The sequence below is a fragment of the Myxocyprinus asiaticus genome, chromosome 2 (genome assembly GCF_019703515.2).
Source record: "Myxocyprinus asiaticus isolate MX2 ecotype Aquarium Trade chromosome 2, UBuf_Myxa_2, whole genome shotgun sequence".
NCBI lineage: Eukaryota > Metazoa > Chordata > Actinopteri > Cypriniformes > Catostomidae > Myxocyprinus > Myxocyprinus asiaticus.
In genome coordinates, this window is record NC_059345.1 from 12,394,978 (window position 1) to 12,971,693 (window position 576,716).

The 576,716-nt window shown below is 37.6% G+C and overlaps 6 protein-coding genes across 18 annotated transcripts; 2 read left to right on the forward strand and 4 right to left on the reverse strand.

The window, feature by feature from the left end:
- Positions 1-18,693: 18,693 nt before the first annotated feature.
- On the reverse strand, positions 18,694-31,127 carry LOC127456549 (myozenin-2-like). The gene is made up of 6 exons (XM_051725077.1): positions 30,971-31,127; positions 29,746-29,832; positions 26,877-27,043; positions 26,619-26,727; positions 21,185-21,368; positions 18,694-19,792 (listed from the first exon to the last, which is right to left on the reverse strand). Exons 2-6 carry the CDS (start codon positions 29,825-29,827, stop codon positions 19,537-19,539), a joined length of 798 nt encoding a protein of 265 aa, XP_051581037.1. The 5' UTR covers positions 29,828-29,832; positions 30,971-31,127; the 3' UTR covers positions 18,694-19,536.
- Positions 31,128-33,984: 2,857 nt separating this feature from the next.
- LOC127409768 (synaptopodin-2-like) lies at positions 33,985-59,791 on the reverse strand. 2 transcript variants are annotated; one of them, XM_051644586.1, is made up of 5 exons: positions 59,655-59,791; positions 47,865-48,016; positions 45,722-46,443; positions 40,140-43,048; positions 33,985-36,397 (listed from the first exon to the last, which is right to left on the reverse strand). In XM_051644586.1, exons 1-5 carry the CDS (start codon positions 59,760-59,762, stop codon positions 35,822-35,824), a joined length of 4,467 nt encoding a protein of 1,488 aa, XP_051500546.1. In that variant the 5' UTR covers positions 59,763-59,791; the 3' UTR covers positions 33,985-35,821. The 2 variants fall into 2 exon arrangements, with proteins under 2 accessions (XP_051500546.1, XP_051500535.1); XM_051644575.1 differs by lacking the exon at positions 33,985-36,397 and having other exon boundaries at positions 37,989-43,048.
- A 4,275-nt stretch (positions 59,792-64,066) lies between these two features.
- LOC127455882 (protein transport protein Sec24D-like) lies at positions 64,067-97,674 on the forward strand. Of its 2 annotated transcripts, none has more exons than XM_051724049.1 (23): positions 64,067-64,185; positions 66,374-66,571; positions 66,846-66,948; positions 67,363-67,508; positions 67,635-67,901; positions 68,461-68,615; positions 68,744-68,855; positions 69,592-69,719; positions 70,811-70,949; positions 71,117-71,232; positions 77,023-77,147; positions 81,433-81,624; positions 84,875-84,968; positions 87,585-87,701; positions 87,839-88,009; positions 88,174-88,270; positions 88,411-88,556; positions 89,129-89,267; positions 91,025-91,143; positions 91,321-91,500; positions 91,632-91,823; positions 93,688-93,780; positions 95,314-97,674. In XM_051724049.1, the coding sequence occupies exons 2-23, from the start codon at positions 66,421-66,423 to the stop codon at positions 95,452-95,454; spliced, it is 3,123 nt and encodes a 1,040-aa protein (XP_051580009.1). In that variant the 5' UTR covers positions 64,067-64,185; positions 66,374-66,420; the 3' UTR covers positions 95,455-97,674. The 2 variants fall into 2 exon arrangements, with proteins under 2 accessions (XP_051580009.1, XP_051580015.1); XM_051724055.1 differs by having other exon boundaries at positions 93,691-93,780.
- Positions 97,675-99,664: 1,990 nt separating this feature from the next.
- Positions 99,665-399,608, reverse strand: kcnip4a (potassium voltage-gated channel interacting protein 4a). 9 transcript variants are annotated; one of them, XM_051715581.1, is made up of 9 exons: positions 399,481-399,601; positions 137,479-137,580; positions 128,002-128,126; positions 109,058-109,127; positions 106,233-106,303; positions 104,021-104,128; positions 103,383-103,487; positions 102,266-102,328; positions 99,665-101,088 (listed from the first exon to the last, which is right to left on the reverse strand). In XM_051715581.1, exons 1-9 carry the CDS (start codon positions 399,536-399,538, stop codon positions 101,041-101,043), a joined length of 750 nt encoding a protein of 249 aa, XP_051571541.1. In that variant the 5' UTR covers positions 399,539-399,601; the 3' UTR covers positions 99,665-101,040. The 9 variants fall into 9 exon arrangements, with proteins under 9 accessions (XP_051571541.1, XP_051571533.1, XP_051571605.1 ...); XM_051715573.1 differs by having other exon boundaries at positions 399,469-399,553; XM_051715645.1 differs by lacking the exon at positions 137,479-137,580 and having other exon boundaries at positions 399,481-399,608.
- A 14,872-nt stretch (positions 399,609-414,480) lies between these two features.
- LOC127450738 (adhesion G protein-coupled receptor A3-like) lies at positions 414,481-473,161 on the reverse strand. The gene is made up of 19 exons (XM_051715066.1): positions 471,968-473,161; positions 457,839-457,910; positions 446,427-446,498; positions 444,213-444,284; positions 438,673-438,744; positions 438,135-438,295; positions 437,038-437,251; positions 435,359-435,523; positions 434,516-434,717; positions 433,916-434,065; positions 430,830-430,991; positions 430,439-430,639; positions 428,954-429,161; positions 427,004-427,212; positions 425,559-425,683; positions 425,214-425,337; positions 421,536-421,681; positions 420,748-420,843; positions 414,481-416,981 (listed from the first exon to the last, which is right to left on the reverse strand). The coding sequence occupies exons 1-19, from the start codon at positions 472,186-472,188 to the stop codon at positions 415,481-415,483; spliced, it is 4,173 nt and encodes a 1,390-aa protein (XP_051571026.1). The 5' UTR covers positions 472,189-473,161; the 3' UTR covers positions 414,481-415,480.
- Positions 473,162-475,572: 2,411 nt separating this feature from the next.
- Positions 475,573-482,183, forward strand: LOC127450916 (cytosolic beta-glucosidase-like). 3 transcript variants are annotated; one of them, XM_051715412.1, is made up of 5 exons: positions 475,573-475,777; positions 476,667-476,891; positions 478,931-479,739; positions 479,879-480,002; positions 481,912-482,183. In XM_051715412.1, exons 1-5 carry the CDS (start codon positions 475,702-475,704, stop codon positions 481,920-481,922), a joined length of 1,245 nt encoding a protein of 414 aa, XP_051571372.1. In that variant the 5' UTR covers positions 475,573-475,701; the 3' UTR covers positions 481,923-482,183. The 3 variants fall into 3 exon arrangements, with proteins under 3 accessions (XP_051571372.1, XP_051571355.1, XP_051571362.1); XM_051715395.1 differs by lacking the exon at positions 481,912-482,183 and adding an exon at positions 480,247-480,549 and having other exon boundaries at positions 479,879-480,032; XM_051715402.1 differs by lacking the exon at positions 481,912-482,183 and adding an exon at positions 480,247-480,549.
- The last annotated feature ends 94,533 nt before the right edge of the window (positions 482,184-576,716 follow it).

Consider the following 576,716-nt stretch of genomic DNA (forward strand, 5'->3'; position numbering starts at 1 on the left):
CAGAGCATACTGCAAAGAATACTGTATCCTAAACATGCAATGACCATCATTTTACCATCAATTTCCAGTGTGATAAATGAACCAAAAGCAAAATCCCTGCCGAAAATAAAACACATATTAAAAGATAGTGTGAACCTGTGTTTTTATAACCCTATATGACTGTCTTTATCTTTCTTAACACGAAGGGATAAATTGTGGAAAACATTTTTGCTCAGTGATGTCATACAATGGCCGTTTATGATGACTACCTCTTCATGCTTCCAAAGAATGCAAAAGATTTATTCAGAAGTCTAATAAATTATTCCATGAGACTCATGATTTTTATGAAAGCATACGATAAGGTTTGGTGAGAAACAAACTGTAATCTAATGTATTATTTAGTGAAAATGTTTACTGACCGTTGACCCTTGAATCATCGTTCATGATAGGGCATGAGAGCAACAGTTCACGCAGCTCCCTCGCAAGATTGGGGCGTTCAAGCGAAAACTCTTTTTTTAATCTAAAAACAGGTCCTCCACAGTGATAGCGACAACAGAACACAACACAGCTGCACATAAAACAGAGAACAGAACTTACTAAACATGTCTGAAGAGTTTGTAGTCGAAGAATTGATGCATTTCTATGCCCAGCCATATTTTTTTGAGTACTCGGAAATCAAACAGAAACATAGACAAGGCTACAGGCATCCTAAACTGTTGGCAAACGACATGCGATAAAAGGTATATTTTCTGTATTAATCAGAGTTTTTGTCGTAACCAGCCGTGACGAGCGACGGTACATTCTATCGATCGCTTCTTTTCTATTTTCGGCATCGTGCGAGTAACTCCGTCCGCTGTGAACTAGCACCGGTCCAAAAACTTTCAAAAAATAAGGCTGGGCATAGAAATGCATCAATTCTTCGACTACAAATTCTTAAGACATGTTTAGTAAGTCCTGTTCTCTGTTTTATGTGCAGCTGTGTTGTGTTCTGTTGTCCCTATCGCTGTGGAGGACCTGTTTTTAGATAAACAAAACAAGTTTTCACTTGAATGACCCAATGTTGCGAAGGGGCTGCATGAACTGTGGCTCTTGTGCCCTATCATGAACACGCACAGGAGATCAACGGGTCATTGAACAATTTCACTAAATAACACATTAGATTTCAATTTGTTTCTCACCAAATCTTATCGTATGCTTTCATAACAATCATGAGTCTCATGGAATAATTTATTCAACTTCTGAATTATACTTTTGTGTTCTTTTGAAGCTTGGAGGTCACCATTAACTGCAATTGTATGACATCACTGAGCATATTTTTTTTTTCACAATTTCTCCCTTTGTGTTAAGAAAAAGAAAGAAAGTTATATAAGGTCATAACAACACAAAGGTGAGTAAACAATGGCTGAAATGTCATTTTTGGAGAAGTAATCCTTTAAACCAGCCAAAGACGGTTTGCTGATATTTGCTGGTCTCTCAGCCTGGTTAAGCATGGTCTAGTTTGCTGGTTTTTCTTTCTTTTTTTTTTTTTTTTTTTTTTTTTTTGGCACTGGTAATCCTGGTAATTCAAGACCAGCAGACCATCTTAGGCTTATCTAAGCAGTTTATTTTTTGTTTTTTTATTTTTTTCCAGCAAGGAAATGCAGTCTTATTTGATGCAGCTGCCAAACAAATGACTTTTTTATTGTTATTTTTATTTTTATTATTTTACAAAAAAATGCAGAATAACCATATTTATTTCCAAGTTAATTGGTCTACACTTTCTGAATTAAACATGCAATTTGGTGAGGTGACATACCAACAATTTAGCATGGTACTGTTTAAAATCTTTTTGTTGTAGATTGCATACTGCTTTTTAAAAATAAAATAATTCAGTATACGATATATACTGGGCAGTTTGCAGTAAGCAGTACACTAGTATTCCATTGCGACAATGTTTCCCCCTAGTTTGATCAATGCTCAAGTATTGTCAGCTTTGGACATGTAATGGACTTGCATTATTTATACTGTTCTATTTGGTGATGAAAGCAGTAGTCTGGTGCGATGTGATGTAAGACCACTGTTATCTGGACACCATCTGTCTAATCCTGTTATATAAAAAGATGGAGAAAAAAAAAATCATTTAACTCTATTTCAGCCATTTAGTTTAATGTGCAATGCTGTTTCTCATTTGAGCCATATCAAAATATCAAAAAATCTTTACATGTACTCTGATTTGACAAGGAGAAGTATATTCAGTGGTTGACCATTGTACTGTATTTGAAAATGCAAAAGGAAATCAGGCACATCACTTGAGTGTGCTAAGAGGGGTCACAGTGTATCGGAATGGGACACTCCTTTCCCTAGGAAGTACTTGGAAAAACCCATTTAAAAGACAATGCATTTTCCTTCTGCAAATTTCTTCCCTGAGGAACATATAATGCTTCCTCCACTGATATTCAAGGTCTTGAAATGACTTCATAAATCAAAGTGGTTCATTGTAAGGTAGCTGAGTATTTTATATAATGTTCATGTGGGGGTGAATGTGTGTCTATTACTCAGACTGATAGCACGCTAGTTGAATGTTTTTACACCACATATGGATCTTTAGTTGTTATAGAGTTTTTTTTTTTAATAAAATAAAAGTAGGTGCCTTAGGGCCTTTTCTTTTTTTGTTTTTTTTTTTTTTTTTTGGGAGTACCACAGTACACAATGTCAGGGAACCCTCACCTTGAAATAATTTCCATTATAGCAGTGTACCATATAATCCCTCATGAGCAAGCACACTGTATACTTTCATATTTATATACCCCCCTTTGAATAATGATATTAAGGACCTGGAAAGAATTGTAGAATATCATTAGTTGCTAAATGAAGCTGACGTTTTCAATTTTACTGGTTGATTAAAGCCATGGCTTATGATCATTAATTGTGCTAGTACTCATTACCAAGTTCCTTAAATTTTAAATTAACATGTCTCAAGTTAGAATTATGGCTTAATGACATTTCAGGTTTGCATTAACTGTGTAGTCCATTTAGCCCTTTGCATTAACTAGTCCATTTGGCCTTTTCATTAAAAGTATTTCAACAGGGTGAGATTGTAAAGGCAGCAGGTCACTAAATAATTGGGCTGATGGATATGTGGCCTCACTCACCCTACTGGTATTGATGTGGTGTGAGGCAAAATCAGATCATACTAGTTTAAACTTGATTTGATTTGTTTATGACCTTGGTTTGGTAGTGAGTACAGTTGTCATACGCTTCATTAATGCTTGTATGGTTTTTATCAATCTATACATTCTCCTGTGGTCTGATACTATTGTCCAACCACTGATATAGAGTCAAACAGACTAGTTTTTAATTACTCATGATGAGATTTAAAGTCAACATGAAATGATGTTTGCAACCCATTTTACTTCCATTATTTGATGTATTTCTGTGTGAAACAGGATGTTCGATGTGAAGAAAATGTGGGGCACAATCCAATCCACTCGTTATGGATAAAATGGATTAAAAAAAAAAAAATGTAAAAAGAAAAAAAATGGACATCCATTTATGCATTTGATAAATGTTTATCGATTTATTAACCATTTTATCCATCAGGAGTTAACTGGATTGTGCCCCACATTTTCTTCACATCGAATATGTTTTATATATAGGATTTATATATTTAATACAATTTTAAAACGATTTTCTATCCATTTTATCCTCTAGGAATAGACTGGACTAAATGGATAGAAAATAGATATTTTTAATTTTTTTATTTTATTTTAACAAAAGTCTTATCCATTTGTTTGTTATCCAATGTATCCCATTTTATACATTTTTATCAATTTTATCCAATTTATCTTTTTCACTAATGGATAAAATGAATAAAAATGTATAAAAAAAAAATACAAAAATTGATAAAATGCATTAAATGGATATAAAATGGATAGAAGTCTTTTTATCAATTTTTTATCAATTTTATCAATTAAAAAAAATCACCCATTTTATTTGTCAGGAATTGTGAATTGTAAAAACTGGTGTTTAAATGACAGGTAGATAAAGGGGAGGGGTTCAAAAAAATAAGAGGGCTGACTTCAGCTAGTGACATCAGCTGAAAAGGAAGTGCTTTCAGAGGTGGAATAATAAAGCATTTTTTAATATGATTAAAGTTTATGAAGACAATATATATATATATATATATATATATATATATATATATATATATATATATATATATATATATATATATATATATTTACTTTGAATTAACATGTACTGATGATTTATTCACAATAAGAACAGGAATGTGTATCAAGAAAGTAAGTAGAGTACATTTTGATTTCACATTGCAATGAAAACTTTTGGATAAACGTTACTTACTTTTGTTCTTTTCACACAAAAATTTAACAAAGTCATAAAAATTTTGTCGATTAAAAAAGTCTTACATTTAGATTTTTGTTTTTGAAAGCATCACTGTTTAAATCAAGCACACAATGAAATATCCTTTGCAGAGTCTTGCATATTATCCCACCGACCTTGTCCAGATTTGGGGTGATGCTATCAAGAACAACATAAGCAAACATAATTTCTAGGATTTGCTTAACAAACTCTGCCTGTATACCAGGAGATGGCTGTGATGTATTTTGCTTCTATTGTATGTTTACTGTAGCCATGGTTGCACTAAAACTTGCTGTAGATATCACAGGGCTGTTTTAGTATTGGCAGTTAGAGCAGACAAACTGGCTCTCACAATTAGGATAAGAGACCATTTTTTCCATTGACACATCACTGAGAAAAACTGGGGCACATGTTGCTTGGTGGAGAAACTTCCTTTTGTGCACCAGTACAACCTGTGTAGGTTTATTGTGATGCTTCTCCACTGAGATTTCTTATAGCGACTACATCAACCCCTAGTGTATAGATTACACTCCATTTACTTATGGTAACACGTGATTTAATTGAACTCCTGAGGATGCCAGTTTCTCCGTAAACAAAGAACAAGAACCTCTTTATAGTTCTTCCTTTACATCTGTACCCTGTATATTCACTGTGTAAGCCAAAATGTTTACATATTTGTCAGTGTAACTTTGGATGCTAGGATGTTCTGGGTGGTTGCTAGGGTATTTTGGGTAGTTGCCAGTTCATTTCTTACTGGCCCAAGTCAAAATAGCACACCCCCAACTTTCTATGATATTCTGGTTCTTCTGTCCGTAAACTTCAATGTGATTGTTTTCACTCATCATCTGTCAGGTGAAAATTGCAAGTCAGATCACGGGATGAGTTACACATCAAAATGTAATACTTATAGGTTTGTTCCAATCCCGAACCCTAAATATGAGCAATAGTAATAGTGATGCTTGCCTTAGCAAACACCACTAAATCCATTAAACATTGAATGGCTGCTACCTGTCAGTCATAATCAGATTCTGCAGGTTTATGTAATGGCAGCATGCCAGAGATCAATGCTGACTCTGATGGCTTGAACACAGGAGTCGCAGGTGCTCCTATATGTGTATTCTCTTTTCAGGGACCTTTACACCATGTTTTCAGTGACCTGCTCTTGACCTTTAGGTATTTTTTGTTACAACCCAATCCAATTTTGTTCCCACAATGCCCCAGAACTGTGTCTGTAGATTCTGCCAGCTTCTTATGTTATTTGACCGCATGCTGTGAGCATTCAAAGTCCAAACCGCAGGCCAGCTATCATCAGCCATTAGTTCATAAGGTTAATAGTCTGTTAATTGCCAAAAACTGTAACAGAACTGGCAGCATGTGATGTTAGTTTGTTAATGTGAATTATTTATCAACCTTTGAACAGGATGTTAATTCCTCCGTGCAAAGTGGCACGGAGCAGTTTCCTTGTCTATAACATAAAAACAAGCAATTTTTGAATAATAAAAAGAGCTGCAATATAGTTTTGTTGGATATATAAAATTCAGGAATTGTTTATTGCTGATCTTCATTAATGGTGACTAGGGCTATATGTTCACAATAGCATTCTACCATACTACTCTTATTTCTGTAGTATACTGTATATGTATGTACACTGAAAAAAAATGTTTTGTCAGTTCAACTTAGAAAATGTAATTCATGTGGTAACTTCTAAATTAACTGGGTTTGTTGAAATGAATGAAAGTGTTTAAGATACTGAATATAACTGAATTTAACCAACCTGAAATACCAAGGTTTTACTGAGGCATAACTTTCAATAGATACAACTGGATTTGCCCTGTAAGGTCAAATCACATTTTAAATTTGATGTATAACCTGATATGTCTTTTAAGTTCGAATCACATTTTCACTTTAATTTAAGTTAATTGCTTTATTCAGGTCAAATCACATTTTCACTTTAATGTAAGTTCATGCGCCCATTGAAGACTTTTCTTCTGTAGGCCTCAACAGGAAGGTTGAAAACAAGCTCTCCCCATTCATTTGAATGGCATCTGTAAATGGGAATAGATCATTTTTATTTTTTATTTTAATAAAAGTCTTATCCATTTTTTTGTTATCCAATTTATCCCATTTTATCAATTTTTATTAATTTTTTCAAATGTATCCTTTTTTCTCTGATGGATAAAATGAATAAAAATGGATAAAAAATATATATAAAATTGATAAAATGCATTAAATTGATATAAAATGGATAGAAGACTTTTTATCTATTTTTAATCAATTTTATAATTTTTTTTTATTTTTTTATTTGTTATTTTTTAAATATCCATTTTATTTGTCAGGAATTATGAATTGTGAAAACTGGTCTTTATATGACAGGTAGATAAAAAAATGTATCTACATTTATTTAAAAATGTAAAAATTTAAGAGGGGTTAAAAAATAAGAGGGCTGAATTCAGGTAGTGACATCAACTGAAAAGGAAGGGCTTTCAGAGGTGGAACAATAAGGCATTTATATTATGATTAAAGTTTATGAAGACAATATATATACATATATATATATTTACTTTGAATTAACATGCACTGATGATTTATTCACAATAAGAACAGGAATGTGTATCAAGAAAGTAAGTAGAGTACATTTTGATTTCACGTTGCAATGTTATTTACTTTTGTTCTTTTCACACAAAAATGTACCAAATTCATAAAATCTTTGTTGATCAAAAAAGTCTTACATTTAGATTTTTGTTTTTGAAAGCATCACAGTTTAAATCAAGCACACAATGAAATATCCTTTGCAGAGTCTTGCATATTATCCCACCGACCTTGTCCAGATTTGGGGTGATGCTATCAAGAACAACATAAGCAAACATCTTTTCTAGGATTTGCTTAATAAACTCTGCCTGTATACCAGGAGATGGCTGTGATGTATTTTGCTTCTATTGTATGTTTACTGTAGCCATGGTTGCACTAAAACTTGCTGTAGATATCACAGGGCTGTTTTAGTATTGGCAGTTAGAGCAGACAAACTGGCTCTCACAATTAGGATAAGAGACCATTTTTTCCATTGACACATCACTGAGAAAAACTGGGGCACATGTTGCTTGGTGGAGAAACTTCCTTTTGTGCACCAGTACAACCTGTGTAGGTTTATTGTGATGCTTCTCCACTGACATTTCTTATATCGACTACATCAACCCCTAGTGTATAGATTACACTCCATTTACTTATGGTAACACGTGATTTAATTAAAGGAATAGTTCACCCAAAAATAAAAATTTGCTGATAATTTACTCACCCTCAGGCCATCCAAGATGTATCTGAGTTTCTTTCTTCATCAAAACAGAATTTAAGATTTTTAGGATTTCATTTCAGGCCTCCTCCTTTAAACAATGCAAGTGAATGTACTCCATTTTTTGATGGTCCAAAATGCATATTTAGGGTGCATCAAAATAATCCACACGACTCCTGTCGACAAATAAAGTTCTTCTGAACCCAAACGATTGATTATTTAAAACAAACAAAAAAAAAAAAAAAAAACAATACTTATATACTTTTTAACTACAAATGTTCGCTTCCGTACATCTCTGTGACGTGCGCTCATGAGAGGGATGACGTAAGCTCATTGTTAAGGTCACGCATCACGTGGAGGAGTCAGGAAGCACGTCATTGTTTACAAGAGAAACTTGCACAGACCACAGACCAAGCACCGTTCACAAACCAAAAGTCCAAAACAATTTCAAAACAATATAAAATAATAATAATAATAAAAAAATCATTTCCAAATAATAATAATAAAAAAAACATTACTGCAGTAAAAAACCATCCTTTATTTCGGAGCAATGCGTTACCTACTTGTGCTTTTTATTTAGCAGAAATATATAGGCTATATGACTGTCAGGAATTCAAGCCACACAAGTTGTAGTTAGAAAAACCAAGTATGAAAGCATTTACTGAGATTCACAGGATTTACAGGGTTTACACAGTGAGATCAATGGTACAGGTGATATCACACAGAAGAGAAGCTTCACAAACTTATTTATGCAGGCAGTGATGAGCGAGTGAATTGAGTGCAGGTGTGGTGAATTAGAAATCGAGTGATGAGGAACGGAGTGCTGAGGGAGGTGCAGAGCCCGAGGGAGGTTTCACACATACCTGAGTTTGCTGGAAAAACAGCACGGGCACAGCCGATGAATTCAGATATCGACCTTTTGTTTCTTTTGATGGTCTGAAATCCTCAGGGGTAAAATGTTCACTGCACACCCTCCAATATTTGAGAGAATGTAGGGGTGTACTGATATCCAGGTTCAGCACGATAAGCCAGAGCTTCAATCGCTCACGATCATGTATAAGATGAAAAGTTAACATTTTTACCACCGTGCATTTTCTTTGGGGTTTCTGAAGGTTTAAGCATCCAGGATACACATGCCAAATGGCCATTTTGAACAATACACTTATACAAATACAAATCTACAGCAAAGACAATTAAACTTTTGTACAACTCTCCTTCTCTTGTAAACAATGACGTGCTTCATGTGACGCGTGACCTTACCAACGAGCTTACATCATCCCTCTCATGAGCGCGTGTCACAGAGATGTACGGAAGCGAACATTTGTAGTTAAAAAGTATATAAGTATTGTATTGTTTCCAAAAATAATCAATCATTTGGGTTCAGAAGAACTTTATTTGTCGACTGGAGTCGTGTGGATTATTTTGAAGCACCCTAAATATGCATTTTGGACTGTCAAAAAATGGAGTACATTCACTTGCATTGTTTAAGGATGAGGCCTGACATGAAATCCTAAAAATCTAAAATTCTGTTTTGATGAAGAAAGAAACTCAGATACATCTTGGATGGCCTGAGGGTGAGTAAATTATCAGCAAATTTTTATTTTTGGGTGAACTATTCCTTTAACAATGAGCAATAGTAAATGTATAAATTAAAATGAACTAAGATTAATAAATGTTATAAAAATTGTTTATTGTTACTTCCTGATACCTAATGCACTACCTAATGTTGATGTACAGTAAACAGCTTTACTGTAAAGTGCTACTTACTATTTTTAACTTTCATATAGTATTCATCATGTAACAAAATTCTGTGATGTAATAAAAATGGTTTCCTTTATCTAAGCAGTACAAGACTTGGTGACTTTTCCTCCACTAGTCATCTAAACACACAATTTATTTTATTTTTTTTACTTGATTTGATAAGTCTAAGTAGTTGTAAAAAAAGCAATAACACTACTGTTCGTGGTCAAAATTGACCGACCATAGGAGATGAATGGAAAGACTAAAAAACAGAGCATTTTTTTTTTGTCAAATACAATATATAAATCAGCCACAATGCAGACCAAACACACAGTGAAATGAAGGGGTGAGACTTTAAAACATACATAGTGCAAAACACAGAGAGCAAAGAACAAAGTCTGAGTCTACTCTGAGTTGTTAAATTTTGATGTTTGAAATAAATGACTGGCAACAAAATGATTACTTTATGTCTTCTCTTTGTAACACCAGGTCAGGTTTGACTGTAAGCATAATGTCACATTATTGCAAAAACTGACACTTCAAGACAGTTTAAAAAAAAAATAAAAAAAAAAATAAAAAAGCTAAACTTTGACAAACAATGGTTTGATAATGTCTTATATATATCCAAATGCATAACTTGTGATAAAATCTAGAATTACTTCACAGTAGGTGGCTGCACAGTATGCAGTAAGCAGTATGCTAGTATTCCATTGTAATATTTGCCACGATTACTGGCTGTAGTTCTTTCCTTAGGTGTTAATATGTGTCCTAGAAACTCCCAGTAGATACCTCATTTCACACTCCCAAACCTGGGCAGACTATTGTAAACACCATTGCTTTAAAATCTGCTGCGATACCTGCAGCAGATTCAAAGAACAGAATTGCAGTGGAAGCATGATTTACATTGCGAACATGAATACCTCTCTTTCTTGGTTATAGCTTAAACTGTGGTTGCTGTGCCAAAAGTACAGAAGTTACTTAGTTTAGAGCAAGTAGCTGATTTTTGTTTTGGTCACACTTTATATTAGGTGTCTTTAACTACTATGGACTAACATTAAAATACGTGCAATATGATGCACTTATTGTGTAACTACATGTTGTTCTGCAAAATTCTCACAAGATTCAAATTTGCTGCTATTGAGGCTGAGGTACAAGTAGGTTTATGGGCAGGGTTAGGGTTAAGATTAGGGTTAGGGTTTAGGGTAAGGGTTGGGGTAGGCTTAGGTTTAGGATTAGATGTAAGGTTAACAGTGTAACTACAAATGTAATTAAATGCAGGTCCTTTAAATCTACGTACAATCCAACAGCACGTATTTACATAATAATAACATTGTATTAGATGCTTAAGTACATAGTAGTTAAAGACACCTAATATAAAGTGGGTCTTTTATTTATTTATTTATTTTGCAGTTTTAGATCTGACATTAGGGAGGTGGCAAAGAACTTCTGAAACAGTGTTAAACTGGTAAAGCCCAACTGCCCAACTGTGAGTCCAGTACGTATTATTGCTTGTTTTATAGCCCAAAACACACCCATGGGGAAAACAGGTGCGCTCAAAATGTTTTTCACATTCTGATATGTTGTGCTACAAAAGTTAAAAGTGAATTCGGTCCAACCCTTGATAAACAGTTTCAAAAGGAACTTTGGGTCAGAGCAAGGTTCCTAGGGAGTCAGTGTTTTCAAGAAGCTTGTTATAGAGCTTAAGGCAGTCCAACAGCAATCAAACAGTGTTTAAGAATGCAGCCGTGTCTGCTGTGAAGAGGATAGTCTTGGGGCAATCAGCAGCATTGGGAATTTCCTGTTTTAGTGTTTATTTTGGCAAGAGTGCACATCATGGCATAATACTATTTATTTATTTCTTTCTGAAAACTGTGCCTACTCTATAAAAAAAACAAATGATAAAAATAAAATTCCAATTAAAGAACAGTATTAGGGTGAATCTTAGGAAATCTTTGTCAAAAACATGTCATATTCTACCCCAAAATCAAAATAATAATAATAATACATTTTTGTATTTCATAATAAATATTTTTATTATAAAATGTATTATATTTTACAAAAACAAGCCATTAAAAGCTTTTGCATTTTTTGGACAAAAAGCCCTTCCAACACACATTCTCATTAACTGTGATGTGAAATAAATCCTCATTCTTATTACTGTAATGCGTCCAACTCACCATTCTCAAAGCTGATTCTCGTGAGATTCTCTTCATTAAAGGCAGTACAGCAAATACTATCATTATGTATACACATTTTAAAATGTATATAATATATCAATATTTTCTCTGCATTACACTAATGAGAATTATATTTTTCCTTATCATGGTAATGGGATTTTGGTGGAAAATGTGCTTAATTGTTATGCACAATGCAAAACAAATCTTAAAGGGATAGTTAACCCAAAAATGAAAATTCAGTCATTCTTTACTCAACCCTGTGTTGTTATAACCCACATGACTTTCTTTCTTTTTCTTAACACAAAGGGAGAAATTGTTAAAAAATTTTGTGCTCAGTGATGTCATACAATGGTAGTTTATGATGACCACATCTTCATGCTTCAAAAGAATGCAAAAGTATTATTCAGAAGTCTAATAAATTATTCCATGAGACTCATGATTGTTATGAAATCGTACGATAAGGTTTGGTGAGAAACAAACTGTAATCTAACGTATTATTTAGTGAAAATGTTCACTGACTGTTGCTCTCCTGTGCGTGTTCATGATAGGGCATAAGAGCAACAGTTCACGCAGCCCCCGTGCGGCATAAGGCGTTCAAGTAAAACTTGTTTTGTTAATCTAAAAACAGGTCCTCCACAGTGATAGCGACAACAGAACAGAACACAGCTGCACACAAAACAGAGAACAGAACTTACTAAACATGTCTGAAGAGTTTGTAGTCGAAGAATTGATGCAAACTTTCAAAAAATAAGGCTGGGCATAGAAATGCACCAATTCTTCGACTACAAACTCTTAAGACATGTTTTTGGGTGAACGGATCCTTTAATGCTCCTTATAGGTTTTCTTTTCTTTAAGCAAAGTAAATTATAACCACTGCAACTAAATATTCAGGATTAGGGAGACTAAATGTAATAATTTCAGAATCAACCTCTGAAACCCATACTGGTAGGCAAATTGTCTGAATATTTGGGGTGCGTGTCCCTGTCAGTGTGTATCGTGGTTAAGCCCCTGGCTCATTGACTCAATTACTTTTATTTATCATGTTTTTTTTTTGTTTTTTTTACAAATACATGATCTTCTGCAATAGTAAAAAGCAACATCTGGCACAGTGGTAGCACATTTTCAACCCACAATGGCTTAGCATTTATGTACAATGTGTAGAGGTGAGCACATGTGTCAACTATACAGCAGTCCCACAGTGCATGATTTGTTATCCAGTTGGAATAACTGAATCTGCACTCTACACAACACACATAGGCTTGCGACCGAAGATCAGCAACTTTTTTTCTGACTTAGCAGGCTGAGGCTAATTGGTTGGCTTTTCTCCAGATGCTGCTGTTTTCCTACAGAATGAGTAAGCTATAAGGACTATACTGAATGTTATGCTGTGCTCAAGGATTTCAACTGCTCAGATTTATAATTTCAAAATTAAAGGAAGTTTCAGAAATTCTGCCACTTACGCAGCCCCATTAAATTTAGTATGCGTCAGTCTCTGGTTATATGCCAAGACTTAATTGCATAATATAAATATAAATAGTAGTCTTTTAATTAAGCAAATATGATAAGCCATGGTTCAGTGCGTAACATTATCATGGCTTTAAAAGTAAGAGGAAGATGAGAATTTCATGGTATTATTATAATATTATATCATAATATTGGGCACCAATTGCACACTGGCATTACATATTCTTAGCGAATGCTTTTTTCTGCAATGTTTTCTCACATCCCAGCTTAACTCTGTCTCTGCACAACATCTCTCTGTTTCATCAACCAGTGGTGGACAGGAGTAGAGAAACAGTCATTATTTTTGCAGTTATGGCTAGTGATGCTAATAGGACAGAAATTTTACACTTTACCTTTAACAATGTGACTTCTAATAAAAAAAGGTTCAAAAAGATTTTAAAAATCATCAAGCATATTACGTGCTGAAAAATGGCAAAGCCACCTCTTGTTCAACTAATTCCCCTTTTTTGCCATTGCACCTATTTTATTCTGGGTGAATGGCTGGACTGACTGAAGCACTGGGTACAGTGAGCTGTGACGGACATGTGCTCTGTCTATCAATGAATTTCTGATAGAATGCAAGAGACAGTGTTACCAAAAGGCAAGGCACTCATCACTCATCTGAGCTGCGTCAGGGAAACAGATTTAATTTGTTAGGCCTGGAGACTCTAACCTTGGCAGAGAACAAATACAGTTGCACTAACATACATTGCATACAGCCATGCACTGTTTGATTTAAATTACTAGTGCATACTGAAAATATTAATGGAAAAAAGCAATTACACTGCTAAATATCACTTTCTTACTTAATAACCTATTTGTGTCTTGTTTTGCAGTAAAAAAATAAATACATCTAAACATCCTTAAAACCAGAATCATTTTACTTGAGATGCAAAATGACAGATTACTCTGAAAACAAAACTTAATATCTTCTAACAACATTTTAAAAGGTTTATGCCCAAAGCAAGACTTAATAACTTATGCAATTTTTCTTCTCAAGTAATCCAACTAGAAACAAAGACTAAAGACTCCAGCATTCTCACTCCAAAAAGAAGTTCGAAACAGGACAGCAATGGCATATGGTTTGTGAACATTCAGACACCGGTCACACCGCTGTCAGAGGCGTTTAGAGGAACATTTACTGTAAATATGAAGATTTACAAGACTACATAAACATCAACTAATATGACGTGTTAATGACTTAATGCCTCATTCTATTAGTAGAATTAAGCGGCCATAAAATACACCAGTTACACTTATTGCTTATGATGATAGATACTACTGCAAAAATGGGTGTATAAAAGAGTGTTAATGGGCAGAATACAGATAAAAGAATCATATGATGACATTATGGGCAGGCTTTCACTGCAGACAGCACATGACTGAAGTAGCTTATCAAACAACAGAGTGAATGGGCACTTAAGAGTATTTGAGTAGATTTGATTACTTTGTAGACCAATTAAACAAATAATAAAGCAAAGAGAATGACATGTTCTTGGAAAATGTCTCTACGTGAACGATCATACAGATGTACAGTAGGTACGTTTGCACCAGTTCGCTAATAATTTTTGCAGGCCACTGTGTTCATGTTAACTAATCTTTAAACTGAAGCATGTAAATTTTCATTGTTAAAATACTTTCCCCTGTACATTCTTAATATGCAGAGACAACTATAAGGAAGCCATTCATAGGGTGATTTTCTCGAAAATTGTAAGCACTGTATCTCTGTAGCGCTATAAAAATTCCTCTGATATGAACGAACTGTCTAAACAAACACAATTACATTGGCTCAACCAATGGTGTGAGTTGGGAGAGGGACTATCTTTTTGTTTGACCAACGACAGATGGGGGGTGTATGCAGAAATCTGTTTTGAAAACAAAGTTTATTTTTGCTATTCCGTTCGGTGGCTCTAGTGTCACAGATTTTACATACTTTAGCTTTAACTGACTGAACAATGTAACTGAAAAAGGTGTTTAGCAGCCAGAATGAAATTTTCCTAAAGTTAGCCCTGATGAGCTGTTACGAACCACCAAAATGAACTAAAACACATCTTTGTTTTGACCAGATTTTGTCCTATAGTCGTCACACCCGTTTGTTCTTCGTTTTTCTATGAAGTGTGCCTGGGCCTTTACAGGAAAACCACAAAACGGACACGCTCACAGGAAAAACATCCACAACGAACTGACACAAGACAGAGCAGACAGGGAGATTAAATAGAGGTAGAAATGAGGAGGGGAATGAGGGGAACAGGTGAGACAAACTAATAATTAGGCAAAAAAGCTGATGGGGTTAGCACTGAAGACAGAAATGTCAGGACAGCACATGACACCTCAAACAGAAACCATGTGCTCACAAACAACAAAGGAACTGAAAACAAGACAAATAAAATTACATAAGAGATCAGTCCCATTGTTTACAAACATTGCATCACATGAGCAGTAAGTGGTGGCAGAAACCTGCCAGACTTTTGTGTAAGATTTGACAGATTAGACAACTAGCCCTAGCTAGCTCCTCTAAATATTGCTAAAAGATAATTTAGAATAAAATTAGCTTTCAGGTTCAAAGCTAGATAGGTTTGGGTACGCTATTGATAGTAACACAGCTAGTTATAATCATCAATTAAACAAAAGTACGACACAAAGCCATCATAAATACAGAAACAGTCTTAGCCATACTATTATTATTATGATATGAGCTGATAACATATCTGTAATAAAATGTTCGCTGAAAAGTCACGAGTTGGAAATTATCTCCTCAGTCCTGTCGGCTCTGTTGATGGAATATAATAAAAGTGAAGCCTTCGGTTTTTGCCATAGCGAATTTGACAGCCAACAGCGCAGCATGACATTTCATTTAGCTTAACCAGACAATTTATAGGTAATAGCTAACTTTTTGAGGACTGCTGAGTCAGCTAACTACAGGTTTGGTGACGTAGGCGGTGACATTGCCAAAGTTGGTCTAGAGCACATGGCAAAAGAACACAAACAGGAACCATGTGCTCACACACACAACAAGCAAGACAACATGGGGGTGTCAGGATCCTGAAACAAAGAACTACCAGGAATGCCAACTCCCATGCATTTGAAGTGAGCCACATGCATGGCTAAGGCTCTGACAAGTGACAAGTCAACGTAAAGTAAAAAACGTAGCTACAAATCTGCTCATGATTTTTCCGTCAGCAAGGTTTGGAATCTCAGCCTGCCAAAGCAAATGTAGTTACATTCATGTCACGTTCTGCCCTTTATAAGCACTGAATGCATCCCAACTGATCGCATCTCATTATTATCAGTAGGCTTAGTGATGAGGAAAAGAATGTGCCATGCAACAACATTACAAGGCTTTTCAAACTACACATCACAATGACTAAAATGTATCACATTTCACTGTAGATACTGTAGCTAGTATTATAACAGCTTTTTATAGTTTCATATGAAATCTATTAAGGGTAAACTATTAGGCTTTATTTTTATCACAACTGTGAAATTGTAGTTTAATGTGTTTTAACTACAACTTTTGTTTAACTCTATAGACTATTAGTTTTCTCATAACAAATACTAGTTTATTTTTTAGAATGACTAGCTGACTAGCTGACCTAGCCATGAGGATGGCCTTATTGAATGCTGTTAAACCAAGAACTATGTTAAACTTTGACCAGGGCAAGTAGAGTGAAAGAAGAGCTTTAAAATCTGGACCTCCATGAGCAAAGTTTTCCTTCTGTTCTAATGATGTCTGATATAATTCAAACTGTTTGTCTTCAGAGATTTCAAGATATGACTTAAAATCATTAAGCCTGATCAAAGGAATACAAACTATTCACTAGAAGCACAGTCCCAACTCAGTAAAGTGGTTTACTCGGTGTACAGTCAGAACATTTTAACTGGGCTTATAGAAATAATGTGCTAATTAAATTCAGTAGTTTGATTAGTACAGAATACAATAGTTTGATTTCTCATAGCACCTTGAAATAAAATCCTTGTTATAGGTGTACCCAGTAATTGTTTCCTCAGATTTGCATAAGTTTAAATCATGACCACTCACATTAAAATGAAGATTCCAGTCATATCAGTAACCTTATAAAACTGTTTTATTCTACATGGAGAGGGTCAGCACATGGGGGCTGCCATGTTAGAATCACATGACCAGCTGAATACTACTAGCTTAATCTCAGTAACCTTCCTGTTATTTGACACGTTCACTCATGGATTAAATTAATCATGGCTGACTGTGAATACTAAATTTCTACAATGGCATCTGGAACTGAAAACTATTGATTTTAAATGATGCTTCATCTAAGCAGCTAGGTGTCAGCGTAAGTCCAAGATGACACAAAGACAAACATTACTGAGTGCGCCTTTAAATAAAAAATATAAAAGTAAAATAAAAAGTGTCATGGAAATTTTCAGTACTGACCCAAAATAGTAAATTCCCTAAACTACCTAACTAAAGCTGGTCTCCTAGTTTCTCAGTACTCAATCCGAGAATCTTGTATTCTGACACTACACTCTAGCAATTTATCATAATACTTAACTCACATATCTAGACTTATGCTGCAGAATAATAACTCAACCCTGACTCCAGTTTCTCCTTTATCTCGTTTATTAGAATACGGCCTGAGATATCTCTTTTCAGCAGGGACTCTACTGAACAAAATAATACAGAAGATTTTATACATTATTGCATATGTAACTCCCATAATACTTGTTTACTTCATTTTGATTGTACATAGTTAAGATTAGCTAAACTTCTTGGCAAAAGATCAATGTTATGAAATATAGTTTTTATTTATTTTATTATTTTTTTTATTTAATTTTGATCCCCTTTTCTCCTAATTTGGAATGCCCAATTCCCACAACTTATTAGGTCCTCGTGGTGGCGCGGTTACTCACCTCAATCCGGGTGGCGGAGGACAAGCCTCAGTCGCCTCCACTTCTGAGACCGTCAATCTGCACATCTTACTACGTGGCTCGTTATGCATGACACTGCGGAGACTCCGCATGTGGAGGCTCATACTACTCTCCGCGATCCACGCACAACTTACCACGCGCCCCATTGAGATCGAGAACCACTAATCGCGACCACAAGGAGGTTACCCCATGTGACTCTACCCTCCCTAGCAAACAGGCCAATTTGTTTGCTTAGGAGACCTGGCTGGAGTCACTCAGCACACCCTGGATTCGAACTCACGACTCCAGCGGTGGTAGTAAGCATCAGTACTTGCTGAGCTACCCAGGCCCCATAACGTTATGAAATATAGTTATAAATAAAGAGTATGATGAAAATTTCTGTCATCGTTAGTTGCATGTTCCAATACATAGGGTTCAACAATGTCAGGTTCCCATTTTCTAGTTCCCTTTATAAAAGATTCCACTTGCACTGGCCCTTCTTTGCACCCTTCTTAGCTATCTTAAATACTTAACTCAACATTTTCCACCACAAAAGGTTATCAAAATAACTTCAATATATCCATTTAAATATATATGTAAACATACAATTAAGTTATTTTGTTAGTTATTAAATAATTGCAATTATGTAACCAATCAACTTTGAACATGTGGATGACCAAATGTAGGTAAACTACAACTGTAGACCATTTTTGACCCAGGAAAAACCTTGGTTGTGTCATAGTGTATGTGTGTCTTTTGAAATTTTCAATGGCAATTTAATTAGTGTAAGCATGCAGAAAAACAGATCATTTTTTTCATTGTGGGGTTTAAATCAAATGGTTGATAGGGTTTGGTGTTGCACATTTAAGATGTTAAGGCTACTAATACAAATAATGCATGCGTGATTGATTCAGCCTATGTCATCAAAATCTCAGTCCAACCAGGTAACCAGAGTTTGCAACCCTGGAACTATAAACAAAGCAGACGGTTGTGACGGGATCCTGACAGTAGCACAAAACCATAAAGCTGTTGTGACTGTCATTTGAATGATTTGAAAATACATGAAAATGAACATAAGTTCATTAAACTATTTTATTCATTAATTAAAATATATATGTTGATGTCACCAGACATTTATACATGTATATTTACAGGTTTATACAGGTATATATCAGCAAGCCCATATTTGGGTTGCATAAGATTTGTGAAGTTGGCATCTTATAGATCTATTTGACTTTTTATGTGGAACTTAAACTTTAGGAGACAATTCCAGTCATCCACAGAAAATAGTTCCGTTGCTGCATAAACAATTGTTTGGTAGAAAATATGCCTTACTTTAGAATGAATACAAATTTTTCAGTATGCCAAAGTTACCAAGTTTCACCTTTGGGATCAATTATGTATTGACCTGTAAATTTACTGTCAGTTGTTTGTACCGAGGGCCATTTTTGTTCTTCAAAGAGAATAAAAAGAAATATCAGTAATATACTGTAATTCCTGGCCTAGCCTGATTCAACCATGTAACAATATTAGTTATAATAAAAATTCTTTGAGAGTGCCTCTTGTATTACAGTGGCAATGAAGTGCACAAGACTGGGATAATGCTCAGAGCTCATCTGACTCAGGGATAAATGTGGAAGACATGGATGATATGGGCTCAAGTGGGACAGTAGGAAGTATAAGAGGGGCACTGTCAGCAATCCAGCCCGAGGCTGTTCTGTTGAATGTGGGCCGCTTGATCACGGGGTCAGCTAGAGGTGCTTTTGGTAAGGGACTGGGAATGCCATGGCCAAGATCCACATCAAGAGGTTTAACAGGGGCTCTGGGTGCCTTGCCAAAGCCACCAAATGGAATCGCCACCCTTGAATTAAAGGAATGAGAGTTTACAGGGAATCAACACTAAGATGAGGAAGAGTTTTTACTGTAGGTCAACCTGGTCTCATAGAATCATGTTAATATACAGTACCTACATTTTTGCAAAATGCAACAATGACTTTTATTAACTTTCACACAAATCAAGAGTAAAACGACAGATTATCAGTTATCATAAACACTTTCTTTTCACTCTGTTCCTCCCACAATGCTCAAAAACACATTTACTATAGTGCATGACTTGTAAGGCGATACATTTTAACATTTGCAGAACATAAACTACACGTACAAGCTTTTTCAAGCACGAGCAAGGTGCACAGAAGCTCAACTAATAGAGCGCCGTGAGCCAAAAGTGTCACTGAAGCGCCACAAAATGAAATGGTTGCTTTAGAAATCTCACATTTGCTCACTTTGTTTTTCTCACATTATCATCTCACATTTTATGACACTATCGGTTAGGTTTAGGTTTAAGGTTCAGGGTAGGGGGGTCAGTTTTGTTGATTTAAAACTCAATAGAGCATTACCCTTAAAAACCTCATCTGTTTAGGAGAAAATTTAACTCTCTTTTAGTGGACATTTAACTCCGGAACTGCTGCGATATTTGTAATGAACCATGTAATGTCATTTTTTATGATATCAGGCTGTTTGGTTTAGTCAGACCAAAAAAATCAACAGAAACTGTCCAACAGCTAAAATTATGTGGTATGGGATCATTTTTGGTAACTGATTTTTGATTGATTTTACCCACTTCAACAGATTCCAAATTATCTGGCTATCTAAAGTTTCTAATTCAAATATTCAAAAATGTTGCATGTATACATAAAACTGCATTTAGAACATTTTACTTCCGTAATATGACGAGATTGAAACAGGATATTCTGAGGCCTGCCAAAGAGGAAAGTCGTTTCAGAGGTGGAGCAAGCTGATACATTTTGATGAAAGATTACAAAGACAAACATTCTTTCTTAGGAGTAACGTACCGATGAATATTGCACAAAAAGACCGTAAATTTAATTTAGAAAGTAATAACATTTTTCGGTAAAACTTTACATTAAGGTTCCATTCATTAACATTAGTTAATGCAGTAGGTATCATGAACTAACAACAGCATTTATTAATCTTTGTTAATGTTAGTTAATAAAAATGCAATTGTTCATTGTTAGTTTGTGTTAGTTCATAATACTATGTTGAAATGAACATTAACCAAGATTAATAAATGCTGTAAAAGTATTGTTCATTGTTAGTTTATGTAAACTGATGTTGTTAACTAAACTTATTTTAAAGTGTTACCAAATTTTCTTTAAAGACCACTGATTAAATGTTTTTAATAAAACAATGCATATATGGTTATTTCATAGACATTTACAGTAATTGTACAAACCTGTTGAAGCTCTTGTATTTTGGTATCTCATGCCTGGGCTCAGGTTCAGGCATACGGGTGACCAGCGTATCAACCAGAGAAGGGTCATTAATGATGGCCTGTCCCCAGGGGGACTGATAGGATCTGGGCATTGCTGTACTGTTGAACTTCTCTGATGGAACATCCTTTAAAGGACCACCATAACCTATTGGAAGAATTTAAAAACAGAATTTAATTTGACCATGAATTGGTCCATGAACTAGAAGCAATATGGGTTGTATACTGAAAACAACTTAGTCACTGGCTAAAAATTGCAGATAAACTGTAATAAATTTAATGTAGTGATAAAGAGCATACAATCCAGCTCAAGAGGAAGAAACAGCACACACATACCATGACAAAGCAAGTGTTAGGACATGAAATATGAGCCTTATCAGTGGGAATAGAGTGAGACACCCACAGGTCAAGGAGACACATGGCCTGCTTTGTCCTCATGGGAAAAAAGGATGTAGTCTGGTCTATAAACATATAATATCACAATCCATGCAGACATACTAGCTATTTTTTAGCAAATTAATAACTTTGTCAGTAGTTTAGCACCTTCTGAATTTACACAGAATCATTGACTGTTCTTTTAAATAATGGTGACTTTTATGCTTTTATAACTTAAAGCAGAAGTGTGTAATTTCTTCGCCACTAACGTCACCAAACGGTACTCCAAAAGTATCGACTGTGTTGTTATGTCAGGCTGGTCAGGCTGCCTTACTTGCAGTTGTCTCTGCTTTTTAAGCTGGGATAGAAGGAAGTATTTTAACATTAAAAAAATGACACACTTCAGCTTTAAAACCCCTTAAACTTAAACAGATCAAAGGGGCGCTATATTGCAAAAAAAAAAAAAAAAAAAGTTTATTCTTAAACCGTTAAAGTCCCAGTATACATAAGTCAGGCATATGAGGTATCATTCGAAAGCTTAGAATCTGAACTTTTCAGAGAAAACCATCACTTCTGCATTTATGTTGCATAAAAAAAAGAGGCCTGAAAACATTCACGACGCAAATTAGTGCCCCCCAGAGGTAATGGGGTAGAAATGTTAATATGAATATAAAAGTCCGTGACTATAACCTTTTGTCCCCCTAATACCACAGTTCAAAATTTTTTCAAAAGAATCACAAAGTGCAATATGATTTCTGTAAGTCAAGTACAAATGTCTCTTTGACACGCCAGTCATTGCTGCTGTAAGTCCCAAGTAGCCAGTGTCTGTGTCAGTGTCTGGGAGCTTGCTTGGCTGAATAATCAAATGCTATATCTTTGATGTCCAGAACAAAATATGCCATCCAGTAGGAAAAGCATACTAAACAAATCATCAGTAAAATATGATCTCAGCTTTCTAATGACACCTAGATTGAGATTCTAGTCCACTCAGAGGCCGAGAGATTAATTGGGGGTGGTGCGTGAACTGAAAATTACACTGAATGTCTATGGAAGAGCACATCTATGATTAGAGCACCACCTACATTTCAGATCTGCATATTGTGCTGGAATGTGATAGATAAAAAGATATTTTTTCTAGTACTTGCTGACATCTAGTGGCATGATAGTCTGTTCAATGAGTTGTTATAACCAAATGTTCTTGAAAATATCTAATTATTACAATCCATGTTTTCTGGAGTTTTTTGTCAGATGGATTTCTTTGGAATTCATGAAATCCATGACATATTTTACGGATGAAGGAATGACATGAAACTAGAAGCAATAGTTCAGTCTGTTCAAACTGTTCAGTCCCACCCACTGAACAGACTTTATGCCTAAAAAAAAAAAAATTGGTTCTACCATGAGGTCCTAAGGTCCATATCATTAAAAGAACACTGTGCTGTACAGTTCTTGGCATGTTGTTGATCCCTTTTGTTTGCATTGCTACTGAAATTAAGTTAAATATTGTAACTCCATTCCTCATATAACCCCTTACAATAAGCTTCTCTCATTAATGCTCTCCATAATGTCAAACAGAATGTTTTATTCCCTGAGTATTGAGCTTTTTAGCTTATTGTTATGCTCTGCCTTTAGGTTATTTTTATACTCTGTAGAATGCTCTCACACTCTGTTAACTACTGCTACTGTATTGTAAGCTACTACAGTAATGTAGTACTATTTTAAGCACTGGTCTGTCTTCACAAGGTGCTAAAACATGCTGTAGAAGGAGTCAGAGGGACCCTTCAAAATGAGTATCCCTCAAATTGCTGTTCACTGGCAGGGCCAGCAAGCCCAAAACAACAGTTATGTAATGTGGGTGTTCTCTCATGTATCACCCTTGTGCTGTGGATAATCTTCTTCTTGAGTTTTTCTGCCTCAAGGAAGCAGTACAAAATGTATGTGCTTTACCCTGAGGGACTGGCCAGCCCAACAGGCCTGGGAGAATAGTTACCAGCAGGGGAAATTTCAATGGCACTGTTTTCAAAGGCCAGCACACTGAGGCAGCTTATGTTTGCAATATAAAAATGTGCCATGGTTGCTGGTTTTAAGGAGGACTCAGAGGCAGATGAACTCTGATTTCTCATTAGGTGGCAATGTAAGCCATTTACCAAGGTTTTTCAGGTTAGTGGCATCATATTTTTGAAAGATATTCAGATTTTTGTTTAAAGCACTTAGTAGCACAGCGCTATGCTTTAAGTCATAAGCACAAAGTCAGTGGGCATGGCCATCAAGTTTTGGTATTTTCGTGCAAGCAGTCGCAAGTGCAGTGCGATCCTCCCTATAGCCAAACTAAGCAAGTTGCTTAGGGCCTCCGATCCGCCAGGGGGCCCCCACACTGTCAAATACATTATAAGTAGTGTTACGAACATACTGATAGGGGCCCCCACATACATTTTTGCTTAGGGCCCCCAAAAGACTAGGACATGCACTGTGCAAGTGGGTTTGGGGAAATTATGCACGCAAAGTGATAAGGCGTGTTTGAAACATCTTAGTGCAATGATCTATTTTTTAGGAAAATAGCTAATTGTGCTTTGGGGCACTTCATTAACATACAATACACTCACAGTTTGCATGCATACACTCACAGATACCGCAAAAACTCCCACCCAAGCCCACTTGTGCTTTGTGCTGACACGAATATTCCACTAGGGTTTAGTGCACTTATGAAAATTGGATAAGACATTGTGCCCGGTCGTACCGCGTAGCGCTGTGCTTTGCGCACTCACAAAAATAGAGCCCTAAGTATGTGCAAGCTGAATTGTACACTCACTGAGGACTTTATTAGGTACACCTGTACACCTACATGTTCATGCGATTATCTAATCAGCCAATCGTATGGCAGCAGTGCAATGCATAAAATCATGCAGGTACGGGTCAGGAGCTTCAGTTAATGTGCACATCAACCATCAGAATGGGGAAAAATTGTGATTTCAGTGATTTCGACCGTGGCATGATTGTTGGTGCCAGACGGGCTGGTTTGAGTATTTCTGTAACTGCTGATCTCCTGGGATTTTCACACACGACAGTCTCTAGACTTTACTCAGAATGGTGCCGAAAACAAAAAAAACATCCAGTGAGCGGCAGTTCTGCGGACAGAAATGCCTTGTTGTTGAGAGCGGTCAATGGACAATGGCCAGACTGGTGCAAGCAGACAGAAAGGCTACAGTAACTCAGATAACCCCTCTGTACAATTGTAGTGACCAGAATAGCATCTCAGAATGCACAAAATGTCAAACCTTGAGGCGGATGGGCTACAAAAGCAGAAGACCAAGTCAAGAACTTTATTAAGACCATAATGTTCCCAATAAAGTGCTCAGTGAGTGTATATTTCACAAAGTACTGTATATCAGTATTTCTGCATATATTTTGTGTGTGTGTGTGTGTTTTCTGTACAACTGGTAGTGGGCCAACCAAGTTTTATCCACACTAGTCTTTTATTGTGACCTACCCCTTAATAACATGTAAAAAATAAAACAAACTTTGATTGGTCACTTTACATGTCAGTCCGATAGTCTCTCGTCTTAGGCCATGTCCACAATAATACATTTTTGTTTGAAAATGCATCCATGTTTACGCCACTCATCCACACTTGAATGCCGTTTTCCTCCACCAAAAAACGCAGCGTTACACTCTATTACTGCAAGGGAACCGATGATGTTAGGAAACTGAAAACAGAGTTTTCAAATGAGAACAGATTAGTGTGGACGTGGCCTAAGTGGGTGGTTCAAGGCCAGAATAAGCTGGTCAAAACAGAAAAACTTTATTATATATAAAGTTTTCTTTCAAAAAGTCAATAAATGTTGTTTCAGGAAAGTAGTTACACAAAGGCTTGTTTTGTTATGCATTTTTACCCTGCCCAAAACTGCTCCATCAATTTGCCATGTCAATATGTACAGTCAAATGGGCTACCTGAAAACGAAAGTATATTTGAAAAGCTGCAATAAGTAATTAGACAGAAGTGTTGAAAATTTTGTTTTGGCAATACATTAAACTATTACTAATAAATTAAGCTCCATAGTCACCGTGATATCAATGCAACATTCATTCTCACACTTTGGGATTGCATTTCCTTTGAATCTCTTTTATCATCAAACATTCAAATCATTGTGTATACACTGGTTGCATACCATATCTGGCCACACCCCCTCCAAATAAAGCCTCCCTCAAAGCAACAAAACAAACAAGCATGACACACTGTATATGTATGCTCATCCTCAAATCTCGAAAGGGTGACTAAGGCCAAAGGCTAGATCAGGCCATGGGAGTTTAAAGGATAGGATCTGTTTAAGATGCTATCATAGACAGCTGCTGCACTGTGCCACTACTAAAATGACAGGAAATACTTAAAAAGCTTCCTGTGGGGGCACTACAGTCACTGTTCACACAGATGTAAAAGGTGTAGTGTGTAGCCTTTGCTACAATCTCTAAAAAAAACTGTAAATACTGCTAAACTTTTCGTTTGAATTGGGTTTAACGTTTGTATGCCATTTCTGTATCTAAACTTCAGCTAAATGTATTTTTTCTTTTTTTTTTCTTTTCTTTTTTTTTTTTTTTGCAATAAAGCAGAAATGCAAGCTCCTACCAATAAGTTTCATGTTTTGATGCATATCAAAGTTCAGGTTTGGTGAATTCTGGCCTGTAAATGTGAGTAGCCATGATCACAACTTCCTTCATTGACCTTTTGGCTCAATAAAAATAATACAAACGTCAAAGCCACATAGTTTGCAGTGTGGAGCAAAAGTGGAGTAAATGGTATTATTTTAGCATTTTTTATTTATTATTTATTATGCGTTATTTGCAACTTCTTATTTATTAAAAACAATGGTCCTAGAACATGGCATCATATCCTGTTGACAATATTTATTGCATGAGAAGTCCGAAGTAATTTTGCATGCTTAAAGTTGAGTGTGATCACACCTCAGTTGTGATGAAGTCTATCTGTTGCGTCTGTCAACACATTCTTAAAAAATTGCTGTGCACTAACCTGGGGCAATACTTTCATGGTTGGATGTTTTTGAGGCCTGGTCAACTCCAAGACCATTTGCCAAAATGTCTGTCATTTCTGGATTTTGACCTGGAGTAATGGCATCACTCTGTGAAGCATGTGAGGAACATTTTTGGAAATGGATGGATCATATAACAACACAGAACGGTGCTTTTTGTAAATTGTAAAGTAAATATTCATGATAGCAGACTCTTTGTAGCCTTCTGTGTTCTGTTATATAACATTACATTCACTTACACTGTGTTGTATGTTGACTTCATTCTGAATACTTTCAAAGGTATATTTCTCTGAGCGTTTCTGACGCATCTTGAAGAGACGAGAGCCCCTGTTTGAGGCTAAGGAAAGTTCTTCCAACATTATTTCCTTTGGTGCACTAACCTTCCTTCCCAGATCCATCTCTGGTTCTGTGGAAGAGAGCAAAAACTGAGAGATGCATTAGTGTACATTAGGGTGCATGCAGGTCAGTTAGTCTAGAACATTTCTCTACACATCCCCAGTCCCACCCCACTAGACACTTTAACCTCTTGCTGCTATCTAGGTTTACCTGGGACACATATATTTGCAAGGACTGAAAATCTATTGCCCTGTTATATACTTTGTGTATTTATGTCCTTTGCACTGTTTGCCCTTTTTGCGCTGCCTGTATTGTTGTACTTACAGTTACATGTAAGTAAAATTGAAAGTATATGTTTGGTCAGATTACTCTTTTATATAGGCTAGATATGGCTTTATATAGCCTTTGAATGTCTCTACATATAACTTGAACTTAAACTTGAACTTGAACTTTTTGATCGTAATGTCAAAAAGTGGCCCAATTTACAGGAATACACCATGGAAAGCAAGGATTAAATGTAACAGCTATACTTTCTAAACTGTAGTAGCTCAGTGTGTTTTGCTAATATAGCATTTGAGTTGCATGGCCTGTCCCTATGGAACAATAGTTAGGATATATGATTAGGGCATTCTTAACTCTATACCCATATCTATATATGATTACTTTCACTTTTTTAAAGATTTTTTAAATTAGATTTTTATTTTTTTTGTCTTATGCTTTATTCTTGATTTTAGCAACAGCAAGTACGTTTATTTGTCAGCTGTCTTTAGCAGCTCAAACCAAGTTACCATTGAAGGCTCTAATGCAGGTCACTCAGGGAGATCTTACAGGCATATCAAAGGATGAAAGCATATCCTGCTGGTATGTTCTTACAGCTGTCAAGAACGGACTTGCACTCAACCACTAGCCGATCAGTTGTCCGCACCTCTAAAAAGAATTTCAAACAGGCAACTACAAAAGCATTATCTCTATGGATTTGTATATTTAGCTCTGGAGGGTATGGTAGTATAATTTATTATAAATCAAAACACTACAGATTGGAAGGCACACATGTAAACAGTATTTAAACGTGTTAATGGCTTAATGTACAAATGCTTGTTGCGTTTACAGTATGTAGCTGTTTAACCCTCCTATTCTGATCAAGTAGGGCTGCTTCTGTTGCTGTTTGCGGTCATTTTTGACCGGACACTTTACAGGTGTAATTTTTTTTTTTTTTTTTTTAGAGAAATTATAACATTTCTAATTCCCTGAAATAAAAAAAAAAAAAATACAATTATGCACTTATTTGGGGAATTTATGTTTTTTACTTATGTTTGTTACTTATTTACATATATTTTTCTCAATTTCACCATTCATAACTTCAAAACAGTAAAAACCTTCACTTCTATGAATTTAAAAATGAAGAAAATACAGTGTGATGTACTGGGGGCAGATTGCTGCCACCTGATGAAAAAAAATAATAATAACATGACTTGAAAATCATTTTATGACATTAATAGCCAGTAGATGGCTGCAGTGTTCTTTGCAGCCACCTACTCTGTAGTAATTCTACATTTGACAAAGTTATGCATTACTGTAAGATATACAGTATATTTAAACGTTATCAAACTATTATTTGTCAAAGTTTAGCATTTGTTTTTATGTTTTTTTTTTTAGTGTTTTGAAGTGTCCGTTTTTGCAGTAATTTCACATTATGCTTACAGTCAAACCTGACCTGGTGTTACAAAAAGAATACATAAAATATTAATTTTGTTACCAATCATTTATTTCAAACATCAACATTTCATAACTTCAAGTAAATTAATAATAATGTAAAGAAAATGAAGAGTAATAAACAGAAATTAAATTAAATTAACTGTGAAAATTACATTAGTGCATAAAACAGACAACTCAGACTTTGTTCTTTGTTCTCTGTGTGCATACGTGCTTGAGTGTGTGTGTGCTCTTCAATGCTCAAGCCACTGGGGGGCAGTGCTTCGAATTCCAGTAAGCTCAACCCAATTTCAGCAGCAAAACTTTCTAATTACTGTTAAGAAGTTAACTTTCCATGTGATTACTGGATAAGTATTTTTTTAAGTGGACACAAACAGATTAAAAAACGAATCATTTAGATCATTTTGTGAACAAGTGTGACCGATTCATTGAAAAGAACAAACTCACAAGAATATTTCAAACATCACTATGGCTTATGAGCAAGTTTTTACTCTATACAAGCTTCAATAGCTAGCCGAGATCAATAGCTAGCCGAGAAAGTATTGTAGAGCTTAATGCATATTCGCTATGAAATTTCCATAAAATGTATTCAGTTCTATGACTTTATGAGGCCTTGAAAACAAAATCTTAAGATTTCCTGATATTTACAGGTTTTTCATGACTGTGGAAATCCTGATTGAAGAGAACCACCTGAAGGTAAATAGCTGGGCAGGGTTTCCCCAAAGCATCGTAAACCTAAGTAGATCGTAGAAACCATTGGCGCCAATGGTCTCTACGATCAACTTAAGCTTGCATTGTTTTGAGAAATGCTGCCCTGTTTAGTTGTAATGTAAAAAGCGAACTGTATGTATACTGATTATTTACTCTTGTTTATATATATATATATATATATATATATATATATATATATATATATATATATATATATATATATATAGACACACACATATATACAGTTTATATATACAGTACATTTATACATACAGTTTATATATATATATATATATATATATACACACACACACACACAAGAGGGTGGTAATGAATCATTGCTCTTACCATTAGTGGCATGGATCTCTCTACAAATGGCAGCCGCCTGCATTTTCCTCTCCTGTGTTGACATCAGAGAATGCTGAGACATGTTGTCTGTGGAAAACATAAAATTAGAGAATGTACGTGTATGGCCCACACATTTTGTTCCTTACATTCTCACACCTGTTAACATATAAAAGAAAACACAGTTCCAACAAGACTCTTACACAAACATATACAGTTATCACATTCATAGTCCAGTGGGTGACATTTATTACACCTGCTGGAAGGCTGACACTAGCACATCCCTTTAAATAACCTCTAGCAATTAAACATGACGTCCGGGCAAAGGCAGCACACCCTATACTGTTCTGCAGGGGACTGTGAATCAATATGCCTGAAATAGACCTAACTGGACAGGATGTTGCCGCCAAAGGCTGTGATGTCACCATGCAAGTCTACCAGTTGGACAGGGAAAGGTGGCAGTTTGTCCACATGTATTACTGTCCTGATACATACGTGAATACTTGCTACACATGTTAAAGTCCAACTATTGTTGGGCTCCATATTAACCACTATTGCAGGAAGAAATGCAGAAAAAAGGCAATAATGAACCTAAGTTATTACATAAAAGTACTGTGGCAGTACCAAGGTACTTTGATGCACACCATAGTCATGAATGGGTACCATATACTTAAAAAAACAAAACATACATGGTACTTCCATGGAATGGAATTGTCACAGTACATGTACAAAACATGATATTACCATAATAAATGTAAACAAACAAAAAAACAAAAACATACTATTTCTATGTCCAAAACCCATTTTAGTACCATGGTACATTTTTTGTGTTAGTAAGGATACATAAACTTTTGTTATTTCCCCAATTTTGATAATTTTGAATTACTTTTGTTCCAAACACAAAACCAATTATTTAGTCTAGTTTAGTATGCATTTATTTATTTACATTTTTTATTTATTTTTTTATATATATTTCAGGTGTTAAATACACAAATTAAACACACATGCAAAACTACAGTAACACCTTGCAATCAGTGATTGCTATCACAATTTAGCCACAGAATCATTGGTCTAATTCACTTTATTGCTATTGAAACCTTACACTCCTGGTATGAAGCATTACTGTATATCATTATATGTCATTAAGATTGATAGAACAATGACAGGACCATTTACACACAACCCACACATTCCTGCTGCATAAACACTTGAAGCAGGATGTCCATACCTGCAATATGTCAGCTTGTGTCAGTATCCTTTAAGAGAGGAAAGTAGGGTCTTGAAAGTGCAACCTGTGTTGGATCTCTCTCTGACCGGGACTGAGGGGCTCTGGCCAAGCAGGACAGGGGGGTAAGGTGAGTGAAGGGTGGTGGAAGGAGAGTCAGCTGTTGGTTTGTCCATTTTCACTGCCATGCTGTTATAAATAGCGCTGAACTCACACAAACAGACATACGTTAACATTTTGAGAGTAACAGAGACAACGGGTGTTGCTCTGGATATGACTTCACTGTGTTTGTACAGATCATACATTAAAGTTTAATATTCGGGTTTCAATTTGGTGAGGATTTTGGCCTAGTGTCTAATGTGAATCCTATGCTGTGGAGGTGAAGGTGATGGTGCTACCTTGACTATGTTCTCTCATGTGCAGAGGCCTCAAAAAGTATTTGGACACTTAAAATGTATGAATGTTATTGCATAAATAACAAAATATCAAACCAGGTGGCATTTATTTAAAATAATGGTACACAAGCACTTTTAAAAACATAACAAAATAAGTTTGTTAGGTATTAAACAACTGATATATGTCTGGTTGTCAAAGCATATTTAATGTCTATCACACCTGTGTGAACTTGAGGTGTATGAACTTCCTACATCTAAAATCACCTTGCGACCAGTAGATTAAAAGTTGCAAAAATGGCTAGAAAATGTGAAGTTAGTTCTGAAAAAAAGGGTCTTGCGTCATTTGTTTGCCGATACCACCAATTAAATGTAATACATGCATTTTAAGTGTGACTTGCAGCTGAAGTATGTAATTTCTGCAAAACTAGAAACACCGTACGGAATTGCAAAAATAAACAATGTTTTCAAAGCAGCTTTCTGAATACGCCCTCGCCTCGCCGCCCCTGCCAGACAAACATAGGAATTTTTAAAATGCCACAGAGACACAGTGTTTCCAGTTTTCGAGAAAAGTAACCTATGCATGGCTTACTTACAGTTGTCTCTGCATATTAAGCTGGGATATAAGAAAGTATTTTAACACTGAAAAAGTTACAAACGTCAGCTTTAAGTGTCCAAATACTTTTGGGAGCACCAGTGTTAATATCTCAATATCAATTAACTCAGCAAAGTGTTCAGATGTTAACTACTCAAAGGACTCACAATAGCTATGGCTAGAGCCATGATCACTCATTTACAGTTTGTTTTCTTAGCAAAGCAAAACTGAGCCTATATATGCAGGGAGTTGTCAGGTGACAAATTTTATTGTGTGAGAAGCTGGATCAGGCCGGTTACATTAGTAGTTTTTGTCTAGCATTCTGTCACCTTTTTCCTCCACCCTCAACCTCATGCAGAGGCAAAAATGTCACTCCCAGAGATCTCTCATATGACATAATCAATGACATTATACAGCAAATGTGAGCAATGAACTGCTTGTTTTAAATTATTTAAATTATTTTACAGGGTGATCACTGGTTTCCTTGCACTTTTGCAAGTACGATGCTATAGTACCACTATTTTCGGATCAATCTATGTACATTTACACATTTAAATTATACTGTTCATTAATAATTATTTATTGTGATGATTCTAATGCAAAATACACTGCCTGGCCAATTGCATACTCTAATCGTTGGACCACCTTTAGCTTTGATTACGGCGCGTATTCGTTGTGGCATTGTTTTGACAAACTTATGCAATGTCACAACATTTATTTCCATCCAGAGTTGCATTAAGTTTTGGCCGAGATCTTGTATTGACGACGGGAGTCGAACCACTCTGTAAAGTCTTCTTCAGCACATCCCAAAGACTTTCAATGGGGTTAAGTTCAGGACTCTGTGGTGGCCAATTCATGTGTGAAAATGATTCCTTTTGCTCCCTGAACCACTCTTTCACACTTTGAGCCCGATGAATCTTGGCATTGTCATCCTGGAATATGCCCGTGCCATCAGGGAAGAAAAATCCATTGATGGGATAACCTGGTCATTCAGTACATTCAAGTACGTTGCCGAGCCTAGACCTGACCAACTGAAGCAACCCCAGATCATAACACTGCCTCCAGAGGCTTGTACAGTGGGCATTATGCATGACAGGTGCATCGCTTCATGCGTCTTACCCTGTCGTGTCCATCGCTTTGTAATAGGGTAATTCTGGACTCATTAGACCACATGACCTTTTTTCATTGCTCCACAGTCCAATCTTTATGCTCCCTAGCAAATTGAAGTTGTTTTTTTCTGATTTACCTCACTAACAAGTGGCATTCTTGTGGCCACACAGCTGTTTAGTCCCAATCCTGTAAGTTCTTGTTGCATTGTGCATGTGGAAATGCTCTTACTTTCACTATTAAACATCGCTGTGAGTTCTCCTGTCGATTTTTTACGATGTGACTTCACGCGTTTTAGTAATCTCTGACCACATTTCTTCTGTGAAGCTGACAGTTCATCACTATCCTTCCAGGTTTTAATAATGTGTTGGACAGTTCTTAACCCAATTCCAGTGATTTCAGCAACCTCCTGTTTTCTTCGCTTGATGCAGGCCAATAGTTTGCCCCTTCTGAAACACAGTAACATCTTTTCCATGACCATGGGAAACGTCTTCCGACAAGGTTGTATAAGAAATGAGAAGCTACACACTGCATCAGTTAGGGTTAAAAGAATTGTTGCCAGCTGAAACATATTAATCACTGCAATAATGATCCAATCATAGGCTCTTAAGTGTCTGCTTATTTAAATCCAAACAGTGACTTTATTTTGGCCAGGCAGTGTAACTGGAATTGCAGCCTGCAATTTACATGTTTGCATTTGTTTATATCCCAAATGGCAGCTTAATTGCAGAACTCTATTTTGAACATGGTTCAGTCTTTAAAGTCAGCTGCCAGATAGGTCAGTTGTATGACAAATATAAGATCTAGAGTCGAGCCAAGCCTCACAACCATTATATATATATATATATATATATATATATATATATATATATATATATATATATATATATATATATATAAACTAAAAACAATTAATTCATAAAGAGTTTTAAACATGTTACTTTAATAGAAGTGAAAAGCATGGTCTTGTGTCAGACATACACAGAGAGTGGAGCTGTAGAATGAAAAAAAAAAATTACATATGCATTTATAATGCTTACATTAATTACTGTAATACTGAACTATTTGATCAAAATCAGTTTAAAGCAAAAAACAATTGCTTCCCATTGTCTCAGACCATACACTTTGCAAATCAAGTCAACAAATATCCTTTAGTATCCAGATCAACATTTTACAAAATACTTGACAAAGATGCGAACTGCAGAAATAGTCTGTCATTGAAGAACGAAATATAAGTAAATTCCTACTCAGATTTCACATATTAGCTACTGATGAGCAAACTGTGCATTTAGAGCATGCATCTTTGTGTTACACAATCACATACGTGAACCCTATAGCAATAGCTTATGTGTACAAAATTACTCACAGACTAAATTCATTTTGTAGCAATAATAGGAAATTTAAGAATGTTTGGTACATGACAGTTTCTTGCATTTATTAGCAAATAGTACATCTTATTTTAAGTGAATCCAAGTGAATTTAATTGAATCTGAGTCTGGGGCAACAGGGAATGGCATAAATAAAGCTAATTAAATGCAGACCTAGTTGAAATGTCTGAAATTGTAATTCAAAAAGATAATAATTTGTTTTTACATGTGTTTACTGTCATCCATCATTTTGCCATATTCATTAGTACAACACTGAAAACTGAAAGTGTGATGCATATATTTATCAATCGAATGAGCGATTGTTGTTAAGTTCCATAAACAAGCACTAACCCTCTGATTTAATCTTGAAATTCTTTTTTCTAACTTTTCACTGATCCTTGTTTTGCAACATAACTGTTCAAATCTTTATGTTTAACAGTAGCTGACTTCATCAAAAGAATTTTAGCTTAAATGGATATTTCACCTAAAAATAAAAAAATATGTTATCATTTACTCCTATTTATGGAAGCACATTTCTGCCTCATAAAAAAAGCTCTATGGGAAATCAAAATTATGATATACAAAGTCATAATTTTGAGAGAAAAATTCATAATTATGAAATACTAAGTAATAATTTTGAGATATGAATTCATAGTTTGGATATGCTAAATCATAATAATGAGATGCTAAACCATAATTTTGAAATACTAAATCATAATTATGAGATAATAAATCATTATTATGAGAAATTTTTGTCTCATAATTTTGACTTTTTATCTCATAATTATTACTTTTTATCTCATAATCATGACTCATAATTTTGACTTAGCATCATAAACATGACTTTCATCTCATAATTTTCATTTAGTATCACATAATTATGACATTTTATCTCAAAACGATGACTTTGTATCTCAAAATTTTGACTTTTTATTTCAACATTGACTTTTTTATCTCATAATTATACTTTGTAATCTCATAGTTGTGACTTTTTATCATAAAATTATGACTTTGTATTGCATAATTTATATTTACCAAAGCACAATTTTTTAATTTATTTTTTTATGTGATGGAAATGGGCTTCCATACATCCTCATGTTGTTGGAAACCTGTATGACTTTCTTTCCTCCGTGGAAAAGGAGAGGTTAGGCAGAATGTTAGCCTCAGTCACCATTTACTTTCATTGTATGGAAAAAAGAATGTGAATGGTGACTGAGGCTGTCAGTCCCTAACATACAGTCATACAGTATGGGTTTGGAATAACATGAGGGTGAGTAAATGACAGAATTTTCATTTTTGCAGTGAACTATGCCTATCCCTTTAAGAAACCCTTTGCAATTACTTATACTTTCAAAAACAAACCCATTCTCATTTCATTTCACTTTCACTGCCTTCAAAATCCGATTCTCCATGTGCTGCTATCTTTGGCTTTACAGAGTCCCAATCTGTGAGGCCCCATGTCCTTCTGATCACCCTGTGAGGACCCCAGATTAGTCTCTGTTAGGGACCTCTGGGGTTGGCCCTGTCTGAATGTTGACCCATATGGGATGGGACCAGGTGGTGCAGATACTGTGCTCTTGGTTGGCGACAGAAAAGACAAGGGTGACTGACTCAAACTCTCTTTAAGGTTCTTTGGCGGAGGTTGATATGCAACCTTTGCCTTCCACTCTGCGGGGGGTTCAGGTAAAAGTTTACTCTGTGCAGCATAATGCAGGTTGGAAGCAATAGACTGCGGCAGGTCCAGGAATGCAAAGGCTGCATCCACCAGGCCAAATGGGTGGCGTGAGGCAGCTTCCCAGGGGGTGAGGGGCTTGTGACCCCTGTCCAGCCGGCCAGTCTGCCCAACTGGTGGCCGAAAGGAAACAGCATGTGGTGCAGGTCTGGGTGATGGAGAAGATGACACAGACCTGGGGGTGAAGCCCACTGATGAAAGTCTAACAGGTGGTGACAAGGATGAGCTCCTAAGCACCTGAAATGACCAAACAAATGTGTTTAATTTCAGACATAGTTTTCATAGCAATTAACAATAGTTGTTGCTACTCCCGAAACAGCCTCATATCTGTTCGAAAGGCTCTACATGACTGTTGATTAGATGCATACCTTGCACGGCAGGTATTATTGACTTCAAGCCAGAACATCTAAATAACTCTGCTGAGGCTTAACTTTATATTTATATCCAAGAATTCTCAGGAAGAATTTTCCTTGCAGTTTTAACCTCAACTAGGTTTCCACATGGAGTAATCAGAATGGCACGAAACAGATAGTTATCAAGAAGGGCTGTGCTGCCACCATCTGGTTATGATGTGAACTTGCAGGGCTCTTTAATTACTGCAACAATTAACTTGATAGCCTTAATCAGTCTCTGCAATGTATGTTGAGCAAAGTTAGCACTTTCAAATGTTATCTAGTCTTTTTTGCCTTTAGAAAAACAAAGGACAAGACATTTACTCTGCCAGTCAATTAGGTACGGGCTCCCAACCGTAATGTGTGCAATTTGTCATTTTAAAATAGAATTTGAGAAAAAATAAATATATTCACAAAAATGTAAAAATATAAAATCATGTATTATTTATAAAATAATTAATGTATTTATTTTGTACACTAAATTTAGTGTTTCTAAAATAAGCTATAGTATTGGAATTTGCTGTTGATTTTAAAAGCCAATACTGCTGAAGAGTTAAAACAAAAAAAACAAACAAATAAATAAACAAATAAATAAATACATTCTTTAATGGCAGGGATGACTGTCTTAATAATGAAGTAAATGTTATGTAGGTGTTTCAACTTTTCATAAAAACATGATCGATTAAGGCTAAACTAAAAATAACTGACAGGTGCCACAAACCGGAGTGCTCTCCTCTCGCCGTTTTCAGATCATGGGACCAGATATCACATTTCTCCAAATATAGCCCTTGGAGCAAGCCTTGCAGGACATTCATTCATATCATTTCCACTTTTTCCCAATTATAAAAGTTGTATGTCTTAGCCATTCAAAAGTATGATGCAACCCAGGCCTAAAAGAACAATACTCATACTGCAAACATGTATTTAGGCTTACTTATTTCAGGTTTACTGGTGATCGATGATTTTTTTCCATGCAGAAACTAATCGGTTTTCTGCATGTAAGACTTTTAGAAGAGTGAATATTATGTTTATAATATAATGGATAATTTCATATAGACTTATAATACTATATATATTCATACAATTGTGTGTTATATGTAAAAGGAGTTTGTGAATTAAATATATATATATATATAATATCAGTAATGTATTTAGTATCTTAACATTAATACCCTATCCTCTGCTATTAAAGAGCTAAAATGGCTGAACTGCTAAAAGTTACTCTGAAAAGAAATTCTCAGTAATGTATTTTGTATCTTACCTTTAATACCCTATCCTCTGCTGTAAAAGGGCAAAAATTGCTAAACTGCTAAAAGTTACTCTGAAAAGGAGTGTGAAAGAATAGCAAGAATGATGACAAGACAAGGTGTACAAACAATGCAAGGAAAGATGAAAGTGACTGAGGTACATGCAAAAGCAAAGCAAACAAACAAAACTGAAGGACAGTCATTTTAATGGCACTGGTACATATTACAAATAGTGCACTATGAAGAAAATATCACACAAAGAAATGAAAAAGAAAAGGACAGAAGAAGACAGCAAACTCAAAATTAACATTTTTAAAATTTGTGTTTTTACTGTTTTCCACTTCCTATACCTGTTGTGTTGATGTTCTTAATATTAATATTCTGATAAAACTGCTGAAGAAAAAAAGAAAAGAAAAACTGTCAAGCAAACTGAAAAAAAGATGGACAAAAAAAAAATCATCCTTCAAAAAATAAATATGAAAGGATCTACCCAAAATCTATTAATCTCCATAAAAAGTAAAAATTAAGAGCTCTTAAATTATACCCCAGCTGTTTAACGTTGAAATAGTGGCACCATTTAACCTAGTTTTTATTTTATTTTTTAAACCCACATACTGAGTACATTAATCCTTTAGTAAGAAAGTCTGAAACATTACTTACATTTTAAAAATATAACATTGTTTTTCCTCATATAGTGAGAGATGATTGAACTTCACCATAATACATTCTGTCTCTGTGTTTTATATCCACTTGCACTACTTGGCTCAGTCAGAAGTTGTTATTCATTGGTTATTTGCATATCCAACTATCCTTGGACTGTTCATATTTTCATTTCTGTCTGTCCACTGAGGTATTATAAAATATTATCATATAGGTCTACATATCCTGGTGGGACAATTGATGGTAATAAATATTTAAAAAGTCCAAACCCCTCAGGAAGTCATGTGGAGGTTTTTGTATTGCATTCAGTAGCCCTCATAGCAGACCATTAGGTCTATCTCTCTCTTTTTAACCTGTCAAATTATTTCCCTCGCTGTTTAAGCCTTCATGTTTCTCTTCTTCATCAACTCGATCAACACTGATTCCTTTTGACCAAGAGTCTTACATTCATATTACTAGTTATTTTTGAACAGTATATGCACAAGAACTTCCTACCTGTAATAGTACAGGTAAAATTTGTCAGAGCATTCATCTATAAACACCATATGATGTCCTTTTTTTTGTTTTTTTTTAGATGTCTATGCCTTATAAATAAACAATAATATGCCATTTTTTTTCAGTCTATTGCAACAAACTGTATTTCTGGTAGTGTTTTGGAGTTTTACAGTATGTATCTGCTCTACATTCAGTATTTGCATCCAAGCTTTCTTGTCTTACGGTAACAAAACTTGGCAAATAATTACTGTAACTTGACTATTTTTCAGCACTTCCAGGCTTCCACACCTGGGCAGCACTCTTTTTCGCTGAAAATTTGGGCTTTGGGGCAGCAGTAATACTGCCCCCTGAGGCAGAGTCAGCCCTGGCTGCTACTGGGAAAGTTGGAACAATATAAGAACTAGTGGCTTGTTGGTAAGACATTGCCAGTCCAGCTTGATATATTGGATTGGAGCCTGCCTGATAGGAAGTTGGAGAGGGCTGTTGGTAGGGAGGGCTTGGTGCTTGTTGGTAGGGAGGGCTTTGTGCTTGCTGGAAAGGAGGGCTTTGTGCTTGTTGGTAAGGATTTAAAGAAGGTTTTTGGTAAGCTTGTTGTGGGTTGTATTCTTGTTGATATGGGATTTGATGAGGGTGTTGCTGATAAGCATTAAGGTCAAGCTGATATGTACTTGGAGGGGCTTGGGGGTAAGGGTCATCATGCATAGATGGTAACTGACCAGCCATCCCGTAGGGTTGCTGGGCATGTTGTGGCATAAAACCATAAGGGGGAGGGCTTTGGTTATATGTCATTTTCTGGTTTTGATTTGGAGGACCAATAGCTTGAGTCTGAAATTGGGCCTGGGCTTGAGCTTCAGCTGCTTTTTGAGCAGCAAGCTTTTCAGCTGCCTCCTTTTCTGCAGCAAGTTTCTCTGCTGCTGGACCATAGGTGAAAAGGGAGGAATTCAGCTGATAGGGCTGATGCTTCATGACATCAAGAACATGAAGAGGTTTTGGGGCAGGTTTTTCTTTCGCTTTGCTTTTGTTCCGGTTGGCTATTGAAGGGCTAGATGGAGGAGGCTGCTTGATAGCACCCGGTGGATATGATGGTGAATGAATTGGATTATATGCCAAAGGAGGGGGTGCCCGGCAATTGGGTGAATATTTCCATGAGTGTGGCAAAGAAGGAGAAGGTGAAGATGGTCTTGCCTTATTTGCCTGTACTGTGGTTGAATCCACAATGTACTTCTCCATCCTAGATTGCCTCTTGGCAAACAGTTCAGCTCCTTTTCCCCTCAAGGCAGGCATCTCGAAAGCCGAACCAAAACCAGACATAGTACTGCTAGGTGGAGTAGGGGATGGTGCCTTTGTCCCAGATGTATATGAGTTCATTCGTCTTGGAGGAGTGGGCTGAGCAGACTGAGGTGGGCTCAATGGCTTGATTGGTTGGGGAGAGAACTTCTGGGTCTCAGCTTTGGGTACCCATGCATTTACACCTGGCTGAGACTGAGATTGCAGTGATGCCCACTGGCTCACAGGTGGCTGTGATGTCTGCTGCTGAGTTTGCTGTGCCCAGGGAGGTTGCACCTGAGCCTGAGTTGGTTGCTGTTCCCGGGATGCCTGAATATGATTTTGCTCAGGTGTCCAAGAGTTCATTTGTTGAGGATGCTGTGGAGAAACAGGCTGTTGTGCCCATGGTGGCTGTGGTTGGGACTGGGCAGACATTGGTGCCCAAGTATTCATGGGATGCTCCATTTGTGCTGAGGGCTGAAGTGGTATTTGAGTCTGTTGAGCCCAAGGAGGCTGCACTTGAACTAAACTCTGTGGTTGGGTCCATGCATTTGCAGGTGGCTGTGTTGGTTCTTGCTGTTTAGGCTGAGAAATCCAAGGTGGCTGGGGCTGTGGCTGGCTCTGAGGCTGGCTCTGAGGATGGGCCCAGGGAGGTTGTGGTTGTTGTTGAGGGGTTGATGCCCAAGGTTGCATTACCTGAGATTCTTGGAACTGTTGTTGTTGGACCCAGGTTGGCTGTCCCTGAGTTTGATTGTGATCTTTATGCCAGACACTGATAGGTGGTTGTGCTGGCTCATGTGGCAGAGACCATGGGGGTTGTGGTGTTGACTGATTTGGAACTGGTGTCCAAGAACTCATATGAGATTGGGGCTGGGTTTGAGGCTGTGGTTGATTTTTAGGTGGGAGGGAAGTTTGTGTTACCCAAGTGGGTTGGGGTTGTGTTTTAGTAGGTGTTTGCAAATGTACTTCTGAAATACTTTGAGCATGTGACATCCATGATGGTTGTACTTCAGATTGGTTTTGAGATGGGACTTGAGTTTGCATTTCAGTTGGATCCCAGGCACTTACTGGTGGCTGCTGATAACATTTACTTGGAGCTGGTTCCCATGTTCTGGTAGATTGATCTAACTGGGCATTTGCAGGAGGAAGAGCAGCAGGATGAGCTGAATTCATATGCAGCTGGGGTTGTTTCTCGTTCCAGATCACTGGTTGCTGGTTTGGTTCCACTGGAGATACTGGTTGTTTCCATGCATTATCTGGAGCAGGTTGTTCCGGACAGAGCGGAACATCCTGGGATTCAGGTGCAATTGAAGGTGAAGGTTCTTGCTCTGACATGGTTGGGGCAACCATTTCAGGGACAGGGGCAATAGTGGCATCAGCCTCAGTGGCTGGAGCTTCAGCGGATGCTGGTCCATTGTTTTCAGTTTGCTGTGGAATCAGATGACCAGTAGTTTCTGGTTGAACAGACCAGGGGGGAGAGGCTGAATTTATATGAGGTTTAGGAGCAACCGGTGGTGGAATTTTGTGCTTTATCTTTGGAGACTGAAGGAAGTTGCATGCTTCAGCTCCTAAGCTTAGATAATCTTCATCAGGGCCAGACTCAAAACCTGCCTTTTTGTCATTCTTGTTAAGGAGATTTAACAGCACAGGATTGGGGGAGACCTTGGGAGACTGTTTGAAAGTAAACATAGGTTTATTGGCATTCCTCCTCCTTGTATCTTGCAAAATTCCGGTCTTAATAGCAGGCACAGAAATACGCTCATCACGGGACGCAATCTGTTCACCTTGTCCAAATGAATACCCAGTTTGTTCTTGACTCTCTGAAATCGATGAGGAGGAAAATGGAGTAGCTGCTTTATTTTGAACTGAGAATGGTTTGGCACTCCTATTTGTGACTGATGGCTGCATTTCGTTGATTTGCTGATCGAAAATGCCATTCATATGTTGTGAATACTGCTGCACTTGATGTTGTTGGAAGTGTTGTTGCTGATTTAATGATTGCACATTTTGATACATTTTTTGTTGCTGATAATCTGGCTGTTGATGATACTGTTGTTGTTGATGTTGCTGATATTGTAGTTGCTGCTGGTAGTCTTGATACTGCTGCTGGTGCTGCTGCTGCTGCTGCTGCTGTTGATAGTACTGTTCTTGGTACTGATGGTACTGCTGCTGCTGCTGCTGCTGCTGCTGCTGCTGCTGCTTTTGTGCTGATGTACTGTGGTGCACATTTACATCCATGTAATTCTGGGTCTCTTGTGCATGCATATAACCGCGATCCTCTGTGTTTTGGTATGTCTGATGTGTCTCAGTCTCCTTTAATCCTTCAACAGGTATCCCCTTTCGTCTCAACTCCTCATGTTCAGCTACTATCTCGTCCATGCGCTGTCGGCGCTGAGCAAACATGAGGGCTCCTTTGCCCTTGGTATCAGGTAGTTCTTCCATATCTTGCTGGTTGTCAAGATTGCGTTCTATCTCAAGTAATCCAGTGTCCCAGTCAAAAGTCACAATGCTTTTCTGGCCAGAGGCATTGGTGAAGAAGTCCTCATCAATTTCTGTTTCGCTGGTGGCTAGAACAGTGAACTCAACAGCGTGCTTCTCCTTGTTGTCCTTTTCGTCGTCGTCTTCGTCCTTGTAATCTGGCTCGTCCTCACCAGTACCGTAGCTTACAAGTGTATACTTCTTGGCTCTCTGTCTATGCTTCTTGAACATCAACACCCCCTTGTTATTGGGATTGGGGGCAGGTGCAGAGAGCAGGAGAGCAATTCGCTTGCACTTAGATTTGGCCTCCTTCACCTGCTTCTCTGAAAGGCTCTCACTCCGCCGGAGCCCTAAGAATGACAGAAAAAGGAGGGGTTTAGGGTGCGGGGATAGAGGAAGTAGGGTGAGGTCATAAAGGAGGAATATTGCACTTGACTGCTCCTGGTGGCCTAGTTCCCTAAAGTGTATATGAAGCATATATGTTAGCAGCTAACAAATCAATTCGCTTGCACTTAGATTTGGCCTCCTTCACCTGCTTCTCCGAAAGGCTCTCACTCCGCCGGAGCCCTAAGAATGACAGAAAAAGGAGGAGTTTAGGGTGCGGGGATAGAGGAAGTAGGGTGAGGTCATAAAGGAGGAATATTGCACTTGACTGCTTCTGGTGGCCTAGTTCCCTAAAGTGTATATGAAGCATATATGTTAGCAGCTAACAAATCATTTGATTTAAGAAGACATGCACTGGGAAAATGAAAGCATTAAAATACATCCTGTAGTTAATTCCGCTAACTTATGTGATATGGGATACATAATTTTTTATATATGCATAACATTTTTATAATATATGCATAAAATATTCTGAATATAGAATGAGTTGGTAAAATTACATTTTAATACAATTACTTAACTTATGCAAAGTAATCTAATAATCAATTACTAATGACTACTCATATGATACAATTTATATTTTGTAATTAATAAAAAAATTAAACAACAGATGAATTTACTGGCCTACAAAGGCAAAACACAGTAACTTTGCCAAATGTGAGTAAAAAAGCTTCATATATATATATATATATATATATATATATATATATATATATATATATATATATATATATAAAATGTGGATTTTCTTTTTTCATTTTCACACTCCATTTTCTCTTTTTGACAATTCTTACAAAATGTGCATTTTGGCTTTTGCACGGCAGAATATTTCTCATCATATCAACAAAATATGTATGTTAAGAGATTCATGTGTCTCCTTCCCTTATCAAATGATGAATGTCTTAAAGGAATAGTTAATCTAAAAATGAAAATTCTATCATCCTTTACTCACCTTCATGTCGTTCCACATCCATATGATGTTCTTTGTTCCGTACCACAGAATTTCTTTTAAAATGCTTGAATTGAATATGACGATTATGTCGATAATGTCAAAACTCATTAGTTATGATTGTGTCTCATAACCAAAGCGCAACATGATGTCATGACGTTTGTTCACGAGAGACGATGAGAACCAAAGAGGTTTCATGTGATCAAGCTGCCATATTTGATTTAAGCGCTTTATTTTATTAATATGATTTGATTTGAGAGTGAACTTAATGATTTAAATTTCATACTGTACGTCACACAAAGCAATCACATATACAGTACATATATAGTGCATCAGTTCATTTATTATGGTTGTATGGTGTTTTTTGTCCATTTTTGAGCTTGACAGACTGTCACTATTCACTTACATTAAGCAAAAAAAAAAAAAAAATTTAAATAATTAAAAACACTTTAAAAACTTTAAAAATTCACCTTTTGTGCTCTAAGAAAGAAAGAAAATTATACAGATTTGGAACGACATAGTAAACTATGACCAAATGTTCATGTTCGGGTGAACTTTTCCTTTAAGGAGTAAGCATATGGATCCACTGGCTTACATTACTGTCTCACAATGACCCAATAAGTCAATTCTCCATGCAGAGAGTTAACAACACCATCACCAATGAGCTAAATCTCTGATCCATGTATAATATCCTGACATTAACATAAGTCACTTACTGCTGTGAATGCATGTCTACAGCTTGCTACTGAAGTTGAGCCAATAGCAGACTTGGTGAAAGAAAGAAGAAAAAGAAAAAAAAAGAGTAAAAATAGCCATGGGGGCACTGTGTGGGTGTGACAGTGCCTGAAAAAGTATAAACATTCTGAATTCAATTTAGACGTTAAGCCAAATATTTCCACTAAGATGACTGTATCGATTCTTTCAAAATAGTTTTGGCTCAAACTGTTTTTGGAAAAGAGAGAGAGAGAGAGAGAGAGAGAGAGAGAGAGAGAGAGAATAAAGGAGAAACCTGATAGCTAACTGTCTTACATTTCTGATTCTATTCTTTCCAACCTTAAGATGGAGATAGCCATAGATGCCTGCTCCTCCCTTTTCACTGCTGCTAAGATAGCCCTTTTTAAAGGATCGGATAACGGGCCAGAGTCCCATATGCTGGTGTCTGTCAAACGACACTTCTGCAAGCATCATTAGCATGCCCATGTTTTATTCTTAACTTCACCGGTCATGACACCCTGCAAGCCCCCACCCCATCACTGCTACACAGTAAATCATTTATTTCATTTTAGCTCATTATAATATGAGCCCATATAAAGAAAAATCTGATATTAGAAGTACTAAACCAAACTGTAGTGATCATATGTATGCATACATCTATGCTCACTAATCACTGAAAGAATGCATTACATTTTCTTCATAGTTGTTACAATAGAATGGCAAAAAAATAAATAAAATAAAATAGGGGTTTAAAAGAAACTTAAAGCCTGAACATACATTGTGTCAATTTATACAGTATGTAGAATAGTTAATTGAGAGCTGACAAAAACATCCACAAGCAACTCAGAGCTGACACCAGGAGTTCGCTGATGCTAAATCTATAACCTAAGCATTTAATATAATAAATCATACTCTTGCAAATAGACATCGTAAGACACTATAAGAAGCAACATTCTAAGAATTAGATGTTACTTACTGGCGTGCCTTGCCCGGTGCTTGTTGGGCTTGTTGACTTCCCTCTCCGATTCGGAGTCCCACTCCTCTGAGGGAAGTCCAAAAGACACAGAAGAGGAGGTGGGAGCTTCTTCAAAGTGCCCTCCTTCTTCTCCAGCAGAATCTAACCGGTCACTGGCCTGCACCCCCTCCTTTCCTGAACTACTTCCAGATAATTGCAGAACGGTCACCTCCACCTGTCTCTGCAAAGCAGAGGGTTTGCTAACCAAAACACCCCGTTGACCAAGAGGTTTCCGGTCTTGTCTGGGAATGTAGACAGGGCAACCTGGAGAAAATGCAGTAGTGGTAAAGTTGAATTCCTTACTCGTCTTTCTTTGATGGGCTTCTCCGACAACTCCACAAGCACTGCCTAATAAAGTGCACTCTGGTTCTTCCAGGGTGGTTTTGGAAAGCGATAGCTGTAATTCCACCACAGATCCTGGGGTTACCTCTAACCTGGTGTCTCCATCTCCCTGGGAAGAGGTGTTTTGTCTGCTTTTATTCCTAGAAGCTGGTACCTGAATTTGCATCCGGACCAATTGAGACCTCCCAGGACATTCGGCATCACTGTCTGTTTCCCCAAAATATGCTTCATCCTGGGATTCAGAAATGTCAATTTCCTGTGGGTTACGGAGGCTGGATGGAGTTGGGATCTTTAGAGTGGTACTAACTAATTCAAGGCTCTTTTGAGGCTGGCTACAGCATCTACAAGGAGGAGATCATGATTATTTATCTATTTGAAGCTATTTGTAGTTAATATGTTCATTCAAACTCATCAACTCAAATTCATTCAAAATGTATTAGATCAATAATTTGGGGAAACTTATAAATTTACCCCCAAAATTTTTATTTTCAGTTATCATTAGAAGAACTAGATTATCAAAATGTGGATAGAATTTATTCATCTGAGAACTATGTATTAGTATTAAAAGAATCTAAATCTAGATCACTTCCATGCGTTTGTGTGTGTGTCTGGTATTTCAAAAGCCACAACAGCCATAAACAAGCTACTTCATCAACAATGCTATAAAATGCAAATAACTATCCAACTCAATGTATTGGATATCCATCTTATTAGCATCAGATCTAGTGTAAGTGACAGAAGATGTGAGGCTTAAATATTGTGTTATGCAGCTAGAATTAAATGCAAAAAAGCAATATCCTTTATAAAAGTGCTAGTTAAAAAAATCCTGTAAATCAAAGATTGAAATCCACTGTCAGTTTTAAAGGTGATGTTTTATAAGTTATAAAATATTTGCTCATATCCCAGCTTGAATAAAATATTAAATACAAGTTAAGTTCAATCAACAGCATTTTTGGCATGATGCTGATTAATTTGTCCCTCCTTTTCTATAAGAAAACCAAATATCTGGGTTCCAGTGAGGCACCTACAGTGGAAATTAATGAGGCCAATCTGTAAATGTTAAAATACTCACTGTTTCAATAGTATAGCCACAAGACGTAAACGATATACGTGTTAACATGATTTTAGTGCGATAAAATTGCTAACTAAGCTTTTCTGTTTAAAGTTATATCCAATTTTACACCTCTGTTGCCATGATGATGTCACGCCATGAACCCTAAAATCCTAAAATGACTGTAATAACAATGATTTAAACAACTTTACAGCTCAAATAATACATTTGTTTTAACAGAAGAATTAATGTAAGTGATTTTATAAAATTTTGAGCTTCATATTTCTGCCTTTAAGCCCCATCAAAAAAAAAAAAAAAAAAAAAAATCATCAAAAAGTGGCCCCATTCGCTTTCACTGTAAGTGCCTCACTGTAACCTTGATTTTTTTTTATTTTTTTTTTACAGGAACAGGAGGGACGAGTCGAAAATATATATATATATATATATATATATATATATATATATATATATATATATATATATATATATATGTATTATTTTTTAGATGTAATCAACATTATGCCACAAATGCTGTCAATTGAGCTAAACTTGTATTGAACCCAGAATATGCCTTTAATGTTCAAATACAACTGCAAGTAAGCCAGTCGTAGGTTAAATTCTCAGTATAAATACTGTGGTTCAGTGGCGCTATCAAAACATTCCTCTGCCTAACACAGCATCACTGGCACATTTGTCCAAGCAATAAAGTACCTTTTGACAAGCAGCAGTAGACAGTCAGTGGAGGCCTCAATGAGATCAATAACCTCTGAGAGACTGAAGTTTGAGCACGGCTTCCCATTCACTGACACCAACTCATCATTCTCACACAAACCAGCCTGGGCAGCAGGACTACCATCCTCTATCTATAAGAAAGAGAACAATCGCAGATTGTTTTTTTTTTTAATACAACAGACACCAATACAGAATTTAAGATTGCACTTGATGAATGTAAATGTTTGCTGTCATTATGATTTAAGTATAATGTGTTTTTACAGTTAGGAAATTTTGATTTTTAATCCACCCAAAAATGAAAATTCTGTATGAGCCTAAATGACTTTCTTTCTTAGAACACAAAAGGAGATCTTTGGCTGAATATTAGTCTGAGAAAAAGATGCAATGAATGTTAATGATGACTGAGGCTAACATTAGGCCTAGCTTTCTATCTTGTTTTGTATTCCATGAAAGAAGGAAAGTTATATTTGGTTGGAACAATGTTAGGGTGAGTAATGTCCTTTTTGGGTGAACGATCCCTTTTGGAGGAACATGTTATTTGAGTTAAAAAGTAGTTACTTGATTAATATCTAAAATTACAGATTTTAAGAGGAGAAAATTTGCCTTAAATCTTTCAATAAAAAAGGAAAAGTTTGGACCAAAGTCTGTAATACAAATGTAGAAAGACCAGCTAAGCAAAGAAGCACCAAACTATTTACATAAAAAAATGGATATTTCTGTAAACTGGTCTGAATGTGCATTATACAACCCCATCCTTGGTTAAGAGACAGTGCATCTTTATTTAGACCAAGTGCCTCTAATTTACACATCACAACAGCTGCATGTCAAATGACTAAACAGTGCAACTGGCCAAAGCAGGTCAATGACCCTTACATAGAGAAGCAGAGATACTTCAACATAAGATTTAATATCAGCCCTTTGTAACTTTGAGAGTGTCACAAATCAACCCAGCTATAAGGTCAAGTCATAAAGCAGAGCAGCCGTTCCTCTAAAATTGCCTTTACTATTAACGATAGGGTGTAACTGCTTGATTTATCATAAGTATAATTAAAATGTTTAAGCTAGATAGTAAGCATAGTGAAACCCTATATTGATCCACAAGGAGACTATCTGTAACACAGAATATACTGTGTATTTACTGTATGAGTGAGAATGAAATATTTAGAGCGAATACATTTTTACTGCTGATCTATCTCTGAATACATCTGTGTCTCAATTGGATCTTAATGTAAAAAATAAATAAATACATAAATGAATGAATGAATAAATAAAATGGTATAATGAATGAATTAATCAAGAACGAGTCCTAAGATGACCTTCTTTAAGCTGCCAATTGCAGTACAAGCCATTGCAATGTCAGAGTACAATGACAGCATTACGAAAATACATGTAAATCTATTTATGACCTTATACAAGTGATAAATACCTTCACTATAAATAAACTTCTTAGATAAATCACCAAACTAGATCTTCAAACTACAGGTGTCACATCATATCTTCTGAGGGCAGCATTTATGCTACAGCAATTTCAATCAGGAACAATGAGATTAGTTACATTTACATTTAGTCATTTAGCAGAAGCTTTTATTCAAAGCGACTTACAAATGAGGAACATAGCAAGCAATATGTCATAAAAAGTTCAACAACACCTACAGTGTTGTACTGCCAAGCTCTCAAGGTGGCTGGGGTAGTATAGGTGCTAGCTCAGAAGAAAGAGACATATATATATATATATATATATATATATATATATGTATATATATATATAGTTTGTTTTGTGTAAAGTAAGTGCAAGTTAAGTTCAATAGTAAGTGCAATTAGTGTGGATTGGTGCTTGCGGAACAGATGCGTTTTCAGCTGGTTCTTGAATGTTGAGATGGTATCAGCAGATCGTGTGAAGGTTGGAAGTTCATTCCACCACAGTGGAACAGAGAAAGGGAACGATCGTGAAATAGACTTTGAGCCTCTTTGTGATGGGACCACCAGGCAGAGAGCGAGTTGGAGCATAGACCTGTAGAAGTGAATTGAAGTAAGAGGGTGCGGTTCCATTGGTTGTCCTGAAGGCCAGAGTCAAAGCCTTGAATTTGATGCGGGCAGCTACAGGTAGCCAGCGAAGTGAAATCAAGTTTGGGGTGACATGAGCTCTTTTTGGCTGATTGAAGACCAGACGCTCTGCTGCATTCTGGACCATCTGCAGTGGCTTAACTGTGTTAGCTGGGAGGCCAGCCAACAAAGCATTACAGTAGTCCAGTCTTGAAATGACCAGAGCTTGGACCAGAAGCTGTGCAGCATATTCAGACAGAAAAAGTCTGATTTTCCTGATGTTGTAGAGTGCTAATCTGCAAGACCGGGTGGTTGATGAGATGTGGGTGGTAAAATTAAGCTGGTCATCTACCACCACTCCCAGGTTCTGTGCTGTTCTGGTTCTTGTTAGTGTAGTTATACCAAGATGAATAGTGAGGTTGTGGTCAACAGATCGGTTGGCTGGGATCACGAGGAGTTCTGTCTTGGCAAGGTTGAGCTGAAGGTGGCATTTCTTCATCCAGATCAAAATGTCTGAGAGGCAGGCAGAGATACAAGCTGAGACAGTAGATTCATCAGGCTGGAATGAGCTGCATGTCATCTGCGTAGCAGTGGTAAGAAAAGCCATGTGCCTCAATGATCGGTCCAAGTGATGTGTATATCGAGAAGAGGAGAGGTCCAATCACTGATCCTTGAGGAACACCAATGGTCAGCTGGTGTGACTTGGACACCTCTCCTCTCCAGGAGACCTTGAAAGATCTGCCAATGAGGTATGACTCAACCCATCCATGTGCAGTTCCTGTGATGCCCAGGTCAAAAAAATAGTTTATTTTGACTTTTTTTTTAAAACCTCTGTATCACAGCTCACCGTGCATGCACACACATCTGCTCAAGCCAAAATGTAAATAAGAAATGTTTGCATATTTTATTTCAGGTCTGGGCACCATTTCAAATTGAGTGAATCAGTGTAATAGACTATTGCATGAACAGCATGCTTGAGTTATCTATATTTAAGGGATAGTTCACAGAAAAATTACAATTCTCTCATCATTTACTTATTTTCATGCCATCCCAGAAGTGTACGACTTTATATCTTCTGCTGAACACAAATGAAGATTTTTAGAAGAACATCTCAGCTCTCAATGCAAGTGAATGATTACCAGATCTTTGAAGCTCCAAAAATCACATAAAGGCAACATAAAAGTAATCCATACAACTCCAGTGGTTTAATGTATGTCTTCTGAAGCATTACAATCACTTTGGGTGAGAAACAGATCAATATGTATGTCCTTTTTTACTAAAAATCTCCACTTTCACTTTCAGAATGTGAAAGTGGAGATTTATAATAAAAAGGACATAAATATTGATCTGTTTCTCAGCTATCATATCGCTTCTGAAGTTACAGATTAAACCACTGGAATCATACAGATTATTTTTATTATGCCTTTATGTGGAGCTTCAAAATTTTGTTCACCATTCACTTGCATTGTATGGAACCACAGAGCTGAAATATTCTTCTAAAAATCTTCATTTGTGTTCTGCAGAAGTAAGTCCTACACATCTGGGATGGCATAAGGTTGAGTAAATGATGAAAGAATTTGTAATTTTGGGTGAACTTTTCCTTTAAGAGAAGTGAGTGCTGATTTGTTTAAAAGAATCATCAATCTTACTCACTGTCCCCTAATCAGGGGCGGATTTATGAAATTTGGTGGGTTTATTTAAATTCATCCTATCAACCACTGTAGCCAAGTACATTCAAAATGTTTAATGAAATAAAAATCTAGTTAAAGATAATTAATGCATGTTTTCCAGTTTTTCCACAATACAGTAATAAAAAAAGCAATAGTTATCTACATGTCACCCAGTAACATTTTGGAATTCAGTTGTTATTTATTAATTTTATAACCCAACAATTATTTATTGTTGTCCAGATTGCCATTATAATATGATACAGTATTTTTTATAAATTTGAGGATTTGTTGTATACAATAGTAATACAGTATATTCCTGTCTTATGTACTTTACTTTCACCTGGAGCTTATATTCTGACGCTGAGGCTGTATTTTATGTAAGCATTACAGGCAACATTCGTAACTAACAATAAACATACAAGGTATGGCGGCCCCTCAGCACACTAGAGCAGAAGGGGAAAAAAAACATTGCCGTTCATCAAGCGCTGAAATTTGCTTGTTGCAGAACAATCTGGAATAATTGTAACAGTCCCCTCTTGGCAACCTGAACTTGTTCAGAACGTTAAATCTTTGTGACACCTGCGCTAAGAAAACAATCTAGACACAGTTCAAAGACTGATACAAAATGCAGGTGTCTCGACATGCATTTTTGAAGCCTGAAGCTCTTATTAACTTGACACAGTGTCTAAAATTGTTCCAGTCCTCCGTGAGACACTGAAGAAACAGCGAGACGCGGTGCAGCAGGAATGGACGTTCGTCCAGCACGTGTTTAAACAGAAAAACAATGTCAAAACAGAGCAGACGCAGGCCATAACACGTTCGGTGTGAACAGCCCCTAACTCATCCGTTTGCTCGTATCTGTGAGTGAGAGCGCGTGCGCGAAACAAGTTCAGACGGCCGATATATTTTTTCATAAATTACAAACCCGAACCCTACTTAAAAAAAAAAACTCAGCGGCTTCTAACGTGAACCGCTCCAAGAGCGCTGACAACAGCGTGTTCGCGCGTGTACCCAGAACAACATGTCACCCCTCAAGCATATTTTGTGGAGCTTTCCCAACCCCCCGACGCCCGGGGCTCCACGCAATTGCGTGGTTTGCGTGGTGGTTAAAACCGCTACTGACCCTAATGGCTTATTGTTTTAGGAAATATCTGGGAGAAGAAGTGGGAATGGGTTTAGCATGTGATGTGAGCCAGACTCGAATTTGCGTCGCCTGCATAAGCACCAGAGCTGACCTTTAGGAGCACGTTTTGGACAGTTCATCATGACTTTTTAATAAAAATAAATAAATAAATAAAAAAAAAAAGGGAAATTATATTGCATTTTGAGAATTGCTATGCATAAAGACTTTTTAATTACAACAAGCTTGCCATAAATCCAACTGTTTACTATGAAAATATTTTTGCAGTTTTTTTCCAATTTTTTTTAATATAAGCTTTGACATTTTAATCTAATATCCACAGTTTGGTAACACATTCCAACATGCTCAACAGTGCTTATTTGTGAAGTAGCATTACTGCCTACTGAGAGACACCTATGTACATCATTTGTTTTGAGATGGCAAAAAAAAAAAAAAAAAAAAAAAAAAAAAAGGAATCTGAGGACAATATAGTTTCTTTTAACCGCCATTAGAGGGCAGTGTGCAGTCAATAAAGGAAATACCATCCAAAAATTAACTAGTGACATTGTCTGTGGGACTTCTAATAATTAGTATAATAAAGTATAAGTGATCTGCTGAAAGGTTCTGTCATTGGCTGTTTCACTTTTGAACAAAATTCTAAGCCTACAAATACATTATTAAACAAGCAATACGACCACAGAGTAGATTTTTTTTATTAAGACACAGTTGGCCAACTGAATTACGACCCATTATGGGAAAAAAATAGTGTAAATAGTGTATAGTGTAAATATTGCAAACATCACCACACAGTATTTTCCTGTTAAAAGTTGTTAACAACGTGGCCCAAAAAACAGCTACTGCTATAACAATCTAGCAAAGCTGTTTTAAAGCCATTGTTACGGTAAAGGTTCTTTTAATTGAATAAAACCATGAAGTTGCGGCACTGTTTAGTAACTGAAGCTGTATTCACTGCTCAAATGGAAAAGAGGGAAGGATCCAACTGATTTGAACCCAACAGTTCTCATCCAAAAAAGGAACAGAAAAAACCTTTGGCATCCAGCAAGTGTCCTTATGACAAGGGAAGTTAGAGGGGACGACACCTTACACAGTAGGTGCAAACGGCATACCAAGAGAGTAAAATATTAAGTGAGAGCCAAAGGCAGTGCTATTTAGTAGGATAAGAATGTTAGTTCAAGTGGAAAGTGTAACAGATGGAGGTGAGGTTTTAAGCTCCATAAATGATAAAAAGTAATGTTCTTAAGTCTGCGTTGAAATCCAACTGCTTCTTAAGACATTTGTTACATGGGAAGAATAACTAAACATCATCTGGCACACAAAAGTTAATTTTTAAATGTACAATTTTGGAAGAGAAACCACAATTTGTGTTGGTCCTATACCCACACTAAAACATGCTGGAAAGCCCACTGTGGGAGAGTTCTCACGTGCGGCTCGGCTAGTTCTTTCTCCCACAGATTAGAACAATTATCCGTTTCAATTTCCAACAGACATTTCAGGTAAAATAAACCATGGTGGTCCACAGATTGTCAGGTTCCCATTGTTAAATCCACATTAGCTGTTAATAGTGCACTTTCATGTACTTGTTTTGTAAGTTTATAGTGTGTGTGGTAGCAGTGTACTGCAGCACTCATAAGTAAATCCAGCAGTAATTTAGGTGGCTAAATGGCTTAAGGTTAAACATAGCTCTTCAATACAGATTTATGGAAGCGTTCCAATGATCTAATGGTTTATTTTGAAAATATTTTTTAGGTGCATGTTCCAAAGAGTCAGTTATGAATCTAATACTTAAAATGAACTCACCATCTAGCCCCCTTGTCTACGCAAGAAAAGAACCATGATTTTCTTTAAGTGCATGACCTATACAGAACAAAGGAGCGGACTAATAGCAAACGTAATTTTTTTAGCATGATCAGACAATGCTCATACTTATATTTTGTACTATAATGTATTTACTGCACTCTGACCCCAGCTTAGCTGGGAAATGTGAAAAAAAAGAATTTCACTGTATATGTGCAAAATGTATAATGTGTGATAAATAAATATAATTATAAATTATAATTATTATTAATTATTTAGACAAATGACTGAATTACTATATATACCCATACCAACATAAAGGGGAGACTCTGACTAGTTCTCACACTTTATACTCTAAACAATAATAATATACAATAACAATAATACTGAATAATTTTACTCAACACTAGTGGGACATTTTGTCACACTATATGGGGCAAGTTGTCACAATAGAATGTGCCATTAAACTGCCTATTATAAACTTTTAGCAAATTTTAAAGAGTAAAAAAAATAATTAAACACAAACAAAATCATCAAACAGCAAAAATATAAAAGGTAACATACAAAAATATCAAAGCATTGTTTTGGCCAACAAATATTGTAATTATTCAAATGTATAAATTTAACACACATTTAAACCCTTGTGATAACTTGTTAGTTTGGAGAATAGAGTTTACAAAAAGTATTTTAATTTAAAGGTGCACTCAGTCATTTGAATCAGATACACTTTTTGTCAAATTCTGCAAATATCTCGTCACAGTCTGCTAGCTCTCCATTCTGTGGGTGAGCTGAAAAAAAAAATCAAGTATTTGTACACAGCCCTGGCCCTGTAAATGAGATAAAAACAAAGTGGATTGGACTGATCCACACAACACTACTCCAGCCAATCAGCAAAAGGGGGTGGTTCTTGCACGTGCACAGGATGGGGGGTGGGGGCAGAGCAAGAGGGAAATTCATTAGAAGAGCGATGGCAAATCTGGCTGATGCGAACATTCTAAACTCCAAGGAGGACAAATAGCTGAGAAACAGACCAAGAGAAAAAGGTCAGATGAATATACACTAAAAAAGAAGAAATATGATAAGTCGAGGATGGAGCTTCCAAAGAAGCACTGAAGGGAGGGGTGTGTTTGTTTTGGCAGTTGAGTTTGAATATCAACAGTGTTTCTCAGGAATCACTGAGTGAACCTTTAAAAGGGTTTTAATCCCAACATAAAACACATGGCTAGAGAAAACACATTTGTGTAATTGGTCTTTTGACTGAAAAATTTAGTTATTGAGACATAGCCCTGGTCTCCACTAAACATTATATGAGATATAAATAAATGCATGAATAGTGAACAAAATGATCACTTACAGTAAAATCAGAACATGCACTCATAAAACTATATGTCATCTCTTCCAAACAGTTTCCTGCTAACAACAAAAACCATGTAATTCACGTATGTCTCACCTTTGGTATCACTTTGACCAACTGTCCATCATGATATTTCTCAGCTTCTTGTTATATACGTTTTATAGACATGTTGTTCTAGCAAAGTTGTCATTCAGCTCTTTTAAAGATCTTGAGTCAGGCAAAAGTTATATCTTCCAGATGACACAGGGGGTCACTCCACAAAGATGTTCTGAGGAAGCAAGTATCTGTGAGAATGACCATACCATCAGCTCAAGCTTTCTCATGGCAGGCAAATATTTGAGCGTTTAGCAAAATGTGGTATCTCACATGTCTCATAAGTATGGAGTCAGTTACAGATCTAACATAGTTCCAGATTAACAAAAGTCTGGAATAAATGTTTTTTTTTTTTTTATACAAAATTATTGTTATTCGGCTTATTAAAAGAAAAGTTGTCTCATTTTCTTCTGTATAGTATGGCATCTGCCTTTCCCTTTCTAGAAGAGCATGGACTCATTCACACATGGCTGGGCCAATAGCTGGTGAACTGTTACAATTTGATTTCAGCTAAATTACCCAAGTCACATTCAAGTCATTTTTATTTGTATAGTGCTTTCCACAACACACATCGTTTCAAAGCAGCTTTACAGGATATCATGCATTAACAAAAAAAATAAAAAAAATAATGAACTTTAATATCTTTAATGTCTTACAGTGATCATTGTGTAGTTTGATTAAATATGATTATAAAATGTGTATAGAAATCAAATAATTCAATAATAATTGTATTTAGAACCCCAGTAAGCAAGCCGAAGGCAACTGTGGCAAGGAACACACAACTCAATAAATAACCTTGGAGAAACCAGGCTCGCTGTGGGGGCCAGATTTCCTCTGTCTAAACAGCATGAATATAATGCCACAGCTCAGTGTTAATAATATACCTAGTTTTCTGGATGTACTTACTTTCAAAACTTAACTAATAACACGTGTGTACCGGTATGTATGGAATTGCACAGTATGTACATATACAATATGTGTGTATGGAGTTCTTTTTTAAAGATCAGTTCTTGAAATTCTGCTCGGTAATTACAGGTCTCTCTCATTTTGGCATATTTTGTGATTTGTTAAAAGTTTGTAACAAACAAAACCAGTTACAAAACTATATGCCATTTATTTATTTATTATTCTGGAACACATGCATATGGATCAGATGTATACAATGAATGCGCTGTTAGTCACTTTGGATAAAAGCACCTGCCAAATGCATAAATGTAATATAAATGTAACAATTTCAATCACAAAGTAATTAGCTATTGAACTTTGTGTATTGGTCAAAGGCTTTTTTTTTTTTTTTAAACCAATTTAAGAGATAATGCAGGACAATCAAACTTGATTACCATGAATATGGATATTTTTGTAACATAACTGTAAGTAACTTGGTTACCTAGAGCAATGAGCAAAAGTTTTTGATTACATAAAATATACTGTATATAGTGATACAGAAATCTGATATATGGCCATATATGAACATATTACAGTATATACTGTTTTTACATATTATACATACATAATGTAGCCTATATATATATATATATATATATATATATATATATATATATATATATATATATATATATATATATTACACACTCACTGGGCACTTTATGAAGAACACAATCGTCCTTAGAAAGTGCTGGATGTGGTCTTCTGCTGTTGTAGCCCATCTGCCTCAAGGTTCGATGTGTTGTGCATTATGAGATGCTATTCTGTTCACTACAATTGTACAGAGGGGTTATCTGAGTTACTGTAGCCTTTCTAACAGCTCGAACCAGTCTGGCCATTCTCCGTTGACCTCTCTAATCAACAAGGCATTTCCGTCTGCAGAACTGCCGCTCACTGGATGTTTTTTGTTTTTGGCACCATTCTGAGTAAACTCTAGAGACTGTTGTGGGTGAAAATCCCAGGAGATCAGCATTTACAGAAATACTCAAACCAGCCCGCCTGGCACCAACAATCACCCCACGGTCGAAATCACTGAGATCACATTTTTTCCCCATTCTGATGGTTGATGTGAACATTAACTGAAGCTCCTGACCCATATCTGCATGATTTTATGCATAACACTGTTGCCACATGATTGGCTGATTAGCTAATAGCATGAATAAATAGGTGTTCATGTGTTCCTTATAAAGTGCTCATTGAGTGTATATTCCATATATGTGTTTTGCATATATTGCCATATATCAGGTGTCTGTATATTTCTGTTACAAACAAGCACAAGCACAATCATTCATAGTCACATGTACATATCCTTATCCATGCCAAGCAAATGTATAATGCATTTGTTCAAAGGTTGTTATATTTATAGCAAAGTTATGTATAGATGTTGAATGTTGCTGTTGAAAATATCAGTCAAGGCAATCTTAAACTTCAATGACCACTAGGTGACTCCTTTTGTTAGTTAGTTCTAGTGACCAGTATTTGACCCTATTTTTGTGCTCAGAAATCAGAACTATTGCTCTTAGTTCAGGCTCACAGTTTTTCATCAAGCACAGACAAAAGGAGCTTTATTCACAGTACACATGGTTTGTCAAGGTGTACTCCTGGAAAGCAGGTGTAAATGTATTCAATGTACCTTAATTGTCCCATATGAGCTTTGTATATAGGACTTAAAGGCAACGTGTGTGTTAGATTTTTTTAAAGAGAAAATGTCTAAACCATTGTAGATATGACATTATGTTTCAATATACTGTATTTCATGTATATGAAGATCTCATTTAAACTTGTTAAGCTGTTAAGTAAGCAAAGCATCAAAGTATAAACAGAAGTCTGTATAAACCAGAGGTCTGGAGGTTGGGGGTGGTGCTGAGCATGAGGGCTCCTTCCATCAAAATACTACAAAATTCAGCAGACACAAGAAAGAAACTGTATGTTTGCACTCACAAATCTTAAATGTGAAAAACTGAAACCAATCAATTTACACGGTATGCATTCTGTGACACCTCTATAGTACAAAGGTCCACTAACATTTTCAGACCCTCCAGTACAAACAGTTTAGTTTCTTGATATCTTTGGGAGTGATTGCAGACAGCTTGTACTTGGCCAACAAACTATGTTAGCTTTGCTGTGACCATATAAGGGCCCTTGCTCAAGTCTTGAGGGACAAGCAAAGCCTGCGCAGCCCATTTCTCCCTAGAAAACTCACCTAAAGAAAAAACAGCTTTGCCAATAAACATTTATCAAACTAAGCTTAAACCACGCTGGTGGCCAAGCAATTTCGTCATTATACAAATATTCAACTTAAGAGCCGCTCACAACATTGCCCATATATACAACAAAGATGGTTAACAGTCATTGTTTTGTGGTGTTAAAACGGCATCATTAACTGGAGACTGATTACAGTAGGTGCATTGCAACTCTCAAAAGCAGCTCAGATGGTTATTACAGATGTTGACATAAATGTATTAAACCAACCCAACCTCATCCAGGAGGGAAGCTTTGAAGGTCAAGAACAATACAATTATTGTTTGTTAAACTTGTTACACTGACAATGTATTCATAAAAAAAAAAAACAACAACAACAACAACAACAACAACAACATTGAAGTATAGGAGAAATGGCCATAATGAAAGAAAACCATGGATGTCAACACCTCCGGGTCATCTATAGCTAATGTTGTATAGACAGTGATTGTTATCATCATAATATTGATTATGGTATATAGTCTTACCTCAAACACCTGAAGAAGATGTAGAGGCTCCTGAGCGCTCTGGCGGAGTCTGAAGCCCCATGGCGCGCCACCGCGCAGCGTTACGCACACATAATCCCCAGTGCCCATCCTCCTGCAGCAATCCTCCAGTCTGCGAAAAAATTAAGTTTGTTCAGTGCGATATCTAAAAGACTGCCTTTGGTGGGTGTACAGCCACAACATCTGGAGTCCGGCCCTCTTTCTGGCGTCATTGTTTAGAAATCTTCCAGAGGAGCATTAATCGCTGCGGTGCGCAAGCTACGGTGTTCAGAAAATAATCACCTCCCCCAAAGTGTGAGATTTGTTGTTTAGACTTGATTATTAAAAAGTTTAAGGTGCTCATCACATTTTATTGAAGTACTAGGGAACTAAATCTGAACTGAGAGCTAACAATGACACAACAGCAAGGTTATGCAAAAATTTGGGTATGGTTGATATTAGGCTTGTTTTGGGCAAAACCAATGCTTGATAATTTTATATTTTATCCGTTTTTGCTGTTTCAAGTATTGTTTTGAGTTTCATACTTGTTTTACTATTATAATTAGTGCTATTCAATAGCTACGATAACATTTTAATTTAAAATTCAGATATGCTGTAGACTTAAAGGGATAGTTCACCCAAAAATGAAAATTCAAACATTTACTCACCCTCATGGCATCCCCGATGTGTTTCTTGTGCAGAACACAAACGAAAATTTTAGAAGAATATCTCAGCTCTGTAGGTCCATATAATGCAAGTGAATGGTGATCAGAACTTTGAAGGTCCAAAAAGCATATAAAGGCAGCATAAAAGTAATTCATATGACTCCAGTGGTTTAATTTGTGACTTCAGAAGCGATATGATAGGTGTGGGTGAGAAACAGATCAATATTTAAGCCATTTTTACTATGAATACTACAAAGAATGTGAATCACAAAAAACAAAAGAAGAATGTTTAAGTGGAGTTGATCTGTTTCTCACCCACACCTATCATATCGCTTCTGAAGATACAGTATGGATTTAAACGAGTCTTATGCTGCCTTTTTGTGCTTTCTGCACCTTCAAAGTTGGCCACCATTCACTTGCATTGTATGGACCTACAGAGCTGAATATTTTTCAAAAAATCTTTGTTTGTTTTCAGTAGAATAGAGAAAGTTTTACACATCTGGGATGGCATGAGGTTGAGTAAATAATGAGAGAATTTTCATTTTTGTCTGAACTATCCCTTTAAATGCCTCGTAGCCAATTAATCGTTTTGAATCTGTTCATTTACATGAACCATTCGAACAAACCAATTCACTAGAATTAATCTGGCATTCCAACATTACATTAAAGGGATAGTTCATCCAAAAATGATAATTTTGTCATCGTTTAATCACCCTCAATCCATCCCAGATGTGTATGACTTTCTTTCTTCTGCAGAACACAAACAAAGATTTTTAAAAGAACATCTCAGCTCTGTTGGTCCATACATTGCAAGTGAATGGTGGACAGAAATTTGAAGGTCCAAAAAGCATATAAAGGCAGCATAAAAGTAATCCATATGACTCTAGTGGTTAAATCAATGTCTTCTAAAGCAATCCAATCAGATTTGGGTGAGAACACCCAGTATTTACTGTAAATCGTGACATCTGCATTCTCCTTTGCGATCCTGATTTTAAGCTCGTTTACACTGTAATTGAACTTGAAACCATGATCATGCCTAGAAACTGCTGTGGCAAGATGAACGATAAAAAATTAGTTACATTTTGGTCTGTTCTCACCCAAAACTGATTGGATTGCTTCAGAAGACATTGATTAAACCATTGATTTTTGTTTTCTTCATTACTTGCTAAACATTTTGGAAATCTCCTACTATGAGCATTTTTCAATGCCACTGTTTGTTCATCTGTTTCAAGTAATAATGCTGAGCATGTATAGGATACACAGCAGCAGTACACTTGCAAATCAAGAAGAAATACTAAAGTGAATGAAGAAGGCTTTCAGGCATCTCACTAGTTATATGGGTCAGAAAAAATTTCCTGGATTTAATCAAAGATTTATTGATCAAGACCACCAGGAAAAGAGAGAGAGAGAGAGAGAGAGAGAGAGAGAGAGAGAGAGAGAGAGAGTGAGAGAGAGAACTACAGAACAACTTCAGAAGATTTTTTACAACCATGATTTATGAACCCAGAAGAGGAACAGACTTTATAAAGTCCACATTAATTCTAGAGAAAACTCTTAAAGAAGTACAAAATGAGATAACCAGGGAGACACAAAACAGAAAGTATGGATATGAAAGCCAAGATGGGTATGGATCCAAGACAGACCTCAATCTCACTATTAAAGGGATAGTTCACCCAAAAATTCTCTCATCATTTACTCATCCTACAAAAAGTAATCCATAAGACTCCAGTGGTTTAATCCATGTCTTCTTAAGTGATCAAATCAGTTTTGGGTGAGAGCAGACCAAAATGTAACTTTTTTTTACTGTACATTTTGCCATTGTAGTCTCTAGGCACGATCATGATTTCAAGCTCGATTACACTTCCCAGCGCTTGATGCATGCGCAAAGCCAGAGATTTTTTAATTTAATTTAAATAAAACCTGTCTTGGATCCATACCCAATAACCAACTAGCCTGTTCCAACAGTAAGTCAGTGTTTCCGGGTACCATACAAATGAATGGGGAGAGCCGTAAACTGACACCTACCTACTGTTGTAAAATCTCATAAAACAAAAATTGTATTATAGTAAACTCCACACATAGTTCATTCCAAAAGGATTGTTTAGTGAAAAACATGTTGAAGATTAGCAGACAGGCAGTCAGTTCATTAAGTGATGAGCTGTTTCCTCACAAAAGCATTTTATTCATCACACTGAAGGATTTCCTCCATAGACATCGATAAAAAAAAAAAAAAAAAATGGCCTCTTGTCTCATCGTCAGTGTACCGCCCACAGAATGTCTATTGGAGCACCGCATAATGCATTGCAATGCTAGCCTTGTAGGTTCCATTGATAGAAGGGCTCTGGCAGAGCATTAGATGGCGCTAGGAAGCGTAAGCAAAGACTTTCTAGCAAGTCAGTCCACTGTTGGCCACCCTTGGAATGCTCTCGGGAGGCTATTTCCAGTCATGACAGTGCAGCTCCTATCTACTTGAATGGGGAAGACATAAATCTCCAAAATGGTTGGTCAAGATTACGATCAAAGAACATATTTCAGATCAGCAGTAAAATCTGCCAATACTGGTCTCATAAATTTTGCTTTTTTTTTTTTATCTCAGATGAAGCTAAAAACACAAAATGTTCCCAGCTTGTACAGCTGATGTGCATGTGCATTCTCGAGTTGATTGACAGGTGATGTCTGTATCTTAAAGGTGATTAGCTCTTTTACCTGTAAGGCCAGACTTCCTTTCTACATCTGTTGACGGTTGGGCGCTAGCTCCATGGTTGGATGTTCCAATTCCTCCCATTCATTTTAATAGAAGTAGCCCGTCTCTGCTAAATAGTCTCTGGTGTAATTGAGCTTGAAATCATGATCGCCAAGGAGACTGCTAATGTAAAGATTTATTGTGAAAAGGGAGTTTTTTTGGCTTGTCCTCATGCAAATCCGATTGGATCGGTTTAAAACACTTATGGATTATTTTACGCTGCCTTTATGTGTTTTTTGGAGCTTCAAAGCGTTGGTCACCATTCACTTGCATTGAATGGACCTACAGAGCTGAGATATTCTTCTAAAAATCTTCGTTTGTGTTCAGCAGAAGAAAGAAAGTCATACACATCTGGGATAGCATTAGGGTGAGTAAATGATGTGAGAATTTTCATTTTTGGGTGAACTATCCCTTTAAAACTTTGGCTTCATATATATATATATATATATATATATATATATATATATATATATATATATATATATATATATATATATATATATAAAAGCTTTGTTATCTAAAGTTTAATAACAAAAACTACTTGGTCTTTACAATGTCTTAAGACATACCTTAAAATATTGAGAATACAAAAACAGAAGATTATGCAACATCTATTATTTTTTTCCCCCTGCAATGTGACTCATATTTACCTTTCAAAAGCCTAAATAACAGAAAAATATATGACACGTATTTATCAATCAATCCATTTAATCTTCTTTATCTCTTAGTGTTGTCACATGTTGCCACCACCTATTTCCAGACTTGTTTTTTACTCTTAAGATTTAGAGCAATCTTGAATGATGCCATGCCATTTTGTTAGGCATTTTAAGCTCTTTTTATAAGCAGTAGCTAACACATTTATCTCAGATAATGATGTGGTTCTTTCATGTGTAAAGGGCAAATGATAAACAGAATTGGGTTTGCAACGCAGCGCAGTGCGCACTACGCACATCAGAATCCTTGCTGACGTGTAGAGAGCCCCAGCACTGCACGCATGCGCAGAGGCAGTTGCTGTATGACGCTGTGCACGCAACAAGATCGGGTGCTGGAGTTTGACGTGGCACTTTCGGCACGCAATTCAACATCAGCAGTGGAAAGGAGGCTCCAGATCATCATTGTCTTTGAGGTAAACACATATTATTTTGTTATGTTTTGAAGGACAGCCGCATTTCCACTATTGTCTGAAAGCGCTGTTTGTTTTCATTCGATGAGAAATGTAAAGCTTGATTGATCTGTCAGTTTCCGTCTCCAGCAGAAATTCTTTGGTAACTTTGTATCAATAGAGCGACAGCTGGTGGACGCGGTTCCTTATCAATGTATCGACCTAGTCCATTGCAAGTGCTGGACTGTATTCTGATGGACTTTATTCAGTGAAGTCAGCTGTATAGTGCATTGAAACATTATGAGCTCCGTCATAACGGTCTTTGACGTGGCAGTTCAGGGCAGTGTGAAGACTGACTGCTACTGTACATTTACACTTACAATATGCCTATAGTGTTGGCCCATCTCTGTCATTATCACTATTCTGAATAGTGTGCATCGTGATAAACACGAGACATATTGCACGATCTTAACTTGAGCGTTTATCTTGCAAAGGCCTTCCCAGGAGAAGTGATGACATGATGTATCAGACATCTTTACAGGCCACTCTTGATAAACATGATATGGAGTCACTGATATTAAAATATTTTTACATTTCAATTGGAAAACAGCTTAAAAACATTTCTCAAAAATTTAATAAAACATGTGGGGACATGTGTCATTTATTTATTTTTGCTGGAGTTGACTTAGAGCTCTAATGTGTTACATATGTTAATAGGCATTTCTTTAAGTTTGACCTATGCTTTAAGCACTTAAAGGAAGGATAATTAGTTTATGAGTCAGTTAGAATTTAAAAAAAAAAATTAAATTAAATTAAATTATTATTATTACCAAAAACACTCGACTACCAACTAACAAGCTATAAATATTTTACATGAAGTAAAGTCCTCAACTTGTTTCAAGGTTTAATACAACAGTAAAACAAGGATTTACATTTTTGGATGCAGCTTGACTCAGGGAAATACATTCAGATTGCGTTATCATAATTACCTCTTATCTCAAAGCAGTTTAGTGTCAAAGGTCCTGATCACACGTGTTTAAGATTGAGGTAATCGTATCCTGTAATTCTGTAAAAACATTCAATTTTACATCGGATCGTTTCTGTCTTAGTTTCATTCACTTTGCAAGAGTAAATTCAGTATTATGTTGAATGCAAATGCTAGGTTTGAAATAACAATGTTAAAGTTTCATGGTTTTAAAGCTAAAAGTAAAAGGGATAGTTCACCCAAAAATAAAAAAATTCTCTCATCATTTACTCACCCTCATGCCATCCTAGATGTGTCTGACTTTCTTTCTTCTGCTGAACACAAATGAATATTTTTCGTAGAATATTTCAGCTCTGTAGGTCATCACAATGCAAGTGCATGGTGGTCAGAACTTTGAAGCTCCAAGAATCACATACAGGCAGCATCAAAGTAATCCATACGACTCCAGTGGTTAATATTCAATATTTAAGTCCTTTTTTTTACTATAAACCTACTCTTTCAAACAGCCCTCCAAAGCACTCTTCTCTCCTAAGAGTTCTTCTTTTGGTTTTGGGAATTCAGGTTCTTTGTGCATATCGCCATCTGCTGGGCAGGAAAGAGAATTTATAGTAAAAAAGGACTTGAATATTGATCTGTTTCTCATCCACACCTATGATATCGCTTCTGAAGATATGGATTTAACCACTGGATTACTTTTATGCTGCCTTTATGTGCCTTTTTGAGCTTCACAGTTTTAGATCCTGTTGACTTGCATTGTATGGACCTATAGAGCTGAGATATACTTCTAAAAATCTTTGTTCGTGTTCAGCAGAAGTAAGAAAGTCGTACACATCTGGGATAGCATGAGGGTGAGTAAATAATGAGAGAATTTTAATTTTTGGGTGAACTATTCCTTTAATATCTCTCTGTATCTTCTGTTTTAAAACCTGTAAAAATTAGTTACATTTGATGCTAAAATCATGCAAAGTATGTTCTAATTCAGCTAATTATGTGGTTACACTTTATTTTAATGTGTCCTTGTTACAGTGTAATTACACAAGTACTTACTGATTATTACTAATTAACAACATGTAGTTACTGTAGGTTTAGGGTTAGGGTAAGGGTTTGGTTTAGGGTTAGTTGCTTGTAATTATGCATAACTGACTGTTATTACTGTAGTAAATACATGTAATATGTGTAACAAGGACACAATAAAATAATAAATGTTTCCATTTTTGTTAATTCCAGGTCTCTGATTTTTCACTGGACTGGAATGAAAGAATTATAACAGTAGAATGAGTCAGCAGGGTTATGTTGCTACCCCTCCATACTCCCAGGCCCAGGCTGGAATGGGGGGATATTCTACTGGTTTTGGGAACCCCCCACCTCAGTCCCATTATGGGGTCTATGGATCTCCGCCACAGGCTTATTCTGCCCCTCCAACAGGTAAAATGAAGAAGTGTTTTTTTTAGTGTTCAGTTCTTTTATACTACCGACGAGTTCATCTTGTCCTTATGATATAGGAGTACCTTTGAGAAGAAAAGATTGTATAAACACAACCCCAGCTTGGATGAATAGACTCAAATAGACAGAGACAACCAACTAGGAAAACCGCTACTCATGACTCTACTTATAACATACCTCATGATCTCATAGTTGCAGAAACAATAGTTTATTTGCAAATCACATGATACATCTAAAATCATTGCTGTCTTTTCAGGTATGCTCAAGCCACCTGCCTTCTCTCCTTCTGGGATGCCCCCACCACCAGTATCCAGCCAGTATGGAGCTAACATTCAGCAGAATGGGGCCCATGCCCATGGGTAAATTCTAGTTCTATATGATGCACTATTATTTAAAGGTGAAGTGAGTAATTTCTGCACTGCTAGTGTAACCAAACGGAATTGCAAAAATAATCACTGTTTTCAAACAGGTTTTCCAAACGTTCCATTCGTCAGTTAAACAGATTGTCCCGCACAAAACTCACGTCATTGGTTGAGCCAGTGTTGCTGTGTCAGGCTGGTCAAGATGCTCAAACAAACAGGGCAATGATTTGAAAGCACCACAGTGTTTGCACTTTTTGAAAACACTTATTAATAGTTGTCTCTGCATTTTAAGCTGGGATAGGTGAAAGCACATGGAAAAAAATTCACATTTCACTTTTAAATTATATATTATTACATAATACTTACTTGATAATATCTTCGGAAGCTTATTTACTCTTTTACTCTCATTAGTTACCCTCCCCCTCCTGTTGCCTCGGCTCCTTCCATGTCTCCTTATGGGCAACCACCTCAAAGTGCTTATAACAGCATGGCACAAGCCCCGCCTCCAACTCAACAGCTGACCAATCAAATGAGTGCAATGAACATTGCAGGATATGGTAAATCATGTGCCATTTTATAAGCAAATTCAAAGTAGTTCCTCTCTAAATTGTCATTTGACCCCAATATAGCTAATATCATCACTTTAACTGGGCCAGTTTATGCATGTGTACCATGATTTTCAGGCCAAAGGCCCATGCAAGCACCACAGTCCCCCTCCAGCTCAGCACCACAGCCATATCAAACATCTCCACCACCAGCGATGGGACATCCTCCGCTGTCTCTACCAGGACAACAGCCACCCACACTGGGATCTCCTCCACCATTGGCCACAATGGGTTCTATGCAAGCTCCACCAATGGGAATGTCTGGCCCATCTGGACCGGGTATCTCTCTGGGTGGAGTTGGACTCCAACAACCACTTGGATCCCAAGGCTATCCACAGCAACCAGGTAAAAACTAGGGGATTTAATCAATAAGTTTAATGATTATTAAGTGGCGAACCCTACCAGTTAAAAGAATAGACATACTTAAACATCTTTTGATCTAAAGTGCTGAAAGTTTGTTTTGTAGACATTGTGCCATATGCAATGTATGAATTTTTTAACAAAACTAAATTTTAAAAGATTGTAAATAGATGAGTTGGACTGGATAGTGAAGGTAAAGCAGCCAACATGTCTACTGCATACCATATGGGAACTCATACAGTATTGTTTAAAAAGCATACGAGATGGCACTTTGGTTGAAAGAATACCCAGTGTACAGAACTGACAAAAGGATTGTTACCTTGAAGAAGCTAAAATATAAGATAGTTTTGATTTATTTAACACTTTTGGTCACTACATAATTCCCACACTTTTGTGTTATTTGATAGGTTTGATGACTTTACTATTATTCTAAAATGTGGAAAATAACAATAATTAAGAGTGAGTAGGTGTGTCCAAACTTTTGACTGGTTGTGTATGTTTACAAGCTAAAACAGCCATTTTGTATGTACCTATGATCTAAAAGGAAGCCCGATTGCAGGCCCCTATGGTGGGCAAATGGCAGGACCACAGATGGCAGGGCCACCAACAGGTGCTTTCCCAGGAGGCTTTCATGGAGGTCCAGCCCAAATGGCAGGGCCTCCTCAAAAGAAGCTGGATCCTGATTCTATTCCAAGCACGGTAATAGCAGAGAAAAATTAGAGTTAATAGTGTGCACAATTTAGCACAAACAAGCATCAAAATGTTTATGTTGATCCCAAAACCACCATCTCTGTTAACTGTACATGAATCTGACTTTTATGTTGCAGACACAAGTGATTGAGGATGACCAAGCTAAGAGAGGAGGCCAGGTCTATGTAACAAACATCAGAGGTCAGGTGCCACCACTGGTCACCACTGATTTTACAGTACAGGATCAAGGTAAGCTTTTAGCAGATATACACATTTAAAGGAATATTCAGGGTTCAATACAAGTTAAGCTCAATTGACAGCATTTGTGGCATAATATTGATTATCACAAAAATTTATTTTGATTTGTCCTTTCTTTTCTTTAAAAAAATAAATAAATCTGGGTTCCAGTGAGGCACTTACAATGGAAGTGAATGGGGGCCAATCTGTAACCATTAAAATACTCACTGTTTCAAAAGTATAGCCACAAGACATAAACAATATGCATGTTAACATGATTTTAGTGTAATAAAGTCACTAACTAACCTTTTCTGTGTAAAGTTACAGCCAATTTTACACCTTCATTGCAATGACAACATAATGTCAACAAACCCTAAAATTACTGTAAAAATTATGATTTAAACAACTTAACAGCTCAAATAATACATGAGTTTTAACAGAAGAATTAATGTATGTGCTTTTATAAAACTATAAGCTTCATATTTCTGTCTTTAAACCCTCCAAAAATTGGCCCCTTTCACTTCCGTTGTAAGTGCCTCACTGTAATCTCGATTTTTGCTTTTTCGGAAGAAAAGGAGGGACGAGACCAAATGATTTTTTGTGGTAATCAACATTATGCCACAAATGCTGTCGATTGAGCTTACCTTGTATTAAACCCGCAATATTCCTTTAACATTTCCATATTAGAACTTTTCGAACACACTACGTAGTTTTGTTTTATATAGTAAACTGTTTGCTGTTTGTTTAGGGAATGCCAGCCCAAGGTTTATGCGATGCACAACATATACCTTCCCCTGCACTGCTGACCTTGCAAAACAGTGCAAAGTGCCACTGGCTGCCATTATTAAACCCTTTGCTACTGTGCCCAAAAATCAGGTATGCAACATTTTCTCTTAATTATTTCTGTTCATTTAGCAGACACTTTGATCTAAAACGACTTGCAAATGAGGAATGGTGCAACATAAGTGACTCATCTTAAGGAATACATTTTGCACATGGTAAAATGTACTGTATTAAACCATGTGTTGGGAAAGCACTTAGGGTTAAATGTTGTAAATTAATGTTTAAAAGGAACTTATCCAAATGTTATTCTAGTCATAAAAATGAGCAGGATTCCACTGTTGTCCATTTTTTTTGGCAAATACTCCCCTCAGTTTATTTTGAGTAGTTTAATAGCCTCTTTGATGCATGCAAGGCTTGTTTTACTTGGAAATCTTTCATTGTCTTACCCAACATCATTATGCTTCAGGGCCTTTTTAGGAAATGTTAGTGTTAATATTCTCTTGAGAGGCTAATTAGTTTAAGTTCAGTCTCCAAGGAACATGATAAACTGTTTATTGCACTCTCAAATAAAATATAACTACAGTAAAAACGCAGTGTCTCACTCAGTCCACATTTTTAAAGGCACAGTTCCCCTTTTTGTATGTTATTTTCTGCACTTTTTACATTACACATTACAGCATCTATTTTAATTACGTGTGTGTAGTGTCATCTTATTAAAAACGCACAGCAACATTTTTGAACATATCATTTAAAGGTTGACTAAAACTTGAATGAATCTCAGCTCGAATTTGTTCCCAGTTTTTCCCATAGTATCCTGGTAAACCTAATATGAACTGCAAAGTAACCACAAATATGTTTAATAAGTTACAGATGACTATTATGCATTTGTTTGTCTTCAATCAGTGAGAACAGCAAACAGTTACACGAGTTTTCCGTACTGAAATGTTAAACAATATACATGGTTTAAAATGTTAATTAATTGTTAAACATTGCTTAAACAATAAACATTATTCAGTGTTGTTATCCAGTACATATACAACTATATACAGTAAGTATATAACTTATAACTATGCAAACCTTGCATAGCCTATATATGTTACAGTACAAAGATTGTAATTGATCTATATACGTATAGGTCTCATAGGTATTTTTCAGTCTCATTGTAATATGCTTGTGCTCTATAGACTCCTCTGTACATTGTAAATCATGGCGAGGCTGGACCAATACGCTGCAACCGCTGTAAGGCCTACATGTGCCCTTACATGCAGTTTATCGATGGAGGACGACGCTACCAGTGTGGGTTTTGCAGCTGTGTTAATGAAGGTTTGTGCCGCTAGTCCATTTATTTTGAGACCGCTGGGACTTTAATTAGTGTACACAGCATTACAAGAGAGTAAACTGTGTTTTCTGTAAACATATGGTAATGATTACTTGTCATCCCAAACTGTGCTGCAACTGTGTTTCTAAATTATGTGTTTTCATCACTGTAGTTCCAGTGCAGTATTTCCAGCATCTGGACCATATGGGGAGAAGAATGGATCTGTACGAGAGACCAGAACTGTCTTTGGGCTCTTATGAGTTCATTGCTACGCTGGATTACTGCAAGGTAACTCTCCGCTCATAAAATAAAGTTATACATAACATTTAGGCTGAATCAACAAGGCCTTTTTTGAGAAAAAAAAAAAAAAAAACATTCCAGTTGAATGAATTTGGGATGATTTTTATTTTATTCAACACGCATTTCAAATACTGCCTGATTTTAGAATTTACATTATAGGCGTATAGATGAAGTTACTGTTTACAAATAAACATTCCACTCCGAAACTTCCGGGTTCTTTTGGCATCGCAGAAAACAACTGCGATTTGTGGATGCTTTGCTCAAATTGAGCTGAAAATGACCACCAAGTGTTGTTTGTGAGGTTGAAACTAGTGGTCGACTGATATGGGTTTTTCAATGGCCGATGCACATTCCGGTATCTAGAGAGCAGGAAGGCCAATATAAATGCCGATAAATGTAATACAATATAGTATCAGTAAATCAGATGTACACACAATTTCTAAAGTGAAACAAACACTTATTTTTAGAGGTGTGTATCTTCACTGGCCTCACAATTCGATTCGATTACGATTCAAAGTGTAACGATTCGATTATAAAACGATTCTCGATGCATCACCATGCATCTTGTTATTCAATTTCTTTTTTCAGTTTCTCCAAAATTATTTTTTAATCTATTTTTTCCCTTTCAGCTTTTTATTTAACAGCTGTTTTAAAAAATCAGAATGAGTCACATTACATAAACTGGCCTTTTACATTCAGTATGAGCCGTGAACAAAACATGGAACATCCACAAGATTAAATAAATGGTTCTATAGTTTAAAAGAGTATCTCAGTTTTTTTAGTTTCTTTCTTTAGAACCTCATAAAAAATATTGGTTCTCCATCAGAACACACTGAATACTATTACTTCAACTGATTATATATATATATATATTTTTTTTTGTTTAAGCATTGTAAATCATTTAATAGTATTTAATTATTATTTAAAATTAATCTATGCCATGCTATTCATTTTAATTTTTAACCACAACTGGAAGTTGCTGGTCTAGGATGAGAGATATATTTGCTTCTATGAGAGAGCACCTGTCAGCTTCTCCTCTCCTCACCTGCACAGGTGATAGTAAAGCGGTTTAAATAGCGCAGTTGTTGCTTCAGAAATGTATCAAGCGTCTCGTATGCACTGTTCCATCTGTTTGCTCTGCGAGTAGAAGATCGCACGACTCTGTCGCAAAAGCTACGATGGATTTCAAACCTTTATCATCAGGTGTGCACACTGTCCTGACAAGCAAGTGACCGGCAATAAAGCAGAAGCCAATGAAATGGAGAGCGCAAGAGTAGAGAAAGGCATCAAAAAATAAAAATAATTAAATGAAAACATCACCAACATCTCCCGAACCACTGCCTCGTTATTATTTTCTTCTGTGTTTACCCCCGTTGTGTGCAAATCAGTGCAATAATGGGTGTGAGCTTTCATGTTGTTTGTTGGCTTGTTATCACGAATAAACTCTCCCATTGCTATGTGCGTGGGTTTGTGAAAGAATTTCGGTATCGTAGTTTCATTCGGGCACAGATGGGCATGTGTTTGATACAGCTGGTCTGCAGACAGTCGTGTTTGTGCACTTGATTTTAGTGTATGCACTTAACTCGCATCATTGTTTCTACATCGGTCTTTGGCGCACGCCACTGAGAATCGATTCAGGATCGTTTGTGTATGAATCGCGATGCATCGCTGAAACGATTTTTTCCCCCCACCCCTACTTATTTTATGCAACATTTACTTAAATTTGCATAAACTTCAAAAGAAAAAACTTGAAAACAGAAAGTGCTGACTATCCATTGGTAGATTTTGGAACTGAAACAAGGGAACGTTAACACTTCTGTTAATCGACCAAGCAGACACAGTTATCAGCCGATGCCGATAATCGCAATATGGCCATATATCGGACGATTAACCGGCCTGGCCGATATATCGGTCTTTCAATAGTTACAATGTTAATCTCATCAACAGTTCACTGATGAAAACGTTCATTGAGGAAGGGTTTTTTCATTTTGTTAACGATAATGAAGACAAGATGAAAAAGGCGCATCATGACGATAATTAAACAATTTTATTAAAGCATACTCTTGATTAGTTATGATGAGATAATTATACTGAAAGATGCTTACAGTGCAAAATCTAAAAAGAAGAAGAAACATCTAGAGAATCTGAATACAGAAGAAGATATTAGATACGGATTCATCTAGTCTATTAATCCAGTATGTTGGGGATTTCCCGCTTGAGATGAACACTGGCAAAATTAACTGCTTCAAAACTGGGTAACTACCTCATTCAAATGCATCCTATGTAGAAGAATAGAAGCCTTTATTTTGGTCACACATTATACATATGATTTTGCATATATACAGTGAAATTTATTTTTTTCACATATCCCAGCTAAGCTGGGGTCAGAGTGCAGGGTCAACCATGATATGGCACCCCAGGCCAGATAGGGTCAAGGGCCTTGCTCAACAGTGGCATTGTGGCAGTGCTGGGGCTTGAACCCTTGACCTTCTGGTCAGCAACCCAGAGCCTTAACTGTTGAGCCACCACTGCCCCTTTTATACACATGACAATTTAATGACAATATCCATAAAACATATGTAATATAACAACTTGCATCTGCACAGTGAAGCAAATGAACATGTGAACTTGAACTAAATGACACACTAGTCAGAATATGCGTTATTTGCATTGCGTAACTTGCTTTGTGAATACGCTGTTTCTGAAAGAAACACACTACATGCTATGTAATGTCTTTTCACGGAAAATAATAATTCTCTAAAGCATGAAGAATTCAGAATACAGTTGGCTAACTTCTAAAAAGTAGTTAATACTTCAGTCTATTAATTATTATTTCAGGAGCTCAGGCTTTTTTTTTTCACAACGAGGACAGTGTGTATATTTATTTGTTTGATATATTTTCAAATTAGAAAATGCTAATGCATTTTTTTTTTTCCCTAAATGTTTGCATTTTTTATTAAAATTTGGTCTGTTACAGTTTGACACTTATTTTTTTTTTGTCTATTTTGTACATTATCATCAACTAAAAGATATTATTTTTGTTGATTAAAATTATATGTAATTTTCAGAGAAAATTTGACTAAAATGAATGAATATGACATGATGAAATATTGACTAATTTTAAAGGACATTTTCACCAAAAGACTAAAACTATAACTAAAACAATAAACTGTGAAAAAATTAACACTGAACAGTGTGTTTTTGGAAGATTATTGGAGATTCTTTCAATTTCTATCAGGATTGGACTTAATATAATATAGTTCATGCATCACCGTCATTGTAATTGCTTTTGTCTATTAAGACCCACTTTACTCACAGCTGCTGTTGGTATATTTGTGCTTTTCACTCTGATTTTAATTTATAAAGTGCAATTGCAGTGACCGATATGAGGTCAGATATGATCTAACGATGATCTTAAATATAAACAAGAACAATTAAGATCTAATGCGGTGAACGGAACCCCGTCTCCAGCACTGCAGCGCATGACAAGCTACTGTTTGAGAAAGGATATGTGATTAAAACTAATGATGTACTTCTAAAATTATGGCTGTGCATTTACTTTGACTGTAAGATGTTCAATCGAAACCAGTTGTTATTAGGTTTGAATATTGAACACTGTGATATTGAAGTAAAATATTATCATTAACAGTATGTGGACCAATAACTTAAGCAGTAAAGACACCTATTGGATGTCTCATGGTTGTTTTCATTTTCATATGCCACATTTCTCAGGCTTAAGCATGTGAGGACTGTAGTGATCAACATGTTACATGTCCAACATAATCATACAGACATATTAAACCAAGTTAAAACTTGTTTTGCCAATAGTTCAGAAAGAACATACATGTTTCTTCACTTTGAACCATAGATATCCATTTATAATAACTTTATAAACATAAATGCTGGTGCAACACTGTTGAAATCAGCTATTGAAATCTGTCACAGAAATGTAGTCTTAATTGGCAGCAATCTGATTTTTGTAGATCAGCAACACTGTGAAAAAAAAAACAAAAAAAAAAACAAAACTGTTGTTTTTACAAAAAACAAAACAATGTGGTTGCCAGAATAATTATGTAAAAAATACAGTAAAAATATAAACAACTTTACAGAACAACCTGTAAATTTTACAGTTTAAAACTGTTGTAATTTACATGACCATGATGGCACTGTAAAAAATAAATTAAAAAAAATTAGTAAATTTACAGTAAAAAAAAATAAACAAACGTCATAAACTATGATATTAACATTCTGAAACTGTAAAAATCTGCTTTTTACTTTATAAGGTATTTGTTAATCACCGTAAAAATTACAGAAGAGCACATGATGACATGAAGTTCACCAGTAGTGGCTCTTCCTGGAGCAATGACCAATAAACATGTAGAGACAGTGCTCAGTGTCACTTACACAAACACTAAACACCATCAGGGTAACATATGTGAAATTAAAATAATGCAGTAAACATTAACTAAACTACATCAAATATAACACAAATAAGAAGAAACTTTACTATTCCCATAAAATATAATGAAATATGATGAGTCATGCAGGGAATTGTGGGAACGCCCGATTATTGTTTTTATTGTAATTTTAACAATAATTTACTGCAAAAAGTACATGTACTCTATTGTTAAACAATGTACATTTTTACCATTAATTATACAGTAAAATCATACTTTTTATATCTAAGAAATGTAATTTTTACAACATTTTATTGTAAAAACTACCGCATTGTTTTTTAAAATATATTAAAAAAATTTTAAATTACAGACATTTTTTACAGTGAAGTTTTATTGGTAATAGATGGTATGTGATCATCTAAAATAAGTAATTTGCTAACAAAATGTTTTCTCCAGATATGTAACAGAAAAAAAAAATAAAAAATGGTTAGATTATTCTGGTTTGTCCGAATGGGGTCAGTTTGCCCCATGAAGTAGCCGAGGAATGTTTCTTTTTTTGGCAGTCTCAAATTGTTTCATTCAGGAAAAAAAAAAAAATATATATATATAATTAAATCTTAGCAATAACATATTATATGTTCAAAATGTAGGTGTTTGAAGAAAACAATTGATATAAAAAAAATAAAATAGGCAAGTTTGAATTTAGTTATCATATGTTGCCTTATTGTTCTGCAAACAATGTAAAGTTAACTTGCTGCTTTTCACAAAAGTTAACTTTTGTCTTTTGAAAAAGCATGGAAAGTATTTTTTACAACGTGAAATGCATTTCATATGTACTTGGCTGTAATCTTTAATTAATTCTTTTCAATTCAGTTGTCAGACTAAAGAGATCCTTGGCACATTTTTGGATTCCATCCTTGCCAGGGTTCCTCATCTCAGCCTGACACCATAATCCACTATTTGGGTTCTTATTTCACTCAGCTTTTAATTAATATTAAGAGATCTGCTCCTGCAGAGATTAATTAAATCATCAGAGCGGATCCCTTCTGCATACCGTTACTTAGGAAACAAAATGTGTTTACCCTAGCATTTATTTATGTAAAAAAGATTTGCTTTCTCATGCATTATAGGGTTTTTTTACATAACACTCCTATGTACTGTAAACATTATACAGTATGTATGCACTGCAATATATCAGTAACAAAATAAACCGAATACGAACCTTGATTGACATAATGGAAATTTGTATATGACTGCTTAAGTCTTGATGATTATACTGTATAAAGTAGTGAACAAGCGAGCTGAGCAAACATGGCACAGTTTGAAATTCGTGAACTATCGAAACATAGTTAATTCTGTAATGGTCTTTTCTGTCTTATAGAATAACAAGCCTCCAAATCCTCCAGCCTACATCTTCATGATCGACGTCTCTTACAACAACATGAAAAGCGGACTCGTCAAACTAATATGTGAGGAACTGAAGATCTTGCTTGACAGACTTCCTAAGTAAGTTGAGAGAAGACTTTTGCTGTCTTTATTTTAAACTGTTGTGATATAAGGGGGAAGACAAATCTAAAAACTCCTAGTTCTTCATAAAACTCAAATTTCAGTTATAAATGCTTGCATTTAAAACTTTTCGTACTTTGAAAATTTCATGTGGTTTTAAGAAACTGAATGTGAGTTATAAATAACATGTACATAAACGTTTTTTATTATTCAACATTTTAGGTTATTTATATTTTAAATTAAATGTATATGCATTGTTAAGGAAAATTGTGTGTTTTAGGTGCTGCAACTGCTCACCAATCTAATTAGAAATTAATTTCTAAAAGTGCAAGTATTCTAAATTAATAGGAGGTCATAAAACTGCATGTATAATATTTATTACAAATTTAGAAAAATGTTATTTAAGCATAGTTTTAGAGTATAGCATGTCTCACTGCAGGACACTGCTGTCTGTGCTTGACATGTCATGTCAACTTTCCTTATGCATCAGCTCTTTACTAGCAGGTTTTCCATGGTCATAGGAAAACCTGAATTATCAGGGATATTTCCATTTTGATTTCCAGGCCTAGACATGTCATTTAAATTAATACAATCTTAAAAAGCCATGGAAAAGCCTTGGACATTTTTATTGTGAATATAATCATTTCTAGTTATTTTCAGCTCTACAGTTTTTCATTGGCTAGAAATTGCTCTTTGAGAGTGAAATCTTTATTTTATTATTCATTTATTTATTCATTTATTTGTGTAGGGACAAATAAAACCCCAAATACAAAAAATGATTTCAACAAGAATAAATAAAAAAAAAAAAAAAAAAAAAAGGTTTTACATAGAGATTATAGAACATGCTAATTTGCAGGCTAAGGCTATTCCTAAAAAATAAAATAAATAAATAAATAAATAAATAAATAAATAAATAAACGGAATTATAAAATAAACTTAATTGAAAAGTAAAAGAGATAATAATAATAGTAATAATAAATAAATAAATAAATAAATACATAAATAACTACAAAATAGGGGTGTAATGTTTTGCTCTGACTATGATTCAATTTATCGTGAAATCTGTAATTTGGTCACAATTTGATTCAATTATTTTAGAACGATTCATAATTACTTTCAAAAATATGGCAAAAATAAACTTTCCTTATTTCGGTAATCTTGAGCAATCTCGCATGCTCCGCTCTGTGTCCGTTGCGAGAAGACTTGTGTAATATAAGATGGACACATTGGGTATTAATATAGTAATGGTAATCGATTCTTAAATCCTGTAATCGATGCATCGAAATTTCTTAGACAGATTGCTACATTTTTACACCCCTACTACAAAAGTTAGGTTGCTCCCAACCCTGGTAACATAAAATAAAATGAATTAGGCAGAGGATTTATAAAACGTGAGAATAGCTCTGGCTTCCTTTAAGCCAACGCTTCACTAACAGGTAATTCAAAGTGCTTTACATAAAAAAAAAATTATAAAGAAAATAAATACAAGATACAAAAAATCCATTTTAAAACCAGTTAAGAACAAGAAATAAAAGTAAAATATAATAAAATATTTATTTTTTTGATTTTCTCCCAAATTGGAATGCCCAATTCCCAATGCGCTCTAAGTCCTCGTGGTGGCGTAGTGACTTGCTTCAATCCGGGTGGTGGAGGACGAATCTCAGTTGCCTCCGCGTCTGAGACCGTCAATCCGCGCATCTTATCACGTGGCTTGTTGAGTGTGTTACCGCGGAGACGTAGCATGTGTGGGGGCTTCACGCTATTCTCTGTGGCATCCACGCACCATTCACCACGCACCCCACCGAGAGCGAACCACATTATAGTGACCACGAGGAGGTTACCCCATGTGACTCTACCCACCCTAGCAACCGGGCCAATTTGGTTGCTTTCTTTTGGATTTGAACTCGCGACTCCAGGGGTGGTAGTCAGCGTCAATACTTGCTGAGCTACCAGGCCCCCTGCCGCATTATAAACTGAACTCTGAATTGATTCTGAATGTTTTGAGAATCGATTCAGAATCGTTGGAGAAAGAATCGTGATGCATTGCTAAAACAATTATTTTCTACCACCCCTACGCTTAACCATTATTGTAAAGTACTTCATATCTTGTATTGATTTTATTTTAATTGGTTACATGAGTTGAGAGCCCTTTACAGAGAAAGCCCTTTGCCCCTGTGTTGCCTATAAAAGGATGAAAAAAAAATCTCTATCTAGTATTCATAGACAACTGGAAAAGTCATGGAAATTCATTGGTCAAAAGGTGTGAGAACCCTGTACTGGCCAATGGGCTAAAATGTCCCAATGGGAAGAGAACATTATTTCTATTTAATGTTTGGACAGCTAAGACTGTAAAGATACACGTTTGACTGTATCCTTTATGCTGACACCCAGCCCCAGGTGTTTGGCTAAGAGGGTCTGCAGAGGAAAGATGAAGCCACCCCTCTGTTGGCACCTCTCACATTGAACACATGCTCATCTCCGCTACTATCAGACTGGGATGTGAAACAATCCATCCGAAAAAGAGCCCCAATACCCTGCCAAATATGGTAACAGGAGTGCAAGAGAGAAAAAAGACCAGAAAAAAGAAACAATTCCAATATCTCATCATTTGAAAATGTCTGCCTGAAGGAAGGCAGGAATTTTTGGTGGGGGTTGATAGAGAGAAAAAGTAGAACAGCTCTTAGTCCTGCATCATGTCCAACAAGTATTTAAATATTTCATGCTGCACATGTCTTCGATTATGCAGTTTATTTGGGTGACTGCCAGCCGAAAGGTGAGCTTTTGATTCACCTCACTGAATCTGATATATTTCTCCCCACCTCTCCTCCGCTGGTTCCTAAGGGTATATGCCCTTATTTGTATGGGAGCTGACCTCACTTTGAAAGCAGCCTGGTGGTAGTGCACTCCAAATAAGCCTGTGATATTATATCTGATTTCTCTCCTCTGTTCCTGGCTTTGCTTGCTAGATCACAGTTAATGAAAACCACATTGGACACCCAGAGTTGATTGGGCCTTTTAGGGCCTGATAGGATTTGTTCTGTGAGTCGTGGAGAGTTTGTTTCTAGTTTAATGACAGGTTTGGCATATATTGACTGTGAGTGTTTCAAGCCACCACCATGTTTTACAATCTTGTAAATGTAAAAAAGCTACAAACTCCAGATACAGACGTAATTTTGGAATGCTTTTATTTACTGACATGCAAAGTTAAAAATGCAGCTCTTAGTTATCAGCTACTACACAGTGCTCTGGTATATGTTAGTCAATGTAATGTGCTTAATAAACTATGTTTCTTTTAGAAGATAAAATGGATGAAATAATATCCTTTTTAAACTCCTGGAATCAGCTATGATGTTAAAGCCAATGTTTTGTCACCAAGTAAATATGAAGTTGGCTCTAAAATTATTTGGACACTTAAGGCACACTTCTAAATGTATGAATGTCTTTGCATTAGATAACAAAATCAAAATAAACTGACATTTATTTTAGAGAAAGTTAGCACAAGCACATTTCAAGCATAACATTTCACAAAAAGAAGTTTGTGAGGTGTTTGATAAAACAATAAATATAAGGTTCAAAGTAAGGACACCTTACTGGTTCTCATAATTAGTAGAACACATTAGTGGAACCACTAATTTAAAAATACCAAATGACATCGAGGAGAAGTGACTCCATACATCTGCAAAAAAATTACCTTGGGACCAGTTGTTTAAATGTTATTGCAAAAATAGCTAAGAAAAGTAAAGTAAAGGTTTAGACTAGCAGATATTCTGCATTTAATTTAATTACATTTTGACACTGAGTGTGACTTAAAGGGATAGTTCACCCAGAATTCTCTCATTATTTACTCACCCTCATGCTATCACGGATGTGTATGACTTTCTTCTGAACACAAACCAAGATTTTTAGAAGAATATCTCAGCTCTGTAGGTGCATTCAATGCAAGTGAATGGTGGCCAGAACTTTGAAGCTCCAAAAAGCATATAAAGGCAGCATAAAGTCCTGTCCACCATTAACTTGCTTTGTATGGACTAACAGAGCTGAGATATGCTTCTAAAAATATTTGTTTGTGTTCAGCAGAAGAAAGAAAGTCATACACTTCTGGGATGGCATGAGGGTGAGTAAATAATGAGAGAATTTTAATTTTTAGGTGGACTTTTCCTGTTAAAAGTCCAAATACTTTTGGAGTCAATATAGTTTATGCTCTTTGGTTTTGAACTGCCTGTGAGTGTCTGCAAATTTAGATCACTTTGAGAATCTTCTCTTGATCCTTATCTTTTCTCTGAAGAGAGGAGGGTGCAGAGAGTTCGGCCATCAAAGTGGGTTTTGTCACCTATAATAAGATCCTGCACTTTTACAATGTGAAAAGTGCTCTGGCCCAGCCACAGATGATGGTGGTCTCTGATGTGGGTGAGATGTTTGTACCGCTTCTCGACGGATTCCTCGTTAACTTCCAGGAGTCCCGGGCTGTCATCAACAAGTAGGTTCATTTTTATGTAACGTTTAATTAAATGAGACCTCTGGAAATATTTTACCAGATCATGCACTGTATTTGAGAATGCCAAGTTATGCTGCGTTCATGTCATGCCTGAATCCAACTAGCAAAAACTATTCACATCTTTGTTGAACTTGTAATTGCAAGTCGTAGTATTATAACTTCATAGAAAAACTATCAATATGTCAACAGTTGAAGGTAGTTACACATACAGTGGGATTCAAAAGTCTTACTGCACTTGTGAAAATGTTTCAATTTTGCATTTTTCATTACAGATTATATTAACAGCATAACAATTTTACTTCTGTTTATTTCCAGGTTTAAATTTGATTTTAAATCCTAGATTTTAATGTGGACTTTTGAATCTGTATGTGGACTTTTTCTGTAATTTTAATATATCCCTTGTTATCTGATGCACTCTCTGAGTTCTTGATGATTTTGCAAAACAATATAGAGTTGAATTAACTGGCAGAGCCACATGCCTTTGGATCAATTATGAGCTTTGTCATAGAAATTAATAATTTCCAAGGATGTCAACTTCTCTGAGTAGAATCTCCAAGTTGTCATCATGCATTTACAGTAAATCCGATACAACGTGAATGCAGCATTACTTTCTTGTTTCTTGCTTTTCCTACATTTCAAAACATCATTAGTTTTAATAAACCATGGCTTGACTTTATTACAAGTAAACTGCTTATTTAGCATTTTTGTTCATGTATTTAAAATTGTATGTATTGTTCCCTGTCTGTCACTCACTCGACGTTGTGTCGATGTAGTGACACAAGGGGATCGCTCTTGAGAGCCCCAATCACCTTTGCTTTATTCAGAAAAGGCCAATGAAAATTGGCGAGTGGAATTTGCATGCCACTCTCCGCCCCGGACATACGGGTATAAAAGGAGATAGCGTGCACCACTCATACAGCCTTGTTCTTCGGAACAGAGCGCATGTGTGTGTTCGTCCCGTCACCTTGCTATTGCCACTGGAATTACGGCGCATATCAGCGGTCACCCTCACACGGTCGAGTGTTGTGCTTCCCCTGGTGTCCACAGGTGTAAAAAAGAGTATATTCAAAAGAGCGCCTAATTCTGCGCCCAATTCTGGATCTGCGTGCCTTGAGCAAGGCCTTACACAGGCTTCTGTTCAAGATGTTGACGCAGAAATGCATCCTGGCATCAGTACGACATCAGGATTGGTTCACGGCCGTCGACCTGAAGGATGCGTACGTTCACATATCGATCCTTCCTTGACACAGACCCTTTCTTCGGTTTTCCTTCGAGGGACGAGCATACCAGTACAAGGTCCTCCCTTTCGGTCTGTCCCTGCCTCCTCGCGTCTTTACCAAAGTCTCAGAGGCTGCCCTGCCCCGCTAAGGGAGAAGGGCATTCGCATCATCATCTCGATGACTGGCTGATCCTAGCTCACTCGCGAGATCTATTGTGTGCACACAGGGACCTTGTGCTTCAGCTCCTCGACCGACTGGGGCTTTAGGTCAACTGGGAAAAGAGCAAGCTCTCCCCTGTGCAGAGCATCTCTTTTCTCGGTATGGAGTGATGGCACGCCTTACGAACGAGCGTGCACAGTCGGTGCTGGCCTGCCTGAAAACCTTCAGGCGGAAGGTAGCAGTGCCATTGAAACAATTTCAGAGGCTCCTGGGGCATATGGCATCCTCGGTGGTGGTACTCCCCCTCGGGTTGATGCATATGAGACCACTCCAGCACTGGCTACAGACTCGAGTCCCTAGGTGGGCATGGTGCCACGGCATTCTGCGTGTGACTATCACACCACGGTGCCACCATACTTTCAGCCCTTGGTCAGATCTGGCATTTCTGTGGGAAGGAGAAAGCTGTCTCCAAACAGAGGCTGGCCCATTGGATTGTGGATGCCATCTCCCTGGCTTACCAATCACAAGACTTTCCGTGACCTTTTGGAGTCCGGGTGCACTCCACTAGAGGTGTTGCGTCCTCCTGGGCACTGGCGAGGGGCGCCTCTTTAACAGACATATGCAGAGCAGCGGTTTGGGCTAAACCCAATACCTTTGCGAGGTTCTACAACCTGCACATAGAACCGGTTTCGACCCGAGTGTTACTGGATAACAACAGGTAGGCTGGGCAGCTGGTCATGTGTATCGCTTGAATTTGCGCCTTTCCCCTTTCAAGGTGATAATGTGCGCTATCTGGTCCACAACAGTTCCCCACAACTGGTGAACACTGGATGCCTCTTTAATTTCATAAGCACTATTCGGTGACAAACTTGGCGGAGGAGTAACGCCGCCAGGTCCAGTACTCGTGGTATGCCCCTTTTTAGGTGAGCCCGCGTACTTGGGCTCAGTGATCCATACGTGGTGATGCGTTTCCACTGTTCGGTTTCCCCTCACGTGAACCCTGTGTTTCCTCTCGACAGAGCTCTGCTTTGCCTCGGCAACTGTTGCTGTGTTCCCTCTCCGTAGATAGGGTCCTCCCCAGTGGCATCATTCCATATGTGAACTTCCCTGTCTGTAAGTCTATGTGAGGTATTCTCCACATGTTAACCTCCCTCCGGTAGGATGTGGTCTCTGTAGTGCTCTCCCTCCTGGAGAGGGATGAGCACTTCCCCAGCACTATTCTAGCAGGTACTCGGCGGGAAATTGCTTAATACAAAAATCAGGAAAGGCCACCGCCTGTAGCCTCCTCGGGTAAGTGCCTACTCCCACCCTTATCGGGACCAGGGAGACGCCTTACCTAACTCGCTGGAAGATCACGACGTGGTCAAGCGCTCGTTTCGAGGCACGCGGCAGCCTGCCCGTGTCCACTCCTCCATACCTCATGACACGGTTCAGCGCCTGCAGCATTTCGTATAGGAACCCTAGTGTCACTACATAGACACAACGTCGAGTGAGTGACAGACAGGGAATGTCTTGGTTACTGATGTAACCTCTGTTCCCTGATGGAGGGAACGAGATGTTGTGTCCCTCCTGCCGTGGCGCTCAACCAACCGCTGACATGGCCGGGACTCTCTCTCGGCTCCTCAGCACAAATCTGAATGAGTGGTGCACGCCATTTCCTTTTATACCCGTATGTCCGGGTCGGAGAGTGGCATGCAAATTCCGCTCGCCAATTTTCATTGGCCTTTTCTGAATAAAGCAAAGGTGAGTGGGGCTCTCAAGAGTGAACCCCTAGTGTCACTACATCAACACAACATCTCATTCCCTCCATCAGGGAACAGAGGTTACATCAGTAACCAAGACGTTTTCTATAGTCTTTTAGATCAAATTCCTGACATGTTTGCTGACACCAACGAGAGCGAGACTGTGTTTGCTCCAGTCATCCAAGCTGGTCTAGAGGCACTAAAGGTAAAAACAAAAGAGACTAAACTATTTAACAAAGAAATGTCTGTGTCTACATAGCAGTTGCATCAGTCCATCTGTTTGCTGCCTTTTCCAAATGCACTTGCGGACTTGGCCCCACGCTTCTGTTGTTTTTTTACATAGTTTAACAAAAGTGCACTTTAAAGGAATGTTCTGGGTTCAATACAAGTTAAGCTCAATCGAAAGCATTTGTGGCATAATGGTGATTACCACAAAGATGAATTTCGACTCGTCCCTCCTTTTCTTTAAAAAAAGCAAAAATCGAGGTTCCAGTGAGGCACTTATAATGAAAGTGAATGTGGCCAATTTTTAGAGGTTTTAAAGGCAGAAATGTGAAGCTTATAATTTTATAAAAGCACTAACATTAATTCTTCTGTTAAAACTCATGTATTATCTGAGCTGTAAAGTTGTTTAAATCGTAATTGTTACAGTCTTTTTATGACATTACGTCATGGTAACGAAGTTGTAAAATTGGAAATAACTTTACTCAGAAAAGGATAGTAAGTGATTTTATCACACTTAAATCATGTTAACATGCATATTGTTTATGTCTTGTGAATATTCTTTTGAAAAAGTTAGTATTTTAATGTAAAAAAAATTGGCCCCCATTCACTTTCATTGTAAGTGCCTCACTAAAAACCTCGATTTTTGCTTTTTTTAAAGAAAAGGAGGGACGAGTCAAAATAAATTGTTGTGGTAATCAACATTATGCCACAAATGCTGTCGATTGAGCTGAACTTGTATTGAACCCGCAACATTCCTTTAATACTGCATGTCCCGAGCAAGCTTTGTTTGATAAACATGCAGTCTTTTCTAATGTTTAATGATCAAATTACTGCTTAATGACACAATCAGATTAAGATTTTGGTCATTGCATAGCTCTTAATTGTTTTGCAATATACTTTTGTACACTAAATTACTCAGAAGTGTAATGTTACACTAACACAATCCAATCCTGGCATAGATATACTGACTATACTTTCTGTTAAAAGTTTCCTGAACAGATAAAACCATATCACATAGAGATTTTTATATTTTTTTGCAATTTATTTTTACTTGTATTGCTTTTTCTCAAACATTTTGATTGTTTTTTGGGGTCTATTCTATAATCTATAATATAGTATCTATTTTTTACTTGTATTTTTTTTTTTTTAAAGATGTTTGAAAATCTCCCATTGACTTAACCCTTAATGTTCGGGTCATTTTTGACCCAAATAATTTTTATTTATTTATTTTTTTATATAAAAATGGTTTCCTTTATCTGAGCGGTACAAGGCTTAGTGACTTTTCCTAAACTTGCTAACTAAACACACACACACACACACACACACACACAAATTGGACTAGGTTCCATAAGCCTAGGTGGTTTTATCAAACAGTCCCTCGTTCATACTGATCAGGTCAAATTTGACCCGCCATAGGAAATGAATGGGTGAGACTATAACACAGAGCTATATATTTTTTTTTTTTCAAATAAAAAATCAAAAAAATCAAACGCAATGCATAACACACACACATAAATGAAGTTTACTATAAAGACTATAAAACATCCACAATGCAGAACACACACAGACACATGCACACACACACACACACACACACACACACACACACAAACACACAGACACCCACACTTCAAGGTCAGGTCAAAGTCTACGTCTGACCCCACTGAGAGAAAGTTTACATTTAGGTGTGGGAGCTGTACACTATGGTAAGGTTAGACTGTAAGCATATTGTGGCATCATCCTTAAACACAAGTGGTTTAATTATTATTACTATTATTGTTATTAATAATATATATTTTTTACAATTTTACAAATAATTTACTATTATAATGTCTAAATATATATTCAATGCATAACTTTTGATAATTTCTAGAAATTAAGTTTGTTACATCATTTGCTTATAGAGATCAGCCAATGCATTGAGCACTGAAGCCATCTACCAGCCATAGTTGTCATTTCATGTAATTGTTATTTTTATTCCAGCAGATGTCACCAGAGACCCCCGATGCATGACATATTTTGATGTTTTGACAATCTTTCAATTTACTGAAATGGTTTTTATTGAAGTGAAGATAGCATTAAATGTGCATATTTTATGTGAACATGAATGGAGTAATTGAGTAATTTAAAGGTAAATAAGGTAAAAGAAATACAATTAAATCCCAAAAGAATTTAATAACTTCAGTGTTTTTTCTTAAGTGAAGATAGTGTTATTACATTTCTTAAAAAAAAAAAAAATGGGTGTTCTACATTTGATGTTTCGGGTGAACTTTTACCCAAACAGATGAAATGTGGTACAAGGGTTAATCAACAGAATGGTCAGCATTCAATCTAACCAGCATCATCATAATATTCATGTATGAATTTGGATTGATCTTCTGTCTTGCAACTATTTGTATACTGAATTGTTATTGGTCATTCCTTTCTTGCATCTGTTCACTACCTATTTATCTATGGCCAGCAATGAGAAACAAGCATCTAAACCAAAGGCTAAGATCAAAGCTTACCTGTAACTTTATTCTATTATTTTGCTTCTTTGCAGGCACTTATATTTCCTTTAGGAAATGCATATCTAGTTCTGTTTTTCTCTCCTCAGGCAGCTGAATGCAGTGGCAAACTCTTCCTTTTCCATTCCTCCATTCCAACAGCAGAGGCTCCAGGAAAACTGAAAAACAGAGATGACAGAAAACTGGTGGGAACAGAAAAGGAGAAGGTGTTTATTATTAATTAAATCTCAACTACATAATTGCATTTGCCTAAAAAAAAAAAACATAAGACATAATTGATACTCATTTGTCACAATCGTGTTAAAAAAAGTTTATTCTTGAATATTTGTGTCTGTGTTGTCAGACTCTGTTCCAGCCTCAGCGGGGTGTGTATGAGCAGCTGGCTAAAGATTGTGTAGCACAGGGCTGTTGTGTAGACCTTTTCTTGTTTCCAAACCAGTATGTGGATATCGCCACCATGGGCGATGTGCCCTCACACACCGGAGGCTCTATCTACAAGTACAGCAACTTCCAGGTATATAATAACATGCATGTGCACACACTGATACACAAAAATCAGTGTTGAGTCAAATAAAAGTAATAAGCTGCTTTAATTTTTCAAGGTTTATAAATGTCATTAGTGTTGGGAATTGCTGCCCTCTTGTGGTTAACCCATAAACTATTATCTTTCTTTTTTAGGTGGATGTTGACGGTCAACATTTTCTTAATGATCTTAAGAGAGATGTGGAGAAGTCCATCGGTTTTGATGCCGTCATGCGTGTCCGTACCGGTACAGGTAGGCACTCTAGAAACAAGCACCTGAACTACGTATATGAATGTACTTGCAATCATCATATTCTATGAAATGTATTACATGTATCGGCATATGCTTGTCATAGAATTTGCGTGACCATTTGTTTGCTTGTTACACTGTAGGCTTCAGAGCCACAGATTTCTTTGGTGCCATCTATATGAATAACACCACAGATGTGGAGATGGCTGCAGTGGACTGTGACAAGGCAGTGACTGTTGAGTTTAAACACGATGACACACTCAGTGAGGAGGCTGGAGCTGTTATGCAGGTCAGTCTACATGCATGCCACTGACTTTTCAAACTTCAAGATGAAGAACTGTGTGTCCAAAAATATACAGTACTGTGCAAAAGTCTTCGGCACATAAGATGTTTCACAAAAGCCTTTGTCTTAAGATGGTTATTTATATCTTCAGCTTTAGTGTGTCAATAGGAAATATAAATATTAGACTCCCAAACATTACTTTTGCAAATAGAAAAGATTAGAATAGAAGAACAGGGAGCCCTGCAACAGATGTCATGGCTCCCACAAAGCCCCCACTGAACATCGTGTCAGTCTGAGGTTACATAAAGAGACAGAAGCAATTGAGACAGTCTAAACAGATAGAAGAACTGTGGCGAATTCTCCAAGAAGCTTGGAACATCCTATCTGCCAACAACCAAGAAAAACTGTGTCCAGGTGTAGCTAGGAGAATTGGTGCTGTTTTAAAGGCAAAGGTGTTCACACTGAATATTGATTTAGCTTTTGTGTGTACTGGACTTTATGTTGCATAAAGACATTATGCAACATTTTTCACAAGTGTTTGTGTACACCTCACCGCATCGTCTCATCTGTTTTCACAGTGTGCTTTACTGTACACAACCATCAGTGGACAGAGGAGGCTGCGGATTCACAACCTCAGTCTGAACTGCAGCTCACAGCTCTCTGAGCTCTACAAGAGCTGTGAGACAGATGCGCTTATCAACTTCTTTGCCAAGTCAGGTAAATGATTTTCTAACTCTTAAAGGCAACTAAATGTGAGGGATTTATGTAATTGGTCTTCAATGTGAAGCATGATGCTGTTTTCACAATGTACCATTTTGAAATATATATTTGAGAATTTATATTCAAGTTTTACTATCCCAGATGTCCTTAGAGAGCAGTAAAGTGAAAACCTCTTTATGAAGTGAAAAAAGCTGTTACATAAAAGCATTTAACTCAGCTGTTTTAAAGACACACGTGTGGCTCTGTGCATGACACAGATAAAAAGATGCAGTATTAACCACAATAGTTGATGGTATTTTTTAGCTATAAGATTTGTTTTTGGCACCTTTTACTAGGGTCAATTACGTTTTTTGTCTGGATCTATTAAGTTATTCAAAAGTGCATAAAAATGCAATTCACACAAAACAATTACTTGAATACACCTCTTCTAAGATCAACATAATGTTTTAAATTTACTGAGATCAAAGTCATTTTGATATTTTTTCTGGAGCCTAACGTAAAAAAAATTCATAAATGACAGTTTAAATAAAAAATTCAAAGTCTCATTAACAGCTGAAAATCTTAAAAAAATAAAATAAAATAAATGTTGGCATGAGAAGAATGAAATAATTTTTTTATTTATTATTTCTTAAAAAAGAAAAAAAAAACAGTGAAATCATTTGGTGTAACCAACATGTAGGTTGCCATTTTTTTTTTTCATGAAAAAAAAAAAAGACAAAAAAAAGAGAGGACCCCTTTAGACTCTCAAAACTGTGAGAAGTAAAAAAAAAAACAAAAAAAACATAAATACATAAAACAGATATTTTTATAAAAAGGCACATTTTGTTCAGGTCATATGATGTAACTCTGAGAAAACTTCTTGATATTTGTGAAAAGTATGTTATAAAGCTTTTTTGAAATGAATGACTAAGTTGTGTACACTCGCATTTATTCAAGATGCAAGGAAAGTGATTTTATACCTTTACTTGATGGTTTTACCACCCAACATTTTAAAGGTCATTAAATCTTTCTTTTTTTATTATTATCTTATTTTTATTTTTTTCATTTAAATGTTTTTCAAAATTTACTAAACCAAATTGGACTCAAATATTACATTTCTGCTAACCTGACAAATGTGTTTTCAACTAGATTTTTAAAAGATTTCAAATTTGTATCACTTCGGACAACCTTATTTGTTAATGACCAACCAGCTGGAAAAAGCCCAATTTTCATGGATTTAGAGTGAAACAAACACAGCTCATGTCTCTCTATTGAATCTGTGAAGACAGCAGTGATTGTATGAAATGTACAGAACATTAAGCAATTTTAAAACTGTAAAATTTTAATTTTCTGGCCTGGAAAAGTTACAAAGTTTCTGTAGTGAATATACATATACATACATCTAGTTTTCCTCAACTCTAAAATATTTGATCAGCCTGCTATTGCTCTTGTGTAATGTAAAACTTGCTCACAAGCCATAAAGATGCCTAAATTTGTAAGCTAATCTTTCTTATGAAATTGGTTGAAATGGTTCACAAATGGGTCTAAATGATCCATTACAGAATCCAATCGAATCTGAATCAAAATTATTTTTTAATATCTATATCCAGTAATCACAAATGACTAGAAAGGTCACGGAAAAGTCATGAAATTTCATTGGTCATAAAGGGTGGGAACCCTGACTGTAGCCTAAATGCAGACTCTGAATGTAGATTTTTATAGCCTCCCTTTTAGGAGAGGAAGCCGTTGATTGTGATGGTTGTTTCCTTTTTCAGCATGCCAGGCCATACTCAACCAGCCACTGAAGGCAGTGAAGGAAATCCTGGTTAGCCAGACAGCTCACATGCTGGCCTGCTACAGGAAGAACTGTGCCAGCCCATCAGCAGCCAGTCAGGTCAGTGTCAGAGTTTAAAAAAAAAAAAAGCTACATTTTAATTTGAGACAATCCTTCATTAATTAATCAGAAGCTCATTTCAGGTTGCAAAATCTTTTTTGACCTTTAAATTGATCATATCATCTTTGCAGAGGTAATATGATGATTGCTTCTCCCTTTGTACTTTTTGTTCTGTAGTTAATCCTGCCTGATGCGATGAAGGTGTTTCCGGTCTACATGAACAGTCTGTTGAAGACTCCAACTCTAGTGGGTAGTGCTGAGCTCTCCACTGATGACAGGGCCTTTCACAGACTCATGGTAATGTCTATGGGAGTGGAGGAGACCCAGGTCCTGCTCTACCCACGACTCATCCCACTGGTGAGTAACACACAGACAGCGCACTCAAACTCACAAGTGTCCTTCCACAAATACATAGTAAATCCTCCACATCATCAGTAAAATAAATTATAATTGAGCACTACAGTTTACATGCTTTCTCCCTCTCTCAGCACACAATGGATTTGGGGAGTGAGTTAATCCCAGCACCGGTGCGGAGCTCTGAGGAACGGCTCAGTGAGACGGGTGTTTTCCTGCTGGAGAACGGACTCTCTATGTTCCTCTGGCTGGGACAGGCCTGCCCACCCGACCTCATCCAGAACCTCTTCAATGTGCCCTCTTTCGGACATCTCAGCACAGAAGGGGTATGACGCACCCATAAAGTGGTTAAATATATGGTCATTATTATGAACAAACAAAATTGGACACAAATAAATATGTATGTATGTATGTATGTATATATATATATATATATATATATATATATATATATATATATATATATATATATATATGTGTGTGTGTGTGTGTGTGGACAAAAGTATTGGGCCACACCTCTTAATCATTGAATTCAGGTGTTTCATTCAGTCCCATTGCCAAAGGTGTTTAAAATCAAGCACCTAGCCATGCAGTCTGCCTTTACAAACATTTGTGAAAGAATGGGTCATTCTAAAGAGCTCACTGAATTCGAGTGTGGTATTGTAATAGGATGCCACCGTTGCAACAAGTCAGTTCGTGACATTTCTTCCCTTCTAGATATTCCACGATCAACTGTAAGTGGTATTATTGCAAAGTGGAAGCGTTTAGGAACCACAGCAACTTAGCCACGAAGTGGCAGACCACTTAAAGTTACAGAGCGGGGTCGCCGAGTGCTGAGGCGCATAGTGCATAAAAGTCACCAACGCTCTGCTGACTCAATAACTGCAGAGTTCCAAACCTCCTCTGGCATTAACATCAGCACAAACATTGTGCGCCGGAAGCTTCATGGCATGGGTTTCCATGGTCGAGCAGCTGTATGCAAGCCTTACATCACCAAGCACAATGCCAAGCGTCGGATGGAGTGGTGTAAAGCACGCTGCCTCTGGACTCTGGAACAGTGGAAACGTGTTCTGTGGAGTGACGAATCACGCTTCTCTATCTGGCAGTCTGATAGATGAGTCTGGGTTTGGCGAATGCCAGGAAAACGTTTCCTGCCTGACTGCATTGTGCCAACTGTTAAGAATGGTGGAGGAGGGATATTGCTATGGGGTTGTTTTGCTGGGGTTGGCCTAGGCCCCTTAGTTCCACTGAAGGGAAATGTTAAAGCCTCAGCTTACCAAGACATTTTGGAAAATTCTATGCTTCCAACTTTGTAGAAACAGTTTGGGGAAGGCCCTTTTCTGTTCCAGCATGACTGTGCCCCAGTGCACAAAGCAAGGTCTCTAAAGGCATGGTTGGATGAGTTTGGTGTGGAAGAAATTGACTGGCCTGCACAGAGCCCTGACTTCAAACCTATCGAACACATTTGGGATGAACTAGAATGGAGATTGCGAGCCAGGCCCTCTCGTCCAACATCAGTGTCTGACCTAACAAATGCTCTTCTGGAAGAATGGGCAAAAATTCCAACAGACATATTCCAAAATCTTGTAGAAAGCCTTCCCAGAAGAGTGGAAGCTGTTATAGCTACAAAGGGGGGGACCAACTCGATATTAATGCCTATGGATTTAGAATGGGATGTCATAAAAGCTCATGTAAGTGTAATGTGTAGGTGTCCCAATACTTTTGTCCATATAGTGTGTATATATATATATATATATATATATATATATATATATATATATATATATATATATATATATATATTAGTGTATTCTTTAAATGGATGTAAACATACACTGTATACTTAAAGCTGCACTAGTAAAGTAATTTTCCACTGTTTTACAGCTAAAAAATGAATTGTACTTTTGACAGATATGTTTTAATTGATGCGCACTCACATGAGAGCAAGAATCCAATTATACTATTCACATCAGACACTTTCAGGTGCAAAATAATAAATTAATCATGGGTGACAAATGCATCTGTAAAAAGGTTATTTCTATATTGGGTATTTAGGGTAATTCTTATACTGAAAACTACTTGGTGCACCTTTAAGTATGTTGCTTCATGTTGCTCCTATCAAGCTAAGAACTCTTCTTTCAGTTCTTCCTATTATGTTAGTAATAACTCAGCATTATAATTATCTTTCAGCAGACGTCATTACCTGTGCTGGAAAATGCTCATTCCAGGAAGCTCAATTCAATCATCTCCAGCATTTCACAGCAGAGGGCCAAATCCATGAAGGTACAGTTCACTCTTGATTTCAGTTCTCTTTCAGCCCCCCTCTCTCACACTTTTTATATCCGTCTCAACTCCCTGTTAAGAGTTATCATGGCTTTCATGGAGTTAATAATTGTGGTTCTATGCATTTTTGCTCCTGTCATCATTATTATCAGGTGAATCTCAAAAAAACATGTCCAGGTTAAATTTTAAGCCCAAAATCTAAACGAAAAAAAGAAAAGGAAAAAAAAAAAAGAAACAATATTTAGGGATAGTTTACCCAAAAATGAAAAATGTCTCAAAATGTATTCACCCTTATGCCATGCCAGATGTGTATTACTTTCTTCTGCTGAACACATTCTTTTTTAGAAAGAATATTTCCGCTTTGTGGGTCCCATGAATGGTGACCAGGCCTTTCAAGCTTCAAAAAGCAGCATAAATGTAATCCATAAGACTCCAGTGGTTAAAATCGATGTCTTCATAAGCGATATGATAGGTGTGGGTGAGAAATAGATCAATATTGAAGTCTTTTTTTTTTACTGTAAATCTCCATTTCTGCTGTAAATCTCCACTTTTACATTCACATTCTTTCACATTCTGAAAGTGAAAGTGGAGATTTATAGTAAAAAAAGATTAAAATATTGATCTGTTTCTTACCCAAAGGGATTGCATCGCTTCAGAAGACATACATTAAACCACTGGAGTTGTATGGTTTACTTTTATGCTGCCTTTATGTGATTTCTGTGGAGCTTCAAAGATCTGGTCACCATTCACTTGCAAGGATCTACAGAGTGGAAATATTCTTCTTAAAATCTTTGTTTGTGTTCAGCTGAAGATATAAAGTCATACACATCTGGGATGGCATGAAAGTGAGTAAATGCTGAGATAATTTAAATTTTTAGGTGAACTATCCCTTTAAGTAAATGAAGCCTATTTTTAGGACCTATTTTTAGGACCAAGAGATTTTGCATTGCAATGTTACATGCAGATTCGTTATACATCCTCCCACATTCTCATTACTGGAATGCATCTACACATTTTACTACTCTACTGCCATGATGTGTACATACTTTACACACTACAGTAATGAGAATGTTTTGCACTACACTAATGACAATCTTAAATGGTGAGTTCACTAAAAAAAAAAATTCTGTCATTCCAAACCCATATGTCTTTCTTTTTCCCATGAAACTCTAGAGGATATTTTTGGCAGAATGTTAGTTTCAGTCACCATTCACGGTCATTGTATGGTGAATGAGGCTAAAATTTTGCCTAACATCTCCTTTGTTCCACTTCAGAAAAAAGGTCATGGAACAAAATGAGGGTGAGTTAATAATGACAACATTTTCATTTTTGTCTTAAAAATAATACTTATTTTCTTTAACAGAATTTCTTCTTTTCTTCTTTTTGAGTTTAGGGTAAAATATGACCCAGACATGTTGTTTTTTTTTTTTTTTTTTTTTTGCGAGATTCACCCTTATAACTTGGCTTAGAGCTCATGTTTATCCATATTGACTGATCCTAGATCAGCAGTTTAATTTGTCTCACTGTGTGCAGCTGCTGATAGTGAAACAGAAGGACAGAGCAGAGATTCTGTTCCGTCAGCACCTGGTGGAGGATAAAGGTCTCCACGGAGGAGCCTCCTACATGGATTTCCTGTGTTACGTCCACCGCGAGATAAGGCAGCTACTTACTTAACACACGCAAACAGAGTAAAGTGTGTTATAACGCAAAGCACTCTTCTCTTATACGCTCTACAGCTGCCTATAATATATGACCAAAATCTTTCTCTGCAGTTGAGTTTGCAAACTTTGTGCTTTATTCCTCAGTATTTCACATGGGTGGTGTTGATAAATAGGTGTTAGATTTAAACACCTTTAAATATGCCATATCTTTCTGTTCTGAAGAGGTATTCATGACATATCTGAGAGATCTTTGAAATTATTTTCTTAAATCATGCCCCAAATTACATTTAGTTTAACAAAGGGAAACATTTAGTTGAATCCTTCACAAAGTCAAAATACAGCAAAATGAATACCGGCTTGTAATGTGTGGATTTGAGTGAAAAACAAAGTGTTTTTTCAAATGAAAAATCTGTGCTGTCTATTAAATTAATAGATGACCATAGATCTTTGTGACCAGAACTATACAGTACAAATTAGTCATTGTTTTTTATTTGTATGACTTCAGGGATATAGATCTGCTACACAAAACTGAAATATAGTCATACATAGAAATGTCTTGCAATGAAATCTGTTGGTGGTATTGAGTTAGCAGTGACATGAAAAGTTGTTTATTCATATTCACAGTATATTCCATTCTAGTTAAGAGACCTGTATATCAACATCTGTCTGCTATCCCATTTTTTGAAGAAAAAAACAAACAAACAAAAAAACTCAAATCACTGATTTTTACATTTAGTTTGTATGTTTCAAATACTTCAAAATATGAAAAGGGACACTCCACTGCTTTTTAACATCATGCCTATGAATTCCATAATCCCACTTTTATAAAAATTGACAACTGGACTTTCTTGTAGCCGAAGGCTCAACCATTAAAACTTCAAAGAAAACATATCAGAATGTAATTGGGAGCTGCTGTATTCCTGCATTAAGGGAAGTGTGTTAATAAAAAGGCACGACAATGTACTTTACCTACAGTATATTCAACATTTCTTAACTTTTCAAGTAAATTGAGGAACTGGTGTTGATTAAAAGTGGAATGCCCCTTTTATTTTGTTGCAGGTAATGGAATTATTTGTTATTCTTAATTCCATACAGTTTTGCTCTTTGAAATAATTCTAATGTGGCATTATGTTTGAGAAAGTGAGCAATTGTTATGCTATATTTGCCTTATTATTTTTTCTTGACTTTTAATGGTACATCTCCATACAGATACTGTATATTTTATTACAGTTTGAGATGATTTGTAAGGACCGTAAGCAAATATACCTCAGGTAACTCGAGCATCCAGCCTTTGTACCTGCTCACAGTTCTTTAAAACTGAATGGACACACGTGTGGTTCTTAATATTGAACAAAGATGCATTTCTGGAAGCCAAGGACAGCCTGCCATGTACATTTCAATTCAAAGCCTTTATACAGCTGTTTTTGAATAAAGGTGTAGTCCCTGTTAACCTTGCCAGCTTGTCAACTCAAATTAATCAACAAAAAGCCCTTATTAGTGCTAGTATCAAACAATCAATTGCATGACATAAAAAGAACCAGTCCTACATTATACATTCTGAGCAGTTTATTGAGTCTATGTTACAAAATGCACTCATCTAGTACCACAGTGAAGCGTGGGATATGCACACAGAGTTCTCGACCTGCTCCAGTAAACTCTACCCATTACAAAGGGCCTGTTGCTAACACTGTAAAGCTTTCTTCACTCACTAAACATGCAGATGTCAGCTTGCATATGTTGCATTATTAAAATCTCAGTGGGAAATCCCTACATCGTAAATGATTCATGGAACAACTTCAAGGCTCAAATGCAACAAACAAGGCTTTGCAAGAGATAACATTAAGTTTTCAGTAAAGTACTACAACTAACAAAGGATCGTGTCCTATGTTGCGACTCAATTGCAGTGATATGTGACAGAAAATGTAGAAACCTACAGGTTGCTCTGGTTTAGATTAACCACGTTCGACTCTTCGAGATCTGTTTGGGATGAGGAATGACAAAGAAAGGCACTGATTTTCTAAAAGTGGGGAAATGCTCATGCACTCTTCTGTTAGCTAATATTATGAATTAGGCATGCAGGTTGCAAAACAAATACAAGTAAATTGACACGTTTAAGTGTTCTTATAAGAGCGTGTCATGATATTTTATCACAGAAAGATAAACATAGACTGCATAATCTGACTTTAAGCAAAATGTTGGATATGAAAATAAAAATATATTCTATTTAATTTGATGTCTGGATCAGCCTGGATATTTACACACCATTATTAAGAATAATCTTTAGTGCCTCTCACATTATGTTAGCACAAGCTTATTTCTTGATTTCCTTTAAAAAAAAAAAAAATTTCGGTAACATTAAAATGCAGTTCTATTTGTTAACATTGCGTTAGGTATCATGAACTAACAATTAACAATTTTAAATAGCAGCTTTTATTAATCTTGGTTAATGTTAATCTATAAAAAATAAAATAGTTCATGTTAGTCCATAATACATTAATTAATGTTAACATAAACAACTTTTAATTTGAAAAAAAATATTTGTTGGAATTAACATTAATCAAGATTAAGAAGTGCTGGAGAAATGTTCATTGTTAGTTCGTTAACTAATGTAGATAAGTAATGTTAACAAAGACAACCTTATTGTAAAGTGTTTTCTAGATTTATTTATTTTTTAAGACTTTTTAGAAAGCTACATGAAGATAATGTAATTTCTTAAGCTTCAGAGAATTATTGCAGTTATTGTAAACTTTGAATGTGACGTTATTCACAAGATGATCTTGACAAAAGCTTGTTGCAACTGAGAACATGCGATTCCAAATATATTACAGCATTAAACTAATGTAACAATACTGCAAAATCTAAATATTGAGATTTTACATTGACTAGTTCTTGTTTGAAATTAATTTCTAATTTTACTCAAAGTAAGCATTGAGCATTGAATTTGAACTGTAAGTGAAGTGACTTACCACCAGGTGGTGACTGATACTCTTTCCCTACAACTTTTAGATTTTATGATTCGCCCACAGTTTCATAATATTCTAACCGTAACAGTGCTGTTTAATTCAAAATAACTAATTACAATAATTGACCTGGTAAAGGTCAATTTTGGGGTTTTATGAAATTGTATGAAATCTATAGACACTATTAGATAGTTACAAGTTTTAAGCAATACCCCAGAATAAGAAAGACTACAATTTCTTTGACTTTGACATATGTTTTGCAGGCACACAAATACTGATGGTCAAAACAGAAATATAAATACATAGCTAAAACTTCAAAGTGAAACCAAATACTGTATATCTGCAGACTGATCTTATCTCCAAAAATAAATCCAAACCGTAATGCTGTTGCTTTAAGAACAGTAATATAGTGTCATAAAACGTAAACATAATTACAGGAAATGTGACATTTTCACAAGGACTTTATTAGTAATCAAGGTACATACACCGATCATCCACAACATTAAAACCACCTGCCTAATATTGTGTAGGACCCCCTCATTCCACCAAAACAGCGCCAACCCGCATCTCAGAATAGCATACCGAGATGATATTCTCCTCACTACAATTGTACAGAGCGGTTATCTGAGTTACCGTAGACTTTGTCAGCTCAAACCAATCTGGCCATTCTCTGTTGACCTCTCTCATCAACAAGGCATTTCCGTCCACAGAACTGCAGCTCACTGGATGTTTTTTTGTTTTTGGCACCATTCTGAGTAAACTCTAGAGACTGTTGTGTGTGAAAATCCCAGGAGATCAGCAGTTACAGAAATACTCAAACTAGCCGGCCTAGCACCAACAATCATCCATGTGATTATCTAATCAGCCAATCGTGTGGCAGCAGTGCAGTGCATAAAATCATGCAGATACGGGTGAGGAGCTTCAGTTTATGTTCACATCAACCATCAGAATGGGGAAAAATGTGATCTCAGTGATTTGAACGTAGCATGATTGTTGGTGCCAGATGGGCTGGTTTGAGTATTTCTGTAACTGCTGATCTCCTGGGATTTTCACGCACAACAGTCTCTAGAGTTTACTCTGAATGGTGCCAAAAACAAAAAAACATACACTGAGCGGCAGTTCTGTGGACAGAAACGCTTCATTGATGAGAGAGGTCAAACAGAGAATGGCCAGACTGGTTCGAACTGACAAAATCTACGATAACTCAGATAACCGCTCTGTACAATTGTGGTGAGAAGAATGCTATTCTGAGATGCAGGTTGGTGCTGTTTTGGCGGCACGAGGAGGACCAACACAATATTAGGCAGGTGGTTTTAATCTTGTGGCTGATCGGTGTATAAGCAACATTTTTCCCTAAGACAAGTACAAGATGAGTGCTTAAGTTGCTACTTGTAGCTTCCAAATCTGTAATATAGCATTTTGTTCTTGTTGGCAAATAATTAAAAAAAAAAACAAAAAAAAAAAACATCTATTTTTATTAAAAAAAAAGATATTTTTATCATTATATAACTTTTTTAGCTGTTATGGCTGGACCCACAGTTTTAGTAAGAATATTCTGGAATGATCTAGAACTGTCAAATCTGCCGTGTCACAGGTATGTACTTATTGACAGAAAGAAGGCTTTTAAGCGTGCTTTATTACTGACTGATGTGCTTTAAAACACCACCAGCTGATCATAAATGGGTTATTCTCAGGAAACTGACATTTACTGTATTTGTGTACTATGTGTGTACACATTACTCACTACTGATATAGTTGACAAGATATTTTGTCATGTTATTTTATAGACTTGGCTCTATTTAGTGTGTAATGCAAAATACCTTTTGAAAGAAATTAATTTTATATTAATTTTTTTTTCATAGGAATACCAGACAATTTACAGTTCATCATACATTTTAATGGATTACTGTATACACAATATGGAATTTTGCTGTTGGAATTTTAAAATATCTATGCTTTCACTATGAATGTATATTTTTTTTTTTCTAAAATGCTTTTATGCGAAAACGCAGAATTTGTCTTTGTCCCTCACATTCTGTTGTGACATTTCCCCTAATTAAAAATAATGGATTAAAAATCATGATTCAGTAGGAACCATTTGGAAAGAAACAAATTTCAAGAACAAATGGCATGGTTTCCTAAGAATGTACCGCATAAATGTTTCATTAAACTAACTGAACCACAATGAATCTGTGGTATACAATACATTTGTACTGACACATTTTAAATCAGTGGTAACTCAGCTAATTAGTTCAATGCAGAGTTAGACAATAAGAGGTGGCAAATTTGTCCAACAATGTAAGAAATGTCACTCTAAGTTATAACATGGCTTCAGTAATGTTAACAATTTACATATTTCCAATTTTCCTAAGCATCTTAGCAGAAACAAGCTGATTGATGGAATTATGGAAATGACTGTACTTCTACTTTAAATAAAAGTATATTTTACAAGTAAAGGATCTGACAAAAATGTAAAAATAATCTTTCTTTAGTATTAAAAATGGTCTTAGCATTGGTTTATGGGTAAATCACTGAATTGAACTGCTAATAATCACACTTGTATCATTGAGGACACAGGGTTTGTGGAGTAGAAAGGTTGTTTTATATGAGCTGGCCAGCCAACAGAGTCCATTCAGATGTTAAATGACATTCTCAAACAGCTGCATTGACCTCATAATGTTCTCATCCTGTAGGGAAAAAAAGGCACAGGTAAGACATCTCACCAGTGGAGACTTAATAGACTGCTCAGGAGGATAGCAGGACAACACATTCTGCTGAAGGCTTTTTGAATTTTTAACGTTATACAAGGATGTTTTTCCTTCTTTAACCCTTAAACGCGTGCATTGGGTCTTTAGTGACCCGGGACCTCATTCCACCCCCTGTACCTCATCCATTTTTTTGAGTTGTGGCCACAACTATTATAGTTCTAGTATTCCTTAATCCTTCTCTTATAAATAGTATAAAAAAATAAATTAATTAAATAATAAAAAATCCAAAAGAAAAAAAGAAAAATTATTATGGCTTGAGTACCAAAAGTGCATAGGGTCAGTAGAGAACCTAGGTATGTAATAGTGTTGTTTTATTTTTTTAATTTTTTTGCACTTCCATACATTTTTTTTATGATTATTTAATATCTATATAAGATTAATATCACATGATATCTATTTATTTGTTTATTGCAGGATAAATGAGTACTATATACATACAAATGACTACTACATCACATTGATTTTCTGTACAACAATGGATAATTATCAGTAATCCATATTCGTGTATACATATATATGCATGCTATTTGTTACTCAAGGTCGCACTATAGTTTCAGTGATTGACTTGATTTACATTTGACATTGCTATTTGATGAAGAAACAACATGGAAGTAAACTATAGCAATAAAACACATGAACAGTATGATGTGTACTACTGAAATTATGTAAGTTGTGCATCTGTTTAGACTCAATAAGTGCCTGAGAAAATACTTATGTGTAGCTTATGTGTAGCTCAATGTGTTTGACAGCCAGCTGTGTCTCATGAAATTTCAGTGTGAAAGGGATTTGTCCTGATTTGTTGCATTATCTCTTGTATAAACCATGAAAATATATCAAAATATGTTTTATTCTATTATTTTCTAATTGTCTTGAAAATATATTGAAATGTTACATTATCTGGGCATTTTGTAGATCTGTTTGTGATATACTGTATATACGTGCCGGGTCTCTAAAGACCAGAATATACAACCAGAGTGTTTGGTGAAATTCCCATGCATTTAAGGGTTAAGTGCTGTACTCAAGAAAAACTCATTGTTAATGACAAAGAAAGACATTCATGCAGGATATTACATTCAGAACAAAATTGGAGTCTTACGTTTTGGCAGCAGTCTATAAATTCATCTATAGTAACCACCCCATCCCTGTTTTTGTCCATTTTCTGTCAAGACATGGCAAGGGTTACAAGGTCAGTGTCATTAGGATTTTCATTACAACTCTATTTAATGTTGCTTTCTAATTTTTATTGGCCATTTGTCTTGTTTAGAATACATCTAGACAATCTCTATAATAACATCAGCAGATCTGTGATAAATAACAACAAAGCATATGGTGGGGATCAAAAGTTCAATGAAAGCAAGCAAATCTGACCATTTGTACAAAGTTAACCTGTTGATGTGCATGCCCCCCCGATGTCACTTTGCTTAAATTAGTTCACATATACTATATAGTCTAGTCAAAAAAGAGTTAATAATGTTGACATGTTATAAAGATGTATAATTTGTCAACATTATGAACAATTTTGAACAGCACACTATATGGTAAATGAGAACTAATTTAAGCAAAGTAAAGTCAAACCCTTGGGTGGGGTCAATGAGCATCAATATGATCAATGTTACAAGTTTGTTTATTTGATTAGTGACAAATAAATAGTGCAGAATCGTAACATTGACTTTTGAACCCCACTGTAGATGGGAACGTTCCCACTGTAAGTTATGTCCTGATAGCTACAGAATATCAGGTAAGTCTAGAAAAAACTAACTACATCTAGAAGTCCTCAAGTTAAAAAACCAAAACAAATAAAAAAAATTGTTTCAAGTTGAAGCTGATGTAACTTTTTCATTATTAAAATACTGTCTTCTATCCTAGCTTAATATGCAGAGACATCTATAAGTAAGTCAATCATAGGAAAACTGTAAAATTCCTGTTTGCTTTGAGAGACTTGCTTAGACCTGCCCCAACAATGTTACTCAACCAGTGGAGTTGGGAGTGGGACTATCTGACTGTTTAAACAACAGCAGACGAGGGTATATTCGTAAAGCTGTTTTTAATTTTAATTAATTTTTTTTTTTTTTTGCAATACTGTTCGGTGCTAGTGTAGCAGAAATGACATTTTTCAGCTTTAAAAACACAAACACAAATCAATACTGAATATCTCATTTACGACAGCAGACTGTGATTCTGTACTGCACCAATAAGAAAAAATTCAGTCTCACCTGGAAAAATATCTCCACATGCTGTCGTGGAGTCTCCTCTTTAAGGATTGGGTATGTGCATTTTCCCATCATGTCATAGATGGACTTAATGATGTCTAACATTTCCTGTGTAACCAAAACAAAAAGAAAAGATAGACAATGTGTTTGCTTCACTTTTATACACACAAGTATAATAGTGTTACTAATATGTTATAATAAGAGATAATGAACAGTCAGACAGTTATTATTGCAAAATGAAACAAAATAAAAAGGGATACCAAGACCCCGACAAGAAGCAGAGGAGTCTTAAATCACTCTGTTTTTATTTTGCAATATTGACCATCTGACATGACACTATCCCACTGTATCCCCATTATCCACGACTACTTACCAAATAAATAAATATACAGTATGGACATAAAAAGTTGGTTTGAGTTGAAATAATTTCATTAGATGAGAAATAAAAGAAATTGAGGAGTGATATGAGAGACATGAAACTAGCACATGGGACAACAGTGAATTATACAGATTTGCAGTGATTAAACACAAATATTTTATCGCAGAATGACACGATTGACCAATCATTCCAGAGAGCCATGTAAAAATGCTATTGTTTTATCTGTAATTCTTCTATATGAATAACTGTATTTATGTATTACCTCTTTTGTTATATATCCATCTTTATTGATATCATAAAGGTTAAATGCCCAGTTAAGCTTCTCCTGAACAGTGCCGCGCAACAGAATGGAAAGACCCATTACGAAATCCTGTAAACCAATGAAAGACAGAACATGGAGATATCAGTGAGAGCAAACAGAATATTGTTCGTTCATAAAATAAAAAAATACACAACATGAAGATCTTCAGTAAAGCTTTGATGTTACAGTAATATGTATTTTATGGCTAGAACACAATAAACCGACAGACAGACAGACAGATAGATAGATAGATAGATAGATAGATAGATAGAGAGAGAGAGAGAGAGAGAGAGAGAGAGAGAGAGAGAGAGAGAGAGAGAGAGAGAGAGAGAGAGAGACCAACTTAAAGCAGATTAAAGATATGCTGATTAAATTGGAATTTTTATAAAGTTGAGTTTGAGACTACATCCACATTAATCCGGATACATTTGAAAGTGCTATTTTCGTTTCGAAATACTCTTCCTCCACACTGCCATTTTCCAAGAGTTGCTCGTCCACACTGAAACTCTGAAAACACTTAAGTCCCCTAACTGTGCATGCGGAAAAAAAAAAAAAAAAAAAAAAGCGTGGCCCTGAAACGCAATTGTCCTCGTGTTCTGCCACTGGACAGCAAGTCAGAGTAAAATTCTCATTGCCTTTGAAGAAATTCAATGTTAGGGTTGTACAGAGTACCATGTATCTTTAACAATGCTATCAAAGTGGATAAAACATGGACACAGCTAAAACATGGACCTTGATTGTTTTGGATTGAATGGATCTCATGACAACAAATACGTCATTGTTTTCAAATATCTCAGTTTTCCCAGTCCACACTACAACGCAAATACAGCGTTTTCATATTTGTCCACTTAGGAGAGCATTTTCGAAAAGCCCAGTTTTTAGCTGTACAAAAACGGCATCTTGGTGTGGATGGAAGGCCAAAATGTAGAGACAATTTTGCGTTTTCGAATGTATCCGGATTAATGTGGACATAGTCTGAATTAACGAGCATTCCGCTGGCCTGTTTGAACATTCTGTCAGTGTAAGTCTATGGGAGTTTTCCCATTTTTAATCATTCGTTGTGTGTAAACTGTACGTCTGATTAGTTAGAAAAGACATAGGACACTATTCCAGAATAGTCTGAGCACCAAGTTGTTGGGAGGAGTTAGTGTTAGAAATTTGGTCTCGGTTTAGGGATTTAAAAAAAAACTTCAAAAACATAGTCCATTTCAAGGCAAATCAGTCCACTCGGCAGCCCTATTTGGAACGCTCCCGGGCAACTATTTTCTATGGATACAAGCGGCATAAAATTACAGCTCCCATCTACTTAAATGGGAAAATACCTAAATCTCCAAAACAGTTGGTCAAGATTTTGATCAAAGATCATATTTCCTATCAGCAGTGAAATCTGACAACAATGGTTTCATAATTTGTGCATCTTTAGCACTGATCACGCTAAAAAACGCTATTTTTCAGGCTGGTACAGCTAATGAGCATGCACATTCTCGAGTTGACTGACAGACAATGTCCGTATCCAAAAGGTGATTGGCTCTTTTACCTTTAAGGTGCGGCTTCCTTTTCTACATCCGCCATACTGGGCGCTCCAATTCCTACCATTCATTTTAATACCAGTGCTCTGTGCTATCAAGCCAACATTATAACCACAGAGCTATTTTTCCAAATGATGAGAACATTATTTCAGGCTGTATTTCCCACATGAGCACTCAAGATTTTTAATCACCAGATTTGGCTAAATAATCCTTAGCTCGAGCTAAATTGCGACAGGACAAGTCAAACTTTGTAATTAAAAACAAGATTTTTTTTGTTTGTTTAATTACTGTATTGCTTGGGACAAGCAATGTTTGTTTACGCGTTTATAAATAGAATGAACTGAAATCCTTAATGTGTGCAAATTGATTGTTCAGTGTTGGTTAAAATATTTTATAAAGCCTCTTTGAAATACAAATGGCACAATATACTGCATTGTCAGTCAAGACACTTGTGCAATAATGGTCAACTCAAACAAACCATGTATTCCTGTAGGCACTCCAGCTGTGTTTATTACATGCAAATATACTAGTATCAAAATAAAACTGCAATTCAGTTTGCAAAATAGACAATATTTTCTTAAATGTTAATGGCATGCATGTGAGAAAGATTACCATTATTCAGAATGCTGCATTGGTATACTTACCTCAAAACTGACAGAGCCATTGTGGTCTGTATCGAATGCATTAAACAGGAAATGCGCATATGTTGAAGCATCTGAAAAATAAACAGGAAAACAGCCTTGCTTTATCAATCACAGCAATGCCATTAACTCAATTTAGGCCTGGCTTATGTCTTTTCCCCTGTTCAACAATAAAGGAGATGCATAAGCTTTCATAAGCTAGCATTCATAATACTATAAATAATAAAACAAGTGTGTGTGCGTATGTGAATGTGTTATAATAAATAATGCCATGTGAGATAGATTTGTCATTTGTCATAAACCCTGACAAAAGATAGAGAACCTCAAACCCATAATTATTACACTACTATTTAGAATGTAAAGTACCACAAATCATAAATCACCACAATAGCCATTTCCATGGTGAGACTTCCATTTGGATAAACTGTAGGAACAGTCACTTCTTGTTCTATGCGTGCAGCACATCAGTTTGATGACTTTTAGGATTTAATTAAACTTGAACCGAAAGTACGCTTGGCAGTAGTCTAGAAGTCTAGGAGTCTAGTTTTTGCAAAAGGACAGTACGTGGTCCTTTACATGTATTGTGGCAGTTCCAAGGTGAAATGCCCACTCTTTGGTGCTAAAAGCGAGTTAAAAATGATCCTAAACAGATTAGGTTTTTAAGGTTTATACTTTATCAAGTTTTAAATCAACAAAATCTACCTCCCCACCCTTAACCTAAAACCTAACCGACAGTGTCATAAAAAGCAAATGTGAGATGAGAAACGCAATTGCTGAAGCAACCATGTCATGTTGTGGTGCTTCTATGACACTTTCAGCACACACTGACTCGCATGCTCTTTAGGACTCGTACCGCATTCCTTTGCATTGCATCAGTTGAGCTAACGTGATTTGATCATGCTCAAAAAAGCTTGTAAATGTAGTTGGTTATTTAATGCAAACGTTACAATGTAAAGCTTTTCAAGTCATGCACTACTGTAAAAGTTGTTGTAAAACAGCATTGTGTGAGGAATAGGGTGAAAAGTATGTGTTTATCAACTGATAATCTGCTGTTTTACTCGTGATTTGTGTGAAAGTAAATAAAAGTTGTCGTAGCCTATAATGTTTATTACAGGTAACAGCTGTGATACGTACAATGAGCCATGTAAAAATAATTTTGCAAAAATGTAGGTATATTAACATGATTCTGTGAGACCAGGTTGATCTTGGAGGGCATTTACATGTGGTCTTTCTTAATCAGACCCTAAGTTTCTCACTGCAGGGAATAGGGAATATGAGGCATTTCTCGTTTTTTAGTGATGGCACTCTCTACAAACTTCACTGCTTTTTTCTCACTATCCTACATACACATCTACCGCCTTTCTAAATGTGGTTTGAAACCCATTAAAATTCACCACTATACAGTTGTATAACTTCAGAGTAAATAGTAGGCTACAAGAGTAGTGGTTCTCAACTGATGGGTTGTGACACAAACTGAGTCTATCCAGTTAAATTCTGCATCATTTTGGTGCAAACTCATTTTTAACATAGTAATATGGCGAATGTTCAAACAGTATTGGCCCAGTGTTTGGTCCATGAGTTAGGCTGGTAAATCACACTTCTGCTGTTTTTTATGCATTAACAAAATTTTAAATTTTCCTGTTCATCTTCGTCATGTAAATTATTTTGCATATTGCTGGGCCTATGCAGTTCATGGTCATTTTAAAACTAGAGCTGTCAGAATTAATGCATTATCACGTGCAATTAATTAAAAAAGTTTAACTTAATTTTTCTTAATCGCGATAAACGCATTTACCATTAATACAACATAAACCAGCATAAACACTTGTTTATTACACATCACTACACTGCACACTTTTACCAAGGAGAACCCACAAGCAATAGCATAAAACAGCATAACATGGCTGTCCCATAGACATTCTCTGGGCAATTCTGTCGTAACGTGCTAGTTGAAAAACCCAAAACCCTCTCTGCTATGATAGAGGTTGTTATCTCAGTGAATATAATAATCACTGAATACACACACAACAGCTGAAAAAATGATGGAAAAAGAACCTCTTAACACTATTTAATGTTCAAAACAAGCCCAGATGGGACTTGTGATAGAAATCAAGTATTTTTAAGGCACATTTTAATTACCACAGAAGCACGTCAAGTCTTTACTATCACCAAAACGCAGAATGATAAGTTTTTGTATGCAAGCTCTTTTCATGTAGAGTTCAAAGCGGTGCTTGGCTCTGGCGCCCTGACGCAAATCATGAACGTGGCTTTACGATTGCTGTAGGAAAGCGGATAGCCACAGTCCACCGGCAGATTAATATTGTGGAGGATGGAAGTTTAAGACATTTAATGTTCATTACAATGAATGTGCAACCTATGTGAGGACTAGTTCTTTCAATTATTCAACCTCCTATTAGACTTTGGGAAACGTTTAATGTAACTTAAATTGATTCTATTTTAGGTGCATTTCTATCTTTATACTGTGGAAGGATTTGTTTGGAAAATGTTAATAAAGCATTATATTATTACATATTGTTTTCTTTTCTTTCCTAAGTTGGAAATAAATGCATTTTTGACAGGTAAAGAAGTACTTTATATAGTGTGACATTTCAGCACTTTCAAAATATGCGATTAATCGTGATAAAAAATTGTAAATGACTGACAGCACTATTTAAAACATTTCAATGTTTGCATTCCTAGGATAAAATTGTTTGTTGTTGGGTCACGGATTGATGTCCAATCTAAAATCTGGGTCCTGAAGCAAAAAACAGTTCTACCACTGTACTAAACCACAGTACTAGAGAATATATGATTGCAAATATACATACCTCCCTGTGGGAAGAACTTATTGTAAATATCCTTAAATGTATCTTCATTGACCACACCACTAGGGCACTCCTGAAAACACAGATAAAGGCGTTTTATTGTCAGTGTTATATATAATAAAATGGAGTAATTTCACCAAGAGGACCATTATGTGCATATCTATCCACATAAAAGGAACAGACATAATAACTGTGCAAAGACTACATTTTCTAGTGTCCATTTTCCCCATTTTGATAGACAGAAATGTGCATCATTATGAAAATATGAGTAACACCCAAATGCATAGTGCAGCAGTACATTTGCTGTGTTGAATGTTAATGTTAAAGAATATCATGAACTCCAACTGTACAAATGGTCCTTCATTCCAAATGAATAAACACTGGGAGATTCTGAGGAAACCTGTTTTCAGGATTTTTTCATTTCCCCAGTGTTGTAAGTTAACCATTCTTCACTTTAGTATCATTGCTTATTCAGCAAATGGGGAGCAGACCCCCTCAAATATGATTTGGTCAGTATTAAACAAAAGGAATATTTTACAGTCACCCAGTCATTATTGCAAAATTATCAACAGGTTGATCAGGACACAAACGGTATGGGTGTTGTATAATCCGGAAGGGGTTTATTTTGCAATAATGACCTTCTGACTGTTTTATCCCTCTTATTACTTGGCTACCAAATAAGTAAACAAATGGACATTAAATCTTGATTTGAGTTGAAATTACAGAGTTATAATGTGAGAAAAAAAGAGACTGTGGAATGATGCAAGAGACATGAAACTATCACAGCTATTTAGAAAATCAGTTGCCTGGGACAATAGTCAAATATGCAGTTTTTCAGCTATTACACAAAAATTTGACCACAGAATGCTGTGAGTGACCAACCAGAATCAAGTATTCTAGAGCATCATGTTTGCTTATTGTATCACTAATAAAAAGCGAGATATGCACAAGCTTCATGCTTGAATATATAGGCGATGTACACTCACCCGCCACTTTATTAGGTACAGTTGTGTGGCAGCAGTGTAATGTATAAAATCACACAGATATGGGTCAGGAGCTTCAGTTAATGTTCACATCAACCATCAGAATGGGGATAAAATGGGATCTCAGTGATTTAGACAGTGGCATGATTGGTGGTGCCAGACGGGCTGGTTTGAGTATTTCTGTAACTGCTGATCTCCTGGGATTTTCACACACAACAGTCTCTAGAGTGTATAGAGAATGGTGCGAAAAACAAAAAACAACAAGTAAGTGGCATGTTTCCCCTATTCTGATGGTTGATGTGAACATTAACTGAAGCTCCAGACACATATCTGCATGATTTTATACATACAGTAACACTGCTGCCACATCACTGGCTGATTAGATAATCGCATAAATTAGTAGATGTACAGGTGTATCTAATAAAGTGGCTGGCGAGTGTATAATAGTGTATAATAATGACCTGCACAAAAAAATATAAAATAAAATAAAAATAAAAAACTGTTCTGTATCTCTGATCTACCTGCTCAAGATAACCAACTGGCGGTTTAAGCTGTCATGCTTGAGTAATGAATTGGCCTCAGATTTGTGGTTTAGTAAAAAAAAAAAAAAAAAAGGCAGCACAAGTTTATGAGCAGCTCCTCAGAAATTATTATTTCAAGAGAATGCACTGTTCATGCATACATCATGAGAGATTGGTTGTTTTTTCAGAACATTTGCAATGCATTTGCCTTGTTATTCTTGTTAAGGGTGTTGCTGAAATTCTCAGTTTGTTGAAAATAAATGTACAAATAAACAAATGTATTTTGTTATTCTCAAATTGAATTTGAGAACATACAGAGATTGCAGCAGATTTTACAGATGTACATAAGACTGCTGTTATTACTCAAATGTTGCAAACCAATAACTGGCTGATAAAGCAATTACAGATTAAACTTTATAAGACTCGTATTTTATGAACATTAGCCAGTAACAGCATTGTTTATTTGCCCTCCTCTACACAAGATAAACCAGAAATCATATTTTTAACAATAATCTCACTTGTAGACAGATATGAAAGTGCTAAAAGACCAAATATGTTTGTCTCCAGAAAGATGACACTTATTTCTTATTTCAAATATTAGAATGTACAAACTAACATAGTGTATATTGCCCTAATTCATATGCTTGTACTAAATAACTGATGACTCTAAAACTTTTTTAAACTACTATATGGAAAGCACAAAACTGGATTCTGAAGTCTTTATAACATTCATCTTTTTTAGGAGAAACAGATGAGACAAAGGGCAGAAGAGTTTTCATATTCAATTTGAGATGTATTGATTCAATCTGTTCCAATTTAAAGTGAGTTACAGAGGTGTCATTTCTGTAGACATAATCTGTGCATTTTCATGATGAATACAAAGCATCCCATATACAAAAGAGAATCAAATCTGAGGGTCAGGTTTATGCTTAATTGTCCTTTCTTTGAGCATCATCACTTTTCTTAAATTAATTTTTCTACCTGTAGCTTGTATCCTTGGTGTCCTATGATTTACACACTTTAAAGATGCATTATTTTGTGGCTCTATAGATCTTTACCATAATTAAATATATGGATATGAAAATTCAATCAAGCATCTTTGCACTCCTGCAATGATAAACACAAAGAGCTTAAAGGAATAGTTCACCAAAAATGATAATACTCTCATCATATAGTCACACTAATGCCATCTCAAACTTGTATGACAGTGTTCTTCAGTGGAACAAAGATATTTTGAAGGATGTATACAGTCTTTTTGTCTGTACAATGTAAGTCAATGGGGTCCAAAACTCTAAAGTTCAACATTAAGGTAATCCACACGATTTGAGTGGTTTAATCCCTCTCTTCAACTTTTAAATACGCAGGGGCAAACAAGGGAACAAGGAACACCTGTGGAAACAATCAGGGGAAAACCAACCATAAAATGAAACTACAAAAGGACTACAAACTAACAGGAAACAGGAACTAAACAAGAATTTCAATATAAAAGTCAATACAAAAAACAGGGAATATGTGACACAGAAACAGCAGGTTCTTAAAAAAAAAAAAAAAAACATGTTCCTTTGCAGCTTTTGCTTTCCACGTTACTATTTTGTACATCAAATCTAGCATAATACTGATTTGCACAATAACCTAGGTTCATTATATATCTTACACAAAAATCTGTCTTAGTACTTATAATCTCTGTATAGAGCAAAGCATAAACACCATAGGCACAGCTTGAGTTGAAATGAAGTTTATAGGAACTTTTCAGCAGCATATCCTATGATTTTTTTCCACATTGTCTTGGTATAGAAAATCCGGTAACACTTTACAATAAGGTTCTATTAGTTAACATTAGTTAATGTATTAGGTGTCATGAACTAACTATGAACAACATATTTTTACATAATGTATTAATCTTTGTTAATGTTTGTTAATAAAAATACAACTGTTCATTGTTAGTTCATGTTAGTTCGTAGTGCATTAACTAATGTAAACATGTACAACTCTTGATTTAATTTTTTTTTTTTTATTATATTACTATATTTTGAAATTAACATTAACCAAGATTAATAAATGCTGTAAAAGTATTGTTCATTGTTAGTTCATGTTGTCACGCCTCCATCGGACTCTCAGCTCATTCCACTCTCTGCTCCCTCTCACCAGAGTATTAATCACACACACCTGTATACAATGAACTAAGCAATCACAGACTCCATATATACCCACCTCTTGCTTACCTTCAGTGTCTAGTCTCAACAAGGACTTCAAAGACTGCGCTGCTCTTCTGAAGTGTTCTCTCATCAGCAAAGATTATCAACTCAAGATCCTCATTTAGTGCGGTATTCTATACCTCTGAGTATTTGTTCTTCCACTGCTCTAATCTGCTCTATCTTTGTATTGAAGATAATCTATTACTGTTCATGCCTGATCTGTTCATCTGCTGTCTCCTGCAAGTTTTCATTTCATATTACTCACATTGTGATCCACTGCATCTTTAATAAAAGTCCCAGCATTTGGGTTCATTACCTCCATCGGCATGTATGCTTCCTGACAGAAGACTCGCCTGCAGCCTCCACAAGCCATGCGCAAGGAGAGCAGTCTGAAGCTCATGCTTCCAATAATACCACGGTGAATCCCTCTATTCCGATCTCACCACCCTCGCCCGGCAATCGTCCATAGCCACTCCCGCTACTTATTCTGGGTCGGCTGAGAAATGCCGCAGAAATGCTACAGTGTTTGTTGGCCATCGAGATGCAACCGCACTGGTTCCTTAGTGTAGCGCGGAGGAGGGTGGGGCCAAGTGGAATGACGGACGCCGGACCCCAATCAGCCTGATGAGGGCGAGCGAGGGATAAAGGCGACCGAAGACAGCAGCTGCCCTGTATGTGTTTGTGTGTCTTTTTATTTAATTAAATATTATTTACATTGTTAAGCCGGTTCTCGCCTCCTCCATTCCCTTGTACCCCCTTTACATTGGTGCCGAAACCCGGGAGGGAGGAGGGATGCCCGTCGTAGAGTCCTCGACACTGCCTTCCACCCAGGGGAGCACCGCTGCCATTCGCCGGGGGACGGAGTAGCCCGACCGCCCGGATGTAGGGAATGGCCGCCGTCCGCAAGGCGGGGAGGGACGGGACTCCCCAACCGCCTGGAGCGATGGAGTCGCTGCCAGGGGCGGAGGAGTGTCCCCACGTGCCAGCAGAAAAGCGGAGGGGCGTTCTGTCTGCTGGGGGTTGGAGGTTTGACTCCAGTCCGCCCGGGTAGAGCGGCTGTCGTCTGCCTGAGAGGGTGGAGGAGTGATCGGGGACCACGCGACGGCACATCAGGGAACCGGTGAGTGAGCTTTTTCTCTCTCTCCTCTCTCTCTCGCGCTGTTGCTCCACGTTGGCCTTTCCCTTGCCTTTTTTTTTCTACTGTCTCCTCCCAGGTTGAGGAAGGCAGGGATGACCTGCCGGCAGGCGGGGCGCAAGGCACGCCCCCCACCCCGGTGAGGGGGAGGTATGTATGCCGGGGGCTCCCTGGACTGAAGCAACGTAGGGAGGAGTGTAGCACGGAGGAGGGCAGGGCCGGGTGGAATGATGGATGCCCGGACCCCAATCAGCCTGATGAGGTGAGCGAGGGATAAAAGCAACTTAAGACGGCAGCTCGAGAGAGTGAGAATTATGGGCAGCTGCCCTGTATGTGTTTGTGTGTCTTTTTATTTAATTAAATATTATTTACATTGTTAAGCCGGTTCTTGCCTCCTCCTTTCCCTTGTACCCCCTTTACACTTACCAAACGATCGAAGGTGGCCTTCATTTCCCTTTTGTCTGTGTGAGCATTACAGTGGGCCACAACCATCTGGGACAGGGAGGCCCGGTGACCCAATCCCTTGATTCCTTTGTTGCATACTTCAGGTAAGTCTTCGACTGTCCTGTCAGCGATTGCCAAGTGGATGAACAATTACATAGACTCTGACAGGGTAAACTATCCATTACGGATTATGCTCTCACCTTCTGTACCCTCGCTACTGCTAGCAGATGGAATGAAGCTGCACTCCTCAAATCGTATCAACAGGGTCTCAACCCTGCTCTGAGACTGCAGCTTGCTGGGTACAATGATGCAATGGGGCTCGAATGCTTCATTAAGCTCTCCATCTGGGTTTCCAACTGCATGCAGACATGTCTCAGTGAACCCATATCACCTTACACAGAGTCTCATACCCTCCCATCCTCTACTGATTCCACTCTTCTGAACCCTCCAAGGAACCTATGCAGCAAGGCTTCTCCTGTCTTTCTCTGGCAGAGCATCAGAGGCGGATCAAGCAGCACCTATGCCTGTATTGTGGAGCCTCTGATTATCTGGTGTCCAAGGGCCCGATCTGTCCCCCACATATGGTGGAGAGTTCTCTTCATTGAAATCCTGTGATTCACTCACCATTAAGTACTAACATACTGATTTCCTCTGCAGACACTTCTGTTATGGTAGAGGCCCTTGACAACTCTGGTTCAGTGGTAAATTTCATCTCCCGGACACTCTGCAGAGAGCTCCACCTTACCGAAATCCCGTGTCCAATGCCACTTCCCATCCGATCCGTAGTGGGGAAACCTCTGAGTAAAGGACACATCACCCATCAAACTGAACTCCTCAACTTACAAATTGGTGCCCTTCATACCGAATGCCTTCCACTCCTCGTCCTCGAGGGCTCCACCTCCAAAATTGTTCTTGGTAGGCCCTGGCTGGTTCAACATTCCCCTGTCCTGTCCTAGACTTCCGGTGAGATCCAAGCATGGGGAAATCTGTCTTTTCATGGCTGTCTTTCTCTTCCTTTGTTGTTAAGCCGCTCCACATTCATCTTCCTCCTCAGCTGCTCTGTCTTTCTGCACCACCTCCATCGAGAGTCCTGCCACGGACCGCCTCATTTCCACACCTCCTTAGTATGGCTGCTTCAGTGATGTCTTTTGTCCCCAATGAGTCTCTCAGCTACCTCCTCCCCGTGACTGGGACTGTGCCATCGATTTGCTGCCGGTTGCTCCACTATCCAGGGGACAAATCTATCCACTGTCCTTACCTGAACAAAAGGCCATGGAGGAGTATATTGACGACCCACTCCAACAGGGTTACATTTGCCCATCCACTTACCCCATTGCTTCCAGCTTCTTTGTGGCTAAGAAAGACGGTGGATTGAGACCCTGTATTGACAATTGCTCCCTCAATGACATCACCATTAAACTCTGATGTCCTCTCCCCTTGGTTCCTGCTGCTCTAGAGACCCTGAGATGTGCTACCATATTCACGAAGCTAGATCTAAGGAGTGCATATGATCTCATTCGCATCTGAAAGGGCGACAGATGGAAGACTGCCTTCATCACCCCTACAGGCCACTATGAATATTGGGTAATGCCGTATGGGCTGGCCAATGCCCCTTCGGTCTTCCAAGTTTTCATGAATGAGATCTTCCGTGAGTACCTCCACCGATTTGTAATTATTTGCATAGACGATATTCTTCCAACATGTAAGATCACTCCCAGCATGTGAAACTGGTCCTCCAACATCACCATGAGCACCAGTTATTCCTTAAAGCTGATAAATTCTCCTTCCATCAAGCTTCTGTTCAATTCCTGGGCTACATCATCAGTCCTGAGGGTGTGCAGATGGATCCTGGAAAGAATCAAACCATTCAATCCTGGCCACAACCCATCACCTTGAAAGAGCTTCAGTGCTTCCTAGGATTCTCAAACTTCTACCACCATTTCATTCGGAATTTCAGCTCCATCATCACTCCCTTAACTTCTCTCCTCAAAAACAAGCCTAAAATCTTCCTAGGTCACAAGAAGCCGCCAAAGCCTTCCAGCAGCTAAAAGATGCTTTTATGACTGCACCCATTCTCCAGCATCCTAATCCCAAACTTCCCTTCATTGTTGAAGTCAATGCTTCCAACACCGGTTTCAGGCCGTGTTCCTCAACGACAGGGTACTCTCCCAAAACTGCTCCCTTGCACCTTAAGGAAGTTATCAGCTGCCGAACAAAACTACGATATTGGTAACTGGAAGTTATTGGCCATCAAGCTGGCACTAGAGGAGTGATGCCACTGGCTTGAGGGCGCCTGGCATCCGTTCCAAGTCATCACGAACCACCGAAATGTAGAATATCTCTGTGACACCAAGCGGCTGAACCCTTGCCAGGCCCGGTGGGCTTTATTTTTTTTACCCGATTTTCCTTCATCACATACCGTCCAGGATCCAAAAATACCAATGCGGATGCTCTCTCTCTTGGCTTTTTGCTCCTGAACCTTCCATCATCACTCCTGAATCAATCCTCCCTCCTGCGATCATCAGTCCCATCCAGTGGAACTTGGATGAACAAATAGCCCAAGCCACCACCACCCAAGCCTGCCCCTGCCGAATGTCCACCAGGGTGCACTTTCATGCCAATAGCCCTGCGCAACCAGCTCCTGGACTCTCTTCACTCCTCTATGGAATCTGGCCATCTGGGAATGGCTCAAACCCTCTCGCTCCTTCGTAACTGGTACTAGTGGCCTCACATGCCCCGAGATGTACAATGCTTTGTTCGCGCATGTCCAGATTACGCCATGGCGAAAGTTCCTCATCGCCTCCCAGCTGGCAAACTCCTTCCGCTACCAGTTCCCCAGCTTTCATGGTCACACCTAGGTGTGGACTTCATCACAGATCTGCCTCTCTCCAATGGTCATACCTGCATTCTAGTCACTGTAGACTGTTTCTCAAAAGCCTGTTGCCTAGTCCCTTTGAAAGGGTTACCCACAGCATTTGAGACTGTGGAGATGTTGTTCCATCATGTCTTCCGGAACTTCAACCTTCTGGAAGACATAGTATCTGATCGCGGGCCTTAATTCATATCAAAGGTATGGAAGGCGTTCTTTAGACTCCTAGGCATATCCGTCAGTCTCCCCTCTTGTTACCATCCCCAGTGAAAGATTCAGGAGATCGGCTGCTTCCTCTGAACTTCCTGCCACAGCCATCAACGTGACTGGAACCGCTACTTACCTTGGGCCGAATATGCCCAGAACTCCCTCCAACAGCCATATACAGATATAACTCCATTCCAGTGTGTCCTGGGCTTCCAACCTCCCTTATTCCCCTGGTCCATTGAGCCCTCTGACATCCCCGCTGTGGACCTCTGGTTCCATGAAATGGTTTGTAACAGTGCTCACGTCAACCTACAAAGAGCCACCCATCATCAGAAGAGCCATGCAGACATCTGTCGCTCTGACACTCCACAATACCAGCCTGGACAGAAAGTAGGTCTCTCCACCAGAGAGATCCGACTCTGCCTTCCATGCAGAAAGTTAAGTCCCCGCTATATCGGTCCCTTCTCTATTACACAACAGATAAATCCAGTCACATACCGGCTCCAACTGCCTCCTCAATATCATATTACTCCTACTTTTCATGTGTCATTCCTCAAACCTTACATACCTTCCCTTCCTCTGTAGAGTCTGGTGATTCCCCCACTGCCGTTCCCGGAGGATGGTCCAGTGCACGATGTTCAGGCCATCCTGGACTCCTGGAACCGGATGGGTCGTCTCGAGTACCTGGTTGACTGGGAGGGGTACGGCTCCGAAGAAAGATCCTGGGTGCCTCGGGATGACATACTGGACCCGTCTCTGCTCACCACCTTCCACAACGAGCATCCTGACAGTCCTGCACTCCATGGACATGGTCGACCTTGGCGTCGGGTGCTCTGGGCCTCTGGGAGGGGGGGTACTGTCACGCCTCCATCGGACTCTCAGCCTCATTCCACTCTCTGCTCCCTCTCTCCAGAATATGAATTACACACACCTGTATACTATCAACTAGGCAATCACTCCAAAGACTCCATATACCCACCTCTTGCGTGTCTAGTCTCAACAAGGACTGCAAAGACTGCGATGCTCTTCCTCATCTCATCAAAGATTATCAACTCAAGATTCTCGTCTATGTGTTATTCTATACCTCTGACTGTTTGTTCTTCCACTGCTCTAATCTGTTCTACCATTGTATTGAAGATCATCCATTACTGTTCATGCCTGATCTGTTCATCTGCTGTCTCCTACAATGAAAGTCCCAGCATTTAGGTTCATTACCTCCATCGGTGTGTATGCTTCCTGACACATGTTAACTAATGTTAACAAATGGAAACTTACTGTAAAGTTTTACCAAAAATTCAAACAGACAGCAGCTTTTTTATTTTTTAATAAATTCTAGGCAATCCACTATTGAGTAAGAAGGAACTAAACTCCCCAGAAGTGAACTTTAAAAAGAACAATACACCCCAAAATGATAATTCTGTCACTATCTAACAGAATTATTATTATTATTATTATTATTATTATTATTAATATGGAACACAAAAGAGTTGCACAAAAGTTATGTGAGAAACAGACCAAAATGTAATAAATTATTCATTGCGAACCAGCCCCTGCTTATGCTTTCACTGTAAGGGAAAGAGCAGCATAATTGTTAATTCAAATTTCTTCTTTTGTGTCTCACAGAAGAAAGAAAGTCATAGTTTTCTTTAAAGAAAATGTAACACAACTACTTTAAGGAGAATACATTCTAAGGTATGGATCGGACCTGTTGAAGAGTCAATCTAAAGGGAAAATTAATTAACTTTTATATAGTGGCCGCATTTAACAGTATATAGCAAAACTCTGAGGAATTGAATAACACAGAAACCAAATAATCAAAAATCAGCCTCTGGTGTTCAGAGTAAGATAAGAAATATTATTACAGTATTCCCTTGGCTGTGTATTGAGCAAGGCTGCAGTACAGAGAGCTGCTTTTCTGAGTTGGGAAAATCATGCCTAGTAGCAGTTTTTGTTACAAGCACAGTACAGGACTTGAGAAATTTGATTCTTAGATAACACTATTAAAATCTTCAGGGGAACAAACCTGTCTGTTACCCTTTTAGAAAATGGTTTGAGTTTGCTGGCAGGCTTTAAAAAGATTTAAAGCTTAATTCATCTACTGTATAGAGAGAACACAGTAAAAACTGGCATACACCTTCAACATATCAAGGCTTGACCTTGTAACAAACTTCTATTGTTCCTCTGTGCATTACATCAGAGTACAGTAAGCCAACATAATTTCATATCTCAGCTGAGCTGGTTTAAAATAACTACTATAGACAGAAAGTGTTTAGGACCTACAAAAATCTGTTGTCACACACACCATCTTCTCTCATCTACAGTGGGGTCCAAAAATCTGTGACCACATTGAAAATCAAGAATTCAAACAAAACATTTTTTAAGGCAGAGGGTATTTGCACTAAGTGTAAATAGCAACAAAAAGCATTTTCATTGCACTAAGTGCAAATAGTGGCAGATACTATTTGCGCTCCTATTTAAATACTAACATACAGTATAGGGGCATCCCTGTAGTGTGCTTATTGTGTTATTTAGAGTCCCACAGACACCCTACACCAACCTTTAAATCTAAACCTAACCCTAACCTTAAAAAGGAAATATTTAGAGTACGGTTACGGGACGGTCATGTGGATGAATCTGCATGTTCTTTTTGTTTGTCCCGCCTATTGGCTGGAGTTTGTTTTATATATTATCTTTTGTTGTGTAATTCTGTCTTACAAAATTTGTATAGAAACACTGGACTTGAGCAATCTGACTGCAAAGTTGTCACGGGGGATCTCGTAGGCATACATGGACTGTTTGAGTTTAGAAGGATGGACGCCGGTTGGAGCTGTGGTATGCGGGGTTAATGCACATTTTTTTTGGTTCGGGGGGAGGTTCGGGGTTTGACTGTTGCATTCATGTGGAATGTTTTTGACACAATCTATTTTTTCTAATATGTCAATATGTCAAATGTTAATATGAGTGAATTATCTCTCTCTACGTGGAATGTGAATGGGTTGGGGCACCCAATAAAAAGAAGGAAAGTTATTTCTCTTCTAAAACGTAAGAAATATGATGTAGTGTTTCTTCAAGATTTTTCCCCACAGGAAGCTGAAAAATTTGGGAAGATATGGGGTGAACATCTCTGATTTAGTGCTGGCTCAAGTAAGAGCAGGGGAGTCATTACATTTATAAGTAAGCATCTACAATTCAAATGTCTCAAATAGATTAAAGATAAATTAGGAAGAGTCATTATTGTTTTAGCTGAAATTCAGGGGCAAAGTCTGATTTTGGCTAATATTTACGCACCTAACGCTGATGAACAGGGCTTTTTTTTTTTTAAAGGATGTTGCAAGCCACTGGCACCCCTCATGATATAATATTGGGAGACGACTTTGATGGACTCAATCCTTGATCATAGTGAAGCAAAAGTGTGCAAGCCCCCTAGAGCAACATTGCCGCTTCACAGGATATGTAAAAATCTTGGTTGTACAGATATTTGGAGACTTTTGAACCCATCCGGTAGGGACTATACATTTTTTTCATCAGTCCATAAGATTTATTCTAGAATAGATTTTTTTACTCAAGATTGATTACTCAATTGGAAACATCTTAGTCTCAGATCACGCCCTGGTGAGTTTAGAGGTGTTGCCACATACAGAGAAAAATAAAGCATATAGTTGGCACTTTAATGTTTCCCTTTTGCAAAATCCTGAATTCCAACAAATGTTAAAGGCTGAAATCAATGTTTATATGGAAACCAACTGGTCCTCAGTATCCTCTGTGGGCATGGCTTGGGAGGCACTTAAGGTGGTTCTTAAGGCTTGGATCATACAGTATGTGTCATTCATCAAAAAATACAAAGCATGAGAACTCGTGGAGTTGGAAGGGAATTTTAAAAGTGCCGAGGCAGAGCTGGAACACTGAATGTTGTCTGATGGCCTCAGAGAGTTGACCCGATTGAAATACAGATATAATACTATTTTGTTGCAGAAGGTGGAGTTTTGGCTATTCAGGGCAAGGCAGTCATACTTTGAGTCGGGGGACAAAGCAGGGAAGCATTTGGCTAGATATAAAGCAGAGAGAGTCTTTTTCTACCATTCCCTCACTGAAATCTAGTGGTGGTGAAATTTTTACTTCGGCCATTGATATTACTAATGCTTTTAAAGAATTCTATCTTGATCTCTATAGTTCCACATCTTCGTCTACTGATGAAGATATTAGAAACTTTGTGGAACCATTAGAACTCCCTAAACTGATGAATGAGGAAAAGAATTCTCTTGATTCTGAGATAACCTTGGAGGAGCTTGGCGAGGTAATTAAGGCCTTGCCTACAGGCAAGGCTCCGGAGCCAGATGGCTTTGCCGCTGAGTTTATTAGATCTTATGCTACAGAACTGGCTCCACTTTTGCTAGAAGTTTATACGGAATCATTAAAGAATGGAAAGCTTCTGCCAACCAGGACGCAAGCCTGGATCAGTCTGATTCTTAAAAAAGACAAAGATCCAAGCGAGTATAAGAGTAACCGTCCAATTTCCCTGATCCAGCTAGACATAAAAATATTGTCAAAAATTTTGGCTAACCGATTAAGTAAAGTTATGACATCTCTTATACATATAGATCAAGTGGGGTTTATTCGGGGCCGTAGCTCTTCTGATAACTTTAGCTGTTTCATCAATATCATGTGGTCAGTGGTGAATGATCAGACTCCAGTCGCTGCCATCTCACTTGACGCCGAAAAGGCGTTTGATATGGTAGAATGGGATTACCTTTTTAAGATTTTGGAAATGTACGGGTTTGGGAATATGTTTATTGGATGGATTAAGTTACTTTATAGACACCCGGTAGCAGCGGTACAAACAAATGGATGAATTTCAGATTACTTTACCCTGGATAGGGGCACCTGGCAGGGTTGCCCTCTTTACTCATTATTGTTCTGTCTTGCCCTGAAACCATTAGCAGCCGCAATAAGAAAGGAGGATGATTTTCCAGGGGTAATGGCAGGAGGTGTGGCACATAAGCTTTTGCTTTACACAGATGATATTTTATTATTCATCTCTGACCCTTCTAGATCTATGCCTTGCCTCCACAGACTTATTAATTCCTTTTCCAGTTTCTCGGGATACAGAGTTAATTGGTCTAAATCCGAAGCTTTGGCTCTGACAGCGTACTGCCCAGTAACAGCTTTTCAGCTGGGTGCCTGTCAGTGGCCCAAACAGGGCATTGAGCTTTTGGGTATTTTATTCCCAGCAAATTTGTGTGATTTATTAGAGTTAATTTTGACCCTTTAATAAAAAGTTTTTTGAGCGCTGTGGGCAGGTTGGCTTCATTACAGTTATCGATGATTGGGAAGGTTAATGTTATTAAAATAAATTGTATTCCAAAATTCAACTTCCTGCTACAGTCTCTCCCTATAGATGTCCCCCTCTCTTATTTCAAGCAATATGATAGCATAACAAAGTCATTCATTTAGAATGGTAAACGTCCTAGATTACATTTCAGTAAACTGCATAGGCAGACTGACAATGGTGGGCTAGGCCTACCCGAGATTTTTTTATTATTATGCGTTCGGTCTCAGACATTTGGCTCATTGTTCGCTTCCACCTGAGAGAGCCCCTCCCTGGTTTTGTATTGAACAGGAAGTTCTTGCCCCTATTTCGTCATTACAAAGCCTTTCTATCAAACTATATGGAGAAGTTAAGTTACACCCCGTTATCTCGCATTTGCACTCGGTATGGAAAAAATTGTCCAGAGTATTTAATTCGGACATTTATTTAAATGTTGCCTTGAGCATATGGCTGAATCCAAAATTATGTATTAATAAATCCCCTTTCTGCTGGTCAGAGTGGATTGTGAGGGGGGTTACTACACTCGGTGACCTATATGAGAGCGGAGTGTTGAGATCCTTTGAAAATTTGGTTCAACATTTTGGGATTCCCAGATCTCAGTTCTTTAGGTATTTACAGCTGCGCCACCTGCTCTGTACTATTTTGGGGAGTAGCATACACCCCCCTAAAGCGGCAGGCACTCTGGGAGGGGTGATTACTGCTTTTGGAAAAGGTCATGAAGCATCAGTGTATTACTCCCTGCTAATTCAGAGTCTGGGGGATGGAGCTTTAACTTCTATCAAGAGACTATGGGAGAAAGATTTAAACTTGGTATTGGAGGAGGGAGAGTGGGCTAGGATTCTAAAAAATGTCAAGTCTGCATCTAGAGACCCAAGGGTGTGCCTTATGCAATTCAAGATTTTACACAGAAACTGTTGGACCCCCTCTGGATTGTATAGGCTTGGTCTTGGGGACGCACCCACCTGCTGGCAATGCCAATCAAAGGATGGAGACATAACCCATGTTTTGTGGTGGTAATAGTGGAGGTTAATTGTTGATTCTGTGTATATGTTTTATTTTCTGTATTCAATATGTGAATCAATAAAAAATTGTTAATCAGAATAAAAGCACACAATATACTTTTTGGAACATTCTCAAATCATTCTGATCTTCAGAATTTTTCAATTAACTATTTAACTTATATTATTATGCTGATGATATGATTTATAATGAAAAAAGATGTATTAGATATATAAAAAAAAGATTCAAAAAAGCTACAAAATCGTATGTTGTATGATCTGTGTGGTGATACATTTAAATGGTGATTAAGCCAGCCTTCTTTATCCTTGACATGAAAAAACAACAAAAATAGTCCAAAATGTTTCTATTGTACCAAGTCAGTAACTCCAATTACCTCAGACTCTAGTACTTGAAAGAAACGGCCTAAAGTTGTTTTGTCTGATCCAGTGTGTCACATCTTTGACATAAAAAGGCTGTGTCTGAGGGAGTCCTCTGTTCTTACAGTGAGCTCTGGTTAATTAAAAGGGATTGTTTTGTGTTGCTGTCTTCCACCGTCTCTTGTGCACACAGCGTGAGAAAGACCACATGTAATTACCTTTTAAGAGACACAGCTCTCATCACAACGCCATCACTTACTTCAACTGCCAAACGTCTTCTCAAAGTTATCAAGACACTGTGAGCAACTCAAGGTTCATTAACACTGTTAAGATACACAGACTGCAATTAAGCGATTTTATTTTTTCAGTTTACTCAACCATGATCTTTCAATGAATTGCGCACAGACAATCAGTGATAGGTTATCTGGCGTGTTTTGGTTTAAGTTTTCCACTAATTTTAACAAATCATTAAATAACACTATAAAAAAGTCAGAACAGAGGGAAGATTCTTGGATTGGATGAGTCACATTCAAAGCCATTATAAATACTGAAAAAAAGCACATCTGCCACAGCACAGTCAGTTTTCATGTGGCAAGTTGCTATGTTGCTTTGTAATCATAAACAGGCTAGCCTACATTTAGGCTAAAGACTATTTACCTTGTGAAATAATTGTTTATTCTGCTTATTATTATTAATAAATGTAACCATTTATTATTTAACATTGTTGCTTTTTATCATATTACTGTTGTTATCCTTAAAAGCAGCTTTGCATTATGCTTAAAAACCCTCACCCATGTAACCTGTGGTAAAATCACTGTAACACTTGAATTTGTTGCAGATTGGATTCTTATTAAATCAGCTTCTTTGCACAAAGTCTAAAACAAGTTTAATTTAGGTCCTGAGCATTTGAACAGTGTAATTAACCTAGAAACAAGAAAATTATGATCACCATCAATCTTTATCAAAATTAAATCTCCTTTCAGTAAATCTGTAAAATGCAAACTGAACTAATTATTCATTGATTTGATTTGTTGCATTGTATTCATTGTAAAACCAAACAGTGTCTCCAACTACTGTTATCACTGTTATTGGTTTGTTGAACAGAAACTATGAGTAGATTGGTAAACACAATCATTATTATTTTTCCACAAGCTAAAATGCTCTCAATCGATGTTCATTATTACAATAAAATTACAACAAAAAAGTACAACATAAAATTATGATGATGAGTTATAAATGAATGTTTTCTGGGTTTTTTTTCTAATCGATAAAAAACATTCAAATGAAAGTGAAAACATGGATCCTTTTCTCTTGCTAATGCTGGTGTCCTTTGCTCCGAATCCAGAAAAAAAGATTTTAATGGACGAAGGGAAATAGGGAAAATTGTTTCTAATGGCTAGGGTCAGACTGTTAATAGCCTATTTCATGGACAAAAGTGACAATTATTCATCCACTTTCTATATTTGTACCTTTGCGATCAGGATAAATGCAAGACCAACATATTAAAAAGAGCAAGTTATCAACCTCTAAAGACCATGAGACTAACAGGTTAGAGTGAACATGCAGCAGATGATTTTACAAATTAAATTTAGGCTACTTTTTAAAGATTTTATCTTTTCATAGCTGGAAACAAAAGAAGTAGAAGAGCAAAGTGGAAGTTGCAGGTACATTAATGGATTTTTGTGTTAAGATGAAACATGTAAGAATTAGTGCACTCAAAAATTAAAACCCTGTCTTAATTTACTCATGTTGTTCCAAACCTGTATGACTTTCTTTCTTCTGTGGAACACAAAAGGAAAAGTTAGGCAGTTCAAGCTGCTCTTTTCTGGGTAATTGACAAATACAGTAATGTTGTCCGAGAAAAATTTAAAATCCTTTAAAAATCTAGGCTAGTTTAAAACACAAGTGTCAAGTTCGTAGAAATGTAATCTTTGTGTTCATGTTGGGTTAATACATTTAAAAAATATAATATGGTGTAACCATTGAGTAAAAGAAATACTTTCCTTGCACCTTGAATACAATTTGAGATGGTTACACCACATGACATTTTTTACTTTAACCCCCAGAAAAAATATCAAAATGACTTTGAACTCAGAAACTGAAAACATGTTCATCATAGAAGAGGTGCATTAAATGTGTGAATTGCATTTTTTATATATTTTTGAATAAATTTGATAAACAGATCCGAGAAAAAAAAGGAACCGTGACGTCATTGACTCTTCCAAACTATGAAAGTGAATGTGGATGGACACTGTCAAGCACAAGAAAAGCACAAGAAAAGTATTCCATAGGACTCCGGCACTATATTTGTATATACCGGTAAGTCTTCTGTATCAATATGATAACTTTGTGTGAGGAACAGACAGAAATTTAGATTATAATTCAATGATAATCTTCCCCTGTCAAATCTCATTCTCGCATGCGCATATTTAAATGCCTAATGATGTCAATAATGGAAAAACGTCATTGGTTCTTGCATGTCTTGTAATAGATTGTGACTGCAATATTGAAGGGCAAGATTTTCAATGAATAATGACTTAAACTATGGTCGTATGGACTACTTTTGAAGTGCTTATTAGCCGCTTTTCCACCATCGGGCCAATGCGAGACAGGGCTATCAACTGGTCAGCCGGGGCCAATACCAAAATCAATCTGCATTCCCACCATCGGGCCAATAGCCCTGAAACGTTGCCTTAAAACTCGCCCTTAATATGCCACCCTGGTGCCAAAGTCACACACTCCACCCATTTCACAAGCAAGGGGGAAGCTCAAGCTGAGGTATCAGACTCTGGAGACTAGCTAGTCCACAAAATAAACATGGAATTGTACTGTGTCCGCAATTTTTTATTTTTCTCGAACCTGAACCATTGTGCGCAGGATACACAACTTGGCAAGTTGGTCAACAATATACTTAATCACATCTTTGTTTCGGCAGACGACGTCAGTCTGACATTGCCCGAATATTCAGAAGAGCCCTGATTTAGTCTACTGACAAGTACTGACGATTCCCCATTCTCCGTTGATCTGTTGAGGTAAACTGGTAGCTAGACATGAAAAATTGGGAATTAGTATCTTGGTGCTGACCCTCTACCCTGACTCAGCGAAACTCCGCCTTTGACATTGACCCCACCTCAATCTCCAGCTGGCCTTCTTTGGCCCAAGGGTAATCAGTGGTCCAAAGATGCTTGGCCCTTGGCTCTGAGGAAGCCCAGAGGAAGTCCCAAGGAGGCATGATGAAGCCCCAGAATTGACAGTGGGAACACAACTGGCCATGGCACGCACTAGCACACCCTCATTTGGCCTAATAGTGGACACGTGGCTATTTTGTCCTTTTTGGAGCTTGACAGCCCCAGGTAACTATATGCTTTCGTTGTATGGGAAAGAGCAGCGTGAATATTCTTCAAAACAGGAAAGAGCCCATTGGGATAATGCTGTATTGAAGGTGACACTTAAAAGCTACCCAAACATTAGTGTTCTCCTCACTTACCCTTACAAAGTTAGTCACAGGCAGTTAAGAGTAGAGTGTGTATGCATGTGTGTGTGGTCTTAAGGAAGGATTACAGCTTTCTGATTTCTTTCCCTGCGAGTCTGATAATAAAGGATCCTTGCCCCACTCTCACGCTTTGTCACCTGACAATTTGGGTCGAGTTAATTTTGTGTTGTCTCATTACATTGTGCACCAGAGGTGTGCCTCAGGGCCACTCTAGAGACCTTTCTCTGACCTGATTATTGTAGGCTGTGTGATATGAGCTCAACTGCAGAGTTTGGCATTATACACAGCAAACCAACATTTACAAAGAAAAAACAACCTTTTTTCAATCCAACCAGAAAAACAATAATAATAATAAAAAAAGAATAAGAGCAGACATGTAATAAGAAGCATTAGCTCACGTTCTTAAAGCCCCGGTAAAGGATTTGAAGCTCTTTGCGAGAGAAGCGTGTTTGGGCCTCCAGCTGCTCCAGGCATTCTGGTCGATGCCGTACAGCCGACAGCTCCAGCTCATCTTCAACACTATCTGTAGACAAAGACAAAAATATATGGCTTATGATCCCATTTTTAACATTAGATTTGTATCAGCGTCAGCGTGGACTTATTGATCTCATTCTGCTTTTAAATAAATAAATAAATAAACAGTGGTCCAAACAATGGTAAAACAGTAAACAACAGACACTTTCACAAATGAAACCTATTATATACCAGTAAAATTGCCAGATTACCTTTTCCGGTAAATGTAGCACACCTGCTATTCACACATGCAATGGCTTTCCATCTTTATCCATACTGCTACTGTTCACACATCTGCACCAAAATGCTGTTAATACTCTGTAATGTCAATTGTTGCAAATGCTCTGCTCTTTCATTTCAGCATCGGCCTAATTTGACGATATTTATTTCCACAACTTAGATAATCAAGATTTTTGTACAGTGTTTTAAGTATAGTATGTGTACTTAATATCTTTCAACAGGGAATGCATTACAATTACAAATGACGTTATCAAGTTAAAATCGATGGAAAAAATATGATAACTTCAGTAGAAGCATATCCCATCAATTAACAATCTCTGAGCTCAAGGTAGGTCTGTCTTTAACCTTGTGCGACCCCGTGCACACATCCGTGGATGTTGTATTTTGGCTTCGCTGTACACAACGCGTAATTTAAATTCATTTAAACCGACTTATCTCAGTTTAGGGGACTCTGGGCTATCAAGAAAGTGTTAAACTGTCAACATACTAAGTAATGTGACAAAACAACATGGTGCTGATCACAGCAGAGTTTGTCTTTGGGAGAAACACCAACAAACTACATCTGGTAAGAAACTTGATAAAGTTTTTACATTGAAACCTGTTTGAGTTGAAAGATTAGCTTTTCTAGTTTCATCCGATATGCCATTTTTAATATTTTAGCGATTTATCGCAAAACGCCATGCTGCTAAACACAATGTACACTAATTTGCACTTTAGTGCATTTCTTCCTTAGAAATCCTGTGCATATCACATTGAGAATCAATGGGTTCATCCAAAATCTGAATAATGTTGCTTTCAGAGGATTTATATGGAGTTAGAATGAAAATAAGATGCATTCTGAACAGTTCTGAAACCAGTGCAGACAGACAGCACACTGGAGGTTAAATCAGTCACTAAATGGGGAGCAAGGGAGCATCTTATAGCTTTTTTATGCTGCTCAGTGCATTCACTCCTTAAATACAACCAAAAGTTCAGTTTCAGGCTGCAGATGATGTTTGGACCACTCAACATGTTTGGCAGACATGGGACAATGGTAATCAGTACATATTTTAGATTCAGAATTTATAATGTATAATTTAATTTTAACATGGTCGGCAGTGATTGCATGATGCTGACCATTACTTTGAATCAGAATTATGTCTGTAATGTCTCAAAAACATGAGTAACCAATACTCCTGTAAAACTAGTAAACAATTTGATAAAAAAAATAAAATAAAAATAAAAATCTGACTTTCTTTAGCTTGGTATTATTTACAACTTAGTCCTGCTGTCCACATTTATTGCCATACATTTTTAGGAAAAGTATTCGCTCTAGATTATTTATTTCTTTCTTTCTTTTTTTTTTTTTCATGTTTACTAGGTGCTACTAGTTGCAAATCAAAAAGGGAAATGAAAAATGCTTACATAAGTCATGCTCAGGTCTCAGGAGGTTAAAGTTTTTGTTAATAATCAATTTATCTATGGAAAAAAAAATGTTTAAAACTGATTTTTTTTTTTTTCAGGAATTCTTCAACACAAAGAGAACTGTCCACCAAATTATAGCAATAGCAAGCTTCCATGTCAAATTCTGTATTAGGCTTGCAAGGTTCTGAAACAAGTGTATTCACAACACTTCGAAATACAAACACTAGCCTGTTCTACAACTGCCCACTTTGATGAATGTATCCAATGCATCTTAAAAGGCCTGGAACTTTCCTGTCTCAACCTTATTATCTTTACATCAGCTTTTATAATATTTGAACCTAAGAAAGTAATTTCACTGGATGGTCACTACTTCAAATATATCAGCTTAGTTCATCTAGCATCCAGTATGATGTGCCTGAGATTTGCGCATTATTTACACCCCTAAAGGCTAAATCATATTTAAAAATTAATGCTTGAACAACATGAGTCTCTAAGCCAATAAAATGATGGAAGAAATGTAGGCATAGTCTCTGAGAATTAATCAACAGGAGGTGACTGTGCTATTGCGAGGCACAGTGATTACTGTGACACATGAAGCGTGGAAGACAAATGGCTGACATATGACCCTCTGATCCACAGGAGTCGTCTTATCACCCTTGTCAGACAGGCAGAACTGACATATACCAACATCAAAAGTTTAGCTTTTAACATCTTGGAACCAGTCCTCTGCATGGGCATATAGTGATTGAATATGACAGAGTAATTACAGCATCATTACAAATTCATTGTAAAAGCACCATTTTAAAGCAACATGTACAATGGCCCCAAAACGTATCTGGACCCTTGAGCCAAATTTAAAAAATGTATGAATGGTATTGCATAAAATATCAATATATCAAACCAAGTGGCATCTACAAACAAATGAAGCTAGACTTTTTAAAAAAAAAAATTTATTAACTTGATTTTTCTAAAACATCTTTGCATGTTTAGCTTTTAACCACCTGGTCAGTTCCCCTCAAGTTCATACAGGTGCAGAGCAAGTGTATTTCATCAAATTGGATATAGACATGTTCTACTAATGTCTGACAAACATAAAGTTTCCAATTACATTTACATTTATGCATTTGGCAGATGCTTTTATCCAAAGCGACTTACAGTGCCCTTATTACAGGGACAATCCCCCTGGAGCCTTGCTCAAGGACACAATGGTGGTGGCTGTGGGGACTGAACCAACAACCTTCTGCTTACTTGTTCAGTGCTTTAGTCCACTACGCCACCACCACCAAATACTTTTGGTCTTAAAGCAGTGGCGGATGCAGAAAGTGGTTGATGAGTGGGCCTGTAAAAGTTCAGGTAGGCCTGAATAAATCTCATCAATGCACGTTTTCTTGTATCTTCAACTGGCTTAAATTTTTGAAAAAATAAATAAATAAATACAATAAAAATAAATAAAAAACGATGGTCTGGTCCCCGCGCCGCCGTATAATCATACACCGATGTCTTATGTTTATTTTTTTCACTATTTATAGAGATCACAAAGTCAATGAGTCTTATGATTGACAACCAACCAATACAGAATGTCATAGTTCAGAGATCCCCCACTCACAGATATTGCAATTTGTTTTAACTATGCCACAGCAGGCCAGACTAACAAAATAAATACATTAACCGTATTGGCTTCCCTTGAATGGCTGATATCTGTTCTAAACAAGTCAGAGTCATCTGGGATTTGAATTGAAGAGGTTGATAATATATCCAAATTGTCTTTTAGTTCTCTTTCAAACGACAGGACTATCAAGTAATTAAGGCGTCCTATTAACATTGATGATTTCAAGCGTGGTTTGTTACACAAAAAAGTCTCTCAACACTGCAGGACGTCATAGATAGTGTTATTATGGCCCTTAACAAACTGTTAATATTGGGAAAAATGTCAGCAGGGCAGCTATCAATTACTTCAATCAGTGAGGGGAAATTTCCATTCTCTGTATCAATTTTGCATCTGATGTGTTCAGTGAAAACTGTGTATTCAGCATCACAGACTACAATACTATACAAATTGCATGGGGCTTTCAAAAGTTCTTTCATGCCAAACGTGGCGGTAAGAAGGAAGCCGAAGCTCGCATGATCCCACAGGTATCATCAAAGAGATACAGTCAGTCACACACAGTGTTGAACACTGCAACACCTTCGTTGCAAAATCGCTGCTCTCGAAAAGTTTGCGAAATGTAACAAGATGGAACAGGAATTCCTTTGTTTGTATCTGCTGTAACAGCTGTTCTGCATCTATTTTAGTTTGACCACTTGATTCGGTGTATTCAGCCAGTGCTTCCAGTATAACATCTAGATTTTATGCTCAGACCCTGATTTTGAGCTCCATCTTGTCTCGCACAGTCTTACCAATTCCATGCACTGACTGGTTGGATGCATCTCCTTTTGTAGTGTCATGAACCTAGTGTGTCTTTGAGCCCTTGTGAAGAAATTGTGTGTATGATTTACAGTATCAAAAAAAGTACTCACATGCCCAGACACTTTGGCAGCAGTACAAAGCACCAAACTGAGCCAGTGGGAATTGCAGTGCCCATACACTTACACCTTCGGAAATGTTACTTTCAGGTGAATTTGAACCCCTCCTCTGTGCCCTGATATAACCAATACGCCATCCAAACAGAACCCAACACAGAGAGAATGATCCAAATCAAGTGCTTCAATAACTTCGAGGATCCTCTGTGATATTCCTTGGGCAGACATTTCTGCTGTTTCAACAAAGCCTATCGCTCATTCTTTAATTACCCCGCAATGAATGAATCGGATACATATAGCATCTAGTTCACGTTTGGATTGATTTTTATACTCATCTGCAAGTATTGCATAATATGTGGGTTGATTGTGCAGTTCAGTCTTTATTTTACAAAGCAGCAGTGAGGCTACAGCCTCAAGCATCTTGTCTTCAATGTGGTGGCTCATAAGCGTGCCATTTTGTGGAAGCTCCTTTAGTCTATTTTCAATTGCTGGATCATACTTTGATATGAACTTAAACAGCTCCAAGAAATTCCCTTTATTGAGTGTCTTCCGTTTCCCTGTGCCCTCTTAGTGGAATGTCCAGCTTAGCACACAACATAACGATGTCCAACACAACTTTAATGTGCTCTACAAATGAAACAGCATCACCGTGCAGTTGATTTAACACAGTCACGCGGCTTTGCACTTCATGGCTTTCCCTGTAAGCATCCAACTTACTAAGCACAATTGCATGTGGCTTGCTACACTCATGTTTGTTGCAGGCCATTCGGAGGCATTTCCAATTTTTATAACCATCTCTTATAAAAGTAAACTCGGTATGCACCTCAGGGAAATGTCTACAAGCTTTACAAAAAATCATGTCTCTTGCTTTACTATATTCAATCCATTTTAACTTTTGGTTCCAATTACTGTTGAAGGAGCGTGATTTTCCATCTATTACAGTAATCGGGAAAGTTACCAGCATTGGTTGAGTCACTGGTTCCTCTACACCTGACAGATCCAAAGGCCCATGGCTAAGATCTTCTGAAGCGGGTGGCGGCGGGGTTCCTCCAGAGGTAGAGCATGCATACTGCCTCTAACAGTAGCACAACATTCTTGGGATGTTGAGGCTGTTTCTCTTTCTGTTTCACCTTCATCCCCAGATGACTCATAATCCTGTGATTCCTCGTTTTCTTTGCACAAGTCTTGGTCTAGACATGTTTTTTTTTTTTTTTTTTTTTTTTGTAGATAGTTGTTGTCATGTGTATTTTGTTGATTCATGTATATCATTTCTTTTATTTTGAAAAGTTTATTTCCTGTTTCATGTCATGTGTTCCCTTGTCATGTGATTTCATGTTTTCCCTCCATGTTCATGTGTCTTGTTTTCATTGGTTTATTGTTTAACTATCTTGTTTAGAGTTCTGGTTGTTCATTGGTTTGTTCTCCCATGTCCATGTATTTAAACCCTCATGTTTTCCATTGTCCTTTGACAAGTATTGTATGTGTGTTTGGTAATGTGTCATGCTATGTCAAGTTCATGTCAAGTCAAGATTATAGTCAAGTTTTTGTTTATGTTTCACGTTTATAATTAGGGTTTTTGGTTTTCACATTTATTAATACATTTGCACTTGGGTTCTTCATTTCATCGTCTTCGTCACTGCCAGCATCAGCAGCCACTCGTTACAGAAAAACTTGACAAAACAATGAACCCAGCAATCTAGCTCCTCTGCCTACGTCAGGGGAATTGTCCCCTGGAGGACTATGTGGAGGACTTCTGTGCTCTCGCCTGCCTGGTGGACTTCAAAGAGGCTGCCCTCAAAGACTGTTTCCGATTTGGACTAAATGAGCCTATCTCCACTTTGATGCCTGGCGGTCACAGTTCCCTCAGCCTAGCTCAGTATATCAACCTTTCCCTGCAGATCACTGGTTCTACGTTCACTGTGGGGTAGGCGGATGCCGAGCCAGAGTTCCACGACATGGCCACCGAGCCAGAGTTTCACGTCACGGCCGCCGAGCCAGAGTTTCACGTCACGGCCACCGAGCCAGAGTTCCTCGTCATGGTCACTGAGCTAGTGCCATCTTTTGCCCCAATGCCTCAGCCTGCTCCATGCCATGTCACAGCCACGCCTGAGCCTGCTCCATGCCACGTTTCAGCCACACCTTAGCCTGCTCCATGCCACGTCACAGCCACCCCTGAGTCTGCTCCATGCCACATCACAGCCACGCCTTTCAACCCTCCAACCCCACCTGGAACCTCCGAGCCCTGGACTCCGCCTTGGCCTGTCGGTCCCTCAACATTGCCTCAGCTCTGCATTCCCTCGGCTCCACTGCTGTCCTTCAGCCTGTCGGCTTTGCAGGGGGCCCTACAGAACTGTGTGTTGATTCATGTTTTATGTGTTTGTTCATGTGTTGGGGCGTTGGGAGCAAAATCTGGGTTACAGTGAGGCATTTACAATGGAAGTGAATGGGGCCAATCCATAAACGTTAAAATATTCACTGTTTTAAAAGTATAGCCACAAAAAGATGTAAACAATATGCGTTAACATGATTTTAGTGTGATAAAATCACTTACTATCCTCTTCTGTGTAAAGTTATAGCCAGTTTTACAACTTCTTTGCCATGAAGATATAATGTCAACAAACCCTAAAACGACTGTAGTAAACAACTTTACTGCTTACATAATACATGAGTTTTAACAGAAGAATTAATGTAAGTGCTTTTATAAAAAGATAAGCTTCACATTTCTGCCTTTAAACCCTTCAAAAATTGGCTTTTTTTTTTTTTAAAGAAAAGAACAGATGAGTAAAAATATTTTTTTTTGTGGAAATCAGCATTATGCCACAAATGCTGTCAATTTAACTTAACTTGTATTGAACCTGGAATATTTCTTTAATTAAAAGAACAGAACATTATATCTATTATTTTATTTCTTTATTTAAAACTTAAAATGTTTTGCTTGAAATATGTATTGTGTTATTTTTCCTTAAAATAAATTCCACTTGATTTGATATTAAGTTATCTAATGCAATAATATTAAAGGTGAAGTATGTAAGATTCAGAAACCCTTGTTATTAATGACACCTGTGGCTGTTAAGTGAACTGCAGCCTGTTGCTCGTGATCGCGCACACACTGTATAGGGACGCGAGCGAGCATGACTCCATAGGGAAGCGAGACTGAACGTGATTCACTGGCATCATGATCACAGATGAGGTAGCATAATTAAAATTACACAGTTGTGATTGTTTTACTACAAACTTTGAGACTGTATATTATATTTGACTCTCCAGTGCTGGAACAGGGCTAAAACAAAGTGTGGATATAGGTCTGACTATGAGAGACTGTAGTTTGAAGTAATCACTTTTCTTTGCAAAATACATTGACTGCATTTATACGATAGCCTATGTCAGCGTTAGATAGCTAGCCAGCTTTATCAATAGCTGTTAGCTAAATTTGGTGGATGATGACAGTAGTTGTTTATAAAATAGACTGTACATTATAAATATGTTGACACAATTCAGTATTGATGTTATTCCATCACAACTATCATTTTGATATATCGATGTGCTATTGTTTTATAATAACAGAATGTATCATTTCTGTATAACCAAGTTACGTTACACTAATGAATGGAGCTTTTTGCATTATCTTGAACATTGACTAGCATTCATTTAATGTATTATTGTAGTTTACCTCGCTGAATAATTACAGATTAACATTGACATTAACCTGACCTTTAGTATAAAGAGAAGATCGTTTAAATTATTTGAAAGTTACGAATTCATCAGCGTTAGCAGGCAAGATCAAGTTAGCTAAAATTACACAGATCAATCCTTATGGCACTATATTTCACATGCTTTGCAGTTATGTAAGCTTTCCTGTCCAATAAGAAGAATGCCAGTTCAGGGTCGGTTTTGATCCCCAAAACCAAATGAAGGTCCCTCCAGGAATCAAATGTCCTGCCGATGTTCACTCTAGTTTTCGCTCGACCACGATCACGTTCCCGCTTAGCCAGCTGGGAACCGGACGTTTGCTGGATTCCATCTCTAAGATAACGTTACCTAGAGTTGCAGACTGTCTGTTGACGCTGTTGAATAGCGGAAGAGAAACTACTGTCTGAGGCAAGGCTCTCGGAAGCGCATAAACGTCACATCCTTTGGATTTTCCCGGCAAAAGCGACCTGCTCCCTTCGCATGAAAATCAGTCTACAGGCTTTAATATGCAACCTAGGAAGTCCGGGAAGGGCTCATTTTTTAAGTTGCGTTACAAGCCATTCACACATTGGCAAAAAAAGGCTAATATTACATGAACAATTTTACATATTGCACCTTTAATTAAGTACTTGTTGGGGCCATTGTTTATGTATATGTATAATAACTTTTTTCATGTAAAATTATTCATGAAAAATAAAACAGAAGAGTATTTCACCAGTTATTACCATGACAGTTAATCATCAGCATCCCCAGTTACAGAATTCAATAAAACATTGACATTTTTGGATTTTTTGTTGTTCCTATAAAGCTGAAGTATTTAAATAAAAAATAAACAATGTTTTTAAAACAGCTTTCTGAATACGCCCCTCATCTGCCGTTGAGCAAATGAACAAAAAGTCCCGCCCCCAACTAACACCATTGGTTGAGTAATGTTGGTCTAAACAGGTCGCTCAAAACAAACACAGGAATTTTTATAGTGCCACAGAGACACAGTATTTACAGTTTTTGAGAAAATTAACTTTTATATTTTTACTTATAGTTGTTTATGCATATTAAGCTGGGATAGAAGGAAGTATTTTAACCCTGAAAAAGTTACATACTTCAGCTTTAATATAAAATTTGTCCAAATGTGTGCAATTGTATGCTGGGAGCTTTTGCGAGGTATTCAAAAATTCACGCTTGTTTTACCAAACAGACTTTTTTCTTAGACTGTTCAAAGAACAGACGTGATGAAGACTGAAGCTGAAGGCAATTGTAGAATGGATTGATAGCATTCAGTATTATACTCAGCAGCTATTACACTTAAGTACAGACATCCTCGGGATACATTGAAAATAATGAAAAGAGTACGAGATCGAAAGAGAATGAGAAATGCATAGAGGCAAAAACATGAAACAGCTAAGAGAAGTAAAAGAAGAACAAAGGATGGATACTGAGAGAGACTTGGTTTGGAAAATAAACAAATAAACAATAGCGCTCTTTTAGAGTGTTTTGAAAGAAAGACTTGCTTTGAGTACTGGAGGATGGCTTTTTTGCAGACGAGCACATGAAGAGCTTCTTGAGGCGTGCTGTAACTCCACGCCTGCTACCGTTCTGAGAGCAAGTGTTACCTAGGAGATACAGCGTGAGTGTCACTATGGTAACCAGGCTTGACGGGAGCATCCAGTGGTTGACATGCTGGTGTGAGTGCATGAAGCAGGGGAGGAAGGGATGTGGAGTTTCATGCAAGAGGTTTAGATGTGTGCAGATCCAGAATCAGTTTTAAGTTTTGGATCAATGTAAATTCTATTAGAATCCTGAAGGATCGTATTGGATCGTAACAGCACACAGGGAACATGGGTGAGTATAAGCTCAACACATAGACCTACAGCTTTAAGTGCAACATTGGACAATACAATACTAATAATAATGTAAAAAGAAAGATAATCATTTACTTTCTAAATTGGGATATAGCATAGACATACCACAGAATTGTTCTTATATAAAGCTTATAAGGTAACACTTTACAATAAGGTTCCATTCGTTAACATTAGTTAATGCATTAGGTATTATGAACAAACAATGAACACTATATACTTTTTACAGCATTTATTATTCTTAGTTAATGTTAGTTAATAAAAATGTAATTGTTCATTGTTAGTTCATGTTAGTTCATAGTGGATTAACTTTGTCCTATCTAATGTTAACAAATTAAACTTTATTGTAAAGGGTTACTACTAATAATAGTAACTATTGATGATATTACTCTGGCATCACACCACATGCAACCATGCTTCCGGATTCTTTTGAGCAGCAGATTTCAATGGTGGGTGCAGGCAGTGCTGCAGATTTAATAGTCTTATAAGCAATATATAATGTAATAAAGTTTTTTAATGTTAATACAAGTTAATTACAAATTGATATCTATGGTACAGTTCTGAACTATCTGCAAAACAAGTTTTAACTTGGTTTAATATGCCTGTATGATTATGTCGGACATGTAACAGGTTGATGATTACACTCTTTGCACGCTTAACACACTTCTAAAGGCTGAGAAATGTGGCATATAAAAATGAAAACTACCATGAGACATGCTAAATTTATCTTTACTGCTTAAGTTATTGGTCCACATAGAGTAAATAATATTATTTCACTTTGATTTCATCATATTCAATATTCAAAATTCAAAAACAGATGGTTTACTTATTGCAGTCAAAATAAATGTAAAGGCATAATTTAAGAAATATTACATTATTTTTATTCACATATCCTTTCAGAAACAGTATATAGCCTGTGCGAAGCGCTGGTGGAGATGGGGTCCTGTTCGTATCATTAGATCAAACATGGTATAAGAACATATTTGGCCTCATATCTGTCACAGGGTTGCACTTTTGAAATTAAAAAGCAGCCATTTGCGATCGGAGTGTGTGCGATTGAGAAAAGTTCAAATCTAACAACAGCAGCTGTGCAGCAAATGGGTCTTATTAATGCAGATGCAATAACAATGAAGGTGATCCGTGAAATATCATACATTTTGGCAAATCACGAACTTGCCCTGATCCACTGATCCTGATGGAAATTTAGAAAATCCCAAATCATTACTACAATAATTTTTAGGAAAAGGGGTGTTTCTACCCCACAAACAGCACTTTTTGGGCATTTTCAGCTCAATAGCAAAGAACCCAGCTTCCAAAAGAACCCGGAAGTGCTGGCAGAGCCGAGCGTTTGTTTGTAAACAGTAACTTCATCTACAGTATATACTAACCAGACTGATATCATGAAATTTAAGTGACAATGGCCACATTTTTGCAAACAAAAGTTATGTGCTTCAATATACATTTGGCTGCAGTTTCTCAGGGAAATGTCCAGCGGGGGCGCCAAAAGCGAGTGAAATTATGTTGTAATCAGATGGACACTTTCGTTTCACTTTCAGTTCAAGCCTCCTTAGCTGGGCTCGAGGCTTGATTTTCAGAGACCAAAATCCAACACTCTTTCAGGCAAGCTACCGTGCAAGCTAATCACATTGGAATAAGTGTGTAAATGTAGGTGGGTCTGTAATACAAGCATTAAAATTTTAATTTTTTCAAATTATGCATTAAAGTGTTTTGATATAATAACATAGCAGGGTGTGAGTAATAGAGTGACAAGTCATAAACAGCCATAGTACCCGTGATATGTGTGAAAGTGAATAAAGCGCACAGTTGTTGTAGCACCTCTAGTGATAAATTAACCAGGAATCTGCAGCAAAATGTAGAAGCAGCACATAAAACTCAGTTTGCAAAAATGTAGTTATAGTAACATTCATCCTATGAGACTAGGTTGCAGCTAACACTAGAAAACAAAAAACAAAAACATAATTTCATTATTAATTAATTGAATGGATGAGGATGTTCCCAAAAGGTGGTTTTGGCCCCGTTTCCACCTGGTATTAAGACGCTTTTTTGGTGATCCGATCACATGTTGTCATCCCTAAATACAGGTCTAAATGGGGTCTAAAACGTTTTGTGATCAGATCACAGAAACCACATATGAATGTGGTCAAAAACGCATGTGTCCACATCGCATTTTAGGTGTAAACAGTAATCCATCCGGAATGCGTCCCGGCCGTAGTGAAGCACCACCCATCACCTGTCAATCAACTGCTGTGTTAAAACAAGAGTTTAAACTTTGCCATTTATGAGTGACTTTAAATGAAAATAACCATTCGATCAGAAAATTAAAAAATGCAGATACATACACAATCACGAGAGCTTCACGGATCTTCTTTAGTGTGTCTGATAGCAACACAGATGAAGCACGAACACCTGAAGCTCCTTTAATACAGGTAATCAACTAAAATAATGAATAATTCTGCTTGACGTGCTTAGAGTAAATTATTTCAACCGCATCTGGGAGAAACAATGCTGTGTTTTTTTTTATTTTATTTTTGTATTTAGCTTTCTTTATCTTTTCTGACTTTGTTGTGCTATAATATCATGCCGTAACACACTGACATAGTGATTGATGTATGTCATCATGAAACAGAGACCCTCCCCTACAAATTTGAACACAAGTCGTCACAGGAGACGCATTTAAACGATCAGGTGTAAACAGCGATATGTCTCACCTAACCACATGCGATCGGATCTCCCGAGACGCATCGTAATACGAGGTGGAAACGGGGCCTTTGTCGGATTTTGTTAGTTTTGAGGACAATTCCCCTTGGATGGTCCACACAATGCAGGCAGTTTCGGGTTTTACTATCCTTATGAGGACACTTAGTCCCTACAATGTAGGCAAAACCTGATCCACACGCACTGAACCGTCACAACCATTAATTCAAAATATATTGTTCAGTATGATAAAGATGTATAAAACAACTGAATTTAAAAAGCATCTCAAGGTCTTACAATTTATTAGTAATGAAGTATTTTTGCATTAGGGTCATTCATTCTGGACAAGGCTTATTACATTGAATGTATCTGGAGTAAAATCTAACACTTCAAGACCCATTATGGACTAAATATGCAGTTGTTTAACTATAGATAATGAGTGTGGCCTTCCCTTCATAACATGCTTAGGTAGAGATATTACATTTCCTGTAGGGAACTGCTGGGGTTATCTCTAGGGCTGCACATGAGGTCACCACGAAGGCTATACTCTCTGTGCTTAATCTGTATGGTAACAATGTGATAGTTTGAACAGTGGTTTAGGCTACATTGTCTGTGATGTGTAATCAACAGAGCAGCCAGGAAATCAAATCTAAATAAACAACATGGTTACATTGTACCTTCTACCTTTGATATTAGCTGCACTTTTTGAAATATAGAAATCCTCACTATCCCATCCTTGAGCATATATTTTAATTCTCATAGAAGGCTTCAAACAGTTAGGTGACTATCATTAGGCTTATCCTTTAGCATTGTTAAAACATTAGTCACAAAATCTCATGAAATAACAAAAGAAAGGGAGACCTGGAGCAATTGCAATTTTTCACTTTGGGAGAATTTTTTAACATTAATTTTAAGTTTCAACAGTTGGTTGTCATGTTTCAAGTTCTCAAAAGATCTTGATCTCAAAAGAGTGATGAAGATCATATTCTCATGAAATGACCTCTTTATGGAAGCCAAGAACTGCACTGTGAAAAAAATTTTTTTAGGTGTCTTAGTGCTTGGTGAAGATTTTCTCTTCGGAGCTGAGCAGTTGTATTCAGTGCACTGAATTCAATTCCCTCCAAAGACGCACCTCAAAACTGCTGGATTTACAGCGCATTTCAGCAGCTTTTCCCCCTCTGCACCCATGGAGTGCAGAGAACGCCCCTGGGCGCTTCGGTAGAGCGAAAATAAGAGAGTATATTCTAAAAGAGTATATTTTCATTCACAAAAAGAGCGACACACACGGAATGTCTTTTTAAAGATACCTTCCCATTTATATGTTATTCCTGGTTGCGGTCGTTATCTCCCTGCTTCTGACAGCCAAGATCACTGTCTCACGTGTCTGGGCACTGCCCACGCAGAGACATCGTTCGTGGATAAGTCATGTCCTCATTACGAGAACATGACCATGGCAACGTTGCAGTCACAGCTTGATTTCGTAAGAAAGCAAGCCACCTCAGCGGCTCCCCGCACCGGTCCTTCTACCTACGGGTTTGAGGCCGCGTCGGTTAGCACTGGGGGCGATTTGGGGACATCAGTGGGACCACCTCCGCCGGGTATCCCCCCATGGACCTCCCATTCCCCAGCACGGTCGCTTGCCCCGATTGGGCACTCGCACGAGACCGCTGGCTCATCTCAGCGCGAGTTCGACTTCTCGATCGGAGCTTGGGAAGACGATGAGTTATCGAGCGCAGCATCAGAGAGCAGGCTCGTCCAGTCTGACGCAGAGGCTTCGGCTGGGCTTCCTCCTTCTGGAATGGTCGGCCAGTCTCAGAACCCTCCGCTCTCCCCTGAACCCTCGCGCTTGACGATTGGTTCCTAGGCTCAGGGCGCCGCCCATGGCCAAGCCCCGCCCCGGTCCCTTTCTTTCCGGAAGTGCATGAGGAGCTGACAAGATCGTGGGAGGCACCTTTTACTGCCCAGTCCCGGTCTTTCAGCTCCCCCGCTCTCACTACTCTCAGTGGTGGAGCAGCCAGGGGGTATTCAGTATTCCCCAGGTGGATAAGGCTCTCATGGTACACTTATGTCCGCAGAGTGCCGCCAATTGGCACGGGCGCCCAAAGCTCCCGTCCAGGGCCTGTAGGTTTACGTCGTCCCTGACAACTGTGGCCTGTGGTGCCGCTGGACAAGCCGCCTCTGCCTTGCACGCCATGGCTCTTCTGCAAGTACACAAAGCCAAGGAGCTAAAAGAACTGCACAAGGGTAGTTCTGACCCGGGATTGATGCAGGAACTGCGCTCGGCGACTGAGCTCACTCTCCAGGTGATGAAGGTCACAGCGCAGGTGACGTCCACCCTTGTGGTCCAGGAGCACCACCTTTGGCTCAACTTGGTCGAGATGGGAGAGGCGGACAAGGCACGGTTCCTTGATGCCCCCATTTCCCATGTTGGCCTGTTTGGCAACGCTGGCGAGGACTTTGCCCAGCAGTTCTGGGCAGTGAAGAAGCAGACGGAGGTCTTACAACATATCCTCCCCCGGCGCGGCTTAAGACCCTGTACCCTGTCTGCTCGTCGCCAAGGGTGTCCTCCTGCAGCAACAACACCGGCTCCGCCGCAGCCTGCACCCATGGCCCGGCTCCGGCGTGCCGCTAAGAACCCGAGGAAGGCCTGAGACGGGCAACACAGGGGTGAGGACACCCACTTCTCTGGAGCTGGTTGGCAGATGACTCCATACCCCGGTGGAGGGCCGGGAGGAGAATCTTTTGTCACCGCATGCCCAGGAGGCTGCGGCACCCAAAAGCCTGACAAAAGAATGGTTTCCCCATCTCCTGTGTCACATGTCCGGTGCGCACGACCGTTGCCACGACCACCGTCCACCGTCCCATTTTGCCAGCTGTGGCACAAACATGCCCACACGGGATTGGTTCTGGTGGACTATGGGGACGAGATTCCTCCTCCCCCCTCCTCGGCTAATCTTATGGTGGGCAGCACCAATCTTATGTCCCTGGACTCAGCATGGCCACGGGGCTCGAGTCCCCTCGATGTGGCACCTCGAGCTCCACCCTGCCGTGAGGCCCCACCTGCCGGTACGTCCGACGTGATACTTCCCTTGGTCCCCCTCGCCCGGAGATTGGCCGCGTGGCTCACGCTTTCCAACCCCTCGTGATGGCTGACCCGGACCGTCCGACTCGGCTATGTGATTCAGTTTGGTGAAGGGAGAGAACGCCGCTACTTTGCGTGCGGAGATCGCTACCCTTCTGCACAAGGGCGCGATAGAGCCTGTTCCTCCAGCCGAGATGAAGAAAGGGTTCTACAGCCCTTACTTCATCGTACTGAAGAAAGGCGGTGGGTTGCGACTAATCCTGGACCTGCGAATACTGAACCGGGCTTTGAACAGGCTCCCGTCCAAGATTCTGACACAAAAACACATTCTAACGAGGGTCGAGCATCAAGATTGGTTCACGGCAGTAGACCTGAAGGACACGTACTTCCACGTCTCGGTCTTACCTCGACACAGACCCTTCCTGCGGTTTGCCTTCCAGGCATACCAGAACAAGGTCCTCCCCTTTGGCCTGTCCTTGTCCCCTCGCGTCTTCACGAAGGTCGCAGAGGCAGCCCTTGCCCCGCTAAGGGAAGTGGGCGTCCGCATCCTCAACTCTCGACGACTGCCTAATCCTAGCTCACTCTCGAGAGTTGCTGTGCGCACACAGGGACCTCGTGCTCCGGCACCTCAGCCAACTGGGGCTTCGGGTCAACTGGGAAAAAGAGCAAGCTCTGCCTGGTTCAGAGCATCTCTTTTCTCGGTTTGGAGTTGGACTCGGTCTCAATTACAGCATGTCTCATGAATGAGCACGCTCAGTCAGTGCTGAACTGTCTGATGGCGTTCAGACGGAGGACAGCGGTTCCACTGAAACCTTTTCAGAGCCTCCTGGGGCATATGGCATCCTCAGCGGCAGCCACAGCGCTCTGGTTGATGCATATGAGACCGCTTCAGCACTGGCTTCAGACTCGAGTCCTGAGATGGGCATGGCACTGCGGGACACATCGCGTGGCCATCACGCTGATCTGTCGCAGCCTCTTCAGTCCTTGGACCTACCTTGCATTTCTATGGGCAGGGGTTCCCCTAGAGCAGGTCTCCAGATGCATCGTGGTAACAAAAGACACCTCCAAGACGGGCTAGGGTGCCGTATGCAATGGGCACACAGCTGCCGGCTCCTGGACTGGCCCATGTCTGTGTTGGCACATCAACTACCTAGAGTTGTTGGCAGTACTGCTCGCCCTGCGGAAGTTCTGGCCGTTGATCCAGGGCAAGCACGTGCTGGTCCAGACGGACAACACAGCAACAGTAGCATACATCAACTGTCAAGGCGGCCCTGACCGAGGCACCCCTCTGTATAGATGCGCTGTCACACAGCTGGCCCCCTGGACTATGCAAATATGCATTTCCCCCAGTGAGCCTACTTGCACAGACCCTGTGCAAGGTCAGGGAGGACGAGGAGCAGGTCGTCCTAGTCGCAACCTACTGGCCCACCCAGATGTGGTTCTCGGATCTCACGCTCCTCACGACAGCCCCCCCTGGCGAATTCCCCTGAGGAAGGACCTTCTTTCTCAGGGACGGGGCACAATCTGGCACCCAAGACCAGACCTCTGGAATCTCCACGTCTGGCCCCTGGTGGGACACGGAAGACCTAAATGGCCTACCACCCGCGGTGGTAGACATGATCACTCAGGCAAGGGCGCCCTCTACGAGGTGCCTGTATGCCTTGAAGTGCCGTCTGCTAAGTGGTGTTCTTCCTGATGCGAAGACCCCCAGAGATGTGCAGTCGGATCGGTGCTTTCCTTCCTGCAGGAGAGGCTGGAGGGGCGGCTGTCCCCCTCCACCCTGAAGGTGTATGTAGCCACTATTTTGGCTCAACACGATGCAGTAGATGGTAAGTATTTGGGGAAGCACGACTTGATCATCAAGTTCCTGAGAGGCGCTAGGAGGTTGAATCCCTCCAGACAGCGCCTCGTCCCCTCGTGGGACCTCTCTGTAGTCCTTCGGGGTCTGCAGGGAGCTCCCTTTGAGCCCCTGGAGTGAGATGAGCTTACCCCACCGGGCTATGTGCCCAAGGTTCCCACGACCCCTTTTAGGGATCAGGCGGTGAACCTGCAAGTGCTGCCCCAGGAGGAGGCAGACCCAGCATTGGCATTGCTGTGTCCGGTGAGAGCTTTACGCATCTATTTGGATCGCACGCAGAGCTTTAGAAGCTCCGAGCAGCTCTTTGTCTGCTTTGGTGGACAGCGGAAAGGAAGCACTGTCTCCAAACAGAGGATCAACCACTGGGTTATTGACACCATCGTGATGGCATATCAAGCTCAGGACGTGCCACCCCCTGCGGGGTTACGAGCCCACTCTACCAGGAGTGTGGCGGCCTCCTGGGCTCTGGCCAGTGGCGCCTCTTTGGCAGACATCTGCAGAGCAGCGGGCTGGGCAACACCCAACACCTTTGTGAGGTTCTACAATCTCCGGGTTGAGCTGGTCTCATCCCGTGTATTGGCAGGCACGAGCAGGTAAGTTCCGGGACAGCTGGCCAGATGTACTGCTTGCGCATAGAGCCTTTCCCCTCCCTTGAGGCGAAGACGTGTGCTCTTGACTCCCAGTCATGTTCACAGACTGTGATCCCTGGATGACTTTTCTCCTTAGCCCTCTGGCAGTTGAGTTTGCGGAGAAACCAGTACGTGCGCTAATGAGACCATGTACTGAGGTAGGTGCTCCACATGTGCTGGTTCCCTGAAGCGACCGCATGTGATATCTTATCTCTCAAAATCATTTCCCTGTTGGCAAACTGTGTCTTTCTTGGGCAGAGGCCCCTCTGCCCCCGGTCACCATGCTCTGTAGAAACTCCTCCCCCTTCGGGTAGGACCTACCATGGGACCTCTCCACATGACATCCGACAAGACTCGGTAAGACCATGTGACGTATTCCACTCAAAATAGCCCCCCCCTCTTTTTGGGTGGAGTGTGGTCTCCGCATTGTCTTCCCCTTGGGAGGGACACCCCTCGACGCAGACACTTATGGCTCCCAGTCTTTTAACAAATTCCATTCTTTTTGGGGAGAAAAGAGTGGGAAAGAGGCCTCGGCTGGGCTAGCCTGTCCCTATCATTGGGCAGTCCACTTGTTCCTGAAGGACCGTTCGATGCTCATAAGAGCATTGGGGGAGGTTACGTGATGGCCTGCGGTCTGCCCGTCACACACCACCAGTTCACATAACACAGTTCAAATAGTTGTGGCATTTTGTATAGGGACCCCTAGTGTCACTACATCGACACAACGTCGAGTGAGTGACAGATAGGGAATGTCCTGGTTACTTTCATAACCTCCGTTCCCTGATGGAGGGAATGAGACGTTCTGTCCATCTTGCCACAATGCTGAACTTCCCGCTGAAATGGCCGGGACCTGGTCTCGGCTCCTCAGCACAAAACCTGAATGATTGGTTGCATACCAGCTCCTTTTAAACCAGTATGTCCGGGGGAGTGGCATGCAAATTCCCCTCGCCAATTCTCATTGGCCTTTTTTCAAAAAAGCAGAGGTGTTTGGGGCTCCCAAGAGTGACCCCTAGTGTCACTACATCGACACAATGTCTCGTTCCCTCCATCAGGGAACGGAGGTTACGAAAGTAACCAGGACGTTTCATATAGTACGGCATTTGTTGTCAAGTATGACAACAGGAGTTATTTCTGATTGTTTGATGAACTCACCTCTGAGAATATTGATGCTACTTTTGAAATTGCAGTTGTTTTTTTATTGTCGGCCTTTGCAAACATGCACATATACATTGTTACTGAGCCTCACTGTTGCCTGAAGAAAATTAGAGGAAGCATTAAAAGCTTTATGTCTCCTAAATATTTCATGTATTAGAGGACTGTCTAACATTATATTATATATTATACATCTTTATTAAGATTCTTGTTATTGTATTGTATTATATTATAACTATAAATCTATAAATCAACAGATAAAAAAAAATCCACAGATATTCTGTCAACTTGTAATTATAAGATTTTATGCTTACTGATAGTTGTTCCAGGTGGCCAAGGTTGGTACCACATGCTAATTGTTAGCTAGCAAAAAAAAAAAAAAACAAAAAAAAAAAAAAAAAAAAAAAAAAATCTCATGTGTTGCATATTGAGGAGAAATTTGTTTTTTTAGAAAGAAAGAAAAAATTTGAGAAACTAATTAAAAGAGAAAACAAATTGAGAAAGAAACAAATATTTCAAAGTGAAAAATATTTTTTTAGAGAGAAAAAAAAATCAGAGAGAAAAATACATTTTCAGAGAGAAAAACATTTTAGAAAATAAAATAAAAATTTAATCTAGTGAATTTTTTTTCCACAGTGCAGTTCAGGGCTTCCATACTACATACCCCTTTAAATAATTTCACAGGTCTCATTCATAAGGTCATCATGGGATTTCTTCATTGAATATATAAATATTGTAACACTTGGGACATTTGCCCTAAAGGCCACTAAAGGTCACTAGGTTAAGTTTAAGACTTTTAGTTTGAAGTTCTGTGTATTCCTTGACTGATCATGTGATATCCTGTTTCCCTCATGTTAATGTGTCTTGTTCTCATTGGTTTATTGTCTTGTTAACTTGTTATCAGTTCTGTTTTGTTACTGGTTCCTGTTTAGTAGTCTTGTTATCTTGTTATTAGTTAAGTCTTGTCATTGGTTGTCTTTGTCATGTGTTTCCTTTGTCTGTGTATATATTGCCCTCATGTTCTTTCTGTCTTTGTCAGTTGTTAAACCTGTGTGGATATTTGGTTTGTTCTTCTGCTTTGTTCCGTGTGTTTAGTTTTCTGCGTTTTATGAATAGAAGCCTGCGCTTAGATCCTCCTCGTTCCTACAGATATGACAAATGCATAGGTTTACATGGGACAAAGGTTGAACTATCAAACATGCCATGCAGATGGAACCCCCCCCCCCCCCCCCCCCCACTATATCCTGTAGTTGAAACACTTTATACACGTTGGTTAGAAAGCATCAATGTAAATGTAATAGAAAGTATTAAAAGTTTTGCACCTGTCTGTGAAAAAAAACTTTATTTTTATTAAATATTTCATGCCTGAAATCATTTCATCAATGCATGAGCAAGGCGAGTTGGTCATGATGCATTTTTGCCATTCTCAGGAAAATTTCTGCTGAGATCAACAGAACTCAGGTGACAGTGAGTTAATATATCCATCAAACAGGAAATTCATATCTATCCAGCATATCATACTTTTAAGCATTTCACATATAAAGTCAGATGATATGAGTCTCTTGGGTGCAACATGGTTCAGCACATAATTACCATGGCGACACACCAATGAGCCTTGAAACATGTTTGTTGTCAAATTAAAGTAATAATTTTTGATTTTGGGTGAACTCTCTCATCATTTGCTCACCCCCATACCATCCCAGATGTGTATGACATTTTTCTTCTGAACACAAAGATTTTTAAAAGAATATCTAAGCTCTGTAGTTACTTACAATGCAAGTGAATGGTGACAAAGTTTTGAAAGTGAAAGTAGAGCTTTATAGTAAAAAAAGGGGTTAAATATTGATCCGTTTCTCACCTACACTTATATTGCTTCTGAACCACTTCAGAATGGAATCTCCAAAGTCTTATGGATTACTTTTATGTGGCCTTTATGTGATTTTTAAGCTTCAAATGCCTGGTCACCTTTCTTTTGCATTTCAAGGACCAACAGAGCTGAGATATTCTTTTTAAAATCTTCGTTTGTGTTCCACGACAGAAAGTCATACAGGTTTGAAACAACGTGAGGGTGAATAAATGGCAACAGAATGTAAATTTTCGATGTTGAACAAAATCTTTAATACAAATTTAGATTTTTTTAAATATCAAACCAGTTTTATGTATTGTAAAAGCATACAACTGCAATACACATGACATATGCCAATATGCTGCAGTTGAGCACACAGTTCCCAACTGAATTAAGCATTGCACTGGTTTCTAATATTGGGCTTGCACTTCCGCCTGCCATATGGTATAGTACAGGAATTTTACACCATTGGTTAAATTCAGAGCACTGAAGACTGGTTTTTGGCAGGGTTGTGCAGCCACAAAACTAACTCTGCACTGCTTCAAGCTCCTGGTGATGCAGTTGACAAATTTCTGCCTTTTATTTATGGCATCTGGAAAGACCAAGTTAAGGACTAAATGTTTAAATTGCTAAGGCAAGCATCACTATTACTTCTATTGCTCATGCAGTAACAGGGTTAGGGACAGAGATGTCCATTAGTCTCTGACACAGAGTCCAAGTGAAGTCAATTATTTTAAGCCCAATCCTATTCATTTTTATGTTCTTAAATTATTTTTAAATGAAATTGAATGTCTCTATTTTTCTTTCTCTGTAAAGCACTTTGAATTTCCATTTTGTATGGAATGTACTATATCAATAAACTTGCCTCAAGTCTGACTCAAGTCTTCGTCTTTTGTCATAAGTTCAAGACAAGTTTTAAATCTCTTCTGTTAACATTTTTCTGTAAGCTGCAGGTTAGTTTTATAAACCATGTTGCAGGTCAATTTCATACAGTATGTAAATCGAAATATATTATTTCTTGGGATTTCCAAGAAAAAAAGTATGCAAATGACCGCACATTTTTACAAAAAAAAAAGCAACAGAGAGTGCATGAGAGACTCCCGTGTATCTAAACAGTTTTGCAATATTCAGAGAAAGTATTTCTTATACAAGACAAAGAATTTTGTTGTTCACATCTCTCTAAAGTCAAGTCTCAAGTAAATTTTTTCAGTCTCAGCCTTAAGTTTACATATCTGGTTAATCTAAAACTTCTGCACCCAACTCATCCAGCACTATTTGTGCTACCGATATAAATGATACCTCAAATCATGCGGATATAATAGAGACTTAATAGACCCATGTGCTAAAAAAATCTACAGCTTTGAACAGAATAGGCTACTATATTAATTTGCTAAAAATATGGCATACTTATGTGGTTCAGTATATTATGAAGCCTGGAAAGTTTCATTGTTTCAACATTCTTCTCAGAGTCCAGTATTTTACAACACATTTTATGACTTCCTATTGCCTGCTGGCACCCATCACATTTCTCAGTGTTTCTCCATTTATAATGTATATGCACTTCAACCCCGGACAAGTAAGGTTATACTGTATGAGCTTGGACACTTTAGAGTTTACTAGTCACAACTCCTCAGAGACCCAATACTTCAAGCCCTAACTATTTCACAGTCTGCTCTTAGACATGAACACCTGCTTGTGGTGTCAACAATGCCGTTTCAGAAACAAAGGGAAAAAAGTCATTGCCCAAAAAGACCACAAGTCAAGAACAAGCACAGTTCCTAGATTTACAGAAGAAACGCACCCAAGACACTATTTAGATCCATTTTATTTTGGATATTAACAATGCCAAAGGGTTCGAGGCAATTCAAGCTCCTATGCCTAAAGAGATATTTCTTTTAATTAGTGGCTACTAAGTGCAGAGTACTGCTCAGATTCAAACCTACATACTGTAGTATCAAAATGACACAATGCTCAAGTTTGTCAAGTTTCACTATGAGTGAGATACAAAAAATATTCCATTGGCACTGGATGCTTTCAAGAAATGTTCCAGATTTGCTGTTGATTACCATGTAAACTTATTTTGACTCATATCTCAATTTGTAATAAACACAAATCACATTTACAGTCATGCACTTACAATGGAAGTCAATAGGGGAACACAATCCAGGGGGTTAAAAAGCAAATATATACAGCCTGTATGTTTGTTAAAGTGCTTAATAAAGGGATAGTTCACCCAAAAATGAAAATTCTGTCATCATTTTCTCACTCTCATGCCATACCAGATGTGTATGACTTACTTTCTTCTGCTGAACACAATCAAAGATTTTTAGAAGAATATTGCTGCTCTGTAGGTCCAAACAAAGCAAGTGCATAGTGACCAAAACTTTGAAGCTCCAAAAATCACATAACGGCCACAGAAAAGTAATCCATAGTACATTAGTGGATAAATCCTTTTAATCAAAAGCACTATGATAATAACCATATTTAAGTCATTTTTTTAAACTATAAATCTCCACTTTCACTTTCTTTCACATTTTAAGAGTGAAAGTGTAGATTTAAGGTAAAAAAAAGGACTTAAATATTGATCTGTTTCTCACCCACACTTACTGTATCATATTGCTTCTGAAGATATGGATTTAACCACTGGAGTCTTATGGATTACGTTTATGTGGCCTTTATGTGATATTGGTTGCTTCAAAGGTCTGGCCAACATTCACTTGCATTTTATGGACCTACAGAGCTGTGATATTCTTCTAAATACATTTGTTTGTGTTCTGCAGAAGAAAGAAAGTCATACACATCTGGAATGGCATAAGGATGTGTAAATGAGATAATTTTACATTTTTGGTGAAATATCCCTTTAATTGTATTCCATATTTTTTATGTTTTATTTGAGCTGTATATTTGTCTTAAATCATCCTTTTAGTGGTGGAACTTTTGTTCTAGGTGGATGAACCTTATGTTTATGCATTACTGACCTAATCCCTGGAGTTTGCTGCATATAAACAATTCCTTTGTGGTACCCTTAAATGTATTGTGTGCAAGTTACAAGATTTAAAGGCATTACATAGTCATGACAAGAGTTGAAGAATTGGATATAACATTGCATAGACAAAGTAAGTAAGCGACTTCATCTCACTAGTGTAATGTTAACATGTATAAAGTTTAAGTTTGGTGGCTATACTTTTGTGTGTATCTGAATTGTAATGTATGCTCTCGATATAGCTTCACTTGTATTGATCCCAGAACATACCTTTAAAGTCATTAACATTTGCTTGATTCTAACTGTGTCAGGTATATTGACTGACTTGAAGTTTGAAGGTTGCCTGAAAGAAATTTTTCAAGGCGTGCAAATGAAATGCTTACAGTAGCAGCAGATTTAATTGGTTTTGGCAATGCTGTTTTAAAAACAATTATGTGACCACACTTTCCCTTCAACCAGCACCACCTGCTCATCTATACAGGGAAATACAGGAAAACTGTGACCATTGACAGCCTGTGCAGATGTGTTGTAATGAGGCACTCAGAAATGCATCTGCTGCTGTTCAAAGATGGACTTGGAATATGTTTCTTTAAATTTTCCTACACTATGACATCAGGCACCATAGGTAATGGTGCAGAAAATGGCAAATAAGTGCAACCATAATCAGAAGCATTTTATTTTTCTGAAATATTTTTAAAGATGAAGTGTGTAATTTTTTCTTTGACGTATATATTTTGTCTTTCAACTATGAGTCAGCTATGAGTAAGCCATTCAAAGGTTACTTTCTCCAAAAAGTGTAAACACTGGTTCTGTGGCACTTTCAAAACATTGCTCTGTTTGCTTGAGTATCCCAACCAGTCAGGCTGAGTTCGTAATTGCATACTACCTATACTTCTCGTACTACTTCTGCCATATCTGTCTATGGCAGAAATAGTAAGAATAGTACAGTAGTATGCAATTCCAAACTCAGCCTCAGACACAGCAACATTGGCTCAACCAATTGCGTGAGTTTGGGGCGGGACTAACTGTTTGACTGACCAGTGTTGTACAGGAGAGTGTTCAGGAAACCTGTTTAAACAGTCGATAATTTTAAAATTCTGTTAGGTGCCACAAGCAGCGTAGAAATAACACACGCCACCTTTTAAGGGGTCATGACATGAGGAATAAAATTTCCTTTGGTCTTTTGACATTTAAGAGGTCATTATACTATAAAAACGTACTGTAAGTTTCAGAACTCAAAACTTCCTCCTCACAGCAAAAAGAGCATTTGTTGAAACCAAGCTGCCAAAACGACTCATTCTCTACTCCCTCTACATTGTGATGTTGCAATGTAGTAGAAATTTGCATCTGACCGCCTCCACAACAACTTATCAACACCTACTTTACCTTTATTCACTTCTGTAGCCTGCCCACTAATGGTAAGCAGTGAGATGGCAAGAAGAGAGTCCATCAGTCAAGAGCAGAGAGCCAATCATAACAGTGGGCGTTTACTGTCAAGTCTTAAAGGAGAAGCAGCAGCAAAACCGAATGTTTCTAACAGAGGGTCAGAATGAGAGTAGAAAATTATAATGTTTTACAAATATATGGCAGTTTTTTTTTTTTGTTGTTTTTTTTTTTTTCAAACAACTTTACTACTATCATAAGTGAACATTAAGGAACATTTAAATAATAAAAAAGGTATGTCATGACCCTAGAGCGCCCTAGGCGAGATTTTAGATTGCGTCAGCTTTACAGCCTCAATTCACATACAGAGTTTGCACTACATTTATCTGAAGGGCACAGCTGTATTTGGTGTATTTTCATTCGTCATATTAGTTTAAATTTCCCCGATACGTAGTATATATCAACCTTTCAGTTGAAAATAACAATGCGTAACAAGCATAAGTGTGATTAAACATGCTCTATTTAATAATCTACAAAGTGTACTTACGTTATTGATGTTTCTAGCTGAGAGCGGCAGAGCACATCTGGTGATCTTTTTCACGAGCAAACATACAGTGCGCGGGTGGTTGTGCGAGAGAAAGTGCAAAAACGGTATTCTGAAAGTGCACGCCCTGCTACTCTCAGCCAGAATAATCACATAAGGACACATAAACATGTGAACACTGATCAAACACACAAAATGTATGGTAGTCCTTACTGTAGAGGGCACATCCATATGAAGGCAAAGGCAAATCCCGGACATGTTTAGGCAATTTTAAAATCTCGCTCAGGTCTGAAAAAGAGGACATGTCTGGGAAAAAAAGGATGTATGGTCACCCCATGTAACCATTTATCAGCACTGAAAGGATGTTACTGAAACATTCAGTAGAGGGGCACACTTTCTTCAAGAGAGGACGCACTTCTGACCAAAAAAAAAAAAATTCTCACGTGCAGCGCTCCTCTGTCATTTTGCGCCCTAGGCACCCGCCTATGTCGCCTTTGCCACGGGCTTGCCCTGCCTTTAAGTACTTAATTTAAGTTGTCATGCTAAAATGAGCAGATAAGATTTGATTTGATTTTGTCCAAATAAGAGTGAAAGGTTTATATGACACGTCCAAAGATGTCATTATTCTATAGGTCAAGTGTGAACAGCAGATTTCATGTTTACATTATGAGGTAATTCTTCATGAAATGTTGCCTTAAATAAGAAAATACAGCACATATTAGGTAATAACACATCCTGAGTTTAGTCTGTGGTTAAAGGGATAGTACATATTTCATTTACTCACCCTCGTGTTGTTCCCAACCCGTATGACTTTCTTTGTTCCATGGAAAAACAAAAGGAGATGTTAGGCAGACTGCTACCCTCAGTTACCATTGACTTTCTTTGTATAGAAAAAAGATGCAATGAAAGTAAGTGGTGAATGAGGCTATCAGTCCCTAACATTCTGCCTAACATCTCCTTTGTGTTCCACAGAAGTCATAGGGCTTTGAAACAACATGAGGGTTTTCATTTTGGGTTAACTATTCGTTTAAGTTCGAATTCAATGGCATTAAAGATGTCTTGTATGTATGAGAAGCATTGTTGTACTTTAATATCTACAGTCTATATAGTCCAAACCTGTTTGTAGGTTTGTCAGATGGATCAGCAAATCTACCTTTCTTATTTTGTTCAAGCACATTGTGGGCAATACTGTGGGGAAATAGCTGTCCATTTTCATCAGTAATGACACCAACTGTTCATGTCAACACCTTTTTCAGATGCATTCTCTCTATTATAGGACATCACTGTGAGATGTGTGTTTAGACAGTAATAAAATGAAGCATTACGCTTCAAGCATCTTAGTTTTATGCTTTTCAGCCTGAAACATCAACTCAACCTGCGTCACAAACCAAACCTGACATTACAATTACTATTTACTGCACACATTGTAGCTGGTTTGCTTTCGGCAAAATCTGTTCCAAGACAATTGGTAACATAATTTATACCATTCAACACTCTAAATTTAAGGCTTGCCCTGTTTACCTAGGTGTACAGGCAATAGATATTTACAAGACAAAAGTCAAGCCACATTTGCACAATGCATTAATGTAAAATTGATCAATCAGTATTAGTCAGGAAATCAGTATAGACACATCTATATACAATGCACTTCAATGACCAATGTACAATTCATGAATTTCAGTAATTGATTCACTGAATCCAACTGTATACAAAGGAGCATATTTAAAGCTACGTTAAAAACACTGTAATGCAGAGCAATAGTAGAGTCAGTTTACACTGTGCAGTATAACAACAGGTCACTTTCTGCCATTATTCAGTCTCTGAAAGCTGTCTGAATCATAAAGCTGTTGTAATGGAACCTTGCTGAGAGGTCACAGAGTTGATCCTTGAAAGAGTCACATTTTATAATATGACAAGCTGGGGAACCTTTTAAAGTTGCTGATATCAGATCTAGATGTAACACTGCATTATAACTGAATATTGTTCTGTTAGATTCTATTTCCAATCAGAGACATTATGAGTAGGATGAGACGGACCACTCGTAGGAAAATGAAGGCAAGAAATAGCCTAATAACGCGTAACCCTTAAATGCATGGGAATTTAACCAAACACTCTTACATATTCAGAGGTTTAGAGGCCCAGTACTTATATCTATCACAAATGGATCTACGAAATGCTCAGATAGTGTCAAATTTCAAAATATTTTAAAGGCATTAGAAAATAATAAAATAAAATATATTATTTTATATATTTTGATGTTTTATTTTTCATATATCAAAGAGATAATGCAACAAATCAGGACAAATCTAGAACAGGATTCATTACTTTCACACATTGAAATTTCATGAGACACAACTGTTTGTCAAAAACATATTGAGCTACACATAACACATAAGTATTTTCTCAGACACTTAATTAGTCTAAATAGATGTGCAACTTTATTTCAGTAGTAAACCCAAATTAATGACAATAGCTATTTCATAATGTTCATTCGTTTACTTGCTATAGTTAACTTCCATGTTGTTTCTTCATCAAATAGCAATGTCAAGTGTAAATTAAGTCACCGCAACGCCACCTTGAGTAAGAAATAACATGTATAATATATATGTGTACACACATATGGAATACTGATAATTCACCATTGTTGATAATTCATTGTTGCACAGAAAATCAATGTGAAAATATTTATTTGTATGAATATAGTACTAATTTCTCTTGTAATAAGCAAAAAATAGATATCCTGTGATAGTAAACTTATATAGATATGAAATAATCAAGACAACTGGTAACATAAAAATAAAAATATTTATGGAAGTGCAAAGTAAAACAACAACAACACTTTTACATACCTAGGGTCTCTAAAGACCCTACACACTTTTGGTACTTAAACTTAGACTTAAGTCTTTCCCCATTCAACTGTTAAATATACGGTAAAATACTGGCAGCTGTGATTGCCAGAAATTTACAGTTAAAAATACGGTGACAATGTTTCAGGCTTTAAGGGATGTAATTATGATGCCCGTATATTTTACGGTTCACAAACGTTTATATTATTAAATTATATAAACTTAATATACTAAACTTCTGGAACTATAAAAGTCTGATATTCACTTTAAAATGTATTGTTAATCACCGTAGTAACTACAAAAAAGGCCAAAGTTCATCAGGAGTGGCCATTCCAGGAGCATTAATTAATACACATGTAGAGACACAGTGCACAGTGTTACTCACATAAACACAAAACACTATCAGGGTAACACATGTGACACTAAAATAATGCAATAAACTTAAACTAAGCTACATAAAATATAATACAAAACACCCAATGTTATTAACTGATATTAAAAATAAGAAGAAACATAACTATTCCCATAAAATATAATTAAATATGATGGGTCACAAGGGACTTCTGTTCTGGTAACACCCGAATATTGTTTTTCACCGTAATTTTAACAATAGTTTACCTTAAAAAAAAGTACATGCATTCTCTTGTTAAACATAATATAATTGTTTTTGTTAATTAGACAGTAAAATTATACTTTTTACATCCCAAAAAAAAAAAAAAATATATATATATATATATATATATATATATATATATATATGTATTTTTTTTTTTTTTACAATATTTTACTTTAAAATTACATTAATTGTCTTGTTAAATGCATAATTTTTTTTTACCATACATGTTAAGGTAACTACCCATTAACCAATTAACATTTTGTTTTTACTGTAGAATTTTTACATTCTTTTACTGTTAAAATTATAGACATTTTTTTACAGAGTAGGACATTTACTTTTATGCCTACACTGTAAAAAAAATCCCATTGTTTTTACAAATAAATAAATAAATAAATAAACTGCCAGCTGCGGTTGCAAGAATAATTATGTAAAACATACAGTAAAAATGTAAAAACTTTACAGAACAACCTGTCAATGTTACAGTTTAAAAGGTTGTTTTTTACAGTACATTTTATGGTGCATTACCGTCATTTATATTATTAAATTATAAACTTAATATATTAACCTTCTGAAAATGTAAAAATCTGCTTTTTACTTTATAAGGTATTGTTAATCACCATAAAAATTACACATGATGACATGAAGTTCACCAGTAGTGGCTCTTCCAGGAGCAATGACCAATAAACATGTAGAGACAGTGCTCAGTGTCACTTACACAAACACTAAACACCATCAGTGTAACACATGTGAAATTAAAATAATGCAATAACATTAACTAAACTACATAAAATATAACACAGAACACCCCAATGTACATAACTGATATTAAAAATAAGAAGAAACATAAATATTCCCATAAAATATTATGAAATGTAATGGGTCATGCAGGGAATTCTGGGAATGATTACTGTTTTTTACTGTAATTTTAACAATATTTTACCATAAACAAGGTACATGTACTCTCTTGTTAAACATAATATAAATTCTTTACAGTTAATTATAGGGGAAAATCATACTTTTTGCATCTAAAAAATGTAATTTTTACAATATTTTACCGTAAAGCTACAGTATTGTCTTTTTAAATATATAAACAAATTTTAATGTATCATTTATGGTAACTACTCATTAACCAATTTATGTTTTTTATTTTTTTTTACTGTAGCATTTTTACAGTCTTTTACCGTTAAAATTACGGATTTTTTTTTTTTTTTTTACAGTGTATGCTGGTAAATAAGTAGTGATAGATCTATACAATATCGGCCAGGCTGATTTTTGCCCATCTGCTTTATATATATTGGTATCAACATTAGTCATTCTGAAATCCCATATAATTTGATCACTACAAATAAGCAGTCAAATCTAATGGCCAAATATGGACCAAGTAGTTCGAATGGACACAACACGGCGATCCAACATTTTGGAATCATTTCATTTCTGGTGTTCAGCACCAACAAAGCTGGTGTATTTGAGACTTGTTTTGTGAAACTAACTAATGAATACAATGTTAAGAGTGAAATTTTGTTTCCCTGAATGAAACAGTATTGATTTACTGGAGTGAACAATTAGCCTTACAATTGGCCGCTTAGTTACTGCCAATCCCCTGGTATCTCAAACATTGCCACAATTTCCTTAGCCAGTTCTACAAAGTGGTGTTAATTAAAGAGTTTGCTCTCTTGGTACCCCTTTTAGTGTGACAATATGATTTATGTGATCCTTACTGTAAAAATCCAATAAGCAATTATGAAGGAAAAGGTTATTCTATGTAAGTTCTGGGTGAATGCAATTGATGAAATCATGTTAAAGGACAGAGTCTATACAAAGTCAGGGAGCAGATGAATGAGGCACATTTGACTATCAATGATATCTTTGTCTATGACAAGATACAATATCGAGGTGTCTTTGTGCCACTGATAGTTTCCTTGTACCTCATTTATCATTTAAGAAGAGAAGTGTGACATTAGTGACAACCTTCTTAATGAAGAAGAAACAAACTTCCACAGGTCAGCACTTTCAAGCTGCCACCTACAGATTTAAGAAGCTTGTTTACAGGATACAATTAGATAAGCTTTTCCTAAACACATTTTAAGGGATAATTCACCCAAAATTAAATTCTGTCAAAATTTACTCTACACATGTTATGCCAAACTCTATGACAGAGATGTTAGGCAGAATGTTAACTATAAATGTTCAGAATGTTCCCAAAGTCAATTTTCAATGGTACAACTTTACATTAAGTTTCCATTAGGTTATCAACATTAGTTAACATGAACTAGCAATGAACAATACTTTGAACATTTATTCATCTTGGTTAATTTTAACTTCAACATATTGTAATATTTTATTTTAATTAAAAGTTGTATTTGTTAACATTAGTTAATGCACTATGAACTTTTTTTTTTAATTTTTATTAACTAACATTAACAAAGATTAATAAATGCTTTAAAAATATATTGTTTAATGTTAGCAATGTGATGCATTTACAAATGTTAACGAATGGAACCTTATTGTTCAGGGTTTCTCTCTCTCTCTCTCTCTCTCTCCCTCTCGTGTTGTGTTCCATGGAAGAAAGAAAGTCATATGCTTTTGTAACAAAATGATGACAGATTATCATTTCTGGGTGAACTAACCATTAAATGGAGATGATAGAAATTTAGTCAGATGCAACTAAACCAACCAAACAAGCAAGCTTAACAAAAAAAACACACACACACACAAAAAAAAAAAAAAAAAAAAAAAAAGAAAATCCCACAAAAAATGTAAGCTCATAAATATTTGATGGCGTGCATCTTTTATGTTATGAATAATCATACAGCACACTGGTGCAGGATTAGTTGGCATAATTCTTCCACATTTAGTTTATTAATTAAACTCATGAAAATGCTAATGGAGGATATTTGCCTGCATTGTTTTGATGAAAAATAATGAATTACAGGGCGGAAATACCAGTGCCTGCAATCATCCGCATGCACTGTATTATCTTCAAAGCTATGAATTGAAAATGGGATTTAACAAGAAGGGGAAATGTTTGAGAAACAGTATCGTTAATTATAAAGTCTTTTAATAAAGCTCTTCACATCAAAAGTGTTTTGTACATGCTTAAAAATAACATATTACTAATAAAAAGTAAGGTTCAGTTGAACAAATCATGCCCAAAACCTCAACAAAGGAAAAATAAATCCTTTTTTTTATTATTATTTATTTTTTATTCATCTTGTTTACTAAGCACTTGCATGTTATTACAGATATGAGCCATTCTTTCTCATAATGCCCTGGATTAAACTTCCCAAGAGTGGTATTTATTAAAAAAAAACATTCCCTTATTGTAGCAAAATTATGGTCTAATTCACAGCTCTATGGTTATATCTTTGCTTGCCATATTTTCCCTAGATATTATTTGTACATACAGATACACAAATGCAGATTTTATCTGTAGGCTTGAAAAATATAACAAGCTAATTATTAAACTATAGGAAAGGGTCCAAATGACAAGGCTTTTGTGTCATAAACATACAGTATGTAGCTCACTAGATGTCATTTCCTCAAAGCCTCAGCATTTCTGCTCATGCTGTTATAATGATTCATATACTGTATAGTAAGGGTTTGGAGCAGAAGAGGGATGTAAGTGAAAATCTGTTATGATATATGGTATGGCTATAATGGGAAAAACATTTTCAACAAGGTAATGCATTGTCAACACCTGGGGATCAAAATAATATCATGGTTAAAATTAATTAGTGTAGTAGGGCACATATTTTTATTTTAGCATTGGTACTAACACATTATATAAATATCCACCTGTTTCATGGATGGATTTTAACTTGGTTCCTAATATGTTGAATTTATTATGGCCAATGGTAGCATCTAAGAGAATGATCACCATAGGTACTTAATGGATTAGTTCAGTTCAAAATTTAAATTCTGCCATCATTTCTACTGCCTCATGTTGTTCTAATCCTGTACAACTTACTTTCTTTTATGGAACACCACAGGAGAAATTTTGAAAAACACTGATGTTTTCCTCTCTTTTTGCATACTGTAGAACAACACATATTCCATCGTTGTCTGTGATGACACACTTACTTTCATCAGAAACTGCATCATCCTCAAAATAACTCCAGATTTGACTATCCTGTGTATTTCCAATTAGCTTTGACACTGCCGTTAGCCAGAAGTCTGGCTTGCAAGATAAAGCCTGTTGCATATTGTAGCCTTATCTAGCCAAGTACCACCATCTCAGACAAGAAAGGGCTGCCACATCAACATGTAAAACTACCAATAGATCATTTGCTTATTTGACATCAAGGGGTGGGCAAATTAGAAATTAATGCTACTGCAAAAACAGATCAACATGCAACTTGCAAACAAACCTTGACTGTTAGAAGTGAGCTCTAAGAATATTTGAGTACAATATGAATCAAATGGTTCCTTAACTCTGCTATAACCTAGCCATTTATGATTCCACAATAGTGACTGGATCCACTTAGGTTAGGCCACGTCCACACTAATACATTTTTGTTTGAAAACCCACTGATTTCCATTGACTCTGTGTGACTGAATCGCAGGACTACTGGGACATGACAAACTGCTACCACTTCCCTAGAGTCAGATGTTTGGCCTATTTTTCCACCTACCTTTTCATACTTTTGTACATTATTTCTGAAAATGTGCTTTCTGTGTTTTCTACTTATTGTGGCTTATTAATTAAAATCAACCTGCATGGAATCACAATGACCATAACAACAGCTAAACAAAATCAACAGATTAGTATATTAATGGATTTGAGGATACAAAGTTTAACCTCTCTGATAGCCTTTTTTCCTTTTTTGCCATTTTTCAGCGTGCATCGGGTTTCCCCCCGCATTATTCTCTTATCGCGATTCAACTGTGTGCATTATCCATGTGCATCTGCTTTCTGTTTTTATAGCGATTAAACTGCATGCATTTTACATCACGCACCTGTTTTTCTCCTCTGTGTTACACGGATTATTGCATCGATCTCAAAGCACTGCTTATCAAGAACAACCATAACAACAAACAATTGCGTGAGGGATTAACATCGATCTCAAACCCTCACCGCTCAGGAACAACAAACAACAACAACAATCAATTGCGGTAAATCATGGCATCCACTAATGTTATTACTTCCTGCGTTGCATGTCACATGTTTACAATTGCTTCTTCCGTCAGCAGTGAGGGATTCACATGTGATAAATGTAAAGAATTAGTCAGGCTTAATGAGTTAGAGACACGCATACTAACGCTAGTGGAGGTTAGTGAGAAAGAGAAGCCGGTAGATACTGTTTCAGATGTGGGTAGTACAGAGAGCAACACACACACTTTGGTCCCGTCTCTAGAGCCCCCGCGTTTGGGTGACGTCTCGGCAGCATACTCGTAGGGCAAAGCAACACCATTCTCCCGTTCCTGTTAGGGTTTCCAATCGATTCTCCCCATTCAGTTATGCACCCACTTCATGTTGAAAGAGCCCTAATAATTGGTGATTCTATTGTAAGGAATGTGGAAAGAGAGACTCCAGCCACTATTGTTAAATGCATTTCGGGTCCCAGAGCATCTGACATCAGATCAAATTTACAAGTGCTGGCTAATGCTAAACATAGATTTTCTAAAATTGTTATTCATGTCGGGCTTCACCAGTCGGAAATCACTAGAGATAATGTTAAAGAGGTGTGTGAATTTGCAAAAATGATGTCAGACACTGTAATATGCTCTGGACCCCTCCCTGCTCGTTGTGGTGATGAGGTTTATAGTAGATTAGTGTCACTGAATGGCTGGATGTCTGAGTGGTGTCTGGAGAATAGCATAGGATTTATAGACAATTGGAAGAGTTTTGGGGTAGACCTGACCTGCTAAAGAGAGACGGACTCCATCCCTCCAGGGAAGGTGCCACTCTCCTCTCTAAAAATTTGGCTCTTAGTCTTAATAATGATAGTATTTGACTAACTGGGGCCCAGGAAGCAGACAAGCTGGTTAAACCGTATGTCTGATAGCTGCCTTGAGACATCACACAGGTCACATAAACTACAACACATAGAGACTATATCACCTAGATATCACATAGAGACTGTGTCTGTTCTCTGAACTACCAAACACAAAACTCTCCGTAAATCATTTAGAAAAAATGTAATTAAGGTCAAACTTGAACAAAACAAACAAATTAAAGATAAACATAATATGAAGGTAGGGCTACTAAACATTAGATCTTTTTCTACCAAAGCACTAATTGTAAATGAAATTATTACAGATCATAGTTTGGATGCACTCTGTTTGACTGAAACCTGGCTTAAACCGGATGAATATATTAGTTTAAATGAATCTACTCCCCCAGGTTATTGTTATAAACATGAGCCTCGTCTGAAGGGTCGAGGGGAGGTGTTGCTACAATTTACAGTGAAGTTTTTGGTGTTACTCAGAGGACAGGATATAAGTTTAAGACTTTTGAACTAATAATGCTTAATGTGACACAGTCAGATATAAATAAAAAAACTCTGTCATCTTTTACCCTTCCTACAGTATATAGATCACCCAGGTCATACTCCGATTTCCTTGGTGAATTTGTTTTTATCAGATCTTGTAGTTACTGTAGATAGAGCTTTAATTGTTGGCGACTTCAACATTCACATAGATAAAGAAAATGACACATTGGGATTAGCATTTATCGATATTCTCAACTCTCTTGGAGTCAGACAAAATGTGACAGGACCAACTCATCACCATAATCATACGCTAGATTTAATTCTGCCATATGGAGTTGATGTTGCTACTATAGAAATTCTGCCACAGAGCGATGACATCTCGGGTCATTACCTCATCTCTTGTATGCTGCGATCAGCTAATGTTACTCAATCTACACCATGCTATCGTTCAGGTAGAAATATTCTTTCGACCACTAAAGACAGCATGACTAATAATATTCCAGATCTATCTCATACACTCAGTAAACCCCAAAGCCTATTAGAACTTGATGAAATAACAGAAATAACTTTTCTAGCACTCTTGATAGTGTTGCCCCCCTTCAATTAAAGAAAATTAAAGAAAAAAGCCCTGCACCATGGTACAATGATCACACTCATGATCTCAAGAGAGCAGCTCGGAAAATGAAGCTCAAGTGGAAGAATACAAAATTAGAGGTATTTCGCGGTGCATGGAAATATAGTGTCTGTAGCTACAGACAGGCACTAAAAGCTGCCAGGTCAGCATATTTTAGCAAGGTGTTTATTCAGTACTGTGGCTAAATTGGTTAGGAATAAAGCCTCAACAGAACCAGATATTCTGTCGCAGCACAAGAGTAATGACTTTATGAATTTCTTTACTGATAAAATTTAAATAATCAGAAAAAAATTGAATTATGCAATCATCTGTCACAGTACCTCAGAAAACAGTGTCTCATAATTTTATAGGTCATGAAGAGCTAACAAAATTTATCTAAACATCAAAAGCCAAAACATGTATGTTAGATCCACTACCAACCAAGCTCTTAAAAGAGGTATTCTCTGTAATCTCAGAACCTCTTCTTAATATTATTAACTCCTCAATATCCTTAGGACATGTCCCAAGAAACTTTAAAATGGCAGTTATCAAACTGCTTATAAAGAAGCAACAACTTAATCCCGGAGAACTGGCTAATTTTAGACCGATTTCAAATCTCCCGTTTATGTCGAAAATTCGTTTATGTCGTTTTATGTTCATTTCTACAGAGAAATAGTATATATATGAACAATTTCAGTCAGGATTTTGGCCCCATCACAGTACAGAGATTGCACTTATCAGAGTTACAAATGACTTGCTCTTATCATCTGATCGCGGCTGCATTTCACTTCTAGTGTAGATCACTACATTCTCTTGAATAGGCTAGAGAATTATGTTGGCATTTGTGGAGTTGCATTAGCATGGTTTAGGTCCTATTTAGCAGACTTCTGCCACTTTGTCTATGTAAATGAGGAATTGTCAAACCAAACAAAAGTTAAGTATGGAGTGCCACAGGGATCAGTTTTAGGGCATCTGCTTTTCTCCTTGTATATGCTTCCCCTGGGAGATATTATCAGGAATTGTGGAATAAGTTTCCACTGTTATGCCGACGATGCCCAACTTTATATTTCTTCAAAACCTGATGAATTTTCACAATTCTCCAAATTAGCAGAGTGTATCAATGAAATAAAAGATTGGATGGCCAGAAATTTCCTTCTACTCAATTCCGACAAAACAGAGGTACTAATTATTGGACCAAAAACCTCTAAAAACAAGCTGCTAAAATATAATTTGACTCTCGATGAATGTACTGTTACATTATCTTCAACAGCGAAGAACTTATGTGTTATATTTGATACAAATTTGTCCTTTGAAAATCAAATTACAAATGTTTGTAGAACAGCATTCTTCCACCTAAGAAATATTGCTAAATTACGACACATGCTCTCTGTTGCTGATGCCGAAAAACTAATTAATGCGTTCATGACCTCAAGACTAGATTATTGTAATGCATTACTGGGAGGATGTCCAGCAAGATCAATAAATAAACTTCAATTGGTTCAAAATGCAGCCGCCAGAGTGCTGACTAGAACCAAGAAATATGATCATATTAGCCCCATTTTATCGTCATTACATTGGCTACCTGTTAAATTTCGTATTCATTTTAAAATTCTGTTAACTACGTACAAAGCTTCGAATGGTCTAGCTCCGCAGTACTTAAGCAACCTTCTACCATGCTATATTCCATCACGTTCATTATGATCGCAAAATTCTGGCCTGTTAATAGTTCCTAGAATATCAAAATCCACAAAAGGAGGTAGATCCTTTTCATATTTGGCTCCTAAACTATGAAATAGTCTCCCTAACACTGTTCGAGATGCAGACACACTCACTCAGTTTAAGTCTAGACTAAAGACTCATCTATTTAGCCAGGCATACACCTAATTTATCCTTCAACTCACAATTAGGCTGCTTTAGTTAGGTCTGCCGGAACCAGAAACCTATAACTCTGCAATAAACTGAATGTTCCCTATCTGTCACTCACTCGACGTTGTGTCGATGTAGTGACACTAGGGGTCACTCTTGGGAGCCACAAACACCTCTGCTTTTTTGAAAAAAGGCCAATAAGAATTGGCTAGTGGGATTTGCATGCCACTCCCCCGGACATACGGGTATAAAAGGAGCTGGTATGCAACCAATCATTCAGATTTTCTCTTCGGAGCCGAGCGGTTCTATTCATTGAGCTGAATTCATCCACCGAGTTCATTCACCTCTCTCTGCTGGATCTTACGCCGCATTTCAGCGGTTTCTCCCCCTCTGCATCTGTGGTTTGCAGAGAACGCCCCTGGGCACTTCGGAAGAACATTTAAAAGAGTATATTCTAAAAGAGTATATTTTCTTTCTGAAAGAGCGGCACACACGGAACGTCTTTTTAAAGATGCGCCTTTTTAAAGATGCCTTTCCGTTTGTGTATTATTCCTGGTTGCGGTCGTTATCTCTCCACTTCCGATGGCCACGATCACTGTCTTATGTGTCTGGGTACTGCCCATGCGGAGACATCGTTCGTGGATGAGTCATGTCCTCATTGCATCTTCACGAAGGTCGCAGAGACTGCCCATGCCGCGCTAAGGGAAGTGGGCATCCGCATCCTCAACTATCTCGACGACTGGCTAATCCTAGCTCACTCTCAAGAGTTGCTGTGCGCACACAGGGACCTCGTGCTCCGGCACCTCAGCCGACTGGGGCTTCGGGTCAACTGGGAAAAAGAGCAAGCTCTGCCCGGTTCAGAGCATCACTTTTCTCGGTTTGGAGTTGGACTCGGTCTCGATGACAGCACGTCTCACGAATGAGCGTGCTCAGTCAGTGCTGAACTGTCTGATGGCGTTCAGACGGAGGACAGCGGTTCCACTGAAACTTTTTCAGAGGCTCCTGGGGCATATGGCATCCTCAGCGGGTTGATACATATGAGACCGCTTCAACACTGGCTTCAGACTTGAGTCCCGAGATGGGCATGGCGCCTCCAAGACGGGCTGGGGCGCCGTATGCAACGGGCACACAGCCGCCGGCTCTTGGACTGCATTGGCACATCAACTGCCTAGAGTTGTTGGCAGTACTGCTCGCCTTGCGGAAGTTTCGGCCGTTGATCCAGGGCAAGCACGTGTTGGTCTGGAGACTCCACCCTCCACCCTCAGTGGTCCAGCTGATTTGGAGTCAATTCGGTCAAGCACAGGTAGACCTGTTTGCTTCCCGGGAATCCTCCCACTGCCCGCTCTGATACACCCTGACCGAGGCACCCATCGGTATAGATGCGCTGGCACACAGCTGGCCCCCTGGACTACGCAAATACGCATTTCCCCCAGTGAGCCTACTCGCACAGACCCTGTGCAAGGTCAGGGAGGACGGGGAGCAGGTCATCCTAGTAGCACCCTACTGGCCCACCCAGGCATGGTTCTCGGATCTCACGCTCCTTGCGACAGCTCTCCCTGGCAAATTCCCCTGAGGAAGGACCTTCTTTCTCAGGGACGGGGCACCATCTGGCACCCACGACCAGACCTCTGGAATCTCCATGTCTGGCCCTTGGATGGGACGTGGAGGACTTAAGTTGCCTACCGCCCGTGGTGGTAGACATGATCACTCAGGCTAGGGCTCCCTCTACGAGGCGCCTGTATGCCTTGAAGTAGCATCTGTTTGCTAAGTGGTGTTCTTTCCGACTGGAAGACCCCCAGATATGCGCAGTCGGATTGGTGTTTTCCTTCCTGCAAGAGAGGTTGGAGGGGCGGCTGTCCCCCTCCACCTTGAAGGTGTATGTAGCTGCTATTTCAGCTCATCATGATGCAGTAGATGGTAAGCACTTGAGGAAGCACGACTTGATCATCAGGTTCCTGAGAGGCGCTAGGAGGTTGAACCCCTCTAGACCACGCCTTGTTCCCCCATGGGACCTCTCTGTAGTCCTTCAGGGTCTAAGGGGAGCTCCCTTTGAGCCCTTGGAGTCAGCTGAGCTTAAGGCACTCTCTTTGAAGACTGCCCTCCTGACTGCTCTCACTTCCATCAAGAGAACAGCGAATCGTGCCTGGAGTTTGGTCCGGGTTACTCTCACATGAGCCTGAGATCCTGACCGGGCTATGTGCCCAAGGTTCCCATGACCCCTTTTTGGGATCAGGTGGTGAACCTGCAAGCGCTGCCCCGGGAGGAGGCAGACCCAGCCTTGGTGTTACCGTGTCCGGTGCGAGCTTTACTCATCTATTTGGATCACACGCAGTGCTTTAGAAGTTCCGAGCAGCTCTTTGTCTGCTTTGGTGGACAGCGGAAAGGAAGAATTGTTCCAAACAGAGGATCGCCCACTGGGTCATTGACACCATAGCTATGGCATATCAAGCTCAGGACGTGCCACCCCCTGCGGGGTTACGAGCCCACTCTACCAGGAGTGTGGCGGCCTCCTGGGCCCTGGCCAGTGGCTCCTCTTTGGCAGACATCTGCAGAGCAGCGGGCTGGGCAACACCCAACACCTTTGCGAGGTTCTACAATCTCCGGGTTGAGTGGCAGGCACAAGCAGGTAAGTTCCAGGACAGCTGGCCGGGTGTACCACTTGCGCATAGCGCCTTTCCCCTCCCTTGAGGGGAAGACGTGAGCTCTTGACTCACAGTAGTGTTCACAGACTGTGATCCCTGGATGACTTCCTCCTTAGCCCTGTGGCAGTCGAGTTGGCGGAGAAACTCACTGCCAGCTCAGTAAGTGTGTTGGTAAGGCCCTGTACTGAGGTAGGTGCTCCACATGCGGTGGTTCCCCATAGGTAACCCCATGTGTTATATCTTCCGTAAAATCGTTTCCTTCTTGGTAAACTATGTCTTCCTTGAGCAGAGGGCCCTCTGCTCCAGTCGCCATGCTTGTAGAAACTCCTCCCCCCTTGGGTAGGACCTACCATGCGACTCTCCACATGACATACTTCCGACAAGATTCGGTATGACCATGTGATGTATTTCCACTTGAAGTACCCCCCACTTTTTTGGGTGGGGTGTGGTCTCCGCGGTGTCTTCCCCTTGGGAGTGACACCCCCCCTGATGTAGACACTTAGGGCTCCCAGTCAGTTAACAAATTCCACTCTTTTTGGGGAAAAAAGAGAAGGAAAAGTGGCCTCGGCTGGGCCAGCCTGTCCACCTATTCTTTGGGCAGTCGACTTATTCCTGAAGGACTGTTCGATGCTCATAAAGAGCGTTGGGGGAGGTTATGTGAGGGCCTGGTGTGCTGGCTACGAGGCACACAGCAGTCTACCCATCACACACTGCCACTTCACGTAACACCGTTCAGATAGTTGTGGTGTTTTGTATTGGGACCCCTAGTGTCACTACATCGACACAACGTCGAGTGAGTGACAGATAGGGAACGTCATGGTTACTTTTGTAACCTCCATTCCCTGATGGAGGGAACGAGACGTTGTGTCCCTCTTGCCACAACGCTGAACTACCCGCTGAAATGGTCAGGACCTGGTCTCGGCTCCTCAGCATAAAACCCGAATGAGTGGTTGCACCAGCTCCTTTTATACCCATATGTCCAGGGGAGTGGCATGCAAATTCCACTCGCCAATTCTCATTGGCCTTTTTTCAAAAAAGCAGAGGTATTTGGGGATCCCAAGAGTGACCCCTAGTGTCACTACATCGACACAATGTCTCGTTCCCTCCATCAGGGAACGGAGGTTACGAAAGTAACCATTACGGCATCTATGCTAATATTATTCTGTTTGTTTCCCTGTCTCAACCTCGGAACTCCAATCTTGAGGTCACCAGAACCGGTCAGATCCCGCTCCATTCCTGCTTCGTGTTGGACTCCACTGCTACGTGTCTCTGAGTGATGATGACTAATAGCAGCCGGTACCAGCCAAACATCACTTCAGTCTATTACGATGGACTTCAGAGGATGAACTGATGCCAACTCTAACCATAAGACATGGGATACTTCATATGCCATTGCCTGAACCTTGGACTTAGGATAGACCTCACCGAAATTACCGGCTGGTTGAACTGCGATACACCTAACTGATCTCTGCCTGCATCACCTCGGTCTAATTATGGACGACACTCTTGAAATGGAATACATAGAGTATCAATTAATTGCCAACAAAGCCTTTCATCAGCCAACTAACAAGGACAATGCATATATGTGAACTTCTGCAGCTATTCCTGGATGGACTTCAAAGACATTAGTCATTAATCTTACAGTTCATACAAAATCTTTGTTTAAACACTGACCCTTAACACTTACTTAGTTTAATAATTTTAAACCATGACTTGCACTATACATAAGTAATATTGGCATAATATTCATGATGTTTGCCAGAGAGGAACTGGCCCCCACAGTGAGCCTGGTTTCTCCCAAGGTTATTTTTCTCCATTAACCAACATCTAATGGAGTTTAGTGTTCCTTGCCACAGTCGCCTTCGGCTTGCTCACTTGGGTTCTAAATACAATTATTATTTAATTACTTATTTTTAAGACATTATAGATATTACAGTTTCATTTTCTGTTAATGCATGATTTTCTGTAAAGCTGCTTTGAAATGATGTGTGAAATGAGGTGCTAAACAAATAAAAATGATTTGACTTGACTTGACTTGTAAAGTATGGGTTACCAAACAATGTTTAAATGCTTCTAGAAATGATAAAGAAATGTTTAAATTCTTATTTGGCACATAATTAATGTTAAATAATTCCTGTAACATTAGGAAATGGCTACAACACAGTGCTGAAGTACAACTTAGTGAGGTTAAAGAAACAGGATTTTAATGCTCTATATCTAAACAACAGAAGCTTCAAAAACTTACTGGACATTCCACAGTAGGGCAGCACAATTATGACAAAAAATGATAATTTACAATTATTTCCCTTGATATTGTAATTGTGATTAGTTTCAGTAAATATAATTTACATTAAAATTCTTATTTTGGGTTATTCAACTGCATGCCCTATTCTTTATGTTGGCTACACATCCAAAAAAATAAAAAAATAAAAAAATAAAAAAAGCATCAGTAAATCAAGACCAGCTGCCTAAACATTCAACCTCAAATTGGCCCCCATTAAAGCATAAAAAACAAAGCTGCTATTACAATTTTAAGTCAGTTAGCAACAGACTTGTCTCTGATTGGCAACAATGCTCCAACGCTGCAAAAACACATGTTAAATAGAAAATTATGACACAACATGTGTAGACCTACATGCATGGGCTAATATAATTGACATTTTTCACATTAAATAAATGTTGCAGCTGTAATTGTAATCTTGATTATTTAATCAATTAATTGTGCAGCCCTATTCCACAGTCAGTGATGGATAACACTTACCAACTCACATTTACACTATACAATCTCAGGATAAGGTCTTACTGATCTGCATTACCTGTGCTGGTGGTATACATTCACAAAATGGAATAAATACCACTTTAATGACCAAACTGCCTCACAGCCAAACTCTAGGAACACAGGAACTAAAGTTATAACCTTCTGCAAACCCACTGGACTGCACTTTAAAGTAGATCAACATTTTTTGTTTTGGTTGCTTTATATCCAACCCTCAAGGGATTTATGGTAAGAGAGATTTGGCCCATTTTGAAGTATTTTAGAGATATTTGAGGAGCACTGCACTTTTTATTTGACTTTTGCTTTCGGTAGGAGAAAAAAAAAATCTTAATTGAGGAGCTGCCAGTCAAGATTTTTTAGCTGAGGTGTGTGTCTGGTGTGCCTATGTGTTTTTTTTTTTTTTTTTTTTTTTTTGATAAGAAAGTGGATTTTGAGTGAATTGTGGATTAATTAATTAATTGATTTTTTCCTTTTTTTAAGGTAAACAGAGATTCTCTTTAGAAGACAGACCGTCTGATTCAGCTGAACAACCAGTCGGAACATTCGTTTAAGCCAGGATGGGATGGTGATACGACCTCTGAAGCTCCAAAAAGAACAGTCAGCATTAGGGTTGTGCAGTTTACCGGTACCAATGAAGTACCACGATACCAAAAATGTTTTTTCATGGTACGATATCATCTTGTTGCTAATTTCGGTACCATATTACAGTGTGCTGTCATTAGCAAAATTATAAGAGATATGACTGTTTTGAGATGAAATCAATGACAATTTGAAAATAAAATAAAAAACCTCTGGACATGGCAAAGTGTGATCATTAAACAGCAGAAAGATGTAATTTAATTAAACAATATACACACTAATGGTGCTTAATTTTCATGCAGTGTGTCAAGAGCATAAATGGCTGTTAACACTTAAATGAACTCCTCCGGTGCAGCTTGGGGATTTCAGCTCGAGAGTCGTGACAGGAGTATCCCAGCATTAATGGGAAGCTTGATATAACTAACCAATTAAAAACAGGAAGAACTCAAAGGTCTGTCAAAATAAAATTCCCGCTAAAACAAAAGCTCTATTCAACTGGATGCGTGAAATTATCGTTATTAAATATAACTACTGTAGAAAAATATATATTCAAAAAGTAATAATAATACTCATAATAACAACTGTATAATATTTAATGGTTGTGTTATTATTATTATTATTAATATTATTATTATTATCATCATCTGTAAGCAATATCACAAATGCAAGTGTATTATCAGCATGTTGTGATTCAGTAATAGCAGCCTTGTGCCACAGGTAACTGAATTTAATTGAATTTTTATTTTAAATTTTTGTATATATGAATTATATTTATTTATTAGATGTATGCATCAGTTTGATTAAACAACATTTGATCATACAATTTAATTAAAACATTTAACATGGAATCCAGAAAAAATTAAATGGAAAACGCATAATTTGTCTCTGTGAGACTTTATGCAGTTCTTTTAATAAAGTAATTTTCTGTGTAATTTCATAAAAAAATCTGAGGCTTTTTATTTGCTGATTATAGTATTGATTTAGTACCGATACCGAGGTACTAGGGCTAGTGTCATACAGAAGCCAAAATTTTGGTATTGGAGCAACCCTAGTCAGCATAAACTTCATCCATATGACTCCACTGGTTAAATAAATGTCTTCTAAAGTGAAACAGTCAAATTTGGTGTGAAAAATATAAATATTTAAGTACAATTTAACTATAAATTATCACTTCCAGTCAGCAGCAGTGTACGTATTCTTGAGAGGGCGGAGTTCACATGGTCTCTCATGTGATGTATTCGCATTGGCATGTGTGGACATAATCTCATGTTTTCAATCTTGGTTGAGACATCCAGGATGAGCACAGAAATGCACAATTGTGAGTAAACAAACAGGTACAAATACAGATCTAAACCTAAACCAATGAAGCTTCTATACAGCGTTCCTCCTACTCAGTTGTAAACAGCGCGCTGCTCTTCCAGGTGTGTCAAGCGTGCGTCTGTTCTCGCTTGAACATGCCAACATGATTACGTCACACACGGGGTTTGCTGCTGACCGACAGCGCCGATTTATAGTTAAAAAAGTACTTAACTATTGATCTTTTTCACAGCAAAATCAATCGTTTCTCTTTAGAAGACATTCATTTAACCAGTGGAGTCATATGAATGACGTTTATGATGACTGCCTGTTCTTTTTGGAGCTTCAAAGGTCGTATCACCATCCACTTGCATTTTAAAGACCTACTGAGCTAAGATATTTTTCTTCAAATGTGTTCTGCTGAAGAAAGAAAGGCATACACACCTGGGCTGGCATGAGGGTGAGTAAATGATGAGAGAATTTTCATTTTTGGGTGAACTAACCCTTTAACCCTACCTCTAAATCTAACCCTAAATCGAAGCCTAAGTAACAGCGAATTAGACTCATGTGAGACTTAGGCAGCCGGGGTGTTGCCCAAATACCTCTTTCAAAAAAATTTGAATTATGCCACTTCTGGGGGCCTGGGTAGCTCAGTGGTATAGATGCTGGCTACCACCCCTGGAGTTCGCTAGTTCGAATCCAGGGTATGCTGAGTAACTCCAGCCAGGTCTCCTAAGCAACCAAATTGGCTCAGTTGCTAGGGAGGGTAGAGTCACATGGGGTAACCTCCTCGTGGTCGCTATAATGTGGTTCGTTCTCGGTGGGGCGCATGGTGAGTTGAGCGTAGATGCCGCGGTGGATAGTGTGAAGCCTCCACACGTGCTATGTCTCCGTGGCAACGTGCTCAACAAGGCACGTGATAAGATGCGCGGGTTGACGGTCTCAGACGCGGAGGCAGCTGGGAATCATCCTCCACCACCCGGGCTGAGGCGAATCACTACGCAACCACGAGGACTTAAAAAGCACATTGGGGATTGGGTATTCCAAATTTGGAGAAAAGGGGAAAAAAATCCAAAAAGAAGAATTATGCCCACTTCTTTAGCCCCCACTACACCACTGCTTTCACTATAGTGCGTGACTTGTAAGGTGATACATTTTAACATTTGCATTACATAATCAACTACATTTACAAGCTTGTTCGTGCATAATCAAATTGTGCAGTAGCTCAACCGATAGAGCGTTGAGCATACAATGCAAATGACCGGGGTATGAGTCTGAAAGAGCACGCGAGTCAACACGTGAGTCGGAAGTATTATATAAGCACCACAAAATGACGTGGTTGCTTAAGCTATTGCCTTTTCATTTGCTTTTTATGACATTATTGGTTTGGTTTTAAGGTTTAGGTTAGGGAGGAAGGTTTTGCTTATTTAAAACTCAATAGAGCATTAACCTTAAAAACCTAATCTGTTTAGGAGAACATTTATCTCGCTTTTAGCGCAGTGGACATTTCACCTCACAAACTGCCTTGATACATGTAAAGAACCACATAGTATCATTTTGAAAAAATGTCACCATGTCACCAGGTGTAATTTTCATGAGATCAGGCTGAACAAACATTAACATTAACCGAGATTGATAAATGCAGTAAAAATATTGTTCATTATTTGATTGTGATACCAAAAGCATTTACTAACGTTAATGAACAGAACCTTATTATACCAAAAAATCTACTGACAGCTTATTACCATAGATCATCAGCCCTTTTTTTGGCAAGTCTTTCTGATCTAAAGTTCATCTACAGACCTCTGTCATAATCTTGTAAATCTCTTACAAAGACAAGTCAGGCCACGAATGAAGGTCTGTCACCATTTCTACCCGCAATGTTCCCTCTGCTAATAGCTGGCGCCAATGTTAATTTGACAAGGGCACTTTATGTATCTATGAGTCACACTCTTTTACTGTGTGTGTGCACCTGTATGAGTGCAGGTCAAATGGGCAATATTTATCTTTACTAACACACTGATTATGTGCAACCTCTGGTCGTTTGTGCTTTTGAGATTCACAGCGCTGAGATCCAAAACATGGAGCAATGACCTTAGTGATCAAAAGACCTCTGAACTGGGGTCAATGAGACTGGTGAGCTCATAATTGAGATCAGGGCTAAAATATTTACTGTGTGTAAGTCATCTGTGATTGGGGTTAATGGCGAATGTCGTCTATGTCAAAGATTGACCAAATTTTTTGTTTTAGAGTCCCTACATAAGCCATTAAAAGATGCTGACATTTCAAGACAGATTAAATGGATGCTTAAGTGTGATATAATCCTAAAACATGTATGTTTACTAGTTCAGCTTGACATTTCATTAACAAAAAGAAACACTGTTATAATAAGATTCACTGTTTTTCATTCTACATCCTATTAGTTCTAATACTGACATTAAATGAGCCATTTAAATGAAACCACAGAGACATGACAAAATATAACCTGGAAAATGAATCATTGTGAAAGTAAATTGGGTTTGGATTGCTAGGTGTATATGTGTTATAGACAGAGGGGGTGCCCACAGAGGTGCATTTAATCAACAGAACTAGCGAGAGTAAAAAGAGTGTAATGATCTTTGCCCAGTGTTCTGATGTCTCAGGACACTACTAATAATGGAACAGCGTGATATTACAGTGTGCAGAATGACTGTAAATCTCTATGTGAGTGTGTTGGACTTTATGGGGAACAGTGGCTTGGCGCACCACTCAACAATTTTTGATTTCAGAAACTGTTCTCCTGTTACTCATTCAAATTTGTATAGAGCGTTAGAGCAGATTAAACTGATACTACATAAAGCAAGTAATATCTAATGTTTTGTTTTTTTTTTACAGGAATGTTGTGAGTTCAATACAGGTTAAGCTTATTCAACATCATTTGTGGCATAACATTGATTATCACAAAAAGTAATTTCCCTTATTTACTGAAAAAAAAAAAAAGCTGCTACAATAAGGCATTTACTATGGAAGTGAATCAGGCCAGTCCATAATTGCTAAAAATAGACATTATTTCAAAAGTATAAGCATTTTACATGTTTTCAGTGTGATAAATCTGCCGGCAAAAGTATGTTCTTTTAGGTATGCATGCGAGTAGTATGAATAGAATTCAGACATACTTCATCCGGGGACGTTGGCATCGTCTCGTGACCCGAATATGTGACGTAATAACAACAACCACAGAAACTATCTGCTTTGGTTTTGTTAAACAAGCCCTATTCAAGCACAAGGAACAATTATCTTAGTATACTGTATATAGCACTTACAGTTGAGAAGAGGCGTCCGCCTCGCGATTCACCACCGTTCCTATAAATCCAGTGTTTTGAATGTGACGTTGCCTCAGCTCCCGAGGGATTATGGAATCATTAAGTGTCCAGTCCATCTGCACTTAAAAATCGTGCCGGAAATAATGGGGTATCTGGGTATTTCTGGCTTACTGCTTCATGAATACTGTGGATTCGGACATACTACTCCATTGGCATACTGTTTTTGACATACTACTTTATATAGTAGAGAAGTATGGATATTCGGACGCAACGTTTTACAGTTGTAACAGTACACAGTAGAGACAAAATGCAATTTAAAATGCAGATTGTTTTTTTTTTTTTTTTTTCTCAGGCTGGTAACAAAGCTTTTTTCTTTACATTGGAGGGAGTGAATTCTAAGTTTAGTATTATTACTAAGTTGTATTTATCATATTTATTTTTGGGATATTATAAGGAATATTTTAGTTTTGTTAATTGTTGAATCAGTGGTTCTCTCATTTAACTAGTATTTAAAACATGAGCTGAGATATTGACTGTTCAACTAATTTAATTAATCCCTCAAAGTTTAAAACAGACCAAATGCTGTCCAGTACATTTAAGAGAGAGGAAGGACCTAATATGTGTCCATCTGGCTTAAAAAAGATGCAAAACTCCTGACCTATTTACATTTACATGTAAACACTTGACCTTTGTTTCCAAAGCGATATTTGTTTTCATAAAAGTAATGAATATTGTGCTCTTATATTAATTCTGTCTTTGTTTTCAATACACAGTCATGGACAATTTAAAACTTCTGAAATAATATATAAGAAACGCACGACATCTACAGCTTTTACTGTAAGAAACACTTTGTCTTCTACCATATTTCTTAATCAATACTTTTCCATTCTCAAAACAAGATGTCAAACATTTTCCCAACCAATATTACCTGTATATTATCGATATAAGTGAAGCTTCTCGCAATCTTTCTCTTACCCTCTGAGAAGCTGATAAGCCCCAGCAGATGCAGAAGCTTGAGAGAAGCGCACACAATCAACACGATGCCGAGCGTCTGAAAACCCTCTGTTTCCCACATGACATTCAACGCGGTCCCCTGCTCTTGCTCATGCCATCTACCCGACTCCCCTGACCCCGTGCCAGCTTCCCCGCTCCAGTTCCCCCCAGTCCAGCTGCCTTCCAGCACTGGCTTGCACTGGCCAGGCAGCCCGAGGCACCCACCACGTGGTGCACCACTCCAGTCCTGCTCCAAATCCAGGCTGGGAGGCTGTGGTGCAGCACTTGGGTCTCCAAACACAACACAGTCCGAGAGAAGAGGAGGTGCTGAGATTACCAGCTGAAGAGTTTGACCCACTCTGCAGTGTCAGTTTGAAATGTGTGCTGAAGTGAGAGCAAACCAAGACTGGGGGGTGGGGGGAGGGAGGGAGAGAGAGAGAGAAAAAGATATTTGACGGGAGGGGAGAAGAAGGAATGAGAGCAGCGCAAAATTGTATAGGTAAAGTGTGAAAGAATTAGAAAAATATATATATTCAGTCCTTCCTGTCCTCACTTCTAGTTCTTAAAAGCACTTTAATGCAGTTCTCACTTAATTAACAACTCTGTCCATGTACATTGTAATGAGTGTCATGGTGACATTACCCATAGATTAAGAGCATTGATCTTTATGTAAAACATTCTGTTTAACCCTAAAAGGCATAATTCATATTAGGTATATTTTTCTGACCTTCCAGGAATTTAATTAATACCTCAATTACTAAGTATTTAATTATGCTAACTAATTATTTTCACATTTAGTTATCTATTTTTTATGTTAAAGGAGAGTTTGTGGTAATACCCATAGTTTACAAATGTGGTTTAATTTTAAATGTTTAAATTTTTATTATTATTATTTTATTTTTTTCATTTGCAATCTGTTATAAATACATGTAATTATAAACAATGTTAAATATTCTATAGAACTTTACTTTTTGATTTGGGAGAGCATTTCGTTTGACTCCCCCCTTTTAACCCTGTTTACTGTATAAACTTTGTTTTCTCTATATAGATACATTTTTAAAGTTATATCATGCATTGATGTATACTTTGCAGTATATGGTTTTGTAGTATGATTTTACTCTCTAAATTGTCTTGAAAATCTACCTTTAAAGATGCTACAAAATTATTGGTAACACTTTACAATAAGGTTCTATTTGTTAACATTAGTTAATGCATTAGGTATCATGAACTAATGCATAACTGCAATGAACTATTTTGTTTTACATCATTTATTAGTTCATATTAGTTAGTGCATATTGCATTAACTAATGTTAATATACAACTTTTAATATAAAAATGTATTAATATATGTAGAAATACATATTAAGATTAATGAATGCTGTAAAAGTATTGTTTAGTTCATGTTAACTACTGTGTTAACTAATGTTACAAATATAACCTTATTTTAAAGATTTTATACATACATACATACATTTCTTTTCATTGACAAACCACCGGTTTTTGCATATACTGTATAAAAAAATGCATTTAATTGTATCCCCCAGCCTAGACTGTATCCACATGCACATTCTAAGGGGGTAAATTTAGCATGTTCTTGAGTTAAAATAAAGAAAAAATCAATGTAAAGTTAACTCATCCTAAAAATTTTGTTTATTAACACAATCTCTATCCACTAGGGCACCCAAACATTGATTACACGGCTGAAGAGGTCTATATACTGCTCAATAAACTGCTGAAACACACTCACTCCGTTACCCTGACTGAGCAAGCAAAAAAGGAAAGAACATTTGTTTTTGTAGTTTAATCACTAATAGGTTAGAATAACTACTTCTGAAGTTTACAAAATGAATAAAAAGGAGAGAAATGCGTATTTACTACTGTATTGTGTATATTCTAGCACCAAAAAAAACAACTACTCCAATAGTGAAAATACATGACTACTGCCACCTTCTGGCCCAAAATGTCGACCAATACATCTGAGATTCTATCTAGAAAAAAACAGGGGAATGTTTATATTTACACATCAGGATCAGTTTCACTGTCCTACTAAATTAAAAAAAAAAAAAAAAAATGTATTCCATGGCCTAATTTAAAAATAGAGTCATTGCTAACAACTATAAGCAGAAACCATCCAAAGACATTTCTAAAACCTGTGGTGGCAAACACTAACTCTTTCCTGAAAATCATGGTACAAGTCATTGTGACACTACATGTACGCACAAAATGCTTTTCAAGCTGATCTTACCTAAATAATGGTTAACACGTTTTCATAACTCAACAATCTGGCATAACTAATTGCTTAAAGGTCTCATAACAAATGATTTAATCCTACTTTTGAAGCAATCAATTGAGTGATGGTTATTACCGCATCTCATGTAATTATTCAGATTATGCCTTCAGCCATTATTAAAGTCTGCTTATTGTGATTTTTCCCCACCGTCTGCCTATAATAGCTTGGTTTTTAATAAAACTATGACACTTGCCTTTGGGAATTACATGGAATATTTAGCTACTCATAATTTTTGCCAATACATAAAAAATGCATAAGGTATAACATTTGCAATAAATAATAAGACACAAATCATTCTCACAATCTCAAAAGAAACTAAAGAAACCTCTGTGGACTACAAAGACAGCAGCAAGTGTCATAAGGGCACTCGCCTTCTGTTCTGAGTTTTCCTACTGTTATATCATGAAGGTGATGTAAAATGTCAGACAGCATTGGTTGTGGGGTCGTTTTCTTATCTGTGTCAAACAAAGGATGTGTCTCAGATGTGAGTGGTCTTTGTTCTTCGATTTCTGCAGTTGTAAAATCGATTTTGTTGGGAGATTGCATATTTTCATTTTATGGTCAAAGCCTCGCTGTTTTGTGAGGACTCTTATCAGACCTGTCTAACAGAGGGTTATATGAGGAAAGCCTGTCCTGGCTGACTCATATTACCATTCAGAAGGAAGCCAGCATCTTCGAAGAATGCAAAAATACTCATAAATCATTATGTAGAATAATTTATTCTTGTTACACCTGTTTTCTAAACCACCAATAGATTTCTTTAGTGATACAATCCATAAATTATTCCAATATTAGTCAAATTGTACAGTTAAAACAAACATTTCAATAGACCTTTGTCAGGGTAGATGCCATATTGAATTGAAAAAAATGTTGTGAGGGATAGACTTAAAGTCTTTGGTATTTACTGTATAAAGTTGTTTAAAGGTTGCAAATCAAATCAAATTTTCACAACTTGAGTTTTCCTAAGTTTTTATATACTGATATTTTCCCTATGTTTCATCAGCTAAAACTAAAGAAAATATCAACATCAATTTAAACAACAGTACAACCCACTGATAAGAATGTAAGTCTTTCCCTCACCACCTCGTTCTCTTCCCCATCAAAAATAAAATATGCCTCAACTCTGACTAAGTTCCATACTGAAATATAAAAAAAATTAAATGGATTTCATAGGGCCCTAACTATACAAAGGCACATTTGCACCCCATGCATGTGGGTGGCATCATTACAGGCTGTGAAAAGAGTCATGGATGTACCAATGTCAGAGGTACAAATAGGACTTCTCTATGTCAAATTCAGTGACCTTCCCTCATTATTGATTAAAGTCCTGTCTAAAATGTTCATCTAAATATCTAAATTAATCATTCCATTAAAATTAAATACAACACATGCAAATTATAATTTGTTTTAGTAACATGTAATATGTGTGAGACAGACACTGTAAAATAGTGTGCTACCATGTTTCTGATGTTCCTAAAAATGTTTATGACGCAAATTTCAATGTTCCAACAGAAATCAGTGCCACAAGTGACAGGTTACCTACGTGGAGGACTGCTGAGGTAATCAAGTTGTTTGAAACAGTTGTGTCGTGCCTCAGGTATAATTACATGCTTCGTAGCAATAACTGCTATATACCATGCAAAGTAATATTGCTTTCCAGTACTTTCCATTTCAATTTTTCTGGCACATTCCCAAAAGCACTACGCGTGAAATGTAAGCAATTAAAGCCTGTGAACCATGGCTGCCCTGGGCAGTACAGAATACACAACAGAGGACGAAATATTTGCACGTTCACAAATACAAAATACAGACCACAAAGCTTAAGAAAATTCATTAATGGTGTCTAGTTTTCTACTTGCCCACTCATAAGAGCACAAACAACTTATTTAATACTCTGCACAATATTTTTCAAGGGCATATACGGGGGTCCTCTGCCTGTCCCCAAATCAAGCAGGATCATAGAGGTCTAAATAACATCCTGTGGCCTTAGCAAACATGAAAATGATGCCAAGCAATATTCTGTGAGATAAGCATTGTGGCTAAAAGCGATATATTTTGGATTGTGGTCTTGTTCGGCCACACTGTGAGCAGGTTGGTCTACATTAGTTATATTGTTTAATTGCCTGTGACAGACTGCTCACAATAGGCTGAGAACTCAACATTTGCCTGATAACACTGACCTGAAGGTCCATCTATCTGTCGAGGAGTGGAAAGGATGGCTCACTTTTCTCAATGCGAGTTGTAGATTTACAGTATACATCTGAAAGAGATTTGAAGGAAGATTTTGTTCTAGAATTAAAGTGTCATGAAACACCCCATTTCACCTCAGGACAGTTCTCACCATACTTTTGAAAAATTCAAAACAAAAGTAACAATTTCAACACCAAATGGAATTGCAAAAATAATTATTGTTTTTAACAGGTCTCCTCAACACTCACCCCGTCTGTTACTTGTTGGACAAACAGGTAGTCCCGCCCAAAACTCATGCCATTGGTTGAGCCAAATTCATGTTGCTGTGTCAGGCTTCTAGGCATGCTCAAACAAATGGAGCATGATAGCACCATAGAGCCACAGTGTTTAAACTTTTTGTGGAAATCAACCTACAAATGGCTTACTTATTGTTGTATCCAATATAGGAGAAAGTATTGAGAAAAGTACACACTTCAGCTTTAATGGATGTAAGAGTATCAAAACTTCTCCCAAATGCAATGAAAAAAAAGCACAAATATACTACACAGTGTATTTTAAATTCACGCTATATTCCACAAATATCAACTCACTGTTTGAAGCACCCGTCATAGGAAAAGGTCATGCAGTCTCATGAATAATTATAAGGCTCTTGTCTGATGTAGACAAGCACTACAGTGCATGCCTACTTTATATCCAGTAACATTGACTTATCTTTGATTTCAAAACTTGGAAGAAAAAAACTACTTCTAAAAAATATCTAAATTAACAGCTTTCCTCCGAGGACAACCGGGATCATTGTCCATGCCCTGTGATGAGGGGGGCCCACTAAGGATATCTATGTACTGTATAGCCTACTCATTGGGCTTGGGTTAGTTTAGGGTTCATTTTGTCATGGAGATTATTAATTTTAGTTATGGCTCTGTAAACATGTACATGTCTGTTAACATCACAAAATAAAATTTTTAGTGTTTCATGCCTCTTAAAGGAACTCATTTCAACAAACAAGTGAATAATTTTTCCCAAGAGTAGTTTGCATGAAGTTTCAGGCTTAAGTGACATTTCTGGGACTGGAACATATGAAGAAAATTACACAGCATATAACTGTACTGATATATGGTGAGCTTTTAAATGTCAAGAGCATTTCAGTTCCTTTACCTGGGAAAAAAAACGGAAAAAGTAGATTAAAGAAGAAGGATAACCTATCAAGTCACTGTAATTTCCATCAAACAGAAAAAGAAAACATAAGAGAGTAAACTGGGCAGAACAGAAAAGACATGACTTTATAGAGACAAAATGATGAAAAAGATTAGGTAATAATAAAAAATAAATAAATAAATAAAATAAAAAAAAAAAAAAAAGAATGAAAAAGACAAACAACTGTGATCTATTAATACCAACTCAGAGCACGTCCAATCAGAAAACCATTTTTAAGAGATGCATGAAATTAAGAAAGCATGACTTTGCAAAGAACTGATCTAAACAGGAACCATTTAGATCACATCTGATAATGACTTTGTCGTTGAATAGATGACATTAGCTGTGTGCTTGTGACAAGAACAAGGCTGTTGTAACATTGCTTCTATTATCCACAAGTGCCAGTATTATATTGCAATAGTCTTTTGTACAACATATGAAAAGTCTCTTAAGTCTCAGGACTATTTATCTAATCATACTTTTATTTTGTTTTAGTCACAGCAGCCAAATCAACCTGGACTGCAAATACACACCTGCACGCATGATCACACACACACACACACACACACACACACACACACACACACACACACCACCCCTCTCTATCTCTCTCTCTCTCAGTTTCAGTTTTAAGTTGCTTTATTGGCATGACAAACATTTTTACATTTGTATTGCCAAAGCGTTTACAGCTGAGCTGCATACAAATAAAACAGTGCAAAACAAAGACAGTGCAAAACAATGTACATACTACAATAAGGGAAAAAAAATCTAAATATACAATGTATTCTTGACAAATAAAGTAAAAAGGATAATGTTACATAATAAAAATTTACACAAGTTTAAAGGTGCAGTATGTAAGATTCAGAAACCCTTGTTATTAATGACACCTGTGGCTGTTAAGTGAACTGCAGCCAGCTACCTGTTGCTCGCACTCGCGCACACACTCCATAGGGATGCGAGCATCGACCAAAACAATGACTTAACGTACAAAGAGGCTGAACGTGATTCACCAGCATCATGCTGACAGATGAGATAGCATAATTAAAATGACACAGTTATGATTGTTTTACTACAAACTTTGAGACTGTATATTATATTTGACTCTCCAGTGCTGGAACAGGGCTAAAACAAAGTGTGGATATAGGTCTGACTATGCGAGACTGTAGTTTGAAGTAATCACTTTTCTTTGCAAGATACATTGACTGCATTTATACGATAGCCTATGTCAGCGTTAGATAGCTAGCCAGCTTTATCAATAGCTGTTAGCTAAATTTGGTGGATGATGACAGTAGTTGTTTATAAAATAGACTGTACATTATAAATATGTTGACGCAATTCAGTATTGATGTGATTCCATCACAACAGACATTTTGATATATCAGTGCACTATTGTTTTATAATAATAGATTGTATATATTTTCTGTATAACCAAGTTACGTTACACTAATGAATGGAGCTTTTTGCATTATCTTGAACATTGTCTAGCATTCATTTCATGTGTTATCGTAGTTTACCTGGCTGAATAATTACAGATTAACATTGACATTAACCTGACTTTTAGTATAAAGAGAAGATTGTTGAAATTATTTGAAAGAAGGAATCAAATGCCCTGTTCACTCTAGTTTTTGCTCGACCATGATCATGTTCTTGCTTAGCCAGACGGGATTCAGTAGATACATTTTTGTTTTTTTGGCTTACTCTGAGTATGTGTAGGATTCGGTGTTGTGCTGGAAGCCGGACGTTTGCTGGATTCCATCTCTGAGATAACGTTACCTAGTGTTGCAGACTGTCTGTTGACGCTGTTGAATAGCGGAAGAGAAACTACTGTCTGAGGCAAGGCTCTCGGGAGCGTACATAAACATCACATCCTTTGGATTTTCTCGGCAAAAGCGACCTGCTCCCTTCGCATGAAAATCAGTCTACAGGCTTTAATAGGCAACCTAGGAAGTCCGGGAAGGGCTCATTTTTTAAGTTGTGTTACAAGCCGTTCACACATTGGCAAAAAAAAAAAATTGTACATATTGCACCTTTAAAGTTACACATTTTGTAAATATTACAAAAAACTAACATTTTTAACCAAATTCTAATAGGTATCTCTATAGGACATTGTTGGTTATAGCATAGAAGGCCCTGCAAGCTTTATCTCTCAATTCATTCACTGCAGGGTCAAGGTTTCCTGGGGAAGTGATTTTTAGTTCTAGATAATTGTAGTGTGATGAGTGTGTTATTTAGTTATTTCCTCATGTGAATATTCATTGCATTTCCTGGGATCTGGATCTATTCTGGAAGGTCATGATTTTAGTTTTATTGAGGTTTACTGTCAGGGCCCAGTTCTGAAAGTATTGCTCTAGCAGGTCCAGGTTCTGCTGTAGACCCTTTTCAGTGGGAGACAATAGAACCAGGTCATCTGCGTACAGCAGGCATTTGATTTCTGAGTCGTGTAGAGTGAGACCTGGGGCTGTAGATCGCTCCAGACTGGTTGCTAATTCGTTGATGTAAATGTTAAACAACGTTGGGCTTAAACAGCAACCCTGTCTCACTCCACGCTCCTGGGAAAGAAATCTTGTTCTTTTTGTGCTAATTTTGGTGCCACATTTGCTTTCAGTATACATTGATTGAATTAGTTAATAATAGGTTTTACCTCCTATGCCACTTCTAACAAGTTTGTAAATAATCCATTGTGCTAGATTGAATCAAATGCTTTTTTAAAGTTAATAAAGCATGGCAAAAAAAAAATGTATTTATTTTGGAGTACATTTAAGGTTTGCAATGTGTAAATATGTTCAGATGTACGGTAATTTGGTAAAATTCCAATCTTCTGTTTAAGATATTGTGTTTTGTGATGAAGTCTATTTTTAAAGATGGGTGTTACCAGTCCTTAATTCCAGATGTCAGGGAAATAACCTACACTCAGAATCACATTGAATCATTTTAGAATGGCTGATTGGAATTTAGTGCTGGTATATTTTAACATTTCATACAATATCCCACCAGGTCAAGATGCTTTTGGGGATTTAGAGTTTTAATTTTGCCTTTAAGTTCCTTTTCAGTAATAGGAAAGTCTAATGGGTTTTGATAATCTTTGATTGCCAATTCTAGTACTTCCAATTGTTTAATTATTTGATTTTGCTTACAATTTGTGCCAGTTTCTACTTTATTAAATAGTGTTTGGAAATGGGTTTCCCATATTTCTCCATTTTGGATTGCAAATTCTTCCAGGTTGTTGTTGTTTTTTTTTTTTTTTTTTTTTTTTTTTTTCAGGTTGTTCCAATTGTCCAAAAATTGGTTTATATTTTCTGACTTCTCGATTATTGTCAGTTGCTTTTGGGTGTATTGTGCTTTTTTGGTTCTGAGTGTATGTTTGTATTGTTTAAATGTTTCACAGTAATGAAGGCTAATCTCTGTGTTATCTGGACCTCTATGTTTTTGATAGATAGAATGATAGTTTTTGATGTTGGTGCAGCTATCATTATGAGGACTCTCCATAGACAAAATGATTTTTATACTGTACGAAGTATAGATTCTATCCCCTAACCCTACCCCTAAACCTAACCCTCACAAAAAAACGGTCTGCATTTTTTAATTTTCAATAAAACATAGTGTAGTATATTTTTTAAGTGATTTGAATTATGGGGACACTAGAAATGACCTCATAAACCACATTTATAGCATAATACCCTTGTAATTACCAGTTTGTAACCTAAAAAAAAAAGTCCTCGTAAAATACTTAAACCTGCCCCCCCCCCCCCCCCCCAACACACACACACATACCCCTGGGTTCTATTATTTACCCGTATATGAAGTCAGAAGTTTACATACACCTTAGCCAAATACATTTAAACTCAGTTTTTCATCATTCCTGACATTTAATTGTAGAAAACATAACCTGTCTTAGGTCAGTTAGGATCACTGCTTTATTTTAAGAATGTGAAATGTCAGATTAATAGTAGAGAGAATGATTTATTTCAGCTTTTTCCTGTCCTCCAGACAGAACTTGTGTAACTGAGTCAGGTTTGTAGTCCTCCTTGCTCGCACACACTTTTTCAGTTCTGCCCACAAATATTCTATCAGATTGAGGTCAAGGCTTTGTGATGACCACTCCAATAAATTGACTTTGTTGTCCTTTAGCCATTTTGCCACAACTTTGGAGGCATTTGCAACCGAGCTTTAACTTCCTGGCTGATGTCTTGAGATGTTGCTTCTGTATATCCACATAATTTTCCTTCCTCATGATGCCATCTATTTTGTGAAGTGCATCAGTCTCTCCTGCAGCAAAGCACCCTCACAACATGATGCTGCCACCCCCATGCTTCACGGCTGGGATGGTGTTCTTCGGCTTGCAAGCCTCACCATTTTTCCTCCAAACATAACGATGGTCATTATGGCCAAACAGTACAATTTTTGTTTCATTAGACCAGAGGAAATTTCTCCAAAAAGTAAGATCTTTGTCCCCATGTACACTTGCAAACTGTAGTCTGGCTTTTTTATGGCAGTTTTGGAACAGTGGCATCTTCCTTGCTGAGCAGCCTTTCAGGTTATGTCGATATAGGACTCGTTTTACTGTGGATATAGATACTTGTCTACCTGTTTCCTCCAGCATCTTAACAAGGTCCTTTGCTATTGTTCTGGGATTGAATTTGCACTTTTCGCACCAAACTACATTCATTTCTAGGAGACAGAATGTGTCTCCTTCCTGAGCGGTATGATGGCTGCTTGGTCCCATGGTGTAGTACTTGCGTACTATTGTTTGTACAGATGAACATTTGTTTTAAAGTGCATATAAACTTCTGACTTTAACTGTATATATAACTTTTCTGTAGTTGAAAAGTCACAATTAATTTTATAGGTTAAAAATCAAAATGATGATCCTTAAATGCAATTTTATTAATTTAATTTGTAAAATATACATAACAATATGTACAATATGGCAAGCAATCATCATCATGCTCCACCTAATTTTCCATCAGCAGATTTTTTTATCTAATATTTCATGGTTGAAGACATGTTATGGAATTATTAACATTAGAAAATGAAGAGGAGAGGAGATGAGGAGTGATTTTAGATTAGTCAAAATGGGCATTAAATAATTATTTAAGGCAACTAATAAAATGTACTGTTGTAGTGCCACCATGTGGCTCATAGGCACTGCTGCAAGTGTATCTCCTCTACCCTAAACAATCCTCTTGAAATAAATTTTTGGCAACAATATACAGTATGAAATGCTCTTTGCATTATATAAAACTATGAGAACAATGTAGATAATGCTTTTCTTTTATCTTTCAATGAAAAACATGTATCAGTTAGAGTATACTGTGTATACAGGACAGCAGATGGCCACGCAAGCAGTGGGCTTGGGCCTGACGGGTGACTGATTGATGCCAGTGTGTGAGCATTTGTTTTCACACTGATTTGCACATGGTCTAACACCACCCTATTCAATATCCTCCTGCCTGAGTCACTCACTTCAGTACTTTGCACTGACTTGTTGGACCCTCATTATTGAAAATGAGTTATCACTGTATTCTGCTCAAAAATTGACTTCAGTAAGCACGGCTGTAAATGCACATTTGTATTTGGGTAATTAATGCTTATGTGCCCATGGACTTTTAAAATAGTTGATGAAGTATGTAACGTAGCATTGCAGGACAAAAGTATATTATGTCAACTACCAAATTGCTTTTTAATCAGATTAGTTAGTTCCTTATCAAATTTACCAATTTAAAACTAACTTCAGCTTCCTTTATTTGAGATCCTATGAAAACTGTCATCTCTGCTCTCATCTCATATGCTATCATGCCTGTGTCATTTGGAGGCACACTGCTGTCGCTCACTGTCACTCCAGCAGAGAGGAGGTGACTTGGGTGAAAGGAACCATTTGCATCCAAAAGAGCATACATCTATTTTTAACTGCACAGGAAATACATATGAGATTCAAATAAATCAAAAGTGTTTAAAACATGAAAGAATGATACTGTACTTCTCCCTAAAATCTCTAAGTATGAGTGACAGTTTTGCTAATAAACATCTCTGACCAGAGCTGTGTCTGGGACACTGTCTCTCAAATGTCTAAAAAGGGGCAGTTCACCCAAAAATGAACATTCTCTCATCATTTACTCACCCTCATGTTGTTCCAAACCCACATGAGTTTCTTTCTTCTACGGAACACAAAAGGAGATGTTAGGCAGAATGACAGCCTCAATCACCATTCAATTTACTGTATTTTTTGTCTATGCAATGAAAGTGAATTGTGACTGAATTGTGAACATCTCCTTTTGTGTTCCAAATTACAGTAATAAATCAAAAGTAACTCTGTTGTTGTTGTAGTTTGTTGTGTGAGACATTATGTCATGGACAAACGCAAACAAAAATGCAGTGACCTTTCAACAAGGTAATTAGCAGACAAACAGTGGGTTCAAAAGTCACTTAGATATTTTATATTTACAAAAAGTGATGGTAAAGCTGAAAGTATAACACAAAAAATATATGGTGCCTTCTATTTAAATATAAAACAATAAATAAAATATAAAAATGTGTTGGTTGATGAGGGTGATACTCAAGAAGATCGGCCATATATAACATACATTAAACATATAAAATCCAATCTATACAAGGCAACCGCACAATGTGGATTTAAGCAGATGGATAAGAAGAGGAAATATTATTTCAACATTGCAATCAATATTAATGATGAATCAGCAGAAATGCAACACTACGGGTTATTGGCAACCTGGTGCATTCAGCTTGGGAATGCTGCCATCATTGCATTCATTTGAATAATGCACACCAACTGCACCTGTCCAATTAGCTTGATCTACACACTCAACAGAATATAAATCAAAGTATTAATGCTACAGTTAGAAACTAAGTAGCTATTGTTTGTTTGAACTCTTCCAACAACACTTTTCAAAATAAATGATGCATGAGTAATTAGAGATGTAATTTGATTTATATTGCCTAGCACAACCAACGAGCAAAGATTTCATTGGCCAGCAAATGTGGTGTATACTGTACTATAGTACTGTATAAAATAAAATGATAATATGCACTTTCAATACAAGTTAAACACACTTATAATCCCAGAAAAACCCAGACAAACAAAACAAAATAAATCCAGATTTGCTCTACAGTACAATCTGGTTACAGGACAACTTTTTGAAGAAGTAAAAAAGAAAAGAAAAAATACTACAGACTCAAAGCAAAGACAGATATCTAATCTACATTCCAATTAAAAATAATTTAGGCAAGCAACAAACACCCTCAGAAGTGGCATTGTGCCCACATGCAGCTTATAAATGAGCTCAACCCCAGTCCACGACAAGGTAAAGACAGTAATGACAGCCAATTTAACACAATTCTAGCCTATATGAAGGTAAGACATAACTTCAGACCTCAGTAAACAATTTTTAGCAGACTTTTAAAACAGCATTTAACAAGTTGCCTTGAATTTGGTGGATTACTCCAGAAAATAAAATCACACTTACAAAAACCCAGCAAGCAGCACTGTTGTCAACAGTTTTTCAAAGCCATGGTGATAAGGTGATATTTACAGTAGGTGAGGTTTTATTTTCATTTGTGCTATATTTGATAATTTCTTCAGCTTTCAGAAGTACTCAACACTTTTCCATAGTTTCTTTTGTTGTTGTTTTTTTTTTTTTTTTGTAAGAAATTACTACAAATAATTCAAATTATTATTAAATACATTTTAATTTACATTTTAATATATTTCATAGGGCCCTATGTATTGCTCTCTTAAAGGGATAGTACACCCAAAAAATGAATATTCTGTCATCATTTACTCATCCTCATGTTGTTCCAAACCTATATGATTTTCTTTATTCTGTGGAATACAAAGGGAGACATTAGGCAGAATAACAGACTCAGTCACCATTCACTTTTACTGCATGAAAAATAATGTAATGAAAGTGAATGGTGACTGAGGCTGTCAGTTCCTAAGATTCTGCTAAATATCTCCTTTTATGTTCTATGAATATGTGACAAATTAGAGTCCAAATTCATATGATTACAATCTCATTGTCCACACAATTGAAATATAAATTATAAGTTTAATATTAAAATATTAATGTTCTTTTGAGTTAATGTGAGTATTCTCTGTCTGTGCTTCCTGTTTCTCTCCAGGGTGTTTTGGTATAAGTGCTTTCCACGTTTAAATCAAACTGAATTACAGTACAATTAGGAAGATATTTTAGTTGTAGAACTGAGATCAGTCAAGTCCATTTTACAGTTTAGTGTTGGACATTTTATTGTCCTCTGTGGAAATGATAATCAACATACATTACACTTCTTAGTGACTGAAACAATAACCGCCATAGAACAGTTCTTACAGAGTGTATGTTTCCAAAGACCACTTGCTAGTGAGCACTGTTCCTTCCTGCCATTAAGAATAGTATATGCAAATAAACGGACAGCAACCCCTCAAATCCTTTCAAGTCATTCCTTTTTGTAAAGTAGATAAACACCATTGTCATCCTATTAACTATATATTTTTTATTTATATTAACATGGTTTGATTTCATATAACACAACTAATTCAGCAACAACAGGTAAAATAACTTTAAAAGATCTATATTCCTCGACTTTGCATTGTTCATATATAGGTGACGAAAAAATGAGAAACAATCAAAAGCACCAAGCATAAGGTACTTATAAAATCCTCACAGTTTAGTCTGTCTATATTTTGAAATTAACTGACAGTAGCTATACAAGAATAACGAAATCTTCTGTCTTCTTACCATCATAGCTTGTCTCTAAGAGTCCAAACTGTTCCAGAACCTTAACGAAGACAACAACCACAACCAGAACCGCAATCATCTCAAGCCCCTCCAGGTTCATCATTATGACTGGGTCAGGTCATGCTCTGACCACAGCATCGGACAGAGCGCTCTGCCTTTAACATCATTCAAAATGCCAGTATCTTCTTCCAGAGAACAGATGAGAGCAGAGCACAGGGGGAGGAGAGCGAAATTAAAGAAGAGACAAACAAAACAAAATGAAAAAAAAAAAAAAAAATCAGGGGAGAAGGAAGGACCAGGAAGGAAATACTAATTAAAAATAAAGTGGGGACCAAGTATGAAATGATAAACAGACAAAAATAGAACCCAATGAGGAGAGAAGCCTTTTCTTAAGCCCTACATGCAGGTTAAATGCACAGTAGAACTCCCCAAAATGTCACTCTCCAGTTATCTTACTCCTACAGACACACATATAGTGTAGATAACACCTGACATGCACTTACAGTGAAGTGTCATAGCCAGGCCCGTGAAACACGTCTTCGCACAAAAACAGCATGTGTCCATCAGAGGCATTGAACACCTCTAGGCACTGCCACATAGACCATATGTTGTCAAGGAAACAGGATTTGTTTCAAATAAAGTAAGGACCCAACTGGTCACAATGACTGCTTTCCTGGAAAAAGCAGGATATTGTGCGCAAGTCTTTATTCTGCATGTTTTGTTTTGTTTTCTTAGTATTATCGTTCATCGAGATGATTATTGAGGAGATGACAAGGGTGAAATTATCATACGCCTTTTTCAATGCTACAAAAAAGACAGTCTAAATTTAGAAGTATCTCCCAATCTATGTGAACATTTCCAACCAGTTGCTCCAGAAGGGAAGTGATTGTTGTGAAAGGGATCATTTTTCTTCTTTAGAATGGTTGTAATCACATTATGGTGGTGGATTTGATTAGAACGAGAAGCCTTTTGATTCGTCTGCTAATGAAGGTGTATTGTTACTATTAAATTAGAAGTAAGCTTGCCGCCTCTCCAGTAATTGGTAGAAACTCCAAGGTCACAATGTCAGTAAATTGTGCTTTATTCATCCATTTTTGCACAACAAGTACTGAACAGGCTGGACAACTCAGGTGTGTAATATTAACCAGGGATAAATTTAAAGGCTGTCCCAGCTTAGTATGCAAAGACAAGCCTGTAGTAGGCTGATTTCCTCAAAAAGTGTAAACAGTCAGTACATTTACATGTGCAGTTATAATCTAGCTACAGCAGTTTTTGCATAGTCGAGCTACTATCTGTCCATGATACAATAAGTAATAAAATATTTGATGGAAGGACTTCAAATGCGCCAGGTTAAACACAGGTCGCGTCACCTCCATCTTTTGGAGGAAGCGCACAACGCAGACTCCAATTGTGGTAAAAGTGTATACATATTGAAAAAAGTCGAGCTACAGTTGTAAAGTGCATGTAAACTTACTGACTGTGGCTTTGTGGCACTATCAAAGCATTGCTCTGTATGTTTGAGCATCCAGACTAGCCCAACCCAGCAACACTGGCTTATTTAATGACATTAACTGACAAACAGAGTGTTTCGGGTTATTTTTCAATTCCATTTGGTTCCGCTAATGACACAGAAATTACACACCTCAGCTTTAAACATGAAGTTGAAATGCCTGCAAATGCCATAATTTCCAGCAGCTACCAGATTCCTAGAACTTGCCTCAATTTTCAACAATTTGCCACATTAAAAAATGTACACTGTGAGCAGTACTGTGTGCTCTGACATTTTAGGTGTGTTTTGAGGTCACTCAGAATGGTTGGCACACTAAAATATAATTTTAGGGAAATAACAGCAGTCCTGGATGAGTAAAAACATGTTTTTCTTTTTGCAAGGAATGAAGAATAGTTGTCAGAATCTTTTTATCAGTTTTCGACAATTCGAAACTGAAACTAAAATTAGTTGAAATTTGAAACTTAAAATTAATAATGTTATACTTTAGCACAAAGAGCAAAAGCCAAAATGGTCCTTTATGAGCCTACGCGGAAGTCCAAAACGGTCTCCTAACGAAGTCATAATAACTAGTCAATTGTCAATTGATTACATTTTTTAATCTAATTAATTACATGGAATGCCGATTAATTAATCAAATTAATCGCAATTAATGGCATACATAAATATTGGCTTAGTAAGCCCCTCTAACAATAATTCAATATATAATGATTAAATAATTAAAATTATTAAATAATTTAAATGATAAATAAAATATAAATATGATTAAAAAATATATATAATAATACAGATAATTGAAATGCATTACATTATTTTGGAACACAAGTAAAGCATTAAAAAACACGATACAAAAAAATAACCCCATATCCAAACTCTGAACCTAACGATAATTTTGATAGTAAAAAAAAATTACTTTTATAATTTGAATGAGATGAGGGAAGCGTATTACAGCTTATTGGCATTCATCAGTCATTTGCTTTTGCATTAATTAATATGAAATGAGTAGCAAAAAATTTTTCACAGATGTTTCCTTTCTTAAAATGAAGTGTTGGATATAAGGCTAGCTAAAATCTGATGCCTGTATTGTATCGATTTGAAATTTTGTTTGTTGGTTGGTGTAAAAGTCGTACCTGTTCGTACGAGCAGTCATACGATATTTTTGAGTTTTGCTTGTGAGTACAACTGAAGGTCATATTAAAGTATCAACATCTTGTGGTTAACCTTTTGGTGCTGTTTAAATGTTTATGAAGGACACGGGGGATCTAAGAGAGCACAGATATTTAATCCCAGTGAAACACTCTGCATAACAGCAGAAAATAACAAACACAGCTACTATTATATTGTAATCATGATATCACTCCATGACTATTCGTTGTACACTAGCTTTTAATTTCTTTTTAGGAACAAAAACTACAGGTGAAAAAGTTTTTAATACAAATTTCTATGAAGCATTTTTCACTCATATAGATATTTCCAACACAGCCAATCATGTGCAGTCAAAACCACAAGCTGCGACTAAAGATTAGCACAACCAGATTCTGATTGCTCCATGTGACTTCAATGCATTTTAATTATTTCTCCTATTGTGTTCATGCATGTTACATGTACATGCTGGGCATGCATTCTCCAAAGAACACACACTGTACTGTTTAATCTCATTTAGATAAAAAAATCAAGATGTATCAAAATCGTGGTATCCATAGGAACACAGAATACAAAAGGATCCATTTATATAAGCACAGAAATGAAGGTGTGTCTTCATACACACAATATTTCCATGTGCGAATCTTTCATTCACACTTTCCTGTCACTGCACACAGGTGAGAAAGAAAGATACCTGTGTCTCAGATACAATAAACACAAACACAAACACGCACACGCACGCACACACACACACACACACATACACACACACACACACCCACACATATGTTGGTGCAGCTATCATTATGAGGTCTCTGCATAGACATAATGATTTTTATACTGTATGAACTATAGATTCTATCCCCTATAGATAACCCTACCCCTAAACCTAACCCTCACAAACCCTTCTTCATTTTTACATTTTTAATAAAACATAGCTTAGTATGTTTTTTAAGCGATTTGAATTATGGGGACACTAGAAATGTCCTCATAACCCACATTTATAGTATAATACCTTTGTAATTACCAGTTTGTAACCTAAAAAAAAAGTCCTCGTAAACCACTTAAAACTGCCCACACACACACACACACACACACACACACACACACACACAGGCTGTCCTGTCTGAGTGATTACGTTAGTTAGCCACACAAAGGCTGCTATCAGTGCCCTATATTTAGAAAGAGCTCAGCTGCTACAAATAAAATGGTAACAGATAGCACCCTAATGGCAAAGACTGCAAGCATAGGCCTACTACATAGAGGTCATTGCTATGATCAGACCATGATTAAATTTTTTTTTGCGAATTTCCATCATGAAAAATGCAAGACCGAAGACTGATAAATGTAGCTGTGAAGGTCAGCAGATGCATGCTAGGTGACTCAAATGATTGGCTTGAATGTGTATTGTTGGAATCTTTAAATCTATATTCATACAGATTTATATATATATATATATATATATATATATATATATATATTAGGGGCGTAACGGTACATGTATTCGTCCCGAACCGTCACGGTACTGACGTCACGGTTCGGTGCATGCAGTCAGATGAAGAATACACAGGAGATCCACTCCAATCCAGAAGGGGGCGCGTGTGGTAATGCAACACTGTTTGTTAACCGCCACAACAGAAAAAAGAGCAAAAGAAGAAGAGACCACCCATAATAAGAATGGCTTCTCCTAATGCACAAGTTTTATTTTTCATTATTCTGTTTATTTTGTACATTTATAACACAAGAGATGCTTTTCAGTTTTGTAGCTGATTGTGACCAAATACCTTTTGCTTACCGATATTTGAAAGACTGCCCCCATTGGCCAAAGTAGTACGTTTTATTGGGTTTATCGGCATGTGTGAGCTCCATTTTTTTGTGTGTAATCTCCACGGAGGGGCGCCAAAAGCGAGTTGTGAAGCATGTTGTTTTCAGATGAACAGGCTGTAATACAGTGAAGAAGAATGCATATTTTTATAAACTGTACCCCCCAACCCAAACCCATAACCTAAACCTAACCATCAGTGGAGTAAAATGTAATGTTCAATCGCACTTGTCACTGATAATGAAAAGATGATTACTTCTTGGTTTCAACGTGAGATTCAAACCCAGGTCTCCTATGCTGCTGATGCAACGCTCTTTTGGTCATGCCACTAGGGAATATAAACAAATTGGACCCCATGTAAAAATGTCTGATATGAGATCCTAGGGTAGTGGAACTCTCAGAAACAACATGCTGACATTCTGTGTGATTATGTTGATGCAATGGCATTTTGGTGTCAATAACATAAACTTGACACGATGCGTTGCCATTTTTAATCCAAGCACAAATTAATTTTCTTTCTGTTCCTCACATAAAGCTATAGTATTGCTTCAGAAGACTTGGGATAAAGATCACAAGTCGTATTGACTACTTTTATGATACTTTTATGCTTCTTTTTGTCTTTTGGAGCTAGACAGATATGGTCACTATGAACTCTTTTGCATACTATGTCATTGTATGGAAAACAGCTGTATTAAAAATGTATCGTTTTGAGCACCATGGAAAAAATAAAAGCATACAGGGAAATTTATTTACAGAATTTAGATTTTTGGGTGAAATGTCCCTTTAAAATAAAAAGGTTAGTTTGCATGTTTAGTCTAAATAATTACTTGAAATAAATACCGACCAAGCTCATTATCAACCTGAATGATGTTTCCAGTATAAGTAACTACAGTAACCCAGAAGCTAATGCTAGACAAAGAGACATTTACACCATTTTGTTTAAACAATGTAATAAATAAATAAATAAATAAATAAAAAGAGAAAGAGAAAGAGAAAGGAAATAATTTTGTATAAGTAGATGTGTAAAGCAGAAACAGGACACATAACATTTAGATAGCAGAGACAAAAAATAATTATTCTTCCTCAATGGTCCCTAATCAGCTTAGCACTGGATTCTTAACACTTGATGAATGTGCCTGTAACCAGAGAGTCTGCTGAGTGTTGAAACAATGAATGCCCTCCAAAATATTCCTAGAGACCACTAGCCATACGTAACAACCTAATACATATTTATTTTTTTATTCATTCGTTTTGGAGTATGAGCAATAGACAAACACATTAAATATGAATACAGATGAGTGAAAAGGTTAAAATAAGTAAGGTTTAGAGCAGGATGATGGCAATCAAAGTAATCAAATAGATATGAATTTTAAATTACTAAAGTTAGTCTCAAATTAAAGTTGAGCCAAAAGAAGCGGAGCTACAGGACTTTGCTGCCCCCGAGTGACTAATACAGGAAAGAGCAAGACTGCTGGATAATGCAAGTTCATCTTGCTCATAGCTCACAATTATTCATTCAGAGACCTGCATATACACTCATCCTGTGAAAAACTACAAGTCTTCTTCTGAGGTTCTATGAAGATTACACTTGTTATACAGACTTTTGCTTTGGGTGAAAAAAGGCTGAAAAGTAGCTTTACCTGTATTTCTAATGTGTTGTTTTCAATATGAAGCACTGTGTTTGGAAACAATCTTGCTAATCATTTAGTTATGTATGAAAAAGGTAATCATGTACATAACCAGCATTCATTTTAATTTAACTAAAACAGGTGTGATGTGATCTGTACATTTTAGGCAAATCTTTGTAAAGTGACAGTAGTCAATCCAGGGAAAAACAAGCTGTTTTTCTTTTGAGCTGTGGTTTAATAACAGTCCCTTTCAATGGATTTGGGAAATGCCCAGTCTTCCAGGTTATTATCAATTATGTTTTGAAAACTGTTTTTTTTTTTTTTTTTCTTTTTTTTAAACCCAAATACTGGATTGAAACTTTTGGGTAATTTTTGGGGGTTATTTTCTCAGTGTTGGGAAGTTTTTGTTACCCAGCTGCTGGGTTAGTGGCTGGCAGCAGGGGCGGACTGGCCATAGGGAGAACCGGGATTTTTTCCAGTGGGCTGGCTGCGAAACGGGGCCGAACAGCTGAAACATTTTTGAGTGATACAAACGTCTCCTTACGCCATAATTCGCCGTTCTTAATCCAATATATATCACCTATGTGATTAATTTAGTTCAGAGCCCATAACACCATGCCTATACACATTTGAGTTTAGAGTAGAGGAAAAAAATGGAACTACATTGCTTATTCATTGCAGAAAGTATTAATAAAGAGCTGTTCTGGGATGCATGAGGTGAGTTTAAATTAAAGAACTGGGCCCGTATTCACAAAAATCTTAAGACTAAATGTAGCTCCTAACGCAGAAATTTTGGAGCAACTCTTAAAAATTAGGGCCGTTTCACTCCTGATTTTACGAATCATAAAATTTTCATCTAAGAGTAATTCATGAAGCATTTTAACACTAAAAGTAGCCAGGGGTGTAAAGTAACTGAGTAAATATACTTAAGTATTATACTTAAGTATTATTATTTGGGATTTATACTTCACTCAAGTGCAATTTACATGGAATACTTGTACTTTTACTTAATTCAATTTCCAAAGAAAAATAGTACTTTTTACTCCTTACAATTTTATTTAAACTTGAAAAGTATTCACTACATTTTTGCAGATAATTTTCTTTCGTCTTATTGGACTAAAGCCACCCTTTTACTGCATCCGACAAATGACAGATGACGGACCAGAGGTCAGCCATTTCAAATGGGGTGTTGCACGGTGGCTGTAGGGAGTTCCGACCATCTACAGAAGAGGAATTTTGGATCTGATTTGAGCTTGGATACGCTCAAATATTTGTGCAACTAGACTGGATGTGACCGCCCGACTGAATGTGATGTATTCATCCAAAACTATGAGCACGATGTGAGAAACACTGACAGTTTTTGTCCTAAACTTTATTCTAAACACCTGCTACTTCTACAGGTTGGACAGTTAAAAAATAAATAAATAAATAAAAAAATTATCATTTACTTTGCAAATATATATATATATATATATATATATATATACAGTACTGTGCAAAAGTACAGGCACTTGTGAAAAATGTTGCATTGTGAGGATGTCATCAAAATAATGAAATAAATTGTTTTCATTTATCACTTATTTATCACATGTCATACAAAGTCCAGTAAACATAAAAAAGCTAAATCAATATTCGTTGTGACTACCTTTGCCTTTAAAACAGCACTAATTCTCCTAGGTACACCTGGACACAGTTTTTCTTGGTTGTTGGCAGATAGGATGTTCCAAGCTTCTTGAAGAATTCGCCACAGTTCTTCTATCTATTTAGACTGTCTCAATTGCTTCTGTCTCTTTATGTAATCTCAGACTGACACGATGTTCAGTGGGGGGTTTTGTGGGGGCCATGACATCTGTTGCAGGGCTCCCTGTTCTTCTATTCTAATCTTTTCTATTTGCAAAAGTAATGTTTGGGAGTCTAACATTTATATTTCCTATTGACACACTAAAGCTGAAGATATAAATAACCATCTTAAGACAAATGCTTTTGTGAAACATCTTATGTGCCGAAGAATTTTGCACAGTACTGTATATATATATATATATATATATATATATATATATATATATATATTATGAATTTTATTGAATTCATCCATCTGCTCAACAGCAAGGTTTGGTAGCAAACCTCAGAAAACAAGTAAATAAACTAACAACATTACTAAATTTCTTCAAAGTTTATTTTGTTTTTGTTTTTTATCTTTATGTCTCAAGGAGCTGGGAACTCTGACATTGCTTGTCCCATGCAACGAACATTGCGTGACTGGTAAAATTTTTGCAAAATAAAATTATGTGGTTCATTACAGGTTTCAGAGCTGTTCTGAAGTGAAATGTCCACTGTGTGGCACTAAAAGCGAGTGAAATGTTCTCCCGAAGAGATGAGGTTTTTAAGGTTAATGTTCTATCAAGATTTAAATCAACAAAACCGACCTCCCTACCCTAAACCTTAAATCTTAAACTAACTGATAGTGTCAGAAAAAGCAAACGTGAGATAAAAAAAAGCAGCCATGTCATTTTGTGGTGCTTCTATAACACTTTCTGCTCACATGTCGACTCGCGTGCTCTTTAGGACTCGTACCCGATCCTTTACATCACAAGTGCAACACTTGATCACACTCGAACAAGCTTGTAAATGTAATTGTTATGTAATGCAAATGTTAAAATGAATCATTCGCTATAGTAAAAGTGTTTATATGTTATAAGATAGCATTGTGTGAGGAACCGAGCGAAAAGTACATTGTTATGAACTGATAATCTGCCATTTTACTCGTGATTTGAGTTAAACGGAATACAAGTCATTGTTGTTTTAGCACCTCTAGTGTTCATTCCACCAGGAAATTGGTGTGTTACATACAACAGGCCACATAAAAATCATTTTGCAAAAATGTAGTTATTGTAAAGTGATTCTTTTACCAGGTTGCAAATGCCACCAGGGGATAAATATGACAGTCAGAGACAGTTAGTGTGACTTAACAAACCAATCAAATTTAACCACATCCTCTCTCACACAATCTCCTCTCTTGATTTAATTCTAGCTAGGAGAAAAGTTACTTTTAAATTTTTTAGTACTTAAGTACAATTTAATGTGAATACTTTTTTACTTTCACTCAAGTATGTTTTTGGCTAGATACTTGGACTTTTAATTGAGTAAAATTTTCACTCAGTATCCATACTATCACTTAAGTATAATATCTGAGTACTTTTTAAACCCCTGAAAGTAGCTCCTAAACCCACGACAGCTGAGACGTTCTCCTGAGGATTTCTTACTCCTTAAGAGTCACTCACAAACGATCCGAAGCATAGCTGCTGGCAATCCAAATTAAAACTATATATTACAATATTTAAAAAGGTATCACCTGAATCACATTGAATAGATGTACTTTAATAATATAATACTATAATTTTATAAATATTATTAATATTATGATGTTGACATATATAACATTTATAAAAAAATTTATCGCCTGAATCGCGGGGGATGTTTTATCATTGTAAACGGTTAGAGATGCAGTTATCTCTCCCACAAACTTAAAAAAAAAAAAAAAAAAATTACACTGGATATAAAGGTTTTTGACAACTTTGCCCTTCCTGGCCACAAGCAAAATGAAACTGTTTAGCGTGGATGAATTGGGAATTTCTGTCATTCATCAGCAGAATAATCTATCAAACAATATGTCCTCTTCAGACCGCATATCACATGACAATTAATCGCTTATTTTGTCCTGTGAATGCGTGCTCGCTGCAGAGAAAAAAGGGGGCATTCACAGGGAATCACGGCAACTGCGGGGCTTCCCGGAGTTTTGATGCTGATGACGGGATGAACGCTCATTTCATTACACCAACACAGGATGAAGAAATATTCATCAAACGAAAAAATATCTATCTATCTATCTATCTATCTGTCTATCTATCTATCTACAGTACAGTATATCGTTGTATGTCTTAGCTGACAAATAGCGTTTCCCTGTCTACCAATCACTGAGGGCGATTTAAAAGAGCACGCTAATAAAATGTGACATCCATTGCAACGAGATCAGCCTTACTCTTATCTTAAGATTTCCTTACTAAAATGTGCTTTTAGCAGTTTTGTGAATAGGTTTTAAGCAAAAACTCCTAGCTAGGAACTCTTTGGAGAACTCCTAGTGGTAAGATAAAAATCTTTGTGAATACGGGCCCTGAGTCTTAGGATGATCGGAAACAATAAGGTAACTATTAATAAATAAAAAGCAGTTCTGAGATCAAATATTGTATAAAGTCTGTTTTTATTTATTTAACCTTTTCTCTTAGCTTTCTTTATGTCTGTCTTTTTATAGCATGGAACAAAAATTGCAGAGTACTTCCAGCAGGCTGATATCAAGGCATTATTCTTGATATCAGGGGTTCTAAATGGGGGCGTTCAAAGGATGCCAGGGGGCGCTATGAGCAAATTAGTAGAGAGGGGGGCGTTAGGTTACAAATGGGGGGCGTTTATCAGTCATAATAATCAAATCTATCGTCAAGTTCCTCTTTGCATTAAAACGTTTATCTAGACTTGGAGTATATCAGCTGGTTCTCAATTATACAGGTTGATACGCATTTGTACCGCATTTCATCTGATTTTCAAGTCTAGAGACGCAGCTGAACAACCTCGGCTAATGCACCTGTATGGCTCTGTAGATGGATAAGGCTCAATGGACAGAGCAGCAGGAATGCAAAACTCTTAAAGCTCGAGCACTTAAACTCACAACTTTGTGAGAATCAGTGAGAAGCAAGGTGCGAGAAGCGGAAACCATTTGTATTCGGCACAGAATTCTACATCACCACCCTTGAATTTACTATAGTAACACTAACTGCACTTTAGGCAGAAATAGATTGATGTTAAATATTATCATATCACTATTTCAGCTCTATTTAAATTTGTCATAGGCTACTGTGATGAGGAGGATGGCGTGGCCGCGCCATGAGGATGCACGCCCGGTGCTGAATCATCCTAATCAGCCGGGAGGGAGATAAAGACGAGCCGGAGACGCCAGTTGAAGAAAGAGACGCACGTGTCTGTGTGTGCTCGTGCGTCTATTTTTCATTGTACTGTTGGGGTAAGGGAATGAAGTAGGGGGGCGTTTATCAAAAAAAAAAAAAAAAGAGGTTGAGAACCACTGCCCTATACCCCCGCAATACAGGCCTGCATATATATTATTTTTAAATTATGGATTTCTACTAATTTCTTACATGAATAGTTTTCTGGTAATAGACACTGGAATTATAAGTAATGTTAATAATGTAATGGATGCTTGATGTTTTTTATTGCCTAGTATTATTAACATTAATTATACACTGATGAGCCAAAACATTATGACCACCTGCCTAATATGCTTTTGGTCCTGCACGCGCTGCCAAAATAGCGCTGATTTGTCCAGGCATGGACTCAGCAAGACCCCTGAAGGTGTCCTGTGGTATCTGGCACCAAGACATTAGCAGCAGATCCTTCAAGTCCTGTAAGTTGCGAGGTGGATCCACCGTGGATCGGACTTGTTGGTCCAGCACATCACACAGATGCTCAATCAGATTGGTCCTTTTCTGCATATCGCGGCCCCCTTCGGCATATCGAGGCGCTGTTTTGAGTCCCTCTTCAGCCAGTCGCGGCCCGTTCGGAATGGTTTATTTTACAATATTTATAAAGGATAAAACAACCTGAAAATATTTACCCACTTATGAGATAGAATTAACCTAGAATTCCTGTAAAAATTAACCAGAATTTGAGTTGAAAAAATAACCAATTTTGCAGGGTTAGATTGTCCCAAATGTATTCGGCCCATATTTAAACAGCAGCTGGGCTAACACAGCATTTCTTTCAAGAAACTTTGTGGGAATTGAATAAGACATAATCAGAATCAGAAAAATTCTAAAAATGAAATTATATAATAAAAATAATCAGAAACAATCTTTCTTCACCATGCATTCTGATCCACTTCCCACAAAGTTTATTGAATACATACTCGTAGATAGCTTTAATGCTTTGAACCCAAAAATCTGAACTGATCCGAACTTATCAAGATACTTTCACACTGTAAATAATTTATTCTATTTGATAAAAATGTAAATGCTTTTTTACTCCAAATATCCACTCTCACTTTCCCTTTCAGAAGGGAAACTAAAACTAAACAGGCGCCACATGTGCCTTTCAGATGTAAAAGTGAAAGTGGAGATTTAAAAAAGGACTTAAATATTGATCTGTTTCTCACCCACACCCATCATATCGCTTCTGAAAACATGGATTGAACCACTGGAGTCACATGGATTACTTTTATGATTCCTTAATGTCATTTTTGGAGTTACAAATGTCTGATCACCATTCTCTTGCATTGTATGGACCAACAGAGCTGAAATATTCTTCGAAAAATCTTCATTTGTGTTCTGCTGATGAAAGAAAGTCATACACATCTGGGATGGCATGAGGATGAGTAAATGATGAGAGAATTTTCATTTTTAGGTGAACCATCCCTTTAATTTTACGCTATCTGCTCTTATTTTACAGTGTAAGATCCTATGAATTATTTTGAGAACAAATTGAACTTGATCTTGAAGTATTACAATCATATCTAGAATTCATTCTAAAGTGATGGACGGTGAGAGGTTTCTATCTCCCTTAATTTTACATCTTAGCATGCATGGTTACTCAAGCGTAGCCAAGCCACTGTCTATACGTGATAGGACACCTTAGTGGGATGAAAGACATTGATCCAAGGCCAAACATGTAATTTAAAGGCCTCTCATTGAAACCCATGAATAATCTTAAAATAAAATACATTTTAAAGTCACATGGGAAAGGACTGAATTAAAACAGGCTTTAAACTAAAGCACTCAAAGGCCCAATTTAAATGCAAATTTAATGGCTTCATTTAACCATAACATTCTTAGACTGCTTTATCAATAGGCCTATACATGGGGTAGTATTAAGTTCAGCTAAGTCATTTGCATTTAGAAAACAGGGTTTTGGATGAATTGTGCATGAAACTAACAAAAAGTACCAAAAAGATAACAGCAAGCTATTCTTTGCAGAACCATTTAATGTAACCATGGTATATAAATATGGTAGCAGTATTAACTTATCACTATACCATGGTACCACCACAGTAAGGACATAGTGAGTTTGTCCTGACAGGTGTGAGCCATTAAGAAATTCCTATTCATATTTTGAACAGGTGTTGCCCTATTTTAACTATACAGAGAAGAAAGAATCAAGTGAAAATTCACATCTTGATGAATTGTGCATGGTTATAAAGAGGACACATGCTCTGCGATTCCATTAGCTATCATGAAGGTTTTGAACATGTAAATTTTACTGTGAAATGTTGAACTCTGTAAATGCATGTGCAGTGTATAACTGCGTGCATGGATTCGTATAGAAATTCCGCTTGCTCCAAGTGACAGCTGCTCTGCCTGTGGTGGAAAGTCGTGCTTGTTCTTTTTGCCCTGTTTATAAGCGTAAACACCAGAAGGGCCAGGACTGAAGTGTGGCCAGAAGCGCATCCCTTTCACTCCCCTGCAGACAACTAGAGAAACCAAATCAATTAGCAAACACACTGAGAGAACAGCGAGTGTCCTGTTAGTGCTGAGACAAGATCCCTCTTCAATGTGTGAGGACACAAAAACACATGAACAGTCCTCCTCTCACAAATGAACCACACTGTGGAGTGGAGGCCGACTTTATACTTAAAAAAATAAATAAATTGGAGTATGCCTGTGTTTCCTTAGTGCACTTCAAAAACATAAGCATATTTTCCGTGATGTATTGGGATGGTGTGTGATGCTTTTGTCGGAATGGCACTGGTTAAACAGAGGCTCTTGAGATGGCGGACAGACAGGCTGGTAAATTAATGGCAAGCATTAGAGTGGGAGTAGAGTGGCTACTCTGAACCTTTCTGTTCAGTGTTTCTAAAAGCAGGCAGGCACAATCATCAAAGCCCATTGGATGCACTCTTATAGCGGGACATGGAGGACTATCTGACATACTCTCTTGTGTCCTCACATAAGTGGACACACTCATCACATGCTCTTCTCTACGTTTTCATGAGTCATACTCATAGATGTGTACACAAGAGCACATTCTAAAACATGTGCATGCAGACACACACAAAAAATGTAAAATCCCTTCTGAAACAAACCATGGTCTGACATATTACTTGTTTGCTCTGGCAAATGCCACAGACCACTACCATATTATTTCATATGGAAGAACAACAAAAACTACAAAGGAAAATGCTGTAATGAAGAGTTGAACTGAAAATAAGAGCTACAGAGCAACGATGTGATCAAACTTTGATTCTGACTTTGATTTTTGATCAACACTGTATCAAAGAATCTGTATGCTTTCATGTGCAATTATGTAATAATGACATTTATAAACATTACATACATTTTAGATCTCAGAGAAGACATAAAGAAAGCAGAGACTATGACAGAATGCAAGCAAGCAAGCAAGCAAGCAAGAAAGAAAGAAAGAAAGAAAGAAAGAAAGAAATTAAAAAACAAAGAACACAGAAAAAAAAGAAGCTCTCTGAAAAGGAAGGAAGAAAGAAAGAAGTCCACAGAAAAGGAAGGAAGAAATAAGTCCATCAAAAAGAAAGGAAAGAGCCCACTGAAAAGGAAGTAAAGGAAGGAAGGAAGGGAGGAAGGAAGTAGGAAAGAAAGAAAGAAAGAAAGAAAGAAAGAAAGAAAGAGACAGAAGGAAATAAAGAAAGAAACAGAAGGAAAGAAAGAAGTCCAGTGAAAAGGAAGGAAGGAAGAAGCCCACTGAAAAGGAAGGAAGGAAGGAAGGAAGAAGCTGACTGAAAAGGAAGAAGAAAGACATAAGTCCCCTGTAAAGAAAGGAATGAAGGAAGGAAGGATGAAAGGAAAGAAGGATGAAAGGAAAAAAGGAAGGAAGGCCCACTGAAAAGGAAGACAAAAGTCAACTGAAAAGAAAGAAAGAAGAAAGGATGAAACAAACAAATAAACAGAAAGAAAGAATAAACAAACAAACCATCAATATACCATGATACCAACAGACAATAAACAAACAAACAGAAAGAATAAAAAAAACAAGAATCAAATAAACAAACAAACAGAATGAAAGAAAGAAAGAAAGAAAGAAAAGAGTCTAATTGCAATACATTTTTATCTGTATTGGTCAAAATAATATCATTTTTGATGCTGTAACTTCATTGCTTGCTGAGAGTGGTGATGACTGGTACTCACAATGTACTGTCATGGTAATATGTTTCAGTGATGGTTTCAGAAAGTTAAACCATGGTACTTTAATATATATGATGGTCTTGAATGATTAGCATAGTCATATACTATGGCATTTTTATGGTCTTTCAAAGAACCTATAGTGATACAATGGTTCATTTTAGTACTATTTTTATAGTTTTCTAGGAGAGTACACTGCTCCTCTAGCATTCAACTGCCTCCGTGAAACAAAGCTGCATGTAGTATCATCGTCTGCATCAAATAAACCTAGTCCAAACAGACCAAAAACATCCCACTGTGGAAATCTGGGTTCCTCTGATTTCTGCTTACAATGCACAAAACTGTCTTCTTTATGATCTATTGCCTAGGAAAAGGACCAGGTCTACCCATTAATTTTATTCCCAACCTGTTCCACAAACCATCCATAAAATATAGGTTGGGAATGAGCCACTATACTGTATATAACTTTCTCTATAGATATACAGTACCTGTTACAAATTTACTCACTACACTTCAACCTTCACATCCCAGAGCTTGCTCATTTAAGAAGTGGTCTTTTTTTAAGAAGATCACTGGCGGAAAATCATGAAAATGAATTAAATGCTGTCTATATATTCTGCTAAATCTTCATCCCTGCTATTATTGAAACTATTGTAAACAATGGTGTGATAATGTGACCTGTGTTGACGTTTCTATGTCTATGAATGGACAGACCAGAAAACTTAAATAAGCAGTCAACACTTCTAAGCAACACTCAGGCTATTCAGAGAGAAAAACATGCTGTTTTTTCACTGTGGGACATATATTTACAGTTCCTGTTTTGTCAGACATCCTGTGATAATCTGAACAGCGTTCCAGATTTTTACCTGGGTGTCCACATGAAACACTTGGACCTTACAGAAGATTTAGTCTGGAGGAGGTGCTCTTTGAAGTGAAACTGCAAAACTATTTCACATGGGAAAGGATGAAGGATGATGTTGTGATTTATTCTAGCCTACTGATTATTGTATTTTGGCATGATTTTCATTAGATTTCAATTTTCCGTTACTATTAGTATAGGATTTTTTACCCAAATACTATGTGTCCCTACACTAAATTAGGTACTTCCCTTACATTTTAGCATTTCCTTTAGTTTTAAATATAGAAGGTGCATTTAATATTGTGCTTAAACCACTCTTGAATATGTTTTAGGTCTGAGTTGTGGCAGGTCTGAAGCATTTTCATTTTGCATGTATTTACATTTCTACAAATAAAAAAATATTTTGACCAGAACCAGTGCTCCATACATCATGCAAAAAGGTTTGTTCATGCAGACTGATCTCATGGGGAAATCTGTGATAGGAGGTTGAATGTTTTCTTTGCTTAAAGGGTAGAGCTAAAAGCTTCTTGTACACAGCAATAGTTGCTGCTTACTAAGATTTAATATTTAAACAAACATGAAAGGCCAAGTAATCATATATGTGTTTTTGAAATATGAATCTCAAGACATTGCCTCAAACATGCCAGTTTAACGCAATAAAACACAAAAACTGGGTCCTCCTGACCACAGTAACAACACACTAAAATCCAAAAATCCACTCGAGTGAAGCCACAATGTAGGTTGAAGTGTGTGATGTGAGATTTATGTGGATTATGTGGAAGGTGAATGAGATTTAATTTCACAGCCTGATGGCCTGGTAGATATTCCATAAAGAGTTCCTATAAAATCCAGCACCACATCACTAATGGTCCATTCTCTAAATTAATGCTGGAAAGCATTTATCCGCATCCCTTTAAATACTGAATTCAAAAGTTTCCTTTACACACACAAAAAAAGTTTATATTATCAATATAGATTAAAGAACTGTTGGAAAAATTCTTTAGAGGTTTAAAAAAACAACAACAACAAAAAAAAAAAAAAAAAAAAAAAAAAAACAGTATGCAACCAAAAAGTATTCATTATTTATCTATAATTTCTTATTCCTCTAAAATTGTCTTCTTTATAATTATCCATTAACTCTTTTCTCCAAAGAGAATATTGTACAACTTTCTTTTGAGGAACCCTCCCTTCGGAGTTCAACAGAGAAGTATAAGAGCTTGAATATCAAGAGTTAGTACTGTCTCGTAGTGTGCTCTTTTCTTCAGGGGGAAATTACACCAGAGGAACAACACTAACATCTTATATTCTGAAAACACATATGTGATATGTGAAAATTAATTAGTGTGCGTAAACCATTTTTGTTAAATCCCAATACAGTATGTCTGTGTAATTTAACAAGTATTAAGACCATGTGTTTTACAGAGTTAATAACAATATTAATCCAAATAATTAATATTAATTGTATTTTTATTCATAGTAATATTAATAGTAGTAGTCTATAAAGTAGGCTTTACAGCATCACTGACTGTCATAAAATGAAACAGCTGTTTAATGCCTACCTGTCCTTTTTCTCCTTTGTTTTGTTTGCAGAGAAAATATCACCATCAATGCGCCCATGTTGGCCCCTCTCGTCTTCTATCAGCTCTACTCAGTAGTTCAGAAATCCTGCCGTGGAGCTTCCCCTTTAGAGCGCACCTCCACAGTTTTCCCGCAACAACTGACTCTCCTCAAATGCCGTTTAACTGCCTCGTTTTCATTCAGCCGCAAGCACGTGCACTAGATGGAGAACTCAAGGATTTCTCCAATAAGTCTCACCAATTTTAGATGAACAGAGGGAGATTTGGATTCTTTCAAACAATGCCTCAAAGCTATTCTACTTTAGAGCAGTTGAGTAGCAGTTTAATTAAGCTCTCTGCACTTTCAGTGAGTTCTCGTGGCGCACTCTGTTTTCTGTGCCTCCACTCTTTCAACAGATACTTCTTCAGAGGAAATGAGGAAGGCGGGAGAGAGCAGGAGGAGGGAGGAGAGGGCACAGTGTGGAACTGAGCACTGTTGCTGCCTGCTAGTGAGTCAACGGAAATTCGTTTATACAGACCAGTGGCGTGTCCAGACTTTTTTGACTGGGGTGGCCCATGTGGGGCACAGACTCATTCAAGGGTGGCATGAAGTATAACTCAATGTCCCTGATAATAATAATGATAATTTTAATAATAAATGTTAATTTTCAGGAATTTCAGTAGTTGAATGATATTTAGTTAAATAACTGATTAATTGTTATTAAATGTTAATTCTGTACAACACAGAAAATTCCATCTTTTTATTAAAAAAAAAAAAAAAAAAAAATTCAGTATAATTTTTATGTATGTAGTGCTTCTTAAAAATACACAAATGTCATAGACACTGCTAGTATGGTAACTGTCTCTTTAAGAACAGTAAATCCCATTATATTGAACACACAGTAGTTCTGTGCAGTTTTAGAGAGATTAAGCTACTGTGGTGTGATGTAATATTGTCAAGTAGGCTATTATTTTATTTTTATTTATTTTTTAAACTAATAGGCCTGTTAATTTTGTTAACTCCAAAACATAATTATGATAAAGAACCTGCCAAAATTTACAATGCATCTGATCTTTTAAAGATATTTAAAAACTGCTTTTGAGGCAGATAGTTGTAAGTAAACGAGATATCCCTGCATGATTGACAATCTATTTATAATCCACACCGATGTTATACACACTCCAAAACATCATGTAAGAAAGTGAAGTGTGATTGGTTTAACATATCATTCAGACATTCCATATCTGAATGAATGGTTCTTGGTCAGAATAAGTGGCGGTCACACTACACTTTGGGCTCCATTCACTCCCATTCAAATGCATCCATATGCGGGAGACCGGAAACGCAAGCTCAAGCGATTACATTTTGTACTATGCTGCATATCGAAAGTTCAACTTTGGTAAACTCTGAACCGCAAATCTGTACGACAAGAGGATGCATGACCAATAGAAGATCGAAATGTCACACCCTGACCTCTTGGCTTAATTCAAAGAATACATATTTCAAAGCTGCGTGTTTTATTGTTGCAGGAAAGAGTGATTAGACAATATACTTAAAATAAAAAAATTTATAGAACATTTTTTTGTTATTTGTGATTTATTATTTACATCAGGAGCCCTCCCATATGACATCATATCCTGGTTCATTGCTCAAAGCCTAGTCTGACCGCCCCTTTAAAGTTTTTGTCTAGTTGGGATAGAAGAAGTACTTGCCTGCTCACTAAAGCACTGGTGACAGGACGGATGATTACAGTGCTTGTTGTCATGTTGCATGGTCTTTGCAGTGAATGGAACCATTGTTTATAGTGAAATGGTCCCTCACTCAAAATGTCATATTCAAGACTAATGTGTGGAACCACAACATAATACATGGTTTAAGTCTGTAAGTATGAAGGAGTTTCAAACCGTCATCTAACGAAACTCTCGCATCAACTTGCGCACCCTGATATCACCCAGACGTCTATTTGATGTGTGTGTTTACATCTGGAAAATGTAGTTTTTAGATTGTTTGCTCATCTGCAATACGTCTATAAGACATTTTCACCTCAGATGTCAAAAGGACATTCAGCAGATGTCAGCAATGATTTAGAATCTACAGCATGTAATTCTGCTCTTTTTAAGATCTTTATCAGATGTTAATTATTATGTAATGTTTTCCAGACGAACACTCTTAAACAGACATCTCAGCGATGTACGTGTGCTATTGGGTGACTTCCAATGGCTTGCCTCAGAGGAAAATTCCATCATCTAGGATGCCTATTTTTTTCATCCTGAATTTCATTTGGCAACACAAATGTGAAATATTTGTTGAATTAAGCCAGCAAAACTAAATATATGAGGAATGTAATCAAGATCTTTATGTTTTTGTGAATGGTGACGGAGACAAAGACTATTTTATATGCACGTGCAATGACCTGCGCTGTTTCTCCCTAATATGCAAGGGAAAACAGCTACAGTAAATTATCCAATTGTCAAATATACAGCTATTTAAAATAAATAATAATAATAAAACAATAGGCCTGGACCTTGTTTCTCAAAAGCATCATAAGCCTAAGTAGATTGTAGAATCCATCTTATGATTCATCTTAATTTTGCCGCCTATTTACCAAAAGCATCGTAACTTAAGTAGTGCTTGAAAATGCTCATAGATTTATGAGTGTTCTGGAGTACTCGTACAGCGCTAAGAGCACTGTAAGCATATAGACTTATGCAGACACCTACAGGACAAACGCGAAATTACACCTGCTACAATTTAAAAACCTATAGCTACACTTTATGATAAAACTTTAATATCAGGATACCTATGCTTTATTTATTTTTATTTTAACAGACAAGTCTAATAATAATAATAATAATAATAATAATAATAATAATGAAATGCATAAAACAGATATATATGGATGAATAGATTAATTAGTAAACAAATAAAGTTATTTGTGTGGACTAGTTGGTAAAAGCAAACTGGTGGTATGATTGATGCATACAACTGTATAAATTAAAATCAGAGAGATAAGAAAAAAGTCAATAACTGCATGAACATTTTTTGTATATTTTGGCTAATCCTTGTCTCCTCATCCTATCTGACACCCAAAGGCACTTACGCCAGCATTACAAGTTGTGTAGCACCGCACATGCAGCATTGCTGTCACCGTTATCAATTTTGAGAGTAAAGAGCAGACCTCCACGTCATTGGTGAATGTCCATAAAGCCCATCTTCTAAACATCTCCTTATTTTGTGCTGCGTGATGACACGGTGAACCTTGTAATATTCAATGAATGCTTGTAATTAGCAGGATCACACACAGGACCTCTGCTGTCTTCACTAATCCTGGAAGCTTTCATATCAAGAGAAATGTGTGAAAACTAAATGTTATACATGCACACCTGATTATGGAAGACGACTGTATAAAATAAATATATCATTCTGCACAAAATTACAATATGTAAACGTATTTAATTAGGTCGAATATTTAAGAAAATATTTTTAAACAAATATTAGCTAGGTATATTACAAATTATTGTAAAGTTACGCACAAATATAATAAAGTTACAATGATGAGCAGCACTATACATTTACATTTCAGCACTGTCGCTTGGACAGCGACTCTCTTAAGTAGCACTTAAAGCACATCCTCGCATGTTCAAGTTAATTGCAGTTTTGGGAAACGCACGTAAAAAATTATTGGCTGGTGCGCAGTTGGTTTTAGCTGAGAGGCCAGCTGGTCTCCCAGCCTGAGCAGCTTAACAATGTCCAAACCCCCTCTAAAACCCGCCAACTGACCAGGCTGGGAGACCAGCTAAAACCAGGCAACTAGCTTGTTGGTTTTAGCTTCTTTTTTTCTCAGCAGGGACGTTTAGCAAAAAAGTTACATTTGCACACTGTGTCTAGTCAAGTACCATCATTAGCTAGCATGCTGGCTGTTTTAATTCAAGTACACCAATCATACTGTGGCAAGGCAAGGCGGCGCTCATTAAAATGACAGAGAGAAATGCATAATAATACATTTACTTCAAACTAGCAGTTCTCAACCTCAGCCACCCTTCAATTGAAATACTTCTTCTTCGAGAAATGTAAAAGGCTCTTTATCAAAGGACCAGCAGCACGACGACTAGCAAATTGGTGGGCATCTGCTTCTGTGTACTGTAAAGTGACTTCACGGAAAAACATATTAATCAAGATTTCTTGAGATTGCGATGTGTAAACAACAATTTGATCTTAATCAAAAAGGCATATTGGCATGGTAATTGCTATCTTGCAATCACAAGGGGTGTCATTTAAGTGTAATGTGCATCAGAGAGTCCACATAATCATGAATATGGATTTCTCAGAATTTAACACTGGGTGAAGTTAAAACTGAGTTCCATGGAAGCTCAAAGTGGGGGGCTAAAAAAAAGAGAAAAGACTCGAGCACAATAGATGAGAAATCCATCTAGTGCATTATGCTGTGCATAAGAATGTCTCCACTGTGCTGTTTCTGCTTGTGCAAGTCTTTCATCTTAAAGCTACTGATTAGCAAAAGTAGGCACAAATGATTGCCTGTGAATGTGTGGGTGTACAAATTGCAAACGTAAAGAGCCTTCGCTTTGAGCCATGGTTCAAATTGTTTTCCAGTCACTCTGACATTTGACAGATGACAGCTAATTTTAAGCTGACAGCTAATAAAAGTGCATTTAAACTGCTGCAACATTACTCTTCCTTTTTATAAAAGTACTTTGACATTTTATAACGTCAGGGATATTTTCTGTTTGCTTTGAGCATGGTTAGAAGACAACTCAAAGTAGCCATCAAAGGTGATCATTTTTTTTATTTTATTTTTAATTATAACTGGTTCTTATTCACAATTAGTTCCAATTTTTTTTTTTAAAACACTGGAAACGAATGATTTTCATGATGTTTGGTTCCGTTAATAGTTATAATTGGTAACACTTTAAAATAAGGTTCCATTCGTTAACATTAGTTAATGCATTATCATGAACTAACAATGAACAATACAGGTAACCTCAGGAGAAATACAGGCTGCTCTGGAAAAAGACAGTGCGGTTGTTTCAAGGAGCACAATACGACAATACTTGAACAAAAATGAGCTGCATGGTCGTGTTGCCAGAAAGAAGCCAATGCCACAAAAAAGCCTGGTTACAATATGCCCAATAACACCTTGACACGCCTCATGTCAGCGCTGTGTTTGGAGAGGGGTCAACAAGTATTGTGCTCCTTGAAACAACCACACCATCTTTTTCCAGAGCAGCCTGTATTTCTCCTGAGGTTACCTGTGGGTTTTTCCTTGTATCCCGAACAATTCTTCTGGCAGTTGTGGCAGAAATCTTTCTTGGTCTACATGACCTTGGCTTGGTATCAAGAGATCCCCGAATTTTCCACTTCTTAATAAATGATTGAACAGTACTGACTGGCATTTTCAAGGCTTTGGATATCTTTTTATATCCTTTTCCATCTTTATAAAGTTCCATTACCTTGTTACATGGGCCTTTTGACAGTTCTTTTCTGCTCCCCATGGTTCAGTATCTAGCCTGATCAGTGCATCCACGTGAGAGCTACAAACTCATTGACTATTTATACACAAACACTAATTGCAATTTAAAAAGCCACAGGTGTGGGAAATTAAACTTTAATTGCCATTTAAACCTGTGTGTGTCACCTTGTGTGTCTGTAACAAGGCCAAACATTCATGGGTAACTTTTGATCAGGGCCATTTGGGTGATTTCTGTTATCATTATGATTTAAAAAGGAGCCAAACAACTATGTGATAATAATTAGCTTCATATGATCACTATCATTAAATAAAAGACAGGTTTTTTGCATGATCAGTCATATTTTCAAAATCAATGCCAAAATTTCACAATTTCTGCCAGGGTATGCAAACTTTTGAGCACAACTGTATATATATATTTTTACAGCATTTATTAACCTTTGTTAATGTTAATCAAAATACAATTGTTCAATGTTAGTTCATGTTAGTTCATAGTGCATTAACTGTTACCAATAAAAACATTTGGTTTTAAATATGTATTATTATATGCTGCAATTAACATTAACAAAAATTAATAAAAACTGTTACTTCATGTTAACTAATGTTGTTAACTAATGTTAACAAACGGAACTTTAATGTAGTGTTACCAAACAATTACTTGAGAACACCTCTTCTGTGATAAACATGTTTTCATACTTAGTTCAAAGTCATTTTTATATTTTTTTCTGGGGGTTAAAGTGAAAAATGTCATGTGTTGACACCGTCCGGAGTAAAATAAAATCAGTCTCATTAAAATCCAAAAATTCTAGAAAATATAAATGTGTAGTGTAGAATAATCATTTGCAATTCTTCCTTAAAAATCAGCAGTGAAACAATTTTGTTTTAAAATATTATTAATATTTGAAAATCTTTTGTCCACTAAATCAAACCAACTTCTGATTGATTCTGTAGGTTGCCATTTTGTTGGCACGTGAAAACAAACAATTAAACAAACAAACAAAAAACAGATATATTTTGATATTAAAAGGCTTTTTTTTTTTTTTTCCAGATCATATGGAGTAACCCTGAGAAAACTTCTCTATATTTTTTACTTGACACTGACTCGACACTTGCGTGTATTCAAGGTGCAAGGGAAGTATTTTAATAACTTTTACTTGATGGTTAAACCACATGCCATTTTTTAAAGTCATCATTTTTTTTTTTTTTTTTTTATGAAAATGTTACAAATATTTTTCAAAAATGTATGTAACCCACATGTACACAGACTACATTTCTACAAAAATGTGTATCACCTTGGACAACCTAATTTGTCAGTGACCCCTATAGTTTAAAGCATTTATTGAGGTGTTGGGGGATGCTTTCTCAAAAAATATACTAAGAAAGTACAACAACAACAACAACAACATTAATTGAATAGTAAGAAACTGGAATCATTAAGTGAAATCAGAATCAGAATGCTTAAATTCCTTCTGATTCCCATTCATAGTGATAAAAATGCAATAAAACTTCATATTAAGGTCCATCACAACCTTTATGTAATGAACACAGAAAGTGTAGAGCTTCAGTCAAACACAACAAGCCTCACCTGGAGCACCTACAGAGTTCAGCAAAGCCTCTGTGAAGCAGTTGGTCACACACAGATACGCTCACATTTAAGTTAAATTCTGCCCACACCTCGTTCATTCACAAACCCAGTGACCCTGTGCCAGCAAGCCACAAAGAACCGTCATCAAAAGCCCAATTTTTTCAGTGTTTCAATGGCCACTTTAGTGTACTCACCGTGTGAAAATGATCTCAAAGTCTCCTGCAGAAACAGAATGAAGGCACACACAGAGGCAGCATCAGAGTAACACCCCTCACCCATTGTTCTCTTTTATCTTCTTTCAGTCACTCTATGTCTAAAATTTGTGAAATTTGATCAAAGATTCAGGTTAAACTGTGTACAGTGACTGTGAATGGCTTTTCTAGTGCAGAGGTAAAAGAAAGTATGTTTCAGTAAGCTACCTTCCTCTGTTTGAAGGTTGAATTTATTTTTTATTTTTTTTATTTTTGTAAACCATGGTAATTAATTTCTGTAGTTTAAAGCCAGAAAGCAATCACTTGGGCTTGGCAGCTGATAGCCATTCCTAAATGTGCAGATATCGTTTAACAATAAAATTTAGCTGTGCTAGGCGATTATTTATATACAGTGATGTTTCGGTCATCATTGCTCCGGTTTCCTATAACTTGTGATTCAGCACCAAGGACAGCGACACAACAAAGCAGTAAGGCCAGCAGGCAGGATGAGTAATCAACACATATTCACTTAATATTCATCAGCCATAGAACAAAAGGAAGTGCCAATGTCCCATATTGGTTCAGGGGCAATGCTAGTGCCATAATGCCAGTTTAAATGAGCACTTTCCATAAATAACCAAACAGATTCACACATTCATCCTGTACTAATAATAGAAGATCCTCCACAATAAAATGCAGAAACTGTGTTTGGCCTCATTCCTGCTACAATAACACCTTTGCATTTTAACTGTAGACACTACTATTTTTATTTTATTTATTTCCTTCAAAACAATATATTATGAAAGAGTTAGACAAGATGTGACATAAGAACCTGGTATAGTTAAGTTAAACACATGTGCATGTGTAATAATGACCACATAAGAAAACAAATAAACACCTGAGTGGTCGTGGGCAGGTGTATAGGACACTGTCATTATAATGCAAAGAAGAGACAAATATAAAATAAGATAATATAAAACTAATACCATTTGCAAACTATACGCCAGTGTGGATGACTTTTTCTCACAGCATAACATATACACCTGTACTCCTTTATATATGTTTTCTTTTGACAAAAATAAAATCAAAAGAAGAAATTCAATTAACATTTTTATTTATATTTTAAAATATTTTTAAATCTTTAGTTAAATTTCAGCTTTAAAATCTAACATTATTACTAAGTGATGAGAGCAATGCTAATATCCTAGAGTAACCACAGAGTGGCAGTATGAAAAAAGCTGCTGAATGTTTGAGACTGAGTGTCTGAGTGTTCTATTTCATTACCTGTAATATTCTGTTACTTTTTCGAAAAAACCATTTGCATTCTTGTTCCTATATTTCACTTATAGCCTCTGATATCTAAACCAGGAAAATATGGAAAATTGCATCACTGCCACATGATAACAGTTGGGGTTATATATCATCTGTGACATGTCGTCATAGATTGGTTACCTACCATCTGTTTTTTGGCCACAAATATTATTACAAAATCCTGGGAGAGGCTGAAATTTAAGTACAGATTCATATTTCATAACTGAAGGAAACCTGAGAGAATAATTATCTGAATTTAATCATACTCCAGAGAGTTTGTGCCAATGATGCTTACGTATTTCAGCTACTCTGTGCCCACTCTGTGCCTAGAGTGTTACAGTGTTCGGTTTAGAATAGTGTTATATTGTTTTGACTTTATAAGCATTGGAGCAACACATACAGAATGTTATCCCACACATCATAATATACAGTCCCCTGCCAACGATGAACATTCATGCACAAATACATACACACTGGGGTTAAATTGTGATTTTGAAGGTAGGGGAACCCTAAGATCTGGTGGTGATCCTGGTGCCTTAGGACAGAAGATGACCTCCCAATCACCAAGAAAGTATGTAGCATAATTACCTATGTTTTATGGCATTACTAAATCCGGTAACACTTTACAATAAGGTTCCATAGTTAATGCATTAGGTATCATGAACTAACAATGAACAATATATTTTTTACAGCATTTATTAATCTTAGTTCATGTTAGTTAATATACATACAATTGTTCATTGTTAGTTCATGTTAGTTCATAGTGCATTAACTAATGTTGACAAATGCAATGTATTAGCAGATGTTGAAATTAACATTAACTAATATTAATAAATGCTGTATATTGTTCATTGTTAGTTCATGTTAACTAATGTTGTTAACTATTGTTAACAAATGGAACCTTATTGTAAAATGTTACAGTATATACTGTACATTCAGTATTTGCTAGAAAAAAAAAAAAAGAGGAACATAAATGATCGAAAAAGAAATTAAATACACACCAGGAATGTGCCGTCCATATAAGCAATTTAAGCAGTGCTTACATTACAGAAGGGTGAAAATAAAAATAACACTATGAAATATTTAAATATTATTGGCAATATAAACATCTTGGTTACTTTCGTAACCTCCATTCCCTGATGGAGGGAACGAGACGTTGTGTCGGTGTAGTGACACTAGGGGTCACTCTTGGGATCCCCAAACACCTCTGATCTTTGAGAAAAGGCCAGTGGGAACTGGCGAGTGGAATTTGCATGCCACTCCCCCGGACATACGGGTATAAAAGGAGCTGGCTCGCAACCACTCATTCAAGTTTTGTGCTGAGCAGCCGAGACAAGGTCCCGGCCATTTCAGCGGGTAGTTCAGTGTTGTGGCAGGAGCGACACAATGTCTCGTTCCCTCCATCAGGGAACAGAGGTTACGAAAGTAACCAAGACGTTCCCTATCTGTCACTCACTCGATGTTGTGTTGATGTAGTGACACTAGGGGCCCCTATACAAAATGCCACAACTAGCTGAACTGTGTTATGTGGACTAGTGGTGCGAGACGGGCAGGCCATTGCGTGCCTCGTAGCCAGCGCACCTGCCGTCACGTAACCTCCCCCGCACCTGGCCTCTTCTCTTTTTCTTTCTCCACGAAAAAGAATGTGAATCTTGTTCAGCTGGGGGCCATTAAGTGTCCACATTGGGGAGGTGTCCCTTCCCAAGGGGAAGACACCGCGGAGACCACACCCTACCCGAAGGGGAGGTAATTGTGTGGAAATATGTCACATGGTCTTACTGAGCTTGTCAGCAGTGTCGCACGTGGAGAAGTTCCCGTGGTAGGTCCTACCCAGAGGGGAGGAGCTCTACAACATGGCAACTTGTTGCAGAGGGAACTCTGCCCAAGGAAGACGCGGGTTTACCAACAGGGAAACTGTCTTGCGGAAGATACATCAAACGGGGTTACATACAGGCAACCGGTGCATGTGGAGCACATACCCCAGCATAGGGCCTATTAGCACACGTGCTGGGCCGGCATCGAGTTTCTCCGCCAACTCGCCTGCCACAGGGCTAAGGAGGAAGGACATCCAGGGTCCACGACCTCGTGAACATGGCTGGGGGGTAAAAGCGCATGTCTCCGCCTCCAGGAGGGGGAAGGTGCTATGCACAAGCGGGACACCCGGCCAGTTGTCCCGCAAACTTACCTGTTCGTACACTGGACGAAACCGGCTCAACCCAGAGATTGTAGAATCTCGCAAAGGTGTTGGGTGTTGCCCAGCCCACTGCTCTGAGGTGCCCATTGGTCAGAGCCCAGGAGGCCGCCACACTCCTAGTAGAGTGTGCTCATAGCCCCAAGGGGGGCAGCACATCCTGGGCGTGATATGCCAAAGCGATGGTGTCAATGACCCAGTGGCCGATCCTCTGTTTGTAGACAGCACTGCCTTTCCGCTGTCCTCCAAAGCAGACAAAGAGCTGCTCAGGGCGTCTAAAGCTCTGTGTGCTATCCAAATGGATGCATAAAGCACGTACCAGACACAGCAACAACAAGGCTGGGTTTGACTCCTCCAGGGGCAGTGCTTGCAGGTTCACCACCTGATCCCTAAACGGGGTCACAGGAACCTTGGGCACATAGCCCGGTCGGGGTCTCAGGACCACGTGAGAGTATTCCGGACCAAACTTCAGGCACGTGTTGCTGACAGAGAATGCTTGCATGTCCCCTACCCTCTTGATGGACGTGAGCACAGTCAGGAGTGCAGTATTTAAAGAGAATGCCTTTAGCTCAGTTGACTCCAGGGCTCAACCGGGGCTCCCCGCAGGACCATGGAGAGATCCCATGAGGGAATGAGGCGCAGTCTGGGAGGATTCAACCTCCTCGCACCTCTAAGGAACCTGATTATCAGGTCGTGCTTCCCTAAATACTTACCGTCAACTGCATTGTGGTGTGCCGCCATAGCGGCCATGTACACCCTCAAGGTGGGGGGGACAGCTGCCCCACCAGCCTCTCCTGCAGAAAGGAAAGCACTGACCTGACTGCGCATCTCTGGGGGTCTTCGCATCGGGAAGGACACCACTAAGCGAACAGACACCACTGCAAGGCATACAGGCACCTCGTAGAGGGAGCCCTAGCCTGAGTGATTGTTCCTACCACCACGGGTGGTAGGCCACTTAGGTATTCTGCGTCCCGTTCAAGGGCCAGACATGAACATTCCAGAGGTCTGGTTGCAGGTGCTAGATGGTGCCCAGGGAGGGGATGTCACGAGGAGTGTGAGGTCCAAGACCCAAGTCTGGGTGGGCCAGTAGAGTGCCACTAGGATGACCTGCTCCTCATCCTCCCTGACCTTGCACAGGGTCTCGGTCAGGGTGTACCAGAACGGGCAGTGGGAGGATACCCGGGAAGTGAACAGGCTTACCTGCGCTTGACTGAATCGACTCCAAACCAGCTGGATCACCTGGGGGTGGAGTCTCCACTCTCCCCTGAGCGTCTGCCGTGCTGTCGAGGTCGCCTGGGATGTGAGTTGCTTGCAACGACTTGAGTCGCCACTGACTCCAGAGGAGGAGACGGCGGGCGAGTTGCGACATGCGACGTGGGCGCAAGCTGCCTTGGCAGCTACTGTATGCTACCATCGCTGTGTTGTCCGTCCGGACCAACACATGCTTTCCCTGGATCAACGGCTGAAGCCTTCGCAGGGCGAGCAACACTGCCAGCAACTCGAGGCAGTTGACATGCCAACACAGTTGCAGCCCTATCCAGGAGCCCGCAGCTGCGTGCCCATTGCACACGCCGCCCCAGCCATGCTCGGAGGCATCTGTAGTAACCACGACATGCCTGGGGTACTTGCACTAAGGGGACTCCTGCCTGCAGGAATGCAAGGCTCATCCAAGGGCTGAACAGGTAGCGGCAGATCGGCGTGATGACCACACGATGTGTGCCGTGGCGCCATGCCCATCTCGTGACTCGAGTTTGACACCAGTGCTGAAACAGTCTCATATGCATCGACCTGAGCGGCGTGACCACTGTCAAGGACGCCATATGCCTCAGGAGCCTCTGAAAATGCTTCAGTGGGACTGCCATGCTCCGCCTGAACAACTTCAGGCAGTTCAGCGCTGACTACGTGCACTCGCTCATGAGGCATGCCATCATAGAGACTGAGTTTAACTCCAACCCGAGAAAAGAGATGCTCTGTACCGGGGAGAGATGCTCTGTACCAGGGAGAGCTGCTCTTTCCCCAGTTGACCCGAAGCCCCAACCGGCTGAGGTGCCTGAGCACCAGGTCCCTGTGCACACACAACAAGTCTCGAGAGTGAGCTAGAGCCAGCCAGTCGTCGAGACAGTTGAGGATGCAGATGCCCACTTCCCTTAGCGGAGCAAGGGCTGCCTTTGCGACTTCCGTGAAGATGCGAGGCGACAGGGACTGACTGAAGGGGAGGACCTTGTACTGGACGTTGAAGTATGCGTCCTTCAGGTCCACCGCCGTGGACCAATCCTGATGTCGGATTCTCGCTAAAATGTGTTTCTGCGTCAGCATCTTGAACAGGAGTCTGTGCAAGGCCCGGTTCAGAACTCGCAGTTCCGGGATTGGCCGCAACTCACCGCCTTTCCATGGTACAATGAAGTAGGGGCTGTAGAACCCCTTCTTCATCTCGGCTGGAGGGACAGGCTCTACCATGTCCTTCTGCAGAAGGGACGCAATCTCTGCAGGCAGGGCAGTGGCATTCTCACCCTGCATTTGAGGTAAAACAGACACCGCTGAACCCAGGCGGGTGCCTGGTGAACTGAATCGCATAGCCGAGTTGGACGGTCCCGGTCAGCCATCACGACGGGTTGGGGCGCAAGCCACACCCCCAAGCTCCAGGCGAGGGGGACAAAGGAGACAATCACGTTGGACGTACCGGCGGGTGAGGCCTCGCGGCGGGGCGGAGCCGGAGGCACCACGTTGAGGGGGCTCGGACCCCGAACTCGTGGCCGTGCGGAGTCTGGGGACATCGAAGCACTTACATGGCTCCGGGTACACACCATAGGACCGGTCAGTGATGGGGGAGGAGGGAACCGTCCTCGTAATCCATCACATCCGTGTGTGTTGTGACGCAGCTGAGCGCAGGGGCAGGGCATCGTGCCTGCCATAAACGTGTGATGTCCAGCGATACCAAAAATGATGGCCATAAACACCGGCTGTGTGACCCAGGAAATAAGGAAACCACGTGGGTACCATGGCCTTTCGGGCATGCGGCGAATCAAAGAAATGGCAACAAATGATTCTCCTCCCGGCCCTCTACCGGGGGATGGAGTGGTCTGCTTACCATCTCTAGGCCTGCAGCAGGTTGCCCGTCTCAGGGGTGGCTAGAAGCCTTCCTCGGGTTCTTGGCGGCAGGCCGTGAGACAGGGGGACGTCTGCTTCCTGCGGGTGGCTCTTCGCCGGGGCTGGGGCGCTGGCCCGGGCTGCGGTGGAGCCGGTGTCTTTGCCGCAGGGGGATGCCCCTGGTGACAAGCAGACGGGGTGCGGGATCTTGATCCACACCAGGGCAGGATATGCTGAATAGCCTCCATCTGCTTCTTAACTGCCGAGAACTGCTGGGCAAAGTCCTTGACGGTGTCACCGAATAGGCTGACCTGGGAGACGGGGGCGTCATGGAACCGTACATCATAGCCATAGGTGGCTCTCCTGGACCACCAGGGTGGACACTGCCTGCCCAAGAGTCCGCGCCATGACCTTCATCGCCCAGAGGTCGAGATCGGTCACCGAACACAGCTCCTGCATCAATCTCGGGTCAGAACTCTTCTCTTAGCGCCTTGGCTTGGTGCACCTGCAGGAGAGTCATGGCGTGCAGGGTGGAGGCGGCATGTCCAGTGGCACCATAGGCATTAGTCGCCAGAGGCGACGTAAACCCACAGGCGCTGAACGGGAGTCTTGGGCGGTTCCGCCAAGTGGCGGCATTTTACGGGACAGGTGCACCGCAACCACCTTATCCATCAGGGGAATCGTCGAGTATCCCCTGGCAGCCCCACCGTCGAGGGTAGTGAGAGCGGTGGAGCTCAGAGACCAGGTCCGGGCAGTGAAAGGTGCCCGCCACGACCTCGTGAGCTCCTCATGCACCTCCGGGAAGAAAGGGACTGGGGCGGGGCGTGGCCGTGAGCGGCACTCCGAGCCCAGGAACCAATCATCAAGCCGCAAGGGTTCAGGGGGGAGTGGAGGGTTCCACTCCAGCCAGACGCTCGCAGCCGCCCGACCTGCGACTGGGCGACTGCACCCAAAGGTGGGAGCCCAGTCGAGCGCTCGGCGTCAGACTGGACCAACCTGCTCTCTGATGCTGCGATCGAGAGCTCATCCACTTTGTGAGCGCCGAATGAGATCGCAAACTCATCCTGAGATGTGCCGGCGGTCTCATCCCAGCGGGGCGAACAAGCGTACTGGGGAATGGGAGGTCCGTGGGGGGTTACCCGGCGGAGCGGCTCCCATTGGGGTCCCCAAATCACCCCCAGTGCTAACCGACGCGGCCTCAAACCCGTAGGTAGAAGGACCGAGGCGGGGAGCCGCTGGGCTGGGAACGAAAGAAAGCCGCGACCGCAACGTTGCCATGGTCATGCTCTCGCAGTGAGAACATAACCCGTCCATGAACATTGTCCCCACGTGGGCAGCGCCTAAGCATGTAAGACAGCGATCGTGGCCATCGGAAGTGGAGAGGTAACGACTGCAACCAGGCAATAAACACAGACGGAGAGCCATCTTTAAAAAGACGCTCTCCGTCAGTGCCACTCTTTTAGCAGGGAAAATATACCCTTTTATTGCAAGAATATATACTCTTTTAGACTGTCGAAGTGCCCAGGGGCGTTCTCTGCACTCCACTGGTGCAAGAGGGGGAGAAGCAGCTGTAATGCACTGTAAATCCAACAGCTTTTGTAGAGGTGAATGGATCGGCGGAGGAATTCAGCTCGCTGTAATACAACCGCTCAGCTCCGAAGAGAGTGGTTGCGAGCCAGCTCCTTTTATACCCTTATGTCCGGGGGAGTGGCATGCAAATTCCACTCGCCAATTCCCATTGGCCTTTTCTCAAAGATCAGAGGTGTTTGGGGCTCCCAAGAGTGACCCTTAGGGTCACTACATCGACACGTCAAATGAGTGACAGATAGGGAACTACTGTTTTCATTCAAATTTGTCATCTTTCATCTCAGTTGAGCAGCACAGACAGTTATTCATTTATTCGCTTTTGTGCCACCCTCAGGTATAAGTACTTTATGTTGTGCTTTCTCTGATTCAAAGCATTGTTTACCGCCCTTTCATTCAACACTGTACGTTCATTCCAACTGAATCATGCCTGCTACAACAAATGGCCAAGGTAAGCATGCTTACCAAAATTAGTAAGCCAATCAGACGTTCCTTCCTTCAATCACGCTATCTGATAGGCTAGATTTTTGTGTTAACATGTTCAAGTTCATGTAACTAACGTGTTATTAAGCACTAAAATTGATATAGTGTAAGCATCGGCGACCTACAGGGATATTGCAAAGTTGATTTCAATGGAATCGAGAAAGAGAGGCTATCGAAACCTCAACAAGTGGGCGACTTTTACAACAAAGTGATGGAGATGTTCATTCGCAAGGAGAGTTTTCAAGTAAAGGTAAGTTAATATATTTATTAAAAATCTGTGTTATTTATACTAGGTCATAAATACTAGGTCATTGGTTCTGGTTAGTCTGAGGCTATGAAGTGGAGATCTGGCAATCATGCCCTTCTTGTGTCATGCTCAGTTTGTTTTATAGTTTTAAAATTAGGGTGCAGTGTCTATTTAAAAAAATATTAAGGGATATAGATTGCCATGTCTACGTTACATTTGTCTTGTGCATTCAGGTAAAGATTGTTGTCTTTGGTGGTCAGATTAGTTAATTGCCGCTGTCCATTCCAGTTGTTCTGAACTGTTGGAAGAGTGACGTGTGAGGCCTATGATGAAACTAGTAACTGGCAAATCTTTTCTTTTTCTTTTTGTTGTATGTCAAAACAAGCTCTTAAGGCACTATGGTTCATTGTATGACAAAAACATGCTTGGCTCAATATGTGACAGTCTTTCACTTGTGTGATATGAGTGCTAAAATTAAAACAATTTGATCATGAGGTTCGCCACTGTGACATAATTGTTTCCAATGACTGGTGGGAAAGGCAACAATTTACGTCTATAACATTTCCGCGACATTACACTCACCTGTATAATGTGTTTTGGCATAGCATTTAATAATGTGTATTAAAAATCTTTGATGCTTGCCCAGTCTCAAAGCTCATGGTACGTGCCTGATACACACATATACATGTGTATAAACATACAACATATTTATCTTTAGATGGCATGTTGATGATACATTCATATAAAGTGAGGAAAATCTTCTTTTTACATTTTTAAATGAACTCTGTTCCCTCCCAATTTAACCCCTGCATACACATACAAATACTAACACATAATAAACATAGATCCAGATATACATATTTGCAATTAAAAGGAGATTTTAAGCATTTTCAACATATGTACAAGCATTTCTGCATTATAATGGTTACTCTTTCAAATAAGGTTCCATTTGTTAACATAAGTTAGCATGAACTAACAATGAATAAAACTTCAACAGCATTAATTATTCTTGGTTAAATTTCAACATTTACAAATACATTTTTAAAATAAAAGGTTGTATATGTTAGCATTAGTTAATGCACTATGAACTAACAAGGAACCAATTTTTTTTTTTTTTTTTTTTCAAACTAACATCAACAAAGATTAATAAATGCTGTAAAAAAATACTGTACAGTATATTGTTCATTGTTAGTTCATGATACCTAATTCATTAACTAATGTTAATAAATGAAGAACCTTATTTTAAAGTGTTACCATTGTAATATATTAACTTGTTCCTTATTGCAAAAGTGCAAAAAAAAAAAAAAAAAATCTTAGATTAGGCAGAGAAACTGAAGGAAGAAACTACATAACTACTAACCTGTGCCCAGTTTCAGCAAACCCTTTAAGTAAAAAAATATATATATACATTTACTTTTACAGCATTTATTAATCTTTTTAAATGTTAGATATTAAAAATACAATTGTTCATTGTTAGTTCATGTTAGTTCATATTGCATTAACTAATGTTAACATACAGTATACAACTTTTGATTTAAAAAATGTATTACTATATGTTGAAATTAACATTAACCAAGGTTAATAAATGCTGTAAAAGTATTGTTCATTGTTAGTTCATGTTAACTAATGTAAACAAATGGAATCTTATTGTAATGTGTTACCAGTATTCTCCAATTATTTGATTTGATGCAACTGGCACCGGATTGCACTTTTGTGTAGTTGCAGGGTCCTGTTAAGACAACAGAGGGCGATCTTGTAACATGAACATAGATCGTGATTCTAAGGCATTTTCCTCGATTCCTGTGTCTAAAGATAAATCTAGACCCTCATTTTCAAAATGGTAAATAATTTCTCTTGTGATAAAAAACACTAAAACAGCACTACGTTTGCACCACACTGCATTACTTTACTTTGATCACCAAATCTTGGAGCTTTAAACCTTGTAGAAGAATGGAGGTTTTAGATAGTGGACAATTATGACAAAAATATGAGATAACAGATGAACAAATAAATAAAACTGTAAAATGTAAACAAAAATGTACACCTCTCCTCTAATATCATTCTGGTAACTGGAGATTTATTTATTTATTTATTTATTTATTTATTGCGTTTTGGTTTTGTGAATCCAAGTCTACCCATGCTGCTTCACATTAGCATAAAGCAGTCAGACACTGTTGTGCCATCACACAGATGCCTCTTTTGCTAATGAGAATAATGACCTGCTGTTTGTAATTACAGCCAAATTAAGACAGTGGCCTTCAAAAGACACACAGAGAGGGATTTTATACACACAGCTACACATAGCATATTTTGCTTGTGTTTACTGCTCCTAATTACAGGTCGAGGAATGTCTTAGATGGCAATAAATTGAGCTGGACAAAACCAGCACATATTTTGAGTGCACTGGGGAATGTTAAACCTTAGTATCCCAGATATCACAATGTTTTGTGTCATTCTAAGGAAACTGTGCCATCTGTGTTGTGGGAGTCCCCATGCAACAGTGGCATTTGTTAAAAGGTTTGAAAGAAAATTGAAATGGCTTATTATTATTATTATTATTACTATTATTTCAATTATAATGCCTGATTTATTACCTGGCACAAAGAAACCACCAACATGTACAGTGTACTCAATTATTTAGTAGAACTATAAGTATATAAATTCCAAACCTACTGTGACAGTGTTAAAAAAAAAAAAAAAAAATAATATATATATATATATATATATATATATATATATATATATATATATATATATATATATATATGCTTTAGAGTTAGAAGCAGTAAATAACTATTGGTACTTTTAAAGCCTGTAACCACATATTTAGGAATGGAAGGAGTAGGTTAAGAATCTGCCATTGAAAAACCCATTGTTAACCACTAATCTGAATATTAAGGGGGCAATGTCTATAGCAGTTACAACCCTGGTACTTTGGGCCTGAGATGGGAAAATATGATTTCTTGACAATTCAGCAGTAACCTCCCCTTTCCAAATGAAATACAAATTTAATATTACATAAAAAAAATAAAATACAATTTTAGCACTGCATTAGCCTAAAATGCAGGCTTTTCCAGAGAATCACCATTTTACAGATTTAAAAAAGCTTATCATTATATAAATTACATATATTATACATTATATATATCCTTAAAAGTGAGTAACAAGTAAATCAGCACTTGTGTTATAGAGTCACCCACTGAATACATGTGCTAATTGAAATGCAATTGCATGAATTGCATGATAAGTGTTTTACATAAATTCTATTTGCATTAAGAACTGCCTGCTTCACTGTGAGAGCACCTGCAACTCCAACAGACTGTGTGATGCAGCTCCACCATCAGGACCGCTGGAGGTCCTCAGGCTGCAGGTGCACAGGAAGCTCTCTACAAGACATATTTGGACATCTGTGCTACTATAACTAGAAAATGAAATGCCTTTGCACCATAGACTATTTCATTATACTGTAAATCATCTCATACATTTGCAATCAGTTGAGTTTGGAGTTGATGACTGTGTACTGTGTTATACATTTCTATAAACTGGTGCATCTTAAAGGGGTCACATCATAAATATTTTTTAGCATTTAGTTTTTTTTTTTCTCTCTCTGATAACGTTACTCAAGTTTTCTTGTTCTGAAAATAGTTGTAATTTAGTGTTACATAAATTTCCCACCCTGTCTTTTTGCTGTCACATCTTTCAGACTTCTATGTAAATGCCCTTTTTACAAGTTAAATAAGGAACAGCACTTTCTTAAAGGTTGCAGATTAGCTAGTGTATCAGGTCCAGTATTTTTAGTGCTGAATCGTCAAAAACATGGTCCTTTCATGTGCTGCACAAACTATTAAAGGAATATTTCGGCTTTAATATAATTTGTGTTGTGCATAATGTTGATGTGGCGGTGGGGGCGTGGTCAAGCGATCATCCGGAGAGAGAGAAAGCGGTAAGGGTGCATGTGTTTTTAGGAAGCCACTGATTATAGAAATTTAGATTTTTTAGCACTCAGAGTACTCAGACCACTTATTTTGATGTCTGGAGATAATATGAATAAAAGATACAGATTCTAATATTAAAATTTTTTTTATTTATTTATTTTTTATAACGATTCACATTAAATAAGCCTAACATATAAAAGTTCTGTGAAAAGGAGCTCTTGGTGTATTGTTAAAATCAGAAGGCCCATTATACCTATATTTAATACTTATTCCCCATATAAAAAATATATTGAAAAACAGAAAAAAACAAAAACAGATAAACCTTATATATAATCTAAGATTGAAGTGGGCCCTGACAAACTTATTCTTGGTATAGGAAGCAGACAAACTGGCTAATCGGAACATCGTCTAGCTGCCTTGAGACGTCACACAGGTCACAGTAACTACAACACATAGAGACTTTATCTCCTAGATATCATATAGAGAATGCACCTATTCCCCAAACTACCAAACACAAAACTCTCACTAAGTAATTTAGATTTTTTTTTTATTGATTTCAAACTTGAAAATACTTATTTTATATACTTAGTATATATATATACACACATCATATAAAGGTAGGGCTACTAAACATTAGATCGCTTTTATCCAAAGCACTAATTGTAAACGAAATTATTACAGATCATAGTTTAGATTCGCTCTGTTTGACTGACACCTGGCTTAAACCGGATGAATATACAGTATTAGTTTAGATGAGTCTACTCCCCAAGGTTATTGTTATAAACATGAGCCTCACCTGAAAGATCAAGGAGGAGGCATTGCTACAATTTACAGTGATGTTTTTGGTGTTACTCAGAGATCAGGATATAAGTTCAATTCTTTTAAACTGATTATGCTTAATGTGACATCGTCAGATATAAATAAAAAATCTCTGTTGTCTTTTGTTCTTGCTATAGTATATAGACCACCAGGGCAATCTACGCCACATTATCGATCGGATAGAACTATTCTTTCGACCACTAAAGACAGCATCATTAATAACCTTCCAAATTTGTCTCAAATACTCAGTAAACCCAAATATTTTGAAGAACTTGATGTAATCACAGAAAATATAGATACAGTCTTCTCTAGCACTCTTGATATTGTCGCCCCCCTTTGATAAAAGAAAATCAAAGAGAAAAGCCCCGCACCGTGGTACAAGAGTTCTCAAGAGAGCAGCTCGAAAAATGGAGTGCAAGTGGAAGATTACAAAATGATAGTGTCTCTAGCTACAGAAAGGCTCTAAAAGCTGCCAGGTCTGCATATTTTAGCAAACTCATAGAAAATAACCACAATAATCCTAGGTGTTTATTCAGTACTATGGATAAATTAGTAAGGAATAAAGCTTCAACTGACCCAGATATTCTATCGCAGCACAGTAGTAATGACTTTATGAATTTCTTTACCGATAAAATTTAAATCATCAGAAACAAAATTGGAAGTATGCAACCATCTGTAATAGCACCTCTGAAGACAGTAGCCTAGTTTCCATCCACTTTTTGCAATATTTTGTGAGATTAAGTGAAAATGCGTAAAATAAAATTTGTGAAACTTGCCGTCTGTTTCCATTCAAATGGCCTTTTATTGATAAAAATGGTGTGCGTGATGACGTCATGCCTAAAAAACACTCTGTCGCAAAAGTTTTGGTTTATCACAAAAGAAATCTGTCCTTAAGCCGTTTCCATACAGAAATGTGTGTTTATCGTTAATTGTGTACCTTTCACCTCCCAGATGTCCCTAATGTTCCCTATCTGTCACTCACTCAACGTTGTGTAGATGTAGTGACACTAGGGGTCACTCTTGGGAGCCCCAAACACCTCTGCTTTTTTTAAATAAGGCCAATGAGAATTGGCGAGTGGAATTTGCATGCCACTCCCCCGGACATACGGGTATAAAAGGAGCTGGTATGCAACCACTCATTCAGATTTTCTCTTCGGAGCCGAGCGTTTCTATTCATTGAGCTGAATTCATCCACCGAGTTCATTCACCTCTCTCTGCTGGATTTTACGGCGCATTTCAGTGGCTTCTCCCCCTCTGCATCTGTGGTTTGCAGAGAACACCCCTGGGTGCTTCAGCAGAACATTTAAAAGAGTATATTTTCTTTCTGAAAGAGCGGCACACACAGAACATCTTTTTAAAGATGCGCCTTTTTAAAGATGCCTTTCCGTTTGTGTGTTATTCCTGGTTGCGGTCGTTATCTCTCCACTTCCGACGGCCACGATCACTGTCTTATGTGTCTGGGCACTGCCCATGCGGAGACATCGTTCGTGGATGAGTCATGTCCTCATTGCAAGAACATGACCATGGCAACATTGCGGTCGCGGCTTGCTTTCGTAAGAAAGCAAGCCACCCCAGAGGCTCCCCGCACTGGTCCTTCTACCTATGGGTTTGAGGCCACGTCGGTTAGCACTGGGGGCGATTTAGGGACATCAATGGGACCACCTCCGCCAGGTATCCCCCCACGGACCTCCCATTCCCCAGCATGTTCGCTTGCCCCGATCGGGCTCTCGCACGAGACCGGCGGCTCGTCTCAGCGTGAGTTCGACTTAGTTATCGAGCGCAGCATCGGAAAGGGGGCTCATCCAGTCTGACGCAGAGGCTTCAGCTCGGCTTCCTCCTTTGGGAACGGTCACCCAGCCCCACGCCGACACGGAAATGATGGACGTGCTTTCCCGGGAGGCCGCAAACGTCGGTTTAGAGTGGAACCCTCGACCCCCTCGACGTGGCACCTCGAACTCCGCCCCGCCACATGGCCCCACCCGCCGGTATGTCCGACGTGATTATTCCCTTGGTCCCCCTCGCCCGGAGTTTGGGCACATGGCTCGCGATCACTTAGGCTAGGGATCCCTCTATGAGTCGCCTGTATGCCTTGAAGTGGCGTCTGTTCGCTAAGTGGTGTTCTTCCCAACGCGAAGACTCCCAGAGATGTGCAGTCAGATCGGTGCTTTCCTTCATGCAGGAAAGGTTGGAGGGGCGGCTGTCCCCCTCCACCTTGAAGGTGTATGTAGCCGCTATTTCGGCTCATCACGATGCAGTAGATGGTAAGTACTTGGGGAAGCACAACTTGATCATCAGGTTCCTGGGAGGTGCTAGGAGGTTGAACACCTCTAGACCACGCCTCGTTCCCCCGTGGGACCTCTCTGTAGTCCTTCAGGGTCTATGGGGAGCTCCCTTTGAGCCCTTGGAGTCAGCTGAGCTTAATGCACTCTCTTTGAAGACTGCCCTCCTGACTGCGCTAACTTCCATCAAGAGGGTAGGGGACCTGCAAGCGTTCTCGGCCAGCGAATCATGCCTGGAGTTCGGTCCGGGTTACTCTCACGTGATCCTGAGACCCCGACAGGGCTATGTGCCCAAGGTTCCCACGACCCCTTTTAGGGATCAGGTGGTGAAACTGCAAGCACTGCTCCAGGAGGAGGCAGACCCAGCCTTGGCGTTGCTGTGTCCGGTGCGAGCTTTATGCATCTATTTGGATCGCACGCAGAGCTTTAGAAGCTCCGAGCAGCTCTCTGTCTGCTTTGGTGGACAGCGGAAAGGAAGCGCTGTCTCCAAACAGAGAATCGGCCACTGGGTCATTGACGCCATCGCTATGGCATATCAAGCTCAGGACATGCCATCCCCTGCGGGGTTACGAGCCCACTCTACCAGGAGTGTGGCGGCATCCTGGGCCCTGGCCAGTGGCGCCTCTTTGGCAGACATCTGCAGAGCAGCGGGCTGGGCAACACCCAACACATTTGCGAGGTTCTACAATCTCCGGGTTGAGTCAGTTTCGTCCCGTGTAGTGGCAGGCACAAGCAGGTAAGTTCCGGGACAGCTGGCCGGGTGTACCGCTTGCGCATAGTGCCTTTCCCCTCCCTTGAGGGGAAGACATGCGCTCTTGCCTCCCAGTAGTGTTCACAGACTGTGATCTCTGGATGACTTCCTCTTTAGCCCTGTGGCAGTCGAGTTTGCAGAGAAATTTGCTGCCAGCTCAGTAAGTGCACTGGTAAGGCCCTGCACTGAGGTAGGTTCTCCGCATGCTGTGGTTCCCCATAGGTAACCCCATGTGTTATATCTTCTGTAAAATCGTTAAACTACATCATCCTTGAGCAGAGGGCCCTCTGCTCCAGTCGCCATGCTTGTAGAAACTCCTCCCCCCTTGGGTAGGACCTACCATGCGACTCTCCACGTGACATACTTCTGACAAGACTCGGTAAGACCATGTGATGTATTTCCACTTGAAGTACCCCCTCCCCCCCTTTCTCTGGGCGGGGTGTGGTCTCCACAGTGTCTTCCCCTTGGGCTCCCAAGAGTGACCCCTAGTGTCACTACATCGACACAACGTCTCGTTCTCTCCATCAGGGAACGGAGGTTACGAAAGTAACCAGGACGTTTTTTTCCACGAAATTTTTGTAAAATGGGGAGAGTATTGAGACAATTCATTGAAATTAGCCAGCTTACTGTCATTTTAATTTCACAAATAAATTCACAAAATCAGAAGATGAGGAATTGCAATCAAAATGGAGCAGTTGCCCTTCTGATAGGACTGTAATATTGGTCCTGATGTTGCGCCTATCACAGGTTGCCACCAGTTCTGACCCGAAAAAGAATAGTCATGGCCCTGTTCAAGCTGGCAACAATGCACCAAGTAGTGGGGGAAACTTTCGGTCTTAGTATAAGGACCATCAATCGATGTGTATATGCTGTGTGCACAGCTATTAAAGAAAAATTGATGCGGTGTAATATCAGGGTTTACATATGATAAATTTCTGTTATTCAATAGGCTATTTTGAACAATCATCTAATCTAAAGCATTGCCATTACAACTGCATTATGTCCCGCATATTTGTCCAGCAACTTTTAACGACCAACTGAACTTGATTGTCATCTAAAATTCATAATGCAATTTACATTTTCTGAGTATTGACAGTACCGAAGTATCGACGAGTTTATGCGCTAGAGTTAAACGGAAAAATATTATGTCGACACGTGAAATTTTAGCGATAATTAGCGATCCATCAGCTGTATTTTGATGCGCTAAAACTTTTTTTTTTGCAAAAAATCCTCGGATGGAAATGTAGTTAGTGTCTCATATTATTCCCCAAGAGCAACTTCAATCCTTTGCTTTCATAGGACATGAAGAGCCAAACAAACTTATCAAAACATCAAAATCAACAACATGTACAGTATGTTAGATTCAATACCGACCAAGCTATTATAAAGAAAGTTTATTGCCATCATGGATGCGTCAAACACAATCTCAGATAGCAGGGAATAGAGTGCAGTGAGCTATGAGCCTAAATAGCACAATACATAGATCTTCAAATGATAAAATCACATTAAAGTCGAACAAAACTTCCTGCAATAGTGTAGGCCTGTTCTTAATCAATGGAAAATGCATAATTCTGCCCGGGCAGTCACTTTGCATGAGGCAGCGAACACTACGGATTATAGGACTTCTTCGGAATGCTTTGGTTTTTAAATGATTCAACATTTAACTTGTGTAATTATTGTCTGCACACTAGAACAAAAGGGGGAAAAAAACATTGGCTCATTGTTTAACCAGCGCTTTGCCAGGTGAAAAACAATCTCTTTGCAGCCACATTCCTCTTTGCAAATTCATCAGAATGTTGATTTGTGACACCAGCGCTGAAAAAGCTTGATGCAATGCAACAAATGGTAAAACAGAACACAGGTGTCTCGAGATGTCTTTATAAATATTAAAGTTCTTTTAAACTTAATGCAGTGTCTAAAAAATGCGACAGTCCTGAGTTGTGGCTCAGTGCAAAGAACAAAGACGTCCGTCCAGTGCGTGTTTACATAAAAGACCATTTAAAAACAGCGCAGACACACGTGTGAACAGCCCGTAATTCACCCTATAGCCTACTTGAGAAACTGACCTGAACTTGGCCCAAAACCCATAGGTTTGTCCGGTACCGTCGGACTCAGATCAGTTTGAAGACCTCTAAACACGTGCAGAATAACCAAATAATGTTTTTGATATTTGAATACTGTGCACATTCCTATTAATAAAACATGATTTTGAATCAGTTCATGATTAAAAAGTACATATAATTGGCCATGTCAGACATTGCTACAAACATTTTTTCCTTCTATTTGAAAAATCCAGCCAAATCTGCCAAGCATCCTGTAACGCATAAAGTTGAACGTAGTCACATCATGGGGGGCCTCCATGGTGTACCGACCCATGGGCCTCTCAGGTCTTAATCTGTCCTTGCACCTGCAGCATGATTTTTGGGAGGAGAGTAGGAGGGAGATATTATATGAGTGGGAGCAGGAGAAGAGGAAGCATGTGGTACATTAACAGCAGCCACATCACAGTCACTGCTAGAAGCACCACTGGGTGAAGTCACCTCTAGAGTGTAGAACCTGTTGTTGCTTTTGGCACAATGACAAAATAGCTCTGGTGCAATTTTGTGATTGGTCTACAGCTCACCCTCAATGTTTGCAACACACAGCCCACTCCCAAATTGCTTTTCCAAAGCACAAATCATAAAAAATAAAATAGTTTATTGAATACTGCGTTTGCCTAATCAACATAATGCCACAAATGCTGTTAACTGAGCTTAACTTGTATTAAAACCAAAATATTCCTTTAAGGTCAGAGTGCAACAATCAGGGACACAAAAAATGAACTTGATTGCCACTTGTTTTTAACACTGGAAGTTAGAAACGTTCGGTAAACTTTCCCATATCTTACTTTAATCGTCAGTTATATGGTGAATTATTTATATATTTGGATTGTTTGGACTGGGGAGGATGTTTTCAGTTCTAAAATGTACAGTATATTTTCATTGTACCATACATTGAACTCTTATTTTTAAAAAAAAAAAAAAAAGGAAATTGTTCTTATTTCAATTTTTCACTATATAACCCATTTAAGCTCCAAAAACCACACCACAAAAAACAACATGTATCAAGACAGCAAGTATAATACATAGCTTTCACAAGATTTTTCTATGGTACGGGAAAACTGACATTAAAAGCCTGAGGGTCTACGGCTAATACCAATCAAAACGTTGAGTGTTCATAATTATGTTACATATTATGATAATTATCTTATCTTAGGCAATAACAGCTAAATGATCCACAGCAATATTAGTTTGGCAGTTGATTTTGTGTTAATGCACATCACAGAAAGCTTAGCACAAAGCAATAAATACAAATCTTCATTTCCATTTCTTTTCCCAAACCATTTTATACCTCTCTGTCCAATCTTAATACATCATTTAGCATATTGTCATTTTCAGACTCATAAAATTAAGGGGCCAGGCATTTCTTCAAAATCAGTGAACCGAGCATGGGATCTCATATAAAATTCTCAGATCAGCAGAACATTCAATTTAATCTAATAATCAAAACATCAACAGGACCGATGTATGCAGAGATCAAAGGCTTTCTTATACCATTTCATTCATTTTATTCCAAATTAAAGGACAATGAATGACGGCCCCATCCATCATATGACATATCCACAGACATGATGATGTATGTTGCATTATTTTAATACATCAGTCACAGCGCTGGTCATGGTATATGTGTTACAAAGCCACTCACACTGTTGACAGATCTTTCATGTGTATAATTCAGTGAGCTTCACAGTAAGTGGCTGTGGCCCTTGAAGATTGTTTGCTGTCACATAGAAAAAGCTGTAATGATATAGCCTATGCTGTCTACATTGTGATTGTGTGTGAGAGAAAGTCTGTGTGTGTTATATGGGAGCCCAGGGCTAGTTGTCACAAGGACTTTGGGCCCTATCTTAAGAGCGCTAGCGCTACTCCATAAGTCATACATGGCCAGAAAGTTTGGGTATTTTCCTGCAAGTATGCACTAAGTCTAGGCACTAGTGGGTTTGGCAAAATGACACGTGCAAAGTGCTAATGGGCTGGGTCAAGTGCAATTTAATTCTGAGGTTTTCTCCGGTTTTTGCACCATCTTCTTCCTATTATATAGTCCAGACAGCACATTCATAAATGTCATCGTGTAAATGGACTGTATGCAATTAATTATAAGAATAGAAATATGGAATTACGTTCTATTGTGCATTAACTGCGTCCCTGTTGAATATGAGGCATATTTCTATGACAGTGACACGTCCTTTTATACAGTATGGGAAATGTGGTTCTCGTCAGGATTTGGGTTTAAATTATAGAGAATGTAAGTATTATTAATAACTTTAATCTATAATAACACACATATCATGGCTTTTATTAACAATGACTGTTTTGGAACACACTTCTACCGGTAAACAAATTATACAATAAAGAATTATAAATTAAAATTACACTTCAACTGAAACAAAAATATTATCAAAATAATGAAGTGGTAAATACAAAAAAATACAAATCCAAACATTTTACTCTCTCTAACTTTTGCAGTGACTTAAAAATCACACTATGACAACAGGTGGAAAAATACCAGTGATTCATAAGATGCCGGCGCAGATGGTTGCTTCGGTGTGGAGCTCTCTAGCGTTTTTGTTACTTTTGTTTGTTTGTCATGTTTTTTGTCACTCTTTCCCAATCAGTTTCACCAGGGATGAACTGCTGAATATTCGGCAGAGCATACCTCATAATTTTATAGTGTTTGATTATTTGGACATTTTATTAGACATTTTAGTTGGAGGTGCAGCGGTGCTCTACAAGCGATCCTAAAGACACACACGAGGGAGGCGAGCTGGCATGCTTGTGAAGCTTCGTCAATGTGGCTTTAGGACTCCGCTGCTGAGTATTCATCTGCCGAATGTCCACTCCCTTGCCAACAAAATGGACAAACAGCTTCTGCTCACTCAAACAAATAAGGACTTTTCTAACTCCGCTGCTCTGTGTTTCATGGAAACCTGGCTGAATGAAGCCATCCTGGGCAGTGCGTTTCATCTGCCGGGCTTCCAGCTGTTCAGAGCGGATTGCATTGCAGAATCATGGGGGAAAACGAGAGGCAGTGGAACATGCTTTTACATCAACGAAAGTTGGTGTACAGATGTAACAGCATTGAAGAAGATGTGCTCTCCTAATTTAAAAGTGCTCTTCATCAACTGTAAGCCTTTCTACTCGCTGCGGGAGTTTCATTCTGATGAGTTTATATCCCGCCACAAGCATGCGTGAACACAGCGTTGCAACAGCTGGCTGATCACATCACAGACACAGAGCAACAACACCCAGACTCACTGATTATTATTCTGGGAGATTTTAATAAAGCTAACCTCACTTGTGAACTGCCAAAATACAAACAACACATCACATGCCCCAACAGAGACAGAAATATACTGGATCACTGCTACACCACTGTAAAGGATACATATCGCTCTGTCCCACGTGCAGCTTTAGGACTCTTTGATCAATGTCTGGTTCATCTTCTCCTGACCTACAAGCAGAAACTAAAATCAGCTAAGCCTGTATTAAAGACTGTAAAGAGATGGATCAATGAAGCAGATCTGGAACTACAAGCCTGCTTTGACTGCACTGATTGGAGTGTTTTTGAGGCTGCAGCCACAGACATGGACGAGCTCACATATACTGTGATATCATATATCAGTTTCTGTGAGGATATGTGCATCCCTACTAGGACATTTGTATCATTCAATAACGATAAACCATGGTTTACAGGAAAACAGCTTCATCACACCAAAGAGGATGCTTACAGAAGTGGGGATACAATATTGTACAACAAGGCCAAGAACACATTGACTAAGGAAATTAGAATGGTTAAAAGAAGCTACTCTGAAAAGCTGAAAAAACAGTTTTCAGCCAATGATCCTGCATCTGTGTGGAAAGGCCTGAAAAACATCACAAAGTACAAGACACCTCCTCCTCGCTCTGTAAAGAGTCAACTAATGGCTGATAAACTGAATGTATTTTACTACAGGTTTGAAAAGCCCAGTCACACACACCCCTCCCCCACTCTGATCTTCATTTCACACACACACCAACAATTTCTGGAACCTCCCTCCTCCCCCCTCCTGCTACTCAATCTGCACTTATGATCTGTGAAGAGGATGTGTGCCGCGTCTTTCAGAAACAATATACTAGGAAAACTTCAGGCCCAGACGGTGTTTCACCTGCCTGTCTGAAAGTCTGCGCTAACCAAAGTCTGAGCAGTGTGAAGTTCCCTGCTGCATCAAATGCTCCACCATCATTCCGGTCCCCAAAAAACCCAAAATCACAGGACTTAATGACTACAGACATGTCGCTCTCACGTCTGTGGTCATGAAGTCGTTTGAGAGACTGGTTTTGGCCTACCTGAAGGACATCACTGGACCCCCTTCAGTTTGCTTAACAAGCAAACAGGTCTGTGGATGATGCTGTCAGTATGGGACTGCATTATATCCTGCAACACCTCGACAGACCTGGGACTTGTGCAAGGATCCTATTTGTGGACTTCAGTTCAGCCTTCAATACAATCATGCCTGATCTCTTCTCAACCAAACTGACCCAGCTCTCCATGCCCACCCCAATCGGATAGGCAGCAGCTAGTGAGACTGGGGATACTCACATCCGGGACCCTAACTATTAACACTGGCGCTGCTCAGGGATGCGTTCTCTATCCACTGCTCTTCTCCCTGTACATGAATGACCGCACTGCAAAAGACCCCACTGTCAAGCTCCTGAAGTTTGTAGACGACACCACAGCCATTGGCCTCATCCGTGATGGTGACGAGTCTGCATACAGATGGGAGGTTGATCAGCTGGCGGTCTGGTGCTGTTACAACAATCTTGAGCTGAACACGCTCAAAACTGTGGCAGCAGAATAGCTGAACAGCACTGTGGCAGCAGTGGAGTCATTCAGGTTCCTGGGCTCTACCATCTCAGGACCTGAAGTGGGACACCCACATAAACTCCATTGTGAAGAAGGCTCAGCAGAGGTTGTACTTCCTTTGCCAGCTGAGGAAGTTCAACCTGCCACAGCAGCTGCTGGCACAGTTCTTCTCTGCCGTCATTGAGTCTGTCCTGTGTACATCTATAAGTGTCTGGTTTAGTTCATCCACCAAATTAGGCAGAAGGAAACTACAACGGACAGTCGGGACTGCTGAGAGGATTACTGGTGCCCCCCTGCCCACCCTCCAAGACCTGTATGACAATTAAACTGCTTCAGGACTCCCCCATAGTGCAATAATGTAAATACATATCTCATGTACATATGTAAATTCACATATTTAATTCAATAACTGTGCATACCCCTATCTTGCACATATTACATTACCACTTGCACATGTACATACATACGCCATTCTGTTATATGTCCTATTATTTGTTTATAATTATATGTCTATTGATACTCTTACCTTGTTTTATATTCTGTGTCTCACTGTAATGTTCTGTGTGCAATTGTTTCTCCCATCACCAAAAAAAAAAAAATGTGAGAACAAATGTGTGTATGTGAGAACACTTGGCAATTAAGCTAATTCTGATTCTGATTCTGAATATTTGTTTCATAAAACAGCTACAACAGTGATCGTTGTGGACATAATTTGATGTTTCACTGAATTTTCAGAGTTTGGACATGGACTTTATTACAACCTGCTGGTGAAATCTCCAAATTGCAAATGCACCAACTGAGTTTAGACTTTGCGCTGAAAATAATGACCCATTTCTCTGGAAAATAGCAAATTGCTCTTTACACCACTTCAATAACATACAAAACACCCACAGTTTGTGCACATACTCTCATAGATAGTGCAAACACTCCCACCTACGGCCACTTGCGCTGGCATGAAAATTTGTGCACAGTCGTAGCACATGGAGCTGTACTTTGCGCACTCATGAAAATAGAGCCCTATGTTTCCAAAACTTATAAGGCACAAATCCTTGTTTTCTCTAGTAGTGTTTTGCATGTTGGTTTTAAATATGTAGTTCATAAATCTAAGTTTTAAATCAGGTGAAAAATACTATCCTCCAAACTAAAATTAACAATGAACAATGAGGAAATATAGACATTATTTTGAATTTGTTTAGCGGAAAAACAAAAACCTTTCTATGAATTGTTTTTGAAAGTAACCTACAAGTGAAGTATATTCAATTAACTTCAGTAAAGTAATTCAATTAGTAAAGTAATTAGTCATTTGTATTGGATTACTTTTTTTGAGTAACTTACCCATCACTGGGTGTCACATTTCCTTCAGGGCTGGTCACTTTTCCATGACGGCTGGTTGTCATATTTGTATTATATTATGTTAAAATTTCATACAATAGATTAACTACAATATCCACCGGCTGAAGCAATGGTTTGATATTTTTGTATGTTAATGTAAGTGTTTGCTGCATTATTAATTGTTTTGTGCTGCATAATTAAATTTAACTGAAAAGCATTTAAATAGCCAATACATAATATAGTAGGTTATTTTATGACAGGTTCCCATTGTAACAACTTACCCTTTTAGGTCATCATGTGTTAAATGAACTGTCTCTTTTCCCTTGCCAATAATGTTGGATGTTACATTTTCAATAGCCTTTCTGTAGCCAAGACTAAGGAAACGTCCACACTAGTCTTCTTTCTGTTTCCTAACGTCATCAATTTCAAAATTACACGATAGTGAAGAGCATTTTTTTTATTGCTCAGTTTTCTGTGGAGGAAACGTAGCAAAAGCAATGTTTTTTTTTTTTTTTTTATGAAGACGTATTAGTGTGGTTAAGTCTGGTCTCCCCTACCTCCTGAATACTGACACAGAGCTCAGACTCTTTAAGTTCATTTAGACTTCTCCCATACATCATTAAAGACAGTCTTTAAGACAGACACTAAATACCTTCTGTAGAGGGGTAACATTACCTGTAGTGATTACTATCAGGCAGATAGGTGAGCCATTCTAAGCAATATTAGCACAAATTTCAAAGGTACATTTAGACCTCACAGTCTGCTGTAACCGTTTTACCTATTTATAGCCCAGTGCAATTTTAGCACTCTTGGGAAAGCCTTTCATTCAGCGATAACTTACTGACTGAAACCAATATCCCTGCATGTAGTTCAACCCCGTAACAGAGCACTTAGCGTGCATACACTATCCCGTCTCCTGCTGAGCCCTTTTTCCACATTGCTGCCATGCCAAGGTAATGCCCCTGTCATGCCCAGTGATGTATGATCTGCATTTAAATTATTTCCCGATTCTGAGGCCTATAAAACATATATGTGTGAGATTCTGTGAGAAGGGTAAATGTAGATTGCAGCATGATGAGCATAGATATTGGTTATTTGCTTGAGTAAAAGATTACTTCAATTGACCCTTTGCTAAGCACTGCCTTAAAAACGTTACTGATCAATACCTTAGCAACTGTTGCCATCCGTCATATTGTCTGACAAGCTTTTGCTCTTGTCGAATGTAAGGCTATTCAGAATGGAATACTAATGCACACTGCATACTGCACAGTATACATTTTTATATAAAATGAAACAGTATGCATAATGCAACAATAAACATTTCAAGCAAGTAAACTATATTGTTGTCATATGAGTTTATTATGTTTGTCATATGAATTTTTTTTATTTTGCATTACTAATCCAATTGTGAGTTGGCAGCCCGATCACAAATTTAGTCAAGAAGGTAAAATAAAACTTAAGGAATGCATATTGTGTATATAAATTACGTGTTAGCCAATTATGTGTTAATTATCAGTAGGGCCACCTACATTTGCTCAAAGGTAAATTGTCAAAATATCAACATTAAATTGACATATTGATGAGAGTCATAGTAGTTGCGATTTCTATTGTATGGAGCTCACAGTACCACAGTAAGTAGTAACATTAGGAACAGTTCTGTTTACTTATACTAACGTTATAAATTGTAATCAATATGCAAAGAGGCTTCTCTTTCTTTTGTTGACTGCAATCATTCTGTCATAATTCTATCAATACTGAAGCAAAGCTCTACATTATGCATTTCTTTGTCCAATTTCACATTTTAATTTTACCTTCCATGGCATACTAAAAAATACAATATACATGACTTTTTGGTGACTATATATAACAACTAGTTATAAATGCTCTATGTATTCTATGGAGCCCCATTACGGAGCCCCTTAGAGGACAGGGCAGGATTTTTTTTTTCCTGAAAAAGTTTTGCGTGCCCTCACAATAAGTTTTGCATGCCCTTGTATTCAAGTTACCATGGTTTTACAACAGTTCCCATATTTTAACCATGATATTTGTAGGGAAACCATAGTGATAATACAGGAAAACAAAGACTATCATAAATAATAATAATAATAATAATAATAATAATAATAATAATTTTTAGTTATTATGGTTTTACAATACAAGCACCATAGTTTAACTGGTTTTATTGTAGTAATATTGTAGAAGGTACCAACCATAGTTTTTGCCGGAAACCATGGTTGTACTATCATAATATTGTAGTAACTATAAAAGTAAGTTAAGTAACCATTTTTGGGGGAAACCATGGTTTTAATATAGTATACTGTATTCATATAGTAACCATGATTTTACTATATATCAAGGCTACTCATCTTCGGAAAGGTCAGGGGCCACAAAGCTGGATCCCTGTACTCTTGAGGGCTGCACTCTTAATTTTTATGATTATATATATATATATATATATATATATATATATATATATATATATATATATATATATATATATATTAATTATAAGTAAATATTTTTACAGTAAGAATGTTAGAATGTCAGTCAACGGTATCGTTCACCTAAAAATGACAATTCTCTCATCATTTACTCACCTTCATGCCATCCCAGATGTGTACAACTTTCTTTCTTCTGCTGAAGAATTATCTAGAAAAAATATATCAGCTCTGTGGATGAGAGACATATCAATATTTAAGGCATTGACTTTTTTACTATAAATCTCCACTTTCAATTTCAGATTTAAAAGTGAAAGTAAAAAGTAGCCACATGTGATTACAGATGTGAATGTGAAGATTTAAAGTTAAAAAAAGGACTTAAATATTGATATATTTCTCACCCACACCTATCATACCACTTCTAAAGACAGATGTAACCACTGGAGTCATATGAATTACTTTTTGCTGCCTTTATGAGCTTTTTTCAAAGTTCTGGCCACTATTCAGTTGCATTGTTTGGACCAACAGAGCTGAGATTTTCTTCTAAAAAGCTTAATTTGTGTTCTGCAGAAGAAAGAAAGTCATAGACATCTGGGAATGGTATGAGGGTGAGTAAATAATGTGTATTTTTATTTTTGGGTCAACTACCCTTTTAGTAATTATTTTAAACATAAGGTGTAACAGTTCGATTTTCTGATATAGATCAGTTCACAGTGACTGTCAACTAACAAACACCATGAGTGTTCAACATCACATAGACCAGAGCTGTGTTCATAAACAAGAGCGATATATCCAAAATTAGCACCAACAGTCCTTCAGTGACAAGTCATAAAGATTTGTTCACCCCCCTTAGCTTTTTTGCGCCGAAGTAGATCACTAAAAAGCATTTGCGTGAAGGCGTCTAAATGCCGTCACTGCAGAGAAAACTGTTATTTTTTCCTGTAAATACAGTTGTAATGACGAGTACATATCTCTAAAACCTATTCAAGAGACTGGACAGATTTGTGCCATGTTGAGTAAGTGAGATTGTGAGTGCGCATGTTTGATTGACAGACCGCGGGTGAGCGCACATGTATGCCTACTGTGGATGAACGCACGCGCAAACCGACCGCCGTCAGCCATGCTCAGATATTATTTGTTGTTTTTATTTATTTACTTTTAATAAATTATCCTCTTGCAGTTGAATTCCCTCTCTAATGTGATTCAGCAATGTAGAAAACTAGCGTAAATTCTCATGAAAAATTACACCTCACAATGAATACAGATTTGATAGGCTGATGATAAATATATTTCTGATGATGAGATCACTCGAGGGCCGCATACGGCATGTGTGTTGAGTTATGGTTAATATGGTTTTACTACAAATACTAAGAATCAAATATGGTTACTATAGTAAAACCATGGTAAACTCATTACAAGGGAATGCAAAACTTTTTGCAAGAGAACGCAAAACTATTTCAGGAAAAACAATTCCCGCCCTATCCTCTAAGGTGCTCTGTAGTATTCTAATTTTTCTGCCTTATTTTTCTAACCCTCCCATATTAGTGACTCCCTCCATAAATATATGCCATAAAAATCTACTTATTTTCACAATTATAACCCAGTGTCCTTTTGTATATCCTTTTATGGCATTATTCCCCATTATCCCCACTCTATTCATCTTATTAATATGTTCTGTTCGCAAATTACATACAAACATCTACTGTACTCCAATGGGTAAACCCCATTGATTTATGAGCGCTAAATTAATCATACTGCACAGATTTTTTATACAACCTGTGTTCTGTGTTTCTTTTTTTTTTTTTTTTTTGTAAGGCATTCTCAAAAGATGACGAGGACAACAAAGTTCTTCCAGGCCTGACTACACTGACAATGTCTTCCAGCAGGATGCAACCTTAATTTATTTACAAGCATCCAGGATGAACATGTTGACACATTTTGATGATTAATGGTGCAAACAGAGAGGTGAAAAAAGTGCTGTGTTCTCTCTTTTTATAATGCTTTCCACAAAACTTGATCCAGGCAATGAATGCAGTACATGCTCCTGATAATGGACAGTAAAGTTGTGGAATTGCAAAATGAGGATGGGTATGTATCTAAAGCCACCTATGGATAATTAATTAGGTTAACCTGACTGGCAGAAATGCATCCCTGAATTATAAATTAAACTTATTAATATTGATTTCAAACTATGCCGTATTTAGTTTTAGCACACAGTCAGGATGAATTCAGTAAATTAAACGTGTTTGAACATTGAACATTTTTGTAGAAGAATGATATGATAATGTGCAACTGTTTATAGAAGGATTCAAGGTAGTATACGTTACGTCAAAGCCATCGGGTCAATACGATGCTCTTATTCGCGACAAGCAATATTTTACATCCCATACACCTGGAGAATCAAAATAGCCAAAGAAAGGGAAGTTGAAAGTGTGCACCCCACTATAGTGCAGCTTACTGTCTCTTTCAATCTTAATCTTCCTGGACCTTGAGTATTTCTTCTTGCTGTTTAATGTAAGTCATATAGTTGAAAGCCTTGGATCTGAAATTATGTAAAAACCAAGAGGTGAGGAAACATGCTGGGTGTTACAAAGGGTGTTAAAGGTCGTAAAATTACCATCAGCTAGACAATAATAAATTGCATGACCTCCATGCTCAAATTCTTCAAACTGCACAAAAAAAGCTAAAGCACAATAATGGTGGTACTAAAGCTTCAGCTTTTTCAGATTTCTATTTAGTACCATACAATAAAAGGATCACAGTTCATAAATTATTCAAACAGTTTATTTATAGTAATTTATTTGCACATTACTTAGTCTCTAAATAATTTACACTGTTTTAACATTGGTGTCTAGGAGTGGATGAGGAAGAGAGGAGACACAGGAGTGGAAACTTTAAATCTCTTAATTATAACCATTGGAGTAGAACATTAGCTGGAGTGGAAACAAACTAAAATCTCAACCATAGTAATCACTGGAACAGAACTAACAATAAATCTTAACGGACCACTTCACTAACTCAACACAACACTTCAAGGACTGACAAAGGAGTGGGTAAAACTAGAGGATATTTATACAAAAGGAACTAATTGGTGAATGGAATACAGGTGAGGATAATAAGAAACAGATGGAAGTGATGAGGGCAGTGCACTATGGGAAATGATGTCTGGGGGAAAACTTCAAAATAAGAGTCCTTGAAGAAAACGAGGGAGACAGACTGTGACAACTGTATACATATATGTGAGAGGACTTCCATAACTCAGACAAAGGATGTTCCAATACAATATACATATGTGGGTTATCGTGCCATGTAGTAGATTACAGGCCAAGTGGGGGTGACTCGAATTGGCTCTTCTGAGTCATCCTGTGACCATGGAATTCATTTCCTGCTTCTGTGGTACAGGAACTGGACTAAAATGGGGTCATTTGAAAGAACACCAACTAGGAATTTGAAAAAAAGAAGGGAACTGATCAGACAAAGTGGAAAAAAGATACCAAGCATTACTTTTCTAAGCAAACAGACATATGGTTTTTGCTCAGTGGACAATAAAATGGGTGGAAAAAATCCCATTGATTTACACTGAAGAAGGGACCCAAGCCATACAGTGTCTAGGGACCAGGAAACCATAGATTGGACTCTTTTGACTTGGGCCAGTAAGCAAACATCTAGCAACACCCTACCAGCCACTCATAATGCCTTACCAACCACCCATAAACACCTTAGCAATGTCCACCTTAGCAAAGAATGTAAAAAAATTCTGGAGAAGTCGTTTGATTAGCTCCAACATTGTGGCGATGGGTTGTGCAAAAGCGCCATTCACATTTTCAAAAAATAAAAAATAAAATAAAAAGCTAGTTATGATTATATAAATATTTCACTGTTGTAGAACATTTACATATATTCATTAAACAGACAGATTATCTAAAGTGACTTACAAATGAGGCATACTATAACAAAGGCTAACTAACTAACAATAAAAGCAATTGAACCTAAAGAGACAGTTGCATCTACCGACAAACCAACCAATTACAGTGTATCTTGTATAGCACTGGTTAAAATACATGAAGAACAATTTTACCATGAAAAATTTAATAGCTTTCCATATAAAGTAGTTAAAATGTTAGGTACTTGATAGTGACATTAAAATGCTGTCATTCCCCATCTATAATTGATAAGAAGCAACAACAACAAAAAAAAAAAAAACTTTGTATTCCAGTGTATGTAGCAGGTCAAGAGCCAGTGAACTGTATGTGATGTGTATCTATATTCATGAAAATAAGAATAAACACTGCCAGGTCTTGAATGTCCTCATAATCCACCTCTTTACTCTATTTGACATTGGCTGTCATGCATGTTAACTGTATTGGCCATCTGCTATGGAAACAGTTCCCTGCCTGTCACAATGACTCATGGCTGCCTTTCACTGGCCATGACATCACATGCTTCAATAGACTCACTAAACACTGGAGAGGCAGCTTTAGCATTGGTTACACAAGTACTGGAATATAAAGTGAAGTCAATCAGTAGAGGTAAGACATGAAGAGATTGCAGAGAGCCATACTTCTTGCCTCTTAAGAAACCTACACAAGATAGAGAAAACTTGACTTAATATGAGACAGTGAATACCAGGCACATACAGTATTAAAGGTATCTTTTTATATTAAAATACTTTGCTTATATACCAAATTAATGTGCAGAAACAACTATAAGTAATCGAATCTCAAATTGATTTCCCCCAAAAAAGTAAACACTGTGGCACTATCAAAACATTGCTCTGTTTGTTTGAGCATCTTGACAAGCCCAACACAGCAACATTAGCTCAACCAATGGCATAAGGTGGGATTACTTGTTTTTCCCAATTAATGGCAAACAGTGGGAGTAATTGGAAAACCCGAAACCCAAGTCGTTATTTCTGCTATTCCATATTTTGATGCTAGTCGTGCAGAAATTAGACACTTCACTTTTAATAGCCTAACACTGTAAGGGTTTATATGATGCTGAGCTGTAACCAGCATAGACATGGAAGGGACAAATCCCTCTCAATATTCAAATTAGTGGTCAATCAATGTGCATTTTTAAATAACTGATTACATTTGGTCCCCCAAATCCTGAATATGCAGCTACTGTACATTCTTGCACTTATTTTACTATCCTGGTAAAATAAATGCTTAACAATAAAAGGTCAAGCCACAATTATCTATTGTCAAAAGAATGGTGTTTTAAAATAATTGTGGATGGAACCCCGTTTTTGACAAACACTTTACAGTTGATGAGTGCAGATCCTTACATTTGATGTTTTAACTGTCCCCTTGATAAAAGTTACCGTAGTTTGGTCATCGTTTATGAAAGTATATGTCTGTGCTGTCTGACTGTGCTACTGCTAAGCTCTGTCCCTGGATGATAAAGAGTGCTCAGCACATTGATTGCTTGGTATAAAAACATGTAATTGTTGGTGACTCAGACTCTTAAATTGCCTAGAGGCTTCTTCAAGTACAATATGACCCAATGGATATGTGCTCACACAAAGTGATGCTGAGAGCTGCCTCAACGCTGCACTTCTGCTTGTTCCAAGCAAAGAAAGCTATGCTGATTTTATTGATGAAAGACTTTTTAAATGCAGAATGTCTCGGGTTTAAGAAATGGAAATGCAATCTGATTTAAAGCAAAATACATTTTGATCTGAAAATAAACTATGTGAAACCACTAATCTGGTTACACACCAGATGAGAGAACGTCGTTTAAATTCACAGACCATTTCCGGTGGATAGAAAATAATATTTGATATTTTTTGGTTTTCCGAGAACTGCTATCTAATTACGAAAAAGGAAAGAGTTGTGTTGTAGTGGAGAGTGGGGTAAGATGAGCCTGTGTGTAAATTGACCCACCCCGTGTATCTAGGCAACTGTACATATTTTTTGTCATGTGACCTTGTAAGCAGGGTGTATCCATCATTTATATCTGTCTGTGAAGAGTTGAAGTACATGGGGAAAGTATGTTTTTATGCAAAAAAATGTTTTTTTGCTGGCCAAAGAAAATGTATTACATTTGAGGTTTACTGATTGTAGCAGATTTATTTAGGTACAAAATGACATATAATGCATTATGTTGTATATCCACTGTATAAATAGACATGATTTGACTAGCAGAATATTACCCCTGAAGTACTAAGCAAGGTGCTTTTCTTTTCTCAAAATCGTCACTATGGGGCAAAATGAAATAGTCTGGGGAAAGTTGAGCCACTGGTTTTAACAGAAACAAATTTGTTCTAATAACTAACTGTTCTGTTTCTAATGTTTACAATTATAAGAGGACCTAAAGGAGTGATTTTTTTTTTTTTTTTTGCCAAAGATTTTAGACCAGTTATAAGTTTGTAACAAAACAAATTAGCTCCAATAACTTTTCTGTGTATAATGTTTGAAGTTAAAAGAAGACCTAACAGAGTGAGATTGTTTTTCTGGCAAAGACTTTAGGTATTTACTGTGGGCTATGCAAAGTGATTGGTCCAAATCCAGTGGCGAATTCTCAGGGCCAGCAAAGCCTTCTCTGCTGGCCTAACATGCTAAATAAATACATATTTTTCATCCTTTCATTCTCATTCACCTTTTTGCCTATGTATTTTTAATTGCTTTCCATCCTTAATTCATCTACAAACAAATAGAGAAAAACTAAAAGTTTATCCAGTCAGAATTTGTTCATTGATGCTTACAAGCAAAGTGTGACAACTGTTTCACAAATCGCATGGCCGAAGCAGCGCATGAGTCTGAGCTCCACCCCCTCAGGCCTTCAGAATTTCTTCAGAATCCCTCAACAGTGCAAATGAATGGGCAACTAAAGTCAGATTGTCAGATTCATCAGCCAATCAGATTTATTTATTTGTTCTTGGTGGGTGTGATCTTTAGGATATGTCCCGGTCGAGGCCTTCTAGCTGGCCTTGAGTGACGCAATCACGCTTTAAGTGATGTAATTTGAAAGCGAAGAGTGCAAGATCTTGCTAACAGTTGGCTGTCATCACTGCCACTATCGCTGTTTAGAAAGAGATCCATATGGATTTAAAAGCATGAGATGTTCTTCATGACCATGTGATTGCTTAATTTATTAAACAGGAAAGAAGGACTGATTTTCACTTCAAGTAAATTGGTAAGTGCTTTTTGCATTGTTATAGCAACATCAGGAGTTTTCTATGTGTAAACTAGGCTGCTTGAGCATTCAGTGTCGGATCAAGTTTTGAAAAGCAGTGCTGCGTTCCATTCAACTCGGAAAGTCAGATTTTACAACTTCCTACTAGGAAAAGTGCAATGGAATGCATCTTTAAGTCAGAATTACAACTTGTAGGCTCCTGCAGAAATTCTCAACTCTGATTTTGCCGAGATGCAGGGGCATGATGTCACACAAACATGTCGACACTCAGGGAGATATACAAAGTGATAAACATTCACTTTATTAAGTAATATTGATAAATGAGTTCATTTCCACATTACATGATATTAAAGCTTGTTTAATCGTACACCTGAAGCACAAATGCTAGCGCTGCAGCATTGTTTATCAGTTGGGTTGCTAGGAGACATCTCTAATGAGAGTCAAACCCCTGCTAAGCTAACGGGAGCGATGCAGTTAAGAATATCGGGGAATGGAATGCATTTATGGTCAGAGATATCAAGTAGGAATATCCCACATCCAACTTGAATGAAACGCAGCAGAACCATGTACCCTGATGAAATTAAATTTACTGCAAGCAACATTTAAATCGCAAATATTATTAGATATATTTTACCAGGTATTATAGACCTCCTTGGTAGATGCATATGAAAAATTATGATTTTTGAATGTCTGTTCAGGAGACGTTCATTTCACAAAACAGTCATGCTCCAGTTATAATTAGGCTTGCTTGAGCATTGAGTGTCGTTTCAAGTTCTGGCTTTCATGTGTGGACGTGTTTTTAAAATGTAAATTGGTATTTTTAGTTTGCTGCGATATAATGTATGATGCCCAAAGGCATAGGGTGTCTTATTCATTGTGAAACTGTGTTTTCTTAATGGCATGAATCACACTGAAGGCCTAGACTTTAAATGCACAGCCCACCGCTGCCCAAATCGTTCCATCATTTATATGCAATAACAATCTTAGTGTTAAAGGAAACAAGGTGAAAGTAGGAGATTGTAATTAATAAAAAAATAGATTATAGATTAGAAATTATAGATACAAAAATATTTGTGGAATTTTATTCAGTGCTTCATTGGAAACATTAAATTGGTCAACTTACCCCCAAATGGCTCATCTTACCCACTAACCAGGAGCAACTTACCCCTAACCTTGGGCAAGTTGACCCAATGGATCACATTTTGTTTTAAAAAGCCATATGTTTGTAGCTTTCTGTCACGGACTAATTTTTATATCAAGTGATAGTGGACACCTTGAAATAAAGGTAACCCTATTCATTTTACCTCTGTCTAATGCTTTCTTGTATAGGAGACAACATATATAAAAATCGGCTCATCTTACCCCACTCTCTAAAAGCAAAGGATTAAATTGTAATACTTTACAAGATGGTTGGATTTTTAACATTATTTACCAAAATAGTTAACATAAAGTAATACTGTACTTTTACACCAATTATACACTGGTTTCTTTACATTTGTACACATATACCAATACATTTTTAACATCAAAAGTTATTGTAAACATCAGTTATTTATTAGGGACTATGAGCTAACATTGAACAAAAGTATATTTATAAATTAACAGTAACCAAACTTAAGTAACGCTGTAAAACAATTCTCGTTCTATGTTAGTTCATAATGCATAATGCATTCATGTTAACGTATACAACCTTATTGTAAAGTTTCACCAACTTTAATAACCCTTTTTGGAGTGTTTCCTACAATCTTAAGTCCAGTTCATGTGAGCAATGTGTATTCTGCCGTACAAAGGCAACAGACAGTAACTATTTTGTACAAAACGACATCGGGTCTTTTCTACTATGATCTGTCATGTGACAGATGGGTTTGACTCAACTATGCATAGATTCAAAGAAAACGAATGTGAGAGTGTAAAAATAGCGATAACTTAAAAATCCACACTAAAAGCAAGTAACCTTGAGGCCATTTTTCTCAGTCGCAGTCAGTGTTGGGGGTAACACGTTACAAGTAACGCGTGTTATGTAATCATGTTACTTTTTTCGAGTAATGAGTAAAGTAACACAATATTTTTTATTTTTTATTTTAGATCATAATATCTGAGTTACTTTATAAATAAATTACGCATTGCTTTTGTTCACCTCTCCTTTCCCTGTATTGTGATAAATCAGGAGTAATGTGTGCAAACTTCAGGGAGGAGACGTAGCGCATGATGAGCATTGTAGTTCTAGAGAGTGTGAGGCTTGATTACCAGAGATGCACAGTGAAGTTGTAGTATGTGTTTGCATTATGGGTATTATAGTTCGAGAGAGTTTGAGCTATGCTTATCAGCGATGTCCAGAGCATAAGTCTTCTTTTAGCCCAGCCTGAGATTTATGTTTTAAAAATGGCAAACTATTGCTGGTAAAGAAATCTAAATCTGAACACTTCAGTGGAATCCAGTTGTACTCATTATTTGCAGCGGTTGATTTGTTGTGCACTGGAGCTTACATGAGCCATCATAAACTTTGCCAATGTCATGACAATAACAGAAAGAGTTAAGAAATGTGTCCTCATTAGGCAACATTTGATGTAATATTCGAGTAAGTGAAACTTTGATTCTCACGACTGATTCATGTATGCTGCATTTAAAAGTGTGTAAACACAAATCGTCATGGTATAATATAGCACAGGCATAAGCCGGGAGAAGTCTTCCGTGTTCAATACAAATTAAGCACAGTTGACAGCATTTGTGACAATGTTGATTACCACAAAAAATTATTTCGACTCGCCCCTTCTTTTCTTAAAAAAAATAAAAAAAAAAGCAAAGATCGAGGTTACAATGAGGCACTTACTATGGAAGTAAATGTGGCAAATTTTGGGAGGGTTTAAAGGCAGAAATGTAAAGCACTTCCATTAATTCTTCTGTTACAACTCATGTATTATTGGAGCTGTATAGTTGTTTAAATTTGAGGGTTTTAGGGTTTATTGACATTACATTGTCATGGCAATGAAGTTGTAAAATTGGCTATAACTTTACACAGAAAAGGTTAGTAAGTGATTTTATCACACTAAAATCATGTTTAAATGCATATTGTTATGTCTTGTGGCTATACTTTAAAAAAAAAAAAAAAAGTGAGCATTTTAATGTTCAAAAATTGCCCCCCATTCACTTCCATTGTAAGTGCCTTACTGTAACACAGATTTTTGCTTTTTTAAAGAAAAGGATGGACGAGTCAAAATACATTTTTGTGGTAATCAACATTATGCCACAAATGCTGTCGACTGAGCTTAACTTGTATTGAACCTGGAATATTCCTTTAACAAGTGCATAAATGGCACTGTCACTTTAAGAGAGCAATAAGCATCTCACAGACTCATGTAGGTGTCCTGGTTTATTAGCGAGAGAGAAGTCTCTCTTTGTTTAGCACATCCATGCTATTAGTGATTAAAATGAATGTTTTTTTTTTTTTTTTTTTTTTTATCTGAATGTAAAGAAAATAAAGGATATTAAAAGACAAATTATTCAATGAAAGTGGAGTGCGGGGTCTCTTCTTTGATGGACACATTACACAGAAGACATTTTCTGTTTTAATCTCAAGCACTTTAAAAAAAAAAAAAAAAAGAAAGAAAAGAAAAAGACGATTTCACAGGTATTCAATTTCTTGTATTTCTAAAAGCTAACTTTAAGCACTTCAAGGACCTTGTACGAACCCTGTAATATCGGGTTTTTCCTTGATATGGTCGTCATTTTTTTGGTTCGCTATACATCGAAATCCGATATATTGTCCCATCCCTAGTAGCTAGCTAGCTAACCCAGCTAACATGATTAGTTAAATGCTACTGAACTGATGTGTAACAGTTAACAATCTCAACAAACCTCTGTGGGTTTTCAGATGCCTCACAAAATTGGACATTAATTGTCTGTAAGTTTTGAACCTCAGGTTCAACATGTTGCAGTCCTTTTGTTGCCTTCAATATTGTATTCTTTATATCCAAATTATAGTACCTTAGGTATCATTTCGGCTGTGTCATCCTTGAATACGCAATCTTCAAACTTAGTCTTACTCTGGTGGAAGTTGATTGGTTGATTGTCTGATTGGTTGAATGTGGAGCATGGAAATGCAGATTTGAAAATCAAATTAATTGTTAATTGGGGAAATTAATCGTTGATTTGCTGCACGTTTTTAAATGTACAACTCTGATCTTTGGTTTTAGAAGGTATAAAGTATTTCCAAGTCAGAGGACTCGAGTCCTAGTCAAGTCACAATTCATTGTTGTCAAAGTCTATGTTGAGTCGCAAGTCTTCTTTGATTATGTCAAGTCGAGTCGCAAGTCATGCGACTCGAATCCACAACCCTGCAGATAAGCTCCAAGGCTGCAAACTTTTAAAGAAATGGACGCCATCAGAGGAATACTGTGACTTAAGGTTCATATCATTTTCTCTCAGTTATAAACATGTGTAGTGTCTTATTAAATGTCGACAGCTGAAAATTGCCCATTTGTAGAGTGTCCTGATCATTAGCTTTAAAGCTAACCTGGCTGACTGTATGAGTCTGCTATTTTAATTTTAACCAAGTTTTTTGACTGAAACTCCTAGCTACATAATGGAAAATGTATGTACATATGTGTCGTCAAAACCTTTACTCTTAATGTTACATGGCAGATCCAAACAGACACACTACTAGACACTACAAAAGATCAGTAGTACAGATAGTGCCCTAATAAAACATGAATCATATTAGATGATCTTAGGAGCACAAATCATAAATTAATACCCTATATTACACAGTGTACAAGATCTGCTATGGCAATAATTTGGTTTCACGTTATGTTAATGTATTTAATAAAAGCTGTTGTAAAAGTTAATATTTATTTTAATTTTGCATTTTAGCACTTTTGTGTGAATGTTTTAGGAGGTACTATTACGGGGTCCCTTCATAAAATACACCATCATGTTCTGACAGTTATAATTGACTCATTAGTTATTGCCATCTTTTTCAGATGTTTTCCCTGTATACTGCTCATCAACTTTGAGAACTTGACTCACCTGCTCCAAAACTCAGTGGTTCCAGCTCTAATACAGGACACCTTTTAATGTGTAATATGAGATTCTTTATTTTTCTGTTATGTCAGATTTCTGTTAAGTTACAATATCATGTCTTGAAATGAAAGTGCAATATAAAATTTAAATAAACCATTACATTGTCTTTGGGTTGACTTACTTAAAAATGAAAATTCTGTCTTTTATTCACCCTCATGTTTTTTAAGCCTGTACTATTTAGTTTCTTCTGTGGAATATGAGAATACATTGTAAAATGTAGATGCTGCTAACGAGGCTGATATGAAAGCGAGGTTGTCAGTCCCTATCATAATTCCTGACATCTCCTTTTGAGTTCCTCCCAAAGAAGAAAGTCAGTCTTTTGGGTTTGGAACAACATGAATATGAGTATAAATGATGACTTTTACTCATCTCATAAAAATATTTTTTGTCATTTAGTTGACAAATCTTTTATTGAGTTCTATCAAGGCATTTTGAGGTAAACAGGTTTTAAAGAATGTGTTTTTTTTTTTACACTTTAAAGCAAGTCTGTTGGCTAAAAGGTATTATTTTTGGTTACAAATTACAGGTTTTCATGCATGTAACTACAAAAGACAATACATTTGAGTACATGTATTTACACACACAAACACTGGAATTAAACATTACAACTGGAGTGCTTGCATTTTGCTCAAGTTTGTTGCACATGGACATCCTCATTGCCACGTCATGGTGTTATATTTATTTTATTGTTATTATTATTATTATTATTATTATTATTATTATTATTATTACTGTCCTCCTGTATCTCACAGCCCATATACTTCTTAATTAATAAGTGAAACGCATTGTTTTACAGGGTTAACATAATTATTTATTGTGAGTAACACTGGACTGCTCTGCCATAACACTAAGTGCTAAAAATATAAATCCTTTGAAATATTACTTCAATCATTATTTAAAAAATAAATAAATTATATATATATATATATATATATATATATATATATATATATATATATATATATATATATACACACACACACACTCTGGTGGCCAAAAGTTTGGAATAATGTACATATTTTGCTGTTTCGGAAGGAAATTGGAACCTGTGGCATTCAGCTGATCACAAAGTATAGTCAGGACATTACTGATGTAAAAAACAACACCATCACTATTTGAAAAAAGTAATTTTTCCAGCAGCCAATTTTTCCCCATTTCCAGCAGCCATCACTCCAACACCTTATGCTTGAGTAATCATGCTAAATTGCTCATTTGGTACTACAAAATCACTTGCCATTGTATCAAACACAGTTGAAAGCTATTTGGTTTGTTAAATGAAGCTTAACATTGTCTTTGTGTTTGTTTTGGAGTTGCCACAGTATGCAATAGACTGGCATGTCTTAAGGTAAATATTAGGTCAAAAATGGCAAAAAGAAACAGCTTTCTTTAGAAACTCGTCAGTCAATCATTGTTTTAAGGAATGAAGGCTATACAATGCTTGAAATTACAAAAAATAAATTTCATACAAAGGTGTACACTACAGTCTTTAAAGACAAATTGGTCTCTAACAAGGACAGAAAGGACAACTGGCTCTAACAAGGACAGAAAGAGATGTGGAAGGCCAGATTTACAACTAAACAAGAGGATAAGTACATCAGAGTCTCTAGTTTGAGAAATAGACGCCTCACATGTCCTCAGCTGACAGCTTCACTGAATTCTACCCGCTCAACACCAGTTTCATGTACAACAGTAAAGAGAAGACTCAAGGGTGCAGGCCTTATGGGAAGAATTGCAAAGAAAAAGCCACTTTTGAAACAGAAAATCAAAAAGAAAAGGTTAGAGTGGGCAAAGAAACACAGACATTGGACAACAGATCATTTGAAAAGAGTGTTATGGATCTTAACCCCACTGAGCTTTTGTGGGATCAGCTAGACTATAAGGTGCGTGAGAAGTGCCCGACAAGACAGCCACATCTATGACAAGTGCTACAGGAAGCGTGGGGTGAAATGTCACCTGAGTATCTGGACAAACTGACAGCTAGAATGCCAAGGATCTGCAAGGATGTCACTGCTGCACGTGGAGGATTTTTTGATGAGAACTCTTTGAAGTAGTTTAAGAAGTTCTGAAAAAAAAAATTCAAATTGTAATAGTAATTTTTCACGTTATTAATGTCCTGACTATACATTGTGATCAGCTGAATGCCACTTTGGTGAATAAAAGTACCAATTTCTTTCTATAAGTGCAAAATCTGCACATTATTCCAAACTTTTGGCCGCCAACATATATATATATGTGTGTATATATACTTTTGAAATGTATTCCGTTAGATTACTCAAGGTAAGATCATCTAATATGATTCATGTTTTATAAAGGCACTATCTGTACTACTGATTGTTTGGATCTGCTATGTAACATTAAGAGTAAAGGTTTTGATGACACATACATATATTTTCCATTATGTAGCTAAGAGTTTCAGTCAGATTAAAATAGCAGACTCATACAGTCAGCAAGGATAGCTTTAATGCTAATGATGAAACTCATGTTTATAACTGAGAGAAAATGATACAAAGCTTAAATCACAGTATTCCTATAATGGCATCCGATTCTTTTCAAGTTTGCGGCCTTGGAGCTTATCTGTAAAGTACTTGATTCCATGCTCATGAGAGCGCTGTCACTCTGGTCCTGCCCTGACAGTAAAACGAAGCGTGATTGGTTGAAGATAGAATGTGCTACGACTGGTCCGAGTAATGCGGCCATTTTCTGATTGGCTTGAGTAGACGATGGGTGGAGTCCACCTATTTGTTTTGATTGCCCACAGCTCTCACACAATAATTTTTTCAGAATTCACACAAATGAGCTGCCATCCACAAATACAGTACAGTAGCTAGCATGACCTATAATGTCTCTTGTATGCAATGCGTGGCTTATTTGTATGGAATGCATAGCATAGCAGAAGAGAGAGTGGCAGTGAGAAAAAAGTAACACTAAAATAAAGCAAAAGTAACGTAACACTTTACTTTCCATAAAAAATAAATGAATTTAGTTACTTTTTAAGGAGTAATGCAATATTCTAATGAGTTACTTTTACAAGTAATGTAACCCAACACTGGTTTGCAGTGTTGATTTATTGTACTGTGTGCAACTGAAAGTGATGAACCACATACTGTAAACACATGGATGCATACTTTCATTTTTATTGAATATTTAAGAATGCTTTTCTAAACAGTCTACCAGGAATGTAGATACGATACCGCATTGTACTGTATATAACGAGTGTCAAACTCATAAATTAGTAAGACAGGATCACAGTCATTCATTTACAATTTCTTTAAATGATTCCCTACAGAACCCATACAGCAATCAGCCTCAATCACTAAAGAAATTACTTCATCTGCATACTAATGTAGAAAGAGTTGATCTCAGGCTACTTATTTCACTTGTCAAAACTGACAGTTTGTTAATATGTTTCCTGCTGTTCTATACTATAGCAAGAGAAATATCTCTGAATACATAGACTCATGGGTAAATGGCTTATTTGGTTATTGCATTATCTTTTCTCCAAATGCAATAATTTTTTGCCACTTGATGGTTTTTTTATAGTCATGCTGCAAGATACTGATTTAGTTTTGTAGACTATCAGATGAGGCCCATTTTTCAATTCAAATAGCTTCCTAAATTAAGCATGAAGCTGAGGTTGGTGCAGTTTTGCTCCATTCTATGAAGAGCAAAGCTTTCTATGAATGTCTCGTGAGACTGATGTACTGCACCTCACTGACTAAAGGTAAGAGTTTAAGCTGGCATCCTTCTTGCTGATAAGCATCGGAGCAGAAAGCACCTCGACAAGGTCAATAGCTTCACCAGCATGTAACATTGACTTGTAATGAGACTGATGAAAGGTCTAGCTGTCATTGAGGTATAAGAGAATCTTGAAAAAGCACATTGAGTAGAAGAGAAGTTCAAGATGAAATTACGTTTTAATACACGGCTAAAAAAAAAGAAAACCCAGCTTAAACCAGCCTAAAGTGCTTTGCTTAAGCTGGTCTAGCCAGTCTCCCAGCCTTGCCAAGCAGGTGTTCAGCTGGTTTAGGTGGTCTGTGACCTGGTCTCCTAGCCTGAACAGCTGCAAAGTGCACCAAACTTCTCTTAAGCCAACAAAATAGACCAGTCTAACCAGCTTGGCCAGCCTGGGAGACCATCTAACCACATTAGGCTGGTTTAGGCATTTTTTTTATTTATAAGGGTAAGACATATTTTAATAGTTGAAGCTTCACAGTGGTGTCTCGGATGAGAGCAATGAGTATTCAATGTGACTACAGAGTGGAAGGGTTCTTTTTGAGCCATTTATTCGGACGCCTAACAGTGTGTAAAGAAGAAAAGTGTTGTACCAATGACAATATAGGCCTTTGTTAGTGAAGGTGACCAAATCCATTACTTGAAATCACTTGAAAGAACTATCCATGAGGTCAAAGTGAGATATTTTTAGCTCTAACATTTCAGACCCACGACCCATCTCTTAAATTAATCCAAATGTTCCCTGATACCATTTCAATCATATTCATTTAATATAAATGATAATAATCATACTGTTACTTCTTATGGACAGATTGGCTTCTCTGTTGTTTTCTGTTGTTTAAATGTTGTTTTGGCAAGTAAAAATGTCTTTACTGAAATATCTCTCTATGTAAAAGAAAAAAAAAAGGCTATTATCTGGGTACCAATTAACACAGGATGAGCTTGTTTAGATGTGTTGCTTGATGCACAACACTACTACTGAAGCTGTTTTGAGGGTTTGTAACAAGTGCGACAGACATTAACACCCAATTTAAAAAAAAGAAGCAATGTTTCAAAATGACAAAAACTTTGATTAAGTCACAATTGTTTGAAAATACATGCTGATCATTACCACAGATATAATGAAAGTAATTGGGGAAAAAAGGCAAGCAAAGTGTGTAATTAGTGAAGTAGAAGGAGCTAGCTTTGAGATATATGGGACAGTAAAAAGGCCATTAATGCTGATAAAAGCATTCCGCACAGTGCATCTTTTAAAAGCCTGGGTTTTGTTCTTTTTCACATAATATGTCAGATTAATCATAGACAGATTATCGTAATACATCTCACTGTCACAGTAACAGGATTTTATAAGAGTTAAAGGTGATTTGTGTTGAAAAACTTTCTCTGAATGCTGCTTGATGTGGAGAGACAACTCTTAGTAAGTCATTTGTAGGATGATTTCAGTGAAAAGTGTAAACGCTGCGGTATGTGGTGCTATCATAATATTGCTCTGTTTCTTTGAGTGGCCTGACATGTCAACTTCTGGGCTAACCAATTTGTCTGAATAATGACAAATGGGAGTGTTTTGAAATTCTGTTAGGTACCACTGGTCATACCGAAATAACACAGAGCAGCAGTATTTTAAAAAAGTGGGTAATTTCTGTGCCACTAGTGTCACCAAACAGAATTGCCAAAATAATCATTGTTTTCAAACAGTTTCCAGAAAACCTACTCCATCCTCCATTGGTTGTACAGATAGTCCTGCCCCAAACTCATACCATTACTGTTGGACTTGACAGGCCGTTCAAAAAACAAACAAACAGAGGAATATTTTTTGATAGCACCACAGAGTGACAGCCTTTACACTTATAGGCGAAATCAGCCTACAAATGAATCATTTATAATTGACTGTGCATGTAAAGCTGGGATTCAATAAATAATTTTAACATCAAAAGAATTACACATCAGATTTAACTGGACTGCTCTTTCAGCTTCAAAACCAAGAGTTGATCTTTTAATTTATTATCAAAATACATTCAATTGATAAACTCAAATGAAACCTGTTGTTCTTTCTGTAGAATATCTCTCAGACCCCACTGCTTTGACTGTCTCTGGGCCATCGTGAAGGCCTTGGTGTATTTACTGGACAAAGCAGCAGTTCTGGAGAGAGTAATTTTGGATTTATTGTTTCTTTCTTTTATTGCTGCTGACTTAGATTTACAACAAGAAAGAAATTCTAGAAAATGCACATTGCTTATATCCTTTCAAAGCTGTACACACTATACTGGCTTTTGAAATCATGTAAGTAATGATTGTACAGACCTTTGCTGGGAAGGAAATGTAGAGACTGGACCTCTTGGAACTTTAAAGGAATATTCTGGGTTCAATACAAGTTAAGCTTATTGACAGCATTTGTGGCAATTCATTTCAACTCATCCCTTCTTTTCTTTTAAAAAAATAAATAAAAAAAAATCGAGGTTACAGTGAAGCACTTAGAATGAAAGTGAATGTGGCCAATTTTTGGAGGGTTTAAAGACATAAATGTGAAGCTTATAATTGTATAAACACACTTATATTATTCTTCTGTTAAAATTAATGTATTATTTGAGCTGTAAAGTTGTTTAAAGTTTTAAGGATTTAAGGTTTGTTGACATTACATCGTCATGGCAGAAAAGTTATAAAATTGGCAATAACTTTACACAGAAAAGGTAAGTGATTTTATCACACTAAAATCATGTTAACAAACATACAGTATTGTTTATGTCTTGTGGCTACACTTTTGAAACGGTGAGTATTTTAACGTTTACGGATTGGCCGTTGTAAATGCCTCATTTGAACTCAGATTTTTGCTTTTTTAAAGAAAAGGTGGGGTAAGTCAAGCTACTGAATGATTGCTATACCAAGATGTTTACAGAGTACTCCAAGATGATTTAAAGAATACCATTAGCTTGGTACTATCTCCAAAGAAAAAAAAAACTACACAGATATTACAGCTTCTTTTTCTGTTTAATTTTCTGTAAAGCTGTTTTGAAATGATGTGTGTTGTGAAAAGCACTATTGTCAGGAATGCAGAGGCTCAGGACCCAAATGCAGAGTTAAAATAAATGAATTTATTAATACAAACAAAAAGGGCAAAAATCAAACCAAAACACCCACAAGGGGGAAAAACAAACATAAACAACCCAGTAGAAGAAAAACAACAAAGGAAGTAATCCGGGCTGGGGAAGAAGGTAAACGGGGCACAGGACCGACCAGACAAAAAAGGAACAAGGTAGGGGATCAGGACTGACAAGGAATGACTGAAAACACATACAGGACCAACTAGATCACAAGACGAACTGGCACTGGACAGCACACACAAGGAGACTAAAATAGGGAGAGAAATCAAACGGGTTAACAAGGGACAGGTGAGGCAAATGAACTAATAATAAGCAAACAAGGAGGCGGGGTATGACGTAAGAGACACGCGGCGATACAGAAGCAATACAAAGCCACGTGCTCTCACAAGACAATAAAACACACAAATGACATGAGCGCACATCACCAAGACAATAAGGCAATATACGCCCATGCCAACCGAAAAACAAGACGAGAGAATGTGTAACAATGGCAAACAAAGCAATGCTATGCATTCTCACACTAAATGAAAGCTGAGCGTACATCGTGAGGCAAACGCCACGCGATGCACGCAACAGGCGACAAAAACAAGATAGGATACCTGTGAGAGAGTTCGGCCACATTCACACCCGACACCTTAGACCAAAGTGACTGAACTTAAGCACAACATGAAGACAGCTCGCGACCCTGGCGCGCAATGCAACGTGAGTCATACACATCTGGAATTGCATGAGGGTGAGTAAATGATAAGATAATTTTCAGTTTTGAGTTAACTTTTCCTTTAATGATTGCCATCAATAATTATTCTTAATAATAATAATAACTGATCTCAACCCATTCTGTGTGATTCTCCATTCATTTCCCTTCATATTCACCCTACCACTGTGGGTTCTACCACTCAGTTCACTTGTCATCCATACGCAGGCCATGTCCGCATCTCTGATTTTACATCATGACAAACAAACAATATGTGATATAATTGGGATGAATACTAGTGTAGTACATGTGTAGTTGATAGTAAGTTTATAATGATGTGCCCCACCAAGTAAAGTCATGACCTGATGCTGCACTAACAAGTCATCAGTTGATTATAGTTCATGGGTAGTTAATAATGAGTTAATAATGATGTGCCCCATTAAGTAAAGTCATGACATTATGCTGCATTAACAAATCATTTAATACACATGCACCAGTGAAATAAAGACCAAGATTTGCTTATTTGAAAATCCAAATCCACCAGCATAAATGACATTATAAAACACAACATTTTAAGGGAAAACCTAACCCTAACCCTAAACCTAAAAAAAATAAAATAAAATAAAATAAAATACTGAAATACAAGTGTCAATCTTCCACCAAGATGCTTTAATTGAACTAAATCTCTTTTAAAACATATACCAACTCAAAAGAAATCCAAACATACCTGTTAAGACATACAAGACACTTTTAAATGATTTATAAGGTGTGTTTTGTCTCTCTCTATATCTCCTGATGTCAAATTGGAAATGCTAAAAATGCTAATGTTAGCTCTTAATACATACAAATAACAAAATTAATTCAAATACTCCACATAACGTTGTCAAAATGGATATTATGAACACTCTGACTTCAATCCTTAATTCAGTCCAACAAAACAGCCAACAATTTTAGATTAAAAATGTCAGCATTACCATAGGAAATAGAGGCAAGCAGCCAGCCAACACCTAGAGGGCGCTGCTTATACAGTATGTGCTCCATCAGAAACAAAGTCTCCACATACTGTAGTTCCGGGCAGAAATTTAGCGAACTATCTGCACTTGAAATGGATGAAGTTCACACAACAAATGATTGAATGTTTACATGCACAAATGTCCACGGAAAAAAAAAAATACTATTGTTAACAACGATTTTAAAGATGATGATGATCCATTCAATATCATCATTTAGAATTTTTATTTTGAGTTCTGATGAAACTCACAATGTAACCATGAAAAATATAGAGAAATATTACAAATACAAATACCGATCCAGCAACATAAAGACAGCCTTCCTATTTCTATGGTATGGATGACGAGTGAATTAAGTGATAGGTTGAGTATGAAATGAAAGGGATGGAGAATAACATAAAATGGGTTGAGTTCAAATGATTGGTAATCATCATTATTTGTGTTTTTCTAAAAACAAAAAACAAAATACTATTATGTCCATTTAAAAAATGTCAGAATTATACTGGCAAAACTGCAGACAGCTAAATGCATGAAATATTTAAATTATGACAACATTAAATATGCATGTTTAATTCAAGGTTGAAATACTTCACATTCTTTCTTATAATGATTTAGTTTATTCCCTAATGTTAATTAATGCATTAACTATCAAATATGTACTAACATGTAATTAAGGTGGCTGTTATTAATGCATTAATTCATATGAGTCATGTTGTAGTTAATGTTAGCTCTTCATTAGTTCCTGATTAGTTCCTGATTAGTCCATTCCTTATCTAATCATTAATTTATTCAAAAGTAGCTATTAATTCAGGTATTAATTCATGATTATTCATGTACTGTTTTTATAAAGTGTTACCTATGTGTGTAACCCCAGAAATGTAATTAAAAGTAATTACCTTAAATTCTAAGGACCCACCGGCGAGTCCAAAGGGGGGTGCTATATTATGAAAAAAGTTTACGCTTAAAATGATCGTCTCCTTATACATACAGTAAATGACATACATACAGGCATATGAGGGATCATTTGAAAGCTAAGAATCTGAGATAACTACTTTTCAGAGATAACCATTAGTTCTGCATTTATGTTACTTAAAATAACAATGCATATATTTAATGTTATATATCATCGCAAAGAGGAGGATCTCAGCTTTCGAATGGCACCTAGATTGAGCTACTAGTCCACTCAGAGGCATATATATTCAGTGAAACAACAAGGGTGGTGCTTGAACTAAAAATTAGACTGAATGTCTATGGACAAGCATATCTGTGAGGGTTAAAATGCATTACAGCGCCACCTACATTTCAGATAGAGACAAAAAAATAATAATTCTAGTGCTTCCTGTCATCTAGTGGGGAAAAAAATTTAATCAAAGTGCAGTAGAGTGAACAGAACCAGAACTACATGTTTACAAAATAAGGAAAAACAAAAACAAAAATTAATTATCATAAGGTTATTAACACATACAATATTATTTATGAATAATTGAGGTCTTTTATTTTTTTATTTGGGGTGTTCTCTGAAAAATTAGACCAATTTTTTTTAAATTAGTCCACAGTATATGTTTATGGTGAGCTTTAAATTTGAGTGTGAAAAAATGCAGGCGGCAGGCCAAAAATGCACCAGAGTTTAAGGGGTTAATTGAAAGTCAGTAACTGTAATCTGATAACCATTATTTAAATATAATCTGTTACACTACTTCTGACCAAAAAGTAATTAGATTACAGTATCAGATTACACCCAACACAAATTGTGTGTGTGTGTTTGGGGGGGGGGGGGTATAATAAGATCAATGAATAACGATAAATCTGGTTATAAATTCTCATCCTCACTGCATAACAATATTGTATGTTTAGCACACAAGTAATATATTCTCATGCAAAGACTTAACTACTAAGATGCAATACTATTACGGTTAATCTAACCCTGTAAATACACAAGAGACAACTGCAGGCACAGCTAATCATTGTGATTCTACAGCCCTGCAAAATCACAGTAATTTCACGGTCCTGTTCACAGTACAAAGTTCTCATTTAACTGTAATTATCAGTAGAACTACTACAATAATTTACTGCAAAAGTACAGCAACTTGTAACCAATTCAGCAAAAGTTACAGTGTATGCACACAGGCCTCAAAAGCAAAACAGATTCTCGCAGGTAAAAACGTCTTCTTGTCTCATGTCCTTGCCTTATTTTGACTTGTTTCATATGTCACCATCAGTGCTGTGTTATTTACACTGACTGCCCAGCTCTTTGAAATAAATGTATTTTAGAACATCATTAGAAAGATGCAGGGGATTCTATTCCTGCGATCTTTATGGTGCAATGCATCTGTCATGGAGATCTATGGCTGTAATTCTCATTATTAGGCAGTCAAGCAAAACTGTTCATTCGTTGCAGGCTTTAGTGCAGCTTTGTGGAGTAACCATAAAGCTATACCCCCCAACAAAACATGGTGACCAAAGGTGGCATGTCAATGTCAAAAATGTAATCAGCAATTCGTACCCATGTAATGAGGTTTTGCCCATCGATCTCCAGCCTCTGATGTCTTTGTTGGTAATGTACCTGTCCTTGTTTAAAAATCAGTGTGAATGTAGGTGACGCTGCTTTCCCCCTAGTAATGTCATCACCTGTGTGTGTTAGTGTGTGTGTGTGAGAGAGAGAGAAATGTATTGTTTCTCTTTGTGAAGGTGTGAGGCATGTCAAGTATAATTAAATTATTATGTAGCAGTTCTAAAAGTGGCTTCTATAAAACCGCTTCTATATTTGACTCAAACATAATAAAATGTCAAAATGAATCTTAGATCAAGATAAATAATTTTTATATGTAAAAAATATTTCATTTCAACTGTGGTCACCTTTCCCTCTAGCGCTACTTAGCATGGTGCGCAAGCAACCTCTGAGACAGGTTCTAGTCCCATGAGAACCAGGACGTAATCCCGTTCACATAAATAATGGTGAGCGCCGTTCAGATATTGCATTTTTGTTCTAAAATTACAATTTTACTCCACTGATGGTTAGGTTAGGTGATTGAGTTAAAATATGCTTTCCCAGGGGCAGACTGGCCATAAGGAGAACGATGCCAAACAGGCGGGGATAAGCTGAAATGAGCTGCCGCGTTATGTCGAACGGGCCGCAACCGGCTGAAGAGGGCCACGATATGCTGAAGGGGGCCACAATATGCAGTAAAAGGACAGCGACCCCCCCCCCCAGTGACTCAAATCTTTAGACCTACTGTTGCCGAATTCAGTGTGATCAGTCTGCTTTAAGTTTGGTCAAGACATTTACTTTTAATAATTAACTAGATCAATTCAACTTGATAAAGAGACATGCAAATTGTTGCCTATATTTTTTTTATGTTCTATGAACACCTAATTGTTTTACAGTGTATATACAGAAATAAAGTTTGCATAAAATAAGCCTTTTCATTGTGAAAGAACAAGATAATTGACAAACAGATACACTTTAAGGCAGATAAGGAAATCAATTATGGATTCACTGTATAGGCCAAGCTTAAATCAGCACACTGCACACAGACACAACAGATAAACAACAACCGGGAATCTAAATTAGTATTTCAGTTCACAGGTAATTCATCACTTGAAGACCACTGAAGGGCTGGAGGAAGGACATGCACTGGTGCTGTTATGCAGTATTTCAGCAATCTTTAGGAAGATAACTCTCCAGTCCACAAGCCTTGAGCTCATTAATCTCTAATGCAGTGAGACCGACTGCATCCATATTATTGGCATTACTTTGCATTTAAATTTAATATGAAAAAGGCATTCGCTTCTCAAAAAGCTTATTTGAAAAATTATTTGACAAACTCTGTACTAGACTACTTCAAAATGCCTTAAAATTCATGGTCTTACAGGGCTACTTTGAATCAAACATGTTACTTTCATGTTTGTTCAGGAAAGTTGTTTTAATGGGAAATCTACACTGTATTTTAGTCCAAACTAGGTTAGATGTATGGTCTGCCGTTGTTCAGTTAAAGAGATAGTCCCACTCCCAGCTCAAGCCATTGGTTGAGTAATGTTGTTGGGGTGGTTCAAAGTGAGTTGCTCAAAACAAACAGAGCAATTTTCATAGCGCAACAGAAACAGTGTTTACAGTTTTTGAGAAAATTAACCTATGAACGTCTTACTAATAGTTGTCTCTGCATATTGAGCTTGGATAGGAGAAAGTATTTTAACTGTATTTAGATTAAGTCATTGTCATTCTTTTCAGTGTAAAATTGGCTCCTCTCTATGTAAATACGCTCATTATGGATTCAGCCTCAGACTAACTTCACTACTGTCATATGTTGATACAATACATACATATATATATATATATATATATATATATATATATATATATATATATATATATATATATATTATTGCATCTTTTTGCAAAGTTGCACATTGCATTTGTCCATTCCACTGTCTAACTCATGGCATAATCTAATTCATGGCATCTACAGTATGCAATATTATATCAATGTCTGTGTATTGCATTGTTTAAATGTAAGAGGCCATTCTGCTGGTCCGATGGCAGTATCCAGCAGAATGGCAAAGATCTGCACGTGTTCATCTTTTCCGGCGCACACATGGTTTTAACGCTTTAAATTATTTGATTTAGTTAAGACAGAATTTGACTTAATTAATAATTAAATTTGACTCTGTAACAAGTAAAGGTTGGGCAAGGAGGAGGTGGAAACCGGCTGAACAGTCAACATAAAGTTTATTGGTCAACATAAACTTAACCAACATAAAACATAAGGACACACACAACGCGGCCGCGTGCGTCACTCTCTTCAAACCGGTGTCTCCGGCTGCCCCTCTCACTCTCCTACTGATCAGCTAATTCATGTGTGTGAGGAGAGGGAAAGGGCAAGTGGAGACACACACAGAGAGAGAGAGGAGAGAGAGAGAAGAACTCCCAGACGCTCAGTCGCCTGGTCCTCAACCGCTCCTCTGCCCTCTGGTGGATGGCAGCTCGCTCCTCCCCCGGTGGATGGCAGCGAGTCCTCCTGCTCCAGGTGGACTGAACCACTCCTCCCGTTCTCGGTTCCTCCGGCTTTCGGTGGCCGGCCGGCAAGGAGGAGGCGGGAACCGGCTGAACAATCAACATAAAGTTTAATGGTCAAAAAACTTAACCAACATAAAACATAAGGACACACACACACATGCAACATTGCCGCGTGCATCTCTCTTTGAACTGGCATCTCCGGCTACCCCTTATCTCGCTCTCCTGCTGATCAGCTGATTCAGCGCCACCATGCTCCATCATGGCCCGGCCACACCCTTCTCCTCGTCACAGACTCCAGTTAATTGACCTCGAAAATAGACTAAGGTTCCGATCAATTTCTGATAATCATTTCAGATTTGGTATTTTTGATTACTCGGTTGGCATGTATTCTCAACATTTGTTCATTAGGTGTCGATGTCGCTTAGGGTTTTACGCGGACTGGATAATCCGTAGATCCCATGGTCATGAGGTTGCCAGTTCACTCTTAAGTCAGCGGTTGCAGGGTTTACTAATATCATTAAATCAGGCTCGCTCATAATCAAATGATAGTTGCTTAGTCACGTACATACAACTTGCTTAAGGTGAGCGATAAGTCATTAACTGACAGTACCAGAGGATTTGCTCGCATTCATGGCCAGCAGTAATAATCTTATCCTAGTCATACGCTCGCGGTAACATCATGTGCATTTAATTTACAGGTAATAATTCGTTCAGGAGAATCCTGAATAATCAAAATTAACAATTTATTATTAAGGTAAATATTTATCATGCCAGTTACATAATTAATAAATTCAGAAATAATCAATCCAATGCTCAAATATTAATCTTAAAAATAAAAGATGCATACCTGACTTTTATAATAAGACATGGTGTTTGTGTGTTTATAACACACAAACACCATGGGTTCATCTGGCTACAGAATCCCACCGAACCTCTTGTGAATTCCCCTTAAGAATCCGGGCCAGAATAAACATCATCGGCCAATGGTAAACAATAGGAATTCGGAAACATATAGAATTCAGTGACTCAGGAGGTAACACCCTGCTAATTTACACTGAAGACCCACAGGGAGACACAACCCAAAAGCAGAGACATCATTTCTCAAAATTCTTTAATCTTTGTTTTTACTAAGTCTGCTGCTGTGGGAAATGAGAGCATCGCACCAGAACTTTAGTATGATCCTAAACATGTAGTTACATTCTTTGTAAACATCGGATGAGATACTTTTGTACATACAGAATTTTGATGAGTTTGAGGTAATTCTGAGCTGACAGGGACAGGAGGGGGAGAAGGAGAGAGAACAAATGTGGAAAGACAACGATGAATCTTTTCACACTCCATTGGGTGTTTTTGAGATTGAGATGGTGTCTTTACAAGAAAGTTGGTATGCTGATTTTCTCCGAGATTAAGTTGATTGTGCCGGGCCTTCTTTTGTTTTCTCAGGGGGTTGTGCCCCCTGGGTCCAGACTTTAGGGCACCTTTGCCTTACATATAGAACAATGCAAATAAGTGTAGATTACACTGAACACATGCTGTTGCAACACACTGCGAGAGAGACAAAACAGATGTTCTCAAATTATATAAAGGAAAAGGTCAAGATCTTGCAAATAAATTAATTAACTCACGGTTGAACATCAATTAAGATAAAATAAAAGAGCAATGAAAGTGTATGAACCCCAAAGGCAACAGAAGGACAACATCATAATTTCCTGCATATAACACTGTGTGGTAGGGTGAGCAAAAGACAGACACAGTGGATGTGGCATCAGGCCTCGTAGACACATTTGTTTTTTTGTTTTTTTTTTGTTTTTTATAATAAAAAACAGTAAAGGTAAAAAGGTTCAAATGAAGTGTCCTTAGGGGGGGAAAGTGTCTGAAATAAACAGGGATCTGGCATCCTTGTGGTGTGGTCAGGTGCGGCTCATCATCCGCTGCCAAACGAGGCTTAATAAATTGCACCTCTCCTCTCTCCTGCACACTCCTGTTGTAAGCCTGGCTGAAGGACAGCCCTCAGAAAAGGCAGGGTGACAGTAATCTAAGGGAGGGGCGCGTCGTTCCGCCACAAATGTAAAGGTGCTGTTAAACTCGAATGGCTTCTACAATAACTAGACATTAATTGATATAATGTACAAGTCCTATGTTGCTAAATTATAAAGAGTCAACATGTAACATAGTTTGCAACCCATTTTACTTCCATAAACTGAAGTATTTCAGAGTGAAACAAGAATAAATATAGGGGGACATTACTTTATCCTTCAGCATTTGGTTGGATCATGGAAAGTGGCACTACATAATATATAATAGAGCCTGGGGGTAGGAGAGGTTGAAAAACTTAATTAAAGATTACAAAAAAATTATTTTACTTTATTTTATTTGGAACAATTTACACTGATGAATTCTACACAATAAGCCAGGAACATGCATTAAGTAAATAGGGTAATTTTTAAATTCATGTTGACTTTAAGAGGGTATCTAAACTTGTACAGGGAAAATCACAATTATTTTATGCATGTTAGAAATCATGTAGAGAAGCATTTGCATAAAACCAGCTCTTTTATAAGCTGTGTGATATATTCGCATTGGGTTTATATGTATACGTATATCCACATATGCCTCCAAACAGCCGCACTAAGGACCCTGAATGTCATATGATGTGATGTGTCAAGTGATTTGAATTAGTTGGTTGTGTGGAGGCAATATCAAAAGGCATTAACATTAAACAACATTGACTGATGAAAATCTATTGGAATAGCATTTCAGGGGTAAATTGTGCTTGAAACAGCTTAAATATACATTAAGAGAGGCTGAATATTTTCCTTTAGAAGAGAAAAGATTTCTTGATGAAACAGATATAAATAAGATGAAATAATAAAAGACAAAAAAATATTACAAGATTGGAATATGGTCTACATTTCATACATAATTAAAAGAACACCATATAGTATACAGTTCATACTGATGGAGGCAGCCAGTAGCCTATGCTATATTAAACATTTATATTCAGCACCAGTGTCAGAGATTTACTTTTGTTTACTGGGCAGTATTTGCCCCCTGGAATTAATATTCAAGGGCAACTTTTACATTTGGCTGTTTATTTCTAGCCAAATGAAACCACAATCTATACAATACAGGCATCAACTTTTTGCTAGCCTCCCATCCAACTCTTTACAAATGTGGTTAATCATTCCATTTTTATTTATGCAATCCAAATGACTAACACACTCTTCACACTTTATTAGGAACACCTGTACACCTATTATTCATGCGATTATCTATTTAGCCAATCGTGTCGCAGCAGTGCAATGCAGATGCAGGTGAGGAGCTTCAGTTAATGTTCACATCAACCATCAGAATGGGCAATAAATATGATCTCAGTGATTTTTAGCATGATTGTTTATGCCAGATGGGCTGGTTTGAGTATTTCTGTAACTGCTGATCTCCTGGGATTTTCATGCACAACAGTCTCTAGAGTTTACTCAGAATGGTGCCAAAAACAAAAAACATCCAGTGTGAAAGGCTGCGGTAACGATGGTCTGATAACCACTCTGTACAATTGTAGTGAGCAGAAATGCATCTCAGAGTGCACAACAAATCTAACATTGAGGCGGATGGGCTACAACAGTAGAAGACCATGTGGGGCACTTTAATAGGACCATAGTGTTCCTAATGAAGTGCTCAGTGAGTGTATATGTCAATAACCTGTAATATGCTTCCATCGTCTTGTTCCAAACCCGATGGTTTCTTTCTTCCGTGGTACACGACATTAGTTTTTACATTTAAATCATGGTTAAATTTATGGAAAGGTTTAGGGATTGGGGAGGGTTTTATTATTATTATTATTATTGGAGGCCAAATGAAGAAAACAATTAGGAGTCACAGGTCACTTTTATATGCTTAAAGGCCCAGATATACTCCCTACGAAATTGAAGATCGAACGGGTGTGACGTCATTTAGAAAAAAATCTGGCCAAAAAGAAGGTGTTTTTGCATTTGTTTCTGTGGTTTGTAACAGTGTGTCTGAATTTTAGGAAAAATACTTACCGGTTCTAAACACCTTCTTACTACCATTGGTCCACGTAATCAGTAGGTGTGACCAGGAGCTCCACCTACCTTGTGGCCGACAGCTGATTTTGTTTATGTTGTTTGTCAGTCAAAATCAGTCAATGTGAACACACCGGGTTGTAGAGTTATAAGAGAGCTGGTGCAAATTTACCAACATCTGTATGATCGTTCGCTTAGAGACATTTTCCAAGACCATGTTGTGATTTTTGTTTTGTTTTATTAGTCTACAAAAGGAATCAAATCTACTCAAATACTCTCAAGTGCCCATTCACTCATGTGCCATCTGCAGCGAAAGCCATTCACACATCTACCTAAAGTAAGATATGCCTCTGTCATCATTATTTTGTCTTTATTCTACACATTAACACTTTTATGCGCTCATCTTTGCAATAGCATCAGTGTCATCATAAGTTACAATAACAGAGTGTAATTGGTGCATATTATGGCCATGTGTAGCGTGTTAGCGCATTAGCGTCATGAAATAATAATGTAAACAAGGCAAATATAAAAATTTCTAATGCATAAATCATCATCGAGTGGTTACAACAAATTTTTTTACTGACCTCGTGTAAATTCTACTCACAAAATGAGGCATAAAGTCATTGATCACGCATTTTAATGTCACATTAGTTAAGGTTTTACTGAGCATCCTCACATTTAAATGTACTTATAAACACCTCCCACAGTGGTGTGGCAGGTGTCTGAATGTTCAGGAACAGTATAACGTTGCTCAGCTGTTTAGAACTTATTTTTATCCCTGAAAGAAGAACGAATAAGAACTTCTATGGAAGTATATCAGGGCCTTAATATGTGAGTTTTAATCACACTTTGTGCTCTGTGGTATGCCTGAAAATTAAATATGTCAATTAAGGATATACACTGATGAGCCAAAACATTATGTCTAATATGATGTTGGTCCTCCACGTGCCGCCAAAACAGTGCCGACCCACCGAGGCATGGACTCTACAAGACCCCTGAAGGTGTCCTGTGGTATCTGGCACCAAAACATTAGCAGCAGATCCTTCAAGTCCTGTAAGTTGCGAGGTGGAGCCACCGTGGATTGGACTTGTTGGTCCAGCACATCCCACAGATGCTCAATTGGATTGAGATCTGGGGAATTTGGAGGCCAGGGCAACAACTTGAACACTTCATCATGTTCCTCAAACCATTCCTAAACAATGTATGCAGTGTGGCAGGTTGCATTATCCTGCTGAAAGAGGCCACTGCCATCAGGGAATACCATTGCCATAAAGGGGTGTACCTGGTCTGAAACGATGTTTAGGTAGGGGCACGTGTCAAATTGACATCCACGTGAATGTCACGCGATGTAAAAGAAAACGGGGTTTCATCGGAACAGGTGACCTTCTTTCACTGCTCCAAGGTCCAGTTCCAATGCTCGAGTGTCCATTGTAGGTGCTTTCGACGGTGGACAGGGGTCATCATGGGCACTCTGACCAATCTGCGGCTATGCAGCCCCATACGCAGCAGGGTAGACCTTCTGTTGGTTTGGACCAGACGGGATAGCCTTCATTGCCCTCGTGCTTCAATGAGCCTTGGGCGCCCAACACCTTGTCGCCGGTTTGTGGTTTGTCCTTCCTTGGACAGTGGTCGGTAGGTACTCACCACTGCTGACCAAGAGCACCCCACAAACCTTGCCATTTCAGAAATGCTCTGACCCAGTCGTCTGGCCATTTCAATTTGACCCCTGTCAAAGTTGCTCAGATCTTTGCTCTTGCCCATTTCTCTTGCATTCAACACGTTGACTACAAGAACCGATTGTTCGTTTACCATCTAATCTACGGAGACCTTGACATGTGGCCTTGTAAGGAGATGATCAACGTTATTCACTTCACCTGTGAGTGGTCTTAATTAGTAAATCAGAGTTTCGCTCACTAAGACAAGACATTGAAATGGAATAATGTCTTCTTTACATTGTTTTTGTATGTTTACAATAAGTTTTCTTATACATATACAGGTACATGTATGTATTCAATTTTAAACAAACTAATGTACTGGGTAAGAGCATCTGTTACTTTCACTGCCCTTGGATTTTGTAATAAATATAGGCCTTGTAGTAATAGCTGGTACTAATTATTACTACTTGTCATGAGACTGCAATATCCCCAAAGTTTTGGAAAATTCTGGAGTGACTTCTTCAAGTTTTTAGAGCTGATTTTCCTTTTTTCATTGAGATTTGCTTCATATTAGTACAAGTACATAACAGCACAACTGTGAGGGTGATATATCTTTTATGCAACAGTTATTTAAACAAGGAGTTCATACCAACTAATTTACATTTTAGACACAGTATGGCCAGCGTGTCTTGAATGCCGCAGACACAGACAAGCGGAGTGATACAAAGAGTAGTCTATTGCAGCATCCCGGTGCTGTTATACTAAATCCAATAAGATTAAAATTGCAAAACTTGCTGTTGTAAAATATGAAATATATTAAAAATTTACAGATAAAAATAAATTAAAAATACAAATTCACTTCAGGGGCACTTTCTCCACCATGTTTTAAATATCAGGAACATTTTTATCATTTTCAGTGGAATTTTTTCAAAGGAATCAAAGGACTGTTGAAGGTGAGAGAGTAAAAGCACATTAAAAGACCTTTTCAAAAAGGAATAGAAAAAAAAATTAAGTTTGAAAGAGATAGTGTAACATCTTATGCAAAAGGTCCAGGCCTCTAGCAATGACTATGCAGCTGGGACCCAGAAAGACCTGAGAGCATGGGGGGAGGGAAAGGGCATTTACAAGAACATGCAAGTTTAGAGGCAAGAAATAGAAATGCATGACCTTAAAGAGACAGGAGAACATTTTAAACATTTTCCGGTGCATGTGGCAGATAGATGTGGTATTGACACAGGTCTTATGGATGAGTTATAAAATGGTAGGATGGAAAAGCACCAAAAGCACACAGACAAATAAAGTGCACTCAATTTATGAGCTGACTGAATACACCACCTCCATTGCTAACAGGCCAGTGGCCTTGGCATTCAGAGAGCCATTATCGAAAAAAAGAAGAGCTAGGTAAAGGTTAAGGGTATTTCTTTTTTTTAATTTGGCCTCTTGACTCTGCCGTCATAGAACACAATTTCTCCTCAAACTGGTGATACAAGTGATTAATCTATTCAACACGTCACATATCATGTGAAGTCTACAAAGCGTAAGCGCTTCTAAAAATACTCTCTCCATTTTGTGGACTGAGTAGATTCTCATTTACAAACATTAGTGCAAATGAGAAAACTGATTACACTAGCTGAAGGGCCTGGAATGGAAGTGGGTGAAATGGCTTGACTGGAAGTTGCAGTCTGAATAAAAAGGCAGAGAAACAATAAAGCACTGGGCTTCCAAAGGTCTGGGGAAAGGCTCAGATACTGCATTGTGGCCACTGCTGCAAGAATTTCTGAGATAATCCTAAGAGCATGTACCATTCATTCTTAATGTTAAAACCCTTAGGATGGCTACAAAAACCACTGAAAATCTGCTACCAATGACACAGAGACCATAGAATAGAGAATCAAATCTTTGTTTTCCGTCTCCCTACACATTTAACAAGGTAACATTTATTGCATTCTGTGAAGAAAAAAAATAGCGGTATTTATGCGTTTGGATATTAGTATGCCTGTGTGAAAATTATTTAGAAATGTAACACTGGAAACAACAATATATCAGAGTGACTATCTGCACAGGGTGTAAATAGCACTGGCCACACAGTGAAACTATTTGAACACCAACATTGTAGTGAAAGCAGACCAGACAAAAAAATTAAAAAAATAAATAAAAAAAAGTAAATTGGATGTCAGAGAAATGGTGTGGAGGTGACTCGAGAATATACAGTATATATACAGTATATTAGTACAATATAGGCCCTATATTTATTATACTATATACAGTTTAGTATGTTATTAAACTATATGTAAATATACTATATATACAGTACACTATGTATGCTATTATATTATACACTGTTTTATAATAGTATGTTACTAGACAAAATGCAAATAGTGTGTGTTAGCATTCGCCAGCCTGATCTCATGAAAATTACTTGATGTTGGTGACATTTTTGCTAAATGATTTATGTGGTTCCTTACACCTAAACCTAACCGATAGTGTCAAAAAAGTAGTGTAACCTCGTGGTCGCTATAATGTGGTTCGCTCTCGGTGGGGCACGTGGTGAGTTGTGCGTAGATGCCGCAGTGGATGGAGTAAAGCCTCCACACGTGCTATGTCTCCACGGTAACACGCTCAACAAGCCACGTGATAAGTTACGCGGGTTGACGGTCTCAGACGAGGAGGCAACTGAGATTCGTCCTTCGCCACCCGGATTGAGGCGAGTCACTACGCCACCACGAGGACTTAGAACGCATTGGGAATTGGGCATTCCAAATTGAAAAAAAAAAAAAAAAAAAAAGATATTATGAGATGAAAAATACTATTGCTGAAGCAATCAATTCATTTTGTGGTGTTTCTATGACACTTTCGGCTCACGTGTCGACTCACATGCTCAGCAGGATGCGTACCCCAGTCCTTTGCATCACATTCACAAGTGCACCACGTTATCAGTTGAGCTACTGATAATTTGGTTGCATTCGAACAAGCTTGTAGATGAAGCTTGTTATGTAATGCAAATGTTAAAATGTATCACCTTAGTCATGTAAATCATGCACTTTATTAAAGGTGTTTAGAGATGGCATTGTGTGAGGAACTGGGCAAAAAGTAAGCGTTTATGACCTGATAATCAGCCGTTTTAGTTGTGATTTTTATGAAAGTGAATAAAAGTAACTGTTGCTGTAATGCCTCTGGTGTTTATTTCACTAGGAAACTGCTGCGATGCATTTCAAAATGCCTACATTTAAAAAAATCTAGGTATAGTAAGGTGATTCTGTGAGACCAGGTTGGACATTTTAATGAAAAATTGTTTATGAAACACAATTAACTATTATAATTAACTATTGTTCAATTGTCTCTTTCATGGTGCTCACAAACACAAGATAGTGACAGTACAGTAAGTTCATAATAACTCCACTACAGCCCCATGAGAGGTAAGCAAGTCATCCAAGGCTGATATTATTATTACAACATCATCATTATCTAATTATTAATTATACATTGAATTAATTATACTAAGGTGCTTACTTTTAACGTATGCATGCTAAAACATTCTGATCTATATATGCACAGTGGAATTAAAAAGGGGGAAATGTGTGTCTGGATGGCCAAGATATGTCAACCAGAAGGCAATTTGCTACACCATTTACACCGTGGTAGATATACAGTATTTGCACTGCTATTAGTGGAATGGTCTGCTTAAAGTTATTTACATGTGAGAGTGACAAAAGAACAAAGTAATTCAAAAAATCAGCATGAGATGTGTCCCAAACAAGTCTGAACTATCTGTTCTGTTTTATAATATAGATTACTGGTTTGAGTTTTTTGTTTTTCACTCAAGTTTCATACAATTTGATGCTGTTTTTTTTACAGTAATGCCACACTTATTGTTCTTATGTTATGAATAATCAATCCTATATTTTTGTTTTCATCCATCTCATTCTAAACTAAAAGAAACAAGAAGTGAGATGAAGTACTTTTCATTTGTAAAGTATTTAATTTACTGTATTATCCAAAATAGGCATTAATATATGGATATTAAAAAAATAATAATAGTAAAAATAATATACATATATATATACAACAGTTAGTTCCGTTCCTCGAATCTGATTGGACGAGAGATGTTCCATGAGTACTGATGTCTCACACCATCAGCACTCGGACATTTCACTCTTCCTATCACTCCGCTTATGTTCAAGCAGAGCAGCGTAGATGTGTAAAAGATCTTGTGACATTAAAGATTTTAGCCAGCAGATGGCAACAAAAGGCAATTTTTATTTGTAATGAACCAGTAAAGTTTGACTTAAATTGAGTCAGTGCGCATCAGTCAGCGAGTGGTTTCTTTGAAGTCATCGGCATTGTCTCTCACTCCATGATCGCTCGGATTACTACTACAACATTACAGCACTGAAATACAGTTAAACTAACAGCTTCAGCATTAAGGCTTGTCACAGCTGAGAGACACAACAGACGAAAAAATAAAAAACATACTCAAGGCGCTTAGCTAATACCGGAGTTACCGCGTTGTGAGAAGATCAAATCAACATGGCAGAGGAGAGCACTGGCTACCGCAAAATACACAGGGGGACCCCCGCATGGACGTCTATTTTTACACAAAGAAAATAGGATGTATTTGACCATTTTTTTGTGTTGAGTCAGTTGAGCTGACGTGCACTGAGTCATCGACATTTGTCTCTCGCTCTATGATCGCTCGGATTTCTGTTACACAACAGCTTCAACATTAAGACTTATCACAGCTTAAAGACACAGCAGACTGAGTAATCACACAAACTCAAGGTGCTTACCTTTTACCGGAGTTTCCACATTGAAGCTGATGTAACTGAACAAGGCGGCGGAGAGAACGGTTTCTATAGTAAATGACTCTTGTGCAATGGCTACCGTGAAATAGGGAGGAACACCCCTGCTCGGATGGCTATTTTTCCACAGAGAAAATAGTTTGTATTTGACCAAAATGATATCATCTTCAGCAAGCTGACTAACACACTACATCATCTCTGCTTGAGAGTTGCAACAGATGCAGGTAATCGCACATGCTCGCTCTCTCTCTCTCTCTCTCTCTCTAACAAACACAAACAGACACACACATCGTTGTTTCCCCAATAACTTTTTAGAAACAGCCCAAGCCACCGTTACTAGTTCTAAAGTGACATTTTCGAGTTAGTAAAGGAGGCTTGTGCACATCTTTTGAACCGTTGATTCATTGTGTAAGAAAGTAGTTCCATGCACAACTGCGTTTTTTTTTGTGACAGTCCTTAGTTTTTCCTAAGTTTTTTTGTTCACTTATTTGTTGAACTTTTGTATATAATCAATATCACACTTGCAATCATGCTGTATGGCCCTAAATCAGCACGGCTGTGATTACCTGCGGCACTCGCCCTGCGGCCTCGTGCCTGCGGCCAAATCACAGCCGTGTGATTTGCTTGTGTGATATTACTTAAATATCATATATATATATATATATATATATATATATATATATATATATATATATATATATATATATATATATAATTATTATTATTATTATTTCCAGCAAAAATAACTGATACATATAGTTACCATGATATACTGTAGCATTTTACTCATACTGCCCACCCCTACAGGAAGGCATTAAAGGTAATCCCATGCAGTTCAACTTTCTTATGTTAATCTCTGTCACCATTCACATTCATTGCAACTTTTTTTTTCTTCCATACAATAAAAAGGGAATGGTGACTGTGGCTGTCTTTCTACCTAACATCACCTTTTGTATTCCACGGATGACATGAAGTCATTTTGGTCTAGAACAACATGAGGGTGAGTAAATGATGACATACACTAGTTTTGAAACACTTATTCTTTATTATAATTATTTTTTTTCTTCACAGTTTAGAATAATAGTAAAGTCATCAAAACTATGGAATAACATAAATGTAACTATGGGAATTATGTTGTGACTAAACAAAATCCAAAATAAATCAAAACTTTGTTATATTTTAGCATCTTCAAAGTAGTCACCCTTTGCCTAGAATTTGCAGACATGTACTCTTGACATTTTCTCAACCAACTTCTCAATTTTAGTTTTATATTGAAATAAATTAATATGGTGGCACAATTATATTTTTGTCTAGAAAACTCATTTCAAACATTTAAGCATACGCCTTCATCATGAGAAACATTTCAGTCAAGTGTTTCAAAACTTTTGACCGGTAGTGTAATTTAAATCTTTGGTTGAACTATCCCTTTAATAGACAAGTTACTTGAATGACACTAAGAACACCTAGTCTTTGTTTCAGACTCATCTCCTATGGCTGTGGATTAAAAGGGCAGTGAACTGTGACACAAGGGCCACAGCTAAAGGTCAACATGCTGGTGATCACATCACCAATGACTGTTGCCATTTGAGACACAAGCTGGAGGCCAAAGGCTCTTGTTGCACTAAACCAGGCAAAACACAAGTTCATGAGGGGGTATGCATCCATTGATAATGTACTATATAAAAACATTTGAGAGGATTACTGTTTATGCTTGTAGCTGGGTGATTATAATTGTTAACTGCATTAGAAGAGTACAGCAATAGCAGAGCATGCAGGAACACACATAGAGAACATACATGGTAGAGTACATGCATTACACCAAAATAAAGAAAGAGCCTTTTCTATGAGTCTCTGAATAAATAATGATAACAGCAATATTGCTTTGGGCTATTATCCAGCATCTTTTTCTAAGGATTATGAAACAATGTTTGCAAGACGGAGCAAGTTATATATATATATATATATATATATATATATATATATATATATATATATATATATATATATATATATATATATATATATTGTGGAAGTGAGAAGACTAGTAATGAGAATATGATACACAGAAGCTGCCCCACTTCCTCTGCTTTGTCTGGGAGATAGTCATTCTGTGGCAGTGACTTGAACCTGAGGATAATTTAAAGTGTCTGCTCAGTTTAAAAACAAAGACATGATTAATGTTTCATTGTGTGTGGTTTCAGTAATGGCAGGCAATTTGACAACTGATTGCTAGCTACAAACAACAACAGAATTTAGCAGGTATGAAATGGTCTGATAGAGTCACAGACAGCATAGGAAAACAATGCTAAATGCAAATAATAAAATGCAACTATTCAAAGGAATAGTCCAGGATCAATACAGGTTAGGCTCAATCGACAGCATTTATGGCATAATGCTGATAACCACAAAGATAAATAAAAAAAATGCAACAAAAAAAAGCAAAAATCTGGTTTGCAGTGAAACACTTACAATGGAAGTGAATTAGTCCGATCCTTAAACATTAAAATTCTCATTTTTTCAAAAGTATAGCCACAAGTCGTAAACAATATACGTGTTAACTTGATTTTAGTGTGATAAAATTGCTTACTAACCTTTCCTGTGTAAAAAAGAAAATTATATGCCTCACATTTTTGCCTTTAAACCCTCAAAAAAACTGGCCCCATTTACATTGTAAGTGTAAATTTAATAATAAGCCGCTATGTTCATTGACACAGTATTGTGCCCGCAATGGCTATGTCCATGTCCATGTAAATACTTAACGTATTTGTACTGTGCCCGCAATTTTTTAAATCTTTCTCGAACCTGTACCGTTATGCACTTGATACACAACTTAACAAGTTCGGTGACAATATACTTAATCACGTCTTCTTTTTGTATCTTGGTGCTGGCCCTCTGACCTAACTCAGCTAAACTCCGACTTTGACATTGAACACACCTCAATTCCCAATTGGCCTTGTTTGGCCTTGATAAAGCCCCAGAAGTGACCAGAATTTGATAGATAATTAGAGATTAGAGTATGTTATTACATACTGTATGCATTTTTGGAACTATGCAGTTCAAGGTTATATTAATAGTTTAATTGTTTGATTCTACATACATGTTTGTTTACTTCTGAACAATACTCAGTTCTGGCACTAGCCTCTATCATTAGTCATCCAGGTGTTCATTTAACCAAAGAATGATTTTGTCCCCATGCTTAACCTTCTGAGACTTATAACTGTTAAGTACTGCACCACTATTGCTAAGAGCATCCTGAGGACACATGCAAGGCTGTTTAATATTGAGTCTCAATGAGTCTCAAACTGAACTGATAAGGCACACTTAAGTCACAATGAGCTGCCATCTTGGATTAAATATTCAGTGTTTGCTAAGGATTATGTGGGCACCTGGTACACTGTCTCACTGGACAGCTGGAAAAAGACCTGGTAATAGCTGTCAGGAAACCAAATAGAGGAAACCTAGACGACTCATGTCACAAAGAATGTCCAAATAAACACACTAGACTGACATGACTACAGGCTTAGGGGACACAAAGGCAGACCCCATAGTGTGATACCATATTTGAATGCAGTGTTTCTCAATTGGGGGGTCGTGTAAAATGGGTCACAGGTCTGTTCTGATAGGGTCACAGACCCTAATGCAAATGCAAATAAAAAAATGCAAATTATCATAAAATCGTGTATAGTTAGAATAGCAAAATAAAAAAGCTAATCAAATTATAAAAGTGAGCAGAAAAGCTTCCCATATCTTTAGTTATACTGGTCGTGTGTCCAAACAAACTCTACAGTATTTTAGCGCAAATTCAGCTGTAATTATACAATATTTGCCCCAGTGTTAGTTAGTGATGCACCAATGTATTGGTTGCCAGTATTTATTGGCCATTGATTGACCAAACTAAAACCATTAGCATATCAGTTCTAAGCATGAAAACGGCAATATCAAAAACCGAGGGTTGATTTATAATCAATTATTAATACACTTTTTTAAAAATTATTAATACACTTTTTGTAAACTCTGTAAACTTAAATGCACAATCCAGAAATAATAATAGCCACAATATGTAGTAGGGTTGGCACTCCTAAGAACATGTAATATTTCATTGTTATTCTTTCTTGTTCTTATATTAATGTGGAAAAACATCATAAAGGGATGTGACAGTTGTGAAATCGGCAATTACCTATAGGCTACATGATGAGGGAAACCATTAAAAACGCTTTGAAACCAGCTGACTTTGACTTCTGAGACATCAGTATGATATCCATTAATGTTGCATGATTGACTGAATTAAGATTAAAATCACAATATGGCCTTGCCCGATTACTAAACCTCAAAAGGCTGTGTTTCTGCATTCAGCGCGCTGTGTGAGGAAGCAATGCCCTCTAGCAGTCTGGATGGCATTATCCATTGTCTATATACCACTATAATTCAGAATTTAAAACAGGCTTTTGTTCCTTTGATTTATGTTTCCATGATGTGGTCCAACATATGTACAGTGGTGGAAAGAGTACTGATTTTTTTAAAAAATGTTTTTTTATTAAAAATGTTTTACTTAAGTAAAAGTACTGCTACTGAAGAAATAATTCACCTGAGTACAAGTAGAAGTACTGAGAAATATTATGACTATTATGATTATAAATATATAATATCAAGAGTAAATAAGTAGTTTGCCGAAAAACTGCTCAAGTAATTACAAGTTATTTTATGAAAATTATATTATATAAAGTATATACGCTTCCATTTTTAGAACACAAAGACATTTTTGTTCTTGAAAGAAATAGATGCTTCCTTTCACCAAGGATGCATTAAATTGATCAAAAATACTGCCAAAATCAGTAATTGCAAATGATTATTACGCTTTGAAATTATTGTTTTAAATGGTATTTATTCCATTTTTTCTTTACCCATGATGGCAAACATATATGGTGTCACCTATCCCTTACAAAAGCATTCTAAAGTGCTAATTTGGTACTCATGAAAATGTTCTAATTATTAGAACAATTGAAAATGGTTACGCTACCATGCCGAAATCACAATACATTGGGGGGTTTTCCCCATTTGTTCTTACAAGTTGCTTTACATTTACAAGTCAAATTTTGGTTTTAAAAATAGGCAAAAAGAAACACATTTCTCCTGAAATTCTATTTTCTCCTAAAGTCTATTGTATTAGAGAGATGAAGGCTATTCTATGCATTACTGTTTTGAAAAAAGAATCTCTAACCAGGATAGAGAGGGAAGTGGACGGCCAGATGCACAACAAAAAGACAAGTAAATCACAGTCTCTAGTTTGAGAAACAGACTCCTCACAGGTCCTAAACTAGCAGCTCCTAAATGCCAAAGACCTGCATTGCTGCAAGAGGATTCTTGGACAAACAGAAAAGTTTAAGAATACAACATTTATTTAAATAGAAATAGCCATTTGTAACATTCTAAATGTCTCTAAATCGTCTCTAAACTACATAATGTGCATTGTGACTGATACATACTGTTAACATACTGTACAAAACTAATATAATGCAATATCATAGAGGAAATTTATCCTATAATTATCCAGATATGGAATGAGATTATTAAACAAACTGTTATCAACTCCTACATGCCATCTGAATAAAATAAGGCAAAAATAAAAATTAAAACAGTGTTTCGTGAGAGATATGATTGATTCAAACACTAAAAGTACAGTACAGCACCGTGAGTGAGAGTGTTACCTGCCAGGACAGTTTATTTTGAACAAGAGGGGCAAACAGTTATGGAATTTAACACAGGATTACGATACCGAACAAATGCGGATTGATAGAACCAGACGGCGGGAAAAAACATAATCTTCAGTGAAAATTCAAACGAAGATCTCAAAGTTTGTAATTGTAACTATATCAGATATTATTAATAAAACACGAGAACTCATTGAATGGGCATATTTTGCCCCCATATTTTGAATTTTGGGGATAATTTTGTTAATTTCGGTGGAATTTTTGCCCCAAGTCCCCGTTAATTTCCGACACTATTGGCATTGTATCTTTCTAAGGTATTTAAAAGTTTGTTTTAGACATGCAGTAGCAAGTAAACAAGATATCCCCACATATATGTCAAACTACATGGTGTTAATGTTTGACACAGTTAAAACATTGCCTACTTTCAAAACAAGTGAAGTTTGATCAGTGGTTAAACGTGTTCAGACGGTTCCTTCGTACCTGAATGAATGGCTCCTTTCCAGAAAAAATGAAATTTGCAGAAAATCACAGTATTACAGTTCTTGTATAGTGACAGGTAAGAAAGTCTTGAAGAAGCTAGAGAAGAGACGACACCGGCGGTAGTTTATGCAATCTGTACAGTGTCAAGTACAGTGATTTGATGACAAAATAAGGTAAGTGGAAAAATATTGGTATGTATTTGTTAAATTGGGATCAGTATTGGCCAACATTTTCATTTGGGTGCATCCTTAGTGTTTGTTCAATGTGTTAGGGGCTGGTTCAGACCAAATGCGTTCTTGTGCTAAAAACGCTAGATGCAGTGCAACGAATAGAACAGAACGCAGTTGTCTCGAGACATGTTTTTTCAAGTTGAAGTTTTTTTTTTTTATACTTGACAGGGCATCTTAAAAAGTTGCACTCCTGCATGTGATGCTGGAAAAAGAGCAAGATGCAATGCAACGGTCAAAGACATCAGTCTAGTGCATGTTTACCAGTAAAACAATTGGAAAACAAAACAGACGGACACAAAAATATGTTCGGTGTGAATGACCCCTTAGGGGCGTGTGCGTGTGCGTGTGCGTGTGTGTGTGCGAGTGTGTGTGTATTGGTGGCTCAGCGGTTAAAGCTCAGGGTTACAGACCAGAAGGTTGGGGGTTCAAGCCCCAGCACTGCCAAGATGCCACTGTTGGACCCTTGAGCAAGGCCCTTGACCCTATCTGCTCCAGTGGCACCATATCATGGCTGACCCTGTGCTCTGACCCCAGCTTAGCTGGGATATGTGAAAAAAATTGTTTCACTGTAATGTGTGACAATATATATACATATATAGTTTTTTTTTTTTTTTTTTTTTTTTTTTTTACAGAAAGATTACAGAATTTTGTCCCACAGTACAATGTACTTATTGTGTAACTACACTTTGTTCAGGAAAATATAAAATTCACATTTGTTGCTACTGAGGTTGAGGTACAGGTAGGATAAGGAGTAGGGTTAAGATTAGAGTTAGGGTTAAGGGTAAGGGGAAAGGTTGGGGTAGGGTTAGGTTTAGGGTTAGGGGTAAGGTTAACAGTTTAACAACGGATTACATTTATTAATTAAATGCAGGTACAATGCAACAGCACGTAAGTACATAATAAGTCGTTAATATCAAATGCTTAAGTATAGTAGTAGTTAAAGACACCTATATAAAGTGGGTTACAGAATTTTTATTCATTTTAACATTTTAAAGTTTAGTGTTGTTTAAAGTGACATAATCGATTGTAGCGAGTTTATTACGACTACAGAAATCACACAGGATAGAATGAAAAGGTTATAATGTCAAATTAGGTACTGCATTAATTAAATGTGATGGCATTGAACATAATTCAATCAAATTAACCGATTAATTACATAAATTCATTATTTATGGATTCAGTATGGATTTCTAAACATTTGAAAATCTCAAAAAGTTGTTCATAGGTAAAATTATTTATGTTTTAGATGTTGTCAGTACATCCATATTATGTGTCAGTTTCTATACAAATGAAAGCAAATATGAATGCAAGTATGAGAACATGTTGCCATTTCATGTTAATAATGTTGCACATTTAGTTTGATTTTAAGAACATTTTTGTTTTACTTTTGTACAGTAAACAACAATAAAAGGTGTTGAGTTGTCATTAGATGTCTGATACAAATTCTGGATTATGAAGCAAAACCAGAAAACCACTGTCTGAATGCACAGCATCACAATTTCACTTATATTTTCACTTGTCACAGAAGCATACCACTAAAAAAACAAATGGAAACTGTAAATGGTTTATGTGTAAATTATGGCCAGTGAGAGCAGCCGATAATCCCTTACACTGCAAGAGTGTAAAGGGAAAAAGAGCATAATGTCAAGAAGTTGAAGGATTTTAGCCTTCAGAGACCTTCACAAATTGCATTGACAAACCAAATCAAATCACTTGAAATCTATAGCGGTTTACTGAGCTGCATGCTAAAAATGTCTACAGTACTGTATGTGCACCTTAGAGGTTTGCGTGAGAGATAAAATGTGATAATCCGAGAGAAAGTTCTGCAGATGGTTACAGGCAAGATTAAAAAAAAATAAGCCATTTGTGTCTCCTTTCCCCATAGACAAAAGGCAGACATTGTTCCACATCCTGTGCCAAGTATTTCGACCTGTCCCCCTAAAAATGGATGATATATTACAGAGGTGCATGAATGTGACAGCTGTGAGTGATAAACTGGAGAATAACAAAAACGGCAAATGACATTGTGCTCAGATTGAGAACAAAAAGACAGATTTCAAACATTTAGGTGTGAAGAGCCAGGCCACAATGTGACAAAAAGCTGCCACAGTCCTCTGGCTCCACGAGCTCTTTGAAAAATTAACTGTTAAAATTCAAAGGATTCAGCTTCAAAAAGCAGGCCTGAGGACATAAATGGGACTCCTACATTACAGGTGCACATAAAGGAATAAAATATTGGGCCTTATTCATCAAACATGAGCAGAACAAATTTCTGTATATCATTCATATCAGTCTTGCGTAAAATGTCCCATTGGATTGAAAGCAATATTTTTTTATAAGAAAGGTTTTATGAACGAACATGTTTCATGAACATTATGTTTCATGCTGCCCAGAGATTCCACAAATACATAAATGCTATAAAATGCTACAAATTCTGCCCAATAATGTGTTTTTAAGATACAGTATAATGTAATGGGTTGTTCACATCTACAGAATAAAAACTGAAGAAATGTTATAGCCAGAGCTGTAACCTTGTTCATGTGCTAAAACAAAGATTTCATTTTCTTTATGATCTACAGATCAAATACTATACTATACTTTCCTTAATTTTTCATGGATATTTTTGATTACTTGCTCTGACGATGCTTGCTGAGTTTCCGTCTAACAATTTTTTTATGCAAAATTTAATTTATGCCTAAGAAAACATGAATGGAAATGCTTGATATGTGCATAAACTCTCAAATTCTCTTAAAAGTTCATGTGCTAGACAAAGGTGGATTTTCTAAAGTCAAAGTGATGGAAACTGTTTATTCGCAAAACGATTTGCACATTTTGACCATTTGTGCACGTGTTATGGGTGTGCGATGGCTTGATGTGACTGGCCCAACAAAAGGTCTGACCTTGGCACATGATTCTTTGTACATAGCCCTTGATATTCGGAAATGTTTAACCCACAGCTGGTCGTTAAAGAGTGGGAGACCAGTACAGATTCTGCTTAAGTAACAGCCTGATCTCACAGTGAAATCGGAAAGAGTAGACTGACTTTTCTTTCGGCAAAATCGGTATACGTTGACCGAAATTTCGAAACACTGCCCCCAGTGGCCAAAGTGGCAAGTTTTCAAGGGCATATGGGCACGTGTAAGCTCCATTTATGTCCAGGAGAGCTCGCCAAAAGCTAGTAGTGAAGCAAGTTGTTTTCAGCTTTACAGGACGTTATACAATGAAGAGAAAAGCATACATTTATGGATTCTATCCCCCAACCCAAACCCAAACCTTACCTTAACCATTAGTGGAGTAAAAAGTAATGTTAGAGGGAAAAGTGAAAACTCTGAATCATGTTCGTCACTGACTATTCAAACGTGGTTACTGCCTGGCTTTGAACCCTAGTCTCCCACACAGCTGATGCAATGTGCTACCAATCCTTGGGTACCGAAACTATTGGAAACATCATGCAAAAATTCACGTGTGATCATGTTGTAAGTAATCACATGCGCATAATCAGTGACGAGTGCGATTTGAAGGTTAAATTTTTTCCGCCTTATAGTACATTTTGTCCTCACTGATTTTTAGGTGTGCGGTTTAGGTTTGGAGGTACATTTTATAAAATATGCATTCCTCTTCACTGTATTACATCCTGTACAGCTGAAAACAACTTGCTTCACAACTCACTTTTTGGATATCCATGTACATTTCACCCAGAAAATGGAGCTCACACATGCCCAAACACCCAACAACCCTTACTGCTTTGGCCACTGGGGGCAGTTTTTCAAATTTCAGCAAGCACAGACCGATTTTAGCTAAAGAAAAGTCAACCTACTGTTTCTGATTTCACTGTAAGATTAGTCTGGCATAAAATTGCTCCATTACTGCAAATACAACTCTCCCTGAAGCAAGCTGGTCCATCATGACAAGGCGTACTTCTTCAAGATAATGTGCAATGATTTGCTGTTTCTTTAGTTAAATTGTTTAAAACATGCTTACAAATGCTAAACATTTGGATGGAAACGCAGCTATTGAAGGGCTTCAACCTTTACATTCTATTCAAACAAAGACAAAATAAATCAGATTATTTAAAGTAAAGATGACCATACATTTGTTACATAAATTAGGATTTTCATGAATTTAGAAACTGAAAATCTGCAATTGTACTATGTAGCTTATCAAATATTGAATAATGGACCAATTGCTTTATTGTGTTGTGTACTAACTGAGTACATTTCGTGTCTCTTTGCTGTGTTCTATACATCAAATCCCATCAGGCTCAGGCTTAGATCTGTCTTCATAATTGACTGATTTCTTTCAGGTGATCTAGCACTTCACTCAATCAACTGAGTAGCTTCTAATGACATTCAATGTCTGTGCATTGCTTGATAAGATAAAGGAAATCTGTCATTTAAAGGAATATCCCGTGTTCAAAAAGTTAAGCTCAATCGACACAATTTTTGTGACATAATGTTGATAACAACAAAAAATAATCTCAACTCATCCCTCCTTTTCTTAAAAAAATAAATAAATTGAGTTTACAGTAAGGCACTTACAATGGAATTGAATGGGGCCAATTTTTTGAAGGGTTTAAAGGCAGAAATGTGAAGCTTACAATTTTATAAAAGCAGTTACATGAATTATTCTGTTAAAACTCAAGTATTTCAGACTTCCTAAGCAACCAATTGGCCCGGTTGCTAGGGTGGGTAGAGTTACATTGGGTTAACCTCCTCGTAGTCACTATAATGTGGTTCTCGCTCTCGGTGGGGCACGTGGTGAGTTGTGCGTGGATGCCGCGGAGAATAGCGTGAAGCCTCCACGCTCCATTTCACTTATATTACTATTGGCTACATGGAAAAGTATTTTTTGTCATTTAACCTAATTTTGTCCCATATGCCTTTGCTATACCCTAAAACTGTCAGACTGTACCACAGATCTTTCTGTAGAACAACAACAACAAAAAAAGGGACCTGTTTTTCTATCACTTACTTATTTCCATTGATTTACTGAAATCAGGCCTCTGAATCAGTATTGTAAATGTATTTATTTATTTTGGATAAACATGCACACAAGACATTGACACAATACCCATCAAAATATAATTAAACTTATTTTGAATGATTATGTAGTTGAATTAGAAGCTACAAAAATGAACAAATTTTGCTCTGTGTGTAGTTAGTTCTCTCAAATATAGGACAGTTAAAATGCATGAAAAATCCATAATTTTATGACTATGTAGCAAATCATATACAATAATTGTCCCATAACTATGGGTATGACACTATTGTGTGACTAATTTAACATGAGAACTCATCTCTTTACATAAGCAGGTAAAGAGATGAGTTCTCATGTTAAATTAGTCACACAATAGTGTCATACCCATAGTTATGGGAAAATGTTATTTGCACATTTAACGGGCTGTTTATAACCTTTACTATACAAAGTTTAACTGCTAAAAGGGAATTTTGTCAACTGTTAGGAGTACACCAGCTTATACCTAGATGACTTCAAAGCAATCACACATGGACTAAAAGTAACAAAACACACATTTTGATATCATGGGGTCTTTAAAACGAAGTTAAAATTCGTTTTCACTTTTGTATTCTATTTAAAATGTTTTCAGATAAAAGGAGGGTGAAAAAAGACACGTTTCTACAACCAATTGCAGACAGATTGTCTTATTGTGTCAGCCAAATCAATACGGCGCCTTAACAAGGATTTCAAGTGAAGGCATAAAGACAGGCACCAAGTCTGAAAAGCTGCCAACCTGCAAGGCTTTCAATATTAAAACTAATTTTCAGTGACTCAGCAATATACTGTATCTAATATTGGGTTCCCTCCCAGAAGTGATCCAGATAGCCTTTCCAGTACTTTTAATTCATTATTGATACCTTCTGGTAATCATCACCAAACTATGGGATCAAATCCCGCCAAATGTATTGCGGTTACAGATCCAAAAATAATAAGCATGAATCAAAATAATATAATAATATCAGAATTGCAAACAAAATCATGTTTTCCTTGGTTATATAACTGTTTTTTTTTTTTTTGTTTTTTTTTTTTTTTGCTCTCTGACAGTTTTGCTTATATTTGAATTTTTTTGTATGCTTACACTGTATTTTTCTTTGCTTTTGTTTCCAAGTTCTATGCTTGATTTTCCAAAACTTGTGAGTAGAGTTTCATGTAAATCAGGGGGCGGTTTGCATTCCTATTATTCCACTAGTTCTTGATCGACAGCTCCTCCTCTAGCCAATCATTGGAAGAGGGGAGGTGACATCATTCCAAAATGACTCCATATTATATTCTTTGTGGTTGATGGATATGCTGCTTGTGTCTTTTTTGAGTATATTCTGCCAGCTCTTGGAAACAATGTGTTGTCCGAGTAGGCCATTATCATAGTCTGTTAACACATGTATCGAGTCAGCTGAATTTATTTAGCAGAGTTTTAGTTTAGGCATTATTTCAGACTTCCTTGTTTATAGGTTATTAAAATAAAAATATGAGCAAAATTGTCAGAGATCACAAAAAACAGTAATATAACCAAGGAAAACATGATTTTTTTTGCAATTCTGATGACTTTGCTTTAATTTTGTTGTTGTTGTTTTTTTTGCAGCATATTTTAAATGTGTTTATATATTTTTGATTCATGCTTGTTATTTTTTGATCTGTGCTTATTATTTTGATCTGTGCTTATTATTTTGATCTGCGCTTTTTATTTATTTTTGCGTGTATTATTATTTTTTATCTGCACTTATTATTTTTTGATTGACGCTTATTATTTTTGGATCCGTGACTGCAATACATTTTGCAGGATTTTGATCCCATACCAAACAGCTGACATCAATATGAGGATAAATTAATTTTTGATGCATTTGACCCTCAATTCAATCAATTTAATAACTGTTTGGCACAGTTTGTAATTAATAATGAATAGAGCAGTATATCTACAGTACACTGTACCTACTTAAGCTATGGAAAAGTGTGCAATACCTGGCAACCAGATAAACTGTTCCAGACAAATCCTAAATGATATTGTGATGGAAGAGTTTAAATATGTCTGAGTACACCTATAGTATTGAGTATAGTAGGTAGCTGTATGTATAGGGAATACATATATTTAATATAAATTAGAACCCTTACATTAAATGCGTTTAGATCTTGCATCACCTGGAAGGAGGTTTATTTTACGACAAGACTAGCTGACTGTAAATTATCATTCTTATTACATGGCTACTTACCAAAAAAGTAAATAAATGGCAATGAAATATCAATTTGAGTTTATTTTATTATGTGATGAAAAATAAAATAAAATAAAAAAGACAGTGGAATGCTAAGAGAGATTTGGAACTAGTACAGTATAAGAGATTGGTTGCCAGTGACAATGGTCAAATGTACAGTTTAGGTCATTATACAAAATATCTGAATGCAGAATGAAGCAATTAACCAATCAGAATCAAGTATTCCAGAGAGCTGCGTAATAACGCGTATGTATTCACTGCATACATATTTAGCGACTTAGATATCACATTATAACAAATGACTACTAAATAAACCGCTTGACTAATATATTTTATGATAAAATTAAGTAAGTGATAGAATAGGGATAGTTCATCCAAAATGATAAAAAAAAAAATAAAAAAAAATGTCAACAATAAAAAATTATTATTGAACTCACGCTTACTTCTACATTACACATCAGGGTATTTGCATGTGATGAAATCGTACAAATTCATTCGAACGAAATCGTATGACATCATACGAAATTGCCAACTCGTAAAATATGTAAAAATTTCCATGAGATCGGGTTTGTTTACAACAAAATGAGGGTGAGCAAATCATGACAGAATTTTCTTTTTTGGGTGAACCATCCCTTGCACATCCTGTCACAACACAAAACTGCGAGACATGTGCTCTACCAAGATACTGTATGACTCCAATCAACACAAGAGTTTAATGAGGCAAAGTCTTTCTTTCTCTGTCAGTGATTATGATCAAACACTATATCAGACCGCCTACACAAATCTCCAATACCAGCACTACTGAAAACCTTCACTGCAGGTCTTTCATCTTTGAAAAAGATTACATGTGAAACTCTTCACATCTCACTCTAATGCATCATATTTATAAAAATTAGACCAGCAAAGCAATGCCATTCTTCGTTATCCGTGGTGTTTCTTGTCAAACACACCCACATATTCAGACACACAAGCACACACTGCAGAGGAACTGTGCACAGAAGTTGAAATAGGCTAATCTTTACTAGCATAATTTACATACTTAATACACTATAAACAATAAATGACCCAAAATAAACAGACCTAAAACTGCGCACAGTGTTGCATAGTAAACAAAGACATGTTTAGGTCATATCGCAGATAAATTACATCAGTTTTTGCCTGAATCAGCTACAGTAAAACTTGCAGTACACTCCCATAACCAGAAAACTGCAGCCCAGACTGCAAAAGGAAAACACTTATCTGTGAATATATAAAACTATCTGACCATTTTTATTTCATCAGCGATGACTGAAACATATATGCAACAAATATCTGGAACTAATTACTATTATTCATATTACATATAACTACATAAAACAATATACATTGTATTTCAAAATTGGTGTTGGGTGGTAAACGTCGGATATCTTATTATTTGTTCACAATGTGTTTAATTTGTTCCAGAGATTAGAACATCATATGTGTATCTATATATTTTCTTTAAAAACCTCTACATTTCCCCCCCAAGAAACCCACAGTAGACAGCTTCTCTTGAATAATGGAAAAGTAAACCATTTGTCAAGGTCAATGTGGTCACTACATGAATTTGTTTTGATTTATTGATGTTTTCCTGCAGCATACCTACCAAGTCTTGAAATATGATCTGCAGCACAAATGTCATGGAACACAATTGTGCATTATTTGTAGTCACTTTGGGAAAACTACAGCACAATACTCTTAACCAGACCCAAGGACAGGATAACATAAGTAAATATGTTGCAATATATGGAGCAGAGCCTAATCTGTGCCTGAAAGAGCTGACACGTCAATTTATGTTTGGGAAATGATGGGGAAAATTTGTTTGCCTCGTCCTAACTGACAGTAGACTGGGATTAATTGATCTGATTAAAGAGATTAGGAAGGAGAAGACAGATAACAAAGGTCAAAATCAGGTTAAGATACACCTGCAGGTTGTTTGAGATGCAATGCTTTGCCTCAACTTATGATACATGCATATAATGTTCACTTGCACCAAAGTAAAGTATTGTATAAAGTACATCATTACAAATGCAATTACGTACTCGTCATATTTAGAGAAAGGAATTGTAATATATCACATAAATCTGACAAAAACAGCATGAGACAGAAGAATTATGTTTATATTATGGATAGTGTGTATTAAGTGTCCATTGTGAATATGTGTATACTGTTTATTCTATAAATTGAATAAATTACCTTTTGAATGTACTGTATATGACTGCAATGGACCATGCACCCAAGTTTATCACTCATCATTGCACTTGTGACAATAACAGTAATTTGATTTGATCTATTAATATTTACAAATTAGAAAATCGTCAAAAATTAGTTGCTTCAAACTTGGAAAATTACTATAACTTTACCTGCATTGAGTGTACCAGTAATAAATCTGAAGAGGTATTGAGCAAACTTCAGAATCTCCCGCTTGCATCGTTTCCTACAGCTGCTCATGTTGAGCTTTTTCCTTGCCGTGGATTTTTCCAGCTGTTTAATCCTCAAAGGACTCAGTGACAGAGGAAAACTTCCTCCCCGTGGCCACACTCCCAGAGTTCTGCCTCTACCTGCTCTTTCTTGTGTGTCTGTGATTGCCAGCTCACATGGATCCACGCACCGCTCCTCCAGTCTGCTCGAGGGGGGTCACTCACTACCGTTGGGTCATAAATATTTCCTCTGGAGTGCTTGAGTGTCCCAGGTGCTGAGCGCTCCCCTCTGGGTCCCTCTAAGCTGTCTTCTCTCTCTTGGTGCTAACGCTCTTTCACGCACACACACACAGTTGTAGTAGAGCGGCTGCTTGTGTGTTTAAAGCACCATCTGTGGCTGTTTCACCCTCTACGACCGTAGCTATGGAGGCGGTGCCAGCATGGGCCCTGGAGTGAAAACACTGTAGATGGAGGGAGGAGGGGCGAGAGGAGAGAGAAGGAGAGTCGATGTCCACGAATCAGCAATGACAGGCGATTATGGGGCTGTCGTAATGCCAGTTTCGATGCTCTAACGCTTCTGAAACACTCTCGGTGACGGCATCTCTAAGTGCCATAAGATTGAGAGTGAAAGGTAAAAAAGTGGGAAAAAGTGACAGACAGTGAGGTTGAAGATAAGAGAGACTACAGAGACAGCCTGCTTCTGCCTGAGAGAAGGTGAATAGGACAGAGATATGGGGAGTGAAGATAAAGGTGAAGGAGCAAGAACGATAGAGTAAAAGGAGAAAAGACAGGAGAGGAACAGAGAGGGACTGAGGTGTGGAAGCAAAGCAAAGCAGACAGAATAAACAGAGAGAAAGAGAGAGAGAGAGAGAGAGAGAGAGAGAGAGAGAGAGAGAGAGAGAGAGAGAGAGATAGAGAGAGAGAGAGAGATAGAGAGAGAGAGACAAGGAAAGAGACTAAAGAAAGGAAAGACTAAGTTTAAAAACTCTGTTGACACACCTTGACATTTTGGAATAGCAGGGGTACAAACTGAAATTAAAGTACTGTGATCCATATGACCAGTTCTGATCAAGCTACTTTGAAACTGTAGCTTCCACTTCTACAAGCTACTTAGAACTTTAGAAAAAAAGAAGTTAAACTACAGTTAAGCTACTATTTTCACCCTAGAATGCATATATAACTTCACCCCTAAAGTGCATATGTGGGTCGAAAAAGACCCAGGTGAAATCTTGTTGCTTATTCGTTTTAAAATGATTATTAAACTGTAATGATAATTGTATTAATAATTTACATTTTTTCAATGGTTGATATATATAGGAAATATAAATTTTAGACTCACAAACGTTCCTTTTGCAAATAGAATAGAACAGAAGAACAGGGAGCCCTGCAACAGATGGCATGGCTCCTACAAACCCCCTTTTCTGAACATTGAGTCAGACTGAGATTACATGAATAGACAGAACCAATTGATACAACCTAAATAAAAAGAAGAACTGTGGCGAAATCTCCAAGAAGCTTGGAACATCCTATCTGCCAACCAAGAAAAACTGTGTCCAGGTGTACATAGGAGCATTGGTGTTGTTTTGAAGGCAAAGGTGGTCATACCGAATATTGATTTAGCTTTTATTTATATATATATTTATTGGATTTTAAGTCGTTAATTAATAAATGAAGACAATTTATGGCATTATTTTTAAAGAAATCCTCACAAATGCAAAATTTTTCACAAGTGCCTAAAACTTTTGCACTGTACTGTGTATATATATATATACAGGTGCATCTCAATAAATTAGAATGTTGTGGAAAAGTTCATTTATTTCAGTAATTCCACTCAAATTGTGAAATTCGTGTATTAAATAATTCAATGCACACAGACTGAAGTAGTTTAAGTCCTTGGTTCTTTTAATTGTGATGATTTTGGCTCACATTTAACAAAAACCCACCAATTCACTATCTCAAAAAATTAGAATATGGTGACATGCCAATCAGCTAATCAACTCAAAACACCTGCAAAGGTTTCCTGAGCCTTCAAAATGGTCTCTCAGTTTGGTTCACTAGGCTACACAATCATGGGGAAGACTGCTGATCTGACAGTTGTCCAGAAGACAATCACTGACACCCTTCACAAGGAGGGTAAGCCACAAACATTCATTGCCAAAGAAGCTGACTGTTCACAGAGTGCTGTATCCCAGCATGTTAACAGAAAGTTGAGTGGAAGGAAAAAGTGTGGAAGAAAAAGATGCACAACCAACTGAGAGAACTGCAGCCTTATGGGGATTGCCAAGCAAAATCGATTCAAGAATTTGGGTGAACTTCACAAGGAATGGACTGAGGCTGGGGTCAAGGCATCAAGAGCCACCACACACAGACATGTCAAGGAATTTGGCTACAGTTGTTGTATTCCTCTTGTTAAGCCACTCCTGAACCACAGACAACGTCACCTGGGCTAAGGAGAAGAAGAACTGGACTGTTGCCCAGTGGTCCAAAGTCCTCTTTCAGATGAGAGCAAGTTTTGTATTTCATTTGGAAACCAAGGTCCTAGAGTTTGGAGGAAGGGTGGAGAAGCTCATAGCCCAAGTTGCTTGAAGTCCAGTGTTAAGTTTCCACAGTCTGTGATGATTTGGGGTGCAATGTCATCTGCTGGTGTTGGTCCATTGTGTTTTTTGAAAACCAAAGTCACTGCACCCATTTACCAAGAAATCTGAGCACTTCATGCTTCCTTCTGCTGACCAGCTTTTTAAAGATGCTGATTTCATTTTCCAGCAGGATTTGGCACCTGCCCACACTGCCAAATGCACCAAAAGTTGGTTAAATGACCATGGTGTTGGTGTGCTTGACTGGCCAGCAAACTCACCAGACCTGAACCCCATAGAGAATCTATGGGGTATTGTCAAGAGGAAAATGAGAAACAAGAGACCAAAAAACTCAGATGAGCTGAAGGCCACTGTCAAAGAAACCTGGGCTTCCATACCACCTCAACAGTGTCGCAAACTGATCACCTCCATGCCACGCCGAATTGAGGCAGTAATTAAAGCAAAATGAGCCCCTACCAAGTATTGAGTACATATACAGTAAATGAACATACTTTCCAGAAGGCCAACAATTCACTAAAAATGTTTTTTTTATTGGTCTTATGATGTATTCTAATTTTTTGAGATAGTGAATTGGTGGGTTTTTGTTAAATGTGAGCCAAAATCATCACAATTAAAAGAACCAAAGACTTAAACTACTTCAGTCTGTGTGCATTGAATTTATTTAATACACGAGTTTCACAATTTGAGTTGAATTACTGAAATAAATGAACTTTTCCACGACATTCTAATTTATTGAGATGCACCTGTATATATATATATGTATGTGGTTATACATTTGTAAAATTACAACCTTGTGTACTCTATAATGCTGTATAACAGGTGACATTAACTGTAAGTAGGGTGACATTACACAACTAGGGTGACAACATTAAATTGAACATATACAGTTATACTTAAAAATCTAATAAAACTACAAAACATTATTTTATATTACTGAGTCAAAATATAGTGACACACAGCAGCAATAAACTAAATATTTTGCTTCAGAAAATATGTGCCTAGTCCCTTTAAAGGCTGTGTGGGTCTCAGGTGAATTAGTGAATCATTTATGTGAACCAGTTCAATTACTGTACATGAAGTGTCCAAATGAACAGTCTCATTAAAACTAGTTCCCAACGCTTAATATAAGTGAATTGTTTATTCTGTCCAGTTCATTTACATTTCACAAACATTTCATGTTTAATTACTTGCTCAGCTCCATTGCTGCATGTGCAATACAGTGTGGCAGATGGAGCCTTTTGTAATGCTACACTGCTATTTGTTGGAAAATAAATTGAAAAGGCTTCACTATTGTGAAAATAGCGAAGCTATTGTCACGCTACTGAAAAATGTAGTTATGTCATGTACATATAAGTCAGTAGTGTTGATACTTTTAGAGTAAGTTACTCCCCAATATTGCATATGACATCTGACAGTCTGACCTTTAAGGGGGAATTAATGGAAACATGTCCAGGTCACATTTTACCCGGAAAAAATAAAATACAATAATAATAATTTTATTCTGCATTAAGAAAATAGAACTGTTTTAAAATCATCAATCAAGATTTTTGATTTCATTATGTTCATAAAACTTAAGTTCACTACCAAATATATATATATATATATATATATATATATATATATATATATATATATATATATATATATATATATATTTATTTATTTATTTATTTATTTATTTATTTATTTTTTATTTTTTGAGCATCCCAACCAAACTGTATGATTTGAGTTTGTCCAACCTATGGCAGTTCAGGGGAGTTGTCACCGAATGTTTGCAATTCAGTTTAGTGCAGTTTGGTATTCATTTACACATCTTTAAATAACATATAACAATTTTCACATTACAGTAATGACAAATGTATGATATCAAGTTGATCATCAACTAATTACCTCTACTACAATTATTATTCAGAGCCAAGCTTTCTCCACTCTCAGTTATCTACAGTAAAGGTCAAACTCTAATTTTTGATCCCTGATCAGTTACAGTGGGGGAAAAAAAACTCTCACCATCTGTTGATCTATATATGTGTTTAAATTTGTTTCTTAAAATTCCAGTGGAAGTTTATGTTCATTATGGCAGCTCTAGGTCGAGAGAAGCCATTCCAGTGACAGATGAAACAGCTTGTATTGTACTGTATATGAAAGAACAGTTAATCATATTGGTCATTCATAATACAGACAGACCTATTTCAGGAACAGCACTCAAAATGAAGAGCATTCTCTCTCAGAAGATTTAAACACCTCGCTGTCCCTGGTGCTATAAAAAAAGGACCCGTTTCCGCAAAGAGGCGTGTTGTTCTGAAAGGAGCTGTGGGTTGTTGTGACAAGAGAGAAGAATGTGGCTGAATGCAAAAAGAAGAGATTTTCCATACAGATTAAGCTATGTGCCCACTGTCGGTGCAGTGTACATTTTATAAAGCTGCTTCATAGTCTTGAGAGCAAGACCGAAATTGTGTTTGGCCTCCCTAGCACTGTCTCTGATATCACTAGCAATCTAAAGACCCTGTCATTAAATGTTCACCCCTTTGCTAAAAACTTGGGAGTGATCTTTGACACGGCTCTAAATTCTGAAAAACAAATAAGTGTAGTGGTGAAGGGCAGCTTCTTCCAACTCAGGTTGATTGCTAAATTAAAACCATTGCTCCAATTAAGGATTTGGAGATAGTTATTCATGCCTTCTCTCTCTTCATCTCATCCAGACTTGACTATTTTAATGCACTGTACGGTCTTAGTCATTCATCTCTGTATCGCTTGCAATTAGTCCAAAATGCAGCTGCTAGGTTGCTGACTGGAACAAGGAAGAGGGAAAGTATTTCACCTGTTCTAGCATCTCTTCACTGGTTACCAGTCCAATACTGGATTCATTTTAACATTTTTTTTAAGCTATTAATGGTTTAGCCCATCTTATCTTTCAGAACTCCTTAGTCATCAACAATCCTCCAGGACTCTCAGATCCTCAGATAACCTTCCCCTGCATACACCACACTCACACTTGAAGTTTAAAGGGGATCGTAGTCGGCCCTAGACTATGGAATAACATACCTCTGGACATTAGATCCGCTCCTACGCTTCACATTTTTAAATCACATCTGAAGACATATCTATATTCTTTGGCTTTTGTATGAATGTATATTGTATTGTTTATTGTTTTTAATATCAATCTTGTTTTTTATTTCCCCTTAATTCATTGTTTTATTTGCCCATGTACAGCACTTTGGTATACACTTGTTGTTTTTAAATGTGCTCTATAAATAATCTGACCTTGACCTTGATCTACGTGTTTGATATGACATTATGAGTTGCATACCAATAATTCATAAACCCGTATTAATGTTCCAAATATAAAGAGACGTGGAATTTTAGTATCCAGCTTTACTAGATGTTTTGAATGGTTATTGCAATGGAACCAGTTCATTACATTTGTCAGGTATTATTTACAGCATACTGGCAGATCATTGTGATTCCAGTGCTTTCTTTGCATGCAAAAAGAAAATTCACTAGCTATGAAGCCTTTAGAAGCCTGTATAAATAATGCATTGAAAAGGTATTCTTAATGCATACAAAATTATAACATCTTATAATACACCTTGTTGTTGTAATAATGATGCATGTTGCATATTAAAATAAACAATAATAACCATGTTTATACGTACTGTACATTATAATACTTTAATATCTACTTTCATATATATATATATATATATATATATATATATATATATATATATATATATATATATATATATATATATATATATATATATATATATATTTTTTTTTTTTACATGATCAACTCCAGATTTCATATGTGACTGTTTCTTTAAATTTCTAGAAAGAAAGGCAAAAAACATTTTTCACATGCTCACTAGTTTTTTTTATTTGTCTACTAACAATGTCCAATAGTGTATGTACATGCATCACAAGATATTTATGTCATTTTTGTCATTTTTCTGAAAGTCCTGAAAATTCCTACCACAGCGTTACTTCCACCACATTTTAAATTCTGTATTGTGTATAGAAATTTTTTGGTGTAAATAATGGTAATGAAAATGAAAATTTTAATGTTTTTGAAATTAAATTATTAATTCATTAATTAATGAAGTTATTGACATGGTATATGTTATTTCACTCCTTTAGCTTATCATAGTTTTAAAAATGTTTATATATTAAATATTGAAAGTCTGAATCTGGGGCAAGGGTCAAAAATGAAAATATATACATAAAAGGCAGTTGAAAGGTACCAAAAATTAATGACTGAGGCCTGGTAAAAAGTTTCCAAGTCAGTTTTAATATGACCTTTAAATAACAAAAAGAAAAAAAATCATCCCCTGGGAAGTTGAAGAAACACCCAAGTTATATCATGTGTTATCAAGTGTTCTAATGCATTATACTCTTTAACCTCCTCCGACCCGCATACACATATGTGGATGTTGTATTTTGGCTTAGCTATACACAACACATAATTTAATTTAATTTAAACCGACTCATCTCAGTTCAAAAGACTCTGTGCGGTCAATAAATGGTTAAACTTTCAACGTACATATGACAGAACAACAAGACGCCGATCACAGCGAAATTAGTCTTTGGGAGAAACGGCAACAAAACTACATCTGGTAAGAAACCTAATAACGTTTTTACATTGAAACCTGTTTGAGTCAAATGACTAGAGTTTCTAGTTTCATCCGATATGCCATTTTTAAGATTTGAGCGAATTATAGCGAAACGCCACGCTGCTAAACATAATGTACACTAATGTGTATTTTAGTGCATTTATTCCTTAGAAATCCTATATTTACTGTGCATTATCACATTGGGAATCAATGGGTTCATCCAAAAGCTGAACAATGTTGCTTTCAGAGGCTTTATATGGAGTTAGGATGAAAATTAGGTGCATTTCAAACTGTTCTGAGACCAGTGCAGACAGACAGCACACTGGAGGTTAAGTCATTCTCTAAATAGGGAGCAAGGGAGCATCCTATAGCTTTCCTATGCTGCTCAGTGCATTCACTCCTAAAATACCAAGTTCAGTTTCAGGCTGCAGATGATGTTTGGACCACTCAACATGTTTGGTAGACATGAAACAATGGTAATCAGTACATACTGTAGATTTTATTTGAACATGGTTTGCAGTGATTGGATGATGCTGGTAATTACTTTGAAACAGAATTATTTATGCTAATTTTTCATGTAATGTCTGTATTTTTCAAAAACATGAATAAGCAACACTCCTGGAAACATCATAAACAATTTGTAAAAAAAAAAATAATAAAAATAAATAAATAAAAAAAAGACTGTCGATAGCTTGGTAATATTTAAAATTTAACAACTTAGTCCCACTCGGCACATATGTTGACATACATTTTTAGGAAAACGATTTTGTCTAGAAACCTTTTTTTTATTTTTTTTATTTTTATTTTTTGCATGTTTATTAGGTACTACTAGTTACAAATCAAAAAGATAGATGGAAAATGCACACAGCAGTCACGCTCGGACTCAGGAGGTTAAAGGTGTAACCCTAAATAGTGTTATAATTTATTATTATTAGTGGTGGTGCTTGCTAATAATAACACTTTGGATTGGGGGTTGTTACTTCAAAACCCTGACCCATGTATTAAATGGGTCATGTTATGATAAATCCAATTGTTTTTAATATTTTGAAAAATAACAGGTCTTGTACTAAAAAAAATATACTGTAAGTTTCAGAACTCAAAACTTCCTCCCTAAAGCATTTATAGAAAACAAGCTGCAAAAGCGCCTCGCTCTTTACTTTTGTGGTTTCCCTAGATGGCTCATTAATTCATGACTGCCTCTAAAGCAAGACAAACGCCTACTTTTACATCATCACACTCTTGGCCCCACCCACTGGCACTAAGTCAATAAGCTGAAGAGAAAAGTAAGGACAGATATAGGCCTAGTGGCCTACTATTAGTTAACATTTGCACTGGATTTGCATTATGTGCAAACCCTGATCTAGTTGTGGATATTTTTATTTTTTTTAAAGATATATCAGATGTTAATGTGTTTTATCAGATGTTATGAATACCTTATAAAATGCAAAGTCTTCATGAACAGTGTCACCAAAAATCAGTTCAGCTTTATTTTTAGCCTGTGTCAATTTCTGTTTGGGGGCAGAGTTGTCTAATTCAGACCAGACTTCGACGAGCAACTGAAAATGTTCCTCTTTACCAATAAGCAGCAGCTACACAACCCCCTGAAAAAATCAATCTGCATTCAATCCAAATGCAGGCAGCTATTGCAGTGCTGCAGACATGCCTCACACAGAGCTGAAGTGAGTGCTGGTAACAAGAGAATTCACCAGTTAACGGTGTGTGTGAAAACTGACTTCCGCACTTATTTTAATTGATTCTGCCTCACACTCACATCCACACAAAAGCAGAAATACACAAGCTATCTCACCCTCAACAAAAAACTGAGAAGCTGCCTGCATTTGAAGTCATGACTGACATCCTAGCCAAAATCCTGTAATGCGCCCCAAGACCAGTAACTCTCACTAGTTTCACAATTGTATGAAAGTGAATGATTTTATGCTGCAAAGCTCTACAAAGGACAAAAAAGTACCATAAAGGTAGTCCATATAACTTTTTCACAGTATTCCAAGTCTTCTCAAGCTTTGTGTGAGGAACAGAATGAAATTTAAGTTGTTGTTAACTGATATTCTTTTTCATTATTTCATTTGTGTTATATTTTTAAAACTTGCCATGTCACAATCAGTCAAATGATACAGGAGAACCAATTACTTTTGGTTTCAATGACAAAAAAGGTGGTGCAATGCATCTAAAGTGGCATTTTTTTAATTAAACACAAGCACCAATGAGATATAAGAGCTCCGGCGGAGGGGAACATTTTCAGTAAATAACGACTTACATTTTTGTCTTTTCCTCTCACAAAGCTATCGTATGAATTTAGACAACTTAGATTATAGCGTAAAGTCATCTGGACTACTTTTTTTTTTTTTTTTTGACAGTTTAATTGTGCTTTTTGCCCTTTTTGGAGCTTTGTGGTATTAATCGCCATCAAAATTTAAGCAGCTCGGACATTCTGCCTAACATCTCGTCTTGTGTTTCATGAAAGAAACAAATATATACAGGGTTGTAATGAAATGAGAGAGAGTAAATAATGAAAAAAAAAAAGGTAATTTTTGGGAAACTAATAGTTTAACCAGATTGGGTGAAGGGATATTTCACCCAAAAAGTTAATTTCTCTCATCAGTGGCTACATTTACATGTACACCAATACTATTATTAGTATTATTATTGCAATAATCAGAGTATAAGGAATAATTAGATTAATATATTTACATGATTTGGGCCAACCACTTCAGAACGGTTTACATGTTACTTGCCATTACTCTGATTATTTGCTGAGAAATGTGATGTTTTAATGCTTTTTTATAAATGAATATTTATTACAAAAAACAACTTGTTGCAAACATGTCTCTTTAAATACAGCTTGGCATAAGGAAAATTAGTCCGTCAGTTTGTGAGTCTTTTTGAATGATTTATTAAAAGAACCGGTTAATAAGAGTCATTTTTAACTACACTGGATGCGCTGTCTGTTTTGATTCATTAAAAAGAATAGGTTCATAAGAGTCATTTGTTTGAAGGACTACACTGGTTGCTCTGTCTGTATTGATTCACTAAAAAGAATCGGTTCATAAGAGTCATTTGTGTGTTAATCAGAATACTAGTGATGGATGTTGTTGTGTTTCGCCCACGAGCACAAACTCATTTCAAAGACGTGTTTCCATATGGTCTTTTCATCTCCCCAACATTCAATTCAGGCTGCAAACGGACATTCACAACTCGGGAAAATATGTTTTCTTTTGCCTTGGGGCTGTAGATGGGGGAGCACCACTGCTGGAAAACAAAGTAGTGCTGGAAAGTAGAGTCATGGTGTTCTTGTGGGTGATGTGAATTAGGGTCTGGCTCATGTCATTTCCCAATCCCATTCCTCCATCATTACCTCTCCTCTCTCTGCTCTCCTATCAATGAAAGTGGCAAAATGCCATTTAATATGACTTTGTTGATTCTGTTGCCTAGTGGGCAAACCTACTGAAAATTAAGTACTCTTAATTAAGAAACATTCAAGATGCTGAAAATATCTCAACATCATTATATCATCATGTATGCCATGTTCGTGAACATGACAATTACACAGTACTAGTACAGTAAATGCCAGTGCACAACCTCCATTATATTTTCTGAGCTACAATTCTCAAACTCATTAAAGTACTTCACTCCTAATTGTTTAGTGAAATGGTGCTAATGGAAGCACTCTGTAAATCTGCCTGCTTTCTCCCAAGCTGCAAATGTAATCTCTCGCTGTTGACCCCGCAGACAGACGACCTAACTCATACATCACCTTAATGGCTCCCCTATTGCAGGGCAACTCATGTATGGTAAAATGTATTCTCCACACAATGGAATTCAAGAGCCTTATACAGTAAGGGCCATGACGGCCCGCTTTGTTTTTTTAAGCTGAATGGCTGTGACAAGAGACTCTGAGAATTCGGCAGAGCAAAGAAGCCAAAACATAGGAAGTAACAATAACATTTGTACTTACATCACAATGGACAACAGTGTACCATACCTCAGTTTGTGGACATCCAATCAGTGGTCACACTAGTCTCTCACACAACTTCACTGTATCTTTTGACTTTACAACAACAACAAAAAGGCAAAAAGCCCACACAATTTTTAACCTGTTATTATTTAAAATTTACAGGATAAAATAACACTGATAAGGAAAATCAGAATTTATCCAGCCCACTTTCCCAGTAACACTATTAAAATCACTATAAAGAAGATTTATAATGAATTATTTTTGGATTTATCGGGTGGCGCCCATACATCATGATGATGCCGCGGATGGCCGCCTCGGTGTTGAGCGCTTCGATTGTTTTGTTGTTTTTGTTTGTTTGTCCTGTTTTTAGTAATCTTTTTCCAGTCAGTTTTACCAGAGACGAACTGCTGAACATTCGACAGCATATACCAGTCAATCTTTTCCTGGATTTTGAATATTCGGACATTTTGTTTGACATTTAAGTCGGAGGCGCGGCTGTGTTGTTTAAACGTGCTATGAGACGCAGGCGAGGGAGACGAGCAGGCGCGTTGGTCAGGCTCCGACGGCGGGGCTTTCAAACAATGCTGCCGAGCATTCATCTAGCAAATCTCCACTCTCTCCCTAATAAAATGGACGAACTACATCTCCTCACCCCCACAAACAAGGACTTCTCAACCTCTGCTGCCTTGTGCTTCACAGAAACCTGGCTGAGTGAAGCCATTCCGGACAGCGCGTTACATCTGCCAGGCTTTCAGCTGTTCAGAGCGGATCGCATCACGGAGTTAATGGGGAAAACAAGAGGCGGTGGAACATGCTTTTACATCAATGAAATTGGTGTACAGATGTAACAACGTTAAAGAAGATGTGCTGTCCTAATTTGGAAGCGCTCTTTATTAACTGTGAGCCTTTCTACTCGCCGTGGGAGTTTTCCTCGTTTATTCTGGTGAGTGTGTATATCGCGCCAAACGCGTGTTTGAATGCCGCGTTGCAACAGCTGGCTGATCAAATCACAGACACGGAACAACAATACCCAGACTCAGTTATTATTATTCTTGGGGATTTTAACAAAGCAAATCTCACACGTGAACTGCCCAAATACAAACAGCACATTACATGCCCAACCAGAGACAGAAATATACTGGATCATTGCTACACAACAATAAAGGATGCATATCGCTCAGTTCCTAGAGCAGGGACTATCTGATCACTGTCTGGTTCATCTTCTTCCAACCTACAGACAGAAATTAAAATCTGCTAAGCCTGTAGTAAGGAATGTAAAGAGTTGGACCAACGAAGCATAGCTGGAACTACGAGCCTGCTTTGACTGCACTGATTGGAGTGTTTTTGAGGCTGTAGCCACAGACCTAGATGAGCTCACAGATACTGTTACATCATATATCAGTTTCTGTGAGGATATGTGCATTCCTACTAGGACTTATTTAACAGTTAACAACGACAAACCATGGTTTACAGTGGAACTCAGGCAGCTTCATCAGGCCAAAGAGGATGCTTACAGAGTTGGGGATAATGTCTTGTACAATCAGGCCAGGAACACACTGAATAAGGGAATCAGAGTGGCTAAAAGGAGATACTCTGAGAAGCTGAAAAAACAAGTTTTCAGCTAGCGACCCTGCATCAGTGTGGAGTGGCATGAAACAACTTACAAATTACAGGAATCCTACCCCCAACCCTGTGGTGGACCAACAACTGGCTGACAACCTGAATGTGTTCTACTGCAGATTTGAAAGGCCCAATCTCACACCTCACACCCACTCTGACCTTCACTTCACACAAACACCAACACCTCCTGCAACCCCCTCCTCTCCCCTCCTGCTACTCAACCTGCACTTAAGATCTGTAAAGATGATGTGAGCCGTGCCTTTCGAAAACAAGTGATAAGGAAAGCACAGGGCCCAGATGGCGTTTCACCCTGTGCTAACCAGCTGGCCCCAATCTTCACACAGATCTTCAATAGATCACTGGAGCAGTGTGAAGTCCCATGCTGCTTCAAATGTTCTACTATCATCCCCATCCTAAATAAACCAAAAATCACAGGACTTAAGGACTACAGACCTGTCGCCCTGACATCTGTGGTCATGAAGTCATTTGAGAGACTGGTGTTGGCCCACCTGAAGGACATCACTGGACCCTTTCTAGATCCCCTTCAATTTGCTTATCGAGCAAACAGGTCTGTGGATGATGCAGTCAACATGGGATTGCATCATATCCTGCAACATCTGGACAGACCAGGGACATATGCAAGGATCCTTTTTGTGGACTTCAGTTCAGCTTTCAACACCATCATCCCAGCTATTCTCCGGACTAAATTACACCAACTCTCTGTTCCCACGTCTATCTGTCAGTGGATTACCAGCTTTTTGACAGACAGGCAGCAGCTTGTGAGACAGGGGAAATTCACTTCCAGCACCTGTACAATCAGCACTGGTGCCCCCCAGGGATGTGTGCACTCCCCACTACTCTTCTCCCTCTACACCAACGACTGCATCGCCAAGGACCCAAACTGTCAAACTCCTGAAGTTTGCAGACGACACCACAGTCATCAGCCTCATCCGAGATGACGATGAGTCTGCATACAGAAAGGAGGTTAAACAGCTGGCTGTCTGGTGCAGTCAAAACAACCTTGAGCTTAACACACTCAAAACGGTGGAAATGATTGTGGACTTTAGGAGGAACCCCCCAACACTGTCCCCCCTCACCATTCTAAACAGCACTGTGGCAGCAGTGGAGTCATTCAGGTTCCTGGGCACTACCATCTCACAGGACCTGAAGTGGGAGACCCACATTGACTCCATTGCAAAAAAAGGCCCAGCAGAGGTTGTACTTCCTTCGCCAGTTGAGGAAGTTCAACCTGCCACAGGCGCTGCTGATACAGTTCTACTCAGCGGTCATTGAGTCTGTCCTCTGCACTTCAATAACTGTCTGGTTCAGCTATGAAATCAGACATCAGAAGACTACAAAAGGACAGTTCGGACTGCTGAGAGGATTATTGGTTGCCCCCTGCACCCCCTTCAATAACTATACACTTCCAGAGTGAGGAAAAAGTCTGGAAATATAACTCTGGACTAAACTCTTCCCTCTGCCAGAACATAGTAGAAATGTTTCTTTTAAAGATACATATGTATATTTCTTTAATACAAATCTAAATGTTCATCGTAAATTTAAAGGAATATTCCGGAATATTCAATACAAGTTAAGCTCAGTCGAAAGCATTTGTGGCACAATGTTGATTAACACAAAAATCATTTTTACTCGTCCGTACCTTTGTTTAAAAAAACAAAACACAAATCAAGTGAATGGGGCTTTGGAGGGTTTAAAGGCAGAAATGTGAAGCTTATGATTTTATAAAAGCATTTACGTTAATTCTTCTGTTAAAATTAGGGATTGATTTAGGCATATTAGGGTTTGTTGACATTACATCATCAATTGGTTATAACTTTACACAGAAAAGGATAATAGTTTATTTTATCATACTAAAATCATGTTTACACACATATTATTTATGTATTGTGGCTATACTTTTGAAACAGTGAGTATTTTAATGTTTTGGGATTGTCCCCATTCACTTCCATTAAGTGTCTCACTGTAACCCAGATTTTTGCTCTCTTTTTTTTTTTTTAAGAAAAGGCAGTGCAAGTCAAACTTAATTTTTGTGGTAATCAATATTATGCCACATAATCTGTCGACTGAGCTTGAATTGTATTTAACCCAGAATATTCCTTTTACATATTTCCATCTATATGAATGTGACGAGGAGGAGGGTGTGGCTGGGCCGTGATGGTGCACGGCCGGCGCTGAATCAGCTGATCAGTGGGAGAGCAAGATAAAGGGGAGCTGGAGGCACCAGATCGAGAGAGAGAGAGACACACGCGGCCGCGTTGCATGTGTGTCCTTATGTTTATGTTTGATTTATGTTGAGTTTCTGATTAAACTTTATGTTGACTGTTCAGCCAGTTCCCGCCTCCTCCTTGCCTGTCCTTATAATGTTACAATGGTGCCAAAAACCGGGAGGGAGGAGGGATGAGCTGTCACGGAGTCCTCGCCGCTGCCATCCACCAAGGGATGAAGGGGTCTCTGCCGGCCTTTGAGAGCTGGAGGAACTGCTGCCATCCACCGAAGAAGGGGAGGAGTGTTTCTGTCTGCTAGGGGCTGGAGGACTCACTACCGTCCGCCAGAGGGCAGAGGAGTGCTTGAGGACCAGGTGACAGCGTGTCTGGGAGTCGGCCAGCAAGTTCTTCTCTCTCTCTCCTCTCTCACTCTCTCTCTCTCTCTCTGTATGTGTCTCCGCTCACATTTTCCTTCTCCCCACGCCTCCCCTCATCTCTCCCCCAGGTTCACAGGAGGTGGGGTGGACCACCGGCTGACAGAATGGCCGGAAGGGCAGCGTCTCTCCTCCAGAAATGGGGGAGTTAGTCAGACTGGTGGCGCCCTGGCCTGAATTGGGCGGGGGAGGAGTGTGACAATGAGGAGGGCGTGGCCAGGCCGTCGCTGAAACAGCTGATCAGTGGGAGAGCTAGATAAAGGGGAGCCAGAGGCGCCAGTTTGAGAGAGAGAGAGAGAGAGAGAGAGAGAGACGCATATGGCAGCGTTGCATGTGTGTCCTTGTGTTTATGTTTGTTTTATGTTGAGTTTCTGATTAAACTTTACATTGACTGTTCAGCTGGTACCTGCCTCCTCCTTGCTCGTCCTTTTACTGTTACAATGAAATATTGATTTATGGTCTAAGGACAGGTAGTTTTACAGGAAGTTATCGATATGTCATACTTTTATAAAATAAAGAGAAAATACAATTTAAATGGTATATTTGTGTTAACATTTTATTGAACATCTCAGATTATTTTCAAAGAGGAAATGTTGCTATTTTCAAAACTAATGGCAGGTAAAATTTAAGGCCATGTTTTGTTCCATATCTCCAGAAGCATTGAATACACAGTGGGAGTGCAGAAACAGATTTTACATTTCCTGCCTGTGATGTGTGTTGCTACAATGTTTCCAGACACAGGTATTGGACTAATGGTGTTCCTGTCTGTCCTTCATTGTCCTGTAAGTGTTGTGTGGCCTGGTTTCCACTCTGGCCCTACACAGAGCAAACCAGATGAGGCAAGACTTAACATGCTGTTGAAATATTAAAGATATGTCCCTGAACGTGAAGCCTCATGCATCCGGCTACTGGCCTAGTGGGAGAATAATACCATCCACCAGTAGGAAACAGAAAAGGAGGAATGAAGAGAGAGAATATACATCAAACAAAAGTGACAAGAGGATACCAAAAAGCACAAGCCAACAGAGAAATAATAAAAAATAAAAAGCATAAAACTGTAGTCGAAATGGTAGAGCAAACATGCAAAGTAACAAGAATTATTACCATGACCTTATATCATCAGAATATCAGTTAATCAGCAGAAAACCTGTCCTGTGCAGTGTGAAACGATTTATTGCCAGTATTATGTTTTGGGTGACCTGAGCTCCTAAAGGACACATTTTGAAAGTGTCTTACATTGTAACCTCCAGAAAAATCCCAAACTTGACAGAGGCTATGAACCTGTAAGCCTCAAGAGAATGATTTACTGCCAAAGTTTTTGATAGCATAGCCTTGCCTGGGGCACCTCAATAAATGTCAACATCATTTGGCAAATTGCATAGGAGGAGAGCACGTTGGTATACTGAGGGAGTAGCCCTTATGACATTTCCAGAAAACAAGATTTGATCGAACTGACTGCCAACAGCTAAAGTGGCCCAAGTATGAGAGCAATATCCCACACTGTCAACAGTTACACACAAGGAAACAAACCTCGACTCGGGCTGCCGGCAATGGAAATTTTATGAGATGGCCTAAATTCTTGATGTGCTGACACTTTTATTGATCTTCACTTAGAAGCAAAAGTGCCACAAAATATCTGAAAGTAAATTTGGCTGATTGCATCACTTTTCACATTCTCCGTGGAAGCTAAATATATGTGATAAGAATTTCCACAATAATATTACTTAACACCAATAATAGGCAATTTCCATGAATAGGGAACAAAATAGGGCTTGAACATTTAACTTATTACATATTGATAACATATTAATACATATATACATAAATAATACATTAGTTAATAATTAAAAAAAAAAATTTTACTGCAATGAATTTAATATCAACTGAATATAAATATTACGTTAAAATTATGACATTGTTATTTAATTTTAATTGTTGGATATCATCTAGATTAGGTCAAGACCTTTGAGTTGGATCATTTAAAGTAGGGATACAGACATTTGGAGCAAGAGCTTAGATTTGGTTTGAACACTGGGGGTGGTGGGGGGGTGGTGGGGGTACAGTGTGAAGAATTTATATGTTTCCATTGATCATGGTATAATTTTATTTTATTTATTTATTTTTGGGGGGGAGGGGTGTACTTGCTTGTTTTTATTATTTGGGAGGGGGGGGGGGGTTACCTACCCCCATCTCCCCTGGAATCTACACCCCTGATTTGGTGTGTTTAAGACTAGCTAATTGTCACACTAGGTAAGTTTTATGTTTGATAATAGTTTAGCATTAAAATTACAAAAAGGGTTTTGTGTCTCTAATGCTTTAAAAAAGTAATGGGACACAAGTTGCACCTTATTTGAAGAAAGTGCCACTAATAATGGTAATAATACATGTTGATAATGGAATTCACATTAAACTTCCAACTTTCAGGCTGTAGTTGCAATAAATGTAAATAATCCCCCGGCATCACTTATTAAAACCCTATTGTGCTGTTATCAATTAAAATTCAAGAAGTTAATGTGATATAATGTGATCTAAGCTGAACACCTAGGCAAAAAGCCCAGAAAAAAATCCAGTATGCCAAGAGCAATCAAAATTTCTTTAATGCATTATGCAAGACGTGTCTGTCAATACACTGCAGTTTCAGAGAAGACCTTTTTAAAGAAGACTTGTTAAAATGGACAGAATAATTACAAAGTAAACAACTCAGACAACATAACTTTCAGTCTTGTCCGAATCAAAACTGAACTTGAAACTGTTGTTGAAACACACAATGATCTGTAAGTGAGCCATTCTGTAGCGACCTCTCAGCAACCATAATTTAACTTGTGTTTAACATGGATTTGTTGACTAATGGTCCAAAAAGAAGGGGACTATTATTAATAACAGCGAAACAACAATTAGAAGTAACAAAGATACAAAAATAAGCTTGTTGCTGTATTATTGTAGTTTTTAAAGCAATTTAAAACATAGGAGTGTAACAACATTTCATGCCACGAAAATTCAAAATACAAAAATGCTACGAATAGGCTATGCATCGTGGAAATGAAAAATGGACTGCGATATAACATGCAGAGTTAGCTTATATGATTTCTCTCAATTTTGTCCAACAAAAAGTTTGAACAACAGAGGGTGTAGTTAACATATTATGGTTATTTAAAGTAATGATGCATCATTTTAGATGGTTCTAGATGTTTCCCCTCATCATGTAAGTGCATGTAATACATCATTTTGAACAGTACTTTTGTTAAAGACTCTGTGTAATCAAAAATGAAAGTTTTGTTGCATTTAGTCCATATCTATTAGCTTTTGTCAGGATGCTGTCATCACTGTCTAGTCTTGTTTTTCACTTCTTGTGGATCCTGAAACTTTTGTTATATCATTATTTGTTCTTGTCCCTCACCTGCCCTCGTTTGCCTCTTGATTTCTCCATCTTTATATTCACTCATGTGCTCTGTCCTGTGCTGGATTCTTCCTCTTGTTTCCCTTATATTCAGTCGTGGTTTTCCCTGTCTGTCCGGTTAGTTCTTGTTTTCTTTGTTTATTTCTAAAGTTTGTTTGTTTAGTTATCTGGTTCTAGTCCTGTTTTTTCCTCTCATGGGATTTATGGTTTGCAGCCCTTTTGACCTCTGTCTGGGCCTTTTGTGTTTGGTTTTGGTTTCGTTTTTGTACTTTTTCCTTAAAATATTTTTGAGCATTTATTCTCTCTGCATTTGGGTTCTTCAGACTACAACCTGACAGCTTTAAGGTCCTTTATATACTAGCGTACTTCTAAACGTTGACAAAATTTGTTTTCAGAAGATATAAGCATTTAAAATCTGAAGCCCCTCTCTTCTGGCTAAAAAGACCAAGGAACATCCGTGACGTCACATAGAGGTCACACACACCCTTCTCCTATAAATGTCAAGTGCGTCTGCCTTTGTTCTAACTGGCACTGATCATGCCTTCGCAGGGCACATCGTAGGAAGCACAATCCATGCTATAGGGTCGTTCCAAACAGAATTTCCAATAAGAAGTGAGTTCTGACTGAGACTGAGGGCATAGGGATGATCACTTCTGAATGTGACGCATCAATGCGGGAGCTGGAAGCTTTTTTTTTTTTTTTGGGATGTACAGCTCGAGTAAGCATTCTTTATTCTTTATGATTAGTGTATTTTGATTCAAAACATGTATATATTATCTTTTACTCGCTGTTTTCTAGTTCATCTGCATTGAAATACACAACGGCTTCAGCCTTGTCGTAAGCAAAAACCGCTATGCGCTGTCTGAGTTTGTGGGCTGGTTATGGATTGTCAGTTAGATCATCGTTCGGTTGCAAACTGCACTTGTCAAGGCACTATACAGAGTCTTTAAGATTTACTAGTAAATAAAATGTCTTAGAAATAATAACACTAAATACTAACAATAATTAAAATAATAAACTTTCAATCTCAATTTTTTGTGATTCTAGCTTTGTTTAAAGTATGATTAGAGAATCGAATCGTAAATTCAGTATCGTGTATCGAACCGAATCGTGAGATGAGTGTATCACTATTATTTTTTTAATTGGTTTTTTTTAAGTATAAACTTGATAGTATAAGCACAATTTTATAAACTGTGTAAAATTCAAATGTAACTGTAACACAACTGGACTGAAAAAACCCAAGCACAGGCAGGGAACTTTGCCTCTTCATTTCACAAGTCCACTGCACATCACTGTAACCAACCAATCTCAAAACTGAATCCATCTCATCTAGCCTTCCTCTCACTCAGCAAAAAAAATTCTTACTGTACAGAATAATTTGCAGTTTGCAAGTGACAATGCATTTACAGATATCAATAAATCTCAGAGTCAAATAGACGGCAATGAAGAGCAATGAAATATATTAATGCTGCCCTCAAATGGGCCTAAGTCGATTTGAGAGTATATGGAAACAGCATAATGGAGATTGGTTTCGAAAGGAAGACCATTAGAAGAGGCTTTTAATGTTGTGGTGCCTCAATAATAATAATGGTGTTCATGTATCAGAGTGGTGAAGCTGTGGTTGATAAGTTGGGAATTAGCCAGGTGATTGAGCATTAGAGAATGCATTGAGTGATCAGACTACTCAAGGCCTTTATGAGCTCCAAGACATGAAATTATGTAAATGGGAAAACCATGATATGTATGCTGTAGAAATCAATACAGTAATACTCTAGTATAGCACTAATCAACATAAACATTTACAACCCCGTGTTTCCTTAATATTTGGCTATGGGTCACTTGGGAGTTTGAAATTAACCAGGATGCCTCATTAACACAGCCACAGTACATTGTGAACAGCTCTGTTTAAGCAGTCTCCAGAAAATCTACTCAAAATCAGATACCTGGTATAAAAGATGGTGTCCAGAGCAATTAAAAGATTAAAGAGATGTGTGACAAGATGCAGCTATTGAAACAACGTGTTAATTTCCCATGTGAAATCCTGTTAAATGATTATAATGAAGCTGAACCCACCAATAGTACCAATAACTAAACATATGTGATGCTCTGTTTATGGATATGCATACTTCTTTGCTTTACATTAAGCAAAAAGCAGTATGTCAAACAAGTAGGATGTCTGAATACTCAGTACTCATGATACAGTAGGATACAATATTTTTGTCTTGTTTTCCAGTAAAAATATCTAAACATCCTTAACCTCTTGCAAACCTGCATACACATGTGTGGACATTGTATTTTGGCTTCGCTATACGCAACGCAGACTGATTTCAGTTCAGGAGACTCTGAGCTGTCAGTAAACGCTTAAACTTTCAACATACAGAGTCATGTGACAAAACAACATGGCGCCGACCACAGTGGAGTTTGTCTTTGGGAGAAACGCCAACAAAACTACATCTGGTAAGAAACCTAATTAAGTTTTACACTGAAACCTGTTTGAGTCGAAAGATTAGAGTCTCTAGTTTCATCTGGTATGCCATTCTTAAAATTTGAGCAATTAATCTGAAACGCCATGCTGAAAACAATGTTTCCCTATCTGTCACTCACTCGACGTTGGTGTCGATGTAGTGACACTAGGGGTCACTCTTGGGAGCCCGAGACACCTCTGGTCTTGATAAAAGGCCAATGAAATTTGGCGAGTTATATTTGCATGCCACTCCCCCAAACATACGGGTATAAAAGGAGCTGGTATGCAACCACTCATTCAGATTTTCTCTTCGGAGCCGAACGGTCATGCTCATTGAGCTGAATACTACTGTTCATTCACCTCTGCTGGATCTGATGGCGCATTTCAGCGGCTTCTCCCTCCTCTGTACTGGTGCACTGCAGAGAACGCCCCTGGGCGCTTCGGCAGAAAAACTAGAGAGTATATTTTCTGAAAGAGCATTTTTCCCCTCTAAAAGAGTATATATTTCTCTAAAAGAGCGCACACACGGAACGTCTTTTTAAAGACGCGTCTTTTTAAAGATGCTTTTCCGATTGTGTGTTATTCCTGGTTGTGCTCGTTATCTCTCGCCTTCTAACGGTCACGATCACTGTCTTTCGTGTCTGGGCACTGCTCACGCAGAGACAGCGTTCGTGGATGGTCATGTTCTCATTGCGAGAATATGTCCATGGCAACGTTGCAGTCGCGGCTCACCTTCGTAAGAAAGCGAGCCACCCCAGAGGCTCCTGCCTCGGTCCTTTTACCCACGGGTTTGAGGCCAGTGCGGCTAGCACTGGGGGCGATTTGGGGACCCCAATGGGACCGCCTCCGCCGGGTATCCCCCCGCAGACCTCCCATTCCCCAGCACGCTCGTCTGCCCCAATTGGGCTTCCGGGTGAGTCTGCCGGCTCGTCTCACGGTGAGTTCGACCTCTTATTCGGAGCCCGCGAAAGTGATGAGCTCTCGAGCGCAGCATCGGAGAGCGGGCTCGTCCAGTCGGAAGCCTCAGCTGGGCTCCTCCCTTCGGGGTCGATCGCCCAGTCACAGGCTGACGCGGAGATGACGACATGCTTTCCCGGGCAGCTGCGAGCGTCGGTTAGAGTGGATTTCACCGCTCTTCCCTGAACCCTCGCGGCTCTGTGATTGGTTCCTGGGCTCGCGGCGCCGCTCAAAGCCACGCCCTGCCCCCGTTCCTTTCTTCCCGGAAGTGCATGAAGAGCTGACAAGGTCGTGGGAGGCACTTTTTACTGCCCGGTCCTGATCTTTTCAGCTTCCCCGCTCTCACTGCCCTCCTTATGCACAAATACTCAAACACCTTACAATGGCCTCTTTCTGGATTTTGACCATGCAAACTGGCACATGATGTCTTCAAAATCTAAGCCCCTAACCAGCTCAGATTCAATGGCAAGCAGGGAAAGTGCAGAAAGCCGTTTCTGTGCCATTGTTGTCCTAAATTCATTTTTCACTCGTTTTAGAGTAGAAAAAGACCTCTCTCCTTCACAGTCAATGATTGGCAAGGTTAGAAATAGTCTCAGTTTAACATAAACATTAGGAAATGTTGTCTTAATTCCATTACAATCAACAATTTGCAGCAGCTCTGCAGATGAGGTCTTGTCTTTGCTAAAATGTCTGAAATGAATGAGTTCATCAGCCAAGGCTTTGTCCAGGTCTTCTGGATATGTGGAGGAGTGTTTATCAGCTCTTATGTGCAAATCACTTTCTGTACAGTCCTTGTAGAATAGGACATCAAAAAGATCATAAACCTCTCTGTATGCATCAATCCGTTTGGATAGACATGATCCGAGCCTCTCCATGATGACATAATATGCCTCGACCTTAAATCTCTCACTCCCATCAGTAAATGTAACTTCATTGTCATCAGAGGACTCGTCCGCAAATCGCTTTCTCTTTCTTATGCGCCGAATGTCATATTGATAAGACTGAGTAACACTGATAGTGCGAGTGGATCCTTCTAGTGTGCCAACATGCACATAAAGTTTAATGACTGCAAAAGGCCTGTAGCGAATTAGCTTAAAAGGGAATTATTTATAATTAATTATAACTGGTTATAATTAATAATAAATATTTAGATTAGATCTTAGAATTAACTGTAGCAGAATCGATATTACAATTACTTGATCTGTCCGTCCAGCGAGCAGACAATATAATTATTTATCAACTCTTGGAAGATTACTTTCCTGGCCAAGGAACAATAGCCTTCCTACTTATACAGTGCTAGCAGTAGTTTAGCATGTAGCAAGGAGCAACATTCAGTGACTTTGAATTATGAGCGGAACACAGAGACAATCAATCGTGAATATAAGGGATTTAATAAATGAAACTATAACTAACATACAAACAAACTAAGCAAAACATACATATATAGAATGAAGGAATGTAAGGAAAAGAGAGAGAGAAGAGCACAGAATGGCAATATTTCACGTCAGTTAACCACAACCTAAATGAGAATCATCAGAGGCACAATTCACCTTAAAAGGGGTTCAAACTTAAACGCGCATCTAATCAGTTGTAAATGGTTACTTGCATTGGTTTGTTGCTGAATAAGAGTCTTGATGCGGTAGACGAGGTTCTCGATGATTTCTTTAGGAGTGAGTTGAAGAAGTCCACAGGAAATCCACAAAGTTACTTGACGGTAAACACTGCCAGAAGGTTAAACTCAAGAGAGAGTTTTGGAGGGTGTTGGTCTCAAGAAGAAGAGTTTTGAGCGATGATTAGTCTGCGCTCTGGAGTTTTGATAGTTCATTGCCGCACCCATTTTGTGGGTGGAGTGGCCAATCAGAGGCATGCATTTTGAGCGGGAGAAACATCCTTTGTCTCCGTTTATGGCCCATTCGCATTTTATTGCTGATCTGGACCGCTAGTGCAGCTTTTAATTCAAAACATAGTAAGAATTGTTCGATGCATTTCACGATCACATGGTGTACATTATTGTGTGAGAAATAAAGGGAAGATCATTTTGATACCAAGAAGGTAACCTCCAGACGATATTAAAGCAGAGATACACTCATACACTTGAATATAGGCATTTAACGTCTAACTAATACAAGTAAAGGGTTTTAACTAAGTTAATATGATAGGGGAATATACATACAACACATGCACATAGCAGATACATTTATAACTGCTTACTATGGCCTAAATAGAGAAAATGTCTTTAGGTGTGTGTGTGACGTGTATTAGAATTACTGGAGACAGACAACTGCTCTGGTGCCTGGCACGGGGGGGAGTCACCTCCCTTTCTGTGGAATGTGTTTGAAGCTTGATGGAGACACTTCAGAGGAGACCTGTTTTAGCATCCTTTTGATAGTGATAAAGACCATCTGCAATTTAGCACCCATATAAATGTAAACGTGGTGACCAGGTCAGTAATTTATATGCAAATGTCAAAAGGCTAAAAGGTTTTTTTTTCAAACAAAGTTTTTTTCAAACAAAGTGTAATTAGCCATCACTGATCTTACACAGACGTTACAGGCCAACAGCAGTTGCTAAGTCCATGTCGCTTTTTTTGCAGATGAATGCTTGTTGCCTTAAATCTGCTTACCACCCTGTCCCGCAATATAGTCATCAGCTTTGTTTCCATCTTATTCAGCTTACCAATGAGTGCAGCAGCATTACGTCTTGTGTCTGCCTTCTCATCACAATCTTTGGCAATTTGCAAGTGCTTCTCTAATTGCATTGTAGTTTTAATGGAGAGCTTGTGCCACACAGCGATTTAAGAGTCAAACTAATGTGAATGTCATTGTCATGAAATATCCTATTCCAGCGTTGAGTGGATTCGCTGCAGAAGGTATAAAGTGATTGTAATAGATCAAAAAAGGATATGACCTCCTCACAGCAGTCATCTATGCTGCTGACACCAACAAGATTCAAAGAATGACCGGCACAGGGCATGTAGCGAATTAAAGGGTTTTGCATTTTCAGGTGCGCTCGAAGTGCATTATATTTACCAGACATATTGCTCGCATTATCATAGCTTTGTCCACGGCAATTTGAGGAGTCTAACCCCAGGCCTCATGCCATTTTTAGTACACATTCTACGAGACTTACACCTGTGTGGCTATGGAGGGTCTCAAATCCAAGGAATCTCTCAACTACTTTGCCCTCAGCACTGATGAATCTAAAAATAAATGTCAGCTGGTCTACTTGTGATAGATCTTTTGTTGAATCTACAATTACAGAAAAATATGTCCTGTTGGATTTCAGCTGCTATGATGTTCTAAGTTTTATCACCCATTAATGAGATAAACTCTTCACAGATTCCAGAGGACAAGAGGGCTTACCTTTACCCTTCTGTCCATGCTTTTGATATGTTCTTGTAAAAAGGGGTCAAACTCGGCAGTCAGTTCAAGCAAACCCAGGTAATTCCCGTTGTGTGGTGATCCCAGTATCTCATCATGCCCTCGGAATGGAAGCCCCCTCTCTCCCAAAAACTTGACAACAGCTACTACAAGACCTCCTTCCAATAGTTTTGTTCCGCCTCTATCTGCCGGCAAAGCGAAGCATCCATTGTAGATAGGTGTTTCGGTCTGTTTAATAAAGCAAGCATGTGGTGTCGGTGATCAGCACTCTCTTCGTGGTCAGATATCCTCCTCAATAAGAAGCATGACTTTGCATGCATGGCAATAGTTTGCATACATAGCAATAAACTAAACCAGTTGACGGGGAGTAAAGTAGCCATTGCCTAGGCACAATTTCATTGTATTGGAGACACGAATGTAATAATTTGTTTGTTAGAGAACATGTTCTTCCTCCAATTCCACAGTCTTGTACAGATGCTGGATATTTGGCAGCCCAGTTCCAGGCTGCAGGCCCACGTTGAATAGCCTCTTCCTCACTTGCTCTGTAATATGCCCCCATAAAGCCGGATCAGAAGGAACAATGTACTGATGCTCGGTTCCATCATCCTCCGCCTGGGTGGAGCTCGAGTCTAGCCATTGGTTGACTGTCTCCTCTGTTTGCTGTTGCTGAGGCTCATCAGGTGCATTGCTGCATCTCTGCTCAGAGGTGTCTTCACTGTCGCCGCTTGATTGTTTAGCAGAGATAACATTTGTGCCTTCGTTAGTGCTGCTAGCTATCTTGACTTCAGTGGATCCCCCTGGCTGCTCATGCTCGGTGGTGGCACGAGTAAAGAAACTACATATTTGAGGAATTTTTTGTAAATTGGCTAAATGTATTCTTTCTTTATCTTTTTTTAAATTTCGTTTGGCACTGCCACTTATTTGCTGCCGCTTTTCCATTACTTCATTGCTTTTTGGCGCTCTGCCCAAGAATCACATATTCATGCTGTAACGGTTGCGCATCACACCCACTTGGCGCAGATGCGTGACTCAAGTCTTAAAGAAATAGTGCTCATGTAAATTTATTGTATTGGAATTTTGCATTGGTGATTAAGTTGGTGCCCCTGAAGTCTTGATGCCCCAGGGCACTTGCCCAATTGCCCACATGGTTAATCCGCCTATGCTCAGGAGGGTAAAACAAGATACATTTAATGTTTTTTTTATTTTTTATGTTTTTGCAGTGCATTAATTAAGTATATACTTTGAAAGTTTTAAAAACATGAATAACCAACACTCCTGGAAACATAATAAACAATAAAAAAAATCACAATTTAATCCCGCTGTCCACATACACTATATTGCCAAAAGTATTCGCTCATCTGCCTTTAGACGCATATGAACTTAAGTGACATCCCATTCTTAATCCATAGGGTTTAATATGACGTCGGCCCACCCTTTGCAGCTATAACAGCTTCAACTCTTCTGGGAAGGCTTTCCACAAGGTTTAGGAGTGCGTTTATGGGAATTTTTGACCATTCTTCCAGAAGCGCATTTGTGAGGTCAGACACTGATGTTGGACGAGAAGGCCTGGCTCGCAGTCTTCGCTCTAATTCATCCCAAAGGTGCTCTGTCGAGTTGAGGTCAGGACTCTGTGCAGGCCAGTCAAGTTCTTCCACACCAAACTCGCTCATCCATGTCTTTATGGACCATGCTTTGTGCACTGGTGCGCAGTCATGTTGGAACAGGAAGTGGCCATCCCCAAACTGTTCCCACAAAGTTGGGAGCATGGAATTGTCCAAAATCTCTCGGTATGCTGAAGCATTCAGAGTTCCTTTCACTGGAACTAAGGGGCCAAGCCCAGCTCCTGAAAAACAACCCCACACCATAATCCACCCTCCACCAAACTTCACAGTTGGCACAATGCAGTCAGACAAGTACCGTTCTCCTGGCAACCACCAAACCCAGACTCGTCCATCAGATTGCCAGATGGAGAAGCGTGATTCGTCACTCCAGAGAACGCGTCTCCACTGCTCTAGAGTCCAGTGGCGGCATGCTTTACACCACTGCATCCGACGCTTTGCATTGCACTTGGTGATGTATGGCTTGGATGCAGCTGCTCGGCCATGGAAACCCATTCCATGAAGCTCTCTATGCGCTGTTCTTGAGCTAATCTGAAGGCCACATGAACTTTGGAGGTCTGTAGCGATTGACTCTGCAGAAAGTTGGCGACCTCTGCGCACTATGCGCCTCAGCATCCGCTGACCCCGCTCTGTCATTTTACGTGGCCTACCACTTCGTGGCTGAGTTGCTGTCATTCCCAATCGCTTCCACTTTGTTATAATACCACTGACAGTTGACTGTGGAATATTTAGAAGCGAGGAAATTTCACGACTGGACTTGTTGCACAGGTGGCATCCTATCACAATACCACGCTGGAATTCACTGAGCTCCTGAGAGCGGCCCATTCTTTCACAAATGTTTGTAGAAGCAGTCTGCATGCCTAGGTGCTTCATTTTATACACCTGTGGCCATGGAAGTGATTGGAACACCTGAATTCAATTATTTGGATGGGTGAGCGAATACTTTTGGCAATATAGTGTATGTTGCCATGAATTTTTAGAAAAACTGTTTGTTCTAGAATTTATTTATTTATTGCATGTTTATTAGGTGCAACTAGTTACAAATCAAAAAGGGAAATTAAAAATGCACACATAGCTTTGAGGACAGCTATTGTTTTGAGCTGAGATTTATCAGTATGGTGTGAAGAATCGCATTGCTTACAATAGGAGAGTTCACTGCAAGTGACTAAACAGAAAATATTTTTCAAAGAGAGCTTTAAGAGAAACTCCTGATGAAATAATCTTTACAATTTTCCTTTTTGTTGTAGAGCTTAAAGTACAGTGCATCCGGAAAGTATTCACAGCGCTTCACTTTTTCCACATTTTGTTATGTTACAGCCTTATTCCAAAATGGATTAAATTCATTATTTTCCTCAATTCTACAAACAATACCCCATAATGACAACATGAAAGAAGTTTGTTTGAAATCTTCACAAATGTATTAAAAATAAAAAATGAAAAAAAAAAAAAAAATCACATGTACATAAGTATTCACAGCCTTTGCTCAATAGTTTGTTGAAGCACCTTTGGCACCAATTACAGCCTCAAGTCTTTTTGAGTATGATGCAACAAGCTTGGCACACCTATTTTTGGGCAGTTTCTCCCATTCTTCTTTGCAGGACCTCTCAAACTCCATCAGGTTGGATGGGGAGCATCGGTGCACAGCCATTTTCAGATCTCTCCAGAGATGTTCAATCGGGTTCAAGTCTGGGCTCTGGCTGGGCCACTCAAGGACATTCACAGAGTTGTCCCGGAGCCACTCCTTTGTTATCTTGGCTGTGTGCTTAGGGTCGTTGTCCTGTTGGAAGATGAACCTTCGCCCCAGTCTGAGGTCCAGAGCGCTCTGGAGCAGGTTTTCATCAAGGATGTCTCTGTACATTGCTGCATTCATCTTTCCCTCGATCCTGACTAGTCTCCCAGTTCCTGCCACTGAAAAACATCCCCACAGCATGATGCTGCCACCACCATGCTTCACTGTAGGGATGGTATTGGCCAGGTGATGAGCGGTGCCTGGTTTCCTCCAGACATAACGCTTGCCATTCAGGCCAAAGAGTTCAATCTTTGTTTCTCATGGTCTGAGAGTCCTTCAGGTGCCTTTTGGCAAACTCCAGGCGGGCTGTCATGTGCCTTTTACTGAGGAGTGGCTTCCGTCTGGCCACTCTACCATACAGGCCTGATTGGTGGAGTGCTGCAGAGATGGTTGTTCTTCTCCTCTCTCCACAGAGAAATGCTGGAGCTCTGTCAGAGTGACCATCGGGTTCTTGGTCACCTCCCTGACTAAGGCCCTTCTCCCCCGATCGCTCAGTTTGGCCGGGCGGCCAGCTCTAGGAAGAGTCCTGGTGGTTCCAAACTTCTTCCATTTACGGATGATGGAGGCCACTGTGCTCATTGGGACCTTCAATGCTGTAGACATTTTTCTGTACCCTTCCCCAGATCTGTGACTCGATACAATCCTGTCTTGGAGGTCTACAGACAATTCCTTGGACTTCATGGCTTGGTTTGTGCTCTGACATGCACTGTTAACTGTGGGACCTTATATAGACAGGTGTGTGCCTTTCCAAATCTTATCCAATCAACTGAATTTACCACAGGTGGACTCCAATCAAGTTGTAGAAACATCTCAAGGATGATCAGTGGAAACAGGATGCACCTGAGCTCAATTTTGAGTGTCATAGCAAAGGCTGTGAATACTTATGTACATGTGATTTTTTTTCATTTTTTATTTGTAATAAATTTTCAAAGATTTCAAACAAACTTCTTTCACGTTGACATTATGGGGTATTGTTTGTAGAATTTTGAGGAAAATAATGAATTTAATCAATTTTGGAATAAGGCTGTAACATAACAAAATGTGGAAAAAGTGAAGCGCTGTGAATACTTTCCGGATGCACTGTAATTGTTCACCCAAAAACAAAATTGATGTCATCCACCTTCATGATGTTGTTCCAAACCTCCACGACTTTCTTCCATGGAACACAAAATGAGATGATGGGCAGAATGTTAATCTCGGTCACCATTCACTTTCATTGCATTTTTGTTTTTTCCATACAGTGAAAATGAATGGTGACCAAGATATTCTGCCTAAAATTTCCTTTCGTGTTACACAGAAAAAAGTTATAAGGTTTGTAATATGATGGTGAGCAAATTATGACAGAATTAGTTTTTTAGGGGGAACAATCCCTTTAAGCTCCAGAATAAAAAGCTAAATCTAAAAGAAAAGGAAATAGCTGGTATGAATTGTTCTGACAAATTGTCAGGAAATAAACAAAGAAAAATAAGCCAATACATCAATAACAGCAGGCTGTTGTTAGATCAGGGTAAATTAATGAACATAACTTAATCCGGCTCTCCAGTGTTTTGACACTTTTTGTACTGCCCTTTAATCTGAGAATTGTGACTGAGCGCTGACTCTACTAAACTAATTTACCCTCTCATTTTACGTAACAGTAAGATGTAATGAATCTGAATTTCCCTAGCAGTAATTTGCATATCTGTTCATTTCAAAACATAATGCCTGTGTTATCTTGTTCCACAAATCAAAGAATAGCCATACTAAGGGCTTTTGAACAGGACACTGATAAGAGAAGCTCACTATCCATGCTTAAAATTCTTAAATTAAGACTCTTTTCTTGACTGAGAAACTTTACCTCAATTTTGTGGCTTAAAATAATGTCTGTGGGTAATAGTGGAAGCAATAGGCCAAGCAGACAAGGGGTATTTTTATTTTTATTATTATTATTATTATTATTATTATTTTTAATAACATACTGTATAGGGCCAGTTATGAAATGTATAATCTGAAATTGAAAGGTAACACTTTATAATACTCTTCCATTAGTAATAGTTAACTATGCAAGAATTAATCCAGAACAAATGACTGGCTGACTGTACATTATCCCTTACTTAATAAATGCTGTAAAAAAAGATATTGTTCATTGTTAGTTCATAATACCTAATGCATTAACTAATGTTATCGAATGGAACCTTATTGTAAAGTGTTACCACTAGATCTTAAATGTGTGTATGTGCTCCAGCGCACGTTCAGGCGGTGCTGCGTGAGTGCGGATAAAGAGTGAACCTTGCTCTTCTTCCTGTTTCAGCTTTTTTTTAGGATAATGATTAAGTTGTGCACACCCTCATGTATTTATGGTGATAGGAAAGTATTTTAGTAGGCCTTCTTTTTACTTGTCATTTTTTAAATTGAATAAAATTAAATAATTAAATCTTTAAATAATTTGTTTTTGGTAAAATGTTATATACATATTTTCAAAAATGTATGAAGCCAACATAAACACATACATTACATTTCTAAGAATTTAGCACAAGCATTTTAAACTACAGTAGATTTTCAAATGATTTTTCCTTTTTATGATCAATGGCACATGACATCCTTATTTGTTATTGACCCGTTTCTAGATACTAGACACAGAGTTATTCTAGCAACAATTCCACCAGGCAGTGATTTAGAGAGGTGTTATATTTATAAGTTGATCCGGTTCATAAGTCTAGTTCAAGAACACAGAGGCCCAATGTCACGCTTCTCTGAAGATGCATTTTCATGTTGGCAATAAAAATATAATTGTTCACATTTTGTGATGAGTAACTAATTAGTAGTTATTTTAATTTAGCTATAGTTAATTAATAGTTCTCAGTTAGGTAAATAATATTCAGAAATTACTGATCAGCTAATAGTGAACTACCACCATCATCACAATTATCTACTGATTATTTATCGTGTTTCCAAATTAGTTAATAGTGACTAAAATGTTAATGTAGTACTACTCATTTCTTCTGCATTGATTCCTGTATAGCTACCTATTGATAGAACAGTATTATAAAGTGTTATCAAAAACACATATTCTTGGGAAAATAAAAAGCCAACAGAAGTAGTTTGCTGAAAAAAAGAAAAAGAAAAGGAAAAACAATATGTGGGGAAAAAAAGAAACATCTCAAGATCTACACAGTGAGACTGACTAAAAAGAGCTGAAAAGAGACATGGGGAAAAGAACAGAGAGAGATTTCAACAATAATACAGAACTTTAGCCATGTCAAACATTTTTGAAAGAATTTAGTGTGAAGTCTAAATATTTTTGTTTTATTTTTTTCAATCAGGCTATCTCTGTCTAGGCACTCTGAAATGAAACATCTCAAAAAAGAAACTGCTTATGGTGACTCATCAACAGTATTGGGAGATATAAAAATAAAACCACATAAAAGGGTTGCATTATAAATCCATTATAATGTCAATGATTTTTCAAGGCGGCAAAAAAGTTTTGCCAAACTTTATGCCAGATACTAAGACTGTGAATACTAAGAATACTAAGACTGTGCAAAATTGTTCTGTCTCATTAATTTTAACTCTACAGAAAACAAAAACAAAAAAACAAACAAACAAACAAACAAACAAACAAAAAAAAACTTTTTTTTATCTTTCCTCTCTTTGCATATAATATTTGTGTTTTTATGGAGGCTTGTGGTTTAAAGCAGCAGTTTTGGCCAAATGGTGCCAACTCAACAGATTCCAGTGTTAACTTTTCTGTGAAAGCACTGCAAAATATCCCATCTGAACAAGAACACCCCCGAGGCACAATTTACTGCATTGGCCATATTAAACAGGCCATTAGAGACCCAAACAAACTCAGCCCTGAGCTGTTTATAATATACACAAGAAGAAAAGGCACAAAATACAATCCGATTAGTGGTTGTTAAGAGTTTTGAAGGGTAGAGAGAATGAGAGAGAGAGAGAGAAATTTGAAGATAAATTTCTTCTCTATGCAGATGATCTGGTGCTGCTGTCAGTTACTGCACAAGGGCTACAGCAGCACCTCGACCTGCTGGAGAACTACTGTCAGAACTGGGCCCTGACAGTCAATTTGAAAAAACAAAAAACTAAAATTATGATCTTCCAGAAAAAAGACAGATTACAGGAAACCAGATACACATTCACTCTGGGAAACACTGCAATAGAACACACCCTACAATACGACTACCTCAGTCTTAAAATCAGTGCTTCAGGTGGTTTTGGTTTGGCAGTGAATGCACTAAAAGAGAAAGATAGAAGAGCATTCTATGCTATTAAGGGAAAATTTACCCAAATAAACATTCCTGTAACAATTTGGAGTAAAATCTTTGATAGTATTATTATGCTTATTTCTCTGTACGGATGTGAAGTTTGGGGTCCACTTTGTCTGGCAGATTACTCAAGATGGGACAAACACCCCATAGAATCCCTGCTTGCAGAATTCTGTAGAAACATTCTAAGAGTTCAGAGAAGAACACCTACTAATGCATGCTGGGCCGAACTAGGCAGATACCCCCTAATTATACATATTGAAAAACGATCCCTCAAATTTTGGACACACCTAAATTCAAGTTCCCCTAACACACTGCACCATGAAGCCCTTAAAACCCAAGAGTTGAAGCCTAAAACCAGTCCCCTTTTTCAGCTGGCTCTGAAACTCACAAACCCGCTAACAACTAACTAGTTTCAGACCAGCACTGCTGAACAAAACCAAATCACAATAAACCAAATCATAAAAGAAAGCAAAAATCATATTTGAACCATTGGGAAAATGAAAGTAAAATCCAAAGCAAATTGGAATGTTATCGGACCCTAAACAGAACGTATAATCTGGCAGAATATCTCCACACGGTAAGAGATCCAAAACAGAGACAGATCCTCTCCAAATACAGACTCAGTAATCACAGTCTGGCCATAGAAAAAGGCAGACACAGACAAACATGGCTTCCAAAGGAAGAACGAGTCTGTGCTCACTGTGACACTGGTGAGGTCGAGACAGAGACACACTTTCTCCTTCACAGTGAGAAATTTAGACAAACTTTGACAAACTCTCAAACCTCATGCCACAGTTTTCCAGTTCAGCAGAAACAGATCAAATTCAGGTGTTACTGGGGGAGGACAATAATGCATCAGTTGCAGCTAAATTCATTTTTGAGATGCACACCCTCAGAAACCAATCACTACCTTAATGTACTTCAGTCACAGTATTTTTATTTTCTTATGTTCATAATGTCTTGTTAAATGCTTATTTTATTTTATATTGTATAGTGTATATTGTTATTATAGTTTTTATTTTATTTTATTCATTACCTGGCACTTTATTTTAATTCTGTTTTATTATTATTATTTGTCTTGTCATTATCTGTTTTGTGTATTAATGCTTTGGCAATATTGTATGTAAACACAATCATGCCAATAAAGTACTTTAAATTTTATTGAGAGAGAGAGAGAGAGAGAGAGAGAGAGAGAGAGAGAGAGAGAGAGAGAGAGAGAGGTGATAATGAGGAACTTAGGGCAATAGTGATGATTACTCCATAAATCACTCCTGATGTGACAGCAGGGGACTCAGTGATTTAACCCCCGAAGGTACAAAAGGGCACAAAAGTGAAGCAAATATCCTAGTTCTCTTACTTATGCTGCGTTCCATTTGTCTCGGAAGTCGGAGCTCAGGACTTGGATCGACGTCAAATCCGTTTAAAAAAAACAAGAAATCCGAGTTGGATGTGTTCCATTACATGCAACACAACAAGTCAGAAAAAAAGATGGATGCCTCCAGGAAAGTAATTGTTGCACTAGCTCTTTTGGAAAACAGAGAGCTACAAAATAAGTATGCCCTTCACCTATGAGACCTCGAGGAAGATGACAGAAAGCGGAGAAGGTATGTTAATGTTTCCGTGTATTTGATTGTGTCAAAACATGTTAACCACGTTTTAATCGAACCAGCAGTGTAAACAAAGGGCAATGCCCTATGGAAGTACAAATGTATATTTTCAATATAAATTTGCCTAACGGGGTTTATGTGTAAACGGTTTTATGGTTTTTAACATTAGGCAGTGTTGATGTAGCAACACTGACCATTGTTCTTGTAGCAGCGACCATTGTTGTTGTTAGCAGCAGCGACCTAGACAATTTTAGCTGTACCAGTTTATAAACAACACATTATGCGGTAATTCATGTACAACAGGATCGTAGCAACATGCCTATAGGCAATGGTAATACAGTATTGTGTATACGACTTAGTAAATTGGACACAAATAAGACAAAATTGCTAAAAAAAAAACTCAGATGAAAAACAATCGATGCTCTTCGCAGCCATGTTGCGTTCTGAACTCGGGGTCCTCTGAGTTCGTACGACTTTCCGAATAGGAATTCCGACATCAGGGGGCATTCCATTTGTCATGCAATTTCATCAACTGCAATGAAATGTTTTAAAATGTTCCAGAAAAAAGAAGAAGAAGAAGTGAAGGCGCTAAGGTGATTTTGAAAGCGATTTTGAGGAGAAACACGGTGTACTTTCAAAGTGTAAACACGGTGGCTCTGTGGCGCTATCAGAGCATTGCTCTGTTAGTTTAAGCATCCCAATACAGCAACATTGACTAAGCCAATAGGGTGAGTCAATTTGTCCAACCAGTGGTAGATAGACAGAGTGCTTGGGAAATATTATTTTTGCAATTCCATTTGGTGATGCTCATGGGGTAGAAATGATACACTTTAAAAAAGCTTTAAAAAGTTGCCGGTTTGGAATTGCCAGTTTGGTAAGAGAAATGGCTAAATCTCCATATAACTGGTATTGTTGTCTGCGATGTCCACATTGTCAGCTATCGCCATTTCATCAATAGGCAAGGAATAGAAACTCTAGGAAAAATATCTAGTGTTAGGAACATTTACCATACTTCCAGCAAAGGTCATGATGCCCTAATGGGCCATACATTTTGATACTTGACAGGTGAGAAAATTAAAAGGTAATTGCAATAAGGTGACAAACAGCAAAATGTATAATTGTCCACATGGTACAGTCAGGTTTTTTTTGTTTTTTTTTTAATAGCCTTGTAGCAACTTATTTGTCATTTTAGGCAAGCAGCCTGAAATTAAAGATTGATGGATATGTAGGTCTGTCCCACAGAGATGAGCTAACTGATGCCTTCACCTGTCTTGTCATCTTGAAAATGCATTAAGGGCCCAAGCCACTGGAAGGATTTTTTTTTACTTACCGAATGCTTTATTCAAGAAATGCTGAAACAAGGTTTTTAGTGAATGTCAACATAAAACGCACACTGACTATTTTATAAAGGGTTGCCACACTTTTTTAATGATGAATTTCCATGGCTTTTCCATGACCTTTCCGGTCGATCATGATTACTAGATCAGAAGCGATATGATAGATGTGGGTGAGAAACACATAACAATTTAAGTCCTTTTTTACTCTAAATCTCCACTTTCACATTTTGAATTTTACATCTGAAAGCCCATTGTTGCCTGTTTAGTTTCACTTTCACATCTAAAATGAAAGTGGAAAATTAGAGTAAAACAAGGACTTAACTTTTAATCTGTTTCTCACCCACACCTATCATATCACTTCTGAAGACATGGATTTAACCACGGGAGTCATATGGATAACTTTTATGTTTCCTTAATGTGATTTTTGGAGCTAAAAGAGTCTTATCACTTTCACTTGCATTGTAGGGAGCTACAGAGCTGACATATTATTTTAAAAATATTTGTTTGTGTTCTGCAGAAGAAAGAAAGTCATACTGTCACATCATCTGCTGTCTCTTCTCCTAGCCAGTTCACATGATCCTCATCCCCTGAATACTAACCCCTCACTGGACTACAACCCCATCATGCATTGCCTCCTGACATTATCTCTCACACCTGTTCATTATCACTCATTATCTGTGTATTTAAGCCCTGGAGTTCTATCATTCTGTGTGAAGTCTTGCCAGTTCTTTCTTTGTCTTCAGTGCTAAGTGTTTATCTCTGTTTGCCTATTTTTGGATTTTTGACCTGTGCCTGTTTATTGTGGACTTTGCCTCTGTGTTTCCCCTATTGGATTTGTCTGCCTCACTGGATTGCTTTCTGGTTTTGACCTTTTTTGCCTGTTTGACCACTCTATTAAACCTGCATATGGATCTTACATCTGCCTCTCAGTCTGACCCCTTACACATACACATCTTGGATGGCATAAGTGTGAGAAAATAATGAAAGGATTTTCATTTTTGGGTGAACTATCCCTTTAAGTTTATGCCCTGGACTCTTCTAGGAGGTCATTAATGAGTACTATAGTCACAGAGTGCTGTGAAAAAGTATTTTCTGATTTCTTCTTTTTGTGTATTTTTCATACTAAATTGTTTTAGATCTTCAAACGAGATATAAAACAAAGGCAACCTGAGTAAGCACAAAATAAAGTTTTCAAATACATTTTTTTTTTTTTAATGAAGCAAAAAGTTATTCAACACCTATATCACCCATGTGAAAAACAAACTGCCTCCTCAAACTTAATAGCTGGTTGTGCTACCTTTTAGCAGCAACAACTGCAACCAAACGCTTCCGATAACTGGAGATCAGTCTTTCACAACGCTGTGGTGGAATTTTGGACCACTCTTCTTTGTAGAACTGCTTTAGTTCAGCCACATTGGAGGGTTTTTGAGCAGGAACTGCCTGTTTAAGGTCCTGCCACTAGAGGTGGGGTACTCGAGTTTGACTCGGACTCAAGTCCGAGTCCATGAGTACAATTTTAATGGACTTGGACTTGTCACGGACTCAGACTTGAGCCTTTGGGACTCAGGATTTTTTTTCAGAGTCCAGCCAATTCCATGACATTTGTAATGTAATGAATTAAATAACAAAACAGAAATTAATGAACACATCTCTGTCTGCATGCAGCTCTATTAGCACCAGAAGTCGTAGACGTAGCCAGAGTTGTTTCACTGTGTTTAAGCAAACGCACGCACACACATACGCCATGCACAGGCACGCTCATCAGTCAACCAGTACGCTTGAATGTTACTACAGAGACTACTGTATAACATCGACTACCGAGGTGGCTGGTGTGACCGGCCTTCGTTTAGCTCTGCGTTGTGTGGATAAATGAACAAGACCGGGCAACAGGAATTACTCTGGCCAGATTTTATTCTGCATGAATAAAGAAACAAATTAATCAATCTGTGGCCTTCTCTCACAACTGGAACACCAGCCTCTCTTCAGTCGCGCTTACCGCGAACTGAACACATTTTACACTTTTCATGTAAATCAAAATCAATTGTGTTCAACATATTTCATAAAAAAATAGAAAAATAAAACTAAATAAAATAAAGCATTTTACATAAATTCAAAACAATATTATCAGAAGCATGAAAGAGAACATACCTGCATGAATAAAGAAACAAATTAATCAATCTGTGGCCTTCTCTCACAACTGGAACACCAGCCTGTCCGTGAAAAGCATTATTTTAGCCACAGAGCTTGCACACTCACGCTTAATGAACTCTCTCCAAAAATACATGCTCCATATCATTCACACAAACTTCATACATGTTTGAATAAGATTAAAGTGAATTTAAGAACAAAATTACATGTCTTATTACAATAAACAAAACCCATATCAAACTTTTTAGACGGAGCTTCAGCACAACTAACCTCTCTTCAGTCGCGCTTACCGCGAACTGAAGGAGAGCAACCGGAACCGGAACATAAGTCTTAAAGGAGCCACGTGCCATTTTTAACAATACTGAAAAAGTACCATATAACCATAGAAACATGACATCTCAAATAAAAGAAATCAATATTAAAAGAATAAATTAAATGAAATATTAAAAGAATTTCCAGAATACAAAATAATTATATAAATATAACAAATGATAATAACAAAAAGAGAGATTTTGTGTGAAATTAATAAATAAATATAACACCTGTTACATTCACCTCCCCTAATTTCACCAAAATTCTACATGAGTAACGAGAATTTCCTAAAGAATCTCAATGCAAAAATACCATAGTTACAGCAATGAAAGCTATCTGTCTTGACAGATACAGAGAAATTTAAGGGTGATCAAGCCTCAAAACCTCTTAGTAAAGTATGTTGCCAAATACACCATACCACACTTAACCTTTGCAACAAATCCTCACTCACATTATTCTTATATCACTTAATGAAAAATTGATCCCAAAAAGAAAAAGAAATAGAAAGTAAACTTCCTACGCAATCACGAAATTTAGAATAGGCTTAAAAGGGACTGTGACTTTTTCTGGAATCTGTTTGACAAGTTTGCCATTTTAAATGGCTTTTGGGCCATAGTCTCAATCAAACGGTTGACTTTTTTTACTACTCTACCAGCCCGTGTTGTAATTGTGCCTTGTTCAGGACCTGGCATTGACGCATCATCACAGACAGGTAAATCAGAGTCAGTAATACCTGAATTGGTCAAATCAGATGTTGCCAATGATGCATTGTCACAATCAGAATTTCCTGTGTTCAATGTTTTATCAGGGAGCATCTGGTTTTGACTGTCTTGACCAGAATTAACACAGTAAGTGTCATCACCTTCATCTTCCTCCTGTTCCATTTGTACATCAAAAGGTTTTGAACTCTTTGAAACATCCTCATTTAATACTAATGAATGTGTTTTGTTTTCAGGATCTTCATCCTCCAAGGAATCAGTGGAATTTGTTGATCGGCTCTCATACTCAAAATCATTTGAGCAATCGGCAACCGTTGATCCACACGTTTCATCCTCAGGACATGTCACTGGTAAGAAACTAATGTCTAAGAGCATGTTCCGATGTACCACTTTAGTGTGCCCTTTGTCATCCTTCACTTTGTATATGTGTGTCTGGGGATCATTATCCACAATGGTGTACACAGTAGGTTCCCATCTATCTGCCAACTTCCTTTTTCCTCTTTCTCCTTTACTGGCAATGAGCACTCTATCTCCATTGCTCAAATGTACTCCCTTGATCTTGCGGTTATAAATCTTGGTCTGTTTCCTCTGTTCTTGTACAGCATGTTTTTGAGCAATTTCAGCTGCTTCGTGAAGGTGAGACATTAAAGTTGCAACATAGCTGCTATAATCAACAATCACCGGATCCTTCGATACTTGCTTGAACATTATGTCCACAGGTAATCGTGGGACACGTCCAAACATGAGTTGGAAAGGTGCATAACCAGTCGTCTCATGTATTGTTGAGTTGTAAGCGAAGGTCAGAGTCTGAATTTGTTGTGGCCACTTATCCTTAGATCTCAGGGGCAAGGAGCGAAGCATATTTCCTAATGTTCGGTTGAACCGCTCTGTGATGCCATTTCCCATAGGATGATAGGCAGTTGTACGAGATTTGGAAACCCCAGAAAGTGCTAGCAATTCAGCAATGAGCTCACTCTCAAAATTTGTGCCTTGATCCGTATGGATCCGCTCAGGGAACCCATACACGCAGAACACATGATCCCATAACTTTCGAGCAACTTGCTTTGCCGTTTGGTTAATGCAAGGAAAGGCATGAGCGAGTTTAGTGAAATGATCTGTCAAGACCAACACATCCACTGAACGCTGCTTGTTATCCTCTGCACTCCAAAAGTCAAGACAAACCAACTCCATAGGTGCAGAAGTTTGAATACTTTCCAGTGGAGCTCGAGCAGCTGGCTCAGGTGTTTTTGCCAGAATACACCTCTTGCAACACTTCACATATTCTCTGATCTCGCTCTCCATCTTGGGCCAGAAGAAGCGCTGTCTTGCCAAATGAACTGTTCTAGCCTGTCCTTGGTGACCGGCAAGATCGTGAAGACCGTGTAGAACTTTTTCTACCATGCTATGAGGCAGAACATACTGATGTCTTCTCTGTCTGCTTATTGGGTCCTTAGTTAACCTGTACAGAATCCCATCACACACTTTTAGGTGATCCCATTGCTTGACAAGGGCTAAAGCTCTGTAGTCGAGCTTTTCTTTCTCTCTTCTTGAAGGGCGTCTTTTACGAAGTACAAAAGGGAGAACCTTGGAAATGGTAAGGTCGAGCTCTTGACTTCTTTCCAACTCATCATGAGAGAACATGGGTAGAGGCTGTTCACCTTGGCTAGTAGCTGCAATCTGCTGAACTAACTGCACCAGCTGAACTGCTCGCGTCACTGTCGCCATTTCCCAGTCATCTTGGACATGGCAAAGTGTCTTGACGGTTACTGGATCACATGACTGCACATGACAACTTGACTGACATCCAAGCTGATCACTCATCTTGTGACACTCAATCTTCAGACGAAACACATCCTGTATTCCTTCTTCTCCTACAGCATCAACTTCGGTAAGTAAGCGGTTGTAACTCTCATTCATGAGCCTATGACTAATTGACCTTGCAAATGGATCTCTGCTTAAGGTATCAGCCACAATGTTCTTGACTCCTGCAATATGTTTTATGTCAAAAGAATAAGAGGCTAATTTTGAAACCCACCTTTGTTCACAGGCATCGAGTTTTGGCTTAGTCATAATGTGTGTAAGTGGATTGTTGTCAGTCCAAACTGTGAAGCTGTGCCCCTTGAGCCAGTGGCTGAACTTTTCGCACACACTCCATTTCAAAGCCAAAAACTCGAGCCTGTGCGCAGGGTACTTCCTCTGTGACACGGTTAGGGTCTTGCTGGCGAAGGCAATAGGCCGAGCTATTTCTTCCCCTGCTGGAACTTGGGATAGCACAGCACCTAACCCATCTAAAGATGCGTCAATTGAGAGAATCAAAGGCCTAGAGAAATCAGGATGTGCTAGCACAGCACAGTTCGACAACCTCTCCTTGAGTGTATTGAAAGCAATGTCACAGTCCTCCGTCCAATCACTTGGATTCAGCTTTCTGAATGTGCCAACAGGCTTCCTAACTTTCTCTTTACCTCGTCTCTTCTGACCCGCAGTTAGAGCAAAGAGAGGCTTGGCGATCGAAGAACAATTATGGATGAAGTGTTGATAGTAGAAAATCATTCCTAGAAATGACTTGATTCTTCGCGCTGATGGAGTGCAACCATCTTCCTCCATAAGTTGCAACTTGGACATTTTGGATATAACATCCACCTTCGTGAAGTCCACTGAGATGCCATGGCCAGAAATAATATGACCCAAGAATCTCACTGAATCACGCAAGAAATGACATTTTTTGGGACTCAGTTTCAGGTGATATAACCTAAGCCACTGAAAAACCATTTCCAACCTGCTTAAAGCCTCTTGCTCCGTGGGTGCAAACACAAGTAAATCATCCAAATAGCAGAGCAGACTGCTAAAGTTCATATCCCCAAAAATGCTAAGCATCATCCGCATGAACGAAGCTGGGCTGTTGCACAAGCCTTGTGGCATGCGGTTATACTCATGTAGTCCCATAGGAGTAATGAACGCGGTGTATTTTTTGTCTTGTTCATGCATAGGCAAATTGTAGAATCCGGAGGTTAAGTCCAAGGTGCTGAAGTAATTGTTACCTCCTAAAGCAGCGAGACAGTCGGACTGATGAGGGAGTGGGTGAGCATCCTTGAGTGTCCTCGCATTAAGCCACCTGAAGTCCGTACAGATGCGGAGGCTTCCATCCTTTTTCCACACAAGCACCAAAGGCGATGCATATTCGCTTACCGATTTTCTAATTATCCCTTGCTCCTCCATCTCAGTTAACACCTGACGCAGCTTCTGGTAATGAGCAGGAGGGATCCTCCGATATGGCAACCGGAAAGGCCTCTCATCTGTAAGTCGGATACGGTGTTCAAACTCCTTAGCCTCACCACAGTCTAAGGGATGCTTTGAAAACACATCATTGTAATTCACCAATAACTGTACAAGTTTCTCTTTGGATGCATCAGTAACTTTGCAGAGATCAATGTCAATTTCACTTAACCCAACATCTTGCAGTCTCAAATTTGAAGTATAATTTGGAGAAGCTTGCATCTCTGAACTAACCTCCTTTATCTTTCCAGTGCCCTGCAAAACTGGGAAATCTTCAACAGCCAAACAAGGTGAAACATCTGCCAATTTCCGATTCTTTCTTAGCGTGACAGGTTGGTCTGACAAATTGGTTATTTTCATAGGTACCCACCTATCACCCCACATAGATGTTATCACACGAGCTACCATGATGTTTCTTGGCATAGTCTTGGAGGTAGTTGGTTCAACAAGAATGGTACTCCCGAGGGACAATAAAGTGTCGCTGGGCAGTCTTCCCCACACTAAATGTTCTTGTCTAGCAGCAAGAGTGACAGCATGATGAAGCTTTATTGTTCCGATTTTGCTAGGGATCTCATCATGTCGCCAGCGAGTGAGATTTGACATCACATCCAAAAAGTGTTCACCATCCGGTGATAACTGTGTAGCGCTTTGCGATATGAAGTCCCAATACTCATCTGTGTTCTTCATTTGATTCACAATATGCTTGATCAAGTTGGTGCCAAGAATTAAATCATCATGTTGTCCTGGAACAACAAGAATTGGAACTCGACAGCTGATGCCATACACTTTCATACTAACTTCGTACAAACATTTTGGCTGTGCGGTCTTACCCCCAACACCGACAAGAATGATATTCTCAGGTAGTGATCTTTTGTCCAAGACAACATTTTCAGCCAACAACTTTTGTTCAGCTGTCTCACTAAGAGTACAAGACATAGAGCCAGTGTCGAGCATTCCTCTCATGTGGAACTGGTCATTTACAATCACAGAAGTATAGAAAAGATCATCAAAAGCCTTTATTTTCTGCATGTTTTGTGCGTATATCACGCAAGTACCATCAGATGCTGTATGACATGCATTCTCATACTGCTGTTCCAGATCACTTATGAGGGTTTGATCCTCACCCACACATCCCCTCTCCAAATGTGGGTCTAATGGTTTAAAGGACCAGCTCCTCGTGGCGAGTAGTTTACCTCCAGACTGTCATGACTACTCCACTTCGGACACTCTCTTTTTCTGTGTCCATGTTCAAAACAAAACAAGCATAAACCATCTCTTCTACAATGTGCAACTGTAGAATGGTCCATGCCTCTGCACACTTTGCAAAACTTCCTGCTCGCATTCCCATGCCTAAATGAATCTACAGGTACAGAGGGGGTTTGCATGTTATGCTTCAGCACACGATCGAGCAAACTGATAAGGGACTGAGTACAGCTGTCACTTGTCTGAACTGATGGTGTAACTGACAGCCCACCTTGACCTGCTGATACTTTCGGCACATTCCCAGATGTTCCATCATCTAAATTTGACATTTGGGCATTGGTAGCTACAGTCTTCGTAAAGGCAGAATGGTTAGACTGTGCCTTCATTTGTGCTCTTTTCTCAGCTTGATATTCATCAAGACGTTCTTGTATTTCAGCCGCCGTCCACCTATCAGCAGACTTGAACTTCAAGATAGCAGAAAGAGATTGGTCAGGGCAATGCTTAACAAACATTTGTGTCACCTCACGGGTAGGATCTTCAATACTTCTGCCCTGTCTTCTCAAACACTCGTCAGCTACATCAACAGCTTTATTAAGCCGAATCCAATATTCCATTGCATTCTCTCCTGCTACAGGTAAAGTGCCATAGAAGTCAGCAAGCGGCATAGATGAATATGACAATTCGCTGAAGTGCTGTTTGAGTATGTCTGTGACAATCCTTGGGTTTGTTTTAGGCTTCAGTGATGGATTGCTGCGTAGTGCTATCTTGATTACATCTTTAGCTCTCCCCATTAAATTCGACATGATCTCATCGGATTGTTCAGCTAAAGGAACACCTTTCTTCCTCAAATAAACATCCATGAATTCTTCCCATTCGTGTACTGATAATTTGTCAGATCCATCCCCTCTGAAACAGGGAGGTGCCTTAACATCAGGCTTCATCACCAACTTCATACCAGTCAAATTTAGAGAAGGTGACTCCACGAGAACCTGGCTCGTCCCTATGCTCTGCGTTTGAATATCAGGACACTCATTTTTTTCACTGCTTTTTTTCAGCTGATCAGATATTGACTGCCCTATTTGTTGAGCAAGCTGTGTGATTAAACTACTTAAGTCAGTGTTACTGTAGTCTCGGTTGTCTGAAGCAGCACCTTCACACTTTTCTGATTCAGTATTATGTACTCTACCGGGGTTACGGGTAGAACAGAAATCAGGAGAACCAATATTAACTGTCCTTCTGAGTGGTGTCTGTTCAAGTTCACCAAAGATACGCCCCCTGGCAAAACCCAATTCAAACCCATCATTAGGAGAGTAACTTGTCTTCTCACTATTTTTTGACATTTTGAGTTTTACAGATCAACAAAAGTAAATTAGAACAGATAATGATCATAGCAACCAAATAATCAAACAAAATGGTATTACAAATTCAACCTTTTCTTTTTCTTTTCTCTCTTCTGTAAATATGAACTTTCAACCTTTTTTCTGAATTATGTACAGTCTAATGTCCAACCTTTTTTTTTTTCTTACACACAGGTACAGGCAGAATTAGGACGTTTGAATGCAGCAAACCCCAGCGACCAAGCTGACGTTGATCAAGGAGGATCCACGATGACTTGCATCAAATAAAAGTCACGGCACCAATGTGACCGGCCTTCGTTTAGCTCTGCGTTGTGTGGATAAATGAACAAGACCGGGCAACAGGAATTACTCTGGCCAGATTTTATTCTGCATGAATAAAGAAACAAATTAATCAATCTGTGGCCTTCTCTCACAACTGGAACACCAGCCTCTCTTCAGTCGCGCTTACCGCGAACTGAACACATTTTACACTTTTCATGTAAATCAAAATCAATTGTGTTCAACATATTTCATAAAAAAATAGAAAAATAAAACTAAATAAAATAAAGCATTTTACATAAATTCAAAACAATATTATCAGAAGCATGAAAGAGAACATACCTGCATGAATAAAGAAACAAATTAATCAATCTGTGGCCTTCTCTCACAACTGGAACACCAGCCTGTCCGTGAAAAGCATTATTTTAGCCACAGAGCTTGCACACTCACGCTTAATGAACTCTCTCCAAAAATACATGCTCCATATCATTCACACAAACTTCATACATGTTTGAATAAGATTAAAGTGAATTTAAGAACAAAATTACATGTCTTATTACAATAAACAAAACCCATATCAAACTTTTTAGACGGAGCTTCAGCACAACTAACCTCTCTTCAGTCGCGCTTACCGCGAACTGAAGGAGAGCAACCGGAACCGGAACATAAGTCTTAAAGGAGCCACGTGCCATTTTTAACAATACTGAAAAAGTACCATATAACCATAGAAACATGACATCTCAAATAAAAGAAATCAATATTAAAAGAATAAATTAAATGAAATATTAAAAGAATTTCCAGAATACAAAATAATTATATAAATATAACAAATGATAATAACAAAAAGAGAGATTTTGTGTGAAATTAATAAATAAATATAACACCTGTTACACTGGCATGACGAAAACATAAAGACGGGTATGGATCCAATGTAGTAGAAACTAAACAAGGCAGTTTCATACGACACGTGACCTGACAACTGGTTAAATTGCATTTGGCATTTGTGCAGCCAAGACGGTGCTCGCATTGCGGTTTCATCGTGGTTAAAAACTTAAAATCAAGAACTTCATTGAGTCAAGTCACCCACATCATGTCTCTCACAGTTTACTAAAATCAGCATATTGAAATAAAAATTGTATTAATATTGGATATTAAGTCCTTTTAGGCATGATGTATCTATACATGTAGGCCTCTGTAGTCTCTTGTGGTCCACGCAGTGTTGTCAGCTTGAACTGGTCCATAATAGCTTGATGAATTAACTGTGAAATTTTTCAAATAGCATTATTGCTAAAGCAGACAGCAACTCTAAACAGATAAACAGCACCTATATATTACTGATTGACTATTTTCAAAGCATTGATGAGCTGCTTAAAATACATTCTTTTACAGCATTTGTCCACCATTCACAACATTTAACCATGCACAATAAAAATATTAGGATATTTTGAGCAGTGAAATGTTTTGTTTATAATTTAATTATAGACTATAAAATAAATGTATTATTCAATGACAGAGTTTGTGTATGAAGCTACACTTCATGTTACGAGATGAATTTAGTTGGTTATGACGTTTTTATTTTAAATGTTAATTTTATTTTATTGTAAACCACCGGGTAACACATGCACGTCTTTTTTTAGCCTATATCTCTGACACTTTTTAGGGACAATTCTGTTAAATTTATGACTCAAAATTATTATTCTCCATGTTTTTGCAGTTAAAGAAGAGCTCAATAAAATTTTCTTTGGTTGGTATTTAAAGATTTCAGAATGATTGCAGACCAACGCGGCTACCGCTCAAGCGAATGTCAATTATTATTTTTTTATCTTCTGCTGCAGCTGCTGCGAGATGCACACAGACGCATCAGGGATTTAGGTACACGAGCAGCAAGCAAAACTGCCCTGCACTGTGCGGTTTCCCACTAGAAAATGATGTCCGTGACGACATGGCCCTAATATTATCAGTGGGCTTTTCCAGTGTTTTTGGATGTAGCATTTATAGTCAAATCGTGAGACGTAACTTCTCAGCAAGTGTTAATTACTACTGTGTTGACTCATTTGTATTTACTGTATTTTCCCAAATTAGTCGGCAGATAGAGAAAAAAGATTCAAAAAGAAATCTCAGTATAGACTACTATTTCTTTAGATTGGGATAGTTTTAAATAAAACTAAATTAAATTGAATTGACAAATTTAAAATGAAGTAGAAATAAAAACTAAATTAAAATTTGAAATATAACCTTGGTTGTAATGCAGCTTTCACTTTCTTTAGTCTGTGTTTGAGTGGAGGGGAAAAAGCAAAAAATAATTGAAATGTCAACAGAATGCAATAAGAAGTGTGTTGAATGACAGTTTTGTCTTCATACACCTAAAGTATATGCTGAAACCACTTTAAAGTCTGTTCAGAAGGTACTAATCATAAAATGTATATATGAATTGCAACAGAGGTGTTTTTATTACATTTATATTGACAAACTGTTCTTCTTAGTTGTGAAGTTTAAAATAAGCTTAAAATATTGGTGTTGAGTTTATGGTTACAATTTTAATTCAGATTCATGACAGATTAATTCAAACTCGACTCGGACTCGGCCTGTTATGGACTCGGTCTCGAGTCCGACTCAGCCCCTTTTGGACTCGGACTCAACTCGGACTCGATTGTTTAATGACTCGGACTTGACTCGGACTTGACTAAGGTGGACTCGAACTCAACACTACCTGCCACAGCATCTCAATCGGGTTCAAGTCAGGACTTTGACTAGGCCACTCTCAAACTTTAATTTTGCTTCTTTTGATCCATTCAGAGGTGGACTTACTCCTATGCTTTGGATCATTGTCTTGCTGCATAATCCAGTTGCACTTGAGCTTCAAATCTCAGACTGATGACTGGACGTAACCACAGGATTTTCTGGTAGAGAGCAGAATGCATGTTTCCCTCAATTACTGCAAGTCGCCCTGGCCCTGAAGCAGCAAAGTATCCCCACACCATCACACTACCACCACCATGCTTGACTGTAGGTATGATGTTCTTTTTATGGAATTCTGTGTTTGATTTACACCAGATGTAATGGGACACCTGTCTTCCAAATAGTTCCACTTTCGACTTATCAGTCCACAGAACATTCTCCCAAAAGGTTTAAGGGTCATCAAGGTGTGTTTTGGCAAAATTCAGACAAGCCTAAATGTACTTCTGGCTTTTTTGTGACTTCCTGGATGAGTCGTCGCTGTGCTCTTGGAGGAATTTTGGAAGGTCGTCCACTTCTGGGAAGGTTCACTACTGTGCCAAGTTTTCTCCATTAGGAGATAATGGCTCTCACTATGGTAAGACACTATTTCACAGAACCTTTGTAGCTTTGTAACCCTTCCCAGACTGATGTATTTCAATCACCTTTTTCCTCATCATTTATGGAATTTCTTTCGACCATGGCATAGTATGCTACTGGTTGAGACCTTTAAGCCAACTTCATGCTGCTGAAAAAGATCTATTTAGATGTTGAACAGGTTTGATTGAACAAGGCTGGCAGTAATCAGGCCTGGGTGTGTGTAGTCTAGCTGAACTCAATTATGAATGCAGTTTCATAGATTTGGAGATTTAGTAACTAAGGGGCAAATACTTTGTCAGACAGGTCCAGTTGGTATTGGATAACTTTTTTGCTTCAATAATAACATTATCATTTAAAAACTGTATTTTTTATTTACTCAGATTGCCTTTGTTTTATGTTAGATTTTGTTTGAATTTTTGAAACAATTTAGTATGAGATATACACAAAAACAAAAGAAATCAGGATGGGGGCAAATACTTTTTTCACAGAACTGTATATCACTTAAACATAAAACAAATTTAAATCTAAGTTTACTATATTATAATATATTACCCCTCACTGCTGTAATTGTAGAGCATCTGGTTGTGATCAGAACAGCAGTAATCAGCACAGAACATTTCCAATAACACCATTCAAGTGGTTTGTGTTTGTGATAAAATAAACTTAATCACCTTGGTCTGACTTGAGCTTTGGGTGTTACCCAAGAACAGACAGCTGATTAAACTGAAGTTTCTGCCAGGATTGTTTTGTTTGCTATCAGAATTCTGTCATATTGCAAACTGAATATGGGTCAAAATCAATGGTAAAATCTGGGGTCCCATCTGCTTAAGCAGACAGTATGGCAAAATAGCAGCTTTACAGAGATTAGAAACAGCTCATAAGACTGACAAGTCTGTCTTTGACAACTTAGACAAGTGAATAAAACTAAAAATGTAGACAATAACATTCTAAATTTTTAGACCTTAATTGTTCAAACCCAAGAATTTTTGAGTCAGCCCAAAAGAAGATCTTCACAATTTCTTTTGTAAAACCATATCAAGCTAAAACTGACATATCTGTCCAAACAGAACATGTATAATCTGCAGTAAAAGACCTACTGATGCTGACACAGTTTTTCCATGGCCTGGTTTGATTAGCTGATCTTTTGAAAAAGGTCTGGAGCTGTCGGTCGACCTACATTCCCTCAAACCAGACTTCAGTCTAAGCCTAAACAAAAAACCCATCTTCCCTCCAGAACCTAAACAAACAACAGCACCCACTGATAGACTTTGGGGTAACTGATGTTCCCTAGAATGGTAGTTTCATATGAGACACAAATTACACTATGTAACACAATTTTTGTTCCTGGGTAGTAAGTGTTATTTCCCAATTGCTTATGCCTCAAAAGTATAGAAAATGGCTATTATTCTCCACAAACTTTGCTTTTGTGATCAGGACAGTGATATTTTGAAATTACCTAGAAAGTCAGAAAAAAACCAACGTATTTATACTAAAGTAATACAAAAATGACTACAAAAGATTTAGAAGCGAGTCGTTTTTCGAGATTTACGATTATACTGTATCATGTTCTTGTTATACTGTCCTTGTTAGCGGCATTCAAAGTCCAGTATATCCTGGTGGAAGCGCTCGCCTTGCTCCTCTGAGTACGCTCCCATGTTCTCCTTGAATTTATCAAGATGAGCATCAAGGATATGAACTCTGAGGGACATCCTATAGCCCATTGTGCCTTAGTTCTTCACCAGAGTCTCAACCAGCTCCACATAGTTTTCGCCCTTGTGATTGCCCAGGAAGCCCCGAACCACTGTGACAAAGCTGTTCCAAGCCGCTTTCTCCTTACTAGTGAGTTTCTTGGGGAATTCATTGCACTCCAGGATCTTCTTTATCTGTGGTCTGACGAAGACACTGGCTTTGACCTTTGCATCAGACAGCTTAGGGAAGAAGTCTTGAAGGTACTTGAAGGCTGCCTACTCCTTATCTAGAGCTCTGACAAATTGTTTCATAAGGCCCAATTTGATGTGCAGTGGTGGCATCAGCACCTTCAGGGGGTCCAACAGTGGCTCCCACTTGATGTTGTTCCACCCTACAGAGAACTCGGTCCGCTGTGGCCAGTCCCACCTGTGGTTGTGCGCCTTGGTGTCCCTGCTGTCCCAAAGGCAAAGATAGCAGGGAAACTTGGTAAAACCGCCTTGGAGAGCCAACAGGAATGCCACCATTTTGAAGTCTCCTATGACCTCCCAGCCGTACTCATCATACTTCAAGGTGTCCAGCAGGGCCTTGATATGTATCCACTTAGGCAGCTGGAACTAAACTGAACTGGTGGGCTTAAGGCACCTGTATTTATACAACTATTTATATTACTGGAAAGTTCTAGAAAGTTCTAGAAGTTACTCCAAGTTTACTCAGCACTGAATCCATCTGGAATGTTCTGGAAAATAGGTAAATTTCAAAATGTCACTGTCCTGGTCACAAAAGCAAAGTTTGTGGGGAATAATAGCCATTTTCTATACTTTTGAGGCATAAGCAAATAGGAAATAACACTTACTACCCAGGAACCAAAAAATAAAATAAAACAATTGTTACATGGTGTTATTAATCCGTCATGAACTACATAGGCCATTATGGACAAGATACACACAATATACAAATATTTGACATAAACCAACCCACAAGGTGTGATGTAGAACAACAAAACACATTTTACTAATCAAAATGTTTGTCTCTTTTTTCTTGTAAAAATTTCTAAACATCCTTAAAACAAGATAAATTTACTTGGAGCAAAATTGTCAACAGTCTCATGACAACTTATAATATTTTGGACAAAATGGAAATTAAACTTGGCTCATATGAAAAGGTATGACTTTTATTCCCATAGAGATCAACCAATCAACAAACATGAATTCAAATTGATACAATACAGACATCACATTTTATCTAGTTTCCTATCCAACACTTTATTTTAAGAAAGGAAATGTCTGTGAACAAATTTGGTTACTCATTCAAATACAAATGACAATTCTGTATGTGAATAACCTGTAATACTTTTCCCTCATCTTGTTCCAAACCCTGATGCTCTTCCATACCCCACTGGCAAACTGTATTTCTTGTTTTAAGCATAAACATCACATAATTTTTTTTTTAGATTTAAGTAAAAAAACAAAAAAGACCAATACAGTGAGTATAAACTTAAAGGTATATTTCACCCCAAAATTAAAATTCTCTCATCATTTACACACCCTCATTTTATCCCAGATGTGTTTGATGTTCTTTATTCTTCAGAACACAAACGAAGATTTTTAGAAGAATACCTCAACTCTGTAGGTCCATAAATTGCATGTGAATGGTGGCCAGAACTTTGAAGGTCCAAAAAGCATATAAAGGCAGCATAAATGTAATCCATATGACTCCAGTGATTAAATCCATATTTTCAGAAGCAATATGATAGGTCTGGGTGAAAAAAAGATAAATATTTAAGTCCTTTTTTACTATAAATTCACCTCCCTGCCCAGTAGGTGGCGATACGCACAAAGAATGTGAATCACCAAAAACAAAAGAAGAATGTAAAAGTGAAAGTGGAGATTTATCGTTAAAAAGGACTTAAATATTGATCTGTTTCTCACCCAAAACTATCATATCGCTTCTGAAGATATACTGCCTTTACGTGCTTTTCAAAGTTCTGGCCACCATTCACTTGCAATGTAAGGATCTACTAGAGCTTCGATTGTGTTCTGCAGAAGAAAGAAAGTCATGCACATCTGGGATGGCATGAAGGTGAGTAAATGATGAGAGAATTTTCATTTTTGGGTGCGCTATTCCTTTAAAGGAATATTCTGGGTTCAATACATGCTTAGCTCAATTGATAGCATTTTGGCCTGTCCCTCATTTTCTCTAAAAAAAAAAAAAAGGAAAACTACAAAAAATAAGTGTAGGCACTTACAATAGAAGTGAATGGGAATTTTTGGAGGGTTTAAAGGCATAAATGTGAAGCTTATAATTTTAGTAAAGTTGTTTAAATTGTTGTTTTTGCAAAATTACAGGGTTTACAGCATTACGTCGTCATGGCAATGTAGTTGTAAAATTGGATATAACTTTAAACAGAGAAGGTTAGTACATGCATATTGTTTATGTCTTATGGCCATACTTTTAAAACAGAGAGTATTTTAACGTTTGTGGATTGGCCCCATTCACTTCCATTGTAAGTGCCTCACTGTAACCCAGATGTATGCTTTTTTTAAGTAAAGGAGGGACAAGTCAAAATAATATTTGTGGTAATTATCATTATGGCACAAATTTTGTCGAATGAGCTTAACTTGTATTGAACCCGAAATATACCTTTATTCAAGATATTTTATCTAAATAAAGTCTTATTATCCTACACAATGTTGCTTCTCAAGACAAAAAATAATGATACATTTATTTTAAAATATAAGTAAATATAATATATAATACAATAAACAAAATGTGAAAATATAATAATTGAAATAATGTTTATTTTATTTTTTTCCAGTGGAAAATTACTAGGTTGCCTGTTTGTGTGCCTTGTCATAATTGTTTTTACAAGAAACAGATCTGATATCTGCTGTTGCAAGCTTTACATACTGTAAATATCCCAGAGACCCTGAAACCAATTCAGCCTCATGGCAAAGCCATAAACATAATTACAGACCTTGCATCAAACTCCTTACAGTTTAATACACCGTAGCAAACATTCTTCCAGACAGTAAGAAAAAAAGTGTGAGGAATTAGATTCTATCCCCTAACCCTAACCCTACCCCTAAACCTAACCCTCACAAAAAAAACTTTCTGCATTTTTACATTTTTAAAAAAACATCGTTTAGTATGTTTATTTAAGCGATTTGAATTATGACACTAGAAATGTCCTCATAAACCACATGTATAGCATAGTACCCTTGTAATTACCAGTTTGTAACCTAAAAAAAAATGTCCTCGTAAACCACCCAAACTCCCCCCCCCACACACACACACACACACGCTGACACATACATCTCACCAACACTCTCTGTCTAGCTTTGTGAACAGCTGCCTCTATATTCTCATTTCATTGATTACAGGCTAACACCTAATGTAATGCATTATTCAGAAGTTACACCCATTGCTTGAATGCATCAATCAAAGCCATGATGCAAAGGTAGCCTACTGGTTTCTTTCCTAAGCCAAACCAAGTAAACCAAAATATATGCATTCTTATAATACCTAGACATAATTCAATAGTGCAAAGGTAAGTTTAATTAAGCAATATTACACCAGCAAGAGTGTTATTATAAGAAATATCAGCACTCTTGGAACAACACTTGACCAATTAAATAAGAGGACTGGAACTATCTGTTGCATAATTGATTTAGAATAAGTAGGGGTTTTAGATCAAAACCACAACACAGTCTAATTTTTCTGTATTTTGTATGGTGCCTATATATATATATATTGCTACTTTAAAGAAAAATTAAGGAAAAAAGAGAAAAAAGAGAAAGAGAAAAATTATTCAAATAATGTCATTATATCAGAGACTTGTTATATTGTTGTAAACATTGTTGTACTGAACATGCATTTTTTATTGCATCTTTGAATGCCACATATTAACCTTAGCATTGTTTATATATCTTGCATTCAGTGTTTTCGTGTCAGGTTTCTGTGAGAGCAGTTTTTGCCTGACACTGATGCTGAGCCAGTAATTGAAGACTATGACAGGCACAGGTGAGTTGAAAGAGAAGCCACCTCTAATGCTGAAAGTCATGTCTGCCTGCAGGCAAGGGAACTTACAAGGGTTCACCTTATGCCATATCAATCATTCTTACTATTTATAGATTGCAGAGCCATCATTGGAATACAAAAATGGGCAAAGTAGGTTACCTGCAGAGAGTAAGGGTACAATCTGGCATAAAACGTAGAGATGAATAACTAATGGAGCAACGTCTATTGCCAGTAGAGGAAGAGTGATTAAAACTAGATTTAGCTTGTTTTGCTTTCTAAAAGTGGTATGTCCCATGCTGGAGAAGACTTCAAATAGGAATGTGATGAACTATAAACAACCAACAAGTAGAATTTAAATTAGTTGAGGATACAAATACATACAAATTCAGACATCAAAATGTATTTTGTATGTACCTATTACTTGACTGAGATTATTGCACACAAACATATTATCTACTACATTAATATAGATATATTAAAAGGAAGCAAATTACAGGGTCAAGGTCAGTGCTCATCCCAGTCCTTAATTGCAGCACAGTGTTTGAATAGTGTCAGAGGTTTTGCACCCCCTACCCTTTTAATACATAATGTTTGCATTGCAAAACTAAATACATTTACAAGCTTATGCAAGCATTCAAGTTGCATGTTAGCTTAAATAATAGAGCATTGCACTTGCATTGCGAAGGACCAGGGTACGAGTCCAGGACAGCACAGGAGGCAACATGTGAGCCAAAAGCACCATAAAATGATGTGGTTGCTTCAGCAGTTGTATTTTTTGGGCTCTATTTTTGTAAGCGTGCATTGCGCAGCGCTACACGCTATGACCATGCGCTGTGACCGTGCACTACGTCTTATCTAATTTTCATGAGAGCAATTTTCGTGCAAGCACAAAGCGCAAGTGGCCGTGGGTGGGAGTGTTTGTGCTAACTGTGGGTGTATGAGCACAAACTGTGGGTGTATTGTATGTAAATTAAGTGGTGCAAAGCGCAATTTGCTATTTTTCTGAGAAATTGGTCATTGCGCTTAGACGTTTCAACACCACGTTTGTTTTCAGTGCAAAATCCAAATTCAGTTCCTCCATTTGCAGTTTGATGGTTCCACCAGCAGGTGGTAATAAAGTTAATGTCCAAACTCACAATATGGTGGAACATCAAATTATGTCCCTGACAATAACCTTTTTATGAAACATAATTATTATTATTATTTGTATTTTTATATTTACAATTGTACTTATGATCTTATTTGTATTGGCATTTTTCCACCTGTTGTTGTAGTCACTAAGAGGGTATACGGTTTGGATTTGGTTAGATTTTTTTTTTTACCACTTTGTTATTTTGATTCGATTTTTGTTTTCGTTTGAAGTGTAATTTGAATTTCGAAATATTTTTGGCTCAATGTTTTTTTGTTTATTGTTTTATTATTAATGACATTTTTCTAAATCAGAATCGACCGGTAGAAGTGAAGTGCATGTCGATATAATCACTGTTATTACTAGTTATGATTTGTGTGTCAGTAAATGAAAATTATTATTAATAATTACATTGTCTATTATTTAATGGAGCCTATCCATATCCTGAACCACATTTTCCATGCGTATAAAAGGAACCTGTCCCATTTAACACAGATGCAGTTAATGCACAAAATAAAGTCCATATTTCTATTCTTCTAATTCATTGCATAGTTAATTTACACTACCAACTTCTTATGAATATGCTGTCTTTGTTTATATCATTGTTGCTTGAAGGAATGACCTATATAATAGGACACAGATGGTGCAATAATTGGAGGAGGACCTCAGAATTAAATTGCACTTGACCCAGCCTATTTCGCCTAACCTACTTGCGCAAAAACATACTGCATGCTTCCACCAAAATACCAAAATTTTATGGCCATGCCCATTGGCTTTGCGCTTATGACTTATAGCACTAGTGCTTTGAAAATAGGGCCCCCAATCTCATATTTGCTTTTATGTCACATTTGCCCCATGAGTATCTTTTTATTTCTTCTTATGATGGTCCCTCAACTCTTATGGGGGGTCCGGGACCCCCTCAGACCCCACTAATTTGAATATGGTATAGTACTGCAGTTGGGTAGGTCTCAGATGTGCATCACCCCCATGTCAAGTCATCTAATGACATGTTGTGTGGTGTCTCACATGGCATGGACAAAAAGCCCAGACTATCAACAGACTACCTTTGTCAACAGGCAAATTTCAAGTGTGCCCCTTCAGGGCTAATGTTCGGCTAGCAGCCATGTTTAACTGCTAATCCTATCTATCATATCCACTTCACCCTCTCTAGAGACTGAACTCCCACTATGTGAGGCTACTGAAGCTAATGGAAAATTCATTAGCCAAGTCTTTCAGCAAGACAGCAGCTAATGTTCACAAGGCTAAGTTTATGCCACAATGCCAATTACAGTCCCACTAACATTGCAGATATCTGCTGTACTTTTGCCAGTTGCAATTATATTAAAATAATTTATTTCTTATGTTTCCTTTTAAGTATGAAAGAAACCTACAGAGATACAGTGTGTTGAAAAAAAAGGGAAAAAATGGTTTCCAGGAACCATATCAGGAAAATAGTACCTTTGAGGTATTGCATAAAATAATTCAAATCAGGCAAACAAAAACATGGTTCTAAAGCTATACTGCAACACATCATGTATACACCGAACACCCATTTTCAGTTGATGGATGTCCCGATTCTATTTTTGCTGTGCATCGCTCATCTGAAATTACATAATTTTATTGAGAAATATCATATTTTTGAACTGTTTGCCATGTTTTATTTATATTTTCAGTGGGCTTTTCACGCAGAAACTGGATGCACATGAGTTTTTCCTGTACTGACAGATCCCCCAGCATGAGATCTTTAATGCGTGTTGTAATTAAAAATAAAAAAAATGTCACCTTACACTTCACAGCAGATGAACTTGAGGACAGATTATATTTTATCAAACATATAATGTGGTTTTTAGATGTTTATAATGATTGATTATGATAGATAAGATGTGATCCCAAACATGATTGTCAGCTATGTGCGTCATCATAGCATTTACATTGCAATGCAGCATGGGATTCTGAGTTCGTCAAGCATAGAAGGTTCTAAAATCCAAGCCCTTCCACTTCTTGCACCACAAGTGATGAGAATGATTGACAGATGGTACGGAGGAAGATTCAAGTGAACTAACAAGTTTATACATTCATTGTTTGATGTCAGAAAACATGCCCACATCGCTGCAACAAAACAGTCAGCTCTGACATAACGGCTTTAAACTTTTATTTAGTGATTTTTTTTAAATGTTTGTAACATAAAAAATAAAGATATTGTGATGTTGAAAAGACTATTTGAGCAGCTGGTTCATTATGACAAGTGCTTCAGTCCCTCTTTGCTGGTAAACAGCAGCACGAATGCAGATCGCACCCGTTTGATCGTACGTGCGAAAGAGTTCATTTCAAGAACACTTCCAGCTTCGGCAGTGCTTAAAATTTTGGTAAGCACACACAGAGTTTAGCTCAAGAAAAGTCAATCTACTCTTTCAGAAATCAGAGTGAGATCGGTCTGTTACATCAAAGCAAGTTTGTGATCTTTCTGGTCTGTGGCAACATCCTCACGTTCAAGCGGTCAGGATTCCGTAATGGCAAAGTGGACATCAGAAGTAGAAAAAAGGAAATGCACACCTGCAAAGCTCCCACGAACAGGATTTTAATAGATAAGTAGTGATGTTTCAGGCATCCTGCTCTTCTTCAGAATTCTTCAAAGCGGGATGTTTAAACGTCACTACTTATTAGGGACGTGCCCGAAGCTGAATACCTTATTTGGAAAGGCAAGAATAATGACATCAAATGAATAACGGATTCATTCGAATAATATAAAAAAATACTCGTATGACTGATTATCCAAGAGGCACAAGGATAAAGTGACATTTTAAATAAACATACACAATTCTACAAAGAAATTATGAATCTGTGCCGCCAATATTTCTAAAGTGTAAACCTTATGAATGAAAATGTGCACATTGTGATTTCAAATCGGATGAGCGCGGTCTCGACTCCGTTTGTGGTCTCTGTTAATTGTGCGCATCTGGAGCTTATCAAATGTAACATTAAGATAAGACATCATATACACTTTTCAATTCTTGAAATGTCTTTGTTAACGATCACACGATTCACATGTGATTTCATTTATAGCCTAAACCTGAGCGCGATATTAAATTGCTGAACTTAAGTGATGATTTCACGTTGGAGTCTGTCTATCCGTCTTTTAAAGTTGACCCCATTATGTCCACATCAGCAATTAAGGAAATTATCTGGTTAAGACTTTATTCCGAGAAAAAAAAAAAGTTAAAATGCTCCATAAAGGTTTAAATGCTCCACAGAGGATTCATCTATTAGGAATATTCCTCCTTATGTAAATGAAGAAACTGAAACATGTTCCAACTTTCTTCTTCTTTAAACTGTGGTAAGGTGCTATATACATCTAACATTATTACTATTATTATTATTATTTAACTGAATAATGGTGTCTTCTCATAAAAATTCCTGATAGATTTATGGGACTTTCACCTGTTTGTAGGCTACACTGATTTTATTTTCATTTCTTTTCATGTTTGAATTTGTATTTATTATTCATTGCAAAATGTGTGCTTTACATTTCACATTTTGCTTGACACCTCCTACCTTCAGAATAATGTTGTTATACATGCACAGACAAATGAAAATTTTGTTTTATGCAGATATTAATATCTGAAATACCAGGAGAAACCACAGTTAACAACATATTCCACAGTTAATGTAGCCTACAAATTAAGCTTCATCTGGTAAGAATTTAAAATAATAGTTGTATAATAATAATAATAATAATAATAATTTTTATTATTATTATTATTATTATTATTATAAGGCTTGTGGCGGAATGATCCACCCCTCTGGCTCATCATTGTTGCCCTGCCTCTTAGGGCCGCCCTTCAGCCAGGCTCACGATGGGAGTTGGGCAGGAGAGCGAGAAGAGGTGCATAATTAATAAGCCTCGTTTGGTCAGCGGTGAATGAAGCACACCTGACGGGGATAATGCTTCATCACCGCTGTCTTTAAAACACAGTGTGCACCTCTTCTCGGGGAGCCGGCTTCAAATCTCCATGTGTGCACACACTGGCATCCTCGCACGCCCAGGACCAGAGCTAGGAGGGATCGGACAAGTGGACGTGCTGCCGGACCCGTTCTTCGGACCTCCGGATGCCGTAATGTGTCGCCGGGGGTGAACAGCTCACGTTGCTGCCGATGGGCTAGATGCCGGACCGCCTTCCTCTCTCGCATGCCACGGGCCTAGGAAGACAGGCTGCTAGTGACGCCGCCGCCCCACGCGCCGTGGACCTTGGAGGGGAGTGTGAGCAGCCGACTGACCCAGCCCGTGCCTGAGCTATCATATGGACACGACCCCGCCCCTTTCACAGAGCCCCGTTCACCGCGAGGATGCCAGATTCCCCCTTTATTATGAACACTATTTCTCCATGGACACTTTATTACCCCTTTTGGACATTTTACGTTTATTATTGTTTCCAATAAATGCCTCTCTGAGGCCTGACGCCACACCCACTGTGTCTGTTTCTTGCTCACCCTGCCACAGTGGTGGAGAATGCGGGCACTTTTGTGGGCAAAGACGGCACAGTTGGGCACCAACAGTTACATCACTCTTCCTCTCATTCGCCAGTTCGACGGAAAGCCTGGAGTGGGACGGAGAAAACACGAGGACGGCCTCCCATCTGCAGAAAAGGGTAAGTGGCACTTAATAAGCATTTACCCTGTAGCTGGCTGAAGCTGTCATTTTAATTCGTGTTTTTTCTCTGTTCCCACCTGGGTGCGAGTGAGAAAAGGAGTTGGCCCGGAGAGGTATCCCCCTTACGTCCACTCCGACCGTAGGGCCTGTTTGAGGAAGTAGCATTCCCGTGTGGGCGACTAAAGAGTGTGCACCTCCGGCTCTGGATTCCATGATTGGATGTGAGCGTGGGAGGAGGTGCCAACGGGGTGACACTTGGTGGGGGAGATGTGGTGGAATGATCTGCCCCTCTGGCTCATCATCGTCGCCCCGCCTCTTAGGGCCGCCCTTCAGCCAGGCTCACGACAGGAGTTGGGCGGGAGAGCGAGAAGAGGTGCATAATTAATAAGCCTCGTTTGGTCAGCGGTGAATGAAGCACACCTGATGGGTATAATGCTTCATCACTGCTGTCTTTAAAACACAGTGTGCACCTCTTCTCAGGGAGCCGGCTTCAAATCTCCATGTGTGCACACACTGGCATCCTCGCATGCCCAGGACCAGAGCTGGGAGGGATTGGACAAGTGGACGCGCTGCCGGACCCGTTCTTCGGACCTCCGGACGCCTTAATGAGTCGCCGGGGGTGAACAGCTCGCGTTGCCGCCGATGGGCTAGATGCCGGGCCGCCTTCCCCTCATGCTTGCCACGGGCCTGAGAAGACAGGCTTCCAGTGACGGCACCGCCCCACGCGCCGTGGACCTTGGAGGGGAGCGTGAGCGGCCGACTGACACAGCCCGTGCCTGGGCTATCCTATGGACACTACCCCGCCCCTTTCACAGAGCCCCGTTCACCGCAAGGATGCCAGGTTCCCCCTTTATTATGAACACTATTTCCCCTTGGACAATTTATTAACCCTTTTGGACATTTATGTTTATTATTGTTTCTAATAAATGCCTCTCCGAGGCTTGACGCCAAACCCACTGTGTCTGTCTCTTGCTCACCCTGCCACAGGCTATTATTATGAAAAGGCATATATAATGCATATTATATTAACAGAAACTATAAATGTAAGAGTAACATTTAAAAATGGGCATTTCATTTAGTTTTGATGCACTTCCGGTTTAAGCCTTGCCCACACCTGGTTCTATCCGAATGCAAAGATAGATACAGATCATTTTGTCATATGAACAGATACAAAAACAGATAATGGCTTTGCTGCACACCCCTGCTACTTATCTATTAAAATCCTATTTGTGGAAGCTTTGCAGGAGTGTGTTTCCTTTTTTCCACTTTGGATTATTGCTTTTTGGATTCTGCAACCTATTATTTTTTATATGAATGTGCGTGACTTTTCTGTACTTTAGTATGCAGACACATGTAACCTATGTAGGGTTCCTGTAGCTCAACTGGGACAGCATGTTGCTAGCCAAGTGAAGATCATGGGTTTGATTACCAGGGAACACACAAAACTGATAAAATGTATGCATTTATTGCACTGTAAATTGCTTTGGATAAAAGTGTCTGCTAAATGCATAAATGTAATTAAATGTAAATGTAACCTGGTCTCAGAATCATTAATATACCTACATTGTTCCAAAAATAGTTTTTAAGTGCCTCATAGCATGCTTTGTGACAATTTTCTGGTAAAATGAACACTTGAGATGCAATAACAACCATGATTCTTATTTCCTCACACAAATTACGAGAAAAATGGCAGATTATAAGTTCATACACACTTTTTGCCCTGTTCCTCACACAATGCTATTTTATGACATCTTCTCATGTATCTGAATGTTTCCATTACACAGTCAACTACATTTACAAGCTTGTTTGAGCATGATCAAATTGTAATGGAGCTCAACTGATAGGGCGTTGGACTGGTGATGCAAGCTAGTCTTGCTGACTCTGAGCCAACACGTGAGCCAAAAGTGTCATAAAAGCACCACAAAATGAAATGCCATCTGAGATGTGTATGACTTCTTTCTTCTGCAAAACATTTTTGAAGATTTTGTAGGAAAAGATCCAGGCTCAGCAGGTCCTTGGAATGGGAGTGGATGGTGATTAGATATTTGTAGGTCCAAAAAGCACAGACAGTAAGCGAATGGCCGAATTTACCTAAGTGCTCCTGTGACGCAAGCATGTTGGCACATTCCTTCATCTCATTGGTTGTGTGTCTATCACGCGTCAGTTCACGTGCCATCACGCTTACGTCACGGGAGCACTTGAGTAAATTTGGCCATTCGTCAACACCTGAAGAATTTTTATCGTTAAAAAATTGCTTAAATATTGTTCTTTTTCACACACAAAGTGATCGATTTGCTTTAAAAGGCATTAATGCCACTGCTGGAGATAGTATGGATTACTTTTATGCTGACTATCTGTGCTTTTTGGACCTACAAATATCAAATCACCTTCCACTCCCATTCTAAGGAACTGCTGAGCCTGGATCTTTTTCTACAAATCTTCAGAAGTATTTTGCAGAAGAAAGAAAGTCGTACACATCTCAGATGGTATGAGGGTGAGTAAATTATCAGAGAATTTTCATTTTTGGGTGAACTATCCCTTTAATACACCTATAAAGGCAGAGCAATATTCTCCCTATACATTATACTTCACACAAGAGGTACACAGCCAGCACTGATACACTTACTATTGCGTTTACATGCTCCCAAATCCTTTCCAGTAAACTACTGTATGCACCATGATTTGTAAGAGATGAATTTCAACTTTTTTTTTCAATTTCTACTATGATGGGATACAAAATGAGAAATCTGGCAAAAATCCAGATTAATTCTACGGATCTAAGGAATCATTGTACAACAAATCTTTGAAAATAAAAAATTATATCAAAGTACATCATACTTTTTCACATGACACAATCTATCCCATAGAAGATGTGTACTATGTTTTAATCTTTAAAATACTCTTCTTGTATTACAAGCTTCTTGTGTTCTTGTGTTAATCCATTTCCTATCATTAAATCACACAAACAGTGTGATATTGTCAATAAAATAGAGACGAAAGGTCAGATATTCCTGTTTACTTGTACAATTGTGTTTAAGCTCACAAAAAGAAAAATGCTTCTTCTAGGAGCTTTTTTTATTAGGACATAAAGAAAAAGCTAATATAGTGGCCCCTATATTTGATGGTATAGCAAGAAGTTATCTAATACATAAACAATGAGAAAGAATAAGAAAGATATTTCATACAGTGCCTTATAGAGAGATTGTTTTCGCTGTGAAGTTCTCTTATGAACAGATGTTGCTGTAAGGTGAAAGATGACAATTAACATATTATGGCCCAATTTCAGCTTGTTCTTTCCCTTTTTGACACAACAGGTAAGATTTATTATTTTCTCCATGTTTCTCAGAAGTTAAAAAATGAACCTTGATACTAAGTGTTGCAGAATACTAATGCACCACCTTACCTAGAAATATTACAGATTAATTTAATCTTACTCAGTGGAGTCTAATGACAACTTGCTGTCAATGATATCTCCATATTCATGCAGTCATCATTAATTCATTCTGTGCTGCAGTTTAATCGGTTCACAGTGGCCATTCATCAACATGAAGAGCATTGAGAGTCAGTGCACATGGGGGCATCAGGCAGAAAGATGAACGGGAGCAAAAAAATAGTGATATTAATCAAAGTGTGCCTGGACTGTATCATGTTCAAAACTGTGATACAGCACACTGACAGTGTGCCTTAGGGCAAAGCACATAATTTATTTTCTCACCATGTCACTCCAAACCTGTTTGACTTTCTTTCATCTGTAAAACTCAAAATATTAGGCATGTCACAAAATAACAATATATTGATTATTGATTGGCACATTATTTTATAGATATATTAACATTAGCGTTTTTTAAATTAGAAGCCTCATTTGCGTGCTTTTCTATTCACTCAGTTGAGCTTCTGTTTAATGTCTGCTGTTATAGTGTTGGGAGACCACAAAGGGTGATATAACATTTGCACAGGACCGGTAGTTTAGAGCTCCTTGCACAGGATGCATACACACAAAAAAGGTTTTTGTGCTTCTTCAGGAATAAATAAAGTGACGTTGATTATTTTGCAATTTCTCTGTGTAGCTTTGAAGAGGTTTCATTCAAGCTGTCAAACCACAAAAAGACATAATTGTAACTGAAAATATATTGTGTAGGCTATATGAAATATATCATCCACTGATGGTTAGAGTAAATAATCTTTGTCCTTTGATAATGATTTGGGTCAAATTTAGTGTAAAACTATGCATGTTGATTTTTGAGCATCCTCCAGAGATGGCGAGCCCGCGCTGTGTATGTACCTTCATAGAAAAAATTATTTTGAATTTTAGATAGCGTCATGTCCTCTGCGAGACACGTCCGGTGTGTGACTCCCTTTAATTTACCTTGCCGCTCACACTTTACCAAAGTTGTGTTGAGAAATATGTTTTAAAAGACAAAGACTATTGTGCAATGGGAAGCCCTTTTTATATCTGGAAAAACCCAGATATATATTGGGAAAATCTTCTGATTATCAATGCATGATAAAGGCATTGAAGACTAACATTTTCAAGTTTATCAGTATTATTGATTATCATCAGTATTTGTAATGATTTTGTAACATTATTGATCTTTTGCATTATATTATTCTACTTATGCTTTTACATCATGTGTCTTATATGCATTCTTACAGCCACATGTAAGTTAAGTTTATATAAGTTATTATGTAAGTCTTACATAAGTTCTTTACATTACCTCATGGTAAACTTGTAACTTTTGTCCTCACAAAGGAATCCACTTCTCTTTAATAAATTAATTTGCAATGTGGAATGTTTTTGCATTTCTGCATAATGGTGTATTAATGATAAAAAAGCAAACAAAAAAAAAAACATGGGGATATAATGGAACTGTAACTAGGGCTCACAGACATTCGATGATGAATGACTCTCATTGTACCATCCCATGTATTACTCCTCTTACCTCTCTTTATTCACTGGCAAATCAGAAAAAAACACCATAATGACAAAAACGTAGGCCTTACAAAATCCATACAAAGCAAGAGTAAACTGTGAATTCTGCTGTAAGTCATTGCCACCTACTGGACAAAAAATACTCTTTTAAAAAGTTAAAAAATACTCTACAGAAAGCATTTTCAGTTTTGGCTGAAATCAAATTTTGGAGTTCAAAAATATTAAAAGGATCTCCTGAAGCCTAAAAAGGATTTTCCTTCCACTTTGCACAGTGCACCATAACCATACTGTCACATTATGCCATTCCCAAATATGCTATCCAAATGCAACTGTTAAATGCACTTGATTTATTATCTCCATTAAAGCATCATCTTACTATAACATAACAGCTTATGCATTTTCAATAACTGTTTGTATAATTGAAATAAATGTAGCATATCATTTCACATAATTGCCTTTTATGAACTGTTATGTAGTACAAACTTTTCTGTTTGTCTAGCAGTCTTGCACAGTTGTTCATTGGCTTGGTTGATGAAATATATGGATATAGCTCCCTCCAGTGGTCAGAAGGGCACTGCAACTGATAGTAAACTAGTCATTAACAATTTCTATCACTTCTACAGTTGTGCTCAAAAGTTTTCATACCCTTGGAGAATTGGTAATATATGTACCATTTTTAAAGAAAACATGAGTGAGCAGGCAAAACACATTTCTTTTATTTCTTATGGGATTCATATTCAACTGTAGGTTATAACAGAATGGCACAATCATAAAACAAAACATGGCAACAAAGAAAAAAAATTAAATGACCCCTGTTCAAAAGTCTGCATACCCTTAGTTCTTAATACTGTGTATTACCCCCTTTAGCATCAATGACAGCGTGCAGTCTTTTGTAATAGTTGTCTGTGAGGCCCCAAATTCTTGCAGGTGGTATAGCTGCCCATTCGTCTTGGTAAAATGCCTCCAGGTCATGCAAAGTCTTTGGTCGTCTTGCATGAATCGCACGTTTGAGATCTCCCCAGAGTGGCTCGATGATATTAAGGTCATGAGACTGTGATGGCCACTCCAGAACCTTCACCTTTTTCTGCTGTAACCACTGGAGGGTCAACTTGGCCTTGTGCTTAGGGTCATTGTCGTGCTGGAAAGTCCAAGTGTGTTCCATGCGCAGCTTTCTTGCAGAAGAATGCAAATTGTCTGCCAGTATTTTCTGATAACATGCTGCATTCATCTTGCCATCAATTTTCACAAGATTCCCTGTACCTTTAGAGCTCACACACCCCCAAAACATCAGTGAGCCACCACCATGCTGCACAGTGGGGATGGTATTCTTTTCACTATAGGCCTTGTTGACCCCTCTCCAAACATAGCGCTTATGGTTGTGACCATAAAACTCTATTTTGGTCTCGTCACTCCAAATTACAGTGTGCCAGAAGCTGTGAGGCGTGTCAAGGTTGTCGGGCATATTGTAACCGGACTTTTTTTTGGCATTGTTGCAGTAAAGGCTTCCTTCTGGCAACTCAACCATGCAGCTCATTTTTGTTCAAGTATCGTCGTATTGTGCTCCTTGAAACAACCACACTGTCTTTTTCCAGAGCAGCCTGTATTTCTCCTGAGGTTACCTGTGGGTTTTTCTTTGTATCCCGAACAATTCTTCTGGCAGTTGTGGCTGAAATCTTTCTTTGTCTACCTGACCGTGGCTTGGTATCAAGAGATCCCCGAATGTTCTACTTCTTAATAAGTGACTGAACAGTACTGACTGGCATTTTCAAGGATTTGGATTTCTTTTTATATCCTTTTCCATCTTTATAAAATTCCATTACCTTGTTACACAGGTCTTTTGACAGTTCTTTTCTGCTCCCCATGGCTCAGTATCTAGCCTGCTCAGTGCATCCATGTGAGAGCTAACAAACTCATTGACTATTTATACACAGACACTAATTGCAATTAAAAAAAGCCACAGGTGTGGGAAATTAAACTTTAATTGCTATTTAAACCTGTGTGTGTCACCTTGTGTGTCTGTAACAAGGCCAAACATTCAAGGGTATGTAAACTTTTGATCAGGGCCATTTGGGTGATTTCTGTTATAATTATGATTTAAAAAGGAGTCAAAAAACTATGTGATAATAAATGGCTTCATATGATCACTATCCTTAAATAAAAGACAGGGTTTTTTTTGCATGATCAGTCATATTTTCAAAATCAATGCCAAAATATCACAATTTCTGCCAGGGTATGCAAACTTTTGAGCACAACTGTATATTAAGAGAAGCACTATGCATACACTCAGTTACCCCAAAATTCCTCCTTTTTAGACAGAATCATTACAAACAGACCTTTGGACATCAGACACTATTTTAGAACAAAATAGCTACATAAGCTATTTTCATATTTTACATCATGCTATTTCTCGATAAACCACATTTTTTAGCTTTTAAACTTACAAAAAAGAGTTTATGACCAAGTTTTTCCCAATTAAATAACATGGTTTAAGACGTTTACATGACTTTTACATTGTCTGGTAATCAATCACAGTCCTGCTGATATTTAGAACAGTACCATGGTTTCGATTAGCTCAACATGCAACCAGTAAATAATGGACCTTTTTCACACTTCCACGTTCGTGAAGCGGAAGTTGTCATAGTTGGCTAAACTTGAATGGTGGTGAATGGGGGACCACAGCAAATAAACATTTTGCTTACCCATTTGCTCCAACTGCAAAAGAAAAAACAACGATTACGCTTTCACAGCTTTGCAAAAGAAGATAAAAATATACAGCGCTGGATAACATCAGTAAGAAGAGAGAAACAGACCAAATTTTCTGTCACTCTCTCAGTAGCTGTTAGAGGCCTCATAGCAGATATGGTAACTGATTTTTTAAAACTTATTCCAAGGTAATATAATACAAATTTCAATGTTATAAATTTACACTAAATTATTTTAAAATAAGTTTGCTACATTTACATTGTTAAAGAAGGCGGAATCACATCCTAACAGGTCTGTAAAAAGAGTCCATATTGAAAAACTTGCGTTTCAACCAGTTATAGTTCATTTCTGTATTTCTTCTCCACCAGAGAAAATCATTCAAATAAAGCCAAAGCAACTATCACAACTCACTCTCTGCACTGCATTCTCTCTGGTTTTGAACTAATGCTCTTTCTTTCCTGAACGATTCTGCGTTTTTGAATGAATTGTTCATGTAGAAGAATCATTCTTGTTCACTTCCATTGTTTCAGTGGAGAATGATGCACTGTTTTAAGGAATCAGCTGATTCGATGGCTTACTATGAGTCACTGATTCGATGACTTGTTCAAGATATAATGTTCAATTGAACTGGTTCGTTTTTATGAATCGATCAAAGAGAACGGCAAAGACCGAATTCGTGTTGATCTTATTTATGTTATAAATGTGTGTGTGTGGGGTCTGGGTAGCTCAGCGAGTATTGATGCTGACTATCACCCCTGGAGTTGTGAGTCCGAATCCAGGGTGTGCTGAGTGAATCCAGCCAGGTCTCCTAAGCAACTAAATTGGCCGATTGTTAAGGAGGGTAGAATCACATGGGGTAACCTCCTCGTGGTCACGATTAGTGGTTCTCGCTCTCAGTGGGGTGCGTGGTAAGTTGTGCGTGAATTGCGGAGAGTAGTATGAGCCTCCACATGCTGGGAGTCTCCGCGGTGTCATGCACAACAAGCCACATGATAAGATGCGTGAATTGACTGTCACAGAAGCAGAGGCAACTGAGACTTGTCCTCCGCTACCCAGATTGAGGTGAGTAACCGCGCCACCACAAGGACCTACTAAGTAGTGGGAATTGGGCATTCCAAATTGGGAAGAAAAGGGGGATAAAAATTTTTTTTTAAATGTGTGTGTGTGTGTGTTGTTAATGATCTCAATTGTGACTACTGTATGTAAATAAAGTTGCAAAAAAACTAAACAAAAAAACAAGCACAAATATTATATTTGGTTGTTGTAGTTGTGAAAGGAGCCAATTTCCTTTAGCACAGCTTTGGCCCACATAAACAGCTGAAATGTGTCCCAGCTCAGAAAGTGAATGACTTTTAAAAAAGTTGCTGATATTTTTTGGAAGCAGTTCTTATATTTACTTATTTCTTTACTTTTAAATTTTTTAAGCATTTTCTTTTATTATATTCTAATTTTCCATTAGTTCCTTAATCAAAACATTTCTCACAAAAAGTACCATGGTATTACAATGTTTTTTAGACATGGTCCGTGATAATGCAATGTTTTTGACATGTACTATCACGCTTCATGGTGCTAATCTTTTTCTTGTCTCATCACTCTTCTCTTCACTTTCTCTCATCATGCTGCTTCCTCTCTGACCTCATAATCCCCTCTATAGAACATTACAGACACTTTCTATAGTACTTTCACTTAATTTCCTTTCATTTTAATGTAATGTTATTTAACTATATTCTGTGATTAATATTTAGGACATAACAACAGTGGCAGAACCATGGTACAATGATGGTACCAAGATAGTAATACCATGGTTGTGAATGGTAACCATGCTAGACTCCACGTCTAAAAAAAATGGTAATTCCATGGTACTTTTTGAAAGTGATTTCTCTAATGGCTAATTAATAGTTCTGTTTGTCAATAAAACATTTTTATCGCGATTAATCACATAATTTTTCATGGTTAATCATGATTAATCACAGATTTTGAAAGTGCTGAAATTTGACACTTTATATATACTTACTTCCTTGTCAGAATGCATTTATTTCCTTTTTTAGGAGATATAAAATATAATATAAGTCTTCCACAGTATAAAGATAGAAATGCACTAAAACTGCACCAATTCAAGTAACTTTAAATGTTTCCCAAAGTGTAAGTGGGAGGTTGACTAATTGAAAGAACTAGCCTCCCCATAGGTTGCATATTCATTGCAATGGGCATTAAATCTCATAAACTCCAATCCTCCACAGTATTAATCAGCCGGCAGACTGTGGCTATTCACTTTGCTAAAGCATCCGTGCAGCCACGTTCATGTTTCGCTTCAGGGCGTAAATGCCAGAGTCAAGCGCCGCTTTCATCTCCACAAGAAAAGCGGTGCAGACAACTTCTCATTCTGTGTTTTTGTGATAGTTAAGACTTGACGTGCTTCTGTGATAATTAAATTGCATCTTACAGAGGTTGCAAAGTACTTGCTTTGTACATACAAATAGCATTAAGAGGTCCTTTCCCATAGCTGTTGTGTGTGTGTGTGTGTGTTCTGGTGTGCGCGTCAGTGTAATGACTCTGGGCAGACACATTACAAAGTCTCCGCCCTAGTCCCACCAGTGTTTTTGCTGGTTTATGCTTTATTAACAGTAAATGTGTTAAACGCGATTAAGAAAAAACACAGCATAAAACTTTTTTTAATTAATCGCATACGTTAATACGTTACTTTTGACTAATTCATTTAAACAAAAAGTCAACTGACTTTGGATGAATCTTTCACTTTATGACAGTAATCTATGAAAGACATATTGAATTTCTATCTAGACTAAAAGTGACACGACCGCTCCCATTATAATTAATAAAGGCTCTGCCTTTTCGATTGAGTAGGGCATTGGGATGATAACTTTATATTAGAACTCGCACCGATCTGCTGTAGCACGTGCTTTTAAAGGTACCTCAGAGGACTCTTCAGCACTGTATTGTAAGTAACATGAGAAGCCAAACAAAGCACCACATTCGTAAGATCACATTTAACAACCAGAACGAATTGCTGAATCAGTTTGTTGCTATGATTCATTGAAACGACCAGGTAGAATGAACCAGGTCGGGACTTAATTTCCAATGCTACTCATAACATTCAAGATGCTCATTTATCACCATCTACTGGCATCTGCCGAAATGATCATTGAACGAATCAGTGAACTAATCTTTTTGGTGAATGGATTCAAAAGATTTGTGTCACTGTGATGAATAAAAATAACCGCCACTATTTCTGCTTTAAAATTATGCATCATCATAAAATATTAGGGGGCTATATTTTAGATACATAATGTCCATAAGACGGGTTTATCGGCATACACCACATTTAGTAATGCAGGCTTCTGTTCTTTACTAGGTTTCAGTTTAAACCATCTTGAAAGTTATGCTTTTGGATGTAATTATATAGTCAAATCAGATTATGCTGCACTGAGACAAGCCTCTGGAGAGCAGGCCAGAAAAACCTCATTGAGCTTCACCATTCACCAGGGTTGGACACTGACAGCAACACCTGACACTGTGAAGGGCCCAGCTGTTTTCTGAGCCAATGTGAAGCATGTACAGCAAATAGCATCTTAAATAATAACGAATAGACAAAAATATACATACACACACATACAAAACTCTGGCTGGGCCTCCATTGTTAATACAGTACAAATATAAAATTTCAAGCACACACATACACACACACACAAGAATTTCAGCAATCTTTTTGAACCTTTAAGGGCCCTTAAGCATTCCCTCAGCATCTGCTTTACTTTCATTAGGATTGTTACATTACAGTTTCCATGGACTTTGCCAGAATAGCCTTTTTTCTTTTTTTCAGCTAGCAACACTCAGATGGCTGGAAACTGTTAAATTGTATATTTGATCATTTCACACTGTATGTCTGTAATCATAACAGTGTCTTTCACATTGTAAGTCTATAAATAAGCAATAGGCTATAACATGAGCAACTGAGCAAGAGTGCTAAAAGTTAAAATTGAGTAACTTACAATTTAGACATAATCTGGCCACTAATTTTGTGTATAATCGCTCCGCTAACAAAATAGTTCCAATTGAAGACAAAGCAGAATTAACCATTGTATGTCGCAGAGCAATGTACACACTAAACACAAAGAACAATATAGCTGCAAGCCGCAATTACAGGGCTAAGCACTGAACAGTATTAATAAATAAAGCACAAACACACACAGCATTACACACCTCAGGATGGATTTGAACCTCCTATTTTCCACTCAACAGGTCAATGCACAGTCCACTGCACCCCAATAGTGACAGTCACCAAAGGGACATACCAAGCATAGTGCAATCACAGCCAAGCATCATAATCAACTTCGAATTCATGTAACTTTACAACAAAAAGAAAATCAACATTTGTTTGGAGAAAAGCCCAGCAACCATTTAGCAATCACAATGCAAAGATCTCTGTAACAACATACATTTTAAATGCATGATTTGTCAAGGTGGAGATTTGAACACACAAACCTTGAAACTATAAACTAGTGCTGTAACACACTGAGCCACTAAGCATGTCAGGTCATATCAGCATGACATTTCAGCCTGATGTCAAAGAGACATTATAAGGTTAGAGTCAACACACAAGTGTGGATTATTTTTTGAACTATAGGTGGTGCTTTCTCAAAACTGCTCAGATATCCTCAGGACATGATGTTTATGATGCATAACATTTCATGAAATCCTCATAATCTAAGGAATCCACAGACACTAACCCCATGATTTTAGGGCATACGATTCAAAAGTTACTGGCAAAAATTTTGACCCATAGGTGGCACTGTCTCCAAACTTTGTATGTACCCTCAGATCATGGTCCTGATGAATCATACCAAATTGCGTTAGGACAAAATGTTGCCGAGATAATTTGAACTGGTGGTGGTGCTATGGAGTTTGTCCTAGAGGTCCAAAATTTGCTATGGGGACCATTCATGACCACCCCTATCATTGTGGCAAATGTAATCATTTTGCTATGAACGGTTCTATGGGATGCCATAGACTCCCATTGGGGAGGAGGAATAATAATAATAATAAATATAGCTACAAGCAGAAATTACAAGGCCAATCATCAGCATGGCAACCACTGCACAACCCAAAGATCTCACAGAGCAAGAGTAGATAACATTGCCTCCAGACAGATTTGGACCCACAACTTTCTGTTCCATAGTTCAGAGTGCTATCCACTGCACCACACAATCACCAGGCAACAAAGGGACATACCAAACTTAGAGGAATCACAGCAAGCACAGCTTTTACCAAAATCAACTTTATATTCTTGTAACTTTTCAACAAAGATGCAATTCAACATTTGATTGGGAAAAGCCCAGCCTCCATTCAGTAAGCACAATACAAAAATCTCCAAAACTACACACATTTCTAATGCATGACTCGCTGAGGTGGGTACCAACCCAAGAACCTTCCATTTGGCATTTCATGGCTCTAACCACTGCTCCACTCAGCTGTTTGGCTAATAGCCACCAAAAGGAAAATACTATGGTAATACGTTTTTTTATAGCAAATCACATACAGTAAGTCACCATGATCAAATTTGTATTGATGTAACTTTTCAAAAGAGGTCAAATTCAGAATTTGATTGTGAAAAAGCCCAGCAAATATTCAGTAAGCACATTACAAAAATCTACAGAACTACAAAACTTTTTACAGAATGAGTTGCAAATTCAAATCCAAGACCCTTGAAACAATAAACCAGTGCTTTAACACAATGAGCCACTCAACTGACATGTCCACTGAGTGGCAAAGAGACTTTCTGAGGTTAGAGTCAGTACACAAGTGTAGGTTATCTTTTTAACTATAGGTGGCGCTATCTCTAAACTGCTTATGTATCATCAGGACATGATGTCGATGATGCATACCAATTTTCTTTGAAATCAGACAATGTATTTAAAAGATATATAATTTTATAATAAATGTAAATGTGGTGGAGAGGCAGTATGCCCGAAATGGGAAAAACTGGTATCGTTGAAATCCGCATGACCTGAGGAAAGCACAGACAGGTTCAAAAGATATGGGCAAAAAAAGCTATTTTTCACATTTTTTGACCCATGGGTGCTGCTGTCATGCAACTCTGCATGTGCCCTCAGACCATGGTCCTCATGAGGCATACCAAGTTTCATTGTGATAGAATAAACTGTTGCCGAGATCCAGTTTTACACTGACCTCGTTAACTTTGCGCTGCCATAACTTAAAAAAAAGGCATAAATCGAAATTCTTTACTATCATTTCTGTGCAGCTCGGTCTGGAGATTATTTTGAGCCATTGTTTGCACAAATCGGACAAAGTTTGAAGGATGTGAAACTTTTAAACTGTAAACATCATTATCATGGCAGCCACTGTAATGGGCAGAGTTATAATGTATGGGCTTTCATTTGAAACAATTTGTTTGTAATCAGAGCAATCAGACAACAAAATATTTTTGTTTCTAGGACAAACTGTTAAAAAGATACGCACAAAAGAAAAGTGGATATTTTAACTGGTGATGGCGCTATAGGGTTTGTCCTGGAGGTCCCAAATTTGCTATGGGGACTATTCATGACCACACCTATCAGTGTGACAAATTTCATCATTTTCCTACGAACGGTTCTATGGGCTACCATAGACTCCCATTGGGGAGGAATAATAATAATAAAAAAAGCTGCAAGCAGCCATGACGGGACCAAGCACCAGCATAGCAACCACTGCACAACACTAAACGCAACCCAAAGATCTCACACAGCAAGCACAGATATGTCACCCCAGGATGGATTTAGAACCCATGATTTTCCATTTTAAGGCACAACTTGTAATCCATTACACTACACAACCAGTCAACAAAGTGTCATGCTGAACTTAGTGGAATTACAGCCGAGCATGTTGTAACTTTTCAACAAAGGGGAAAATAACAATTTGCTTGGGGAAAAGCCCAGCAACCATTCAGTAAACAGAATTCAAAATCTCCAATATGGCTAGCATTACACCATAGTAAGCACAACCCATTGCATGAATTTGACATACAAATCAACCCCACACTACTTCACAAGTCACCAAACAAATTTGAGAAACTTTAGAGAAAAAGTTTCACAGGTGCTTAAGAGACATACTAGGCTGAGTGTGCTGATATGGCTGATATCAAACACAACAGAAAGAAAGAACAAACCAGACATGATGTATTTTGCAATTACTCAAAGTTTTTCCAGTTGCCTCAAGCTGATCTCAAAGCAGCAATCCTTTGGTGTTTGGCCCCTAATAATAATAATAATAATAATAATAATAACGGATACAATAGGTGCCACAGCACCTTCAGTGCTTGGCCCCTAATAATACTAACAGATACAATAGGGGCTACGCACCTTTGGTGCTTGGCCCCTAATTTATACTAAATATCATCACATTTGGAACAAAGCTTGTCAAATCAGATTAGAGGACCGAAACTAACTGGTGTATAATCCGAAATAAGATTATTGAAAGAGTCAGCTTAGATTAAATATGGAAACATTCTAATCAGCATCTAAAGCAAGCCATAGCTCAACACTAAACACATAAATATTCTTTAGTCCTTTAACAAATGAGAAACATTAAATTTACAACTCTGAAAATCATCCTTATCCCATTCTCTGTAATACAATGATTTATTATGGCTTCACAAGAGACCATAAACTCTGATCACTTGAAACACTGAAAGCAACATGAATCCAACAGAGAGCAGTACAATTATCAATATAACATCAGCATTACCACTTAGGTCCTTTTTCAGTAGATTAGATTTCAATGTGTCAGGTAGCTTGACATCAATATGCAGAGGATCCAAAAATGTCCAAAAGAGGTTTAAGGAGAGATTGAGATTTCATCATATGTACCCTCATTAAAGGTATACTTATACAAAGAAGTAAAGAAGAATGTTTGTAAATAGTATTTATGGATAATGTACTAGATGCATGAAGGGTCTCTAATAAAACAAAGACATCTTTTTCAGCCACCTTGTAAGACTATGCAATAGAACATAGCTTCAACTAAGTATTAAAGGTCTTAGATTTGATGAACATATCCTTCTTCGAAAGCAAGATTCATTGAGGTCCACAGAGAGTCAATTTCTGAAATTAGATCACATGTTCATGTTGTGCCAACATACGTTAGAAGTAAACATATTCCTCATCTTGGAACTTTACCATGTTCTCAGAGAGCTGTTTTTAACTGGTTCCAAACTGCAGCATTATATAAAAAAAGCCTTATTTAAATTGGCTTTCAAACTTTTGATGCAAACAGCAAGCTGTTAGCACAAAACAGATCAGAAACAATAGATACAGGACAGGCAAAACTCTGCCAACATAACAATACACTTTAAATATAGCATACAAGCTTGCATGGCTTAGGTGTAAACGTTTCAGCAAATATAGTCAGTGTAAAACCATCTAAATCAGTACAGTACTTAAACACATAAAAACTATTAATTCCCACAGACAGGCAAAAAAAAAAAAAGAAAAAAAGATTTAAGTTGTATAAGCTAAAATTCAAGCACACAATTATTTGCACTTTAATCCATCTTATGAGAGTTTTTGAGTCACAGATACTACGAAATGTGAATTACTTTGCATCTACATAAAAATATGTTAAACCAACAATATTCCCCCAGATGTTGTCCCAACTAGCCTAACAGAGTTGTCTGAACAAACAATTTTATATTGAACAATGTTGCTGATTTGCAAATTCCCAGCGGTTAGTGTAATAGGCTTATTTTTTTACTGTTTGATTACTTTATTTATGCTGTTACTGTTGTTTTATGTTGCCACTGTTAGTTAAATTTTTTTATTTTTTTTTATTTGTTTTATAGTCACCATTATTGAGGTTTGTGTGTTAAGAGTCGAGGTCTGTTGTGTGTCTTTGTCAAGCAATTGTACCCTGTCTTCAGAGGCAAGGATTGCAATTAACTTCATATAAAAATAATAATAGAACTATATAAAAGATTGAAAGAGTGACAAAATGAAAGATATCGTATTGCAAGTTGATAGCTGACTGAACAAGAAATTAGTTGTTCTCTCAACAAAATATTTGCTTTTAGTGATCAAACAAATTCAAATTGACTAAACAAAGCAATGTTACTGAGGACAATTATTAAGACAGAAATCATACTGCATCATGTTGCCTTGATTTAACTTTACTTAACAATTCCTTTTTTACAGTGTACTTAGTGGTCGATCAATATGGGTTTTTGCAATGGCTGATTAGGGCAGTGGTAGCTCAGCGGTTAAGGCTCTGGGTTACTGATCAGAAGGTCGGGGGTTCAAGCCCCAGCACCGCCAAGATGCCACTGTTGGGCCCTTGAGCAAGGCCCTTAACCCTATCTGCTCCAGGGGCGCCGTATCATGGCTGACCCTGCACTCTGACCCCAGCCTAGCTGGGATATGTGAAAAAAGAAGAATTTCACCGTATATGTGCAAATGTATAATGTGTGATAAATAAAGAAAATTATTAATTATGATGCTGATACCGATATCTAGAGAGCAGGGTGGCTGAAGGCCGATATAATGCAGGTATTTACATAAAACAATTTAAATCTAAAATATGTAACTCTTTCTGTGTTAAAATACTTTCTCCTATCCAAGCTTAATATGCAGAGACAGCTGTAAGTAAGCCATTCATAGGTTAATTTTCTTGAAAACTGTAAACACTGGGTGAGCGACCCATCTAAACAAACACAATGACATTGACTCAACTATTGCTGTGAGTTGGGAGCGGGACTATCTCTTTGTTTGACCAAGCTGTTTAGAAAACAAAGAATATTTTTGCCATTCCGTTTGGTGGCACTAGTGGCGCAGAAATTATATACTTCAGCTTTAATAAATGCAAATTCACAAAGTTGCTGAAATGAAAATGTATTTGCACTAAATCTACTTATATTCCAAAATAAAACTGAAAATGTACATTATCAATTGGTAAAGCTTTCAGTAAAATTTGGAAATGTTACACAAGTGAAATATCAGTTCTGTTAATCGACCAAGTTTGCATAGCCAATACCAATAATCTCAGAATGGCTAAATATCAAGCATTACATTAGTTCAAGCAGGTCACGATAGTCATTTTGCAATCAGCTGATGCTCAACTGATCATGACGTCTACCAATACAATTCAGACACTTATCAGAGAAGTTCTAGTCCTCCATTCACCATTTGATCGCTTCAAATTTTCGAAGTCAATTAAAATGTCCATTTGATGGAATCATATCACTAACGATTATGATTCCCACCATCTTGAAGAGGGATTTACCTTTTTTGTTGGAGGACGCCCAGGAAATGATGCGTCTGACCAGACAGCAGTTGAGCAGCACTTTCTTGGAAAGGCCATGATCCTCACGGAAGTGAGTCAGGTTCCCCCTCCATTGAGTCCTCTTGACTGGAGTGGACATGGTCACACTAAATCTATTCAAATCCAGTATACCTGCTGTTAGACAAGTCACCTTCAATAAATTCTACGTACTCCCTTAGAAAGCATTTCTGTACAGTAAGTCAAGAATAATTTTTTAACTTGAGGACAGAGGCTAAATAAAATATGACTGTTAGGTCATTGAAGAGTCTGCTGTATTAACCAATCAAAAGAGTTTTTCCAACAGAATTTAAACAAAAGTTCTCAAAGATAAGATGCATATGTTTTTCCATGGTTGCTTCGCTATATGTCTTCACCCAATGGAGAAATTACCATCTGAGCTTATTTGGGGAGTTTTAAATTAATAAAACATGTTGTGTATATTCGTTTTTGAGAGCATGCCCCATTTGGAACTAATAAAGACAAACAACTTTTAATATTTAGGAATGGAGATGGTTCTATGCCAGGAGGGATTAAATGACTGTATAGTATTTTTAACAATAGTAATTAGTGAGTTTAGCAACAGACACGTTTTGTATAAACTACAAATTGAAAAGAATGCAGCAAATTACGTGCAGCAAATAACTCCCATTCTAGTTTAAGCCCATTCCTACATTTACACTTCATTTTTCTGTATGCCTATCTTTTAAAAACCCAAACAATAAGACAAAAGGGTCTTGCACAATGTCTTCCAGCAAAAGTATATTCTTACCTTGTGGTCTTAGAAGAGCAGTCGAACCTTCCCCTGCAACACAAAGATGCTCGGGTTTCACTTATCTGAGTGCTTTCTCTTATTTCGTGTGAGGAAAAAAGGAGGGGATGATGATGACAGATACTCTCCATGATCAGACTGTCTGCTGGTGGGCTCAACCTCTTATCCGCCCCTCTCTCACTAGGGGACACCGTTTGCACAAAATCAGCATCAGCACCAGAGAGCAACCAATCGGAGCGCTGCGTAATCATTCATGTCAGTGATGGACATTTTACTCACTGGACCCAAGGCTGCACTCGTGGTAAATATACTACTCTTTTTCCATCTAAGAACACACATACACTCAAAAAACTAATTCATTAACTTAATTTAATTTATGAAAGTTTTTACAAGCAATTTAATTAAGTTCCTTCTAATTAATTCAGTTTCATTAAACCAACATAATTTTGTTGGATTAGGTCAAATCAATTTACTAAAGTTGGTTTAACTCAACTTTATTAGGTTAATCAAACTTATTTTTATATTGGTCTAATGTAAATGTATTAATTTACTAAGGTCTATTTAATTAATTGTCTTATATTGGCTTAAATTATTATTATTTTTTTAACTGTTAGTAAATACCAGGTGAGCAAATGTAAGGACAGCGAAACTGTTTCACTGTCAGATTGATAACAACTGCTTATAGAGCTAAGCAGCATTTAAATCAAACATGTGTAAGGGGGTTCAGTGGAAAGGAGGCGGCGAGAACCGGCTTGACAACTTAAATAACAATTTATTAACCAAAAAAACCACACAACTAAAACCACACACAGTACAGCTGTCTGTAATTCTCTCTCTCTCAAACTGTCGTCCCCGGCCGCCTTTATCCCTCGCGCGCCCCATCAGGCTGATTGGGGACCGGGTGTGTCTCATTCCAGCCCGGCCCCGCCCCCCTCAGCTCTACAACATCTTTCAAAATTGCACATTCATCCTCAACCAAAGCAGAAGCACCAGTCTTGACCACAATGGTAACCCTCCAAACTCCAGCCAAACAAACACTATGTTTAAAAAATGATAAAACAGAACAGTAAACATGAACAAAACTCATCCTGTTCTTATCTTGCTCAAAAATGCATAAAATAACACTTAGTTTCAACATTTGTTCACACCATCCAATCCCCTGCAAAGCATGCTGGGAAATCGAAATCCCCTAGCCAGTTTTATCAATGCTACAAAAAATATTCATGTAGACCTTAATTAAATGAATTAAGTAATCTTAAATTTTACAAGTTTAATTGAATTTAATGTAATGAATTTAAGTTAAGACAAAATGTTCCCCATTTGTTCCCCCATGTTCTCTGTTCCCACTGTCTTCTCCTTCACACACACAAAGAGCCTGCCCTATAATGAAGTGTTGGATCACAGACAGATTCCCCTGCAGCTTCCATAATTAGCAACATTCAGACCCCCCTACTCAACCTCCCATTAAATCACTCTGCGCACCCCACATTCACAAATCAACAGGGCCAACTATATTGAGAATACTCACGTACTGTTCACACCTGATTCTGTCAGAGCAATGATTGAATTTCAGCTTCTATAGAATAATGAACGTGTTTACATGCACATCATTTTTTGATTAATGTCAAAGTGACATGCCGTTCACAAACCATTTTACTTCCGTAATGTGACATATTTACGACTGAAACAGGATTTTCAACAAGTACAAATTTAGGGTGGGACTTGATTTTATCCATTAGGAATTGATATCTAAATGGCAGGTGGTTTGAAGTTAGGGGTTTAAAAACAAGAGGGATTGGTGACAACAACTGAAAAGGAAAGTCATTACCAGTGTTGGATATAATCCAGTTACAAAGTAGTTAATATATAGTTAATATAATTACATTTAAGTCAAAAAGTAGTGTAGTGCATTACATTTTAAATTATTGTAATCAGATTACAATTACTGACTTTCAATAAATGTAATTATTTTCAAATATAGGGTTATGCTTATTTCTAATACATTATTTATGTAGAATACATGAATTGTGGCCCTGTAATGAGTCATTGTGAAGGAGAAATGTGAGGTGCTGAGTGTATGACTTGTGTGCAACAACGAACAAGGAAGAAATATAGACATATTTTGATTTTGTTGAGCGTGAAAGTGTTTTAGAAAGTAACTTAAAAGTTAAGTAATTAGTAATGTGATTACTTTTCCAATGAATCAATTAGTAAAGTAATCTGATTAAAGTTTTAGTGAAATTATTTGTAAGTGGATTACTATTTTTAAAGGGATAGTTCTCCCAAAAATGAAAATTCTCTAATCATTTACTCAGCCTCATGCCATCTAAGATGTTTATGACTTTCTTTATTCTGCTGAACACAAACAAAGATTTTTAGAAGAATATCTCAGCTATGTAGGTCAATACAATGCAAGTGAATGGGTACCAAAATGTTGAAGCTCCAAAAGGACATAAAGTCAGCATAAACATAACCCATACGACTCCAGTGGTTCAGTCCATGTCTTCTGAAGTGATCCAGTTGATTTTGGATGAGAATAGAACAAAATGTAACTCTCTTCTCACTTTACATCTTGTCATTGCAATCTCTAGGCACAATCATGATTTCAAGCTTGATTACACTTCCTAGCGCTTGATGTATGCGCAGAGCGCTAGATGGCATTATAGGAAGTGTAATCGAGCATGAAATCGTGATCGCCAAGGAGACTGCTGATGTCAAGATGTACAGTGAAAAAGGAGTTCTATTTTGGTCTGTTCTTGCTTAAAACCAACTGGATCACTTCAGAAGACATTGATTAAATCAGTGGAGTTTGATGGATTATGTTTATGCTGACTTTATCTCCTTTTTGGAGCTTCAAAGGCCTGATCACCATTCACTTGCATTGTATGGACCTACAGAGCTGAGATATTTTTCTAAAAATCTTTGTTTGTTCATTTGGGATGGCAGGAGGGTGAGTAAATGATGAGAGAATATTCATTTTTGGATGAATTATCCCTTTAAGTAACTTACTCAACACTGATCATTACAGAGCAGAAAAAGTTGTTACAATTTGATTGAATATGTTTTTCCATCAGAGATTGCTTGTATTGGTTACATATTAGAATGGAGCCACACCAAATGTGAGTTAAACCAGTACCTAAATAGCGATTTGGTAATTGTTTAACATTATCCAGAAGAGGGGGCCTGGGTAGCTCAGCGAGTATTGACGCTGACTACCACCCCTTGAGTCGCAAGTTCAAATCCAGGGCGTGCTGAGTGACTCCAGCCAGGTGTCCTAAGCAACCAAATTGGCCCGGTTGCTAGGGAGGGTATAGTCACATGGGTTAATGTCCTCGTGGTCGCGATTAGTGGCTCTCGCTCTCAATGGGGCACATGGTAAGTTGTGTGTGGATCACTGAGAGTAGCATGAGCCTCCACGTGCTGTGAGTCTCTGTGGTGTCATGCACAGTGAGCCACATGATAAGATGCATGGATTGACTGTCGCAGAGGCAACTGAGATTGAGGTGAGTAACTGTGCCGCCATGAGGACCTACTAAATAGTGGGAATTGGGCATTCCAAAAAAAAAAAAAAAAAAAAAAAAAAAACTTATCTAGAAGAAAAGTCAGAAAGTCATTTCAGAGGCACACCATAGCATTAATAATAATAAAAAATATAATTAAAAACTAAGGCATGAACATTTTTGTCCCACTATTTTCTTGTGGAAATACTGGAGATGCTCACTCTTGCCATTTTTTTTTTTTTTTTTGGCAAGAGTGAGCCTTGCAATCAATATTGATTTATCTTCATTGTTTTCATACATTTTTGAAAATAGTGCTACTCTCAATACATCTCAGTTGTGCTTTGGCCTATGAACAAAATGACCTGAACGCACACTGGGAGTTTCACATTTGCAAGTTCATTAAAAAAGATTGATTTATTAGCCTACAGAGAGAAATCCAGTAAGACAAAACAATCCAGGCTCTAGAGCATCACAACATCATTATCGTACTTTCACTCTGCTTTTTTCTATTTTGGGCTAATGTGACTGATTAATCACAAAAATTACTAACAACAAATGCACAAAGGAAACAAATTAAAAGAAAGCAATAAAGAGAGTGAAACTCTGGGTTTGTTGTTGTTTCATCAGAAATAAAAAGACTGGAACTCGGGTTTTGTTGTTGTATCATCAGAAATAAAAAGACTGGAACTCGGGTTTTGTTGTTGTATCATCAGAAATAAAAAAACTGGAACTCGGGTTTTGTTGTTGTATCATCAGAAATAAAAAGACTGGAACTCAGGGTTTGTTGTTGTATCATGATGCAATTCTGACAATAGATATTATGTACCTAAATAAAAACTACAGTTTTTATGACGTTTCACTTCATGAACTATACTGAAAACATGCAAGCTAACCAATGGCACATTGCTTTATAGTAAGAAACCTGTATTGATCTCAAGGTTAAAAAAAAAACCTGATCTAGAAAAATCAATAGGGACCACACAACCATGTATCTGCGATTACATTCAAAGGCAGACTGCACTGAAATCAAAATGTTTGAAGTTACATCATTGTCTTGTCATAAATGCATTTTGAAAATATGAATTCAAAAATCACTTTATGAACTTTTTTTGTTGATACAGGATAAAGCTGGTTTCATTCATTAATATTTAGAATGGATGCAGAAAATTAGGTTATAGGAGTAGGACAGCATTTAGTACATTTCTTGGAATGTGGAAGAGTTAGTATGGAATACAGGCTACGGTTTCTCAAACAGGATGTGGGTCACTACACAAGTCAGTCAACTGAGACCCATCACAGATTTTGAAGTTCTTGTATTCGATTGCCACAACATAACATCAAAGTTGTTGTTTGAACATTTATTTATAATTTTTTTAATACTGTTGATTGATCACTGATATAAAAATTAAGCTTGCCGTCTCTATATGCTATAGCTTCAAATATTTTCAAAACTTCAATGTGGTTTAAATGTTTTATATGGTGAAAAAAAATATTCTGGTATCAGTTTTACTGTAAATTAAGGATGTATATTAAATGCCTTATATAGGTATTCAAAATGTATATGGCGACTCTTATATTTCACCGCAAAATTAAAAGAAAGAAAATGAGGCCTATTTTTAGGACCACTAAGATTTGTAATGAAAATTAATCTAATTTCCCCTCAAAATTCCCATTACTCTAATCTACCATAAAAAGTATTATTGTAATATGAAAAACAATGATACATAATTTAAATTGTAAATAAAAGTACAGCTACTGTATATATACACATCATGGTAGTATTTGTTGTACTTCACAGTACATCTCCACAGTATATTATATGATTTTCTTTTTCCTGACGTTTAATACAGAGCCAGTGTTGTTTTTGAGAATGCACTGGACAACACAATTATTAAGTATTAGTATTAACATATTGAAATGTATGTTGTTTAAGAACATTGTTATTAGACTGTATACTACCAGCAGCACCTTGAGACTTCCTTTAATATTTAAGCTGCACTTAACAGTAACATATTTCCAAAAGAGAGTTAATTAGATCATTATTCATTTACATGTACATTTTGTCATTTACAAATGAGGAACATAGCAAGCAATTTGTCATACGAAGTTCAACAACATCTACAGTGTTGTACTGCCAAGATCTCAAGGTAGCTGGAGTAGTATTGGAGCATAGATCTGGAGAAGTGAATTGAAGTAAGAGGGTGCGGTTCCATTGGTTGTCCTGAAGGCCAGAGTCAAAGCCCTGAATTTGATGCGGGCAGCTACAGGTAGCCAGTGTAGTGAAATCAAGAGTGGAATGACATGAGCCCTTTTTGGCTGATCGAAGACCATATGCGCTGCTGCATTCTGGACCATCTGCAGTGGCTTAATTGTGTTAGCTGGGAGGCCAGCCAACAAAGCATTACAGTAGTTCAGTCTTGAAATGACCAGCGCTTGGACCAGGAAAGGTCTGATTTCAAACAGAAAAGGTCTGATTTTTCTGATGTTGTAGAGCGCGAATCTCCAATACCAGGCAGTTGATTAGATGTGGGCGGTAAAATTAAGCTGGTCATCTACCACCACTCCCAGGTTCTGTGCTGTTCTGGTTCTTGTTAGTGTTGATATACCAAGATGAATAGTGAGGTTGTGGTCAACAGATGAGTTGGCTGGGATCACGAGGAGTTCTGTCTTGGCAAGGTTGAGCTGAAGGTGGCATTTCTTCATCCACGCTGAAATGTCCAAGAGGTAGGCAGAGATATGAGCTGAGACAGTAGGGTCATCAGGCTGGAACGACAGGTAGAGCTGCATGTCATATGCATTGCAATGGTAAGAAAAGCCATGTGCCTCAATGACTGATCCAAGTGATGTTGTGTATATCAAGAAGAGGAGGGGTCCTAGCACTGATCCTTGAGGAACATCAGTAGGTGTGACTTGGACACCTCTAATCTCCAGGAGACCTTGAAAGATCTGGCAATGAGGTATGACTCAAACCATCCAAGCACATTTCCAGTGATGCCCAGGTCAGAGAGGGTGGACAGGAGAATCTTGTGGTTCACAGATTGCATCTTTCACAGCTCGCAAAATCTCTTGTTCCATTTAAATACACTATTTGGATATAGCTTGCAAATTAGATACATTCTTTGTATCCAGAGAGGCCTGTTTATCTAAAAGAATAAATAAAGAACATTCTTTAAAAAACATTAAATACATTTAAAAAATCTAAAATTTCAAATATTCATATTTCGGAGGCAAAGAGACTTCAATTACTGATCTACAATGTTGCCTATTTGTAACACAGCTGCAAAAAAAAAAAAAAAAAAAAGCAACACAACCCAATTTTTTAACCTGATGTATTGCAGAGCACAATGTTGCATGCACAGCTTTGCCCTAATTTCCTGAGGCCACATAACTCAGTATGGCTTTGAATCAGTGGGAGTCTCTGGTCCCAAATCTATTGCTCTTCCAAAGTCATTGTGGTCAGGAGTAGCTGCCTGGCTGTTTCTGTATATGGACGCAGGAGAACTAGACGAAATATTTTCATTGTAATCATTTTAAACCTAACAAACTTATTTTAGTGAAATGTTTTGCTTAAAAAGTGTGATTATGTTATCTTTATTTAAAATGAAAATAAAATGTAATATTTTATTATCTATGCAGTGACATTTAAACATGTGGCTTAAGTGTTCAAATACTTTTTGAGGCCAGAGTATGTTTACTAGATGTTTACGTAGGGGTGATTAAAGTTCTCTATTCTGAGAATAAACACAAATGATGATGCCCATTGGCAGAAACAGTTGCTCACAGACTGATTGGTGCTTATTAGTGATGCATTTATACTTTGTGATAATTTGCTGGCATCTACTTTTGAAAATGTCAGAAATAGCATCTCTGTACATCTAACATAATTGTTCACTTCGACACCTGACAAATGGTAATTTTCTCTCTCTCTCTACACACACACACACACACACACACACACACACCACACACACTGCTTTTCGACCATGAGTCAATGTGAAGGGATGCCCACATCAATTATTTAGCTGATCTACCGAGTAACAAGAGATAACAAACAGCACTTTGCCAGTCAGTCTGTAATAGCTTAAAAGAACGTTCTGTGATGCTGTTTTCCACTTAAGTCAGGCTGATTTTCAGTACAGAGTAAATCAATTGACAATACTCTTAATGGCACTCTTAAAATATTTCCTACGATAGGCCTACTAAAAATGTAATTGACAAAAGTAACCATCTTGCTAATTTACAATAGGCTATTAGGTAAAGCAATAAGCCAGGAGAGGTTGCGCATTACAAATAATTTTACATTTGTTAAAATCATTACAACTATTAAAAACACATTACAAGTGTTTTAATTTTTTTGGGGGGGTGTTTTTGTTTTGTACTGTAAGACCCCCTTAAACTATTCTATATTATACTATACTGTAGGTTAGGTTTAAACAATGATAGGGACTTTTTAAAATCAAAGACTATAGAATAGTATAGTATACTACTATACTAGATGCACTATAAACTATACTATATACAAACTATAGAGATGCACTACATTTTTTCTTTGTACACTGAAAAAAAAAACCTTTCAAACAATACACTGAAGGTGATTGTTTATATATATATGTATATATATTATATATATATATAACTAGGTTCTTGTATAGGTCTTAGTCTACTTAGATTGGTAACTTTGGTAGGGACATGTCCTATCTGTCCATACCCAAATTTGCACCAATGCACTGAATTGAATATGAACAAAATGCCATCGTTCATGTGACTTTACAATTCAGCCACTGGATGTCAGTGTTGTATATGACTACACTGCACTGATCACAGTGAACTGCACTCATACTGCTCTAAGGTCCAAGGTATCCGCTCTACCCGTCAATTTATTCTGAATCTGTGTCAGTTTTCAAAATGGTGATAATTATGATAAAACTACTACCTGGCACTTAGAGTACAGGTAGGAAAGTGTTAGTCTTCAGAAACGTGCAGAGGAGTCCAGTGGGGTGTAAATCTCAGTGCTGTCTTGGCGTTGAGAAAGAATGACTCTCTTTGCCATCGTTGAATCCAAAATCCACTGACTAAAAATTATATGTACACATTTAAATAAAAGAGCCAAATCCAAGCTCTGATAGTAATTATATTTTTCGCTGAAAACATATGTTAAGCAGAAAAAGAGATGTTAGAAAATGTTAGGGACTGATAGCCACAGTTACCATTGACTTTTTCTTCATATTTTTTCTATACACTGAAAGTAAATGGTCACTGAGGCTGTCATTTTGCCAGACATTACAGAAATTTGCTTTAAAGGGTCTTGAAACCCCTTTAGTTCAGGACCCATTGTTCACACCTCAGTTTTGAAATAAATGAAATGGATAGAAAGGAACTGGAGGTGTTACCCCCCATGAATTATTACGCTAAAATAAATCCTATCAATTAAAGCTTTTTTTATTCAATGGCACAAGAACACAGAACACAGAGGTTTTTGTAAATAGTCACATTTATAACATCACTAACATTGCCAGAAAAAAAATTATTCCATATAAATTGCAATTCCTTTATTACATAACATGTTTCAGTGCATTTTGTTCTCTATTACCAATCACAACGGAATGTGTCTGTCACATTCACTGGCAAAGCTTTAAATCAGACAAGCTCACAAAAAATTGAGGTTAATAAAAATGAAGAATTAACCACTTTCCCTGATTATTTATCTCTTCAAATCTACGGAGGGGGGCGCTATGTCATGAAAAAGTTTTACGCTTAAAATGTTCAAGTCTCTGAATACATAAGTCAGGAATATGGGGTATTGTTTGAAAGCTTATCTAAACTCTTCAGAGATAACCATCACCATTCTACATTTATATTACATAAAATAACAAAATAAAGCCTGAAATCATTTGTGTCCCAAATCTGCGCCACCTAGAGGTCATAAGGTAGAAACATTATTATGAATATAAAAGTCTTTCAAATAGCACTTAAATAGACAAATCATGTCAAATAAAACCTCTCATTCTAATTAATGTGACTGTACAGTTTATTGTGTAGCCCTAATATCAGTTTCAAAGATTTTCAAAAGAATCAAAAAGTGAGATATGATATCTGTAAGATATCAAATACAAACATCTCTTATGTGCCGATCACTGCTGCTGTAAGCCCCAAATAGCTACAAACTTTCTATCTGTTTTTACTTTAGGCAGGTTTCTAGAAACAATAGCCATATTTTACTTGTCTGTGAGCGTCCTTGTGTGAATAATCCAATAAAATATAATAGATGTCCAAAACAAAATATGTGGTCCAGCAGGAAAAGCATGCTAAACAAATCATTAGAAATATATGTTATCGACTATTGATGATAAAATGCATCATCGCAATACATCATCGCATAGGGGAGGATCAGCTTTCCAATGACACTTAGATTCAGCTTCTAGTCCACTCAGAGTCTGAGATATTCAATTAAACAATGGGGGTGGTGCATGAACTGAAAATTAGACTGAATGTCTATGGACAAGCACATCTGTGAAGGCTAAAATGTGTTATAGTGCCACCTACATTTCACATTGATATTTTGTGCTGGAAGTTGATAGAGGAAAAGAAAAATTGTCTAGTACTTGTTGCATTTTTAGATGCCATGTCAAGTTAAAAAGAACTTCTTCAGCTGACAAAAACGTGCCTCGAGACACCTGCGCTCTGCTCTATTCATTGTGGTGTGTTTTGCTTTTTAGCGCGAGAACGCATTTGTTCTGAACGGATACTGGAAGAAATGCATTAGCCAATAGTTACATAAACGCTACTCATACTCGAGAAAAAAAATGCTTCTCTCAAAGTCACCAGAATTTAATGCTTTGGTGTTGTTTATGCACAAAAAATTATCCTATGGGAGGGAGCATGCTCACGGACCCCCATATATATAAGGTTGTACAAGGCAAATTTCTGTGCATACCCTCAGATGAAATCCTGCAGGCGCCTATGATTGGTATATCTTTTAGAGGACCAAAGGGCCGTTAAAGTGTAGCTGACTGTGTGAAAACTGTATTTTAATTGTAAGACAATAAATTTAGACCACACATGAGATTTGGAGGGGATTAATTAGGGGTCAAATTCCCAAGGACAGGCAAATAACAATAACAAGACCAATCCTAAACAATAACCATTCATTCAAACCACAATGGACGAATGCTGAAGTAAGTGATTGAGAGAAGCTGCATTAGTTGGCATGACACCTGAGTATGCAGAATGTTTGGCATAAACAAGCCTGGAGGGAGATTCTAAACATAAAAGCGTGTCCGTTCTCCTTTTGACCCCAAGTGTTCATAAACAAACGCCTTCTGTTCACTCTTCCCAGTAAGTTTTTTTTTTATTTTTTTATTTTTTTTTTACTTGTGCTCTCTCCCTCCACTGCTCATGCCTGGCCTCGCTTCGACAGCAGGCGGCCATCCTGGCAGCTGTTACCGCTCTCGCTCCCAATGGGAAAAACAGAAATTTGGCTCCACAGCAAACAAAACCTGGTGGAAACAGCCTAAGAGACCAATGGGAAGTGCTCGTGACAATTAATCCTTGGTTTTCCAAGGGTGTGAAGGGAATAAATATATTGAGTCTCAAAGCAGAAGAAATGTAATTAGCTGGGAATTCCATGATTTTATGGAATAACCCACTTTGCGTTAAAGTAGTATTAAGAAATTAATTGATTTGAAATAGATTTGTACACACTAGGCTTGAGATAGATGCCTTTTTCATGCATCGGTAATCAGAAAATTTTACTGATGATTATCAATATATATATATATATATATATATATATATATATACACACAGGTGTATCTCAATAAATTAGAATGTCGTGGAAAAGTTCATTTATTTCAGTAATTCAACTCAAATTGTGAAACTCGTGTATTAAATAAATTCAGTGCACACAAACTGAAGTAGTTTAAGTCTTTGGTTCTTTTAATTGTGATGATTTTGGCTCACATTTAACAAAAACCCACCAATTCACTATCTCAAAAAATTAGAATATGGTGACATGCCAATCAGCTAATCAACTCAAAACACCTGCAAAGGTTTCCTGAGCCTTCAAAATGGTCTCTCAGTTTGGTTCACTAGGCTACACAATCATGGGGAAGACTGCTGATCTGACAGTTGTCCAGAAGACAATCATTGACACCCTTCACAAGGAGGGTAAGCCTCAAACATTCATTGCCAAAGAAGCTGGCTGTTCACAGAGTGCTGTATCCAAGCATGTTAACAGAAAGTTGAGTGGAAGGAAAAAGTGTGGAAGAAAAAGATGCACAACCAACCGAGAGAACCGCAGCCTTATGAGGATTGTCAAGCAAAATCGATTCAAGAATTTGGGTGAACTTCACAAGGAATGGACTGAGGCTGGGGTCAAGGCATCAAGAGCCACCACACACAGACATGTCAAGGAATTTGGCTACAGTTGTCGTATTCCTCTTGTTAAGCCACTCCTGAACCACAGACAATGTCAGAGGTGTCTTACCTGGGCTAAGGAGAAGAAGAACTGGACTGTTGCCCAGTGGTCCAAAGTCCTCTTTTCAGATGAGAGCAAGTTTTGTATTTCATTTGGAAACCAAGGTCCTAGAGTCTGGAGGAAGGGTGGAGAAGCTCATAGCCCAAGTTGCTTGAAGTCCAGTGTTAAGTTTCCACAGTCTGTGATGATTTGGGGTGCAATGTCATCTGCTGGTGTTGGTCCAATGTGTTTTTTGAAAACCAAAGTCACTGCACCCATTTACCAAGAAATTTTGGAGCACTTCATGCTTCCTTCTGCTGACCAGCTTTTTAAAGATGCTGATTTCATTTTCCAGCAGGATTTGGTACCTGCCCACACTGCCAAAAGCACCAAAAGTTGGTTAAATGACCATGGTGTTGATGTGCTTGACTGGCCAGCAAACTCACCAGACCTGAACCCCATAGAGAATCTATGGGGTATTGTCAAGAGGAAAATGAGAAACAAGAGACCAAAAAATGCAGATGAGCTGAAGGCCACTGTCAAAGAAACCTGGGCTTCCAAACCACCTCAGCAGTGCCACAAACTGATCACCTCCATGTCACGCCGAATTGAGGCAGTAATTAAAGCAAAAGCAACCCCTACCAAGTATTGAGTACATATACAGTAAATGAACATACTTTCCAGAAGACCAACAATTCACTAAATGTTTTTTTTTTATTGGTCTTATGATGTATTCTAATTTGTTGAGATAGTGAATTGGTGGGTTTTTGTTAAATGTGAGCCAAAATCATCACAATTAAAAGAACCAAAGACTTAAACTACTTCAGTCTGTGTGCATTGAATTTATTTAATACACGAGTTTCACAATTTGAGTTGAATTACTGAAATAAATGAACTTTTCCACGACATTCTAATTTATTGAGATGCACCTGTATATCAGATATAAATATGGCTGCTTGTTGCACAATAGTCTTTGTCTCTTCAAACATATTATCTTTAAACATATACTCAACACAACTTTGTGAGAGTGGTAGGGTATATTAAAGGGGGTCACACGTCTGGCGGATGTCATTGCGTGTTCTAAAATAAAACAATTATTGTTTTATGAATGTAGGCACACAGACGACACACTAAAAATTCTGCAGCGCCACGGAGCGCAGCTCACATAGTTTTCCTTAAATTTGCCTATATCATTATCAAAGGACAAAGATTATTTACTCTAACCATCACTGAATTATATATTGTGTATACGTATGTTTCATGTAGTCTACATAATGTATTTTCAAAGTTACAAGTATGTCGTTTTGTGGTTTGACAGCTAGAATGAAACCTCTTCAGGGCTACTTACAGAGAAATCACATAATAAATGTAGCAAATTCTAATTGTTCATTTTGCGCAGTTACACCAGTTACATACACTAACCTGCAAATTCATAAATGTCACTGTTTATTTTTGAAGTACAAAAGCCTTTGTAACATTTGTGTTCATAGTGACTAAATTCACAACTTTTGGCTGCCACCAGCACTGCATCTGTATTCAGTACAGTAAATGCTACATCACCCCACTGTGGTCTCCCAAAGCTATTATGCCAGATTACATTAAACAGAAGGCAAACAGACAGTAAATTGAAAGCACACAAATTAAGCTTTTAATTTAAATGTCGGCTAATGTTAATAAATCGATTCCTCAAAACTTTAGCGATAAAATAACATGATCAATAATCGATATATTGATATTTTATGACATGCCTAGTACACACCAATGCACCCCAAGTGTGCACTCTGCAGACCTCCAAACATCGATCTGAATTTCAGACATATCACTTCCTACTTCTAAAGCAGAAATCCACCTACAGCACATGACAGATTCAGGGCAAAGTATATTCATCACCAATAAAGATTACTGCAGTGGAGTTCAGCCAGCTAGCAGACCGTATATCTACTTATGTGATCACAATCTCCATCCAGAATTTTTGTATTTTTAACAACAGCATGAATCAAGTGACAAGCATGATTAGTGTATTGAACACAACAGCATACATAATTTGCCTCTTTAAGTGTTCATATCACAGTGGTTAAAAAAAAAAATAATAATAAAAAAAAATATATATATATATATATATTTGTTAAAAAATAAGCAAACTGAATAGTCAATGTGTGCATACTTTGGTCTACTGATGCAGTTGTTCCATTATTGAAAATCATATTTGACAAAAGTGTATTGTTATATGTATTTGACATTTCAAACACTTAAAATTACCAATTAATTGTTATTTTTATACTATTGCTATATCAATTTACAAAATACACTTTCACCAATGTTAAATGGAATTAACATAACAAACCAGTTGTGAAAGCAGTCAGATTTAAAGGTTACCATGCCAGTTATTTTTCCGTGTAATAGATTATTTAAGATCTGCACAACTGATTGACCAAGTCTTTCAGAAAAGAAGGTGTAGGTTTTATTGAGATTTATGTTTAAAGAGTAACAATAATTCTATAGAGAATTTGTAGCAGTATGAAGAGGCAATGCTGATTATGAACTGCTGGTTTGCAATGCTCAGCCTTTCAGGAAAGACTTTCACGCATATTTATCACACGTAAAATTGTGAAGTCCACCTGGCAAGCCTTTGGTAACACCCACTGATTATGCAACGCAAAATTGCAAAGAAAAAGTAGGATAAGAGGAGAAGGATTAAAAAACAGGATGAAATGACATTGATAAGAGTGCATCCATTAATACAGAGTGGCAACTACTAAACAACCAATTCATGCAGTGATGCACATGTCACCGGTTCTATAGTATCTAAAGCCAGCAATGAGTGAGGTACAATAGGTCAAAAGACCTTTGGCTTTATATAAAAGTGTACTTTACCACAAGATAATCAACAGTTCAAAATATATTTAGTAATGCTTAAGTAAACACAGCTTTTGAGTCATTTGCCAAGTAGCCTACACATGACACAAACACATAGTTGGCACACCTTTTAAAAATGCTTCCGAAAGACTGCAATCTAATTAAAGGTGAAGATTTTCTTTTGTTAAAATTATGTTGTTAAATTATGTTTTTAGGTCGAAAAGTGTAAACACTGCAGCTCTATCAAAACATCTGTTTGTTAGATCATCCCGATCAGCCTGACAAAGCAACATTGGCTCAACCGATGGCATAAGTTTGAGGTAGGACAAGAGAATGTTCAAGAAAACTGTTTTAAAGCAATCATTATTTTTATAATTCATTTTGTGACACTAGTTCACAGAAATTACACTCTACAGCCTTAAAAACATAAACCAACAAAACATACTCTGTACTATTAAGCTATCAAGCCTCAACATTTGGAATAAGTGTTCCGAGTCTGCTCATTATACGTTGTAGTCAGCCGAGTATAATGAAAAATAGTATTCCTTCATCCACCATTCAGGATTTTAAATATTCAACACTGTTCTGCTCAGCAGACTTATGCTCTTCTATATGTAAATATGTACTAAAAGTTTAGCAGTCAGCAAAGGAACAGCAGTTACATTTTCAACTGAGTGGCCATGGTTTCCAAAGCGTGGGTTGAGATTTAAGTAACTTGCAAAGTAAAACTGTCACCCACATAATATTGGCACCCTTACTTAGCCTACTATTTGTGGCAGTCTGCATCCTCTGCATGACCAATGGGAAAACACGTGCATGTCATTTTCTTTATAACCATCTAGTTTTGTAGAGGAAGAGTGCACTGAAAAATTACAATTTTATCATTATTTTCTCAGATTCATATTGCTTCAAATCTGTACGCTGTATAAAAAGAGATATTTTGAAGAAGCTTTAAATCTTTAAATTTTCCACAGAATGCTAGTTCATAGTGAGCAATACCCAGGGGCGGACTGGGAAGAGAAATCGGCCCTGGATTTTAAATAAAAACTGGCCCAAAGTTTGTTGAGCGGGAGGGTGTTCAGCCATTCGGTCCCATTCGGCCCGTTTCGTGGCTGGCACACCAGGAAATGTCCCGGTTCTCTCTATGGCCAGTCTGCCCCTGGGGCAATAACCAAAATTAATAAAAATACACCAAATAAGTAGTTAATATGACTTGTTTTACAAGACTCCAAATATTCTGAATATCGTAGCTTTAAGGAACAGACCGAAAGTCTCTATTCACTGATAATCTTCCCCTCCGAAGCTCAGAAATCTCATTTGCTATCACGTTGTTCAGATTAAGAAATGTAGACACGTTTAACTTGTTGTAATGTTGTGTCCTTAATGTTATGGACTTATATTTTGAAGCCATGTTTTAGGTTCTTGGCCTGTCTCTGTTCTCTATAGTTTCCATCCAAGTTGTGAATTTATTATTATGTGAAAAACCATAATATCTCAAAAACAAGGCTGGGTTTCCATCCCATGTGTTCAAAAGAACAAAATCGCCACTACCGGAAAAACTGTAGCCACTGTGAGTCCTTTCTTATGTCTTTGCTGTGCAGATCTATATTTATATATATTTTCAAAAGTGTCAATAAACCTGCTCTTCAGCACAGTTCAAGTTTGTATTAGACTTATTTGCTCTGCAAAATCTATGCAGCCATTGGATTTTCTAGACAATGTTATTTCAAGTTTACCAGAGCAATATTTCATATGCCCTGGTATTGGTCCACTGGTTAGTCCAGTTATGAACACGTTATTCAGTCACATTACTTTTATAAAACGCCTGTTGTATTCCTAATAAATTCAATAGGAGTTTTTACGGTTAACGTGTTTCCATCACATAGTTTATGCGCATTTCTTCTTACAGAATAAAACAAATTATCCACCTCAAGCGAGCTATACATTTTTTATGCACATTTTGGAGATTTTATTTGCATCTTGGTGTTTCCACCCAGCAGTTTTTATGCGATATCCCAAAATGTGCATAAAAATCGTTGATGGAAAGTATGCATGTTGTGTTCAGCACACAAGAACCAATAATGTTTTGGCATCAATAACATCAAACCTAGTGTAATGTTGTGTCCTTTGACTTTTGTTATTGACTTATTTTGAAGCCATGTTTTAGGCTCTTGTCTGGTCTCTGTTCTGTTAACCTTGATTGCTCCCTGGTGTGTCTCATTTACCCAATTACAATGCCCTCATGTTCTCAATGTCTTGTTTAGTTTCTCTGTAATGTTTGTAGATATGAAGGATGAGAAAACAAAGATTCCAATGCAAGCTTTTAAATAAAAGCTCAAAAGAAAAGCAAGGACCACTAGACAAACACAATATAAACTGGAGCACACCACATACCACTACTTCCAACAAGTACAAGAACCGACAAAAACAAGGAGAACATGAGGGCATTATATTCATAAAGACTAATTGGGTAAACAAGACACACCAGGGAGCAATCAAGGTGAACAGAGACAAGACAAGAACCTAAAGTATGGCTTCAAAGTAAAAGTCCATAACAAAAGTACAGGACACAACATTACATTAGATTGATGTTATTGATGCCAAAACTCCATTGGTTCTCATGTGTTGAACACAACATGCTGCGGGATGGAAAATGAGAGCTGCAGCGGATGTTCGTAATAACGACCGGAATTTTGGTCTCACACAAAGCTATATATAGTTTCATAAGACTCCAAATATAGCACTTTATAGTGGTCATATGGACTGATTTTATCATTCTTTTGTGGTGTTTTTTGTTCTTTTTGGAGTTTGACAGCTATGGTTACTATGAACGGTCATTGTATGGAAAAGAGCTACTTGAAGATTCTTCAAAAACTCTATTTTTGTGTTCCACAGAAGAAGAAACAAAATGTAATAGGTGATCAATCAATTGTGGCTAAACTGCTCTTTTAAAGCTTCCTAAACTGTTTCTAAAATGTCACAAGTTTCTTCATTTACACTAATCAGATAATTATTTAATTATTTTCATAAACTGTGCAATATCTATTGATGCAGTGAGGAATGGGTCTAAAAAGAAACAATGTTATTTATGGTGACATTTTCTAAATACTTTAATATTTATAATTTTAATCCACAATGCAGGAGATAATTTGATGCCATCATTTCATTTTTAATCCTCCTTGATTTTTGCTTAATGCTTGCAGCAGTTGCAGCCTTGTCACAAAATGTATTTGTTCTATGGCTGTAAGAATTTCAACCATAAAAGACAAGTTTAAATGGCATACCCTTGAAAGCACTCAAAGCAGAACATTGCACTAAGGGTAATAAACCTGTCAGCATATGGAATTTGTAAGTGTGAATCTTAAAATGTTAATGTTAGGAGATGCATTAATGTCACTGCAGATTCAAGGTTTAAAGACTTTTGTATCTTGGCCTTACAAAGAAAATGCTAATTATACTTGTATGTAACATTTGTTGAAACCAAAAACTTGGTTACATGGATAAAGTGTTTGCAAAGCAGATGAGTAAATGTAAGGAATTGTGTGGGGAATAATTCCTTGATTGGTTCCTTCAATTTAAACAAACAAGCTTTAGGTACTTTATCATTTAATACAGAGCAACATGGACACTTAGCAGGGGATACAAATTCTCTAATGCACAACAAATGATTATCCTGTTACTGCACAGAAAACCATCACTATGCATTTCTGCAATTGTTTTGCGATTACCGAAGACAACAGTGATGTGTAGGAATATTATCCTTAATACTACTTTGTATAATCAGAAACTAACAATTTTCTACTGTCATACAAAGCACTTGAGGTATACCCATCATCAGCATGTATGTCTTTTTAATCCATTTGGACAGGCAGCAAACACAAAGAGCAGCAGAACAAACTGTATACAGCAGCACACCTGGGTGTAACCAATACAACTTCCATTCATTGATATTTGGTCACAACAATTAAAATACTACCTTCATTCAATCGTACAAATGTGTATCTTGGTCATTTGAGTCCACTGTTTCATTACTTTTAATTAGAATAGGGTTAGGGTACAATGGAGCTAAAGGCCCCTTGGGGTAAAAAGCACTTTTGATTTGATTTTCTCAAAAAAAAAAAAAAAAAAAAAAAAAAAACACTAAACAGCTACAAAAACCACCACAGTACACTCTAAAAAAAAAAAAAAAAAAAAAGATGGTTCTTCAAAGGCTCTTTACTGACCTTAATAGTTATATTTAGAACCATATCTTCCTGAAAATCCCTTTTGTGATGACATGGTTCTTTGCGTTGTGCATTAGGGGTTCTTTATTCCCACCCTTTTGGTTTTTTAATATAACGGTCAATAAATTATTTCAAAGCCACCGCGTCATTGGTTGACTCACAGCACTAGAGTCCTGGCAGCTCAGCTGACAGCTACACAGACTGTGTCACCACAGGCAAACTTGATATATATTTTTTAAAATATGTCACAGAAACATTTTAACCATTAGTAGTTTTAGCAGGAAAGTTTCAGAGACAAAAAATCCCATTAGCTCAGTTAAATTGGAGTGAGCATTTGCTTATTTTTCTTTCGCTTCACTCACTGTTTTTGAAAGTGAAACCGTGGTGAATTTAAAGTTTACATTTTAACGTAAATGTGTTGTTTGGGAGCAAAACCATTTTAAGAGGTTGGTCAAATTTGAAGTCATGATTTACACCACTTTTGTTACCGCTATGGCTATAACGGTTCGTGTTGGGGAGATCACATTTTCTCAGTTCATTCATGTCATAAAAATCCTAGAAGAATATACAGTAATATACAGACAAATATACAGTAAACTGTATGGTGAAACTTTCCATTTGCATGACAAATTGCGCAAAATAATGTTTCATTGCAGCATTATCCTCTATGCATTCAATAAGTATATGTTATTTAACTCACATCTTATTAACCTTTAGATTTAGAAATGTAGCCCTACATAGTCCAAATAAAAACCTGCATCCAGTTATTTTTTGCAAATATATTTAATAACCTTGAAGGCAATTCATGATCATACAGCCTAGAGCTCATGACATCTGTTTTTCTCTCCCTGCAGGGCATGAGACTGATGGACCAACTTTAGTTCTTATAACCTCTAAATAAAAATCACAGAATGAATTAAAGTACACCTGTTATCAGACCACAGACCATTTTGTCACTGCTTGATAAAGGCAGCACAGCGCATGAATACGTTTTTGCAAAATGCTGAGCAAGTCCGTTTTAAGCGCTTTAATTTTTAACCTTTACAAAGTAAAACTTTCTGTAACTGGTGGTTTCCTAGCCATAGGATTGTTTTTGTTATTTTTATTTATTTATTTTTTTTTTTATAGATCTCTACCAGAACATACAAGTGTGACCAACTCAAGAGGTGAGCTGTCATTTTGTTTAAAATACTGACATTATATTCTGAAAAAAAGGAGGTCATTTTGGATTTTTATTGTGATTTCAGGTATCCATCCCACCCGGGGTATGATTCATTGTCTGCTCTGATAACAGCATATGCCTGCCTTAAAGCTATCCGGTTATGTGAGTTTTAAGTAGATTTATCTTTTTCTTTTTTCATATCTATTTTTGCCATTAATTTATACACTGTAATTAAATACTATGTTTTGTGATGATACTTCTCTCCACTTCTCCACTAAGCACGTGAGTGATAAAGACTGAATTTGTGATCCATATAGAATTTTGGAATGTTTCAATTATTTACTTGGGTTTATGCATAAAGGTTTTGCCCAGTCACTAAATAAATATATAAAATAAAAATAAACTATCACACCTTATTTCACGTTTTCTTTTTCACATTGTGAAGGGCTCACTTACATTGACCACATATACTGAAAGACTGACTCTGAACCTAATTGTGTATTTCTAAAGACGCTGTTGGACCCCACAACCTCATTACCTGCAGAGGGGGGCTGCCACTCAATTACACCAAAATACACAGTGATGGATGGTGAAGACATCATAAAAGATTGTGCAGATATTTTAGTGAAATTTAGCCTTCGTTGCATCTATTTTGTGTTTCCATGGCACTTCCTTGAATGATTGCTTGTCAGTATGGAAGAAAAAAATCTCTCTACATAAAAGATAAAAGAATGTACAAGTTTCTGTCCCAGCATTAATGTGTGGAACCATATGGGTCTCATTTACATATGCATTTATTGACACTTTCACATTACGTATTTTTTTTACGTATTTATTAATGTGAGCGATTTATGCATTTTGAATGATTTAATCACAATTATTTATTAATGTATTCAACTAATGATTGCTGTAAAAGTATCGCTATTTTTTTTTTACAACTTCTCATTTAAATAGAAAATAAAAGTTCTTAATTGACACATGCCTTGCTTTTATTTGTTTGTTTGTTTGTTTGGTTATATTTAATGTAAAACCATAATTTATGCTATAATATTTTATAGGAGCAGATATATAGAGGGGTAGAAAAAAACCCCCACCTTGCATCAAAAAGGTTCTTTATAGCACTATTGAGGTTCTAAATAGCACTTTCAAAGGAAGGTTCTTTACGGAACCTTTAAAACAGGGTTCTATTTAGCACCATAAAGGGGTCTGCTATTGTTACATGCCGAAGAACCCTTATTTGGTACTATTTAGAACAATTTTTCTTAAGAGTGTACCCTCCTTAACACCTGTTGTCACTATGCACTGCAAAATGTTCCTGATCTATGATGTCATCGCGTGCAATGTCTAAAGGTTGATTTTGAGGTAATTTGATCTAATATTTAATAACATTTAAAATGTTGCAAATGTATGTAGCTAATTAAAACACCTGAAATTATCACAAAATACTGTACTTATTTTCCATTTTCAGTTTTGTTCAAGGTTACTAAATCAAAAGATTTTCAATAACTTTCCAATAAGTGAAAGAATAGTATTTGGAGTAAAATGCCCCTTTAGGCCCCCAATAAAACACACACTGTTTTTCTTAAGTGCTGGAAAATATTTGTTATGAAGAATGTTCAAAATGAGCTTACACTGACTGATCCAATCACAATGGAGATTAATTTGTTAATAGAATACTTGAAATATTATAAAATGCCAAATGTGATTGAAATGAACAGGAACTGGTGCACCCATTTTCTGAAGTGGTCGTTTGGAATCTTAATTTGTTTCTCAAAAAAGAAGTGTGCTTGCATAAATTGACAAATTGTGCCATATAACAATTGTCCCTATATCTTTTTTTAAGTATTAATTTAATGAATTTTAATCAAAATGACCTTCTGTTATTATTTCTTTTCACACAAATAATGTTGCTCAATATATAAGAAAAAGAAATGTATTTTTTAAAATCTTGATACACAGAAAAAAAAAAAAAAAAGAAAAGAAAAAAAAGCTAATTTTCCTTAAGGGCTCTCTTTAGCCCCATTGTACCCTATTCAATGTAAATAACAATAATAATGATAGCATGTTCTGTCATTATTTTGCTTTCTTGAGTGCACTGACTGTTTTGAGCTTTAGTTGTTTTGGTGTTTTTTTTTTTTTTTTTTGTTTTTTTTTTTTTTTTTATTAATCTATACCTAAATATAAGTCTAGTCTACATTATGAATTCTATCTCCACTGGTTTGACATTTTAGTTTGGATGTTTTTGTACTTTTACATTGTTCGCTTTTTCATTAATCTTTTTGTGCTTCATAATTGTTTTAATGTTTAGCCTACATTTCACTGAAAAGCCATTAAATAGCCCATAATAGGGCTACAATAAACCTACTTTGAGAAATATTCACTGGAGTAAAAACAACTAGCCCTAGTCTCCACCTATATCTGAGTATAATTGTAAATAGAAATCATTTATTGATGGCACAGCCAACCAATTGTTTTCAATATTGATGGTTTGTAATTTGATAGAGAGTTTACTAGTTTAAATTATAGTCTACCTGTTTCCATTCTCTGAATAATGGTCAAGATTTGTGTCTGCAGGCATGGTGGGAAGATTTATCCCACCTGCTGTTATTAATGCATTTAATATAAAGGTGGTGGAGGAACATGACTTGAATATATTCAAAGCCAGTACTAAACAAACCTTGTTTGTAAAAAAACACAACATCTTATGGTCAGAATTGGCATGAACCACCTTGTCAATTCATCCTCAAAATCTTCTCACAGGTGGGATAATAATAATTATTATTTTTATTATTTAAAAAAAATCTACTATCCACTGTAAAGTGACAGGTACACTGTCAAATTCAACAATATTATGTCGTATATGTCTTAAGATACAAGCAAATAAATAAATAAATAATAATAATAATAATAAAATGTATATTGAAAGAACGGCAAAAGTACAAACATGACCGTCAGGTTCAGTTTCCCAATGAAACACAAACTTACATGCAACACATGGCCAAAAATCTGCATGCATGATAAAGCATGTCAAGGTGCGCGCGCCCTCAACTTCCCCAAAGCATCCACGCTGCGACAGAATAAACATGCACCTTTAGTCCTACCACTTGACGAACTTGAAGCGTCAACTCTGGCTGAGATGCTTTCTATTTTCTTCTCCATTGTAATAATACTCCTTCCACTACTCTCAGTTATTCCTTGTGTAGCACACTTGCGGATTCTGACTGTTGCGCTTCAGCCTTCGCCAACTTCAGCAGTCGCGGATGCGCGTCACCGGTCTGGCGCGCTCTCGCTCTTCACAGCTGGTATCGGTACTGAACTTTATTAAGGCGATTAGTTTTTAAAAGGAAAATATCTATTTTGAAATATTTGTTTTCATTCATTGTATGTTTCATCATTACATCTAATTTAGCAGAGATAAAATTAAGAAACTAAGAAATAAAAATAAAACGGTTATGAGCTAAGAAAATCTTAGACAATTGGAAGTGCTATTTATTACGCAATCAAGTCGATAGTTAAAAAAAAAATGTGTTTGGCCGCTTAAGACACACTTAAAAATGTATTAATATTATTTTGTTAAATAAAATATCAAAACTAAGTTGCATGTATTGTAAGAAAAGACAAAAGCACACTTTTCTAGCAGAACGTTTGAACTAAAAAAAAAATCTGTTTTAAATAAAACCATAAGGAATAAAGACTGCTTAGAATTGACATCTCTGTTCTATGTGACTGTGTCTGTCCAGATTGGTATGTCTTTATTTCTTCTGCTGAACACAAGCAAATATTTATTTATTTTTTTTAATAATATCTCAGCTCTGTTGGTCCATACAATGCAAGTGAATAGTAGACAGAACTTTGAAATTCCAAAAAACAAATAAAGGCAGTATAAAAGTAATCCACACTACTGCCGTGGTTAAATTCATGTCTTCAGAAACAATATGATAGGTTTGTGTGAGAAACAGATCAATACTCAAGTCCTTTTTTACTATCAATCTCCACTATCACTTTCACATTCTTCTTCTTTTGTTTTTGGCGATTTGCATTCTTCATGCATATCGCCACCTACTGGGCAGGGAGGAGAATTTATAGTAAAAATGAACTTAAATATTGTTTCTCAATAACACCTCTCATACTGCTCCTGAAGACATGGATGTAACAACTGGAGTCTTATGGATTACTTTTATGCTGCCTTTATGTGCTTTTTGGACCTTCAAATTTCTGGCCACCATTCAATTGCATTGTAGGCTATGAACCTACAGAGCTGAGATATTATTCTAAAAATCTTTGTTTGTGTTCATCAGAATAAAGAAAGTCATACACATCTGAGATGGCACGAGGGTGAGTAAATGATGAGATAATTCTTTTAATTTTGGGGTGAACTATCCATTTAAGTCTATTTTTATAGCTCAAAAACATACTTAACATTTAAAAATTAGGTTTATACTTTATCACTTTTTTCTAATCTTATGAGAACTGATTGTAAACAAAAAGGTGTAGCCTGTAATCTTAATAACCTGTTTCAAACATCCTTCATTAAAATGTTGCATTACTTATGTTTGGGATGACAGAGATCCTAGGTATAAATAAAAGCAATACATTTTCACATTTTAATATTCTCTGATTGTTGTACACAGTAAAGCAGTGCATTTCTACCAGTTGGATTATTATTGTTATTGTTGTTGTCTTTTTCTACAATTCAATCCTGCTGGGTCAAATTGATCCACAGCCGGAAGCAACATTCTAAATGCCCGTGACCATGTTGAGCAGAAGCAAGATTACTATATCAGATAACAGTCAATTTTCTTTGTGATACAAGAAAAAACAAACAGTTTAAAGCTCCAATAATATCTGCCAGCTGCTTTTGATTAATTCAATGGAACAAATTAAAATAAGTTCAAAGAAGTAAATCTGGACAAATCACACGTTAGTGAACAAGTAGGAGGCAAACATTCCTCACAAGGTAAATTATTTAAGCACCCACGAGGCAAACTTTCCCTTTTCCAACAAGAGCATAAAGAAAGATTTGCTCCCATTTGCTCGGTACAGTAATTCATCCTGCTTCCTACAGCTCACTGTATACTAGGTGCATGCTGAGAGAAAGTAGCCTGGAGATGAAGAAGATAATGTCTGAGCTATCAAGTGTGATGAGCTTATGTAACATATTGCAGAGGTCCACTTTTGTACCCATGAGGACCGAGGAAGAATGTGTAGACATGACATTAAAGGAAATGATATGGTATGAATAGGATTATGTGAGGCTTGACATATTCCTGCTATTAGCTTAAGATTTCATTCAGACATTCTCATTTTAACCTGTCTCGTGTCCACCACTGCACACTTCATTTATGTGTACTGTATCTCTGATACCAAGTAGGCCTAGACAAAATTCAGTTTTCAGCTACAAATTAATGGACAGTCTGTCTGTCTAGCTATCATCTGTCTGTCTGTCTGTTTATCTATCTACAGTATCTTCAGTTGTGGCCAACAATATTGGCACCCTTGGTAAATATGAGCAAAGATGGCTGTGAGAAGTGTCTTTATCGTTTATCCTGTGATCTTTTATTCAAAATATTCACAAAAATCTAACCTTTATTTGAAGTAAACTAATTTATTTGAAGTAAACTAATTAAATACAAAATTTTCTCCAAAACTTGTTTGCCACAATTATTGGCACCCCTAGAAATTCTTATGAGTAAAATATAGCTGAGGTATATTCCCATTCATATTTTAATTTGTTTAGTACACCTGGGTGTACATTAAACTGTTCTGCCATGACTTCCTGTTTCACATGGGTATAAATATGAGGTAACACACAAGCCAAATTCCTTTAGTCATCCATCACAATGGGTTAGACTAAAGAATAAAGTTATGATGTGCAGTAAAAGGTTGTTGAGCTTCACAAAATGGGAAGTGGCTATAAGAAAATAGCTCAAGCATTGAAAATACCCATTTCTACCATCAGTGCAATAATTAAGAAGTTTCAATCAACTGGAGATGTTACGAATAGGCCTGGAAGAGGACGTGTGTCTATACTGTCTCCACACTCAATGAGGAAGATGGTTCAAGTGGCCAAAAATTCTCAAAGGATCACAGCTGGAGAATTGCAGAAATTAGTTGGGTTAAAAATTCATAAAGTCTCCAGAACTACAATCAGATATTGCCTACATGACAACAGGTTGTTTGGGAGGGTTTCAAGAAAAAAGCCTCTGCTCTCATCCAACAACAAACTCAGTCATCTTCAGTTTGCCAAAAACACTACTGGAACTTCAAATGGGACTGGGTTCTACAGTCGGATATAACAAAAATAGAGCTTTTTTGACAGCAAACACCAGAGATGGATTTGGGGCACACACAGAGAGGTAGCCGGTTAAATATGGTGGTGGATCTTTAACGTTGTGGGGCTTTTTTTATGCCAGCATCTTGTTCGGATACAAATCAAATACCAACAGATAAAAAATCAAAACCTGACTGCCTCTGTCAGAAATCTTAAAATGGTCTGTGGTTGGAAAGCTTAGAATGGTCTGTGGTTTTGGATCAATGATCCAAAGCACACATTAAAATCAACACAAAAATGGTTCACTGACAAAAAACCAAGGTTCTGCCATGACCATCCCAGTCCCCTGACCTGAACCCCATTGAAAACCTGTGGAGTGAACTGAAGAGGAGAGGCCACTATGTGGACATCTGAATTTGAAGGATGTGGAGAGATTCTGTATGGAGGAATGGTCACTTGACATGTGTTATCCAACCTCATTAGGCATGATAGGAGAAGACTCAGAGCTGTTATCTTTGCAAAGGGAGGTTGCACAAGGAAGTATTGAATAAAAGGGTGCCAATAATTGTACCATACATATATTTGACAAAGATATTAATTTTTTGATGATACTTGTGTAGTTTGCAATTGTTTGATATCCATTAGAGGGGTAAAAAAAATATTTTTGTGAATATTTTGAATGAAAGATCAAAAGGATAAACAATAAAGATATATTTTTTACCACCTTCTTTGCTCATATTTACCAAGGGTGCCAGTATATTTGGCCAAAGCTATCTATCTATCTATCTATCTATCCATCCATCCATCCATCCATCCATCTATCCATCTAACCCCCTCGTGGTTGCTATAATGTGTGGTTCTTGCTCTCATTGGGCGCATGGTGAGTTGTGCGTGGATGCCGCTGAGAATAGCACGGGCCTCCACACGTGCGACGTCTCCACGGTAACGCACTCAACAAGCCACGTGATAAGATGCGCGGATTGACGGTCTCAGACGCGTCTTCCAGGCCTATTCGTAACATCTCCAGTTGATTGAAACTTCTTAACTATTGCACTGATGGTAGAAATGGGTATTTTCAATGCTTGAGCTATTTTCTTATAGCCACTTCCCATTTTGTGAAGCTCAACAACCTTTTACTGCACATCATAACTTTATTCTTTAGTCTAACCCATTGTGATGGATGACTAAAGGAATTTGGCCTGTGTGTTACCTCATATTTATACCCATGTAAAACAGGAAGTCATGGCAGAACAGTTTAATGTACACCCAGGTGTACTAAACAAATTAAAATATGAATGGGAATATACCTCAGCTATATTTTACTCATAAGAATTTCTAGGGGTGCCATTAATTGTGGCAAACAAGTTTTGGAAAAAATTTTTGTATTTAATTAGTTTACTTCAAATAAATTAGTTTACTTCAAATGAAGGTTAGATTTTTGTGAATATTTTGAATAAAAGATCACAGGATAAATGATAAAGACACTTCTCACAGCCATCTTTGCTCATATTTACCAAGGGTGCCAATATATTTGGCCAAAGCTATTTATCTATCTATCCATCCATCCATCCATCCATCTATCCATCTAACCTCCTCGTGGTTTCTATAATGTGTGGTTCTTGCTTTCATTGGGCGCATGGTGAGTTGTGCGTGAATGCCGCAGAGAATAGCATGGGCCTCCACACGTGCGACGTCTCCACGGTAACGCACTCAACAAGCCACGTGATAAGATGCGCGGATTGACGGTCTCAGACGCGGAGGCAACTGAGATTCGTCCTCCGCCACCTGGATTGAGGCGAGTCACTACACCACCACGAGGACTTAGAGCGCATTGGGAATTGGGCTTTCCAAATTAGGGAGAAAAGGGGAGAAAAAACCCTGAAATATCACACTGACATAAGTATTCAGACCCATTGCTATGATGACACATGAAATTTAGCTCAGGTGAATCCAATTTCTCTGGATCGTCTTCAAGATGATTTACACTTTGATTGGAGACCACCTGTTGCAAATTCAATTGATTGGACATGATTTGGAAAGGCACACACCTGTCTATATATGGTCTCACAGCTGAAAATGCATTCCAGAGCAAAAACCAAGCCATGAGGTCAAAGGAACTGCCTGCAGAGCTCAGAGAAAGGATTGTGTCAAGGCACAGATCTGGGGAAGGCTACAAAATATTTCAGCTGCAATGAAAGTTCCCAAGAGCACAGTGGCCTCCATAATTCTTAAATGGAAGAAGTTTGGAACACCCAGGACTCTTTCTAGAGCTGTCTGCCTGGCCAAACTGAGCAATCAGGGGAGAAGGGCCTTGGTAAGAGATGTGACCAAGAACCCGATGGTCACTCTGATTGAGTTCCAGAGATCATGTGTGGAGATGGGAGAAACTTCACTGCAACACTCTATCGATCTGGGCTTTATGACAGAGTGGCCAGATGGAAGCCTCTCCTCAGTGCGAGACAAATAAAAAAACATCTAAAGGACTCTCAGACTGTGAGAAAAAAGATTCTCTGGTCTGGTGAAACGAAAATTTAACTGTTTTTCCTCAATTCCAAGTGTCATGTCTGGAAGGAAACCAGGCACCGCTCATCACCTGCACAATTCCATCCCAATGGTGAAGCATGGTGGTGGTAGCATCATGCTCTGGGGGTGTTTTTCAGTGGCAGGGACTGGGTGACTGGTCAGGGTGGAAGGAAAGCTGAACGCAGAAAAATATAGAGATATCCTTAATAAAAACCTGGTCCAGAGCACTTAGGACCTCAGACTGGGCCGAAGGTTCACCTTCCAACAGGACAATGACCCTAAGCACACACCAAAGACAATGCAAAAGTGGCTTAGGGACAACACTGTGAATGTCCTTGAGTGGCCCAGCCAGAGCCCGGACTTGAATCCAATCGAATATTTCTGTAGAGACCTGAAAATGGCTGTCCACTGATGGTCCCCATCCAATTTGACAGAGCTTGAGAGGATCTGCAGAGAAGAATGGCATAAAATACCCAAATCCAGGTGTGCAAAAATAAATTTACTGTATACATACAAATGTGCATATCCTTTTCCTGTGTACTACAGTATTGTACAGTATTGATGTTTCCCAGTAAACTTTTACCTACTGTTGAAATCGGTATCTAAAAACTCAGTGTTATACACAATAGCATTCAGCTAGACAAAACTGACATTCTTGTATAGTACAGTAAGCAGTCAGTGTAACAAACTTTTCCAGGGTTGACTGCCATGGTGAATAAACATCTAATCATTTTGACAAGTACAGCTCACACGATGACAAAAAAACTTTTCATTTTGGTGGCATTGGCCAATTTACTGACACAATAACTACGTTTTGAAGCATGAATTAAATGTTTTGGGTGAGTTACTACATTTAGCAGACATGCAATAGAGTTGTGATGTCCCATAAAACAGTTGTGACAATTACACTTACAGTTTAGAGAATGTTAAGACTGTTTCAAAAAATTAGCCAAAGTGATAGAGAAACACTGTAATAAATTTGCAAAATTATCAAAAATCTGGTTTTTGCTTTGTCATTATGGGATATGGAGTGTAGATTGATGTGAAAAAATAAAATAAAATAAATAAATAAATAAATAAAATAATTTAAAGCATTTTAGCATAAGGCTGCAACAACAAAATGTGAAAAAAAAAAAAAATGAAGGGGTCTGAATACTTTATGAATACACTGTATCCATCCATCCATCTATCCATCCATCCATCCAGTAGAAACCAAATATAATGTCCCTATAACAAAAACACTTACAATTTACCTCTCCATCAAAATATCTGTGTTTGTGTTCTGCAGAAGAAAGAAAGTTATACGAGTTTGAGTCGGCATAAGGGTGAGTAAAAGATTTATCATTTCAACCATATTAAGAGCCCTGCAAAACACACCTGTACAGTATGGTGCCAGAAAAGGCTACATTACTCAAAAAGAACTATGTGAAAATATGTCTGGAGTTTGACAAATGGCATAATAAAGATTTCTTGGTGAGAAAAGTCTAAGATCTCGAAAGGCAAAAAGGCAAATGCAAAGATATGCCTTAAATCTGACACTGCCCACACCTCAGAAAAAAGAAAAAAAAATCAGCCCACAGTTAAGTTTGGTGGTGGTATCAGCGTCATGCTTTGGGGCTGCTGATCATCAGCAGGGACTGGGCTTGAAACTAAGAATGGTGTAAAATCCTGGGGAATACTTCAAAATAAACATTTTCAGGCCTTGTGAATAAGATTAAGGATGGCATCAAACACAAGGCAAAATTATCATTGGTGTAATTCATAAAAATCTAATAAATAAGATGAATATCCTGCAATGGCCCAGTCAAATCTGATCTTAGTCCAATTGATAATCTGGTGCTAAAAATGTCATCCATCATATGACAGATCATTGTGAAATTCTACTAGTGGAAATGCAGTTATAGAAATTAGTAATTATATTTTAGCTAATTGTAATTCTCTTTTTGATATCAGAAATGGGTATTTCCACTAATAATGACATACTTTTTTGATATAAAGAATTTATTTACTGATTTCAAGAATTAGCCATTTACATCCCGAAAACTAAATTGTAGATACATATAATTCATATTCTTCACATGATTACATGCCAAAAGGTCTTACAACATACAGTATATTTATTTTTACATAACATATGAGTTGTTATAGCACTGGCACAGTTTTTAGTGCATTTGCTTCAGACACATTGAGTCATGTGGGTGATGCATGTTCGAATCTGGTCTGAGACTTGTCCTGATACTATTCTTTCCTTCTCTCTCCCTAAAATGTTCTATCAGTCTAGTCTTCACTATGTCTGTCAGTAAAAAGATGCAAAGCCCCTTAAAAGAAAGGAAACAAATTATTCAGAAAAGAATAATAAATTATTCAGTTTAATTTTGACACTCATTTCAAAAATTATAATAGGTTAACATGTCAACTAATTCATTAACTTATTTCCCTGTTACAAAACTAATCCAACCATTTCAAAAATATTTCAACTGGCTTTTCCCTGAAGAGGAGCAATTTTAAACTATTTTTTTCCAACAATATAATATAATGTTAAATTTGGTATTTTAATTTTTTTGTTTATAGAAACTATATTAATAACATTTAATAAATCTTCCATTTCAGAGAATTCCTTTTATACAAATAAAACAAAGTATCTCTAACTGTCTAAACCATGATTTTCACTTCAACTCCTGTCCATTTCTTTCCAGAGGAATATTTCTATAGGGTTTGTGCATTCAGCACAACACTGTAGCTGCAGAGCTGTGTCATGTTACTGCCTGACAGCTGCTCTCTGGTGTCAGACAAAATCATCAGGAGTTGGGTTGAAATACATTAATATATACAACAATAGATTTTATTATCACACCATCAAAAGCACCTCTCTAGCCCCAGGCATTCCATGTTGTAAGACAAACAATCATATGTATAAACAGTTCTCAGAATCAATGAATATGTTCTGTGTGCTATAAACAGGTGGCGACCTAATTCCATGTCTGTACACCTGTGAACACAACCCCATTCCATAATGCTCAAGTAATGGAAGCAAGACCTCCATAATAATGGTGTCAGGTTACCAGAATTATTGTCTTTGAACCATGGGCTGCCTTGCAGCAGGTTATGGTGTTTTGGTCGAAGACCCGGGTGACAGAACATGGCATCATTTACCCTAATAATTTATTTATTTAAAATACATTCATTACCTATATCAAATCCCTGATTTTGATCATGGTGCTTCATAATGGAATTGTAACATCAACAAGACTGACAGTGCAAATGTGTATGATTGTATCACCTGAAGCTCTTACAATTCATTACATTATCTGATCAAATATTACTCCATAAGTATAGCATCAGACTCCTGCATGTTAAAATATAACTAGTAAGACTTGATTTTTATTTCAAGTTTTTGCACAGTTTTTGCAGTTCACAGTTCATCCTCTTATGCATATCAAACAATGGCAAACACAATACAAGTTTTATCAAAAAACAAATATTTTGGTCAAATATATGTGTGGCACAATTATTGGCACTCTTTTATTCAATACTATGTGTAACCTCCCTTTACCAAGATAGCAGCTCTGAGTCTTCTCCTATAATGCCTAATGAGGTTGGAGAACATATGGCAAGGGTCTGAGACAATTCCTCCATATAGAATGATTTTTTATCAGTTGGTATTTGATAGTCCATGATGGCATGTATCCAAACAAAATATCCAGGACCTCGTTAAAGATCCTCCACCATATTTAACCGTGGGCATGGGGTACTTTTCCATATGGCTACCTCTCTGTGTAACCCATCTCTGGTGTTTGCTGCCAAAAAGCTCTATTTTTGTTTCATCTGACCATAGAACCCAGTCCCATTTGAAGTTCCAGTAGCACATAAATTGAGTACAATTTAAATGAACATTTTAAAAAAATGTAACATTATAAACTTTCCTCATGTTCCATATGACATACGGGAGCCTTCCAGTGGAACGCCTAACGCATGCTATAATGTAATCTATTATACAACATTACTATGCATTACTGACAATAGTAACAAAATACAGGGCTGTGCATGCAGACCTCAACACGGTTTGCAAAACACAATGATGGTAACAATCAAATGTTTTTTTTTTTTTTTTAATTATTATTATTTTCTTTATTATGAATGGGTAATTTTTAGTAGAACATTAACTTCAGGCTTCACAAAACAAGAAGTTACCAGATGTAACATGAATATCAACAATAAAAACAAAATAAATAAACTTGCAAATAGTGAAACCATGCAAGCTCATTAATTATTCAAGCCTGGTGCATGTTGGGAACACCAGCTTCGAAAAGTTAAGTGAAATTTACTCAAATTAGTGAATAAATATGGCAATATAAATATATTCTATTTTAGTATTGATACATGATGACACATTGTAAAGATAACAAACTGTCATGAATAATGTTTACTTATTAGGTAGAGTATTAATGTTTCAATTAAGTAAAAATATAGAAATTCCCATTTCAGAAGTATTAACTTCACCCCAATATCATTTTTTTTTTTTTTTTTTTTTTTGCAATGTGCATTGAGGAGCAAGATTTTATATTAGATTACATATTTTGCCATTCTTGACATTGTGTCTAATTAGTCAACTAAGACATTTATTTTATTTCCTACACTTTAGGCAAGCTAACTCTATCAGGCACAGATGGCATAACTTTACTAAAGATATCAATCTTCATCTCAGAGGCAAGTCTCAAAGACACTGCCAGATGCTTCTTTAAAAACACATTTGCAAAAAATCTAAAATGGACATTTGCCAAAAATTTTAAAAATAACTTCACTTAGCAATTTTTGTAATGACGTTTAACCAACTGACCTCAAAGTAATATCTAGTGGATGTGTGCGTGAAGTCAGTTAAAAGTTCGCACTAGTGTCCTAGCTTTGGGCTTGTTCCACTTAAAACAATGTATACACCGATCATCCACAATATTAAAACCACCTGCCTAACATTGTGTAGGTCCCCCTCGTGCCGCCAAAACAGCGCCAACCTGCATCTCAGAATAGCATTCTGAGATGCTATTCTTCTCACCACAATTGTACAGAGCGGTTATCTGAGTTACCATAGACTTTGTCAGTTTGAACTAGTCTGGCAATTCTCACATTGTACCAGCAGCCATATCACCTTCCAGCTCTTGCCTGGTAGCCCATTGAAGCTAAGCAGGGTTGAGCCTGGCCAGTACCTGGATGGGAGACCTCCTGTACAAAACTAAGGTTGCTGCTGGAAGTGGTATTAGGGAGTCCAGCAGGGGGTGCTCACCCTGTGGTCTGTGTGGGCCCTAATGCCACAGTATAGTGATGGGGACACTATACTGTAAACAAAACAAAAAAACACAGTCTTTCAGATGAGATGTTAAACTTAGGTCCTGACTCTCTGTGGTTATTAAAAATTCCAGGGCACTTCTTGTAAAGAGTAGGGGTCTAACTCTGGTCTCCTGGCCAAATTCCTGCCATTGGCCCTTATCTATCATGGCCCCCTTATAATCTCCATCCCTGAATTGGCTACATTACTCTACTCTCCACCAGCAGCTAGTGCGTGGTGGGTGTTCTGGTGCACAATGGCTGCTGTTGCATCATCCAGGTGGATGCTGCACACTGGTGGTGGTTGAGGAAGTTCTCCCTATACTCTGTAAAGTGCTTTGAGTGCCTAGAAAAGCACTACATAAATGTAAGGAATTTTTATTATTATTTATTATTCTATTAAAGCATTTCCATCTGCAGACCTGCTGTTCGCTGGATGTTTTTTTTTTTGTTTTTGTTTTTTTTGGCCACCATTCAGAGTAAATTCTAGAGACTGTTGTGTGTGAAAATCCCAGGAGATCTGCAGGTACAGAAATATTCAAAACAGCCCGTCCGGCACCAACAATCATCCATGCTATTATCTAATCAGCAAATCATGTGGCAGCAGTGCAGTGCATAAAATCATGCAGATATGGGTCAGGAGCTTCAATTAATGTTCACATCAACCATCAGAATGGGGAACAAATTAGATCTCAGTTATCTGGACCGCGGCATGATTGTTGGTGCCAGACAGGCTGTTTTGAGTATTTCTGCAACTGCTGATCTCCTGAGATTTTCATGCACAACAGTCTCTAGAATTTACTCCGAATGGTGCCAAACACAAATAAAAAGAAGCAGCAGTTCAGTGGACGGAAATGCCTTGTTGATGAGAGAGGACAACAGAGAATAGCCAGACTGGTTCAAACTGACAAAGTCTACGGTAACTCAGATAACCGCTCTGTACAATTGTGGTGAGAAGAATAGTTGGTGCTGTTTTAGTGGCACGAGGGGGACCTACACAATATTAGGCAGGTGGTTTTAATGTTGTGGCTGATCGGTGTATGTTTGCACAATTTATATTTATCTACAAATCTAATTTCAAGAATTTAAGCATAGACTTTCAATCAATTGTTTGTTTGTAAAATCAAGTGTGTCAAAACTTTTGACTGGTAGCTTTTATAATATATATAGGCTATTCAATTTTGATCTTTTCTTCCTGGGCCCCTAGATTTGAAAGCTGAGACCTCCACTACCCAAGCAAAACATAAGTACAGGAAATAAACAGGCCTTCATCAATCTGGGTTTTAATATGCCTATCTATGTATGGGTTGAATGAGACTCTGAATCCTTAGATCTATGTTTAGTGAAAAACAAAACAAAAAAAAAAAAAACTAATAGCAACAACAGAGCAATTGTGAAGAGATGTAACTCTTAATTTTGATTCATTTTGTAGGCCATATGGAACAGTAGAAAAGAACTTACATTTACCATACAAAGACTCAAGAACAGTACTTATGTTGGACCATTATTATATCTATCATTTATACAGTCATAAGTCCCCCATACATAATTCAAATCCTTATTTCAATTTGTCATATTCAGGAGGGCCTGGCAATACATCTCTCTCTGTGAGAAATGTCTTTAATTTATCATTAGTGGGGTGAAAATAAAGAACATCTTGTCTCCTGTTCATTCGTTAAACCCTCCATGAGCAGATACAGCAGATTACTGAAATGGATACGTTGCCTTTCAATAATTTCCAAATGAATCATTGCAGCATGACCTTCTCAAAGAAGTTTCAATGCAATGGCTTGTCCCTCATTACAACAGAAGTGAAGATTTTGTGGAGGCAATAGTTAAAGCATACTTTTTCCATAAAGCATTATACAGGATAAAAGATCTACCTATATAGTATTTTTTTTTTTTTTTTTACGACAAATACCAATAAAGATTATTATATTGTTTAAAGGGACAGTTCACCCAAAATTGAAAATTCTCATCTTTTACTCAACCTCATGCCATCCCAGATGTGTATTACTTACTTTCTTCTGCTGAACATGAACAGAGAATTTTAGAAAAAAAATATCTCTGCTCTGTAGGTCCATACAATGCAAGTGAATGGTGGCCAGAACTTCACTGGTCCAAAAAGCACATAAAAGTAATTCATATGACTCCAGTGGTTAAATCCATATCTTCAAAAGCGATATGATAGCTGTGGGTAAGAAACAGATCAATATTTAAGTCCCTTTTTACTATAAATCTCTTGTAATAATTCAAATATACCTATTTTTTTCATGCCTATTGCTTCAGATAACATGGATTAAACCACTGGAGTCTTTTATGCTGCCTTTGTGCTTTTTGGAGCTTTCAAATCTTGGTCACCATTTACTTGCATTACACGGACCTACAGAGCTGAGATATTCTTCTAAAAATCTTTTTTTGTGTTCAGCAGAAGAAAGTCAGTCATACATCTCTGGGATTGCATGTGAGTAAATGATGAGATAATTTTCATTTTTGGGTGAACTATTCCTTTAACTGATTGTAAATGCTTCTGTTGAAGCCATTCATCCACATTATTTAAACTTCATTAAAAACAAAAAAGTGTTTTATAGGAAAAATTCTGGTGAAGAACTACACTTCCCATTCTCCTGAAAGGAAATGATCCACCAATCAGAGAATCGTGGCCTACAAAGTGTGGCAAACAAGCACTGCAGTGACCACCCACTTCCATGATACACTACAAATATTGCAATCAAGTTGGTCTCCCTACAGTCTCAAACTACTGGTATTTTTGTATATACATGAATGTTTTACACCTGACTTGAAAAATATTTAATTTTTATACTTATAGTCAACAACTTTAAATCAGGTTTATATTTTCCCATTGTTTTTTATTCGATTACATCATTCGCAAAGCTTCATTGGATTGTAGTCCATGCCCTCATTAAATACGTTAAGTACACAATCTTGTACCTTTGTCTTTTTGTCTAATATTTAAATCTTTTATGAAGAATTTTCTGACATACCTATAGAAAAAAAAATATGGGAAAAATACTTTCGGAACCAAGACGTCTGTAAAAGTGGGCGGGCACTGTTACACTATTCAGGTTCCTCAAAACTAGGTCAGAAAACATATTTTACACCATTAATTTGAGAATCATACTTTCTTAACATTTATATTTCTGTCCAGGCAGGCACTGCTTTACCATGGAAAAAAGTGCTCTATATGTCTATACAAATCTCTAGTGCAAAACAGTATCCATCTGCATGTTATGGAAGCAATAATCTCAATTTCCTTCATTGTCTTTAACACAACTGATATCTGGCCAAATTTAACAAAGCAAAACCCCTATGGACTTCATTAGCACCACTAAACTCACAAAGTTTTAGATGGTAAAAGGACAAACCAAGAGTTGATGTTGATCCACTATTCTTGGCTATGTGTGTTTGTGAATAAAGCATTTTCTATTTTCCTTCTCTCTCTCTCTCTCTCTCTCACACACACTCTCTCTCTCTCTCTCTCTCTCTCACACACACACACACACACACACACACACACACACACACACACACACACACACACACACACACACACACACAGTCGTGTATTGCCCTGCTGAAAAGAGCTCGACAGACTTGTGGCAAGTTAGACAAGAAGGGGGTAGGAGAAGTGAGGCTGCACTACAGCAATTCTATTCCCATCACTACTAATGATGACAGGCAGTCCGACCTGAGAGTCAGCCATCAATCACTGCGTGGGCATCCAACTCTGAAAACAGCAGCCCAGAATGTCTTGATATTGTCCATCGAACTGGTTTCACCAAAGTGTTTGTGTGTGGGGGGGAGGGGGAGGGGGAGGAAATAGAGATCAAGACCTGCACCTCAATTAGATCCTGGGCTCTCCATGAAGCAGAACCAACAGTGCAATGTGCTCCCAATTACTCAAAACCACAGAGGAAGTTCTCAACAGAGGGTTTAACTCCCCTTTTAACCCGTACATGAGATTAAGTGGGCTGTGAAAAGTTTTTTTTATTAAGACAGTGGCAATTACACAAAATCTTCTTTATTATGTGAAAACAGAATATAAACCTAGTCAAAAAATCCTAAAGGAATGTGTACAGGATTTCTATTGGAATTTCATCATAATTTGGACTAGAACTTGCTAAGAATCAGTTCTTAAACTGCAGTTCATACTGGATTTTTAGGCCACATCCATAACGCTTTTGGTTGAAAAATCTGATTTTTCATTTACTAACATAATTTTCCAAAGTATGAAGTAACGGTGGAGAAAAACACTGTTCCAGTGTTGATGAGAGGTGTAAATGTTGCAAAATCATTGCATTTTAAACCAAAATAATATTGGTTTGGACATGACCTTAGATTCTTACAGAATTCTTAGAGCCCTTTTGAAAGTGTGATTTTTATCAGAACCCTACATGTATTGTATTGGAATAAAGTAGTGTTACAGGACAGTTAAAGGAGTTTTAAAATCCTGAAAGAGTTTCTTTACTTTTTTGTGATGTTTTACAGGGGCATTTTATCCTACTGGCAACCTAATTGTCCTATTGTGAGCTATGTGTTAAAAAAAATCTAGTTGCTGTTTTGTGTTCTGTTGGAATCATATGAGAAATTTGCATTTAGGATCATTACAAATGAAGATAAAAGTTCCAAAAATTCCTTTTTTTTTTTTCTTTTTTTTTTTCACGGGATATACAGTAAAGTATTAACCCTCTATATATTTAAAGGGTGGCAGCACATCATGCATCTTCACATTTAAAATGTAAGAATTAAATACAAAATGGGCTTAAATGATACAAAAATAGAGCATCATGATTCACAGCCATATGGGAAACTATATGTCTTTGTATTTTGAAAATAAACAATTAAATGTAAATTCTTTAGAAAACTATTTTTACAAACTGTACCATTTGAATCGAAATAATAAAATACAGGATTCACAGTTACATAGGTAAAAGTCATGACATGTAGTCTTTCAGGGAGGAATCTCGCTACACAGTAGTTTCATGTTTCCACAAGCCAGTCTTAATTCTCCCAGAACTCTCCATTTTCTGAGGTGACAAATTCTGTAGTCTCTCGGAGTCTTTGGCAGGTCCATTTTGGCATGCTAGATTCAACCCATAAGACTTGGGCTGTACCTCCAGCTCAACAGGGAGGGGATGTTTTGGACGGTCTCTAGTTTGGCTGGTGACATCAGTCCCAGACCCCTCCTCCCCTACTCTGACTACGCCCCCATTACTCACTCCATTGCCCAAGTTGCTGCTGAGTCCAAGCCCAAAACTATTACCAAGGCCATTGCCCAAACTGTTACCCAGGCCATTGCCCAAACGGATGCCTCCACCTTTGTTTGCCCCCTTATCAATATGGCGTGACCGATGGGGTAAACTCGCACTGGCATCGCTGCTGTCTTGTTGAAGCTGGCTCTGCTGACGCTCACGGTAAGCCAGGTACGCTGCCCGTCGGCTGTTGCGTGCATGCAGACTCTCATGATGGTGATGCCGCTTTTGGGGGGCGCTCTGCACACTGCCCTCAACACTGGTAGGGACGTCATAAGAGTACTCACGCAAAACCGTGAGCCTGCTGGCGCGATGTGCTCGCGCCCTGTTCTTGTGATGTCTTCCTGAGTGGCCATTAATGTTGGCATTGCCCGTTCCTGGATGATTATTGTTGTTGACAGAGCTAGGGCGATACTGGACCTCAACAGGTGCAACATGCATCGTAATCTCTGTATCCACTGAATGATCTGTCAGGCTGTTGTCCAGTAAAGTGGCCACATTGCCAGTTGAAGGGGTCGCTTTGCACTGGGCAGCTTCTACCTGCAGATTGGTTAGCTTACAACCCTGGGTGGAGTTACGGACACTTGGTGCACTCTTATTGGTACATGAAGATTCAGCACTGCTAGCAGGGCACTTGGCAGCCTCACCATTTCCTCTGGACATCAAAACAGATCCACTAGACCCTGAAGCAGGCACAAGCAAAGCATCAACCTGTACAGCATAGTTCCGTTGGCCCAGGCAACAAGCCCGTGACCAATGCCGACGCATGTCTTGACGATTCAGGCAGTGGTGGGCCACAAGAAACGCCCCAAGGGCCAAAGCAGTGGCCCCGAACAGGCAAGCAAACACCAAGTCAGCTGGGCGCTCCTGGGACACGGCGAGAGCGGCAAAAACCCACAGTGCTACATAAAGAGCAAGGGACCCTGCAACACCAAGGAGTTGGGCCCCAAAAGTATGTTCGTTCTCCAAAGCGGACATTAATAACGGTTCTATGGCACCTGCAGATGAGGACTCCAGAAGGGCAGGCGTAATTTCAGTTGCCTCAGCAACAGAGAGACGCTGCTGCTCCTCAGATTGTTCTTTGAGTTCAAAACGGCGCTCAGGGTGTCGACGGAGCTGAATGAGAATACTGAGGAAGTACATGCAGTCCACAAAAACAATGAAGGCTGCAGGCCCATAAAAAGCACCAAGACTGGGTTCCCATGCCATCCAACAGCTGAGGAGACAAAACAGATCACTTTTTATTGTGTTGATCTGAGAGTACAAATTATACATATATTCAAATGGGGAGACCTGATGCAGTTTTGTAATATTTTGTATTCACAGGACTCTTTTGGTGTAAGAACCATATATGTGTCAACAGTAATAGCACCATTCAGTATTTACACTGAGAAAAAAATGATCATAATATTGAATTGAAGTGTTACAACAATGCTTGACGGCAATTTAAAACTTATATTAACCTACGTTGTCAAATAAGAGCACAATGAGGTGCGTTCACCAAAGAACTTGCATTGTTCTTAGCTAAACAACACAAGTTTTCGAGTGAACAAGTTCTTGCATGAGCCACTGTGAACGAGCTTATCTCATAGCGCACGTATATGCGCAATTGATCAAGATTTTCACTGAAAAATTACTTAATTTTGTTTGTTTCTCACCAAACCCTAAAGCTTTCAGAAGACTTGGAATACGATGAATAAGCAGCATGGGCTGCTTTAACTTTTGAGTCCTTTTTTAAGCTTTAAAGTGAAGCATTATCACCTGCCATTGTATTGAAAAGTCGGACTGCAATATTCATTAAAACATCTCTTTTTGTGTTCTACATGAAGTCATACGGGCTTATAACTCGAATTATTAAAGGCTTATAACTCAAAAAAAAAAACAAAAAAAAAGTTTGTGTCATTTTAAAGAAAACATTTACATTTTTCTAATAATATAGACTGATAAATTCAGAGACTCTTAGCCTAAGAAACTGATGAAAAAGCAAAAAAACTCTCCAACAAATAAAATATAATAATTTTACATAAGAACTAATTGCACAACAATGACTAAAGGTATGCTCTCTCTCTCTCCAAAGCATGCAGGCATGAGTAACGAGATCTCGGTCAGTTCCATTCAGTGTCATTTGAGTCATCATTGAGTCTGTGTCATGTACTTGGTGCCATCTCCTGGTGGCCATATGTAACTAGAGTGAACGATCCTCTCTGTCCATATTTGGATGAATTCCACCTCTTGTTGCAGCGATCTGAAAATGTTTAGCATTCCATGATGCTGGAGAATTTACTACATTATTTCCCATGAAGTCACCTGATCCAGGAAAGCTAGCGTGTTTTTAGCCAGATAGCACATTATGTGCTGTGTGCACATTGTGTTTCATGTGGATTATCTAGTGATCTATGCATCTGATTACATTGTGTTTAGGCTAATTTTAAAGATAATCACCTCCTCTAACTAATGGTGTGTTATATTTTATATTCTGTTTATTTTTTGTGACGTTATAAGCAACACCTGTTTACATGTAACATGTACATCAAAATATACACTACCGGTCTATTTTTTTTTCTCACATTTTAGAATAATAGTAAAGTCATCAAAACTATGGAATAACATAAATGGAACTATGGGAATTATGTTGTGACTAAACAAAATCCAAAATAAATCAAAACTGTGTTATATTTTAGCATCTTCAAAGCAGTCACCCTTTGCCTAGAATTTGCAGACAAGTACTCTTGACATTTTCTCAACCAACTTCTTGGGGTATCACCCTGGGATGCTTTTTAAACAGTATTGAAGGAGTTCCCATCTATGTTGGGCACTTATTGGCTGCTTTTCTTTATTATTTGGTACAAGTCATCAATTTCAAAAACGTTTTTTTAAATTTTTTTATTACATTTAGTTTTATAATGAAATAAATTAATATGGTGGCACAATTATATTTTTGTCTACAAAACTTATTTCAAACATTTAAGCATACGCCTTCAGATCAAAAGATTTTTAAGATCATGAGAAATATTTCAGTCAGGTGTTTCAAAACTTTTGACCGGTAGTGTATATACTTAGATATTAAGTATATACACTAAAATACAAACAAATAGGCTTGTTGTATTTTACTCTTTGAGAGCTTTTCAACGACATATGACATATGGCTGTTTGATGAGTCTGATGTTTTTACTGATTACAAAACAATATGCAGCGCAAAATTAATTATCAAAATGGAACACTTCAGATTTGTCTGCAAATTTCAAAGCACTTGTCCAGTTTTGGTCATAATGCCTACATGCATTAAAGTACAGCTTCTAAGCTTTAAAACAATACCCATTTTGTGTTGGTCAAGACTTTAGTTATTAATATTTTGATAATCATTTTTTTTTTCCTCCAAGCTTAAAGGGTTAAAACAACAAATCTAGAGAAACTACCCCCTGTTAAAAGTACGTATTAGTTGGAATGAAATACATTAGTTGTATTAAGGGTTTCATATTATTCTCAAAATGATAAATAGTAAAGCATTTATGTTGCACTTCTCCTTCAACACATGGGAATTGGTTCTGTGGTGCTCAGCAGAGTGTTCTTTGTTTTGTCGCGGTAGCGTGAGATTAATTAAACCCCAAAGATCTCAGATGGTTTGGATTTTCAAATTAAACCATGCTGTTACACAATCTAAACAGCTGCCACAAGTGAGAGAGAGGGAGACGGGGAAACTAGCAGACACAAGGAGGGGAGACTTGAGACAAAAATAGAACACCATAATGAAGTTCACACAACTTCAGAGAGCAGAACTTAACTCTGACTTTCTCCTCCAAAAAGTATTCCTCTGCACTCTGCAGAGCGTAGGCATTAGGCTCCATCGATAGCAAAAAGCAATTTCTCATAACAGAAAGACATGAAAATGACAGAGATGTTCACTGGGGGATTTTGAGTGTGCCCTTAGGCAGATACAGACTACATTTTATGAGTCACTTGACATGTGCCATTTATAACAACAGTTATGTAAACATTCTATACCATTACGTTTCAGCTCACGTGACTAAATGTACTAAAGCACACGTCTAACTAATTATACAAAACCTGACATTTTTATATATCAAAATAAAATACCATCAATGCATTTTCAAACTAAGACCCTGGCTTGGTTTTAATTATATGCAATAGTTAATCATAACTTCTTGCTTTTAATTCTCTACGGGGTGCATTATGTAAAAAATAAAAAAATAAAGATTTATTTTACTTGTCTTGCATAAAATGGACTAGTTTACTAAAATAAATAATACGTGTATATTTTTAGGTAATTTGTAGGCTTGGGCGCAAAATAACAAATTTAAGGCTTTGATTTATTTAAATATTTGCAGTGAAATGATATGTTACCACTGTTCACTGCCTGCTAAATGACAATATGAAATAGAACTGGCCTAGCTATTAATACAAAATACATGTTAAGTAAATGTACTAGTGATGGATAACACTAAATTAAAACAATACATTATAACTGCAACATTCTCTATAGTGGATGCATGTGTAACATTACTGCACTGGAGAGCTATATCCATTTCACTGTTGTACAATGTTGCTCTAAGGCAACAACCACATTTAAGCAATTCCTCACAAAAAAACATAAATATATATGATAATATATTTATATCACTGTATTATATAACTCTATTATTTTTCAAAATGAAGTTTGCTCACTAAAAAAATGTGACTCATATGTTTTGATGGGTAAAAAAATAAGAGGAATGGCTTTTCCAAAGGACGTTATACAGAACAGAAATGTATGCCCTCCACATGGTGCACCATGCCTGATAAAGAATATAAAATAGCCCTCAAAAAGTAATACAACCAAGAAGTACTATGTACAATGACCAAGAATAAGCTTTTTATTGCTAATTCAGAGTCATCCCTTAATTTTTAATGCTGCTATTATTGTCATTTAATATGCATTAGAGTGCTAAGTATCTGTTCAAAGTATTATAACAGTTCATACTTACTAAGGAGCATTGACTTGACTGCCATAGTTTTTGATGTTAGCAGCAGCTGTTATTCCACATACAATGATTGGTATACCTCCTCCTATCAAGTAGAATCTAAAAGACAAAATAACACAGAAATTTAATTTTGGTAACACTTTATTTTAGTGTCCTTGTTAAACATTAGATGTATTAACTATAGTAATAACAGTCAATTATGCATTATTACAAGCAACTTACCCTCAACCAAACCCTTACCCTAACTCTATAGTAAGTACAATCTGTTAATTAGTAATAATCAGTAATTACCTATGTAATTACACTGTAACAAGGACACTAAACAAAACAAAAAAAGTAACCTTAATTTCTCTTTAAGCATAGAAAGTAAGACTACAGTTTTAATTTACATGGTATGTTATTAAATATCTCATGAGGAAAGCACAATCTTTCTACATCATTTATGCATCAAAAATGGCCTTGCTTTCTCTGGTATCTTTACTGACACCAAGTGGAGAGAAGGTGAACTTAATTGAAAAGGATTTAAATTTGCCTATGTAAACATAAATGGAAAGTTTGTAACTGTTCAAATCCTAAAATGCATTGTGATGTATGACTTCATATGTTATCTCATTCGTTACTTTATTAATTTTCTTTTTGGGCTGGCTCTTTGCCATTTTTACAGACAGAAATAGTTAAGAGGAGACAGGAAATGAAGAGTCACAATCAAACTCTGGTCTCCCACACAAGTGCCATTGGTCTATGCTTCTGAATTAGTAACATCCAGACCACAGCTCTGACTCATCTTTTACCTCAGCATCGGTCTGGGTGGAGGCGGAGGCTCATCCAGCTCCTCGTAGCGCTTGGCCTTGCGCGTCACCTGCTTGTAGATGTTGCGTGCAGTCACTCCTGACCATAGGGCTGTAGCCAGTGTGGAGTAATGCAGCACTATCCCCACCTTTAGAACAGGACATAAACTATAACAGCTGTGTCCTCACAGGCTAAACTTAATGCAAATATTTACTAAATAAAAACAGCAGCTTAAAGATTCTGTAAGCAATTTATTTGGAATTTCACACAATGTCCCTACTACCAGACAGATAAAACGAAAATATGTGTCCGGTTTTGCATTCCCTCTCATTTATTTGGGTTCCTTCACAATAAATTAACTATGTTTTTACTACAAATACCATAGTTGAACTATGGAGTTTGCAGTAAAACCACATAACCAACCAAATTTACCATGGTTTTACTACAGTAACTATAGTTCAACTATGGTATTTGTAGTAAAACCATAACCACAAAATGATCCATGTTTTTACTATAGTTTTCATATTTTAAACATGGTATTCAAAGTGAAACCATAGTAATAATACAGGAAAATGAAAACTATGGTAATAAAAATCATAATTTTCTGTCTACTATGGTTTTACATGGTTAAACTATTACTGTAGAAAAACTATAATTTTCATAAGGGGTTAACCTTGGTATTACTATAGTAACCACAGTTTAACCATGGTATTTGTAGTAAAACCATAGTTGCCAAAGAAATTAACCATGGTTCCCACAATATTACTATAGTAAAACTATGGTTACTATATGGGTACTACAGTTTTACTGTAGTAAAACCATAGTTAATTGTATCCAAACCATTATTTCAGCCAAAAAAAACAAATTTGTTACTACAATATTCCTATAGTAAAACCATAATTAAATTATTGCGAGGAATCCCAAAATAATTGCGAAAGAACGTACAACTTTTTGCGAGGGAATGCAAACTATCGCGAAGGAATGCAATTTTTTATTTTTTTTTGCAAGGGAACGCAAAGCTATTGTGACGGAATGTTAAACTAATTTAAAAAATACATTGCCAAGGCAGGGCTATACGCTAACATTTTTGTTTAGGAGCGCCTATGCACCCAAGTGAAAAATTGTAGGGGCACAGACAAAAGATTAGTAGCACAGTCAGAGGTCAGTTTTTAAAAGATTGTCACGTGTAACTGCTAAAGAATTACTACAGAATTCAAAAACAAAAGATGATTGATACATAAAGGACACCTCTGATAAACCTTTTTCCAAGGTATATTTAACCCTCCTATTGCATTCAGAATCTGCATACACCTTTTTGCAGTCCCAGTGTCAATTTTGACCCAGTGGAATTCAAGCTTATTAATCATTCATAACCCGATGGTTTTTATCTAAAATTATATCGTAAGTCATTAATAAGTTCTTAACTGTTACATACATGCAAAAAGATTGATATTTTTGGCATGTTAACTGACAGATATAAAAAATTATTAATTAATATACACACACACACACACACATATATCTATCTATCTATATATGTGTATATATATATATATATATATATATATATAATATATATATATATATACACATACACATACACACACACACACATACATATATATATATATATATATAATATATATATATATATATATATATATATATATATATATATATATACACACACACATATATATATATTAGAAATAATAAATGTAGAAGAAATTCTTTGGCATTTCAAAATATATATTAACTACAGCAAAACCAGTGTGATATATGTAAAGACATATTTTTTTTTCAATAGTTCTGTGAAATTGTATCTAAATTATCTAACTTGTAACTAGTCTTTTTTATTTGCTCCCCTTTCCCCCCCAATTTGGAATGCCCAATTCCCAATACCCTCTAAGTCCACATGGTGGCGTAGTGACTCGCCTCAATCTGGGTGGCGGAGGACGAATCTCATTTGCCTCCGCATCTGAGATGTCTATCCACGCATCTCATCACGTGGCTTGTTGAGTGCGTTACCGTGGAGACCTAGCATGTGTGGAGGCTTCACGCTATTCTCTGCGACATCCACGCACAACTCACCACGCTCCCCACAGAGAGCGAGAACCACATTATAGCGACCACAAGGAGGTTAACCCAACGTGATTCTACCCACCCTAGCAACCGGGCCAATTTGGTTGCTTAGGAAGCCTGACTGGAGTCACTCAGCACGCCTTGGATTCGAACTTGCGACTCTAGGTGTGGTAGTCAGCGTCATTACTTGCTGAGCTACCCAGGCCCCCAATAACTAGACATTTGAATGAATTTCCAATTACTCATAACTGCTCAATATGACTGGTGGTCTAAAGTTATGAAACCAACATATTCTTTTTCAACTAAACATCATCAAAACAACTGTACAACTCAAGTATATAACATTAATACTTCCTTACTATGTTTTTAAGCTAAATCTATTCTATTTACTTGCTTGAACTGCCGAATGATGATGCGTGAGTATGCTGCAAGCTGGTACGGCATCAGATGACTCCAGAGTAAAATGTGGACAATTTCCTCTTTCAAGTCCTATTTAGACTAATATATGCATGAACAAAATCTGGCCACACCCCCTTTACGCAGTAGTACCTTTGATTTAGTTTATTTATGTTCGTCACATATGTCATGTCTGTTTAGTACAGGAATGTGTGTGTGTGTCTGTGTGTGACTGTATGTGTGTGTGCATGTTTGTAAACAAGATGCAGTCCCAGTGAGAGACAAAAAAAAATGTGTGAGGGGAAAGAGGCTAAATGTAAGTGAAGTGTTTATAAGAAAAAATATAATTCATAGATGTACAAAAAAAAAAAAAAAAAATCTACATAATATCATGTGTAAAGCCACAATTGATGCCCGGATCAAAATTGACCCACAAAAAAATAAAAAATAAAAAATAAATAAAAATGAAATGGTTAAATCTCTTCACATTTTTGTTAAAAAAATGTGAAGAAAAAACAATTTATTACAAAGTTTCAAAGTTTGGTTCCAGTACTAACAACTATGTATGTGGTATTTAAAAATGATCAACCTCTCCCGGGTCAAAAATGACCCAAATGCAATAGGAGGGTTAAGGAGGCATCTAATAAACTAAAAATATGTTGATGACGCTTTATACTTCCATTTGTCATTAATAAACATTATATCAGATTAGTAGTTCATCAACACTTAAATATATCTAATCAAACTGTCATGACATTACTATCGGAATGTATTTTCAGTTGTAAATATCTGTCAAGTGTTATATAATGCAGTTATGCTTAATATTAATTATTTTATTCATGAAAGTTATAAAATGTTAACAATATATTTTATATGACGCGCACATAAAATATCTCACAATTTTATTGAAGATGTGTTTCTGTGTCTGTGTACGATGGTTTTAATCATTTTTCTAAGAACACCAGCAGTAGATGGAGGTCTTTGACCATTGCGCCACATCTCTATGTTTTTCTCAGAATCTTGTGCATGAGCAGCATGTTTTTAAGATATCCGACAATCCGTCATAATTCAAAGTACCAGTTTTATCTACCATAAATGCTTTAACACCAGCAAACCATTCTGAAGGTTTTAATTAAGTATTGCAACCCAAAAGCATGGGAATGTTATAAGGATGATATAAGGAAGAAAAAGCAGGCACATACCGCTTGGCAAACACTTGCATTGTACGTTTGGTTGATGCCGCCCACAAACACAGCACAGGTGAGGAGGATATGCAAGCAAAGGTTAACCAGCATATGCCAGCACTTCTTACTTATACGCACTGACCTGTGAACACATTAAACCTCTTGTCAAAAGGAGCACATATCAAAACAGAAGCAACCAACGTATTTTTAATTTCAGATGATATAACCATCTTAAACCAAAATGTATTTTATAAGCAAAAAGAAAAGCCAGACAAAAGTTATTAAGAGTGAAATCATAAAATAATAACAATAAACCCCACTATTCATGGCGGAAGTTTTCCATTGGAATGTTTTAGTGCTTACTTGTGGTGGTAAATGTAGCTGACTATGACTGACAGCAGGCAGAGCACCAATACGATGGCTGTGGCGTAGATAACAGGGTGAAGAGGCTTTAAGCTGTACGCATCGTACCCAGTCCGGTTAAGATCCTGTTAGACACAAGTACATCATATTATATTAACAAATGTATTTCTGCTCCTAATAATTTGTTCTGGAAAGTACACAGTGGGTGCTGAGACTTGAGAATGGATTGAAAGATATAATTACAAACAGGACTTGTGTCAAAGGCTCATGGTACATGTCAAACATGAAGGTAAATCAGAGCAAAATTACACAGCAGATCAATCCAGGAATCACAAGTAATTACATGACAAGAGGATGATGGGAATATTGGAATCCAGTTACAATTCTGCACATCCTTATAGTTATTCTGGCTGTTATCCTAGTCAAGTAACAACATTACGCACACACAGCATTGCTTTTTCACACATGGACCCACTTGCATTATTATATAATGTATCTATTCTATAAATATGCACCATTTATATGCAGTAAGTTACTCAAAAAATTGTAATCAACTACAAATTCCCTAAAATTGTAATCAGATTACTTTACCGATTACTTGATGAAAAAGCCATCATATTACTGATTACTTTACCTTAAAGTTACATTCTACAAAGAAGTTTTTGTTTTTCTGCTCAATTAATTCCAAATAATGTCTATTTCTTCTGTGTATATTGTCACACACACAATTAATTCAGCGCCACACAATTCTCCCTTACAATCACTCGTTAGGGGGCGCACACCCTTCAGCTGTCATAGAAAGGCAAACAAACATACATACATATAAACATAATTCATGTTTAAAAGTGTTCTACATAAACAATATTATTTTAGAATGTGAAAACCAAAACAATTTACTTATAAGTAATTAACTTAATTGAAAGTCAGTCACTGTAATCTGATTACAAGAATTTAAAATGTAATGCATTACACAACTTTTTGACTTAAAAAGTAATTAGATTATAATAACTGATTCGTTTGTATTCGGATTACACTCAATGCTGTTAATATGGGCTCCCTCTGTGTAATATTGCCACCAAATCTGTCTATGATGACTTTCTCACTTCACATTTGAAAATCATTATTTTTCGAATTTAAAAGGATAGTTACTCCAAAAATTTAAAATCTGTCATCATCTACTCACATCATCTACTGTCACTTATAACCATGTAAAATTTTTCTTTTTCTATGGACCACAAAAGAAGGTCTAGCCAAATGTAAATTATTGTACAGACTATAAAAGTAGTCTATAGAATTTTTGCACTATATTCCAAGTCTTCTAAAGGTGTTAACTTTATGAAACAAGCTGAAATTCACGCTGTTGTTGTCGAAAAATAATAATATCATCCACATAATGGTACAGATAATGACAGAATTTTAAATTCTGTCTCATTCCACACTCTCACCATCAGTAAAGCGTAGTTATTAAGTGAATTGCAAGACATGGTGGTGAAGTTGTCGTCTTGATGGATGATCCGGCAGCCATCACTCTGCCAGCCGCCCTGTCCCCCCAGCAGACTGAAGTTCCAGCAGGCAGGCACAGCGTCTGAGCCCTGCAGGAAGCGTCTGAGAGTGGCATTCACTGGATTCTGCAGGCTCTTCAGTAGGAAGCCCTCTAAACAAGAGAGTGCACACTTCACCAGTTATAATGTTACAAATATTACAGTTACAAAGTTACTAAAACAAAACAAGTTTGAAGTTACAACTTAGAATTATCACAAAACACAAAAAATAAAAAATTCGGGCTATGGACCATCTTTGATATTATGATAAATTTAGGGATGTTAATCGATTTCAATATTTAATCACAGTTAATCTCAGAATTGCTGTAGTTAACTTCTTAACGCAATTAGTTTATTTTCAAGGAAAGAAAACTACATGACAGGTCTTTGTGTAATTAAAGGAATAGTTCACCCAAAACTGAAAATTCTCTCATCATTTACTCACCCTCATACCATCCCAGATGTGTATGACTTTCTTTCATCTGCAGAACACAAACGAAGAACAAACGGTCCATAAAATGCAAGTGAAAAAAGCACATAAATGCAGCATAAAAGTAATCCATAAGACCCCATTGATGTAATCCATGTCTTCTGAAGTGATCCAATCAGTTTTGGGGCAGAACAGACCAAAATGTTACTCATATTTGTACTGTACAACTTGCCATAGCTTGTTATATATGCCAAAGCTTGTTTACACTTCCTAGTGCTTTATGCATGCGAAGAGCGCTAGATGGTGCTTGGAAGTGTAATTGAGCTTGAATTCATGATCACCAAGGAGAATGCTGAAGCCAAGATTTATAGTGAAAAATGAGTTATATTTTCATCTGTTCTCACCCAAAACCATTTGGATCGCTTTAGAAGACATGGATTACAGCAATGGGGTCTCATGGATTACTTTTATGCTGCATTTGTGTACTTTTTGGAGATTTAACATTTTAAATCACAATTCACTTGCATTTTATGGACCTACTGAGCTGAGATATTCTTCTAATAATCTTTATTTGTGTTCTGCAGACGAAAGTCATACATATCTGCGATGGCACGTACATTTTCATTTTTGGGTGAACTATCTCTTTAATAAGTTCTCTACTGGTGTTTGCATTTCTATGAACAACAGTGTTTTGCTTGTGATTGAAATTTCTCTTGTTGAGCTTCAATGATGATTTTCACCAAACAAAGAATGCAAATTACTTTTGTCACTTTTGTTAAGCATCCCATCTGGGTTTGATTTATAAATAAATTACCCATAAAGGGAGTCTTTCTCCATCATTTACTGATAAATGGATGCTACGCTAGAAATCACACACAACAGAATGAACCAGATACAATCAGTATGTTAAAATCATATTGCAACAGGTTTTTGATATAGTCAAGCTAGTCTTCATCTTCATCAAAATGCATAATCGTATATTTGAAGGAATGTCTTCAGATGAGGAAGATGCATGTTGTGCATCATCTCTGTCTTTTGGAGATCGCAAAACCCCAAGGCCAAAGCCAAGCTACAATCACATAATGTAAGTCTGCTAGTCCAACTTAAAAAAAAAAAAATCAGTGGTACAATTGTCAGACTAAAGTGTTCGAGTGACATTTTATTGTTCGAGTAACAAATTATTGTTTTAGTTAGACTGAAATTTAAAGTGCATGTAAACGTACTGATTATCCAATTGAATATATTAACGGCATTACAAATATTTATTCCAATAAACATTTAATTAATCGCATATGTTAATGCATGTGTACTTTTCCAGTCTTATATAAAATACAACAATTTCACAGCATATTTTATGACTGAACATGACTAACTAAACATTCTGAGAAAGTGTGCCATTTGTATTGAGGAATCAATGCTCTTACCAATCTTTGTGAGGATCACAGGGGTGACCACACTTTTTCTCTTGCTGCCGTCACTGAGGAGGGTGGAGTTGCCAGTTGGCGGGAAGAGTTTGCCATTACGAAAGGCTAGCAGGTGGAGCTTGTAGACAGCCTCATCGGCCTGACCTGAACTTCCCAGAGATGAGAAGAGAGACGGGGGAAGCTGTAGTGACGCCTCCACTATGGTGTTCTGCAGATATGGAGATGAGCAATAATGTAACTGTCAAAACAAGATGGATATTTTCCCTCCGTCACAAGATTACAGCTTTATTGGAGTTCTCAGTTTGAAGAAACTCTCATCCCATATACTGTGACAAAAAAAGCCACAATACTGTACAATCCAGAACAACAACAACTTTATTGGTACATGTCCACTGGTGGGGAAGAAACCCAGTCTATACCACTCATAACACCACATGAAATTGGTTAGTCATCTTTTATTTATTTATTTTTTTAAATATGTACGTTAAAAAAAAAAAATTCAGATAAAAGTAATTATACACATTTTTACAGGTATAAATCTTTGATACAAGTATTTGTATACATGCCATAAAATTGGGCAAAATGTTGTGCTGTTTTCCAGTGGACTTTTATAATAATAGGATCAAACAGGCAGATTCAATAAATATTAAGCTTTATTGGCAAGAGAAACTTAAGTGTACATGCATTATTAGGCATTTAACATTGAAATATAAAACAAATTGAATTCTGAAGTTTAATTTGCTGAAGTTTAAAATCTCAAAACTTTTCTCTGGCTGCCTTTCAGTCTCTCTCAATTTTTAACACTGGTTCAGAAGACAGTGAGTAAGTGTTTTCAGGCAATGCAAAGAGATATGGCGGCTTGCACAAATCTCTCCCACACCTGGCTCATCCGTACATTAAATCCGCTCCCATGTTTATTATGCCCGGGACATGCATTGCGCGTAATGAATAATCGAGCACTGCTCCGCACAATCAGTTTCTGTGCTAGGATCTGCAGTCCAGTTGAACATGTACCTCCTGGAAACTTATATATGCCAGTTTTAGCTACACAAAGTGGTGAAAAACACTGTAGTTTCAGTAAGTGGAAAAAAAATGGATACTACATTAATGGCAATTAATTTTTGCAGTTAAATTTTCCTGCCCTAATAGATATATGTAACAATGTGATATACGCACCACCACAAAAGTCAGCACTATCGGCAGATTTTAAAATGCTTATGACAAATGTCACTGTCTTCACAGCAACTAGCTGCCACCCAGAGTTTTTCAGCACTTGGTTGCAAAAAGCTGGGCAATTCTCAACATTTTAACTGCTTGCTCCCGTCAATCCCACAATCTCCCGCAATTTCACTTAGCTCCCAAAGAGAATTGAAAATTCATGCTCATCTCCATTCATATCACACCACTGGACAGGTACTATAAAACTACACTTCAAACACTGACATACAGGAAGATCCTGAGAGAACAGCCCAAACTCCAACTTACTTTGAGAGCCAGTGCTGACAGATTGCTGGTGACATTGCATTTGAAGCTGAGCTGACGCTCTAAGTTGATGTCGGGGTCTCGGGGAGTGAAGTGGGCCATGACTGTGCGGTCTGGTGCCACCTTCTGGAACAGTGTGCAGGTCATGCCATTGAAGCTGCTGACTTTGATTGCATGTGCCTCCAGGGCAATGTTATGAGAGTTCTGTTCAAGTAGACAAGGAAAAAAACAAAACGAAGATGTTACCATTCTAGTGCTCTGACAACTAGTGTCCTTACTAACTCTTATTTCATTATGGATGGATCCATGGAAAGGCAATACTTTTTAGAGCCCCTGTATGTCCTTTTTAGAGGATCTCAACAAATCGCTGAAAGATACATTTCACAGTACTCACAGTAGAATAAGCCAGGGCCCCATTACTAAGCCGGAGAACAGCAATTCTCTGAAGACACTCAACAATACGTGAGCAAGCTCTGGCCTCCCTCTGAGCCATCCATAACACTCGCTCATCAGCCAGCATCAGATTACTGGAGATATCCACCATCACATCTCCCAGCTGAGAGAGGAAAAGCAGTTAGAGACAACGCATGCACACCCACTCCCAGAACACCACAGATTCCTCCAGGCAAACATTATATCCTCAAACAGACAATATATTAATTCAATGCACACACAAAGATATTATTGTTACACACCCACCACAGATGTATTTTTTTTTTTTTTTTATTGTTTCACTACCACATTCCTTGAGATCAAGTTCATCTCAAAATGAAAATTCTGTTATCATTTACTCATCTTCATGTTGTAAAAATCCTATATGAATTACTCAGTCACCATTCACTTTCATTGGATCTTTTATCAATACAAAGAAAGTGAATGGTGACAGAAGCTAACATTCTGCTTAACATCTCATTTTGTGTTCCATGGAAGAAAATAAGTCATTCAGGTTTGGAACAACATGGGTGAACTATCCCTTTAATTTGGGGGGAAAAAAACCTCGACATTTCACTCACATATGCAAAACAAAAAAAAACAAAAAAAAAAACACTTGAAATGACTAGAGTAAAACTGACGACGTAATCTTTTTTGAAGACAGAGACTATTGAATAAAATTAGATACTGAGAATCGGAGACGTGTTCCGCATTCCTACGCTAAAAGGAACGCATAGTGCATATGTTGTTTATTAAAAATAATGCAGAAAATTACGGACCACTAACAGCCTATTCTTTGTCAACACTGGAAAATTGTGTACTACACATGATTAAGTTTGAATACATTCCTAAACACACAGGGTTCCCACAACTGTTGAAAATCATGACTATGGGAATCCTGTAAACAAAAATGAACAAAGCTAAGCAAAAATAACTTTTTCTGCAGCTTGACCATTGAACTTTAAAGAAATATTTCACCCAAAAAATGAAAATCCTGTCATCATTTACTCAACTTCATGTCATTCCAAGCCCATTTGATTTTCTTTCTTCTGTGGAACACAGAAATACATGTGAGGCACAATATTAGTGACTGACAGCCTCAGTCACCATTGACTTTCATTTTATTTTTATACAATAAAAGTGAATGGTGACTGAAACTGAACATTCTGCCAAACATCTTCTTTTGTGTTGGGGGTAATCCAATGACAGTAATTAGTTAATGTAAACTAATGACTTTGTCAAAAAGTAGTGTATTTAGTACATTTTAAATGATTGTAATCAGATTACATTTACTGACTTTCAATAAACGTAATAACTTTTAAGTACATTATAGGGTTATGCTTATTTCTAATACATTATGTAGAATACATGAATTGAGTCATTGTGAATGGGAATTGTGGTGTGCTGAATGTATGACTTGTGTAACAATGAACGAGGAAGAAATATAGACATTACTTTCAATTTGTTGAAAAGTGTTTTAGAAAGTAAAACTAATTTGATTACTTTTCAATGGAGTAATTAGTAAAGTAATCTGATTACACTTTCAGATAAATAATTTGTTATTTGTAGTGGATTACTATTTGTAAGCAACTTACCCAACACTGCTCGTAAAATAGAAAGTCATATGGCTTTAGAGTGTGAGAAAATGATGACAGAATTTTCATTTTTGGGTAAACTATGCGAGATGATAAATGACGGTATAGGTGTTACATGATAACAAGTCCCACTCAACACTGTGAGTGAAGTGAAACCACGTTTCTCTACAGCCCTGTGTACAAATCCCTCCATTCTGACTCTAACTCCTCTTTCAATCCCACTCTCCTCACAGATAAAACTGTAAAAGCCTGCTTTGTTCTGCAGAGTGGAAGACAGTCACAAAATGAGGTTGTGAACGGTGACATTGGTTTGAATGGCCTGATCTGAGACGTTTGTGATTTGTCTAAAACTGTGTCGGAACATGAAGCGGGAAAAAAAAAAAAAAAAGAGTGATAAAAGATAAAAGCTTGTATCTCATGTGAGATTTTGTCTTAAAGGAATATTCCGAGCTCAATCGACAGCATTTATAGCATAATATTGATTACAAAAATAAATATTTTTACTTGCCCCTCCTCTTTAAAAAAAAAAAAAAGAAGAAGAAAAAAAGAACAAATCTGGGTTAAGTGTGGCACTTACAATGGAAGTAAATGGGGCCAATCTGTAAACATTAAAACACTCACTACTTTAAAATTATAGTCAAAAGACGTAAACAATATGCGTGTTAACGTGATTTAAGTGTGATAAAATCGATTACTAACCATTTCTTTATAAAGTTATATTCAATTTTACAACTTCGTTGCCATGATGGTGTAATGTCAACAAACCCTAAAACGACTGTAAAAATGACAATTTAAACAACTTTACAGCTCAATTGATACATGAGTTTTAACAGAAGAATTATTGCAAGTCCTTTTATAAAATTATAAGCTTCACATTTCAGCCTTTAAACCCTCCAAAAATTGGCCCCATTCACTTCCATTGTAAGTGCCTCACTGCAACATAGAATTTTGCTTATTTTAAGTAAAGGATGACGAGACAGAATAATTTTTTTGTGGTAATCAACATTATGCCACAAATGCTGGCGATTGAGCTTAACTTGTTTTGAACCCAGAGAATTCCTTTAGTAGACCACGACAAGTGATGAGCAAAAGGACATTTTGTCTGTCACTTTGTTTCTCTTTCTGAGGTCTTGCGCTGGGTAGCCCTGCTCACAATGAAATCCTGCACCACATGAAATGCCACATATGCTCTGATTAACTGCGTCTCTTTTAGTGTTTCACGGAAGAAAGTAAGTCATTTAGGTTTGGAGCAACATGAGGGTAAGTAAATGATGAAAAAACGATTCTTTTTAACAGTTTTTGTGTACTTCTGACAAAAATTAAGGCAGAATTTGGTCAGGTAGGAACAGGTTGAATTTCAACTGCAAAAGCATCTGAACTACTTCAAGAATTTATAATGACATCAGAGATTTTTTGCTTTTTCCTCAACATGGCATGACCTTTATTGACATACCTCTTTATACTTCTCAGCAAACTTGCCAATCTTCTCAATCATTTCTGCTACAAAGATCACATCCACCTTGTCTGAAAAGTTGGGTGCCTCTGCAGTGTATGCCAACAGCTGCTGTGCAGTCTGAACTGCATTGGTAAGGTTCAGAGGCATCTGACATGCCAAGATAAACCAAGAAAAGAGAACAGATGGTGAATTCATTATTCCACAACTTTCCAAAAGAGGAAAAAAAAAAAAAAAAAGAGAGAGAGAGAGAGAGAGAGCGGTGGATCCTGGCAGTAAGAAAGATGACAGATTTACTGTCACTCCCTGCTGTATTTCATAACTCATAGCAGCAGTGTGAATTTTTCTGTGAATACCAGGGTAATATAACACAAAAGTATAGTGCTATAAAATATTAACATTTAAAATTACATTTAAAAATTAAAAACTTTAAGATTTACGCTGCTAAATTATGCTGGAAATGCATCATCACAGTCTGTGATAAGAATAAAATACAGCATACTGCATCAAAAATAAATAAATAACATACAAATTATAAACTGGTGAACCCAATGTAGAGCTACTAAAGCATAAAAACTGGGTCAGAAAGAAGTTATCTACCTGATTGATGATATACAACACACGTGTAACATCTTTCATATATTCACAGCGTGAGTAGTCCTCTTCTGCCCACTGCCCACTCCGGTCACACCGCCTCCAAGCCCGCCGCTCTTCTGCCGAGCTGCCCGAATAGATGCCAGTACCAGTCACCTGACGCTTACAGGGCAGGTATGCCGTGATGCCAGCCAGTGTACGGGGCCATCTACAAAGGACAAATGTTGAAATGTTTAATCTACAATTTAATGCACATAAAGCAAACGTAAATCCACTTAATGGACAATAATGGAAATAATGTAATGGAAATAAATGACCTTAATCAGATTAAATTTGCTTTAAGTGGGAAAAAAGACACTGTGCAATATGAGTCTATATTTCTGTAACAGTGTATTTGTGCACAAATACATATTGCATTCGAGTACAATGTTCATGTATCCGATCTATAACCACTAGAGTGCAGTGAAGAGCTACAATATAGGGGACACCAGCATTTGTTTGGATATTTTTATACATGTTTATCAATTAATGAAACAATCTACGGTAATTATGTTTCTACTGCATACAACAGAGCTTGACAATACATAAAAAGGAGGAAATAGGACATGATGAGTGCTCTCTCATCTCACTTTTAACATCTTTACCAGTGCCTCTTTACCAGAGGCTTGGGAGGCACCATCTCTGATAATATTATAATATCATATGTCAAATATAATAATCTAATGACAATATCATATGTTGAAAAGTGTGCTTAATTATTTGAGGGAGGGAAAAATAATCTGGTGGCATTTTTATGGTGAATAGTCTTTTGAAACAAATATATACTGAGGGTGTGATAACCTGACTCACCTATACTCCCCCTTGTTGTTTGACACCCGATCTGGCAAGCAGTACTTGGCAGAACTCTCCAAGACCACAATGTGGACCGTCCTGGTGTTGTTTCCTCGACTGGTGCGCACACGACACTCCCAGTTTCCTGTGAATCCCGGCTGGATGTTGGAGATGGTCAGAGCACTGCGTGAGGACAAATAATAATAATAATAATAATAATAATAATAAATATAATTCCCAAATGAATAAGAAGAGAAAACTAGTGCTGCTCAGGTTGAAAAGTCTAACTTATGATTTTGGCATAACAGATTTTTAGCAGTGCAACTGATAATTAAGCTTTATTGCTCTTAGCACAACATACAGTTTTCTTTAAGTGCCACACAGCTTTGTTTTATTTTCTTATTTAAAGGGATAGTTCACCCCCTAAATACAATTCTCTCATCATTTACTCACCCTCATGGCATCTCAGATGTGTATGACTTTCTTTCTTCTGCTGAATGGAAACAAAGATTTTAAAAAAATATCTCAGCTCTGTAGGTCCATACAATGTGAGTGAGTGGTGGCCAGAACTTTGAAGGTCCAAAAAGCACAAAGACAGCATAAAAGTAATCCATACGACTCCAGTGGTTAAATTCATTTCTTCAGAAGCTAAATAATAGGTGTGGATGAGAAACAGATCAATATTTACATCATTTTCTACTATCAATTCTTTGCTCTGCCCAGTAAGTCACGATATGCACCAAGAATGTGAATCGGCAAAAATAAAAGAAGAAAGTGAAAATGGAGATTTATAGTAAAAAGGACTTAAATACTGGTCTCTTTCTCACACACACACTTATCATATCGCTTTTGAAGATATGTATTTAACCACTAGTCATATGGATTACTTTCATGCCGCCTTTATATACATACATTTTATGGACCTACAGAACTGAGATATTCTTCTAGAAAACTTTGTTTGTGTTTAGCAGAAGAAAGAATATGGTATGGCATGAGGGTGAGTAAATGAGAGAACTCTCCCCAAAAACTGACTCTATTTACTTTCTTAACCTGTTGATGCTCATTGACCCCACCACTGGTTTGACTTTACTTTGCTTAAATGAGTTCACATTTACCATATAGTGTGCTGTTAAAAATTGTTCATAATGTTGACAAACTATACATCTTTATAATATGTCAACATTATTAACTCTTTTTTGACTAGACTATATAGTAAATGTGAACTAATTTAAGCAAAGTGACATCAGTTCTTGGGGGGGGCTGCACATCAACAGGTTAATGCACATTCTTGGTCTCGTTGTGCACAATTCATTGGTGTATGCTATTCAAATGTGACATTTTTTTAATCTTTCATTACAATTTAAATCTTTTATGAAAATGGCTTCATGATTCATATATTTACTGATGGATAACATTAAGCCCTGCCCTTTTTTCCATTGAATATCCTGTTTCTCACTTGGAAATGCATCACATTACAGAAATAAAATGGATTGCAAACTTCATTTTGACTTTAAGTTCTGGCTGTTTCCAGCACATTGTTGGTAGATTATGTGTTAGTTCAAATTTCTGTCATATCTAACCTCACGCTCCCAGGCAAACACTGCTCTTAGTTAGTGATTAATGTATTTCTAGTGTGCAGAAGTGGTGTTTTGCTGTAGGTATTAGGTTTATTCCCCATCATGGCTGGTTTCCATTACCTGGCTATTAGGGAGCAGTTTTGCACCATGCTTTTCTCTATGTAGATACCCTGAGTTGCATCAGGTTCCACTATCTTTCCATCCTGATACCACAAAACCTGCATGTCCTCATCCACAAAAGAGGCCATACACTGGAATGGCAGGCTATCTCCCTGGAAGACAATCTGATGCTGGGATGGAGTCATTTGGAAGGAGGGAAGCTCTAGAGGAGCATCTAAATAGAGAATAAAAACAATGGTGTAAAACAAAAGACAGAGAAATAAAGTGTTTGAGATCTGCAAGATCATGGAAAAAGACTGTGGTAAGCTACAGTTGATTGCTATGTGCAAAAGCTGACATTTATGAGTGATCTAAGATTGTTCATTGTAGTTCTTGCATGGGCTATGGTTAGAAAGCATTTCCAAGATCAACATAAATGGGAGGCAGACTTCTTCCAATCTACCTGCCAGCTATTGATATAGTAAACATATGTGCTAAAAGTATCTGTATATAATTAACAGACTTGGAATGAGAATAACTAAATTATAATATCGAATAAAATACTATGTCAAAATGTTTACAATTGTCCCTGATAAGATATACATATACATACACACACACACACACACGTTTAAATTCAAAACATGAAAACTAATATAGAAACCAATTAATGAGGGTCAATTTCATTTTTTCCCTTTACCTAACCCCAATACTAATCTAACCCTTCCCCTAATGTTTAACCTATACCCTCTTTTATAATGTCACCACTCTTGTATATCTTATCCGTGATTAAAGATACATAGTGTATTACAAATGGCCTGTTATATCGCCCCCAGTCTCCCCTACTTTTGACTAATCATTTAGGACACTCAATTGGACTAGAAGCAATAGTGTTATTGCACTATAAAAGGTTTTAACCATTTTACCTCAGAACATAGATAAGGCACCTAATGTGCGATAAGTCATGGCTATCTGCCTGCTAATGCCAAGTTACTCTTATCAGACTTCATATTGCACAATATCACTAAAATATCATGAAATAAGGCGCTTATCTCATTTAATCTAGGCTGTCTGTTTGCATTTATGAGCTGGAAGGTGGGGAGTGTGTGTATTCTTACCACAGGTGAGTGTTTCAGGTGTCAGTGAGGTTATAAGCTGACCGTGAAGGGAACGAGGGAACGAGCAGCGCGTTTCCTTCACTCCCACCCCCTTCTCTTTGATCCAGACCACCAACCATTGTAGGTTACAGTCACACAGGAGATAAGGGCTATCAAACTCCCTGAAAAATTTAAGCAGTATATTAAAAATGATTGCAAAACTACAAACCGAAAATCAGAACCGAAAGTTTACTTTTTTGATAAGATCATAAGATGTATTAAATTTAGGCCAGAGGTAAACTCTAGATGTTCCCTATCCAAGCATCAGTTTGTTTGAAGACATGGCAAGTGTTATGATACCATATGTGTTTAGCATCAGTTAACAAAGCATCATAATGAACCACAGAACAGCTGGAGGAAAGGATATCAACACTGTAATAGAGTATCTGTATTTTCTTTTAGGTATTCCATAGGGGCATTTATATTTATATTACTATTCCACCATTAAAATAGACAGTATATAGAACCTTTCCTGCAAGGAGAAAAAAAAAAAACTTACAGTATTTTCAAAGAGCCAAGACTGTCAAAGATCCCTTGAGACAGTGATGAAAACTTGTTCTCTGAAAGATTACTATAACAAAAAAAGAGAGCAGTAAGCAAAATGTACTATGCTAATTCAACATTTAGATACACAAAACAAATGAAACAATAACAAAACAATACATGACAAACTGCATCATTGTCTTCCATCCACAAGTATTCTGAAGCCATTCAAGCTTGGACCATATTTAAGACTAGGGATGGCCATTTCAAGTAATTTTGTAGTCGAGTACTCTAACCCATAAAAAAAAAAAAAAAAAAAAAAAAAAGAGGAATTGATTACTTGACATTTAGAATTTAAGTTAATGGCTAAGAAGTAAAGTTAGGTAAGGTTTTTGTTTTTTTTTCCATAAAAAAAAAAAAAAAAAAAGTAGCACTATGCATGAACATTTAAATATAATAATAATAATTAAAAAAAATAATTAAAAAAATGCACACAGAAACACATTCCAAGTCTTCTGAAGTGATATGGTCACTTTAAATAATGAAGGAATTTTATATAATTTTTGGGTGAACTATTCCTTTAACAACGTCATGTACAGTGGTAAAAATATTGGCACCCTTGGTAAATAAAAGCAAAGAAGGCTGTGAATTTTTTTATTTATTTTTTTGCATTGTTTATCCTTTTGATCTTTCATTCAAAAACATTCACAAAAATCTAACCTTTAATTGAAGTAAAACAACTGAAAGGAGGGAAATATCTCATTATTAAATAAATATTTTTCTCCAAAATACACTGGCCACAATTACTGGCACCCCTAGAAATTCTTATGAGTAAAATATATCTGAAGTATATTCCCATTCATATTTTAAATTTTTTAGTACACCTGGGTGACAAGGAACATGAAATTGTTCAGCCATGAATTCCTGTTTCACATGAGTATGGGTTAGACTAAAAAATAAAGTTCTGATGTGTGGCAAAAGGTTGTTGAGCGCCACAAAATGGGAAGTGGCTAAGATAATAGCCAAAGATTTGAAAATGCCTATTTCCCCCACCAGAGCAATAATTAACAAGTTCCAATCAACTGGAGATCTTAAGAATCGGCCTGGAAAAGGATGTGTGTCTATACTGTCTCCATGCACTGTGAGGAGGATGGTTCAAGTGGCCAAAAAGTCTCCAAGCATCACAGCTGGAGAACTGCAGAAATTAGTTGGGTCTTGGGTCAGAGAGTCTCTATAAAAAAAAAAAAAAAAATATATATATATATATATATATATATATATATATATATATATATATATATATATATATATATATATATATATATAAATCAGCTGTCACCTACATCACCACAAGTTGTTTGGGAGGGTTTCAAGAAAAAAGCCTCTGCTCTAATCCAACATCAAACTCAAGCATCTTCAGTTTGCCAGACACTACTGGAACTTCAAATGCGAAAAAAAAAAAAATTGAGCTTATTGGCAGCAAACACCAGAGATGTGTTTGGCGCACACATAGATGTAGTAGTACCCAATGCCCACGGTTAAATGTGGTGCTGGATCTTTAATGTTGTGGGGCTGCTTTTCAGCCAGAGGTCCTGGACATCTTGTTCGGATACATGGCATCACAGACTCCACCAAATACCATCTGGTAAAAAATCTAAACCTGATTTCTCTGCCAGAAAGCTTACAATGGGTCCTGGTTGGATCTTCCAGCAGGACAATGATCCAAAACAAACATCAAAATCAACACAAAAATGGTTAATTGACCACAAAATCAAGGTTCTGCCATGGCGATCCCAGTCCCCTGACCTGAACCCCATAGAAAATGTATGGGGTGAACTGAAGAGGAGAGTCCTCCAACATGGACCTCTGAATTTGAAGGATCTGTAGAGATTCTGTATGGAGGAATGGTCTCAGATCCCTTGCCATGTGTTCTCCAACCTCATTACACATTATAGGAGAAGACTCAGAGCTGTTATCTTGGCAAAGGGAGGTTGCAAAAAGTATTGAATAAAAGGGTGCCAATAATTATGGCCAATGCATTTTGGAGAAAAATATTTATTTAATGATGAGATATTGTTTCAATTGTTTTACTTCAATTAACGGTTACATTTTTGTGATTTTTTTAATGAAAGATCAAAAAACAGTGACACAACAGTACACGTCACAGCACCAACCAATGCACTGAGTTTTAACGGCAAGATTTAAGAGAAGGAAGCAGTTTCATTGTTGCCCACAAACAAAGGCAAAAAGGAAAATCAATTTGCGATAATCAAGTAGTGTTTTTTCTATTCGAATACTTAAAGCTGAACAAGAACTCGATTAGTCAATTACTTGTGCACATCCAAATAAAAGACCATATTTAGGTTGTTATTCAATTAAAATCATCCCCACCTTCTAATCTCTCAAATCTCATTCATGGGAAGATTTTCAGACTTAAATTTTGCTCTGTTCCTCACACAAAGTTACCATGTGACTTCAGAGGAAATTAGCACATGAGGACTACTTTTATGGTACTCGTTTGTCATTTTTGGAGCTTGACAGCACCAACTCACATTCTCTTTTATTTTATGGAAAAGAGCAGTCTAGACATGTTGGCAACATCTCATTTTGTGTTCCAGTGAAGGAAAAAAAAACATGGGTTTGGAACGACAAAAGGGTGAACAGATGATGACAATTTTCATTTTTGTAAACTAATCTTTAATGCGGTAAAATCTGCAATTGAAACCTTCATACAGACTTGGAGATTTCTTAAAACTTTCTTAAACACTGGGGCACATTTATCATATTTGGAGTGTTTCCATGATAAAGTTCTACAAATATAGTTTGGATTTCTTTTTTCAATACTGGTCCCATTTATTCAAGCGGGTTCCATTAATGTATAAAATTAAAATCAGCATGACAAATAGTTTATGTTTTCAATTTTTCCTTTATGCCCTTGACATCACATCTCTTTGAGGTGAAATCTGTTCAGTGGTTTAATTGAAACAGCAGGATCAGTTATAATCTTCACCTTCACCTGGTGAAGATGACACTCACTGATACATCTGGAGCTGTTGCTTCACCCATGGGAAGTCAACATTATCATGCTCATCTAACAGCACCTGTTAGGAGTTTTACCATTCTGTGAAGGCTAATTAGGCTCATGAATATCAGTCAAACACCAATGACATGTGTGTCCCCATTACTGCACTCTAATACAAACAGTAAATAGAGTAACAGTAAAATATATAATAAGAATGTGTTTATTTACAGATATGTTTAAATGCAAAAAATAATGAACACTATAATATATAATAATTGTGAGATATACAGGTCTATTCAAACATAGACTTCAAATAGAAACAATTATAGACCTTTTCACTGTAAAAAATTCAACTTCAATTTTGTCAGATAAAATTAATAAAAAAAAAAAATGATTGAACTATCTAATGTAGAAAAAGTTGAGATTACTTCAAGCAATCAATAAAGTCAAATTTGATGCCATTTAAGTCAGAGAAACATAACATTTTAAACAGTGAGTACATACAATGTCAAGTTTGGTGGTGAAAGTAGAACTTACAGGCTTTTGAGCATGCTCAGTTTGATCACTGATGCTCAGTCCTGAGCTCTTTGTGGCAAAATAAGTTGTTATACAAAGAATATGGTAAATAAGGTTGTATTCCTATACTATATCACGAATAAGAAGTCAAGTTGACTTAACTTCTAAAAGTTTATGAACTTATAAAAGTTTACAAATGGACAGCATTTGTGGCATTATGTTGAACTTAATAACCACAAAAATTAATTTTGACTCGTTCCTCCTTTTCTAAACCCCCCCAAAAAAAACGAGGTTACAGTGAGGTCCTTGCAATTGAAGTGAACGTGGCCAATTTTTGGAGGGTTTAAACAAAGAAATGTGAAGCTTATAATTTTATAAAAGCACTTGAATTAATTGTTATGTTAAAACTTGTGTATTATTTGAGCTGTAAAGTTGTTTAGCAACATGTCCTAACCAGACGCGAAGCTGCGACGTGATAAAAAAATATATATTTTCCATGTTAATCAGAGGTTTTTGTCCTAACCAGCCGTTACCCACGATGAGCGACAGCTCTAAATTTTGGAATGGTTTCTATTTCTGCGATGTTGCGCTGGGCAGCGCAGTCAACAAATGGGTCTAAAATTATTCTTTTAACAATATATTACAGCTGGCATCTCACTAGCCATTTCACAACAACTTGATTTTGGCTGAGGGTGTCACACACACCTACCGAATGTTGTGCTTGAGGTCTCGTTCTCTTCAGTGAGAGCTCTGACACACACACACACACACACAAAAAGTTCAGAATGACATATCGGCTCATTCTGACTTTCTCTCCGCTTGCCTGTCACATGGAGATTGGCGAAATAACAAAAGGAGTACCGTGTGAACAAACCATAGTAACAGACTGAATTTGGAAACTATTTATAACATAACTTTGCTCTGTGTATGTGTGTGGTTGTGTATTTATCCCCTCAGGGTTTGCAGTAGAAGGTGTATCCCCACACGCAAATTCAGTGACAAAATGAGTTGCGTTCAGTAAAAATACTGTTCTGTCTGTGATTGCTCGGATTTCAACATTTTATTGTCAATTATCCTAATTTTAGTGTATGAATATCGCGGTGTCATGTCACGTCTTCTGTGGACAAACAGACAGCTTGTCGCTGGAATCTTATCGCGTCACGTCTGGTTAGGACGAGGTGTAAATTGCAATTTTTACAGTCGTTTTAGTGTTTGTTGACATTACATCTTCATAGTAACGAAGTTGTAAAATTGTATATAACTTTACACAGAAAAGGTTTATAAGTGATTTTATTTTTACACACATATTTGTGACTTTATTTTACACACATATCCTTTATGTCTTGGTTATATGGTTATACTTTTGAAAAAGTATTTTAACGTAAAAAAAATTCCATTGTAAGTGCCTCACAGAGACCACGATTTTTGCTTCTTTTTTTTTTTTTTTTAAGAAAAGGAGGAACAAGTCGTAATGAATTTTAGTGGTAATCAACATTATGCCACAAATGCTTTCGATTGAGCTTAACTTGTAAGGAACCCGGAACATTCCTTTAAGTTTGACCAACTACTTGGTACTTTGGTAGGGCTGACACATGATCTTATGTAGAAAAGTAGTAATCCACTTAATAAAGAATATCTTTTATAGCAATAATTTTGACAATTATGGTCAGCGGTACTTAAAAATGGACCTTATAATCCAACTTGAATTGCTAAATTGGTACAACTAATTTGTGTGAAGTTGACTAAACTAAAAGTTGTTTTGCAGCTGGTTGATGTACTTTTTTTTTTACATTTACCCAACTTTTTATTTTTACAGTGTACTGCATTCACACTGCATTTTACTGCATTAAAGCAGCAGAAAGACAAAATTTTTTATTTTATCCTTAGTATGAATAGGCCATAATATATTAAAAATAAATCAGATTTCCTAGGATTTTTTTCTCTCCATGTTGAAAAACAGGTAATACATAGAATAGCACATTTGTTAAAGTTCACAGCAGAGCTAAAACATGACTTACAGCTTAACAAGGTTTGTGAGACCCTTAAAAACATCCACATGGAGGCAGCCAATCAGGTTTTTGGACAAGTCTCTGCAAGGCATAAAAGATAAGGGAATACATTGTGTAAATTTGTACATTTACATGCAAAATTATTTACTCTGTTTCCAGGGTCTTTTTTCTCATGATATAATAAAATATAAAGTGTTTTACAACCTTATTTTATCTAAAAGGGCTAACACACCATATACATACACAATTTGCAACAAGTACGCAACTTTTTCTGTGTTACTTTAAACTTTTCCAGCTTACTATGCAAAGACAACTGCATACTGCAAGCCATTCATGGGATCGTTTTCTCAAAAACTATAAACACTGTGTTTCTGTTGAGCTATGAAAATTGTTTTGTTTTGAGGGACCAGCTTTGACAATGTTACTCAAACAACGGCATGAGCTGGGGGCGGGCCTATCTCTTTGATTGACCAACGGCATATGGGGGTGTGTTCAGAAAGCTGTTTTGAAAACAACTTTTATTTTTGCAATTCCATTTGGTGGTGTGGAAATTACATACTTCAGCTTTTATACTTCATTATTTTCAGAATATAGGCTATACATTAAAGAGGGAAGCTAAATAACAAATGGTTTGATACATTTCTCATTAAAACATTTTATAATCGCACAATAATTAATCCTGTAAGTTCCACTTTGAACTTGTAGTGAAGAACTGCAATTTTTAAAGCATAACATGTTTTTTTCAAAGCACAAAAGATACATTTTAGATACACAAATTGGGAACTGACCACATACCTTGATTTTTTTCAATATTGACAGCCAAACTACCATTACATACAGTACTTGGAAGAGCGTAAATATATTACTGTCAATCTAGCAGCTATTCCACGCTTTTGATAAGACAGAACGTGCTTTTTGGCAAAGGTCTCTAAACCCCATATAAATCACTTGTTTTAATATCAAGCCACATGTTTTAGAAATAAAGCATTAATCATTAAACAGATTTTAAGATGTATAACTGTGATTTATTACGTTTTATATTTCAATATTCAAATGGAGTTTTCATACAAATAAAAATGTAAATAAAATTTGCATATTCCCAAATTTGTGACAGATTCCATGATATTTCGTATATCTTATTATACCGAAATCACCTCTTTATGAAGCCAACTACATATAATGCTTGAAATTTTAATTTAAAAGTCCCATATGTTTTCAAGAATTCATCTTCTTTAAGATTCCCAACAACTGTAACTTTGTTCCTGTTATGGATGTACTTTTTTTTTTAGGTTTAATAAAGTCTGATTAAGGTTTATTCTAATATAGAACTAAAATTCTACATTAGCATATATTAAACAGACTTTTTCAGACATTACAGAATGTCATCACAATAAATCACTATAAAAGTTAGTACTACATCAATTCTCTAGCTAATATTTAATGAATGAATTTGCTATGCACCATTAGCAATTTCTTTTTAAAGTTCAGGACATTTTCTTCTCTGGAGGCAAGAAGTTTAAAAACTAAGCTGGGAGTATAAAACTGGGAAAATGTTCATCTTGCATACTCTCTGAAAGTTAGTATGACAGCAATTCATTTTTTTTTCTTTTTTTTTCATTTTTTTTTTTTAGAGGAGCTGCATACTTCTACATTTAACCAGCCAAAAAGAAGTTTATATTGGCAAGGAGTGAGCCATATTAAACATCCGCGCCATACACGCAAACCCTCACAGTGTGTCTAAAGGGCATATATAACCAAAAACTCCCCACATATACACTCAACTTTCTTCCCATTCCCTATTTTGTGTAACTTAATCTGCACTCTCCTTTCTTTTCTCTTTCAACAGTTTGCACATACTCAAACACATACACACAATCATTGGCATATGTTAAAGTAGATAGCATCAGTCATGCTGTGTCGAGAACTGTCTGGAAACCGTCCATCTGGAGTGAAGAACCACAGAGATGTCATATTTCTGTGGTTGCACACACCCAAGGGTGCAACTGTGTGTTTTACTTGAATCAGAACATTTCCTCAAGTGCATCCTGTTGCTCCAAGGAGATGTCAACTAAAACAATAAGCCATGAGAGGCTGTGCATTACAGTGGTTTAACCACTGTAATTTGACAACAAACTTCGAACGTGCCTAGTTTAATCAGAAATTAACATTTTATAAAAATAATTTTACATATGCTAATAAAGAGAGATTCTGAGCCACACTTACAGTCTTTTGAGGGCAAAAAGTCCATAAAAAGCTCCCGGTTCAATATGTGTGATTATGTTGTTCTTTATGTCCCTGCAAAAGAAAACAGGTTTAGATGCTGAACATTATATCATAAAGCACATCAAAATGGTCATTGGTTAATTTCAAACACAGATCAAACTTGCACCACACACTCAACCCAGCCCTATAATAACAGGTTATTCAAAACTCAGAAAACATGCCAGTGGGTATAACACAAAAATCTTTTGATGCTTTGACGAGCTCTAGCTAATAACCATAAGCAAGCACGCACCCCTTAATAAATCATTCTCATTTAGCAGTGTAAGGTAACATACAATTGGGGTCATTAGTAATTCAATAGGCAAAATGAGTCAATTTAAGTAGGCTAATTAAATAATATACTGATGCGCTGCACAATATTATACATACATTTTAAGAATTGAAGGGGAAAAATTGTTTTACTGTAATTTGTTTTAGTATGACTAGTATATAGATCTGCAATAAAAACTGACTGATAGCTAGCAGTTAACATAGTGCCTTTGGGACCGCAGCACAACATGAATCAGTTTGCAAAAATCCCAAAATTCAACAATACATAGCCAAACAGTTCAAAGACTAATGTCAGTGATACCCAGAGCCCACACCTGCGCTATTCGGCTAGCCCTGTACAAACATCACTGTGTTTCTGCGTCAAAGACCGGCTAACCCTACAAGTTTCTTTGATGTCGCGCCATTTGTGGTTTAAGGGTGGAATAGAGTAGCACAGAATACATGAAATGGCAAGAGTGAAGGGTACACTCTGTTAAAACCAATTATAATAGGTTCTTCAGATTTTTGAATCAGACTTTTATTGACTTAAATAGAATACCAGCATATATGAAGTTGTTTATATATATGATTGATTTATACACAACCTTTGATGTTCAGGGGTCAAATTAATATTGTATATGGTAAAAAAAAAACAAAAACAAACACACATACAGCTAAAATATGAAATTAAAGGGACAGTTAAACCAAAAAAAAAATACATTCTCTCATCATTTACTCACCCTCATGCCATCCCAGATGTGTATGACTTTCTTCTGTTGAACATAATTTTTTAGATGAATCTCTCAGCTCTGTAGGTCCACACAATGCAAGTAAATGGTGGCCAGAACTTTGAAGATCCAAAAAGCATTTAAAGGCAGCATAAACGGAATCCATACAACTCCACTGGTTAAATCCATATCTTCAGAAGCGATATGATAGGTGTGGGTGAGAAACATATCAATATTTAAGTCCTTTTTTACTATAAATTCTCCTCCCTGCCCAGTACGTGGTGATATGCACAAAGAATGTGATTCATCAAAAACAAAAAAAAGAATAATGTAAAAGTGAAAGTGGAGATTTATAGTAAAAAAAAAAAAAGGGCTTAAATATTGTAAAAATCTGTTTCTCACCCACACCTATCATATCGCTTCTGAAGACATAGATGCTTTTTGGAACTTCAAAGTTCTGGCCACCATTCACTTGTATAGTATGGACCTACCGAGCTGATATACTTTTCTAAAAATCTTATAAATGAATGAGAGTAAATGATGAGAGAATTTTCCCTTCTGGTTGAACTATTCCTTTAAGATTTAACTTAAACTGATTTAACATACTAACAGTTAATTGGAAAGCTACTCACAGTAAAGTGAGACAAAAGCGGAGCGTATCCACATACATACAGAGCAACAGAGCCACACAGGTGCATTAGCAGAGGTTGTAACTGTGCCTTTTTATTGGAAGCTGTATTTTCTTTGCCAAACCATTATGCCCCAGATGCATTGTTAGACTTGAGATGAAGCGTGGTACAAATGCGTACTGAACTGTGGGTGACGAACCAAACTGTTCTTTTTTTTTTATTATCTTTTTTTATCATTACACCCCTAGTAATCATCTCAATGCTTGTACATTTTATTTTCAGAGCAACACGTACTATCAATTGGGAAACATTTCACTAACAAAAAAATAGCTAAATGTTCCATAGTATTACCATGGTTTAAGGACATGTCATCACGGTAATACCATGGTATTCTTTGAAGTAGCCTACCTTATATACAAGGGACATACCGTTGTATATAAATATGGTAATCGTTCAGAACCATGGTATAGATCCAATAATCACAGTACAGTATTTTTTTTACAAATGTTAGCTGAAAATCAATAAAACAATTTACCATTAAAAAAAAAGATATCTTTACTATTCAGACCAACAACTGCATTACTTGTACAACATAATACTGACTACTAAACTAAAAGGTGTAAAAGTCTGATGTCTGGTATGACATACCTCTCTTTATTTAAAATATTTCTAGAAATGGATCCTGTGAGAGTTTATTTCAAGTAAGAATAACTGTTGACTTGCTTTGAACAGCAGATAGACAAGATTTTTCCATACTGTGAGAAAAGAAAATCCCTTAAAATATACAGAGAAGAGACAGTTGAACTTTAGCTCACAATGGGCAGCTCTCTGGAGTGAAAAGGCAAACACACATCCCAGCACGGGGGGAGGGGGGATTCTTAATGCATTTCAGCAACTTCTCAGAATCTACTCAGACTGGTTTTGAAAAATGCATTTGACATTTTATGTAGTCAAACCTCAACAAAAATATAATGCCTCATTGCCATTACCTGAAATGGTATTTTAGCATTAGGGTATTGATGCATAATACATCCATGGTTTAATTTTTTTTAATCATCCTTTTATTTATTTTTATTTTTTATTTTAGGTTAGGTCCTGACATTTTTTCACAGTTTTTATTCATCTTTTAACCTTCACTAATTCACTTTAAATGGTCCAGCGGTTTGACTAATTTAATTTTCAAAATGTCAAACATTCCTAGTAGTCTCCTAATTAATTAAGTCATAAAAGCATGCATATAATAATAACAAAAGAATGAGCAAAATGCTGCTTAAATGTAGTATACCATATCACACTGCAGGACGTCAACCCATTAACTGCAACATTAAGGTATCACTTTAAAAGGTGTGCAAGGCAAAGACAAAATACAAATAAAAAAAAAAAACGGGACTTTCATTGATTCCCCAGTATTCAAGAAAAAACACACACACTCAAATGCACAAATGCAAAGACAAAGACTCGGAGTGCACAGAATAATGCATGAATCAGAACGCTGACACCTCTGGCTTCAGCTCCATTCATTAGAATGACAAAAGCAGTGTGCAGCTCTGGGCTTGGGGGAATCTGAGTGAGACAGCCGTGGAAAACAAAGACAGTGAGGGCACACAGGGAGCTGCACTGGTAGGTAACTGTGCCATTAGCTAAAAGCCTCCAGCCGCAGAAGCACCGCTGTGCCATCAAGAGAGTGAAAGATGAATTCCTCAGACTTTCAAAGCATGGGAAGATCAAAGATGTTTAAACTTCAAATGTGTTATAAAGATAAGAGTTTAGCTTTTTATTGCCTGAACTACACAATTTTCCCAACTTAAAGAGAGCAGAATTCCCTCTGATTATAAACAGAATGACATGCACATTTAGATTTGTTCACAGTGAATCAAGATGAAGCTTTGCACTTGGTTAAAATGGTCCAGTTAGAAGCTCTCAAGCCCTTATACTTTTTCTAAAACACAATGCCTGCTGGTTGCTGAAATTCAGGGTTCCACCACAATCAAAACTGAACCAAACTTAATTTTCGTTTTTGCATTCAAGCAAAACAAACTGAAAGACCATCTGTTTCTGAATGGGGCCCAGGACACAGACGGCTAAGATGTTGGATGCAAAACCTCTTATTTTGGTTGTGTTTGAAGGGTGGAAGTAGTTAGAAGTCCATGTGAAATGTATTTAGTCTAAGGCATAATTTACACATACTCAGTGAGCGTGGTGTGAGCGCACTGTAAGAAGCACATTTTTGTTTCGGAACCCATATTAACAGATTACAGCCTTTACAATTTGAGCGTGAGCTGCGAGTTGTAGCGTCCCAGAAGTGTCCCAGACGCGGCAGGGAGCTGATAGTTTCGGCGTTGGGCCTATTTTTTGCTGCGCGGCTCACGCTCAACTCAGTGGCTCTGGGTGCAGTAGAAAAATATAAAAACCAGGAGATTATAGAAAAGACCCAAAAGCAAATGAAAGCATTTGTTATACAAGGATTTACTAGCAAAGGAAAAGGCGTGGGATTCAGTAGCTTCAGCAGTCTGTGCAGATGGTAAGTTAAAGTTTCAATTTACTGTTATGGCTGTTTCACATCGCATGCGTGAGCAAGGCATGAGCAGAGCGCATTTTTTAGGCGTCCATGTTAACAGGTTAGAGCATTCACATAGGAAATGTCAGTAGTGCGTCATAGGCTCCGAGACTATTTTTGCAGCGTTCAAGCTCAATTAAAGTGACAGCACACTGTTGATGGACAACATGAATGTAATTTGACACAAAAAAAGTACAAAATGCACAGAATAAGCATATATTTGTAGTCTAGTGTATGTTTTATATTAATTAAAGCAAAGAGAAACACTTGTCAGATGTAAAATTGCACGAAAACAAAATGAAATTATTTTAATTATATAGCTTAGGCAGAAGTATGGTTTTGTTTACTACAAGTTATAGACTTAAACAAAATTAAACTGCCTTTTATATACTACTATACAGAGAGCAGGTCTAAAGGGTTAACAGCAATGACCATATACACAGCCGAGTGTGCTGCCAACCGTAAACAATGCACGCGACAGCACGTGTGGTCGGTAAATTCAGAACTTACCTCAGTCTTTTATTGATGATGGATGACATGAGATTGATTGTGGAGATACGAAGTGCTCATGACCCTCAATTTACATTTTATACGGATTAATTAAGAAAAAAGGCATAGGATGTTGGTTCAGCAGTTGTGATGGTGAGTTAAAAAAATTTCTTTGGAAGTGCGCCCTTAATCTTATGAAGAAAATATTCAACAGTTTTGGCTGACATTTGAACCAAGATATATCGCTATTCAATGGTTGTATACACGTATTTTAAGCAAGTGATCAATCCAAACGAGTGATCACGTCCTGTGTTGTACAAACATTCGGCTCAACCCCTCCCCCTCAGAAACAAAACTAGTTTCTCCACTGAATTATGCTTGTAAGGATTAGAGCTAATTGTGTTCGCTGCCACTAAATAAAATAATTATTCAGGACTACATTAGGTTATATCAGCATCATGTAAATAAGATTTCATGACCTATGACTTTCACTACAGCCAATAACGTCGCTGGACATTGTTTCCATCTAATATGCGACAATTACTTGCTTCTGTCACACGCAACAGCTTCCTATCATGTTAACACACTCTACTGACTGGTTAGGTTTAGATAAGGGGTTTGGGTAAGGGCATAATATTAATAAGTATGTCCTTAAAGCCTCGCTCGCAGAACTCGCGCTTACTTCCGCATTAGACATCCGGGAATTTGCACGTGATGAAGTCCTACGAGTTTATGCGAAAAACATCGTGCAAGACCATATGAAATAGCCAACTCGTAAATGATTTACGAATTTTCATGAGATCGGGTTGCCTGCTCCACACAATGTTATCTTATGACATAAAAACACTTTTACAACAGTCCATGACTTGTAGTTCGATACATTTTAATGTTAAAATTACATAAACAAGTACACTTAATAACGATTAAATGCAATCAAATTGTGCGTTAGCTCAACTAATAGAGTGTATTGCAAGTGCAACAAAGGACTGGGGTACAAGTCCTGAAGAGCACGCAAGTCGACGCATGAGCCAAAAGTGTCATAAAAGCACCTCAAAATGAAGTGGTTGCTTCAGCAACTGCGTTTTTCATATCACATTTGCTTTTTATGACACCATCGGTTAGTTTTATGTTTAAGGTTTAGTGTAGAGGGTTACGTTTTGTTGATTTAAAACATTTTACAGTAGATGAACAGGAAGGCATTTTCACAAATGAAAGTATGAGAAATATGCAGTTACCAAAACATTATTAAACAAATATTCTTCAATAGGAGGCAGGTCATTTATGACTGTTGCTCCTCAGCTTTGGAATGCTCTCCCACAAACCCTTCGGGAACTCACCACCTTCTCCTACTTTAAATTACATCTAAAAACTCATCCCTTCACTCAGTGTTATCTCTCGGCTGCTTGTTAGGTTTTTTTTTTTTTTTTATGTGTTATCTGTCCATTTGCTGTATTTCAGGTATTTGCTCTCATGTAAAGCAACCTTGGGTTCAAGAAAGGCGCTATATAAAATAAACATATTATTATTATTATTATTATTAAATAAAAATTATTTCCTTCAGCATGCGGTATCCTGGGATGCTTTTCAACAGTATTGGAGTTCTCAATCATGCTGGCACATTTGGATGTGTTCATTCAATTTATAAATTATTAATTTCTATTTGCCTACAAAACTATTTCTAAGCATTTAAGCATAAGCCTTTAGATTAATAGGTTTTAAAAGATCATGAGAAAAAAATACATTCAGTGAAGTGTGACTGAACTTTTAACTAGTAGTGTGTAACAAATTTCAATTCTTGAATGGCAAATAACAGAAAAAAAAAAATATTTGCTTTTGCAACATGGTATTTTAACATGAAGTATACATGTCTATAATAAGAAATATTACCTCATGATAATATCAGTAATTTAAATGATAAAATGCACAACTGATAAAATTCTGGATGTGTATTTAGAGATTATACTGAAATAATAACATCTGGAATAATGTCATGGATTATACACCCTTAGAATTCCTGCTGGATGACATCATGTACTTCTAGCCCTCGGTGAAGCAAAAGATTAATGGACTGCTTCCATTTTTCCTCATTTTAATCCATTGAATCTGGGTCTTCAATTGAAGAAGCACACAAGTTAAAGCTTCATTCTTTAACAATACTTTTAGAACAAGCTTAATACACCAATCCCTTTATTCAAAAGTTCTTTGAAAGAAACATGTAATGTGATATGGCTGGATATCTTTTATGGTCAACCTCTGCTGCAGCTCACTGAAAATCTGGGTCAAGTACTGTATAGACAACCAGCAGTATAATACAAAGTGCACACATAAAGAACAACACTAAATATGGCATTTCAATGTACAGGATCTAAATTTGGCCACCACAGGAGGGTGGGCTCATTTGACAAGCACCTCTACAGTGAGTGACACTGAATCCCTAACGGAAGTCAAGAGCAGAGTGGTAAGCTGATGCCAAAATCAGACAATTGTGTTCCCTGAAGGCAACGGCTATAATTAACATTCACTTGTTCATCCCCCTCAGTATGACCTCCTTGAGGTCTCTCCAACCGGCTTTAACCAACAGTCCCTCACTGGTACCTCACCAGCAATGATAAACCAGTGTTTCCTATTACTTGATAAGGTTGTGTACAGATTTCCCGATTCTATATGATTTTGATTCACAAGCTCTGATTTCATTTCAATTCAATTTTATACATATGTAATAATTTATCTCCCAGCTAATGTAGTTAATTATACAGAGGACCTTCTAACTAGGTCCGTTACAAAAAAATAAAATAAAAATATATATATAATAAATATATAAAAAATAAATGTTTTGTTCATCATGTTGGTTACATTTTAGTTTTTAGTTTTTTTTTCACCCAATTTGGAATGCCCAATTCCCATCCACCGCGGCATCCACGCTCAACTCACCACGCGCCCCACCGAGAACAAACCGCATTATAGTGACCACAAGGAGGTTACCCCATGTGACTCTACACTCCCTAGCAACCAGGCCAATTTGGTTGCTTAAGAGACCTGGCTGGAGTCACTCAGCACGCCCTGGGATTTGAACTAACTCCAGGGGTGGTAGCAAACGTCTTTTACCACTGAGCTACCCAGGCCCCCACATTTTCGCTTTTTAAACATTTACAAATCCATGTATTCCACAGATAAATATGACATAATATTGCATATTTTATTGTATTTTTTTACATGTTTATTGTTTAATGCATAATTTATACTATTTAATTATTGACATTGATTTGTAAAACGTGCTAAAATTGGTACTGTCTCTTTAAGAAAACTGGCATTTCTGTAAAGAGCCTTTGTATATGAGTGTATATTAATAAGAGAGGACTCCAATGTCTTTACCTCATCCGTGCTATTTGTGATTAGATTTAAATATTTTATTTTTTATTTTTTTAACAACTGAACAGAAAGGATATTAAAATATATATTATTCAATGACAAATGGATTGCGTGGATCTCGTATTTGCACACGCATTACACAGAACGAGTCAATTCAAACTCTCAACACGCATTAAAAATATGCTGAACACTGGTGAGTGAAATCATCGTGCGAATTACAGGGGTGGAGAGGGTGTTATTTAAAAGCATGTGATTAATTAAATATCTCGTTTAAGACTATTTTTTTAATGCTGTAGTAATACATTTATTAAATTTGACATCAAAATGTTTATTTCTGTTTGGTGTGATTTTCTAAAACCTGGTCAGAATCTGAACTATTCAAGATCATTGTGGAGATATAGTAAAAGATCGATCTTGGGATTTAAGAATCCATATCGAGATCGTTCAAATGAAGATCGCGATGCATTGGAAATTCGATATTTTTACCCAGTCCTAGAAGTCACTATATATTAAAGAATATATATTACATATGGTTAGTTGACATGAAATACTTTTGGGACGTTGTCCTGCGACATGATATGCCATACTCCATCTGAAACTAAATCAGGGCTCCAGACTAAAAAAATTACTTAAGAGCCATTGGCTCCTAAACGGAAACATTAAGAAGCCAAATGGCTGTTTTTAGTCGCCAAATCATAGAATTGCTCGATTTAGATTGCTGTTCAGAAACAAGATAGAAAGCAGAAGAAAAGGAAGACAGCTGATAACCCATTAATCGGAGGTGTAATAAACAATATATATAATTGAGAAGATAAGTTTGCATTCCATTTTGTCTCATAAATGTTCACACCCCTTTCATAATTTATATAAATATAAGAGATAAAAAAACATTTTAGTCTTGCTCTTCAGAATATACATTACAGATATTTACATAAAGTATAGTATGCATATAGTAGTGTGTTGTCTTCTTGAGCATCAATGAATGTTTGCACCTTGTCTAATAGTTGTGTATGAGTCCCTCAGTAGACTTTTTCCACACTCTGGGTTTTGGAACGCTGAAGTAAACGTTTGCAGGGTAAACTTCGACAGCGGTGAATGGGAGATCACAGCAAATATTATTTTCACTTATCCATTTGCTCCAAGAGCAAAATAAAAAATCCACTATTACACTTGAATGACTTTCCAGAAGAGGAAAAAAATAGAGAGCGGTGGATTAAGACAAATTTATGCCAAATTTACTGTGACTCTCTCAGCAGCTGTCACAGAAACCACCTCGCAGCTGTGGTAATTCATTTTTCAAACTAATTCCAGGGTAATATAACAGTAAGCATAATGTAATAAAATTACACTCAGTGTTTAAAAAAATTATCATATAAAAAAGTTTGCTAGATTTACGCTGCTAAATAAGGCAGAAATGCATCATCATAGTCGGTGAAATTGTTTTTTTTTTTTTTTTTATATATTGCCTTAGTCTTTCTTTACTGTTAACGGATGGCCCAGACACAAACTGAGAGTGCAAACTGAATGAAATCCCAGATGCTGTTTATTGTGCTACTCCAATCCCAATCAATAATTACCAGAAGAAAAAAAAAGTGGTACACAATACAGGACTTTTAATCATAAAGAACCCAGAAATACACTTGGGACTCTTATTTTTAAATGTCTGCACTCCCAGTTGTGAACTCACTGATGGCTGATTTGCTGAGAAAGTGAATCTGATTCAACTGCTAACCTGAGCTCCTGAGTTCAAACCCTCAGTTCTTTTCTGATGATTCATGAAAAAGACCTGAGTCTTTTGTTCACAACTCGCGCTGGGTTTGTTGTTGCGTGCGGTGCAGCGAGCTAGTCGTCATCACAACAGAACTGGTGAAAAGTGGTGCAAGACACACTGGTGGTGCGTGCTCTAAAGATGTATTCAATAACTCATAAGATAATATCTGACGAAACCGCATATAAATGCACACAACCCGACTGACGCTAATGGCGACTAGATTTTAAATGATTGTCGCAATCAATTATTTATTCGCGGTCTGGAGCTCTGTAAATTGTACAAGTATAATGCAATTGTGCATGCAATTGTTATGATCTCATATTAGTTGAGAGATGCATGGAATATTTGTACTTTTAAAATGTGTTTGTCAAACCATAGGAACATTTAAAGTGAACCAGTGAAGGAAGAGAAGGGTTTCAAAAGGTGAAAACTTATAAGAAATTATGTCCAGTTAAAGGACATAAGATATACAGATTCCCTTATATATAATATATACAGTTGTGCTCAAAAGTTTGCATACCCTGGCAGAAATTGTGAAATTTTGGCATTGATTTTGAAAATAGGAAAAAGACGATGTAGTTGTTTCAAAGAGCACAATATATTGCAGTAATACATACACCAAATTACAGTGTGCCAGAAGCTATGAGGCGTGTCAAGGTGTTGTTGGGCATATTGTAACTGGGCTTTTTTGTGGCATTGGCTTCTTTCTGGCAACTCGACCATGCAGCTCATTTTTGTTCAAGTATCGTCGTATTGTGCTCCTTGAAACAACCACACCATCTTTTTCCAGAGCAGCCTGTATTTCTCCTGAGGTTACCTGTGGGTTTTTCTTTGTATCCTGAACAATTCTTCTGGCAGTTGTGGCTGAAATCTTTCTTGGTCTACCTGACCTTGGCTTGGTATCAAGAGATCCCCGAATTTTCCACTTCTTAATAAGTGATTGAACAGTACTGGCTGACAGTTTCAAGGCTTTGGATATCTTTTTATATCCTTTTCCATCTTTATAAAGTTCCATTACCTTGTTACGCAGGTCTTTTGACAGTTCTTTTCTGCTCCCCATGGCTCAGTATCTAGCCTGCACAGTGCATTCACGTGAGAGCTAACAAACTCATTGACTATTTATACACGGGCACTAATTGCAATTTAATAAGCCACAGGTGTGGGAAATTAACCTTTAATTGCCATTTAAACCTGTGTGTGTCACCTTGTGTGTCTGTAACAAGGCCAAACATTCAAGGGTATGTAAACTTTTGATCAGGGCCATTTGGGTGATTTCTGTTACCATTATGATTTAAAAAGGAGCCAAACAACTATGTGATAATAATTGGCTTCATATGATCACTATCCTTAAATAAAAGACAGGTTTTTTGCATGATCAGTCCTATTTTCAAAATCAATGCCAAAATTGCACAATTTCTGCCAGAGTATGCAAACTTTTGAGCACAACTGTATATACATTTTAACCTAAATTATTGATGATGAAAATAATGCACATGTAATGAGTCAACTACCCATATAGAAAAAATTAAAACAGAGAAAAGAGGTAGAATATAAACTTACAGTCTTTCCAGTGATGACAAACCAGTGAAAGAGCCATTCAGAATTTCCTGGATTTTATTGTTGCTCAAAATCCTGTAAGGGAAAAAAGGCTGATATTAAAAATCAGGTCATCGAAGATAAACGAAACCTTACTTGAACTTTACCGATCTAGTCTATTTGTCTGCAAGTTACTATGTGCAAAGGATCATATTTAGGGATGTCCCAATACATATACTGGTATCAGAATCGGGTCCAATACCACACTCGTACTCGTGCTCTTAAAAATGCTCCGATACCAAAAACTGATATCATCTGACATATGAATGTCATTACATAAACAATCAGCGCACAAATTCTAATCACGTCATGTCCTAGTGAGATTATTTAACAGCAAAAATGCAATTTAATGAGATAATATATAGTTTACTTTGCATGTGCAGCGTGCTTCAAATGTCAGCAGTGCACTAGTGAATGTGTGGAGACAGTGTTGTGCCGACGCCGGGTGCAGGTACCTTTTAAATCTCCTCCTTGGCTCATACAGGGAAAACACTGTCATTAGCACCGAACACTCTGTTTGTTGCAGATGACAGTGAACAGAGCGCAAATACTTTGTAGCGCGAGGCACAAACAGAGTACATACTTACTGAATTAAAAATTGCAGGCTTTTGCAGTTTAATAATCACTGAGTCACGAAGCGCTCTGCTTTTTCAGACTGAAAAGCTACCAACATCACAATGAAACATTTCAAAATAAAAGTTCAGTCAAAATAAAAGCTAAATTTAAATGAATAAACATATAACAGAAATATATCAATATTGTTAAGTTATGCAATATTCACTGTATTACTACTACTACTATTACTAATAATAAATCAATGGTAATTGTATTATATTTAAGCAATATCTCACATCTGTGATGCTCTGTTATGCAGCACTTTATTTGACAAAAAAAAAATAAAAAAAATAATTATAGATTAGATTCAACTTTATTGTCATTGTGCAGAGTACAGGTACAGAGCCAATTAAATTTCACTTACCCATTTGCTCCAAGAGCAAAATAAAAAAATCCACTATTACATTTGAATGACTTTCCAGAAGAGGAAAAAAATAGAGAGCGGTGGATTAAGACAGGCAGATGGGAGAAGATGCCAAATTTACTGTCACTCTCTCAGCAGCTGTCATAGAAACCCACTCGCAGCTGTGGTAATTCATTTTTTCAAACTAATTCCAAGGTAATATAACAGTAACCATAATGTTATAAACTTACTCAATATTTAAAAAAAGAAATTTAATTGTTTTAAATATTGCCTTAGTCTTTCTTTGGCAGATGCCCAGACACATAGACTACAAGAGTGCAAATTGAATGAAATCCCAGATGCAGTTTATTGTGTTACTCCAATGCTGTATTTTGGATTGTGCTGTGGGGTTCTGTATATAAGCACTTCATTTGATAAAAAATAAAAACATTGTTGAAAATTAATTGTTATATTTTCATTTGATTAAAGTTTTAATTAATTCATTTATTTAAATACCATTTTGATGATAACATTTAAATAATTTGTTAAAAAAAAAAATAAACAGGTATCGGACTTGGTATCGGCGAGTATCAGAAAGAAAGTATCGGTACTCGTTCTCAAAAAATGGTATCGGGACATCCCTAATCATTTTGGTCATCATTACGGTCCTAATAACTGGACTCACTGAACTTGTACAAAGTACAAAGTAGCACATAACATATTTTGTTTGTTGCACAATGATACATTAAATCAACATGTTCTTGGCAAAGCGACTTGAATGCACAAATCATGTGAACCGATGCGTGACAGACACACAATCAATGAGTCGAAGGAACGTGCCAATGCGCTTGCATCACAGGAGCCCTTGGGTAAATTTGGCCATTCGTCAACGCCTGACTGGAAGAGATCTTTTATAGTTAAAAAGTGCTTAAATATCGTTCTTTTTTTTGCTTCACTTTAGAAGACATTAATGTCACCGCTGGAGGCAGGATGGGTTACTTTTATGCTGACTTCCTGTGCTTTTTGGACCTACAAATATCTAATCACCATCCACTCCCATTCTAAGGACCTGCTGAGCCTGGATCTTCAAAAGTGTTTTGCAGAAGAAAAAGTCATACACATCTCAGATGGCATGAGGGCGAGTAAATTATCAAAGGGTTAGTTTATCAAAAAATGAAAATTCTGTCATCATTTACTCACCCTCATGTTGTTCCAAACCCATATGACTTTCTTCCATGGACAACAAAGGGAGATGTTAAGCAGAATGTCAATTATCATTTCTGGGTGAACTATCACTTTAACTGGGTTTTGTTGTAAATTTCTCCTTTTCAGGGTCAGCTCACTAAAGTATTGTGAAGCTCAATGCAAAATGAAACATAATTTCACTGACATTAGAAGTAGGTTTCTACTTTGTTTGAGCTACTCTAAACCACCAAACACACTATACATTAGATATTCTGTTGAGTCATGTTTGCTTTTGCTTTCAAGAGCCAAAACATTGGGGAAAGCTATTCCGCATGACTCTTCCATTTTGTGTAAGTAATTCAGCAATAAACAGTGATGTTCATTCCAGAGGCAACACCACAACTGTTTGTGGTTGGCTGTTTTAGGGACAGTTTAACCGGATGTGGTCACTCATGCTCACAAACCCTTATCCACAGGTCCCAGCCAGGTTGTTATTATTATGGAATGCTGAGGGGTGACTTTATTACAAACTTGGCCATATTTTCCCCACTTTGAGAACACAAACAGTTCCTATGCTTTCCTTCTTCACACATATAATTTGTCAACATTATAAAAAATTTTGGACAGTAGACTAAATGTGAATGAATGTAAGCAAAATGACGTCAGGCCCAATGGGGTGTGGCGCATGAGCTTCAACAGGTTAACAGATTGTGGATTTTCAAACTCCAGATGTGCAGTGCATTAAGGAAGTGTATCAACTGTCTCACAGCACTGAGAAGACACGTTTGCATGATAAAAAACTCTTTAAAATCAAAATGACCTCATTTACTTTCTTACTACCATACTTGTTTCTGGTCTTATAGTGCACGATTCATCAGTGTGTATTATTCCATCTTTCTAAAAAATACACTAACTTGCTCCGCCTCCGAAACAACTCTCCTTTTCGGCTAATGTCACCAAGGCTGCTTAGGTTTCAACCAATGGGTGCTAGCGATGTTCCAGGAGGGGAGTAGTCCTCCACAACTGACTGCAAACTCTGATATGGAATGCCTACTTTTCACAACCCAAACAATTCCTAGTGAATTAACCAATTAACCATCTATTTTTTTTATTGAATATTCTGTTTCAGTTAGAAATATGTCACATTACGAAAGTAAAATGGGTTGCAAATGCCATATCATCCTGACTTTAAAGGGATAGTTCACACAAAAATGAAAATTCTCTCATTTACTCACATCCATGCCATCCCAGATGTGTAGACTTTCTTTCTTCTGCTGAACACAAACAAAGATTTTTAAAAGAATATTTCAGCTCTGAAGGTCCATAAAATGCAAGTGAATGGTGACCAAAACATTGAAGCTCTAAAAATCACATAAAGGCAGCATAAAAGTAATCCATATAACTCCAGTGGCTAAATCCATGTCTTTAGAAGTGAAGTGTGGGTGAAAAACAGATCAATATTTAAGTCTTTCTTTTTTTTATTTTTATTTTTTTTTACAACAAATCTCCACTTTCACTTTCTGATAGTGAAATCGGAGATTTATAGTAAAAAAATGATTTTAATATTGATCTGTTTCTCACCCAAAGCGATTGCATCGCTTCAGAAGACATATTAAACCACAAGAGTCATATAAATTACTTTTATGCTCTTTATGTGATTTTTAGAGCTTCAAAGTCACCATTCACTTGCATTGTATGGACCTTCAGAGCTGAAATATTCTTCTAAAAATCTTTGTTTGTGTTCTGCAGAAGAAAGTAAGTCTACACATCTGGGATGACATGAGGGTGAGTAAATGAGATGATTTTCATTTTTAAGTTTGAACTATCTCTTTAAATTACAGCCTACTGCAAAGGTCAGTTGTCATTAACATTGCTATGGGACTAGTTTGTCCTTTAAAACAGAATTAGAAAAAAGTTTACAACTAAATACACATGTGGTTGTGTGACAAGGAAAATCATATCTGAAAAGAATAACTGAATATAGTGATAGTTAATGTTAATCTAGACCCCCAAATACACAACCTTGAGACTTAATTCTTCTAAAATCACTGTAACTGAAAATTCAGACTAATTTTTCTACTAAATCACAACTGATTACTTTTTATTCATTACTATAAAATTAGTTTCATCCTTACATTCATGTTCAATTTTAAATGTGGATTAATATCATACTTTATCAGACAATTGTTTCATTTTGACTTCTCATCTGTCTGCAATTACAGTCATGTTTGTTTACATTTCCATTCTGGGCAACACTAATTTGGCTTTCAAAACCTATTCCCTGTCAAGAGCAGAAAACGTGCGAGAACAATGCTGAAGTTTGTAGAGATAAATATGCATACGCAGCCTTGTGACTCAAACTGTCAAGATCAATTTGAGAACGATACTGACATTATAATAAGTGCAGCCTTTTTCCAGCTGGCAGCTTTTCCCCTCCCTCTCTCATGACTAGAATATGATCCCATGAGAATAAAGGGCACAGAAATGCTTCCATTGTGGACCTAAGTACAAGTTTAACAACATCCTACAAGCAGGGTTCCCACACTGTTCCCACCAATGGAGTTCCATGAGTTTTCCAGTTATTTGTGATTACTGGATAAGGATTTTTTTTTTTTTTTTTCAATCTTTTACATTTACACCAATTAATTAATTAATCATTCAGACCAATTTAAAACTGATTTAAAAGACAATTTGCCGATTTAATATTTTAGAGCAGAGAATAACGTAAAATTTTTTATATATATATATATATATATATATATATATATATATATATATATATATATATATATATATTCACTATAGAAATATTAATGACTTTTAAAGAATGCATTAAAATTATCTTCCCAGGCTTAGAAATCCCAGTTTTAAAATTCCCTGATATTGGGCCCTAGGGAATCGGTTTTATTTCTTTCCAAATTCAGTTTTATTTTTTTCCCCAAAGTTTTTTTTTTTTATTATTATTATTATTATTATTATTCCATGTTTTAAACTTTAAATCAATTTTATCATCAAAAAAAAGCTGTTCTAATTAAAATTAATTCATTGAATTTTAATCAAATAAAAAACAAAATAATTTTTCAACTTACCATAACATTATTTTTGTCAAATGAAGTGCTTCTATACAGATCCTCACAGCACATCCAAAACACAATACTGTGTTATTTTATTTATGTATTTATTTTTGTAAAATACAGTACTGCACAGCAGAACATCACACTTTCATTCAGTACAACAGCATTCTTGCTTGAGATATTTCTAAATATAAATGTAATTATTATTTAATTATTATTCTTATTATTTCTTACTACATTAAAAATTGCATTTTACTACACAGTAATAGAATATTCTTGTCATAATTTCTTCAATTTCACACGTCTAGTTAAATTGAGCTTTTATTTTGATGGAAAGCAGAATGAAGCAAAAAAAGAGGTTGCATGTTTTTGATGAAAGCTTTACACCTCCGGAAAAGCAAACATTCTCTGCCAACTATCTGCATTCAGATTTGACCTGTGTCTGGAGGCCAGGCTATTGTATGAAGCGTAGACCCATTGTAACATCCTCAAGTGATGAAGCCTGTGATGACCAACAGTCTCGGTCTTGCATCAGTGGACAAGACATTTCAACAACAAACATGCAAATTATTGTCTGGCACCTGTAGGTCTCCTAGTGCCTCAGATAGACAGTGAAGATAATCTTATCTTCATTTAGAAAAGCTCTGCAAGGACCCAGTGACCAAACAACAAATAATACCATTACAAATACACTCACTGAGCACTTTATTAGGAACACCTGTAGACCTACTTATTCATGCGATAATCTATTCAGTCAATTACGTGGCAGCAGTGCACTGCACAAAATCATGCAGATATGGGTCAGGAGCTTCAGTTAATGTTCACATCAACCATCAGAATGGGAAAAACAAAGTGTGATTTCGACCAAGGTATGATTGTTGGTAACTAACGGGCTGGTTTGAGTACTTCTGTATCTGCTGATCTCCTGGGATTTTCACACAAAACAGTCTCTCAGGGCTCCAGACTAAAAAATTACTAAGGAGTCATTGGCTCCTAAACTGAAACATTAAGGAGCCAAATGGCTGTTTTTAGTCACCAAATCACAGAATTGCTCCATTTAGATTGCTGTTCTGAAACAAGATAGAAAGCCAAAGGAACACGGCTGATAACCCATTAATCGGAGGTTTAATATACAGTATATATAGATGAGAAAATAAGTTGGATTCCCCTTTTGTCTCATAAATGTTCACACCCCTTTCATAATTTATACAAATATAATATAATATATATATATATATATATATATATATATATATATATATATATGCAGAAGATTAAAAAACTGGTACATACAAACCCTCAGTTCTTTTCAGGTGATTCATGAAAAAGACTCGGTTCAAAAGAGTCATTTGTTCACGACTCTCTCGAGCTGGGTTTGTTGTTGTGTACGGTGCAGCGAGCTAGTCGTCATCACAATAGAACGGGTGAAAACCTAGGGATGGGCATTTTGGTCATTTTGTCTACTCGAGTACTCGAACTAATTACTCGAGTACTTGTCGAGTACTCGAGGGGTAATTACATGTTCATTACTGTATATATATATATATATATATATATATATATATATAAACATGTCAGACAAACATCTATGCTGCTGCATTGTGGCTTGGTGTTCCAGTGTATCATCTATTCATTATTATAGGCTGTTATAAAATAATGTTACAAAATGTACAAAAGTTTCAAAATATGATGCATCATATTTTATCATTATGTGAAGATTCGCTGTCCAACTCTGAAAGAATGTGCCAAACTCACATCTGTCAGATCTTCCTTCAGGTTACCTTAGTAATCTTAGTAAGCATGCACCAGTTTTTTTAGTGACTGTCTGAACCGTCTATTTTCAAACAACAGGAGACGCCATAACCATTGCGTTTTTAATATGCGTGTTAAATTGAAGTTCAGTTTGAAGACGCTGCATTGTGTTCCATTTAGCTGCGCTCTGTCTAGCTCTGTCTAGCTGTTTGAAACACTCACCTGCTGTATATGCGTTGCTTCAGCACATTGAGTCCACTGCCACATGCACCTGGTGTGTGTGTGTGTGTGAGCCCCAAATGTTCACTCTTGTGAGGAAAGTCGCGATGCTCTGTATTGTTGTTGCTGTGATTCATGAAGCGTTCCATTCAACTCGGAGAGTCTGAATTTCCACCCTTCAACAGGGGAAAGTGCAACGGAATGACACTTTATATTGGACATCTAACTTGGAAACTCGTGCAGAAATCTTCAGCTCCCATTTCGTCGAGATGCAGGTGCATGTTACAGTCAGTGACAAACATTTACTTTTATTAAATAATATCCATTAACGAGTCAAAATTCTTACATGAAATGATAATAAAACGTGTTTAGCAAACGTTTTGCAGAGACAGGCGTTCAAAACACGGTTAATTACACTCTTTTGATTATCATAACGACAGCATTGCATTGTATCAGTTTGGTTGCTATGAGACGTTTCTGACAATCAATGTGCCCCTCAAAACCACAACATAATCAATATTAAAAATAAGCTCCCTCTTTGTTTGTGTTTAGTTGTCAGACAATTATCACTGGAATTCGAATGAAGTGAAAAGTCACACCATGCGTGATCACTATTGATCATCGTTTTCATGATCGATCATTGCTGCCATGTCCGAGTACCCGAGTACTCGAGTCCATCACTAGTGAAAAGCGGCGCGAGACACACTGGTGTGCACCCTAAAGATGTATTCAATAACTCACAAGATGATATCTGACGAAACCGCATATGAACGCACACAACCTGACTGTCGCCAGTGGCGACTAGATTTTAAATTATTGTTGCAATCAATTATTTTTGGTCGCATTTGCGGCCATTTTAGTCGGAAGGAAATGCCTTGTTGAAGAGAGAGGTCAATGGAGAATGGCCAGACTGGTTCGAGCTGACAGAAAGGCTACGGTAACTCAGATAACCACTCTGTACAATTGTAGTATGAACCGAATAGCAGAATAGCATCTCAGAATGCACAACACGTCGAACCTTGAGGCGGATGGGCTACAACAGCAGAAGACCATGTAGGGCACTTTATTAGGACCATGGTGTTCCTAATTAAGTGCAAAGTGAGTGTAATACCATTGTGTTAGATAGCGCATATGTCTTGTCAACCTAAAATCTAAATCTGCATATGGTCTTTTTTTTTTTTAATCCAAATCTTTAAAAAAATAATAAATAAATACAAACCATTGTTCAAAACTGCTCTGAAACAGTAATATTTGAACCTATTTGGAACAAAGGTCTCCAAGAGGCCAGAAAGATCAATAACAACAATTTAAGCTTCAAACACATTATGCTTTAGTCTCATGAGATGCAAATACAGTGAATATAGCTAATCTAGCTAGTCCTTCCACCTTAATCTCTAATGTATAAAAATATGCCTTCATTAAAATAACCGGTCTCCCAAAAATTAAACTGCTGCCATTATTTTTTCACTTTCATGTCATTCCAAACCCCTATGGCTTTTTTTCTTCAGTGGACACACAAAACATGAAACTTTGAAGAATATCGTGCCCACTATTTTCTCTAATTAAAGTGAATGAGAACTGGGGCTGTCAAGCTCCAAAATGTAAAAAGTATCATAAAAGAGTACTGTTTGTCTTTTACACTACATTCTTAACCACCTTAAATTCACCTTCTTTATTTCATGGAAACAGAAAATCATAGGCCTTTGGAATGATCTGAGGGCAAGTTAATGATGACAATTTTTTTTTTCTTCCCTTTTCTCTCCAATTTGGAATGCCCAATTCCCAATGCGCTCTAAGTCCTCGTGGTGGCGTAGTGACTTGCCTCAATCCGGGTGGTGGAGGACGAATCTGCCTCCGCGTCTGAGACCGTCAATCTGCGCATCTTATCACGTGGCTTGTTGAGCACGTTACCGCAGAGACGTAGCGTGTGGAGGCTTCACGCTATTCTCCGCGGCATCCATGCACAACTCACCACGTGCCCCACCGAGAGCGACAACCACATTATAGCGACCACGAGGAGGTTACCCCATGTGACTCTACCCTCCCTAGCAACCGGGCCAATTTGGTTGCTTAGGAGACCTGGCTGGAGTCACTCAGCATGCCCTGGATTCGAACTTGTGACTCCAGGTGCGGTAGTCAGCGTCAATACTCGCTGAGCCCCCCCGACAATTTTCATTCTTGGGTGAACTATAACATAACATAAAAAAATAAAAAAAACTTTCTTTTTTTTTTTTAAATGAACTGCCATTAGTCACTTATTTCTTAAATACAGTACACAAAACTACATTTTGTTTGTAAAGAATATTTTAAATATGTTTTTGTGTGTGTGTGTGTGTGTGTGTGTGTGTGTGTGTGTGTGTGTGTGTGTGTTCTAACTTATTTTACTTTTTACTTGATTGCTTGATTATACTTTGGGATGGTGTCAAGGGATTCCCTATTGTTCTTATTTTACAAGTGGATAATCTCTTGCCAAGTTACAACTGTGAAAGTTTAAGGTAATCAAACAACTATTCAAGAACATTTAGCAGATTTTCTGAAACTTGTCCCAGTTTACCGCTCTACAGTCACTAGGTGTGCTTTGCGGAGGACAGCTCATTCCAGGTGTAGCTTTCAACACAAACACAAGCTCTACAACTGAGCTCACATAAAAAGACAGCTGCACACACAATAGCCATTTACAACAGAAATTACTATGAAGCAGACTTGTTCCAATTCCAAATGCTAAGCCACAATGTTTCAATGTTGGGCGGACACTTAGTAACTTTCCTAAAGCAATTTAGAGGATATTTAAGGTGAGGTACAGCAGTAATCATTAAATGGCAAAACAGTTTTTCAACAATTGTAGTTCCAAGCATAATGGCAGTGTGAGAGTTCCAGCAAGCTGCAAAGCCAAAATACAAAAGAAAAAGAAACTATGGCACAAAATAAATGCTGAAATTTGTAGATATAAGTTTGCTATATATAAAGTCCCAAAAAGAAGAAAAAAAATAGAATTAAAAATTTCTTAAAGTATTATTGACCACTTACAGAAATAAATAAAAAATAAAAAGTGCAGGCAATTAAATTGCGGATGATTTAACAAGGTTTTTAAATGGAGAGCTTCTTCTAAACACTGGTAAAGCGTGGCACAATAAACCTGCTGACCCCAAATATATGTGAGGAAAGGGTTTCCCACACCAGGTTAAGGGAAGTTATTGATTTTCAGGGTCAGAGAAGGTTGAAAGTAGCAGTAGGACTCCAGACACAGATAGCCACAGCCCGGTAATGCCACATCCAATCACAACCTCTCCACAGGAGAAACCTCCCAAAGAAAACATCATGCTAAGTGACAAGACTGCTGGGTCTACTACAGCCCTCAACACTGCAAACTTCTCTGCAAATGGTGGTTTGGTTATGGCAACAGGACTAAAGCAATTAATGAAGCTTAAGTTTAGTTTGCACATTGTAATGTTTGCACATTGTAATGTTGATACTTCCTGTACAGCGACTGAGAACTTGACACTGCTGAATTTTAATTAGAGTTCTCATTCAAGGGGACCTTCTTACAAACTTCAACCCAGTTACCACACGTACATCTCTGAGATGTCTGTTTTAGATCTTTTCCTCTGGAAAGCATAACATCTGCTAAACACCAGATTTACAAACATTCTAATTCATTAGCATCTCAAAGACATCTGCTGGATGTCTTATTGACATCCAAGAGGAAATTTCTTATAGACATATTGCAGATGAGCAAACAACCTAAAAAAATATGTCTTCCAGATGTAAATAAACATCAAATAGACATCTGGGTGATGCACGTGCTTTATCAGGGAAAGCTTAACCAAAACAATAACCACCACCTTAACTGATTGTATTTTCAATCTAAGCTTCATGATCAAATGTCTACACATTATAAGCCTTTAAAAACAGGAATTAACTTTCATACACACCTAAATCAAGGCTTCAACAGTGGCTACGTTTACATGTACACCAATACTCTGATTACTGCAATATCGGAGTATAAGGAATAATTAGATTAAGATGTTTACATGATTTGAGAAACCTCTACAATCCAGTTTACATGCTACTTGTCAATACTCTGATTATTCGCTGAGAATTGTGATGTTTTAATGCTTTTTTTAAATAAAATAATTACAAAAAACATCTTGTTGCAAATATGTATCTTTAAATACAGCTTGGCATAAGGAAAATTAGTCTTTTTGAACGATTTTTTAAAAGAACCGGTTAATAGGAGTCATTTTCAACTACACTGGATGCGCTGTCTCTTTTGATACACTAAAAAGAATCGGTTCATAAGAGTCATTTGTTTGTCGGATTAGGATGCGCTGTCTGTTTTGATTCACTAAAAATAATCGGTTCATAAGAGTCATTTGTTTGTCCGACTACACTGGATGCGCTGTCTCTTTTGATACACTAAAAAGAATCGGTTCATAAGAGTCATTTGTTTGTCGGATTAGGATGTGCTGTCTCTTTTGATTCACTAAAAATAATCGGTTCATAAGAGTCATTTGTTTGTCCGACTACACTGGATGCGCTGTCTCTTTTGATACACTAAAAAGAATCGGTTCATAAGAGTCATTTGTTTGTCGGATTAGGATGCGCTGTCTCTTTTGATTCACTAAAAATAATCGGTTCATAAGAGTCATTTGTTTGTCCGACTACACTGGATGCGCTGTCTCTTTTGATACACTAAAAAGAATCGGTTCATAAGAGTCATTTGTTTGTCGGACTAGGATGCGCTGTCTCTTTTGATTCACTAAAAAGAATCGGTTCATAAGAGTCACTTGTTTGAATCTGAATACACATGCTGGATCTTGTTGTGCTCTGCCCATGAGGACAAACTCATCTGAAAGATGTACTTGCCACTATTTTGTGGTATACAGTCTTCTTTTATCTCACCAACATTCAATTCAGACTGCAAACTGACTTTTGAAGAGGTATTAGGTAGGCCAGCAGGGGGTGCTCACCCGGCGGGCTGTGTGGGTCCCAATGCCCCAGTACAGTGACGGGCACACTATACTATAAACACTGTCCTTCGGATGAGACATTAAACCGAGGTCCTGACTCTCTGAGGTCATTAAAAATTGCACTTCTCCTAAAGAGTAGGGTTGTAACCCCGGTGTCCTGGCAATTCCTCCCATTGGCCCTTCTCAATCATGGCCTCCTAATAATCCCCATCCATTAATTGGCTTTATACCTCTACTCTCTCCTCTTCACCAGTAGCTGGTGTGTGGTGAGCTTACTGGTGCACTATGGCTGCCGTCGCATCGTCCAGGTGGGTGCTGCAAACTGGTGGTTGTTAAGGAGAGTCTCCTGTTCAATGCTTTGAGTGTAGTGTCAGAAAAGCGCTATATAAATGTAACCTTCATTCATAACATTAATTTACAACTCGGGAAAATAAGTTATTTTGCCGTGGGGCAGTCGATTCTGCAATTGGGGAGCACCACTGCTGGAAAACAGTGCAAGAAACTGCCGTTTCGCATGAAGCCGAGAAGTAAGTGCAGCTTCTGTTTCGTGATGTTTTTGAACCTGTGCTTGCACGTAACATCATCTGTCTGCAGCACTGGCACAGGTGCGCTTTGGTTAGAGTGGAAGAAATACGATTAAAGCGTTTACATGCCAGTATAAAGCAATTAAAACAGGAGTACTCCACATATCTTACTGCACTTATCATTACTCTGATTATTAGCATAATCGCAATATCACAATATTCTCTTTACATGAGCAACAGTTGAATCGCAGTATTGCCTTAATCGCATTGTAATCGCATTATGAGGGTGCCATTTGTTTATATTCCCCCTGGTCAAAGTCTTTGCTTTTACATTTGCTCTTTCAGTGCAAACTCAGCACAGCCATATGAAGAAAAATGAAAGTACCATTTAGGCTTTTAGACATGCCTGACATCCATCTCTGAAGACACCGTCACGTGGTCTGCTTTTTTGTTTAGACCCTAGTCTCAGCCCACAGTCTGTGCTCCTACCTGACGTAACATGGTTTAATCCATGTCTTCTGAAGCAATCCAATTGGTTTTGGGTGAGAAAACTAATTTTTTACTGTACACCTTGCCATTGTAGTCTCTTGGCACGATTATGATTTTAAGATCGATTACACTTCCTAGTGCTTGGCGCATGCGCAGAGTGCTAGATGGCGCTAGGAAGTGTAATCGAGCATGGAATCGTGATCGCCAAGGAGACTGCAGATGTCAAGATTTATAGTAAATAAATGAGTTACATTTTGGTCTGTTCTCACTCAAAACCAAGTGGATCGCTTCAGAAGACATGAATTAAACCACTGGAGTCTTATGGATTACTTTTATACTGCCTTTATTTGCTTTAAAGTTTTGGTGCACTACAGAGCTGAGATATTCTTCTAAAAATCTCCGTTTGTGATACACATCTTAGATGGCATGAGGGTGAGTAAATGATGAGAGAATTTTCACTTTTGGGTCAACTATTCCTTTGAAAAGCAATGCACAGCACAGCATTCAACCTAAATCAGCTTTTTGTCAGACAATTAGTGCACAACTGAACATAAACCATAATCACATTTTTTGAATAATATTTTTTTTATTTATTTTAAATATGTATTTTTCTATAAGAATGTTTTGCATTCCCCCCCAAGTAGCAGATATGTGCTACATATGACTGAAGTAGATAGAAAAACACTACTTTGAACAGACTTTAAGCTATAAGGTATTCATAAACATCAATTAACAACTTCAACCCATGGGCCTTAATTTGATATACCAAAGTGCATGACATGAGAAGTTAGGTTGACCCTTTTTTTTCTTTAGCAGGGCTGTAATAACTAGTAAAAAGAACTACATGTAGATATCCAATAGGCTAATACTGTTAATTCTGATGTTAAATGGGGTAATGCATGGTAGATGGGTGTTGACTTACAGTGAGACTGTCCTGTTGGGAAATGATTCTGGAGATGGCACTTGATGAAGTTCCATATTACTGCAGGCCACTTTCCTGTCCAGTGTGGCCCCAGACGGGGAGCTTTTCCCTGCATTTCTGGAGCGTTCGTCATATGATTTACATTCAGATGATCCTGCAGAGCTCGCGCCTCGAAGCAGCACAAAAGCCAGGAAAAGGACGCAAGTAGCGCCCACCGACATTACTCCTTTCTTCGTTGAAATTCACAAGGCAAGAAGGGGGTTAAATTAGCATATAGCCCAGAAGCTTTACGTTGTTGTTGTTGTTTTTAACTAAACGCGCCCTCTCGATCTTTGCGACAAATATTCGTCAATAGCCATCCAAATAAATAGTCAGAGACACTGGTCAGCACTCTCAAGTCATGGTCATAATACTGACTCAACACAATGGTAACGATAAGTATTTTTATGATTTAATATGTCCAGTCCGAAAAGAAACGGTCGAATATCCTCCTTTGTTTTCCATCCCTTCTTCTGTTTTCAATATCGGTCGATTGTCCAGTAGTTTCCGATGTTTTCTACGCGAAGAAGCAGACCCGCTGATAAAATATTACTTAAACTCGCTACATTTTCTTTGTCGCCCGTCAAAGTGGAGATTTCGCTCCTCCACTACGAGACAGCTGCAGCCATCCCAAGATAACAATCTCACAACTCAAGGAAATCTGATCACATAAACTTTTTTTTTTTCCCCTGTGGGCAATGCCCATTTGGCTTGCCACAGTGGGTTCAAATTAAAGCGAAACAATTGCGATGTTGTAGTTATTCTATAATTCCCTAAAACGGATCGTTAAACTCGATATCTCCACATGACGAACAATAAAACCATTATTGTGAAACTGGAGGCTTAAAGTTATTTTTCACTTTGGGATGTGTTCCTATAGGCTTTCGTATAGCTGCCGGTCAAATCTGTAAAGATGCTGCACGAAACATACAGGAGAAATGTATAATCTACAGCCAAGAAGTGCGATCCTTGCAGTCGGTCAGATGGTAAATCCGTGAATACATTCAGTGCAGCTGAGTCCATTGAGAAGTGTGTTTTCTGAGCCCCAGGCTCCATGTTCCATTTCCTCCCCTGACGTCATCATCATAGGTTTGGTCTATATTCCAGTGCCTGCTGCTCCAGCCAACCCTGATCCAACAACACTGCTCCAGTCTGGTTGAATTTGAGTTGTAACTGAGTTAAAGCTGTGGAAAATCGTCATCGTCATTTTTAGGAGACAACTAACCCAATTTGTACTGACGTTATTGAAAGGAGTTGCTGTTTTTTTATTTTTTTTATTTTTATTTTTTTTACATTTGTGAGAGATATTTTCTGAAGATCTGTAAATAGTAATCTAATGTATTTGATGTACAGTGTATAGGATTGTTTAACTTTTCATAATAATAATAATAATAATAATATTAAAAAACAGCATTTCAGCTCAGAAAATTTACTTTAGATAAAAAGCACTCTAGACTTGGTTGCATTTGAGAAGTTTAATTTAGCTTAAACTGTGATGTGTTTCAGTAATTAGATGTGTAGGAAACAGTTTTCTGAAGGTATGTAAAGCAATCTGAATAATGAATAATTGGCGTGACATTCATTTTTGTGTCCTGATCTATTAAATGATTTAAAAGAAAATATGTTACAATTGCAGTTCACTCAAAACAGTGACTTGAATACACCTTTTCTATGGTGAACATGCTTTCAATTACTGAGTTCAAATTAATTTTGCAATATTTGTCTTAATTGTCACTAAAACATGTCTACAGACAATAAAATTAAAAAAAAAAGTAAAAATAAATGTTGGCATCAGTAGTGCAGAATAATGTTTTATTAATAATTCTTTAAAAAGTAACCTGTAAAACAATTTCATTTTAGATTTAAAATTACATTTTATTTATTCATTTATTTATGTATTATTTAACATTTAAAAAAATGTGTCCACCGAATTAGTCACATGGTGTAACCAACATATAGGTAGCAATTTTGTTGTTATGTGCAAAAAAAAAAAAAAAAAAAAAAACGGGAAAAAACATTATTTTGTCATGTCATTAAATATCGATATTTTGACTTATGAAAAGGCACATTTTGTTCAGGTCATATAGTGTAACATTGAGAAAACTTCATGGTATTCTTGACTCAAAAATTCATGATATTTGAAAAAATAAATCACATTGAAACTTTTTAAATTAATTATTAAGCTGCATGTATTCAATGTGCAAGGAAACTATTTTAATACCTTTTACTTGATGTTTACACCACATGACATTTGTAAAGTCATGAAATACATTTTCGTTGTAGAAAATTCTAAAAGTGTTTTTTTAATCTATACAATTTACATGGACTCAAAGATTACATTTCTACAAACTTGACACGTGTTTTAAACTAGATTTTTAAAAGATTGCTAATATATATCCCCGTGGACAACTTTATTTGTTCATGACCCATTTTCTGAAGATGGAAACGTAGTCATATGGTAATTTCCGGGGCAGTGGCAGGGGCAGGAAAATGTAGCAAGGGGCAGTGGTGGCTCAGCAGTTAAGGCTCTGGGTTACTGATCAGAAGGTTGGGGATTCAAGCTCCAGCACTGCCAAGATGCCACTGTTGGGCCCTTGAGCAAGGCCCTTGACCCTATCTGCTCCAGGGGCACTGTATCATGGCTGACCCTGCACTCTGACCCCAGCTTAGCTGGGATATGTGAAAAAAAGAATTTCACTGTATATGTGCAAATGTGTGATAAATAGATTAAATTATAATTATTATTATTTCTTTGGTGTATTATTTAATCATGAAAAAAAAAAAAAAGAATTTAAACAAAAATAATCACTTCTCAAAAAATAAAAAGGTATTTGTCAACTACCCAAAAACATAGTAAGCAAATTACCCACTTCTGAAGTAGTGCATGAAAAAAGGACATCCAGTTCCTTTAAGGTAACGGCTTCCCTTTACAAAACCACACAACAAAATGCATCACAATAGTAATGGATTCTTGACCCATTGTGTAAGTGCTCATTTGTTTTTGTGGCCCTCACAAAAGACTCTTCACACTGCATTACAAACAAGTTCAGACTGGCTGCTTGTAAAAAAGGTATAGACGGACCAGTGCCTTATGTGCAGTGTTTGTGAATTGAGTGGAGCTGATTCCTATGGGATCATAAATCTTTCTCATATGTTATCATTATGATCAGGACAATTTAGAAGGTGTGTGTGGAGAGAACAGAACCTCATACAGGTCAAAGGTCTTTGTCCTTGGGCAGTTTTCTCTTTCAGTAGTATTTGCTTTTCACACTCTCACACTCTGAAGTCTCTTTTGAAACTTGAGAGTTGGCAAACTCTAGCATGGTTATGCCTTAAAATCTGATAATTAATACGTTTTTATTGAAAAACGTCACAAATGTAAATAAACGATTTTTTTTTACATGTCAGATTTTCAATAATTTAGTCTGAAACTTCTACAGGCCATTTTAAACGTATAAAAATATAAACCAAAAACGTATAAACCTTTCTAAAAAACAAAAGCCCTAACAAAAACGTGGCTAACTGGGTTTGCGTGCGCGATGACGTCACGCGCAGAGCGTACTGACGCTCAACACGTACTTTGAAACGCCACGGCGCTTTAATCGAAAGTAAAGGCATAAGTGAATATCTGTATTAAATTCACTCGCTTTAAGAGTGCGATAACGTTGTTTTCCTCACCGTCGTTGTTTAAAAAAATGTCTGCTTTTGATGTCAGCGTATTTCCAAGCGACTTTGCATGGGGAGCTGCGACAGCTGCTTATCAAATTGAAGGTAAAATGTATAGTAGTGTTTACACTATTCACACTAACTTGACACTAGAGGTCCGGTTTACAGTAGTGTCATAGGTTATACTGTTAGTAAAACCTGTTTATGTACTTTATTTTCAGGACTGTCTCATCAACAATTGAATTGGTACTACTACTACTAGTAGTAGTAGGAGTAGTTGAATTCTCTACTCCAGGGTTTTCAAACTTTTTGATGCACAGAGCCCCCAGCTATGATGGTCTCCTTGTAAAGGACCCTCTTCTTAAAATGGAAAGACATCTATTTATTTTCATGTGGAAATGCCTACGTATTTGTACTTTGGACAGTGAGAAAAACATAGTAAGCATGGTATTATAAAGACAAAATTAAATAATAGTCTTTTATGTTGCCATTTGACTAAATCCACAAGCTATTACAATTAAAAGTTGTGTTTATTATTATTATTATTTATTTATTTTGTTCTCTGAAATTTTCAAAGGATCCCCTTGTAACTCTTGGTGGCCCCCTGGGGGTCCCTGGACCCTAGTTTGAAGACCCCTAGACAGTGAAGGAAAAGTATTTAACAAGTGCCCAGCATACATGAGAACTCCTTTGATACTTTTTAAACAGCATTTGGCTACCTTATGAAATTGGTTCAGAGAATGTGCAGAGCTGTAATCTAGGCAAAGTATAATATAGTTTAGATTTTTTATATATATATATATTTTTGGTCACTAAGTAATTCCCATTCTTTCATTTGTGTCATTTCATAGCATTGATGTCTGTATTATTATTCTAAAATGTGGAAAATCGTTATAATAAAGTATGAACATGCACGTTTAAACATGTGACTGGTAGTGTAATTAAGGCCTAAACTTTACTCGGGCTTCATTTACTTTCTTAAACTATTTTGCAGGGGGCTGGAATCTGGATGGTAAAGGCCCTAGCATATGGGACACATTCTGTCATGCCAAAGGGCAGGTGTTTGAGGACCAGACAGGAGATGTAGCCTGTAACAGCTATCAGCTCTGGGAAAAGGACCTGAAATGTATCCAACAACTTGGACTCACACATTACCGTCTGTCCATATCCTGGTCACGGCTCCTTCCTGATGGGACCACAAATCATGTAAATCCAAAAGGTGCTTCCGATGAAATTACACCTTTAGTTTCAAATATCAAAACCAAACTTTTCTTTAATCTGTGCAAATTGGATTTGAACTTAATTTCTGCGATTAATAGTTGACTGTTTAAGGCATTAAAAAAAAAAACAATTAATGCAGTATCCATTTTTTTTTTTTTATCACTTCCTGTGGCTAAAATTGGCATATTTAAATTTCCAGGCAGTAAACGCTGGACTCTGTTGCATATCCTAGCACAGAAACTGATTGTGTTGCAGCAGTGCATGCTTATTCATAACGCGCGGCATATGTCCTAGGAATAATAAACACGGGAGTGGATTTACTGTACAGAGAATGGAGACTTCACCCGCAAGTGGTGGGCAAGCTGCCATATCTCTTTGCATCCCCTGAAAACGCTCACTCACTGTGAAAAAAAACAAACAAAAACGTACGAGTGACCCATCGTGTGCGTGATAGAGATTGAACGGCAGCCAGAGAAAATAATAGTTTTGAGATTTTAAACTTCAGCAAATTATACTTCAGCATTCAATTTGTTTTATATCTGTATGTATAGTGTGTAATAATGCATTGGCAATGTACACTTATGTTTCTCTTGCCAATAAAGCTTGATATGAATTGAATTGCCCATTTGATGCTATTATTTAAAAAAAGTCCACTGGAAAATGCTAAAGATTTTTCCCAACTTTTAATTACAGCATGTCTTTACAATATACAATACAATATGATTTTATGGCATTTATACATATACTTGTATCAAAGATTTATACCTATAAAAATGTGTCTAATTAACACAAAAAAACAAATCATTTTAACTTTCATATTAAATAATTAATGACTAACCAATTTCTTGTAAGTTCTTTGAGACAAAGTATAAAGTAAATATATGTATGATTATATTTAATGTACCATGAACCATGATTAATTGCAATGAATCCCAGAAAAATGTGTAATTAATTAGTTAAATTTTTTAATCGATTTACAGCAGTTGTTAAAAATATTAATAATATGAAAATGGGTGACAATAGAAACAGCAAATAATTAACAATAAGTAAAAAGGCCTATTCTATACTTTTTGTAGTTAGAGGGCACCTAAATCCAAATAAATAAAGTTGGCACATAATTAGTTTACCTCTTGTAACCTATATTAAATAATGTTTTTACACGGCTCTCTGGAATACATGATTCTGATTGGTCAATTGTGACCATTAAATTGACTGACCAAGGTAAACGATTAATCTAATTTCCATTTATTTGTATTGTCTATTTATTTATGTGTTTGACATATAGCTGTGCGGGGTAATGTACAATCAGCCGGTCATTATCTCAAAACAAAGCAAATAATATTTTGTTATAATGACTATACAAGTTACTGTATATAATGTAGAGGTAGACCGATATATCAGTTTTACCGATTAATCGGTGCCTATAGTTGCTTTGTGGCACTATTGGTTATCTGCAAAAATCTATGCTGATAGTTTTTTTTATTTTTTATTATTCCTTCATGTTCCTCTGAAAATGTGAGGGCATGCACAGAAAAATGTGACTATATAAAAATGTCCTTCATCAGCACATATATTGTGTCTCCAACTTTATATTGTGAATAACAATAATAAATAGGCTATTTATTAAATTGACTAAATATTAAATATAAAGCTTTGTAACTGAGGCAAGTCTACTGCATTTTAAAATAATAGTCCCTGCTGAGTTTCAGTCATGTTTAGTGTTAAAAGTCCCACATTATGCACCCAGTCTTCTTTTTTTCTGGTTATTATTGGGATTTTGGTTGAAAAATATACTACATCTGGGATTTTATTAATTTTGGACTCTGACCCCTGTGTCTGCGCTGACTAAGAAAATGTTGTAACATACTATGAATTGATTTTAAAAACTATCGGTCGATTAGTCGGTAATCGGCCATTTCCACCACCTAAGTTATTGGTATCGGCAAAATCCACTATCGGTCAACCTCTAATATAATCCCTTACATATTTACTGAAATTACTGCCCTAGGTATTTGACCCTTATTTTGTAACCCTTAGGTGTGGCGTATTATAACAAAGTGATCGACGACTTGACTACTTGTGATGTTACCACCATGGTGACATTGTACCACTTTGACTTACCTCAGGCCTTACAGGATCGTGGCGGATGGAACTCAGCAGAGATTGCAGACATCTTTGAAAGTTATGCCAGGTTTTGCTTTAAGACTTTTGGGGACAGAGTGAAGCTCTGGATCACATTGAATGAGCCTTATGTTTGTGCCAAGCTAGGCCATGAGGATGGCATTATTGCCCCTGGGATTAAAGAGCCTGGAATATCTGCCTACTTAGCTGCTCATAACATGCTGCGTGCCCACACCAAGGCCTGGCATAGTTATAATGCTGATTTCAGACATTTACAAGGAGGGCAAATATCGCTTGCCCTTAACAGTGACTGGACAGAGCCATTGGACCCTGGTTGTCCTAAAGACGTAGCAGCCACAGAGCGATACAAGGCCTTCACTTTGGGGTGGTTTGCTTGGCCCGTGTTTTGCACAGGGGATTACCCAGAGTCTATGAGATCAAGGATTGAGGCTAAGAGCTTGGAACTGGGATACAACCAAGGCTCACGGCTACCACACTTCTCCAAGAATGAGCCCTTGCCTCTGGGTACTGCGGATTTCTTTGCGCTGAACTACTACACTTCTCGAAAAGTCAAAGATTGGAATAGTGCTTGTAAAAACAGTGAGCTCAGTTTTAAATGCGACCAAGGTGCAGAAGGGGTTGTTGATCCTTCATGGCCCATATGTGGGGTGCACTGGCTGGCTGTTGTGCCTGATGGATTGCGGAAGTTGTTAAAATATATAAAGGTACCTTAATTTAGGTGCAAATTCAAAGACCTGCTCTACCATCCCTGTACTCTTTTATCGAGAGTTATAATTATTATGTTGGTTTTGATACATCAATATACTGTATGTTTCCCTATTAACATTTGAATTTATTTTTCAGGACACTTATACCAATCTGCCCGTTTATATCACAGAAAATGGCTTTTCACAGATGGGGCCTGTTCAAATAGAAGATGTTGACCGGTGCTATTTCTATCAGGACACTCTGCAAGAAGTTGGCAAAGGTGCTTTCTTATTAGTTAACACTACACAAGGTATACTAAAGTAAATCTAGGTAGACTTTTTTTTTTTTTTTTGTTAGACTTCATTCATAGTACAATTATAATTTTTTTATCTTAAAACGGCTATAGTCATGAAAATAGAAATTCCAGTCAATCATTCCTTGTTACTTTGCGAAGAAAATATCATTATTATAAATCAACGGAGCTCTGTTCTTAGGCTGATATGGGTAATGTGCTTGTTTTTCAGCTATCAGTCAAGATGGAGTGAATGTAAAGGGATATTTTGCCTGGTCACTAATGGATAACTTTGAGTGGATTGATGGCTTCAGTGTGCGCTTTGGCTTGTTTCATGTGGATTTTGCCACACCTGAGCTGAAACGCACCATTTACCGCTCTGGTAGAGAGTATGCAGCTGTTATATCCAAACATCGCACAGAGACCAAGTCAAAGAATGTTTAGCAATTACTCACAAACTAAATCAGCATTTTGATTACACATTGATGTTATCATGAAGAAATTTTATCAATAAATTATAAGTAAAATTCAGTAATTCTATTGTGAAAAAAGTAGCATTATTGCATCCTAAATAATGTTGATTAGCCTACCTTTTGATCTGCAATATCAAAAATGTGGTTACCCTTTTGTAGCTACAGCGATGGTTGTTGTGCAATTTAGTGGGACATTTGAACCTATTTTGTGTAAGCGATTTGATCACACCAAAATCATGTTAGCAGGCATAACATGCTATACTTTTGAAACAGTGGATATTTTAACATTTATGATTGGCCCCATTTACTTCTATTGTAAGTGCCTTACTCTAACCCAGATTTGTGCTTTTTTTTTTAAAGGAGGGACAAGTCGTATTTTTTATTTTTTTTTGGGGGTAAACAGTATTATGCAACAAATGCTGTCGATGGAGCTTAACTTGTATTGAACCTGGAATATTCCTTTAATATCTTTGGTTGAAGCCTCTTGAATGTTTTAGCTTGAAGGAAAATAAGTGCTACAGTATGTATGACTAAACAGTATGTTTCTCTTCTGTTGTAAGACTTGTGTAATTTCCTAATATTTTCTCTATGATAGTTCATCTTTGGATACTTCTCATAACCTAAACAAAAACTAAAACCTTTTTGAGCTCAATGAGAATGGATTACCTTTTCATGTAGTATTTAAAAACTGTACAGATTACAAATTAATGGAGTCACATTTTTATTTAACCAATCTTACAAAGTTAGACAACAATGGAACTCATTAGCATAATATAAAATAACTGAATAATGTATCTGCTAAAAAAAAAAAGAAAAACAATGCAGATAATTGGTTTTTAAGAATGCTGAGAGAAAGACAGATGCGTTATCTGCTGTAGAGTGGCTTTCCCCACCGTAGAATTTTTGTACAAAGAAAAAAGCACAGAAATAAATGTATAAACAGGAGCAAATATTCAAATATGTTTACATATGAAGATAGATTGATGAAGACTTGCGGTATGACTCTGCTCTTCTTCTTTTCATCATCATAGAACAATATTACATATACAGAGGGTGCCAGCATCCTGTCTCTGTGATTTGTTGACATGCACTGCCTCTGTGTGGTTTAAAATGGTATTAGAGTTGGAACAGCTTTTTAAGCTGGTTTATTTTGCTTGTGCCATTTTTAAATGTATATGTGACAAACAAGATATGTGAAACGTGACTCCTACAGTGTCTGTAGGCATTGCACAGACCTATATAAAGGAGTAAACTGAGACCCATGGTATTAATGTAACATTATGTGGTAATATTACATAAGGCAATGTAATGCGTATGCAAAATAGCATTTCGTGAACTAGATTGCACATACAGTTGCTGTTGGGAATGGTTATGCAGGTTGGAATATACTGAAATATTAACATTTTAATTATTGTCTTTTACAGATTTTCAATGAGTGAGTGGAATATTCAGCTTTTATCATTGGCGAGTTTATGTGTTATAACCACACTTCAATATGAGGGCACAGAACAGTATGGATGGACTTCAGATTGGAATATTGAAATATTAACATTTTAATTATTATCTTGTACAGATTTTTAATGAGTATGTAAGTGGAATATTCAGCCTTTATTGTTTGAGAATGTACGTGTTAAACAATGATGGAAGCTATTTTTAACCACACTCCAATCAGGGTGGCAAATAAAGAAATATGTAATACTGAAAGTTGCAGACTCTGAATTAGTGCAATTAATTGTAGCATTTAATCATGTTCACTGATGGACAATTGTACTGATGACAAATTAATGAAGGAGGCACATTTTTATTTGACCAATCTTAACTGTTACATTTTGACAGACCTTATGAAATATTCAGCAATAATGGAACTCATTAGCTTAATATAAATTAACTGGATAATTTAGCTGCTAATTAACTATTTCCAATGTGAATTATATTGGGAACTTGTGTCCTTGTCTCAGCAGAGCATCCTGCAGTTCTCATTCTCTCTGAAAGAATGTGATAATTGATGTGGCTCCAGTGTTGGTGGAAGCCCATCAGGTTATAAAAGACAATCCCAGAGAGACTAACAGAGACTTAGATAGGAGGACAACCTGGGAGATAAAGGCAGTCTCGATATATGGACCACATAAAAGAACATTAAACAAAGTGTGTATGAGAGAGAGAGAATCCATTTCACAGTGCTTCACCTACCTAAATGTCATCTTTTTAAAACAGATACTAAATTCAAAACTATTATGATGATGCTAGAGTCCGCTTTTAGAGTTTGTAACTTTCATTCACTGCAGAATCACAATACGTCTATTTGGGCCTGCTGGAAATAACTACATTTTTGAGGTGCAACAGAAGTCACATACCTTGATGAATAGATGCATACTCTTTCTTTAGTGAAATATACACTCACTAATAATAATTGGATGATTATGCATTTTAATTTCATAACAAAATTCCATAAAATGTTACTGAGCAATTAAAAAAATAAAATAAATAAACTACACAATTCAATTTGATAGCATTTTGTTATGAAATAAAAATGCATAAAACAAAAAATAGGCTAAAATCGTTTTTAAAAAACGGATTATTTTGTGCTGGAATAGTCAAATGAGGACTTGATCTTACAAAACATCAAAAGCTCAACTGTGGCTGACTGTTTCGATGAAAGAATAATCAGACCATTTACTGAAAAAAGAATCAAATGAATGTGACAGGACTGAGATCCTCCACTGTAAATTCCCTTTGGGTTTGAATCCAGTGAGTCTCATACAGGCATTTGACCTTTAGATATTTTTGTATATTGTGACCATGGAGAACTATGAAAGCCCATTTCTGCCACATAAAAAAAAAAAAAAAAAAGTGCTTTGTTAAATCAAAATTATTAGATAGAAACTCATTGTGAGACAAAAAGTTATAATTATGAGATACTAAAAGTAGTATTTTTTATTTTTAATATCATAATTTTGATTTAGTATCATTTTTACTTACCAAAATTTTAAGATAAAAAGTAAATTATGAGATTAAATATCATAATTATGACTTTTTATCTCAAAATTTTGACTTTGATATCATAATTATGATTTAGCATCTCATAATTTTGATTTAGTGTAATCATTTTTACTTTTATCTCGTATTCATGACTTATTTCATACTTTCTACTTTTTATCTCAAAATTATAACTTAGCATCTCATAAATATGACTTAGCATCTCATAATTTCGACTTAGTATCTCATAATTGACTTTTTATCTCATAATTATGACTTTGTATCTCATAATTTTGACTTTTTATTTCAACATAATTACTTTTATCTCATAATTATGACTTTATCATAAAATTATGACTTTGTATCTCATAATTTTGATTTAACAAAGCACTTTTGTTATGTTGCAGAAATGGGCTCCCATAAATGCAGTTCGTATTAAAAAATAGCAACAAACAGACTGTTAGCTTGTGTCCGTAAGTATACAAATTCTTATCAAGTGTGCACAGTAATCATGTCAGTTTTAAGAGCTTTACAGAAAACAGTGCCTTAAAAAAACTCCAGTGAGCAAGACAACACCACAAGATGTTTAGATAGATTAGGAAGAAACCTTAGGAATCAAACTTGGTGTGTGTTACTACAGAAGGCAATTGGTGTGCCAATTGTGACTGTTAAGCTGTGATTTATTATGTAGGTTCAATTAGACCCATGACAACCACACTGTATCTTCAAAAGTAACAGCTTGGAAGGGCAATCTATGTGAGATAGTGTATGTGAATGCAAAGCTAATGTGTTTGAGATTGTCATATTAATTATTTTAGTATTTAGAGGTAAATTAAGGGTAATCACACAGCATGAAAAGCTATTTTCAAGGAAATATAAAATATAAAGTTATGTAAGAGACAGGCAAGAAAGTAAACCCTCCTCTACTTTGTGACATTCAATCGAGTGACTACAGCCTATTTGAAATGAAGTGAATGGGAACCCAAATGGCACAATTATAAGGGATTTGCCATTTCTGCTGCCATGAGGACTGTACTTTCAGCAACCAGTTCAGTGTGGCATGTACATTTTCAGTTCCATTTAGTCTTGAATAATAGGCACTCACTGTGAACTGTCATCATCTGAGTGGCTGAAAAAGGCCTCCCCGGGGCCCAAATAATGACAGGATTATATTCTCAATTGATACAGCTGAGTCTTTGTTTGTATAAGAACTCTTAAAAAAAAAAAAAAAAAAAAAAAAAAAACATTAAAACCCCTTTATCAACTTTAAACCAAAGGCTGCAAAGACTATTGCACCAGTAGCATTGTGCATTTTTAGAGAAAAATCTTCAAATGGTGGAATTCATCCCTTCATGCATGGCATTTGCAAATCATCAAGTCAAATTCTCCTATGGCATCTGTTCATAATAAAACCATCCTAAATTACTCGTCACAGCCTTAAAGGGATAGTTCGTCCAAAAATGACATTTCTGTTATCATTTACTCACCCTCATGCTGTTCCAAAACAGTTTGACTCTTTGGAACACAACATATATTAGGCTGAATGTTAGTGACTGACAGTCTCAATCACCATTCAGATTCATTGTATGTAAAAGAATATGCAACGTGGCACTGCTCTATCCCAATGATGTGAAATACTCAAACGGACTGACTATTCTATTCTGAGTCTATTGGCATGCAGGTCCGTACAGGTAAGCGACAGTCATCCATACGGCTGACACATGGAGCTATCAGCTCAGACAGTGACTGATGGCACCGAGTGGGGCACTGGGAGTGATGCCATGCCGGAAGAGGTTGTCCTGCGCCCACCCATGGCAGATAAGAGATGGATACCACCATGGTTTGGGAGCTCTGTGGTGGATGGAAGTCTGTGTGGCTAAACCTTAAAAATAGATATCGGGGAGAGTTTGAATTACAGCCTCTCATGTTCAGATGTGATGGATTGGGGGGTGGTATGGTGGTATGGGAGCAGTGGAGAATGCCCAGCAGAGTGTACCAGCTGTTGCAGTTTGGTACTTTGGTAAGGACGGCATGTGGCGTCTGACGTGTGATAAAATATGTGACCAGTGAAGCCCACAATTCAGGAGCTTTGGTAAAACACATTGTTTATCTTTTACCTTCACAATTAATCAATGTGTGTGTTTTTTTTATTATTTTTTTTTTTTAATTTTTTTATCCTTAACCCCTCGAAGCACTTATCAGTAGCTCTCAACTTTACATACATTTTGATTTACTTTTTAAGATTTTAATAAAATCCATCATCCACTCACAAGATTTAAATTAAATTTAGATCTAAAAATTAGGGACTGACAAAATGACAAAAGTGATTTTCCACCATCAGCCCACAAGGCTCTGAACACGGTGAGTAATGGTTCCAGTAGCATTTCCACTAGAACACAGTTTGGTACGATAACCAGTGTTGGGTGTAATCTAATTACAAAGTAATTATTTACTGTAATCTAATAACTTTTTATAAAAAAAAAAGAAAAGAAAATGGTAACACATTACATTTAAGATTTTGTAATCAGAATACATTTACTGGCTTACAGTTACTGGAACCGCTTCAGTGACATGGCGACTCACGATTGGTCACTTGCTCAGTCAGTCTATTCACATCCTGATTTTGCAGCACCACACTGGGGAAAGAAACCATAAATGTGCCAGCAAGCCCGGATGGTAGAACAGCACAGTTACATGTGAACTGTTCAGCCTGATGGTGGAAAAGCACCTGAAATTTATATTTTGAAGCACTGTAAAGATGCTTTGGATAGAGGCAGCAACCAAATGCATTAATGTAAATGTAAAAGTGACCATTTTCCGAAAGTACTTGAAGAGGAATGTTTTCTGTTTCAGTTACCCCCTTTTATTGACTTGCCACTTTGATCAATATGGACAGGATCAACTATGTCACTAATAGGAATCCTTGTTCTTAAATAATTACAGGAAAATTACCATGAAAAGACAACCTAAAAGAACATGTTCATATTTGTAAATCCTATTCCAAATGAGGTGTAGAACAGTGATAGGGTATCGTCTCTGGTTTGTCAGATGGTTGGTCAGTTTACCAAAATTTTATTTGACTGTGATCTAGGGCAGTTTCTATGTATTTATGGTTGATAAGGATGACATTTTTTAAGTTGTCAAATGGGCCTAAACATGTCACAACACTTTCATGAGAGCGAATTGAGATCTATGAAGAACCCAATTAGGGCAAAACATATTACAAATGTGATGTAACAACATTATGAGTTGCTATTCAGTTCAGCGCTTAAGATCTACCCTGCACCATCCCAGAACTATGTATATGCAAAAGAAGCATGTGTGATGCATAAATATCTGCTGTACTCTGTTGAGTCACCTCTATAGGAGTGAGAAAATACCCCAGAGACAGTGTGCAATCAACATTCTGTCCTCGTCCTTCACATTCTCTTTTGCTTATCGCTAGCAGCTACCACTTTATAATCCAGGATTGCTTACCTGCCAGCCAACCCATGCAGTGTATAGCCATGTCCTACCCACTGACCATGTCAGATGTATATAGTTTTTCATATATGTACTTTTTTTTAAATATATATATATATATATATATATATATATATATATATATATATATATATATATATATATATATATACAGGTGCATCTCAATAAATTAGAATGTCGTGGAAAAGTTCATTTATTTCAGTAATTCAACTCAAATTGTGAAACTCGGGTATTAAATAAATTCAATGCACACAGACTGAAGTAGTTTAAGTCTTTGGTTCTTTTAATTGTGATGATTTTGGCTCACATTTAACAAAAACCCACCAATTCACTATCTCAACAAATTAGAATATGGTGACATGCCAATCAGCTAATCAACTCAAAACACCTGCAAAGGTTTCCTGAGCCTTCAAAATGGTCTCTCAGTTTGGTTCACTAGGCTACACAATCATGGGGAAGACTGCTGATCTGACAATTGTCCAGAAGACAATCATTGACACCCTTCACAAGGAGGGTAAGCCACAAACATTCATTGCCAAAGAAGCTGGCTGTTCACAGAGTGCTGTATCCAAGCATGTTAACAGAAAGTTGAGTGGAAGGAAAAAGTGTGGAAGAAAAAGATGCACAACCAACCGAGAGAACCGCAGCCTTATGATTGTCAAGCAAAATCGATTCAAAAATTTGGGTGAACTTCACAAGGAATGGACTGAGGCTGGGGTCAAGGCATCAAGACACAGACATGTCAAGGAATTTGGCTACAGTTGTCGTATTCCTCTTGTTAAGCCACTCCTGAACCACAGACAACGTCAGAGGCATCTTACCTGGGCTAAGGAGAAGAAGAACTGGACTGTTGCCCAGTGGTCCAAAGTCCTCTTTTCAGATGAGAGCAAGTTTTGTATTTCATTTCGAAACCAAGGTCCTAGAGTCTGGAGGAAGGGTGGAGAAGCTCATAGCCCAAGTTGCTTGAAGTCCAGTGTTAAGTGTCCACAGTCTGTGATGATTTGGGGTGCAATGTCATCTGCTGGTGTTGGTCCATTGTGTTTTTTGAAAACCAAAGTCACTGCACCCGTTTACCAAGACATTTTGGAGCACTTCATGCTTCCTTCTGCTGCCCAGCTTTTTAAAGATGCTGATTTCATTTTCCAGCAGGATTTGGCACCTGCCCACACTGCCAAAAGCACCAAAAGTTGGTTAAATGACCATGGTGTTGGTGTGCTTGGCTGGCCAGCAAACTCACCAGACCTGAACCCTATAGAGAATCTATGGGGTATTGTCAAGAGGAAAATGAGAAACAAGAGACCAAAAAATGCAAATGAGCTGAAGGCCACTGTCAAAGAAACCTGGGCTTCCATACCATCTCAGCAGTGCCACAAACTGATCACCTCCATGCCACGCCGAATTGAGGCAGTAATTAAAGCAAAAGGAGCCCCTACCAAGTATTGAGTACATATACAGTAAATGAACATACTTTCCAGAAGGCCAACAATTCACTAAAAATGTTTTTTTTATTGGTCTTATGATGTATTCTAATTTGTTGAGATAGTGAATTGGTGGGTTTTTGTTAAATGTGAGCCAAAATCATCACAATTAAAAGAACCAAAGACTTAAACTACTTCAGTCTGTGTGCATTGAATTTATTTAATACACGAGTTTCACAATTTGAGTTGAATTACTGAAATAAATGAACTTTTCCACGACATTCTAATTTATTGAGATGCACCTGTATATATATATATATTAGAAGTTGTTTGTAGTTTCCATATTGTATATTAAGCAATTGCTGACTGTAGTTATGTATTCATGATCTGGTCACACTTTATACAGTTTAAGGTGTCTTTAACTACTATGTACTAACATCAAAATGCATACAATACAATGTCCTTATTGTGTAACTACATGTTTTTCTGCTAAATTCTCACAAGATTCACATTTGCTGCTACTGAGGTTGAGGTACAGCTAGGCTTATGGGTAAGGTTAGGTTTAGGATTAGCGGTTAAAGTTAACAGTGTAACTACAGATGTAATTAAGTGCAGGTACTTTAAATGTAAGTACAATGCAACAACACGTATATACATAAGTACATTGTATCAAATGCTTAAGTACATAGTAGTTAAAGACACCTAATATAAAGTGGGTCCACCAAGATTAGTAAATGCCGTAAAAGTATTGTAAATTGTTAGCCCATTTTGACTAATGTTGTACACTAATGTTAACAGATGGAACCTTATTGTAAAGTGTTCCCAAGTTAATGTTACAGAAAAAGGAGAAAATCAGAAATATAATACAGGTGCGTACTGTACTTACACTACCTTCAGGGACTTACCTCGCATATATTCTATAAACAATCACAACCATTTCACACCAAGATAAGGATCCCCAATATCATTACACAAAGATAATGTGTCTCCAGTATCAAATGGATGGGAGGGGCTATGAAGTGGAGGACGAGATAATCAATTTACTTTATTGAAACAAATGGAAGCTCACCTCCAGAGCTGGATATTTTTGAACCCTCTGTGTTATCCTTATTAACTCCCCTTCGTGCAAATCCTTGAGCCCAACCCCTCAACCAAGCCCAGGGGCACCCCAGTCATTCCTTATAATATAATGACAGAGCCTCACTCACAGGTATTCATGCCATTTTTGACATATAAAAAGGTGTGTGGATGGGGACACCCACAGAGGGGACACTTTAAGGACAGAGATTGCAAACTGAGGGCAACCCCATTTTATTTTATGGGCCTCGAGTAAGCATCATGGATTTCCCGTGTCGCAAGCTGGAAGGAGCTAATAAGCATGTCGGAGCATTAGAATTATGAGACAGGGTGCTATTGGGCTGTGCTAAAGAGGTGTGATGTTTGAATCTTTTTGTCTTCTGGTTTCTTCCTCTTTGCATTGGTACATAAAGAAATCCACACAGTCGTCTCAACTCAACTAAAACGGCTTGGTCACTTTTAATAGCCATTTATTTGGTCAAATAAATAAATAAAATGTTTTCTTCATCAGTATTTTTGTCTTGTTTTCCAGTATAAATATCTAAACATCCTTAAAACAAGATAGATTTACTTGAAAAGCAAAATGATATGCAAATGAAAGTAACATGAGATATTAAGTGTTGTTTTCAGAGGAATCGAACAAAATTTTATAAGGTTCAATTTAGTGAGCTTAATTTAATCAACTCAAAAACACGCATGCGCCAGAGGTGTTCTAAGGTCAGTGGATATCCGGGCTTAGCCCAGACTTGTGTGGATACATATGGGGTCATCCGTTGATGAAATGAAATGCTTTCCTTAGTTTGGTACATTGTGTGCAATTTACAGTTTAATTGCCTACTATTGATTCATAAGGTGTTTTAAGTTAGTTAAGAAGATAGCAGGCTATAAATAGGCTAAAATAGGCGATTATGAGAAAAAAAATTGTTGCTAGATTTGCCACAGTTTGCAAGGTTTATGGCATTGTTTCTTATTAAAAGAGTTTCACAACTGTCCTGGACCAGGCTTAAAGTTTTCAAATTCCTTGAGCATATCTGTATATTACTCTTTGTTTTCAGGGTTATACACTCACTGAGCACTTTATTAGGAACACCTTGTGACAAGAAGGAGGGCGTGGCCAGGCTGTGACGATGGACGCCTGGCGCTGAGTTGCCCCAATCAACAGGAGAGAGATAAGGAGGAGCCAGGAATGCCAGTTAGAGAGAAAGAGAGATGCACGAAGCCTGACTGTCTCTCTGTGTGTGTGTCTTTATGTTTATACTTAGCTGGGTGAAAAGCAGTGCGTGTTTTTATGTGGTGCTGAAAAGCACCCCGTGTGGTTATGCAATGAAAAGTGTTTATTAAATGTCTTATGTGGATTGTTCACCCTGCTCCCGCTTCCTCCTTTCCACATTAAGAATGAGTCTTGTTACATTGGTGCTGAAACCTGGGATGGAGGAAGGATGCGCTGTCATGGAGTCCTCGCCGCTGCCGTTCGCCAGGAGGCGGAGGATCCCGCTGCCATCTGCCTGGTGGTGGAGGAGGCTGCTGCCGTCCGCCTGGGGGCAGAGGAGGCCGCTGCCATCCGCCAGGAGGTGGAGGAGCCAGCTGCCTTCCCCTTGGAGGACGGAAACACCTTGTTGATAAGAGAGGTCAACGGAGAATGGCCAGACTGGTTCGAGCTTACACAAAGGCTACGGTAATTCAGATAACCACTCCGTACAATTGTAGTGAGTAGGATAGCATTTCAGAATGCAAAACACGTCGAACCTTAAGGCAGATGGGCTACAACAGCAGAAGACCACGTTGGGCACTTTATTAAGACAATAGTGTTCCTAATAAAGAGCTCAGTTAGTGTGTATCTAAATATTTTTGCCTTAAGGTTCGACGTGTTTTGCATTCTGAAATGCTATCCTACTCACTGCACCTGGATTTACCAACTTAATGCAGTTTCCAATATCTCACATTTCAAATAGTGTATATGAAAATCAAGCACATTTTAACCATAATAATAAAGCATAGCTTTTACAAATCTTAAAAACACAATTAAGCAACAAAACAATGAAGTTTACATACACCTATGCATTTTTCTTATTCCCATAAATAGACAAACACACACGCACTGAAAAGGAACAAATATGCTGCCCTGGGATATTAAGAAGCCATATAATGAAAGTATGTTGTTGTGCTATGATTGAAGTTATGTTTTTGCCATTCAATATTTTATGAATTAATATGTCCTGTTCAAAGTAATCTGTCCTACCTGCTTACATGGTTATTAATCATTCCAATCAAACTTGAACATAACTGTAAATCTTTGAACAGTCAGATGATTGGCTAAAGAAGAACAGTCAAATTCACAGACCAAACACAGCTGATGTTCATGTGTTCAGGCCTGTGCGCAAATCCATGAGTCTAAAGAGAAGCGGTGAATTTAAGAGCCGCATTTAAGTAGTGTCACTCATAAAAATGCTCTCTCCACATGATTAATAGATGTGGGAAGAGTTAGCAATATGATGACCATGAGTGCTAAATTCTCAAAATATTCTGCAGTGGTCTCATCCAGCATCATTAAACATTTAGCAAAAAAGGCATCAATGGTCATGGGAGAAACTCTCAGGTGTAATTTCAATTTCCAGATAAGTCCTGGCATTAATCACTATTTGAGATGATGGTGATATCCCCATTTTCATCATGTTCGCTGACATTTTTCAAACCTTTGTAGTTGTTAAGATGGCCTAATTTCTATAGCTAAAATCCATGAGCAACACCTTCAGATCGTGGTTGTTTAGAAAACACTAGTGGGTGTGGCAACTCGTAGCTGCTCTGAACAGAATTGAACACATTTTCTTTCAATCAGTGCTTTGGCAAAAAGATTGAATTATTGTGTGTGGAGACATTTTCTTTATTTTAGTTGCATGCAAAATTGAAATTCTTTCAACACAAATCATGGCAAACCTGTCCGAATTTTGTCCACCCGCCCAAGCATGTTTCCCCACATAATTCAATCAAATGCAACACTGCAGAGTGTGCTGAAATGCAGCCGTCCAACAAGACAGCGTGTGGGTACTGAACTGAGTCTGTATTTGGTATAATACTGTAGAAAGACCAGTATCATTAATTTGTAAATATGACTTAATATTACAAATATATTACTATTTAGTATCAATTTGATATGGAAGCAGTGGTACTTTTAACACCACTACAAGATGATAAAAACATACAGGGCTTTACTAAAAACATTCTGTGCTTAAGCCAATGGCATGCAAATTAGTTGGACCAACCTGAAAAATAGTGTTTTTTCCATGATCTCAGGTAAAGAAGCACAGTATATGATACCTTTGTTGTCAGATTTTACTGCTGATTTGAATTTGTTTGTCTTTGATCGTAATCTTGACCAACCATTTGGAGATTCCGGTCTTTCTCCATTCAAGTAGACAGAAGCTGTACTTTTATGCCGCATGTATGAACAGAAAATAGATAGCCAGGGAGTGTTCCCAAGATAGTGGCCGAGTTGACTGACTTGCCTCGAAAGGGACTTTGGTGCACCAGAATTTTCTCAGATTTATAACTTACTATGACTGTTGGTTGAACTAAGGTGCTAACTCATCCTAGGGGTAAATATCTCGAAGGCTACCATAGCCTGACAGATCCAGCTCCAGTCCAGTTCGATGTCGCACTCCCACTGCTTTGTTTCGCTGAACGATAAATACTAACTGCAGCCTGTGCCAATCAGACAGCGAGGGGCGCTTCGGAGATCACTGTCTACATCACTTCAATCTATTTCGATGTACTTCACAGAGGATGAACTGCTGCCAACTCTAACTGCACAACAAGGGATACTTCACTGGCCACTGCTTAAGCATCGGAATTAGGATGGACTTCACTGGAATTTAAGCTTCCAGCCAGACTGCGAGGTACACATCACTGACCTTCGCTTGCAACATCTTACTCAGTTAACTCAAATAATACATGACTTACACTACACATGAATAACTAATTTTGGCATTATATTCATGCTGTATAGCCAGAGGGGAACTGGCTCTTCCAGCTGAGCCTTGTTTCTCCCAAATTTTGTCCATTAACTAACATCTTATGGAGTTTTAGGCTCCTTGCCACAGTTGCTTTTGGCTTGCTCACTGGGGGCCCAAAGACATATAATTTTTAAAGTATAATCTTCTGTAAAGCTGCTTTGAAATGATGTGTGTTGTGAAAAAACACTATACAAATAAAAATGACTTGACTTAACAAGGTCAGCTGGTCCAGAGCATTCAGCAAACACCTATAGTAACACTATCTGATCCTAACATTTTCGCAAGATAGCTGCCTTTATGTGCTATGAGAGAGAGAGAGATAACTCATTTTCTGGATGTCTGCTTCACACATGAAGCCACACTTGTTTCCATAAGCATGTTGTGCTACTTATGCAAAATGGCATGGTGGTGATAGAGAGAAAATCAGTGCTGTCCGCTGCTTACTTTTCGACAGGCCGTGTCTGCTAGGTGGAATGACCCAGTGCACCCTTCAAGCTGTGTCCTTTTTTCTAAATTGATGCTAATTTAACACAGGTGAGATGTGATGACAGGTATTCATGAAGTCCAATGCAGATGCAGGATCAGTTCCCTCACCAGTACAATGAGATAAATTGTAAACTGAAAAAACTGTCTGTGGAGCACGATTTTAACATTATGTTCATATGTCATTCTCAGAAAATGGTGCTATTTGTGCCTTATTATTTTGATAATTTAGATTAGTGGTCAACAAATGTGTTTTCAATGGCTGAAACTATTTCCTCCAATCCTACACATGGTTACAGGCTTGCAGATTAATAATCATTTTGCCATTCTGCAAGGCTCATAGCAAGAAAAAAATTAGGCTAGTTATCTCAAGGGGAAGTTGTCACAAGGGCTATATATCTCAAAATCTATATATCTTAACATCTATAAGCTAACTATTATGCCCAATTACACAAATGTGTGTTTACTCTAGCTGTGAAAATATTTTTATTCAAAAGTGGAACTGTGTTCTTAAGACAAGGGTTTATTTCATAAATGTCATTTACTGTATCTTTTTTTTTCCTGGGCAATACTGGTGGACATGTTTAATAACTTTTTTGGAGCCAAGACTTTAAGGTATGTGCCTACACAGAAATTGACTTTCAAAATCGAACCTACCCTTAGAGATATTCACCTAAAAAGTGTGAAAACTAGCCCCAGTCAACCCTATATTATTCATTGCAGAATGTGCTGTTTGCATTGATAGATAGTGGTGGTCATGAAACTCTCTGCTCTCTTGAGTCCTTTACTTCATGTGTATGTGCAAACACACACTCACCTACAACACTTAATTGATCATCGAAGCGCCGCGGGAATGGACTTTGAGCAGAGGATGCTGTGGGCGCGGGGGTGGGGTGGGGTGTAGTCAAGGAGGAAATAACTGCAAGAAAATACGTTTATAGGTATATATAGACATAGATATAGACATTAACAATTAAACCCTGCATTTAATGGCAATGATCAAAACTGTGAAGCAACAGCCCTCAAAAAAATATTTAAAAAAATGTCTTACCTTATCTTACATGTACTACAGAACCCCAAAAGTGGCCTTTCTCTCAGGGTTGGCAATAACAAAGGCCCTCATTAAGGCATCAATGTCCAGACTGTCCAAAATAACACCATAAACATGCATAAGAGAAAGGAGTGTCTTTTTTGAGTCATTGTAGAGTGTAACCACATCTTCAAATGGTGCAGGGTGGAGAAGATTCTCTCAGATGAAGCTGCTGAGATGGGAAGACTCAGACAAAGGTTTATGAGGCTTTCAGCTTCTTTGAAAATACCCCTTGTTTGTGGATGGAGTTTGGACAAGTGTGTGGCTATATCTTGTATAGTGTTCGGGGGAGACTCACCCATGACATCTCCAAGCATTTTCAGCTGGAGTTGCGAAGGAAGGTGAAGGAATTCCACTTGTACTGTTTGGTCCTTGTTGGTTGCCTTAATAACCGCCTTCTCTCTAAGAGAAGCTACTTAATACCATCTTGGTCGAATCTCCTCTTTAGTTGCTTGGTAACCAAATCCATGGCTTCATAAAACTTGCATCTTTGTGAGTGTTGTGCTGGTGCCTCTCTTTCTGCTGAGTACTTGTAAAAGACTGGGGTTTTACTCATCCAGTGCGACCCACCATCTGGCATTTTTAGTCCTGCTGTAGAGACCCTGTGTAGTATGTTCTCGACCACTGCATCATTTTGAAGTGCTTCAATGCACCTCCTAAGCAATTCAGTACATTCCAAGACACCCTAGCTACAGACTCACAGGGCTCGAAAAGTGCTTCACAACACAGAAGGCCGAAGTAGGTTCTCGCCTTCAGAGCTTTTTTATACAGGCCTCCGATCTTTGCTCTGGCATCTCCCCTCACACTTTTGACATCCTTTAGCTGTTCCAAAGTTCCAAGGATTTCTCTGAAGGTGCTACAAACTCGTTTGATAGATACTGTCCTTATGCACCATCTCATTGGACACATGGCTAGTATGGCAACAACAATGACTCAAGTATCACTACAGCTGGCGCCGAGTATGGCTCAAGATGGTGCCAAGTATGGCTGCTGCGTTGCGAGCTCCGACACAACGCTGCAGTTTTTTGTTTGTTTTGTTCACAATTCTACGTTTTTTTGTCTTGGATGTTGTCTGCCTTATTGTCTATGACAGACAAACACTTTTGGACATTGGTTCTGCAATAGCACACCGAAAACCGGACTTTATATTCCTCAATGCTGACCCGCTGTTTACAAACACGCCAGTGGAGCCCTTTGTCTGGGCAGCCCGGCTGCGGAAACGGAGAAGGAAAAGGGGAAATAGAGCCGGCATTCTCATCAGAGTAAGACGTCATGCAAATCAACCCCCGCTACCCTGTATTCTATTGGCAAATGTTCAGTCACTGGACAACAAGCTCTGCAAGCTGAGAGCGTGGATCTCTTTCCAACGAGAGATGAGGGACTGCTGCATTATCTGCCTTACAGAAACTTGGATGTCTGCTGAGATTCCAGATTCAGCCATCGAACCCGCGGGGTTCTCCGTGCACCGAGCGGACAGAGCGAAAGACATCTCAGGTAAAAGCAGAGGTGGTGGTGTATGTTTTATGGCCAACAAATCCTGGTGTGATCAGAGGAACTTACATTCTATCAAGTCTTTCTGCTCTCCTGATCTGGAATTTCTCATGCTTCTGTGTTGACCATTCTGGCTACCAAGGGAATTCACAGCGGTCATTATCACAGCTGTGAACATCCCCCCACAAGCCGACACAGACTGGGCACTCAAGGAACTGTACGGGATTATAAGCAAGCAGGAAACCGCGCAACCTGAGGCCATGTTCATTGTGACTGGGGACTTTAACTAAGCCAATTTTAAATCAATTGCACCAAAATACCACCAACACATCAGTTTCAACACACGAGGGGACCGGGTTTTGGATCATTGCTACTCACCCTTCCGGGATGGCTACAAATCCCTCCCCCGCCCACCATTTGGCAAATCAGACCACTCTTCCATTCTGCTTCTGCCCGCTTACAGGCAGAAACTGAAACAGGAAGCACCCACCCACAGAATGATCCAGTGCTGGTCAGACCAATCAGACTCCACTCTACAAGACTGTTTTGATCACACGGACTGGGAGATGTTCCGGTCCGCCTCTGATGACGACATCGAGGTGTACGCTGATAACGTAATGTGTTTCATCAGAAAGTGCATAGAGGATGTTGTTCCGACCAAAACAATATGGATCTACCCCAACCAGAAGCCATGGATAAATAGAGATGTTCGCGCTGCACTTGATGCACGGACCTCCTCTTTTAATTCTGGGAATGTGGAGGAGCATAAACAAGCCAGTTATGCACTCAAAACTATCAGAGCAGCCAAATGGCAGTACAGGGACAAGATTGAAGGACAGTTTAACACCACCAACTCTAGAAGCATGTGGCAGGGAATTAATATCATCACGGACTTTAAAGGGAATAAAAACTCCGCCATGAACACCACTGCCTCTCTCCCGGATGAGCTAATTACTTTTTATGCTTGTTTCGAGGGAAATAACACTGCCCTCGCGGAGAGAGGTCTCGCGGCCGAAGCTACAGAGGTTAGTTCACTCTCTGTCTCTGTAGCGGATGTAACCCGATCCTTTCGATGTGTGAATATCCGTAAAGCCGCGGGTCCAGATGGCATTCCGGGCCGTGTCATCAGAGCAAGTGCGAACCAACTGGCTGGTGTTTTTACGGACATTTTCCTTTCCCTCTCCTTGTCTGTGGTCCCCACATGCTTTAAAACGTCCACCATTGTGCCTGTACCAAAGCAATCCAAAATCACTTGCTTAAATGACAGGCGTCCTGTTGCTCTGACCCCCATCATCAGAAAATGCTTTGAGAGACTAATCAGAGATTGCATCTGCTCTGTGCTGCCTCTATCACTGGACCCATTGCAGTTTGCTTAACGCAACAACTGCTCCACTGATGATGCCATTGCATCTACAATACACACTGCTCTCTCCCACCTGGAAAAAAGGAACACTTATGTGAGAATGCTGTTTGTAGACTACAGCTCAACATTCAACACCATAGTGCCCTCCAAGCTTTATGTGAAACTCCAGGCTCTGGGCTTAAACAGCTTGCTGTGCAGCTGGATCCTGGACTTCCTGTCAAGCAGATGCCAGATGGTTAGAATGGGCAGCAACATCTCCTCATCACTGACCCTCAACACTGGAGCCCCGCAGGGCTGTGTTCTCAGCCCACTCCTGTATTCCCTGTACACACATGACTGTGTGGCAACACACAGCTCCAATGCCATCATTAAGTTTGCTGATGATACGATGGTGGTAGGTCTGATCACTGACAATGATGAAACGGTCTACAGAGAGGAGGTGCACACTCTGACACACTGGTGTCAGAAGCACAACATCTCCCTCAACGTCAGCAAGACAAAGGAGCTTGTGGTGGACTTCAGGAGAACACAGTCCCATCACCATCAATGGAGCACCAGTGGAGAGAGTCAGCCGCTTCAAGTTCCTTGGTGTCCACATCACTGAATAACTAACATGGTCCGTCCACACTGAGACCATTGTGAAGAAGGCTCATCAGCGCCTCTTCTTCCTGAGATGGCTGAGGAAGTTTGGAATGAACCGCCACATCCTCACACAGTTCTACACCAGCACTGTAGAGAGCATACTGACTGGCTGCATCACTGCCTGGTACGGCAATAGCACCGCCTACAACCACAAAGCCCTGCAAAAGGGTGGTGCGAACTGCCAGACACATCATCGGAGGTGAGCTTCCCTCCCTCCAGGACATATATACCAGGCGGTGTGTGAAAAAAGCTCGGAGGATCATCAGAGACTCCAGCCACCCAAGCCATGGGCTGCTCTCACTGCTACCATCAGGCAGGCAGTATTGCAGCATCAGGACCCGCACCAGCTGACTTCATGACAGCTTCTTCCCCCAAGCAATCAGACTTCTGAGCTCTTGATCTCTCACAATCAATATATATCAGCGCTGCACTTTATTAATCTTATTATCTCACACTAGACTGTCTTAAATTATCTTCTCTCTTAACAACACACTGGCAACTGACTATCAACCGACAGCCTAAATGTTAATACAGTACAATATAACCTACTGTATATTTTATATATACTATATATACTATTTTCATTGTACAATGTGTATTCTATATTGTGTGTACTGTATACTGTATATTGTAATTATTATTTGTATATTGTGTTGTGTGTAATTATGTGTATATTAGATATGTAAACTGTGACGTGTAAATCTGTTTATTGTAAATTGGTATATGTCTCATCTATGTCTCATCACTGTCATGACTGCTATGTTGCTCGGAACTGCACCCAAGACTTTCACCCACTATTGCACTTGTGTATATGGTTGTGTGACAATAAAAGTGAAGTGAAGTTATGCCCTGAACAAAGTTCATTGACTCAGCAACATGGCCCACCTCACGGGTGACCTCTTGAAGAACTAAGTCCAGCGAGTGGTTGGCACAGTGCACAAATAAAGATTCAGGGCATAGAGATTCAGTCGCACCTGAACTCCAGAAAACCGGCCGGACATATTACTGGCTCCATCAAAACAGTAGCCCTGAAGCCATTCAATAAGAAGGTTCAATCTGAAAAAACATCTTTGATGCATTCTAACAGTGTTTCACCACTACTGTCAGGAGTGTTATAAAATCCGAAGAAATCAGAATGAGTCTTCATATTCTTGTCCACGTACTGCAGCGTTAATGACAATTGTTCCATTGTGCTTGCGTCTTTCGTTCCATCCACTGTTAGTCCATAATATAGACTATTTAAAGCACGATATACAATCTCACTCTGAATGACACAGGCATATTGTTGAATGATTTCATTCTGAATTGTGTCAAAGAGCCAGTTATCTCTCCGAAGAATCCCTTCTCTTTCTTTTGGGAGGTTGAACAACGCTCTAACATAAGTTCATACAAAATGCCGTCACGGCTGCTATCACCCCGAAAAGCTACTCCCTTCTTCCCGAGAAAGAGCACTGACCTGAACATCAATTCAAGCACATGCCGTGCTGTCATCTGAGTTCGGCGGTAGCATCAGACAGAAGCGTATTGATAGAGGTGTTCCCGAGAGCTGAAATCTTCTGAATAGCATCGCTATGAAACTTCGACCTTTCATGCTCATTAAATTTTTCTGTGGCCTTCCGCCAATTGTTAAAGTTTTTGTTTTGTTCTTAACAAAACAATTGTCTAGCTGTACACTATCCTCATGAATTAGGCAGTTCTGCACTGCTTTGGCACAGCTGAAACAAATAACACAATCATTACTCTCGATGTAATGCAGCCACCTCCATTTTTTGAACCAGCTTGCATTGAATGAACGACAAAATGTTTCTTTGCCAAACTGCCTTCCCGGAAAATTGTAGCTGGTTGGTTGATGTGCTTTCTCTGTTAAAATTAAGGCTGGGCTAGCCATTGTGAACTGTGGTGTTATCCTATATATTAACATTCTAACCTGCTATTCAAGCTCTCCTTATTAAACTCTGACAACAGTGCAGTACTCGTCTCGGAGGTGCTCGGAGTCAGACTAGGCAAGAGTGTGCCACTTCACTGCTGCAACACTTTTTATTTTGTTGTGGCTTCGAAAAGAAATCAGAAATATGTTTCTGAGCCATTTTGCATTTTACCGTTCTGAGCGGTAAACCATCAGATAGACGCATGCATATGTCATCAATGCAAGACTGGATTATCCAATCAATGACGTCGGACTAGCTGGGATGAGTCACGAGGAGTGAAATACTAGATAAGAAATATATAATCCAAAAATAATTATTTGCATATTGTTTTAATCACTCTTTTAAATAACATGAATTGTCATAAATTTTCTTTATTTTTCTTTCTTTTTATATGTTTTGACAGCACTTCACGGGGGTGCTGCATCACCCCCAGCACCCCCACTTCTTGCGGTGATGCCTGCCTCTCAAGCAGGTCCTCTACACCCAAACAAGCATTTCCATTTTTCACCCTCACATTGTTCACTTTCTCCCTAAACAGCTTCTCTCCTTAGAAAGCTGATTATAAATGGTAAATTTAAAAATGGAGTTCGAAGTCCCAAGGCCACTCACTTGTCAAACTGAGAAAGGCACAAGGACGAGCAGGAGGCTGAGTTGCCGTCCGCCCGGAAATGGCAAGACGAGAGAACAAATAACAAATTCCCCTGTGCAACGCGGTGCCGTCTGGCAAAAGAAGAGAGATGGGGGAGTGTGGGGGGACTTGGAAATTCCACATGTCACCCTCAGCATTTAGATCACAAGTCTTCTCAAAGCAGCGATGGATCATTTCAGTCACTTGGTGTTAGCGCTATGGAGAAAAGCCATGGGCTGTCACCGAGTGTGGGCCTTTCATATTTTACCAAAGACAGCACCTCTCGCTCCCCATCTCTCTCAAAGCTAATGCTCGCCTTTGAGGACAATATCTTCAAAATCTCTCTTTCTCTCTTTTCCCACTGAGTGGCTGTTTTTGAATATGTTGCTGCCCCACTCTCTAACCGCTTGAGGAATCAAAGTTTGTCCAACCTCCAGTACTAGATGTGGCACTGTTCATTTACCTGTCAACAGCAATCTAGACAGTCTTTGTTCATGGTTGGGTTATAACTGTATTGTTAAAGGGCATACATTTTAGAGCCATCTAGCTCTGCTCCAACACCCAGTGAGATGCCTCATTGCCTACTGCAACTAAATAGGCAGCAGCCTTTTGAGGCAGCATCCTAACTGTCATGGAACTTCATAAGTAAGACTGATTTGAAGCACTTTAGATTGGCTGCAACTCTGTGTGCCACACAAACAGCACTCCACGAGGGAGACTTGACTTCCTAGTTCCAAGTGATAGAGCAGGTTAGCATGTTGCTAAGCTAAAAGCGTGATACTGTAATAAACATAGAGTGCATTTACAAAAATACTGTACATATTACATTTACTAAAGTCAGATATTGGGTAAAATAATACATTTTTAATTTCCAATTTTATTTGAAAATTTATTTCATCTATGTAAAATCATAATTTCTCTCATTTCGTCTGCAATCTTGCATTTATTTTTTCACTGAGCTTGTTGCAGTGCATTCTGGAATTGCATTATCCATAGCATAAGCCTTGCGGATCAGATTTTGCATCAGAGCACTGCTATGATCCCTTAAAATGCTGTCTCCATAGGCAGCTAACTATGTTTTGGGATGGTCCATGTGTTTGTTCCTTAAAATAGTTGCTAGTAATGCAGTCATTTCAACATTGTGGACTAACATCAGGCCCCAGAACTGCAAACAGTTGAAGATAACAACCACGCATCCTATTCTCACAGATAAAGAATTTAGGGAATTGAGAATAAATGTAAGTGCTTTTATAAAAGGCACTATTATAAAATCTTGCATTTCTGTGCTGTTGATTGAGCATAACTTTTACTGAACCTGGAATATTCCTTTAAAGATGAGTAGGAGTATGCTTGGGACATTCTACTTTTTTCTCTAAAAGTCACTCTCTAAATATTAATTAATTAAATTTCTGACAGGACTGAAGAAAATATTCTGCTATAGTACTTAGGATACTTAGCAACACAACATAAACCCTACTAAGAAACTCGGATCATGTAATGGTCCACTTAATCCCCTGATTCAGGCAAAAGCTAAATTTGTCAAGCCTATTAAAAGTTGATGAAGAGAAGAACTGTGTCTTTGAGAGGCTCAAGGACAGCTTGCATTCTCGGGTGAAATATATTTAACATTGCAAACATCCAACTCAAATACATGGAAAGAGCCACATCACTCTCCCAGGAAAAAAGTCATTTATACCAAATATATTAAATACAACAGTGATAAACCCTGGTTCACCCCAGAGATTAAGGGCTTAAAAAAAAAAATAAATAATAATAATTGACGTAAACATATGACGGCCAATACAAAGAATAAATATAATGTTTACAAAAAGGTTCGGGCTCAGACAGCAGAATAAAGAGAACTCTGGGCATTAAAACTCTAAAAATAAATAATTCTATACAGCAGATGACACTGCTATCAAAAAGCTGAACAAATTGTATTACAAATTTTATTCATTGTGGAATTCGAGGTCAACATATTAGTCAAAAATAATATTGTAAGAAGGCAGATGATCTTAGGTACTTACAGACATTTCCAATCTATTATTGTGTAAGTGCATTATTCTTACTTGTTTATTTGATAAAGATGATTTCTATGATTCACAATAGGCTACTTGAATGACAGACTGATAGCACCTAAGCAAAAATTCATCTTTAGTTCTTCCCTCAGCTAGCAGCAAACATAAGTCAAAAAGGCTACAAAATCAAAAACTGAGGATGATGTTGCCATCTTGTGCCCCCAGATCCATGACACTGCAACGACTTCTGCCAGGGTTTTATTAGTGGATTATAGCTCTTCGTTTTTAGGCTATCATAACCCAGAACTGCTTCACAACAAATTATCACAGATAAGCACGTCTAGAAAATGTAGCCATGCTCATGTTTGTATTTTGGAAGGAATCATTCTAACAGGGGTATTCCTCTCACTTCTCCAAATTTCTAAGTACTGTATGTCCCACACCCCTCACTATTTATTTATTTATTTATTTATTTATTCATTTTTTAGGAAATAAATACACATTATATTTTAAGAGTTTTGGCTGTCATGTGGAGAAAGTGTAGCTGGGGTAAGCAGTATTGGACTCAATAACCCTTACAAAAATCAAGAGTCCATGGCAAATTTGTGACAAGTTTTCGGCTAGTTTGTTTGAACTCTAGATGTTTTGTAAGAGAAGGCAGTAATTACACCATAAGACAAAAGTAATTTACAGTGGATATATGATAGATATACTATGTGTTGCATGTATATAACGTTGTGTCACCTAATTCAAGATGCAGCACGGGGACGTCTGAGAACACTCTTGAGTGATGACTCGGTTGTTAATCATATTTTGAACCGGTTTAATGAACTGGACTTTCCGAATGAACGGATTCACTAAAATGAATCGGACTTCCCAACTCTAAAATTGAGTGTACATGGCACTGGGAAAAATTTAAGGGGGTTTATATATCAATTTCGTAATGACAATTTGCTTAACTGGAGTAGAGCACTTAGTCACATGATCTAATTAATATTAATGAGCCAAGCTGGGAGGTATTAGCCCTGGTCCTGGGAACTCGAGAATGTCCAGCATTATATATATATATATATATATATATATATATATATATATATATATATATATATATATATTAATTTGTATATATTAATTTAGATATAAATTAATATTTTATCTCATATATTAAAGGTGCACTCAGTAACTTTTGTCTTTGTGTCATGTTGGACTTACACTGACACCTATCGGCTTGGATGCAGCATCATTTAAAATCAATAGTTTTCAGTTTCAGATACCATTGTAGAAATTTAGTATTCACAGTCAGCCATGATTACTTTAATCATGACTAAAAGTGTCAAATAACAGGATAGTTACTGAGATTAAGCAAGTAGCATTCGGCTGGTCATGTGATTCTAACATGGCAGTCCCCATGCGCTGACCCTCTCCAAGTTGAATAAAATAGCTTTTATAATGTTACTGATATGACTGGTGTCTTCATTTTAATGTGAGTGCTCATGATTTCCTACATATACTGCAAAATTACAATTCATGTCTTTAGGAATTATACTTTTTTAATTAAGAAAAAAATTACTGAGTGCACTTTTACGACCATGATAAACAGAAGGGTACTGCATTCTATTGCACATTTCCATAAAGAATGTGCTGTTTCGTTCAACAATTTTGCAATTATCACAAGTTAACTTTGACAAGTTAGAAAACATAATATTTATTTTGGTTCGAAAACGCTGTGACATGTAACTGTTTGAAAAGCATTTTCCAAGCCCCATTAGAAGTGAGATAATTAGGTTAGTGACACACATCCACCTCTTCTGTTTGAGAGCTGGTGTCGGCCTCATTTGTTTAATTTGCTCTCTGTGTATTTGATCTTACCAGTTAATTATAAAAGTGATGGTATGTCCCTTAGAACTTGCTCAACTGGGGAAATAGAGAGCATTCAGAATAGTTTTTATTATTATTATTATTGTATGCTATTTAGTAGTTACATATATGTAAATACCTAGTTCCTCAGCTCCTGTCGAGTTCAGTGAAGTCTGCAATAAATAGAGAAACTGCAAATGTGTCCTTCAATATCTATCTTTTTCCGGAACGCGGAAGTGTTCCACGATTCATAATGGAAGCCTGTTTTCATTTTCCGGTCTCCATTGTTTTGAATCACATCAGTGTAGGTTTTTAGCAGATAATGTGATGTTTAGCATATTAAATTGTAAAAAAATGAATAAATAAAAAAGTGGCTCCATAGCGCTAATACTTTACAGATTCGCAATGGCAGTCTTTTGATAGTGCCACAGTTTAAGAAGTGGGTATATGACATGAAGCTATGGCCTGAGGTTATATACAGTACATTGATATCAACTTCTTCGAGTAGGGATGTTCCAATACTGATATTTATATCAGAATTGGGTCTAATACTACACTCATGTAACTTGTACTCGTACTCGTTAAAATGTTCCATTATTACAAAACGATACCATCTAACGTACGAATGTCATTGTGTAAACATTCAGCATACAAATTAAAATTGCAATATGTGTGACATTAAACCGCAAAGGCTGCATTTTAATGAAGTAAATATGTAATCTATATGTTCTGCACATTTCAAAGTGAATGTGTAAAGCTGGCCACTCATACACTAAAAACACCTCCTCATGAGCATGACTTGCACTCTGTTTGTAGCAGATGACAGAGAGCAGAGCGGTCATTCACTTTGTATTGTGCAGCACATACAGACTACATATTTATTTAATTAAATCTCCGCCTTTTCTGGTTTGATAACCATGCTGGGTAGAAGCTACTGTCAAAACCACACAGAAATGGAAAGGTATTCCTTCCAAAATAAAAGCTCAATTTAAATGGAAAAAAGTATGACGGAAATATATTGCTACTATATAGTTATGAAATATTCACTGTAATACTACTACTACTCAGAGGTGGAATGTAACGAATTACAACTATTCTCATTACAGTTCTTGAGTACATTTTTCTACTTTTACTTGAATTGATTAAAAATGAACTTCGCTGCAGTTAATTTTCACCACAATTACAAAGTACAAAAAGATACATAATATTTCCGAATTTTTGGGAAGAAGAAAGTTATAATAGCTCAATCTGTTTATAAACTAAAACGCGCTGTGTGCAGCAGACAGAAGCCTGCAGGGCACAGCATCATGAGCACAGCAGCTTGCATAATCTGCCACCGGTATCCTTGCTTTTCTAGCTTCTTCAAGACTTTCTGCCCTGTTACTATACAAGAGCTTTAATACAATGATTTTCTGCATATTTAGTTTTATTCTGGAAAGGAGTCGTTCATTCAGGTACGAGGGAACCGTCTGAACACATTTAACCACTGATCAAACTTCACTTGTTTTTAAGGTAGGCAATATTTTAACTGTGTCAAACATTAACACAATGTAGTTTGACATATATGTGGGGATATCTTGTTTACTTGCTACTATATGTCTAAAACAAACTTTTTAAATACCTTAGAAAGATACAATGCCAATAGTGTCGGAAATTAACGGGGACTTGGGGCAAAAATGCCACCGAAATAAACAACAATATCCTGCAATTCCAAATATGGGGGCAAAACATAACTATGCAACGAGTTCCCATGTTTTATTAATAATATCTGATCTAGTTACAATTACATACATTGAGATCTTCCTTTGAATTTTCACTGAACATTATTTTTTTCCCACTGTCCGGTTCTATCAATATGTATCAGTTCGGTATTGTACTACTGTGTTAAATTCCATAGCCATTTTGCCCCTCTTGTTCAAAATAAACTGTCCTAGCATGTAACACTCTCCCTTTCGGTGCTGTGCTGTACTCAGGGTTGGGGAGTAACGAAATACATATAACGGGATTACGTATTTAAAATACAAAATATAAGTAACTGAATTCCACTACAGTTACAATTTAAATAATTGGTATTTAGAATACATTTACATTCAAAAAGTATTTTGATTACTGAAGAGGTTTATTTGCATTTTATTGTCATTTGTTTAATTTAATATTTAGTCCTTTCAGATGGAAAACATTCATTCATATAAATTATGTGATCCAAAGTGCATTTGAACAGCGGTGAAACACTTTCTTATGATGTGTTACATTCATACGAGCAGACAGAGAAGTAAGTTTGAAGTAAGTTTGGAGCACAAGAAATATAAATAAACCTTGTGTAAATTGTCAGCTTTACACTAAGCTAAAATGCTATTTCTAGCCATATTACATGTACGTTACCAGGCATGATCATACATATTTTTATTTTATTAAGAAAATTCACGTTGGATCATAATTTCATTTTTCTAGTAAGACCTTTGATATTAGAGCAAAAATCTTATTCTTGATAATAATTTTTGCATTGTTTTCCTGTAAAAATATCTAAAAATCCTTAAAACAAGATCAGTTTGATTTATCTTGTTTTAAAAACAACACTGCATAAGATATTTAGGTTTTTCAGAGAATGTATTTTTAACGTGTATTTTGTCTTACTGGACTGACAGAGTTTTTATAGTCAAAACAAGTGAAAAAATCTACCAGTAAGAAGTAATCCAAAGTATTTAGAATACATTACTGACCTTTAGTAATCTAATGAAATACATTACAAATTACATTTTACAACATGTATTCTGTAATCTGTAATGGAATACATTTAAAAAGTAACCCTCCCAACCCTGACTGTACTTCCCTGCGTTGCTGTTCATCTGTCTGAAAAGCCTCACTCGGTAGAGGCCAAAAGCGTGCAAGGGATGGATGTTATATAAAGAAGGGATGTGAAATCACAAAACATAATGTAACCAAATGCTACAATTTACTTAATAATGATATCTCAATATGTTAAATAACCATAATGTTAATTAAGACTTTATTATTACAACTGTAATACAATAGTACATATACAGAACAACCACTTTTAGTGTTTGAATCAATCATATCTCTCACTAAACACTGTGTGGAATTTTTATTTTTGCCTTATTTTATTCAGTTGATAACATTTTGCTTAATAATCTCATTCCAAATCTTGATAATTGCTGCAATATCATGGAGGATAAATTTCCATATATATATATATATATATATATATATATATATATATATATATATATTATTATTTTATTTTTTTTATGAAATTTGTGTGTGATTGTTTGTGAAGCCCAGTGTTCGTTCAGAAAAACTAAATCTCTGCCGCCATAGAGATGCCAAAAAGTCACACAGACTAAAAAACAAGCAATTAACTTTTTGTGATGTCTGTTGTGTGCTTTCTCTTGGCTCCATTGAGAAGTACACAAAACATTGTTTTTTTTTGTTTTTTTACCATTGTTTCACCACCATCATGCTATAGGGAGAATGTTTGAAAGCTGGACTTAACTGATACTTTGTTTTACAATTATGTAAATGTAAGCCAGGAGACAGCTGATAGATATCTACTGAGCAAGTCAACACAAGTAAACAGGGATCTAGACTCCAATTCTTGCAAAGGCTCTGTAGTTTTCTGTCAAACAAAGCTGGGGCCTGTACCATGAAGCTAGTTAAACAAACTCAGGGTTATAGGATTGGTTTCGAGTTGACAAAACCAAACCAATCCAATTAGGCTTAATTGGTTCCATGATGCTGCACATCAACTTTCTCTGTTAACTCAGGCTTTGATCCTGAGTTTAAGATGATTTCACGAGCGGGTGCACTTAAATGAGTGATGTTTGCAGCAAACAGGCAATCATGTGAAACCTGGAGAGAGTTAAAGAGAGAGAGACCGAGAGAGAGAGAGAGAGAGAGAGAGAGAGAGAGAGAGAGAGAGAGAGAGAGCGCAAAACACTTCTTGCAAGAGAGTCAGCGGAATTTACCTCTCCAATTATGAAAATCTGAAGAATTTAAATACATATGTGACAGCCCTGTCTGGTGTTACTCTGTGTTCTACTTCTCCTCCACAGAGTGGCCGCAGGAGTGGGTGCTTACCTGATTGCTCTGCTGATGGGCATGAGGATAAAACATCTGTTCCTGCCAGTGCTAGCTCTCTCCCCTTCCTTCCAGTACTTCCTGGGGGCTCATTTGACTATTATTTTGCTGCTTTAAAAACCTTATTTTCTTTACTTTAAATACTTGTATTTCTTTATGCTAATCTGAGTATGGCCTTTTCTTCATGTTGCCCACCAAGAGCAAGGCGTGTGTAACATAGGGGGCTCGTCCGGGATTTTGAGTTTGAAGTGCTGGGAATGAGGGGAAGCATTGAACATCTCTGCGTTTTGGGGGGACAGATTCAACGCAGACATCCAGTGGTAAGTTTGGATGGTGCTGAGTGCGAGTGTGGGAGAAATATGAATTATTGGAGTTATGTGACACACTGCCACAAGTGAAGGGCATTTAACGCTGTTTTTTTGTTGTTGATTTTTTTCCTTTTTTATTATAGTTTGTTGTTTTTGGTGTGTCGGGTGCTGGGCAACTGTTTGCAGTCAAGCTGTAATGTGGGCACACTGAAGACTAGGGTAAAGATCAGTTAGATTTTGTTTTTATTAGTTACATCTGGGGAAGCTCCTTTGATAAGATCTTTCTCCCTTCGCATAATGCAACACAAATTGCCGCACTGCAATTGATTGAGTGCTGTACGTGCGTAGTTGAAAGTAGTTATTGAGGCCATTCGTTTTGTTTGTTTTGGCTTGCGTTGGCGTTGATTGGTAAGTTCTGGAAAATTTGATTCATTTGTAACTGAGAAGTATAATTCTGGCTTTTGTTTTCAATATGGACTCATTGAGTTAATTTTTTGCAGCTCCGTCGGAAGAATTAATAGATGGCTTAACAAAAGACCAATTACATAAAGTTGTTGAACACTATAACTTTAAAATTTAGATCCCAAAGTTTGAAGCTAGCACAGCTTAGGCAAAGGGTTAAAGAGCACCTCGCTGAATTGGAAGTGATTTATTTAAATCCTTTAGCTGCGTCTACCCTTTGTGGGCTCGCTGTTATTTCTACAACAACAAATTTCAGCTTAACTTTTGAACAGCAAAAAGAAATGGGTAACACTTTATTTGGATGGTCCCAAGTAGATATTTAACTGACTATAAGTGACTTATCAACTGGCTTGCTATAGCTAGTAAACAGTGTTTCAACAAACATTCAGTAGACTATCAATAGCCTGTATATAGACCTCTGTTAATGACCTACTTACCTTATTGCTGAGAACATCAGTTCATTAAAAGGTCATTAAAAAAGATCTATATACAGGCTACTGAAAGTCTACTGAATGTTTGTTGAAACACTGTTTACTAGCTATAGCAAGTCAGTAGATAAGCTGTTATTTTTCTGCTGTTATACAGGCTATTGATAGTCTACTGAATGTTTGTTAAAACATTGTTGAAACACAGTTTACTAGCTATAGCAAGCCAGCTGATGTCACTTATAGTCAGTTAAATATCTACTTGGGACAATCCAAATAAAGTATTACCAAGAACTGCTGGAAATGTAAATGCAGCAATGGCGTTTGGAGGTTAAAGAGCGAGAGAAAGAACAGCACTTAGAGTTTAAAAAATTAAAACAATGTGAATGAGAGAATGAATTGGAGGCGGAAAAACTTGCCCAAGAAAAAGAGCACTTAAAACAGCTGTTTGAAGGTAGAGTTCAGAGTGGGGATTTTTTAGATTCGGTTGGTATTGGTACAAGACCTATGTCTGACTTATCTGGCATGATAAAAATGCTGTCGAAATTCAATGAAAGGGATCCAGATGTGTTTTTATTTGTGTCATTATTTGAAAACATTGCAGATAATTGGCAGTTGGGTGACAGAGCGCACTTTGTTACTACAGAGTGTGTTTACTAGGAAAGCCTAGGAAGTGTTTTAGTTATCTGCAACTGAAAGGAAAAATTACAAGGTGGTAAAAGAAGCAGTTTTAAAAGTGTACGAATTAGTCCCTGAAGTGAATAGACAACAGTTCAGGAGTTGAGAGAAGGGAGACAAGAATACGCTTGTAGAAGTGGCCAGGGAGCTAAACTTTTTTTTTTTTTTTAACCATTGGTGTAGTGCTGTTGAAGTGAAAACGTTTTAGGATTTGTGTGATTTTAATTGTATTGGACATGTGGAATAATTTAAAAACATAGAGCTGTTTACTAGTGCTCTGCCTACTGATAAAGCGCAACATGCAGGATCTGGTTATTTTCAAATCATTGTACCAAACACATTCCAGAGGCTGGCACTACAGACAGTACATGGAGATGTAGCTGGGCGCTTTGGGGTTAAACAAATCTATGAAAGATTGTTGTTCACTATTACTGGCCTCGCATAAAAAAAAAGATATTGCCAGTTTTGTGAAGACCTGTCACACCTGTCAGTTGACAGGAAAGCCAAATCAGACCATTAAGCCAGCACCCTTGTATCCAATTCAAGTCATGGGCAGCCCTTTCGAACATTTGATTATCGATTGTTTTGGCCCACTGCCTCCGTCAACTCTGGCTGCAAGGATATTCTAACGGTGATGTGTCAAACTACTCATTATCCTGCTGCTTATTCACTGAGATCGATTACAACCAAGTTGATTGTTAAGGCACTGTCACAGTTCATTTCAATCTTTGGCTTCCCAAAGGTTATTCAGAGTGACCGGGGTACCAGTTTTACATCGAAAATGTTTGCGGAGGTGTTGAAACAACTTTACAACATTAAACATAATCAGAGTAGCGCTTATTACGCCCAGAGCCAAGGAGCTCTGGAGTGTTTCCATCAAACTTTAAAATCATTGCTGCATGCATATTGTGTTAAACTTGATAAAGATTGGGAGGAGGGCCTTTCGTGGCTGATGTTGGCTGCTCTGGAGTTTACTTAAGAAAGTACCAGCTTTAGTCCAAATTATTTAGTTTTTGGACATAAAGTCAGAGGGCCATTGTCCATCTTAAAAGATGGATTGGATAATTCTAACCCTCCAGTAAATTTGATTGATTATGTGCATGGTTTTCACCACAGACATCTTTTGGCATGCAAATTGACTGGGAAAACTCTATGCAAAGCTCAAGCTAAAATGAAGAGATGGTATGATTGGGGGGACGAATTTCGAGTGTTTAATGTGGGTGACCGGGTTTTTGCATTGATGCCTATTCCGGGGTCCCCGTTTCAGGCTAAATATTCTGGTCCTTATTCTGTGGTGTGCCAGATCTCCAAACAAAGTTATTTGATCTCTACTCTGGACCACATATGCTCTACTCCGCTTTTCCACCTTAATTTATTGAAGCCTTATTGTAAGTCAATCTTTAGCTCAGAAGTGACTGAGGTGAAAACGGCTGCACTAGCTGTGGGCAGTGAGGTGACCGTTTGCTCTCCTCAGAGTTTTGTAGAGGATGACGTCAGTCCCGATAACTGTGTGTTACGCCAAGCCTGAAAAATTCAGGAAAAATCACAGATCTGGATGGTTTTCTCCAGCACCTTTCAGAAGAAAAGTGCAAAGAATTGAAGTCTCTAAATTTAATATTCTTATCGGGTTATGATCACTCCATTTGGGCTGTATGATTATCGGGTTATGAGTTTTGGTCTCCATAACGCTCCTTCTACTTTTCGGCGTTTAATGAATCATGTCCTCTCGGGGTTAGATGGATGTGCAATTTACCTCGATGACATTGTCATATATAGTGACACATGGGAACAACATCTTCAAAGGATGAAGATCCTTTTTAATCGTTTCGTGGAAGCCAGGCTTATGATTAATTTGGCCAAATGTGAATTAGCCCAAGCAACGGTTGTTTGTTTGGATAAAATAGTGGGGCAGGGACAAGTTCGAGCTGTGTGAGCTAAAGTGCTGGCCATTGATTATTTTTCACCTCCAACGAATAAGAAAGAACGAATCGTTTTTGGGTATGGTCGGATATTATAAGAGCTTTTGTTTGAATGTTTCAACTGTTGTGGCTCCTCTTACCAACCTTTTAAAGAATGGCATGAAGTTTGATTGGTCTATGCGTTGTCAGCAGGCTTTTGAGAATGTTAAATGCTGCTGAGAACTGCACCCGTTTTGGCCATGCCAAGTTCAAGTTGACGCAAGTCACGTAGGAGCTTGGGCTGTACTTTTGCAGACAGATGAGAATAGTGTGGAGAGGCCCGTATATTACTTTTCAAACATCAGCTGAATTATTCAACTATTGAAAAAGAGGCTTTAGCTCTTATCTGGACATTACAGAATTTCGAAGTGTATGTGGGTGGAGGGTTGTTTCCAGTGGTGGTCTATTCAGATCACAACCCACCTACATTTTTGCACTTGTTACAGAACCCCAGTCAACGTCTTATGCACTGGGATTTATTTTTTCAGCTGTAAACATTTTACAGATTCGCCATATTCAAGGTGCAGATAATGTGTTGGCGGACACTTTGTTGTGTTCTCTTATTGAGTTGGAGTAATGTCTCTATGCTTGCTCTCCTCTTCTCTATTCTCCATGTCCCTATTTTCCTTACATGTTGCTTTTCCAGGTGCCGGGAATTGCAGGAACTTAGGATGTAGAGCTGGATGGATGAGGCAGTGCTGGAAACACTAACTTGGTCTTGGGGGTATTAAAAAGAAATTATTATTATTTTTCTTATTTTTTTGAGCAGGAAATGTGTTTACAGAGTCATTTTAAAATAGGCCTCTGTCTTAAGGGAGGGTGTGTGACGGCCTTGTCTGGTGTTGCTCTGTGTTCTACTTCTCCTCCGCAGAGTGGCCGCAGGTGTGGGTGCTTACCTGATTGCTCTGCTGATGGGCACGAGGATAAAACATCTGTTCCTGCCAGTGCTAGCTCTCTCCCCTTGCTTCCAGTACTTCTTTTGGGCTCATTTGACTATTATTTTGCTGCTTTAAAAACCTTATTTTCTTTCCTTTAAATAAATTTATTTCTTTATGCTAATTTGAGTATGGCCTTTTTTTCATGTTGCCCGCCAAGAGCCAGGCGTGTGTAACACATATAAACAGCACAGCAAGAGATTATAAAAATATGAAAAATGAAAATGCATTTAAACTGCACAAGATATCACCATGAAATTATGAAGAACAAAAAAAACATGATTTACATGGCACAAGGGATGACTGTACAATTATGAAGTAATTAATTTGTGTTAATAAAGACATTTTACACAGCAAGAATAAACACCTGCTGCTGGAGCTCAAGAGGACTGCTGGAAACAAATTCTGAATGTGATATAAAAATATAAAACAGCTAATATATCAGTAAGTTAATTTATATAGGTCTACAACAAGAACACACAGGTTTATTAATTTTACATTTTCAGCTTAAAAACTTTATTTACAATATTAATGCTTTTATATAAATTTAATACTATAAAATAATTAAAAAGTTAGCACTCCATATATATATAGACAATATACTGTATACAATAATTGGTATGCAACATGACGTATTTGTTCTTTTTTTTTAAGACCTATTATGTGTACCGCTTATATTGAACTTCAAGTGAAATACTGTATGTTAATTTCTAGTTCATGAAACAAAGGGGTTTGGGAGGCATTCATCCCTTTCTGATATAGACATCTTGTTGAGTGATTAAGCTTTTAATATTTTAAAATCGGTATTATTGGCAAGTATTATATTAATCCAACATACTAACTGTGAAAGCCAAATATTACAGTGCATCTGGAAAGTATTCACAGCACTTCACTTTTTCAACATTTTGTTATGTTACAGCCTTATTCCAAAATGGATTAAATTCATTATTTTCCTCAAAATTCTACAAACAATACCCCATAATGACAACGTGAAAGAAGTTTGTTTGAAATCTTTGCAAATTTATTAAATAAAAAACGAAAAAAAAAAATAAAAAATAAAAATCACGTTCATAAGTATTCACAGCCTTTACTTGCTGAAGCACCTTTGGCACCAATTACAGCCTCAAGTCTTTTTGAGTATGATGCAACAAGCTTGGCACACCTATTTTTGGGCAGTTTCTCCCATTCTTCTTTGCAGGACCACTCAAGCTCCATCAGGTTGGATGGGGAGCGTCAGTGCACAGCCATTTTCAGATCCCTCCAGAGATGTTCAGTTGGGTTCAAGTCTGGACTCTGGCCGGTCCACTCAAGGACATTCACAGAGTTGTCCCATAGCTATTCCTTTGTTATCTTGGCTGTGTGCTTAGGGTCGTTGTCCTGTTGGAAGATGAACCGTCGCCCCAGTCTGAGGCTCTGGAGCAGGTTTTCATCAAGGATGTCCTGACTAGTCTCCCAGTTCCTGCCGCTGAAAAACATCCCCACAGCATGATGCTGCCACCACCATGCTTCACTGTAGGGATGGTATTGGCCAGGTGATGAGCAGTGCCTGGTTTCCTCCAGACATGACGCTTGCCATTCAGGCCAAAGAGTTCAATCTTTGTTTCTCATGGTCTAAGAGTCCTTCAGGTGCCTTTTGGCAAACTCCAGGCGGGCTGTCATGTGCCTTTTACTGAGGAGTGCTTCCGTCTGGCCACTCTACCATACAGGCCTGATTGGTGGAGTGCTGCAGAGATGGTTGTTCTTCTGGAAGGTTCTCCTCTCTCCACAGAGAAACATTGGAGCTCTGTCAGAGTGACCATCAGGTTCTTGGTCATCTCCCTGACTAAGGCCCTTCTCCCCCGATCGCTCAGTTTGGCCGGGCGGCCAGCTCTAGGAAGAGTCCTGGTGGTTCCAAACTTCTTCCATTTATGGATGATGGAGGCCATTGTGCTCATTGGGACCTTCAATGCTGCAGAAATTTTTCTGTACCCTTCCCTAGATCTGTGCCTCGATACAATCCTGACTCGGAGGTCTACAGACAATTCCTTGGACTTCATGGCTTGGTTTGTGCTCTGACATGCACTGTTAACTCTTGGACCTTATATAGACAGGTGTGTGCCTTTCCAAATCATGTCCAATCAACTGAATTTACCACAGGTGGACTCCAATCAAGTTGTAGAAACATCTCAAGGATGATCAGTGGAAACAGGATGCACCTGAGCTCAATTTTGAGTGTCATGGCAAAGGCTGTGAATACTTATGAACATGTGATATTTTTAATTTTTTTAATTTTTAATAAATTTGCAAAGATTTCAAACAAACTTCTTTCACATTGTCATTATGGGGTATTGTTTGTAGAATTTTGAGGAAAATAATGAATTTAATCCATTTTGGAATAAGGCTGTAACATAACAAAATGTGGAAAAAGTGAAGGGCTGTGAATACTTTCCGGATGCACTGTATATTATGTTAATATTTTCATAGATTTTTAAAACTCCATCTGCCAAAAATCTATATTTAGACTCTCAAATAAAAAATGAATCATGAAGAGTTGATTTTGTGGATAACTAAGATTTTATTTTGTAAAGTATGCTTTAAGAGACACGGGGGAGTGATTTCATTGCATCGGAGTTGTCACTTTATTCACAGCTAATTGGTTCAGTATCTGATAGCAATCTGTTACCCAGAACAAAACCTGCTATGTAGCAGGTAAGCCGTGGATCTGAAGTTACTATAGTGATGAACACCGGTAAAGGCCGACCCACTTTCATGATACCTATAACAGGGGGTGGGGAGTAATGGAATACATGTAACGGGATTACGTATTTAAAATACAGCATATAAGTAACTGTATTCCACTACAGTTACAGTTTAAATCATTGATAATTAGAATACAGTTACATTCAAAAAGTATTTTGATTACTGAAGAGATTACTTTGCATTTTATTGTCATTTGTTTAATTTAATATCACTGTGTAACACATATATTTATTTTTTTATTTTTTTATTCCTGGGTAGTAAGTGTTATTTCCTAATTGCTTATGCTTCAAAAGTATAGAAAATGGCTATTATTCCCCAATCAAACTTTGCTTTTGTGACCAGGACAGTGATATTTTAAAATGTACCTATTTCCAATGAGAAAACGGGCAAATTTGTGTCTTTTCGTTCACATAAAGTTAAAAAAAACAACAACATATGAATCCAAATTAACATGTATTTATACTAAAGTAATACAAAAATGACTACAAAAGATTTAGAAGTGAGTATTTTTTCGAGATTTACGATTATACTCTAAATCACTTTCACAAATCAACCCCCAAATGTAGTCTCCCATCATGTTCTTGTTATACTGTCCTTGGTAGCGGCGTTCAAAGTCCAGTATATCCTGATGGAAGTGCTCGCCTTGCTCCTCAGAGTATGCTCCCATGTTCTCCTTATATAGACCTCAACGACTTGATTAGAGATCTTGGTCTCACCAAGTCCAATGCCATGGCTCAAGCAGTGGAACTTGTTGGATGAAAGTGTGCAAGTTGCGGATCAGAGGAAGTGTCACCAACATTTTTCTAGCTACTTCACCCGTCAAGATGGGCTCTGCTTCTGCCACAATGTGACCAGTCTTTTCGAGGAAATCGGAATTGCCTGTAACCAGAATGAGTGGCGCCTCTTCATTGACAGCTCATCCAGTGCTGCTCCATAATGGTAACAAGTACCCGTCTCTTCCCCTGGCTCACTCAGTGCACCTCAAAGAGGATTACAACAGCATCAAGACCTTGCTGGATACCTTGAAGTATGATGAGTATGGCTGGGAGGTCATAGGAGACTTCAAAACGGTGGCATTCCTGATGGGTCTCCAAGGCGGTTTTACCAAGTTTCCTTGCTATCTTTGCCTTTGGGACAGCAGGGACACCAAGGCGCACTGCCACAGTGGACTGAGTTCTCTGTGGGGAGGAACAACGTCAAGTGGGAGCCACTAGTGGACCCCCGGAAGGTGCTGATGCCACCACTGCACATCAAATTGGGCCTTATGAAACAATTTGTCAGAGCTCTAGATAAGGAGCCGGCAGCCTTCAAATACCTTCAAGACTTCTTCCCTAAGCTGTCTGAGGCAAAGGTTAAAGCCAGTGTCTACGTCGGACCACAGATAAAGAAGACACTGGAGTGCAATGAATTCCCCAAGAAGCTCACTAGTAAGGAGAAAGTGGCTTGGAACAGCTTTGTCGCAGTGGTTCGGGGCTTCCTGGGCAATCACAAGGCCGAAAACTATGTGGAGCTGGTTGAGACTCTGGTGAAGAACTACGGCACAATGGGCTGTAGGATGTCCTTCAAAGTCCATATCCTTGATGCTCATTTTGATAAATTCAAGGAGAATGTGGGAGCGTACTCTGAGGAGCAAGGCGAGTGCTTCCATCAGGATATACTGGACTTTGAACGCCACTATCAAGGACAGTATAACGAGAACATGATGGGAGACTACATTTGGGGGCTGATTCGTGAAAGTGATTTACAGTATAATCATAAATCTCGAAAAACTACTCACTTCTAAATCTTTTGTAGTCATTTTTGTATTACTTTAGTATAAATACATGTTAATTTGGATTCATATGTTGTTTTTTTCTGACTTTATGTGAACGAAAAGACACAAATCCGCCCGTTTTCTCATTGGAAATAGGTACATTTAAAAATATCACTGTCCTGGTCACAAAAGCAAAGTTTGTGGGGAATAATAGACATTTTCTATACTTCTGAGGCATAAGCAATTAGGAAATAACACTTACTGCCCAGGAGCAAAAATTGTGTTACATAGTGTATTTAGTCCTTTCAGATGGAAAATATTTATACATATAAATGATGTGATCCAAAGTGCATTTGAACAGCAGTGAAACACTTTCTTATGATGTGTTACATTCTTAAAAGCAGACAGAGAAGTAAGTTTGAAGTAAGTTTGGAGCAGAAGAAATAGAAATAAACCTTGTGTAAATAGTCAGCTTTATGCTAAGCTAAAATGCTCTTTTTAGCCATTTTACATGCACATGTTACCAGGCACGATCATATTTTTTTATCAAGAAAATTCACGTTGGATCATAATTTCTTTTTTTCTAGTAAGACCTTTGATATATGGGCAAAAATCGTATTCTTGATAATTTATTGATTTCCTGTAAAAATATCTAAAAATCCTTAAAACAAGATCAATTAGATTGATCTTGTTTTAGAAACAACACTGCATAAGATATTTAGGTTTATCAGAGAATGTATTTTTAACATGTGTATTTTGTCTTACTGTACTGGCAGAGTTTTATAGTCAAAACAAGTGAAAAAATCTACTAGTGCTGAAGAAGTAATCCAAAGTATTTAGAATACGTTACTGACCTTGAGTAATCTAACAGAATATGTTACAAATTAAATTTTACAGCATGTATTCTGTAATCTGTAGTGGAATACATTTCAAAAGTAACCCTCCCAAACCTGCCTATATCCCAGAGATGATGCAAACCTAACTAAAACTTACCTGGCTAGCCACCTAAACCGGCTTCATGGTATAGGCCTCTGCAGGAAATCGTCTTGGTTACTTTCGTAACCTCCGTTCCCTGATGGACGGAACGAGACGTTGTGTCGATGTAGTGACACTAATGGTCGCCCTTGGGTGCCCCAAACACCTCTGATCTTTGAGAAAAGGCCAATGAGAATTGGCGAGTGGAATTTGCATGCCACTCCCCCGGACATACAGGTATAAAACAGGGACTTCCTGTTCCTGTTGCTGACTGCACGCTGCATGAGTGTTTGTAGCCTGCTTAGCATTGCTTATTCTTATTCTCATACATTTGTCTTTTATCCTTTGTCATGTTACCACGTGTTTCGGGTTTTTCCACTTTTCTACTGTTTCATCTGTGTGTATTTTACCTGTTGCTGCTGGCGCCTAGCTTGAATCTGTGTTTGTAGCCTGCTAGCTTTTTTTAGCATCGTTTATCTGTCTGTTTTCATCCTTTAATCCTTAACATCTGCCATTTTTCAGCGCTCATCGGGTTTTCCCCCACATTATTCTCTTATTGCGATTCAGCTTCGTGCATTTTACAGCGCGCACCTGTTTTTCTCCTCTGTGTTACACGGATTATTGCATCGATCTCAAAGCACCGCTTATCAAGAACAACCATAACAACAAACACTTGAGTGAGGGATTCACATCAATCTCAAACCCTCACCGCTCAGGAACAACCAACAACAAACAACTGCGGTAAGTCATGGCATCCTCTCATATTATTTCTTCCTGTAGTGCATGTCACATGTTTACAACAGCCTCTTCCGTCAGCAGTGAGGGATTCACATGTGATAAATGTAAGGAATTAGTCAGGCTGATGGAGAAGGTTAATAAGTTAGAGACACGCATCCAAACGCTAGTGGAGGTCAGTGAGAAAGAGAAGCCGGTAGATACTGTTTCGGATGCAGGTAGAACAGCGAGCAACACACACACTTTGGTTCCGGCTGTAGAGTCCCCACAGCAGGGCATTTGGGTGACGTCTCGGCGGCATACTCGCTCAGCAAAGCGACACCACTCTCCCGTTCCTGTTAGGGTTTCCAATCGATTCTCCCCACTCAGTGATGCACCCACTGAGAATCATGTTGAAAGAGCCCTTGTTATTGGTGATTCTATTGTAAGGAATGTGGAATTAGAGACTCCAGCCACTATTGTTAAATGCATTTCGGGTGCCAGAGCATCTGACATCAGATCAAATTTACAAGTGCTGGCTAATGCTAAACGTAGATTTTCTAAAATTGTTATTCATGTTGGCACTAATGATGTCCGGCTTCGCCAGTCGGAAATCACTAGAGATAATGTTAAAGAGGTGTGTGAATTTGCAAAAACGATGTCAGACACTGTAATAAGCTCTGGCCCCCTCCCTACTCGTCGTGGTGATGAGGTTTATTGTAGATTAGTGTCACTGAACGGCTGGAGGTCTGAGTGGTGTCTGGAGAATAGAATAGGATTTATAGACAATTGGAAGAGTTTTTGGGGTAGACCTGACCTGCTAAAGAGAGACGGACTCCATCCCTCCAGGGAAGGTGCTGCTCTCCTCTCTAGTAATTTGGCTCATAGTCTTAATAATGATAGTATTTGACTAACTGGGGCCCAGGTCAGGAAGCAGACAAACTGGCTAATCCGAACATCTGCTAGCTGCCTTGAGATGTCACACAGGTCACATAAACTACAACACATAGAGACTGTATCACCTAGATATCATATAGAGACTTTGTCTGTTCCCTGAATTACCAAACACAAAACCCTCACTAAATCATTTAGAAAAAAATTGATTAAGGTCAAACTTGAACAAAACAAACAAATTAAAGATAAACATCATATAAAGATAGGGCTACTAAACATTAGATCTCTTTCTACCAAAGCACTAATTGTAAATGAAATTATTACAGATCATAGTTTGGATGTGCTCTGTTTAACTGAAACCTGGCTTAAACCGGATTAATATATTAGTTTAAATGAATCTACTCCCCAGGTTATTGAGCTTTGTCTGAAGGGTCGAGGAGGAGGTGTTGCTACAATTTACAATGAAGTTTTTGGTGTTACTCAGAGGACAGGATATAAATGTAAGTCTTTTGAACTAATAATGCTTAATGTGACACCATCAGATATAGATATAAATTTAAAAAACGTTGTTGACTTTTACCCTTACTACAGTATATAGATCACCCGGGCCTTATTCTGATTTCCTTGGTGAATTTGCAATTTTTTTTATCAGATTTTTTAGTTACTGTAGATAGAGATTTAATTATTGTTGACTTCAACATTCACATAGATAATGAAAATGACACATTGGGATTAGCATTTATCGATATTCTCAACTCTCTTGGAGTCAGACAAAATGTTACAGGACCAACTCATCGCCATAATCATACGCTAGATTTAATTATGTCATATGGAGTTGATGTTGATAATATAGAAATTCTGCCGCAGAGCGATGACATCATGCTATCGTTCAGGTAGAACTATTCTTTTGACCACTAAAGAGAGCTTCACTAATAATCTACCAGATCTATCTCATACACTCAGTATACCCCAAAACTTAGAAGAACTTGATAAAATAACAGAAAACATAAATAAAGTAATCTCTAGCACTCTTGATAGTGTCGCCCCCCTTCGATTAAAGAAAATTAAAGACAAAAGTCCTGCACCATGGTACAATGATCACACTCATGCTCTCAAGAGAGCAGCTTGGAAAATGAAGTGCAAGTGTAAGAATACAAAATTAGAGGTATTTCGCGGTGCATGGAAGGATAGTGTCTGTAGCTACAGAAAGGCACTAAAAGCTACCAGGTCAGCATATTTTAGAAAACTCATAGAAAATAACCACAACAATCCAAGGTGTTTATTCAGTTCTGTGGCTAAATTGGTTAGGAATAAAGCCTCAACAGAACCAGATATTCCGTCACAGCACAAAAGTAATGACTTCATGAATTTCTTTACTGAAAAAATTGAAATAATCCGAAATAAAATTGGAATTATGCAATCATCTGTCACAGTACCTCAGAAAACAGTGTCTCATAATTTTCCTCATGTGCAACTTCAATCCTTCGCTGTCATAGGTCATGAAGAGCTAAAAAAATGTATCAAAACATCAAAAGCCACAACATGTTTTTTAGATCCAATACCAACCAAGCTCTTAAAAGAAGTATTCCCTGTAATCTCAAAACCTCTTCTAAATATTATTAACTCCTCGCTATCCTTAGGACATGTCCCAAGAAACTTTAAATTGGCAGTTATCAAACCGCTTATTAAGAAGCCACAACTTGATCTGTATCGAAGATGCCAGGGCAGTTATGTTAAGATCCATATGCAGTTTAATAAAAGTATAAACGGTACAATAAAGTAGCAAATCAAAAGGTAAACAAAAAAAGCAGGCAAGGGTTCTGTACACAGGAAGACAGTCCAAGAAAGGCAAACCAAGTAAATCCAAGAGACAGAGGGGTAATCCAGTAAACAGGCAATAGGTCCAAAAACACACAAGCAGGCTGGGAAATATGATGAACAGGCAGGAGTCAAAACACAGGGAAAACAGTAATGGAAAATAACGCTCAGAATTGCAGACTAGGCAGAACAAGATTTCGCACTGAATGCGTGTAAACAGGGAACTTAAATAGACAGAGATAATGTGAAACAGGTGGTTGAGTAATCAGTCTTTGCGGAGGGTTATGGGAAATGTAGTTCATGAAGGAAGGGTTAGTACTATGCAGATGGCGACCTCTGGCGGCATTCAGGAGCGATAGCAGGCATTGCCGGTGTAACATGATCCTGGAGAATTGGCTAATTATAGACCGATTTCAAATCTCCCGTTTATGTAGAAAATACTAGAAAAGGTAGTATCCTCCCAAATATGTTCATTTCTACAGAGAAATAGTATATATGAACAATTTCAGTCAGGATTTATGCCTCATCACGGGACAGAGACTGCACTTATCTGAGTTACAAATGACTTGCTCTTATCATCTGATCGCGGCTGCATTTCACTTCTAGTACTTTTAAATCTTAGTGCTGCATTCGACACGATAAATCACAACATTCTCTTGAATAGGTTAGAGAATTATGTTGGCATTTGTGGAGCTGTATTGGCATGGTTTAGGTCCTATTTAGCAGACCACTACCACTTTGTCTATGTAAATGAGGAATTGTCAAACCAAATAATTGTAAAGTATGGAGTGCCACAGGGATCAGTTTTAGGGCCTCTGCTTTTCTCTTGTATATGCTTCCCCAGGGAGATATTATCAGGAATTGTGGAATAAGTTTCCACTGTTATGCCGACAATACCCAACTTTATATTTCTTCAAAACTTGATGAGATTTCACAATTCTCCAAATTAGCAGAGTGTATCAGTGAAATAAATGATTGGATGGCCAGAAATTTCCTTCTACTCAATTCCGACAAAACTTAATTTTCTCAAAATTAAAAAACTCAAAAATTATTGGACCAAAAAACCTCTAAAAATAAGCCGCTAAAATATAATTTGACTCTCAATGGATGTACTGTTACATAATCTTCAACAGTGAAGAACTTAGGTGTTATATTTGATAGGACAGATACCAATCTGTCCATTGAAAATCAAATTACCAATGTTTGTAGAACAGTATTCTTCCACCTAAGAAATATTGCTAAATTACGACACATGCGTTTATGACCTCAAGACTAGATTATTGTAATGCACTACTGGGAGGATGTCCAGCAAGGTCAGTAAATAAACTTCAATTGGTTCAAAATGCAGCAACCAGAGTGCTGACAAAAACAGAGAAATATGATCATATTAGCCCCATTTTATCCTCGTTACATTGGCTACCTGTTAAATGTATTAATTTTAAAATTCTGTTAACTACGAAAAAAGCTTTGAATGGTCTAGCTCCGCAATACTTAAGTGAACTTCTGTCACGCTATATTCCACCACATTCATTACGAACACAAAATTCTGGCCTGTTAATAGTTCCTAGAATATCAAAATCCACAAAAGGAGGTAGATCCTTTTCATATTTGGCTCCTAAACTATGGAATAGTCTCCCTAACAGTGTTCGAGATGCAGATACACTCACTCAATTTAAGTCTAGACTAAAGACTCATTTATTTAGCCAGGCATACACCTAATTTATCCTTCAACTCACAATTAGGCTGCTTTAGTTAGGTCTGCCGGCACCAGAAACAGTGATCATGATCTTTAACTCTGCAATAAATTGAATGGCATCTATGCTAATATTATTTTATTTGTTTCCCTGTTTCAACCTCGGGACTCCTATCCTGAGGTCACCAGAACCGGCTGGATCCAGCTCCATTCCTGCTTCGTGTTGGACTCCACTGCTACGTGTCGCTGTGTGATGATGACTAATAGCAGCCGGTGCCAGCCAAACATAACTTCAGTCTATTACGATGGACATCAGAGGATGAACTGATGCCAACTCCAACCATAAGATATGGGATACTTCATATGCCATTGCCTGAACCTTGGACTTAGGATAGACCTCACCAAAATTACCAGCCAGATTGAACTGCGATGCACCTAACTGATCTCTACCTGCATCACCTCGGTCTAATGATGGACTACACTCTTGAAATGGAATACATAGACTATCAATTAATTGCCAACAAAACCCTTCTTCAACCAACTAACAAGGACAATTGCATCTATGTGAACTTCTGCAGTTAAATCCAGGATGGACTTCAAAGACATTAGTCATTAATCTTACAGTTCATAAAAAATCTGACTCTTAACACTTACTTAGTTCAATAATTTTAAACCATGACTTGCACTATACATAAGTAATATTGGCATTATATTCATGATGTTAGCCAGAGGGGAACTGGCCCCCACAGTGAGTCTGGTTTCTCTCAAGGTTATTTTTCTCCATTAACCAACATCTTATGGAGTTTTTTGTTCCTTGCCACAGTCGTCTTCAGCTTGCTCACTGGGGTTATAAATACAATTATTATTTAATTACTTATTTTTAAACACGATTCATAATCGTATTTGATCAAACTACACAATGATGACTCTAAGACATTATAGATATTACAGTTTTATCTTCTGTTAATGCCTGATCTTCTGTAAACCTGCTTTGAAACAATGTGTGTTGTGAAAGGCACTATACAAATAAAAATGACTTGACTTGACTTAAAAGGAGCTGGCTCGCAACCACTCATTCAGGTTTTCCCTGAGAGGATGAGGCGCGGTCTGGGAGGATTCAGCCTCCTCGCACCTCTAAGGAACCTGATGATCAGGTCATGCTTCCGAGAGATTTACCATCAACTGCATCGTGGTGCGCCACTATAGCGACCACGCACACCTTCAAGGTGGAGGGGGACAGCAGCGCCTCCAGCCTCTCCTGCAGGAAGGAAAGGACTGACCCGACTGCGCACCTCTGGGGGTCTTCGCATTGGGAAGAACACCACTTAGCGAACAGATGCCACTTAAAGGCATACAGGCACCTTGTAGAGGAAGCCCTGTCCTGAGTGATCGTGTCTACCACCATGGGTGGTAGGCTACTTAGGTCTGTAGAAGGGCCAGACATGGAGATTCCAGAGGTCCGGTCGTGGGTGCCAGATGGTGCCCCGTCCCTGATCCCTCCTCAGGGGAATTCACCAAGGAGGGGCTGTCGTGAGGAGTATGAGGTCCGAGAACCAAGTCTGGGTTGGCCAGTAAGGCGCTACTAGGATGACCTGCTCCTTGTCCTCCCTGACCTTGCACAGGGTCCATGTAAGTAGGCTCACTGGGGGGAACGCCTACTTGCGCAGCCCCTGGGGCCAGCTGTGTGGGAGGGGAGCCTCGGTCAGGGCATACCAGAGCGGGCAGTGGGAGGATTCCTGGGAAGCAAACAGGTCTACCTGTGCTTGACCGAATCGACTCCAAATCAGCTGGACCACCTGGGGGTGGAGTCTCCACTCTCCCCTGAGTGTAACCTGCCACGACAGCGCATCTGCTGTGCTGTTGAGGTCACCCGGAATGTGAGTGGCTCGCAACGACTAGAGTCGCTGCTGACTCCAGAGGAGGAGACGGCGGGCGAGTTGTGACATGCGACGCGAGCGTAAACTGCCTTGGCGGTTGATGTACGCTACCATCGCCGTGTTGTCCATCCGGACCAACATGTGCTTGCCCTGGATCAATGGCCAAAGCCTCCGCAAGGCGAGCAATACCGCCAGGAACTTGAGGCAGTTGATTTGCCAATGTAGTTGTGGCCCTGTCCAGGAGCTTACAGCTGCATGCCCATTGCACACGGCGCCCCAGCCACGCTCGGAGGCATCTGTCGTAACCACGACACACCTGGACACTTGCACTAAGGGGACCCCTGCCCACAGAAATGCAAGGTCCATTCAAGGGCTGAACAAGCGGCGGCAGATTGGTATGATGACCACACGATGTGTGCCGCAGCGCCATGCCCATCTCGGGACTCGAGTCTGAAGCCAATGGTGGAGCGGTCTCATATGCATCAACCTGAGCGGCGTGACCGCCGCCGAGGACGGCATATGCCCCAGGAGTCTCTGAAATTGCTTCAGTGTGACTGCCGTTCTCTGCCTGAACGACTTCAGGCAGTTCAGCACCAACTGAGTGTGCTCACTCGTGAGGCGCGCCATCATAGAGACTGAGTCTTATTTCAAAAGAGATGCTCTGAACCGGGGAGAGCTTGCTCTTTTACCAATTGACCCGAAGCCCCAACTGGCTGAGGTGCCTGAGCACCAGGTCCTTGTGCGCACACAACAAGTCTCGAGAGTGAGTTAGAATCAGCCAGTCATCGAGATAATCGAGGATGCGGATGCCCACTTCCCTTAATGGGGCAAGGGCTGCCTCTGCGACTTTCGTGAAGACACGAGGCGACAGGGACAGACCGAAGGGGAGGACCTTGTACTGGTACGCCCGGCCCTTGAAGGCAAACTGCAGAAAGGGCCTGTGCCGAGGTAAAACCGAGACGTGGAAATACGTGTATAAATGACTATAACATCATATTGCACAAAACTATAAAAGTAAGAAAAGTAAAAAATAAGAAAGGCTCCAATACAAAGTGGCACGAACTGCTTATGTGCATCCTGAATGCAGAGTGATGTGCTTCAATGTAACCGGAGTGCTTCAGGGCGATCCTCGCCATCCATTCACAAGCGCAGAACTGCAAGATAATATTGCAGGTACACATCTAGCTCATGACATCAAGCAGTTTATATCTTTTTAACTGAAAATACAGTATTTATATAAATACTGTCAGACAGAATCAGCAAAAGACTTTAATCTCTCCACAATACCTCACAAATGTGATAACAACTCACAGCAGAGGATTTAACATCCGACTGTGATCGCCTTGTAATGTATTGTTGATTCAGTGCTTTGATTTCTGTAGAAAGCAGCACATAAAAGAACTAAACCTAAAAATTTAAGGAGACGAAACTTCTTGCTCAGGGTTTTACTGTGCTGACTGTTATTCACTGTTAAGCACAGCAAGTTATAATCACACAAAAACGCTCTCCAAGAAAGTTACGTCTCTTAATTAATTTGAGAAATGCATCTCCCATTAATGCCACCACCACTAAAATTATTAATGTTAGTAGTTGACCCCACTAATCAACTAGTCAGTTGTTGGATGACTAGTTGATTAGTTGATCACCCTGGTACATCCCTTGACCGGAGACGGTATAACCATCCCGTTTTTAATACAGCATTAAGACCCTGCATTCTTTTTCTTTCAGCTGTGCTCCGTTTAGCAGTTTATTAAAAAGAAGGACTCTCCCGGTGTCTGTGTGCCTCTCCAGAGTGTAGAGCGCTGTCTCTGCCCTGGACAGAAACTCATGGTGCACTGTGTTGGAGCTTGTTGTTGTGTTGATTCTGACTGCAAGGTACCGCCGAAAATCATGACATCAATCTCAAAATTAAAAATAAGACCCCTTTTTGACACAATTGTGCATAATTATCACTGAATTTCGAATTTAGTGAGGAGTCACATCATGCATGATCATTATCAGTCATCTTTTGCATGATCGAGCATTGCATTCACTTCTGTCGAGTGCTTTTGCCCATCCCTAGAGTTAATATGGTCAGTGTAACAAATTTGCTTATTTGATTAGTGACATGGAAATAGTGTAGAATCTTAAATATTTCTTATTCAATTTACCTCATAATTGTTCTTAATTTAAATTTGTTCAAAATTATAAAAAAAAACTTTTACGATTTTCCGGGGTTAAATTAGATTTTGAACCACAAATTTCCTGTTGGTTCCAGTGGTTTTACAAACAACTGCCTTAGGATTAAGTTCATAATTTATCTTCTTCCTATTGGAAACACTCATACACACACAGTATATTTCTATCAGAAAGACTTGCAGACTTAAGTCAATATAACATTTATTGATGAATATATGAAACAGGAATGTAATGTCTCTTTTTGGCATAAGCCCCGTCTGGTGGTCAAAAAATAATTGCTACTCGAACTGTCAGATCCTGCTGGGGATAGGAGGCAGGGGCAAGGAGCCTACCCCTGTGCAGGTTTGGACTCGACTGGTAGCGGTGGGGAGGTGGAGGTTGCCATGCTAGCACACTAAAACAGCAATGTGATAGATTGCAAGCAGACTTACAAAGCAATGGCTGATACATGATTGGCTAGAAGCTACCTAGATTAAGGCATGATAATGTACAGCTGCGAGTCTTCCCGCTAGAACTACACTATGCTTATATTTCTATGAGTAAGACTCGCAGACTTAAGTAAAGTTAACATGACATTTATGTAATGAATATATGAAACAGGAATGTAATGTCTCTTTTTGGCATTAGCCTCATCTGGCGGTCCAAAGAAATTGCAACTCAAACCATCAAATCCTGCCAGGGATAGGAGGCAGGGGCGAGGAGCATACCTCAAAAGGAGAACCAAAATACTACCCCCAAAAGAGAGAAGTTCTGGGCGGGTTACGAACCAGGTCTCATGTCCAGAGTTTCAATCTGGAGAAGAGAAAATAAGATGTGAAAACCTAGAATTTGACAATTGTGCATGAATTATACAATATCCCTGGCATGGTTTGTGTAATACCTTTGCAACAGGATAATCCATGCTTGTGTTTACTGATTACATTTATGATAAAGGAGGCATGGTTTGAGTGATATCCTTGCTTGCTACCTTGCATATGAACGTTATGTATGCAATATCTTGGTAAGAAGATGAACAACGTAGCAAAGCCCTACGATAAGGGCAATACCCTCTACTGAAGAAAACAATGTAGGCATTTTGAACCCTGCGTTAAGGGTGGACATTGTATATTAAATATCTTTTCCAAAGGATAACAATGTAATTTGAGGGCCCTACAATAAGGGCGACATTTTTGTGCAATACCCTTTGTTGAAAGATATATAACGTTTGATTATGAGCCCTCCGATGAGGGCGGCCATTGTACAGTATCTTTGCCAAAGGATAAACAAAGTAATGTGAGGCCCTACGATAAGGGCGACATTTTTGTGCAATACCCTTTGTTGAAAGATAAACAATATTTGATTATGAGCCCTCCGATGAGGGCAGACATTGTTTTTGGAATATCTTTGCCAAAAGATGAACAATATAGCATAAATCCCTATGATAAGTGCGAAGGTGTTGTGCAATACCTTTTGTTGAAAGATAAACAACGTTTGCGAATGAGCCCTCTGATAAGGGTGAGCTTGGCTTTTGCAGTACCAATGCAAAGGAAAACCATTCTTGGGATTGTGGAAACCCTGGTGAGGGGGGCTGATATTATTATACGGTATCATTGCAGGACAATAGACATGCATGCAATTGATAATTGTGTGAGAAAAGAATGTGTGGATAAAGCAGTTAGAGCCCCAGGCCTCCACCAGATTGGTATGAAAACTTATGGCTGATGGAGAGTTGAGCATGTGTGATGATTTGAGGATTGGGTCAGATATATTTCTGGTAGAATGAAGAAGACCAGCGGTCAAGCATCTTGATTGTAGTCCTTGATGAGTGGCAGTGGTGGCCGCTCCAATATGGAGTACCCAGGGAAAACATGGGGGGAGAGACCGCAATATTTTAGGGTAGCAGAAAGGTGATTTCTGATGTTTAGGAGAAAAGGAAATGTTGGAAAAGGAAAGGTCGAAAGAAGGCAGAAATTAGAGAGTGTGAGTAGTGAATTCTCTGCACCTCAAAAACCCATAAAAAGCTAAAAGGAAGACTGCTTCCAAAAGAATATAGATACAATCTGTAAAAAGACCTGATCTGTGTGATGAAATCATGAGGTGAAGGATGTCTAAAGTTAGTGGTATCTCTTGTCGGGGAGAAAGGGGCGGGATTTTTTGGACTCCTTTGAGTAGCAGGCGAATGGAAAAGATGCTGGGGTGTCAAGAGAATGGCATCTAGCATGAAATTGGATGCCGGCCACCATTTTTGTGATAGAGGGAGATTTCAGTATTCTGGTGTGGATGCAAAAGGAAATGAAAGCATAAACTTTGGAGACCAGGGCGTGAAATAGAGGAGTGCTGTGTGTTTGGCAGAAGGAAAAAATAGTGGGCCCAGATGGAGTTATAGGAAATGAGTGTGGACCAGACCCTTTCTGCATGAGAGTTTTAGAAGAATCTAATAGGAGTAGGAGTGAAGAGCTTAGTCCAGCAGAAGGTCCGAGAGGAGTGGGCAAGGGACAGGAAGTTTTCTGGCAGCGGGACATAGTCGATTAAACTCCTGAAAGCTGAAACGAGATAGGAAGTCAGTGATTACATTGAAAAACCCAGGAATGTGCTCGGCTGAGAGGATGAAGTTGCATTTGATGCTCTGCCATGTCAAACGTCTCAGTAAAGACATGTGAAGACTGGCCTTTATTGATAATCACAACGACTGTGGAGTTGTCGCAAAAAACAACGATGCAATTGCATGCCTAGAGGGAACCCCATAATACGCTAGTGACAACGATGGGTTAAATTTCAAAGAGTGCGGATGAGGGGGAGCTCAGAGCAATATTGAGAAATTCCTCCAGCCATTTCTCTGCGAACCATGATCCTTGAAAATAGTCCCCGAACTCTACGAAGGGAGCACATCTGTGAAAAAGGACAAGCAGTCTGAGGATTCAAGTTTTCCGTTATGAAAAAAATGTATACCGTTTCAGTGATTTAATAGCAGGGACCAAAAATGGAGGCCGAGTGGTTTTCCATGAAATGGGCTAGTGTGAGAAGGAGCAGCCTTGTTGGAATGATATGCAGAGCGAAATTGAGGTGACCCAAAAGGGACAGGAGATCACGTTTGGAGAAGGAAACTGACAGGAGAAATGACGTGGAAACTGACCTTATCCTGTTTAGATTGTTCTGAGGCAAGGTAGCTTGCATGTTTAGGGAATCAAGCATGATGCCGAGAAATTTGAGAGATGTAGTGGGGCTCATGTTTTTTTCACTGGAGAGGGGAACACCAAGCTCATGAAAAAGCTTGATTAGAACATTCAAAGTGGAGTTGTGAGTGACAGAGGACTCAATGAGCAGGAAATCGTCAAGCAGGTGCAGTACAAAAGGAAGCTTAAAGTAATTTAGAAGGATCCAGCATAAGCCTTCTGACAGAGAATAAAAAATGTGAGGACTACTTCTACACCCAAAAGTGAGCCAGATAGCAAAGTCGTCCCTGTGCTCTGGGAAAGCACTGCAGAGAATATCTCTTTAAATACAAAAAGCAATAACAAATTTGTGAAAGGGAAGATTGCGCAAAAGTCTGGGGTCTGAGGACTTGAGGACCACTGACACATCCCAGCAATCCACAAGCCGACGGTCACATGCAGGAGAAGGAAGCAATAGAGATGCTAAATTGATGTCTTTACCTTTAATAATTTGAGTTCTGAACACTGGGGAGAATGTTGCTGTAGTGGGAGAAACAAAACTCCTACTTGTTGTGTGAGCAGGGGAGGAGCTTGCCAGACAGAAATCAGGAACAGCGTGCATTTGAGAAAGGCTAGCTATAATGGCTGTAGAGAGAGAGAAGCTGGTTGTGTTGAAACTGAAGAAAGGGAAGGTCGAGAAGACTCGAGGAGTAAAAGTCTTGAGTCTATGATTTTGACAGACTCGGGGATAGAGCACACGGCTTTGAGCATGGGGTCGTGTGTTCCGGTTGAAGTAGATGCAGTGGCTTTGCTTGAGGCAAGTCTCCGGCATGACTGCGATCTGGTCAAGGCTCCAGATTTAGCTGATTGCTTATGCCCTGTAGATTCTAAGGCGGCATGAAAAGTTGAGATGAAGCATCAGGGAGGGAAGGTGGGCTTCCCAAGGTGTTATGGGTGAGCTGGTTCACCTGAGGCCTGGAGAGATCGATGGAGATGCCTTTGTCAGCTAACATTTCTAATATCCTTCCTAGAGGGCAGTTATCCCACTGAGACTCCGGAAACTGCAGACGCATGCTGCGACGAGGAGCTGACTGACCCTGGATAGAAGGTAAGGAGCTGGGGATTAAATCCATGTCCAGAGCTGGTATTAGCTCATCGTGGAGCAAAACTGACTCTTCTTCGGCTGTCGAATTAATTTGCAGTGTTGGCATACTGAAAAAGTAATGTGATAGATTGTAAGCTGACTTATAAAGCAATGGCTGATACATGATTTGCTAGGATCTACCTAGATAATGGCGTGATGATGCTAGTCTTTCTGCTAGAACTACGCTATGCTTACATTTCTGGTGGTAAAATTCACAGTAAATCCCAGATCAATCAGTGTGCCTCTCGACTTTAACATTGCTGCTTGCAGCATTGATTGTCCAGTCACTTAACACAGATCAGTAGCCCCACACCTTAGCCACTTAATATTGTTAGTACAAGTAGAGTCATCAACCTTAGCTTAATACAGACAAATATAGGGGCCTCTACTTAGACAAATGAACAGACACACACACACACACACACACACACACACATATAGACACTATGATACATTCTAACCCTCCTTGCATGTCCTCACTCACCAAAGCCGGTAAGATTTATTGCTTTTTAAATGAGCTGTCATTGAATTAAACAACAGTTCTGAGAAAATGTTAGTTGGCATCCTTCACCTGGCCTCCTTGCTGCTAAAAATAACCAGTGATAATTGTATTGACCCAGTCGTCCTCTGTCCATGCATTGCTAAGACACCGAGGGTCTCACGTGTGCTTACGTGTGTGATCACTGGTGTTCCTGACAACTCCTTGGCAGGGGATTCCTGCATAAGAGGAGAGGATGGACTTAAATCTAACCCCTAATCCTAACCCTACCCTTTCTCCTAGACCTACCGGTACCTCCACCTCAGTAGCAATAAATGTGGAAATGAATGTTACACAGTAAATACATAGTCTTGTATGTATTAAATGTTAATACATAGTTGTTAAGGCCACCTAATATAAAGTGTGACCACATGCTGTACTCATCATTTTAGACCAGGAGCAGATTTAGGCATGGGCAACATGGGCAGCTGCCCTTTTGCTGAACACAAACAAAGATTTTTGGAGAATATTTCAGCTCTGTAGATCCTCACAATATAAGATAATTGTGGCCAGAACTTAGAAAGGTCCAAGAGGCAGCATAAAAGTAATCCATACGACTCCAGTTGTTAAATCCACATTTTCAGAAGCTATATGATAAGTGTGGGTGAGAAACAGATCAATATGTATGTCCTTTTTTACTATCAATCTCCACTTTCCCTTCCAAAATTCTTCTTTGTTTGTTTTTGTCGATTCACATTCCTAGTGCATATTGCCACCTACTGGGCAGGGAGGAGAATTTATAATAAAAAAGGACATAAATATTGATCTGTTTCTCATCCACTGAGATGCACTTTTGAAGTGTGCACATTAAAGAATGTGTATTTAAAAAAAGTAAATAAGGTCTATTTGATTTCATGTTGACTGTAAAACTTTTACACCTTGCTCATGTATATTAGAGTCAAACCACTGAGGCTACATATATCTTTAAACAACACACTGTATAGCTTACTGATATGACATCAAGGCCCCAATGTAGAGTTCCAAAATTAATACCATATATCATTTTCACTTTGATAATGGATAAAATGTGTCTTCTCTGTTTGAAAGCATACACTGTGTAGCCAATGGAAAGACCAGATGTATTAGTACAGTGTTACTTAATACATTCTCCATTCCTTTTTAATGATAATTTATTGTGTTCATACTTGTACAAGAACAAATCCTTACTTAAATACACTAAATATCTAACATTTGTTCATAGATTTTTGTTTGATACCAGCGATGTGTAGATTAGCTTATTGGCAAATGGGTCTGAATATACAGATATCTAGAGAATATGCAACACAACCTTTTTGTGCACCATAAGACAATGAGGCATTTCCCCAAGCCCCTGTGCCCTTATGTCAGAATCAAATTTCAGGCTTTTTTCTTAGCAAATTTCAGCTGCAGCAGCGCTAAATTTCTCCACTGTATAATTAATCCATGTCAGCTAAAATGGCTGATGTATAAGGTGCCTTTGATGATGCAATGGTTTATTGCCCCACACTTCATACCCTCATCCTGTGCATTGTTTAGCTATGAAAGTGAAATATGTAAGCCCAAAGGAAGCCATTTCTTCACAGTTTTATGTCTTTAAAGGCCTTCTTACATGAATCACATCAGCGTTGCCCAGTGCATTGAATTCTGTGGAGTGAAGCGTCAGCTTTAGCAATACCCTTGGTGCAGCGTTGTTCTGAAAGTTCAAACAATTTCAATTTTACACCCTGTTACCACTTTTTGAAGCGCCAGCCAATGATTACCAGACAATTTGCACAATGTATGCCAAGTCCATCTTTGCAATGACACTTTACACAAGTTATTTTAGATTTTTCAGAAATAACCAGATGGCAAAACTGTTAAAATCAACCAACCAACAAAAATAATTACAAATTAATTAGATTCGCCACCTTATCACATTCTTACGATTTATTCTAAGACAAATCCCTAACCCAAGCCCCAAACCTAACCCTAACCATAAAATCCAATCCAATCCCTTACCCAAACCCTAACCCTAAACCTAACCAGGATTTTAATTTTAAATCAAAGAGACCACAACATATCTGCTATTTTCCATACAAGGTGAAAATTCCTTTGGGCTTTCCTATGCCCACATTTTATCAACCACTTGGCCTTGCAGGTTCGCACTTTACAACATCAGAAAAATCAGACCTTTCCTGTCTGAATATGCTGCACAGCTCCTGCTCCAAGGTCTAGTCATCTTAAGACTGCACTATTTTAATGCTCTATTTGTCGCCTCCCAGTTAGCATGTACTACTCTTGATTTCACTCCACTGGTTGCCTGTAGCTGCCCGCATCAAATTCAAGGCTTTGACACTGGCCTTTAGGACAGCCTGTGGAACAGCACCCACAATTCATTCCTCCAGCTCTATGTCCCAACTTGCTCTCTGTGGTCAATGAACGAGTGCTGCCTAATGGTCCTGTCGAATGGAGGCACAAAGTCTATTTGTGTTAACTGACATTTCGTTTCCTAAAATAAAATCTTGGATAGGAAGCTTCCTGAAATTTGATTTGATTACATTTGTTTAAAATTCTGTTAATTGGTTTGTCTCAATGGGAACAAAAGTCTCTCTGATCACTGTCTGGTTCATCTTCTTCCAACCTACAGACAGAAATGAAAATCTGCTAAGCCTGTATTAAGGACTATAAAGAGATCTATCTGTCAGTGGATTACCAGCTTTCTAACAGACAGGCAGCAGCTTGTGAGACAGGGGAAATTCACTTCCAGCACCTGTACAATCAGCACTGATGTCCCCCAGGGATGTGTGCTCTCCCCACTACTCTTCTCCCTCTACACCAATGATTGCATCACCAATGACCCCTCTGTCAAGCTCCTGAAGTTTGCAGACAACACCACTGTCATCGGCCTCATCCGAGATGACGATGAGTCTGCATATAGAAGGGAGGTTAAACAGCTGGCTGTCTGGTGCAGTCAAAACAACCTGGAGCTGAACACGCTCAAAACAGTGGAGATGATAGTGGACTTTAGGAGGAACACCCCAATACTGACCCCCCTCACCATTCTAAACAGCACTGTAGCAGCAGTGGATTCATTCAGGTTCCTGGGCACTACCATCTCACAGGACCTGAAGTGGGAGACCCACATTGACTCCACTGCGAAAAAGGCCCAGCAGAGGTTGTACTTCCTTTGCCAGTTGAGGAAGTTCAACCTGCCACAGGCGCTGCTGATACAGTTCTACTCAGCGGTCATTGAGTCTGTCCTCTGCACTTCAATAACTGTCTGGTTTGGTTCAGCTACGAAATCAGACATCAAAAGACTACAAAGTACAGTTCAGACTGCTGAGAGAATTATTGGTTGCCCCCTGTCCCCCCTTCAAGAACTATACACTTCCAGAGTGAGGAAAAAGGCTGGAAAAATAACTCTGGACCCCACTCACCCTGCCCACTACCTTTTTGAACTGTTGCCTTCTGGCCAACGCTTCAGAGCTCTGAGCAACAGAACCGTCTGGCACAGGAACAGTTTTTTCCCCCAGGCTATCCATCTCATGAACAGTTAAAACTGCCCCTTTGAGCAATAATTAATGTGCAATACACAGCTTAGTCTTTTTATATTATCCAACATAACCTACCTCTTCTGCCATTACATTCCCTTGCACTGTACATAACTGATTTGTATTTAGATTTGCACTACATATGTGTATGTGTGTGTGTATGTATGTATGTGTATATATATATATATATATATATATATATATATATATATATATATATATATATATATATATATATATACATGTATATATACACACACATATATTGTCTATTATGTATTATATATATACTTTTTTCTTTTCAATATTTATCAATTTTGAAAGTTTTTTAAAAGTTTAAAAGTCTTGTTGCTGTTTTTGTATTGTTGTGTACTGGAAGCTCCTGTCACCAAGACAAATTCCTTGTATGTGTAAGCATACTTGGCAATAAAGCTCATTCTGATTCTGATTCTGATGTTTTAATACGAGCCAACTTGTGCAATATCTTACGATTTTGCCAAGTGGTTAACTCGTGGAATTATTACGAGTTTTTAATGAGACTACATTTGCCTCATTATCATTGTCTTTTAGAGTAAAAAGCATCAAGAAATATTTGAAAATGTACTGTATTGTTTCCAAGCATCCCAAAACCTCAGTTCTTTAGCTAATGTAAATTTGCAATGAGTGTCCTGGGATTTTCAACAAATCCTCTTTATTTCTTTTCTGCAAAAATATATACTACTACATACAGCTCCCGGTTCATTCCCTAGCAAACTCGTAAAATTGCTTTTCCAATGCACTATACAATGCTTTTAATGTGGAGGTCAAAGCGGCATATGACAATTGCATTCAGATGTACGTTGAAACCCTTACGCGACTTGTGAAAGGGCCATTATGCACACTAAAGAAGCACAACATTGGTTTTTGACTAAAGTATGGCACCTGCAGGGCCTCAGATAGGGTTATATGCAGTAGGCTATAGAAAGAACAGACTCTTATGACCACGATATAAGCCTTTTGTCAGTCAGGGAGAAATGCTGTGTTGTTCTTGACCAGGGGGTAAAAGTTTATCAATTAATCAGGGTATTTGTTATTTGAAGGGCTGAACAATGGGATTTACTGCTGTGGGCATACTCTTATACATACACATGCACACACACATACTGTATCTTTCTTTCTTTGAAATAATTATTCATCCTCCCAGCAATTTTCCAACTGCTTCACTGATGCTGTCCTGCTGAGCTGTGCTGCTTCTTTGAGAACTGAGGTATTGACTGTCCAGATTAATCATTTATGGGTAAAGAGGTACAGATTCAGTCAATTCTAAAAAGAGCTGTATGTTTTGACAAGTGCACTTGAAGTAGGGAAATAAATGTAAACATGAGATGAAGTGTGTCCTGGACTCCATTTTTTCAGCAGTTGAATATTTCTGTGTAGGTACTGACTGCACGATTTAACAAAAATCCCATAGCGATGACAATTGCTCACTCTCTCTCTCTAGATGCACAGAAACACAACTACACTGTCTCTGATGATGTCTCTTATTGTCTTCTACCTTTAAAAATCATACATACAAAAGGACATAAATACTACATGGCCAAAAGTATGTGTACAACTGAACACCACACCCATATGTGCTTCTTGAGCATTTCATTTCAAAACCAAAGTCTTTTAATCCCTCCGTTTGCTGCTATAGCAGCTTCCACCATTCTGGGAAGAATTTTCACTAGATGTCTGAACATAACTGCAGGCATTTGCACCCATTCAGACACAAGAGCATGAGGTCAGGCACTGATGTTGGGTGATGGGGCCTGACTTGCAGTTGGTGTCCAATTCATCCCAAAGATGTTCAGTGGAGTTCAGGTCAGCTTTTTGCAGGCCAGTCAAGTTCTTCCACACCAGACTCCATAAAACCATTTTTATGGATTTTGCTTTTTGCACAGGGGGATTGACATGGTGAAACAGAAAAAGGTCATACCAAAACTGTTTCCACAAAATCATGGAAAGTACACAGTTCTCTAAAATGTCATTGTATGCTGTATCATTGACATTTGTCTTCACTGGAATTACTGGAATAGCCAAACCTGTCAATAAGGGGGTGTTCCCATAATTTTGACCATTGAGTGTATAACCCACATACATAATTAAAAATAGAGTACAGATGTCAACAATAAGCACGGCCTACTGGTTTAGAGCAAGTGTAAGAGAGTTTCGGGTCAATTGACGGAACTGTCATCTGGACTGTTGGGCCAGCACTACATAGATGTTCGCTGATCTTGTACATGTTTTTATGTCTTGCAAATATAAACATTTGGTTTTCTGTAATAAATTAAACAGTGTTGTTGCAAATTTTGCTGAGTTAAATATGTCACTAAGATAACTTTTTATATACATGGCGAGTATAGATGCATCAGTTAAAATGGGATGAAAATTATAAACAAATCAGTAATGGGATTGTAGCACCTTATGTCATCGTTTTACAGTACAATTTTCATAGATTTACACAGATTTAGCTTTTTGTAAAAAAAAAAAAAGAAAGAAAAAAAAAAGAAGAAAGAACACCTTAGCGTTAAATGAAAAATAACTATATTTCATATTTGTCACACTGTAATCACTATTCAGTGTAACCGTAGTGTAAATCACTATATCCTTTACACAGATATTAAAAAACAAATGATATTATCAACTTTTTAACTTGGAACTTGCAGGCCTCCCACTCACAAATCTGAGTATCTAACTTGGAGAGAAAACCTAGGCAATATAAGAAAAGGCATTAGAGAAAAATGAAACAACACAGGATTTTCAGTCAGACAAGGGCTGCCAGGAAATAGCAGTGTAAAACTTCTGAACCCCATTTCAGCTTTCAACAGATAATGTGTTCCATTCAAAGCCCCTCAAAGGATGAGGGATTTTCAGACTCATTCTAACCCAGCACTCATTTAGAACTTATTAAACTCATTACTGACTCAATTGTACATATTTAACATTTGTGGGTCCATTTCCACTTCATGACAGAGAGATGAGGCTGAAGCAGGGAGCTTTACAATACCTATAAAAAACTGCTGAAGCATGCAGATAAGCCCCAAATGGCAGCAATTTATCAAGTGATCATGCCAATTAAGTGTTAAACTTGAACGTGCCTTTTTTGCAATGGTCTGGCAATAATCCCTGGTTCTTTTCTCAATTTGTGGATTTGAGCTGTCAAAACCCTGCAAAAAGTTGTAGTTGAAACTTGGACCTGTGTATCACATGTACTAATTGATAACATATACTGGGTACTGGGTTCATTTAAAAATAACTTTGAAATTTATATTTAGATTATGTTTGTGTGGATGAACCAACATGATCACACGGGAAGTTGACATGTTGTTTCCGAGCATTCCAGTACACTAGGATCACTGGCAAGTGGCATCACCTATCAGAAATTTTTGCATTAGCTCTAGCGTGTTAACCTTCCCCAGTGGTGCGACCAGGAGCTTGTTGTGTCAGCAGCATGGGTGACCCGGGTTCAGCAATCGCATTCTCATAATTATAATGATGAGTGCATTCAAAGATTGTATTTTTCCATCTTACATTGTATTTTTACTCTACTGGTGGCAAGGTTTAGGTTTGGGAGTACAGTTTATAAAATATGCATTCCTCTTTACTGTATTACTGTATAGGTGCCCAGGAAGGGACGGGTTCAGTTCACTTAGTTTTGTCGTGACCACGTCATTGAATTATAAATGACATACAAAGACAGGATGATTAATGAAAAAATATGTTATTTTTAATTATGAATGACATACAAAGATATGATGATTTATGAAGATATGATGATTTATATATATATATATATATATATATATATATATATATATATATATATATATATATATATATATATATTTATTATGAATGACATAACCTACAAAGACATAGTGTGGTGTTTAGACATGCTTAAGTGAAAGCCATCTAAAAGGCATTCTAAAAGATATGGGTTTTGCAGATGAAAATGTGCAAGTTTGAATGAAACTGTTGGATTTATCATGTATCATTTAAATGGTCACGGATGCCTACGGATAACACTGGATGAACACAAAATGTTTGGAAAATGCAATACATGCAAGAAAAGATGTTCGATTAATTTTAAATGAGCTTGACCCAAAAAGTTCAATAATAGGCTATGTATTCCATCCAAAATTTATCCAAATCCATGTATTTGTATCATATTTATTGTATGTAGCCTATATTTGAAACTATGTTTAGGTTTGTAACTTTAATCTATTCACTGAAAATATAAATCAATTTGTAATAGCTTTTGAGACAGGTGTACATTTGTTTATTCATTATTGCTTGGAAGGACATTATTATGGATAGTGAATATAGTTTGGCATGCCAGTGGTCTGACTCTGCTGACGGAGGACTGACCATGGCAAACCGCTGGCGACGTGTGACACCCCAAAAATACCGGATGACCGACAGGTCATTGTTAGCTGGGGATTATGAACCGAATGTGGACGTGTGCTGCCTCCAAATATTATTTTAAACCAGCGGCCCAGACCACTGTCGGAAATGTACGGCTGCTGCTGGTGCCAACTATGCCACCGGCAGTCCGCTACTAAACTGCTGGTATTATGTTAAGGTGCCGACGTTGACTCCATTGTAGACAATATCTTCTTTTCTTGCATTATACCATTTTCCAAACATTTTGTGTGGATCCAGCAGTATCCTATCTGTGGAGGCATCCGGGACAAATCCAACAATCTCATTCACTTGCACTTGCAGAATGTGTTTTAGATGGCTTTTACTCAACCATCTAAATGCCAGTGACCACACGTCTTTGCCATTCATAATTCTAAATAAAATGTTATTTCATTAATCATCTACATTTTTGTTTTTGTCCATGCTGCGGTCATATTGGTCTTTATTTATCCCTTTACATCAACGTAAAAAGTATGTAGAGGGAACGAGATCATTTTCTCGTGGCCAATAGAATGTTTTTCACTCAACATATTATCTATTAGCCACAACATATTATCACATTCCCATGAGTTAATATGACGTGGCCATGGAAAAACTAAGTGAACCGAACTCGTCCCTTCCTGGGCACCGTACAAAAAAACTCTTTGGCCACTGGGGAAAGTGTTTCGAATTTCTGTAAGCACAGACAAATTTGAACTAAAGAAAAGTCAACCTGCTGTTTCTGATTTCACTGTGAGATCATTCTATATAAACAGTTTGGTGATTAAGCTGAAATTCATTACTGGAATAAATTCAAGGCATGATGTGTAAATTATGTGAATAGCCTATACAACTGAGTAGGAAGATAACCGGGTTAAGGCTTTATTGACTCCTGATGATATATGATGTCAAACTGTAAGAGCTGTTCCATATGAACAGATTTGTGTTTTCTGAGAACACAAACTAGGAACTATTCTAATAATTCAGCTGTGTGTCGATATCTCTTGGAGCAGAAAGCATCGTGTCCTCACTGTCTTTGGATGGCTTTAAAACATGAGGGGAGTGTGGAAACATATTGGTAGCCTAAGGTATGTGAAGGCAGGCCCATTCTCCTTGAGAGATGGACTAAGAGAGAGTGAAAATGAATTATTGCACTTTAAATAGCCCTTTGGCTTTCTTTGTCCTGACCTATTTCATTTTCTAAATTGTGGATGGACTTGAATGATATTCAGTTCATCCTTCCTTCCTTCTATAATCCACCTTCAGCTGTATTTAAAGTTCACTTTAAGTAAATTCCTCACCATAGTACAGTTAATAATAGAGGCTATGTGAAATAAATATCTTTGAATTGTACACTTAAGAAAAAAAAAAGCGTTTGTCAGGTAACTTAAAAATGTCGTTCTAAACATCTATGACCTTTTTTTCAATTCAAGGAAAGCGAATGGTGACTGAGGCTGCCAGTCCCTAACATTCTGCCTAACATCTACTTTATAGATTGCACCTCTCTTGCAAAAGTGAACACTATTTGACAGATGCAATTAACATCACACTATTACCACCTATAGAAAGCAGGCGGAAAAGGCATTTAATTAAAAGAGATGTTTGTGTATGTTTTCTATTGATCATGGCAGAATAAAAAAATAATATTCATGCATGGAGTATTTGAACGCACTTTTGCAATTTAAAGAGTAGGGATGGGAATTGTAAGGGATTTAATGATTGAAGGATTAAACCATTAAATTCGTCTGAATTATTTTTATGCTGCCTTTATGTCCTTTATGGATCTTGAAAGTTCTTTAATATTGGATTTACTTTTTTTGCAGCCTTTATTTTGCAGCCTGTTACAAAATGATGAGATCATTTTATATTTTAACAGGACAGATTCTTGCAAATAAAACCACTAATTACAACAAAACTCACAATAACACATTTTCATATCAGCAACCATCCAGTAATTACTCTGATTTCTCACAAGCCTTAAGTACACACAACACAGTAACAATTTCAAGTCAGACATGACAAAAAAGAAACTGCTGGTAAGAGTAATTCGTTCAGCAGTTAGCACTGTATGTTTTGCTGTGTAGATACAAAAGAATCAACTCATAAGAGTGATTCGTTCATGAATCGGACTTCACTGGCACAGTGTTGGGTAAAGCTAGCTCTACACTGGCTAATTTTTCCAATGATTTTCAGCTGTTAGCTTCATTAACAAAATCACCAGCCAGGCAGAGGGAGACAGAGCGCCCATTAGCACCTTTCAGCGGGAGGTTTTAATCACTTGACCATCGTGACTCCCTACTGAGTTAATGGCTTTAAGCACTGAAAAAACATATGTTTTGTTTGAAAAAATAATTCTGTCACTAGGAAGAACTGACAAGATGACAAGCTGATCTGAACTTTTTTTTTTTTTACACTCAGCTGCATATCATCACTAACGCAAAGACAGTTTGGTCTTTCTCAGGGGAATATATAAATGTGCACAATAATTAGGCAACTATTAGTAATTATTAGGCATCTAAATTACAAAAATAAGGAAGAGGATGAGTTATCGAGCGCAGCTTCGGAGAGCGGGCTCGTCCAGTCAGACACAGAGGCTTTGACTGGGCTTCCTCCTTCAGGAATGGTCGCCCAGTCCCAGGCTGATGCAGAAATGACAGACATGCTTTCCTGGGCGGCCACGAGTGTCGGGCTAGAGTGGAACCCTCCACTCTCCCTGGAACCCTCGTGGCTCGATGATTGGTTTCTGGGCTCGGGGCGCTGCTCACAGCCATGCCCCGCCCCCGTTTCTTTCTTCCCGGAAGTGCATGAGGAGCTGACAAGATCGTGGGAGGCACCTTTTACTGCCCGGTCCCGATCTTTCAGCTCCCACACTCTCGCTACCCTCGATGGAGGAGCGGCCAGGGGGTACTTGGTGATCCCACAGGTGGATAAGGCGCTCAAGGTGCACTTATGTCCGCAGAATGCTGCCACCTGGCACGGGCACCCGAAACTCTCGTCCAGGGCCTGTAGGTTTACGTCGTCCCTGATGACGGGCGACCCAGGGGCAAGGAGACCTGCTACACTGGAGCTGGTAAGCAGACCACTCCATCCCCCGGTGGAGGGGTGGGAGGAGAATCTTTTGTTTCATTTTCATTTAATTGCGCCGCATGCCCAAAAGGCTGCAAAAGAGCAGTTTTCTTGTTCCCTGGGTCACATGTCCGGTGTGCACGGCCGTCATCACGACCACTGGCCACCATCTCATCTTTGCAGGTATGGTGCTCCAGCGATGGTCCCCCTGCCCCTGTGCGCCCAGCTGTGGCACAATCATACCCACACAAGATTGGGTCCGGTGGACTACGGGGACGAGACTCCTCCTCCCCCACCTTCGGCCAATCTTATGGTGTGCGGCAGGAGCCAGGTAAGTGCTTCGATTTCCCTGGACTCAGCACGGCCACGGGGCTCGGATCCCCTCGACGTGGCACCTCGAGCTCCGCCCCGCCGCGAGGCCCCACCCGCCGGTACGTCCGACGTGATCATTCTCTTGGTCCCCCTCGCCTGGAGTTTGGGCGCATGGCTTGGGCCACTCTTTGCTACGCGATTCAGTTCGCCAGGCGCCCACTCAGGTTCAGTGGCATCTGCTTCACCTCGGTGAAGGGCGAGAATGCCGCTACCTTGCGTGCGAAGATCGCTACCCTTCTGCGCAAGGGCACGATAGAGCCTGTCCCTCCAGCCGAGATGAAGAAAGGGTTTACAGCCCTTACTTCATCGTACCAAAGAAAGGCAGTGGGTTGTGACCAATCCTGGACCTGCAAGTACAGAAACCGGGCTTTGCACAGACTCCAGTTCAAGATGCTGACGCAAAAACCTGAAGGATGCGTTCTTCCACGGATCGGTCTTACCTCAACACAGACCCTTCCTGTGGTTTGCCTTTGAAGGCCAGGTGTACCAGTACAAGGTTCTCCCCTTCAGCCTGTCCATGTCCCCTCGCATCTTCACGAAGGTCGCAGAGGCAGCTAAGGGAAGTGGGCATCCGCATCCTCAACTATCTCGCCGACTAGCTGATCCTAGCTCACTCTCGAGAGTTACTGTGCACACACAGGGACCGCGTGCTTCGGCACCTCAGCCGACTGGGGCTTCGGGTCAACTGGGAAAAGAGCAAGCTCCTCCCCGGTGCAGAGCATCTATTTTCTTGGTTTGGAGTTGGACTCAGTCTCGATGACAGCGCGCCTCACGAACGAGCACGCACAGTCAGTGCTGAACTGTCTGAAGGCGTTCAGACAGAGAACAGCGATTCCACTGAAACACTTTCAGAGGCTCCTGGGGCATATGGCATCCTCAGCGGCGGCCACACCGCTCGGGTTGATGCATATGAGACCGCTTCAACAATGGCTTCGGACTCGAGTCCCGAGATGGGCATGGCACCGCGGGACACATCGCGTGACCATTACGCCGGTCTGTCACCGCCTCTTCAGCCCTTGGACCGACCTGGCATTTCTACGGGCAGTGGTTCCCCTAGAGCAGGTCTCCAGGCACGTCGTAGTTAAAACAGACGCCTCCAAGACGGGCTGGAGTGCCATATGCAATGGGCACAAAGCCGCTGGCTCCTGTACTGGCCCACGGCTGCGTTGGCACATCAACTGCCTAGAGTTGTTAGCAGTACTGCTTGCCCTGCGGAGGTTTCGGCCTTTGATCCAGGGCAAGCACGTGTTGGTCCAGATGGACAACACAGCGATGGTAGCATACATCAACCGCCAAGGCAGTCTACGCTCCCATTGCATGTCACAACTCGCCCGCCGTTTCCTCCTCTGGAATCAGCAGCGCCTCAAGTCACTACGAGCCACTCACATTCCTGGCGACCTCAACACTGTAGCAGGCGCGCTGTCACGTCAGGTTACCCTCAGGGGAAAGTGGAGACTCCACCCTCAGGTGGTCCAGCTGATTTGGAGTCGATTCGGTCGAGCACATGTAGACCTGTTTACTTCCCGGGAATCCTCCCACTGCCTGCTTTGGTACACCCTGACCGAGGCACATCTCAGTATAGACGCATTGGCACACAGCTGGCCCCCTGGACTACGCAAGTATGCATTTCCTCCAGTGAGCCTACTTGCACAGACCCTGTGCAAGGTCAGGGAGGACGGGGAGCAATTCATCATAGAAGACCCTACTGGCCCAGCCAGACATGGTTCTCGGATCTCACACTCCTCACGACAGCCCCCCCCGGCGAATTCCCCTGAGGACAACGCCACTTCAAGTAACACAGTTCAGTTAGTTGTGGCGTTTTGTATAGGGACCCTTAGTGTCACTACATTGACACAACATTGAGTGAGTGACAGATAGGGAACATCATGGTTACTTTCGTAACCTCCATTCCCTGATGGAGGGAACGAGACGTTGTGTCCCTCTTGCCACAACGCTGAACTACCTGCTAAAATTGCTGGGACCTTATCTCGGCTCCACAGCACAAAACCTGAATGAGTGGTTGCATACCAGCTCCATTTATGCCCGTATGTCCGGGGGAGTGGCATGAAAATTCCACTTGCCAATTCTCATTGGCCTTTTAAAAAAAAAGATCAGAGGTGTTTGGAGCTCCCGAGAGTGACCCCTAGTGTCACTACATCGACACAACTTCTCATTCCCTCCATCAGGGAATGGAGGTTATGAAAGTATCCATGACGTTTCTTGATCTGTTCACGATCAACTTTCGCTGAAGCAGCAACCACAGCCTCCCAAATGCTGTTCAAAGAGGTGTATTGTCTTCCCTCACTGTAAATCTCACATTTGAGAAGGGCCCACACTTTCTCAATAGGATTTAAGTCAGGTGAGGAAGGGGGCCAAGTCATTTTTTGGGCATCTTTGAGGCCCTTGCTGGCTAGCCAAGCAGTGGAGTACTTGGATGCATGTGATGGAGCATTGTCCTGCATAAAGATCATGGCCTTCCTGAATGCTGAGGACTTCTTCCTGTACCACTGCTTGAAGAAAGTGCTTTCCAGAAACTGGCAGTATGTTTGAGAGTTGAGTTTCAGTCCATCTTCAACTCGAAAAGGTCCAGCTACCTCATCCTTAATGATAGCAGCCCATACCAGTACCCCTTCTCCACCATGCTGGCGCCTGACTCGAAGTGGTGCCCTGTGTCCATTAGTGATCCAGCCACGGGCCCATCCATCTGATCCATCAAGAGTCACTCTCATTTCATCTGTTCATAAAACCTTTGAAAAATCTGTCTTCATGTATTTCTTTGCCCAATCTTGACGCTTCAACTTGTGAATCTTATTCAGTGGAGGTCGTGTTTCAGCCTTCTTGACCTTGGCCATGTCTCTGAGCACTTGACACCTTGTACTTCTGGACACTCCAGGTAGGTTGCAGTTCTGGAATATGGTGGCACTGGAGGATAATGTGTTCCTGGTAGCTTCACGTTTAATTCTTCTCAAGTCTTTTGCAGTTAATTTGCACCTTCTCCATGTGTTTTTTTGCACCCCAGTTGACTATTCGCAACAAAATGTTTGATTGTCCAGTGGTCACACTTCAATAGTTTAGCTATTTCAAGAGTGTTGCATCCGTCTGAAAGGCATTTTACAATTTTTTACTTTTCAGTGTCAGTTAAATCTCTTTTTTGGCCCATTTTACTTGAGGTAATGAAGCTGCCTAATAATTATACACACCTTGATATAAGGTGTTAGTCACTTTTGCCACACCCTCCCTCATTACACAAATACATACCACCTGAAAATGATTGAATCCAATAAGCATTCAAGTTTATATGGTTTGGAGTTGGAAAATGTGCATGGAAATACTGATAAGATCAGAATACTCACTTGCCTAATAATTGTGCATGCAGTGTATATGGGCTGAAGCCCATCGGCCTACAACTCCCGTGGGGCCTGGCCTACAAATCCCATGAGGCCCAGCGCAGTGCACAGCCAGAGCAAGATCTCTGCAAAACAGTCTGCATGTGTGACACCCTCGACCAAAACGAGTTGTTTTGAGTCTGCTAGTGTAGAGCCAGCTTAATGTTGCTTTTAAAAGTAACTTGTTGGAATATATCATTACTCCTTGAAAAATAAACTAAATTAATTAAAAAGTTACTTTTTATGGAAAGTACAGGATTACATTACTTTTTTCTCACTGCTACTCTCTCAGGGCAAAATCGCTATGCATCACATACAAGTGATATTACAGGTCATGCTGCCTACTGTACAATATTCATGTCAAAACAACATGCTAAAGAAACTATTTAGAAAGGCTACAATCAGTAGGTCTATTCACGTCATATTATAATTAAGTGACTCAATAACAGGAATATGCACGATTTGTTTTTTCATTAGCATGGCAGCCAACATAAATAATAAAGAATAACCACTGTCTTACCTAATGCAGCAAAGTCCAACACTTGAACCCGCATCATATGTCATCATTTGCAATGCCCATTGACAATGCCAGTGTCAACTAAAAAACGTTTTATGGAAGTCAGGATAAAATTCAGTGCATGGGGAATGCCAATCTAACATGTTCAAGGAATGTGTCTGATGAATAAATTAATATTCTTCACTGAAATAATCTCAGTGTCTCGGTGTCTCTTAATACTAAAACATCCAAAATTTTACAATAATTCACTTTCATTCATTTTTTTTTTCCATACAATGAAATTGAATGATGACTAACATTTTTCCTAACATCTCATTTGAAAGAAAGTCATATGGGTTTGCAAAAAAAATGAAGGTTAGTAAGTGATGACAGAATGTTGTCAATAAGTTAATGCTCTCCAGTTTAAAGTTGACAAAATGCACAGAAAATTAACAGATGAAATTCTTTAAGAAGAGACCTTGCTGCTATATTAGTTATGATGTTTATTGAAAAGAAATAATGCTATGTATAATAAAGATAAAAAATAAGATGATATTTTGAATATTGCATGTATATTATAAATAATATTGTATTATATAATGAAAATCAGTACACAGGCCTGCTTATTATTAAAATGGCTGATTCACAATGTAGAGAAAATACCTGTATAGCTCAGATGGAGATGAGAGATGTATCAGGAGTTTTACAGGATGATGAAGTAGTCTGTTTCTCTTCACCCTGCAGTTGTTCTGGTAGAGTTAAAGAATCTTTTCTATTTCTGCCTTTTTGTCAAAGGAGCTGTAATATGATGCGAGCACCACGAAGTGACGAGGCAAAACTAGATCGCTCCAGTGTCACGCGTTTGCAATGTAGACAGCTCCATTGATTTTAAATAGAAGCGATTGTTTTATTGCATTGTTTGCTTGCAGAGACTGCATGGCATTGCATGGCAATACGCTTCATGCGTCCAATGAGCAGCTGAATGCTGCACGAGTGATAGAGAAGCAGTATTATTATTATTATTATTATTATATGTTACTATTGTGAAATGTATTTTACTCAGTTTTTTAAAATGCTTTATGTGCATTTTTGAATTTTAGAAATGTTTGAAAGATTTTTCACACGGCACCCCTGATCTCGCCACGGCACTGGTAAAATGCACGTTCAAATGTCATTAATGGGAACCAAATGTCATGAACATCATTCGGCTCCGGTTTAAAAAAAAAGGGGGGGGGGGGGTTCTGGTATTTTTAAAGAAATGATTCTCAGTTCCCAACCATGTTAAAGAGCTAATACAGGTGCTTGGGTATGTTACACAGTCCAAGTAAAAGTTTGCTATTCCCGACTGCGGTAGTCTACAGCATCCTCCACCATTGCTATGTTAGCTATGTTTCACCCTCTAAAGGGCCCCCAACTGACATGCCAGAATTGAATAATTAAAAATTATTTGTTTAACTTAAAAAAAATTATATACTGTGTATATATATATATATATATATATATATATATATATATATATATATATATATATATATATATTGTGGCCGTGGCGGCTGACTGGATTCCCGCAGTCATATTTTCTCTCTCCCGCTTGGCTTGCTCCCCCTCTATCTCTCCCTCTTCTTTTCACTCTCCGGGCCTGTAGTGAGCTGTCCATGGTGCTGAAAGAGCACGAAGTGCAATTAATTGTAAACAACCAGTAGTTTCAGACACTTTTAATACCCAAGCAAAATAGGCTATTGCTGTTGTTGTTCATTTAATATGAGGGAATTGTTTAAGCTGTTTTTATGTCAGCTGATACATAACACATAATACTATTCAGTGCCGAATAGTAGTTGCCAAAGTTCGAGGCTTCTCCTTATTCCAAAGCAAAAATAATGGTATTGTTTCAGTTTTTAATTAAGGGAATTGTTTGGATTATTTCTATGCTGAGCTGTTGATGCTGAAAGTGCACATAATGCATTTAAGGTGAAGTCCTAAAATATACCATATTGATGAAAACCAACTTGAATCTTTGCTTTTTTCTCTGTTTTATGTTATTATTATTTTTTATGGGGGGTAGTGCCCCACATTAGCTCTTGAAACGAGCCCCCAGATGCTTAAGGACGCCACTGTCCTCCACAATACAACACTCAGAACCGACCTGCAAGATTTGGAAGTATGCCATGCAGTTGTGTTCAGCACATTTTTTTTTTTTTTACCTTCAGTGAATTGGGTGCTAAAACAATGCAGACAGCACATAAAATAAACAGTGCTATCTTGGGGTGCAATTTATTCTTAGTGAATTCTCCTCTTAGAGCTCAAATATTGTCCTGAAATTGTGTTGACTTCTGGAACATCAGTATTGATGCTATCCAAAGAATCAAACAACATGTTCCTTACAGATAACCACACGATTGGTGATTCAAGCTCACCAGTACAAGGGCTGTAACTTTTATACCAGTCAGTGCAATCTGAACTATAGCACAACCATCCATCATGTAGCACAACCAAATGTCACGTAGTAACCAAGTAGTAATGGCAGTTTAATATACTCCATTATTACTCAGTATGGAAATGTAGCCCTTGATCATGAAAAAAAAAAAAAAAGAAATGTAGGTGTTTTAATTATTTTTGTTACACTGGGTTTCTATAAGATTTCCTCTGCAAGGCCAAAATCTGTCTCCATCTATGGGCCGATAGGGCCATTATAATTTAGTTTAAAATAGGCCTATTTATTTTGTGATTCTAAGGCTCTGTGGTAAAACTTTTAAAGTCAAGAATAAGAAACACATGAAGGACATTTTAAATGGTTGAAAGCCTTTCGAAAATATTTGTAGATTGTTCACAGTCTGAAAACTATACCATTGATCACTGTCAGGGACTCATTTTGGAATAGTACGGCTCAGAATGCAATTTTGCCCACTGGTTGAAATTTATTCCAGTTTGAAAAAGCTCAGAATGCTTCATGTTACCTTTTTTTCTATCTGAGTAGAGAAATGAACATTTTCTTTTTGACTTTGGATCATAGGAGACAAAGGAAAACAAAACCATTGTTTATTAAAGGTGCACTATTTTTGTTGAATATGTCATCTTGAACTTACACTGACCATGTAGCAAATTAGCTTAAAAAGGGAATTATTTATAATTAATTATATCTGGTTATAATTAATAATAAATATTTAGATTAGATCTTAGAATTAACTGTAGCAGAATCGATATTACAATTATTTGATCTGTCCGTCCACCGAGCAGACAATATAATTATTTATCAATTCTAGGAAGATTACTTTCCTGGCCAAGGAACAATAGCCTTCCTACTTATACAGTGCTAGCAGTAGTTTAGCATGTAGCAAGGAGCAACATTCAGTGACTTTGAATTGTGAGCGGAACACAGAGACAATCAATTGTGAATATAAGGGATTTAATAAATGAAACTATAACTAACATACAAACAAACTAAGCAAAACATACATATATAGAATGAAGGAAAGTAAGGAAAGGAGAGAGAAGAGCAAAGAATGGCAGTAATTCACATCAGTTAACCACAACCTAAATGAGAATCATCAGAGGCACAATTCACCTTAAAAGGGGTTCAAACTTAAACACGCATCTAATCAGTTGTAAATGGTTACTTGCATTGGCTTGTTGCTGAATAAGAGTCTTGATGCGGTAGACGAGGTTCTCGACTATTTCTGTGAGTGAGTTGAAGAAGTCCACAGCAAATCCACAAAGTTACTTGAAGGTAAACACTGCCAGAAGGTTAAACTCAAGAGGAGAGTTTTGGAGTGTGTTGGTCTCAAGAAGAAGAGTTTTGAGCGATGATTAGTCTGCGTTCTGGAGTTTTAATAGTTCATTGCCGCACCCATTTTGTGGGTGGAGTGGCCAATCAGAGGCATGCATTTTGAGCGGGAGAGACATCCTTTGTCTCCGTTTATGGCCCATTCGCATTTTATTGCTGATCTGGACCGCTAGTGCAGCTTTTAATTCAAAACATAGTAAGAATTGTTCGATGCATTTCACGATCACATGGTGTACATTATTGTGTGAGAAATAAAGAGAAGATCATTTTGATACCAAGAAGGTAACCTCCAGACGATATTAAAGCAGAGATACACTCATACACTTGAATATAGGCATTTAACGTCTAACTAATACAAGTAAAGGGTTTTAACTAAGTTAATATAATAGGGGAATATACATACAACACATGCATATAGCAGATACATTTATAACTGCTTACTATGGCCTAAATAGAGAAAATGTCTTTAGGTGTGTGTGTGACGTGTATTGGAATTGGTGGAGACAGACAACTGCTCTGGTGCCTGGCACGGGGGTCACCCCCCTTTCTGTGGAATGTGTTTGAAGCTTGATGGAGACACTCCAGAGGCAACCTGTTTTAGCATCCTTTTGATAGTGATAAAGACCATCTGCAATTTAGCACCCATATAAATGTAAACGTGGAGGCCAGGTCAGTAATTTATATGCAAATGTCAAAAGGCTAAAAGGGTTTTTTTTTAAACAAAGTGTAATTAGCCATCACTGATCTTACACAGACGTTACAACCACTTGGGCTTAGATGCAGAATCATTCAAATGCAATAGTTTTCAGTTAATGATTCCATTGTAGAAATTCACTATTCACAGTCAGCCAGGATTAATTTAATCCCTGAGTGTGGTTACTAAGATTAAGCGAGTAGTGGGCTATTTGGCTGGTCATGTAATCCTAACATGGCAGCCCTCATGAGCGGACCCTCTCCATGTAGAATAAAACAGTTTTTATAAGGTGACTGATACGACTGGAGACTTCATCTCATGTGAGTGGTCATGATTTTATAAATACGCTTCAAAATTACAATTTTGAACAAAAATTACAGAGTGCACCTTTAAATCACATTTAGCAGAGATATTATTTAAAAATGATAAAATATCCTTGATGCTGATTGGTTAATGAAGCATTCCAGAAGTGCTAACAAATATAGTTTTAATGAAAATTTGTGTCCTTTTTTATCATGTAGTAACCATTTTCTAAAACCAAATATGGCACTTAAAACCATCCTATATAATAATAAATAAAAAATAAATAAATAAAAAAAAAAATCACAATATAGCATGGTCTCTCAAACCTTATTATGCAACTTATCTGAAATGCACCAGAAATGTTGAAAGAGCATTGTATGTGAATCTACAGGATTAGAAGGCTGGAGGATGGCCACAGAATGAGGTAAATTATCAAGCCTTGCTTTCACACCTTTAACTTGACCTGAGCCTGGGGATTAGCACCTGAGCAGAGCCCACATATGAAAGCAGTTTGGGCTTTGGTCAGGGGTTGACATCACTCACGCTTCTGGCTGACTGAAAACACTGCAGAGGGGGATGGGGGAATCAAGATGAATGACCAGCAGGACACTGCTACTCTATCATCATTTTAGCATGTGTGTGTGTGTAAGATAGACAGAGAGAGAGAGAGAGAGAGAGAGAGATGTAGTAGATTTTTATTACACGTGGGGGTTGAAACACATGGAATTTGAAATGTGGGAGTCTTAATTATAACAAAGGAGTGTAAATACGAGTTATTATATTCTTGTATTTTAACTGTTTTCAGACAAACAACCACACCTAAAGTTTAGTTTTGTGTATCAAAAATAGTATATACTACATGTATAAATCAACCCATTTTATGTGGAGTTGTATATTTAGTGTTAAATTGTCACAGTGTCACACACTGACTCGGTCTGTGAACAAAGCTTGTATCCTGGCCAACACCATTGCTTAATATACTGTAGAGATAATGGAACTATTATTCATTCTTTCGTAGGTTGATTAACTTGAAAAATGTAAACTCTGTGGCTCTGTTGCGATCAAAACATTGCTTTGTTTGTTTGAAGCCATCATAAATACAAAAAAAATCCTAAATACAGAAATATTCGTAGCTAAACTACTATTATAATGATATTAGTTAATAACATACCTGTAATAACATTTTTGCTGAAAAGCCATGAGTTGGAAATTATGTCCTCAGTCCAGTCAACTCTGTTGATGGAGTCCAATAAAAGTGAAGCCCTCTGTTTTTGCCATTGTGATTTCAAGACAATTTAAAGGTGACAGCATAGTTTTTGAGGATTGATGGGTCAGCTAACTGCAGGTGTGGTTTACTGTTCGCTCCGGTCGTTTTGCCACCACTTCTGTCTGTGACATAGGCGGTGATGTTGCCGAAGTATTTGTCTATAGTGCACTTGCAGCCGGTTGATTTAATATATTTAATTTTGTTTTGAACAATTTAATATGTCGTAATAATCTATGGTGCATGGAGTTAAATTTCAGCAAAACTTGTATATAATGTATGGGTTATTTAGTATTTTTATTTTTTTTTTGTTTATGGTTCCTTTTGGGGGTTCTTACTGATTGTTGTAGGTGGGGCTCTAATTAGTGGCACAGCTTAGGATGCTATACTGCTTCCCCGCAGGCTTTCGTTATCAGAAGCATGGTGGATGTTAACCGGGTAAGCCGTGCTAGTTTTGCTCTCATGTATATCTTGCATTTGCTGTTCATTTAACATGTAATCACTGTTTAATTGTGCTTATGATGCTATAGTATTGTAAGCTCTTAACACTGAATGTACAAATGTATTCAACAAAGTTTTGATGTGAATAGTGCTTTTAATCATGCTATTTTTAGTGTCTCATTTTCACATGTATTTTTCCATGCAGGGATGAGAGAGTAGCTTTGCCAATGTGTGTGTGCTAATTCTGCCTCATGATACTTTTGTTAAATGCAATCTGTTTGTTTCATTTATTCTCTGTGAACTTGGTATAATGATTCAGTGCGTGCGTAACCTAGCTGTGAATAGGCCGTCTTTATTTTAGTGTCCATGTTATGCCTTGTCATGCTATAAGCTATCGTGTTTCATGTAAGAGAAATTTATACATACAAATGTGAACAGCATCGTGAATTTAATACAGTCTAATGTATATTTTTCATAAATTGTTTATTTTGCAAACATTTAATAGAAATATCCCTGTCGCATTTTGTGAATTAAATTTGTATTTGCATATATATTTAATGTACTCTGTGATGGTTTTGTGATCAGAGGCATGGTGGATGAGAGAGTAGCTTTGCCAGTGTGTGTGTCCTAATTCTGTCTCATGCTACTTTTACTACAATCATCCCATCCGTGGTGTGGTTGTGTCTCTATGTCATCCTGTGGTTGAAACTAGAAGTCTGCTACACACTCACTGCCATTCACTATATAGGAAATAGTGAATCAGTGAACGAGTGAATGATTTCAGACATACCTTTCAGACTGGTCAATGCATGCCCAATGGCATATGATGTATCGCATGGCATTGTGCTTAGGACGTAGCGCTCTAAAATAAGGCTCTTGAACTTTTTTTTTAATTTGCAAACATCTGCCTAGACAGTAAAAACACAAGGGGACTATACTGCCCAGGGGTGTTTCCACATGCATATATTCATGCAAATAAAGTGAAAAATCAATGACTGATATTATCAGTTTTCAAGTACAGAAATGTACATTATGCATTTTCCTGTGTTCATTAGAATTCTCTTGAATTGCAATTGCAGTCAAAAGTGGCTATGCTTAACAATAAAAAATCACCTCCAACACAAAGCCTTCTATAACAGATGTTAGAAAGGATTGCATGATATTTTTGTTATCAGCTTGTCACCATTTTTTGCAACTCTGCAACACTTAACGTGATAATGCGAATGTGGTCCAATCCAGATGGCCGTACACAAGGACTGATTTGTGACTTTCTGCCCACTACAGCTTAACTACAAACCTCCAGACACATCCATGCACCCAGCTGGCCAGCAGTGATGAAAATGGGTTTAGGGAGCCCCATCCTGTGTTTCTTCTGCTGTTCAGTAAGCACCTGTCGATAACTAATCCAGACCTTTCCCATCCGCAAAATTGAAAATAAGAATAAAATAAAATAGATGGTGTATGCTATCAAGGGGAGCGCAGCGATGGTGGAGGAAATGGTGTTACTAATGGATTTATAGCTGGAAAAGGAAATATATATATGTGATTGGCTTAGCTGGGCCATCCCCTTCACCCCTGGGCAAACTTCTTCCACACACCACAAGATCTCATTCCTACCTTCGCCAAACCACATAGCCTAATCCCTGTTTCTAGGGAAAGAGAAGTGTGTGATGATCGCTCCCTCACAAACACACATACGCACATACTCATACCAGGGGCGTTTTCAGTGAGGAGGCAAGGGAGGCAGTGGCTTCTCCAAAAATTTGGATGAGAAAATAATTGGCAGTACAAAAATAACACACACACACACACACACACACACACACACACACACACACACACACACACACAAAATATTATGAAATAAGAGATTGGACAGTGTGCAAAGCTTATTTGTCAAAAATATCACCCTCCAACAGCTACTCCAGAGAATAAAGCTAAAGAGAGAGACTTTTTTGCCTCCCCTAACAGAGGGGGAACAGCCAAATACAGGTGAAAAGTAATGTGAGAAGAGGCAGTGATTCTGTGTTGGAAGACTATCAGTTCATAAAATTTTCAACCTTTTCCTCACATAATGCTATCTTATGATATCAGAACACTTTTACTTGAGCACATGACTTGTGAGGCGATACATTTTAACTTGTACATTACATAACCAACTACATGTACAACTACATCAAATTGCATGGTAAATATCAACTCAAAGTTTTGCAAGGATCGAGGTATGAATCCTGATGATTACACAAGTCGACTTATGAGTCGTAAGCAGTGGCGTAACAACAGTAAGTGCAACAGGACCCCATCCAGACCTACCTGCTTGTTCATCTATGGTATGCTTCTGTTGAAGGCATCAGTCCGCCATATTTCAACTTCATGAATAACTTCATTACCCGTGGTCCAGCAGAGAAAGATCCCCCAATCAGAGAACTGCGGCCAAGAAAGCCAGCCAAATAAGCCTGGAAGCAATCTCCCACTCACATGACGCACTATGAATGATGCAAATGAGTCGATCTCTTTTCACTCAAACTAATTATATATTTGTATATATCAAAATATTTTGCAATAAACGTAAACTATATTGTATCTATACTTGTAATCAACTGCCTAAAATCAATAGTTTATTTTTTTTTTTAGCAGTGTTTCAAGGTACTGTAACTCAAACCTTTGTGAAAGAAGGTAAGTACGCAGTCTTGTACTCAGTGGCGTATCCAGGACAATTTTTACTTGGGTGGCCAAGATGGGGCACAGACCTAGTGTGGGGTGGCGATACCGGGAGAACCTTTATGAATGGCACATGATCAAAATGTGTAAATATCGCATTGCTTTGCTTCAACATCTACACATGTAGAATAAATGAATTCTTAAACTCATGTTAGCATTCACTGAATTGTTTGTATTCAGTATCAGACTGTTGTTTTGACATTTTACAGTTTTCTATTCCTGTTCTATTTCAACCTATTACAGTTTCTGGGAATCTCTGGTTATTTTAACATAACATCCATTTTTAAATCAGTAATTGTTTAGGAAAAGTCAGTTACATATTTTTAAGAGCTATTCTCATTGTAGAGAATTAATCTGCATATAACATCAGGTATAGTGTATAATTATATAAAGATACAAGTACAGGTGATAACTGATTGAGGTGATTCAATCAATCATTCAATCAATTATTCATTCATTTTTTAGCTATAACTGCACTGTCCAGCAGAAATATTGTTAAATTGGGTACAAATCAGTGTGTGAAATTGGCTACGAGGGCTTATAGGTGTCTGTCTGGAAACCCCAAAATTGCAGATTGAGCTCTGTATACAGTAAAAACAAAACTCTATTTACAGTGTCTACTCAGGTTTATTTTCCACATGTTCTGATAGCTTCAATTACTTTGAATATTACCAAATAAAATAGTTAGTCAAATCATTTGCGGCATTTAAGTGCAATTTGCCCTGCCTCTGCATATTTAAAATGTCAAATAAGGTATAAAAACTTTGAAGATTTTATTGGTCTGACTGACCAATAATACACATAAAGAGCTCAAATAACTCATGTAAAGATTTAAAGTACAGTCACAGCACAAACCCTTCCATTTCACACACAGGTTAGCCATACATATAACTTTAGCTATTGAACATATACATCTGTAAAATGCTTTACACACCTTTACACATGAAATCAGAAAACATGGCATTTCATATTTCATGTCAATATAAAGATAACATGCTGAATGTGGTGTAGGGTCTAGCTTACTCTTTAACCTAGCTACTGTAACAATGAAAAAATGTTTTCACATTCACATGGAAATTCGGGATAAATTAAACGTTAGATTAGATGAACATACCTCTCAAATAACAGCTTCCTTTTTGACCACAAATCGACGTCGTCAACTCATTGGAAGTTGGAGGTAGACGCTAGCTCATGTCAGCTTCGTGCTTCTGACCGACCATTATCCTCCAGACCTGGCACCCGCTGCCTGTGACCTGCGACACCTGCCTGGCCACCCGCGGCCTGCCCCTCCCCCACTGATCAAAGATCAGCTCACACAGCTTCAGTCCCACCACTACTATAATGGTCAGAAATATAAAACTGACCCTGGGTCAGTGTGGCTCTAAATCAACAAATGACTTGAGATGTCATCTTTGATTGACAGGTGTTTCTATTGGTTCTTCGTTCTTAAGTTGATGAACATGATGAACTACCAATCCGTTCTGGGGTGGCCACAGGGTGGCCAATGATATTTCAGGGGTGGCCCAGGCCACCACAGGCCACCCCCTAAAATCGCCACCGCTTGTACTTTTAAAATCTGACAAAAAGACAAAATAATTTTTTGCTTCAAAACAAAGTTTGTAATGTTGTGATTCATTTCGGAGCTGGTTGGTTTGGTTCATGGCTTAGAACTCTTTTATGAAAGATTTTATTAAAAGTCTATGGAAGAAATTAATTGGAAAAAAATACTTCCAGAACCCAGATGGCTGAAAACGTGTTTGGGCACTGTTGCGCTCTAAGTCCGAGGTGTCACCTCACTCACAGCTGATTGGTTTAATATCTGTTTTCAATCTGTAACCCAGAATAAAACCAGCTCTGGAGCAAGTTAGCCATGTAATGTAAGTTGCTATGGCCATTAACCTTGGTAAAAACTGACCCGCCTTCTTGAGACCGAAAAATCAGAGTTTGTTCAAACTAAACTCAAACTTACCTGGGTAGCCAGCAAAAGCGGCTTTGTCAGACAGGCCTCTAAACTGCCGCAATATGCATTAAAAAAAAAAAAAAGTGATCAGGCTGTGAAGTATGTTTGTTATTGTATTGTATTAATTTTGAAGTTTAAAACACATAAACTTGAGACTTTGAGGTTACTTGGTTTTAATAAGTAATATGTGAATATTAGCATACAACAAATATGATAATTTTATCAGTTATAGTTGCAATCAAAATTATTCAACCAACCAGACCAGCAATGCATTCTGGTGATGTGAATTAAAACACATCAACCAAAACCTCAGTAAACAAAGTAAGTTTTTAATACACATTTGAGTGATTTTGAGAACAAAGAGTTCAGTTTACCCAAATTTTAAAATAAAAAAATAACTAATTCTCTCCACAAATGTCATGTCAAAAATATTCAACCCACAAAGTCAGTCATTTGTGGAGCATCCTTTATCCTTAATAACAGCAAATAAATGTTTCAGGTAAGTGTTCTCAGGCTTTGGTCACCTCTCTATTAGAATCTTTACACATTTCTCATGGGCAAAAGCTTCCAGCTTACTGACATTCTTTGGTTTCTGTGCTGCCACTGCTTCCTTGAAATCCCAACAAAGGTTTGCAATGGGATTTTAATGATGGACTGAAAGGGCCATTTAAGGACATTCCACGACCTATCCCTGAACCAGATTTTGGACAACTTGGATGTATCCTTGGTGTTATTGTCTTGCTGGAAAGTCCAGTGATCACAGAACTTCAATTTACACACTGAAGGCATCACATTTTTTCACACACGTTTCCTGCAGCCGCAAAACACCCCCATAACAGGACTGACCCACCTCTGTGCTTGACTGTAGGAATGGTGTCATTCTTGTCATCACCTTGTCATCTTACTCCAGATGTACTGCTGACCCATGGGTCTAAAACTCATTTTCAACTTAGTGTCATACGTCTATAAAACCTTCTTCCAGGACTCCACAAGTCTTTCCTAATTATTTCTTGAATATTCAAGTCAACATTTCCCTTATTGAAGTTTTGCTTTCTTCCACACCCCAAGTAGGTTGCTGTTGTACCATATTTAAAAATGTATGAATGGTGCTGCCAACTTTGTCTATTGGAAATTGAAGTGCCTTGGAAATGAACTTTTAGCCATGACCTTCCTAGTGTAATGAAATAATCTCCTCTATTAGTTTTTGAGACAGCTTATTTTTAATTGCATTTTTGCTTACAACGCTAAACTTAAATTTTAAAACTTAAATAAGTGCCATTGCAGACTGATGACTTAATTTTGTTTTAAAACAATTACTTGTGTAGCCTTACATATTTAAGAAACAGCTACATGCAATAGGGATTGAATAATTATGACATGGCTGTATTTTAAAAAAATCCTGCTATTTAGAAATATTTGGTTATATATTCACACTATGACTTTGAATGCGTCACTCAACTGATATCGATGTAAAGTTTAAAAATTCTGGGTTATCAGAAAAGCTTACCTTTGTAAATCCTTACTGTCTTGGGGGGGTTGAATAATTTTGATTGCAACTGTACTTGTTGATAGTGCAAGGTATATGGTGTTTCATATGGCTTCAATGCCATCAAATGTAATTAGAACATGAATTTAGATTAGACTAAAACAAATCAAACACAGAGACAGGTACAGTGGCCAAAGGGGTGCACAACACAACCAAATTACCTCGTGAGCTGCAAGGCATTTGTCTGTTCCACGACAGCTATCGGTCATTACATAACGTATAATGTGTGAGGAAGGGCAAACAGTAGAGTTTCTGATGCCCCCCAAGTGTAAGATGGTGCCCCCTTAGGTAGTTGGTGCCCTATGCAGACTGCGCAATATGCCTATTGGGAGCGTTGTTACTGCTGCCACATGACTTAAAAAATATAGTTTTATGTTACTTTCCCTGTGCTGTGGCTTAATTACATTGTGTTGTGGCTTATTTCCATTGTACTGTGGCTTTTCCATTGTGTTGTGCCTTTATTTCATTGTGTTGTGGCTTATTTCTATTATTTTTCAGCTTTTATTTGCTTTGCTAATTTAGTTGTATTGTGCACTTTTCAGCTACCATAGAGGGAACTTTTCCTACTTATTTCATAAGTCCACTACAACACTGACACATACACTCACACATACCTGTACTGATACTTCTGCATTTGTAGAGGCAGCATATCGAGGAAGTCCTTGTCAGCCATTGCAGTAGGGTCAGATGAGATAAGAGGGTCCGCTAGCATTGGAGGCCTTAGCTATGTTTCAACCGTTTCAACTGAAATGCCCTCCAAAGGGCCCCCAACTGACATGTCAGAATTGAATAATTCACCCACTTAAAAAAATGATATACTGTACATATACAGATACTGCACAAAGCACAATTCTTTATAAACTACCAGTAGTTTCAGACACCTTTAATTCCCAAGCAAAATAGGTTATTGCTGTTGTTGTTCATTTAATATGATGGAATTGTTTAAGCTGTTTTTATGTCAGCTGACACATAACACATAGTGCTATTCAGTGCCGAATAGTAGTTGCCAAAGGTCGAGGCTTCTCCTTATTCCAAAGCAAAAATAATGGCATTGTTTCAGTTTGTAATTAAGGGAATTGTTTGGATTATTTCTATGCTGAGCTGTTGATGCTGAAAGTGCACATAATGCATTTAAGGTGAAGTCTGAAAATATACCATATTGATGAAAACCAACTTGAATCTTTCCTTTTTTTATGGGAGGTAGGGCCCCACATTAGCTCTTGAAAGGGCCCCGAGATGCTTAAGGCTGCGACTGTCCGCTAGTATGCATGCTGAAATGGGTTATGTATGCAGAACATGATGATTATCTAGCTGCATTTCCAAGCTGTTTGATTATTCACAGATTGCATGGAGTGTGCTTCTACTCAATAGTATCCATCTCCTTCTGTCAGAGTCCGAGCTCACCCAGAGCCGTTCCTTATTTGGCTCCAAGACAGTCATACCTGTTAGAGCTGGAAATTACCTTCTTGCCAGTGCAACAAGCATCTCCATGCATCAAGGATGCTCTGCATACATTTTGCTAACATTATGCCACAACCTATGTTAAAGGTGGAATATTGTATGTATATAGCTAACAAAACTACAAAACTGACTTGAGGAAGTGAACTCAAATGTAGCATCAGAGTATTGAAGACACTGCCTGCAATTCCATATAATGTTATAACTATTCTAACTATTTCAGACTGATCTAAGAGTAATTATGAGGATTTGTATGCAATGTTTATGTTTCGAAGATATTGGATATTGGTAGTCATAATAGAGTGACATCATAACATACATGCATTCCTTGTCTTGCATTATAACCTGGGGGTATTTACTCCCTGACTAACACCTAATTATGCATTATTCTCTTGAAGTTAATTTATTTAAAAAAAGGAAGGTACGATTAAAATCTTCAGTAGATGCAAGACGGTGTATCTAAAAGCATCAACCTGTTTACATATGCCCATTATAAATATTAATTAAGAGTTAAAACCTATCAAAGAAAAACATATTTTCTCTAGATACCTCAGAATAGTATCCTATTTTAATAAATTATTAATAAGGATTATTTCTCCCCATTGGTGAATATATAAACAGGTCTTGTCATGAGAAACATATTAAATATGCAATGCTTGTGGCTGATGTTACGCTGAAGGCCACAAGAGGGTGTTTTGGTATAGAACAGATAAGACTGTGGCCATTCTGCTCACTTATCCTTATCAAGTGAGCTGCGAGAGTTTGCTTGTAAGCCTGGGTTTAGTTTCCATCTCTTTGATCCTTGTCATAAATAGGAGAGCAGTTCAATATATCCAGTATGACGAGATGTTTAAAGCAGGTCAGCAAACTGTAAACATGAGCAGCTGAAGAGGTCTGACTAAACATGTTGAGAGCATGGTTACTGTGAGCACCTATGTTCACAAAAAGCATATGATGTGTGAACTGTTTAAAAACAATGTTTTCTGTTCAGGATTTTGTAAACGATGAAATGGATAATTCATCATTTGTCGTTTCAAACCTTTATAGTGATGTTTTTGTTTTCTTCTTCCGTGGAACACAAAGAAGAAATATTAAAGGATCGTTATGCTGCTCTTTTCTATACAATAACAGTTTATAGCGACCAAATATGTCAAGCTCCAAAAAAATTAAATAAAAACACAATTAAAGCACCATAAATGTTATCCATACAGTTTCAAGTTTTCTAAAAGCCATATGATAGCTTTGACCCCGTTTTCACCTGGTATTAAGATTGCATTTGAGGTGTAAATGTTTATCCGTTCTGTATGTGTCTCGACAGCAGTGAAGCGCCACCCCTCACCTGTCAATCGACAGCTGCACTAAAACAAGAGTTAAAAGTTTGCCAATTACGAGCTGCTTTAAAAGGAAATAAAAAAGCGGATACATTCACAATCACGAGAGCTTCACGGATCTACTTCAGTGTGTCTGATATCAACACAGATGACAAGCACGAACACCTGAAGCTCCTTTAATATAGATAATCCTTTAAAATAACGGATAATTCTGCTTGACATGTTGAGTTTGTGCTTAGGTTACATTTTAACCGCATCTGGGAGAAACAACCACTGTTTTTTTCATGCTTTCTTTGTCATTTTTGTTTTTGTTTTTTTTTACTTTTTTGCGCTTTATTATCATGCAGTAACACTCTGACAGAGTAACTGATGTATGTTTTCATGAAACAGAGACCTCCCCTCCAAAATCGAACACAAGAGGTCACAGGAGATGCATTTAAGTGACCAGGTTTAAACAGCCATGTGTCTCACCTGACCACATGTTATTGGATCACCTGAAGCACATCTTAATACAAGGTGGAAACATGGCCTTTGTGTAAGAAAAAGACTGAAAAGGAAGTTATTATTCACTGAAAATCTTGCCCTCCACTGAAGCTCTGAAATGTTTATTTCTTGCTGTAGCTCTCAAATGACATTCTCCTTTCCGCACATTCAAAACTGCGGCAGTTTGAATGTGTGGAAAGGAGAATGACATTTGATAGCTGCAGAGAAGGGGAAGATAATCAATGAATGACATCTTAAATTTTGATCTATTCCTCACACAAAACTATTGTATGGCTACAGAAGACTCTGAACTTACTGCATGAGTCATATGGACACTTAAATGATACTTTCTTGATTTTTCTTGTCATTTTGATGGACATGGTCCCTATGAACTATCATATGGAATTTAGCTGCAAGAAGAATTCTCATTTTGTGTTTCACAGAAAACAATTACAGCATATGGGTTTGGAACAACATTAGGGTGAGTAAATAATGACAGAATTTTTATTTACGGGTTAACTATTCCCTTGAGATCATTATGACAATGTAAAGCTATACTAAATATATACAGGAATGACAATTGCAAACAAATATGACATAACATTATTCCTCTTCATCTCGCCCTATAATCCCCCTCTGAAGGCCTCAAGATGGCGCCGAGTATGGCTGCTGCGTTGCGAGCTCCGACACAACATAGTAGTGTTTTGTTTGTTTTGTTCACAATTCTTATGTTTTTTGTCTTGGATGTTGTCTGCCTTATTGTCTACGACAGACAAACACTTTTGGACATTGGTTCAGCAATTTCACACCGTAAACCGGACTTCAAATACCTCAATGCCGACCCGCTGTTTACAAACACGCAAGCGGAGCCCTTTGTCTGGACAGTCCGGCTGCGGAAATGCAGAAGGAAAAGGGAAAACAGAGCCGGCGTTCTCATCAGAGTAAGACGCCGTGCAAATCGACCCCCGCTACCCAGTATTCTACTGGCAAATGTTCAGTCTCTGGATAACAAGCTCTACGAGCTGAAAGCGCGGATCTCTTTCCAACGAGAGACGAGGGACTGCTGCATTATCTGCCTTAAGGAAACTTGGATGTCTGCGGAGATTCCAGACTCAGCCATTGAACCCGCGGGGTTCTCCGTGCACCGAGCGGACAGAGCGAAAGACCTCTCAGGTAAAAGCAGAGGTGGTGGCGTATGTTTATCAACAAATCCTGGTGTGATCAGAGGAACGTACATTCTATCAAGTCTTTCTGCTCTCCTGATCTGGAATTTCTCATGCTTCTGTGTCGACCATTCTGGCTACCGAGGGAATTCACAGCGGTCATTATCACTGCTGTGTACATCCCCCCACAAGCTGACACAGACCGGGCACTCAAGCAACTGTATGGGATTATAAGTGAGCAGGAAACCGCGCACCCTGAGGCCACGTTCATTGTGACCGGGGACTTTAATAAAGCCAGTTTCAAATCAGTCGCACCAAAATACCACCAGCACATTAGTTTCAACACACGAGGGGACTGGGTTTTGGACCATTGCTACTCTCCCTTCCGGGATGGCTACAAATCCCTCCCCCGCCCACCATCTGGCAAATCGGACCGCTCTTCCATTCTGCTTCTGCCTGCTTACAGGCAGAAACTGAAACAGGAAGCACCCACCCTCAGAACGATCCAGTGCTGGTCGGACCAATCAGACTCTATGCTACAGGACTGTTTTAATCACATGGACTGGGAGATGTTCCGGTCCGCCTCTGATGACGATATCGAGCTTTACGCTGATAGCGTAATGTGTTTCATCAAAAAGTTCGTGGAGGACGTGGTTCCGACCAGAACAATACGGATCTATCCGAACCAGAAACCATGGATAAATAGCGATGTTCGTGCGGCACTTAATGTGCGGACCTCCGCTTTTAATTCCGGGAATGCGGAGGAGCATAAACAAGCCAGTTATGCCCTCCGAAAAGAACAGCAAAACGTCAGTACAGGAGCAAGATTGAAGGACAGTTTAACACCACCAACTCTAGAAGCATGTGGCAGGGAATTAACATCATCACGGACTTTAAAGGGAATAAAAACTCCACCATGAACACCGCTGCCTCCCTCCCGGATGAGCTAAATACTTTTTATGCTCATTTTGAGGGAAATAACACCGTCCTCGCGGAGAGAGCTCTCGTGGCCGAAGCTACAGAGGTTAGTTCACTCTCTGTCTCTGTAGCGGATGTAACCTGATCCTTCCGATGGGTGAATATCCGCAAAGCCGCGGGCCCAGACGGCATTCCGGGCCGTCATCAGAGCGTGCGCGAACCAGCTGGCTGGTGTTTTTACAGACATTTTCAACCTTTCCCTCTCTTTGTCTGTAGTCCCCACATGCTTTAAAACATCCACCATTGTGCCTGTTCCAAAGCAATCAAAAATAATTTGCTTAAATGACTTTGAGAGACTAATCATAGATTACATCTGCTCTGTGCTGCCTCTCTCTCTTGACCCATTGCAGTTTGCTTACCGCAACAACCACTCCACTGATGATGCCATTGCATCTACAATACACACTGCTCTCTCCCACCTGGAAAAAAAGAACACTTATGTGAGAATGCTGTTTGTAGACTACAGCTCAGCATTCAACACCATAGTGCCCTCCAAGCTAGATGAGAAACTCCGTGCTCTGGGCTTAAACAGCTCGCTGTGCAGCTGGATCCTGGACTTCCTGTCAAGCAGACGCCAGGTGGTTAGAATAGGCAGCAACATCTCCTCATCACTGACCCTCAACACTGGAGCCCCACAGGGCTGTGTTCTCAGCCCACTCTTGTATTCCTTGTACACACATGACTGTGTGGCAACACATAGCTCCAATGCCATCATTAAGTTTGCTGATGACATGACGGTGGTAGGTCTGATCACTGACAATGATGAAACAGCCTACGGAGAGGAGGTGCACACTCTGACACACTGGTGTCAGGAGCACAATCTCTCCCTCTACGTCAGTAAGACAAATGAGCTTGTGGTGGACTTCAGAAGAAAAGACAGAGAACACAGACCCATCACCATCAATGGAGCACCAGTAGAGAGAGTCAGCAGCTTCAAGTTCCTGGGTGTCCACATCACTGAGGAACTCACATGGTCCATCCACACTGAAGTCGTTGTGAAGAAGGATCATCAGTGCCTCTTCTTCCTGAGACGGCTGAGGAAGTTTGGAATGAACCACCACATCCTCACACGGTTCTACACCTGCACTGTGGAGAGCATCCTGACTGGCTGCATCTCCGCCTGGTACGGCAATAGCACCGCCCACAACCGCAAAGCACTGCAAAGGGTGGTGCGAACTGCCAGACACATCATCGGAGGTGAGCTTCCCTCCCTCCAGGAAATATATACCAGGCGGTGTGTGAAAAAAGCTCGGAGGATCATCAGAGACGCCAGCCACCCGAGCCATGGGCTGTTCTCACTGCTACCATCAGGCAGGCGGTATCGCAGCATCAAGACCCGCACCAGCTGTCTCCATGACAGCTTCTTCCCCCAAGCAATCAGACTTTTGAACTCTTGATCTCCCACAATCAAAATACATCAGCACTGCACTTTATTATTATTACTACTCTTACTCTTATATCTCACACCGGACTGTCATAAATTATATTATTATTATATTATATTCTCTCTTAACAACTTACTATCAACCGACAGCCTGAATGTCAATACAGTACAATACAACCTACTGTACATTCTATATATACTACTATATATACTTTTTATATATATTTTTTATTTTTATTGAATAATGTGTATCTATATTGTGCATATTGTATACTGTACAGTGTATGTTATTATTTGTATATTGTTGTGTGTAATTATGTGTATATCAGATGTTTAAATTGTGCTGTGTTAATTTGATGTTATTGTAAATTGGTATATGTCTCACCTATGTCTCATCACTGTCACAGCTGCTATGTTGATCGGAACTGCACCCAAGAATTTCACACACCATTGCACGTGTGTATATGGCTGTGTGACAATAAAGTGATTTGATTTGATTTGATTTGAATGACAGCAATCAGCATTCCTGCAGAACACTGCTACGTATACGCAAACAAACACAGATATCCACCTTGAGAGTGTTATTCATTGGCACAATGCATTAGTTGCCCAGTGGGTGATGTGGCACCACTGGTTCAGAAAACCAACCACCCCGGGTTATAGACTTGATAGACTTTTAAACAAGGCAGAAGCATACAAAAAGCACATCCAAAAAGACTTCTATCTAGATAAATGATAGCTCTTTTTCTGTTCTCTGTATGGATTTATTTGGTAATTAATGTGGTTAATTGTACTTTATGCATTTTTTATGTTTGATTAAAATGGACTGTGTGTTCCTCTAGATCTTGCTTCATTAATTAAGTGGAGAAGTTATTTCCTTAGGTAGACAAAGTGAATGCCACATTGGGCACTTTAAGGAACAGTTCGTTCTGAAGAAACAGAGCGAATAAAATTATGGTCAAAGAGGTGTTAGAAGAGACATGTTAGTAGGATGCAAACGGTCCATTTTGCAATGACCAAGGGCAGAGCTTGTATTTTTATTATGTGAAAGTGAGAAAGCCTGGGATAGATGCTATCCTGTATAAAACCTTTTACATAAAACTGACAAAATTGATGGGAAATGGCCCGAAATGTGTCATGACATATGCATTTTTCCAAATAATATCACTACATATTCCATTGAAAGCTATAGGCCTTGTCCCCTGGCTTACACATCTCTCTATCTCTTCCATTTCCAAGTGGTACATTGCCTTCCAAAGTGGAATTATTTCAGTTGATACGGTATATCATATTAAATTGTAGATAATAATAATAATAATAATAATAATAAAAATCTTCATATACAGGTGCATCTCAATAAATTAGAATGTCGTGGAAAAGTTCATTTATTTCAGTAATTCAACTCAAATTGTGAAACTCGTGTATTAAATAAATTCAGTGCGCACAGACTGAAGTAGTTTAAGTCTTTGGTTCTTTTAATTGTGATGATTTTGGCTCACATTTAACAAAAACCCACCAATTCACTATCTCAAAAAATTAGAATACATCATAAGCCAATAAAAAAAACATTTTTAGTGAATTGTTGGCCTTCTGGAAAGTATGTTCATTTACTGTATATGTACTCAATACTTGGTAGGGGCTCCTTTTGCTTTAATTACTGCCTCAATTCGGCGTGGCATGGAGGTGATCAGTTTGTGGCACTGCTGAGGTGGTATGGAAGCCCAGGTTTCTTTGACAGTGGCCTTCAGCTCATCTGCATTTTTTGGTCTCTTGTTTCTCATTTTCCTCTTGACAATACCCCATAGATTCTCTATGGGGTTCAGGTCTGGTGAGTTTGCTGGCCAGTCAAGCACACCAACACCATGGTCATTTAACTAACTTTTGGTGCTTTTGGCAGTGTGGGCAGGTGCCAAATCCTGCTGGAAAATGAAATCAGCATCTTTAAAAAGCTGGTCAGCAGAAGGAAGCATGAAGTGCTCCAAAATTTCTTGGTAAACGGGTGCAGTGACTTTGGTTTTCAAAAAACACAATGGACCAACACCAGCAGATGACATTGCACCCCAAATCATCACAGACTGTGGAAACTTAACACTGGACTTCAAGCAACTTGGGCTATGAGCTTCTCCACCCTTCCTCCAGACTCTAGGACCTTGGTTTCCAAATGAAATACAAAACTTGCTCTCATCTGAAAAGAGGACTTTGGACCACTGGGCAACAGTCCAGTTCTTCTTCTCCTTAGCCCAGGTAAGACGCCTCTGACGTTGTCTGTGGTTCAGGAGTGGCTTAACAAGAGGAATACAACAACTGTAGCCAAATCCCTTGATACGTCTGTGTGTGGTGGCTCTTGATGCCTTGACCCCAGCCTCAGTCCATTCCTTGTGAAGTTCACCCAAATTCTTGAATCGATTTTGCTTGACAATTCTCATAAGGCTGCAGTTCTCTCGGTTGGTTGTGCATCTTTTTCTTCCACACTTTTTCCTTCCACTCAACTTTCTGTTAACATGCTTGGATACAGCACTCTGTGAACAGCCAGCTTCTTTGGCAATGAATGTTTGTGGCTTACCCTCCTTGTGAAGGGTGTCAATGATTGTCTTCTGGACAACTGTCAGATCAGCAGATTATGTAGCCTAGTGAACCAAACTGAGAGACCATTTTGAAGGCTCAGGAAACCTCTTCAGGTGTTTTGAGTTGATTAGCTGATTGGCATGTCACCATATTCTAATTTTTTGAGATAGTGAATTGGTGGGTTTTTGTTAAATGTGAGCCAAAATCATCACAATTAAAAGAACCAAAGACTTAAACTACTTCAGTCTGTGTGCATTGAATTTATTAAATACACGAGTTTCACAATTTGAGTTGAATTACTGAAATAAATGAACTTTTCCACGACATTCTAATTTATTGAGATGCACCTGTACATGTCATTTAACGCAAGTAATCTGGTATTAAACCCATAAGACCCTTTTAATCGCTCAAAAAACAAACTTGCCAATTAAGTATCAGGTTGATATGAGACTTGAAATTATGAAAACTGATGATAGACACACTTTTAACATGAGAACCTGCTTCAAACACCCTCCATTACTTATGTTTGGGGTCTCAGAGACGTACTAAAGATACACTTTGTTTTATTGTATTTTTCTACAATATGTTTTTAATGGGGCAAATAGACCTCAAATTGCAGCCTTGGTTTCAGAAGTCTTTTTTTTTTTTTCATGGTTCTAAACCATGAACCAAACCAACCATGTTCAAGGTGAATCGTACCGTTACAACCTTTGATTTAAAGCCGAGTATTTGAAAATCGGACAAAATCGGACAAATGTACAAGGCCTCTGAGACCCCAATGATGTGCAAAGAGGGGTTGTAATTCTACAAATGTTTACAGTGTGAGTATGCGTGTGAGTATGTGTGTGTCCCAGTGTGAGTATGTGTGTGTGGGAATTTAGTAGCAGAAGCAGCATATGTCCCCTGTGTGTCCACACATCACATGCAATAGGAGCATGTGATGGAACAAAGAACTTAAGATATCAAAGGCAGAGAAGAGTGGGGAGAGATTCCAACTGTTGATAATGCCCACAACAGTGAATCCACTGGTGATGCTCTTTCCGCTTCTCTCTCTTCCTGTGTGTCTTAAATCTGATAGCACATTGACGTTTATATCTAATGCATGACTTGTAAAGTAAATACATGCCGGAATCCACTACTTTGATCCATTGTGGATATAAAGCACTTTGTTTAAATCTGGATATGACAGAAAGGATCAATACAGATAGCCACATCTCTATACACACAGACTTATTCTCTCTCTCTAACACACACACACACACAAACACACACACACACACACAAACACACACACACACACACACACACACACACACATGTTGGTGCAGCTTTCATTATGAGGACTCTCCATAGACATAATGATTTTTATACTGTATGAACTATAGATTCTATCCCCTAACCCTAACCCTATCCCTAAACTTAACCCTCACTTTCTGCATTTTTACATTTTCAATAAAACATCGTTTAGTATGTTTTTTAAGCGATTTGAATTATGGGGACACTAGAAATGTCCTCATAAACCACATTTATAGCATAATACCCAGTTTGTAACCTAAAAAAAGGTCCTCGTAAACCACTTAAACCTGCCCACACACACACACACACACACACACACACACACACACACACACACACACACACACAAGCACAAACTCTCTCACATGGAGTGCACTATTGACACTTGACAGCGTTGATGCAGTGTAAAAGACACTCAGTGTTATGTGTATGTGCACTCAGAACCGCCCCACACTGCTGCAGTGAAAAATGTTTTTCATTTTGTCACCTGCATCAAGGATAAAGTCCCCAAAATACCTCAAATCTGTCCATCTGTCAAAATGTCACAGCCTATGAATCATTAGTTGTCTTCAGAGCAGTGGAGTAAGACAGCAAACTTCTCAAAGAGCAAAGACAGATCTGTCTCGTAGTGTGTAATATAAGTTACTGTGAGAAGAGCACAACGTAAAGGGCCTCAAAACAACAGATGTGGTGATGGGATTTAGACTATATCGAATTTCAAGTTCCACGGCTAATGAATTAATGAAAACTTTAAAGTTGAAGTGTATAATTTAAAGGAGTTGTTCAACCAAAAATGAAAATTCTGTCATCATTTACTCACACTTCTGTCATTCCAAACCTGTATGACTTTCTTTCTTCTGTGGAACACAAAAGGAGATGCTAAGCTGTATGTTAGTTTCAATCACCATTCACTTATATTGCATCTTTTTTTTTTTTTTTTTTTTTACCATACAGTGAATGTGAACAGTGACCGAGACTAACATTCTGCCTAACATCTCCTTTTGTGTTCCAAGGAAGAAAGAAAGTCAAATTTTGTAACAACGGGTGAGCGTGAATAAATGATGGCAGTTTTCTTTTTTGTGTTTACATCAGCGTCTCTCACAGAACGCGTTTACATACCCGAGAACGTCGATGGGAAAATACAGCGACTGCTTTTTTAGTGTGTATTATTTGAGCTGTAAAGTTGTTTAAATCGTTGTTTTTACGGTTGTTTTAGGGTTTTAGGGTTATGGCAGCAAAGTTGTAAAATTGGATATAACATTAAACAGAAAAAGTTGGTAAGCGATATTATTACAGTAAAATCACGGTAACACACACATTGTTTACGTCTTGTGGCTATACTTTTGAAACACTGAGTTTTTAAACATTTACAGATTGCCCCATTCACTTCCATTGTAAGTGCCTCACTGTAACCCAGATTTTTGCTTTTTTTAAAGAAAAGGAAGGATGAGTCAAAATTAATTTTTGTGGTAAATAACATTATGCCACAAATACTGTCATTTGAGCTTAACTTGTATTGAACCCGAAATATTCCTTTAAAATGCCATATTTAATTAACACTTTGCCATTGATTTGTTCATTCTGTTTTAATAAAAAAAAAAATCTGTCAGGTAAAAAAGTACTTGTACGAAGGTGCAGTGTTCTTTCTTTCTTTCTTTCTTTCTCTATCTGTCTGTCTGTCTGTCTTTTTTCCTTCTTACTCTCTGTCCAGGGGTGTAAAGTAATTGAGCAAACATACTTAAGTCTTATACTTAAGTATTATTTTTTGGGATTTGTATTTTACTTGAGTGCAATTTAAATGGAATACTTGTACTTTTACTTAATTACATTTCCAAAGAGAAAAATAGTACTTTTTACTCCTAACAATTGTTTTTAAAAAACTTGAAAAGTACTCACTATATATTTGCAGATCATTTGTGTGGAGTTCTGACCATCTGCAGAGGCAGAATATATGATCTGATTTGAGCTTCGGATACGTTGAAATATTTGTGACTAGACTGTATGTGACTGCCCGACTGAATGTGATGTATTCATTCAAAACTATGAGCATGAAGTGAGAAACACTGACAATTTTTGTCCTAAACTTTATTCTAAACACCTGCTACTTCTACAGGTTGGACAGTTATGAAGTCAAAAATGATAATTCACATTGCAAATATATACTGTATATAAAAACAAAAGGCTTTTGTAATTAAATGTGTACATGTCATTTATTTCTACACTTGCCTTCATATTTAAATCATATATAAGAATTTCCACTCCTTATTTGCTTAATTATTATTGTTGTTGTTGTTGTTAGGTAACTATTATTTTTATAATAATAACTATAAAACCAGCAATGATAATGATGATAATAATGATAATAAAAAATAATGGAATCTGAGTAAATATTAATTATGAATTTTATTGAATTCATCCATCTGCTAAACAGCAAGGTTTAATAGCAACCTCAAAAAACTATTCACAAAACCAACAACCTTACTAACTTTCATCAAAGCTTATTTTTATTTTTAGATTTTATTATTATTATTATTATTATTTTATCTTTCTCTATGTCTCAAGGAGCTGGGTGCTCTGACATCACAATTTGTGAGTGCCTTCTTCCATGAAACGAATATTGCGTGACTGAGGCAAAGTTTTTGCAAAATAAAATTATGTGGTTCACTACATGTGTCTGGGCAGTTCCAAAGTGAAATGACCACTGTGTGGCGCTAAAAACGAGTGAAAGTTCTCCCGAAGAGATGAGGTTTTTAAGGTTAATGTTCTAATGAGATTTAAATCAACAAAACTGACCTCCCTACCATAAACTATCCGATAGTGTCAGAAAAAGCAAATGTGAGTTGAAAACAATTTCTGAAGCAACCACATCATTTTGTGGTGTTTCTCACTCTCTGCTCATGTGTCGACTTGCGGTCTCTTCAGGATTCGTACCCCAGTCCTTTGTATTGTGTATGCAACACTCTATCAGTTGAGCTACCACACAATTTGATCACATTTGAACAAGCTTGTAAATGTAGTTGGTTATGCAATGCAAACTTTAAAGTTTAAGCATAAATATGACAGAGACAGTAAAAAGATGATTTAACGAACCAGTCGAATTTAACAACATCTTCTCTCACACAATCTCCTCTCTTGATTTCATTCTAGCTAGGAAAAAAGTTACTTTTTAATTTGTTATTACTTAAGTACAATTTAATGTAAATACTTTTTTACTTTCAAGTATGTTTTTGGCTAGATACTTGGACTTTTAATTCAGTGAAATTTTTACTCAGTGTCCATACTATCACTTAAGTATAATATCTGAGTACTTTTTACACCCCTGTCTCTGTCTGGCAGTAGAGCATGAGCCAATAGATCAGAGCAGTGTGTGATGTGGTGGGGTTTAGTGTCAGACCAGGCTGTGATCCGCTATGCTGTGACGATAGACTTCTCGCTTCGAATTTCAGCTCCCCAGCTCTCACATTACCATTCTGCTTCCATCTCTACTTTCCATATCAAGTTAAGACTTTGTGCTCCTCACTACTGATCTAGGGCCAGCTTCATCATCTGGAAAGTACAGGAGACAGCCAAGAGACTAAGGACACTGATTGTAACTGGCAATTTTTAGTTTAAAGGGCTACTAGTGCTCAGTTGTCTTGTAGTTCTGTGGCTGAAGTTTTTAGCCATGCTTTTACTAAAAAAGTTTGGAATCATGAACAAGGTGCTATTTTGTTAGGGGAATAGTATTAGGCATCAATAATCAGTAATTGTAAAGGGACTATCATATTATGGAAATGTCATCATAGTATACAGTATTTAAGTAAACGATGGGGCACTGGTAACAATTGACTTTTAAGACTTTATTTGGTGAATGCTGGTCATTCTTAGATTAAATGTTTGAGGCCTATTCACACCAAGGCCAACTTTTGGGTGTGAATTTTTGTTGCGAACAAGCTTTAAGAATAAGCACAATGGACTGGTTCTATTTACACAGGCTCCGACAAAACGTTCGCCGACAATCCAAAAATGTTTTGTAGGAGAGCAGTAAAAAAATGTGGAGAGGAAGTAATTATTATGGCAAGGAATTACAAAAACAAATGGAATCAATGGTTAGTTTTTATTAAATTTATTTTATTTTAAAGGTGCACACAGTCATTTTTTCCTCATTCAAAAAGTTTAACTCCTAAAGACATGAATTGTAATTTGGCAATATATGTAGTATATCATGAGCACTCACATTAAAATGAAGACTCCAGTCATATCAGTAACCTTATAAAAGCTGTTTTATTCTACATGGAGAGGGTCCGCACATGTTAGAATCACATGACCAGCCGAATACTACTCGATTAGTCTCAGTAGCTGTCCTGTTATTTGACACTTTCACTCATTGATTAAAGTAATCATGGCTGACTGTGAATACTAAATTTCTACAATGGCATCTGAAACTGAAAACTATTGATTTTAAATGATGCTGCATCCTGTCACTGTAAGTCCAAGATAACACAAAGACAAAAGTTACTGAGTGCACCTTTAAGTAGTCTTTTGATTATGAAATTGTTAGTATGCTTTTTACTAATAATTTCATCAACATTTGTGCATTGTGGAGGATGTGAAATTAAAATGGAGAAACTTGTTTTTTGCTGAATAAAACTGCTTCTCGTTAAGTGCCACCTATTGTTCGGGAGTGAATTTGCTTTTCATATAGCCTGAGAAAAGATTGCCTCGTCTCGTTGTGAATAGACCTTTTGTTTTTCAACATATGGGAAAAGACTGTGTCAAATGTTCAGTATATCAGCGCAGAACTACACTGTACACTCTCTTAAGCGAAACTAATTCGTAAGATGACATAATT

Bases quoted from the DNA above. Each gene is read 5' to 3' on its own strand.
- LOC127456549 (XM_051725077.1), bottom strand. From the start codon at position 29,827: ATGTCTCAGCATTCTCTGATGTCAACACAGGAGAGGAAAATGCAGGCG. The intron at 27,044-29,745 runs GTAAGAGCAATG...TCTCTTCCACAG, and splicing joins AGAGATCCATGCCACTAATG to AACCAGAGATGGATCTGGGA. The intron at 26,728-26,876 runs GTAAGTGAATGT...CATGCTTCACAG, and splicing joins AAGTCAACATACAACACAGT to AGTGATGCCATTACTCCAGG.
- LOC127409768 (XM_051644575.1), bottom strand. From the start codon at position 59,762: ATGGGCACTGGGGATTATGTGTGCGTAACGCTGCGCGGTGGCGCGCCA. The intron at 48,017-59,654 runs GTAAGACTATAT...TCTTTCTTATAG, and splicing joins ATCTTCTTCAGGTGTTTGAG to ATAGAGGATGGTAGTCCTGC. The intron at 46,444-47,864 runs GTACTTTATTGC...TCCTCCTTGTAG, and splicing joins CTACTGCTGCTTGTCAAAAG to ATGCTGTAGCCAGCCTCAAA.
- LOC127455882 (XM_051724049.1), top strand. From the start codon at position 66,421: ATGAGTCAGCAGGGTTATGTTGCTACCCCTCCATACTCCCAGGCCCAG. The intron at 71,233-77,022 runs GTAACTCTCCGC...TCTGTCTTATAG, and splicing joins CTACGCTGGATTACTGCAAG to AATAACAAGCCTCCAAATCC. The intron at 91,824-93,687 runs GTATGACGCACC...ATTATCTTTCAG, and splicing joins GACATCTCAGCACAGAAGGG to CAGACGTCATTACCTGTGCT.
- kcnip4a (XM_051715573.1), bottom strand. From the start codon at position 399,538: ATGGAGAAGAAAATAGAAAGCATCTCAGCCAGAGTTGACGCTTCAAGT. The intron at 109,128-128,001 runs GTGAGCTAATGC...CTGTGTTTTCAG, and splicing joins TTTACCGGGGCTTTAAGAAC to GAGTGCCCTAGTGGTGTGGT. The intron at 104,129-106,232 runs GTAAGTATACCA...ATTGGTTTACAG, and splicing joins ATGGCTCTGTCAGTTTTGAG to GATTTCGTAATGGGTCTTTC.
- LOC127450738 (XM_051715066.1), bottom strand. From the start codon at position 472,188: ATGTCGGTGGGCGCTACTTGCGTCCTTTTCCTGGCTTTTGTGCTGCTT. The intron at 434,066-434,515 runs GTAGATAACTTC...TTGGCATGTCAG, and splicing joins TGTTGTATATCATCAATCAG to ATGCCTCTGAACCTTACCAA. The intron at 421,682-425,213 runs GTATGTGCCTGC...CCTGTTCTAAAG, and splicing joins ATGCAAGTGTTTGCCAAGCG to GTGGGGATAGTGCTGCATTA.
- LOC127450916 (XM_051715395.1), top strand. From the start codon at position 475,702: ATGTCTGCTTTTGATGTCAGCGTATTTCCAAGCGACTTTGCATGGGGA. The intron at 476,892-478,930 runs GTGCTTCCGATG...TGTAACCCTTAG, and splicing joins AAATCATGTAAATCCAAAAG to GTGTGGCGTATTATAACAAA. The intron at 479,740-479,878 runs GTACCTTAATTT...TTTATTTTTCAG, and splicing joins AGTTGTTAAAATATATAAAG to GACACTTATACCAATCTGCC.